Below are 576,716 nucleotides of genomic sequence, written 5' to 3' on the forward strand. Positions count from 1 at the left end.
GCTTGCTATTGGCACTTGAATTATTAACACGAAATGAGAGGACTGGTTATTCCTTTGAGCTACTCCAACTCTTGGCAGTACATTCTGTACACAGTGTGGGGATTGCAGTGTTGTTCTGCGAATATTTTTTTCTTTTAGAAGGTGAGTTCTCACATTGCAGGTTTTTTTCATCTGTCAAGAAAACTGTGACTTAAATTTGATTTCTTTAGTATTATTTTGCCTCCAGGTTTACATGACAGTAACGTGCATCCATACATCACTGGCATGTCCAACTTCAACCTCCCTAAGGCTTATTTACAAGCCTCCTCCCCACACCACATTTGTCTCTAGTGGCAGTACATTTGCTTGAGTTTGAAAGAATCACCCCCGTACACCACATCCCCGCCCCGCTTCTCCTCGCCGTGAGAGACAACTCAATTTTGCTGAACTCGGCCTGGCTCCGAAATCATCCCTCCCCTCGGGGCATTTAACGTGTCGTCTGGGTCTGTTTGTGCGTCTGTCGGTCTGTCTGTCTGCCAGCAAGGACAGACGCCTGCCGCTCCCCTCACGCCAGGGGCAGCGCGCGCTGCCTGCCCCGCGCTCGGGGCGGAGCTCGCGCGTCACGGGCGGCGCGCGGGCCCCCGGCCGCGGGCGGTGACGTCTCGGCGGCAGCGATGGCTCCCACGGGGCCGACGGGTAACGGCGCGAGCGCCGGGGGGCGCGGGGGACCGGGCGGGCTGTGAGGGGGCGGCGGCCGCGCCCGCCCTTCGCATTCCCTGGTGCTGCCCGCGGCTGGGTGCAGGCAGGGGCGGCACTTACGCACCGCGTGTAACTTTTCTGCAGAAGCTGCGTGTGGCGTGTCGGGAGTGAGTGAGAGAGTGAGTGAGAGAGACAAAGGAGGAGTGAGGGCGTTTTTTGGTGCCGGCCCCTTGGAGCAGCTGCATCCTGCCAGGGAGGGGCTGGGAGAGACCTCCAGGGTACCCGCACCGACCCGTCCAGCGACGCAGCTGTGCCGGGAGAGTAGCTGGGTGGGAGGGGCTGGGTGTGCTCCAGATGCTCGGGACTCTGAGTCAAAAGTGCCATTTCACGGATTAAACAGAAGCCGTTGGATGGGGAGGATAAGTAAAATTACAGCTCCTAATTGGCGCTGGTGTTTTAAAGTGGACTGGTCTGTCAGTGGCTGCTTTCACTGGTGCTGCGGCCAGCAGAGCTCCCAAGAACTTCCCCTTTTAATACTTGTGAGAAACAGCTGCTCACTTTGAAAATTTAAAAAAGGTTTTTTAAACCTTGACAAAAATACAGCAAAAGGACTACGTACGGAAAAATTGGTAGCGCTGGAAGCTGTCCCGTAGATACCACGTGGCCAGTTAATCTTCAAGATGGATGCTCAAGTTTTATACCCCTGGGAGGTGGATCAGCCAGCCCTGGCCCCGCCCAGAGTCTGTCCGTCAGCTCTTTTCCATTTATCTGTGCAAACTGCTTTCTTGTAACTTGATTGGAGATGAGGTGTTGCCGTCCCGTAAGTAACAAGCTTTTCCATTCCCAACTGCCCCATGTAAGGGACACGTGTACCCCCGCCCCCTTCTTTTTAGCTGTCCTAGACAATCCCGGCTGTCTGATGGTCACAATACAGGGGGGAAAGGGAGCTATGGGGAGAACAGAGAACATCTAAACTACCATAACATAACTATACATCACTAAAGCTTTTCTTAATATTCACACAATAGTTATCCTTTAGTTGCGAGAGCCAATCATCTCATTATCCATCTATAACAATACTCGTGAGGGAGTGCCTGGTGCTGAGCCTGTGCTTCAGATCAGGCTGCATCCCTTGGCATGTGAAAACAGGCCTGCAGTCCTGCTCGGCACCCACTCCACAGCCAGCTTCTATGGCCTGAGGTTTCTCTAGGTTCCTCTGGCAAAGAGGATGTTGAAATGACCTCTCCTGCCCTGCCCTTTCTCTCCTGCCACTTGGGGTCCAGCTGTGGGCTCGTGACTGCCCTGCTGCAGATCCAAATGGATTTGGCTGAAATGGAAAGCGTGAAGGTGTTGTGGCAGCAGCCTGAGAAGCGGTGGGAGAGAAGTTCTGCATAGACAGAAGCACAAATTGTGTCATGGGGGTGTTTGTGGAGCCCCAGTGAGCAGGCGCGAGGCAGTAGGTGGTGGTGTGTCCCTCTGGCAGCGAGGCAAAGGACCTAGGTTCAGGAGTGGGTTATGGAGAAGCTGAGCACTGTTCCTCACGAGCCTTTGAGGGGCAGGACGTCCCACAAAGTGAGGCCGTGCAGGTCTGTTTCTCTGTGAGTTCTGCCTATAGTGAATATCTGTTGTGGACAGTTTAACGTCAGAACAATTGGGGTTCTAACACAGGGAGCTTTCTAAACCTGGGATTTGCATGTTTAGCTACAGACAGTGGGCACAGCTGACAGGGCACTGCTATTCTGAAAATTCAGTGACTTTTGTAGTGGTTGTTTGCCTCTCAAGCTGACTGTGTAAATGCATTGGGTTCGTAAGTATCTTGTCTGTCTGTTCTGTAAGAACTGAATGGTTCATAAGACAGCTGCCAACATGGAAATATTAGCAAGGGGCACATGAGTGCCCAAGGTGAAGTGGTAAGATCCAGTACTTCTCTCCTTGGATAGGCTGGGTAACAACATAGCAACAGGGTGCTGCTGCCCACTGTTGCAGAGGACCTGTGTAGCATCTGTTGCTACAGTTCATGAAGCTCTTGTTGTTGCCAGAGGGCATCCAGTTGAAGACAATTAAATTAATTGAGTAGCAAATAATGCTGAGGTTATCATGAGCTGTCTGTGGCAGGCTGATAGCAAGAGCATCCTTTCTAGGTACTAATACTGTAAATTCTGCATGCTGCACAGTAATTTTTTGAATGATGGGCAGACTTGTGCTTGGAGCTGTTGGGAGGAATGCTGATTTGTTGAATTTGGATGTGCAAATATGGAGAGACCTTGTTTCCAGTGAAGACAGGAGCTGGTCAGCCTAGGAAACAGTGGGTCCCGTAAGTGCCTCTCTCTGTGTAGTTCCTCAGCTTGTGTTCTGGCACATTAATGTGGTGAAAACGCTTTAATACTGTCACAGTTGGCTTGCTCCTTTAGAAGAGCTTTGGAAACACCTTGTAATCTTTTATTCTCTTCCAAGTACTTCTATACCAGACTATTTTATAGTAAAAATAAATTTGTAATGGAAGTGCATCAATAATAAAAAGCAATACCTTTTGAGAATCACTGCAGGCATCACAAAAGTTTGGTTTAGAGTAAATTGCAATCTTTGAAGTCCTGTTTCTTGTGGAAAACACACATCCCTTCAGTTGTGCACGTGTGGTCTGTATGTGGTTGGATTGGGATAAGGAGATGAAGGAACATCGTCTTGCCTTATTCCCTGACTGTTTAGTTGCTTACATTGTGAAAAATGAAAGCTTACAGTTGGGAGAAGTTTATAATTGTTAGTGAATGACTGTAGGGGTGAACAGCTACTCTACAAGGAGTAGAAGTTCTTGTAACTCAGATAATTTCTCTGTTGCAGACAAGTAATTCCCTTGTTCATATGATTTCAAGACAGAGTGTTTACCTTGGGGAAGTGAAGCTGGGAATTAGGATTTTTTATTTTGCATTCTGTATCCCATTGACTTTTAGGCCAGTGCTGTTATTTTTGTTCATTTGGTTTGGCCTTCTAAACTAGTTCCAGCCCTACAGCACTCTGTGGTAATGGGCTCAATGTTGTAAGTTTCAGTAGAGTGTAAAATCAAGGTAATCGGTCCTGGGTCCTGTTACCACTGCTGGTTTCCTTTTATTTCTGTTGTGGCTAGAGAAGCAGCTTATTTTCCTGGACACTTCTGAATGGAAAAGGATATCCATTTCCCAAAGCTCACCAGTAACCTTCATTAAACAAAATTTTCATCAGCTCCTGGCTGAGTAGAGGTAAGAGCAGGGTACATAAGCAAAAACAACAAAAAATAAAAGGCTGGCCTGATTTTTCCCTGCTTAGGAATTTGTCCAAACATTTTTCCTTTTATTTTGTAATATTCTGTCATACCCTGTTTGTGCTGGAGAGGGGAATTGCTTGAGCTGAATGCTGAATTAAGGTTATGGTACTTGTTGGTAGAACTGACTTCTAGACAGCTAGAACTGACTTCTAGCTTCCTGCCTGCTTTTGTTCCAAGGACAGAGTTCAGCACTTCCTAGTAGTGCTTTTTGAATCAATCTTCTTTGATTTCTGGAGTGTTTTTGGACCTGTCTGCAGACTTGGTTTTCAACTTGAAGTTGCACCATCAATATGCCAGGGCATGACAAGTAGTGCATGCTGCTGTTGGAAGAAGAGTCAGTTGTTATCCATAGCCAGGACAGGTAAATTGGGTTTTGGTGGGCTTGGAACTGTTGCATCCCTCTGTAAAGCGCTGATGGCCACCCTCATGATTCCCACCCTGTTTCCTGCAGCTTTGTGAGATGCTGCTGAAGAAGCACAGATCTGAAACTTCAGAGTAAGGCTCTTGCAGCAATGAGGCAGGATCTGTGCTTCTGTGAGCAGAAAACCGTAGGCTGCTCATTGCTTCTGTTCCATGAGGCAAGCAGTAGAGAAAACAAGATGGACCAGGTGAGGTGCAGGATTTCAGCCAAAGGGGAAATCTTTGCTTCTCAGTGTGGATGAGGAGATAGTTGGGAAGCACACAGGTTAAAGCCTATAGAAAGCAGGACTGGTTCTGGGAGGACTCCAATGGCCTGTCTCAGCTGCCTGGGATGCAGCTCTCAGGGCCAAGGATTTGGCTTGGGAGGCTTATTAAAGCACCAGTGAGCCTCAGTGCTGTGTGTCTCACTGGGCTGTGGCTCTTGGAAGCACACGAGTTAGACTCCATTAGGAGCTGCACTGCAGACCTACTTTCAGATACAGCTTTTCGTGTCTTGCTTCTAAAAGGCTTTAGCTCAAGGATTCATTTTATTTTCATGAATAATTTGATGGTTTAATGTGAGTAGATTTAACCTCTTATGTAAGAACCTGCTGAGCCTGCCTGTGTGCTGTTAAAACTCTCAACTTGAAGCAAGGGTGGCTTACTTTTTGGTGTTTAAATCTGCCTTCAAATGCTTCATACTTGTTAGAGAGCACATTTTCTTTGACTTCTCTTCATGCTGAGCCTACTTCTGATCTAGAGCTGTTTTTCCAGTGTTGGTATAAATGTAACCTTATAATGCTTTCCTCATGGCCTCAGCTTCTCTCCAGCACATTGCTTTTTTAACAGTACTGATGTCAAAACAGAAGATTCATTGCACAAATGCAGAAGAAAGAGAAGTCAAATCAGTTAGCAGTTGCCAGTGATTTTTAAGTACCATTGTGTGTAGTAGTAAGTTAAGTTGTAATGAGACATGTGGATGTTTTTGTGCCTTGGAAATAATTCATTTTTTTACAAGGGCTTCGATGATAGTTCATAACCTAAACACAAAACAAGTCTTTAAGAGTAAAATGAAGCTGAATGAATGAAACAGATGAGGAATAGCACGTCATTCACATGTTTGTGAAACATCTGTGGGGTTCTACTCTTGTGGTTTGGATTTTTGGATTTTGGTAAAGAGGTTGGCTCATTATTTTGGTATATGTGCAATCTTATCAGTGCCTGTAAGTATCTAAAGGGGAGATATCAGGAGGATGGATCCAAGCACTTCTCCATGGTGCCTGCCAACAGGAGAAGAGACAACAGGCAGAAACTGATGTACAGGAAATTCCACCTGAATGTGAGGAAGAACTTCTTCACTATGAGGGTGAACAAGCACAGGAATAGGTTGTCCAGAGAGTTTGTGGAGTCTCCCTGTGGAGATATTTAAGAACTGCCTGGTCTCAGTCCTGTGCTCTAGAATGACCCTGCTTGATCAAAGAGGTTGGGACAGATGACCCCCTGTGGTCCCTTCCAGCCTGACCCACTCTGTGATTCTGTATGTGTGTTTGCATTCTGAAATGATTCTGTGTATGTTCTAAAGGGGAAAAGTAGAATTACTTTTTCTGTGGTCTTGGAGGTTTTATTGGGGTTTTATGGGTTTGTTGTTGTTGCTGTTTGTGTTTTTGTTTGTTTTCTAAATGCATCAGATTAAGCTTTTTATTAATGTCTGGGATGGGCTGTATTTGGGATCTTGAAGCAGTAGTGCATATTCATTTCTAACGATAGTGCTGAAATGTCTACAGTGTTTTGTTTCAGTCATAGTTAGATTTACCCTGCTCAATGTCTTATAATTAACCATGTGATTTGCCTGATCTGTTTTCCTCTGGCATTACTGCAGAGGAAAAGAGTATCTTGTTTCTTTTGTGCAAAAGAAAGTAAAGCCTGATATTATCTGTTGGCATATCTTGGTGTTTGTCAAATTGTCATTTACTGCTGTAATCCTGAGGGAATTTAGGACTCAGCTGAAAAATGGTTTTTGTTTGCTCAGTTTATTTCTCTTTCTCATTATGATATAGACAATTAGAGTAGATGTGGGTATTTGTTGTTTGTTTTTTTAATGAAGTTTACTAATTTCCACTTTGTGCTTGTGTACCACTTTTAGTGTGGTGTCTGGTACCAAGAGGCAGCTCTGCATTGCTGCTCAGACATTGCTGGGGTGGAAATTATCACACTTTTCACTTTTGGAAACTAGCATATGTAGAGATTTTCATGCTTGCCCTTCTGAACTTCAGTTAATTTTTTCTGTGGTTGACTGTGTGGGTGACTGTCCTTAGGTAAAGGACCAATTGAGCCTAATTGTATTTAGATAGGTGCAGCTGTTACCTTACATCAGGTGATTGGAACTGCAGGTGAAGTAAACCAGTTACTGTCTGATTTCAGTAGAGGATTACTTTATTCTTGAATGGGAAGAGCTCAAGTTGGCTGTGTGTATAGATGGGGAATTTCAGAATGACTTAAAAATTGGGTTTATCTTTTTCCAGCAGATCCCCAGAAAAGAGTGCAAGATGAAATTGAATCTATTCTGCAGGAGCGGATAATGGTTTTGGATGGGGGCATGGGGACCATGATCCAGCAGCACGCGCTGACAGAGGAGGATTTCCGAGGCCATGAATTTAAAGATCATTCCAGGCCTTTGAAAGGCAATAATGACCTTCTGAGTATAACTCAGCCTGATATAATCTGTGACATACACAAGGTAGGTGGTTCTGGTTTCTGTCTCTTGACAAGAGGAAGAGAGAGAACTTGGCCTCTGCATTCCCCTTTTCCCTACCACAGGCTCCTGGCTCTCCACTGTCCTTTGGGGATAGGGAAGAGAGAGCTAGGTAGCATGTGAAAAAGAATGAGCAGATTTGACTGTTCTGGTTGTGTGAGCACAGCATTTTTATCTTGGTTTCTGATGTCACCCAGGCTGTGCTATTTTTAAATCCCTTTTTGACTTATGTCCCTGATGTATTTATATTAATTGTAGATTCTTTTTTATTTCATTTTTATTTTCTCTTTTTGTTCTCAGCTAGCACTTGAAATGCATCTAAGTAGGACATATCTGAATTCTAGATGTGTTTCTATAATTGTGTATTAAAGGGCTGTTAAATGTGGCAGCCTGAAGCAGGCCTGTGTAGTTAATGAGTGTATGTGCTTCCACAGTCTTGTTTTTCCCTAGAATATTAATGTGTGGCCCACAGAATAAAACAGTCTAATCTGCTGATGATTAGGAATTTGCAAACAGATTTCATTGTTTTCCTGTGTTTAATTAGACTTTAAAAAACAACTTCCTAAGTCTGTTTATTGAGCTGCAGGTATTCATAGGTCTTACTGTAATAATTGGAATGCTTGAATGGTGTTGCAGCTATTTGTTATTCAGTTGAAGCCTGTATTTCATTAATGAGAATCATATTTGTCTTATGTTGGTTAAACTTGGAAAGTAACCTGTAGTTTTTAATTAAGTTTTAACTGCCATTATTTGGATTTTAAGAGTGATGAGCTGGAGGGAATCAGTCTTAGACCTATAAAAATTTCAGAAGGAAGTATTTGTAGATTGAATTCAACTGAGCAATAGTGCTCATGAATCTTGGAATTTGTAATAGTTTGTGGTTTTAATAATGTAAGCTGCTCTAACAGTTGAATTTAGCAGGTTTAGCAGAGCTATAGTGATGTGACTTGAGAATATATGTATTGATTCAAACCAAATAACCTGTTGGTGTCTCTGTAATGGCCAGTTATAGGTGCTTTAGGAGGAGTGTCTTTTGTGGTCCCCATCCCTGCAGCAACTATTGGGTCAGAGGCCTTCTGAGCAATGGGTGCTGACTTCATATTTTAGAGCTACCAGGGGTTATTTCTTCTGAGAACTGCACAGAAGGAACTTGCAATAATAGATGAAAATATTTCTACAAAGAAATATTTTGTTTATTTTGTTTAGGTTTTTTGTTTTGTGGGGGTTTTTTGTTGTTGTTTTTTTTTTTGTTTGTTTGTTTGTAAATGACCTAGTGAATTAGATCTCACAGATATCAGTAGCTTAAAATGTAAATGTTAGCTGTGCCTTGGCTGGCAAAGTCAGATTCAAAGGGTAGAGATGTGATGTATTTTCAAAGGCAAATATTAACTTCCTGCTTTGAGTATGTTATTTCCTTCTGTAATTGTAGACAGGAAAGTTGGAGAGCTTTTATAATTTAACATGTTTAGATAATTTTCAGAAAATTAATATATTGTTGATTGACATTTAAGAGCTTGTATATTTTCATATCTCTATTTGTAGATATTTTTATGTGTTTTCAAGAGGAGTTCAGAGAAAGCATATCTGTTTGCAGCAAAACATGTTTTAAAACAAATTTATTTTCAGCTGTCATTTGGATCAAGACTTTTTTTGCACTGTTGAACTCAATGAGTTCATCTGCTTCTTGTAGGAAAATCTGAGAGGTTTATGTTTAATGGTGGCATCAGTATTTTTTATTAACTAGCAGTTCAAGTGTTTTAATTTCCTTGAATATGATCATGCCAGGGTTCAAAGGGATCAAAAAGATGAGTTAGGGAAAAGGGCAACTGAGAGAAGTTATACAAATGCAGGCTAGAATCTGAAAAATTGTTTAAGTTTGCATTGATTTCAGTTTACTTCAGTGGGAATTAGACAACGAAAATGGAGTAGAAGTCTTAAATGTTTTGTGAATCTCTGTCATTAGTTAAACTTTTAATGAGATTTGCATAAAACATAATTCTCCTAACCTTCTATTTGGTCCCAGTGTGCTCTTGTCCCATACAAATCTCTTCAGAACATTTACATTTTCTAATATTTTCTGTCGTTTAATTTGGGCCTTTTCTGAGACTGCCCGCAGCAGCCCTTGCTTGCTGAAGGTGATTGGACTGTGCCTGAGCATATCCCTGTGCAGAAATCTAGAATGTGCTCAGTGGCAGAGGTGACTCTATAAAATAGTTACTTGTTAATAGAAAGTGTGACTGACACTGAAATGCTGAAAATTGTTTACATGGAACACTTCTACTGCTTTGGCCCTGTGCTTTTGAGTAAAGCCTTTAAAGTGTGATCAGATTTGAACTGGGAAATGATTTGTGACCTTTTGTCAACTGGATGAGACAAAGTAGTTGGGTTACTTGCATTCCATACCTCAGGCTTTGTTTCTTTCATGCCTTGCAGGAATACTTGCTGTCAGGTGCTGACATCATTGAAACCAACACTTTCAGCAGCACCCGAGTTGCACAGGCTGACTATGGCCTTGAGCATTTGGTAAGAATGCTAAACTATTTACACATTAAATATTAATTATGTGCTTGCAGCCAAGATTAGCTTAGTCCCAGGATTCATTGGTGTTGTGCTGCTTGGCTGCATGCTGCCTCTTGAGCCATGTGATGGGATCGTAGCTCCTTTCTGCTGCTGTGGACATTGCACTTGCTGTGTCACAGAGAGTGTGCTTCTTGTTGGCTGAGGTACAGGCAATAATAATCAGTCCTAGATTTTGTTTGAGCATTCATAGAATCTCTTGGTTCTGTGAACAGGGATGTTTGCTTCAGTCATTCTAACTTTCCAATGCACAGTGGAACTGCTTTTTTCCTGGATATTTCTTATATGTTGTTTGTGCTGGTGTATGTAGAAGTCCTTTGTAGTTTGCATTTATTGTGCCTATTCTTTGTTATGTGTTGTTTTGAGAATTCTCTGTAAAATATGGAAAGTAAATATTATATGGGAAATATGTGAAAGTAAATACTTGGAAATACACTACTTGAATAAAAATGGACTTAAGAGTAGGCTAATTTTGTCATCAAAGTCCTGTCTTTCAGCTTCTGTTGATCTCAGCAGGATTTGTTTACTACCTTAAAGAATGAAATTTTATGATTAGCAGCTGTAGGCTGATGCATGTGCAGGATGAGCCTGCCATGTAACTCTGTTGCTGAGATGTATTGAGCTGTTCCTTTTGAAGCCTCTTGATAGTGCTGATACTTACTTGTGTGACTTGGCACCTTTGGAGTGCACTTCAAGCTGCTGGATGCAAGTGTTGAGTTGCTTTTAGGGTGAGTTACCCTGGACTGGACTAAACGTTGCTCAGTAATTTTCTGTAATTGTTCCAGGCGTATCGATTAAACAGAGTCTCTGCACAGGTGGCCAGAAAAGCAGCAGACACTGTAACTGCTCAAACAGGTTAGCATTATTTTAAATTTTTACTTGTTTGTAGTTTTGACAATGCTGCAGTCTTTGAAATGTTGCTAACTAGAGAATAACTTGATGGTTTACATTTTGGGGACATAAAATGACACTGTGCTTGTTTGCAGGTTACACACAGTAACAGCAATTTCATATCTCTGTTTATATCACACTAATTTCATTATGTTTGAAGGATCTGGTCCTCAAGGTGTTCAGCACAGCTTTCCTGTGCCTGCCTGGTGTAGACTGCAGGTGATAGACATCTTCAGACGTGTTTTAGAGAAAGTAAGTTCAGCATGGACTGTTAGAAGTTCCTTAAGTCTGTACAGCAGAAGTCTTTGTACTCCAGAACCAGGATAGCTGATTGTAGGTAAATGTGGATTACCAGTTAATCCTAGTGTTTGTCTAGTAGTTTAGCTTTATTCAGCAACTAATGGAATCATCTTAGTCTTTTAATTTCATTTCTACAGATGCCTTCCAGGCATTTTGTGAGAAGGGTTAGAGCTCGTTTACACTGCTGTAGACATTGTTGTTTTTCAAGATTTATTTCTGCTTGTATTCTACAATCAAACTGTATTTCAGGCTAACAGTCCTGCTGCTGTTCAGATAGCACCTTACTGGTGTGATTCATAGTATGCAATAAAAAAGTAAGATTTGGAATGTGCTTTTTATAAGTCCGGCCTTTATGACACATGCCAGAATATTCAAATAAGGTTATGTAGTGAAAAATGCCAGGGCAGTTCTATGCTGTACATTTAGAGTAATTAAATGAAGTTTTCTTGTGTTAGAGACAAATGATTCTTAGAAGAAAAATTAATTGAGAGAGGTGACCTTTTCAGAAATGTTCTTCTGTCCTTTGAGTATACATTGAACATCCTGTTGGATTGAAATAAAAAAAGTTGGCTGTGCTGGATGATCCTGTGCTGACTAAACTCTAGAATTGAGACAAGAGTTTCCTGCTCTATAGTTCTTCATCCTTGAATGATATGCATGTCTCGGTGTCCTCAGAGGTATTTTACACTGACTCTATAAAGCCAGAGGTAAATAGTTTGGGGTCTTTTTCCCCTCCTGTGTCTTGGTCTAGGAATTAGGAGATATGTTGCTGGAGCCATGGGTCCAACAAACAGGACACTCTCTGTGTCACCGTCTGTGGAGAGACCAGATTACAGGAACATAAGTAAGTATTTATAACCATCAAGTTGACTTAGGCAGTTGTCTTGAAAGGGTTTTCTCCAGATGAAGTTATCATCATTCCTGTTTGACAGCTTTTGATGAACTAGTTGAAGCCTATACAGAACAAGCCAAAGGACTTCTGGATGGAGGAGTTGACATCTTACTGGTGGAAACCATATTTGACACTGCCAATGCTAAGGTGAGACTTCTGGGGAAAAAGCCCCACCACACTAATGTAAGTATTTGGTCTACTACCTAAGGAAATTCAGGATGATATTCTTTGAGCTATCAGCTGCTTTTTACTAAATATATGAAAAGACTCTTCAGTTGATAGTAAGTGGGTAGAATGTGAGGAGATGGTTTTTAATCAGGTTTTCCCAGAAGGTTTCTCTTAATATGTGCCATTTGTATCTTTCTGGCTGTCTGTGCCAGCTGTCCTCTTATTCCCAGAAGCTCTCCTGTATTGCTCAGCATCTCCAAATACTTCTGATTGTATTTTTGGCTATAAGCATGTCTGTCCAAGGGATGCTTGGGATGCCCACTGGAGAGGGAATGTCCAGTGAATCTGGTTTCAGGTGTGGGAAGGCTTGTAAGGCAGTTTTATTAAAAGGTGTCTTTTGGGGGGGAACTCTGCCATCAGTTTTAAGAAAGAACAATTTGGAATAGAAGATTAGAAGGGTAAAGTAGAAGGAATAAAATGTTGAAATATGCCACAATTTATGGGATTTTAGCACGTCTTTCTTTATCTAATAACTGCTCAGCACAGGGGGTGAAGTTGTTAGGGTACTTAGGGTACTTAAAACTGTCTTGTGATTTTATGTGGAAAAGTCTGGCTGGATGTGTACACAGTGTTTCTTTGAATTTTTGCCACAGTCTGAATAATGTGTGCAGTGACATCACTTGCCATTTGCAGATCTGACCAGTCATCATGGAGGTCTGGCTAGGAACCTGTAGCTCAGAATGCTAAGGGCATGTTCACGGGTGGCTTTCTTACCCTAAGGAGGGAGGACATTTTCAGCACCTTCAGAGGAGTCATTTGCAGCTCTTACTGTAAAAATTTGTGGTGGTTGGAACCCTTTGGAAACTACGTGTCTAAACAGACTCAAGGGCAGTGAATGTGTACTGGGAAGAGTACATACAACCATATTTGGGGTGGGGATTGTGCTGCAGATGTGAGGGGAACCACGTGCTGATGTGATTTGGTTTCAGGGTAGTCTTGGTCTTGCTTGGTTTCCCTGTGATGCTTCCTTTCTACTTGTTACCAAAACGTGTTTTGGAACATCTGGAAGATGCTGGGGGTAAGGGTAAAATTTCTGAGTGTAACTTCTGGCAGGCAGTATGAGCTAACAAGTTGCATAAACAGTCATAGAACAAATAAATAAATAAAAAGAGCATCAAACCCATAGAAACATAAAGAAATGAACAGTCTGAAGAACTCTCAAAACATCATTAATGTTTTGCAATATATTCTTCTGTAGGCAGCTCTTTTTGCACTCCAGATGTTGTTTGAGGAAGAGTATGCTTCCCGACCCATATTTGTAAGTATATTTCAATATTTTACATATCCTTAAGCTTCATTTGTGAACTAGCTGAGATGGCAGTTGATTAAAGTGCTTTGAAGTGAAGGAAATGAGTTTATTTGAAATGTACTTTTTTCCACTTGATTGTGAAAATAAAACCTTTTACAGTTTTGTCAAATCAGCCTTGGATAGCTCTGTTCATCATATCAAGCCGTAGTCTAAGGAGTGACTTTATTCCAGTGTGTATTCATTCTGTGTGTTTCCACAAGAAAAGATCTAATCATGGGGTTTTTTTCAGGCCTGCTGTCTTCAGGGCAGTAGGAACCAGTGCTTCAAGGAGGAGATTAAGCAAATTCTGACATACTTTCAAGTAGAATGAGTGTCCATTTGAAGTCAGAAAAGTCTGTCTTACTCCATATTCTTTTCTGATGTTTGTTTTTCTGATAGTTGGTGCTCATGAATGCATTGGAAGAAATACAGAAAATGAATAAGATTGTTTTCAAAGTTCTGATGTATTCTTCCGCTTTTCTACACTTGCAGTCCAGGCTTTCTGATTTGCAGTTGGTCTCTGTAGGCTTTTGTTGAATGTGTTTACTCCTTCCTTGCATTTGTGTTCAAACCTCTGTGGGACCCAAGCATCTACAAAATAATCTGCCAGTAACTTTCACAGTTCATTAATGTGCTGGTTTGAAAATTTGCTTACTTTTGGCCCATCCACCTGATAACTTCTATTGTGTCTTGTCATTTATCTCTTGAGAATGATAATGAGCAGCTGTTCTATGTTCCCTTTGCTGCATAGTCATGGCATTTGTAGTCCTTTGTGAGAGCCTCCTTTAGTAATCTTTTTTTCAGCCTGATGAGTCCACTTCTATTTAGCTGTTCTGTTTGGTTCATTCATTATTGTCCCATTTTTGTTTTCTATTTCCTCAAGTCAGAATGGAATGACAATAGAACACAGCATTCAAAGTGCAGATGTCAGGGATTATGTGATAGCCTAGTGATGTGCTCTGCCTTTTCCATTTTTTTTCTTTGTAGTTTCTGATATTTTGCTTCTCTGCTAGTGAGCTTGGAAATTTCATTCATAAAAGTCTCTTTTGTTACTTAGTTTAGCTTCAAGAGCAGTAAAGACTGGTTTGGAGGTGTCATTGTGTAGAACTTCTGTGTTTACAACTTTGTACTTGGCCAGTTAGCACAGGGAGTTTTTTGAGTTGGCATTTTGTCGTCATTGCTCTGAACAGAGTGGTCCTTGAGCCTGATTCCTTATTCTTTGTTCCCTCTTCAGTTATCCTGGGAAGTTACAACCCTTAGCACAGCTTTCTAAGATTCCACTGATCACCTTTCTTGACTGAGTACTTTGGAGGCAGGAAGTGGCGTCAATATGAAAGCATGCTTTGGAGTAAATAGTGGATTTATTTTTGCACGGAGTCTTCTAAACCCATTCCATCTTCTGGAAAAAAAGGCTTTTAGACCTGGTGTTGGGGTGTAGGAATGGTACTCTGCAAATCAGTGCCCTCACTGAGATTCTCCAAAGCATGCACTGCATTTTTTGCTCCCCCACTTTCTTCCCCTCTCTCTTTTCCCTGCGGCAGGAGGGAGAGGAGAAGTGGAAGCCCAAAAGGAAAAGATCAGTGGTTGAGGTATGAACAGTTTATTGGAAACAGCAATAAGAAAAGGAACAGTAACAGCAACAATATTGATGACAAAAGTGTATACAAGAGTGAGTGACTCACATGCAAAATGCTCACCTTGGAGCTCAAGCTGACTGCAGCCACGCAGCTGCTCCCTCTGGCTTGGGACTGGCGTCTACCAAGTCTCCGGCTCAGGACTGGCTTGGAGCTGGTATTACCCTGTCCCACTGGAAGGAGCCCCTTCTCACTGGAGAGTCTCCCTTCTCCCACACCTGATAATGATGTGGTATAACCTCTGTGGTCCTGGCAATGATGTGCTATAACCTCTGGTGTCCTAGCCATGTCCCCTCCTGGCTTCTGCAAGAATTAACCTTGTCCTGGCCAGGACCAGGACATCTGAGGAGCCTTTCCTGGCTCATCCAGATGCCTCCCAAATTCTTGACTTCATAGTTAGTTGAGATCAAGATATTATTTGCACATCTCTCTGTATACTGCTTAAGAAGTGTGATTATACAGGTTAAAACTTATACTTCACTACTAAGTTGCAACATTTGATGTTCCCTTGTGGTGAAAGGAGTTACTTGTTAAGGTCAGACCTACCTCCACCAAACACTTAATAGCAGTCCTGAGACCTGAAGTAGCTGAAGTGAGGAGAAGGTGACCACTGAGTGCTGCCTAAACAAAACACTCCTGTGGGCTGTTTCAGAGACTGCCATCAGAATGATACCATGGTACTCATGCTACCTGGCTGCTGGATAGTTGAGAGTGGTTTTCTCCCTTTTCTTTTGTTTTCTTTCTTCCCCCCTGAGGAAGTGAAGCATGGACAGAACGACTCTCCAACTAGTTAAAGTTGAAAAGATTGGTATTTTTTACAGCTCCAGAAGCATGTGGAATCTTTCCCAAAGACATGCACGAGGAGTTGGAGACTCCTGCTCTCTATTTATACAGAAAAGGTTTTACATATCTGAGTGGTTTCTAAGGATGCATAATACATAATCATTACCTGCCCACTTTGTATTATAATCAGCTGAATATCCATTATGGCCACGCAATTGTCCTCTTTAATTGGGTCGGTGGGCTTCTGGGGAGGAAGGAAGGCATCTTCCTCATGGTAAACTCTTCACCCTGTGTCAGGTTGGCAGGGCTCCTTGATTTGCTGGTCACAGTCCAAACCTGCTCTCATTCTTACAAGTCCTTGGTATTTATGGCTTACACACTCTTACAATACTTCGTAAATCACTTGTCATTCCCAACCTTGTTTCAGGTATCCCCACCTGGTATCGATTGATTTTCTTGTTAAGCTCTAATCACAGTATATGATCTTTGCTAACTACATTTCTGACTTAACCCCTTAACTCAGAGGGGGGAGAGAGAGAAAGACAAAAACCTTTAACCAGTCTTCTTTCTCCTGGGAAAATATTTAAACATTTATATGGTGAAAAGGGTTTAATTTTTCTGTTTGAGTTGTGCCTTATCACTTTGAGTGGAGCACAGGTGTATAATAGCAGTTCATCCACTTTAATTTTCCATTCTATTGTGCATTTAATTCTTCTTTCTCTGTGTTCAATTGATATTTAGGTTTCTGGAACTATTGTGGATAAGAGTGGGCGTACCCTCTCTGGCCAGACAGGGGAGGCATTTGTCATTAGTGTTTCCCACAGTAAGCCACTTTGGTAAGGAAATGTATTGTTCATTCTCATAGTTAATTAGTTGTAGATTGTAATTCTTTTCTATTTTAACCCTTGCTTGCAGCTAAATGGAAGCTATACAAATTGTAATCATACGTAATCATGTGCATTGCTAATGTGCTTTTTTATCATTCCCTCAACAGAAATTATGTTACCAAAGAAAGCTGAATTTGTAATTCATTGCTTTAAATAATCTGAGGATTTGTGCTTACACTGAAATCACAATTAGGTCAAAATCTGAAACTGTAGTTTGCCATCTCCTACTGTCTTGGGCTGTGCAAGGAGCCAATCCCTGGTACAGGCAGGACTTGTCTCAGAGGAAAGCAGTGCCATCTGAGAGTGTTTTAGGGTGTCTTGAAAGAGCAAAGCATAAAATGCTATTGCAGTGTTCTTTTTACTGAACTCTTAGAAGAATGTGCCCTGAGTGATTATCTCAAGGATGTGCGTGGTTTTTTTGAGAGCTCCTGATGCCTCTATTTATTTTAATTCTTTTCTCTCCAGGAAGAAAAGTTCAAATAAATGTGAGGTTAAAATCTGTGCAAATTGTTAATATGTCAGATTTGGTCATTGTGCAAGGTTTTGCATGTTTATTTAAATACCATCCTCTGGTTATCTACTCTTCTGTGTTGCTTTACCCTGTTCTACCTCCTTGTCTTCACTTCCTTCTTTACCTTTTTTCATTCTCAGGCTGGGTCTCTTCACACAAAAGCCAGAAATAGATGTTTTTTTCTTAGAATATTCTAATTGAAAGCACTTAGTTTGCTGTTAGTAGTGCACACCATGCACATTATGATGAGCCATTGTTTGTTTTTACAACAAAATTTCAGCTAAACCACGCAATCTGTCATCTCAGTGATGCAGAAGCAGAAGACTGCATTCACAGTTTTCCTGACTGCCCTTGAGGCTCCACTTTCCCAGACCAGACGGTGTTCCAGAAGTAACATATGGAGCCTCTTGGAACAGGGTGGTAGTTGACTTCTTCTCTCAGCATCACGGCCTCGTGATCCATATTTGGCATGAGTCTGTCTCAGATAATTTTGCTCTAACTTTCTTGCTTCTGAAGAAGAGAGAAGGGCACTGGAGCAGAATTCAAGAATTTAATAAAGCATATTTCATAAAAGCTGTCTCATGGATCTCAATGTTTAAGGCCTGTTTCTCATTTGTGAAAAGGCTACTATGCAGCACTGTAGCAGAAGGGTTTTAGTGGTTGGAACAGATTGCGTTTAATGTTGTTTCTGTGGCCAAATTGGTGCAGAGTGGCTTTAGGGTTGTGAAAAAGCTGATTAATGGTAGGATCCTAGGAATCGTGTTATACATGTTCATGTGTTTCTGTTTGGGTTGTGTATGCCCTGATTAGGGTGATGTGTCATCCTTAATTCAGTTTGGTTTGGACCCCACCCTTAAAAATGTGTACTTTGTGTTTGGATTGGGGAAGTGGTAGCTGAGAAACTCATGAGCTGTACTTAACTGCTGAAAGATGCGTGTCAAACTGCTTGCCATGAAAGATGCTCAGATGTGTTGTTTCAGATCCTATGGTTGTTTCTACTGTGGCAGCATTTAGAAGACATACGCTGTGTTTTGGGCCATAATGTGGATTTGTTCTGGTCCCGAGGGGCTCTGCAGCCTTATCTTTCACAGGAGTTTATGTATGACTGCTGTGGAGAAATGAGCAAGAGAGGGAGGTGATGTTTAAGATGGGTGTGTGATGGTTATTACCCTAGGGTAGCAGTGACAGAATATCAGCTATTTGCCTCAAGGCTGCTGGCTTTTATGGCATGGTTAGCAGTTTGCTTTACTCAAATGTTTTCTTGCATGATGTTGAGTGCTGTGAGGAGATGATACTGGCCACACGAGCTACTTATTGTTTCTGAATGAATGTGCATGTCTTTGGTACAGTTCTGAGATAAGTAATGCTTGGATTGTGTGATGCTCATGAATATACTTGTCAGCAACTCCTGTAATGGGTAATAATTCAGGCAGTTTGGAGTGTGGGGAGTATGAGCTGGAAGCTAGTAAATTGAGTGACTTAAGAGTAGGAAATACGCTGCATTTGTCTGCATTTGATAAGGGCAGTCTTGCTAACTGTTCTGGACTTGCTTTGCTTTGAAAATATTAAGTGAGAGGAGCCCATACTTTGAAATGAATTCCAGAACCTCATTGCTGTAATAAATTGTGTATTCCTTGGGTTTGCTATTTGTACCCAGGGAATCTGTATGATGGATTTAAAGATACATAAACATCAGATCTTGAAGTGAGAAAAAAAAGATTATTTTCAAAATTTTCTGGCTAGTTTAAGATGTATTAGAGAAAGCACTTTGGAGGTAGAAGTTGCTGTTTAAAAAACATATACACATATACCCTCCCCCCTCAAACACCAAACCAAACCAAAAATACAACCAAACCCTTACTGTCTCATCCCTAAGTGATTGGGAGAAGGAGTTTGTGTGTTATTTGATCTTGATCTGTGACTGTGATATTCAAAATCCTTAATTTGGATGTTGCTGTGAGCCCCTCAGATTTCAACAATTTTTCATTCTGTTCAACAAGTAAATCTGACTGCAATTGCTACTACTTACAGAGTTACCAATGCCCTGCCTACTGCTTGGAAACAGGAGAAAAGTCAAGAACCATTTTACGCTCCCAGTCTTGTGCAGGGCTTTCGGCTGCCTGTGGAGCTCAGTCAGCTGGGCGATGTGGCTGTTGTGCATTCCTGTTTCAGTGGGTTAGCTTGCATCCTCCCTGAGACTGTTATTTCGGGAAAGGAGAAACCTTTTTTATGTCTTCTTCTTCCAGCAGCTCTGTGAACACCTTCTGAGTTCTGCAGTGCTCACAAGGGGTTTTCTAGAATGGTGCAGAAAGATCATGGAAACATGTAAAAGATATCTCACATACTTTCTGCAAGAGAAATTTCTGTATTTAATACAAATGGAGATATTTTGAGTGCAAGTCTCATTTATCTATCTGCCATTGAATGAAAGAAAATATGATTATATCTCATATAGTAGTAAAGTTGTTTAGAAACTTATTAATGGAAAAATTCTTCTGCTGTAGTGCTGTCTTGGTTAGTAAGAAGTAGCAGATTCAGTTGCTCAAGCTTAGTGCTGCCTTGAGGCTTCTTGCGGGAGGCACTTGCTCTGTTCCAAAGTTGACAAAATTTATGTATAATTTGTAAAGGAAATGATGAATTAGCAGCTTGAAGCAGGTCTTGCCTTTTCGACCTTTTTTTCATACTTTTTCCTGTAGCACAAGACTTCTTTCCCATCTGCCATTCTCATTCCACTTGTTCTCTCTCTTACCTAGAAAACAGAGCCGTCGTGTTGCTGCAGTTGCTGTCAAAATGCTGCCACTTTCCTCCTGGATTTTGAAATGAAATCTTGATTTATTGTTCCCAGTTCAATTCAGCCCAGCTCCCTTCCCTCTTGTGCTTTTCTTCCATCTGGGGGTTCTCCTTTTGCACAGTCATGCTGTATTGATGATGATGATTAAAGAAATTGGAGATCAGGTTGGTTTTGTTTTAGATGATTGTGGGAGTTAGCAGTTGCCAGCACTAACATTTATCTGTTCTGTGTGTAAAAGGTGTTTTTACTTCAACATAATTTTTGAAAATTTATTTTCCAGTATTGGCTTAAATTGTGCTTTAGGGGCAGTTGAAATGCGTCCATTCATTGAAACAATTGGAAAATGTACAAGCGCCTACATCATCTGTTACCCCAACGCAGGTGTGTTGGTGCCCATGTTCCTATGCTTACAGGCACATGCAGTGTAGCTAACCTGTTCCATCTCATTAGCAACGATAGAATTGAAGTAGCTTAAAAAGATGATTGATTTTACTATTAAAAAGAAAGTAAGAATATTTTAAACTGCTGGAAGTAACTGTTGTTCTGTGACAATGAATCCAGAATGCTTTCTTGCATAATTAATAATCTGCTGAGTAGTGATTGCAAGGGTGATGAGGCATTATAGTCCTCTTACAATTGTAGCAGTACAATGTGCCTTTTATGAAATATAGTTCTGTTGTTTTGGACTTTAAACAAATTCTAATACTAAACAAAAATTATGTTTTAAGGTCTTCCCAATACTTTTGGTGGTTATGATGAAACTCCAGAAGTGACTGCCAAGCATATAAAGGTATAAAATACTTCTGATTATGTGACATCTGATATACTAGTAGACAAGAGCTCTGCTTGTATCCTGTGCATACTTGTTACAATATTGGGGATGGATTTTTTTTCCCTCAGATACTCTGTATGTCATTTGGATTGTTTATAGACAATTTGCTCAATGACAGTGATTTGAAGTATCACACTAGGAAAACTACTTAGGAAACTGAAAACCTTAATTACTTCTATGTGCTAACTTAAGGTTTCCTGCTGCTTGATCTGTGCATTTTACTCATTGCACTCCTGTGTTCTTACTGTTCTATTTGGGAATTGTTGAAAAAGCTGAGTGGTGGTTATGAACTTGGCACAATTTTACAGAGAGTGTGTATGGAACTGTTGATGTTGGGGGTGTTCCAGTGCAGAGTGTCATTCCCCATGCCACTGGATCTGCATAGGACAAAACTGTGTCTGGCCAGTTTCAAATGTAGTCTCTTGAAATTACCAGTTGAAATTGCTGGTTAGCCTTGGGAATCTAATCTCAAAACAAATCCTAAAGAGACAATATAGTGCAAATTGTTTTTTTAATTTAGTGTTTTTCTTCTGAGCTTCCTGAATTGCTTCACATGTGGAGAAAAACAAATAAATAAATGTATGTATAACATAGCTGTAATAACTCTGAACAAAATGTTCCTTCCTCTTACAGAATTTTGCTTTGGATGGTTTGGTCAACATAGTTGGAGGTTGCTGTGGTACCACACCAGCACATATCAGGTACTTCATGTGCTACAGCTCTGGACTGCAAAGTAAATTTAAGTGCTGCTTCTCTGGCACAATATTCCATGGCTTGTCTTAGAGTTTCCTGAAAAGATGGATCACTTGAATGCCAATAGCAGCAATATATGAAGTGGGAACAACCTGTTCATATCATGAAGAATGAGTGGAAGTGTGGTTCAGACAAGGATTAAACCTCTTTGGTTTTGTCACCTAAAATTGTTCTGGAATTACTTCTCCCTCTCTAATGATGAATAGAATAGACTTCTTATTCTCTCCTTTATTGTGCTGTATCTTCTTTCTCTTTTTTTTGCAATCTTAGCCACAAGGTGAAACTTAAGGTTTCCTTTGATGGTAGATGGAAGAAAGGGATGTGTGTGTGTTTGTTGGGGAAATTCCTAAACAGAAGTTCTATGAATGCTGTACAGCTGGTGCTGGTCCTGGCTAGTAAGAAGGAGCATTTGATGTCTTTGTCTCTGCAAGTAGGTCAGTGGGAAAGCCTCCTTTTTCCACCTAAACTTGAAAAAGAAAGGGCTGTTGTGATTAATTTTTACCCTGATATAAACTGGGAAGAGGTGACATGTAAACATGTAGAGGACACTGTGTGTCAGTCCTGAGTAGTGTGAAGAGAACATGAATGTGAACAGCATGAGTCATTCTGGCATCTGAGAAATGTGTCTCAGTACCAAGCAATGTTTGTCCCTTGAGTTTTTTGGGGTTTTTTGTGGAGGTGATTGGGGTTTTTTGTTTGTTTTTATTTGTTTGGGCTTGTTTTTTGTTTGTTTTGTTTGCATGTGATTTTGTGGGATTTTTTTTTTGGTTGATTGGTTTTGGTATTTCAGTCATTAGCAGTTGCTCAGCTCAGCAAGTCATGAATAGGGTAAGAGTCAGTGTGGCTGAGCACTGATTCATAAATCCTTCAACTGTCCCATTGTATCTCATTCTGCACTTTAAAAACCTCCAGCATTGTATATTTCCTGCAAATAGCTATGTTAGAATCTTCTGGGAGTATGTTTTTGCCTTTGGCCTCACAAAGTGAAACTACATAATTAGTCTTGTCTCTACAGGGCTAAATTGGAAATGTAGCTATATGTCTAGTGTATATGCTGTTTGGGTCTTGTCTGGAGTAATGTAATTTTAATTGAAAACTTTCTTATTTCTGTAACTCAGAAAAATTGCCGAAGCTGTGAAATTCTGTAAGCCTCGTGTTCCACCTTCTCTCTCTCAAGGATACATGCTGCTGTCAGGTAAAGTGTGTAACAGCTTAGTTTCATAACTAATGCGAGTTTCCTTTATAAATTTATTGGCTGTTTTCTGCTGATCAGAACAATGCCTGTGAACCTCTGGTTCTACCTGACTCCAGCAAGCTTATGGATGTGTAACTACATCTAAGTTTTACTGTTTTGCCTAAAGGAGTAGTAGAACATTTTTGCTGCCATCTTGTATAACATAATCTACTCTGCAAGTCTCAGACATGTTGTAAGGGTGAATGAGTATCTTTGTCTTCACTTTACAACAGGGAGAGTCAAACACAGGGAGACCAGGTAATTTGGCTACAGTTATTGGCAGAGCTGGGATGAGATCCTTGTACACCAGCTGTGTGAGGGCTGTCCTGTCTCACCTCAGATGCTCATTCAGTCATACTGGGACTGTGTTCCAGCAATACATCCAGGCCAGAACATGTTTTGTTTGTATGTTCCACACTTTAGGCATTCTTTTAAGCCTTTGAGCCATGTACCTGAATAAAACAGTACCATCTTTTCAGTCTGGCATTTTAACCTCAGGTCAGATCAGTTTAGCATAAATAAAATATATCATGGTTGGCCTGTGATGTAATGCCTTAGCTTATTTGGTTCTGCTGAAGAGTTTGTTTGCCTCTGCATTGCCTGCTACCCAAGGGCCCAGCTGGCCTTGTTTCTCTGAACTAGGGTATGCGGTTATGAGCTGCCCTTGTTGGTCAGTCAGTTCAGTGGGCTGTTGCTTCTCTCAGGGTGTCATGCATGAGGTAAAATAGTTGAAGGTTGAGAGGACATACACACAGATGTCCAAAAAATCATAGCTTAACTTCTGTATTGGAAAAGTTGGTTGTTATTTTTTGTGGGTCAGGTAAATTATTGACTGTCATTGAGGAAGAGCAGAAAGATTTGGCGTATGTATTGGCAGCTGTTTCATTGCATTGCTTTGCTAGTTACTCATTAGAGCACTGATGTACTGAGAAGTCATTATGAGAGAGAGAATTTTATTTTACAGTTCAGAAAAGAGATTTTGTCTTTCTTACACAGTTTTTTCTTTTCTGTTTTAACAAATATGTTCAAAAATATCTTTTTAAGGTCTGGAGCCGTTCAGGATTGGGCCATACACCAACTTCGTTAATATTGGTGAACGCTGCAATGTTGCAGGATCACGGAAGTTTGCTAAACTCATCATGGCAGGCAACTATGAAGTATACCTATTGACAATAATCTCATATGAACAATAATCTTTCTAGCTGATGCTCTGATTTTCTATTGGTCCATTACACTATTACTGTTTGTTTTGCTGGCACAAAGCACTATTCTAGAGTAAGAAAATGTGGAGGGTTTATTTTTTCACTGTCCTTGTTTTTCTGCTTGCCAGCTGCTAATAACTGTGAGAAGGGCTTTACAAGGACTTCTGTATTTTTTTTGACAAGTGTTACAGGAAACTTTTAATTTTTAATTTAATTATACAGCTGGTAATGGTTTAGAAAATGTCTTGGTCTGTGCTGCATGTAGGGGGTTGGTTTTCAGAGAAGAGGGGAAAAAGGTGGGTGTAATCCCTTCTTTCAAGTTACGAGGAACATCTGACTTGGGATAGATTGTGGCACTGTGCAGCTCTCACTCTTTTTCCCCTTCCTCACTTCCCCAGTTGGGCTCAGCATTTTGATTACATCTAATTGGTGCCTACTTTGATCTCTGACTCCAGCAGGCTACATGAGCATTGGTACAGAAAAAGATGCTTAGAGGGTAATGGCTTTCTTGAAACTACTGCAGGGGAGAAACGAAGAGACTGGAAGACTTATTCTTTACTGGTGTGAATTGATGCTGTAACATTGAAACAAATAGCAGAGTGACTTTTCTTGAGAGTTAAGTCTCTTTCCCAGAGTATAGTCTGATGTTACATCAAATCAGAATGAAAGCCTTAGTTGGTTTTTTGAAGTCTGACTCTTAGGCTCATAGAAGTCATGAAGCACGTTAGGCTTATTAAACGAAGAGACCTTTAAACACAGGTTGTTAGGGACTCTGCAGAATGACAAAGAGACAAAGTGAACAGAATGGGTGTTCAGATATTTATCTAGGCTGGGGGAAAAGCTTTAGTTTTCTTTCTTAGCATTTGTGATTATTCTGCAGTTTGCAAAAATGTTGAAAAGCCTTTAAAAATTAAGTATCCTGTTACAAAACACCAGAACTTGTAATGCAAGGCCCTTATTTCATACCATCACAGAGACTGTATTTTCCTGTCATCTTGTGCAGACACAAGTCCTTGTTACCATGCAAATCTTAAATTATGAAATTAAGCCTATGACCAACTTTCTACAGTTGGTGATGCTACCAGCACATCAGGTCTCTGATGTCATGTTCTGTAAACAAATTAATTATAGGTTTTCCGTATCAGCAACTTTTCTGTATTGTTGTACATTACAGACCATTTCCTTATTTTCTTATAGGATGCCTTGCAAATCTTTAAATTTTTGACTGCATGCTTAGTTCGGAGAAATGAAATGTTATCCTGAGAATAAGTAGGATTTTTTTTCTTCTCAATGTTGTTTTGGTTTTTGACTTTCTTCTTTAGGAAGCTCTGAGTGTAGCCAAATTGCAAGTTGAGATGGGGGCCCAGATTCTTGACATAAATATGGATGATGGGATGTTGGACGGCCCCACTGCAATGACCAGATTTTGTAACTTGATTTCATCGGAACCTGATATTGCCAAGGTTGTAATTGAGTCACAATAATGAACATGTTACTGACTTGCAAATTGCATGCTGGAGATGTTGATACCGTTTCATTTAAAAACCAGTTTATGTGCTTAGGCAGGTGTATTTGTCCCCTGAGAGGAAGTGACACTGTAATAGGGAAGGCCTTTGGGTGAAACGGAGGCTTTTCTGTCTGTTTTCACATAAATATATGCCAGTCCTTTTCACTGGCTAGAAAAGCTGAATGCAGGTTCATTCTGGAGCAGTTATAAGCCATAATGTATATGTTAGCAGTGCATAATGATACTGCTTTCCACAAACCTTAAAGTTGCTATGGATATAGAATAGCTTTAAAAAAATAGTTCTGCAATGTGCTTTCTCTAAAAATGAGTATCTAAATCAGAAACACAAGATATTACAGGGAGAAGTAGAGATCTCTATATGATATATGATGGAGCTGCCATGGAAGCTCTTGAAATAAATTTGCTCTGAGTTTTGCATTTAAAATAAAATGAATCTCTGAATATAATGTGGAAACATTTATTCCTAAATGCTGATTAATGTTGTGCGCATTTTTATGTCCAAATGGACAAACAACACATAGAACTGTAATTCTTAACTTCTGTGTATTCTCCTGGCTTACTATTACTTCCAGGTGCCGTTATGCATAGACTCCTCAAATTTTTCAGTGATTGAAGCAGGTTTGAAATGTTGCCAAGGGAAATGCATTGTAAACAGTATCAGTCTAAAGGAAGGTGAGGAAGACTTTCTGGAGAAAGCGAGGAAAATTAAATTGTATGGAGCAGCTGTGGTTGTTATGGCTTTTGATGAAGTGGGGCAGGTGAGTGTCACTTTAAAGGAGAGGTGTTTTTCTTCTGAAGTGTAAGACTTTCTTCCTCTTTTTCAATACAAAGTTGCTTTGTTACCTTGACACAGTTGATTTAGAGATGTTCTGTATAACCTTAGCAGTTATGACCTTTGTTTTGACCCTGATTTGTAAGTATTTCTTGTGCTGCTCAAATGTTTGAAGAATCCATGTACTGATCTAAGTGGACCTCTGTTAGTTCAAGAGAGTCTCTTGCTATTCAGACGTGCTGAACTGTTCCTTCACAAAAGATATTTTTAGTTCAGAAACTGTCTCTTATGGGAGTGAAATCTTTGTGAATTAATTTAGTTATGTCGAAAATCACATATTAAGCTTTGCATAGGATGATGAAAAATTGGGTAGTGGGATTGCTTTTTATATGCTAAATGAAAACTCCGGGTATAAGGGTGGTGATACTTTAAATATAATATTCTTATGTATAATCCTTTTCTAATATTTGTGATGTTCACATTCTGTCTTGAGTCACTGGAGCTGTAAATGATTTCTGAAGAGTTTATTTTTTGTGTGGTCTATAAGTTTCATGTCAGAATTTTTTTTCTTCACTAGGCAACGGAAACAGAAACCAAGATTGCAGTCTGTTCCAGAGCTTATCATCTCCTTGTGGAAAAAGTGCACTTCAATCCAAATGATATAATATTTGACCCTAATATTTTGACCATAGGAACTGGAATGGAAGAACATAACCTTTATGCCATAAATTTTATCAATGCTACTAAAACCATAAAAGTGAGTTGTAAGGTTATTTTAAATTGAAGTATATTGCTGAGATGACTTAAAACCCTAAACCCCCATAAAACAGAAAAAACACTGCACACCCCTGCAGACAACAACAACAACAAAACACTGCTGAAAAATGTTACACATTTTGGCCTAGTGAGTAGGACTACTCTTCTGAAGTCCAGACATTCCCCAATATTGCTGTATTTCCAGCAGAACAGCTTCAGATAGTTCTATAAATATATTTCAATCCATTTGCTGTATTGTAAATATACTGCCTTAATTAAATGAGGTAATGATCACATTTATCTGCAAGCTAGAAGGACCTCTTTAAAGGTGTGCAAAAAGTGCTTTTTTTCAGTAAAAGTCCTTTTTCTATGGAAGGCATTTGTTTGGCAACCTGACTTTTTATGTAGCCAAAATATGTGTAAAGAAGTATAGCAGTAAGGGACGTCACCTGCATGCAGCCAAGGAAACCCCACTGTTGTGTTTCACAAGACACCCTGATAGATGTGGAGATGCTCTGCCAGTAGCTGTCTGGGGCTGCTTTGTCACCACAGGGCTCCTGGAAGTAGAGCTGCACCCTTGAGTTTGGCTGCTCAGCTGCAGCCTGCTCCTGAGATGTGCAAGCAGGCAGACTGGCTGCTCCTGTTTCCAGAGGTGTGGGGACAGGAAGAGCCAAAAGTAGGTTTGCATGGAGAAAATATGGAATGCTGCAGTGGGAGAACTGATGTGTTCAGAATAGCACCTGTGACAATGGAAACCACAGAAGCTGCTGGATCTTTCCTTTATTTGTAAATTTTCCTGAAGATTTGAATTGATCTTTATGAATTTGAGTAACTAAAAGGATTTGGAACAGGGAAAAGAGAAAGGGTACATAGCCAATGCACTGAGCTCAGGGGCCAATTGTTTTATGAACTGAATGCTTTACTTACATTTGCTTTCTGGAAAACACTTCTCTAAAAATCTCTGTGCAATTCCTGTAGGAAACACTGCCAGGAGCCAGGATAAGTGGAGGTCTTTCCAATCTGTCCTTCTCCTTTCGAGGAATGGATGCCATTCGAGAAGCAATGCATGGAGTGTTCCTTTACCACGCCATTAAGGTATGATGTGCTTTTGGCTTCCATATGTTTGCACTTGGCAGATGTGCAGTGCTATGTCTGACAGCCTTTCTGGAGGATTCTCTATGGTTTTTTCCAGTATGGCATGGATATGGGAATTGTGAATGCTGGGAATCTGCCTGTGTATGATGATATCCACAAGGAATTGCTCCAGCTGTGTGAGAATCTAATCTGGAACAAAGATCCTGATGCGACAGAGAAACTTTTACATTATGCTCAGGTAACTTCCAGTTTTAAGCTTTGAACAGTAGTTAGCTTAGCATCTGAGCCTTACAACCTTCCTGCAGGTGATAGGTAAAACACCCTATAAACTGCATGTGTCAGTATAACTGTGGATGTAAAAATTTCCTGATGATACTACAAGTGGTTCAGTTATTAACACAGAGTAATCTGTGATAGATCAAACCTCTCCAGTTTCATGCTGTGGAAGAGCCTGTGCCAGAGCTCTTCATATGCTTCAGGAGACCAAGCTGCATAGACATTCTCTACAGAAAAAAACCAAACCCTCAAAAAATAAGAAGCAAAAGTCCCAACCAGACTTTCCCCACCAAAAAATGCTCACAAACCAACAAAAACCAGAACAAAGGCCAACTCATAAGTAAGCTGATCTGGGTGCTCGAACTTAAATGACAAATGCTCTGTGGGAGATTAAGAGTAAACCTCTCTCTCTGGTGGTAATGGTTTGCTTGGAGTATATAAAAAAAGTGAAATAGTTGCTTGTGATTTGTGGCTCTGCATAGACTTCCAGTTCATGTAATGTGTCAAGATTGAGGATCGGGTATTTAGTGTTTTTGAGATGTTTTAGTGATGATGGTGATAAAGGAAAAAGATTACAATTATCTGTAAGGTAACTGGTGAAATTCTTTTCTGAATGGGAGATACAGCAAAAATCTCTCTGGGTTGGGTGGCTGTTAGATTTGAATGAACAAGAAGACTTGCATGTCTGTTTTACAGCTCCTGGAGGCAGTGTTTCTGTGCAGAGCTTTACTTGGTTTGTATTTTGTCCTTTGGTGGTGCATGCTTTATAGTAACAGTGGCAACATGTTAAAAACTGCTACAGGAAGACTCTCTTTATCCCTTGTGCTTAGGATATTTCAGATGGTGTTCTTGGTGTCCAAGCAGTTCACCTGGGAGTGATCTTGTCTGTTTAAGCTGAGTTGCACCATTGGTGTATTCAAGATTGCCTAAAGAGGAAGAAAAATAAAGGGAGAGTTAGAAAGGGATTCCTTGAGCAAGTGTTTCTGCAGAAGGCTGAATGTGAATTTAAATGGAGCCTTAAAAGTAGAAATAAAAGTGGGTGTTGAGTCCTAGGTCTATAAGTTTGGGAAGCCATTGTTGGAAAATCTGCTTTTATTAGTGGTGGTAGTTTTACTGAGGGAGTTAAATAGTCTAGTGGCAAAAAAGAGGAACTTTATCCTTGAAGATTTAGGGAATCAGTCTTCATTTGAAGTTTGAGATTAAAAACCATTTTCTATGATTTATGTAACTGCAGACATTCTCGAACACTTTTGCTCCTGCATGTCCACCCTGCAGTGTCATGGGTTAGGCTTTAGGCTAACTTTTAGGCTGCAGTGGTTCCCTTGTTAAACTTTCTGGCCAGAGGTTGAAGAGCACTTGGTATCATTTCAGTGAATCACATGAGGTGATTCCTGAGGTGGATAGAGACTTCTGGAGATCATCTACTACAAGCCTCCCATCTCAAATCAGGTGCCAGCCAAGATCAGGTTACTCAGGGACATGTCCAGTCAGGTTTTTAATATAATTAAGAATTAATATAAGTCTATGTTGTCTCCAGGCAGCATTTTATTCCTTCCTTCATTCCCTTTTACAATCTAGACATATGAGGGGAATAAGATTATGAAGCAAGAAGTTGTGAAGTTAAATAATATTTGTATAAACATGGATGAGAGCTGTTCTGTTTTCTGTTCCTGTGAGTGAGGTCTTGTTTCCATGGCTTTATCTTTAAAAACTTGCTGATGAGTACTCAAAAGTGTAGGAAGTTCATAAGGCCTGAGAGATGTCAGATTATGTCTAATAACTGAGTAGGGAAAAGAAATTACTTGCCTGAAGTGTGTTGGATAAGGTTCTCTTCCATGAGTCTTCCTGGGGTGGGTCCTTGTGAACTTTCTTGCACTGTGAAGCCCTTTTGGCCTCTGTGTTCATGGCCAAGGGGAGTATGAGTGTGAGACAGTGAGGATATGTGGTAGCTTGGGGCAGTCTATGTGTGTGACAAACAGTAGTTTTGTAGGCTGAACTGATTGAAAACACGTCTGTGATATGGAATAACATAACCTATTCCAGCAGAAACTGAATTAGTGCCAAATTAATTAGAATTTTAAAATTAAATGTAATGTGTGGGCCAGGAATCAATTTAAAATATGTTCCCAGAAGTAAATCCTTTAGGATTAGTCATGTCATCATTTTTATGAGCACAAAATTTGTCAAACTGCTCTCTCTTTTTTTAAAAAAAATATTTTGTTTAAATTTTCATTGAGGTGTATGCCTATTAGGATGTAGACACCCTGGGTGCATGTATTACATCACAGGTGTTTGCAACATGATTTGCATGTATATAAACCTTTTGCATAGTCTAAAATTATTTTATGAGTCACTACTTGGAAATATCCTGGTTTTTCTGAATGTGAAGCCCATAATTGCACCTCTTATGCAGGCAAGCTCCTATGGATGTCTTTTCTTTTCAGAATCATGCCCAAGGAGGAAAAAAAGTTGTACAGACTGATGAGTGGCGTAAAGGCTCTGTGGAGGAAAGGCTGGAATATGCTCTCATCAAGGTAATCTGATGTCCTAGCCGTCAGAGCTCAGAGCCATGAGCTCACCTCAGACCTTAAGGGACATATTTGCCTTTAAAAGTTCTTCAGCTACCATTTTTTCACAAGCTGTTAATTAACAATGAATAATAAAGGCAACTGATCTATTTAATTTCAATAACAGAGAAAACTAGAGAGAACTTATCCTAGAGGTGTGTCTTTAAGCTTCAGAAGTTGAAGTCTTTGACCCTTAATATTTTATTCCACTAGTGTTGGTAGGAACATACAGCTTTTGCTTTGGAACACACTCCTTTTACTTCCTAGGGCTGGTTTTGGTCCTTCAGTAGTACTGCACTGAGTGGCACCTGGGCTGAGGAAGCAGCCTTTGAGTGTTGGGTTTTTCTGATGACACAGTTAAGAAAAATGAACAAATCTGTTACTACCGGGGAAATGCTGTGACTAACTTTATCTGCCTAAGACTTGCAGTGTTTTGGTTCCTAAGAAAGTCTCTTTTCAATACACATTTGAGATATTTTTAAAGACTATCAGTATCTACAGTATCTATTTGTACTTTCATTGTGCAGTTTTTCTGGGGAGAAGGCAACTAAATAAAAGTTGTATTTCTAGCAAGATAAAAGCTTCCCTCTTTTCTTTTTTTTTTTTTTTTTTTTCCCTCTCAGGGCATTGAGAAGTACGTCATTGCAGATACAGAAGAAGCAAGATTAAATCAGGAAAAGTATCCTAGACCTCTAAATGTAATTGAAGGGCCTTTGATGAATGGCATGAAAATTGTTGGTGATCTTTTTGGTGCTGGAAAGATGTTTCTGCCTCAGGTAATGAAAAAATAATGTCATATATTTTCCTACTTTACAAACACTAGTATTGCAAAATGTAGCAATTGCAAAAATTCAGGTACTGCTGAGAAGCAGACATTTTCTTACTTTACTTTGAAACCCAACTTTCTTTGTGTATGATTTTGTTTGTTTCTGTTCTTCCTGAGTGTTTTTGCTTTATTTGAAATGCAGTTTTAAGTTTTAGCCCATGAAAAAGTGCAAGAGAGTAAAAGCCCAAATAAAATTTGCTGTGTTTAGCATCTTCCAGGTCTGGGCCTATATGTAGCTTTTGGTTGTGTTGTGATTGGTCTGGGAAGCTGCCCTGTGGAAGAAATGTTTTGTGTAGAGCCTTAGCCCAGTGAGGCCAGCAGCCTGCAGCCACAGAGTGATGTGAAAACTGCCACCTGGGGCTGCAAATGAAGTTTCATTTATTGCCTGAATGAGAAAACTAAAAGAAAACTGAGTTTATTCCTGTACCTTGTCTTTATCGTTTATTCTGCCCCCACCTTTACCTGTGCAGGTGATAAAGTCTGCTCGAGTTATGAAGAAAGCAGTTGGCCACCTTATTCCCTATATGGAAAAAGAAAGAGAGGAAAGGAGAGCCAAGCAAGGCAGCACAGAAGAAGAGGCAAGATACAATCTTTTGTGCTGTAGTTCTTTCATAGAGTGCTATGACAAATATAAGAATTATTTGTTGCTATTTATATTTATTACGCTGGAGAGTTGATGCAGCCACATGGAGACTGACAATCTCAGTTAAAATTTGAATTAGGTTTGAAATTAATGATTTTGTGGAACTCTGCTTGGTGCGTGCCTAAGCTCACAAAGACTCTTGAAATATGCCAGTGAGCCTTTGCAGCCCCTTTATGCCAACATTACTAATGTCTTGTATTTTTACAGGCATTTAATTTTGGTGTTATTTATTCTAACTTTATGTCATATTTTGCTGTTTGCTTCTAATACTTTTGCCCTGGGCGAACTCTCTAATTCTTTAAAATTTTTAATTGTTCCTAATTTTTTGCTTGAAGTCTTCTTATAGTCTATTTGCTGTGCATCTGTTGTGTGATTGTCCAGCACAAAAGTAACAAATACAGCAAATAATTTGGAAAGAAAAATAGCCTGATGATTAAATCTGACTGATCTTCATGAAAGAAGGAAAATGCCTTGTCTCTTCTCCCATGCTCTTTCCAGATATGAAGGTGTCTTTTCTCCTATATCTCAAGTTAATCAGTTGTCTGGCTGTCACAAATCACCTTTCACTTCATCATCTCTCTCCAGCTCATGCTGTTCTCTTTTAATTCAGACAACAGTGCTAGTATTTCACACCCTCTGTTTTGTTCTGATCCTGTTTGAAGTTGTTTAAAATTGCTACCCCATTGATTCCATGAGCAGTGGATTAGGATCTTCTGTGAACCCTCTGGCACTTAATTCTCTGGCTGGAAAAGACTGAAAACACTCTAAGAGAGTGAGTTAGATGCTCTGTGTGGCTGAGGAGAGCAGGAGAAAAAGGCAGGGCTTCTGTCATCCTGCCTTCTCTACCTTCTGTTGGGCAAGGGATGTAATTCCTTCCTCTTAAAAAGACATGCCACTATATAGAGACTCAATGAAAGAGATAAAACAGCTGCATCTATTCCTTGGCTTGAAGGAAAAAGATTTGCAGACTCTGGTAACTGATCTGTCTGATGTTACCCAGGCCACTGTACCCTTCAGGACAGTTTTAGTCACAGACTGCCAGGAAATGCAAAGCGTTGATAGTTACATTTGAGGATAAATAGCTGTGGCTGTGGATCTCTATCAAAGATGAAAAAAAATGAAGGCCTGTTGGACGTATGCCCAGAACTTGAGGACCTCCTTGCTTAAGACAGTTGAAATAAGTGTGCCTTAAATAGGGTTTATTTAAAGTGGTATGTGCTGTTGCCCATGTTGTTTGCTATCCAGCAAAGATTTTCCTTCTTATGTGCAAATCCAATTTTTTTTCTTTTGTATCAATCGCTAATGAAATCATCAGTAATTATTAGGTATGATTAGGTGTGATACCTAATGTGAGCCAGCATGTTTTGTTCTTCTCCTAGTCCTTGATTAATCTCTTACCCGATTCCCCAGCAGTATATTTTCAGCTGCAAAATTTTCTGTTGATTTACTGAGATGGCTGACTTACAGACCTTCATTTTGCTTCCTCTGTTCTCTGGACTTGTGTAAAACAGAAGCACTGGGGAGATACTAGATTTTAGTAAACAGCAACACTGGTGGAAATCCAGGGATTTTATTCAACAAATGTGTTAGAACCACAGGAAAATACTAATGTCACTCTTGGTAATATATCAAGATTTTTTAACCCATAATATTGCAACTACAAAAGCAATGTAGGTTCATGAAATAGAGAGCTGCTCTATGTGTCCAGAATTACAACATGCTTCATAGAAGGGTTCAGTCATCCAGTTCTGCCACGTGCGAAGGAGATGAGATACTGTCTGGAAAAATATTTTGTAGTTTCACATACAATATGCTCAGATTTCCACTTTATTTAAATTCTGTGCAATTTATGCAGTTGCTTACTGGCATCTGATGCTGCAGCAGCTCAGACATAGTACTGTTATAGCCTGGAGCTGTTCCAAATGACGGCAGTGATTATACAACTAAAAAGGTATTGCCAAGTCCTGTGTCCGGGTGGAGAACTGCTGTGGGAAGTTCCACTGTTGTGCTGCTGGCAGCACCCTTTGTCAGGCTGAATGCCATCTAGCCTAGGACCTGCTTGTGACAGAACAGCTTCCTTTCTTCAAGTTGATCCTTCTTCAGCCTGTTTGTTCGGCTTGGGTAGTCTGAAGTAGCCTGATCACTGCACTGAAAGCTCCGTTGTTATTTGTGTTGCATAAAAATGAGCCTCTTCTGCTTTTTCCAATTGCTCTAATTTCTCTTCTAAGTTTGCTAATATCCTGTTTTTCTCAGCATTGCATCAAAAGATTGATCTTGATGCACAAACAGACATGTAATTATAAGTATTCATACCCTTCTGTTCTAAATATTTAATCTCTTTATTGGCAAGGTGTGTATGTGGAGCAGAAGTACCTTAGGAGTTCAGTTATTGCACTGCAAAAAATGCTATCCAGATCTGAAATGGTTTTATGTGCTGTTTTGTTTTTTCAAGCACAGATTTTTGAATAACATCCATGCATTTTAAAAGAATAATTCATGTGCAAGTTTCTATTACTTGGATCTTTAAAGATGGTTTTTAATACTTACTGTATTATCTGTACTACACTTTGCAGTACTATAATAGAAGTCTGGGTCATGGATTAGGATTGCAGTGTTGAAGGATGTGTTCAAACATTCCAAGGCTTCTGAGTAATTTAACTCTTGCTGCTTTAACTTCCAGGATCCTTACCACGGTACAATAGTATTGGCAACTGTGAAGGGAGATGTACATGATATCGGCAAGAACATTGTGGGAGTTGTTCTGGGCTGCAACAACTTCAGGTAAAGAGACATCAGGTAGCTGAGAACACAACTGTAGGAGGGTTGGTAATTAGTACCTCTCTGTAGCTGTAGCTGTGGTGATAACAGAACTGGGCATCTCTTGGGAATTGTCCTCTGTTCCCCAGGCTGTGATTGGGAACACAGATCATAGCAGCTATTACTAAATGGGGAGGCAAGAGGGAATATTGCATCTTCCTTGAATACTGTTTTTCCTAATAAATTGACATCTGAGGTGATTCTGCAGTTTACCATCAATTGGAATATAAATGAGAACATCAATTTTTGTGTTTGTTTTATATAAGTTAAATATAATAACTGTAATATTTTTATAATATCTGAAGAAATCAGATATGACAGTTGCAGTAGACAATACTATATATGGCTTGTGTTGGGAAAAAATAGTCTTGTAAAATTCAAATGAATCTTGTAGTGTGTTTTTCACATTGTTAACTATGAAAAAAACTTGCTGAGGTATGTTTTCTTAAGTAAGAGATGAGATTCTCATTCTGTTTCTAAACTTCAAAAGTTAGAACTTCAAGAAAAGTCAGGTCTTTCATGGCCTGTGTACGTGCAGAAGGCTTGGCAACAGTGTTGGAATGAATGGTCGAATGGTCATGTTTCCATTAGTGTTCAAGGGTCTGTCAGACATTGTGCAAAGCTGAATTGATTTTGGAACTCTGTCTTACTGTTCATTCCTTTAGTTTAGTTTTGACTTTGGGTTGTCATTTGCTCTGGAAAAAGCCAAAATTATCCCTTTATTTCAAAACACAGTGTTGAAGTCAGTAGCAGTGCTGTATATATGCAATATATTCCATTAAATTTCTTCTTGAAATTCTGTTGATTGGATTCAGGCCTTCTTGCGCTTTATTTAGACTTACTGAAAGAAAGCCATAGTGTTCTCTGTCACTATGAATATGAGTGAGGCTGAGTGAAATCTACAGGCTAGGGTGGTTGACTTGAAGAAATAAAAACCTCGGCAATTGCTTGGGTTAATAGGAATAAAATGCTAAAAAGGGAAGTTCAGTGTCCTGTTTCATAAAATGTATGCTTTAATAAGGCAAACAAGCTTGGTGTGAATCATCTTATATTCCTGATGTAAGATATAATGTGGTGTTTGCAGGGGTCCCCAGGATGAGGTGAGAGATGAGTGAATTTGACTCCAAGTTTTTAGAAGGTTAATTTATTATTTTATGTACTTATATTATATAAAAGAATGTTATACTAAAACTATACTAAAGAATAGAGAAAGGATACAGACAGAAGGCTTAACAAGAATGATAATGAAAAACTCATGACTGACTCCTCAGAGTCCAACCCAGCTGATGGTGATTGGTCATTAAGTAAAAACAATTCACATGAAACCAGTCAAACATGCACCTGTTAGTAAACAATTTCCAGACCACATTCTAAAGCAGTAAAACAGGGAGAAGCAAACAGGTAATTATTATTTTCATTTCTCTCTGAGGCTTCTTAGCTTGCCAGGAGAAGAAATCCTGGAGAAGGGATTTAGGGATTTTTCCAGAAAATAGGACAGTGACAATACGATGTCCACAAAACATTTTTGTATTATCCAGATGCCTTCAGAAATGCTACTGTTGTGGGTAGCCTGGTAGGTGGCTCAGCACCACATAGCCATTCATTCACTTCCACCCAGCCAATCTCAGTGAGATGGGAAAAGAGGAAAGGAAGAAAGAAAGCAAGAAAAATTATGGGTGGAGAAAAGTAATAACTGAAGGCGAAGTGGAAGAAGAGAGAAGGAAAGAAAAAGCAAGTGATGCTTTTCACCCTTATCACCTCCTATGGACAGACTAGGTGCCTAGCCAGTTCCTGAGCAAAATATGGCTAACCCCTGCTATGCCTCTTACTCTCCCTTTTTATTGCTGAGCTTGACTTCATGTGCCATGGAATATTTCTTTGGTTAGTTTGGGTCATCTGCCTAGTTGTGTCTACTCGCAGTCTGTTTCTTGGAGGGGCTAGAGTAAGAAACAGAAGAGGCCTTGATTCTGTGAAAGCGTTGCTCATCAATAGTTAAACTTTAATTTGCAGAATTGTTTTGGCCACAGATCTAAAACACAGCACCATACCAGCTGCTGTGAAGAAAATTAACTCATCTCAGCCAGACTTAGTACAACCACAAAAATTTATTTTAAAGAAAAAGCTCCTCTTACACTTGAATTTTCATAACTGTTATGCCTTCTGGAACGCTTACTGAAAATTTTACCAGACTCAGACGTATTTCCTGTATAAAGATTCCCCAATTTCCCATTTCCCAAATGGTTTTAAGAGAAACAAACAAAAATCTCAATCTTAATTTCAATTTTTAGGTCAGTTGTTTACAGCAAGAGGAATGTATTTGCCCTGTAAAAGAAATTTGTTTTGCTAATTAAAGGATCTTGTGTCATCTCCTTTCTTTCCACAGAGTTATTGATTTAGGAGTCATGACTCCATGTGACAAGATATTAAAAGCTGCTGTTGAGAACAAAGCAGGTATAGAGAGACTTCATTAGTACTTCTGAATTGTTTGATTTTTAAATCACAATTTTTATTGCTGCTTATTGCATTCCGGTACTGTCTATGATTTGATCAAATTATCTTCAGAGAAATCAGAACTTCTGCTTTAACCATGTTAATTATTTAGCATTTGGCACTTCTGTGAAACTTAGCCTGAGGAATGTTTCAGACAGACACCTCTGAGAGAGATGGCGTAGTATTTCTTTTACAGATGGATAAATGGAGCCTTGAAAAGGTCTAACTAACTTCTTTTTGAGTCTTAAATCAGTAAAAGAACTTGGCATTTGGTCTGCCAGATCAGTGAGTGTGAAATCAGGAAGGAATTGTTCTAATAATGAACTTCCTGATACAACTTGCAGTTGCTTTGGAATAGTCTGCTGCATCTTGGAAAAGATGAATGGTGTGAAACATGGTGAAGTTTGAAAGCATTTGCTGTTTCTAAAAGCAGAACTTACAATTATTTTGTCTTATTTTCCTCTTCAGTGCTGAACTTCTGAGACTTGGAGCTTGCTCATCAAAAGTGCTGTTTATTTATTGCTGAAACTAGAGCAGTAGGTGTTCAGCAACTGTGAAGATGAGAAATATCTTAAACTGGGGATTTGGAATTGCTATCATTCTTGGAAAGCTTTCACTTTCTAATTGGGTCAAATGTCCCTTTTAGATTAGTGACTATCCTGCTTTTCATCTCATTATTTTCTATCTGATGCATGAAGCTATCTGATGTATGAAATAAACTTTTCTGTAGTAATTTCTGTGTCTTTCTAGAATGGACTGGCTAAAAGTTTTGTGCATGTGTGTTTGTAAATTTGCAATAGATATAATTGGCCTGTCTGGTCTCATCACCCCATCTTTGGATGAGATGATTTTTGTCGCCAAGGAAATGGAGAGATTGGCAATAAAGATTCCTTTGCTCATTGGAGGAGCAACTACTTCTAAGTAAGATATCTCTGTTGGGAAGATGGGCAGCTTCTATGCAAACAATATTATTATTATATATAAACAGATGAGCAGCTTCTATGCCAACAGTGTTATTATTATATATAAACAGTATTATATATAAACTATTTCACTAGTTAACTAATGAAAAAGAAAATTTATAGCCATTTCTTTCCCCCTTTCTCTCATTTTCCTGCAATACATACTGATATGTATTCACCCTAACATTGACTGTTATTTCTTGTTTCAGAAGTCCTAGATTATTGAGGTAAAATCTAATTAGTACATAACAAATAATGGACATCTTAAATGTTTAATTTTTTCAAGTATATATTATATGTGGAAGTACTGTGTTTTTTCTAAAAGTTTTGGCTCACATGGAAATAAATATAGTCCTGTTCTTCTGAGGGGTTGGATGATCTATTTTGATTCACTGAAGCATTTTAAAAATGCAGGATTTTGAGACTAGAAGTAGTTGACATCAGGGAGCTGTTATCTTTAGGAAGTTACTGTATTTTCCTGGATCGCTGTTCAATGTGGTGATGACTGTGCTGAGCCTCCAGTGCTGCTCAGGCAGGCTGGTAGGGGATAAAGCCCCATTGCTTGCCGTGAAGTACTTATCATGTTGATTTTGATAGACTGAGCTGTTAAAATCTTGTTCTCTCAGATCTGTTCAAATCAAATAATACAGCTGCTGTGATTTCCTGAAGACCATGTTGACAGCTCAGTGACACCTAGTATTAGCAATACTGCAGATGTGTTCTGGGCACGTATACCAGCCGTGGGTCACGCTTTGCTGGCTGATTAGTGTACAATATACTTGAGGAGGTGACAGCTCAGAAGACTGTAGAGGTCATTTTTTCTCTAACTGAAAGCTGTGAGCAGTGTTGCTTTCTTTATCAGAGCAGCACATACTGTATTCTGTAATTTTGGCTTTAGCAAATCATGTCATGATTCGGCAGACAGTGGAGAGTAGGATCTCTACCTGCCTTTATTGTTCCTGCATGTATAATGCAAGGTTCACTGTATCCCTTTTCTCCTTTTCCATGTGTGCCTCTTCCTGCTGCTTTGATACTGAGAGCAAATGTGGAGAATTTTTTCTTACAAAAACAAAGCAAAGCAAAAACCCCTCCCACCCCCTCCCCACCCACGAAAAAAAGACAAAAAAAAAACCCCACCAAAAATGTGGGGAGTCAACAGGAAGGCTTTATTCTAAGTGGAGGTCTTAGGAGAGCCTTTTCAGTTCTTTTCAGTTTTTTCACCCAGGGCATTGTGGCCTAGTAATTAATGTCAAGTAACCAGCATCAAACAGTTCTGCAGAATTTATTCAAAACAAGGAATGTAGCTAACAGGGAAGCTGCACTAGTTTTATCCTTGAATATGGAAATTACTAAAGGATATATGTATACTTTTGAGTACAAAAATTGATTTTATTCATGTGAATTTTATATCAATATATACTTGCACATATGCCCAGATACAATGCAGTGTCTATAAAACAATGTCCAGTAAATGTACTCTTTATGGAAGACTAGATTCTTAATGTGTATTTAACATTACTTTCCTAGTCTTCAATTTCACCTCCCATTTGCATTCCTAAAGTTTGTGTATATGTCAGAGGTTGCTAATGAAGAACCATCTGCATTTTTTTCACTGTAATAAATAGGCATTGTTATTTGGAATAAGGAGATCATGAGTACTTGGGAGACTGTATAGTGAGGTTAGTTTGAAAGAGAGAGAGAGAGAGAGGCTGGATTTAGTCTCCAGAATCCACACAATAAGAGTTTCTTCATAATTTACAGTAATGATGATTTTTTCCATTCATATTATGCTACTTTGGTAAATTCAGGTGCTGAGGAATAATGATGACATTCTTATTGCCATAAAATTTACTTAAACAAATAGAAAAGTTAGCATATAATGGTTGATACAGTGCCATTTTAGGACCATGTCTTCTTTTTTTCCTCTCTTCCTATCAAAACAGATGAGATACCTTTTTGTAAAAAATAGAGTTGCCAAGATCAAAAATGCATCTCCTAGAAGCAGGTTCAGGGGATGCTGGACAGTTGTTTACACAGCTGTGTTGCACAGTCATGAGTAAACTTCCATATCCAAGTGCTTTAAATATTTGACAGAACCTGAAGAAAAGGGGGATCTTACCTTTGTTAGGGAAGATTGCTTCCTGAGCTCTGGTTCAAGTTTAATTTTAGAAATGTTGTTTGACCTTAGTATATAAAAAAGCAAATTATAAGGCCTGTAACATCTTTGTTCCTACACTTGCTTGCAGAGTTTTAGTAGGACTCGGGACAGAACTCTTTTTGCATCACTAGAAACTGTTAGCAGTGTTGCTTTCTTTATCAGAGCAATGCATATTGTAGTAGATGTATTAGAGTCTATATTTTGTGGCTTCAGCAAGTAGTCTCATAATTTGACAGACTGTGAAGAGAAGGGTCTGTCCTTATTGCAATTATAGTTTCAATGCAAAGTTCACTGCATCTTTAAGGTGCAAGTTTGTAGTATTTGCTGGCCACTGGCAGAATTTATTGTTCAGGTGTATAGAGGACTTGTGCCTCTGATATTGAGAATTGGGATAATCATCACTGAATTAGGTTAATGCTAATCCACAGATCCAAAAATTAACATGCGGGAGGAAAAAATGTAAGATGAGCAAAAAGGATTAAAGAAATGGCTAGTTCTTGGTAGGCTTAGTTTGGAATATGCTTACTGATTTCTGAGACTCAAAACTAATGAGTTACTGATTTTCATTCAGCTGGTATGACGTTGAGGGAGTGTGAGTTGACACATTGTTTATGAAGTGTTCTGAAATCTTGAAGGAAAATGTTTATATACCTGTTATTAAAAATCTGTGTTTAATGATTCATGGATAGCAGATGGATGAATGAATTTCTTCTTTTGAAGTTCTGGTCTATGCATTAAGTCAGGATTTATTTCTCTGGGGATTTTGTCTGCTTTTTTTGTTGGTGGGTTGCTTGGGTTTGGTTGTTTTTTTTTTTTTGTTTTTTTGGCTTTACTTGTGAAGTGCTCACTCTTTCTCTTTTTCATTGAAGGACACACACAGCTGTTAAAATTGCCCCACGGTATAGTGCACCTGTGGTTCACGTCCTGGATGCATCCAAGAGTGTTGTGGTTGTAAGTTCTAAATTCTAGTTTCTTGTCCATCCAAAGATATGTGCCCTGTTTTTCTGTTGTCCCTTTCATCCTTTCCTCTAAGGCTTAGTGTTGTGGCAGAAAATTAAAAGGGGCACATCAGAGACAAGTGTCTAAATTACACTTGTTTCAGCTGTTTTGTGCTGTCACATGGTTCTCAACTGGCTTGTGGCAGTTATTGTCACTGGGCACTTTCATTTAAATGTCCATTACTCCAGTGAGGGTGACATTCACTGAGTCCTTGACTGTAGTTTTGTAGTGAAGACTGATGGAGTTCTATGTGTACTGCTGTTCTGGCTAATTTAAATATATTTCTGAAGTTAGATAGCAACATTCATACTGAGAAACATGTGGCTGGAGTTTTTTGGGATGGATTTTCTTTCAGAGAAATGGGTGGTCTTAGCTGCCAAATACATGGTGGTAAAGAGTAGGCCAAGCTGTATGTTGCTTCTGTGACTATTCAGTCTCTGAAGTTTTGGAGTATTCTCCTCTCAGGTCTTTACAGACCTGAACTTGGCTCTGCCAATGTTACCTGTGTAGTAGGGCAGAGATCTCAGTAATAATTGTAGTCTAAACATGGCTAGTTTGAATAGTTTGAATGGAGGTTGCAGATTAATGGTAAAGTTTAGTTTAGTGTTGCCAAGAGAGTCCAAAAGACAGGTTGCCTAGTCTGAAACGTAAACTCTGTCTTTCCCATAGTGTGTTACAGTAGGTACTTACTGCTTTTTCCTTCCTGTTCTTTTCAGTGCTCCCAGCTCTTAGATGACAGTATGAAGGATGATTTCTTTGAAGAAATATTAGAGGAATATGAAGAAATTAGACAAGAACACTATGAGTCTCTCAAGGTACAAATATAATTGATTATCTTGTTTGAAGTGGTTGGCACTTGCTGTTCATTATGAATAACTTGCTGTTACTCTTTACTGTTCAGCTCCTTGTGAAGACCTTCAGGTATATTTGTTTTGATTTAAAACATACAGTAAAATGGATTAAAAACTTCCAGAAGTGCTTATGAAATCAAATTTTCTAGCCTATAAGACTTTGCTATGTGACTCTTAACACATGCTTGGCAAATTCTTGGTTGTCCTCAATGGCTAATCAGTGGTATCCAGGACCTCCATGGAGCTGGCAGTCATGTCATCTTAATCAACCTTGGGAGACCAGTGCTCTCCTGGAGCAGTAGCAGGACATGTGGAGCTTCAGCTGGGATGGTGAACATGGTACTGGTAGCTTTTGCTGGTTCTGAGCCGCACTCAGTGAGAATTTTAAACGACCATGCTTTCCTAATGTCTTAGTCTTGTTTAGGTGAGTGATCAGAGCAGTAGAAGAATATCTTTCTCTGCTTGTATTTTAGTGTATTGTAAAGCAATAAAAGAACTTCTGGTGTAATTGAGAGGAACCAGAAATCTTGTAGGCCAGCTTCATTAACATTATACAGGCAAAAATAATGATCTGCTTGTGATGTAATCGTACTTTACTCATGGGAACTCAGTGTTGTGGAGACTGAAATTATCTGTTGTTAGATTTATTCTGAAGAGTATTTTGGGTAAAACTCTACCATGAAGTCTGCAGTTACAGTTTGAGTCTGAAAGGCGGTGTTCTGAAATTAACCTTTATGTCTATATAGGAAAGAAGATACTTGTCTCTACAGCAAGCTAGAAGAAAAGGTTTCCATAATGATTGGTTATCAGGCCATGTACCAGGTCAGCTATATGTTGTTGTTTGTGATTGCTGTGCCTTTATTGTATTTTGTGTGATTATTTTTAGTTAAAATATGCTTTAAACTTCAGAATGTAGCAGTGTAACAGCTTAAGTAAATTGGTATCTGTCTCAACTGAGATCTTTTTGCATTACTTTTAACATTGTTTCTGCTTTTTTACAGCTCATTTAAAAAATAAATTAATATTCAATAAATGTAACTGAAAAAATTCCCAAAACAATGAGTTACCCATCACAACATATAATCAAAGAGAACACTAATGACAGCTTTTGAAAATACTGTCTGCCTGGCTCATTACATTGCACACCTTACAGTACCATATTTGGGGAACACATGCTGTAACATGGCATTTTAATCAAATTCCTCCTTACACTCTTTCCTACCCTTCCCCCATCAATTTTTGTACTGTTTTATTTTTTTTAAATTATACTAGAAGTATAAACAGCATTCAGGTTGCATCCTGCAGTGATATTAATGATGCTTTCTGTTGTTTCATTTACAGGATTCAACAAGATGCTAATTTTCCATAGCTTGTCTTAATGTGTGACAAAGTATTGTACAGACAAAACAAGTGCAAAGCTTCTGGCTTTACACAGATGCATCCATCTTGCTTTATCACTTGTGTGTGTGCATCTAAACGTGCAAAAGTTCTTAGAAATTACATAAGAATTTACAGAAATATTCTGCAGTGTCATAGTACATGTCTGTGTATAGAAAGGAATTGGTAAATGTGGAAGGCCCATGAAGTATGTTAGGGATTGATAAGTTGTGTAGGTTTGTTTGGTCTTGTGTCTTGGCCAATATTCTGACCAATTAAATAAGTTCCAAAGTCCAGCAGCTAAAAGCTGTTTATTTACGTGGAAGAACAAAAGGCCTTAATTTTTCCATTTCAACTTTATATGCCTTTTATGCTTTTTTTTGGTTACCTTGTAACTGTGGATTATGGTATGACTTGGGAAAATATGACTATGAGAATTTTAGGACAGTCAGTTTGGAAGAGGTCATTTGCAGGGGTGGAAGCTGCTGAACATCACTTATACTGCAAATGTGAAAGCAATTTTAAATTATTTTCATCATGTCCAATTGTACTTCTGTTTCCTACAGTTAAACCAAAATTCATTGGCACAAAAGTCTTTGAAGATTATGACCTCAGGAGGCTGGTAGAGTACATTGACTGGAAGCCCTTCTTCGACGTCTGGCAGCTTAGGGGAAAGTATCCCAACCGGAGTTTCCCTAAGATTTTTAATGACAAAACTGTAGGTGAGTATTGAAATTGCATTTACTTCATATAACAAATGCTAACAGGCCCAATGTGCTGCAGTAAGATTCCAAATGTTTAATGAAATACATCAGGAATAGTACAAATACATGCAAAGAATGTCACTGAAATAATTTGTTCAAAGCAAAGCTTAGTGAACCAACTGTTGCCATGTGAGGCTGGAAAATAAGTGTGGAAAAATGCTCAGTCATCTTACTTAGCATTCACCTGCCAAAGCACAGGGAAGTATTTTATTAACATAAAATGGCAGCAGAGCACTTAATGTGTCTGTGGGTGAAGATGGCAAGCTCCTCTTGAAGCTATTCAGTAGGCTTTGAAATAGGTGATAAAAATGCAAGGGTGACACTGAAAGCAATGTTCTGGGTCTGCTGCACTGTGGTAATGTCGGTACATGCACCAGGTCTCTTGCTCATTTTATTCTGTGTTCTCTTCCTCTACTAGGTGCTGGCTGAAACATTTTGTTTGGGTTTTTTTATTCCCTAAGATATATGTTGTTACAGCCCTATGATCACACTACAATCTTCTATTGCTGTAGCTGACAGATCATTGCAGTCATTGGACAATTATGTGGAAAATGAATCAATCTTCAAACAATTCTTAAATCTATTTAGCCAGTTATGAAAACATGCCTTTTCTAAGGCAATTTTGTTGTTTATTTTGTTTTTTAATAGGTGAAGAAGCAAAGAGAGTTTATAATGATGCTCAAGATCTACTGAAAACATTGATTAATGAAAAGAAATTACAAGCCAGAGGTGTGGTTGGGTTCTGGCCAGCTCGAAGTGTTCAGGATGATATCCACTTGTATGCTGCAGAAGAGGCAGTGGGATCTTCAGAACCAATAGCAAAATTTTATGGTTTGAGGCAACAGGTACAGTAACAGCACATTTGTTAAGGGACTTTTCTTCCCCCCGAATTTCAGGAATGTAATAGAAGTGCCCTATTAAAATCTGTAGAAAATTGTTGTAATCTTTCTGCGCCATTGTTTTGTCATTTCTTTCAATAATAACAAGATTCTGTTAGTGATAAGCTAGGTCTTTGTATTGTAGTATTTTGCATTGTAATAGCTGTACAAAATGCTTTGTAGGTTTGACATCTTCAGATATGTTGTGCATTTTCTGTTTCAATTTTAAGATGTCCTAAAGCAGTATGTTGTATAAATTAATCACATGAATCTTGTTTCAAGATAAATTAGAACCTAATGAACCTTAGTTCTCTAATATCACTGGATTCTACTTTAGATGAAGAATTCTGCTTGAACATGTAAATGCTTAAACCCAGTTAGAATTTAAGAAACATGGAAAATAAAGCCCATTGGAGAGAAGTGTTTCTGATAGGCTTAATTTCTTTGTAAAATTCACTATATGAAGGGGCCATTTAGAATTATTTGGCAGCTAATTTTGATGGAGAGAATCATACTTACTTCGATTTGCAGTTAATTTGCTAGATTGAGCTTGCAAGATATTCTGCCTCTCCTTTTTCCCTGTCTTCTGATTTGGCTTCTTCATAGTTCACATATTCGGAGTCATCAAATGTGGCAGAAAAAGAGTTCAACTACCTGCATTTCTGGAGTACAGTACTCTGTGAGCACAGTCGTGTGCCAACATTGCAGAACCGTGCTAAGAAATATGTGGCTCTGTTGCAGTTCCCTGAGATGGACCCAGTGCATCTCGACAGTCCATGGCAGATGTTTATGTAAAGCGCTCTCAACAAGCGCCGATGTTTCAGAGACTTATGGCCTAGTTAAACATTTTGATATCCCATGTAAATCAACTTTACTACTCTTTCTTTTCCTGGCTTTTTCCCAGGATTTTCCCAAGGAAAATACCTGATTTGATGTTGTTCTTGTAATGCTTTTTATTATTGGAATACTGTTCTTTTCCTTAGCTTTTGTTACTTTGTATATCCCAATTACTCAGGCTTCTCTCAAAGGTTAAGGTCATGAAACTCTGTGTATATTGTTCTTCTGGACTCCATGTATTTTAGCTGCATCTCTTCCAGCCTGGTGTATACAGTAACTCAGGAGAGTTCTCAGCAGAGCAAAGTAGAAGAGAATAATTGTCTTCTGTTTCTTATATAAAATGTTCCTTTCAGTACACGGAGTTTTCTCCGTGACATTGATGCTAATTTAGGATGTGATATAAATCTAAAAGTTAGAGATGCATGTAATATTATCCTTATCTCTAATATTTGCAAATGAACCTTAAAGTTATTATAAATTTCACCTGTGGGGAAAAAGGATATTTTGTTAATTTTATGGTACTTTCTGTAACTGTGCAGGTTAATAGACAATTTTTCTTTGTTTTTCAGGGGTAGGAGTGTTTTATTTGCTTTTAAGATGCAGTTGGGAATGGGTGAAACACATTGCTAAAATATTGTCATTGGTTAAAAAAATTATTCTTCAGCTAAGTGATAGCCATTAAATAACTTTACTCTCTCTGTAAGTTGGGTAGATTTACAAGAACTGTGCCACTTCTTTACAGCAATCATGCTTCCACAATGAATGTACTGATATGATTCAAGATTTCTTTTTGGGTGCTCAGGTACCTCTTTCTGTTACCTTTCTTCCATTTTGGAAGAGGATCCAGTGAGCACTATAATTCCCTATTTCACAGAATCAATTAGTTGGAAAAGACGTCTGAGATTGAGTCCAACCTATGATTGAACAACCGTGTCAGCTAGACTGTGGCACTGAGTGCCATGTTCAGTCTTCCCTCAAATACCTCTGGGGATAGTGACTCCACCACCTCTTTGAGCAGTCTATTCCAGTATCTGATCACACTTTCTGTGAAAAAATTCCTCCAAATGTCCGACTGAAAACTCCCCTGGCACAGATTAAGACTGTGTTGTCCTGTTCTGGCAGTTGTTACCAGGGAGAAGAGACCAGCCCCCACCTGGTTACAGCCTCTGTTCAGGTGTTGTAGAAAGCCATAAGGTCTCCCCTGAGCCCCATTTTCCCCAGTTCTCTCAGCCACTTCTCACAGGATGAGTGCTCCAGAGCCATTACCTGCTTCATTGCCCTTCTCTGGACTTGCTCCAGCACCTCAGTGTTCTTCCTCAGTTGGGGATCCCAAAACTGAACACAGTATTCAAATGCAGCCTCACCTGTGGCAGGTACAGGGGAAGAATCACTTGTCCTACTGTTTGTGATGCAGGCCAGGGTGCCATTGGCCTTCTTGGCCACCTGGGCACCCTGCTGGTTTCTCTTCAGCTGGATATTGACCAACACCTCAAGGTCCTTTTCCCTTGGGCCCCTTCCCTTTGCATTAAACCCACTCGAACTTTGCTTAGGATCCAACTTTCCAGTACTGATACATACATTTTGTTTCTGCTTGTGTGTGATTAGTAAAAAGTCTGCATCCTGGGCACTGTTTTGTTTGGATCACTGAGCACATAGTTTGTAGCATAAGGAGTGTTTATGAACTCATAGCCATTCTACAGTGCGAGTTGCTGAAGAATTCTTCAGTTTGCACATCAGCCATCAGTTTTATTAACAAATGTGGAATCTGTTAGGGGTGGAGATGAAATATTCCTCCTCTTACCCAGTTGTTGGCACAAGACTATTCCTTACTTTGTAATAATTTTTTTGCAGTATAAGCTGTTAAATCTTAGTAGCTGTAAATAGAAGCAAAATGTGCATTCAGTGCTGCATCTCTCTTCTTTGATGTTTTGTTCTTCAGTGGTCCAAATGTCCTCAGAGTAAGAGAGGTGGTTTTCTTCTAACTACAGAAAAACTACCATGGCTCAAAGACTAGTTAGGTGTTTGTCAGAAATACTCTAGGCCCTTTAGTCTTAAAAATACTGGTCTTTAGCTTAATACTGCACTAATGATTTATTTTAAAATGTTCTGATTTATCGCATTGATTTTGTTACTTTAGGCTGAAAAGGACTCTGCCTGCACAGATCCATATTACTGCCTCTCTGACTTCATAGCACCCCTGGATTCTGGCATTTGTGACTACTTAGGGCTGTTTGCAGTGGCCTGCTTTGGTGTAGAGGATTTATGCCGTGAATTTAGGAAACAGGAGGATGAGTACAACATCATAATGGTGAAGGCACTTGGTGATCGGTTGGCGGAGGTATGAGTTTTTTTCCTTCCAACTTTCAGCAAACTTAGAGCCACTTCAGTACAATGCAAGTGGAGCTAGCTCTAGCTGGGGATTTCAAGCTATAGCAGGGTTTCAGAAATTATTGTTATTATTGTTGTTGTTGAAGATATTTACTGAAGTGGGAATTCTTCCTGAAGGGCAACTGGTGCTGGTAAATCACATAGGCTGCAGAAGCAGTTCAGAAAATCTGTTTCCCACTTTGAGCTAGAGGAAAAGTCCTCTGCTAAAAGGAGCAGCAGGACACACTTGTATCTGATTGTAGCATGGAGCAAGAATGATGTGGCCTTCCATAGCTAGATCTGGGCCAGACACCCAGATAATCAAGACCTAATGACCTCAGTGCTATAATGAAGTGTCGCTACCATAGGTTAATGTGTTTTGTCTTTTTGGGTTACTTGTCCACACCTTTACCTCTTTAAAGCAGGACAAACAAAAAAGCACATATGCCAATAAGAGAAGTAACTAACATGCTTGAATTAGCAAAATAAGTGTTTCATGTGAACTTTAATTCTTTCAAATATCTCAACTATGTTAAGAACTCTCTTTAAAATGAAAATGGGAATGTGAGAAAGCATCTGTCATTGTTAATCAATCAGCTATTGCATCGGTCTGTACAAAGTAAAAAATGAAAAAAATATATTTTCATTCTATTCCAAGGCATTTGCTGAGGAGCTTCATGAAAGAGTTCGAAGGGAATTCTGGGGTTACTGTAGTAGCGAGCAGCTGGATCTCTCTGGCCTACGCAAAATTAAATATGAGGGAATTCGCCCTGCCCCTGGATATCCCAGCCAGCCTGACCATACAGAAAAACTCACCATGTGGAAACTTGCAAACATTGAGGAAACAACAGGTAACTTTGCTTTGCTAAGATTCTTAAACAGCTTTTTATGTGAAATCAAAATTCCAACCAAAGAACAAATTGGCTGTTGCAGAATTACAGAATTACATTCCCAGTGCTTCTGGGAATTGCTGTCTTTTCCTTTTTATTCTCTTTTTATTTTGCCTCATTCAAGGAAGAATTTGCAAAACATTGCCAGTGCTTTTGGTGGAGGAGTTGTGTCCCTAATTAGCAGATTGCATGCAAACAGGGTTCTGCTGCACAGAAAAAATTTCTGGCATCCTTATGGTGGTAAGATGACATTTCAGATAGAAACAGGAAAAAAAGTCAATTCAGCAGAGTATTTCCTGGTCTGCAGGAATCCTGAGATGGTAATTTTTAAAAAGGGATTAAATCCATTTGTTTTCCTCTTACATTTTGCATGTCAGATGTTTCACTGTTACTTCCACAATTCCAAAAATAATTTTCAGTGCTTCAAAACTTCATTTGCCAAAATGTCCAAGTTTTTTCCTTCAAACCATAGAGTTACTCTACAGTAATTGTAATGAAAGTCTGTGGTATGTTTAAAGTTCTAAAGTTTTCTTAATCATTAAGTTGAAAAAGGGGTTGGTTTCAGCTTTCCTTGAAAGCTGCTTGGTTTTTTTGAGTTTGCTTGAAGCCACCCAACATGAAAAAAAGGCTCTGAATTTGTGCTTAATCTTAATTCAAAGAATAATAAAATCCTTATTGTCTTTTCCAGGAATTGGTCTAACAGAATCACTAGCAATGATACCTGCTTCTGCAGTTTCTGGCCTTTATTTTTCCAGTCCCAATTCCAAATATTTTGCTGTTGGCAAGATATGTAAAGATCAGGTAACTAACACCATCAATTGTAGTAGTGTCAGAGCATTCAAAATAATCTTATAAGCAGATGTCTTAAAAATTTTGTAAACATTTAAAGCTGGCGTTTCAAAATTTTCATCGTATTTTGTGATCCCTTTGCAGGTTGAAGATTATGCACTGAGAAAAAATCTGTCTGTGGCAGAGGTGGAGAAGTGGCTGGAACCCATTTTGGGATATGATACTGAACAACTGTGATATTTGTGGGTGAACTTCCTTTTTTGATGGTCTTGTTTGCCAGAAGGAACAAGAAGATTCTTCCCACTGGAAACAGCTTTCTTCCATCCACCCCAGTAGCTTGTCGGATTGTCTTAAATTTTTAATCAAGGAACTTAATATTTCACATCAAGTCTGCCTGGTGCCCTTGGCTTGGGACCATGAATGTATTTAGTTGTTCAGTCACAGCAGCATACTTTTATTTATTTTTGTTTTCACAAAGACTCTAGCACAGAAAGTAGGTGTAGGATGAGATGGGGAAACTGCAAAGCTTTCCTTTTCTCTGGAAGATTTTGAAATCAGGGGCAAGAATTTCTCTCCCATGGCTGTGGATATGCGTAGAACAGAATTTGACTTCTGTTATTTTAGTGTGTTTTGGTAAGTCCAGGGACAGAAATATGTTGCAATTCTTTTGCAAAGTCACAAAATGTTTTATACTGAGTGATCAAGAACAACTGAAGTACAACAGATCTCCTTTTAAAAAATCATCTGCTTACTGTTTAATCTTGTGCTTGGGAATACACATTCTTCTCAATGGTAGAACTATAAGAATAATACATTCTGGAGTAGTATCAGAGATCTGTATTGGGAAATGGGATGACAGAGCCCTTGGACTTGTCTTCTCTGTGCTTCCTCTTCCTTTCAGCAAGTCACAATCTGTCTCTTCTGTATAAAGGGTACTGGCACTTCCTACCTTTCAGTTAATGTTGTCAAGCTTAATTCATACATAAACAATCATTTGTACATGCAAATTATGACAGTAGCATATTTGCTACTGTAGACAGCTAGAAAGCTTGGAGCTGACTTTTACAAAATTTTAACCTTCCAGAAAACTGGATTTTAAAAGCAAATAGTGCTGTCATATGTAACAGCTAATATTGTAGACTATTCTTCAGATTTAACTGACTGTGCTAATCATTCATAGCTTTCAATAATTTCTGAAAAGTGTTTCAAGTATTATTTAAATGCTAATTTGTAAAATATTAGGACAGAACCCCCTCATTTTTTTGGTCTCTAATTGTAAACAAAAGACCAATATTGTAAGGAAGATCTTTTAATAGTTTATTGCAGTCTATTAATAGCTACATAATTTTTGTAATGTCTTCATCTAACTTTATGCTGAAAGACTCATCTTGTATCAGCAGTTTAATAAAGATGGTGTTATCCTATTAAAATCCTTTAAATGGCAACAATAAAATGTGTGCAGTAATCTGAACAGATAGTGTCAAAATTAATATGTGCTTGTACCATGAACCTGAAATTATAGAGGCTGCTATGGGGTTTTTAAAGTAGTTATGTGTGTTCTTAACTGAATCTTTTAGAATGGCTCATCCTTTAATGACTTACAAAAATAATTTCTAAATGGATCTCCCGTCCCCCTGCCTCCCTCCATGTCAAGGGACTTGTCACAAGTCCTTGCTCAGCAGCTGATTTTTGTAGTGGGAACAGTTTCTCACTAGAACACTCGTTTAGACTGCCAAAAATAAAGTAAAATGTTCTTAATATAAAAGATTATTTGTTCCTGAAATATGCAGCATATGAAAATTGCAGTCCTCTCTGCTGTGTTTTTGGTAATTGCACTTCTGCTGATCAATTTAATGCTTGGAATCTCTCCTCTCCGGCACTCTTCCATATTCTTACATTTGGAAGCAGACTACCTTTAGTCTGAAAATTTGATTGTGTTAATGGGGTCAAAGTTTGACTTGCTCAGCTTGGTTTGTTTATTGATTTATTTTCCTGAAATCAGTGGCACCCAGTTCAGTGAGTACAGCTGGCAGCAGGAGGTCCCTGCTGTCTAACAGTGGTGGTGTTACTTGGTGTACACACAGAGGCTTTCAAATGGAGTGTGGTTGCTTTAGCCCTTCACACATGGCATCACACACTGAGAAAATCTTCATGTTTGCCTGCAAAACTTGTCATTGGGAGAATCTGTTTGGAATAATTACTCCTGGTTATTATGCAAATGTTTTTATAAAGAACAATTACCTTAAAGCTTTGTTATTTTAAATTGTCAGTTGACATTTTGGGTAAGACAAATTTTCATTCTTGTCTCCAGAACTTAAGTTAAATTGTGAAGTAAAAGAGTCTCGTAATTGTACCAGGTAAGGCTGTTTTACTTGATAGACAAGTTTAGAATTCATAAAATATTTTTGCAGTGCTTTTCTGAATACTACTAACAAAGGTTCTAGATGTAAGAGATGATGGACAATTTAGAATGCATTGTAAATTACTCTGGTTTAGTTCTTGTGAGTAATAGAGTTTGGATACTGGGTTTTTTTTCTTGTAAGTCAGGCCAGCAGACTGGAGATTAAGTTTTGAGGCACGTAAATTTTATGACTGTCAGGAGGGAATATTACCCTTAAACCTGCCCCTTCATTAGCAGGTCTGTTTCAGTGCTGCTGTTACTCCTGGGAAGAATCTGGTGCAGCTTATTTTGTCAGGAGACTGCTATCAAGGTCAGTTCATGTCTCAAAAAAAACCCCTAAAACTCACTTTTTTTTTGGCAAGTATTTCTGCATTTTTTGTGAAGCTTCTGATTTCTTGCTTAACAGTGTGAAAGTTATACACCCTTCAGTTAATTTCTGCTTCTTAAAACACAAGTCATGTCCAGAAAAGGAGGGGAATAGTGAGAGGCCTATGAGGGCCTTGCCTTTTCTAAAAGGATTTGTTTACTAGTAACGGTGACTGGGTGTCATTAATTTACCTTTTTAAATCTTTGTCTGGTTTACCGGAGCATGCCTTGAAAAAGTGGATTCAGGGTCCTAAAATGAAGACCAGGAAAAGAAAAAAGTCCATTAATTAGTTCAGGAGGGTGGTTCCCTTACAGAAACAGTAGCACACATTCTCAGTCCCTGGAGAAAGGGATTCCTGTGCCCTCAATTTATCATGGCCTTGTCACAGCAAAGCCTGTTCAGACCTGACACTAAGTTTTTTTCATTTGATTGTAGGTGCCAGTTTTCAAATGAAGATGCACTGTGAACAGAATGCAAACACATCCACCCTGCTTTCACCCAGCATTTGTAAACTGTCCAGCTAAAGGCAGCACAGAAAACCCAGTGGAGTTTGCCCCCATGTTTGTTCTAATAATACCAGCATGGCTGAATATCGCGAGTTTCTGACCATGCCACGTGCCTGACATAAATAGCTATGCAAAGGAGACCTCAGCTGAGATTACCAAACTTGGTGCTTTGGGTTTGTGATTCAGCTTCAGCCAGGATGGCAAAAGCAAGCTAATAATTATCCTTGCTGACCTGAAGCTGCCGTGATGACTGTGGGATGAAAGGCGTTGTTTTCTTCCTCACTGCCCTGGTGTGTCCTGTGCCCACAGCTCCTGATCAGGCCAAGGGGAATGATCCCAGGCCAGGGTGGGGTGGTCTCTGCTGTTCCTTCCTACAGAAAGAGCATAAAGTATGTGGAGGGAGTTTGGAAACTCACACTGAACCCCTATTAGTTCTTAGCTTATGGTCTTTCCTGTCCCATCTTCCTGTCAAATTGGCCTCTTCTTCCTCCTTTCCCCTCCAGCAGCCCTCCTCTATAGCTGCACGTCAGGGTGTTTTGTAGGTTCCACCAAAATGAAGCTGTAGGAATCTTTAAAAAGTTTGTTTTATGTCTGAACAAGTTACTGTTCCAGAAAGAGAGGATTTTTTCATCGGCAAACATTGGATAATATTAATAAATGGTGCTGATAGCTCTGCCTGTGGGAGCCTTATACTGTGTATGTCAGTCATTCCTAAAATACTAATGAGAAGGCCACACAATGGGATAAACTATTCCCTGTGTTTTAACTGCATCTTTAGTTACATGGTGGTTTTCATCTGGATAGCAAAACCAAAACGTGTCTTAATTGCATCCTTTGTCAGTGTGCTGTTTTAAGCCCACAATTAATAATAAGCTGGTAGTAAAACTAAATAAAACTAATGTAATTTTCAACTGAAGCATTTTAATGGTATGGACTACTTAGAAGTAAAGAATTTATCCGTGCCTTGCTGTTATAACAAACGCTTTTAAAATTCTTTAGGCAGCTGATGACTTAAATATTTTATGAAGCAAAATTTATCTTGACTAAAAACTCAGGTTACAAAACACTTATAATTTGATTGAAAAGGCTTTATCACTGCTTTCTAGAAATAGCTGATAAAAATGATTTATGAGACTGGAAAGTTTGCTGCACTAGCTGCAGAAATTTCTACATATGACAAAAGAAGATAGAGTAGTGTGGGATTCACGGAGGGTAACTTAATTGCAGAAGAACAGGCAGTTCTTGAGAAGAACTGAAAGATTAAGTTACGGCAAATGTAAGTCTCTTACAACCAAGATATTCACAACATTAGTAATTGCAGTAAATGAAAATAAGGGAAACATTTTTATGTACACATCAAAGTATAGGAAATGCAATTTGAGAATAATTTTAAAGGAGCTTTCCTCAATCTAATGCATACTTGGGATTGTTGAGTTGTATTTGCACGTTTAGAATGGGAGAAGGAGGAGGAAATAATAATTAGGTCGTGAACTTGTTCTGGTGTTAAGTAAGAAGATGTTGAAAAAAAGGATAGCCCATGTCACAACACCCCCCCCCCCCCCCCCCCATTTTGAAGTTGTTAGGTTCATTACTTACATGATTGTTTCTGAAAGGATTTTCAGTGACACTAGCATTCCTTGACTCTGGGAAAATATTGGGAGAAATGAAAATAAACTAGCCAGTTTTTTCCACAGTTTTCAAAAGTTAAAACTCTGCATCAGCTCTGTAGCTGCACATAGGTAGGTGTCAGTGCAATTTTGATCCAAGAATTCCTTTGGTCTAGCAGATAAAATGACTCTGGATGTGTAGGTGTAATGGATTTTTTTTCCTTACTCAAGTTGTTGAAAAGATCAATTTTTCCTGTTAGAGTGCAACTTTTAGAGGATGCTTTGTTCTTACTTTACTTCTTTATATACTTGATCTGTACTTGTTTCCCCTTCTCTGGCTTGACAATACAGATATGTAGATGTGACTGAAAGTTCTGTAATGGCCTGTGAATGCCATATGTTTGTGTTTTTAATTAAAAATACATGTTATTTTCAGGTTTTCTTGAATTTCATCAAGGTTCTTGCCACGTAGCTTCTTCCCAGGAAGTGGACAACTTTATTCCTTTTGATCTGGCCATCAGTTGGAAATCTAGGTTGAGGTTCAGAAGTGGAGAGCAAATATGAGGTCTAGAAAAGGTGTCATTTCTCTGTGGTTGGTGGACTCCTCCTGTACCTCTGTTCCTGCTGTGACCTTGTGAGAAGAGCTGTGTTTGTCTCTCTCTGTTGATTAGGGCGGCGGTGGGACACCAAGGCAGGGAGACGAAACGCTGCCCTGTATGGCCAAAGGACTTGTTTAGCAGACTGCCCTTTGCAGGTGCCTCAGTACAACGTGTGCTCCTGCCTGCCTGGTCAGGGCCTGTTTCCAGCTGCTGTCTCAAGCTCATCTGTACTCAGCTGCTTTTATTTCAGGAAGCTGCTACTCATGAGATCTCCTGCTAAGCGCTGCGCAAGGCCCTCTTTGCATAATCGGTCATTTGCAATGGCTGGCTTCACAGTAATTATCTGCTGGTACAGTTTTGGCCTTGTTTAGTTTTCCTGTAACCAAATAGATGGCTTTCTCCAGAATACTAATGCAGAGCACATAAACACATTGTTTCTCTCTGGCCCATAAGATCAGATTTTACTATCACCACTTAACCTAAGAACTTTACTCATGTGGTCAAGGATTTGCTACTTACGAAAGCATGACCTTGTTTGTGCTTTATTTAGGAAGTAAATGTAAGCACTTGGGTTTATTGCTTTTATTTCTTCCAAATATTGTTTCTCACTTCTCAGGGCAGCTAAAGGAACAGAAGTTATTATAATACAGTTGTTATAATACCAGATACCAGATACACAGTTGTTATAATACTAGGACTATGAAAGCAAGACATTAAAAACTTAACATGATGTAGGAGTGTACAGGGTACTTACCAATTATCATCTTGTCTCTAAAGATAAGCATTAGCTGAAAATGCTGTAAGACAGGAGTCAGCAGTCAGCTGGGGGTACATGAAGATTTTAGACTTTCAAGTGTTGGATCAGCAGGATTTCATTAGGCATTTTATTGCGTGCTTTGCCTCTTTCTGTGTCACTGTCTCCCTCAACTGCAACCGGCTACTGCATCCAAATTTCTGGTTATTCCACAAGAAGGGTTTGACATGGGTTTTGTTGAAGTTTATGTGCATTTGCAGGATTATTTGTCCAAAAGTTTGAAGTACCACACTGGAGATAAATGATTCAAGTTCTTGAACCATAAAATACTTGCTTTTCCTCAAAAAGTTCCCAGGTACTGACACATTTTTTATTTCTTAGTGAACAGAACCAAATATCCTGCATTTTCTCAAAACTACAAGTATGCTGGAGCAGGGAGTGAATATCAGTGAGAGGACTTTTTGTGGTGCTGTTTTATTCTCAGTTCTTGATCAGCATTATCTTTTGGGTGTCATATTCATTGCTTGAGAGCTGAAGTGAGCTAGAACATCTCTTAGCTGGTTTTCGAGTGCTGACCCAGCTGCTATTAAAGTGTCAGGAGAAATTACTACCGCTCCAAAACACCAGTTTGATCAGTCCTAGTGCAGTTATCTGGAAAGAATATTAGGTTGAAAATACTTGAGAACTAAGAGGATGTGCTGTTAAACCTCCTTCAGTGCTCAGCTTCATTGAAATAGATGGCTGGGACTATGAAAGTAATTTTTACTCTCATTCTGAAGCACTTACCTGAGAGAAAGTGCTACCCTATCAAGCCAGGAATAGATGAGCTTTCCAGTCCAGTGTGATTAATGGTAGCTATCCATCTCAGGGATGCTTGAGGGAGATTGCCTAACAGAACCAGCAACGTGGGCATTGATTCTATTCTGTAATCTGAGTGATGGAAGGTGTTAGAGTGCCTTGGTTCAGCACATGAAGATTGGCAAATACTCCAAAAATTTTGTGTTTTTAAGCCTCTTGTAATTTTTAAGCAAATATTGTTTAATGAGAGTTTGAATTTCAGAGTCTTTGATAGTTGTGAACATACATTGTGCTAACTTTCTATATACTCCTGGAGTTTCACTTGGCCATTTTTTAAACAAGAGCTGCCTTTTAGTTAAACTTCCTCCTTAAATATAGGTTTCATATTGTGTAACTACAAATATCAGGAAAATCACAGTACTGTCACATATTTCGTGCTGTTCATGCACACAAAGTGCTGAGCACTGGCAAGGCAGCTGCTGCAGTATGGTTATTGCTAATCAATCTGAATAAATTTGAGAATTTTATTGCAGTTTCTCTCCAGAACTGTCAGCATGAAGTATACAAAATCTCTTGCTTTTGTAGCTCAAATGAAGCCTGTAATGAGGTGAAATTCTTAATGTTATATAAGACATCTTATCATGTGGTCTCTTGATCTGTCAGTAAAATATGCCTTGATTATAAGTAAACTGAGAGAGCTTTTTCATTTCCTTATGGTACTTTTATTGGCTCTATACTTCTGCGGAACTTTTTTTTTTTTAATTCATCATATTTCTGCTGCCTCTGCTGCTTCCAATCTCGCCACTGGAGTTTTTACTTGGCTTCTAGAACATTACAATTCACTTTCAGTCAGGCATATTTGCCAAGTGTCTTGGATGTCATACTTAACAGTTTTCATATCTTCTGTAGGAAATGCCACCATTTGCAAAGAGTCCATGCATTGCACTCAGCTTTATTGTTGCTGGGAATCTTCCTAAGCCAACTGCTGACTGAGAAGTTGAGAGTGCTGGAAAATTAGGCAGACCAAGTAAATGTGTGAACAATGTAAATGTTTACCTCTGTGCATTTGGGTTACAGGGATTTCTTTTTTACCAAAGGAGGCCTGATATTTCAGAGCTTATAACAGTGTATTCGCTGATTGCTTAGAAAAATAAATGCCTGAACTGTGCTCCTGTCTCTTTCCCACGTAAGAATCATTTTATTTACTACAAAGCTGATAACAATTACAGGATTTGAGGAAATTAAACATGAGACTGCTGCTGAAGTTAAATATATTTCTTCACATTAATTTGACTGAAAAGCCCTAAATTAGTTTAAGGAGAAACATGAGTGGTTTTGGTTTTGTCTCCAAAATAAGTTTTCCATAAGTCATTTTGTGGGTGTGGCTGCATGGCTGTTTCCTCTGAAGCAAAAACTGAAGCACTTCAAATATTTATATCACAAACACTACAAGCTTTTTAGTATCTGTGGTGGAAGATATTTTCCCTTGCTGTAAGGAGTACACCTGTTGATGAGTATTGGGAAAAAGCCATTATTTAATCACAGAATCATAGAATATACTGAGTTGGAAGGGACCCTTCAGGATCTTTGAGTCCAGCTCCTGATCCTGTGCAGGACACCCCAAGAATCACACCATACACCTGAGAACCTTGTCCAGACACTTGAACTCTGCTAGGCTTGATGCTGTGACAGCTATGATTGAAGGATAGCAGGTACCTGCACAGATTACTGTTCAAGGGCTGAAAATCCCACATTATCAAATTTGTCCAACTCTGCTATTGAACTTTTAGGCACTTTATTTAAGTATACTTGTTTTGGTCATCTGCTAGTTCTACCCAGTACAGCTGATTGGTCCTCTAGTCATAGTCGGCTTTGTCAGTCCCTGGAAACAGCCATGGAAGTAGGGAAATGTTTCGGATTAAGAAACATAATCTGTCACTGGATGATACATTTCCATCTTTCATAGCCACAAGAGCCACTTTCTGGGTTTAGTTCTGCACAATATGGTGGAGAGTTCAGATATGTTTTTAATTAATTTTTGAAGACTGCAGTCATTAGGGCCTCTACTTGTACATACTTAAAAGGTTGTGAGTCTTGGATTAAGAAATTTAAACAAACAACTAAAACAAACACAGAGAACCCAGCAGCAAACAATTGTAAATTTAAATGCTAATCTCCAGGCTAGTCTGTGATACTTGAGTCCAGTTAGTATTTCCATTAACTGGTACGCTCTTCACCTGCACTTATGTAATATACATGGAACTGTAACAGTTGTCTTTGCAAGGGAATATTTCAAATAAATCATTCCTAGATGGCTGCTGGTAATGACAAACCAGTATTTACCTATATAAAACACCAATACGTATATTGATTAACATTTTTGGTACCCCTCTGGTGGCAGAGATAAGAACAGGAGTCAGCCTGGTTTTACACCTCAGCACTTCTGTTTTCAGCCAATTAAAAAACTGCAAACAAACAAAAGAATCCACAAAGGACAAGGCTTCGTTTCAGCCTGTTGAGTGCAAATGGGTCAGCATTTGCCCTGCAACACTGCTGCAAGGGGTGATGGGCTGGGTGTAGACTGCAGGATGCATCAAGATTCTGGTGCACTCAGCTTCAGCATGGCCCTATGCCCAAATGCATGCAGGGAGGAGAGCCAAGTGTGCACTTGGAGAATGATGTGGACTCATCCTGTCTGATGGCTAGGGATCAGTGAAATCCAGTTCCCATATGTCACCTCTTGATTTACTATGAAGCTACTGTGTTAAATTGTCAGCACACAAAGCAAATTGATTTCTTCTAATAGTTTGTGTGAATTTTATTCTCAGTTCTTGGGATTCTTGACCAGCTGTTGCCACAGAGTAGCTGCAACAGTGCCTGAAAGTATTCCCAGTAGAATCAACTAGTGCAGCACAGTGTGGAAGATACCACTGCTTATAGGATTGGGGAATTGACTGCTGGATAACCTTGCAACAGTGCACTTGAGATATGACTTAGCAGCCTGTAATTTGTGTTCAATTTGAGCCCCAAGATAGTTTTTTAAAACCCATGGATATGGGTTTTAAAACTCCTTAATGAAAAACTGTCGATAATGTAGTCCCTGTAATCTTTTGATTCTTCTGTCAAAACTCAATGATTAGCTGAACTCCAATTTATAATATAAACCTGATCCATCTTAGAATGCAATTGGCCTGACTTTAAAATATATTCTGTTAGTAGAGAGCAACCATGCTGCCTTTTCCCAGTAAAATGAAATGTTGCTGAATACAGTTACCCAATTGCTCTGCAGAAGCCAAATATACTGTACTCAAGGTTGTGCTTTATGAGCCAGCAAAATTCTTACTGATCCCAAAACCTAAAATCTGCTACATGCCTTTTTGAATTCTAGAATGTGTGAGCAGTGGGTGTTAGATTATTAGACAAAAAATATTGCTGAGCTTGTTATATTTTCAAAGGCACAATAGTTTTAAGAAATAACTTTTTGCTGAAAAAAATTGCATATAAGCATAAAATATTTCATTCTTCCAGAGAGATAACTGGGCAGTATAATATGTAAGCACATGAGGTAAGGACAGTGAACACACAGGTTGGATTTCATTCAATAAATATGTATTTAGCAGGTGTGTGCCATCCTACAAGCACAGCCTTATGCTCCATAAAGGAGGGATGGAGGAGCACAGTGTAGTTAATCATCAATGCTTGTGTGAATCAGCATGAATAGTCTTTAGAAAGAGTGAGAATTCTATATTCAGCTTGAGAGTTTACAGCTTTTATACAATATGCCTTTTGAGTAAAGCTAAGCACAGTTCTTCACATGCTTTGTGGGCAATTATATTCTTTGTTGCATGTGAAATGGAGAGTACCAGCCTCTTCTGCCACAGAAATGTTAAGTGAAATGATTAATTTTTCTACTGGAGTAGGAACTTAGTCTCACAACTTTTGATTATGTAAAGGATCCAAGTGCCATATAGGAATGGATAATTACCAAGAGATGGTGTTCACATGGCAAAAACAATATAAACTTTTTATTAAAGTTCTTACTGAAGAATTCTTATCATCCATCAACTGAATAGATTTGCTTTGAGCTGACAGCAACTTTATATTATTTTCTTTCATCATTCTTGATGTTGCAAGAAATATTACAAATTTGTAGGAAGCGGTGTTATCAGGTACACATTTGAGAAGCTGCTGGGCATCAGCACATCAGAGTGTAAGCAATAAAATAAATGTGGAAGTCAGATAAACAGTTTGAACACCCTCCTAGCTGACTGGATATAAAGGTTTTGAGATATCCATAGACAAATTGTGAAGAGAAGCACCTTTTTAACACGCTTTCACAGATATCCTTTGAATGGTGTTATCTGTACCCGTTTATATTGTTTTAGTAGTTACCTCAGAGAAATGCAATTTGAGTTTCTTTGTTTCCAAGCCTTCTGGTTTTGAGACTGGCTATTTTAATTCCCATGCATGTTATTACTGTAATAATTGAGTAGGTTCTTTGCACACAGTTTAAAATCACTTATATTTTCTCAAAACTGGGCATATACATGTCTCCTGCAACACGATGACTTATAATGGAATTCTGTGAAGGATTGACCTGAAGTTTTATTCTTGAGTAGTGAAGACAAACTGTTGGGAGTTTCAAGATTTACTTCCAATACCTAACATGGGACTGAGTTGGATCAGATTGTGTTCAGATTTATATACTTTTTTGACTGCTTCTACTCAACTTTTTCTGTTTTTCACTGTGTTGTAGTAATCCTGTAGAAAGCAGTGGAGCTGTCAGCAAGATCTGTCCTCTGGAACCACAACTCTTGAGGCTTCTCTGCACTGTTGCATCAAGAATTTTGCCTTTCTTTATTGTTTCCTCCTTGAAAAGGGATGTGCTCAGTGCACAGAACTAATGATGACATTAAGGAGTGAGATGCTCTCCTATGAGGTGTTGTGAGGCTTGCCAAATGCCTATTTAGACTGCACTAATGCACAGTGGGCTGTTCTAAGTGGAAGCCTGCCAGTGACCTACTGGTGCTGTTCGTGCCTGGGAGCTGCTGCTGTCATTGCCTGGCCCCGTCCCCAGCCTCCCCACTCATCCCTGCTGGCTCCAGTGCTCGTGGCTGCAGGAAGGTGCCTCAGCCACCTCAGTGCTGCAACTCTGACCCTCTCCTCACACTGCCTAGGAAGCCAAAGCACCTAAATAAGGCTGTCTTGTTCCACTATCCAGCTGCTTACTGTGAAAGTCCAAGGGAGATGCAGAGACAAGGTAGGCAGGGTGTGAGGACTACTTTTATTTTGTAGGAGTGAGTGTCATCTTAAATATAGGTTAATGCATAGCTCAAGTAGTTTGCTAAATGGCAGCCCTGACTCCACAGCAATTAAGGTTAAAAATGTGGGAGAAAGGGCAAAAGAAACCATCATGTTTTGAGCTGGAAGGTATAATGCTAGTGACAGGAGACCTAGCTTACCCTGCCAGCGTTCATGTTCCTGGTTTGCTGGTGGTGTTCAAACCATTCTGAAATGCTTACTTGAAAAGAGTGGTAATGAGATCTGGCTGAAAAGTCCACAGTTCAGACATTCACTCTTTTTTGACTAAAAGGAGAATTGTCTTAGATTCTTATTGCTCAAGTTTGCTTATTCATGTTGAACCACTGACATCCAAGGACCATGTTTTAAGTTATGGCATTACTATGAATCAAAAAGCGTAGTAAAAATACACATGCTGGGCTATAAATTATAAAAGCAAGAAGTACTGTGCAAAGAAGTATTTTGGACTGTCAAAACTTTCTTGCATTGCACTTATTCTAAGCACTGAAAATGAAAGCCTTCAGAAGCTCTGAAGTATTTGAAGGAGTAAATGTAGAAACAAAAGTTTTGACAGTTTTGCAAATTCTTTTCTTGTGGCAAGAAAGACTTCTTGATAAGATCTAAAATGAAGTCCTGCCCAAATATGGCCATAGAAGAGTGCAGGAGCACAGTGATTTTCACAAGGGCCAAAATGTTAGCAGCAGCCATATTTCAATGAGGACAGCTACCTCCTTCCCACATTCAGCACAGGACTCTGTAACCCTTGTCTTGAATAGCTGTATCATGTTTTTGTGACTTAGTAAACACCAGCTGGAGAGGGCTCTGCTTTGCTCAACAGCATAAGAAATTTCCTCTGTATGGCACAAAGAAGCTTTGCCAAGACCAGTGCTGCTTTCCTGGTGCAGCTATGGCTGGAGTCAGGGGTTTGTCTCCCAGGCTGTGTCAAGGAGGAGTCTGCTTCCTCCTCCCCATCTTGCAGAGCAAGGCTGGCAGGAGCCTGTGGATCAAACAGGAAATGAAAGGCAGACCTTTATTTTTTTACAGTCTGGTAAACTACCTGATCAACAAGCCACAAAGTCCTGACATACTAAGGATTTTCCAACACAGCTAATTTACTGAAATACATCAGTCTTTTTGTCTGCAATTCCTCTGCAAGAGTCACATAGTGAAATCTCTGTTCTGCTATAGAGAAGTGACATAATATGGTCAAAATCTGAAACTTGTAACGGGGATGGTACATTGTGGTGGCTCTGTCAACACTTAATTTTAGGCAAAAACTCGTCCCTTTTTTCCCTTATTTTGTCTTAATTGTACTTATTTTTGGCCAGACTAAAGGTCTGCTCCCAAAATATCTCTCTTCTCACCAAAGGGCAATCCAAAACTCCCAGGCATGGAGACAAACCACAAGAGTTTAAGATGCAGAATAACTTTCTAGAAACAATAGGAAGGCACCCTAGACTGTACTTTGGAGCATAGCAGAAATCCAGTCATTTCACACGGCTTCCCTGACCCTCTTCCCAACAGCAGCAACGGGAGAAAGGCACAAATGGCACCCAAATAAAAGGGCAAAAGAACTAAATCTCTCATGAAAGTCCAGGTCATCAACATTTTAATTTGTTCATTAGAAAAGAAAAAAAAGCGTCCTTTTGGCATAGGGCAGAAAGAGTCCATCAAGCTTACTTACTGTGTGGGAAGGAAGGAAGGAAGGAAATTCTTGGAGGGGGAGGCAGAGGTTAAACAGACAGGGAGTTCCATCTTGGGCCTAAATTCTCCTGGGCAGTGAAGAATGTGTGGGCTGTGGCTAGAGGAATCCCTTCCCCAAGCAGCATCTGCTGCTGTTCTGCATTGTTTTGAGGGCTGAAAGGATGATTCTCAGTGGGTTTGTGTACTTACTCCATGGGTCATGCAAAGAGTATGGACATACTTGTCATACCCAGAGACACTGAGGAGGACAGGCTGAAGGCAGGCTCAGGGGAAGAGAGAGTCGATGGAGGGGCTGTATCCAGACTGATCCCCATGCCCTACACCCCATCATCCTGCTCTCATCCAGGGGCTGCCTGAAGCATAGATTATTTCCTTTTTAGGGATTTCCTCACCACAGAAATGAATCAAGGGAAAACGGTGGGGCTGAAATTGGAATAGAGACAGAGCCTAGAGTGGAGCTCTACAACTGCTCACAGGTCTACTGCTGAAAGTGCAGCCCAGCAAAACAGATCTCTTGTAAAATATTAATCCTTGGTCCTAAATACTATTATCCCCTTTCCTGTATTTTCACTTTCTTCATGCTGCTGTCTGGTCTGAGCTCTTTCTTCTCCAGCCTGAAGCTTCCCCTCGTACGTCATCGTGTGCTGCTGGCAGAGGTGAGAGCTGGGGGAGGAGTGATTTTACAGCACAGTGACATTATCCCAGACATTCTCCATTCTCCTGGAACTGTGTCTTAGGAAAAATAGGTAAGTAAGGCACCTTGCTTTGAAGGTCTCTAAGCCTACTGCTGCACCTGGACCTTGTATTATCCTGAGAGATGAAGTTTCCCAGGGCTCCCAGCTGGCCATGTAGGGCAAAAGCTATAGAGCACTTTCTGGCAGATGCATGTAGTGCACACAGGTTCCTGCTGAATTAAACTCTGCCAGTGCATGAGAGAGGCCTGCTGGGAGAGTGTGCTCTGCTGTCTGCTTCAAATGGCAAAAAGCTGCCTTGGCTGTGGATGGCAGTGTGTGCTGTGCTCAGCACAGGGCAGTCACGCAGCCTACGGGCACCCAATTTAGCAATGTAGCTGTGCTCAGCTCCCTGTATGGGCTATGGAAAGAAAAATACTTACTTGGAGAGAGATTCAGAACAGCAGCTGAACTGCTCTTCCATTCAGCACAATAAAATTGAGACACTAAAATTTCTAAGCAAATAATTGTTATAAAAGGCCTACACAACATTAACTGATCTGGTAAAAGACTACATTTGCTGTCTTGTACACAGGGCTGTAAGGTCTGTGTTTCTTTACAGCTACTTCAGTCTGTTTTGGATCTTCTAGCAGACTGTGGCATATGGAATGGAAAATTAAAACTTTTGATTTATGTGTTGCTGCTTTCCTACTTTGGCCACGCTAGAAGACTTACAAATGTGAGATGACAACAAATATTTAGTTGTATGAGTAACTGAGATGGTTACATCTGGGAGCAGAGGGAATGGATAATTCATCACTCTAATAGTTTCTATGTGCTGGAAGGGGCTCTGTGGTTTGTAGAGGAGAATAAATAGAGAAGCATTCCCAGCCCCCCCAAGCTGCAAAGCTAAAAACTGAACTGCTGCAAAACAAGTTTACATGAGCATTGGCAGCCTGATGGACGCACTAAGAGTTAGCAAAACAGCAAGTGCAGTGAGACTAGACAAACGCTGTGCATGAAAAATCTTGTTAATAACTTCATCCTCTTACCTAAATTTTCTGTATGGCTAGCTTTGCAATATTTACGTTTTCCCAAAAGTTTTAGGGAATGTTCTAAATTTTGATAATCTGTGCAATATCTGTATTATCTTAGGACTTCTCCCAAAAATATCAGGAGGCACTGAACTCTTGATCAACTTCAGAAAAAAAAAGCAGACAAGGCCTTCATGGTTTTTAAGATCAGAAGAGACCATTAAAATCATCAGTTACTCTAATCACTTTTACAGAATATGATTAGGGTACCTTATCAGTTAATTCAGCATAATACCTTTACCTCTGATTTAAATTGCATCTTTCTTAGAAAGCCATGTAGGCTGTGAGGTTAAAATATCTGTCTTAAGCTGGTGCTTGACTTTGTTTCAGAAATACCTATTATCTATGGATAGTATGATTCTTCTTATGTGCTTGCAGACAATGACACAGGGGGAAACCTCTGGCTATAATTTTCTTCTCCTGAATTTTGCAATGCCATTCTTTAATATATTCTTGCTGACTTGTGCCCTGTTAGAAAGACAAGATCAGGAAAAACACTACAGGCATTTCTTGCTGGCTTAGTCATCAGAATCTGTTCACTGACACACTGAGACCTCTGAATAATATTTATAGATATAAGAGGAGAAACACTTAGATTAATGGAATTATAAGAAGGCTTCACTTAAGTTTTCTAGGAGGCAAAACTCAATATGCTAAAGTTAGCTTTTGAGAACTAAAGCAATGAGATTTTTCCTTAAGAATTTAGATTTGCAGGAGCTTCCCACTATGCATTTATTCATCAGTGGTTGGAAAGTCAAAGACAGGGCATAAAATCCAAACAAATCAAGTTCTGTCTTGGTGAGTGCATGTCTATAATTGTGTTGTCTTTAACAAATTTTGAAGACTAGGCATCATTGCTGTTCAAGTCTGTCTCTAAAGTATTATATATTTAAACTGGCTAACAGTAAATCAAACAAAGAACCCTCACTTTGGCCTGTAATTAGCAAAAAATCTTGTAAAAGTCAAACATGATAGTTTGACTAAAAGTGCTGAATATTCTGTCTGGGAAGCTTGGCATTCCTTTCTCATATAGCCCTTCAAATTTAGGAAAATTACTCTGAAGGCTAACTAGACAGGATTTAATATGAAAATAGGATATATAGCCAGCCACCTTCTCAATTTCAGACAAACATAGTTCTTGCTTCAATATGTGACAAGTTAGTTTTTCTAATCAAAATGATATCTAATATAATTTTGAAACAAGTCACTAAAAATACCTGTTCAACTAGATGCAATTTTTATTATATACTGAGTATAACAACCAATTTTTTAGCATGTGGTGATACATATATGTGTACCACTGACAATTCAGAAACAAAACTAAAGGTCATAAAAAATAAAAACCAATGGCCTTTGTGGTAGAATCAAATTTTGGATAATGATATATTGAGTGCGAGAACAAAACAGGCAATCTGAAACAGCAATTGGTATAAAAATACTAAAGATAGGTAAGCAAAAATTTTACATGGGTATATGAAGCTTCAGAGTGACAATACTAGAAAATACTTTTTGAAAATGGAAAGGAACACTTTGATAGTCCCTTTACCTAGATAGAATCACTGGGATAGGGGCTATTAATAAGTCCAAATAAAAAAGAAACAGGACAGTCAAACATTGTATTCACAACAGTCTTTTAAATAGACTCAGACTGTAATTCTCTTTGGGCTGTTAATTGCGTGTCCACCTGATATCCAGTTCTGAAATTAGGTCTTTTTGTTCTTGTTAAACTGGTTATTTAAATACTGAATAATATTACTGAAGGAAGTAAGTCTGCTTTGCATTGAAAGGTTTCTTTTAACAGGACTAATTTTTTTCCATTAAAACAAAAGAAGAGTAATCTCCTTAGAGATTAAGATTTCCTCTATCAGTCTTCATCCATTCTCAGGCTACAAACAAAAACTGTTGTCATTCACATAATTGTGGGGAGCTCTTAAAAAGAAAGGATCTCTTTATCTCCTGCAGCTTGTTCTCAGAGTGCTGCTTTGGCTCAGATGACTGTGAAGGGCAGTGGAGAGCTAAGGTTTGGGTTTTTTTCACGTTGCTTAAATTTTATCAGAAATTCAAATGTTTGTGCAGGCGTCACTGTTACACAGGATGTACCTGTCTGGGTTCCAGCATCTTGTAAAGCTTACCAGAGGTCTAGATAGTATTAGTGTACTTATTGTGATTCTTTTCTGTGTCTGTTATAGGCTTGGCCTGAAATAACATATTTTCTTTTACCAAAAGTTAAAAATTGCATGTAGATATGAGAAGAAGGTGACTGCTACTTGAGACAAACACAGAAGTAGTCACGGATAAGGAGATGATTTAGGAGATGACAATTTTCCACATCTGCATTTCTTAAAATCTTTCAAGAAACTTATTATCTGTTATCTTCGCTACAGTGTTTGTGTATTCAAATATGTTTACTGTATTCCTTTCCTCTTGGCAGTTTTACTTTGAAAACAGCTACAACATGAGAGATTAACTTCAGTTTCAGTATCTCTATTGTTTAGAAAAGTAGAGTCAAGTTACATTTGTCCATGTCACTGTATGTCCATGTCTGTCCTTAGCTTAACACTGTTTCAAGATAGTGTTGAAATTTTTGTACTAAAAATATCCACTAGAGCTGACAACGAAATGGAATCAAACCTATAAGGTTGTTTTATGTAACTCTGAAAGGGAAAGCAAATACCAAACTGAAAAGGAAACATTCGGTCAGTTGCATAGCAGACTTTCAGATTTCAGCTCTTTGTTTTTATGTCTACTGCCATCCCTAAATACATGTATGAGTGTCTGGAGAAGATTATCAGTCAGGAGGCACACAAATATAAAAGCCTTCTGGTCACCTAAAGGAAATTTTATAGCTCTGTATTTAGCCAGAGTTCTCCCTGGGTGGAGAAGGGCCAGAGAACAGCTTGGAGCTACATTTCAGCCATAACTTTTGGATCTGTGGCTGGGACTATGTAAGCTCCAATGTCTTAAAATTCTTATTAAATAACAATGGGAAATTCATGGGGGTAGGAAAGAAACAGAATGTATTTGTTGAGCAGAAGCCAGCACATACAGTGTAATGGCCTTTACTTTGAGATGAAATATTAACCATCTGTACAATGAAACTCATCCTGCAAGCAAAATATGTGTTCAGATCTAAGCTTCTGCAATTTCCTCACCCTTTGAAATTATCAAACCTTTTTTTTACTCACTTTTATCTGTCCTGCTGTTTTGGTGTCTCTCTGGGCCTACTGCTCCTCCTCTGGCACAGCTCCATTGTCGAACGAGTCACGCTTTCAAATTTTCCTGCTGTCAAATACCTCTTGCTTCAAAAACTGCTCTTAGCACCAGGCTCTACTGTTGCTTCTTATGTTGCACACACTAAGAACAATCATTAGAGTTTGTTGGGGCAAGGAACTTCCTCCTGGCTTGGTCATTAAGCATTACATAATTGTATCACCTATATAAACTGTGTTTTGCGTTGATCTTTGATCAGTAATGCATTGCTGATATCCTCTTGGGTCTCTTGGTCTTCCTCCCATGACAGTGGAAGTTTTTGAAGTTCTCATCTTGTGATGAAAGTCTTGTTTGTTAAAATGGGATTAAGTGTGCTTATGCAACAATGTTCTCATGGATGCTCCTGTACTAGCTGTTTCCCTTATGGCATTGCTTGTCTTCAGTGGTGATGGCTCTGTTACAGTCATGTGCACCTACGTGCTTCTAACTTACACTGAATGTGTAGTTAAATTACCTAAATTAACCAAATTTTGCAGTCCAAGCACTGAATGGCATGGCATGAGGAAACAAGTCCCAGGTGTACTGAGTATCCAGGGCTAGAACTGCTTTCCTTGTCACTGTAGAATTCTCTGTGGGAAGGTGTGATGGTGTTTCACAAAGGTTCTTGGGTGAGGGAAGAGATGAGGATCTGACTTCATGTTTCAGAAGGCTTGATTTATTATTTTATGATATATATTACATTAAAACTATACTAAAAGAATAGAAGAAAAAGTTTCATCAGAAGGCTAGCTAAGAATAGAATAGCAAAGAATGATAACAAAGGTTTGTGGCTCGGGTTCTGTGTCTGAGCCAGCTGGGCTGTTATTGGCCATTAATTACAAACACCTAACATGGGCCAATCAAAGATCCATCTCCTGCATTCCACAGCAGCAGATAACCATTGTTCACATTTTGTTCTTGAGGCCTCTCAGCTTCTCAGGAGGAAAAATCCTAAAGAAAGGATTTTTCTTAAAAGATGTCTGCAACAGGAAGGAGCTCTGTGAAGGCACTTGCAGGAACTCCTTGCTGCCACGCTGAGAGACAGACCTGGCAGGTGTGCTGCGCCTGGTCAGTGGCTCCAAGCAGCCCAGATCAGACCCTGTTGCTTCATTTCCCCACAGGGCACAGCCCCTCATCCCACAGACGTAACCTGCTGCTCCGTACCTGCTTGTGCCTGTTGCGTTGCCTTTTCCCCTCGTGGAGTGATGTCTGTTTCACTTTAGAAAATGGGTAGCAAGCATATAAAGAGATTTTTTTTGCTGCTAATGTCACCACAGATGGGAGCACAGCTTCCCTGAGAAATCTACATTGGATGTATTCCACTAAATGTAGTGAGAGAGGGCTTTTTCAGGAGTATGTAGTTTGTGTGATTCATATTCTGATCAAAAAGATGGGACTCATGTATTTATATAGTTTTTGTAAAGTCAAATGTCTTGTCTATTCTTGACACCTGTTCAATTGCTGGGCCATTTTGTTTCTGCACATGAATTGATCCTTGTATACTTTCAGTTGCACATGAGTCAAAGACTTGTTCACATATCTTTTGATTTGTCACATTAAAACGTCTTATTTTTGCATTCTTATCATAACAAAGCCACCCAGAAGAGCAAGAGTCGTAGTAATAGGCCCTGTGTGTGCAAACAGAATTCTAATATGCATTCTGCAGAACCCTTAGTAATAATAACCTAAATTATGTATACTTAAAAGGATTGTTTTAGCATACTAAGAAGAATTAATAGTAAAAAATTATTAGATATTTCGGATGGATAACTACTTTTTAAAATTTGCAATGCAGTTTCTATTACATGAATTAATATCCTGAAGGAAGCTGATAGATACAAATAAATCTCAGCAAAATACTAAGGAAGGTGCGACTGGCAATAATACTGGGATGGCTGAAAATCTTTATTATCTCTAGATCTAATCTTTATTATGTCAAGATTCTGTGGGATCAAGAACAAATCAAAGGCAAATCCAATTGGACTTTAAAGTAGTGACTTCTGTGTGCTCAAGGGCAAACCTGATAATCTAAGAAAACTGAGAAAAACAGGCTTTTGTACTTTGAAAAAGGCAGTTACTGAGTGTTGCAGGGTTTAAGGAAATGCCATAATTATCTTGGCTTGTGTTTCCTTTAGTACAATTCCAATGATCTGCTTCCTTTTGCCATGTCTGATTACGTCTTTTTTCTTCTTTTTAATAATAGGGAGCAGAATACGTAAAATACTCCATTGTGTAAAAACAAACAAAAAGACATCAGTGACTGACCTTTCTAAGACAATTAAACATCGTAAGTAAATCCACTGTCTTTCCCCCATCATTGCTTCTTTGGGCCTACAGATACTGAAGTGAAGGGAAGGGACAGATGAGGCTGATGGACAGTTGTCATCTAATCCTGACAGATCTTCTGCCCACCTCCTCTGAGGAGAGACTGAAGGGTGTTGTCATTCCCTGAGTTAGGCTAAATCCATGGCACCAAACGGAATCTATGTAATACACAACAGTTGAGTTTCACCATCACCTCCTTCCTATCTCATTTTCTTTTCTACCCTCCTCTTAGAAGTCTTTTTCTGACCTTTGTGTGTGGGTGTTTTCCTAGGATGTGTGACTTAGCTGATTAAGGCTGTGGCATGTCTTGTTTCCCTGCTGTGAACCCATGACTAAAAGGGCAGCTAAAAGCAGCATTGTAGTCATCAGATGCTGCTCAGAGTTTGCCAGGTTTTGGAGAGGCTGATAAGACCATGTGCTGGGTCTGTCTTTCCAAGGGCAAGTGAGTTGAAATAGAAGTTATTTTTCCTTTCTAGTTCCCATGCTTTGCTCCCCTTTGCTGTGGGGGTCTGGTTTGCTACAAGGAAGTAGTACTGATTTAGTGGTCCTGATTTCAACTAACTGTGGCTTTGGTGCTCTCTTTCACACAAAGTAAAATTTTCACTTATAAAAACCTAAAGACTGTAGGGAAACACAAAGGAAAATCCTTTACTATTCTGCTTAATGTGTTTTATTGTGTTTGTTTGTTTGTTTGTTTTTCCCAGTAAAGACGAGTCAAAGCATTTTAATTTTCACTGTGAAACCAAGTGGATGGTTTGAAACTCTTAATCCAGATGTTATAGACCGTCATATTTAAATAAAGACTTTTTCCCCTTCTTTTCTATCAAACTTAATATACTTCTCTTATCATTTGACAGAAAGGAATGTGCCTGGGGAATGACCAAACTCCTTGGACATATGGCTGGTTAGTGTCTTCATAAAGCTTACTTTGTACCTCTGACTAGCAAGAACAATTTTATTCAATACCAAAAAGCGTTACACAATCTTAGACATAAGTCAAATGTGCTTAGAGTAATTTTTGCCCAGCCCTAATCAGAGACCAAGATGTCTTCCACATGCAGGAATCTCCTTTAACATTCATTTTTTAAATTCAGCACGCAGTAAGTATAATCTAAGACTTTGCTCTCCACTGTTTGGAGCATGGGGCATAAGTATACCACATAAATTTGAGGGATTTTGCTTTTAGTTTGGCAAAAATTAAAGCTGTACATGTTGCCACAAGCAATGAAAGAAATAAACTCAGCTCTGTTGAGGCAGCTATTTTTCTGGGCCAGTTCAAGTCGACTAAATTGTACTGCACTTGCACTTTGAATGGGCAGAGCTCAGAAGGGGTAGTTTTAAAAGCACCAAGGAAAATAAATGAATTGAAATATCACTACAAATAGCTACCTCCTTGAAATCCAGTATATATTTTGTTCCCAGGTTGTTTCTTTCTTTGACCAGTAGTGAAGGATAATGAACTTCAGGGATTGCGGGAACCTGCAAGTGAAACAGAACCGTGAAATCTTGCAAAAATAACATTGAAAGGACAATGGGGAATCACACTTAATGGGAGAGGAACTACCACTACCACTGTGACTATTTGAACAACAGAACTTTATGTCAAGACTCACTAAATGCCCTCCTTTGTCCTTGGCCAGGACTAATGTTTCATTTGAATGTTTTATCTTTTCTGTGAAAAATTGTATTTATGAACTCTGAGAGCAGATCCAAAGTGCAGGGGCTACTGCATGCAAAAGTCACAGTTCTTCTGTGACTTTTGCATGCATCAAAATACAGCTGAAGAACCCAACAAACAACTACTGATCATACAAGCTGGGGTGAAGAGACTGTAGGCAGCAGCAATATAACTGCAGAAAATACTGATCCTAAAGCTAGTGTTACTTGATTTGGGCAAAAATTGTTAAAACAGTTTCCTCCCTTATGGTCTTTCTTGGATTTAATTAAAATAAGTTCAGCTGTCAGTAGGAAAGATCTGTCTTCTTGACCAGCAACAAAAGCACATTTCTGCAACAGGAGAAAAGCAGTCTTAGTTCTGTCACTCCTAAAGTCTAATTCAGAGTGGATGTTGCAGTTGGTGCTGCTTTATTTGTACTGAGATCTCCATCCTCACTTAATGCTGATGGGTATACCTACATTCTTATCAGTGTATATTTGTACTCTCATTATATCTATTCTGTGTGCTGAGACAGGTGAAGAATGTTAACATTATCCTTTAGGATCACTAGGCAGGGACTGAAATGGATTAGCAAATTATGTGTTTCTGTTAGGAGACAAGCATTGAATCACCAGCAAATTGTTGCCTTCTGCTAAATCAGCAGAAACATGAGTGTCCCGTTGTTAATTGTTTATGAGCTCCTAATAGCTTCCTGTAACAGTTAGCTCAAAATCTACCAATATTGTTCCAAAGCATAAAATCCTTATGCTCTGCTGCTTTGTAGTGATATACATCTGGATAATGTGTGTGTGTAAAATGTTATCAGTCTGTTGTGAGAGAGCTTTACACCCACTTTTTTGCTGGCGACTATATATGCTAAGAGGGAAGCATGAAACCAAGCCTTTAAAAAACATGTAATAAGCAGATTAGGCAGAGTTGTCAGAGAAACATGAGCTGCAGTGCTGCTGTTAATGCTGGAAATCATGATGTATTGCTAAAAAAGAAAATGTTAATTGGACAATTAAAATCCCTATTTATGATATGCAGAAAAGCCTGGGGGTTCTGCTTTAATGTAAAGCTGCATTTTTCAACTGGAACCATCCGTGCCTGTCTTGAAATGACGTGTGGCAATTTACTTATGGTTTATAAATATCTGTACGTTTATGGATTTCTCTAATTTCTAGGTGGGTGACACTGCACTGCAGCTTCCCTTCCTTGCTGAGGAATATGATGGCCTGTTAGAAACGTTGGAACTGGATGATGCTTCAGTCATGCCATGGTGTGAAAACACTCGCTCTGCCCAGACCGAATCATCCTGCCCTGAGCTGCCCTTTTCACACTGTGATTACAAGGAGGTTAGCCCAACTGAACTGGAGTTATACAATCTGCAAAGCTATTGAAATGACCTCAGTAACCTCGAAGAGAAGATGATTTTAAGTGGATCACCTAAGTGGAGTAAGAGCGATTTTCTTGCTTTTAATGAAGTAAAATCATACTGCTCAGAGTGACTCACTAACACCACTTTTCAATCGTTACTTCATGGATACAGATTTTAGGTGATTATTTTACTGTATCCTAAGGCACACAATTCAGTGTCATATAAACAGACTTAACAGGCTGCACAGTGTTTATTGAAGAAGAGCTGTGCACTAAAAGGAGTGAAAAGAAAGATACTACAGTACTATGATTGATATTATAATGCTGATTAACATTATATACTATTAAAATGAGAGAGAGAAAATCAGTAATAAAGATGAGAAATACCTGATATATTACCTAATATTGTCCTTCTGTTTCAGTAACGACAAAATTAGTCTCTGCTTTCAGGAAACCAGAAGCACCTTAGTTAAGAATTTGAGATGATGCTAAAAGGAAACAGTTCAGCTTGTTTTCACTGGTCGCTTGGTGAGATACCCATGCAACTGGCAAGAGTTGTTCTTTTAAAATGCCATGTTCTGGGAAATGTAGTGGAACTTTGCCTATGGAATCAGTCTGAGCTACAAGAAGTACAGCAGAATCCAAGAACTGGGATGGAGAACTGAACAGGAAGAGTAAGGTCTGGAAGAAGCTGGTATTCCTGAAAATTATGTGAGCAGTTCTACCAAATGCCAAAAAGTCACATCTAAGATTTTTGTGACAGTACAAAATGATGCAATCAAGAGGTAGAAAATATTTTTGAAACAGTTAATGATTTGTGTATTGTTGGACCCAACAAGAGTCATTGGTTTTTAAGCAAGATTAAATTAGGATTTTGTACACAAAACAGGAAAATCCATTTAAAAAATCAACTGTACAAAATATTCAACCAAGATGAAAAATTTATGACTGAAAATGAAGGGAGAACTAGACAGTTTCCATTTGCATCAGTTCTTTGCTTGCCACAGAAGCTGACTAGAAAATAGCTTTCACATATTTTAGGTCCAGTTCAGCATAGCAAACTGTATCTGTCTTTAAAATAACAACACAAACCCCCAAATCCTTCCTTTTCAGAATTCAACACATTGTACTCTATAAATTTTGATTTAGGTGCATTTCAGCATATGTCCTTATTTAGTTCAATGAACAGTCACAAACAGATGGTGTTTCCAGTTTCTAGAGGTGAGGAATTTCATTAGGGCTATGGGATAAGATCCTAGGTACCTAAACTAAATATTTATGTAAGATAGTTTCCTCACAGAGCTTCAGAAAACAGGTTTCTTTTTAATTATAGAAGTAACTGAACCATAGCAAATATAAGTTTTGTGTTCTAGCAAGAATTCTGTAAGTACTGTTAATGTCTTAATTTATTCCTGGAGTGTGATACAAGACTCCATTTCAGGAATTCTGCTACTCCTTTATAATAACTATTGTTTGTCAATAAATTAATCTATTTGTTTCTGCTTTACAGTTGTGTTAATGACTATTTTTTTTCATGTTGGTGAAACAGACAAGTGAATGTTGGTTATTTACCATATATCATTTCCCAGATACCTTATCCACAACAGTTAAGTGCTTGTTGTGACTGGAATGTAATCTCAGTGGTTTTGGTTCTGTTACTTCCATGGAGCTTTCACTTCTTAATGGCTACAGAGACTAATCTTGAGTTAAGAGCCAAACATTTTTTCCTCTGCAGTAGCACAATGATGTTTAGATTTGTGGCTTTTAATGTCAAAAGGAAATTATAGCTCATGCATGCCTTTCCAAGCAGAATAGCTCATGTAGAGGACATTAGAATAACTTAAAGGAAGGCTGGAATAAACTCATAATAATTAGAAAGAAAAACAAATTATGTAACCTGTGTAATAATCCTATATTAAAGAAATTAATAATTAACTCTATGTGAAAACTGGGAGCCTGTGTTTATGCTGGCCTGTGAAATAATGGTGGGAAAAAGTAGCCTTGCTACAGATTTCTCTGAGGAGTATGTGGGGAACATCTATTTTTTTCCTCAGTTATCTGCACTGACATGTGCACAGCGTTATTTGTGCTTACGTACGGTATGTGATCCTTGTCCTGACTCTGTCACCCAGTGAGGCAGCAGAAATGATGCTCTGTCACTTACATGACACCACAGACATCACAGAAGCTGTGGGAAGTATTCTCAGGAAAAATCCAAATGTATACCTCTGCAAACTATAGCCCTATATTTTGTTAACAATGCTGAATAACAAATATATTGGTGAATGACTTGGCACAAAATTTTTGACTCAAAAAAAGCTAAATTAGGTTCTTCATGAAGAGGGTGGTTGTGCACTGGAACAGGCTCCCCAGAGAAGAGGTCACAGCACCAGCCTGACTGAGTTCAAACAGTGTTTGGACAAAACTCTCAGGCATTCTTGGGGTGTCCTGTGCAGGTTCAGGAGTTGGACTTGGATGATCCTTCCAACTCAGCATATTCTGTGATTCTAATCATTTGTTCACAGTGAATAATTTGCCTGGTAACAGTTGTGGTTCTGCACTTGTGTTGTCATAATCACAACTCAAATAAGAGTCACAACTCAATTAAGTTGTTCACATTATGACCAGCTTAACTTTCAGTTTTAAATGCTGGATGGTTTTGTGTCTTGTGTGAATATTCAAATCTTGGGCTTCATGTTATGATACACTTGAAGAAGTGTACTATAAAGGCAGACAGAGGGTGAAAATTACGATATTACTGTAACAGTGTTGTGGTACACAGGTTTATGACTGGAAGACCTTGAAAGTTTTCCCTTTCTCTTTCTTTGTTTTCCTTTCCCCCTCTTTTTATTCTGGCAGCTTCTCCAGGCTACCACATCATCACCTCATATAATATTTATGAGAAAAATTTCACCTGCTGGCATAAAGAGTATCCAGTTGGAGAATGGTCAGTCTGAGTTTTGCATTGATTACCAAATTATTTTATCACTAATTTATAAACATTTTAAGTAATGTAAATATTTCCCCACGGAAGAAAATTCTTTTTATTGCCTCTAAAGACAAAAGAATTAGTTGCTTCTCCAAAAGAACCTGCCAAAACCTTTGACATATGGTAGCTTCTATCTGATTAATACCTGTAATGAATCCTAGCAGCAGTTTCATGTTGTTCGTAGTATTTGTGCTGTCTGCCTTCACCCTTCCTCCACCTACAATTGGTTGTCTCAGCAGCCAAGGAAAAAGTATTCTTTATCTCTTTAGAAAAAATGCAAGTCTGCTGAAATTTCATTTTTTGAAAATGAAAGTGTGATTATAATGTCTTCTCAAACAAGTTTTGGGAGTTTTTTTGAGGAAGACAAGCATTACTCAAGTTTCAGATTAGCCCTATGGCTACTAAAATCTCTCCCAGAAAACTGCCTGCTGCTTTAGAAACAGGATTGTTAAATATCACAGAACTGAACTTCACAGCAAAGATTGCCATGGTAAGGACAGGGCATTAAATTTTTCCAGTTTTATAAGTTTACTGGAAAATTGTACAGTGGATTGCTGCATATTAATAAGAAGGCAGGCTTTCCCTGCCTTTGTTATGCCTTTATAATAATAATGGAATTATTTATGTCCTCAGATATTAACTCAAACAGAATAAATCAGGACTGTGGAGTATATAGAATCTTACTTTAAAAGATTTTGGAAAACCTTGAAGAGCTGATTTTCTCCAACTATTTGCAAAATCATTGATTTTTGAGTCTGACATATGGTTAACATAAATTATTAACAAAATCAGAATTACCTTCCTATTGATTCCTTTTCACTGGCTAAAAACCGATGGCATTTCATTTGCAAGAATGCAAGTGTGAAGAAGGCACCAAAACCTATGTATTTCTATGTATTTATCCATAGAAATGTGAGATAGATATATCCTCATATACATTATAGTCATATAGTACATGTAAATAGTTACATAATGACATAACCTGTTACAAGACTGAGAAAACCAGAAAATTCTATTTTAAGGATGCTATTTGATGTGCTCTTTTAATTTAAACCAACATTTTTTATAAAAATAATACCTTATTGCCCCCCAAACCCAAAATGACCAGAGGAGAAAAAAGGCCACCTTCAAAAACCCACTTCTTCTGGATTTGTGCCACACCATAGATTCCAGTGAATTTATCAGAGAGTACACCAGAAAAAGATTAGAAGAGCAATAAAAACATCAAAGGACGCAGAAACATGAAAACACAATCAAACTATTTTTCCCCAAAAGATAAGCCACAAGTTCCATAGTTCTCCCTTAATCTTAATAATTCCCCTTTCTTCTTCCCCCCACCCCTCAAATAATGAAAAGAGAAATTAAAACTTTCAACTTTGCCAGGAAGGATGCTTCAGACAGTGATAGTTTCTTGGTGAGAAGTGTAATTTCCAGAATTTGGCACAGCCATGTTCCAGACTATGCTTAGGCATGAGCTCTGTAGTTGCAGACAGAGGTTTTTATAAAAGGAAAAGCTTTGCTGTCTAAATTTTATTACGACACTGTATCCCTGTGTAAATCCTTGCATACAGGCTATATATAGAGTACAAAGCATGTACCTGATGACAGACATGTAATTAACATTTATACTGTACTTTATGGGTTCAGGATAAACTCTAATTGAAGAAAATGCAGTATATTATTGAACTCCAGGGTGGTCATGACAAGCATATAACTAGGTGATCTTAGACATAATTAATCTCACTTAAACTCTGCTAATCTGCAATAAAATCTTTTAAATTCTGTGCAGAACTGGGTCTGCAAATTTTATTCTTTCCAAGTCACATTTGGGGCCTAAAATGGCATAGATTTTACATTGACTCAATTTCATTGACCACAGGGTGTTGATTTATGACGTGTGACAGGAGCTGCCATCTTGCTGGTTTTACAGTATTTGGAGTAACATGTTTGCCAGATTGATATTTGGCTGAAAAGTCTGACATGCTGCAAGAAAGAGCAGCACAAAGAAGAAAGGATAGTATCTGCCCCATTTAATTCCCATTGCCATTATCTTATTCTGTGCTCCCAAGAAGAAAAAATAGTGTGGTAGTTTATTCTGCTGTAAAAAATAAAGAAACACCTGGGAGTTCCCTTCATGTTACGGAATACTGAATGTTCACAATATTTGTTATTATTATAAATAGCAAACATTGTTTGTTTCACATGGATTATTACTTTGAGCGTGTGCACACAAAATTACCTATGAATCTGCCTCTAATATTCAATTTAGATGATTAAAATGTATGAATTGAAAGTGCTAAAATCCTTATAATGGTGTAAATTTATGTTCACTTCAGAGTCCTGCTGTGAGACCTCAGAAGCACTGTCACGCTGGTGCTGCTGTACTGCCTCTGCAGCACACAAAGAAACCTGGGTTTTTTTGTGAAAATTGCTAAGGGCACATTATGGATCTTCACAGTGCTGCTGCCTTGATAATCTAGGCTTGCAGGAGCAAGAAGCCCTTGCTGTGCAAAGGGAAAATGCACTAAGTAAAGTATCTCTTGTAGTGACAATTACAAACAGCACAGACATGGGCAGATTTCAAGTGATATTTTAAGAAGAACAAAGCAAGAGCAGGACCACAAAAAGTCCACAGTAAGTAGCTTTAGATCATTTTAGGTGGGAGAAATGGACCAAAAATTTGAAAGGCTGCTTCTAGGTCGGGTGAAAAAGAAATAGACATAGTACATGCATATCATTCAAGACAACTAGATGGCTAACAAAACAAAAACTGGAGCTGGAAGGGAACACCAGTTTTCTTGTGAAAACTTTTTGTTAAGCTTCAGAGGTTGTGTTAGAACCTTTAAATTCATAAACCAGTACAGGATTGTTTTGGCAGAAGTAGAAAGTTTTGTTTTGCATTTTTTCTACGGAAAGCACAGTTATCAGTGATAAAAATAGTCAGAAAATGTTGTGGAAAACAGTGGGTATGATGAGATGTAATATAGACTAAAAATGATCAAGTAACAGTGGGGAACATGAAGTGAATTGCCATAGGGTTGACTGACATCTTGAACCTTGGGACTGCCAGTCCTGGAGCAGGGAGTCCTGTTCTTCCTCACCCACACAAAATATGCAATTCTCCTGAATTCCACCTGTAAATATCAGCCATGGAGGATGTTTATTCTTTCATTTTCCCACTAGTTCATCTAAGAAATAATTCTGTGAACTTTACATTACTTCCTGTTATGATAGAAATGATCATGTTTTTCCATTTTAAACTATTATTTTCCATTGTTTTAACAAATCCGTTGCTTTTAATTATTCAGTGCAGTTAACCATAACTGCTGATTAAAACCTCACATTAGCTAAAATGCTGGAACTATATTTAATATGTATTTTGCACATGTGTACATATAATATTCTATGTGTAGAATATTTGTCCTTGATGCTCATAGGAATATTTGTCCTTGATGAGTAATTTAACAAGAAGCTTCCATCTACATTAGGCCTTTATCACCCTGTTCAGAAAGTTTCTTGAAGAATCTTTACTGCTTTTTAACTTTACTTCCTAAGAAAACGATCTAATGTGGCCAGATATGGTGCATGTGTCTCTGTTACTGCATAATATCTTTTAAACTAAGTGGAAAATTCCAACAATTTCACAGAAGGTTAATAGTATCATTCATGCTCCTAGCCATTTCATTAGAACAGATGCATGGGCAAAGAAGACACCAGATAACACTCTTTGGTGTCTGAATAACTGCAGCATACATTTCACTCATATTAGACACCAACAAAACTGTGTGTTAGAGAAATATTACTGCCCTAGCATGGAAAAGCTTCAGATGGAGTTTTTGTCTTCATAAACACCAAGGAGTCTAATTGTGAGCTCCATATCTATAAGAAACCAGGTAAGATCTAATTATGAGCTCCAAATCTGCAAGAAAGCAGGTATGATCCATTCCACAGTTCTTGGAACAATTTCCATGATGTCATAATGTGCTGAAAACTACAAAATGTTTCAGGCACTGATGTTATAGTGAACTACTTATAATTTTTTTCTTTCCTTTCTCTATAATGTCCTTGCTTTACATGCAGCAAGCAAAAAAGGCATCTAATCTGATACTCATCTTCAAAGCCTTATGGAAAGTACCCTGGATGTTCTATGATCCAGACCTTTGACCAGGTGAACTGAAATTTACAACCGTATGAAATACATTCAATACAAGTACTTGTGCTGAAACTGACTTGTGTGCTGAGCAGGAAAAAGAGATAGGATAGTATGATAAAATACATTTGTTCAGAACCTTTTCATGAAACCTATTTTTTTTAAGCTTATCCAAATTCAGGACTTTTCTTCATAATTGGGGTCTATTTCAATAAATATCTCTCAGTCTAAATAATTTGGAGAAGAGATACTTAAGAGGTTTGAGTGAAATATGAATGAACAATGTCAAAAAATGTCTTTATCATTCTTTAAAAAAATATATTTTCCGTCAGTATTAATCTTGAGAGGTAAAAGTCACTTGAAGTCAGTAGTAACTGAAACCAGGATATTACAGAGGAAAAGCTTAAGCTGTCATAACTCTGGAGTTCATCTTCAGAACCTCTATATTAAACATTCGTACATTACTTGCTCTAGAGGTCTTATGGGTCATGACTGCTCTTGCAGTTTCCAATCTGTCAGAAGAACAGGTTTTCCACTGCTGGAAGTAATGATAAAATCTTACACTGCCGCACTTTTTCATGATGTCCTTGAACAGCATAAAGTTACAGATTATGGGTATAACTTCTCTAGAAGCACTTTTCACGTATTTTGCTATGCTAGCCACACAGTCTGTTTAGCAAAATAATTGTGATTTCATTATGTTTGCCCGTTTTGGTCCTTGAGAAGCCTTCTGCAGTTATACATCCCGCACACATTTCACTATGTCAATGATCCAGTGTTAATTTTACTCTTTTCTGAGATGGCCTGCTGTCCTCCCCTCAGGACCATTGCATTGCATTAACAGAGGCTCTCTGCCACACACTTGTTTCAGAGTGCTGTTGCTGTTCGTACTCTGGAGGCTCTCTGGCTTGCTAGACTTCTTTCTGGAGGCCAAGCATCCTCCCTGATGGACACAGGTGTCCTTGTAAAGGTATGATCTGCACAAATGCTCATGAAAGATGAGCTATTCCCTGTCAACCCCTGACTTCACCACATGGAAAACACATGGTAGCTATCCTTCAAGGAAATGGTATTTAAAAGCCTTACATTCGCCCCGGGTTAAGCTCACTCACGCGATGGTTCAAGTACAACACCCACTGAAGCCATGTTGTACCTTTCATCTCTTCTCCCCGACAGCACAGTCGGCTGCCAAAATAACTGGCTCGGAGCCGTTTAGCTCTCCCTCTCCCGAGGCATCTCTCACTGCAGCGCATCACGCCTAACTCCTGCGGGACAGCCGTGCCCAGGCAGGCACGGTGCCGGCCGGCCTTGCCCTGGCTCCCGCAGAGCGGAGGCAGCCCGGGGCTGGGGCCGTGCAGGTGACGGCGGGTCGGGCAGCGGCGCCGGGCAAGCCCCGAGCCGGGCGCAGCCGCCTCTCCGCGGAGCACCGACAAGGGGCGCTGGGCGGCGCCTTTGGAGTGCGGAGGGAGCGGGCTGCGGATCACCTGCAGCGGCGGGGGGGCCGGAGCTCCGCCTCCCCTCCTCCCCCGGTTAATCGCATCCCCCTCCCCGCGGCAGGCACAGGCAGCCGGGCAGCGTTGCCAACCTGCTGCAGGCGCACGGGCACCCGCACCCGCTCGCAGCCAGGGCCGGGCTGGGGCCGCCGGCTCCGCCGCCCTCGCACTTGCCCCAGCCCGGTGCGGCCGTGAGCCTCCTGCCGCCGGCCCGCGGGGAGCGACCGCCGCCGCCGCCCGCCCGGGCACCGGGAGCAGCGCCCGGCAGAAGGAGAGACAGGGGCAGCCATGGCTGAGGGGGGCGAGGGCGAGGACGAGATCCAGTTCCTGCGAACTGTAAGCGCCGCGCTTGCCTCCCTCACCTCCGCGCCGGGGCGGGCCGGGGCTGTGGGGGCGACGCCCGGACCGGCCGGGGTGGGAGCCGGGCGGGGGCAGCTTGGAGCGGGCTCCGGAGCCCCGGCCCCGTCCCTCTCCACCTGGCAGCGTGTGGCTCCGTGGCCGGGCGGGGGGCGAGAGCCGGGTGGCCGCGCCGGGAGGGGCGAGCGGCCGTGCTCGGCCCGGGCGGGAGCACCCGGGCAGCGTGAGGGCCGGGCGGGGTGAGGGCCGGGCGGGCGGGGGCGAGCGGCGCCTCCCCAGCAGCAGCAGCAGCAGCCCCTGTCCGCGCTGCCTCCCCAGCAGCAGCCCCGCTCCGCGCTGCCTTCCCGGCCGCGCTGTGTGCGCCTACTGCAGGGACTAACCGAGCAGCCGTCCCCAGCGCGAAAACTGCAATCACGCTCCCTTGGCAAAAATAGGCTTGGGGAAAAAACCCCACCTCTCTCACCCTGTCCCCTCCCCACGGAGGTTCCCACTAACTTGCAGGCGTTCTCCTCGCCGGGCACGGACTAATACGGCTTTTTCTGGCGTGCGCATCCTTTCGTTACTTCGGTCCAGAGCATGTTAAGGCGCTAGAGCGCTTCTTCCTTCCGTTTAATTAATGCATCGGGACTGCTGCATCTAATGCTTATCTGGATTATGTTTCTTCAAGCAATGCTTTTATTTATCTTCTCGGCCATCTCCCAAGTGCCTTTTATGTGCACAATCCTAGCAAGTTTACAGATAGGCATCTGCATCTAGAATGGGGGTGTATACAAACCGTGCCACAGTTTGAGGAAAAATTGCTGAGACATTTGTTAAGTAGAGCTGGAAACACTGAAACTGTAGGATAAAGCTTAACTTCCCTTTTATTTAGTACAGTCTGATTTAGAAAACGTTCACGTTCAGTGGCTTGTAAGAAAATACATCTAAATGGGGGTGGAAAGAAAGCAACATAGTGTATGTGAAACATATTCATGTGCTGTTTGTGGCATGAAGAATCCTGGTTCTCAGTTGTCTTCCATTTCTATCAGAAACCGCACAATAGTACATGTATACCTTGGTGTTAATTTTTTTTATTTGTTTGAGGATTCTTAGAAAATCTGATTTTACAGAAAATACAGCTGTTACGCAACATTGTCACGAAGATCGGCAACTTTTTTTTCCTGTCAGCATTATGTGACTTGTATTGTAGTGTTGCCTAACACCTAAAGACAAAACAGAAAAATATTTCTGTGAAAGAAAATTTGTCATAAAATTTGTCATCTAAATTTACGGGCGTTTTTACTTTTCACTGGTAAAGATTTTTGGAAGACTTGTACCATGGCAGCCTTACTGCAGGCGTGAATGTTAAGCTTAGTTCATGTTATCTGAATGCTTAATAGGGAAGGAGAAGCATTGAGCATGCTAATACAGCTCAGCACATCTACAGTGATGTTAAACTCCAGCACCTGACAGCAGCAGCATGTTATGTAAAACAGCACTCCTGATAATGTGTGTCAGGCTTGATACAGATTTGGCAGACCCAGTCTTAGATAATACTTGAAAATGTTTAGCATGTTTCACCAGTGGTAAAATGACCTTGAATATGGTAAACTGAGGCTTTGGGGAGGCATGTTGTGTAGTTTAATCAAAAAGGCCTGAGAAACCCATATAATCTGTAGGGGTGTGTAAGCAGTGATTTTTACTCTTCTTTTCCTTCCACCTTGTCCAAGGTATGAGCATTACTTGGAAAAGTCAGTGCTTTTTTTTTTTTTTATGTACTCTTCCACTTTTATTGTTCGAAGGCTTGGATTAGTGGTCTCTAAAGCTATTAGATGTGAGCAACTTTCTGCATGCCATTGGTAGAAAGCATTGGAAGTTTGATATTGCCCTGGTAATTACTGCAGCTTTTCTTTTTATTTATTATTAAAATACTGATTAGGGACAGATGGATTCATAAATGTTTTGTAGGTAAACGAGAACTTTTCAAATAACACTGTATGCAAGCAAAAGCATTCTGTGCTTTCAATACTTTGAGAATGACATCTGTAGGCCTACTACATGTAAACAGTGCTCTTCATATTTTCTTTTTTTGGTGGGACCTGACAAACTTCCTAAAATCTTTAGAGTCTATCTGGAATGTAAACACTGTATTTTTTAATGTTTAAAATTGCACATGAGATTATACTCTATTAAAAATGCCCTTTATTTGCATGAAGCTACTAAACTGAATTTGTATTTTTGCCACATGTTTATTGGAAATTTCGATTTTTCTCTCTTCTTCACACATTCCTATATGTCTAATGATTCCTCCTCTTTACTTGCTTCTTTGTTTTGGTAAAGTGGCATTAAGCATTAGCTCCTGCAAATTCTGCTGTCTAGGATAGATTTTTGATTCTTTTGGTTATAATTTGAGTTTGGTATGTCATTTCTGAGACATGAACACAACCTATTAATGCCCTGTATTTCTGGAAGCATCAGAGCTTACACTGTTTGGGACAACCTTGGACAGACTGGAGCTCAGCTCTGTGTTGCTCGGTTCTCCTCAAGGAGCGCTTCTGTAGTCCTGTAAATTACTTGCTTCTCTGGAAACAGGGATCTCCCTCATTAGTTTGCCAAATGCTGCAGGTGGAGGTGACCTTGTATTATGTGTGGCCTTTTTTAGGCTTGGATATCCATTCTCCTGACTTCTCCCATGGAATAAACACGTACTGTGCAGGAGAAGCGAAGGTTAACAAGTATCCTGCTGTGTGTTTATTAGTTGTGTGTCCAGGCAGGACCTCTTCCCTGTAGGGGAATTTGTTTTTTGTTTTGTAGTACTTGAAAGATCAAGGGTATATAGATTTCACTGTTTGGTCTTTACAGTGAAGAATCTAAAATATTCATAATTAATACAGAAATCACCTGGTTTTTATTTGTTTGGTTTTATTTTTATTAGGATGTGTAATTTGAGGAGGGTGAAAACAATTCCAAGTTCCAGGAGAAAACAGAAAATATTTTCCCCTAAATGCATAGGCTCCTTCCTTAATATACACGTACAAGGACTGTTTTTTGTGACACAGAACGCCCAGAAGGGAAGGCCTTTGCAAGAAAAGGGGTAGCAAGCTGGTGAGAGGATTAAAACCAATTGCAAGATTTCAAAAAAATAGTGCTTATATTTGTCCCTTATATTTTTTAAAGGTGTCCTGACTTTCAGGAGCAAGATGTACCTAAAAGTGATGGGAAACGTGTAATTTAGCTATTTGATCTTGTGATGTTCCTGATGCCAGTTTGGTTTTCTAGAGTTGTGGAGTTTCTTAAATTAGAGGCAGGTCTGCTTTTAGCTGTTTATGGTAGGAGACACCAACAGGACATGCTGAAGTAGGGCTGACAGGGTTATGTTTTTTTTCACTGTCTTCTGAGACAGTGATGACTACCATGCCTGTCAGGAATCAGAGGCGTAATCAGCGTGAGCAGCACATGTTCCCCAGGACTGATGGAGTCATCGTCTCTTTCCATCTCTTTTTTTTTTTTTTTCTTTAAAGGTTTGAATGCTAGCATTCTATGTTGCACTCTCTTCTAATGCCTTTTTCAAATTTTTTAAATTAGCTTGCAGTAAAACAGAACCTCTTGCTTGTGTGAATGTATTCTCTGGTGTTTTATTTTCTACATGGAATTAATAGTTCTGAGTGTTACTGCCAGTGGAAAGTGTAAGTGTGCTTTGCAATGCTGGAAGAGTAGTTTGAAACAAATTTAAACATTACTTATTATTCCTGTTTGACATGCAAAAGATTTTTATTCACTCAATGCTGGGTTTTAGAATGAAGTTTATGGCAGAGAAGTTTGAAATGAAGAATGCTGTGTTCACATTTCAAGGACAGCAGTTCTGTGATTTCAGAGTCTCTTCTGTTCCAGATAATTCTCATTTGAGCAGCATTTAAACAATGTGTGCCACTTTATATCTGACTAAAAGTTGTACACTTACATGCCATCCTACATGAAGATTCTGTGGAATTAGAGGACATGAAAGGAACCAGAAGAAACAAGATCTGAAGATTATTTTAAGAGACGTAACTCAACAGTAGAAGAATTATGCAAGTCTCTCAGTGAAACAGAAAAGAAAAAAAAAGTGGTGCTTTTTTTTTAAAAATCCCTCACTGCTTTTTATGTGCTGCTTATCTTTTAAAGGGGTTTATCAAAATATGTGAGATACTGGTAGCTGCAGTCATCAAACATACAATTGTCAGAATGCACAAAAAGAAAATGCTCAAAAGCAATCTTGGCTATTAGAAGCTATTTTAGAATTAAAATATGCCAAAACCCACTTTGGAAATCCTTTGTTTATTTAAAAAAGTGTTTCTTGTACTTGTCAGTATGTGACTTTTGAAGATACACCAGGGACTGGCACAAGAGACCACTGTTTAACAGCTCATGTGAGGGATGGCGTGGCTGAGATTGCAGCATTTGTACCTTCCTCTCTAAGGCACTGCACTGCAGTACAGATACTGAATATGATCTCAAATTCTATTTTGGAATTGAGCTGGACAGCTTGTTTGTAGTGAAGGGGTTTTAGCTAGGACATGCAGTCCATTTCTTTTTTGGAGATTACATGTGAACCTTTCAGGTATAATTTTTTTTTATTCCAAAATCGGTTGCTAAACATTTTATGCCACGTTTAAGATTATATTAGTGGATGAAATCACTTGTCTAGTGCGTGTACTGTCTTGTCCCATGTTCTGCATCTGGAAGTTGTCTGTATTTGATGTGTGAGAAGGCAGCTGGGGAAACTCTGTAGCTAATAGTTGGTCCACCAGGGAAGCTTCTTGATAGCCCTGTGAGTTGGCTGACTGATATTCTGAGAGATGGAGTTGCATTTCCTGTCAGAGTCTGAAGATGTTTTGATGCATTCTGCTTTTTGGAATTGTGAAGACCTGAGGAAAATCCATCATAGGAACTTAAAATGTGGACAGACTGTAAAGAGAGAATACCACTTATTTCTGACCCAAGATTTAGGATGGGCATGAGAGCTGTGTCTGACTTGTACTCCCCTATTTATGTGCTATATTATTACAGGAATATTTTAAAGGTGGATTTTCCTCTTAAATGCTGTGTGCAAAGTGCACAGGATGATTCTAATTCAAGAAAATAAGCCAATCTTTCTTTAGCAGGGATATGGATTTATTGAAGTATTTCTCTGAATCAAGGTAGAAAATTGGAAGCTGTGTGGAGAAGTACTGACAGTGGACTGACCTCAGGAAGTATGTGAATTAAACTAAAAAGACAGAAATATTTTTCTTCTGATTTTTGATTCATGTTGAAAATCTGTATTAGTTTTGGTATTGTTTTCTGAATTACCCCTATGCTTTTGCTTAAATTTCCTGATCTGACTGAAATGAAGCTTTGTGTGGATGTCAGAAGGAAAATCAAGAAGTGCATATATTCTTATACTTCCTTATAAAACTTCAGTGATGTAAATTTCTTTCATTTGGTATTGATACATCAATAACTGAACTGTAAAATGACCACATTTTACCAGGGCGATTGAAATAATTTGAACTTCTTACTGTGTTTGTTTGACACAGCTGTACTCTGGAATTTCTCCCAGTAGCAAAGTTAGGATAGCCTGGCATCATTTTCAGTCTGCAGTTTGTATTCTGCTAGACCTGTTTTGCAGGTGTATGGCACTTCTGCCATGTGTGGCTGTGTTGTCTGTACCACTCTGGAAATGGAGGGCCTCTGTGTCTGCCTGATGCATCTCAGTGGCTGAGGAAAGGCATAAAGGAATTAGTTTTGATAACAGTTTCGGCCCTTTTTTATAGGCACCAACAGCAATATGGAACTTACTGCAATATCCTGTGACCATCAGAGGCACAGCTGTGGTACTTCTTTGTTCTCCTTGTAAGAAATAGAGCAGCTTAAGGGCACTGCCTGCACCATCACAAGAGGTCACCCCAGTTTCCTAACAAAGACTAGCAACAGCTCCCATGTGGTTTTAGTGCAGTGTAGTTTTATACTGTAGTCCCTTGTTATTAAGTGTGAGATTCATTAACTAATTATGGATTCAGTTGTTGAAGAACTTTTTTTTTTTGTTTTTTTTTTTTTTTTTTTTAACCTAATAACCACAGAGCAACTTGTGAGGTGAAGGGCTTAAACTCTTCAAATGTGTTGCTGCTTCTTGAGCCCAGTGATGTTACTCAGCTGCTATAGGTTGGAACAAATGTTTTTGAGGCATGTGATTTAGTAGAAGCTTTTCATAGCTTCTCAGCATTGCTAAATAAAAACAAAGTGGTGTCTAAAGGCCTTCTGTTAGTAAAGGGAAAGATATGATAGGTAAGGTGTCATAACATGAACTTATATGTTAACTTACGTGACAGCTGCAATTCCTCTGTAAATGTAGTGCTCAAATGGTCAGATTTAAAGTAGATGTGTTTATAAGAAGATTTGCACTAGCAGCTACATAAAATTGTAAATAAAAAGATGATGTCGTTCCTTCAGTGTTGTGGTGTACTTTAATGTTTATCATAGTCAGGAATGACTTCCTTATAACTGTCATGTACTTGAAAAAAAGTATAAGTATATTAGACTTCCTAGAGGGACTTTGGCAAAAATCAACAAGGTACCATTCTGTAAGATGCATGGGTCAGTTAATTTTTAACGTGGATGACATTTTGGTTCAGGACAAGTTTTTTTGTCACTGAGTTGGAGTGATGAGATCATTGTGTTTTGTGAGACGGCTTCCCAGAGGATTTGAGTAATAATGCTGCATCACAACAGACCTGTGTTACCTAGTTGTGTTTTACTTGACTGTGGGAAATAATATCTGAAGGATATTAGCTAGCAGAACCAAATGTCAAACACTGGCATGTCTTATCTCGCTACTGCTCTGAAAGCCTCTCTGGAATTCTGATGTGAAAACTGGGTGCACTGAATTTGAAGTATATCTCTGCTTAAATCCTTTTTTCAAAGGAATGATGAAAGAAAGCAACACAAAATTTGCATTGGCTGTCTGTGAGTTTTCCTGGAGGTTGCCAGAATGTGGAGTTGTATTAATGGAATCAAGCCAGAAATGGCTGTCTCTTACAGCTATATTTCTTCATTTTAAACCAGGCAAAGCTGGAAAAAACAAGTACCTGGGATTTGTGTGGGATGCATTCTTTGGCTTCAGAAACAGGAATATATTTTCCTTTGCTGAATGTGCCACACAATTCCCGTGGTGTATGAACATCTTCATTCCTGTGATGGGCAAGCAGAACTCCTTGTATATAAATTTAGGTGGAGGAATGAATGGAATTTTTAGAGTTTTCAGAGTAAGCCTAGGCAATTGGATAGATCTGCAGTAAGACTCAGTAAACTTCTGGATGTAGGATCCATTCACTGGTAACTGATCCTCATTGTACATCAGGCATGTAGCCATGCTGATAAACATTTGAACATCACCTACTGTGTGTTTATTTCCTAGCTGTGAAACTGGGAAATAATTTAGTTAGAACTAACATGCTAAGCACAAGCCAGATTGTTAAAACTTTCTCTGCAGACACGTGGTCTTCATCCTAAGGCTGCCTTTGTGAAAGCATTTGGTTCCAATGGGGACAGAAGCAACCTAAATATCTGTACAGATAGATAAGAATTCCTAGCCCTGCAACAGTCACAAGAATTCTGTGTGCTCCTAACACTGTGGATTTGCCAAAAAATAAGTGTCAATCTTGCGACTTCATATTTTTGTCTATTTTCTGCCCATTTATGAAGTGGATTTTGCAATGCTAATGCATAGATAGTTATGTGTGTTTGTAGTCTTTATGGCAAGTACCAGGGAGATAGAATGCATATTCCCTTTTCCATGCAAGTGGAAAGTAAAAAAAAATCAGTATGTGATGCAGGGAAATACTCAGTAAGTTCTCTCCATCCCCATTTCTTTCTTTCTTCTGGTGTTACGGATAACTTAATAGCTCTTTGTTGCTTAAGAGTTGGATTAATCTTCTCTTAAAAGCCTGTATTAAATAAATGTGGTTTTTGGTTTTTTTGCTCTACCCCAGCTAACACAGAAAGCAAAGGTTCATTCTGTGCCATGCCAAGTCTGCTGGGCTTTGACTTTGTGCCACACCAGCTCCACCAAGCTCTGCTGGGCTCAGCTGCCTGTGTCTGCAGTGTGCCTAGTCTATTGTAGTCTTGGAATTATGTAGTCTTGGGTCCTTCAGAAAAGCTTATGAGTGAAAGAAAAACCACTAGTCCACTATTTAGTAATTGCAGGAGGGTGATAGCTACACAGGTAAATCCAGGTAACTCAAATGTCATCATTGTTAACTGAATTTCAGTAGGGTAAGCTTGTAAATTAATGAGTCAATACCCCAAGATGTTTTTCAGTTGGTCTTTACATGATGGTCTGACTGCCTGATCAGATATGTCAGCGTTATTATTTAGTCTTTAATGACTTCTAATGCGTCTCATATAATGAATTATGTATTTAAAGAGTTACTACTTTTGCTAGTCGTACGTCAATGGCAGAAGAATCAATGGAGGCCTGGTCTTCATTTTGATCTGACCAGGGTTCTTGTAAAAATATCCTATAAATTTTCTTTGATTTGAGAAGGTTCCTGAAATCCTACAGAAGAAACATTGCATTTTTGGATTGTTTCAGAATATCTTAATGTTATGCCTCCAAGTCCATTTCTGGAATCTGTTAGCAGTATCATTTACAAGAAGGGTACTGTGTTTGTTCTCTGCCCTATCTTCTGGTTCATTTTAACTTGCTTTTCTTTGGAGTTTCAAGGTCTGAGTCCAAAACTTTGTTTAATCCCTGTCACTTTTCCTTGGTCTTGTCAGAGCCACTGAGATCCTTCTCTTCCAGTATTGGGTTTGATGGCTCTTCCTGATTTTAAGTGTGGCACAGCTTCAACCTAAGCCTGTGGTAGGACTTGCTATTGTGTATAGTTATGAATTTAAGAATTTATTCAAAATCATAGAAAGTTATGTGGGTTTTGTGTTTTTTTTTTTTTTTTTTTTGTTTTTTTTTTTTTTTTTTTTAAGGGATCTCTTAGATTTGGAATTTCTTTCTATCTTCTTTTTTTCTTTTTAATTTTACTCTTGGCCTGACAAAGGTCAAGGTTTTGTTCTTTTGTTCTCTCAGAAAAAGAAAACAAGTATTTTAAAATCTCTCAGAACAAGAAAATAAGTGTTTTAAAAATGTCACACAAAGTTTACTACGATATCATAAATTATCACAAGAATTTCAGTAAAATGTATTCAGAACATCATTTATCTTGATGTATGATTAGTTTGCATTTTCTTTCTCTATTCCTTTGCATGCCTCACCCCTGGAAAGCTTCATCTTACTGAACTGAAAGACTCTGAAATCTTCAATTTCAACTGAATATAATTTGTTTAGAAAGGGAGAGGGATGGAGTGTAGGAGGGAAGGATGCCATAATTTGCAGGTGAGCTTTGTCATCCTTTTGAGAGGCATAGTTTGTTGCCTGGCTTTTCAGGAAAAAAAAAAAAAAGAAAAAACCAACAAACCAGCTTATGCATAGAAAGTGTTATTCAAGTTTAGATGCAAAAAGAAACACTTCAATTTTCCATGAGTGGGAGGTGAAAAATGAGCAATTAGGTAGTGAGAATTAGATTTTCATGTTCCTAAAGGTGAATGGAGGTATCTTTTTCCAGGTGAGATGTGTTGCTCAGTTCAGCAAAATACTGTATAACTGCATTTTAAAATACTGGAATATTTACACTTGTTTATTGACTTCAAGCAGCTGAAAGCATATTTGATTTTTTTTCACCCATCTGACCTTGGAATTCTCATACCTCGTTTAATCTACTGAAAATTAAATGGATGTGGTTTAAAGGTATATCAAGTTGCAACATAGACATATTATGTTGAAAATGTTACAAGCATCACTTTATTCTGATTATGTCAGAAGTAATGTATTGCTGTTTTTTCTTTTGAAATTTCTGATTGGATTCTATCTCATAATTTGTATGTCAGCTGCAATTGCAGCTGAATTTTCTGAATTTTTTCCTTTCTTATACTAGAAATCTGTTACTGAAGCAGAATTAGATGCATTCTGTTTTATGCCCATTTTTTATTCTGCTTTCTGCTCTACAGTTTATTTTTCTCTTGACAAGCTGTAAAGATAAAAGAACATCAGTGACAATATTTTTCCCTTCAAAACCAGCTTGTTTTGGGGGTCTGTCCCTCAGACTTGATAAATCAGCTCCACACATCCTGTGCCTGACTTATGGAATAGTTTACTCTGGCCCTCTGCACAAAGGTACTTTCTGCTGATGCTAGGAAAACCTCGAGGTGAGAGTTACTGTATCAGTTTTCTGAGGCTGTAATCCTGTAAAGTAATCCAATTAAAATGGTGGATGAGAAGTGCTCAACCTTCCCAACTCGATGGGGGACATTTATTTCTTATGCATGGCATTTGCACTTCTGTTTACACAGGAAGGCCTTGCTGCACTTTTTTGATTTACTAACAAAATAAACTAACGTGGGTCAGAACACATATTCAATGAAGGAATGAGGTTAATTGGTGGTGAACTGTGCGGGTTTATCTGTGCTAACAAAATTACTTCTTCATGTACCTCTATAACTTCTGTTGATGAGTGAGTTTTTTTTTATGATGATTTATGTCTGTTACAGAGTTACAGTTTGACAATTGGAACCACATCTAGAGCTTGGGAAGCGCACTTTGTTGTAGTAAGTTCTTACTCAAAAGTTACGGTTTGCTATTAGTGGTTGTACCCTAGTAATTTGTTTTATTGGGAGGGGCAGAGAAACAAGGAGTTCTGTGAATGAAATGAGTTTGTAACCTTACTGTACACCTTTCAATTACAGAGTAATCAGCTGAAAAAAATAATTATATTCCTTTCAAAATTTCTAGCTGGATCTCGTTTTCCTTGCCTAAGGAATAAATCTTTTAAATGAAAGAAATACATAAAACAGGCAGATTGGTATAACAGGTTGTTAAAGGTTATTCTATTAACAAAAGTCTGGAAGAAAATACTTATGGCACAAATACACTTTTTGGCTAAAAGCCTAAAAACAAATCCTGTATTAGAAGACTGCTTCAAATAAAAACCTGTCTCTCTTACCTCTTGCTTAAATGATACTGGAAATCAAATGTAAATTAATTGATTTTAGTATGTTGTCTAGCAGAATAATCTACTCTTCATCTGTTAAACATTCCAATGAATGTTTAAAAGAAAATGATTTGTTGATCTATGACTGTGATGTCTCTGTATGGCCATGTATGTTTTTTATAAGTCTGGTTCTGTTCTCACTGATGTTTATGTCAAACCTCCTCTAGATTTGAACCAGAGCTAAATCATACACTAATTGTGTTGTGTGCTGTTGTATGTAATGGCCTAAATGTGTTGAATTCTTCTCCTTGTCTGCTATTTTAACACAATTAATATTCATCTTCCTTAGGTGCCAGAAGTGTATGACCTGGCTTTTCCAAAATTAGTTTAAAATTGTATGCATGTTGCTAACTGTCTGTCAAAATATTTGCATCTAATGGTTAATTGTTCCAATTGTGCCACTCAGATATATCATCTTGTCCAATTCAGTAAAGATAATAATCCCTCATGTGCTTCTCTTTTCTAAGAAGAAAGTTAGGTTTTTCTTTTTCTACAAATCTCCCTGATGTCTTTGTTAAGAAGATAAATATTCTTGCAGAGTTGCATTTGCATGTTTTTTTTGTTAAGAGTGTGCTTTTGCTGTGTCCAGCATAAATTTTATTATGTCCACCATGGACCCTGAAGTCAACTCTAACCTGAATTTGAGGTTACAAATACTGTTTCATTTTCTCAGGAAGTTATCTATGCTGGGGGTATACTGCTTTTTAGGTACTAGATACATGCAAAAATGCTGCTTCTTACTATTTATTTTTTACACTTTCAATGTCATATTTTAATTAATACCTTTAAAAAATATTTCTTTTTACTAGGTCTGTATTACAAGGTTGTGAGATCTGTTTGTCTTGAAGCATTTACCACTGCAATTACTTCTGTTTAGTTACTGAGAAAAGTATCAATTATACTTCAAAGTAAGAAATTATCTTGTCACAAAGTTTCTGAAACATCAGCAGTGCACCTGTGGTTTTTATTTGGTGTCTGCAAGCCTAAGGAAAGTCCATTTTAGGAATATCAGCACTTTGTGGAGCTGAGCTCTTGCTGTGCAGCATTGCTTTTTCAGCCTCATGTATTAACTATGGCAGTGGCGAAATAGCTAAAATTATGTGCACTTTCAAATTCATTGTAGAGATCAGGTAAACATTAAAATGCATCTGCTAGTTTTCTGAGTTCATCTGAGTGATTTGCCTTGCACTTGGATTGGAGTAGAATAGGTAATGAAAAAATATATAGGCATAGGAATATGCCTTCTGCTCACATTTGTCTAATCTGCCTGGTCCAGCACTTGAGCTCTTGTCTTCCAGTAAAACTGCAAGGTTTAAGTGGAAAGAACTTCAACCACTTTTCTTGATTGCACATGGTTTGCATGGCAGTATCTGGTAACAGACCATTTCCAGCTTCTATCCTGCTGAAATAGTCTGTGAGTTTCTTCATATTTACTAGTTTTTCCATTCACATAACCAAACTTCCTGTGAACCCTTGCATATGTTTTATTCTATAGTTTCCAGCTATCTTGTTCAGAGACTTCTATCAGAAGCTAATTACTCCAAACTGGCGTGGTCTCATGACTGTGCTTACTTGAAATGCTGTATAGCAGTTTGTGGTGGTTTTTTTTCTTTTCACCTTAAACGCTGGAGTTAATTTTGTCAGAGTTAAGAGAACAGTGATACTTGTATGAAAATGTGCCTTGTTTTCTCTTCTGGTTTTGTTGGTGCTTTTTGATTTGTGTATGGGGTTTTCGGAATCTTTTTTTGTGTCTAAAGTAACTCATGTCTGGAATTAAAACTTTTCTTTCTAAAACATGTATTTCTTTCATTGTGAAGAGCTGGAGTGGTGAGCTCAAAATGGTAGCATTTTGTCTTGAAGAGGATGATCTTGCGAAAAATTGAGGCATGTATAAACAACCTCTTGCTACAAACTGACCTACATTCTTTTCTTCTTCTAACCCAACTCTTGCTGAAGTAAAGGTTAATATATTTCTCGCTTTAAATTTAACATTTGTTTAAAGTGTAATATATTTTCATAATAAAGATTTTATGCCCTAAAGAGATGAGAACATTGTCTCTTAAACTCATAGTAGTTTTATAATTTAACAAATATAGCTTTCTTTTTTTTTTCCCTTCAGGGTGGAAAGCAAGTTCTAGTCTGTAATTTGTGTTTCTCGGTAAGGAGCTACAGCATAGTAAAATCATAATGACTACATTTTTTTAAGACTGGTCATGTTTTTCTGAAAGCTGTACTAAATCTTTCTATTCTCTGACATCAGTTTGGGTCAGAGAATAGAAAAGAATTTGGGTGTACTTTGATACTACAGGTCTAGAAGGTAGCCCAAAATACCTACTTTTCCCACACCTTATGAGGTGAGCGAGATCTTGTTACAGAAGAGAGTTATGTCACTCCACTCAATCCTGCAGGATGGAAAACAGATCAGAATTGGACTACACAGATTTAGTGCTGACTTCCAGGAGGAATTTATCCCCCATTTTCTTTTAATTGCAGTAGCTTCAAACTTCTCATCAGGAAGAGAAAGCTCATCAGGAATGGATTGTGCTTCTCCCATGCAACCCTCTGGTCTATGGAAGGCAGTTTTGTCAGGTTCAGCTGGAAACATGAACCTTTTACTTCAACTCTTAACAGAAGCTCCTGAGTTCACAACTCCTGGTGGCCAAGGATTTTTTTTCCCCTGGCTGTACAAGAGAATTCAAATGAGACAATGAGTAGTGTTAGAATTCACTAGATTTTCGTTGTGTAACTTTGTTTACATCAATAGTAATTCTCTTAATATCCAGTCTAGGGATGGTGGCTCCTGCTCTTAGCTGTCCTTTGCCTGTTTTGTTTTCAGATTCGTAAATTGTGCCAAGGACTGGATTTTTAATGCCGTATGTTGAAATAGTTTTACCGAGTAGTAGAGGCAAGGAACATACAAAAGCCAGAGCATTGTGATGAGCCCAATGCTGCAGGATGTTGGTAATTGTAGGGAGGCACATTCCTAGCTGAAGTTAGCGCAGAGTCCATCATGAGCTTTTGACAGTCAGAGATGTGTCAATTCAAAATTTTGTAATTGATGCAGCACAATGTGGTGCTCATGAGCTGATTCTGGATGTTGACAGAAGGTGCTGTTAGGAGATTTGGAGATGATCCAGGGGACAAACAGTATTAGTAGAGATTAGCTGGCAGAGGTATCACTCCCACCTCTTTGGTCAACTTGACATCTGTGAAACTGTGGTACAGCTTGCAATGCAAGAACCTGTATTGGTCCAAGCAAGATGTCATGAAATGTCTATGACATTGTGTACTGAGCCCTATAACATGACTATAGGACTTTCTCATAATGCATAAAAGTACCATTTTAGAAAAACTTAATTAAGAAAAGTTGTTCACATGCAGAATTGAATTGGTCAGCGATTAGAGTACTCTTACAGGGTCAGAATTCCAATTTTCAGTCCATATCTACCCTGTTCCAGCTCTGGACATTGGAGTGAATTACAAAACCTCTTGACACATGACTTTTCTTTATTTTCCGGAAACAACACCTAGAAAGCCACAAAAATGTGAGTATTTCTCATTAGGAGGTTAACTACATTTTTTTTTAAGAGCAGTAGCTAACTGCTATATATATCCTCAGAAGAGACTTTGTTAGGAGAAGAAAAAGATTACAGGAAAGAACATTTAGAAAATGCAAAATATGTATGTGAAATATTTTGTCACTATTAGAGAAATGAAAAGGCACAATTAATCTGATGGCCACAATGAATAAGCAGAATTATTTCTGCAAATATATAAATAAGAAGATAGAAAATTTAAAGTGTTTAAGTCAGCTTTGATTTGAGAGAAATAAATGTCGGAGTGTCTTTTGCAGAGAAATATTTGGAGTCTTCAGATAGTTGCAGATACATTGCATCACTTTGCATTTGCAAAGCTGGATTTTCTTCCGCTGTTTGAATGGTCTAAGTCCAGTCTATGAGTTGTCACAATCTGACTTTTAACCTGAAGCAGGGAAGTTTCATGTTTTGGGTTCTAAACTGAAGCAATATTTTTGTCAGTTTCCTCGGTAAGGATGAGGTCCCTAAGCTGTCAGACAAGCTGTAACAAATCTGGCTTTGTTTGGCACTGTTTCAGTGCCTGACGTGATACTAAGACAAGTACTAAAACATTAAAACATCTTCATGAGATGTTTTACTGTTTCTTGCATGGTGCTGTCCTGGTTGACCAAGCAACCAAGTGGGAGTGATGTGATTTGCTAGTGCAGATGACCTGCTTGTGGTTTAACCCAAATTTGACTTATTTTTGCTCAAAGAGTCCTGTTGGTAGTCACTTAAAATAGCACAAGTTGCTTGTGATTTCTCTACATTCATGTCTCTGCTGCACAATGGGAGCTCTTAAATAGTCATGTTAGAGATAGTTATGTTGAAAGAACTTGAATTTTCTGTCTAGAAATAGGTTCTCAGTGTTTAAGAGACTGATACACCGAAATTGTTGATGAGTGGTGCTGGCACAAAACACTAATTTTCATTTGAGGTTTGTCTTGCCAAAAGAGCTCTGGCTTTGTTGGACTCTTGACTGCTTGTGTGGGTGTGTATGTGTTTATGAGTATGGGTGAAAGTACATGAATGTTTCTTCTGTGCATTTTCCTGTGTTTAATGTCAATAGGAATCTTGAAATAACTTAAACCATTGTCAGAAGGCCCAATCTGTAGTGGAAGATCTGCTGTGGTTTCAGATTTGTACTTGTCACCTGTTAGTTTGATAAGAGATAATATATGCATATGGAAAAAACCAATTTTCCATGTAACATTGGTATTTTAATTCTGAAACACTTCTTGTATTTGTCTCTTAGTTGTTTAACCTGTAAGTTTGAAGTAGTGCATGCTACCTTAAATTAGTAATGAAAGTTTATCTGAAGGAAATGAATTTCAGGACAGAATTTGAATAAAGAGAACCAATTGTAGTGTTTTTCTTAAATAATTCAGTACAGGTAGGTTGCATGAGAGGAGAGCAATAGATATCTTTCTTAATGGGACAAAACATGAAGAGCTGTGATGTATATTCAGTTATCAGAGGAAAGACCACAGCAGTTGGATAAAAGAGGAAACAAGGCACAAAATTAATTACTGTTATTGATTGCATTTTGTAGTGCCTGGAGGGCTCAGCTGAGGCAAGGGTGCCACGGTGCTACTGCACAAATGTGCAGCGTGTCACAATTCCTGCCTCAGAGAGCAGAGGAATGCTGAGATGAGACCAAGGGACAGGGAAATGAAGTAGTGTGCCCAGGAACACTGAGGATATCTTGGGGTTCATTCCCATCTCCTCTGGATTCCTGGTGAATTCGAATATGGAGAATTGGAGGGCTGTGCCTTTGAAGATGAGAGCATACAATGCAGACATTATGTGGGAGGATACTGGAAGTCAGCGTGGAGAGTCAAGGCCTCCTGGACAGAGGACTGAACCAAAAAAGGTGAATTTATTTGCAACTTATTCAATGGTTGTTATCAGAAACATGGTGATGTCTTTGTACAAAATGGGTAATACTGCTAATAATAGCATAGTTGGATAAAAGATACATCACAGTTATTGAGTTGAAAGTTCTAAGTTGTGGTTGCCTGATTGGTTTGAGGTAGTGGCTGGTCTTTAATGGTAATATTTAATTTAAAGTAGAATGCATTGCGATTCATGTGTTCATGGCATAATAGGCTAAAAAGACTAAAAAGAAGTTCTTTATGAGAAGCTATTCCTAAAGGAAAAAATTAAAGGGGAGGACGTGGCAGTTATTCTGAAAAAGTGCATAGCCAAATAATAATTGTAATACATGCCTCCTAGAGACCTGGAAGGGTTGAGCCCTCCTATACTGGGTGGTGTGGGAGCATACACATCCTTACATAAAATAATACTTGAGTAGAATGTTTTACTTAAATGGGCAGAAACAGCAACCAATGTGTTCATTTAACTATCCAAAGTTTCAAGTGTTAATGGATAAACTCTGTCTGCTCCATCCATATACTGTAAAACCTGAAAGGAACTTTGGCATCTGTATAGTCTTTATCAATTTACTCGTCAAAAGTTATTTCTTTTAATTTCATGTAACCATTAGAAGAAGGAAGCTAGGCTAACAAGGTGGAAGGATTTTTTTTTGTCTGCTGATTAAAAAAATTTGGATTTCCTGAAGCGTCTAAAAAGAAATTGTAATTAGAATTGAATAAAAGTAGGAATTCTCAGATAATGTTTTCAAGGGGATGACTTGGGAGGTAATTTTTAACTCTTATGTTTGTTTTTTGTGTGCACCTATGAAATGTGTTGTGTTACATGTATGTAGAATTGTGTTTTCATCCTGTGTTATATATGTACCAATATTATAGGTGGTTAGTCTGGCTTTTAGTTGTACTTAAAAGTTGGTTTATTTACATGTTATTTCCTTGCTGCTGTATGTCAATACATGATACCTTCTGGATGAGAAGTCAAATCACATTGCAATTTGCTCTTGGATGTAGGATTGACCATCCTTAGTAATGGTGACATATGCAAGGAAGAAAGGTCCCTAATGCTAGCATAAATTAAATTCTTAATTTGGACTCTAAAATCCTGAATTGTAGTTAGCTATTTGTTTCCCTTCCTGAACTTCAGTATAGTATCATTATTGTAGAAAATTCTGGATTAAATATTTCAAGTGAGGGTAATGAATTCTTACAATCTGGTTATTCTGTCTGTTCTGTGAAAACTGTGATATTTCAGATTGATTTTTTTTTTAAATTTGTTTAAGATTGTGATTTCTTGGTACAAACAAAATAATGAAAGAACAATGAATTATAAGACTTTACAGGTTTTGAGTCTTGTGTTCTGGTAAAGCGGTGAATTTGTAGTTAAAAACTTGAGTAAGAAAAATGTTGAGTGGTTTAGCTCAATTGATTTGTTTAATTTGCGGAAACTGCCTTAAGTAAGCTTTGAACAGCTCAAGATTTTCACATTTTGTTTCAGTACAGTTCAAAGATGCTCTTCTAGCCAGATCTTCCTCTAGCCAGACTTTATTGTCCTAGTCAAGTTACTACACAGATGTCTTCTCAAGGTATTACTAGGTTGTAAGAAGAACAAAAGATGATTTTGTTGTTACTATTAAGTCCCTGGCTGGCATTTTAAGCTGGCATTTTAACTGGACTTAATGACTCACCTGAAATTGGAATGCAAATCTGTACTAGTGAATAAAAAAGGCAAACAGAAGCAGAGATGTGCAACGTGTAATACATTGTTTCTAAAATGAACAGAAATACCATATGAAGATGGAGTCTGAAGATTTAAGCGAAACAGGGATGTCACTCAGCATGCAGTACCAACTGTTTTCAGCTTATTTAGTATGCAAGAGCATAGTTGCAGATGAATCACAGTTAAAATGCCTTACATAAAATTGCCAAAGTATTTAGTTCACGTCAGGTGATGGAAAGACATTTTAAAAACAGTAGTAAGAATTGTATTCAGTTACTCTCACTGGTTTATATTTTGTGGGGGTTTTTTTTATATTTTTTTAAAGATCTCTTCTGTAGTCTTAAAATATAAAAATGATGTCATAAAAGGAATAATTAAAAGAAATTATGCAAGACTGCATTTTTTACTTGTGATTTAGTGCCAGAAGTTTACCTTACTCAGGAAAAGCAAATTCCAGTCCAAAGCAGACATTACTATCTGAAAGGAAAGGCTATTCTAAAACTCTTGACCCTTGCTATCATATTGTGTTCCAAAAATCTATGTATCTTCTATAGACTTCATCAGTGCTCCCAGATAAATAGGCTAGGCTTCTTTTGTCCTTAATAGCAGTGCTTTGGGGTGCTGTATTATGTATTTACTACAGATTACATAACAGCATAAAAATAACTGAAGGGATAACTGAAGGTCAAGGGGTGCATTTAGTTCAGTATTTTATCTCCAGTAGTGGTCAATAACAGAAAGGGAAGAGGACAAGAATATACTTTCCCTGTCTTTGTTGTGTGCTGTCAGCCTGTAGCAATTTGTGTCTCTTGGGGGAATTAGTCTCAGGCTTGGTGACACTGAATTTGGTAGCAAATTGAGTTCCTCAGCTGCAGTGGATTTTAAGTGAGGAAGCACTGCTTTTCGTTTGTTTTGAAGCCTCTGTGTGCAACTTCGATTGATAATCTCTAGTTCTGGTACTAGAAAGGGCCGTGAATCATAACTGAAAATAGTACTACATATATTTGCAACTATTGTGATTTTTTTTGGTAGGCTTATACAAAAGGTTCAGTACTTTTTAAATCTGTTGTTCACTGTTGAAACAGAATCAACTGTTGAAAAAACAGTGGGATTTATTTTACCAGTAAGTGGGGTACTTTGTGTTTTTCTGTAATCTCACATTCTCCATCCACTTTTCCCTTTTTGTAGTTCTTAATTTGCATGTTTGTGGAAGGCTTTGCAGTTCCAGATTTTCTGACTTTTTATAGTCCTAACAGTTGCATTTGTGTGTAGCCTGCATTCTGGGGGCTTCCTGGCCCTTTGTAGCAGCAGCAGCCTGTTTGTTTCTGTTTTTGGCTGTTGGGAAAGGTGTTTGGGGAATTAGGAATATTGTCAAACATGCTTATGACTTACACCTGAATTGAGATAATTGCTACTTGCTTTTGTGCTTTCATTGCTGTGTTGAAATATTTTTCCTCATGGATGCAGTGCTGCACGCTTTTGTCTCTGCATCCTGAAATGGGGTTTGTATTGGAAAACCCCACAGAAGCGTTTCTGGGAGTGCACAGAGAGGGCCATGGTAGCTGATGCAGCTTGTGCACAGAAATCCAGTCTACTGTAGCAGGGTGGGGCAGTGAGGATCAGAGTGCCTCAAGTGAAACGGTATGGACTAAGCACCAGTATGTTTTTGGGGCTCTAATTGCTGACCCTCTCCTTTGCCCTTTTGAAAAGTTGCTGCTGTCATATATTTGAGAGAGATGTGGTTGAGTTGGAACTTAAGAAACCTGAAGTTGTGGTGTGCAGCTCTTTTTAGCAGGACAACGTAAGAAGTCAACAGCAGCTGTGTCAGATAGTTGTAGGCAACGCTGTGGCCAGATGGAGGTGTGATCTTTCATGGTTGCACAGGCTGCCTGTTTTGCAGTGCAGCAAAAGACATCCATCCCTTATTATCCCCCTGGCATTCCTGTGTTCTGAGGACTGGCAGGATGAGAAGGGATTCAAAGCCTGACCTTCATGCATGTGTAGGTGAGCGCAGCAAACAGGGAACAGGCGGTGGATTATGTGGTGCTGTGAAGGGACAGGCAATCTGTAATATGCCACAGCTAAATGCTCACCCTTTAGTCAGGGTGGAGGACAAACTTACAGTCTAAATGCTTTATTGTTAAAGTAGAAAGGTGAAGTCAAGTCTCCTCTTGGATCCTGTATAGTTTTACAGTAATGATGCTTAGCAATTATATCTTGTCTTTGAGTGCTGGAAAGTATTAGCTATGACCAGTGCTCAAAGTAAATCTTAGAGGTGAAAAATGATAAAAAATTATCATTCCAATAGCTGCAGTTTGTTTAAAAAAGCAACCAAGCAAAACCCAAACAGCAGTATAGATATTTTTAATTTTAATTTGACTTTTATAGTTCAACATACTCTTTGCAATAAAGTGGATATTTTTCTCAAAAGGAACCCTGAAAGATTACTGAATTGATTAATGTTCAAAGTGGGCTGCTGTCTTGAATGTAACAATGGTAAGAAATAAGAATTCCATTAAAACAAAACATTAATAATTACTGCTGTTCCACATGCTTAAATTTAATTGTGATGAGAACTTCCTCCCAGTCAAATATTCAAATGAAGGTTCTTGAAGCTCCCAGTGTGAGATTAAAAACAAGATGAAGAGAATGTCCTCAGGTAGCAAATAAAATAATGTTGCTCTTCTATTGCTCCTTTTCCATCCAGGCAGCAGACATGGTTTGCAAGTCCCATAGTAAAGATTTAGGGAAGAGAGAAAAATCCAGCTGCTTGTGGTGTTAGCTGTACATTGCAAATAAAAGTGTCTGTAAGTACGAGGATGGTAGCTGAGTGGTGAGCATTTCTGAGCTTCTGAAGTTCTAGTGGAGGTCACTAATTCTTACCTTTCAATGATGGCCCCTAGCACTTGGAGATCCTGAGGGAAAAAAAACTGAAAAATATAAGGTTGGCTAAAAATAGTGTTAATTTCAGGCAAAAAAAATTGTTAACTTTTAGTTTTCCATTTAGTTACGATTTTAAGAAGGCCGTGTTTTTAAAGTTTGGTAGTAGATCCTTTTTCTTATATGAGGTATAAAGTTAAGATTCTTCAGAGCACCTCCATTCCATTTTCCAGTAAATACTGGAAAGAACATATTTCATTGTAGTTTAGGGGCAAGAAAAAGTGCACATTATTTTTAATTATTAAGGTATAAGAGCAGAAAAGTCTTCAGCTTTGACCTTGAGGGTATTATTGTCATTTCAGCTTTGATTTTTAAAACCAAACTTCTTTTTTTGAAACAAAATTATGAGAGGCCCCCAACTTGTTTCCTTTTATGTTTTTTACCCACTGGACTGTATTTTTGTAGATGGGAGTTATATGTCCCTGAGGGATCATGAGTACTCCCTCCTCCTCAGTAGATGGACTTCTCACATCCTTGTGCTAATAGGGAGAACGATGCATTTACATTATTGCTTCATTTAAACAAGAACTGTTGATAAGAAATAAGTACTTCATTCCCAAATGGCATCTGCAGGATTTAAAGGTTTGGCCAAGTTTTCAGGAGGATAGGCATGAATTCAGCACTAAACTGCTGCTGCTTCTGTGGAAAACAATGAGCTGTGTCATTTGATCAGGGACAAAGTGACTACTGAGCAGGGATGATTTCGAGGAAGTAGCTTTTAATAATAAAGAAAGAAAACAATTTCCCATGTGAAACCATACCCATAGCTTGTTTGTAAAGTAGCTAATGTAGTTCATGTGTTAGGGTCAACAAACAGATATAGTTGTAGCAAACACAGTCACTATCTGTTTCCCTAGAAATCCTCTTCTGGCTTTTTGCTTCTTGCCGCTGCTGATATACTTTTCCACTGGTTTGTTTTGTGGAAACACCTCCTGTATTCCCATGTAGTCCTCCTTGCATAAGGAACATAAAACCTTTTTTTTTTCCTCCTTTGTTTTTCCATAAAGTATTCTGTTGCCTCTATTGAACTCGTGGGAAGAGTGTTGCATGAATGAATGGAGGTCAGTTGCTGTTCTGTAAAAGCGTAGTCTTTAGTTATTTTTCTGGTCTGATTTGGCCTGTACTATTCAGTACAGTTTAGTTTTACTTTGTAGTATGTGCTGGTTCTGGCCAGGACAGGGACAACTCTTACAGTAGCCAGGAGGGCACATGACTAGGACCTGGAGGTTGTTTTATACCTCCTCACATCATTGCTAGGGGTGGGGAAAGGGTTCTTGTCTGGTTGAATATGTATGATGGAGGGAAGCCAAAAAATCTGGTATTTGTCCATTTTCAGGGGGTTTATCTGTGAATTGTTTCTTTGTTATACTCTCTGTCCTCAGCATTTTTGCTGTTACTGTTAATTTTGTTCTCTCATTGCTGTTTCCAGTAAATTGTTATTTTTTTAACCTGTAATATTTGCCTTATATACCTCCAATTCTCCTCTCCAATCCACTGCAGGGGTAAGAGGGAGGGGAAGGTGGGGGAGCATGAGAGAGGCAGTGTGGCTTGAACAGTCCTGTGGGGGCACTGAACTGGGGAGAACCATTCCTAAACCACAGCATACTAGGACAATGTAATAGCTCTGGCAGATTTTCACATATTGCTCTGAACTGGGCTAAGAATGCCTCTGGATTGCTCACCAGAAGCCTGTGAGACTTGTGTTTTGTACCTTGGACAGAAACAGTCTAACACTGAGGCTTTTGCTGTGTTATCTTCTCTGTGAGATGATGCTGTCTCAGAACTGCCTGATGCTGGAGGCTCTCACTGATTTTTACTGGCAGCTGTAGCTACCATTTTTTAAAGTCAAACCCTGAATATGTATGATCTGTCTAAAATTGGTTATGGTAGGCAGAGTTTGCCATGTCTGCACTCCCTAAACAGCCTGTACTGTCTCTTGAGCTTTTCATTCTTTATGAGAGTGCCACAGCACCTTTGAATTGAGACACCTCAAAGGTTTAGCTGTGGTTGTTGGGGCTTGCAGAGCCCACTGTTGCTCTTTGGTCTCACTTCCCATCTTAGCACAAGTCAGTTTTGCCCAGTGGTTCCACTGTTCTGTGATAGGTCATCTTATCTGTCTAAGGTTGAATATTCAGTGACTACTCTTAAGTCCACTGGAGAACAGCTAAGCTAAGTCGCATCTCTTTGAAAGCAAAGCCCAAACCCCTAAGCAGATAATATTCTGCTATGAATTAGTAATTTCCTTTGACAATATATTCCTGTGGCTATTTACCCTCACAGTTAAAAATTATGCTTTCTTTTCCTGTGACTTTTTGCCCCTTATTTGTCCTCTGGTGATGTCTAATTACCAAAAGATAAATTTAGAAGGCATTTATAACCTACAGTGGTATAAATACTTGCAGTCTCTCTGTGAGCTATGACAGCACTCTCATTTGTACCTTCTCAGGTTTAATTTTATTTCTGTATGGAGCTGATTTTTCCATGCAGTGGCTTCACCATAAATTATATTTAAATAGACACAATCACTTCCCATATCCTTTATTGTATGTGTATCTCAGCTGCTTCCACTAAATTTTTCTAACTCAAGATTTTGTAGTAGAGGTAGCTTGTCCTTTAGAACAATCTCTAGCTTTTATCCAGTTGTAAATTGTGGTTTGGGGCATTTTCCCCCTGTAATTTCTTTATTGTTTCAGTTTTCTTATATAATTCAGTGATGATTTATCTTAACTTTTCAGTTTCCTCGCAAAATAGAATGATTTCTTTCTCATTTAATTGCTGATACAATTTTTTCTCAAATAAGGATCACTGATGTACTATTTTAAGTTCTTAGATATAAGCAAATGGGCTAATATTGGGTTTCTTTTCTTTCCTGGTTTACATCTCTCAGGTTGTTTACATTTTATGTTTATCTGGAATAATTAAATTAGCATCTATGTGTTTCAGAAGAAATGCATTATGTGCTTTTTATCTTAAAAAAATCATGTCATCTTTCAAGAGTAGGGTGCAACAGTATTTTTGCAGGTGTCAGAATGTGCCAACACAATTCGGATTATGTAGCATAGTAAAAAAAATAAAAGGTAGGATTTTTTTCAAGTTGCGTGACTATATAAATTTTATTTAGTTATTTGTCCTACAGATCTCTGCAGCAATCAATCAACTGCTGTTAAAGCCTGTGGTATTGATTTTGATTTGTAATATCACAAGCAAGCCTGAAGGCAGTGGTGGTGGTGACATGCTGCATGTGCCCCAGCAGTGCCTGTTAACAGAGGCAAGCATAGCAAGGCTGGAAACCCGTTCAATTTTCAATTTTTAGGTGCACAGATAGAAAGTGAATGAGCTTTTTGGAGTTGGTCTTGCACTGTATATTTGGGCTTATTAAACCTTAGGACTTTGGTTGCATGACAGATTTAATAAATCCATTCAAATTGGAGATTTGTTTTCTGTTGTTGCTTACATAATGGTGATCTCACCTAGTTCATGTCAGTGTGAAGCTCCCAGATGTTCATGAGTGCTTGTGTCAGCTGAGAAAAATATGTGTCGGGGCTGAGTACATGCGCAACTTGCCAGTATGCACTAACTTAAAATTAGGTGCATGTATATGCACGCATGAAATTGTTGAGATTCAAAATAATGCGCATCAATATGGTCTTCAAGTTTTTATTAGTGAATTAAGCTAGGCTAGGGCTGGAGAAATGAGTTGAAATCAAGTAATGTAAGGACACCTTTTCAAAAATTGTACTCCTTGTCATGGTCATCTTTGTACTCGTACTGTGCTTGGTTTATCGTTAATTTTTCAATTTCTGTCATTTTCTCTTGTGATCAGGGCACACAGAATAGCTTGAGATCAAAGTGCCAACAGCATTCTGTAGTCATAGACCGGATCAATAATACAGTGATTTAAATTTTGTGGAACCCTCAAAAGAGATTGAAACAGAGAAATTTTTAGACTCTTACGTCTTAAAAGCAATAGTATATTCATAAGATACTTCAAATTTTACAAAATGTTAATGTTATCAGAGCATCCCTTTGCTGTATCTCATGATGCTGAGTCTTCACCGAGCCTGAAGTTATGCCTCCTTTGCTGCCCAAGTTGTCAACAGCTGTTGTACAAAGCCTGCTCTCCTAGGCTAAACTCAAATGTCCTAGGTCATGTGCTTCCTCTCTCTGGGGAGATGAAGACGTGTCTCTTCATTGCAAAGAGCCTTTGTTTGCTTAAGTGACAAGCCAGTGCTTTTTAGCATTCTTTACAGTGTGTTTCAGCAAAGGATATGCTTGGTGTGTCTTTTCACCAAGGCTGGATAAAATCAGGCTTCTGCCTTCAGGTCTGCTTTCAGTGCAGTTGCATTATGGTTTGCCCAGGTCAGGTGCTGACATAAATAAGGATGGTGTTTTTTCTCCTCCTGTCAACAAATATTAAACCAAGAACGCCACGATTATTTTCCAAGCCCTGGGCTGACTTTGCCTTGGTTCCAGGCATTATTGTGGGATGTGATGTTGGAATATACTCTGTTCTGAGATGGGATTTTCCAGTGTTGAATCCCTCAATGATATGAATAGAGGAGGCAGATATACTGCAGCATGGGTTGATACTGTTCAGTTTTGATTCTGAAGTTTGATTTATTCTTAGGTCTATCAAGTTTCCCTTAAGCACTCTGCATAAATTAGCGTGCTGAGGGCTTCAGTGGCACTTTGAGAGATTTGTTCTTTTCATAATGAAAGCTATTATCCATTTAACTAGGTGTTAGGTGTTTATTAGGCCTCGTCTTATTGATATCTGGCTGTAAGAAATGAAGAATAATAAAATTAAAAAATTTTATTGACCAACTATTTTATTGACCAGCTAAGGGCTTAAGGGCTGTCAGATGAGCACTTATCTTTTGATTGCATGTCCTCGATTTGAATTCAAGTCTAACCTATTAATTCCATAGGAATATTTTCATATGTTCGATTTCAGGCCCTTGAATCTATTTGAAAAGTTTATTGACATTCTCTGTTGTGACCTCTGTGGGAAGAATCACAACATTTAGACTGTGTTGTCTGAATCTGCCCTCTGTAACACTTGAGCATGCTGTGCTTGCTGAGACACCATGAAATTCAAGAGTAGGGAGCATTGATTTGAGTTCTGTCTGCCTTAAAACCCACGACTTCCAAAGCTGTATATTTCTGTTTGTCAGCCCTCAGCTGTCCCAAATACCCAGGGTTAACAAGAAAAATCCAGGGTTCCCATCCTGCACAAAATGGTGATTTTTCTTCAGTTTTAAAACCATCAGTGGCATGAACAGGGACACTGATAAACTTGGCTTTCTGTCTGCATGTCTGTGAAGCCTTCCTGAAAGTTCTTAAAATTTGTCTTTTAAGCTCTTCTGTCAGTGTTAGAATAGGTTGAGTTATAATCAGATTATTTTAAAAATCATGTAAGTGTGTGCAAAAATTTGTAAATTAATTTTTTTTTTGTATTTTTTATTTCCCCCTTTCCCAATTAGAATTAAAATACATAGTGGATTTGTAATTTACATTTCACATCCTTGGTAGCAGGAGCTACATTTAAATAAGCATATTTTATTTTTACATAAACAAAATCCTATGGTTTGCTTTGCCATCACCAGACCAAGTCACAGCCTGCCTGGTAAATTAAAATTATTGCTAGCCTTTTTTCACACATCCAAAAATTTGGATTAAGTCTCTTCAGCTAGGAAATTTGGGATTAATGATTTGCTTTTTGAATTCAGATTGTACCAGACTGTGTCTTCCATCTTAAACCTGTCTGTCTCTAGGATGTCCAGGAGCTTGGCTGTTTGCTCTGAGTGGAGGCCTGGCCTGAACAGTGGGAATTTTGAAACTGTGCACCATCAGGGTTTGGTAGCTAGACCTGCTGCTCCTCCACCCCTTCTGTGTAATGCTGAGCACTATTGGACTAATTTTCATAGGTGGTTGTGTATTCATGATTATCTGATATGAAATTCCTGGATCTGAGTTGGAGAAGTGCTGAGTGCTCACAGAATCCTGAATGGGATGTGTTTGGAACATGAAAATTGTTATTTAATCATAAGTATTCCAAAAGCACTGCCCTCAGGCAATGCATATTGGGCACTCAAAATTAGTTGGTAATTTTTACCTTCAGTTTGTTTTCCCTGTTTGCAAATTAAGGCAATGACATTTTACGTTGGAGGTCTTCTGCATGGGATTCTGCAGTGCTTGTGGAGCTCTGAGGTGCTGGAGTGCTGTCTGCCTGGCAGGTTATGAATATGAAATATGAAATACACTGGTGGATGGAGTGAAGTGGTGTGCAGTACAGGTGGCAAGACATCGGGGCACGTACTGAGCACCAGAGGCAAAACAATCTATTGAACATCTTTCACTCTGCACTGTTACAAGGCTTCATTCTGGGGGTTGGGGGGGGTCGGGGGGAAGATATTTGCTCATAAAATTAATTAACAACTACTTTGTACTCCATATCTGTATAAGACAAAAGATGCAGTGATACTAATTGCAGAAAATCCAGAGGGAATTGTCTAATGCTGTGGTAATTGTACACATATAGAATGGTCCATTGGAGCAGTTACAGCTGTTATGCACAGCTTGGCCCTCTGAGAAGTGTGTGCTTCCTGAATAGGATTAGAAGCTCTTTTCCCTTTCTCTTTCCCTTCAGTTAATTCAGTGCCAGTGCATTGGTTTGGTGTTTTCCTTCTTGCTACCTATCTACAATCCTTTTCTTCATGCTTTTTTAATTTGTGTTTTCAGTTGAAGGCAGGTTCTACATAGTTTTCTTGGCCATGGGTGAAATATAAAATGTACAGTAACTTGATTTAACTCTGAGAAATAAAGATATCTACAGAAATTGCATCTCCATGTACACTTGGCAATGTAAGATTGACTTGTTAAAATTTCTTTCATTCCCTTTCACCTTGCTGGAGGTGTTAGCATAGCAGAAAGTAAGTGTAGAATAAGTGTAGTGTAAGTGTTTCTACTTGTTTAGCATAAGTGTAAATTACATTTTACAGGGTGCAGGATAACAGAGATTCAAGATTTGTGTCTCTTTTTGTGCAAGTAGCTACACTCTTACATCTGATATATGAAAGCGTAACTTGTATTTTCAATTCCTGGTACTAGAAAACTGTGGATTAAGTTGTCCATTATTTTCTAGTATTACCAGGCATGGATCCAGCAGTTAGGCTTATAGCCCTAACAGAAAGCATAAGTTCCAATACCTGAGCTGTGTCAGAGGAAATAAAATTGTTTGCATTTTTTAATTGTGGTGGGTTTTCTAGTGATTAAGCAAGTTAAACAGTTGCTGCAAATTAATACGCAAACTCCCTGCCATTTTCAAAGACAGACTTGCTCTAATGTTTTCTAAGAAATGGTACAATGGGTGAATAAAATGAATATTTGGAAGCATTTTATTACTCTCTAGCATTACTAACATAAATAAAATAACCAATTTTATTTCTAACACAGATTTGGATTAAAAACTAAAGGACATATGAGTCAGTACATGTACTGATTTATGGAGCAACAGACCTTTATAGATGAAATCAAATCTGTAATATGTGCCAAGTGAGATTTTGGGTGTGGAAAAATAGAAGCATTAGGTGACTTCTTCAAGCCTTTTGGTAGGGCCTCTCTGCGTTGTCTCTTCTAGCAGTCTTTGTCTTCTGGAACATGTGGACCAAGTTTGTGTAAGGGGAGGCTGAGTAAATGGGATGGAATTGAAGTCTTTACCTCTTTGTTCATTGGTGCATTTTTTTAAGATGACTGCCTAAGAAATAGGTGTTTTTGAGAACAGTTTTTCTGTTTTCTATTCCACATACTTTAGTTTAAGCAAGTATCTGTTGTGTATTGTAACAACATTTTTGCTCGATGAGAGGTTGATAGGTAAAACAGTGAGTCTTAAGGGATTAATTTTTTATACAATTAGCTTAGATCTTTCTCCTAGATGTTTAAGATAAAACTCTCAAATTTAAAAGCTGTTGTTCTGTTTATTCCAAAGGAGTACCAGGTGATGGAAATAAAAAAATCCAAGGCAAACAAGGAGATTTATAAATTCAGTTTTCATTTCTATCTTTTTTTCCCCCCACAAACTCCTGGCTACTTTTACTGTCTCTTGGAAGAGATCTTTAGAAATTCTCTGCCTCCAGAGAGCTTGCTTTCATAGCATCTCTAATTTGTCCAAATTGACTCATGTGAAAAAGTTAGTCTTAAAATCTTCTGTCCCATCTGCCAACTTCTCAACATTTTACAGGAAATGCTTCCCAAGAGAATCATTACATTCACCCTAGTGTGCTGGTTAAAAGGACTCTGGCTGTCACTGGGATACTTGCCATCTGGAATGTAGAGAAAATTACTCTTTCTAATATGGTAACTACTGGGAACCTCGCTGAAGGAGTGGGCCCCCTTTGTGCTAGGTGATTCACTTAAAAGCAATGGAAAAAAAAAACCTAGTTACTGATCTTTAGAGCATGCAATTCACATTTTAGACAGAATGAAATGGATTAAAGATATTAAAAGTAGGGAGGATAAAATAATAAAGCAGAACTAGAAAAACTTATTTTACTACAGAGTAAGCTACAGTTAAGAATAGTCAAATGATTTGTTAGATGGACCGCTTTATCCAATAAATAATGGGAGAAAAACTCTCTAAATTAAGTAGCTTTTGAATAAATTGCTATTTCACTTTTTCAGATGTTGTTTTTTATCAGGGGCCAACCCTGAAGGAACTGTAAAAGCAAACTTCCTTTCTCTGAAGTGTGATAGGGGTTTATGGAGTGAACTAGATTCTAAACTCTTTATCTGTTCTTTAGCACTAGCACTACCAGCTGCTAGACATTAACTCATCCTCCTGTTAAGAGCAGCAAGTCCCTTTATTTAGCACCTGTTTCTGTCCTGGGTTTGAGTCCAGCTGGTGCCCAGGCTGCAGGAGAGGACTAAAGGAGAGAAACTGCTGCAGTTGTTACCAGCAAAAAGAACTGCAGGGCTTCTATAGAGACTGGACACTTAAGGTGATGTTGTTTTTCTGGAGTCAGTTTTCAAATGGTTTTTGCTTCACTTGATTTCTGTGCTGCTGAAGTAAAAAACAAGTAGGTAATTGTGTGTTTTATTTCATTAAGCTAGAATTTGAATTCTATCTTAGATATATGATGGTTAGGATTAATATTAGTTCAAATACCATCCCTACCAGAAAGTTTTCAGGAACGTAAGAAATAGTTACTCTGGTATGTTTTCCCTAGACAATATTATATTTTCAGGTTTTGACTGATTGAGTAGAGAACATACCCACTAAGACAATAAGGGACACTTCTCATTATTATTGTTCTTTTGTGTTTCCTGGATACTGATTTCAACAAAATATATTAGGCTTGGACTTTTTTTTCCAAGAGATTTAATTCTAAACAAAGACACTCGCTTCGTATTCTTTAGCATTGCGTCCAAAAATGGTTAACTGGATGTTAAGTGTCTACTGCTTTTAAAAAAATGATTGAGATTTTCACAGTAGGAAGAATTACTTTTTTCCTTAGGAATAAAGATTTTGCCAAAATGAAATTTTTTCAAAGTTAATTGTAGAGTGAGAAAGCTGACATAAGTGGTATCTGTGGACCTTTGAAATTATTTTACTTACAATCATTTTGGGTTTGATGTAGAAACATGACTAGGTTTTCTTCCAGCCATCCTACCATGGATCCATTTTATCTCTGATACATGGTTTTGTCAGGAGTCTATTAACTGGTAATTATCATGTAATACCTTTTCCTTTCCATAGTTCATTTTCTAGGCCTTGTAGCAAACTAATGGAATTGATCACTGGTGAAAATTCTGAAGGGTAATATTCCTTAAAAAATCTGATTAACTTCTTTATTTGCTTGTATCGATTTCCTCTACTTTAGAAAAGGGTAGGAAGGAAGAGAAATGCTGCTGCTTTCAGTACTATGGAGGAAATTTATAGTATATAATAAATGTGCATTGACAGCAGAAGCACAGATGTATATTACAGCGGGTGCTAGAGTGAAATTGAAGCAGCCATTATATTCTGGTAGATTACTTGCCTGCATTCTGCTTCACCTGGAGGACATTAAGTTTTCATTCCAAGTTCTCCCACAAAACTTCTAAATCTGTGCAGCAAGAAGGAATAAAATCAGTATTCATATGAGGACTTTATATGAGAATCTTATTGGTAGAAATGAGCAAAACTTTACTTGTTCATAAAATCATTTGGAAGGTGTAGCTGAGGGTAGGTGCATCTTTTAAATCTGCAAAATGTCAAAATATCAGAATTTATTAGATGATACTGTTATTTTGGGGATGGGTTAAATTATTATAGTGAAGTGAAAGTCAATCTTGAATCTAGTAATTTACTTCTTTAAAAAATTTTCTCGCCCATTGCATCGTATTAGTTTTTGGAGTTTGTTAGTCAAAAATTGCATGCCACTGAAAAATAAATAGCAGGAGCATGAATAGCCTTGAAAAAATGGGAATGGAAGCCTAGAATTAATATCAATCATTCTAACATCTGCCATGTCTCCACAGTGAATTGAATAGAAACATTATTTTGTGTGTTCTTGTGAGATTCTTATTTAATGAGAAAAATGTAATTATTGAAGTACAGTACATCTATATTGGTTCTTTTGACTTCAGCACTGGACATGATGACTTTGCATCATCTCTTTTTAGGGGGACTTTGGAAAGGTTTTTCCTATTGTGTGAATACATTTCTGATGGTGTCAATAACATTTTGAAATTTACCTCTAAAATAGCATGATAGAGTGTATACACAAACTAATATAGGAATATCTTTGTATTGATGACCTCACCCAGTATGTATAGACACATGATGTTCTCATGTGAGCATTTGTTCTTATGAGGATTTTATTGGAGGCTTGTGTCAAGATAATTGTGGACCGACATCATTACCAGAAAGAATGAATTCCAGTACTCAAGGTATTAAGAAGAGCTGTTCTAGCATTTTCTTATGCCATACATTCAACCTCTTGCTTAAAATATATTTAACAATCAGATAAATAACTCTATTGTTCTTTTATTAAACCATCACTTGCCCTTTAAGCTCCAGTAGTGCTTGGACAAAACTGCAGTACAGAATGTGATATGCAATAGGACTGCTTTAGTTTCTGCAAGTTTTCAGGCACTGAGCATTAAAAGAAGTGAGACAGTTTGGCCACAGGTGAATTTCTTTCCTGAATGTCCAACAAGAAAGCGTAGCAAAAAACTCTGGACTGGGAGAGCTTTGAAAGACAGATACCCAGGAGTGAAAAAAAGAAAAAAAAAAAGGAAGAGCTGCAGGGTTGGAAGCTTTGCTTTGCTGAATATTTGATGGAACAGACTGCAGATCTCTGCAATGTGAATCTAGTGAAATCCCTGATGGCAGTTAAGAGTTAGTTGTCCTTTCTGGGATTTGCAGTGATTTGATCTGTCCAACATTCCTGTCTGATAAAGAGGAGGGGGCATAGCAGAGACAGCAATGAACAAAATGAACAATTAACTTAAACAGCACTCTTTGCATGTGGATCTGTCCAAGTAAAAATAAATTATTGGAAGGTTTCTTAGTTCTTAATCAAGGATATGATTTTTGATTTGTAAATTGAGTAGACCAAGATCTACAGAAGATGACGTGATATTTCTGTCAATGAAATCTGTTGTTGGGAACTGTGTTTTGGGAACCTTGCTTCTTGATTCAGAAAACCCACTTAGAATCTTACTCAAGGCCCAGTAGAGTTAAGGTAGCACTTGCTTGAAGCCAGGGTGCACTTCTTGAATAGATGTACTAATAATAATGATTCTATATGATTTTATGAAAAGACAGCCCTGTTTTGAGAGAGAGAGCTGCTTGCTGATTTTGAAAAGGTAAATTTTAATGAATTTACACCCTTAAGGACTGTTGTACAATAGGGATAAAAAAATGAGATGAGAAATGCTGAAATGATTCCAGTGTGATTACATCCAAATTATACTGCTCGTTTCTTTCAGAACAAAAAACAATGGCAGGATAATGAGAGCTCTACTCTTTCTTAATAGAATAAAGCTATTAACCGACTGGTTCTGCAGATTTTTGTTTCTTGCGGTTTGCATCTGTTCAAATGGCATTATGGAGATAAAACCAGTTAGATTCTATTAGCTCCTGAAGTCACATAAAAGCCTAGAAAACTACTGCGGATGCAGTTATATTTTCAGTGATGCATTACTTCATCCGGCCTTAGGTCAAAAAATACTAAGTCCACTATCTGGGCACTATATCCTTCCTGTTTTTTCAAATCCCACCATAAAATTATTTATGGATTATTTGCAGAATTCATTTCCTTCTTTGTATCAGGATTCAGTAAAGATAATAGCAGTCAGATACAAGACAACACTAAATGCCTTCATGCAACACTACTTTGGAGAAGTAAAATAATCTTATCCCTTCAGGTAAGTGATAGGAAACAATCTTATTACCGAATAGCTTAAATCATGGGCAGGTAAGCTTGAAGCAGAATGCAGGGTTTTATGTGACTAAGCTCAGTAGTGATTAAAATACTTAAGTCAGCCAGGCTTGTAATCTGAAACTGATGTTTTCCTATTAATATTTAGGAGTGGAGGATAGGGATGGGCACCAGGAGGTGTCTTTTTCGCCAAGCTGGGAAATGTCAGCCTCTTATTTTGAAATGTTCAAATTTTTGTTTCTTCGTTGGTTATGATAAACTATTTCAAGGGACTGCAGAATTAGAAGATAGCTTTTGAGAGAGGCAAAGACTGTCTTCAGGTGTTTTCCTTTAAACAGAGATCTGACAGTTATGTAGGGCTGCAAATCCCAGTGAAATGCTACTTCAGTATCCCAAATGCAGTACCTCACTGCTAGCTGTCTGTTCTGGTTATCATAGGTGAGGAGGAGTACTGGAAATCTTCTGCCAATCTTTACACCTTTGTACTATCCACTTCTAGTGTGTGTATGCCTTGTGCTGGTGAGAGGTTTGGGAAGCAGATGGAATGCAGCCCTCATGACACTGTGGTGCAGCCAGATGAGTCGGTAAAACTGCTGAGTGTTGGATGAGACTGGCATGCGGATAAGAGTGACCTGAATTAAAGCTGAGAAAGCTGAACTCAGAGAAGATGTTAGTTGGCAGTGTGAATTGAAGGAGGCCTGCTAGGCATAATACCAGATGCTGTGGCCAAGTACTGAGTGCCCCCTGTCAAGTGTGCTTTGAATCTGGGCCTGTGGAGACTCCTGCCTGCTACTGGACTGCAGCAGCAGTGGCCACCAGTGTTCCTGTTTGACCAAATGGCCTGTGTTACTGTACTTGGGCAGAGCTCTGTGCAAGGCCATGCAGTTCTTTTTTTAATGTTTGTTTTTCCATGAGTTCATTAGGTTTAATCTACAGTGTAATTACTCTTCAAACCGGCAGGGTCTGCAACCAGAGTATTCATACTGTAGGAGATAACAAATTATGAATCACTCAATTATTGAAGTACCTATGAAGAAACTAAAGGCAAGAACGAATGCTGTTTGTTTTTGAATCTCTTCAGGAGCTCAGTCTTCAAGTTCTCATTAGTTTTTCTCCCAAGTATACACTGTATTTGATTTGTTCATTCTCCCGAGACAATCACCAAGAGCTATGTATAACCTCGCAATATATGTGCTATATTTCATGATGGCTTTGTCACAAAGAAACAATTCACACGAGTTCATGACAGTCAGAATGTGTTGGATATTGCCTTTCATTAGGGAAAAAATGACAGCATTGCCAGTATGTTCCATCTAAAGAATGTGTTTAAAAATAGTAAGTGGTTCTAGAGAATTTCCAGGCTCACAAATAGCAGACATGCTACTGTTTATCTCAGCTTTTAGAGGAACACTATCTGAGTGCTGAACTGAACTTTGGTCAAGATAACGGGGTGTTGGGATTCAGAATAACTAATGATGAGACATGAGAAAGGTTCTGATCATTTTAAGTATCTTGGTGAATGTGTTGGTGGGATTTATTTTGTTTGTTTTTTAGGACTGTCATTGCTGTTACAGTAGATTCTTTGTAGATTCAAAAGCAGTATTCAAGTATTCACAAATTTACTCTAAGTCACAAAGTATCTCTTAGTGATAGAAGAATTTTGTCACTAAGATACACACATTAAGATCACTTTTAAGTGATCTTAAGTTTTATACAAGTTTATATAAGTTTTTTATACAAGTTTATACAAGATCTAAGTTTTATACAAGGTACGTATTGCTAAGATACAAACAAGAATGAGTTGTTTTGTTTTCCATAGTCAGTAATTCAGACCTTGATTACAGTCCTTTTAGTAAGAAACTGGGAAGAGGTGTAGAGATTAAGAAGAGTTATTTCGTTTTTATTGACTAATTTTAAACAGGTAATATTTTGATTTCAAAATCTCACTGATTTATTCAATTTATATATGATAATGAGGTAACATTGTCTGAAGCACTGGGCTGCATGATTGGGCTAGGAAATGTTACGTCCATTGGCTTCTGTAAATGCAAGGTGGATAGCATGCTCTCAGCTGCAGTGCTTTATAATGCTCTTGATAGATCTGTATTTCTCTTTAATTAGACAAGTATGGATTGAATTTAATAGTAAGATTTAGTTGATGGTTATGTCAACATGATGCTCTAGAATTGTTGTGTTTTCTGGCCAGACCAGCAGTAGAAATGGAAAGTGGAGCCTGTATGAAACCAGTGGCAGAATAGCTACAATTAGTGGTAACGGAGAGGGAGCTATGTGGCCTTTGTGCAGCTCTGGGAAATGGTTAGGCATTGGAATGGTGGAGTTTTGTGAAGCTTTTTCAAAGAATCAGGTTGGAAATGACTCCTGAGATCATCAAGACCAACCTCTGACTGAACACTCCCATGTCAACACGACCATGACAGTGATGTGCCACATCCAGTCTTTCCTTGGACATCTCCATGGATGGTGACTCCACCACTTCCCAAGCCAGCCCATTCAAAGGCCCATTTTGTAAAGAAGCTTTACAGTCCTAGTAGATATTTGGAAATGGAAAAGCAGTCATGACAGTGATTGTGTTCCCTCTTTCTATGAGTTTATGGAGGTTTAAATGATTTCTTCTTTTAACTGTTTCTGTGAAGGCTATGCAACTTGTGTTCATATGGATTATTTGACTGCTGTTCAAAGTTTTCTGGAAGTTGTTTTGTTTGTTTGTTTGGGGTGGGTTTTTAAATTATTTTTTTTCTCAGTCTAGTGTAAAACCTTTATATTGCCTAAAAACCGTGCTGGTGGAAGTGCATAATTGTATATGTTAATAATTGCATCTGTTACCAGACTATAGTCTTGATTAAGGCAATTTCATTTGCCAGAGGGCCTTGTCCTTTTTTATCATACTCAGACATGTTGAATTTGCATTCAGCTGACTATCAAAGATTTCTAGTGAAAATTAAACTCCCAAAAGAAGAATCTTCTCTCTTCTATTAATTAAACATGAAACTAGCTGTTTCTGTTCCCTCCATGTTGACTTAAGAGATATAAGCAAGAACACTGTAACTTAAAAGCAACATTTTACTCTGACAATCATTATACACTGTGTTTCTGAAGCCTAAGAATATCCAAGAGACAGTGCTGCTTTTGCAAAAGGCAGAATCATCTACTTGAGTAAGATATGTGGTATTTCTGGAATGAGAAATCTTGACAGAGATGTTTATACTTTTGTTAAAGTTTTTGTTAAGTTAAACAGTTTGATATTCTGCACAGCAGATGACAGGTTCATGTGTATCTGCCACATAAATGGGACATATATTCTTAAATTTCCTAAGTTCAGCTGTCTTAAGTATCCAAATGTGGTGGAGGAATCATCATATTCACTCCCTTCTTTTTTTAACATGTCTTGTGGTTAAAACTTGCCTTCAGTCATGGCTTTTGTTTCTTGGTGCCATTGTACCATAGGCACTGTTCTCTTGAGCAGGGAGAGCCCTTCTGTGACCCGAATGTTCTAAAGCTGAAAAGAGAATCCAGCTCAGAGCTTGATGAAAATTGTGCTGTTTGGACCGCTTTAATTTTTTTTTCTTTCAAAACTACCTGTTTTTCCATTTCAAACGGAAAGACTAGAGGATAACATAGCTCCCTTGCACCCCTCTTTGAAATAGGACTATATTAATTGATGTCTCTCCTTGCAGCTACACTGGCAAGTTCTGTCAGCATCTTTCATCTTGCTGAATTCCTGCTGGGAGAGGCGAGGCTCCTTGCCAGCCTAGCTCAGGATTGTCTCCCTTAAGAGTACTTCCAGTAACTCTCTCCCCTCGTTAGAAACCCCAGCTTCCTTTTAATTGCAGTATTCAGGAGATATGCAGAAATGAAGAGCATGATGCTGATGTGCAGATGAACGTGAAGTTTAGTGTGGGGTTCTTAGTCGTTGCTTGGCTTTAGCCACAGTCTTGACACTCAGAAAATCACTACAGCTAAAGGGAAAAGAACATTTGAAAATGAGAAAATGAGACTAGATTGATTTGTACAGAGCCTACCTCTGGAGGCTTAGTGGATTATGTTCAAGGTCCTTCAAAGAAGGGTATTTGTATTAAAAATTCTCTGTAATATGATCTAATCAGAATACATTCTGTCTTTACTCCCTTGGCTAGCATTACGAGATTTAGCATTAGGAAATTTGGCATTTGTGGCTTCTATAGCTTTGAAAAATTTGAACACTTTTCATAACGTACGTTTTGTGCATGAGTTAGAAAACTTTAATGGAAATGCACTTATTTAGCATTTGTGCTGTAATTTGGCGAATTAGGATTTGTAGTTTGTCACCATTATGAGAGGGATGGTCATATTAAAAAATCAGAATGAGAAGTTTACCCCTTGGTCATTGAGCATGTGACTCACTAGGATCTTTCTCACCCCAGACTACAATGATGCAATTGTTTCCTAGATATTTGGAAGAGTTGCCCTCAGAATTGCTGTATCTTCCTGACAGAACTTGCTGAAGTTCACTATGGAGAATTAGGAGAAGACAAACTCAGTGCAGTGTCCCATTGCACTCTTTTTTTACAGGTGAAGCTGTAAAGCTGTGAGGTCATTTGAGGATTATGAAATTACTCTTTGAATAAGAGAGAGCCTTGGATTAAGATATAATGGGAGAAGTATCCCCTTGGCAACATTTGCATTCAGTAATCAAATGGAGCTTGAATTAAAGCCCCTCAGCACACAACTATATTGTGAATACTGCAGCAAACAGGTCATGCCTGGGACAGTGCTTATGCTGCTCCTTGTATGGTACCTAGTGAGGTTGTGTCCTAAATTCTCTAAGAAGGCAGCAAAAACTTCGGGAGAAAGAAGCAGCCAGCCACTTGGCTGGATATTCTTGTCCTTATGTAAAGCTTGCCCTGCTGCAGGGACTGTTCTACCCAGCTCCACTTCCCCTCCCCTGCTGGATCTCTTTGACAGCGTAGTGAGAAGATCCAGAAAACAGTGTATCATCAATTTATCATTAGTAAAATGTATAGTGTTTGAGAATAAGTTAATTAATGCCTAACATGAGGGAACTTACTGAATATCCCAGGAAAATGAGATGGCTGTGACAAAAATGCATGTACCTATACAGTGGCCTTTACTCATTAGTTGCCGTGTTAAGAGTGGAGAAGAAGTAAATTCTGAGAATCTACATGAGTAGAAGATGACTGGATTATGTATGAAGACATAAATAGTAAAAATAGTGTAACGGTGATAAAAAAGAACTTATGTTGTTGAGATTTCTGTCTTTGGCATTTGCTTAATTTGCAGTAATTTCTTTTACATTTCTAAATCCTTGTTTAGTTACAACTTTTGGCGGGGGGATTGATCACTTTCTTTCCAAAATTTTTTTGTGATTCTTGTCCTTTAAAATCAGTGAAAACAAAATGCAAAACTGTGTAGATGAATTAATTAAAAAAAATTATTAGAAAACTTAGTAGTCCAATCCATTTAGAATCACGGTCGACGAACTTCTTTTCATTCTCCTTCTCCCTGACTCTCAGTGCAGACAGGGAATAAAAGAACTAGAAGACTAGACACCTAAACATTTTACTCTGTCTTTATGGTCCCTGAATTTTGGACACCATTGTAATGCAAGATGTTGTCAGTGAATAGTAAAGTATGAGGAAAAAGAGATAAAGAAACATGATGAAGATTATCAGCAAGACCAGAGATGAGGTGCAGAGTAGGCTGAGAAGAACAGGAAAATGTTAAGATTGGAGAAAAGGAAAATTCTTTGGATGAGGTGCAGGGGAAAAAGGTAAGCAATAGGAAGATAAAGAAAGTGAACAGAGATTGAAAAACAAAAGTTGGAGGAAGCTATTCCAGGACAATAAGTGAGTAAGGCTTTAGAGGATAAAATTTGAACATAGGAGAAAGATGATAATGTGGAAGGACTTTCTCTCCTATAAAGAAATGGATGAAAAGGATAAAGAACTTCCACACTGAAAGAGTGAATGGTCCTTCAGTGATTCCACAACCAGTGTTGTGTAGGAGCCGTGTGAATGGGAAAGAGAAACTAAATTAGATAGAAACCAGCACTGCAGAAAAAAGAGATGCCTTATGAAGACAAGATCAGGAAGAGTTTAGCTTTATGAAAACATCCCATCACAAATCCATTCATTTATGTCTGTCTACACTGTAAGGACCCTGTGGGCACTCTCAGACACTGCTGTAGCTGCACAGCCCCTCAGGGCTGCCCTCCCAGCCTGTCCATGCCCTGGGACCCCGTGCCATCAGCACTGCAACAGGGTCAGTCTCCAGCTGTCCCCAGCCCTGCTCTGCCCAGCCACTGGCCATGCTGAGCCATGCTCACAGGTGGCCCACATCCCGGCCCAGCTTTGGACTGATGCTGGGGAGGTGCCCTCTGTCTGGGGCTGGGAGGTAGCATGAGCCTTGGCTACCAGACCTAGAGGCAAATCCCCATGGGGATCTCCCACTGCTCCTGGGCCCTGGCACCTATGGAACTTTGTCTTGGCATGCACATGATTGGCCTTTGGTAGCCTATTAATTTTTTCAGCTGCTTTAAAACACTGTGAGGTAAGCAGTGTGGTTGTTGGCATTCATTAATTACTGGCAAAATGCTGATTGAGTTGCATGGAACATCCAAGTCAGAGGAGCAGTTTGTAGCACCATATATTTGTTAGGCTAGCATAAGGTTTGGATGTAAAGTAGCTTTCCTGGGTCTGCCCTTGCCTCCCAAAGTCCTAAAGGCTGTTTGTACTGTCCCAAAATTGGAGGGGAGTTCTCCTAAAGAAGAACACATTCCACTAGACAGCTGAAGGCTTTTATTTCTGAGGAAAGTTACTGGAAGCAGTGCTGCTGGTGAGCTGTGGGGAGAAAACAGAAGGTTTGCTGGTCGTGCAGAATTAATTTATTTGTAGACTAAAAATCTGTGTTTTCTCGCCAAATGATTTTGTTTTAAACTTTTACTTCTTGCTAGTTGATCAGGAAATTTCTTAACTGTGCTTCCAGTAATACTCAATTTATCAGTGTACTTAAGATGATAGCTCCAATTATTTTCTTTTAACTCCAGACCAGAGTAAATGGTGTTGCACAGTTGAAAGTTTCCTAGTTGGAGAAAATAGAAGTACTTATAGAAGTGGGGAAATATACTGTGCTGCATATGCAGAGAAAATTGCATCTCTTATTTTTTTAGTAATGATAAAAATAACAAGAATAAATCTTGAACTACATTCACACACTTGCACATGCAGTGTAGACACAGAAGAAATATTTCAAATTGGATGTTTTTTTTTTTGCCAAGCCAGCACAAGGCATGTAAATTGCCTAATTTATAAGACTCAGTATGAACCAGTAATGAAATGTAGTTATGAGGAAGGGAAATGCAAATATAGGATATGTCACAAAAGATATTTCCAGTAGAAAGTAATATTAATACTATTGTATTAAGTCACTGATGAGAACTGTTCTGTAATTTTAACAGTAGTTCTTTCCCCTTTTGTTCAAGAACTGCGAAATTTGACTATGGTGTGATTGTAACACGGGGGAAATTGGCTGGGGGAGCTTGCCTTGTTTAGCCTAGGACAATGCAACTTAGATTGTGGCCTTTAAAATGTTGAGGATATAAACATCAGGGAGGAATAAAAATTAGTTAATCTTAAAGACAATGTTGGCACTAAACCCAAAGAGAATAAACTGACCCTGAATAAGCTTAGCCTGAAATTAGAAGATGGTTTCTGATTCTCAGAGGAGTAGGACTTGATGCTGCTTCTGGATACAGATATGAAGGGCAAAAGAAAACTATGGTAAAAGCAAACTTTAGTAGGTTGGTTGATAGTCTCAGATGATGTCTGTGATGATAGAAGCAAGGATAGAAATAAAGGCTCAGATTGTTAGGGTTATCTGGAGTACTTTGCTTATCATCCTGAAGACATTTTTTGTATGAGATTCCTATTTGTTTTATTTTTATTCCAAACTACTGAGGAAATAATGAGATTAGACGACTATGATCCATACTTGTCAGTTGGTGACAAATGCCTTATGGGTGTGCCAACATTTAAAGTGAGCTTTAGCGGGCTGAAATACTTAAGGTAGGGCAGGCTCTACCAAACTTGTGAGTCATGACTCTGCTCTGGCATTGCCTCCAACAGTGGCAAGAGTAAGGACGTATGGAAGGATGCCAGAAATGCAAGCCATTCTATGATTGATGTCTTGATTGCACTCCCTCATTTAGTAGGGGAACAGTTGATTTGCTTATTATGCAAACCTTCTAATGAGAAACTCTTTGCTGTAAGCTCTGTAGAGGAAGCAGGATGTTCTTTTATTATTCTTGTGTTCTTTAGGAAATCTCTATTTAATGTGTATTTTACGCTTAAACTGTATGTCTGTGCTATGGATGCAGTGCTTATGCGTTTGTAGTTGGTTGAGAGGGCTGTACTGTGGGCAGTACAAACTTCACATGGACATGTGCAGGCCCAAAATGACACAATTTTCCTCAGTGCAGTCTGGGAAGCAGCCTGCCCTCAGCTATCTTAGCATGGACACACAAACCTCTATAAAATAACCATATACATCTGACTCTGACAGGTGTAATATATTGATTACTCTGACAGTTGTAATATATTGATTATTTTCAACAAGTTGTTATATCTGGGAAAAAACAAAAAACAAACCAGACTGGCTGGTATATGCAGTCCAGACCAAATCCACAGTTTTAAGTAGTATGGTGATTGTCTTTCCTTTTTTTCTTTTTCTCTGTTCTTGAATTCCTTGCCCGATTGTCCTTACCATCTCTAAGGGAAAAAAAAAAACCCCAACTTTTGTGCAAGACAGTGACAGCCTCTGAGCAAATAAGCACCATTTAGGCCTTTCCTTTTCTTTGAGCTCCCCAGCTCTGTTTTTCCCCTTTTAACCAAATGTGGAGAGTCTGAAAGAAGAAAATATAATGCAGAATTCATAGAACTGTGTTTCTTATCAGGGTATAGGGCTGGAAAAACAGCACAGTGTGTCATGGCTCCTAATGGATGCTGTAAAGCCCTTGAAGAAATCCCATAGATGATAAGGATGTATATGCACACGTATCCATGTATACGGCAAATGTCAGAAAGGGACCTGGTGAAAAAGAATGTTGATTTTTCAGTCCTTTACCCTTAGATGCAAGGTCTCGTTTTCCTTAAATAGAATTTGGAATTTGAAAAATAATTTTTGGAGGTTCCTGTGTATTATCTGTTTTGTTTTTCACTTATGAAGAGTGATTTTCCTGTAAGTAATAATAATAATAATGAAGTGACAGTTGTTGGCAAAGGATTTGCTACATTTATTAAAGTGTTATGCTAGTCTTTCAGACATAGATATATAAATTTGCATGTCCTGACAATTTATTACTGACAAAATGCTGACAACTTTCAACTCATTTTAAAGGCACAAAACTGAGGAGGAAAAGAGAGAAACAGAGTGGTGGTCTCTACAAACTTCTTTAACTATATGAGGTTAAATCAATAGTAAACATTATATTGTGTATTCTTTTACAGATCAGCTGAGTAATGTTATGCATTATATGTGGACTACACAGATTATGTGTGTGAGCTATTTATAAGGATGTTGTTATCAAAGATTATTACCTTATTTAAAGGTATACTGTCAAGTTTGAAGATAGGAGTATTTTTTCACGGTTTTTTGTGTCACTTTCAAATCACTTTTGTTAACAGCTGGTTACTTAAGCTTATATAAGAATGTGAATGACTTATATAATCTGATGATTTTCCAGTTTTACAATGTAGAGCTTCTTACTCTTCCTCCCAGAACTATTCTTCTGCTGTATTGCTCTTCAGGAGTTACATTAGAGTGAGCCTTTAGGACAGACTCCAGGGAACAGCAAAACAAGAAGCGACTCTCAGAATGTTGGATGCAGCTGATAGCTGAAAGAGCTCTTCTCAGCCAGTTAACAAGGATACCATTTTGTAGTCCTTAAAAGGTGATGGAATTTTGTTTGCTGCTGCCTTAGGATGTGTAACTATTTGACTAGAAGTTTATCTAGCCATATGAGTGCAAAACCCAAAGAAAGCAGTATAATTATCTATTGAACAGGGTACAGTTATGTAATTGGCACTTACGGCTTATGACAGAGGACTGTGGTGATAAGCTAACGAATTCATGAAGGGAAAATTTAAGTGTTACCTGAGCGTTATTTATTCTTCTTTGGTGAAGGGTAAAATACAACTGATGCTTAGCAATAGTAGATGGAACTCTCTTTTTCTTCTTAAAGTTTAATTAAAAAATGACACTGCTGATAAGAGCTCAGAAAGTTTATTCTGGGGCATTATTATCTCTGTTGATTCAGGGGGAAGAGTGCCATCTGCAGAATCCTTAATCTTCCCTGCTGTAACAGCTCTGTCATGCCAGCAGTCCTCAAATGTTGGTGGACAGGATTTACTCTTAGCTTGTGAGATCTGATGTGCTCAGCCTTTTCTAAGGAAATCGCCTAAAACCTGCTACAGAGCAGACTGCTTTGTAGAACTGTTGAACTAAGAAAACCTCATCTATAAGCTCCTTTCCCCAATATTGTCCAAAAAAGATTAAGATGCACATCCTTGTTGCTTTTATAATCTTCTCTAGATTAACTGTGAGGAAGCAGGGGAAAAGAGATGAGTATTAGGTCAAAGTGTTTTAGAGGGGATGAAGAAAGCAGCTGCTGCAAAGCAAAAGAAGCACATGCTCCCAGCCAAAATCCCACCACCCAACCACCCAAAAAGCTGCTCAGAAAAACCTCAGGGAAAACAAGAGAGACAGGCTTTTAAAATTTATTTTTGTGGGTGTTTCTCACCCTCTCATCCTACAGACAACCCACCCCCCTTTCTGGACATTAAACTCAAGTTAGTCTATGCTGTGGCTCTCACCACTGTTTCTTGGTTGAGGACGGAGGTGTTCATTTTACTGCCATGAATATAATGGATATTGAAAGTTTCTTTTTGTAGGGGCAGTCATCTGGGGCAGGTTCTAACACATTTAATATCTAGGCTTCTGCTGATGAATTCTCCTTCCAGAATGTGATAAAAAGTTAAATGAAAGAATGAAAGAGATGTTAAATGAAATACACATAGACAACTTTTTGACTTAGTGAAGCAAAATGGAAAAACTGCTTTTCACCAGAAAAACAGAATCAAGGCACAGTGAAGGAGAATAATCAAGGGAGCTAGAAAACAAGGCGTTGACTGCAATGGCCAGTGACGTGGCACAAGATAGCTCTTCACCTAGCATAGGGTCATGATGGCAAGATGCAGAGACCTGGTGCATCTTGCCAGGGCTCACATGATGCTCACAAGCGCACTGCAGACTGTCAGATAGCTGTGACTATCAGTGGCAAATGCCTGGAACCTGAGGATTAGAGCACTATTTCTGTATTTATATAAATACTTCTCTGGTGTCTTTGAAGCATGTAAGAAAGGAAAAGTGTCTGAATATTGTCTTTGCATCTTGACAAGAGGGTCAGGTCACATAAGAAGTGAGGTTTTCCTTCATGAGGAAAAGAGATATTGCTGAAAGTTTGTAGCTTTCATTGTGAAATTTCAGCTCTTTCTGGACTCAGAGGAACTGAAGACAGAATCCCAGAGAATCTGTGTGCCTTGCTGTAAAGCCAGGCAGCTGGTAGAGCAGGCCCATGTGACACCCCGCTTGGTTGGTGGTCTGTCAAATCTGGCAGCTCTGTAGACAGAAAAAGGCAGAGAATGCAAGAAAGCAGGAATGCTGCCAGCCCAGCACGTTCAGTTGCAGAGTGGTGAGCAAGGGGCTTGGAAAGTCCAGGAATTAATTTGGTTTGGTGAAGGAGTGGGGCAGTTCAGTAGGTGTACAGTTGGGAACCAGCATCCCTGGGTGCCTCTAGGCAGAGAGGGTAGGAAGTATCTTCAGCTGTCCCAAAGAAAATGGAAAGTTTTTCAAGTCAAAGGCTTTGTTTGTGGTGATTGTTTATTATTAAGGCAAGAAGGAAGAAATTTTTTGTGATGAGAATGAAACACTGGAACAGGCTGCCAAGAGAGGTGGTAAATGTGGCCAAGATAATAGATGCCTCCTTCCAACCCAAACCATTTTATGATATTGTTGTTGGTGCTGTTGTTATTATTATTATAATACCCCATTTTCCCCAAACAAAAGAAAATTGTATTTTAGTGGAAAAATCCTGACCTGAAAGTTGCATGTTGAAAAGAATTGTACGTATTTTTCCTTAAGCTTTGGAGGGGATGGATATGCAATGATAGTGTTTTTCTTTTATGCATCCCTTTGATCTGTTCATCTTTCTGGCCTACGTCACCACCATCTGTAGGTTTGTTCCATCTGATATGCAGATTTGAGCCTTCTGGGATTGAGTTCCTTTTCTGTTGTGCCTGGTGCAGTGATATTTACTAGCCAGAATCTGTAGTTATTGAACTGTATCATCTTTGACAGTATTTCAGGTAACCTCTGAAAAGTAAATATGTAGGAGGCCTTTCATATTCTTAGGAAACATATGATCACAGGATAAAATGAATAGAGGCCTTTATTTTTGCATCACAGGCAAAACTTGTCCATATTGTGATTTTAGTGGTCACTAAAAGACCCCCAAAATAATTTTTCTGTGCTGATTTTTGCTGCTTTATCAACAGTAGTTTCAGTAGTTACAGTGCTGTGTCGATGAGGGGGTGGGGAATGCAGAAGAGTGGTGATGAGGCAGGACTTTTAGAAAACCTTATTAGAATGAAATATGATTTCTGGAGTGAAATAATTTAGGAAATTGTAGCTTAAGTAAAATCTGTATGCATAAAGGGATTGTTATTAAAGCAAAGAATGGAGGATCTAGTTGGTATGCTCATTTCACTTGTATCAATTTTCTGTCTTTTAAATTCACAGTTTGAATAAAGAATATCTTATGAGTATTGTAATTTTCCAACAAGTAGCTGGAAAATCTTGAGCCTGGAGATTTATACTGCCTGAGCTCATGTGGATGAGATGTCTCTATGCTTTGGATACTTTGTGTGCTGCACAGTATCTGTGAAGTGACTTTCTTCATGCTGCTTTTTTTAGGTTTTTTTTTGTTTTTTTTTTTTTTTAAAGTTGGATGTACAATACAGTGAATACATGAGTGTGAGAATTAGGCATGTATAAATAAGACTATTAATTGGCAAGACACCAGCTAATGAGTTTCAGTAGTGCAAGAGACATTTCCAGATGGTCAAATTGGCCTTCAAGAACTTTTGAAATAAGGATTGATGGATTCCAGAAGAGAACTCAATTGGTAGGTTATTTTTTCACACAGCTTTTCTTACAGTAATGCAGCTCAATTTAGCCAATTGAAGTTTTTTCAGTTAAGTGTAATTTAAATTTATGTGAAAGTATAATTGGAAATGGGTTATTTTTGCCAAGTCATCAATGAAATGTTGCTTTAGTAAAGTATGCACAAGATATTCCTGGTCTCTCTGTAAAATTTGGCTATGCTGTAGTAAGCAACATACATAAACATTAACTACAACTGCAGATAGAAAAATACTATGTCATGTAAAAGAATTGTAGGCAGCGAAGAAATATTTTATATGGCACCTAAATTCATCAGGGTGGAGAGGAGATACAAAGTCTTACACTAGCCCTATTAAACTTACTGGACAGGGAGAAAATGAGATTTTGTGTGTACAATCCCTGCTTTCTTTCACTGTTTTCTTTAATTGTATTTTTTCGCCTTACCTTATGTTCTTAGCCAATTACAGCTACATCACAGTGCAGTTGTGTAACATGTATGTATATTGGTCATTTTTTCAGGTATATTTCAAAAAAAATTTTTTTACATAGTCAAACTATGTTGGATAATAATTTTCAGAATTGTAGGTCTTTTTTACTTTTTAAATTATAATTTTTTATTCTTTTATGTATGTACAGGAGCTAATCTCTTCTGAAGATATCTTAAAATGAAAAGTTCTGAGTTCTTTTAAGGACTCTGTCCCATTTCAGTTTGAAAGTTGAGACCAAAAAAAAGGTGGCCTTTGCCTAAATTAACAAGGTTAAGTTATAAATGGAGTGAATAGTAAAAATAATTTTTTGTGTGTCTTCTTTTGCAACCTGTGTAATAACCCAGGAATAATCCTAAGTGCTCTGAAAATTCTCAAAGGCAGTTTCCCTCAGCATTATTTTGGCTCTTAGTTTTAATTGGAAAAATAGGCATAGGATTTTTAGTCTGTAATTTTAGTGCTAATTTTCAAAATGTTGCATTTGGTTTTGTAAGTCAGCACTTGGCAAATACTTTTCAGCTCTCATCACATAAAAAATAAATAGATAACCGAAGCACTCGGGAAATCTAAATTTCAAGAGTTGGACATCTCATTTCATATTTTCTGTGTTCTAAAACTTTGCACGGTGATAACTGGGAAGGAATTTTTTGTCACCTTTACCTGGATTTCAGATAATAACACATGGACTTGAATAAACTTTCTTTTCCAAAGCTCTTATTTGTATTTATTGAGACTTGTGGTGATCAGCACCAACACTCTCAAATGCTTTGCTCAGTGTGCAACAGATGGGAAGTTGACTCTACAATTGCCTTCTTGACATTAAAGCATCTCATCACTTGCAGTGTGCACTCAAGAGCAGCTGCAAGTTGAGCCCAGGATATTGATCTGGCAGACTCTGGAACCCCTCAACTCTTCTGTCATGTTATGTGGATCTCATCCAGTTCAAATACCACATTTATTGTGATGACAGCTTTTACAGTATGGCTTTCCTGAATCTAGCTTTATGACCACTCTATGTCATATAAATATGACCATGTTTAATTGACTACGCTTTTTTTTTTGTATTTTGACTCATTACAGTGTAGACTGTAATGAGTCCTATAAACTGTAGACAGTTTATAGGATTCAAGGGCAGTCTTTCTCTTATTTTAGAGATGCTTCTTAAAATTATGTTATAACATTTTATAATTTAGTTACTAAAGACTTTAACCTTCATAAACCTATGAAACCACAAAAATCCGCATAGGCTTCACACTGAGAAACTAGGGAGCTTTGCTTCTCTTGACAATTGTTTCTGTTCATCTATCAGGAGCAGATATTGAGCCTCAGTGGAACAGGCCAGTTTTAGCCTTACCTCTTAATTTGTGCTAGGGATTTTTTAGTGTTACTTGCCTAGAATGAGACTCTAAAAATGGAACATAATTTTGATATGCTTGGTCATAAGACTTTGCCTTGTAGCCTTATTTCATAAGAAAAATTATATTTTTAAGCCAAAAAATTTGATATTTAACTTCATTCTTTTTATGTACAAGCAGCTAAGTAAAAACTTTAATACAGCTGTTATATGCTGTTAACTTTAATATGCTGTTTTTCTCTTCCAATATTTTATTACATTCCATAGTTTAAGAATAAATGCCTTGAAAAAGAAACCATCCTTTTTCTTGCAAGTTAAATAGTCATTAAATGTGTGCTCCTTAATTTTCCTGTGCTATGTGTTTGCCTTTCTAGGATGTACAGTTATGCTGATAATAAGGTGTTTATTGCAGTATAATTTATTCCTAAAATATGAGAGATTCATGGCATTTAAATTTTTTATATAATTTTCTTACTGTAGATAATGACATTAAAGGTAATGTAATTACCTTAATGATCTGAGTGGAGTTGTATTATTTCCTGTGAAATCTGCAACCCTTTTGGCAGCTGTGTGAGTTAAGTATAGCTGTGTACAGTAACAGGGATAAAAGGAGTGAGTTTATCCTACAAAACAAACATCCATTCCTATCTCTGATCCTTAAACCTTGTGCTGCATGACCCTCTGGTTACTTCATTCCTCCATCCTTGCCTGGTACCATCTTGGTTCGGCAGAAATTTTCATTGTGCTTGACTTCATGCACAAGGGACTTGAGTGTTGCTGTTCAGGCTTCAAACATGTAAGTGCCTTTGTAGAGGTTTGCAGGGAACCTTCACTGGAATTTGCTGCAGCACTCCTTTCTTTTCTTTGAACATTCTTGATTAAAGCTATGCATCTCCATTTACCAAAAGCTGCAAGTCTTTAGAAGTAAATTAAAAAAAATAATATTGGGCCATGTAAGTTATGCAGACCTAATAGAAGTAACCTGCAATTTTTAGTTGTGTACTCGTCCTGCATTATAGTATATGTCATCTCTTTATTGGTTTGTGCATGAATTGAGAATGGTACCTAAATTAGATGACCAGCACTTCTAAGAGGGAATCTTGTTCTTTTTGGCTGTCAGAAATGAAGTCACTTAATACTGTACATATTACTGCTTTACTGAATGTTTTTACATGAATAGAAAAAGTGTTCCTAAATTAAAGATGTGTTTGTAATAAATGTTTAGGCTGCCCTGAATATTAGCATTATTTTGTGGTGACTTATATGAATCTGATTCCATGACAGAATTATGTTGATATTACATAATTCTCTCGTTCCTCCCCCTCATAATCTGCAGCCTTAAAATTCTTGTTCTAAAAATTTGTTGTCTAAAAATTCATGGGAAATCTTTCAGCTGACTTCTAAGCTAAAGTATTTCTGGGAAGCACTGTTTAGCAGGATCAGATATCTGTAGTCTTTAGTTATGTCTGCTGAAAAATTTTTAATTGTTCAGAGGAAAAATAATATCACACAACAGTAATCTGAATGCAAATACACTGAGAACTAGATACCTTTAATTCTTTTTACATACGTAAAGTTACTGATTGCATTATTGCTTTTAATGGCTGCTTGTGTCCTGTTTAATTCCTAGAAATTTCTTTTCTTGTCCAAGTCTGCAGATAAGCAGCAGAAATAGTGAGGACAATGCTTAAATGCTTTTCTTAATTATATCTAATTGCAATAAGGCTGCACCTACATAATTTCTCTGTTCAGCAATATTCAGTTAGAACTTTCTTCAGTAAAGTATATGAATGGTTTTTATCACTGGAAACTGTCTACCTTTCCTTTATTCTTAAGATGAACATCTAAGGAAAGCCCATGTTTTGTCTTGTATTCTTTTGATTTTCCCTTTTAGAGGGCATATGGCTGTATCCAAAGCCTGCAGTGAGTGTTCAGCCTCTGAATGTATTTGTGTCAAGCGGCTGCAGTGATAATAGGCTGCGGGTGATGCAGTCTGCATTGTTAAGTCTTCAGGGAGCTTTGCTCTGATAAACCAAGCTTCATTCCACTGTCGCATCTCAGAGAATAAAGGGAGCAGAAATGAGCAATGTTATAAGTCCCAGATTAAGTTAGAGAGATGCACAATGTATGAAAGAGCTTTTTGGTCTGTGACTAAATTCACAATTTTTCATCCGTGTTGTCTGTGCAAGAAAATAAATGTTATTGTTTTGCAAGCATCTTACCTCCCCCAGCTCCTTGCAACCTTAATCTGGGTTCAGTAGCAAGCCACAGTGGCTATAGTATTACTTTATTTCTTAATGAAACAGAAAGAAATGTATCCTGACTTTCTTTATGTCTTGTGTATTGAATGTAATTTGAATTCCTATTGCTTTTCTTCATTTTCCACCAATAAGCTGATATAACTTACATAATAAAGAAGTGTAATGCAAATCTCTGCCTAGCTACTATACTATGGTTAACATTGGGTCTGGAATTAGTTTGTCTGTTCCTTTGCTTTTTTGCTGAGTAATTGCCTAGAACTGCCACCAGCAAGGCTTTGGATTAGCCCCTGGCTATGGCTGTGTCAGATGCTCCCATACTCTTAACAAACCACATAAATTGGTACGTTAAGAATTAGAGATTTTGACCTTTTCTGGATATTCCCAGTTTGAATAAAATTCAGTGGTGTGTTGGCAGAGAGGTATTTTAGTCTGCAGTCTTATGAAAACTGATTCTCAGTTTCTGAATAAGGACTGATAACACAAAGTACTGATTGGACTGCAAGCTTTGCCTCAGCACTTCCGTAGTTCTCCAACAAAGTGTTTCTACTCTCTTGTAGCTCTCTCAAAAGATGCAGGTTCAGAGCCCAAGTAACAAATAGCAGGAGCTGGGTGCAAGTACTTAAGAGTGCCTTTAACAAATGCTAACTTGTTTCAGCCTTAAGTCCTTGATCCTAGGGTTTGCCACAGTGTGTGGGGACATTGGTGGTCTTTTTCTGTAATTCCCATCAGCATGAAGAAGCTCGAAGCTGCAGAGGAACACTTGAAAATTTAGCCCTTTGTTAGCAAGGTATCTTGTCTATCAACAGAAAATATTCATTTGAAAGGCTCAATTTCTCAACAAGTGTTAAGAGAACTTGATTTTTAGAAGCCTTGATGGTAGTGCCTTTGTTGGAATAAGGATAGAAGTGATATTGGAGAAACAAGCTGTGGCAGTGGTAAAAACTGTAGCACCCATAGACTTTCAGAATTGTATTTCATTTTCAATAAATAAATCTTGAAAGAGTAGTTCTGAAAGTCTATGTGGGATTTTTCGGGTTTTTTTGTGGTTATACTTGAACATTGTCTAATTGTTGTTCACTTATGTTTGAGTTTTGTGCTTGTGTATTTCTTTATATGGAGACTATGAAAATGATGAATAGAGTTTATGTAAATTTAGAAAGTTTTGAGTTTCATGTAAATAATTGTCTAACACTTCAAAATTTGTTTTGTTTTATGTTATTATGTTTGTCAACCTTTTTTCTTGATTATGCCCAGGCTGCAGCATACTAGGAAATTTAGCAAGATTTTTTTTTAGGTTGATTTATGTTATTACAACAAAATGAGACTTAGCACATTATTATTCCTTTAGTAAAAACATCACACAAACACTTGCTGGTATTAAACTTCTAGAGGTGCAGAGTTTCATTTTCCTTTTTAATTTTCATTTTTTCCTTTCATTTTCATTTTTCATTTTCAGTGTGGTCAGAAATGTAGCATAGATAATAAGCAGAGATGGCTATTTTGATAGACTTTACGCTCTTTAAAAATCTCTCCAGAGCTTTAATATTTAAAAGTTGTAATTCTGTTGCCAACTTCAGTCTGTTATCTCCTAATGACAATTCCAGGTGTCCAAATAGTGAATTATATGCTTATATGATGTTCCTTCATAAGAAATAAATGAGTTCAGCTGCTTTTGTGAAATTGCCAGGATAATACAATGGAGATGGAAAGGAGCAGTAGAAACTAAACGCATTTGTAGATGTATGTATTGGGAAAAAAAGGGAGCTGTTTAGTCATGCAGAATCTGTGAATACATGCTGAAATATCAGCATAGCAGAGAAGCAGTGAGTGAGCTTGAGGTCCTGGATGGTATTTCTCACTGCTAACAGGTTGTTGCATATAGGTATTCTCAAATAAATAAACAAGAATGTAGCTAGTAAATGCAAAAGGACTGTGCTAGTTACCTGTAGTTTGGACTATTTGGTGTTTTGCTTAACTTTTTATTGGTTTAATGTACTAGTGGATAGAGTTTGTAGGGTTACATTCAACTAGGTGAAACTTCTTTCAATATTTATTTTTACCCCCCCAGTATTTCTTTCTGAAGAACCATTGATAAGGATTCTTATAGGGTATTTGATGACAGGTGCAACATATGAAAAAGCAGAGATTTTCCCAAATTATGCAGTAAAGGAGTCAGATTCATTTATCAGTTTTAAAGGAAGTTAGCAATGTAACAAATATTTGGTTGCCACTGCAAGGGATCTGATTTTAGTTGTTAGCTGAGGCTCTCTGTTTAGTTGCTCTTCTTTGCTTTCTTTTTCTGATATTTGTTGCTTTCTTAGTCTGCGTCCTGCGGGCATGGCAGCATCACAGTGAAAAATAACAGCATAAAAGGTAGCATAACATATTTTGGGACGTCACAGGCTACATGGCCAGGAGGATTTATTGTAATTATGTTGTCTGTCCTTTGGGTTAGCACAGAATTAAGAACATCACTCAGTAAATTTAATCCAAAATTGTCTCTAATCTTTGAACAGAATAAAAGTTTCGAATCAAGTATTTTTTCCTAGTCTTATACTAGAGCCCCTACAAGGTTATATTTGCATATCAAATATGGATAAATGTTTACACTGAAATTGTTCTAACTAGCATTTAATATATGTGGTATTTAACTTTCAAATCTCAGAACAATAAAGTTATATGGAAGTCTTTTGCACACTGATGAACTCTATTTTTCCATTATTTATCTGTATTTAATCTGAAGAGCTTCTGTGATTGCTTACTGCTTTTAGGGTTTATGTTTGTTGGAGTTTTTTTTTCTTCATTTTTTTGTTATTGTTTTGGGGGTTTTTTTGGCATGGTATGCTCTTTTGAGAGTCATCTGATTGCTTAGCATATGAGATTAGAAACTCTCAGGAGGGATTTTGAACTGTTGCAAGACATTATTTTTTCATAATATGGAAACTGGAAGGATGAAATTGAGGCAGCTGTAACATTTTCTCACCCTTCCTTGAAAGCAATGTCTCTGTTGTGGAGAAAGTAAAATTCAGAGTAGGAGAGGTGATGGCAATATGGATTTGAGTGAATCAAGCCTGGAAGGGTGGGAGTATCAGTGCAGAGAGAGAAGAGCTGAGATCTGAGTTTCTCTGCTGATTTTTGGGTCCTGCGTCTTATGTAGCAAGTTTTTGCTGTTTCTTTGTGCTGACAAATGCTTTTTGCCTTCTGCTTCTAACCCTGAATTTTCTGAAGTAACACCCAGGCTTTTTGTGAGTGGTATTTATCCTGCACATCACTTAACAACACTAATGTGTTACTGGATTAAACAATGGCTGAAGTGTAAGAAGTCATCTAGGTACAATGATTTTCAGATTAAAGGTGGCAGAATCCATATTAAAAAATTCATTAATAATGTCAATTTGTGTGAGCAAGAGTTGTTTAAAATTGACTGCAGTGGATTTGGTGTTTACTTACTATTTGATCAAGGTTAATCCACAAAAAGGTTCTATCTTGTGGTACAAAATCTAGTCTTTATTAAAAATAAATTAGCTGTCAAATAGTATTTCCTTTGCTATTTGTATGAATCATCTGTGAAAAGTACATTATGTTCAAGTGTGAAGTTTATCTTGTTATGGTGATCTTGATTTTCTTTTTTTTTCTTTGCCTTGCAATGAGGTAAATGCATGAACACTGTTGGAGGGCAGAACTAATAAAATGCTCTATATTCTTTACTAAGAACCATGTATTTCAGATTTCAGTTTAATTAAGGTGAATAAAAAAAAGTGGATCTCCAGAAGGGTTAATCCAGCCCAAGAAATTTAGCAGAGTGATGGCAGATGAAAGTTAGCAAAGACACAAGTGAGAGACTGCTTTTGATTCAGAGCCTGTATGTTTTTGTACTTTCCTGATTGAGGAGGTTTCATCAGGAAACATTCCTTAGATTTTTAGTCTTAGAAAAGCAATGGGAAACTATAAAAAACTATACAGAAAAACAGTTATTGTGGTAAGACTGATTTACTGTTATCACCACTTCAGTATAGTATTAATGAAAGAAGTTTGTGTACAGATACAAAACAAGTACTGTAACCACAGAATTTCAAATGCAGACAGTGTCTGATATATAAAAAGCAATTTGGCAATGATTTAAGGATCCTTCTTTTGATAACTGTAGTACTGAAGTTTAAGTGCTTTTCATGAGCATCCATTAGCACACTTGCATTCTAAGAAATGGCTTGGATGCATTATGCAAAGTAATGAAACATGGCAAAGGGTGGTCAGATACTGCCCTTGATATGGTTCTTAATGTGTGGTAGAGAGGCATGGAATGTTACTGCATTGTAAATCTGAAGATAGAAATCCTTGTATAGATGCAATAGGACTGGAGGTGTCTGCAATGTAAAGCCAGTTTCATGAACCCCAAATCTCATTGTGTGGCTTAGCTGCTGTCCAGGACCAGCCCCTTGCTCACTCCCCACCTTAAATAGGATAAGGGAAAGAATTGGAAAAGCAAAAACAAGAAAAAAACTTGTGAGTTAAACTAGAAAGAATGTAAAGTAAAGATAAGAGGTGGGATACCCTTTCTAGCCGCAGTGATGCAAAAGCTGTCTCACCACCTCTCAGATGCAGACTGAGGCCTCATGACTCTCCAGGCAATGGCTGCTTTAGAGAGGTCATCCCTCAGTTTTTATGGCTGAGTGTGCCATTGGACGAGGTGGAATATGCCTTTGGTCAGGTAGGTTCAGCTGGTGTGATTGTGCCCCTCCAGCTGCTCAGCTGTCCCTGATGTGCCCGCTGTGGTGTCAGAATGAGGAGCAGAGACGCCGTGACACTGTGCAGGTGCTGTTCTGTGTTGGCCTAAACACTGCTCTGTTGTCCCCACACCAGTTCAGACACAAGTCCAGGACACAGCACTGCATAGGCCACTGTGGAGAGTTAATTCCATCCCAGTGAGAGAGTCACTCCTCTATCTTAGTCATTTCTGAAGCAAACCTTCTGTAGTACAGAAATGCTGAAAATAAAGGGTACGGACTTGTTAACTAAGGTTTTAGTTCTTTATCTTACTCTGTGAGGAGTAGCAAATTGATTTTACTTGTTTGAGTTGTGCATAGGCTGCGACATCTTATAGGAAAAGTCTCAAAATCAGCTTTACACTGTAAAATTGATCATAATCAGTACCTCTTGTTTCATCTTCTGTGGAAGTGCTGTCTACAAGTTGGGGCAATCAATTGCTCTGAGGCTTAGATAATAAAGTATTTTGAAACTGGATTGATTCTTGGATTAAGGAAATTTAACAGTTAATTTAAGAAACTGTGAACCTTAAGCAAATGATGTTGTATTTCATATCTGCTCAAGTTCTGTCATGTGTTTTTACAACATAGAAAAGGCTGAATTATTTGTGGAAGTAAAATTTTACAGGGAAGCTGTGGCAGGCTAACTATTGCAAATTGCTGTTAGGGGTTAAATTTCCTTGGTTTCCAAATATGTTTCTCAAATGTTTTGACCTTGCTCAGAAAAGACATTGTGGAATAAAGCCATTTTTCTTTGCCATCAAGGATATATAAACTGTTATCCAAGTTCTCTTGTATAGTGAGTCTCTTATGTCTCTGCTGGAGAAAGAAGGGCAAAACCAAGGGATGGTGAAGATCAACCATGTACACAAATGCTTAATTATTTCAGAGAGAAGAAAAGGCTTTAATAAAATGTATGTGTTTCCATTATTCTAGTATTTGAACCAGCTAATATGCTAATTCAGTTTTAATTACAGATGATGAACTTTTTCTTGAGCACATGGGATTTCAGGAAAATTGTTTGCCTGAAGCACCTTTGTTTAAATAAGCAATAACATGATGTATCAACATTAATCATGACCTTAACTGAAGGTAATAACATTTTTTCCCTGCTTGGGCGTAGTTTTTGTTAGCACTGGAGAATGCAGGCTGCAGAAGAATTTAGGATTTTACTTTCCAGATATTACTTATTTTAAAAGGAATCAAAGTTCCTCTTAGCCTGCTAATTCCTTTTAGCTATTTTTATTAATATTTTTTTCTTTTCATGTGTGATGATCTCTAGGTTCCAAATAGCATTAGAGATTTCTATTTCTAATGTAAGTTGCTAATGAAAAATTGATTTTTTTCAAAATTTTTACAAGTGCGTCTTTCTTTAGGGAGAGTTTAGATGCTAAAATGAAAATTTGTAGTCCACCTACTAAAAGTTGCTGTCATTTCCCTGAAAATTTGCCAATCACATTGGGTGGAATTTATCTTACCTTGTAGGCATTAAAAATCAAATAAATTTCACCCTATATGATATGTTTCCCTTGTTTTAATGAGAAGATGAGCTGCATGTAAATAGGTCAGATATCATACATAATAGCTGTGTACAAAATATGTTTCATCTCCTTTGATTAAATTCAGGTAGGGGAGGTATCTTTCAGAGTTCTTGTGCCAATGTTCATAGTTTTTTTATTTTAAACCCTCAATCATCTTTTTAGAGGGGACTGTTTATAGAGAATTTTACTGCAAGACATGTATTTGCTCTTGTCCTGCCACTTTTTTATTAAGCCTTTTTTGCTATCTGTTCTTGTTAGGACCCAGGACTATAACGTTTCAGGAGTAAAAAATACAGAGAAGGTGAAGATAGTCCCTGCACCAAAGGGGTCTAAGTTTAAAACCAGGAAAAGAAACAATGGGCAAATATGTCAGCATGATAATGATAATCTTGTGCCAGAACTCTGAACGTGACCTTTAGGTTTTGTGTAGAAGAGAGATTTTGCTGAAAGCTTAATTAATTAAACTAACACATTAGTTATTATGGGGTGATGAAAAATTATTTCACATCAAAAAAGTGTCTCCTGTTTTGGACTGGAAAGCCTGGTGCTTGTGTGAGTAGTGGCAGTGTTGAGTCACATCTCACATGGCCACTTTTTGGTCATCTGGCGGGGAGCCCTGCTGAATACTTATGTGAATAGTGTTGTGTGGCAAGGGAAGCTGTTTGGTGCTTTTTACAGTGATTGTCATCATTGGGCACAGATAGCAAAGCAAATGTGTACAAATGAGATGGCTTTATAAGGTTGTAATTTCCTTTCAGGGAAAATTCAGAGCTTTGTGAAAAGGCTAGAAAAAGTCTAATGGTGCAGAAAGTTTTATTAGCAGAGAAGATAGTTATACCTTTTTAGTATGCTATTTCTTCTTGAGCTTTCATTAGGATTAATTTATTTGAAGTTGCCGTTGCATGAGGAAGAAAATTAAAATATGTTTTGTGGGAGTCTCTGCATTTAGGTTTTAGACCTGCCTACGGCTTCCACTGACATTGGTTGAACCCACATGTGCTTAGTACTTCTGTAAAAGTTTTTCTTGATCTAGCCTAAAGAGTTAACGTGTGCCACGAATCTGGCTTTTACCTTGTTGGAAACAAACAAGACAGAAAAATTTTGTCTTTTGACTTGGGATGGGGAATAGTTGGTGGGCACTATTTTTTATGCTGCCCTAATTGCTTCCTTCCAGCCTCCTTCTGGGGGTTGCTACAAGGGTTCAAGTGCCCGTGTTGTGGCAGCTGATTAAAGGAGTGGTCACTCAATGCTGTCCCTTGATTTGCTTCTGTCACTGGGCTGTTTCACCCTGGTGCTCACTGCCCCATGGCTGTGCTGTCTGGGGGGCAGTGTGGGTGAGGGGGAGCAGAGATGGCTGGGGAACTGGAAGAGGCCAAGGGACAGGATGAAGAGGAGATAAAGTCCAAGGGGAGGAAGGGGGCTGCTGGAGGAATTGATGCTCCTGCTTGTTTTAGTGGCTCAATTTGATGTGAAATCATGTTTTTCATGCCTGTTCCAACAGACAGATCTGCTTCTGATATGATCTCTTAATTCTCAGTGATACTACCAATGCTTGAAGAATTATATGAGAGATAGTCTGATGTTATTATTATTGCAGTAAACTTTATTTTGCCATTGAACTGAAGAATGAAAAATTGGAGCATGGCTATAGCCCTGCACAGATGGGGAGTGGTTTGATTACCCTCTGGTCCCATCAGATTGTGTGTGTTTACTCCCATGAGTATAGAATCACTCAGGTAATTCAAATGTTGCAGCATGTGCTTCCTGCCTGCAATTAACTACATTGCAATATGATTATTTCATTATTTGTTAATATTGTCTAAGCTATTTGATTGTGTGGTAGCTAGTTCTTGTATTAAAACCAGGAAAGTCACCCATGAATCCTTAGAATAATTGTGTGGTTGATATTTTAGCTAGACAAAAGTAATTTCTCTAACATTTGAAAATTGCAGTTGTCTTGTGTGTAACACAATCAAAATCGGCATAGAATACTTCAGATAAATTTATCTCAGTTTTGAAACATCTCTATCTCTGTTAGTTTGGAAAAGTATGACAAAATATTATCACAGCTCAACCTATTTGTAAGTGTGTGGGGGGACTCCAATTCCAAGCTTTTTGAACATTTTTTTACTTTTATAAATAATTAAACAAGTGTAAATTGAATCCTTGGAATGCAGTAAAACTCTTGGTCACATTATTTTCACATCACTTTTATTTTTGTGCTGAGTGTGGGAAGGTATTCACAAAATTTTGCTGTGTCATCTGGCTTTGAAGATCCAGACTGGTAATGTAAAAAGAGATTTTCTGTCTGCCTTTGTCTTGAAGAGGAAAGAATTCTGATTCTCTTTCTTCCTTTGCTAGTGTGATAGGCTCAAAGAACTGAAGTATGCACTTTATAGCACAAGGTGAGTTTAAAATGCACAGCAGTGCATATTAGTATCAGAATTTTATAAAATTTGTTAGTGACTGATCAGTCAGAGCCTTTTATGAAAGACACTTAGGTTTTTTAACTGCAGAGCTGAGCTTGCATTTCAACAGTTTATACTGTGGAACCACTGCTCTTCCCTGTCAGTTGCATACAAGACATGTGGCAATTTTAGCAATTATGTGAGGAATATGTATTTATGTGAGGAATTTATCTGCAATATATCCTTTAATGAGCTTTAACTTCACTGGAAGGAGTTACTGCGCAGACATAAAGTGATTCCCAGAGGTACTGGCTGAAGTTCTCCAGTAGTCCTTAGAACATCTGATTAAGGCTGTAAGAGACTAAGTAAGGAGTAAGATATTAATAATAGAGGCTTACAGGGCTTGGCAGAAGATCATGGATTGATTACATAGTATTTATAATTTTCTACTAAAGTCAGGCCATTTCTCAGAACTTGGACATTTGACCTTTTTGCCCAGGTTTCCCCACTTTGTAGCTATAAATAATGGTGTTGCCCTTAAATATAAGGCCACTTTTAGGGATTATATTTTCTTTTTCAAATGGATGACAAATTAGAAAATTTATGCAAGTTATTTAATATTGGACCATTACTTTTAGATTCATTTTAGTGGAGAAAACTTTGTATATAAATTGTCAGTGCAACTCTCTGCTGTTTGGGGTGAATATCAAAAAGACAAATTTTTTGATGGGGATGGTGAAATTTATTTGATATGGATGGAGAGGCAATGCACTTCCATCCATCTTGGTTTGGTTATTTTAGGATTTGAATTTGATTTGATGCTTATCTCTGCCTGTTAGCTTCCTTTTTTTCTTGATACTGCTTTTCTGCAGGTTTTCCTTCAACAGGGTTGAATAGTGGCGTCTGTCAGTTTTGTTATTAAAAAAAATATTGGACAGATGTGTGTTTTCTATGCAATGCATAAATTTTGGATACTATAGAAGGGAAATGTGGTAGTTGGTTGTTAGTGTTTCTCGTTTAGTATTTTTTTTTCCACTACATTATAAAAGTTAATCTGTTCTTGGTGCAGAAAGAATTTCCATGATCATTGACCTGTTTTGCATTTGAAGTCAGTTTAGTGTTTATGAAAGGCTTCAGGAAGCTATTGTCATTGGCAGAAATCTGTCTGAGCATCCTGCAATGTACATGGATTTTTTTTTTCTGTCTGTTTCATGGTCCACAGTTCTTCCACTGAGTAACCATATGCATGGATGAAAACTCATAATTGTCATGGTGGTTGGTGTTCTTTTGTTTTGTTTCTTATATTGTTACTGATTTGTGTGAGGAGATTTTTTTCCCCCTTTTTCCTTTTTTATAATTTGGTTGGTTTTTGACTGCTTGAAGACATGGATGTCTCTTATAGTGTTACTATCAGAAGTACTAATTAAATATAATGATAGTAGTTATTTTTAATTTAATTTGCTAAGCAGAACATGAACAGTGTTAGTTTTCCCTGTAACATCCAGTGAAAGGAAATCTTTGCAGCCGCTCTCCAAATTCAGTACTGAAAAGAAATACATCTTTTATGAACTGACAAACAAGCTTGTAATGTGAAATAGAATTTTACTTCCTGTGCCTTAGACATTCTGTAGCTAGAGGACAGGGAATGTACTATCTGTTGGCATTTTATGTAAATTATGCTTTTCCGTAAGACTAATTGTAATTTTGTACTTCATTTTGATATAATATTTGGAATATTTTATGTGCATTAATTAAGTCAAGGTTACTATGTAGATCATAATATTTAGAAAATAATGTGATATTTGGAATCTGCCTTTTACCTGGCATGTTTTTTCTCCAGTGAATTGCTTTTGTTTCTGTAGAGCTATAACATATATCCTACCTGCTGCTGTTGCCTGCCCTTATCACCATTTAAAAAAAGACCGTGGGGAACATTAGGCAAATGCTGTTTTGCTCCATTTAGATTGAATGGGCAGGATTTATAAATAATGTATAAATAAATTTATACATAATGCTCTCAAGGTTTATTTGTATATTAATGGGTGTCTCTTATATAGCCTTGGAATACATGTAATAATACTAAACCAAGGTGGGGAGCCAAAAACATTAACTATGGAGCCTTTTATGCCAGACAGAAGGGAATCAGGTTGTGTGGTTTTTTTTTTTGGATTTTTTTTTTTTGCTAGATAAGATGAAAAAAAACTTCTATAATATAGCCAAATCTGTTTTTCTTTGAAAGTGCATACCAGTATCATGTTCTATCAGATAACCTTTAGTATGAACTGAGATGATGTCAGGAAACCATATTTTTGAAAAATAAACTGATCAATGTGTCAAGGAGAGTTTTTTTCCTCAGAGATATTGAGGAATTGAAGAAATGAAGTATTCTGCAATCTAAGTGTCTGGATTTTTTAGATGTTATGAAGGAGGGCAAATAAAATGTTCAAGCTATTTGTGAGGCAGCCTTTAAGAGGCATTAAGAAAAAAAGTTTGATGTATGGAAAAATGTTGTTTCTTGGGATTTCGATTTTCTAAAAAAACCCCAACAAATTGTAATGTCATTGATATGTGAGGAGTGCTGAAATAGCTCTTTTTTTTGATTGCAGGTTGTAGCTGAGGAAAAGCAGCATTTGCAGTTACTCAGTAAATACATCCAGGGATATGAGAAGGGAAAAAGCTGTGCTAGATGTTTATATCTAAAAAGAGTGGGTGTATTGTTTTGTCATTGACCTTGCCAATCTTGTACTTTGGGTTTGCAAACCTGATTACAGATTCAGCCAAGTGCCCCAAAGCTGGGAGGTGATAATTGTGATATTAAAGTTATTAATTCAGCTTTTTAATTGTATAATGATATTAAACATTGACATAGATTTAATTTCTCTATGCCTCTAAAATGATAGAAGTAGAAAAGATAATTTGCACTTCATCCAGATTTATTTTGCAGTTTTAAACTTGTAAATCCTATATTCTGTGTGTTCCATTCAGAGTATTAATCTCCCAGTAGAGAAATATTAATGCTGTTGTGCGAATTGTTAGCAAAACTCAATCTGTTTAGTGAAACTGCAAGCAAAAGGAAGCAGAGAAAGAGGAAAGTATGATGGAGAATTTATTTTGTGAGGTAAATAAGAAGACAGCAGCTTCTTAGTGGAGGAAAGTTTTAAGGCCAAAAGTAAATCTAATTGTTCTGAGAGGAATTATACATCAGGGAGGGAAAAAACAGAATTATGGAACCTCGAGAATTTTTTTATGTGACCATATATATTACATGAAATTAAATATATTTTAATAAATTCCCTAACCTTCATAATTACTGGCTTCTCATTTCAGATCTGTGTAAGAGAAAGTAGGCGTGTTTAAGATGGAGAGAATTTAAGAAAGTAATAAGATATGATACAGGCAACACCAGGGGATTTATTCACTGATCCAGGAAATCCCTTGTAGTGCTTTTCCTATTCTATATCCTTGTCTATTACAGGACCTATTTTTTTTAATGTTACACACAAAGTATGGATTAAGCATTAAAATTCATTTCTGAAAATATTTTATTAGATTGTTGGCTTTGTGGCAGTTTTTCAGTGCTTCATGCAGATCTTTCACCCATGCTGAATACTACCATGCAAGATTTTGCTACTCAGCTGTACCATTGAGGCAATGAATTCTGGCCTGACAGAAAGTGAGTGAGTGATTTGTGACTGACCCTGACCAGTGCTTCTCTGCAAATTTATAAGGAGAAAGAGTTTATGACTCTTTTGATAAAACCCAAGAGGCAGGTCTGGGTGCTTCTGCTGTCAGGTAGGCAATCCATGTGAGGACTTGGACAAAATAGGGCAGTATTCACTGCAATAAATTTTCATTGAATGCTGCATGAAAAGTCAAAAAGCCTCTGATAGAAGCATAAAAAAAGTCAGTTGAAAGCATAAAAAACCACCAATATAAGCAGTGGAACCTGTTAAGTGATGGCTCTCTTAGCCTAAGCCAAGCAGGGTGCTGTGGATATTCTTTGTTCATGGAATTTGCAGATAGATCCAGCATTGATTGGTGACCCAAACCCATCAGATTTACATGATTCTAAACAGACTTAGTAATAGATTTGCAATCAAGTGTCATTATTTTAATGTAATTCCCAGTACAGGATGATTGAGAGCCTTTATTAGCTTTGTGTCACAAAGTCCCAAACTTTGTTTTCAGAATGAAAGAAAAGAATGAGTTTAATTACATCCTTTGTATACCTCACTTTTTTATATTACTTATTTGACCAAGCTGATTGAGTTGACAGATGTGAAACATAATCCTGACTTTAGAGGTTTTGGCAAGTTATGGATGGCCTTGGTGGCCCTGTTGTGTCATCTTTTGTAGCAGTGTCATCTTTTAAAATGTTTTATGTATTTGCGAAGACAACAGTGTTATGATGTATTAATGTACTGTGTTCTTATCCCCATAAGGGGCCAATATTTCTAGGGTTAAGGAACTGAGACACAATATTTACTGTCATCTGAAAGGAGAAAATAGTTAGTCCATTGCCTTAGCCAGAAAGCCATCACTTCTCTGTATCTGCATTTTCTGTCTCATCTACTGTAGTATTTGAAGAGTTAATGGGCATTCACTCTCTTTTCCTGTGCTACAGTGTTTGTGAAATAGAAAAAATTCCATTTTTTCCTATTACTTTGTCAAAATAATGAATGAAAAGAGCATCAAGCTGATTAAGGATAGCTGCTGCTTCCGTATGGGTGGCAGCTGTGCTTCTTGTCTGCTGAAGAAGTTGTTTGTTGCTTGGTCAGGACTGAGACACAGCTTTTATCGTGTCCTGGAAAAGGGGCAGCCAAGTTCATTTTGCTCCCTCCTGGCTGCAGAACATGTTTATGCTGTGAGCTTACACTGTGTGTTTTGTTTTGAGGAGTAGGTTGAAAAAAATTACTATTTTGATTTTTCCACCAATTTGCTCACAGGGGGAAGGGTAGTTAGGGTGGCAGAACAGGAAAAACTAGACTGAATCTCTTGGTTTCTCATTTTTGGGGGATAAAGGACTGTGATAATTTAGTCCTAAAAGTCCTCTTCCCAGTATGATGAGACATTTCAATTGCTATTAATGTCATGAAAGGTCTTGGTGTAGGTAGTTGTACCCTGGGAGATTACAGAGAGGTAGCCCTTGGAGACAATTATCATACTACAGGTCTCCATTGTGTTACACACTGCACAGATGCATAACAAAAATCCAGCTCTTGCTATGTGTTTATGTCCCAAGCATAAGGCAAGAGGCAGGTAGGATGGAGAGATGCACACAGGAAAAGCAGAGACACACACACACAAACAGATTTTTCTTCATGATCCCTTCACAGACTGCCACGGCTGTCCAGAGAAGGAGCAAGCACTGTGGTGGGAGATTAATTTTTTTCATCTGTCACCTTTCAAGCGCAATGTGATCAAAGCTAGTGTTGAAGCAATGCAGCATGTGAGGAGTCTGTTTGCATTTAGCTGAGCTGTCTGATTTTGCATTCATTACATAAGGTGAATGTTAATTTCATGACAATAACTCTAGTGCTTCTTGCTGGAATAGTTACTTGGTTTCAGGGAAAAATCCTATATGTCCAGGAACATTGATGCCCTTCTAAGAGAAGCTGTCACTTTGAAAATCATTTATGACACAAGTGAACAAATGTCATCAGTTTTATTACTAATGATCACTTAACCTTCAAATATGTTCCTATGAAGAAGCTGCCTTGGGGACCCCTTTGCTTCCCTTACCCCAACTGCATAGCAAACACTAGCAACAATTGCTTACTCATGGATAAAATTAATGTTAAGTAAAAAATATTTGATTTTTGAGTTTTATAGAATGCTTTTCTATTGCTTTTATTTTTAATGATATTTCCCTGTTACGATTATTTTGTTATTTAAACTAATTTTGAGTTGACTGTGATCTACTACAATGTTTTCTGCCATCTTAGAGTAGAAAAATACATAAATCTGTTTTTTCTGTTCATTAAAAAAAAAAAAAAAAACAACCTGAAATCAAGAAAAGAACATTGCTGGATGCATTTCCAAAAACTGGGTAACAAAGTGAAGCCCTTTATGTCAGAGACTCGCTTAGTATACTCTGAACATAGTAATTGTGACCTCTTAACTTTCAGTCTTCTTTTTTTTTGAAGACTCTTAGACTTTTCTGTTTTTATTTTAACACGTTCCTTAAGTTAAGAAGTGGTCTGTTGGATCAGATCACTGCTCTGTCTGCCTGAGGAGCCCTGGGGACAGTTCTCTAGATGGAGACTCCCTAGGGCTGGGTAGAGGGGCAGCATCATCTCCTTTGTCCTTCTGGCCACGCTGTTGCTAACGCACCCCAGGGTGCCATTGACCACCTTGGCTGCAAGGGCCATGGGTAACCTGCCCAGCAGGACTCTCAGGTCCTTTTCATCAGAGCTGGCTCCCAGCAGCTCAGCCCTGAACCTCTCTTGTACGTGAGATTGTTATTCCTTAAGTTCCTTATATCCCTATGCAGTATCTTGTGAGAAATTCCAGAAGTTATAGTTATAGACTCTGTTCTCAAAATAAAAAAAAAACACCACCGGGGGAAAAAAAAAAAAAAAAAAAAAAAAAAAAAAGAGAAAAGCCCCACAACCCCAACAACTCCTAAAATGGGTAGAAGTATTTATTTTAATCTGTGGTAAACTTTGCAAGGATTTCTTTGAATTTTCCTCCACTTTTCCTTTATTTTCAGTACATTTGATCTGTCATGGTTTATGTGCTTTCCTCTCCCAGTTTGTGTGAGTTTTCAGGTTTTTTAACTCTTGGCTTTTTCACTGAGATAATCTCCTCTACTTTCCTGTTGAGCCAAGAAGGTCTCCATCTGTTTTTTTTTTTTTTTCTATTAGAAATGTTAGGCAGTTTTATCTGGTCATCTAGCACATTGTTTTTTGAATAGCTCATGCTTCCATTCTCTTATGCTTTTTTTTGACCATTCCTTTTGGATTTTGTTAATTTGTCTTCTTGTACCATTTCTATTTCTGTCCTTTCTTGAAATTGAATATCATTATACTGGATTTATTGGAATATCCATTTTTTTTCAGTGTTATTTTTCATTTTGTTGTGATTACTTTTAAACATTGTGTTTTCCCACTCACAACTTGATACAAGTAATTAGTTTCATTTCTGAATAAAGCCTGAAGAGCTTCTCTTGGGGGATTTAAGACTAATTCTTCTAGAAACCAGTCACTGCATCAAAAAATTGTATTCAACTTGTCCTGATCTGACATTAGTCCAAACTGCATGTGGAGAGAAAGAAATTGCTGCATCTGCATATTGAGTTTTTTGTGTCTCAGATAAAATCTCCTGATCAAAGTCTCCTATCTAACACATTTCTAGGCTTCTAATACTGTTGTACAGGCACTTATAAATTTTACCTGTACTTTGTTATTCACTATTGCAGGTGCTGATCAGCTGACATTGCAGGAGGTCAGACTTGCCCTTCTGGTTAATCCTGACTTCCTTTGTATATCTCCTCTTATCCCCCCTTATCTCATGGTTTCATTGAGACAGCCTATTTCTTGGGCCTTGGGCAAGGATTTGTAAGCATTTTGGTGAATGCTGCCATGGAGGTCCTTAACTTCAGTTTCCAACTAAGAAACAGAATGTAGTCTTCAAAATACCCTTCCTACACTCCCCTTCTTCCTAAAGTAGCAAAGAGAATGGTGACCGTGATATCCAATTATAAGTAATCTAACTTTTTGCCCAGTGCTGCAGTCTTTAGACTCAGTGGAGGAATTATTTGTCGCTCCCCTGGGACTTTGCAAACCATCTGTCAAAATCTTCCATTGTCAACAATGGCTTTTGCCTATTGTGGAAATTCCCACCACTGCAGGACCCCCTCAGTACGTGAGGATGCTGCAATACTTCCTCTCAATCCAGCTTTGGCACCACTGCTGCTGCAGCATTTTGAACCATCTCATGTGTGCACCTCTCTCTTTGTGAGGGGTACTCATGTAAAAATATTCAAGAGATAGGATCGGTATCATTTCTTAGTTCAAAATGTCATCTGTGTTTCTGTCAAAGAACCCATATGAACAAGTTTTGTTTTTTTTTTTTTTTTTTTTTTTGCTTCACAGTAAATTGGAACAATGACAAATGAAAATGATCATTGAATAGAAAATGCCTGTGCTCTGAGTATGTTTTTCATATAATGCTTTTGCATAAGTATTCATACAAAGTAAGATGAAGTACCTCTGTGATTGTACTGAAACATTAGGTTTGGCCTAATACTGGTAGTTGGTCATAAATTTGAACTCTTGAATATTTAAAACTTATTCTTTCAATAAATCTCAAAACTTGGATGAATTTGAGTAGTGCCTTTTAACCTATGCCAGTCTTACTTGTTCCAATTCAATATATTTTCTTTTTATTAAGCCCACATAATTGCTTCTATTTATTGCTCCCATATGCTAGGATGTTCTCATATGGAAATAGTGAATCATTATTCTCCATGTCTATAATTTCAACATTTTAGCTAATACTTTATATTATTAGTATGGTACTACTTATTTGGGGCATACATTAGGATTAAATGTAAAACCCAGAAATGGGTAGGAATACAAGTATTAGAATATTTGTACTTGTCTGACTAGGTAAGATGTGAGCGAGTTAAATATATCTTCTGTGTAGTTTCATTTTACCTCATTATGATTATGAGATGGATATCACCTCTCAAGGAGACTAAAGAAAAAATAACTTGGGTTATTATAGGAAAAAAACAGATGATTTTATTTCCTTCATGTACCTAGAAAAAAATTTTTGCACAGTTCAGAATATTTAAAGCAATTGGAATTGTTTTGGTTTGTAATCAGTATTACAAGAATTGAATTTAATCACAGTCCTTTTTTTGAAAATAAGCTGTGTTTTTCAACTATCTGCATTTCACAGTATTTACGATACCAATTCAAATTGTGGTTTAGTGTGTTTATTAGTTGGAAATCATACTTAATATAGAGGACTTAGAACTGGGTGATCTTGAGGAGCGAAAATTTTATTTCCACTATTAGTGCCTTGGAAATTACATTATGAATCAGTGCATTTTATTATGGTGGTTTTTCAGCTTAAGTATGAGATTTGAGCTGTGTCTGAAATCTCATGCAGAAACCACCTGAAGTGTTGATGAACTCTGTTCCATAGAACAACAATCATAATAAATGTTGCTTATTTATTTCTTTTATCTCAAGTTGCTTCAGAGAAGAGAGGCAGAAACCCTTTAATGTGAATGGGAAAAGAGAGATGCAGAGCAGAAGCATGATCTTGAGGGTATATGACTGTGTGCATACTTTATTCAAGTTTGTGTACTGACTTTTTTATTTATGGTTTCCCATCAGCCTTATTCTGTTTTCACCTGTGGTTACACATAGCCCAGTCTCAGCAAAATATTTTTACTAACTTCCCATGTATTTGAAGTGATGTGAACACTGAAGAGCTAAATCCTTCTTTGAATGCCGGCCTCTGGAGGTGTCTTCTTTATTTCAGAACCCTTCAAAGAGACTCAGTATATCACAGGCAGGTTGCTGTCTAGAATTATCTAATAAATTGATGAAGACAAATCAGCTGTCTGGGCTATTTGGTTGGCATATCAAACTCCTGCAGACTGTTACACATGTATTGGAAGAAAGAAATTTATTTTTGTGTCCTTATTATTGCTCATTTTGTTGCTTAACTAACACAGACATTCACTAAATACTTATGTTTAATAGATTTTAATTGTGTCCAGTTATCCAAGCATAGTCTATGTATTTCCACAGATGGTCCACTCTCTTGTAGGGAGGAGGGACAGTCTCCTAACAGTTTTTAAATTAATGAATCTGCTAATTCAATCAAAATAAGAGAGGTTCCCACATTTTAGCCATCCTCCATCCAGGTGACTCATTATGAATTTCTTGTACATTGGACTGCTGGATATTAGGGGTTTTCCACTTGGAATTGTGGGTGTTGTCTTCTGAAGAACCAGAATTGTTTCCTCTCCAATTCCATCTCAGTTTTTTCCTTCTGTAGTATTTTAAAAGTCATGTTTATAATATGGTATATAGTTTTTCAGATAGTTGCAGTTTTAATCTGTACTTGCCCTCTGTGTTTAAATAGAAGTTTTTATTTTTCTTGGACATTTTTTTAGCATATGAATACTGTTTTGATTTCTGAGAGTTGTCTGTTGTTCGGCAGTTTGATATTAACAGTTTAATGTTAAATTTGTGTAATAGCAAAAATGACTAAAGCACTTTGGTTTTGAGGAGGAGGAGAGATCTGTGAGTGAAAGGATGGAAAAAGAAATGTTCTACCTTGCTTACATTGGTTCTAGTGTAATTTTATTTGCCATTCATAAGAGTATGCCTAATACTCTGCGTGTTCTAGAACAGAGAACACAGTTTACCATTAAAGTATAACCATGCTTAAAAGCCTACAGGCATTATTTTAATCTCCTTTTTACTGAAAGAAGGTGGTGATTAAAAAAAAGGGGGAAAAAAGCCCTTTCAAAATTAAGATTTTATCTTATTAAGTTGAGTTTTTTACCCCACCAAAGCAGTAAGTATTTTCTTGAGTTTCAGCAAGTTTCAAGACCTAAATTTATCAAAAGACTCTTCAGATAATTTCCTGCTTTTGTGGCTTTCTGCAAAGAATATATAAATTATTTCTCCATAATCTTTAATTATGCTGAGCCTGAGGAGATGTTAGAAAGCATACTGGAAAGTCTTCCATAACATGCTTAATTCTGCATAGTCATAATTTTGTGGCTGGGTTGAACAACAAGAAGACAGAAAACACAAAAATATTCTCTCTTTCCTGCATTTTCTTGTTCTGCCACCCTAAATTTTTGTATTCTTAGAATTTAACGGTTTTCTTCCTTTCTTTTTTTTTTTGTAAAGGACACTTGGTGTTATCTTGTAGAATCCTTGATTGTAGGTGGGTCTATGGCATCCTTCTATAGCATGCCAGGCCTGGGATGTAAGGTGTCCTCAGTTTGCTAAGCTGTGTTTGTGACACAATCCTGTAGCTGCTGGATTGTGGTCATGTGGCCACATATCTTAAAGCTTCCAGCTACTGTGGTTTGAAGAATATTTTTCTCCATTGTACTCTCCTTAATCATTAAGTAGCGTATTAATCCCTGACCTCTATTTCCCATGTTATTGCATTAACAAGGAAAGTTTGTGGATCTTTTAAAAGAATATTTACTTCTGTATGACTTTGGTTGAAGTAAAAAGGGACTCTTTAAACCAGGGCAGTCTGAAATGTGAGGAAGTCCTAGGAAAGTGCCACAACTCTGGTGAACTGCTTTTATTTTTGTGTTCATTTTGGCTTCTGTGATTGTAGATGTGGGAGTTGGATGGAGGAATATGTCTGGATATTAGTTCCTTTAATTTGAAGAAACTACCTGTTATTCTACCAGTATACAAAGAGAATTGGAAAATAACTCATTTTTAATGTGGATTATTTATTACAGTAACATAGCTCATATTTGTACTAGAATTCTAAAGGGAGAGACAAGTTGGTTTACCCAGAGAGCCAGGTCTGGAAGGATTGGACATATTTGTACGAGATTTGCTGTGGCAAAGCCTCAGCCCTGACTGACTGGGCCAATTCTGCATGTATTGGAAGAATTGAGGATCAGTGTGAATTCTTTCACTGGCATCTCTGTAGGAGCTAAAAGGCCTTGTCTGGAGTTGACAGCTGTAGTGCCTTTGTTTTGAGATGTGAACGTTATCTCTGTTTGTTTCTTCTTTGGTTTTGTTTATTTTGGGCCTGTAAGGCAGCTATCAGAAGACAGCCGTCATTTACTGTCCCTAGTGACTGGTTTAGATAGAGCTGAACAGCTACAGTTTCCTGTCCCCCAAACTGCTCTGCATTCTTAATGCCTTCTTGTCTTGTCAGGAGGAAAGGAGGCCTGCCATTAAGGAGTTATTACCATGAAGCTGGCTGCAGGAATGACTGTCACCAGGCTGGTCTCTGATGTCATGTGTACATTAATGAGATGGAAATGAGGGTTTGCCTTTCTGCTCTTTGTAACGAGCGTCTTTGGGGTGACCTAGGGATTTCATTAAAGAGAGAAGAAGATGCATCAATAGATTAAGTGACACTTTAGGGCTTCAATCTCACCACCCTTCATTCAGCATGGAATGGTCTCCCTGTCTTTGACTTTATCTGCTTGTTTTCCAGCAATTACAAAAAAAAAAAGGGTCATATTTTCTTGCCCTTCAGTGCTTGCAGAAGTTTATAACACAACACAAAGGAGAGGATTTGCAAAGCTGCATTTCTGAGTTCCAGTGGTAGTCATGAGATTTGAGTTTGAAATAAACACAGTAAGATTGAGGCAACTCCAATTTGAGTTGTTTGGTGTTGAGCAGTGCAGTCATGTTGTGGTGCTTAGCCAGAAGATTCCTCCAGCCTCCAGCGATTAGCAGCCTGTGGAGTCAGAGGTGACATCCTTGTGCTTAACAGTCCATCTAACAATGTAAGCAGTGTTCAGCTGTCTGCTGGGAGTAATGTCAGGGTGTGCGTGGACAAGCCCATTAGCATTTTGTGGACAGAGTCCAGTGTCTATTACCAGAACTGACTTGCCAGTCACCTGAATCCTACATGCAGTCACTGTGAGTTTGCCTGGCTTCCTTCCCCTTCTGAAAATGCTGCATTTCAGTTTTTGAAGTGGCCATATGAGGGTGATATCCTCCCTTTAATTTACTAATTACTAATTTACTAATGGATTATTGCAGTGAAAGGTAGTTCATTGCTTTTGCTGATATCAGCTCAAGTATTTTTCCTGGCTTTTATTTTTTCAATTTTTTTTTCTCTCCAGTGTATTCCTGCATAGTTAAAGAACATTGCCAACCCTGTGTGAGGTTCTTGGATGAGGTTTCCTAACAATAAAGTCACTTCTAAGAAATACCTGATCTCCGTCTAAAAAGACATTTGAAAAGAGACAACCTACATAATGCTGATTCATATGATTACCACAATTTATGTACAAGCTTAAAGTACAGACATTTGCTTTCAAACTCAACAGAATACTGCGGATCTTGTTACTGTGCAATGATTTAAGTAATTTAATTATAGTTCACCACATTCTTTATTACTGATGGAAGCCAATTTCTCAGGGGCCAAACTTTGAGAGCTGCATGGTTACAGATCAATAATATTTTTATTTTCTTGAGACTCTGTGCATCTTGTTCAGCCCATTAATTCCTCTATTCCAGCATTTTTGCTAATTGTTTATTTACTGCTTTGGATTTCAACTGTCTTACTAAAGCATCAACTTCATTAGTATGATAAAGTGCTTTCTTATCATAGCTCACCGCTGATGCTACTTTTCTTTAGATTCTCATTTTAATGACATTGAATAAAAGCAAATAAGCTTGCCCTAGTAATGTAAGAAATCTGAGACCTTAGCAGATTTTCAGTGCCAATAAGAAAGGACATCACCCTAAGTTTTACACTTAAATAATTTTCATTATATGAAATCTTGCAGTTGTTTTACTTACAGATTTAAAAATTAATAGAAGTAGCTCTTTTATGCATATGATCACAACATAGAGGTCATATTGCTGTTAGCATCATCTGGTATGCTGCTTAAGTTCCATTTTTGTTTGGTACGCAGATAAAGGTCGAGGTGATTAACTTGGTTTCACCTTTCTGTAGCTCTCAGTAGGGATGCCCATTGCAGCCCCTTGAATTCAGCGTGGATGTTTCTCCACAATCTGTCAGAGGTGTTTAGTTGTGCGCTTGCCACCAATGCTGGTCTGAATAGAAGTGTCCTCACGATGCTGGAGAAAGACCTGTGTTTGAATAACTCTGATAATGCTGAGGTATGTGGCAGCACATAGTCCACTCGAGGCGTTTGAGAGAGCTGCCTGACCTTCAGCAAGGAAGGGGTTCCCCCATCCTGGTTCACAGTGTGAATGGAGAGGAATTAGGATCTTGTATTTTGACTCTGTGAGTAGAAGCATGGAAAAGTGGAACTAAGCAGCTTATCTGTCTTCAGTGCTCTGTGATGGCTATTCATCCTGCCAAGGACTGGAATAGATTGTTAATAGAGCTCCGAAAATATTTTTTAAAAAAACCCAAACAATGAAACACCATCTTAAAGATCTCTTAGCAGGTCAGTCAGCCATTGGACCGGAGCAATAGCAAACATCCTGTTCTTGCATTGCTTGTTGCTGTGAATTAAATGCTTCATTATATATGCCTTTGCTGAATGGCTGTGTTCTACAAGTTAAAAAACTGAAGGCATGTAAGAATTTGGCAAGACCTGAACATCTAAATGCAATCATAGTCATTTTCTCTATCTGGAGATCTGAGAGATATGCTAAATTTAACACGTATATAGGAGATTATGCCAAAAGATAGCAGCAGTGGTGAGGCAAAAATGAGTCATCTCCAGCTCTTGAGAAGCAGATGGAATTTTCTTTTTCTTTTAACTGGAGGTCAGTTTTATAGCTATAATAGTATCAGAGCTCATCAAAAATATCTCTGAAGACATTTTTACCTCAAAATGGTTAATGTTAAAATGATTTTTCTTTCTGAGTGAAATGTTTCAATTTCAGTTAAAATTTATAATTTTTATGCAAGACAGAAAATGATGTATGGGTTTTTAAAAGGCAGATATTTTTTTAAAAAGTGCAGTTTGCGAAACCATGGATTTTAATATCTGTTTCTCTTAATAACCTTCAGGAATAGTTACTCACAATAAATTAATTTCTATGGAGTTCTGTAAATTTGTGCTAGGCAACTCTAGGATTAAAAATAAGCTCAATATTGTAATTACTATAAAGAAAAGGAGGAGAACACCCTGCTTGCCCTACAAAAAAGAAATTTTTGGTTTTATGGTTTCTTTTCTGTACTCTATAGAGAAGGTCTTGTGGTTAAAGTTTTGGTGGCTTCTGGCTGTGGGATTTAGCAGTAGATAAGACAAAGCTGTTTTATTTTCAGAATAAACAATGTTTACGGGGTGTAGTTTAAAAACCCCCCACAATTGTTTATAGATTAGGAATTTTGCAGAACAGTGAATTATTAATCTATGGTTTATCCTGGGAACATCAACTTGTTAAAATTGGGAAAATATGAGTCTAATTAAATTATATGAAGCCAGCAGTAATATTTAGACAATCATAAAAACAAATGAACATTCATACAGAAAGCCCCACAAAAACCCCTTCCCCTCCAGGTCTATTTTAAGAAAGGGAGAGTAACAAATACTGGTTAAATTCAAAATAAATCTACTCTTCATTTTTGTCATTTTATTTCTCTCCTATTCCAGGAATACCTAGAAAAAGTGGTTACTTTATTTTTTGTCTTAGAAACATTTTTTAGTCATAAATTTTAGGAGGATTTGAGTGTCACACTGTATTCATGACACAGGGAAAAAATGCGTGTAGTTCCATTAGCCAGTCTTGCAGCTGGTTTTGTCTCAGCCGTGGTGTGGAAGGCACAAGGATCTTCCCAAGCTCTGGTGTTGCTGGTGCTTTGCAGTGCAGGGTGTTTTTCCTCCCTGCTTGTGTAGTTGCATATGCTCCTGCCTTCCAGAGACGAGAGAGGCAGACTGAGGTGAAAGGGGGATTTGGAGCAAGACGTCTCTGAAGCTGAGAGCTGCAGGATTGCACTGGTGTAACTTCCTTCTGCACCCTTTAGAAATGCCTGAGGGCTTGCCCAGTCTTAATTTGTAATAGCAAGTGATCTTTTATTGGCCCTACATCCTTAATGACTGTTTGGGAATCACCTGCCATTCTGGATACATGCTGCTAGTTAGTATACATGAAAGTGATGACTGTGTCTGTGTGGAAAGATCTGCCAAATACCCCAGCAAATGAGAGGTTCTGGAGGGTTTTTTCTCCATCTTTGGATATGTTTTTTCATATTTGGTTGGAGGTTTAATAGGAATTTTGCAAAAGCACAATCCACCCGCTTTTATGTAAATATTTACTTTCACATTCAAATATCTATTTAAAACTGCTATGATTCTTAAGGATCTAAATCCCCCCAAAAGGCATCTAACTTGTGTGTAATTATCCTTGGAGAAGTAACTTGTTTTTTGGCTTTGCCAGGGAGATTGCTTAAGCACACTTAGAAAATTATATAAACTTTTTAAACTCTAGAAGCTTCTTAGGCAGCCACCAGCAATAACAGTAAATAAAATGCTTGAGCTTTATTTGCACATAAACTCTTATTTTTACATAGGAATTAGGAATTTATATTTGCTTTTTAATACAAAATGTTCCCAATAAATGTTAAGGATTTCAGTATTGCATAAAGCTGCTACAAGTGTTTTTTGAGCGCTATGGAGTTTTCCTAAAAGCTATGTGAAGGCAGTAAAGTGTGAAATTACATGAAGTTTTCTTGAATGTAAAAGTGATTTTCTTGTCATTTGCTATTTAGCCCTTCTTAGACTCCACTCCCCAATAATTTTCTTATTAACCAGGTACTACATTCCTTCACCACTTCTAATGAATAAGAGAATTAGGCTATACTAAAAATTGGCATGAGGAAAAGCAAGAAGGTGATGAAAAAGGTGACAAAGGCTCAAAGCAAAAGTTTAGGGAAACTCTTATATTTTCATTTTACCAAGTTAGGAGTTGAAGGAGAATGTGTTTGTTGAGGCAAGAGAAGTGAGTGGTATGGTAATTCAGATGCAAAAAACCCACAAGCTTGGAGAAACTGGTGCAGAAAAAAAATGCAGTGACAGAGAGATGTTCCTGAGAAAAGCCAGGACAGAGTACCAGTTGGGATGTCTGAGGAGCAAGTGAGGGATCCAAGCTTGACACAAGGAATCAACGCTCTGCCTGCCTGGAGAAATCAAAAATTTGGCACTTGATCGTACAGATATGCACCAGGATATACCTTATTTTTGAGAAAGGAACACATCAGCAAGATCAATCCAGGTGTTACCTCTTTGGAAATGGTAATTGACTTCATAGTTATGGACAGTTTCTTGGCAGTTAGAAAAGTGGATCAATCAAATAAACAGGACAAAACAAAGGCTTGTATGTTTAGAGTCATTAAGCTTTGTGGCAAGTCCTGTAGGGAATCAGTCTGTTTTAGGCAAGGGTGTTCAGCACTAGTTTTTTGTGTTATTTCTTAGTATTTTCTTTATATTAATGTTTATGCTTATTGCCCTTGTACTTCTGAGTAGGTTTGTAAGGTCTGTTTTCTTTTTGATCAGCATGCTACAATTAAATATTTAATTCAATGGTGTTACTTCACTCTGTTTCTGGGAAATGTTGCTGGTCTGGTATTTTTCTCTGTCTTAGAAACTCTGTAGACTGTTATTTCATGACTTGAGAATAGAAGGGGAAAAAACATGCAAGAGGGACTTGAAAAAAGTTGATTTTGGTTTTTGGAGATAAGACTGAGTTGAATCATGTGTTTTGGAGAAGATCATTATAAAGCCTAAAATACTTTGTTTTGGTTTGTTTTTTTAACAAAATATTTTGCTTATGGTGAAACTACATAGGTATACACTTCAGGATTTTTGAAAGCATTCTGAATTTGTGTAAATGTTTTTAGAAGCTGCAGTGTGATAACAAAATTAGCACAAGAATTGCAAGAATTAAAGGGAATTGAATGTTGAAGGACAATCCTTCCAACCAGCCCTAGTTTAACTGGAAAACTTCAAAACCCAACCAAGTCAAATCAAGAAAAAAAAAATTATTTTTTTCTTCCTCCTCTTAAGCCGCAAAGTGGAACTGAACAGGTGTGAAGACCTGTCTGGGTAAATGGAACAGATGCAGTCACCAGAGGATATTCTTCAAGCTGCTAAAATATATCTATATTACTGTAATCTATCTCTCTTTTCTTTATTATTTTTTAATAGAATATGTCTTGTAAAGGCACACCTTGATTATTTTCAGTTTCTTATTCCATATTTTAGTAATGATTTAAGTCTGGTTTTGTTAGGCTCTGCCTTCCATTAGCAATGTGATATAGTGCAATGTATTTCTGCCAAAAGCTGCACCTTCCAGAAAGCTTCTCAGCGTGTCATAGAATAAATATAATCAGACTTACAATGTTATGTTATTAATGTAAGTATTTATTGAGAAAGCCAAAACTGAGTTGGAGCATCTGAGCAGTTTTTATTTTTGCAATTTGTGATTTTGCCTCAGTGGTCTTATCATTACATCAATATAAGCTTTAATTTCCTAGTTAAGTATGTGTGACAGATTTCAGGCTTTCAGGTCCTAAAAAGTTGTCTTAAAATCATTATTACCTTTAAGTAAAGACCAAGTTTGAGCATTTCAGAAAAAAATAATAACCCTTTTAGAACAGTTCAAATGCAGACCCTGCATGTTTGGGTCATCAGCAGCAATAAACAATGTAATGGTGATGTCAAAATTTTGTTTCATATTTTGTGTATTTGTGTTGTCCATAGCAGAAAAGTATTTAGTCAATTAGCTTGTAGTTCCTTGGGCAACCACAGCAGCCTTTCCCTTCTGGAGCACTAAGGCCAGTGGTTGTTCTGTAGGGTTGTCTATGCTGTGCTAGTGGCCTACTGCTTTAAATTGATTTAGTTCCTGCATGCTGTAGTGTTTTCAGGTGGTGAGGCACAAAGAGACCTATATAATTTCATTCTATAGGCTTCACTTTCCTTTAATTTTCACCATTTTTCTAGTTCAATAGTAAATGTGGGCTTTAGGGTGAACCTAAAAGGAGGTTGGTATTGAAGTAGAGAATAAGCTGCATTTGTGTAAGCAAAGTTTGTGGTTCAAATTATCTGCCCTCGTCTATATATCTTTCTTTCCAAAGAGATTTTTTTTCATATCTTTTTACCTCTACAGTATTGAGATCGATGGCCTGTTCAACAGGGGTCAAGAAAATCTCTACCTAGCCATTAATATTCTTAAAATTTATGACAGCATGTGGGGAAAATACAGAATTTTTATGTCTTATCATTACTTAAGATGAATTATTGGGAGCTGGAAGCCAAGTCAAAACAGATATCTTGAATTTTAAGTTTTAACTGCTATCAATACTGATTTGCTAATGGTATATGTGTATGTGTGAATGTGTGTGTATGTACTTATGCATACTTTAATCTTATTCCATGGTCTGAATACTGTAATCCTACCAGCATGCTCTGTCATGCCTCAGGCTTGCCAGCTTTCATTAAATATCCTTTTCTGCTGTGGTACTTACTGTGAGAATTTGTGATTGCTGACCTGTACTTTAGTTCTATTATCTTATGCCTGCCCATAAAAATTGGACATGAGGACAGCTGGTAATGCTGACCTAACATGAGAAGTATAGCAGGACTTATGCCAGCTATTCAGTTCAGGGGTTTTTTTTTTTTTTTTTTTGCCTTGGCATTGGTTTCTTTCCTAATGGCACTAGCTTGGACATAGATGCCTAAAGCCTGACTGCAGCAATTTCACCCCTCACCCTGGGACAACCAGTTGTGTGGAAGCTAGACTGCCAAAGCCTCACAAAATTTATACTTTCTTCACAGAATTTTCATATGCTTTTCGTGGTACATCTAAATGTTTTGGAGCAGCTGACAGAGCACTGGAGGGTTGGCTGGCTCACAGTTTGTGCTAGCTGAGGCCTGTAAATCCTGAGTTGCCTCAGGATTTATTCAGGTTGCCATCATGTTGGCTGTGGCCACTTTTTAGCTGTTTGGGGGGTGAAGGCTGCATTGCATGTGCTTGTAAGTTAATAGCAGAACTGGGGAGAAAATGACCTTGTGGCCCAGGACTCAGGGGTTGTGAGTAGAGATGGAATAAATGACTGAATAAAAGTTTCTTTTGAATATCTAGATTTGCATGTGATTCAAGTTGAACTTTATAAGCAAAGGATTCTTTGTTTGGTCTTTACTTGATTTGGTTTCGGCACTAGGAAACGAAAGAAGGTGAAAATCCAGTTCACGCTGTGCTATTTGTTATTAAGATACAGCTGTAATTTCAGCAGTTATGCAAAGCTTGTCTAAATTTCTTGCCATTTGATGCCTTCAGCTCTTGTGAGTTAGTTTTCATCTTCCCTCTTCACTGGAAACACAAGAGTCTTCTGCAGAGGGCAAAAGTTTCCCTGTTGCCTCTTAGTGGACTGGCTACTGTAAGCACATTTAAGCTGGGGTTCACCTCACTTAAACTGGGGCACCTAAGTGTTGGTCACACCAGCCTGAGCTGATCATTGAGGCGGTCCAAGGAGAGGAGCAGATACCCACAGAGGGTGGTTTACCAGGGCTCTCTTTAGTCCTGGTTTCACAGGGTGTCTCGCTTTCTGGAAAACTGATCTCCTGCCGTCCACTGCAAAAGAAGCTGAAGCTGAGTAGCTGTGAGTGACAGATGTAGCTAAACAGACTGAGCTGAGTGAATTTTAGGTGCTTTAAGGGTGGTACATCCTAGTCTAAAGGGTTTGCAGGGGCTCAGTGAACCAGAAGGACTCAGAAGAGCCAAAAGAAACACATAAGGGCTCATGGTTCTTAGTCTCTTTGGTACACAGATGACTGTCAGCATAGCTTTGCTGCAATACTCAGAAGCTGTTTAAGTAAACACTACAGTTAGTGAGTTTAGAGGACAAGCATTGAAGTATAATTGTGTCCCAAAATGAACTTACATGAATGTACTGTGTTTGAATGAGGAAACTTCCATGAAATTGTGGATTATCTCTTTGTTTTAATAATAGATGCTAAAGCATCAGTTAAAATGAAGGAATAAAAGTAGTAATGAAAAGTGAAATTCTTTGTGATAAGTATATGAGCTATTACGTTGTATTCTGTGAGTTAGACATATCTCACATTAAGAGTTAAAATTTAAAAATATTCCAGCACAGCTCTTTAGTCATGTAACATATGAAGAAAATTAGGGAAAAATTACCCAACATTAAAAGATCCAGCCTTGATTTTCTTTGGCTCAGATTAAACCATTATTCTAAATCCATTCCCTGGTTAAATGTTCTTTTCTCTTTCTCAGACATCTCTGATTTACAACTAATAGTGTGATTTTTAGCGAGTGTGGTACTTGATAAAGAGCAGCCTGTGAAAACAAGCTATACATAGAGCCTTATACTAGAGATAAAAATGTTTTTTTTTCTTTTGTCTTTAGTAGCAATTCTGACGTATTCTGGAAGGCTTTCTAGCATTTCAGATGCAGCGCCTGTGATAACATGATACTTTTTACTGTCCCAGTATTCTTAAAGTACAGTGGAAGCAATGACAGAATTTCTTATTCTAAGGAAAAATGGCATTCAGCACATGATCATGAAATCAATATTTGAGAATTTTTCCTTTTAGCTATTATTACTCTACTTTTTTTTTTTTTGTTTGGGAAAATGTAGGGGTTTAAAAAATGTAATACAGAAATATTATTTCCAATGTATAAACAGACATGGCAAGAATTTGTTGATGTTTGGGTTTTTTGCCCTTTCTCCTAGTTGGGAGCAGACTGAAGCAGATCATTTATCTCATGTAATGTAAAAAAATATATCTTTTTATGTATGAAAGAACAAAACATGAATATACAAATATAAGTTTATGATTTATAGGTATAAGTTTGTCCTTGTTCATAATTGTGTGTGTTGAAGCATTTGAAAGAGTTGAAGTAGCTGAAACATACTCCTGCTGTTTCAATATTCTTGGTGATAATTTTCCATTTCACTGGCTCATGTACAATAGCTGGTGAGTTTGTTCGAGGGAATAAACAGGAAATAAAATCGAGCTGTCTCTGAATGTTACATTGCAACATGTACACAAGCCTGAAAGGTATTTTTGCACCTGCTTAATAACATATTTTTGGGACTCACAGTTCACTGCAGCCTTCTGTCACTGCAACTGATTAAAATCTGTGAGGAGTTACCTGCTGGCTTGAGAACGTGGTGATAGAAAGCCATTTTCCTGTGTGCCTGAAAATTCCTTAATGTTTCTAAGTTAGCAGTATACAGTGTGTTAGTTCAATCTTCCAGCTTTTCCATGAATTGTTCCCCTCCACAGGAAGACTGTGAAAGACTCAAGATAAATGATTAAACAACTGAGTACCCTGAAAACTGGAGTAAAAAAATTCTTTTAGGAAACCCTAATTTTTTTTAGGGTTTCCTAAAAGAAATTTTACTATTAATTCCTTTTACTAATTCAAAAGGCAGGATCAGCACAGAATGCATGGGGATCTGCTTACTATTCTGTTAATACCTTCACAGAGTCTTAAATAACCAAGTCTTCTACCTCAGGGTGCTTTCATTTCTTCTGCAGAAATTGTCAATCCTATGCTACTATTGCCCTGAATCTTTCAGTGTTTGAATACAAAAATTACTTTTCATTCTATAACAAAAAATGGAATGGCAATGCAATTGCTACAAGATAAACAGAGTATCCTTCTCTGGAGGAGGCATTCTATGGTGTTCTCCAGTACTGATCGAAGAGTAGCAAGTTGCAGCACTTGGTAGAGTACAGAGCAATATCCTGTGCTCACTAAAACCCATGGCTGTGTGGCTGCTGGATGATCTGGACCTAAATCCTACCACAGAAATCTGACCTTTGGCAGACCCTGCCTGTCAGCTTTGGTGTAAAATAGAAAATATATTCTGTTTGAGGAGGGAATGCCGCAGATAAGGCCTGTTCAGGTGTTTCAATTTTGAAGGTATTGATGCTGGAGATGTGTCATTTCAGGATGCCACAGATCTGCCTCCTCATCCCCTATTTCACAGCATTTCAGGAGTTGCCAAGAAGTAGCCTATTAATGTCAGAAACAGCAAGCCCAGAGGCCACCTAGAGCACTTGGCTCCTGTCAAAATATTTTGGGATTATTTTCACACCTTGCCTATTACATCTTGTTGCTATCATGTATCATCTTCCCTACTGCTATTAGGAAAAAGTTCTGTAACTTTACAGCTCTTATGCACTTTTTAAAACAGTACACAGAGTAAATGGGTCATAAGTGGTTTAGAAACTGCCTCTGGGGAGAGCTCTTGCCAGGTAAGGTCTGTGCTCATGGTATGTCATGATGTCTCAAATAAAACAAAGAGTTTTTACTTAATTATATTTTTCTTGGGACATATCAGGACAATTTTATGGATTATGTTGCATTGGTTTGAAATATAATTTTAAAAACAAATTTTTTTTTCAAGTTTTCTGTTATCATAAAAGTGTGGTAAAAGTCGATCTGGCAAGTTCAATAAAATGCTCAATTACTCTTGTCCAGAACATCTTTCTTGAAGCAGAGTTCACTAAAAACTCCAATGGTGCTCCAGTGGTGTGGTTTGTCATGTAATTTGATTAAAGTTATAAAATAAATACAGCCTAACTACTGTGATTCAAAACTGGGGTAAAGTTAACAAGAACTGTCAATATGGTCTGAGGTTCCTGGCTGGAAGAATATTTTCCTGGTAAGACTTTCCTTGTAAAGCTGAGTACCATTACTAGGATGTAAAATGCCTGACAATAAAAAAAGGGCCTTCTCAACCTTGCCTAGCAGGCTTCACATCCTTGGCTATCCCAGTGCTGCTGCCTGGATTGGCACCTGGTATTATGGGTAGAACATCCTTCCCCCGAAACAAAAATTGTTTTATTTTTGTCACAAGATATACATCTAAACTGTAATATCCTAGGTATATATTTATTTCTAAATGAGATCAAGATCAGGCTGCCTCTGTTTGGCATTATGTCTTTCTTGTAGTGACAACCCTGGGTGTGTGGAAAGGCCAACACTTTTCCTTTTTTTCCAGCTGCTCAGTATGGTCAATTGTGTGTGCATCATTAGAACTTAGGTAGAGGAAATATCAGTGGAGCTTTTAAAACTGAAGTTTTAAAGTAGTGGAGTTAAAAAATCAGGGAATAACAGAGTACACCTGAGAAGAATAATTTTTTATGAGATAACTGGAAATTCAGAGGCAAAAGCCATGGAAGTTTTTTCAGGGATAGTTGGATAAGAAATTAAAAATTTAATTCATAAAAAGAGTTCCATATTCAGAGGAGGATGGTGGTCTCCTGCTGTGTGTATCTCTGACTACACTGGGTGTAGTCAGTATCAGTAATCACTGCTGTTTCAATATATCAGTCCACATTTATCCTCTTTTTATCTTCTTGTTGAGAAGAGTAGTAAGACTTCAATAGTATGATTTTTCAAAATGTGAGTCCTGTTCAAACCTGATGATAATTGTGCTAAACAAGAAAAATATCTCAGCTGCAGGCCACAGGCAGCCTTGGAACCAAGCATCTGACTTATTCATCGTTGCCTGGTCCCAGGGCACTGCAGGTAAGGCCATCAAGCAGACTTCCAGCTGCTTTATTGTGTTGTATATATTTTCCTAGCACTGTACTTATGGAGGCTTTTTCTTCTGAGTCCTTTTTTAAAGGCTAAACACAACCAATAAGTTGGGAAAAAGGTCTTAAGCACAGGGGAGTAACTTGACAAATGAGAAGTTTGGTGGGAGATCTGGGAATGAAATTCATCTGCCACTTCTGTCAATTTAGTGTTCTTCCTGTCAGCTGCACTGTTCCTACAAAAGACATTTATTTCCTGGTATCTAGGTGTTATAGTTTCTTAGATATAAAGTTTATAGTGTTGTGTTTTAAGACTGATGCAGTTTTTATTTTGTACATTGATGTTTTGCGAAATCGGTACATTGGGACAGGTTAAGAAGAGATAAATGTTGAACAGCAGCTCTCTTTGGAGACAGTGGGTATTGGTCCCTTTTTTGCAGGTACAACCAATATCTTTAATGAGAAAATGAAAATCCCTTTTGCAACTGATTATATAGTGTAGGATGTCTAAGGAACTGGTTTTCAGTGTAATGATTGCTTGGGGTTTCATAATATGGTTCAGCTCCAGCTACGTGATGGCCCTTGGTGGCATTTTAAGCTGGGTACAGATGGAATATTGGCAATAGCTCTTTTCAACATGTTCATGGGAGGGTACCACATCTCATCTTAATGATTTTATTAATGGTCTACAGGAAAGAATAAGTCATAAATCAAAGATACTCAGAGGAGAAGTTGTGAACTGTAGTCTGAGAAAATTTTTAAAAATGGATTTGGTCTAAGAAGAATTTAGAAAGGTGATAGATTTCTCATGGAAATGAAGTATCTTGCTGTAAATGTGTGGAGTGAAAGGGGTAATCTCATAAATTACAGCAGTTTCAGAATGAAAGCAGGGAAAATATTGACAGAGAGTTACATGGCTGAAACAGATGAAGATGGGAATGAATCTTTCCCCCTGCTTCAAAAATAAACAGAGTGATAGGTGAGTTTTTGGGATTTGGAGGGGAAAGTTGCATGATTGATAGGGCTGCTGAAAAATATCTGTTTGTCAGAGCTCTGAATTGGAACAATTCAAGAAATACTGCCGATAAAAGATGAAGGGAAGAGAAAGTGAACTAGGATGGAATGTGCAGACTCAAGCAGATGGTCATATTACAGACTTAGCCACCTGAGACTGCTCACAAGATCCAAAACTGGGGGCTGATAAACCTTTTCTCATGTATTCTTGAATGAAAGGCATGGTGTTGAGGGGAAATTTTCACAGTCTGAATTGGAGTGAGAGGACCTGGTTCATGAAAGGTGTGTTCCTAGAGCCTTCTTGTTGTGGAACTCATTAGTAGGAATGTGCAGAAAAAAAAAGTGTGTTTGTTCAGTTTGAGTCTCAGTATTTTTATGACCTTGAACAAATTATTTGCTTTAACAAGTTCCTCTGTTTTTCAGCTGAGATTGATGAGGTATTTCTCAGAAAAGTGTTGTAAAACGAAAACGCGTCAGTGATTATTTTCAGATACAGCACTTTCAGATACTGGTGAGGCTGAGGATTTATTAGCTATTGAGTGCTGTGGGGTTATTAAGTCCTTGATATTTGTTAAAGTCAGTTTTCTACCTTCCTAACTGACTCAGATAATGGAGATAATCTTGTGTTTGCCTGCAGAATATTATGGACACCTTTTCTAGCATGCTCTCACCTCTGTCTTTACTGCTACTGTTATTCACACCAACAAAATCAAATATAGCATGGAGACCTCCCATGCTGTTATCACACCTTTGAGTGCAGAAGAGGCATAGCCTGGAACTAGTGAGTGAGGGTGTAACACAATAGATTCTTACCAAAATCCGAAAATAGGTGAACTACATCAGAGATAAATTTGAAGTACTGAGGTTGTTAAGAAGCTGAAATCAGCTCACCAGATGTTTTTGTTTAATTTAGTAGCTACACTTCATTGCAAATGTTTTCCACCACTCTGTCAACTTTGTCAGATGCAGAGTTAGCCATTGCTAAGTATGGTAACAAACAAATATATTATTAGACATTGACAACTGAACTTGGCTTTTTTTTTAAGACTCTGGGAGCACAGAAGGTGAGAAATAATAAAATGAACCATCTAATTTAGGAATATGATCATTAGCAGACATGGTAGAAGTCAATCAAGAGCATGCTAGTACATGCACATGAATGCTGAAACTAAATTTGACACTATTTCATGATGACTCAGTGGAAAAAGAACTGGAGAGGAAGCATTTGGATTATGTGTATATAGAACATCTGCTTTCAGTGTTATGTGCACGTTGCTATCACTAGGAAGTAGTTTGCTTGGGAAGGTGTCTGGCTAGCATGTGCTGCTGAAGCTTACAGTCACCCACACCACCACAGCAGTGCCCAGCCAGACCAAAGCCAGTGCTAGGCTTGTTTCTCCATGGAGTACCTCTCAGAGCACACAAGGTGCATTGTCACCTGGTTGTGCTGGAGCTGTGCATTCTGTTTGTTCATTGCCTTCTGATCATGCCGTTCATTTCCTTTGGGTGCCTGTGGAATGCACAGACTGGGATGGGCACTGTGTCTGAGACACTCTGCAGTGTTGAAGCACAGCTCCCAGATAAACTCTGCTTTGCCATATAGCATCACACTGTCCCTGTGGTGTGTAACAAGTTTTTTTCCCTTGTATTTAGTGGTTGCTTTCAGACAAGCTCTTTGTGTCAATGTTCTTTAATGAAGACTTTTTCTGACAAGTACAGAATAGGAATCTATGTGACTCAACATGGGCTGTTTTCTTCAGGTTTGGTTTTCCTTTTTTATTTTTTTTCTGCCATGTGTCCTTAGTCCTGCAGATTGCTATGACATTGCTGTTATGTTGCATATTGTTTTGATGACTAAGTTAGAATTTTTTGGGGAAGGAGGAGGAGGTAACATGGTTATTGTACTAGCAGCCAGCTTCATAGTCCTGTATTGAGAAATACTAGCTAATTTGGTCCTTTGGAATTCCATCTGTTCTGCCTGGGGTTTTCTTTCTCAAAGGAGGATTCCATTGGAATAAGGTTGAATTCTTAGGAAATTACTCCTCCTACAGGATAAAACTAAAACATGTACAATTAAACATGTTCAGACCATTTAGAATTGCATGACCAGAAACGTCATCTCCTCTTCTCATCCTAAGACAAGTTCAGCTATGCATAAATCATCCTGAAAAAAGTTTTCTTGTACAGTTTTTGCAGTCTTGTAATGATTAGGCTTCTAAACAGGTCTATAAAAATGCTTTATTTTCTGAAAACTTTTCCCCAACTGTCTAATGCTTATTTCTTTAATTCATTAAGAACCAGTTTAACCTGTCCCCTCTTCCATGTTTTAGTGACAAAAATACCAGTGTTGCCAAGTTTTCCCACCACCTAAGCAGACTTCATCCCAGCAGTATTCCTGAATTTTTCCTTTGGTTTTTGTTTTTTTTTTCTTTAGGTATCATTAGTTTTTTGCTCTCTGTCCTTCCCTTATGCAAAATGAAGAGTCAAAATGGCTGAACTGCACTATTGCAATGGTGATCTGCAAACAAGGAGGTAGTGTAGTTGTGGTTCAGGCTCAGATAGAGTCATCAGAAGTTTGTGACCTTTTCTAATTTCTGTCACAGTTTTTCTGTTCAGCTGCCAGAAGCTTTATTGTCCTAAAGTGGTATTTAAAATTTGGTAGTTTGACTGGCTGATTAGCCAAGAATAGAATTAACAGTAATGCTACTCTCTGAGTGTTCTGTTGCTGTCCTCTGTAAAGTTGTTGAAAAGCTTTTTAATCTCTGCAGATCACAGTTCTTGCATGTTATGTACGTGGTGTTTCATAAATCTTGGTTTCTGTTTGTTGGGAAAAACACCATCTTAACTTTTTACTTGACTTCTCTGCTGTAACTTTTTACCTTCTAAATCACAGAAGGAAAAGCTCTGGGGCAACAGTAGGACTTCAGTCAAGACTCAAAGTGTGTTGTGTATGTTACTCAGATGCCTAGCATAAAAAATGTCACATCTGATTTTTTTTTTTTTTTGCTGGTGAGATGTCTAGGATTGTCTTAGGGGATTGATTTGTGGACCCTATTATCCTGTTAGCATATAGCATATAGTTGTCTGCAGTTGTGAGTCTTGTCCTTGATGGCCTGTAGGCCTTTCAAACCTTTTATTCTACTCTGTAATCTAGTGTTTATCCCAACAAGACAAAGGGAAGTTGAGGTGAAGTTTGTAAGTCAAGAAGTATTCTACAGTTTCCCTAGGCAGAAAGCAATTTGTACTGGCTAAACTTCTATTTGTAAATCTACAAAATAGATTAAAGTATGTGTGGCACCTGTTCCCATTGCACCGTTCAGTTGCACAGCTGAACAGTAAATTGGATGCAGTGAAGCAGAACTCTGCCTCTGTGACCTATTAAAAATTGAGATACTGAAATAAAGTCTGTCCTGAGATCCTGATTTATAGCATATGGAAGTTGAGGAAACCTTCCACTAACTGCAGTATTTGTCATAAAAAACAACAGTAGGAATTTGAATGTACAAGCATAACTTAGAAAGTTTAATCTTTGGATGTTGAATTTTGTAAATGTGACACTCTCTGTTCTCTATTCAGAATTGATGTATTGTCAGGACACAGAAACACAGAGTCAGCATTATATCTTTGAGAGGTAATTATGTATAATCAGATTGTGAAGAGCACAGAAATTTATTTAGGTTAGTAATAACTCGTGTTATTTGTTGCATTCTCTACAAAGAAGTAAAATATAAAGTATAAAATCTAAAATCAAGGAAGATACTTGGAAATGGTTGCCTGTTTTTGTCACGAAATGGAAGGGAAATACAAACATCATAGTCATGATGTGATGAGTTTAAGCACCTCAGGCTGGAGCATACAGTGTTTCTAAATAAATGTATTACTCATGTATATTGCTACTTTGTCTTCACCTTTTTCTGCAGAGGATTGTAGCAAGAGTAGAGGCTCCAATACTCTGCTTTTCTTGCATGGATAAAGTAAAACACTTAGAGGTAGTAATGGGACAGTTTGTAAAATAGGAGAATGACATACTGTAGGAAAATGTATTTTGCATTCCCATAGAATGGAGAAAAAAAAATTATTCAATCTTTTAACTCCCCACTAAACCATTACCAGATATGAATGAATTCAGAAGTTATAGAAGTATGTGAAATGATTAAAAGCTTAAAGGACTACAATGTGCAGAATAAAAATAAAATAAAATCAAACATGATGAATGTGGTATTTTAAAAAAAACCCAACCAAACAAACCAACAAGTATCAGGTTTCCAGGAAAATGCCACAGCAAGTACTTCTCCCTCTAAATACCAGATGCATCCATGTTGAGGAGGTACTAAGAGCTATTGCACTGTAGATGTGCCCACCTGTGGGAATTGCCAGACACTTGTTCTTTAATAGAACTACATTGAGAAGGTTAAGGATTAGTCAAAACTGACTTTACATGGGAGATGAAAATTTTCAGGGTTTAATAGGACACAGTAAGATTATTAAAAGGAAATATATGCATGCATATATGTGTGAACAGTATGACAAACACATATCTACATAGAGATGTTGGAAGGTTGCCATGAGGTCTCTACACAACTTCTCTTCTTCAGGCTGAACAGGCTCAACTTTCCAGTCCTGTCTTCATAGAGATGGTGCTTCAGTCTCAAACCTGGGGGGGAGAATACCTTTTTGGCTCAGGTGATCAGCCAGCTGGGCAGTGTGAGTGCCAGTTCTGTCTTCCTGTAGGCATGCTCTGTTACTGTAGCTAGATAGTATCCTTTTTGCTCTTCACATCCTTATCTTTGGGATGGAGATTAATTACTGCTCTTCTGAATTCCTTACTGTCATGAAGCACCTCAGATTGTGAACTTAAGGATGAATGAGAATGGATAGAAGAATCATTCATTAAAGTATCTAAACTAAATGGACAGCTTCCCAAGTTAGATTCACACTTAGATGCAGTAAATGTAATACACCTGGCACTGTGCTCCATTGTTGTTATAGAGACTGACATTTCCTTGTACATTTGATAATTGTGTGCACAGAATTTGTGTGGTTTTTGGGACCTACTTTCCCTTGCTCTCTAGATGCCTCTTCTTTGAGTATCCACACCCTGGAAAAATACAAGACAAAGCAGTGTCTTTGGACTTACTAGTGAAAGCTGCTATGATGATAGGGAATTGGGATGGAAATAGTAACATTTCAAATTTCCATGGAGGAAACAGGCAGATGTTTACCAAAGTGATGATTAATCAGCAAAACAAGAGCAGTAAAAATACCTATCAGTGGCAAAGACTGCAGGGATTTTGGGTTTGTGCTACTGCTCTTTCTTCCAAGCTGTACTGAAGCTTTTTCAAGACTATGAGAAACTTTGTATAATCTTTATCTGTTGTGGTTGTTTTGAATATGAACTTTAAAATAAATTTGAAGTTCATATAGGTACTGATTTTTATTTGCATTTTAATGAAATTAAGTATATACTAAACTCATTTATTTCAAAATTATTGAGACATGCTATTTTTTATCAAAGTATGTTATCCTGATCTCTTACAAAGACCTATAACTGTATTACCAAGGACTAGGTTTTGTTCTTTTGGCTATGCACTTCATATTGTCAGTGCAGCTATGCACAGACATGCACAGACTTCTACATGTCTTGAAACACTCTGTCCAAGAGTTTATAGTCCATATGGATAAAAAGTTTGTACAAGTGATTACATTTTAGCATTAAACACCTGTGCTTGAAGTTGGTTTCTTGAACTCTCAGATCTTTGTCTGTTTAGTTTACTGTGATATTAAATAATGTTCTCAGATGTGTTTAAAAGGCACCAGCATTATGATCAGGAACTTTGCATTGCCTCTTCTACCCTGAATTTCAATCATATATGAAGAGAGTTGATGTATTTGCTTAACTTTTGAAGGTTACAGTTACAGCCCCTTGAACTATAAATTATGTTGACCTGACAGGAAAAGTGATGATGATCTAATATCAGAAGATAATAGGAAGGAATGAAGCAGTTTGAGACATCTCATAATTCAAGATGTAAAAATATCTGAAAGATATTTTTCTTTAATAGACATTTAGTATGATGCATATTGTAGTGCAAGAACAAAGAGACCTCCTTTGAAGGTCTCTTTGGTGGTGTGACTTAAGAAAAGGAAATATTGCATTTTTAACTCTCTTGATACTGAAACTGCTTATCATTTGCTGATTTGGAAACAGGTTTAGAAAAACGCTGCTGAGATGCTTACCCACTTACCAGTCTGCTTTAAAGAAATGTAATGGAATTATGTGTCTTAAAATAATTCTGCAACACAATCAAGTTGAATATCTATAGGAAATCTTCTGAACACATAGTCAGTAAGTGTTGGAAGACTGAATCTAAAGTGGAGCCTATATTAGACAATTCTATAATGATGGGCACCGAAATGCAAAGTAACTTAGAGCTCTGTGTGTGTGTGACACTCATTATCCGTAATTACCTTTCATGTGATCTGACAATGGCATCACGTCTTCCTTAACCTTCTGTGCCAGTTGTTTCAACACCACCTGGACTAGAACAGTAAGTTCCACAACACTGTGACTCTGAGGCCTGAATTAAGAGAACATTTATTGTGAACATCTCCATAGAAAACAAAGAAAATATAACAGAATTGAAATTTGATTTGTTTTCATGAACATGTCCTACCAACCCAGAAACAAACTTTGGAAAATGGTATGGGAGAGTGATTGACTTTCATTAACTTGTAAGCATTTATTAATAAAATGTATTTTTTTGTTTGCCAAGTATGTAACAAAATAATCTGTGTATGCCCTACACTGTGCAGAGAAGGAAGAGGAAAATGTTTGCAAAATGTATCAAGTAAGTTTGTGTGTCAAGAAATTTAGCATTTGCTGTATTCCTGTTCTTAATCCACTGGCAGTCAGCATCTGCATTAGATATGTGTGCCTGGTAATTGAGGTTAATTGATTTACAGGGAAGGGTATGATACATTAGATCATAAACTAAAATTAAGTATGTCAGGGACTTGCCCCAAACCAACTTACATTTTGCTGCTGTCAGCATGCAGTAATTTTTGTAGATGGGATATGTCAAACACTTTTCAGATGTTCTCTAAAAACCTAACTTACAATGGTAGAAAATGGGGCAATACAAAACAAAATTAGTAGTTCATTTCAGTAAAAAGTAGCCTTATTATGTTGTTTGCTTCTGGTTGTGGAGGTACAATGTTCGAATCTTCTTTAGTGATGCTTTGTGGAGACAATTCTAGGACAATGGTGACAGGGTTTCTGAAATTTTGATTCTGCTGGGGTGGTTACTTCAGGAAGAATGACTAGGAAGAGAAAGATGAAGGAGAGTGTATTTATATAGTTTCAATGTAACACCACTATTTTTAACCTGAAAGGAAACTTTATTTGAATCAAATGTAATTAAGATTAGGAAGTAGTAATTTAGTACTTTAAAAAATAAACACAACCAACCACTTGCTCTTCCCCCCAAATGCTCTGGATTTTAATAGATGATGTTACTTTTACAAAGAGTACACAACAAAGCTGTTAGGTCTGTATGTGTGGTCTTTTCCATCATTGATATTGGCCTTCAGGGATTTTTCTTTGTTAGCTGTGATTCTACGTTCTGAGCTTCACCAGTAACGCATGCATGTGTTGCGTTGTTTGGATTCAATGCCTGACTGGAAGCAGCTATTGCTTTTCACCTCTGCAGTTAACTGGGGATTGCAGCATGGGCACTTTTGCTGGTATACAAGGAAAATTGCTTTACCTATACTTACCTTTTACATATGGGGACAATTTAAAAAAGGTAACAGATGTTAATTTTTTTGAGTGTCCGATTAAACCCTATGTAAGCTCCTGTTCTTTTCAGATTGAGATACAATTTAATTTAGTCTAGTTAAATTATTTGAGTGAAGTAAATGGAACAAATGAAAAACTAGCTTAATTTAGGATGAGTGTTTATGGGTGGCTTCAAATTATTCAGTTCAATTTAAATTCAGGCGTTCATTTAATTTGATGAACTTTTCTGAATGTCCCTCTGTAGCAAACTGCCTGTAAGAACAACTCCTTTGGTAAACATTCCTGCTTTAATGTCTGCATTTTTGAAGTCTCAGCCTGTTCTGCTTCCAGTTGCATGCTTCATCCTGTAGCTTTATTGTTGTATTTATTGAATTTTATTTACAGTGTTCAATATGGACTCTTCGTAGTCATTCATTTGAAATTTATTATTGGAAACTCGTTAATGAATTGGCAGAATGCATAGGGAGATGCTATTTTTTCTATTCTAAAACAGAAAATCTTTGCTAGAAAATAGACTCATTGCAACAAAATTTTCTTTCTTTAACTGGAACCATATTTCTATAGAGATTCTTAAGCTGCTGATTGTGTTACTTAGAAGAACTGTGATTTAAATAAGGGTCTGCCTGTGTTTTTTAGGGCTTGTTGATAAAATCTTGAACTATTACCACACGGAATTAGTCCTGTAAAATTTTAGTTGATACATGTTAAGGACTAAGGAACACACTGTTTGCTTTGCTGTGTGCAAGATATCATTGCTTCCTCCTGGACCCTTCTTTCTCTGAAGTACTGAGCAGAGCTATGGGACAGCTGTCCCAATATCTTCTTTTCCCTTTTAATTCTGAGTATTTCCTGTCTGTCTTTATATGCTTGCACATTAGGATAAGCACAGAGCACTTAATTGGAAAGTTCATAAAGTCTATTAAAATCAGTATAAGACAGTGTTAGTACTTTCTGTGATAAGCTTCAGCACACTGCTTAGTCATCATACTTTTATTATCTTCTATCACAGTCTTCCTTGCTTGCAAAAGCCTCAGCAAGTCACCACACCTCCTTCTTTAAGAAACTGTGGGTAGTTCTCTCCACAGCTTTTACAAGGAACAGCAGCGAGTAGGCACTAGCTTTTTGAAAGTAAAATCCTTTATTTACACAAGAATATGCTTTTCAGCTTACTGCAAAAAACACTAATTTATGCACTATATGTACAAAATTACTCTGAAGATAGGAAGAATATTTTATCTTTTATTTACTTATTCCTTTACAGCCTTCCAAGCAAGTTGCACTAACTAGAATATGTGCAGTATATCCACAAACAAGTTAATTCACATGTATGTGGTACCCATCAATTAATTGATTTGAAGCTTTTCTACTTCTTTGCATTGTATGACTGACCTATGAAAAAAAAAAATAATTCCTGTGTAGTTAAAATAAATCTCCTGCTCTGACTTTTATTACCAGGACAGGTAAATGGAAAAAGCACATATGCAGTTATTAGAATTATTTAATTAATTTTCTCACATTTACAATTCAAAATAAAAAATATGCTGGGGTTTGATTCTGCTTGTGTTCAGGGAAAACAGTTTGTGCATTTAACAATGATTTTCTTAAAGCTTCCATAGGTCTTATTGGGTCAGAAACATAACCCTATTTCTCTTTTTGCTTTTTCTTTTTGGTAGGATGATGAAGTGGTTCTGCAGTGTACCGCAACTGTTCACAAGGAGCAACAGAAATTGTGTCTTGCTGCAGAAGGATTTGGCAACAGGCTTTGCTTTTTGGAATCCACATCTAATTCTAAGGTACCACTGAGTGTTTTAATTGTCATTTCATGTCACGAAGCAAGGATAGTTGTAACATTGCTTGCTTTGATGTAATATACACAAATCTGTCAGGGAAAAGGGACAAATCAGGTCTATCAAGAATAAAAGGAATATTTAATGCCCATTAAAAGAATAATTTTTCCTTTGTCCTTTGGCTGGACTCTAGTGTGGTGTTTTCAAATTATTTTAATTTACTTTAAAACTAGTTTACTTTAAAACTAGTTAGCTGCAGAAGGGCACCCCAAATAATATGCTTGTTATTTTGCTTGTCTCAACTCAGTTGCAGTAAGCCACAGAGCAACTTGTGTACTGCAAATTGAAGGACAAGTTGATTGCTCTGATTCTAACTTCACAGAAAAGAAAGCAATTATTATATTTGTAGCAAGTTTTTATTCTGTGTCATTTATGTTGAAATGATTATTACTTTGAGACCTAATTCCCTATCTGAGCATAGTGCAACTATCAAAATTACCTCATCTAACACACTTTATTTAAGCCTCCTCCAGCTCTGGTATATATGCAGTAGATAGTTTCAAAAAATACCTGTGCTGTTTATTGCAAAGAAGGGACTGTGTTTCACAATCACATATGCTGAAATAAGTGTTATGAAGACAAAAATGGGCCTCCTGAGGGCAGAAGTGGTTTTGTGGACAAAGAAATGGATATACTTGGACATTTTTTTCATAGAAAGGGAAGAATGTTGTTTAACAGATTTTTTTCTTTAGTTAAAATATAAATATTCAACAAGAAAATATAATAAAGGTAAAGTATCTGAAAAGACATCTAGAAAGATTTAGAACAAAAAATGATGGTTATCTTGCCAGCTTTCATAACATCACTTTGATTTTCTCTGATACTTCACAGAGTAATGCTTCATTTTCTGTCTCATCATTTTGAATGCATTATTCATAATAATAAATTTTTCACTAGGATATTAATGATTCATTATAATAGCAGTGATCTTGATGAAGTAATTCATGCTGCTCTGTTTTAAATGAATCTTTTTAACAATAAAAATGTGCTAGGATAGAAGTGGTTGTAGTTCTAGTTGCCTGTGAGGCCTGAAAGATTTATTTAATGAATTTCTTATCATTCAGTAGGTTTGGATATTAGATCTATAGTCACTCTCTTCCCATATAAAACTCCTGAATATTCCTGTCTTTAAGTAATACAGTGTAGATTTCATATCAGTTTTGTATGCTTGTTTGCTGATGCTGCTTTTTCTCCTTGTTTTATGAAACAATCTGTATTCTGCTCATTCTTCATGAGCTTGGGGCTAAAAAAAAAACAAAAAAAGAAAGCCCATGGAGCTCATCTGTGTTTTAATTTTTGAGGGCTGACAGTTGCTAGGATGAACTCATCTGAAGTCATTCGTAGATATAAATACTGAGGGAGCCATAAAATTATCAAATCCTTAAAGCAAAGTTGACTATAAGTAAGAGTAAATAATTTTTTTTTTTTATCCCTCATGTCTGTATCTATAGCATGTTACTGTTGCATTATATAAGGAAGAACATAGGAAATATTCAAAGAGGTGTGATAATTTGAAAATAGTTCCAACAAAATTCTTGAGCCTGTTAAAATGCATGTCTAAGAGGCTGTTTTCCAGGTAGACTGGGATTGTGATGCCCTTTAATGCACATCATAGTGGGGCATCTGATTTACTCGCAGGGATCAAGGATGGGATGCAAACCCTAGCACCAGTAATAGTCCACACATGAGTAATAGACTTCAGCTATCATCCTGGACTTGCATTTTTGAGAATGCTTGTTGCTATGCTGTGCTTTTCTCCAGTATCTTTCAGGATGTGGGTCCTCATGGTGTAGCTGGTGTTTTATTAGCACAACTTCTTTGTGTGCACTTTCCTGCCCCAGGATCACTAAATAATTCACACTACTTAAGTAATGCTCAAATTGAAGATATATCTGCGAATAATTTGCTAACAGCAGACTATTAATACTTATCTCTGTACAGCAATAACACTGGGAGATAAGGCAGAAGATTTATAGGCAAAGTAAAACAAGTTCACCCACCTGTTCCCATGAGCAGCCAGGTGTTCATCCTGAGGAAAGCAAGGCTTTACCATGCATCATGGTGGCTTGTGAAGACAAATGCTGTCATTCTGATCACTCCCTGCTTCCTTTTTCATCTCCCCTCCTGGGCATGAGGTCGTATGGTCTGGAATATCCCTTGGGTTTGTTGGAGTCTGCTGTCCTGGCTGTGTCCCCTCACAACTCCTTGTGACCTCAGCCTGCTTGCTGGTGGAGAGGGTTGAGGACCAGAAAGGTCTTGACATTGAGCAATTTGCAGCCTTGCACTAATTGACCCCACATATTGAAGAGCAAGATAAGAGATAAACAAGACATCAGGTCTAAATTATGTGTAATTTTACTAAAAGGAGACAGTCCTGAATATAAAACGTACAGGCTTTCTCAAGATAGACTCATGACTACCTCATCTGTAGAGACAGAGCTCAATATTTCTATTTCTATTTCAATTTCTACCAATTTCAAAGTAAATGTGTCTCAAAAGGGATCTTCTAGGAATCGGTTGGAAGTGTCAAGTGTATAACAATATTAGATTTATAAACCATCAAAAATTTTTAACATTGAAAAAGCTGTAGCAGCAAGAAAAAAACAAGGAAGACATGCTGAAGACAAAATTTAAAATGCTTACTTTCCTTATCTCATGTGGTTATTTCTTCAGCAAGTTTTGTCATATATATAGCATGAATTTTTATTTCATGAAGAAGAAGAAGAAAATAAGGGATGGCTGTCAGGAAAAAAAGGCAAAAGCCTCATTGTCGTGGTTTGACCCCAGCCAGCAGCCAAAACCCACACAGAGTGCCTGCTTACTCCCCCAGTGGGATCAGGGTTGGGACCAGGGAGAGAATCAGAAGGGTAAAACTGAGAAAGCAGAAAAGGCCTTGGCTCTGTGCAAGCCCTGCTCAGCAATAACAAAAACATTTTTATATTATCAACCCTGTGTTCAGCACAAATCCAAAACACAGCCCTGTACCAGACAGTGGGCAGAAAATTACCTTGACTCCAGCCAAAATCAGCAGACCTGTAAACTTCTGTTTAGGCAATTGTCTGTAGGTAATTTTGCTTCATCATTGCTTGCTGTACTTTTAAATTCATCTCTTTTATTAAAACATGAATTAACTTATCTCAAGATCAGTGAGATCTATTTCTTTACATTTGAATGTTGATTGCTGCTTTCTTTATATAAACATATTGGTCATATGAGGAAGTCTATTCATTAAAAGATGATGTTGTCTTGCTTGGGAAGTAATTTTTCTTTAGACTTAAATAATGCATGGATTGCTGAAAAGGAAACAAGGTGGAACTGCATTTTAACAGCTTCTGAGAACTATTCCTGTCCGTAGTGCAGAATGAATAATATGAGCTCTGGGTCAGTCACAAAGGTGGTGTTGATCCCTTGTGAATGACTGCAGAGCAGAACACTGAAAGCTAAGTTATGCTTTTCTAAATGGCATAAGGGTTTGGGTTTTTTCCCTGTTTTTATGGCAGGTGGTAAAATCATATTCATTTCATTATGCCCTGAGGTATGGCCCTACTTTACATCATTAAAAAGTACTGATAAAAACTATGTGTGGGGCTTTTTTCCCTCTTGAAGTCTCTGTAATTTGAACTTGAGAGAGGGGAGGATAACATAGTGAGGGTTTTTGAAGGTCTAAAAAGGCCACCCAATTTTTTTTTGTGGTTTTTTGTGTTTTCCCCTTCATTTGACTTTGAAGAAGGCAAGAAGGCAGTGCAGTGTGTGATCCTAAGGTTTGATCTTTTTTACATGTACTAAGTTTCAGTGCTGAGAGCAGAGTCCAGAAACTGATAATAATTCTATTTGTAAAGTTAAGGAGGTATTTCAAATGGAAGACTTTGATAACTTATTTTCCATTTTACTTTTGAAGAGTCTCTTCTGTATCAGAGCGGAATGGTTCTTCAGATTTGGTGTATGCCAGTTGGTTGGGAATTCTGACTCCATTATCCAGAGTATGTCAGTGATGCTCTATTTTTTGTTGGCCCCTAGATGCTACTGTTGTGTAAGGGAGTAGAAAATAAAGCCTGATGGTAAGAGTGACACATGGCTTCTTGTGCTGACAAATAAAAATAATTAGATTTTTTTTTTTTTTTTTAGTCAGATGAATTGGCTGGAGCTGGACAGGTGACTATGCTTAAAGGGAAGAGGACAATGTGGGGAGGGGAACTGGAGACTGTTATACCTGGCACAGACAAGGCTACATGGAATTATGATTCTTTAGGTATTTATGCTAGCTGTTTCCATGCCAGCAGTCAAATTATGTATGGATGTGTCTGGAGAAGGGTGTCATCCTGAATGGTGGAACATTGGCCTGAACTCCTGTACCCTGATTGCCTCTGGGAGAAAAAAATCTTTTCTCTGTTTGTCTTCCAGAGTGTATGATCTGAAGGCAAGGGTTGCCTTCTTTTTTTGTCTTTTACAGCAAACGTATTCTCAGTGGCCAAGACAAATAATCTGTCTCCAGAGAGACTGAGTCTGAAATTCTCTCTGACAGCTGAGAAACAGTATCTGCATTGTGCACAGTTTTTGATTGTGTAAATCCAAATAGATAAAAAAGCATGTGTTGTCTATTAACATATGGATGCAAGCAGATACTTTTTGAGCAGTTAAAAATTTGGTCCGTTCTCAGAATTAGATCAGTATTGTTTGCTTGTGTTTACATTGGGTCACTCTGTGAATATGTCATTTAGTAAGGTGGTTGGTAGAATTTTTTTTAATGTAATTGCTGTGGTTCATTTCTGTACATGAGTTTCCACTTCATCCTTTTCTAATAAGTAAAAAAATTTGTCAGGGCTTTGTAGCTGCACCTCTAGGGCCATTGTAATTGCTTTTGTGTCATATTGCCAAAATGATTATTCACATTTAATGATAAAGATGGCATTTAATCGTATGTAATCTTATGTTCAGAGGACTACATTTAGCCAACTTTGACTAAAATTGGTGATTTCAATAATTTAAATGGAGAGAATTTATGTGTATTTGCACGTTACTTGGCCTACTTGACATACATAAATTAGACACAGAAACCAACATAAATGTTTATTGAGATGGAAATGAAATAATTTAAAATGAATATGAAACATTTGGACTGTGAAAAACACTGTCAGATCTCCATGGCTGTAAATCAGCAATGGAAATATGGCTTTTATATCAGCTGAAAATTGTGGGCATTGGTACTAGGTATAGTAATACAGAATATTTGTACTGTCACCTGTAACTCAGGTAGTTTTTAAAAAGAAAACAAAATTGTGATATCAAGCAGGTCACCACAGACTAAACAGTGTAATAATCATAGATCCAATCTGTGAAACATTAGTATTTTCATTTTTCATTATATCTCCTGTTGAAGCAGATATTTGAAGTTTTAAATTCATACAGGGATGGATTATTTCTGATCTTAAAGAAATATTTTTATCAAATCTGGTTTTGCCTGAGATATACATTGAGGTTTAGCTTAATAAGACATTATTTGCTACAAAATACGAATTTAAAACTCTTCCTGTCTTCAAACTACATTCATGAATGGAAAAGAGTTTATTTTTAAATGATGCTCACTCACTTAATATTTTTAAAAGTAAGACATTTTTATAGTCCAGTTCTCTGGTTTTGGGGATAACCTTGAATGCTTAATACTTGTTATTTGGAACCCATGGAGTTTTATTATAACACTTTAAATGTATTGTGTACTTGGGATTTTCTAGTCAAAATGTATTTTAGAAATATGTAAATCGATAAAGGACGTGGAAAAACAGCTCCAAAGGAAAGTTCTGAATTCTTAAATATGCTGCTAGAGTTCATGACATGTAATCTGAACATACAGTGACAAAAGATGAAAGATAGAATCAAAGTAATATTGTAGGTGAGTTTAGTTGATGGTAATACTCCAAGTGATGGCACTGAATGAAAGGATAGTACATATGATATCTATGCATGCATCATTTCATTGTCTGCTATCAACAAAACAATGTAAGAAAGATTTCTAAATCTCATTTTTAAAATATTAGTGAATTGTTTCACACTAATAGTGACATAGACCATCCATTCAAGAAACTTAGCCCAAAGTTATAAAATTTATGAAATTTAATGAACAAAACATGAGTTGTAATTTCTCCAGATGAAATGTGGTTTGCAACTTTCATCATTATCTAAATGTATGTTGAAAACAAACAAACCCTAAATGTTTACAAACCCACATATAATGTGGCTGTTTTGGGTCTTTGTTCTTTGTGTAGGGGTTTTTTTTGGTGTTTGTTTTCATTTGTGTTTTTTTTTTGTTTTTGTTTTTTTTTTGTAGAACAGATGTAGGAATTGCACTTCTGGTCTAAAATAAGTGAAGAAAACCTGAAAAATCCCATTAAATCAGTTTTCCTTTATAACTGTATATCCCAGTAACTGTTTAGGCATCTTATTACTTAAAGATTAAAATGTAAAAAGAAGTAGATATTATGGTGAAAAATCTTGTCTGAGATATGGCTGTAACACAAGCACTGTGATCAGATGAAGTCAGATATGTGGTGTACAGTCCTGTAATTGGTTTGGTAAGTTTCTAGAGGCTTCTAAAAGCCTGCCAGTTTGCTGTGATTTATTTTCTGAGTCCTAACATTTTTAGCTCAGTTCCTAATAAAAAGGAAAGTTGCTGTCATTGCATGATCGGTTTATGTATTTGCATTTTGAACAGTCTGTTCAAAGCAGTGCCTTCATCCAAGTGCACAGTTGATGGGTTCCGATGGTTGGGTTTGGCTTTTCCCCCATTTAGTATACAAACCTTGTGACTCTTTAATAATCTTGGGAATATATGTTAAGGACTGCAAACAGATTACTCGTCTTCACCAAATGCAGTAACTGTAGTAAAATACAGTAAGAAAGTCATTGAAAGATAAATAAGTGATATATAGAGGAAATCAAAAATATTTTGAGGTAGGAGTTCTTATTTGGGTACATTCATGTCTGATGCAAGTTAGAGTGCTGGCTTTTCAGTGCAAGCTCACCCCAGAAGCTTCAGGCTTGCTGCCTTACCCTGGGAAACTGAACATCACAAGGTTACACAGCTGGCATGTTCTGCCAAGTCCCCTGGAGCTCAGCATTTTAAATATTTTCTCTGAAGGGTTGGAGGGAAATGTACTTCATTAGTACATGCAGAGTAGTTACAAAGCAGTCATTTGAGTTTTAATTAGACTGATATGTAGCTACACATCTGAAAACCTGAAAAAACATTAACAAATCTGTGTTTCAAGCTAAGAACACATAAAAGTATAAGTGCTTATTTTAAGCTTTTTAGATGAATGTTTGTCTAAACAGCAGTTCCAAATTAGCTTTGTACCTTCTTTGCACTTTAAGTCATGGTATTGCTGCTTTGTACTCAGTATTTTTAAGAGCTGTTAGTCTAAATTTGGTTCAGCAGACTCCTACGAATAATCTTAGCCCAATGGGCTCTCAGAAATAAGGGCAAAGAAATGTGGCCTAATAATGAGTAAATCTGTGTTTGAGGTATCTAATATTGATCATATCTGAAACAAAATGGAAAAAAGAGTATAAAATATTTTTTGTTTATTTCTTAAGACGTTTTGAGACAGACCTTTTGGGTTGTGATTTTCAAGATTTTAGACTTTACCTCCTGTTTACTTCCCCATGAAAAAGGAGGAAGATTATTTGTGCTTTTGTAGCAACTGACGAATGTTGTAGTTTGCTATCATAAAAAGAATATTTTCATCATTAAGATAAGAGTTTTAGTTTATAAATAGTCTGAATTGGATGTGGGAAATTGGGCAAGTGGAAGTAGTTTGGAGTTTGAAGATGTATGCTTTGTGACCATGTGTTTGAAACCCAAATGCAAGTCGTTTTAGTTACTTTGCTAGTGCTGACTGTTGGGTTACCATATACAAATACAAGATTAACTTTTTCTGGTTTCACAAACAAAAGAACAGTTGCTTTATTTTGCATTAAAAAAACACAGGCGAGATGGTAAAATAAGTTATTATGCTCCTGAAGATTATGCGTAAATGCTCAAGGTTACAGTTCAGGCTGCTTTTCCTGAGTGTTTAATTGTTTTTGAATAACTGCTGAATGTCTGCTGTTTGTTTGAAAACCTGTACGTAATAGAGATGAATGTGAGTATGTGAATAATGCTAATGGATTTTATGGAGCTTTAACTCCTTCCAAGTCTCTTTTTCTTCCCTACTGGATATAAAGAATATATTTAGAAGTGGGAAGTTTATTCCATCTTCCAGGTATTTGTACTCTTGGCATACTTACGAAGACACCTTGCACAAAAGTGTTGCCTTTTCATGAGCAATGACTTTTTACATGTGATTAAAAATCAGGAAACTATTGTCACTGGGCTAATTTCAAACATCTTATACAATGTTCCCTTAATACTTCAAACTCTGCTTCTATCCCACATCTAAATGTCTTTTAATGATAACAGGGACTTAGGAATTTCAGGTTTTCTTGTGTTTCTCCTAGTATTGACCAATTATATTTGCGCAGTACAAAGTTTACAGCTGGCGATAAGGCAATTGACAGAACTGCAGATCAAAATCAAGAGTTGTTCAAATAGCTTTAGATAATGTAGGATGAATTATTTTTGATAGTTTAAGATCCTTTAAACAGCCAAGGTATGTATTGATCTTTAAAGAAAACAGCAGGGACAAGCTATTTCTACATGAAGGAAAATTGCAAATCTGTGACATTTTGAGTACTGTGAGAGAAAAAGAAACAGGGCTGGTGCAGGACTTGCATGAGAAGTTTGGACAGAAGTCCCAGAAAGCAAACAAATATTCTGCTCAGTGCAATATGAAATATGAACTGACTTTCTAAGAAACCATTTGAGTGCCCATTATTCAATAAATTAGAAAGCCCATCAATACAGAATTTCTCTTTCTAGTGTATGTAAGTTGATTGAGTATTAGCAAATAAAAAGGCCAATAGAAATTTAAGTCAAATTGCAATAAGGTCTTATTTGTAAATAAGAAGCATGATTAGCTATTTTAAGAATAAAGCTTAATAAGCTTTGAGTGCCATATTTGATATTTGATTTGGTTGATCTGAAGTACGCTAGCAATAAATTAAGCCCCTTTGGGCTGATACATTTGAAAAATGCATCATAGAATAATGACAATGTAAGTCTTCATTAGCTCAGATTGGCAAAATAATTCCTTTTTGTCTTGCATGTTTCTGGCCAGTTTATTACGGAGGTGATACACATACCTGTCTACATAATTCTTACTAATTTTTTTTTGTCTATTGAAAGGAGAATTCCTTAGAATAATTAATGAAAAAGAATTTTGGTTATTTTGAAGAACTTTCAATTATGTGGTATTTTTTTGTCTTTTTTTTAGAAAATAAACCAATACCAGACAATTGAAAGGTCATTTTAAACCCCAGCATAGACAGGGACCTGAGTAAGGGAGTGAAACCTCTTTCCCTGGGTAGCTGAAAGTTAAGGTATTGGCAAATTGAAATTAGAACCATCTAGAAAATGATATGTGCTTGTGTGTGATAGGTGTCTGCAAAGTTCTGTAGTTATCTTTTTATCTGATGTCAGAACGTGAAATTTTGAAAAAGAAGATCTTGACTCTGTGATAAAGGAGGAAACTCCAGGTTGGTCAATGATATAAACGAATGCCATATTCTCAGGGAGGGGTGATATCTGTGAACTTGTTATACTCCTCCTCATTATACTCCTCACTGAACATGTATTCAAGTGTAGCAGGAAAAAAAAGTCCACAGGTTGTTTAGGTCCTTTAGACTGTCCTTACCATATCTAAATTTTTAAGCCTCTTGCTTTATTGCTTCTTGCATAATTCACTTCTGAGGCAGGTGGGAAATGCATGCGGGTATTTCTGTCTAGACAGTAGTTTGTGGAAGCTGTTTGTTCTGTGTGTTACTGAATGATAAGTAAAAAATTATTTAAAGCACCATTTGGTTTTATCTTAACAGCTTAGTAGCAATATTTGGACGCCCTAGACCAAGAAAGAACAAAATTTGAATATTACAGACAAATTACTCTTGCAATTGTTTTTTTTTTGATTTGGTAGTTAATAGGGCTGTATACTAAAACAAGTGTTTGTTTTTGCATTATGCAGTGGATGTTCAGATGTAGTGCCACGCCCAGGCAACCAGGTGCTTTATATACTTAGACATTGATACATAAGCCACAGTTTCTAAGTGTACACGGTGAGCTTTTTTTTCCAAACAGATATTTATTCCTGAAAGTATTATTGCACTTTTTATCAGCAGTGGAACCTTGTCAGTATAAGTCCTTAATTCCCAGGAATTTTCCTGGCAGGCAGTGTTTGCTTTTAGGACTTTTCAAATCCTTCTGTCCCTGGCCCAAATCATCTGCTAGAGTCTCTCTTGAACTGCAAGAACTGCATTATTAAATATAGATTTTTTTTTTTTACCAAAAAACTTTCAATATATAATTCTGATTGATTTGCTTTAGTTTTCAGAGGTGGATGTATATATCTTCTAAGGTAACGTATTTTTTTTAAATATAATTTTAAACTGTCTTTCCCAGGAGAGAGGTGATGATGCATCTCCTTTCCTTCATTTAAGGGCAAGTCAGAGGTGAATCAGAGCGTAAACTCCCAGTGCCCCATTGAGCAATATTTGATTTTCTTAGGTACACAGGTTGACCACTGATTTCAGCAACATACAATGGAAAATATAATAGTTAAAACTTACAACAAAATCCTTAAAAGTTAAAATTTGACGTCTGTTATGTTTTTTAGTCAATAATTTATGAGATAAATAAGCAGATTTTACTTTTCTTAGACATAGTTTTCATGTTTACTGCAATGTAGATTAATTGCTCATAACAGTTGGTATTCTGGGAGGATTAGTGTTTATGTTATTTGGATGTACTTTTAAATGTGAAAATTCTACTGTGAAGATTTCAGATATGGGATAAATGTAACAGTAAGAGAATCTCAGCAAATAATGGCCTATTGGTTATTATGCAGGGCAAGAACTTCCACTGACACAGGTCAGGCTGTGTCACTTATTACAGGCACAAAACATGTGCATGTCTGCCCTATTTGTTTGATCCTGAAAGGTTACAGGGTTGCTACTTAGAAATATGACTGTTGTAATGTGTTTGGTTTATATTAAATCTGGTCAGGGATTAGGAAGATTTTCCTTTTGTCTGTCTGGTATGTTTTTCAGAGAGGGACAAAATAGTGTTTTATAAAGGTCATCTTTCTGATGCTGTAAGAATTAAGGGTAGAGTGCTTCCTTCCAGGTTCTAAAGCAACCGTACCCTCCCATGATAATAATCATCCTAGATTTTTCCATTATTCGTTGCAGTAGCTACAAATACAACATAATCTCTGAGAATAAAAGGGAACGTTAAAGTTTTGAATTATACCCATAAGATTAGCATAAAAAGATAGAATTTTCAGCATTAATATGAAGATAAACAAACCATGTTTTTGTTAATTTGGATGTGTGCCTAGACCCTCTGTAGTGCTGTTGATCCTATAAGCTTTTCTTATTTTATTAATCAGCATGAAATTTTCCTAATTACCTTAAAAATGAACACATTTTCACTGCACTAGGGTGATACACTATTAATTAAGTTCATCTAAGCTTCTGGCTACAGCAGCAAATGTTGTTGATGGGAGTTGAGCTGATTGACCAAGTTTATCCATCAATGCTGCAGTGTAGTTGTACGGCTCCTTACCTAATATCACTTATATCTCTTGCAAAGACCTTTAAATTTTCAAAAAGGAGATAAAAAGGAAAATGCTCTCAGTAATGTAGATATGTGGGACTTATGTCCTTAGGTTAGAAAGGAGACTAGAGGGAAGAGAGGGAGGGTAAGAGGAAAAAGCCTCTTTTCCATTTAAAGATGGAATGTATGCAGCCCTTAATCTATACAGAAAGCAAATACCTTACCAGGAATTACAGCATCCAAGTGATTAAGATAGTCTTCTCTGTTAATAAAATGGCCTCAAGACCTTTGACAGATTTCAGGATCAAAGCTATTTCCAAAGAGCAAAAACTGAAAAATTGTAAGATGAAACTCTGTTTTCAGCATAAAGGAAAATACTCTAATTGTACTTTAGTAAGAATATCTGAAGTAGAAGTAGATTTCTTATGGATTTTTAAAGAAGATTGTGAGAAGGAAAAACCCCAAGTAGTAGTTTCCTTCTATGCTTTCAAGTTTTTACAGATTAAGTTTCAGGCACACAGACAATTTTCTTTGCCAATGAGCTCTGCTACACAGTGACCACCAGATGACATTTCACTCTCTGAAAATGAAAGTGGGGAAGGAGTTTTGTCTTCACTGCTGTGCAAACTCATAGAGAATAACAACTAGTTACTCCCTGTAATCAGACAAAAACTACTGTAGAGGAGTTTTTGATGTATCAACAGAAAGTATGCTCAGTATATCAAGGTTTCTTCCACTGCTGGTTTTATTCAGTCTAATACTTCCCTTATGGGAGGCTTCTGCACTTGGAGATCTGGACAAGATGGTGAACTTTCTATATGTGACCAGAGAGAGTATTTTAAGAAAATTAAAACAGTCAGTTGTTTAGGTCAGATTAACAAGGAGATCAGCATGTGGCATAGGCAACCAACACAGTTCAAGAAAACCACTGAGGGCATGGAGCGGTCTTGTGTTTTAAGATTTGAAAATGGAATGATTGCAATGTATTTGTGTCTGGCCTCAGCTCCATTACTAGCTGGTTTTCCCTGTTTGTCTCCTCCTTCCTTTTTTTTTTTTTCATTCTAGTCCATGTTCTGATTTTATCCTCCTGTCAGTTTCTAAGTTTTATCTCTGAAACATCTGAAACAATTTTCCTGTGCAAAAAGGACTCTTTTGATCTTTCAGATGTTAACAAGAAACTTTTCACTATGTGAAAATGATGTTTTTCAGGAAGTAAAACATGCCCAGATTTTTGAAGTTTTTCCTAGAAAAAAGTGTACTTGTGACAAAAAGCCACTTCCTTGGCAAGCTGCTCTTCCAAAAACATGAGGACATTATAAGTTTTAGGTAGAGTAACATGAAAAATTTTCAATGCTGAAAATTTCTCTGCTTTTGAGGGAGAAAACTGCTTGGGATGGAATGTCCTATAAAAGCCTCATAGAGAAACTGATGGTTTCAGACTGAAATAGTCAGAAGCAGCTGATAGCAAACTCTCTGTAGGAGGTGTCCAGGCAGCCTTCACAGTGTGCTCATGGTAAACACACGAAAGTTTGACACTGCTCCTGGAGGACAGTGGGAGGGAGCAGACAGAGTTATTTGGCACTCTACAGAACTGAAACTGTAAGGCTCATAGTTCATTCTCTGTCTTTTCTGCTTTGGGATTTGATGAGTATGGTTCATTCTGTTTGGCTGATGGGACTTGGTTTGTCAGACCCATATATTTCTGTTCTGGGTCCATTGTTTCGATGACAAGCTTGAAAACAAGGAAAGCTGGGCCTTCTATGTAGAGTCCTAGAAACAGAAGTTTTTCCTTGGTTATATTGAGTGTGTTTCATCACTGTCACCAGACAGAATCTCATTTAAATAGAAAGGGCTGCCAGAAAGATAGAGATGTATAAATTGAAATGTAACTTGAAAATAGCTGATGGGTTCAGTTTCTTTCAGGCTACTCCCACAAATAGTACTACAGATGTTTTGCTTAAATTCTGTACTAAAATGAGTTTTCTGAGTCCTCCTACTTGGATTCTTGAGGTTAGGCCTCTAGTAAATGTGCTAGCATTAAAAAGAGTTATGAACACCCACATCTCATTTTTTGACATCAGGCTGCTTAATTAGGTGATTGATTAGGCACTGATGTGTGAATTCTCAGTATACAGTTAAAAACGAAATGCCTGTAAGTCCATTTAATTGGGAATTGGGTTAGAAAAATAAGAAGCTTGCAAATATCTAGGAAGACAAGTAAAGCTGAGGTGAAGCTGCCTATTCTTAGAGACAGAATTCTGTTTGCTGATGCAATTTATTATCCTTCAGTCTTGTACTAATATTTATGAGAGGCAGAAGTTCAGTTTACATTCACAAGATTATATGCAACATATTATTTGAGCAGGTTGTGCATTCCAGTGGCTTGTTAGCACTGTGTGATTGTCAGAGTAATGACAACAGCACTGAGTTTTGTGTGTCAGCCTCTTGCTTTCCTTGGAGTGTGTAAATAGAAAATCTCTAGAAAATTAAACTGAGGATAATTAATACATCCAGTACCCATGATTCACCTGTGGGTTGGAATGCAGTTAGGGTTATTTTGAAATATATTTCAAAAGCTTTACTTGAAACACCTTTTTAATAAAGGGTATGATTATCTAATTTGCAAATCTGCCTCCCACAGAGTAAAGCGTGGTTTAATATGCAAATATTACTACAGAAAACTAGTGTCCACAATAAATGTAGTTTAAAATGACAGGAAGAATAAAGAATTCACCAGTTTTCTAAATAATCCAATAATTACTTCAGTAATGGGTATGCCTTAAAAATTCCAGATGACTGTTACATTTATTTTAACCTCTCTAATTTTGCTGATTGGACTGTTACAAGCCATGATGAAGGAACAATAGAAAAAAGGTAATAATAATTTATTGCTTTTCTCCTAGAGGTACTCAGCATCCTTTTGAAATGCAATATACAATTTCTATTTATGTAATAACATTTTAAAAAATTGAACTGCTTGCATATTAGGCTGTAATTATGACTGAGTAAATTTTCTAAAAAGAAAAATTGATAAGAGGGCAAATCTAAACATAAACTGGTAGCCAAATCAGTAATGCTTTAATTAATACTGAGATAAACTGGAGTTACTACTATTTACCTTATAAGTCAGCGAGTATATTTTATATTCAAACTGATTTTGCAAATGTGTCAGAAATGAACTGAAAATAAATTGTATTGAATACTGCCATTGCTTATTAGAATTTTCCACTGATCATATGAACTGTTACTGCAGCAAGTATAAATATGATGAAAATTGGTGGAAAAGAAGGTTGAAGATTGCCAATATGGTTATTTATATCTGATGAGACCTCTGCTTTTGAGCTGATCAGTGTTTGGGGTTATAGTTTGTATTCTGTTATCAAAATAGAGATGTATTATTTACATTTAACTGTTAGTTAAACTTGGTAATTTTGATGTTTATTAAAAGTGCATTTGTGGGTGGTTAGACAAGTAGCAAAATATTTTCTTTAAAATTATTAATTATTTAATAGTGTGTTTATAGTCTAGCAAAGCAGTCACTGAAATATCTGCCAACACATTTCACCTGTCCTCAAAAAAGCCTGATGCTGACAAAAAATTGCTACAGGTTTTCCTTGCAGCCGCTAGAATATGCAGTTGCTCTCCAGGCTGGGTACTAAAATGTGCTATATACTGTGCAGGAAAATATTTTTCAGTAGAGAATGTTAGACTGCCATAGAATACCTTTATTTTTCATATGCCATCCTCTGTGTGTGAGATAATTTGACAGAAAATTAGATAGATAATCAGAGGTCTGGCAAAGACTCTGGTTTCTTTTCTCCTTTTTATTTTATGCTTTGAAGAGATGGAAAAGACACTTGTGAATAATTTTTGTTATATTTAAATGACAGCTTTAAAATTACTTGGAATTACTGTCTTTGGAGGGGGCTATTCAAGAGAGGAAACTTCAGTCTGTGTCTGAGGCCCAAAGCCTCATTCTTTAAATCTGTAGTGGTAAAAGCATCAGCATTGAAATAAAGTGTAGAGAGATGAGCGGAGCTCTAACTGAGCTAAATACATTGACAGTTCTGCATCTGTCTCCTGTTTTTCCATGCTTTGATTGTTGTACGTGCTGGGATTGATGCAGTCATGCCTGTTGGATTTTCAGTCGAGCAGAGCTGGCTGAGGAAGTGTCAGAGAGGAAGGTCTAAATCACGTGCTTCCTGCAAGCATCAGTAGGTGCAAAGCTCTTAAGGGAAAAACATTTCTCTCTGAGGGCCTCCAAGTACCCAGGAATTCATGCAGTGAAGATGAGGTAGGATAATGTGCTCTCCCTTTTGCCTCATAAAAAACAACCTGTCTCTAACATTTTGCTAGACTGTAAGAACACAACACTTCTTTCACTTAATTAAAGCTAAGCATCTCATACATTTCTCCTAATTTATTCCTGAGCAGCAAAAAGTGTGCCTTACTCATTTGCAATGAGAATAGCTGAAAAGTGTTCATTGGGACTTCATGCCTTAGTTTTAACGGGTAGGAAAGGAAGTGCTCATGGCGGTCTTGAACATAAAGGAGAATGACATTGATGAAGGAAAAGTGTCCTAGATATGTTGGTTTGATCAGTGTTTGGAACGATGCAGGATTTTTGATATTGGAGAGTATATAAAATATTTGATATGTCCAAAATTGTATGTGTGAGACACGTTCTGCCAGCAAAAATGCTACTTTAAATAACAGCAATAACAGTGGGAATATTGTTAAGGAGACTTGGTTTGGTTATAGATGCAGACAAGTTAGCCTTGACTCATTTCTGAGCACAGTGTATGGAACATTTTTTCTCTTTCGTTTGTACTCTTGTTTGTCAGTTTAACTGGGCAGACTGGAGGGCGAGCTGCACTCTTAGGCTGTGAAACTTTCTAGACTGGAAAACTGTCCTTACATTAACTGAGTAGAAGCAGCAACTTGCAGCCTGAGATCTCTGAGTGCTCTCTTTCCTGCTTTGTAACATAAGGGCTAGTGATGGTGCTTACATTACAAGGATGTTTTGAAGAGAATCTAATTGGTTGTTTGTTGGCCCAGTCTTACCATTAGAAGCACTGTTGTAGTGTCTGACTAGCTACATAAGAAAAAATGGTAACAAGAACACTGAGACATAATGAGAGACCTGATTCTGAAGGAGTTGGCTGAAAAAATATTTCATGCCAAAGTATCATTGCATAAGTCAGTCAAAACCCATGCAACAGAAGAACCTATTAAAACCTTTTCATCTGGCTGAAACTTAAAGTACAATTCTACATTAATTTCATTGAAATATAGGTATTGGAAAATAATGAAAGATCTATTATGCATTGAACAGACCTGAATTGCTGTGTTTAGTAGGGATGAACAGAAATATAATAAGCTAGTAAGATTGTGAGGGATTCTGAGAAAACAAACTTTTGTGGGGGGGGGGGAAAGATTTTACAACTAACTTTTACAATTTGGCCTTGGAAGTTGCCTCTTCACTTTGAGTAAGTGTGCAGTTTTACAGCTTTAGCAGCAAAAGAATTCATGGTGTAAAAAACTGAATTCCAACAGTCAATAAAAATACTCCTAAACTAAAATATGCAACTAACATGAAAAGAAAATAGAGAAGGGATGCAAAAGAATTTCTGGAGGCAAGTAAAGGTGTGTAGGAGTTGCATGTTCTATTAACAGAAGAAAAGATCCCCACATAAAATCTAATTTTACTTTGCTACTTTGTAACTTAGACATTGCTATTACAAACTTCTTTCAATTTTATATGAATTTTTATGATAGTCTGGGAAATTAACTTTTCAGTAGTTCAATGATCTTTATTTCAAGCATGTCAAGTTAACTAATAATTTTTGTAAGACTTTTTAGTTTTATCCCAGTTAGTGCAGCCTATAGTGAAGTATAGTGCCCTGCAAGGCTTAGAAGCTGCTGGCTTGGCCTTGATACCTGGTGTCCACTACTTCTACTATGAAAATTCGTCTTGACCTTCATGATAATCATGAACTCTGGCTAACTACCATAGCCTAAAGACTGAATTTGGTTTTCCTCACAATCTGAGCATAATGTCTGGGACACATGTTCCATGTGCTAATGTCCAAGCAGACCCATCATTGCTTTGCCTAGGAGCCTTTCCACTCCCAGCTTTTTTTTTCTGATTTTCTTTGTACAACTTGTATTGCTGCTCCTATTTCTTCCAAGGACCACATCCAAGAAGAGTCTACCTCTATTCCCCTGTAATCACTATTAGATTTTTAAAGAGAATTGCAAGATCACTCTCCTCCTCTCTGCAGGCACACAGGGGGAGTGCACTAGCCCTGACATTCATGGCGATCCTCTGCTGAACTTGATGAAATTCGTTGATTTCTTCTTTCATTGAGAGTTTCTTTCTTTCTTTTTGATGGGACCTGATTCCCCAGGTATCAGCTTGCACATGTTGAGCAGAGCATTGCTTCCCTTTACTGGCTAAAACTTAACTGTTGCAGCCCAGTATGTGGCTGGATTTTGTAGCCTCAGAGATTTATTAGGTCTTTCAGATCCATGGATGGTGAGGCAAAATAGAGCCACTGGAGAGTGCTACTCATCAAATGTGTTACTAATGTGATCTAATGGTTCTCTTTTATCTAGAATGTTCCACCCGATTTGTCCATCTGCACCTTTGTGCTGGAGCAGTCTCTGTCAGTCCGGGCCCTCCAGGAAATGCTGGCTAACACAGAAGAAAAGGCAGAAGGGGTAAGTTATTAAATATTCACCTTTCTTTATCTTGCAAAATAGTACTTTTTTTCTTATGGCAACACAGGTTTCATGGCTGTCACATGCTTATAGCATGATTGTGCTGAATTTTCCTTCTTTGCTATGGGAATGTCTGTATTTTTTGGAAGTTATAAGCACTTGCAGTGTCCACTGAAGCTTGCTAGAGTTGTAAATTCACAATTTCAATGTACTGTGAGTCAGTATAGAGTTACAAGGGTGTTTTAATTTGAGAATGTCATATAAAGCTTGATCACTTCTTCTGAACAAATAAACTTTCTGAGCATTCCTGACTATATTGGGTGAGACTGTTAAAAGGTCTTAAAATGACTTGGATGTATGCTGGTTGTGTCTGGAAATAATCAAACTCATGTGCATGCCCTGAGCTAAAATATGCTGTGACAGACCTTTAAGCTGAAGATAAAATATTATTGAGCATGGTGGGCAAGAAATAGCAGTCTGGAAGATGAAGGATATAGGAATTACTTAAATCCTATAAGAATTATTACTATTATTCCTAATAGGAATTAATTTTTTGACTAACAAATAGTTATTTGCAAATAAATCATAGTGGTGTAATTATTGTTCCCTGCAGTGCAGTTAATTTGATTTGTTATGCTGTAATTGAGTGCTCCATATGCACCTTATAGTGTTCATCTGAATGCTATGCTCTAGCTCAAATCCTGTTAGTTTTTGAGGAAGAGTGACTGTAGGCATAGGAGTTATACAGGCAAAAGAGAAGTAGGTGTTAACCATAAGTCCATCGGTCAAGAAAGCTGGCAGGAGATAAGCATGCCTCTGATATTTATGGGGATGCCTCAAGAAACCAAACTAATGTACAGTAGTCAGTCCCATGAAATGCCGGGCACTTCGACTGAAACTGGTATTTGGGAAATGGAGTCTGGGAGCAGGCCCATGGATGATCCAGAGTGTGTTCTGCAGTGACAATTTGTGACAAGAGAATGACAAGCATATCTGAGAGAAGAGGTGGTACCAGAGTAAGCAGATACAGACTTCTTAACACCTCTTCCCTTACTTTGTGAATAATGAAACCAAGAGCAAGCAAATTCGCAGGGAAAAAAATAAAATCAAAAGAACAGACATACACAGGCATAATGTCAAAAATCAGTCAAATCCCCAGGATGTACAGTGATAATTGTGTATGACCATGTGTGTAAAGTAGAGCAACAGTTTTCTTTCTGTTTATTCCCGACAGATGTGAGCAGGGGCCTGAACTAAAGGAAGTATAGGGGAATGTGTGATAAAGTAATGCTATAGGGCAGAATGCAGTGAATGAAAAAGCATTCAATTTTTGAACATGAAGTACTGAAACTTTTTTTAAATCATAAAATCAACTTGCAGATTTTCTCTTGCACTGTCTTTAGCAGAGTGCTGGGGCCATGTGTTAGGAGAATATTTGCTTTTAATACAGAGATCACACCCAGAGAACTTTGGAGAATGAACAAACCTCTGCAGAATGATCAGACAATGTGAGCTTGGGTATTCTGCTGGGAACAGGGCAGACTTAAGAGAGCTTTTTAGGGGCTTTAGGTGGAATATTTGCACTAGTTCTGGACTATTTTCTGCACTTGATGTGAGTAGAAAAAGATTTTTGTAGGACACCCGGACCAATGAGACCTACTATGTTTGGTGGTGATCTGGTATTTTCTGGAAAAAATTACTGATGTTTTCTGTGCACAACCATGAAGGTCAGAATTCTGGACACTTACACCCCTGCCTAAATAACACTGATGGGCAGCTGCTCTGGTCTACAGTGCTCTGTACTCAAAGGTCTTCTGAGATGTGCACAGGAAAGATAAAGCAAAGTTCTGAGTGTGGTCATCATGTGGCTCTTGGCTGTTTACAAAGTAGTTTACTGTGCTCTCAGCACCTATTAAATGGCAACACTAGCTGAAGATACAGCTATACCAACAGAGAGAGATAGTGTTCAGTAAATCATAAATATATTTCTACTACAATGGCTTCTATAGAAAGGCATTAGGAATCTGCTTGTGTCTCTTGCATATTAATATACTAATATTAGAGGACAACAATCTTGAAAATAATGGTTTGTAGATGAACACAAGGTCATGTTTTCAAGGTCTATACTTTTCTTTTTAGTAAGTCTCTGAAAGCCAAGATGGTACTAAAATGAATGACTATGTACTTGCTGATAAATTAATAGAACTGACATTTGGTATCTGTATGTGCTTTCTATGAAAAATACATAAATTTTGCCTTTGCATTTATATTTGTAAGTCATAGGCCAGGTACTTATATAGACAGCATCATATCTGTTTGAAGCAACTGTTAAAAAGTTTTAAGATACAAGGTAATTTGTCTTGCCTGAAGCACTGCTGCCTTCCTAGAGAAGCATGAATTATTTTTATTAAAATAACAGTGCTTCATTTAATTTAGTAGAAGAAAGTATAGGAATTTTTTGAGAAATTGTTGCTATAAACTGGTTTCAGTGTGACCTCAGTTTTCTAGTGGAAAGAATCCTGCAAAAGGAGGTCTTTTCAGTCCTCAGTTACTTTTCATTGCATTAGAAATCATTAAGATGCTGTGCTTATTATATGCAGAGTGCTAGTTTGCCTTTTGTATTGTGTAATCTCTTGAATGCTATGTTTATATAATAGGTATTCTTGTTATATAACAGGTAAGTTAGCAGTAATATAATGGCTGAGTACTATGAACAAAATCTCACGCTGACTTGAGTCAGAACAATAAGTAGCTTTCTTGTGCCTATGAAAGAATAACTGTGTGCACTTACTGGGTTTACTGCTATTTCTCAATTAGTGTGCATTAAAGGTGCAAGGTCTACTCTGCAATAAATACCTACATTTTTAGTGCAAGAATCCCAAAATGAAAATTTCCATACTTTGTGAGATCAGTGATCCATCTGAATATACCTACTTGACTCTTCTGAACCAGATAAATGCTAGTAACAAAGGCAATAGTGAAAAATCACTGAAATTTCCTTAGAAAGAATGTGTGTAGTGCTCTGTTTCTTCTAGGCACTGAGTAGTTATTTTGTGCTCTGAGGTTTCATCATTTCCCTGTAAAATAGTATGGTTAGCTCAGACAATTTATTAAAACACTGACATTCATGGCTTGCTTGAATGGTTTTGGTTTCAAAAATAAAACGACAACCTAGTTTATTTGCTTAGGCAGCATTATTTCCACTTTTCATTTTAAACAGGTATTTTTTTTATATTTTGCTGGGTGTGGGGTGCTGCATGTATGTACCACTTTCATCAGTTCATCAGCAGGAAAGAAAGAAAACACCAAAAACTAATAAACCAGAAATAGATGAGGGAAAAGAGATGACTCTTGTGGAGATGGAATAGTAAATAATTGTATAATGAGGAGTATCATCACATAGTCTGGGCTATGGTGTGTTAGGCAAGCAGAATTACAGGTGCAGAGTCCTAAACAAGGGTGACCTACAGCCTAGGTATTATTTTGTAATATTTTTGGCTCATTTTCTTAGTGTAACTTTTTATTATTAGAAAAGCACACATAAGATGAAGATGGAAGTCCTTATGTTTTTATAAAGCATTTAAGACCATAAAAAGCATTCAGGCCATCTATTCTTCGCCTCGTTGTTATTTCCAGTGAACCTTCTCTGGACCCAAGTGCCTTGTATTTCACTAAAGCTCATTAGTTAGAGTGATTCACCTGAGAAGGTGAATCTATTGCTTCTGGAGTAATTTAGGAATGGTCATTGCAACTTCTTGGAACTATGTTTTTCTTCTGATTCTTTTTCCTTTGATTATCTTTTCGGGTAGTTTGATTTTTTTTCTTTTTTTAAAATAATTTAAATCACATCTTTCTTTTCTAGATTCAAGACCTCTATCATCTAGTACTTTCTTCTTAAAGTAAAAATGATTAAATACCATAATCAAATCAGTTCCTGGAAATTTTCCCTAATTTTCTTAAGAAGTGAAGCCTGGCCATCTATCCATTAGTGGTCTTGAATTCAGCAACTTCTGCAATTTCTAGACAATACGAACAATATTAGAAACAGGATTAGGTAGTTCTTTCAGATATGATGAATATTTGGTAGGAGAAAGGGATCTAACTTTATATATCCTATAAGAGGAAAGGAAGGCAGAGTTTTCTCTTTTACCATCAATTGCTCTTGTGCTGTTGCACCTTCTGTACAGATTTTTTTCACTGAGAAAAGGTGTCACAAGGACATGGGAAGGAAGTTGCCAGGTTTCAGGTGTGAGGGAGTGATTTATAATTTTGTGGCTTCTTTCAGTTTTGAGATTTAAATGACTTTTTCATGAAAGTTAAGCAACAGACCTGTACATTATATGCTGTTACCTGTTTCACATTTTATGACAAGGAGAATTATTTCCCTTTTTGCTGCTCTATACCCAGTAAAAAAAGGTATCCAGAAGAAAAGATATCCAGACATATTTGACATGGAAGAATGCCAGGTATTTACTTAGTCTCAGTTGGTTCAAAAATGATTAGGATTTTGTCTGAAAGGTTTTTCTTTTTATATAATCCTCAAGCAAACATGCTGCATGAAAAATAGGTATTAAGATAAAAATTTGCCAACACGGTGTGCAAATTAAAATTAAGTGTAAAGTAACCTTCATAAAGCCCATTGCTACTAACTATTATTTGAAATATTTCAGAGGGTTTTTCATATGATTAAATATGAATTATTTTTTCTGGTGGGACAATCTGAGTATTCCAAACACCATTACTCTCAGTATTTATATAAAAAGGGGCTAGTTTGAACTTTCATTCTATTCTAATGCCTTTGTTACTTCAGAGATAAAAACCAGTTTTGTGTACAGTGACTAGGTACAGGAAATTAAGTTAGTTTGGCATTTAAAGGAAATTTTTCTGTAAGTGAGCAAGCACAAAATCATCTATCATCTGTGTTGGCTGGAAAAAAGAATTCTTGTTATTATGCTGAGTTACACTTGGTTTGCCTGTGTTTTCTGAAATATATCCAACAGTCTCATTATATAAATAATATACTATTTTTTCCACCTTGTTATGTCTTTTATAGTACCTGATGATAATTGTAATCAATGATACCACTGAAATTTGAAGATTCTGGATTATATTTTACATGCCATACCTCATGAATACACTATATACATATGTGTGTATTTATATATGACTTATAAATACAGGTGTAGAGGACTTGCTTTCGCATCCCAGTGTGTTCTACATCGGTGTGTGGATGGGAGCCCTTGTATCCCAAACAGAGGATTGTTCTTAACTGCACCATCCCAATGGAGTGATTGAAAACTCTATTAGTAAATTGTCTTTTACAGAGATTTAATTAGTTTTTGTCAGCAGTGGTAAAACATTCTCTTCACTCTGGTCTACCAGAAGACTGGTGAGTGCCAAACCATTCCAATTCTACTGCGGTAGCATACATCCCCAGGAAAATCTCATATCATTGGAAGGGTGTAGAGTAAGAGACATCTATTTTGGTGAGAGGTTGGAAAGAGCAGTGGCTTCTGGAGCCGCTGTTTGTTGATCTGTGCTTTGTTCTCCCAACACAAGGTATATGCATGGGCGTTATTTTTTTTTTTTGTTCAGGTATATGTAGGAGTATGAGACTCCTGTAGGGTTTTTTTGTTTGTTTGTGTTTTGGTTTCTTTTTTGGGTTTTTTTTTTTTTGGGGGGGGGTTTTCCCCCAGTTTTATCAGCAAAATATTTGGAACATTCAATTCCTTTGCTAATGGCTAGGTTTCATGCTACATGAAGTGCTCGCTGGTAAAATCATCTGCACTTGGAGTGTAATGTGTTTCCTTTGGAATTGTGTTTTAACGACTCCAGCAGGACAGATAGACCAAACTCACTTATCCTCAATGGAACCCAGTGGATTTCCCTCAGCTGCTTTTGTGGCCTTTCACTTGGAGTGTCAGCTTTTTGATTGCTTATTAGAATAGCATGCAGTAGTAAAATAGGTAAGGATTTCTTTGCATGTCACCTGTAGCAAGAAGGAGAATGTTTAAGTAGTTACAATTTCTGTTTTGAATGACATGATAAACTAGGTACTAGAATACATCAGGAGAGCTTAGGACTCTCTAGAATTTATATTGAAATTATTTTAAATGTTTATTCAGAAAATCACACTGTATTTGTTTTTTTTTTTACTTCTGAAAAAACTTGAAGTATTTTTTTTGATATTTGTCTTTCTAGATTTCATTATACGGGGGAAAAATTTGCTCTCAGTTGCCTTAGTAAGCCTGAAATTTGTTTACTTTTAGGCAAAATGAAATGTAGGGTTAAATCCCTTTTTAGTTTCCTGCAAATTGGTATCAGTTGCTATGTCATCTACTGAACACTTCAGTGTGCAGTTTGCTGCATTTTCCCCAATATTTATTTGCCCAGCAGCTGTGCTATTCTAGTACTGCATGCCATGAAGATTTTCTGTGCTTGGCAGCTCTATCCTGTCCTCGTGGCTGGTAATGAAGATGTGACACTCTGTCCATGCCAATATCAACTCCTGAGGGGTGGTCTTCCAGAGAGCTGCAGGTTCAGAGCTGGAAGCAGACTTCTTTCTGTTTGATAATTTTGGGTGTTCTCCCAGCCCATCTGAAGAAGAACATTGGGTGTGGAAGGAAAAATCTGATTGTGGAATGAGTACTCAGTGGAGTACTCAGGCACTGTTGCAGTCTAACTTAGGGAGAACTGTAGCAAATTCAATTCTGCCATTGAAGCAGAATGGAAAAGTGAGGATTAAAACAAGAATTGGTACAGATTCCATGTGGTCCTAGGGAACAAACTGAAAATAGTTGGACTAAAAGTTGCTGACTGAATATAAGCAATGTAGAAGTCACTGAAACTGGCATTTCTATGTATTGAGCTGCCATGAGGACAGCTCAGAAATACTGGCAGAGAGATTAGAATGAGGAACTCAGGGTGTAGTGTGTGTCTTTTTACCTTGGATGAAAAAAGAAGGGGATTGGTTGTTTTACCTATAGGTAAAAAAGGTATTATCCCTCTGCCACCTATAAGCTATGGCTTGTTAAAATAATGTATGGCAACATACTGATGCTTTTCAGTAAAGATTCCCAGTTAGTTCCTGAAAGAGTTTGGGGTTTTTTTGTATGACATTTAAGCACGGCAAAATTGAAAGTTATCCTTTTTTTAATCAGCAGGTGGAATTGATGTACTAAAGGCTATTTATGCAAAATGATGAAAAGATAAACCCCACCAAATCCTCATATTCAGACGGCGTTCTAGAATGTTGAATAGTCTCAGTTTTGCTGCTCAGTCCTATATAAAGCTGAGATAGTCTCCTAAGCCATTAATTTTGTTAATTCTACCAGATGTCTCAGCATAGATAGTAACACACTGAGGTTTTAAACCAGGCCAGTGTAGATAAGCAGTTGGAATCAATAAGCTAAGCAGTGATTGATACTTGCATTTTTTTTTTCTGATTTTCTTTGTTTTCATACCTCAGGACTGATTTATGCATGTGTTGAGGACTGTAGCTGATGAAAGCAACACATAAAATAATGCTGGAAGTTGGGTCCTAGGCATCTCAGACCAACATCCCTGCTTTGTGTATCACATTGATTTTAGTAGATTCTTTAAATCTATTAATATGTCATATTGTGACATATCAATATTTCACAATGTTGTGAAAATATTTTATTGTGAAAATTGAATTAATATTTGTGAGGCTAGCTTTACAGTAGTGAATATCATAAAATAGATAGGATTTGATTGTTTTGTCTTCAGAAGAGTTTTTAAAATAAATATTTAGGTACAATGGTTGCACAACAAGCTGGAATGAAACAAAATAGTAAGTGACCACACTCTCATCTACGTTTTGCATGAGGAAGATTTGATGTTGAAAAGGTTATGGACATGTGAAAGGCTGCATCATAAAACAGTGACATTTTTCTGTTTGTCTTAAATTTGTTTACTTCTTTTTTAAAAGTTAGCATAATTTTTTGAAAACACAAAAACATTAGACTTTAGCTTAGTCAAAAATGTTTTGAGATATTAAATTGTTCATGGTTATATATGATTCTTGTCTGCTACAGTTCTACTACTACTGATTGTACATAGTGCAGTTTTACATTAATCTCTCAGCTGAGGCAAGGCCTGGATAAAGTGATACTCAAACATTGTATCCTCTGTTGCAATGTGCACAGCTGTAAGATGAATTATTTGTAAAGCCCAAGACCTTAAATTAAAGAAAACATAACTTTTACTTTTGTCAGTTATAGTGAGATTGGAAATAATAATTATTCAATGTTTTTAAACAGACTGCTTATACTCAATAAACACCTCATAATATATATGAAAGCTCTCCATATCTCTATTTGTCTTGTAATGGCTTCTTATAAGGGTAGCTTCATGAAATATTTGGCTAGGTTGGTTCAAAATTTAAAACAGGAAGGATCCTTTTTTCCAACTCAATGACTTATAATAACAAATTTATTACAGCGACCTGAGGAGGTCGCTGGGGTGAGAGAACAACGAGAATCTTGTTTCTTGATCAGAAGGCTGGATTTATTGATACATGATATATAATACATTGTAACTATACTAAATAGAATAAGAAGAGAAGTTGCAGAGGCTGCTAAGCTAAGCTAAGAATAGAATAGAATATAAAACAAAGTTCTGTGTCCCGGGACTCTGTCCCCAGCTTGCTCCTGTGATTGGCCCTTAATTATAAACACGTGGAACATGAACCAATCACAGGTGCATCCTATTGCATTTCACAGCAGCTGATAGCAATTCTTTACATTCTTTTTCTGGGGCCCTTGCTTCCCAGAAGATGCAGAAATCTGAAAGAAAGGATTTCTATGAAAATCTGCGACACAAATTAAAAGAATATTTTGCTGAGTGGTGAAAAATGTTATCAGTGTAGGAAATGCATAGCAGTGCTACAGAGGCTGGCAGTGTGGAAAGCGTTAATTCTCTCTTCAGTAATGTGTAGCAAGAAACTAGACTCCTATCAGCCAGCTTGGTAGGATCTCCCAGCAGCTGGAGCTGGGAGAATACACAGGGGAGTCTCCCTCTTGAAATGTGCTCATTGTGCTCAACCTCTGGGAGTTACCAATACCTTCTGTGGTAATTAAAGAAAACAACAAAGCACCCTTATCCTCAAATTCAGTCAAGATTTTGGTAAAGAGAGTTTGTTCCCAGCTCTCCTTATCCTGCAGGGTTCAGCACCTTGGGGTGCTTTTGATTCTAATGGTGCTCTATATGCATCATAGGCTCCCATATAGTTTAACTTTGGATGTGAGTGGTCTTCCCCAAAGGGGTAACACTTGAGCAACACCAACAAGGGTAGCATTAAAAGAAGAGATAAAACTGGTGTAGTGAGAATGAGCAGGACTGAACAGACTGGATTCCTGTCTTGGATAGGAAACGGGAAGGATTTGATTTTGGGGTGGATTCATCTCTGTATTGCCTCTGTGGTATGTCTGTCAGAGTTGCTGATAAACATGCACAGTTTGTTGCTGTTGTCAGTGAACTCTGTTGCTGAGCAAGTCTGGATAGGGATGTTCCGCATGAGGATTCATCTGCATGTCTGTAATTGCATCTCCTCAAGGCAATAGGAATTTTGAATCCACGGTAGCTATGTCACTGCTATCTTATGATATCTTAGTAAAAATAATAGGTTTAGTGAGAACAGGTGTTATTTCACTTCCCTGGAGCAACCATTTGTCTGTGGAGAAATTATTTATTTTGATGCCCAGCTGTTCCTTAGGGACTGTGGTAGTGTTGATTCACCAAGAAGGTTTCTAGCTTTGTAACGTTTTCTTAGAGAGTCAGCAAATGGTTTGTTTCAATGATTATAATGAGACAAGAGCCTTCCAAGCAGGTAAGTGTATGAGTATCTAAATACTACTGCAGTGTGAGAGCTACACTGTTTCAGGTTCAAAGTTAAAATACCTAGGTTTTGTTTCTCTCTTATCATAGAGAATTACCATTTTTTAATTACTTATCAGGATGGTACAAACTCTTAAATTGAGTGTGGAGGGAAGGAAAGTGAAAGAAATGAAGGGATTTAAGACCAGGCGTGTTAAGTAAACACAGAGAGGCTGGGAATGGGGTGCAGCTCTGTAGGCAGAGGTGAGGTTCTGTCCCTGGCCTCCAGGTGCCTTTTTGGTAGCTGAGTCTGGGACCTGAGCACAGCAGAGAAGCCCGAGTGAGCAGTGAACCCCTGCTCTTCAAAGGGGAACTGACTTACCTTTTTGAGTGGTGGGATCATCCACCTATAGACCATGAGTTTGCCTCAGTGTGTGTCAGGATCACTCAGCTTTTCCTAAACCTGGGTTTTAGTTTTTTAGTGTTTGAGTGGCCACTCCTGTGAGCAGAGCCTTGTTCCCTCAAGGTTCAGTCAGAACTGCAGGCTCTGGGACAGGGAAGGGAGCTGCCCCTGCCTGCAGCATCCTGTGCATCCACCCTGCCGAACTGCCTCTGGCTTCTGTGGTGGGGAGTGGGTCCCACACCAGCAGGATCCATTTTGGAGTGTTTGAAGGATCTCAGCAGCAGTTAAGGCTCCTGCTGTGTTCCTGCAGGCAATCTGGATAGACTTCTTCCTCTTCAAAATCATGCTTGATAAATATACATGTATACACACACACAGGCACACACACATGCGCATACATTTAGGTTTAAAAAGAGGGAATGTGCTCTCTATGATGCTTCCTGACCTCTTTGTATGCACCTGTCCTTCGTTTTTCCAGTGAAAATTGACACCTCTTTTTTAGAGTACATGGTAAGTGAGAAGGGGAGGTATTATCCCCACATGGTTAGGTTTTTGATCTTGATCCAGAAATATTTTTTTTACAAACATGATAGTTGCTGAGCTCTGAAGATTGTCCTCCCTTTCCTCTGCAGACTCCTCTTTCTGCTAGGCTACAGTCTTTTTAGTATTTGCTAGTTCAACAGTTGAACTAACCCTATAGTCTTTTAAATAATAGCCATTCCCTCTGTGTATAAATAGATAAGGCATTGATTTCCTTTTTTATGTGATAGGGGTGAAAGATCAAGCCTTATTTTTCTTTATAGAAATGATGTACTTCTAAGTAAACAGAGCAAATAAAAGAAACTTGACAAGAATAAAGGGTATTCAGGCTTCTGCTAGTAAACCTGTGTTCTATTTATGTTGGCTGGTGTTCATCTGCTTCAGTTTGGGGAGTCCTGTATTGTTGTATATGGTTTTTGTAGTTAATGCTTGTTTCTGCAGATACTGCTGATAGAGTGGATTGTGCTTGTAATGATGGTGGTACGTGCAGCTTCCACTCCTGAGGCAGCCTTTGATAGCTGACAGTCTGTTGACAAATATACAGAACACTCACTTTTTTTTGAAAGGTGTTTCTATTAAAAAATATTAGGATGAGTCACAAGATAACGGTATGCAAATAGCAGAAGGAAAGTGAAAAATTTGGAAATCCTGTTTTTTTTACTGGTGATTATTTAATGTAGTAAACTGACATAGTCTAGTGTATATGTAGGTCATTTGGCAAAAAACTATTTTAGTTATCTAGGCATTCATGCATTTTGCTCTTCCTGTAAAATTCCATTTCCAGGTGGTGTTTGTTTGTTAGAATATAAGTGATTTACTGGGTATAGCTTGGCTTCTTTAAAAGAACTTGTGCATTTGCCCAAATTTTAATAATGTCAGTAACTGATTAAATCCTTTGGCTGTTCCAAGAAACTTCAGGTGGGGCTTCATATTCTCTCCTCAGCCATATGTCACTATTTTCTAGGTACATTACTTAGGGATATACAAAACTTTTGTCCTAAAGAAACAGCTTCTTGGTGGGTTTGGAGATCTTTCTTGGGACATATGAGGCAGCTGGGATTTGCTTGTGCCCAGAAGACCACAGTTCTCTTTCTGTGTCCTTTCTTGCTGTTACTGCAAGCAATATGAGTGCTTCTTGCAACTCTGAGTGTTCCAGGATGCTGCAAAGTATAAGATAAAACATTTTTAGGGAACTGAGAGCTTTGGGTGGAAAAACACAGACTGGCTGAGTTTTGAGACTGCACAGTGTTTTTGTACCTCAGGTGTCTGACCCTACCCAGTTTGAATCCTTTCTCAACTTATGTATGCCATGGTATGAGTTGAGAGAGGAAATAGCACATGAAATAAGCTTTCTACTGAGATTTCTTCTTTAATTCCAGTAACTTTTCCAACTTTTCCCAGTGAAATTAGAATAGTTTTCATAGATGACTTCAAGATTTTATTGTTTGGATGTAAAAAGGGTAAAGAAAAATAATGCCTTAACACAAGTAAAACCTTAAGCAGGAGGTTAATTAAATAATCTGATTTGTGGATCTTCGTGGTTAAAATTGATCATTTCTGCTTGATATAGTTTATCAGTGAAGTACAATAATTATTTTGTTACATGCCAAAACATTTTTCTCTCATCTTTTTCTTCCTCTTTGTTTTTAAGGCTAGCATCTTACTCATGATGTCTTTTACCACAGGCCACTCTTTGAAACCTTTTGTAGATAGGATGGGATAGTGTTTAGGGGCTTTCCATGTAACTTGACATGTAAATCTCTTGAGGATTCAAAGCTGCAAATATAGCTGTTTGTTTAAATATAGTAGAGTAGGAAGCATTTTCTATATTCTTTCTTACATGCTTATTCTGCTTGCATTTAAAACAGGAAATTTTGGTTCATAACCATCTCCTTTTTATAGTCCAACTGCATTCCACAAAGAGAAATTTTCTCTCTTTTGCTCCCTAATTCTGACTGGATTTTTAATTTCCAGTAGTTTCTTTTTCTTTTGGCTTATTGGATCACTTCAAACTGAGAGCAAGACTGGACTAATCACAAAGTCAGATTTAGAGAGTCAAAATGGGATTGTGAATGTGATTATTAAAGGGAGTGATGCAAACACATAACACTCATGTCTGAGTGAAGACTTCCGTCTGTGAGGAAGTGCTTAGCTAAAGGTTTCATTTGTTCTGCACCTTGGCATAACCAAATAAATTGACTACTAGTGAGTTAATTGTCTTTCTAATATAAACCTGACACTGATTTTTGCACTGATTTTAGAGTTTTTAAAACTTTTAAAACTTTTAAAACTCTAAAACTTTTAAAAACAGGTCTCTATTATTTAGTGTCAATATAAATTTTTTCCTTTTTTTAATAAATTTATTTTAATAGCTTTTACTTCCTTTATTTATACTGTGATTTTTGGCTTTGCTACATGGTTTTCCCTATCTTGTGAGACTGATTCTTTCTATACATTGTTGTCTCGTTCCTGTTACTAACAGGAGAGCTTAAATTTGGTGCAGAGCTGATTGACTTACTGACAGAGCTGTCTGCTTACTGACAATAATATCCATATTTTCTTTCCTTCCTTAGTAACATTGCTTCTAGAATGTCTGTATTTTCTTCCAAATATCACAATCTTTGCCTTGCCCTCCCCTTCCATCTCCCTACTCTCCAATCCAATGATGTTAGAGAAGCACCGAAACGGATACAAAACTAACTCATAGACAACATGAGAAAATAGACATAAAAAAAATCTTTTATTTAAATGTCTCAGTAATATTATGGTAAAGCACTTTAATTAAGGCTAGGAGTTTTTTCAGACTTGTGTAATCATAAATCTATGTCACATTTTATTAGGAGAATAAAAACATTTGGTTGCACATGTTGTGTGTGAATTCAAAGCTGAAGTGTTTCTGTAATATGAAAAAAATTTAATTTCACAACCTCTACTCCAATAGTTGACAACTTCATTTTTCAGGAAAATGCTGTCTGCAAAATACCCATCAGTAAGGCAACATTCTAGCTAAATTGCATCATGAGCTTATTAACTCCCATCTAATCATCCAGTCATGGCTGATTAATCACTCCTCCTGGTGCCTTGTTTTAATAAAATCTGTTTTCTGTGCCACTGGCCAGCAAACTGTTCTCTAATTTCATGTGTAGCATAGTCTTTGCCGTGGATTAAAGTGAAGCCCTTATCCTCTGATCTGAAGGGCTGTGTGAAGGAATCATCACATGCAAGTGTCTTGCATGTATAGTTATCCTTCTGTGTTTAAGGGATGAGGAAAATGCGTGTGTCCTCACAGAGCTGAAAAGCATTCCTGTGCTTCTAAGAGAGAATGCAGCCATTTTGGGATAGGAATGCAACTGTAGCTGGTGGATTTTTGAATATTCAAATCACCTATCTCCAACTGTGGAACTCTGAATTCATTAATTACTTTGTATTAGTAAGCAGCAAGATAACACGGAGAGCTGGCAGCTTTATCATTTTCTCAGCATGGGAGGAGGGCAAAAGTAATTTCATCTCTCATGCCAGTGGAAAGAGGTAACACCTCCCATTTCTTTTAATAAGTGTTCTGTATGTTAATGAATAAGCCAAGTTACCAAGGTACTTCCTTAAAAAGAAGTATGAAGATTGGCAGTTAAATGCACTCTTGAAAATTTAAGCTCTCTGATTCACACTACAGTAGCCTAGTTAATAACCTATTTGAAAGCTAACAGCAGCTGTGAATATGACAGGCTGAAAATGTTTTCAGGTTTGCCAGAAGAACCCCCACATGTAGAAAGGAAGAATCAGAAATGAACCACAGGTTTCTTGAAATAACAAACCAGAGCTGTTTTAGTTTCCTATTACTTACCTGAAAGTTTTCTTAATCAACCTTTTGGGCAAAAGGGCCAAGTTATATTTTTTAATTTCTATACTTTGAGTTGTTTTCATTAGTCTAAGGGTGGGCTACAGGTACCAGTCATCACTCACTTCAAATAACAAAATTCGGTAATTTTCTTAATAAATTATTTGAATAAGTCTTTATCAGATGGTGGTGTGTCATACAGAGGGATAGAGTTGCTATGTCCAACAACTTTAGCTTGTCCTTACTGCAAGGTTGGCCATCCCAGACTTTTGAGTTTACATGAACCAAGTGCTTCTTACTGCAAGGAAATAAAGTGACAGAAGGAAGAGGAAGGAGAGGAAGAGGATCTTAGTGTTTAATGCTGTGTGGGTTTTTGTATCATGTAGATGGACATACATAATTGATACCAGTGGAAACTTTATGAAAAGATGAGCTAGAGTCTTCTCTACTTAAAATACTGACTACACATTTTAGTGATGCCATACTGCAAATAGGAACTGGAAGTAAAACAGTGGGGAAAAAAAGCATGGAGATTTTAAAGAGAAACACGTACTGTCATTTCCTCCTCAATGCACCTTATTTAGCATCAGAAGTGATTGTTAGCAGGCCATTTCAAATAAGGCACAAAAAGAATATGGCTTGGCTTTCATCAACTGCACTTTGATCAACTGCAAGTACTGGAAGAGATCAAGAATGGCAGGCGCAGTGTTTTTGCACTCTGATTATCCTCAGGGTCAAGCAAGGACAGGAATAAAATCAGTATCTATTTCAAATCACAGAGTTGTGACACGCAAATACTTCTGGCCTGGCACATGGCCCTTCTTTATGTGTGTACCATGTTTGGGATGAGGATGCGTGGCATGAAATAAAACATTTTTATTATCCTAGACAAGTTTCCTATTTTGGAGGTAAGTAGCAGCAAGCCTTTTTCTGGCCTTACCATGACCCTTGGAGTGCTAATGTCTCAAAGTTTTTTTCCTAGGGTGATGATCAATAGAAAATGATGTTGGGGGGAGACAAGTTACTTTGTTTCTACCCAGTAACATTTTCTGATCTAAGTTACATGCAGAGAAGGAGTTAAAGCAAATAGACATGAAAGCACAGCTCTTGAAGTGTCTTGATGACAAAGGCCTACACTGGAAGACAACCTTGGGCTGGAACAGAAGGCATATCATTAATTAGCTTGTTAGATATTAAATCCAGGAAGTCAAGGTGTCGATGAAGCTAATCAAGTGTTGTAATAGAAGTAAAGAATACAATTCAATTTGGAATGTAGTTCAATTCTACTTATTCTCACCTTGCTTATCTTTATTAAAGTTTTAGACAAAGATTTTGCTATATGTTCTCAGTTTCCACAAGAGAAAAATGAAAAAAAAAGCAACTTTTAAAATAAGAGTTTGGTTAAGATAAATGAGTTTAAGTGCAAGGGAAAGTATAACATCTACTAGTGAATGGTATACATTTCTTCATTGAGATTTCAGTCACAATCCCATGTGTGGATCATGGCAATATATTATAATTATCATGGCAGTCCTCATAAATTGTTGCAGAGAGTGTGATTATCAAGAGTCAGCTGAGATTCTCCTATACACTGTGAAATAAAATTCCTTAGTATTTTTGTGTGCTGCTCAAGGAGATGAAAGAAAACACAATACAGAAGCCAGAATTAGGAATGGGAGGTTGTTTTCATAGCTTAAAGTAGCTTACTTTGTAGCTTGTGCACTCGTAATTAATGCCTCTGTATTAGTGGAAATTCAGCACATGTTCTGTGATCCTGCTTTCTGTCAAATTTAAAAAATGAAAAAAACCTCCTTATAATGCCAGCAAGATCCCTCTTTATTTCTCTGCAGTTAGTTCCTGGCTCCTTGTGATAAAGAGAAAGTAGGGGTAGCAGAATAACATTTCTGCTCTTTTAACTGGCTTTTATGTCTGGTTAGTGTAGTTCTGGGTATATGCAGTGCTTGGGAAAAAAGATAAAAAAAACAGCTTTCTGGTTTGGATTAAATGCATTTAAAATGAAAGCTTGACTGGAAAGATTGGAGCTCTGATGTGCCCCAGAAGAGGAGTCAGCAAGTGCAGATCAATCTGAGATTTCTGGACTAGCATAGCAGTAAATTATTAGCCAAATAATTGACTGTATGTTCTTCTTACTAGAGAAACCTGAAATTTTAAGGGAAGTACTAAGACTTAATACTTCCCTTAAATACTTAATAAGTAATATAGTGCTCTCTTCTAGTTCAAGGAGGGAGATTATTTCATCATTCTAAATGCCATCTTTGATCTTTTGCTTGATTCTTAGAACAAAACTTGTAATCCTTGGGTTTATTTTTATAGCACTACTTGTATATTTTAGATGCCCAGATATATGGGTGCTGTACCATTTTATTATCCACTGCTCTCCAGTTTCAAGTGTCATAATTTTTACTCATTAACTTAGGTTGATGGCTACTTGCTAGCAGTAATTCTTTTGAGCTCAAATTAGTAGCTTTCTGTAAAATGATTATTGTAGTATAAGTAGCTCACAGTCACTAAATAAATTCCAGACATGATATATCCTGATATATCCTTCAGTCTTTTCCCTGCTCTCATGTTCTCATGGCAAGATGATAATTCCTGTACACAGAATTGTCACATAGAAATGTACTCACTAAATTATGATATCCAGTGTTAGATAGTGTCATGTTCTTTTTTCTTTTCCTTAGAAAATCTTTGAGTACCAGGTGCATAAGGAAAAAAAATTTCTAAATATCACACTGCCTTTGACGTGTATATATTTTAATATGGATCTTGCATCCTCTGCTGGAGGAAGTGTTGTAAATCCAGATCCTCTTTCTTTGGGTAAAGAAAAAGAGAAAAAAATCAGTATATACATACCTAAACATTTTATTTTTCCAAAAAAATATGACTTAATGGTCAGGAAAGAAAATGAGTTGGATGAAAAAAAGTTACTGATTTCCAGGGATCTGGGGTTTTTTTTCTGACTAGGCAAAAATTCCTGTGCTTTATGAAATAAATGATTGTACTTTTCTTTTGGACTGTGTCTAATGCAATGTATGATTGAAATGAAGCTGTTACTGTGAGAGGTAACTCCAGAAGTGACTGCCAGTCCCTTTGTACTATGTCCCCAGCCTATCCTGAATTTTAAACCTTCCTAGACTAGTTGAAAGATCTACACTTCCTAACAGGTGAACAAGTCAGCAAAACCTGAATTATTTATGTAGAACAGGTAATTTCAAGTCCAAGAAAATTAAGCACTCCAAAAAAGAGAGGTAATAAAATGTGGTCTGGTAAAAGAGAATGTTAGAATTTGTTTGCTTGTTTGTTCACTCTCTGGTGTGTATGTGAATTTGCTGTTTGTTTTGTTTTGTATGTTGGTTTTTTTTTTTTTCAGTTCTCCCCTTGGATTAATGACCAATGCATATATAGCCATAGAAGGTTTGATTCTTAGTGTTTCCTGAATTTGGATGGGTGCTGGGAAATCCATGGGAAAAGGGTTCCTGTGGCTTCTAGTCTTGAAGACAGAGGAAAGATGGAGGTGTCAGTGTGAAACAGAATCTGTATTTAGATGTGCTGTGAAGCATTTGCTTGCTTGTTTTCTGAATCATAGCTTAGATCTTGGATACATGTGCTAGACTGAGGTATCAGCCATTTCATTTCTGTTTATGTGAGCTTTGCATTTATTTTGTCTACATTAGGGCAATTGCTCTTGGATATGAGTAATCTTATTTATCTTTACCTTTACCTAATCCATGTTCCTAGAAATTTCCAGATGAGTAAATATTATATTCTAGCATGCCTTTTTCCTCCTCCCAGGGGAATACTAAATAGCAAGGTCTCAAGTCTTCCACAATAGGTTCCAAAAGCAGACAAAATTTTATTTCTATAAGTTACACAAAAAAGTCTTAGAATTTGTGACAAAGTGGTCTGTAAGAAGGAAATGTCTTTTTGTGACTTGAGTCACTCAAAGGACTCTCCCACAGATGAAACAGGAGCACAGCAAGACCTGGGAGGGCTCTGACAAAGCTCACAGCAGAAGGCCTATAAAATACAGCTGTAATTACATATGGAGGATCTTGTTGTGCTGTTCACTGTACCACACTCTCAATATCAGATCTCTGGATAAATTCATAGCCATTCCCATGTGGGTGCCAAACTGTACGGTTTGACAAGTGTACATGCATGATTCAAGTGGCTGTCCTGAGATACATTCTAGTTAAACATGAATGTACCAATGCAGAATTAGTGTGTGCAGTGTGTAAATACTTTGAAAATATTGCACATGACTCATGAAGCTATCTGGTGTCCATAAGAATAAAGTAAGTGGACAGTTCAGCAATTATAAGGCAATTAATTGTAAAACTGATAATGGCTGTTGAGCTTTGAGTGGGTTCTCTGATAAGAGTTGAGGCTGCCTTGTTCACTTACACTTTGGGACATCAATTTCTTCTCAAAGCAGGGCAATAAAGAATGCATCACCTCTTTCTAGCATTGTCACACAGGCAAATTGCTTGCAGTGCTGTTTTCAGAGCATATAAAATTTTAGCAAAACAAAGGATGTATCAAAGGCAGGGTAAGAAAAGAAATACTTGTACATAAATCTAACTTGGCTATTCTTTACTCCTTTTTTTTAAGACAGTGTAGTTGCTTTTAAGAAAGTGTAGTTGCATTTAGATTTAAATCATTGCTTACTTTTATAACTTGCTGACATCTTATCAAATAATTTCTTACCTTGTATCTGTTTTAAAATATTTAACTGTTTTTGAGGAGACATTTCTGCAGCTGTGTTTGATAACAAAAGTCACAGTAAAGATTGCTAAGAAAATAAATAGGGGCAAATCAGAATTTTGTGTAGCACTGAACAAAAAACATAAAGCTGCTCTTTAATTGAAATGTATATTAAACGTGAGAAAGTTCACTTTCAATTGAGCTATTTTAACAGATGAGAACTAAATACATTGCCTTTTATTACAGTAATTTTACAAGCAAGTTGACATCCAGATATTACTGGTTTTGAAAATTGCTTCTGCTTTTCTCTAAGCTATCTTAAATTATTTAACTTTTATGTGGCATCTGCTAACAAAAGGTCAATATGTGAATACTGTAACACCACTGAAAGCATGATATCCTGCAGCATTTTCTGTGCCAAGTCCAGAGAGCAATCTGCTACAGGTATACTGCTCTTGGTGCCAACAAAGTATTTAATAGGTAGTGGCATACTAACTGTTCTAGTAGCTGAATTGTGTTCTAGTAGATATTATCAATCCTATCTGAGACTCTAAGATAGTCCAAAGACTTTTTAGAGAGAGTAATTTAAAATTTGTTTCCTTAATGAGTCCTGAAACAGTTTTGGTAATGTAAAACCTTAAGCTTTTGGAGTTATTCTCACTTTCCCTGTAGAAGAAATGGATGACATTTTTATGTGCTGTTCTCTGTTCTTATGCAAGATATTCTCATATGCTGCAGGTTGTAGGGTCAGGATTTTACAGGTACCCCTAATTTTAACTTATAATATTATGACATTCTTTAAAATGACAAACCATGAATAGCAGCAATGAAACCTTTCCAAGTGAATGATGTTCACTAATGGCAGAGCTTTACTCAAGAGGAAATGGAGAGACGATTTGTAGGATACTGTATTCTGCATTTTTGTCTGGTTGGTACTGAATACAGTGTGGAAATAACTGAGCATCAGTCTTCCTTTGCTGCCTGTTATCTGATTTTAGAGGGACATTTTTGACTTTTAGAATTTGAAGGGCTTTCCACAAAATAAAGACAGAAAGTGAGGTATTGGCATTTTAAAGAGAAGATGCCAGGAGAATATCTTCATTACTAGGAGCTATAGAATAGAACACATTTTCTTTCATACTAGATACATTTCTGAAAATATGAAATGTTAACTTCAAAATAGACTTTGATATGCTGTATTTAAGGAAAGAGATTTACTGATTTCTTGCTTTTTCTTTCTACAGCTAGTTGATGTGGAAAAATGGGTATGTGATTCTGTCTTTTATTCACTTGATCCCAAATGTTCCATGTTGCCACTGAGTCTAACCTGTCTGCTTTGATACCCTGTGTGTTCATGACCCTTCAACTTGCACGGCTCAAAAAAACCAAAAAAAGAGGCGAATGCATGGTCCTGTAAAATCTGGTCACTCCTGAATTGTCCTACCAAATTTCATGCTACCTTTGTGACTTTTATCTCTTTAAATTTGATCACAGAGTCATGTAATAGAAATGTATGATTACTGACTTTCAGTTTTGAGCCCTGCTGTCCAATGTTTTAACTCCATTCTGTAACCCACCCTGTCTTTTCCAGTATAGACACTGTAATCTTAAACTGCATGACAGTAAGATAGTTAATACTGATAAATAATGTGTGATGCTATGTGTAGCTGCAAATATACAAAATATATTTAGTGATGCAGAACAGCCACTACAGAATAAAAACAATATTTCCTAGATCTTAGCAAATAAAGCACAAGTCTCTGCTTAATGTGTTGTTAAGGCCTTTCCTAATGTGTCTGTGTAAACCATACATATTTGTTTGGGCATCTGATGTAACTCCCCACTGTGGGACATGTTTATGTGTGTTTTTCTTCAATGTAATCTCTAACCACCAGTGTTATGTAAGAGTTAGTGGTCGTAAAATGTATGTAGAATTGTTTGTTCACCTTGTAAATATTTGAGGCCTCTCTGAAAGCTTGGACTATAATAGGTCTCCTTGGTTTCATATTACTTAGTTTGGGCTACACATGACCGGAGACACCCTCGGGTGTCCTCTGAAATATGACCAATAACATAACTGTAGCACTGGTCTCGTTTTATTTCAGCCAGAAATTACAGAATTTTAATCTGTGATAATTACATCTTTGTAGTAAATAGTTACTCGTTAGAGCTTGCCTGAGACTCCTGTAGGTAAGTACATTGTTTAAATAGTGGTTTAGGCTTTTCAAAACCATTTCTACCATACTCAAAAATATCTGTGACATGTCACATACATAGTATGTTTGTAATATTTATTAAACAATAACTGCAGTTAAGTATTAATTTTTGCTAATTGTATCAGTATGACAGCATTATCCATATTCTGTGGGTCTAGTATTTATGACAACCATCAATTGCTATACAATTGATTTTAAGTGTTTTTAAGACATACTGATGGTCAGGTTATCTTTTTATTTTGTCCAATTTATGACTGAGAAAGCTTGGTTATACATTTTTAGATTCTGTTATTTTATTCCTATGAAGAATTTTGCTATAAAGAGAAAAAACAGCAATAAAAAGCACACTCAGTAATATACAGGCACCTCTGCTCATACTCCACAACACATTAAATATTATTGCCAGAAGTTTATTGGTGACACTGACATGGCTTATTTTTGACTGAAGCATTCATAATCTGTTAATGGAAAATGTAGTATTACTTGCATAAATAGAAATCAGATCTGCTGTTTTAGTGGTTTGTTTTTGGTTTTTTTTTGGCTGCTTGCTTTTAAATTCAGAACTTAGTAACATCAAAATCTTGCTTCAGAAAGACTGCTTCGTCAAAATGTGTTCTCAAACCATTTTTAAAAGAACTGGTTCCCATGAGAGCAAAGCTAAATGTGTCATTCCAAGTTAAATTGGGTAAAGACTTTTCCTAATAGACTGATTCTATAATCCAGACAACCTCTCTGGTGGGGGTGGAGTGCATACTGGCTTTACTGTCATACATAAAATTATTCTCTCAGATGAACCTCCAGTCTGGCCTGTAAAGCAGCTTTTAACTCCTTCTGTAACTCCAGAGTGTTACCAGAGGTCTTATGGTGGCCTGGAGGTGCAGTGAATTGATGCAGTAGAAAGCTGGCTGCTGTAAAGCTGCATGCTCACAGGGGCAGGCACCTCACTCTAACACATGTATTTCTTGATAAGCCATTCCCAGCACAGAGCACACAAGGTTAATGCAAGTGTGTTAGTTATATCTATCTGTGGGAACCTTAAAGCCCAAGCCCAGAGAGAGGCTTCATGTCAAATTAATGAGCAAATTAGTAGCTGAACTTGCTGTAAGCAGTTTCATGCTGTTCAAAGGATAAGCTAAAGTCATTCACTTCTGAGATGTTCTAGCCTATGAAGTGTGCTAACAAAAGTTTTAGAAGAAATTACTCCAGTTCCTGTGTACTTCTGTCAAATGGCTATAATATTTCTTCTGATTTTGTTCCAAAATCATTATTCTGCTGAAGTGATGTGCTCTCAGTTGAAGCTGGGTACAAATTAAATGGCTTTGAGATCCTTGTTGAACTCTTGTCTTTATCCTTTTGTCTCTGAGCAGGTATCAGTGAAGACTTGTAGATCTGCTTCAGTGCAGAATCAAATAGATTAAAGAATCTTGCCCAATGTAAAACCTAGTGGAAGTAAGGCATCCTTGTTCCCATTTCATATCTGAAAAAGGCTTTTCAGTTTTTTATAAAAATACCAAGGTGGGGAACCCCCAGTACTTGATCAAAGGGATTTATTAAATTTGAACCAAAATTTAGAAGACCCTGAATATATTTTCTTTACAGAGAAAATGACAGTAATGCAGTAAGATGAAACTGAATAACACCTAGTGAAAGGAGTTCCTTTAATCTCCCTGACATTTTCTCTCTTTTAATGTATTTATGAAATAAGGGAAATAATTTTAAAGTGTCTTTTTCTGTGAATTAGCAATGTGCTTGCAAATTTGTGATCTCAAGGGAGGTGTTGTATACTTGCATACAACAGGACTAATGCACTCATAAAAGCACCTGTGTTTCTGCCTTGGCTTTCAGGATAACTGCTTAGCTCTACAACAGGTATCAGTGTAAGGATAAGAAATTTCCTTGGATATCTCTGGTGATGTAATAATTTGGCCTTTTTACACATTTAACTATACCGAGTCGGCAAATTATTTTGCAAATTTGGCATTAAGAGCCGTCCGGAATTATTGTTTTCAGGAGGGATTACTCTGAAGAGCTTTTTACCTGAAAGGAAATGCAGTCTGTTGTTTCTTAAATTCAAAGTGCAAGGTACAAGAATTCTCACGTTTATCCTGGCTGATGGCAAAGCTATGCTAGTTACAACATTGTACTATTGTCTTCAGTTTTTGAGACAGAGAAACATCGTCTGCTGAGGGTAATGATAAATTTTTTTCTCTTCTCCTCAAGTAGTAAGTATGTTAGCTCAGCTTTATGCCACTAGTGAAGCTGATTTTCAATTTCTTTGGAGAAAAGAAACTTGCAGAGTAAGAACACCCACTTTAGACACTTTTCAAAAGAATTGTTTTCATTACAGAGACTTCTAAGCTGCGAAGTAGTGAATAAATTCTCACTTTGATAGTGTGGACTGGATAAATATAACAAATGAAATTTGACTAGTGGAAACAACCTAGGGTTCTTGTGGAGGCTGGAGTGAGCCACAAAACAAGGCTTCATCAAGGGGAATTATTCAAGTAATGCATCTTCAGTTCTATTAAAGTAGTTGAGTGCACATCAGTACTTTATAATCAGTATGATTTTCAAGCATTAAGTGAATTATATAAGAACAATTTTTTTCTTATAATTTCTTGATCACACTTTGTTAATTTGCTGAAATACATATTGATTTTTCATATTGCTGTGGGAAAATACGTTATTTGTGCACAAATATTTAATCCTCAAATATAAAGAATTTGCATTCAAATTTTAGATATAACATAGACTGCAGAGGTGGCTCAGTGTAGGGAGTAATATGAGCACTATTAACTCAGTTTCATATACTCAGAACTCAGTTCTAATACATGTCTTGAAGGAAAATGTGAGATAATACTGTATGATGTTGAAGTGAACAGGTATATCAAAATGGAATGACTATGGAAATGCTGCTTAAAATGTCACACCTACAGTGATAGTTTCAACCACATCTGTAATTCCATCCTTAGAGTATTGTATATTTTAGCAGATGCTAATTTCAGCCCAAGTCTAATTCACATCAGCAAAATAAACTGATACAAACATTTTCTAATGTACACTATTTAATTTCAAAAGAAAGCTATGTGTATATGCATTTAAACCTATCTCAATCAAATAGTGACATTTCCAAATGCATGCTAAGGTTTCTTTGGTGTTTCTCCTTCAGTCCAGATTACAGAGCTGAGAATTTCAAGCTGTGTTCTATGTAGCAATAGTAATTTCTGTGAATTACAGCAAAATATCTCAGTTTGTTTTCAGTATTTGTTGGGTAGGTTAGTGTAAAGATCTAATATTTTTACAGAGCGAATGGAATGCTATAAGAATTCCACAAAAGATATAGTCAGGAGATGATCTCTAAATTAAAGGATTTTTGGCAACTTTTCTATTAAAAAATTCCAAATAAAATAGAAATAATATTTTTTCTCTTTGCATCTAGCCGGAAAGCACAAGAAGTAAGGTGAAATTATGATAAATTAGGATAGTAAGTGATAAACTACCTGAAAGCTGTCCAAGGAGCCAAGGAATATAATGGCCTCAAATAGCTGTAAATATTTGTATTAAAAACACATCCTAAATGTACTCAGATAAACCTTCAGTAGGTTTTAAATGTCAATTATCTGCTTTATTTTGAGAAGGAGGAGGTAATTAGGAGGATGAATAGAATGATGAGTGTTATGTTCCTCAAATATAATGATCTGAAATTCTGTAAAGGCTTTTCTATTGCTTTTACTTTTTCAAGTCCTGGTCCAAGCCAGTAAGGTATTCCAGCTGCTGAGTGCTCAGTGCATTTTCTTCATGAGGATATTTGTTTGATGCTAAGCACTCACATTTGTCCCTTAAAGGTCAGATAGCATATGCAACTGAAGACTTAATCAGAGGAATATGATTATCCTCTTGTTGGTTACATTCAATTACCAGTCCTACCTCTCAGGACAACTTCTGAAAAAATTGAACACTGAAGAAATGCATTGAAAATTAGAGGACACTGATTTCTTTAACAAGAGAAGGAGAAAGTGATAATTTCAATGCATCTAGTCATCAAATTTGCATGGGTCTCACTTGTACAGGATTTACTGTACTCACTGCTTACTCACTCCCTTCACCCAGTCACAGTGGAATGCTCTTGCCACTCATTTCTAGTCAGGCTCTCTTTGACCTCCAATACAGTCAGTTGTTGGGACCTCCTTGTCACTCCAGAAATACAAATGGGAATTGAAGGTATTAAAACTGGCATATACTAGTGGATACTAGAGTATTTTATCACTGTGGGTCTGATGAGACAAACCATTGGATCACAGTTCCAGTACACAGTTCCAGTAAAATCCAGAAAAGTCCAGTTGTCCTTTTCATCCATCTTTCTCTGGGCAAGGTTCTTGTATTCCTAGCACTAGTTTTGACTACTCACTTCTTGTAAATATGAATGAGAAGTCCCTTCAATTAAGAGTAAGATCAGCCCTTCTGCTCTCAGGAATTTCCCACAGGAAACTGGACCAGCAATTTTCCTGGAAGAACCCCATTTGTGATTGTTTTTCCTTGCAACTCACATATTTGTGCCTCTAGGACTGAGGCAGATTTTCCTCCTTAGCTCTCCTCTTTGTGGTCACTCAGGTCAAACTACAGGGTGGTGTGTACTCATGGTGTCCTCTCTTTTCCTGAGCAGAGGAAAGCTTACTCCTAATAGTTGAGTTACTGGTCCATACAGGTGGGGATTGGATCTCTGTGCTGCTGGACCAGTTTTTCCACAGCTGACATGATAAAGGAAAAAAGATTTTCTTCATTTTACTGGAGTTGGCCAACCAATTCATCCACCTCCAGCATGGCTAATTTCCTCAGGTACTGGATACCTTTCTCAGTGGTGGTCCATTTGCCTAGGTGACATATAATATCTTTCTTGAAGGGATACCTTTCTTTCACATCTTACAGAAGTTGCCTTCAGAACCTAAGGACTTGTACCCATTTTCCAACCACTTTGTTTATCAAAGAAAGGAATCCCAGCTGTTTTGCTTCCTGACCCTCTAATTCTGGGCTGCTGCTCCCCTTTTCCCAACATAGGAGCAGGAAGGTGACAATGGGCTTACCTAGGCACTAGACAGCAGCTGAAGTCTTTTCACACATCTCACAGCTCATTCAGGGAAAGAGATCAGTGGTCTGCACCTCATTTGTGAGTTTTTGCTCTTTATTCTCCCTTATCAGTGTCTGCCTCTCTCCCTCCTCCTGTTCTTGTGGTGGCCCTGCTTTGGGATAGTCTGCCTTGTTAATTTTTTCCTCCTGCTCCCTCTTAGTAAGGGATGAAAGAGCATCTTCTAAATGAGCTCACTTTTGCTTCCAATATTTCTTTTTGTGTACTGAGAAGACTGACACTGGCATGTGTTGGTTCTTTGGTTCAGCTGCAGTGCCAGGGCTGTGGTAGCTGCAGAGTCTGTCCTTTTGCCATCAGATCCAGAGACCTTCTCTGCCCCTTGAGGGTACTGAATAATGTTGAACAGGGCTCAGTAGGCCTGAGTCAGGCTAAAGTATGCAATTTGTGTCTTTCTGGAATTGCCAGGATGACAGAATACCTTTTCCAAATATTTTACTAGTTTCTCAGTATACTGCACTTGTTCAGAGATGTAATTGCAAAATGTTGGAGGTGACCATTGTCCTAGGCACTTGTGTATTCTATCCCACACACCCTGCCACTCCTCACTATCCAGCCTCAGCGCAGATCTCTGGGTGCTATTCTTAAATAGTTGTTTAACCTTAAACAAGACCTGAAACACATTCAGGAGCTCTAGCAATAGGAACATGCTAGAGCTAGGTTCAGACATCCTGAGAATATTCAAAATTCTTAAGCACTGTTGTAATTAGCCTGGAGAAGGGGAAGATGGAAGAAGGTATTTCCTCTATAGATTGGCTCTCCTTGAAGTAAAGATAAAAGATGTAATTATGAATAATTTCTAATAGATGGTTCCTGGAATACAGAGGTGGTGGCAATGCTGTGTACAAACCCCAGGTTAGTCTCACGACCCTCAATTTAACCTAGTGCAGTGTTACGAAATACAACAAAATAATGGCATTAATCCAGCCCCCAGAGCTGATAAACAGCATGGCAGGGAACATATACCACAAGTAAGATATGTTACATAATTCAACTTTGAGAACATGTACAGCAGCTGTAAGAAAGATGGCCTTTTTATCAAGGCTGGTTTTAATAGGATGGGTGTGATAGTTTTAATCTGGAAAAGGGTCATTCTATATTATATATAAAGAAGTTTTTTATGATGAGAGTGGTGAGACACTGGAACAGGTTGCCCAAAGAGGTGGTGGATGCCCCATCCCTGGAAACATTCAAGGTGAGATTGGATGAAGCTCTGAGCAACCTGTTCTAGTTGAAGATGTTCCTGCTCATTGTGGGAGTTTGGACTAGATGATCTTTTAAGGTGCTCTACAACCATAAACATTCTATGATTCTACATTTCCATGGACTCTGAGAGCAAATAAGTCAACATTGTGACCAGAGACTAATAAACTAATAAAATGAATGCTTATAAATAATTTTTATAGCATTCTCTGGTCAGATCTATTGTTATCTCAACCCTTTGTGCCCCATTTTGGGCTCCAGAAAGACTGATGGGTTTAAATCTGCAGACAGTTAAACACCATACTGCTAGCTCACTGCCTCCCCAGCCACAAATAGGATGAGGGCAAGAACGGAGAGAAAAAAGCGCAAAGTTTGTGGGTTGAGATAAGGACAGCTTAATAGGACAGAAAACAAAATAATAATAATCTTAATGAAAAAAGAATTAGACTATTCAAAGCAAGTGATGCACAATGCAATTGCTCAGCACTCACCAACTGATGCCCAGCCAGTTCCTGAGCAGTGGCCCCAGGCCAACTTTCTCCCCATTTTGTATATAAAGCATGACTCTATATGGTGTGGAATATCCCTTTGGCCGGTTTGGGTTGGCTGTTCTGGCCACGTCTTCTCCCAGCTTCTTGTGCTCTCCTGCTCCCTGGCAGGGTGATAAAAGAACCTGAAAAGTCCTTGACTTATTATAAACACTGCTTAGAAATAGCTAGAATATGCGTGTTACTGACACTGTTCTCATCTTAAATTCAAAACACAGCACTGTGCCAGCCACTAGGAAGAAAATTTACACAGTCCCCGATAAAACCAGGACAGGAAGTTAGGATGACTTTGGAAGTTTGTAATTATATGTGTGTTCTATCTGTTTAATTTTCATATATGCATTCTGGATTGCTAATGTTAGGCCAGAAACTTATGTGCACAATTGTCCTGAGACACAGAGAACAAGTGTTATGGAGCAGGAAGTTCTGCCCTCTGCAGAGAATGAGTTGAAAACATTTCTTGTGTAACAGCTTGTTGCATACATAAAGTACATAATTTCTGCTGTTTTTTTTTTTTTTTTTCTTTCTCTCCTTTTTTTTTTCTTCCCAAGCTGAGAGGTCATGTTTTTCATAGTAAGCATTCTCATTTAGCTAGGAAGTGATTTGGTCTAAAAACCTTGGAGAATGTTCTTGCAGAACAGTATGATGGGAGCATGACAGGAGTGTCCAGAACTCTGTGCTGGCCATTTGTTTGCAGCTGTGGCCCTCACAGATCATGATATGCAACTTCTCGGGCTTGGCCTAAACTTTCACAGGGCATTTGCTTTGCTTTTTTGGGCATTACTTATGTTTAAGTATTTGTGATAACATTTCAGAGTATGGTGTTTTTTTAAAGCAATAGATAGACAGACAGACAGATAGATAGATATGTGTTCAAACTCCCCTCACCCACTGTTGTCTTTCAATTGTTTCTTGAGGGGCTTATTCATAGCACATTCTAGTTCTAAGAATCATCTGTAAGTTATCTTAAAAATTATTAAGGAACCAAAGTAGCTCTAAAGCACATGATATGACTGACCCAAATAGATGACAATTGCTTCTCTTGCATTTCCTATAGTTGATTTAATACATCAGCTGAAGAGAATGAATTGTTATATCTGGTCCTTCAAAAAATTCAGTGCAAGAATTGTCCTGTATCATTTTCGTAATCAATATAAGATACAAATTATTCACTTTAATTTGAAGGTAGTTAAAAGATTACAATCAAGCATTTAAATAAATTATCAAAAAGAGAACCAGAAGATTTTACAGGACTGTTGTTTATTGTACTTGTAATATGAGAAAAAAAATGGGGTCATGTAATTCACAGAATAAAATTTTATATATGAATGGTAGCTGGAAGAAACTGAGGTCTTTTGATAGATCTAATGTCCTTGATAAACTGACAGCATGTTGGCAAGTGAAAGTCTCTATTGACAAATACAGACATTCATAAATAGGAAAGGATTAATTTGAATTAATCATCCACATAAATTGTTTATGTAGTAATGAATTTACACACTTCCCACTGTAGTAAGCTCAGCAAAGATTCCTGGTTAGTTTCTGGAACCACCCAGTAAAAGCAGCAAAATTTCTGTGACAACTACAAAGCTATACTGATAACAACCAAATAGCCCTAGAAGAAGAGAAGGAGAGAAGTCTTTGAACATTTTAAGATTATTAGATTATAGGATTTTTTTTTCTTTTAGCTAGAACATCTTGTACATCTTTGAGAACAGATACTTCTCTTTAAAAAAGCACATACGAAATGAAAGCAGCCAGCCTTGCTTGGAAGCTCTCCAGCTGGAATATCTTTTCTTTTGGGATAGAGACAAACTTCAGTCCTCAGTTTCAACCTTTGTGATATCAGAACATGAACTGATGAGGTCAAAAGGGGAAAGGTGGCCATAAGTCTCTGACAAAGAAAATAAAATCACTGCATGTAACACATCAGTCTCCTTTTATTCTTAAGCAACCTTCATGAAAATTTACCTAAACATTTCCATAATCTTCTAGCATCAGCCATGTGGCACTTAATTTTTTTAAACTGGTGCATGAAGTCTTACTAATGTTTAAATTTTCTTAATTTATTTTGCATTTGCTTACAATATGTTACTACAATAATGATGTTTCTCTTCAGCAGTGCACTTTGAGTGCAGGATTTAACAGCTCACATTGTACTTTTTAGAAACTCATCAGAACAAGTTGTTTAAGATGATCAGGCATGGCTCCTGTTTTGCTTGTACTGTGTTTCATCTTTAAGCAATAGGAGTCTCATGTGCTATATTATTTCAAGTTAAGAAAAATCTGAGAAAACTATTGCAACAACAAAAAAAGGATAGTCTTGTTCAGAGTAGCTGTTTTGCTTTCTAGCATGAGCTATAATTATGTTAATTGCAATGATAAATGTTCCTTTTAAATGTGGTTTCTAGTGAGTGTATCCCACTCACTTTTTCAGGGGAAACAAATCCCATTTTTATGCACCTGAAAGCAAATGTTCATTTCACATTTTCTCTTTTTTTTTCCCCTTCTCATGGATCTACAGAAATTTATGATGAAGGTAAGGAAGTTAAACATTTGGTATTATACTTCCTATGTATTCCTACAATTTAATTAATTCTATTTATTAATTTTTAACAACAACATCAAACTCACCTTCTTGAACCTAAAACATACCGAATTAAAAAAAAATTTGAATTTAGAAACCATGATGACTCTGGTTTGTTTTGGGGTTATGATTGTGAAGGACCAAAGGCAGACTGTAGAGAAAGGACTTTTGTCTGCTTTCCCTAATTTTCACTTCATACCAATCCTTTCAGTGAAAGTGTAGTGTTACATGGTGAATACAAAATCTTGACACAATGAATAAATAAAAGAAGTTACAGTAAAACATTTAGGAAAGCAGGGACAGCACATTGTTTCTTCTGTCACAATAATGCTGTTTGGATGGTTTTGTGTCTCACCTGTGGGGTGGTTGGGCATTTGGGATGCCCATTTGGATGCCCATTTTTGGCATGGGGCTGTCACTGGCATTTGTTGGAGCTCTGTTTCTTGGGGCTGTTTTTTGCCTTTTTTTTTTTTTTGTGTCATTAAAAATATGATGAAGCACTCGAACCTCCAAGCATTTTGAATAACTAGCATTAAATAATTACCTGCAGTTTTCTCCAAAATGTGTTGCTTATCCATTTTCTACTTTAATTACCAGTCTATTCTCAATTCAACATATAAACTGATTTCTTTACTGATTTTCATCCCCTAAGAGTTTTCTTTTCTATGGTATGGTCTTGCTTCACTGTCACTCTCCAAAAGTGAGCAATTCTCAGCTAGATAAGCAGTTCTATTTTAAGGGCTGGATTTAATGATGTCAGAGGAGTTTTCTTAGCATGATTCCTCTGCTGATCCATCTTTTCTTCCCACTCGGCTGTCTTATTCTTTATCTGTGAGTTTCTTTCTTGAGTGACAAGGATGATTCACATTCCTTGTACTGTTCAACAACAGAAAAAGCTTAGTCACGATCCTTAACCTGTGAAAAATGCCTCCCTCCTCTGCTTATTTAGCTCTAAAATAACCAGGAAGATTTTTATTATTTCTTCTATGTTCTATGCAGATAAGGAGGAGGAGAATAGGGGAAGAGAAATCCTCACTAGGCTAAAGGAGAAACCGATAAATTTTATCTTCCTGGGTGATTTCTTTTCCAAAACACTGGAAGTGCTTGAAAGTAGGCATTTGTAATGGAAGTATTGCCTCACCCATAAATATAAATCTTTGTTTTACATATAAATCTAGAAGCAGACAATCAATATTATTTACTTTTGATTAATTTTTACTGCTGTGTCTGCTATTCATTGTTGTGATGTTTACCATTGCTAGGAAAGTGATAACATAAATGTAGTGTCAAAAATATTAATAATGAAGTATATTTGAAGTGTTTCTAATTCTGCCTTCCACCAGGTCAATATTAGCAAAATTGGGATCATTTAGCATGGTGCTGGCACAAGTATTTGTCATAATTTCTAATTATTCCAGGCTTTTTAATGTAGATAGCAAAATATTTCTGTGTTCTGTGAATAAGACATGCTTATGGGGTTTTTCTGGCCAGCTGATTTATTCTAATTCAGATTTTTATGTGATATTTATATAGAACAAAATTACATGTTGTGATGCAGCTTTAAATTCAAGCCATTTTTAGGAAACCTATAGTTTAGCTGTAGTCTTTTTTCTAGCTTTTTTTGGTTTTTTGGCCTGCCACAAAATCAGAGGTAACTGCTGATCAAGTTAGTAAAAGAAGTTTGTTTTGTTACTTTTTTTTGCTTGTCACAGTGGCCATCATTATCTGGGCGTAGGTATCAGCAGTCATCAATCATACTGCACTCTATGACTGAATTTTTGCAGCATTTTCTGTTTGATAGTGAATTTCACAGAAAGTCTATAGTGGTTTAAGAGTAAAGTATAAAGACATGAATATGTATAGCATATATAATATCTTGAGAGGTTCAACTTCCTGTTTGTTCTCATGTAACGTGGTGTGTAGGCTACAGTGAGACTAAGAAAGGTCTTTTAGACTGTTTGAATTCACCCTTTGATATTGCTCTTATGTGATAGGAGCAGCGTGAGGGAATATTAGCTCAATGCCTCATGTCAGTGAACTGATTTACTTTGTAACTTTAAATTTTAAGCAACTAAATTCTAGTTGCTCCGTGCCAACCACTGGAAACAGCAACCCAAGAGCACAATGATTGCAAAAGTGTTAGGATTGTTGTTTTTTTCCATAGAAGAATTCAAGGGTTCTGGGCCTGGATGCTGTATCTTCGGAGAGGAAATTCTTTCTGTTTTGTATCAAGATTTTAAAACAAAAATGCATACTTCTACGAGCAAGAAGAAGATGTAGATCTTCTTGGCTTAGTCTCTGTAACTTTGTAGTCTTTACTGCTTCCAGCATTTTCAAGTTCTCTGATGTTGCTTGAGATTTAATTTCCCAGTGTTAGTATTCCAAGCATCAGTTTAGTTTTTCCTGACTAATCTTGTCTCACAAGCCTTCTAGCTCTGTTCCAGGGTTACTTCACAAGTTCTGCAGTGATTCAGCCTGTTTCCACACACTCTGTTTTCACCACTGCTTGGGTTTTCTGGACTCTGCTTGGCACTCAACTGGCAAAACTGAAATGCCAGACTTAGAGCCATGGATATCCTCAGCTCTCTGTGTAACCACCAGCAGAATGCTCAGATTTTAGGTGGGCTGAATTACTGACCAAAAGAACCTTTTTTCTATCCGCTGGCTATTTAGTTGCCTTCAGTGACATTAGTCTGAGTGCATTGTCATCAAATGTATTAGGTCTGGCTGAGATGGAGTTTGTTTTCCCCACAGCAGCCCTCACAGTGCTGTGCTTTGCATTGGTGTTGATAACACACCAGTGTTTTGGCTATTGCTGAGCAGCACTGGCACAGCATCAGCGCTGTCTCTCCAACATTCCACTTCTCATCTGTGGGCTGATGTCAGAAAGATCTTGGGATGGGACGCACCTAGGACACTAGACCTAAATTTACCAATGGAATATTCCATACCGTATGATGCCAGCTCATTTGTAAAAGCTATGAAAAGGAGAAAGTGTAGGCATTTGTTGTTTCCAGCATTTGGCTTCTGGAGCAACCATGAAGCATGCTGAAGCCCTGCTTCTGGGGAAGTGACCAGACATTTCCTGATGATGTGGAGTAGCAAATAAAATCTTTTTGTTTTTTTCCTTTACTTGCATGCATGACCTCTCACTTCTGCTTTAGTAAACTGCTTTATCTCTCCTGTTTGCCATCTTACTTTTTCTCCCCTGTCCAGCTGAGATGAGGAAGTGATAAAGCAGCTTAGGGGGCACCTGGCATCTAGCCAAAGACTACCCACCATATAAAAAAATTTTTTTAGCTCTTCATTTCCAGCTTTCCATGTAATTTATCATAGTGATATTAAGAGAACAAGCCTTCCTGTGTTTTCCAGCTGGCTGTTGCTTGGTATCAGAAAGAAGCTCTCATTAGTCATCTGAAGCTGTGTTCAGAGTGAAAGAGTTTAGACAGTATGTACTTGTGGGGAGCAAGAGGTCTTGTTGAACACTTACTGTTGTGGCCTCCTATTCTAGGCAGCTTGTAGCACTGCATCATTGCTGATTTTAGATAAATACTGGCCTCCATCAACATTGGTCTAAAACAGGTTGACAAATTGCACATTAATAATGAAGTCAATAGGTGAATAGATATTACATTGCTATGGAAATATTTTGAGAATCATTTCCTCTACAGAAATGATTGTAGTGTCGTGCAAGTATTTATGTATAGAATCACGGTGGGATGGTTTTTAAACTGTGGAACATTGTTCCCTCCTATTCCTCCCAGGTCCCTTTATTAATTTCTTGATTCCTTTCACTTCATGACTAATTCTGCCATCTGGGGTTTTCCTTCTTCTAAGTGAGGATTCAAAATTTTCAAGATTTACGTGTATTCCACATCCTTTCAATAATTTTTGTTTTGTCTTGCAGTTTGCTTAAATAGAAAGCTTTAATTTGCTTAAATGAAGGAAGTTGCAAAGAATTTTATATAAACAAAACACATGTTTCTTGTGTAGTCACTGTTTTTTTTTGGTTTGTGTTTTTTTTTTTTTCCCCAGTAACTAGCTCACAATAAATACTTATATTAGCCTGCTGGTTTTAAAAGCTTTCTTCAGCATCTTGATAAAGGCATTGATGTCAACAGCCTTACATCTCTGATCTTGGCACAGGTTGTTTCAGACTGGGAGCACCAGAGCCTAAATACACTTTTGCTCAGAATGCATGGTAGTTGCCTTTTTTCATGCCAGTAAATGTGGTCAGACCCAGGTTTCCTATTTGATTTCTTTCTAATGGATCAAAACCAGAATTTCAGAATGTAATAAATTCTCTTGAATGAAAAACATTCACAGCTGCAATGTGGATCCTGGGGAAGGGACTTGGAAAAGATTTTGTCACTTGGAAAAACATGTCCTTGTTTAGGTAAATATAATTTTTTAGCATTTCCATCAGCGGTGGTTACAATGTCCTGCTTGGTTTATTTCTGTACTTGCGGTAGGTTTACATTTAAAAGGTAACTGTAGGTTATTCTGTATTTAATTCTCTACTTCTGTTTATCCATTTAGTCTTAAGTTTCTAGATTTAGAAGTATTTTTATAATAACTTTGTAGTTTTCTAACAGTATAAGCTCCTGAACTTCATGACACTTGGAACACCCTTGTGACGGAGAGCATGATGCCTTTTGTATTCACAAGTGCAAGTGTTTTTATGGAAGTATTGGTGTCACGTGTTTAACATGCTGTTGTCTCCAGCATCTAACTTCAAGATGGCCAGTGCCAATGTGTTCCATTTTAATGAAGTATGAGTAGTCAGACCTTTAAAAGACATTGTTTTATTCCAATGTACCTATGAAACAACCGCTTATAGTCATATTTGAAATTTCTAATGATGTCTTACAGTAGTTGCCTTGAAAAACACTTGCGAATAAAAATGGGGCACATCTTGCTTCTTTTTATTATACCACCACTTTACCGTATTCAGTGCCATGAAAGCAGTTGTATAGTATTTTTTTAGAAACCCATTAAAAGCAATATTGATTGGTCATAAGTTCCATCTAGACTGTTAGGGCTGGATCTGGGGCACAGAGGAAATAGAAGGCTGTACAGCTGATTGTGGTTAAGTCATACTATACCACAACTATAAGTTGTATGGACTGCAGTTTTGAAGAATTTACTGATGTAGTTCATTGTTTCATTTGATTTTTTAAAAATTATTTTTGAAGTCTATCAAAGCTATTTTCCTTACACTTTAGTCTTTGTACTGTCATTTTCCATATAGCACATCAGTAATTCCATTCTAGTAATATGGACCTCTCTTGGAATGAACCAGGTAAAGCCTTTATATTCTTCTTAAAAAACTTGCTATGTTATTTTGTATGAATGTTTCTAGAGTGTGAATCAGTTCCTGTGTGACACATTCAGTATTTTTAAATTGCTTTTGTGGGTGACTAGACTTGTTTGAATAGTCATGTGTTAAATGCAACTGCTGTCAGGCTTTCTTAAGCATTTTATTTCTGAATAATAACATTTTTAGAAGCTTTTTCTTTACATATACAAAACATTGAAATAACTTTCTTATTTAAATACTTCTAAATGCTTTCACATGATTCTCTCTCTGGTACCTCCCTGAAGGTCAGAGCTTTTTCCTCTTTTCTCACACATTTGAAGATTGTGCAGACCTGTGAAGAAAATTCAGCTAAAAAAATCAGCATTTGCTTGCAGTAGAGTTGTCACTGGTCTAAGGGATGTTTTTTAAGGCTCTTAGTGTAAAAAGAATGGAAGGGCAATGGGTGACTCAGAATCATGGATTCCACAAGGTTATTCACCATCCTATAAAAGGTCTCATAGTGCGGTTCCCAAAAGCACAAATGGTTTTAAAACATGTATTCATGTGACCATGATTAATTTCCTGTAGCTTCTCCTGTGTGTCCAGGAGTGCAGCAGTGCAGCCACCACAGCAGTGCAGGTGCTGTTGTGTGAGTCTTTTGGTCTGTGAGGTGATTAATTACATGTCTGTGCCTGTGACAGTCATGTAAGTGCAAAGTTGTACTGCTACAAAGGGGTGGTTGAATCAGGCATAACATATCTTACTCCATATTGGGTTGGTATTTCTGGTAAAATTGATCTTTTTTTGGTTCTATATGTCCACATTTTACTACATAGCTTTTAGGTTGTATGTTTTGAGTGCTTTTTGGCATTTTAATCATCGTTCTATTAAGAAAACATGGAAAATATATTTCCAAATTTTAGCTTATTATTTTTGATTTTGGTTTATGATAACACTCTTTTCATCAAATTAAACAGCTCAGATCTTAATAATCTGTCATCGCCTGGTCTTCTAATGTATTGAATTTGAAAGCTGTTTATGTTTTTTTGAATGCTAATTTATTCAGCTCTAATTCTTGTTGTTCCATTCTAAATTGCCTTTTCTTTAGAAATGACTTTTGGGTAATGAGATGACTCCAAATTAATCTTGTATTCCAGCTGCAGAAATATTGCATTAGAGATGGGCAGTTTACATTAAGTTTTCACAAGCAGTGTGAATTTGTCAGTTCCGTATACTTTCAATCTGAAATTATCTTTAGTGTTTGCCAGTTCTGAAAACTTTTAAGTATTTTTGTATACCCCACATTCTTGGGGAATAAAATGTGAAGAGTTTTGTGTTAATATAATTGACGCTCCTGAATGACATAGCTTGTAGTAATTCAATGGATAAGTTATTCTTTGAAAACAAATGTATTTTTGTTCAGCTTGGTTTTATTCAAGGAATAACTATGAATATATTGTTCAACTTGGAAATTACTCTGAAAATTGGAAATTTTAAACATAAAGAAAGTAAGACTCATGATAAATAATGTGGTTGCTAGCAACTGCCTTGCGTTATAATGCCATTCATACATCTGTACAAAAATCTGTGGGCATTATGGATTGAATTAGTCAGCATTGTGGCTTCCAAGTATTCTTACTTGCAGGGTCTTCTGAAATGGTATTATTGCAACATTACAATAAATTTGATAAAACTTTAGTGTCAGATATCATCTTGAATGTTGCATCTTTGCCAGAGAAGTCCAGTTGTTAATTTTATTTTTTTTAATGTGGAAAATTTAAAAGTTTTCTGCTGGAAATGAAATTAATCATTTTAAAAATCAAAGAATATTTCAGTAGGCAATCATGGTCCAAAAGCTACTTGCTGTGCAGTTTCTGGCATGAAGATAAATGCTGAGTATGTAGTTATGAAATGAGCTGTTAAAATAGGAAATGAACTAACAGGTATGTACATGTCCTGGAAGGCAAGCTCCAAAATGGAAAGAGTTTTATAGAGCCACCCTTGCTTTCTATCCTTTTCTGTATTTTTCAGTTTCATCTTTTCCCTTTGTCTCCAAAAGAATGGTTTGATTATGATTGCCTCTCAGAAATCCTTAAGTGGAAAATGCTGTAAATGATTTTTACATTTAAGAAACAAACTGCAGACTTGGTTGCATTCTTCTAATGGACAAAGTAGCACTAATTAAAAAGAATTGTTTAATCCTCTTGAAAAAAAGAGAATTGGAAAATCCTCCATATTTCACAATAGTGATTGTACTTTTTAGAACCTACCTTTCTTCTGTTCAGCTACAAGTGAGAATTTAACAAAGTAGGTGCTAGACAGACAAATCAATATAGCCAAAGTAAGGGCAAGCTAATATTGCTGTGATTTTGTGGGTTATGCTGTTCTCAGCTTTTGTGAAACAGGCAAATCTTTATGTTAGATATCTAATTTATGGGATAATAAAATAGAATACTTTTGATAAAAATACTGGTGAAATTTTGATATTTTGTTTGTATTACTGACTTTGTTAGTTGGGTACCTGTGTGTGCTGTTGATAAAGTTTGCAGGTAATTCTGAAATGCTGGTAGGGCAGTGTGTTCACAGCAGTTTTTTCTCTCTTCCATAGTGGGATGAGTAGCAGACATTCAGTGCTCATCTTTGGCACAGTGACAAACATTATCAAACGCCTTGTTCTTTCCTTGTGCCTTTGGAAAAAGTGGTGGTGCTAATGGTAGTTCAGAGCTAAGTTTTCATATCTTATTGTCAAGACTGTGCCTGTGACAAACTCCATGACTTTGACTATTTCTTAGTAAAAATTCATGTCATTCAGTCTTCCTAAGAGATTTTTCAATGTGCCTCCCTGCATTTTGGCTGCTATGCAGTTTGTTGACAGTCAAAATATACCTTGTGTCCATCAAGCTGCTCTTTTCTCAATAAACATGAAAGCCAGAAACTCTTGGCAGTTTCTTAAAAATGCTAAAATTATTACCTTTGAAGTGCTTGGTGCTTCACCACTTACCCCTCTTGTTTTTTTTCCTTGACCAAGTAGTTCAAAGTTCAATAAATGCTAACTCGTAAAAGATAAAGAAGAACAACAAATAAACATGGAAGGGAAATAATTGTGTGTTGCTATCATAGCCATTCAGTTAAATTGATCTTCAGCACTGAAATGTAGCTGCCAGAGATGTAAGACAGTATGATTCTTTTTATATTTATTTTGTAATGAATATGATGTTCCAGTCAAACAGATCAGTATTCTATGGTAAAAGAAAGAATATAAATGCCATAAGAAATTGGCATTTAAAATTAAATATAGGATTCCTATATGAAAGAGTAATGCTGCTTATGGAGCTGTCACATCTATAGACTCATAAAATATTTACTTATCACTGCTTCTTGGAGAGTGTGCTGTGCATAATGTTATGTGAGTTGTTCTGTCAGAGAAGTATGAACTTAAGCTCTTGACAGTGTCTTGAAGACAGTCTCTGCTGCTGTCCAGTGCTAGTCATCTGCATTTCAACATAAGGAATACATAAATCTTCAGGAGAAATTGAGGCTTACTCATGCCTTAACAAGATTTATTTATTCTTTAATGAGTGATTAAACTGATTATTGATTAATAGAAACTGTAATAAAAATACTGGGGGGAAACGGTTGTAGTTTCTTGGAATAAAAGTGAATTTTATCACTTAAATTTTCTTTTACTCAAGATTTATGTTGTTTCTCAAGAGGAAGAATTACTTGGATATGATTTCTGAATTTTCAGAATCCCCAAGTACTGTTGAGTTAGCTTGGATGTCTTTGAACATTTACCTATCCTAGCAGATAAAGAATTCTCTCTGATAGTATTAAAGCAGTGTGGGACAATGCAATTTGCAGGTTGATGGTATTCACTGTGGCTGAGGACCACATTACTCTCTGGTAAAATAAGGAGAATATTAAAAAATCTCCCTCTGCTAACCATCTATCTTGGAAGGATAGAATTTGTAGGAAAAATGGGTGAATGTGGAGACATTTAACAATAGATGAGTTTGTAGAGGGTAGCATGACACACGTCAAAGCTGCTCTTAGGGGCAGTTCAGCCTCTAAGCACAAGGAAAAAGGATTTGAGATTCTAGAACATATTTTTTACCAAACAAGTGATGGCTCAAAGTACACAGTGTTCTCTCATCTTTCTTTCTTTCTCAAAAGGCTCCATTTTATTAAAACATACCAATATATATATAATTTCTCTTTCCCTTTCAGTCTGCACAAGGTGGTGGACATCGAACCCTGCTCTACGGGCATGCAATCTTGCTGCGCCATTCCTACAGCGGCATGGTATGTAACTGTGTTACATCAGCTGGGAGCAGCAGTGATTTCTTTTTTATATGAAAGTTACTTTTGAAAGTGCCCAGAATATCACCATTTACTGATATCTGGAGAATTACTCACACCAGAGGCATTTTACTGTGGTTCCTAGAAACCTTTAGGAAGGGTAGGTTCTTAGAAATACAAAACCAAGCTGGTTGTATCTGGCTAAGTGCCAAAACCAAGTCTGGCTCCCCTAGTGCTGAATCCCCCATTTGTCAGTCTGAGTTGGTGACTTTTCATTTCTTTCCTCTTGGATTTTCCATATTGCGTAAGCTGTGACTGAATCTACAGCTGGCACCTTGCTGTCAATCTGAGCATGTTAGAGACTGAGTGGAAAAGGAGATTTCTTCTTACATGTATTTTGGACAGAAGTCTTAGTTGGAAATTCCCTGATGAATTATACAGGTCCCAAATTCCTATCCTAAAAGTGAGGTTTCATGGAACTGAAATCTGATGCAACTAACTACATTTTTTCCACTCTTAGTATTCCCATCTCAGTGAAAAGATAACCTGGGTAGACTGAGAGGTTATTTTAGAACACATATTTTTGTCAAGACTCCTTGAGTGCACTTCAGTTTATCGGGCATACATGTTCTTGGTAATAACTAATGGGGATAATCTAAGAATATGTAATCATGTGTTAGTGGTTGATGGCTTTTTATATTATTAGAAGTGAGCAGAGCAAGTAATGTATGCTTTTTTCTTTTGGTAGTACCTATGCTGTCTCTCTACATCTCGATCATCAATGGATAAGCTGGCATTTGATGTAGGATTGCAAGAGGACACAACAGGTAACCACTAGTTTAAAAGACTATCAAATGAAGAATGAGGTCAGTCTAAAAATAAAAGTCTAAGAATTGCTTAATGAGATTATTTACTTGATTTTTAAAGCTTTGCTTTAGATAGGACTAGTAAAAATAACAGCTGCAACAATTTAACAGTTCACAGATCTGAGTTCTTTTCTGAATAGCATGGTTTTAGTTAAAGAAGCCCATCTGAAAACAAGATTTATCACGGGAACAGAATTTGTGATTTCAGTATTTGCACATATTCTGGGGGGTTAGAGGCACTAACAGTCAGTAAAAGTTGAAGAACATACTTGAATTTGGATTAATGTGATCTTTCAAATATTATTTTAAGCGGTATGTAAATGCTTATTTTCATTGCCCTTAGTTATGGGTTGCTCTATTTCTTTGTCCAGATTCTCAGTAAAATATTCTTCAATGTCTTTTCCAAACTCTGTAATGAAGGTGACAGGGAATTGTTTAGCAAAAGCGGCCTGGACCAGGTTGCCTAGAGAGCACAGAGAGTCATCACCTTATTCAACTCTGGAGTCACTGTTCCAGTTACTCTTTTGCTTATGTGTATTATTTAGAGCTGAGTTCCAACAAGGTGATGCAGGAATGATGCTAGTTATGGAAAACACGTGGACACTTGGTTTAGCCCAGTGAAAACTGGATCGGAACTTTTAAGACTGAAACAAGTGTGACAGTAGCATCAGTAACATTGGGCTCTTTCTTTCTTGTTTCATTCTTTGCTGGTATTCAATGCTGACATTAGGTGAGGCTTGCTGGTGGACCATACATCCTGCTTCCAAGCAACGATCAGAAGGAGAAAAAGTGCGAGTTGGAGATGATCTGATTTTAGTCAGTGTCTCTTCAGAGAGATATTTGGTAAGTTGTATAAAATTATCTGTACAGTGGTTCTTCTACAGGAAAAAAAAAACCAGTTAATGAAAGTTTTACAGTAAAATATGGCATACATTTCCACCTCCTAAATGTAAAACTTTCGGTTCTTAAACTGTTTTCTTAAATAATATTTTGCAAAACAACATACTTAAGGTCTGGAAAGTGTGATATGGCTAATCTAATTTTTGTTCATTTCAGTGGTGGAATAGGAGTTAAAAAATTTGCTTAGATGAAAATAAGTGATTACAGAAAAAAGAAATAATTTCCAAATTTCATGATTGAGATGTGTAGAATCTGTGTGAGTGTTCATAGGTTAACAGCACTATCATATATTTTAAAACTTTGTTCAAAATTTTGGAATACCTAATGTAGGTACATTGGATTTGTGGGTTTAGAAGGTTCATGAAATAATGTACACTGTAATATATAGAGCTGACATGTCAAATGAAATATAATTGAAATACTCAATAATTAAATATAATTGAAATATTTTACAAGTTATTGTGCTAGCTGCTATCACTGGTTTACACAGCTTTCTTCTTCATGAAAGGATCTCCCATTTGTTCTGTAATGAAGCAGGTCAACACTTTAAGATGTATTTCCTTTTTATTCTTGGTGTTGCAAACACCTGAACTCCTCTTTATGGCAAAAATGAGGTGAAAATAAGAAGAAAATAATTTTGCTGAAAGCTTCTGAAAAATCAGCCCCAGTGATTTGGCCCAACAACTTAAAAAAAGATTCTTTATTGAAGATGTGTTTTGAGTTTGTCAAAAATCTGTCTCACATCTAGGAGGGCAATGAAGATGTTGAAGGGCCTTTAGGGAAGGCATTTGAGGAGCAGCTGAAGTCACTTGGTCTGTTCAGCCTGGGGTAGTCTGAGGGGAAACCTCATTGTAATTACAGCTTCATCAGGAGGGGAAGAGGAGGGGCAGGCACTGATCTCTTCTCTGAGGTGACAGGACCCATGGGAATGGCCTGAAGCTGAGTCAGGGAGGTTTAGGAGGGGTATTAGAAAAGGGTTCTTTATCAGAGAGCGGTTGGGCACTGGGGCAGGCTCCTCAGGGAAGTGGTCACAGCACTAAGCCTGACAGAGTTTGGACATCACTTTTGGGTGCAGATGTGATTCTTGGGGATGGCGCTGTGCAGGGCAGGAAGTTGGACTCGATGATCCTTGTGGGTCCCTTCCAACTTTGGATATTCTATGATTCTATGAGATGTGCATATAACATTAAAGTCTATTCTCTATTATTCGCTTTTTATAAAATGAGTTTTAATTTTTTTTTAAGTATTTAGGAAGAAAGTGAATAGTTTAATAAGATGTCAAGTATAAAATTGAAAATATTCTCCCTTCTATTGGAAACACGTAGGAAAATAAGAATACAATTGTTAGAACATAATTGTAACTTCTAATTAGAAGCTCAATAGCTCATTTAATTAGTTTTTTTTTTTTTTGTAATTAGATATTCTGAAAACTTTCTGGTCATCTTTGCATTTAAAAATTATTTTAAATAATTACTTTTATGATAATTGTAACTGCACGTAGTGAAAAACCACCTCTTATGAACTGAATTTTTGAGAAATCCAATTAATGGAAAGGTTTTATTCAAAGACATTGGATTTCTTTGAATTGCTGAACTGAGTTGCTGAAGTTGAATTTTGGTACAGATTGTGTCTCTGTGTAGGCACGTCCTGGCCTCTAATTAGTAATATTCAGCTCAGCCTATTATTTAGGGTTTGTGCCTCAGCTGCTGATTCTCAAGGCTGTCACATGTACTTTTATACATCAAGAAGCACAATTCTGTCTGCAGAGACTGATTTTCCTTAAGATGTGGAGTTAATGCATTTACTGTGTGTTCCATGCGAAATATCAATATGCTAAAAATAAATAATATTTTCAGTGCAGAGAGAAATAAGACTGTATTACATTCTTAGAGTGTTTTAGAGCTAGATTTTAATGAATAGTTATTAATCCTAATTCAGTTATATAGCTCTGGTTTGACAGTAAGATGGAGCAAGGATTCAGCAAATTAATTTTGCTCTAACATGCACTCACACATTTTTATGATCAGATTTTTTCAAGACTAGATTCAGAGCTGGAAAACTATTTAGCTCCACAATCATAAAAATATTTGTGGCTTTGCTACCTGTTGAGTACTTATATTAGCACTGGCAATAAGGCAGTGAAGTTTTTATGAAAATTGAAACAGTCGATAAGGAATAATCAGTGAGTCACCATATTTTTCATGAAACCTCTCTCTCTGTCTTAAACTGTTTGTCTTAATCCATTTGGCTGTTTCCAAAATAACTTCAAAGGATATAAGTTTGAAAATATTCGTAATTCATTGTTTACATGTTGAGTGCAGTGTCATGTTGTAGCTGCTATTTTGTACAATTCTTAGAAGAATGTAGCAACTGATATCTTTTACAAAAGCTAGGACTGTAGAGAGATGAAGTTATTTTTGTGGATGTGCTCCAATAGTGAAACCAAATAAGCTCTGTTGAATCCAGTTGAGGAGTGCTTTTTCTAAGGGAGTGGAACTCCTCATATGGATTTCTTGAAAGAAAATGATGTCCATCAGGATGCTGAGGGTTGGGTTTGTGTATGTTGCATACTCTACAATTATCATCTTAGGAAAATGTAAGTTCTCCATCAAATGTTTTATGTAAATATTCTGTTAGGAATAGGACTGGGATGTCACCTTTGTATATTGCAGTGTTCCTCTATGTTTTCAAGTAATTTGCTGATTCTTTCTGAATGAATTCAAATAGGTTAACCATCCTGGGGCAAAGATGTGCATATAAAAATAACAGATGAAAAGAGTTCATTCACAGGGCGTGGCTTTTTCAAAATGTAGTCAGCTCTTAGTTGAATTTGTATAATGCAAGAGGAGAGAAGAACTATGTCAGCTTCCAAAGTTCATCTTCCAGGTGTCTGGCTTTAGCTTAATTAATTTAACATTGACACTTTATGATCTCAGTGTAATCAGTAGATTTTTGTTTAGACCTCATTTGGTTGGCAACACTCTTAAGTATTAGGAAAATATCAGGACTTTGTTGGAGTACCCCTTCTCCTCTTTCCACAAAATAAAATATTTTGAGACAATTGGCTCTATTTTTTCCCCAAAGAGTTTTCTTTCTATTTACACCAACCAAGTACTAAACTGATAGGAAGATCAGTGTTAAAATTATAAGCTAAAGGTCTGGAGAGGTGGATTTTGACTCACAGCAATGTCCCAGGGCAAGTCATTCACTTTCTCTGACTCTCATTATCTACCTAGACAATGGGATTTTGGATCCTTATTATGCTGTGTAGCATTTCTGAGGAGAAGCACTTACGTAAGTGCTTGTGGCATTATATAATGTCTGAGCTGTGCTATTGCCAAATACTTCAGAGGGAGAACTTGGCTCTGCTGAACTCTGCTAGCATAGAGCAAAAAGATGTTCTGCTATAAATATTGCCACCATTTAAGCTCAAACCAGAGTTGCTGTTTCCTTTCTTGAGGCAGTACAGCCTGACAAAGAACAGATGTGATATTTCCAGCATGTTTCCCCAGGTTGTACATATTAGTATCTATCTCAGAACTGAGCTTTGCCTATGCCTCTTGTTAACTCATGTCCTGATTGCTTTCAATGTTGCCAATTTTCAATAACTTAGAAGTTCAATTAGTTGCAATTTCTTTCAAATTCATGGAGTCTCTAAATAGCTTTTAAACATAATTCAAGAAAAATTCCTTAGACATGAAGCTGAAATACAAAATGTGTAAATGAAGAAAAACCTGAAAATTATTATCCATCAGGTTGGTGTTATTCTGGCTGAGAAATCAGGAAAGAGGGAAATCCCCCAGCTTTGAATCTATAGTGCACAGATTTCAGTAAAATATAACAGTTGTATATACCCTGTGGTTTATATGTAGTTACTGAGTTACTGTCTCAGTGACTGCAATGCTGACCTGCAACTGCATTATGCAGATCTGTGAACAAGCCTTGACATTTATTTGATTGAAATAACTTTTTTTTTGGCTACTGAAAACTAACAAGAAACTATGGGAACTGATGGCAGAGCTCCCTTTCAAAAATAATAGCATCCAAATTAGATTGAATTATTTTATAAGTGGAGTTGATATATGCCATTACTCCTGGAAAGGAGGACACGTTCCTAAACATTGCAGAGGCACCACTTCTGTATCCTTTTGCATCAAATAAATTGTTTATTTTCAGCTCCTAGTTTTATTTCTCTTGTCATCATATGCTTGGAACAGCTTCCAAGTATCTGTATTGCTTCTTGCTGCAGTAGTATCAGGAATCAGCATTGTGTGAGGGTTTGGTTTTTGAAACATAAAAAATTATTCTTCCCTTTCACATTTTTTCTGAAAGTATGAAGCTCAGTATTGGACTTTACTCTTTTCTGTGTAAATTCACACTTCCATCATTTCTCTTTCTGGAAAAAATATAGAAGAGGGTTTTGTGAAGAATAATTTTAATCTGCATAAGCAAACCTGAAATTAGTGGAACCAAGGTAGTGTTTAGCTGCTCTGTTACACTGATCATAATGCAGTTCCCATGGAGTTTTTATACAATGATTTGAAATGTTATTGTGGAGGCTGGTAGGACTTTCCAATAATTAAGGTTGTCAAGCTGCTCTGCCTTATGGAGTCCTGCTTCTAAGTGCTTATAATCAAGTACATGTGATGTAAAAAGTCACTTACTAGAATTAGTAGCATCTATTACTGTTTTCTTTCCTTTTTTTCAATAAACAGTCTGAGATGATTTTTTTATTTCATCCAGAAGAGATCAGATGTTATTGAGCTCAAAGAGAGGAAAGAAAACAAAGCCATATGATTAAGAAAGTTGTAATTTTCTTGTGTACTACTTGGTAACTTATACGAAAAAACAAAAAACCAAAACGAACAAACAAACTAACCCCCCCACACGCCCCCACCCAAAACCAAAAAACCCAAGAAAATTAATAAAAAGACAACACAACAAGTACTCTCCCTGGTTCAACTTAGTAAAGACATGTTCTCCTGAAACTGGAGCTTGATCATGACCAGGGAAGAATGTTTAAATTTTCTTTGAGTAGGTAGAAGTCTGATGACTTTGTCTATTTTACATAAGCTAGCACCTCCTGTGTATTAATGAACTGTTTAAACTCCCTCTACAGTGAATAATTACATACATGCCAACCCTGGTGGGAGCAGATATTCCTTGAAATGGATTGCTCAAGGCAGGAATGAAGCCAGGCACTGTATTGACAGCTGAGAACTCAGTGTTGTGTGTGCTGCTGGTGATCTCCTGTCATTTAAGATATGTGGAGGAAGAAGCTGTGACAAAGTAGAAGGAACAAAAGGCAGGTGATGTATCAGTGACAGGAGTGGGACTGCATTGGGAAGGAGGGAAACTGAGTGGGACTTGATGAGTGGCTGAAAAGGTTGTCAACTGAAGGTAGGCATGTAGATAGGGGCTATCCAAATTGTCTGGGACAAGAAGCTGGTGACAAGGGAAGAGTAGGCACCTGCTGGTTGAAGTTGTGCTCAAAATTAAGGATAGAAAAACTGTGGTTTTGGCAGAGGGAATTGAGAGAAGAACCAGTGGAATGAAAATGGAAATGAAGGATGACAAGAGACATCTGCAGAGGAATGAGCTTTCTGGGGGGAACCAAACTGCTGGACAAAGATCCAGAGAGAAGCTAAGAAATGAAAAGAGTATTGCAGATTAGGAGAGAGATTGAGATTCTTGTGAGATTCTGGAAAGAAGTCTAATGTTGGCTGATGTGGTGAGGAAGAGCTTGAGCAAGAAAAAAAAAGCTAAAAGATCCTGCTTAGACTTTGTAAGTCTAAGGAGAACTTCTTGAAGTAGGAGGAGGTCCTAATTCTGGGTGATAATGTGGCCTGTAATCAGGTCAGGAAGCTGGTTTGGCTAAATGGGAGACATAGAATTGTAGATTCTATGTTTGGGTTGGAAGGAGCCTGGAAGATCATCTTGTTCCAACCTCCCTCCTGTGGGCAGATTCACCTTCCACTAGAGCAGGTTGCTCACGGCCCCATTCAACCTGGCCTTGAACATTCCCAGGGATGGGGCACCCCAGCCTCTATGGACAACCTGTGCCTGTGCTTCACCATCCTCACATGAATTTCTAGTGAGACTGGGGTAAAGATTTGGAAAGGAAAAGAGAGTGGTAGAGGCCTGGACCAATTATGCTGGATGATAGCTACCACCAGCAACTGTCCAGGAAACCCATTGTATTAAGGCACAGCTCTTACATGGGGTATGCAGACAATTCCTGTCATTATTTTTATAGTAGTATAAGAACAAAATGTCTGAAAAAGGGTTTTCAAGTTACCCATGTGAACCCCAGGTAGACAAGTGTGATAGTGGAATTTATTTTTGACCTTTTTTTTCAGTTTAGGAAAACTACATATAAATGATAACATAAAAATAATTTTCTTCAATTTAAAAAAGTCACAGGCATTCAAAAATGCAGAAGTTTTGGTACTGGTATATTTTTAGGACATATCCTAAGTATGCAGTCACGCTGGCTTTTTATGGAATGCTATTTTAGTGATGATAAAAGTTCAATGGATGTGTCAGGATTGTGTAGCAGGAGAGCTGTGGTATGAAGCAACTTTGAAAATGAAATTTCAAGCTGGGAATTGCATTTGGAGTATTGGTACAATTATTCTCCTGAAAAATTAGATTCTGTACCAGGCTCTGCTGGGGAATTTGCTGAGTAGATGATCTTGTATACTAGGCTTACTTTCAAGTGGTCACTACTCATCCCTTACTGGGAATATTTCATACTGGAGTTGTGTCTCTTGCATCTCCTCTTTCTATTAGAGGTTTAAACCTCAGAGTTGCTCAGTATTGATACGTGCAGCTGAGGTGAGTGTTAGATGTGGCTTGACCAATAAACTACATACAATGCAGTCACCTCAACCTTGGCATCCTATATTAATGAAAATTTCTTAGTTTAATCTCTGTACCTCCCTTCCCCAATGGAAAATGGACTACAATACTACTTTTTTGGGGTTTTGAGAAAATGAAATCATTAATATTTGTTGTGTTTTGTGAAATGCTGTAATTGGTGCAAGAGAGAAGCCTATGTGGAAATTAATAATTCTCTTTTCAAAGCTTTTTAGAATTGACTATATTGAATAAAGCATGAGGCTGCAAATTGAAGATTGAGGGGAAAACAAAGCACTGAGCAGCTGTTGACAAAGTGAGCTCCATTATCCTGTATATACAATGAGGCAACACATGTGCAAAAAATATCATATATCATGCCATTGGAGACTGTAAAGGGGTCTGTTGACTAGAAGCCATTCTTTTTCCATAGGGTACTTTGACATTTCCTAACGTTTAATGTTTGCTTCTGTAAAATTAATGCTTTGTTAATGAAAGCTCTTGTGACTAATCATGCAAAATGATTGTTGTTTGGAAGCACAGTAGCTGATATGCTTCAGGCTTTTCATGATCCAGTGCAGAAGGAAAGCTATTATGAAGAGGGGGAATGCAAACTACCTCTTTCCACCCTCCATGGATACCTTATGCTTTTCCTGCCATGTATCTGCACTTACCAATGCTCAGCTATGAGGTAGCAGAGTAGATGGTTTTCATTGTAATGGTAAATTTCCAAGTATCTGTGGGTTTTAGCTTCTAATCTCCCTTTACTGATGGTAAATTTATGATGGGTGAAGGAGTTGGAATAGTTTAGGGCATTGCTGTAATTTTCTCTTTATCAATGAAAAAAATTCCCCCTACTTTTGGGTTTGCAGGCCAGGTGTTTAAGCACTGTGGAGAAAAGTAAAGAAACCAGGATTGTTTTAGTACTTTAAACCCTTTGGAAATTTCTTGGACTTTGCTACTTTGAATCAAAATTTAGATACTAATTTTTTGTTCAGCATTGTAAGTTTACCCATTTTTATTCAAACTTTTTCAAAGCGTTCATAGATGTGTCAATGAATATAAATATATTGCCAATATAAAACATAAGCACAAACCCCTAATTCTAAAAAAATTTCACAGAGATGCACTTATTACTTTTAGTTCTGTCCAATATCTTTCTTTCTTGTGAATAAATACTTCTATTTGTTTTGACTATTTCTATATAATTCTCTGTTACAGAATAATTTTTAAATTACCCAGGTAATAAATTTTAATAGAAATGACATGTCATAAGTAGGAAGTTAAAAGGTGTTTTTGTTTCTAGAGACTGTATTTAGTTAAACCTCTGAATTTTTACTGAAGTTTACTAATTCATCAGGGTTTTGATGCAAATTTTTTTCCCTTCCTAATTAAAAAAAGAAAAAAATTAAATGTAAAGGAGTATAGTTTGTTTTGTTTTGTTACTTTTTTGTTTTTCTTTAGTTACAGATATGAGTACATTCTTGTGCACCTGTTGTGAGAATGGTGTCTGTCCAAGACTTGGAACATCTCAGAGGTTCTTGGGTCAATTGAGGATAGGTGCCTAAATAGTTTGAAATTGCTTTTCTGTTAGGATCAGTGTAGTAATTTTAAGTCAGGAATCAAGGGCTGTCAATGTCTGTGTAGAGGAAAGGAAATAGCTTCCATCTATCTGTGCACCAGCTGGTACTAAGAAATCTGAAGGAGTGTGGTTGATACTGTGGTTGTGCAGTACTTAAGCATTCTGAGAAATGCAATGCTTTATACATAGATTTCAAAATCTACCAGTAAATAGTGTTTTGGGGTTTTTTAGCTATTCTTGCTATTTCAAATGGCCTGAGATTGAAGGCAGAGTTATTAAACTGCAGATAATTATTGCTAGATGAACTGTCAATATTGGCACACCTTAGCCAAGAGGAAGCTTGAAGCAAAAGTTTTCCATTCTTTATATTTTTTTCTTTTCACACGTGCATGTTTTGCAGAAGAGAAACTTTCATACAGACTGTGAAATTTAAAAGCTCTAGTTATTCAGAGCTCTTGTAAATGCAGCTATGCTGCAGCAATCATTGCTAGAGGGTTCTTGTGGAAATTACCATCTCATTCCCAAGCTCTTCAGTGAACTTAAAAACACTGCGTTCTTTTTGAAGACCTAGGGACAGAGTTATGATTATGTTACTTTGCTGCAGATCAGTATAGAGTTTACAATATGTCATTAAAATCAGTTGGGAAACCTGCAGTATTCTGAGAGATGAGTCTTGGAGTTTATCCTTGAATTAAACTGCCTGTGGCCTGTAGTGTTAACCCATATTCATAAAATACCATGATTTAAATCTGAAAAGTGATGAAAACTCTATTGCGGGTTAAATGCGGGTTTAGGAGATCAGTCTATCAGCAGGGAAGACACATCTTACCTCTTTGCTTGAATTTGGACCAGTGCAGAAAATATATTATTTGGTTGAGACAACCTGCCTGTAGTGGGGAAGACCCATATGAAGATTAGACTGGACAGCAGGATTCCTAAACCCAACATATTTCTGCTTTTCAAATGTTGCTACATACCCAAAGACATGCTATGCATGTGATCCTCATCAATTATGACCACCTTCTACTTCTGCCAGATGCACTGATATACTAGTTAGAAAATATCTGTGTAGCCCGTGTGGAGGCTGTTCAGCCCCAGTCTGAGCGTTATGTCCACATCCTGGACGTCGTGTTACTTGTTTCATTTTGATAGCTTTATTGTGCTGAAAGTATGAAACCAAGCAGGTAAACTCCACTAAGTTAATGACAGAGAGCAGATTGCTTTAAAACAACATTGAGATAGTTAGAGTATAGCAGTAAAAGCTTAGGCAATGCCAGGATAAATACTGGCCTCTCTAATCTTTCAGGATTTTTTTCAATGGATTTGACGTAACTGAATTTTTGGACATCCCTTAACAATGTATTTTCTCTACATGGTAAAAGCTTCCTTTTGATGTTTTCAGTGAATGGTTCCAGGGAGTGAACACCATAGTTTGTGGAATTGTAAATGGTAGGAACCCTGCTGTCAATTGTAAATTTACAAGGATGCTGCAAGGAATCTAGGGAAGTGAGGATAAGAAGGGAATTGAAGAATATACTCTGCTTTGGAAGTCATATGTTGTATCATTTGAACTATATTTTTTTAAAGTTATAATTCACTGGTGACTCACCTTTTGAGACATCTGGATTAGAGTTGGAAATGGAATCCAATAAATGGATAAAAAGTACTAATACTCTGAAGAGAAATGTCAGCAATATATTTTTTGTTCGGTGCCCTCTCTATAAAAATTTACCACTCATTCAATTGATACTACTGTGTGTGAAAATAAGTTAATTCGCATGTACAGAGGACACAGTTAGAAGAAGTGCTCTGTGGATGGTCTAGATGACAGAGGAGTTCTCCTTCTCTTTTGTCTATCCTGAATGAAGTTAAATTAACATTCCTGCTTTCGTTGAATTGCTTGTTGCCGCTAACTGGATCTATGTGGTGATCTTAGAAGAATCCTAACCAAATGAAGATGCACAGAGCAAAAATAGAACAGGAGCTGTGCTGCAGATCCTAATCTCCCATCATGGCCTGCCATTCACTAAGTTACATAACTGCAGTAAGTGAAGAATAAAAGGCAAATAACATGTTTGTTCATTAATTTTCTCCATGATGTGCTGAGTGGCACTGGTGCAGTGTAAGCATGGCTTTTGTGAGGAGTCTTACTTTGTAGGTCATTAGCTGTTATGGGACCCTTCTAAATGAGCTGATGTGCTATTTCCTGTACTTCTGTTTACAGCCAGAAGGTGTGCAGTCAGGAAGACAGAACTTTGCACATGTCATGAGAATCTACCCTCTTCTGACTTCCACTGACATTTTTGTCTTTTGTGTCATTAGTTTACCCAGAATTTGTTAATGTTGGTCCCAACATTTGGAAACAGAGACCAATATTACTCTATGAACAGAGTTACTTTCCAGTAGTATAAAATAAAATTCTGATAAAAGCATCTAAATGTTACTGCACTTGAAAAATTAGTACCTGGTAAGAGAAACAATATGCTTCAAACCAGCTGCTTATTCACTGAATGCTTGGTTCCATAATCTTCTATAAGGTTATGTTGTTTGGCACTGACAATAGAAGTGGCTGATGGTGTGGGAGGGACAAACATAGGTGCAGACAAGATGCTTTGAGATAAGAATTCTTGAGACCATGTACTGAACTAAGAGGAATTCACACACAGAGAATTTCTGAGAAAAGACAGCACCTGTTGCTCTTAGGGCAAAGATCTGCCATGTTGGCAGAATGTAGGGAGTAACACAGCCAAAGAGCATCCACTGAATGCATAGGTAGGAGGTGAGCCTTACAAGCCTTACTTGTTTCAGTTTTGCTCGCATCTTGAGAATTTTGTTCAAGAATGTATTTTGTGAACTGTCTTAAGTGACTTACAAAATCAGTTGTTTGTTTATCTAATTTCTTTGACCTAATGGGAGTTTTAAGAAGCCAGTGGCCTGCAAGAAAAATTCATGTGGTGAGTTACACTGGAAATGCAGATTAGGGTGATATCCCAATATTCAAACCTCATGGAAATTCCCATTGTATGTAGAAGGAAAAACACTAGAGTAAAAACTCCACAGCATTTAACAATTAGTTCTTCAGAGTGTTCACTAAGTCTACAATGCCCAGCAGGTGACTGTTCTGTACTTTTCCTGTAGTTTTTTGAGACAAATATGCTTTACTATTCTAGCTTTACTTCTAATGTCCCTTGAGGAGTACCCAGGTCGAACTTTGTATTTACTTGTACAGTCAATGAGAACAATTAATGTTTGAAAGAAACAAGAGAATGTTTGGTATTATTTTTGTATACTGTAATGAGATTTTCAACTAACCTCAAATAAAAGCCTCCCTCTTTCCTGGTTCTAGCATCTCTCTTATGGCAATGGTAGCTTACATGTTGATGCAGCCTTCCAGCAGACACTCTGGAGTGTAGCACCAATCAGTTCAGGAAGTGAAGTTGCCCAAGGTAAGATTGACTCAACTTTATTATTGAAAGACTGATAGTAAATTAAATACTTTAAAAATCAAATTATTATGCCAAGTGTGGGAGTGGTTTTGTCCTATATAAACATTGAATACAATAACTAACTAACTAAATAAATATTCCCTGAATATTTCTCTGAAAACAGAGGGAAGGTTATACTAAAAGTAACACTGATGGTTTTCTGTGTATTTTTGCTGAATTCCAAACAGCTCATTCAAATCTCATTTTGCTAAAGATATGATAACATTCGTAATATGTTTTTTGAAATGGCTTTTGGTCCTGGTTTAATATATTATCTCAAATTATTCTGATGTATGCAGTCATGGCTACATGTTTCTGAGACTGAGTAAAAAATGGGAAAGAGGCTTGGAAGCAGGATGTGAAATCCTGATACTGAATATGGGAAATAGTTTATGGGTAACAAATGGTTGGAAGAAAAACAAGAGGAGGGTAAAGACAGAAAGAGAACAGCTTTCCAGAACTATTTATTTTATTTACGAATTAGGAAGGAGTTTTATGTAATATCTAACATTGAAAGGACAAGGATCCCTGAATTTATGCCATACTGGTTCCACAGAGAAGAACAACGTTTTTCTGAAATGTCTGTCACAATGTAAAGCTTAATGATTTCTGCTTTCCTGCAGACCAACTGTTTTGAGTGGGTGTTGTAAAAGAATCTAAAGAAGGTTCAAGCTGCAGGTCATTTTGTTTTGTGTGATTTTTGTATATTTTTTTTAAAGAGGCAATAGTCTGAAATTTCACATCAATTCTTTTTATCTGGCATATTTTAAAACTCAGTCATGGAATGTTCTTGCAACTTTGCTAATTAAGGTATTAGGGAGACCATTGCCATCATCTCTTTTTTATATAGCCATTTGGTTTTTGCATATGAGAATTACTCTGCACATACAGATTTTCTGACATGGTTTATAGCACAAACCATTATTAAAAAATAATAGTGCATTGCTTGGCAGTATCCTAAACTTTATGGAGAAAACCATTCTGTTAATGAGAAGAGAAGACCTTTTCCTTTTGCTCCTTCCTGATAATTCCATTCTCCTTGTCCTCCCACTGCTGGCAGCACTGGTGTGTCATTCTTGCTAATAATCCCAGCAAGGTTCATGTGCTGAGACCCAGATTTCTGCTCTGCCACATCTCTGCCTGGTGAACCTCACTACTGAGACCTGCCTGTCTCTTAGAGGAGCAGAAATCCACAATGACACAGTGGCATATTGTGTACTTATACTCCCAGAAAATAATGTGAAAATGATGTAATACGATTTTTGTAGCTGTGTATTTATCTGTGTATGTGCCTGCTCTTTGTTGCTATTTTTTCCATTTTAACTTTGCTTAGATACAGACATTATCTTTAAGCTAAGCATGTTTTCTAGAGAAGTTCAGCTGGCCAGTGTCAGAAAGGATGAGAGCTAAGGCCTTATTCTTGAAAAAGTGGCAACTGTTTCTGTAATCCAAATAGTCTTGTGGTGAAGGGAGAGTGAATCTCACACTAAGGTCTTATCTCTATGTCCTCTGTAAAACAGCATCAAAGCCAGAGAAAATTACCTTAAAAAGAAAGAAAAAGGAAATAAACCTATTTTTGTTAGTATCTGTAAAATGCTTTGTCATATTCATAACTAAAATATGAGTGTATAGGAATAACTGCTCTGCAATATCCTCTCTTAATCAAAAATTCCCATTAAAATAGATTAATAAATTAAACTATTCAGTTAAATGAAATTATTTTGAAGTGAAAATAATGGATAATTAGTCTTTAAGATGAACTAGGATATTTGAGGTAGTTCAAAGAAAATAATTTGTTTTTACATGCATTTCTGTAAAATTGGCTTATGCAGAAGTCAATTTATTTTTTCAATCAAAACAGAGCTTTAGAGTTAAATCAAGTCATTCTGCTAATTCTGTATGATGAAGTAGATGGGGGTCACTTTAAAGACAAAACCTAAATTATAGAATTATATTGACACAGATCCATGTAAAAAGCAATGTATGTAACAACAGTTCCCTGAGAATACCCTTCTGTGTCAAAATCATTAATTTAAAAAATCAATGCTAAAATTTGCCACATAAATTCCAATTTTATACTTATCTCAAAGGTTTAAAAATTTTATCCTCAAATATTACCTGATATACTCAGGTAAAAGATGTAATGTAGTTTCAAAATAAATTCTTGAGAGGTGTTCAGTGTGACTGAAGGGTCTTCAACACCATTTCCCTGTAAAGACCTGTCTTACTTCACAGCATTACTTATTAGTGTAGACATTGCTTCAAAATATAATTCCAGGTATAACTTTATAAAAATCTTGTTGCTGTAACACTAAGAATTTAGGTTATGGCATCCCCCTGAAATGTAGAATTTGATATTGTTTTTAGCAAGAAGAGAAGGAAACAAAGACGTTTTTACATTTAGCTTGTCAGACTAAAAATACCATGGAATTCTGCTTAAAACCTACTAAGTTTTAGGATTTTTCAGTTGCTGATTGTAATACAATAATTATAGGTTAATATAAAATTATATTTCTTTTTATGTCCCATCTCTAATGCAAAAAGACTGATGCAAAAAAGATCTATTTTGTCAACATCTTTGCTGATTCAAATTAAGGCCTTGACTTAGCAGCCAGAAGCTGAAAACAAATATTGTGATGATGCTGTGTGTATGGGCTGTGCCTTACTTTGTGAGCACACACACCTGTAGACTGTAAAGCAAAGTGCTTGACTGTGAACCTGCACATGCAGTGGAACTATTTGCAATACAGGAGTTTACCTTTGGCGTCCAAATAAATCATGAATATTGGTTTTGAACTTTCTTTAAAGTAGAGTTTGGAGTGGATCTTTCCAGAAATTTTTCTCACAGAGAACTTCCAATGCTCCAAAAAAGTGCTTTAAAAATAATAAACTAACTAAATAAGTCTTTGTTTTTGTATTTTAACTAGAATTCTTACCTTAAATAAAATGAAAAGTGAGTAGGTAAGATGCAAGAGTTTCCCACTTTTTCTGTTGCAATCTGGGAGAGGAGTACTTGGTTCCTTGTTTTAGTTGGCTCAGTCTTCTTCTGAGTTGTGGTAACTTTGTAGGATCCCCTGCTTATGGCTTCTCTTTATCCTGATGCATCCTTCCAAAGCTACTGACTTGGAGCTTTTCTCACTTGGCAATGTTCAACTGGCTCCACAGACTATGAGATATCTTCCCCTTTTGACTCTTTTTTTTTAGTAATATAAAATTTCAAACAGAAAAAACTGAAATCAACCTGATAATACTTATTACAGATTGAACTATAGTTGTACATGTTGCTGTGTTTAGAGAAATGAACTCGATTTTCTCCCTTTATTCAAGGATACCTGATAGGAGGGGATGTTTTGAGGTTATTGCACGGTCACATGGATGAATGTTTGACAGTGCCTTCGGGTGAACATGGAGAAGAACAAAGAAGGTAGGTTTCCAGCTTATAACAGAATCATAGTAATGAATCTTGCTGAATTAAGTGTCAGTCATAGTACAGATGCTTGAGAGATGTTGTGATGATATTTATTACTCATAAGAACAAGAATTGTTGAGATAAACTTTGTGTATGAGCCTTTTGTATTTTTTTTCTGTATTGTTCAAGTCTGACTTCACGTACCAGTTGTAAAAGGAATAGTGATTTTTTGATAATTTATTGTCCTTTTTCTTGATTTAGAAGAACTGTGAATAAAATATGTTGGGTTTTTCATTACTGTTTTTTTCTGTAATTACAAAAAATTCCCCAGGACAGGGTATGTAAGAATACTGCCCAATCTTTCAAAGCAACTCATCTGGGATTAATCTCAGTTCTACCTGTCATGGCAGTCTGGAACTTAATTTATGGTTATTTTCTTGACTCAAGGAATCCTGGAGTGGAAGTAGTGATGACAACCTTGTCTGTGTCTATCTATGTTAACTAAAAAATCTAAATAGTGAGAAGACTGACACAGTGAGTGGCATGTCTCAGTGGAGTGATTGCACTAGTCCTCTTTATTTGCTCTAATAACATATGCCCTAAGCTTCTTTCCAGTAGGGCAGTGTCGTATAATTCATTTGTACCTTCAGGCTAAATGTTGCTAAATGTTACTAAATGGTATTTTAGAATAGTTTACTTAATGCAGCATATTAGGTAGATTCATTTCCATTACAAAGGAAGTGCTATTCATTAACTTACTCATCAAAATGAGTTTTCTTGGTTTGCAAATAGAAATGTGTTTTTTATTTTATTTATTCTCATTTTTAAAGATAAGGACAAGACTCTGGAAGCTCTCATCACAAAATTCTCCTATGAATTTTTAAATGTTAATGAGAAAAGAAGTTTTCTCAGCATTTTCTTATACAGCTGGTGACCAACACTTCATGGATATTTCTTACTTCAGACAAGGGAATAGTTTTTGAATGCATAAGATAGTTTGTAATGCTGGTACTTAAAATGTGATCTGTTCAGGTTTTAATTTTAGTTACCATGTGAGAGTCATTACCCCTTGATCACTGCTATTATTATCCTTAGCCTGAAACTGAGAAAAACTTAAGGTGATAAGTAAATAGGATGCTATAGTGTTTGCTCTTACATCAGACTAAATCCTGCAAAATTCCTTTAAGAAATGTAGTTGCAGTGTAGCTTCAGATTTATGGGGTGATCAAACACTTCAGTAATGAATTTCAGTGCTTAAGAACACACTAAAAATCTGTCTCTTTTCAGCAAGTCTAACATCATATGTAAAACACAATAATGGAGTGTGAAGTTGCAAATTAAGAAAAATTGATTTGTTCTACTTGTGCATTCACATGATGCATTTTTCTGTCCTATAACATGGGAAGAATAGGGTTAATTTCTTAATCTGCAGAGCAGTGCCTGTAAACAAATTAGAAAATTGTATTTCTTTCTGTGGTGTCTGCAGTGTTCTGTATTTCTTTATGCCTTTCCCATATCTGTCTAAAACCCCAAAAGAAGCAGAGCTAGTGGGCAACAAATAGGATATATTTCTTTGTCTTTATTTTTCCTCAAAGCAATCCTGAGAAACATTGCTTCTATGTCCTTCTTAAAAACAGATTTGATCTTCTGAAATGCACTGCTTTTCAGGAACTTTCCTGGATAAACAAGCAAAATAAAAAATAAGTTTGTTTGTTTTCCATAGTCTCATTTCTACAATTTTTCTATTTTTCTGAAGTATTTAAAAGTATTTTTTACTAATAAACCTAGAGTATAATCTATGTTTACTTTTAATTGTATGGAGTTAGTTACAATCACTCTGTGACCCATGTTTTCTCCTCTTGAATTATTAGTAATTTTAGCTATTGCTTAAAATATCTGTACTTCTATCTCTAATTAATACTGTTGCCTCTTCAAAAGAAATTGTGACTCCTTTCAGTTTTCATTATGTATGCATGCATCATTTTGATGGTTGTGATTCAACACCTGGCAGAATTATGTGTAAATATATGTGTAGTTTTGGCAGGTAGGAAATTTTAAGACAAATTATTTTTCTTAAATTTGAGCTTCAGTTCTGTAACATTTGCACATGAGGCATACAATGATGTGTGATATGTTTGAAGTACAATGATTCCATATTATCCTGTCATTGCCTCTTGAAGCAGTCTGATTGAAGACAGATTGTGATTTTGTTTGGTTTGTTTTGCTCCAGCATACACCTGAAGAGCAGGTCTGCTCTGCAGAATGGCAGCATAAAGGAGCACTGGAAGTACCATCCCTTTATGACTCACTAATTCCTTTATCTCATTTTTATTTTTCTGCAGAGGCTTCCTCTTTATACCTTTTCAAACAGATAAAAGATCAGACAATCCTAAAATAACGGTTTTATTCTATAATGTCACCTGGTATCTATTTCACAGAATAAATAAATAGTTTAGACATGAATTATCCTCCTAGTCAGCGTCCAAAAATAACTACAGTTTTACTCTGTTCTTAGAACATTGATACAATTGCAAAAGTTTTAAGTGTAAAAGTGCTTCAAAGAGTACCAGGAGTTCAAATTAAAGTACACATTTTGAAGATGTTTATGTTCTTGTACATATGAGAGTTGATACTCTTACTTAGCACAGTGGAGGCCTATGAAGCAGTGACAGTGCAGATAACGTCTTTGTGATTGCAGTACCTAACAAAGCTTCCTCTGAGACAAGGTCATCCAAATCTACACTGGAAGAGGCCTACTATAGTGGCAGGAGTCACATAAAAAGCTTATAAAATAATTTTCTGCATCTCAGTTTTTTTTCTGAGTCTGTGCTTTGTTTCCTTGCTTAATTGTTGAGCTTGTGTGTCCCTCCATGTGGGCCTTAGATTGTGATACTGTGATGCCCAGAAGGTGGGGTGGACCCATTGTCTTGTGGAAGAGGGACTTCGCTGTTGAGTCAGAAACTTAACTTTTCCTTAGGAAGCAGGTTCAGGTAGAAGTTCTGTGAAGTTGCCAGATTAAGTTTGCTCTGTAATCAAAAAAACATTCTAATTGGAAGCAGTACAAATGGAGAAGTTTGTCATAATATGATGGTTTACTTGATATTACAGTAGAGGAATACAGTGGTATTGTTTTTAAAATGTCACAGGCAGGGTGAAAGACACCTGATGGTCTTCACTCACTGATGCAGCCAAAGAAGAAAAAAAGGAACAGACAAAAGTTCATGTACATGCATTTTCCCTGAATTAAATACAATTTGCTGCTTATTCTAGTTAGGTATGTTGCTGTTTTAAGGCAGCTGGTTTAAGCCTTATGCGTAGAATCCTTAAAATGTGTTTTAATTCTTCAAAATGTCTTAGTTATGTCTAGCAAGCTAGACCAAATTTTGCAGAGTATCTCTTTAAGTGAAATTTCAGAAGCATTTCCAGGTAGATTGAAAAATACATAATGGTTATAGACAGACAAGGCCTAGTATCATCAGTTTGGTGTTCTTATGGTGGTTACTTTGATTTCCATCTATCTTCAAAGCCAGGAGAAACTTCTGCAGCAGCAAAGTAGCTGGGAATCCATATCTATTTTGACTCCTTTTTCTTTAGTCTCTGTCTGCATGGCTTGTGATGTAGATCTCTGCATAGGAGCTGATATAAGCAGTTTGTCAATAGGAATGAGGCAAACCCACCATGATTTTCTTGATTTATGTGTGGTTTTTAAATTTAAAGAAAGGGTTGCATAGTCTTCTTTTTCCACCTTTTCCCTCCAGTTTCATACAGGAGAAATTTGTTAATAATTTTTAATACTTTTTTTTTTGGTTGGACAGTTATATTTGATTATCCAGCATATTTAAACCACTTTTTGTATTACAGGTACTTTGAAATGGTCTTTACTTTCCTTTGACATCTTTTCCTGTTGAAATTGCGACTGTTTTTTTTTTTTCTTTTTTAAACCTGTTATTTGGTAATTATAATACTGAATCTTCATTTTGAATTTATAATATCAAAGGAATGAATACATTATTTTAATTATGATGAGAGTTGATCTTTAGAGCATGTATATATTAAAGTGCTTCTGTGAAGTTGCTTTCTATTCATTCAATCTCTGAAAAAAAAAATTAAAAATATTCATAATAAGTTCATCATAATTTAATCAGTTTTCAGGTTTCCCCCCCCTCCCCCCCATTCTTTTTGCAGTTCAATTAATTGGAATTGTTTTACATTGTTGACATGGTTGTATTATGTATGTTATTTTTACTTTCCTGTAGAAATGTAAGCTGGTTATAAATACAGACATGACTGTAAAGTTTTGGATTGCTTTCTTGTGTTGGGGTGATATGTTTTGTAGTTGGGTTGGGGGTTTTTTGTTGTTTGTTTGTTTCTTTTGGTGGTTGATTGATTGGTTGGTTGGTTTTCTGTGTTTTTTTTTTCATAGATATCCCCAAAAAAGTTAATGGCAGGTAGAAGTAGAACTATGTAATCAAAATTATGTGGTGGGGTTTTATTTTTTGTTTGGGTTATGGGGTACCATCTTTCATATTCTTTTAGAACTTAAATACTTCACAGAAGTAGGGCTGTGATAGTCATAGGTCCCAGTCTAGAAAGGAATTGAATGTTTCCACTGCAATAATTTGCATTTTGATTTGCAATATGTGCTTTAAAGTGATGACTGCAGTGCAGTTTGGACCCTTCAGAAATATTTCATTATGGAAAGAAATTACCTGTGACAGAGACAAAAGTGCTCCTGGCTTTTCAAAGTATCATTTGGGCCGGAGCAGACTCCAATTTCTCAAACCATCCATTCAGAATAGGCCTTCATGAGAGGATGGATAAATGTAGCCCAATTTCAGAAGCAGTTTTACCATTCCTGCCTTTGAGACTTTCTGTGGGTGAAACATATTATGTTAAGGCTTTTGTAAATTACATTGAACACTTAGTGTTAGTGTCAGGGATGGACAAGCTTTTAAAGTGATGGTCGAAATCAGTATGACTTAGCTAATTCCTTGGTTATTTTCCATGCCATTCTCTGACACCTTTTCTTACAGCATTATGCACTAATGAGGTCTGTTGTACCTCAGAAAATTTGGAATCCAGCATGTGTGGAGCATGTTTTATGACTGAAATGTAAACTCAGAAAGTTTTCAATCAGCATAACCTTTCCCCTGCACCCCAAACAACCCTTGAGCCTTGAATGATGACAGCTGTGCTTTTAAAAACCATTTTGAAAACATACATAGAAATCTTTAGTGAGCAGTTTTTCAAACTAAAACCAGGCTTGTCTGTCACTGAGAGGAGTGGAAAAATTTCTTTCACTTGAACTTCGACATCTTATTTGGATTTATTAATTTGTGTGTGATCCAGGTACACTATTGTTCTTTATACTGCCCTAGTTCATTCCAAGCAACTGAGATTATTTTCTTTGTGTGGAATTTAGGATTTGCAGTTTCTTCAACCAAAATTACTTCAGCAGTATCAAAACACTGTCATTTAATCTAATTTCTTTTAACCTCATTTAATTCCCATTTGTAGTCAGTGAGTTTCAGTGAAATGATTGCCCTCTCTCTGCTGAACAATACTTTAATAAGAATATAAATTCAATAAGGGCTCTCTGGGGGGGTTGACACGTGGTAATCTATTTTAAACCTGTGTAATTAATTCATTATTGAAATTAAAGATGAAAGATTCAGATATGGAGCTTTCTCTTTGATGTTTACTGTCTCTTGGCCCTTGCATCCCCTCTCGGAGAGCTGGACCAGAGCACTGAGAGTGAGCTGGGGGCAGCCGGACCCGGTCCCGCCAGGGCCGTGGCGCTGTCCGTGGTGCTGCACACCCGACCGGGACCATGGGAGGGAAATGCCGTGTCCACTCCCAGCTCTGGTTTGGATAAAGGCGAATTAAATAGATGAACGACATAGTCAGGAAAAGGGTGGTGTTTTAAGTTCAACTTACAGTCATAGATCAGACCATAAAATGACTTAATTACACCAACTAATTAACTAGATGCATGTTAATAATACAAATTTACTGAAAAGTCTCGAAGGTTCTGAATTGCTTATAGATACTTTATTTTGAAATAAAGGTGGTTAATATCCTTAATCTATACATGTAGAATATATGGATAAAATGCATAAGAAAAAATAGAAAAAAAATGTCACGAATTATTATGGTGGGTATGGCTGTGAAGATACAAGTTATCCCAAGATTTGAGGAAAACTGACTCATAGATTCTTGTCCTCACTTATTTTTTTTCATCCTGTCAATGTAAATCTGTAGTAAATCTAGAGAGAATTTTTGTGCATTACTTCATGTCATTAAAAGCAATGTTTCATTTGACCTAGCAGTACCAGTACCTGATATGACCTACTACTATCAGCTTCCAGAAAAATTCAAATGTTTTGAACCGTCCTTCCTTTACCGCACTGGACTGTCATCAGAAGTATATAAAAAAAAAATGAGCTGCATCCCATCAAATAATGATATATTGAGCAAGTACTAAGGAAGTTGGTTCAAGCAATCTCAGAGCAGTTTACTACATTTATTTTTATGAAAAGAGCTAAAAATGAACTTCCAATTCCTTAGCATAAAAACTTTTGAGAAGGTCTTTATTCATCTGCTTTGGGATGATGTTCAGCATACATGGTGTTATAGTAAAGGCAAAGTGACATGCCCTTCATTGAAGAAATAGTTTATTCAAAATATTCTTTTATTCATTTTTTTTTATCATCTTTTCTGTAGCAAAGACAGTATCTAGTTAAAACCACAAGGGATTATGGCTTAGTGGCTTAGACCCCATTCTAATGCTTTGTGGTTTGTTGGTTTTTTTTGGTTTTTTTTTTTTTTTTTTGGTTTTTTTTTGTTTTTGTTTGTGGCCTGTATCTTCTTTCCTGTTCTTTCAAAGTCTTGACATTTCATCTTCTATTCTAGTTTTCAGGCTTCTCCTTTTGCTTCCTTGTAGGAATCCTTTATCCCTAGCCTTCCAGTCACCAGTTCTCTTTCAGCCCTCGTCCAGATTGCTGTAGCTTGTTTTTTTTGCTGAGGCTCAGCTTCTGCCTCTTTGGCTTTTGTCTTTAAAGTTCTGTTACTGTCTTTTAGCCTTTACTCCCTCTCTTGCTGCCATATGGAACTAACAGACAACCTTAGAATCATTTTTATTTCCTCTAGTAAACAGGTCATATGTTTTTATTTAGGATTTCTTCTATCTCTTTCCCATTTTCTCATCTTATATGAACATTCTAAGACTGATAGCTCCCCTTTGAAGGAAGAGACAAAGAAATAATGGATAGATAGTCATGTAAAAGTAACTACTTCATCCATGAGAAGCCATTCTTTTAAGGGTAAAATGGGAGGTTTTTTAGATCTTTAGTGTTACACTGACCCAACAGAAATATGTAATCCAAAACTAGCTTCAAAAGGATAATCAAACTGAGAAACTGGTGACAGATTTGGGATTTCCATTGTGAGAAAGAGCTTAACCTCTGAAAAGTAAAAAGGTACCAACTTAGGAATGAAACATTATTATGAATTCAGACCTTTGCTTCCACCTGATTTTTCATATAATGAATGACTTGAAAACTGCTGAATAAAATGAAATTTCATATTATGCAATATGCAAGTGCAAGGATTCCAAATACATTTTTGTGAAGTTCATATTGAAATAAGCCAGGATGTAATCAGAATGTTTCAGCTTAGAAAAAACCAACAATCCCCACCCAAGCTGCCCAAACAAACAACCCACACCCTCCCACTCCCAATCCAAACCCACCAACCAGGGTGACATCTGATCTGTTATTCTTGAGATGTTGCCACATAAATCCAGTCTTGGTCTGTTAGCTGCAGAAGAAGAATTTGAACAAATACCTGAAGTGCAAAGAGAATATCTGAACAGAGAAATAACTGAGTTCAAGGTTCTTTAGCAATTACATTTCACTGTAATAGTAAAGGTAAATTTCAATTAAAAATAAGATTGCTTTTGAATTTAATTTCCTTCAGTGAGAGGGAAATGAGAGACTTGCCAATACTTGCTAGCTCCTTGCATCACAAATCATTGCAGCAAATGCCTGAGATAATACTTGGAGAAAACAGTGGATATAAGGTCAAGGGGTGAATATTGTACATATTTATATCCATCTGTAACTTCTTGCTATGTGGAACACATGCTGTAGTTTCTATTTATACCTGGGTCATGAATGTTCAGTATTTCTGATTCTGTAATTGTAGTGACATGTATTTATTTTGTGTTTGTATTTCTCTTGTATGATTTATCTTCATTCTTTCATAATGTCTGGGAGTGTTTATTTCCATTATAGTTTTTAATACATTCCAAGATGAATTTTAGCACATATATACTTTCATGTATGCTTAACAGAGAAACTTTTTTTTTTTGTTTTGAACCATTTCTTTCAATGCTGGGTTGCCCTCTGTGTTAAATGTTCAGTCTGTTTGTATTATATCCACAGGAGGACTTTGAAAGGTAAAGCCTAGTAAGTAGTATGTACTTGATTCCAAAACTGTAGTTGTCAAAAATTGCTTTTAGCAAAGAATGGGGAATGCCTACAATTTCGCTATTAATATTCCTTTAGGTTATGCTGCTGGCTTTTTTTGGTGGTACCTGATCTTGACTGAAGTTCACAACACTTACTCTAAACAATAGCTCTTCCAGGATCTATAAAACTAGGTCATTGTTTGGTAGTTTTCTCTGACATGCTTGATCTGATAAGCAAAGGAGTGACATCACTCCTTTGCTTAAGTGACTCTTTTATGTATTTCCCAAGGGAAAGGCCTAGGCTTTTAAATTCTCTCCTTGTCATAGGGCAGAAATATAGGCACAGGCAGGACACAATCCAAAGAATGGCTCCCTAAATTTAGAATGGCAATGCTAACTTTCCTTAGTGTTTACTTTGAAGCAAAACAGGATTATCTGCTCAGGGCTTTTGGTTACCATAGGTGTTAACCATGTTGTACATCTAATATAGGTCACTTATCTGTGTGTGGAATAATGGAGGAAAAAAATATATCTTTTTAAGGCTTAATTGATGTTTTTCTAGAGATACTTAGATTTCTGGTTATATCCAGGAATTTGAGAGGTCATTACATATAAAAGTTTGTAAATAGGAAGCTGTTAACATCTGAGATGTATGAAGACTGTGTCACTGTGGTTTTTATATCGTAGGTGTTTATGGTATTAAAATGGAGTGCTAAATAAGTACATCTTCAAAATTCAGGGTCATAAGTTGCAGTTGTTTTAATAGTATAAGCTCTAAAAAAACACTATCTTTCATGGGAGATACATGTAATGCTCACAAATCTTAATCATTACTTGATACTCAGTTTTCGTTAGAATCTAGAAATGTTGTAATTATTGGGTTAATGGTAATATTTTCACCCCTGGATTATTTATCCTTAAAACACTAGGAAAAATGTCTAAGCAAATGCTGTATAAACCTTGTTAGTATGAATGTTACAATTGTGGATGCTAAGGACAATTAAAACAAAATGTAAATAACCAAGTCTGCAGGTTTCATTGACAAGACTGGGTTTTGAATCTAATAACCTTTGAATCTGACAAATTCAGTAATTGTTTTGACACTCTTAAAATGAGAGATGTAGTTAAAAGAACAAACACATATTATGATGAATTCTGCTGAACATTTAGTCTGTGCCATTGCTTGGTTTTCAGAACTGTCCATTATGAAGGTGGTGCTGTGTCCATTCACGCTCGTTCCCTTTGGCGACTAGAGACTCTAAGAGTTGCGTAAGTAAAATCTATCTCAGAAAAAGAAAGACATTTGGCAAGACACTTTTTGAATAGTAAGAGCAATCCTATAAAATCAAAAGGATAATTATAAATCCAGATGAGTAAAACTAAAATAATCCTTTAAAAATGCTTTATATGACTTTCAGTAAAAGTTCCTAGAGAGAGAGTGTGTGTTTTGATTATTTTTAAAGTTGTTATAGCTGTCAGTGAATTCACAATTTACATTTTTAGCACATAAATGACAAAAATAGGACTAATTTCCTTAAAATAAAAATCACTTGTGACACTCCTCCCCCAGCTTGTTTAAGTCATTTGGAAGACTTTAAAAGAAAAAATTTAAAAGAAAAAATTCAATCATGTATTATTGGAAGTGTTAGAGTAAAGTAATAGTAAGGAATTTTGCCTTGTTTGTTAAGGTAATTGCAGTGTAAAATTGCATTTAAATCATATTATGATATGTTCTTATGATAAAATTTCTCGTGAGGAATAAATGATTGTTCTTTAGAGATTAAATCAGAGAAGCTTATGAAAAGGTTACATTCCAATGATGCTGTTTTCTCTGTGTGCATTTTATTAATAGGATGACATTAAATGTCAGTGATAGGGCAGTGAGATTTTTCCTTTGGACTAAAATGGACCTTGAGACTATGATGACAACAATGAAACTGTGGAAGGATCTCTGTCTTATTTCTTTCCCTATGGCATTTACTTTCATAATGAGCAGTTCAGGAGTAATGTGGGGATTCAAATAATGAGAGGTTTCTGTTATGACCATCATATATATCACTTTGACAGGCACTGTATACAAAATTTTGAAGGGTAAACATTTGAACATACATGACTGAAAGAAATTGTAAGAACTGTCAAAACAATTTTACAAAGGGAGTTGTTATCTTTCTTCTTAAAAAATAGGATTTTCTTACCAGGAAAAAAAGAACCAAATAAAATCCCAAGAATAACACTGTCTCCCTACACTTCCCTCACCAACCTATTTTCCAGTATGGTACTCTAACTGCTGTATGCGTTCAGTGCTGAATTGCAGTCCATTAATATTCAGGCAAATGTTTCAATTTGTAGCTTTGTGTATGCATGCCTGAAGTTCTCAATCAGTTGTAGTCCTTCCCAGAATGACTGCAGATATAATTTTATGTGAATTTCACATGTTTCTAAAGGATTTTTTTTTTTTTTTCCTCAACACTGTTCATTATTAGAGAACTCTCATAAAAATTGCCTGGGCAGTATACATGGACAGATGCCCTTGGGATGCCCTGCCATGGGACACCAAATACTATTGCTCAGCATTGCTTTCTTTCCCAAAAGGTGGCAGAGTTCATGCTCACACACTGCAAAAAATATTTTTAGTAGTCAGAAATGGCTTCACAAGATACTTCCTGCTCAAAAGGCTTTTTTTGTAAGTGCACATGAATTGGTATTTTTCCTGTCCTGCAGGCATGAACTAGAAGCATGGCTCAATTACGCTACCTTTTTTTTTTCCCTTAAGGTCTGTAGCTATTGGGGCCAAAAGAAAATTGAATCAGACAAAAGAAAAGGCAACTCCCCAGCACGACCTGTAATATGAAAGGTGCAGAACCGATGTAATTTACCAGACTCGGCAACACAATAGCTGAGATTCATGACCTGACATTTTACTGACTGGAGAAACAGAAGTTATGCCAGAACACTGGACTCAGATGTCCTTTTGTGGAGCATATGGACTTTGCTGTGCAGAAGACAGAAAAAGATAAATGTGTTTCTAAGATATAAAGCTTCCCTATTTCCTTCTACCCCAAAGCTCCCTCAATTTAAACAATAAAAAATTCTAGATTTAAAAAAAAACATAGTTGAGGGCAGAAACCTTTTTATTCTTCTATTCTCTTTAAAACAAATAACTATAAAGGTTTAGAAGTTTAATCGCTGAAGTGTAATAAATCCTGTTACAAAAAAGAAGCATTTTAAAAAATGCACTTTGAAAATGTTTGCCAAATTGGTTTTGCAAACTTTCCATTCAATATGGCCAACTCTAAAGAAGACACATTTAAACAAATGGATGTTGGTGTTAAATAGGTAAGTGCTTTAACCTGCTGTATCTGTGTGTCAGGGAAAATAAAAATGACTTTAAGTTAAACCTGTGGAAGTACTAACTTAAGGGAATTTCAGACTTCCATATGGATACATACAAAAAGATAAACATAGATATACAGAATAAATACATGATTTCCTATCCAAAATGCAGCATTCACATGCATATGAAGTGCCAAATTTTGCAGATATATAACTGAAGAAAATTCTGTGAAGACTAGAAAAAGTTGTGAAAGTTTTCCAATCTGAAAAGCCTTTGTGAAGTACATACTCCTTAGTAACCCCTACACAAGTTCAGGAATTAAACAGGAAGAGCAGGGCTGAATTTTCAGTTTACAGCAAGAAGTTGGAAAGCTGTGACCTGTACTTTAAGGTGAATAATAATTTTTGGGGAGCTTAGGTAAGCTTTGCCTTTCTTCCTTCTGTAGAATATGAAGAATCTGGGCCATACTTTGCTTAGTAACTTTTTGTATTTATTTTAGGAAGTTTTCTATTTTTTTTAGGCATTTTATTTTCCACAAAATTTAAAGTGTGCTTAAAATCTGCTGACTGCTAAAAGATCTCTGGGAGAGTGAAGAATGGCAGCTGCTGGTAGATGAAATGTTGGAGAGGGAACTGGCAGATCTAAACGCTTTGTGTACAGCATAAGCCTCCTTTCCTGTAGGCGGTCTGTACCTTCTCTCAAGAGGAACTCAGTCTGAACAAAGACAGCTTGTGCTAAGGAAGACCTTAAGATCATTTATTAGAATGGTTTTATTTGGGATAACCATGAAGTAGCCACTTTCTTGCTGATGGGAATTTTGTATTTTGTATCAACTAGTTGGCAATATATTTTACTTTAAAATATTATTGCCAGTAGTTTAAAAAAACCAGATTAATAGTTTTTTTTATGGACTCTCTTAGGTGGAGTGGAAGCCACATTAGATGGGGACAGCCATTCAGGCTAAGACATATAACAACAGGAAAATATTTAAGTCTCCTGGATGACAAGAGTCTTCTTCTTACAGACAAGGAGAAGGCAGATGTAAAATCTACAGCATTCTGTTTTCGGTCTTCCAAGGTATGGAATCAGTGCAGCATTAATATTACTAGTAATAATTCAAATTGCTTTAGAAAGCAAGATTAAGATGCTTTCTATATGTTGTGATTGCATTAATTATTAAAATTAAAAAAACTGATTAAAAAAATTCCAAAATGCAGTATAATCAATAACTAGAAAGCTTATTTTACCTTACATTCTCTATGTGTTGTTACCTGTCTGTCTATTTGTGGGTTTCTTTTTCTTTCTTGTTAATATTTTGATGTTTTGTTGTTGTTTCATTGGTTGGGTTGGGGTTTTTCTGTACTGCTTCCCACTTTTGAGCAGAATACTCATTTTTCATTTGTTGTTCTTGTTAACTTCTCAGCTACTTCACTGCTTATATCTGCTGTCTGACAGAGGAAAATTTATAATATTGTGAGTTACTGAAATTAAATGGGAAATTAAGGATTTCTCTCAGCAGATACTTTACTGTAGTCTAATATGAAATTACCAGAGTTTGACTTTTCATTTTGACAGCTTCAATAAGCATTTTGAGTTTAAACCAGTGCTTTTGTAGTGGTAGTAGTAAACAACACACTGATAAATTCTTAAATGTCCTTTAATTCTCATACTTTTAATCTTTAGCATTTTGTCTGAAAATTTTCCAGCAATAATTTTGTTACTGTAAAAACTGTCTTCTAAAATACAAAGTAACAGTAAACAGAATTATTCAGTAACTTCTCTGTACCATTTAATTTATGTATATATTTTAATTATTTGCCTGCTTGGAAAGATAAGAAAAGAAAAGATACCCAAAAGAAGGTATATAGCCTGTTGCAATTTGATTACAAAGAACCTCTAGTTTAAGGTGATGGTCTTGAGATCCAGACAATATATCTTTTTTGAAACCAATTAGAAAATCATAGAAATGCTTGAATATTTTAGGACAATGCAGTGCAACCATAGTGAGAATTTCCTGTTGCAGCTACTATAGATTTCAACACTTGAAAGCAAGAGGAGTAGAATAACTCACTCACTGATTTTTAAGATGGGTTGTCAGCAGGGATTGCTCCAAAATGAGTGGAACAATATACTGTTACATCTTTTATTTAGTCCAAAAATACTCAAAGGCCAGAACTTTTAGCAATAAAGAATGTCACCTGTTGATAGGGATAAGGTGGTTTGTCTCTGTTTTTTATGTAGCACATGCACATATGCTTTGGAGGCTAGGTGATGTTGTATTTGAAGTTTCTTCTTTTTATTCTTTTTCCCAGCCTGAATTTGGAAGTCTCATTTGAAATTATTTTGAGATTTTATATTTTGAAATGGTTTTGTTGTGCCATTCTTAACATGAAAGGTTAACATTTATTTTGTTTTTAGTGGCCAATCCTATGCTGAGCAGAGCAGAACCAAAGGCTCTGGGGCAGGTAGAGACTTGTTATTAATTCTTGAAGTAATGAGAGAATTTTAAGAGGGGTATATAAACTAATCAGCACATGACAAATATAATCATATTGCTATTTAAATATGGATTTTCAGAGAAATTGGAAGTCTGGGAGATGATGTTTCATGTAAATGTTGTGTATATCAATATTAATTTTAACAAATTACTTACCTGGAGGAAATTATACCACAGAGGAGGAGGAGTAAATGTTTTGCTGAAGATGAACTGAGTCTGGATGCATTTCTGTGTCATGTGCTTTAGAATGACCCTGCTTAAGCAGGGAAATTGGACCAGATGACTCTGTGTGGTACTTTCCAACTGACCCATTCTTGATTCAGTCTCCTGCTCTGGACTTATTATAGGAGTGTCATGTTTCACTTTATTAGGCTATCAAAAACTTAGGTGCCTTCCCTCTCTGGGAAAGAATATTAAAAAAACAGATTTCAAATTATAGGAGTGCTAGAAAGGCTTCTGTAAAGAAGGTATGCACTCTTTTCCTCTGAGTATTTCTGAACAAACCACCCAAACTTTCATTTATATTGTTGTATGTGCTTAGCACCCAAAAAAATTAATCATGGATAAGAGGGAGCCCCTTATCTTCTTTAATGAGTACAGACCAAACCTGTGGGCATTTCAAGTAGCTGGGTCTTTCTTGTTGAAATTTCATCCCTTTTCTTGCCGCAGTCATAGTTCTTCCTTGCGGCAGCTGGAAAGTAGTAGGAAGAATTGTGAAGCTCCCACTTGTTGCACAATAGTAAGTTAGCTTTTAATAGGCAAAAAGAAACAAGGGAGAGGAAGGTGTTGAGTCAGTTCCTTCAAGCATGTGAGTAGATAACTTCAATTTCTGTATGAAAAGCAGCTTTCATGTTTGCAGAGATACTGCTGAAAATGTATCACCTGCAAACCTGAAGGTTTACATGCAAGTATAGAGGCTCAACATTTATTTTTTTATACCCTGTTTTTGCAAGGGCTTATCATCTCAAACATATCACCTTGCCAGTACTTTGCTTAAAAAATAGCCCAGAAGAGAACTAGCAAGCTAAAGGGTTTTATTTGTTTGTTTGTTTTGTTTTATTTCTTTTTTTTATGCAAGCTTGAAAATATCACAAATGTTGCCAAACAGCATCCAGAAGACAAGGGCTTTCTAAGGAGCTTAATTAACAGTCACTTAATTTTTCTTCCTGGTAATCAGCCTTTGTTCTCTGGTTATCATATATTACCCCAATAATTATCATTAAATGCAAAATATATTAGCTTTTCAAGAATCTGGAATTCAGAATTTTTTTTTCTTTTTTTTTTCCTCCTGTAGTTCTGCTTCATTCAGCACAGGATGTCCACAGATACTACAATTTATTTCCCAAACATACGGCTCCTTTAATACACTTGTGTTTGTAGAGATCAAGTTTTGTGGAATTTTTTCTATTCCATTTACTCAATATCAATTTTTTTGATAAAGAACATTGTTTTAATATCACTACACCACTGAAATAAGATAATTTTACCAATTTAGTAATGTTTGTACATTCTGTACCAAGTCTGCTTTTTCCATCTGTATTGTTTTCCAGTGGACAGGAAGACATCAATTTTAATAAAATTTTATGGCTTGTATTTTTATGTCTTCAGCTTTTTCTTTCTTCTTTTTTCTTCTAAAATTTAATGGAAATTATATTAAATTAAAGAGCAGCAATAAATAAGTTTCTTGCAGTTGGTGAGGTCTTGAAATACCAGTCTTGAAAGTGTACCACAGAGAGTATGGGTTAGGTTGGATGACAAGAGGTGAAGTTGACAGGACAAGCCTTAATCAAGGCATTCCATTTTGGAATGTTATAAGGAATTAAACAGAAACATTAGACTGAAATAATGGTTAAGGTGAGGCTTCATAGAAAAATTTTTCAATGTTAGAATGAAGTAATTAAAAAGATTGTTCATTTAGCCCCAAACAGAAGTGGGAAGATTGACTTGTGCTCTTGTATGCATAGAATAAACAGTTTATAAAGAGAACAGCCTTCTGGAGAAAATCTGGCCTATTGTTCAGTAAGCCTGTTCCTTTCCAATGTATTCTTGGTTTGCATTACTGAGATGGTTTACAGACTGTTGCAAAACTCATTTGTTGCTGTTTGGTCCAGTGTAATAAATGAAGATTTTTGATCCTTGTTTAGACAAGGCTAGTGTCTCAGAATGGATCTAGATTAAAAATAAAACTGAAGGTTTTCTTTCAAGTAAAAATGTAGGAAGAGTTAGCAGATGGTTCAGTAATGACAGGTTATATATGTGGTAAGAGCGTGGCTGGAAACTTGTACCATGTAATGTCTGTGCCAATGCACCATTACTAATTAGCAACATGGTGATTTCTGATATTTTTCAGATCCTCATTTTCACTGATGAGCTATTGTACTGTAGCTAATGAGATTGATTCATTTTGTGTACTTTTTCAACTACCTGCTGTTTATTGATGTGAACTGAGCACTCCATTCAAATCTTCCCCTTTATAAACAACTTGTGGTTCCTGTTCACTCCCACAAAAAGCTCAATGTCTTGAAGCTCCCAAATGACTGATGTAATGCCTGCTGCCCCCACATCATCCTGTAGTCTTTTGTTTCTCTCCTACATGTAATTCAACTTTGACACTATATAATAGCTTTCCTGGCTACTATATTTATTTTGCAGAGCTCATTTTAATGGGATTGATTTCAATCTGGGCTTTAAGCATACACATAGAGATACATCAGTGAGAACAGAGATCTTCTTTGACAAATTGTTGGCACTGCAATTTTTATGCCAATTAAATTTAATTCTAATTGGAATGAAGATTTCAATATCAAACCCCTTCACTTTCTGTTACAGTAGATTTTAACCAAGAATGCAAAAATGTGTTAAATGAATAATCCTTCTTCTTATTTACAGTGCTTTACGAGAAAATTTGTGAATTCTTATATTCACAACTAAAGAAATTAATTGTGAGACCTGAAAAAAAGAAAATCTTACAATGTAGAAGCACAGTATATGTTCACAGTATCTTCTAGTTATAGAGAGAATTCAAAGAACTGCAGCTTGAAATCAGGATCTAATTTATTTTTCCCATATCATAATTTGTTTGCAATGTCATATTATAGGTAGCTTTTCAATTTCCAACTGTTACTACGTTCAGGTTATTTGTGTTAGCTTTTGAAAGAATTGAATACAAGATTTAGAGAAATTATATGAGAAAATAATAGGTTAATAAGGAAATAGAGGCATGCAATAACTCATATTGGCATCAGATTATTAATAAATCAGTTACTACAATGTACAAGACTTTAATAAGAATTTCAGCACTTAAGAAGTGTTGAAAGTCATTTACTAGGTAGCGAAATTAACATCTGTATCCCGAAACAATCAGAAAACAAACTGAATTGGTGAATATATTATATCTGAAAATTCAATATAATGAAAAGGAATCATAAGAATTTCACCTCCATACTATTCTACTTTTTTTTTCAAATGCTTCAAAATGCATTCATGACCGTAGGCTGAAAATCTACTTACAGGACATTTCCCTTTACTTAAAAAATGCTTAAAAAAAACCCTTTAATAAGTTAGAGATTGTTGTGTGTTTGTATACATGTAGGGACATAGAATATAAGAAAAATATAGTGTACAAAGTAATCTTACGCCTAGAGTTGCAGCTGGGCCAGTTATCAAATACGAGGAACAGGCCTGACTTCAACAGGCCACAGCTGTAACCAGTGAGAAGAAGAGTGCTATAAAAGAGTGGGGTGGCTGGTTGAGAAGGAAACTGGAGTTAGTTTGCTACTTTATGAAGAAGAAAGAGTCAGTGCTCTGAGGAGCTGCCCAGGAGAGACACCAAGAAGGTATGAAACTTTTGTGATAAGGATACAGCAGTATGGAGTCCCTGCAATAAGATGACAACATATACAAACCCCAATCTTTCTCAACTTTTATGTGAAACTGTCTTCCCACATTGTCAGGGTATGTGTGTATGAAGCAATCGTTCTTCTGATCTTTCCTGATGGTAGACGGGTAGAACAAGAAATTGTTTTTGTCACACTATTTGTAACATTACTCTGAGTAGCTGCAGGAGGATGCTTGTCATCTCCTGCTGATCAGGAGAAGCCCAGAATGTTGAAGCTGTACCTGGTGAAGGGGGCTATGTTGCATACAGAATGTACAGCCAGGAAGGTAAATTTTTCAGTTGAACTTTGTTTTTGGAGAGATTAAATGGATGATCTGCCAGGAAGTAGGATGCATGGGCTGTATGTCCATACAAGTCTGTTCAGAAGTAGTTTTTGCTTAGGAGAATTAAGCAAAAAGCTGTTTGGGATACTACATTTCCTCTCCTGAAATAACTTCTGTCTCTACAGGACACCAGCTGGAATGACATGCTGTCATGCCATTAATAGTTTGCAGGCCAATCATGCAGAAGTGGATTGCTTTTTTTCAGAAGTACTGAGCCCATTGCTGGGCAGTGACAGGTTAAAGGCCATCCCTCAGTGATTGTTGGATGGAGCTCATCTTTTCCAGGCTGGAAAAAACCCCAAATGCTCAAGAAAAGCTTGTGGAGATTAATACCTTGTACATCTAAGGGGAGTCAATGTATCTGAGGTTGTTTTGCAAGCTCTTATGTTTCAATAATGCCATGTACTGTCAATTATGATCCTAATTCTTTCCTGTGCAGGTGAAATGAATACACACAGCTTTCCAAATTTAACAGGCTAGGTTTTTTCGTGAGATTTCTCTTTGTCTTTAAAGTTTAAAGTCTAAAAGTCACACTTTCCCATTTTTTTTAGTAATACCTTTAAAGAATGATCTCAAGTATTCTTTCAGGTCCTGTTCTGGATAATTTTCTAATATTTAATTTTTTATGCAAATATTAAAACATTGGTTATTGTTTGTGCATACATTCTTTTCTTCATCAGGAAAAGTTGGACATAGGGACAAGAAAGGAGGTGGATGGAATGGGAGCACCTGAAATAAAGTATGGGGATTCAATATGCTTCATACAGCATGTAGACACAGGCTTGTGGCTCACGTACCAGTCTGCTGATGCAAAGTCTGTAAGGATGGGTTCTCTGCAGCGAAAGGTAAGGCTGTAAACAGGAATGCATTTCCTTCACTCATAGGGTGGGTAGGGGCTGGGAGGTTGGGACATGAAGGGAGCTACGTGAGACAGGTAATTTCTGAATTTCTAGTACTTTAAACAAGCTTGCCAGATGAAATATTGGGGTTTTTTAGTCAGACATTGAAAAGTTAACTGGTGTACTCAATTCTCATACTGAAGACCTGATGACGGCTGTGTGTTGACCTGTACACATTATCTCACAAATAATGATAAATCTCGATATATTTGATTTCAAACTAAAATATTAGTAAGGATGCATAGAATATGCTAAGATTCCTTTCTTTAATGTAGTTTGGATTGAAGAAACTTTTAGTTGAAAGTATTTTTTCCACATTGTAAATGTATTACCTTTTGGGGTAGAATGTTCAAGTCTTGCGTCCTGAGAGATTTCTTTCTTTATAGAATAATCACAGCCAAGCTGAATGCTAGCTCAGCATCATAAAGTAGGGAAAAGATTATTTTGCAACTTAACACTGTAGTGTTTTCCATGTCTATTTTGGGTAGCAGAACTACACAGAACAGAAGTTTAAAATATTTATGTGGAATGGATTGAGATATCCAATCCATTAGAACCATGATAACTAGACATGAAAAACTGTAAGTTATTGGAAATGACTCAAAGCATGGTCAGAAAAGACCAGTGGCACCCTTAGAAATGAGGACCAGTAAAGAATACCTGTTGTGACCTTTTCTGCTTTAGGGATTTGCTGCTATGTAAGAGAAGTGCTTTTAATGTTGATAAAGACAAAGAGCAAACAAAAATCCCTTAGATTTTTTTTAATAAAGCATGTTGTTTGCAAAAGCTGCAACTTTGAAATTATTATGGCTCTGAGCCTGCTGGCTCAGTACAGGTGCATCCTTGGACATGAGAAACTAAACCATGGAATTATCTGTTTTTAATAAAATTGTTATTTTTTCTAAGTGACTTAATAATTTCCTAGCCTGCCTTCCTATGTGAGTTTTCAGACTTCTTCTTAGTCTCATTTTGCAGTGACTGTTTCTTGCTTTTGTTTCCAGGCAATAATGCACCATGAAGGGCACATGGATGATGGTTTAACATTGTCCAGATCTCAGAATGAAGAATCCCGTACAGCGCGTGTCATCCGTAGTACAGTCTTCCTTTTCAACAGGTTCATAAGGTGTGACTTTAAAATTATCTGTTCATCACTTTTTTTTTACATTCAGTTTTATTCAAAGTTGCCATTAACACAACAGGGAACAATTTATCCTTCAGAAAAAAATAGATCAATGCTTCTCAAACTGGACTTTATGTCAATTCTTTGTGTTATTGGCAGATGAGCACCTCAGCAGATACTGGTCAATTTATTTTCCTCTGTCTTCTAAAATTACTTTATTGCTCAATCGTAATTTAAATGCATAAACGTACTGAAAATACAAACAAACCATAAAGAGGTTTTTCCCTGCCAAAATGTGCTTTAAGTCATGTGGTACATAAGTTAGTTTTTTCTTTTCTACGTATGGTTTTTAAAGGTGATCTTCCTTGAAAAACCTGGAAGAGTGAGATAGCTGTGTAATGTAGATCTGTAACAACCACAAATATACTGAAGAAATTCATAGTATCAAGGATAAGTTTTATTTAAAATGATACCTTCTTTCCATCAGCACATTACACTTTGCTTATTTGTTCCTTTTTAATGCTACTTGTTTCTTTAATATTTTGAAACATGAAAAATGTTGTAGTGATTAGCCACTTTGAAATCCTGTCAGATGTATGCAATATGCATTTTTCTTCCTATTCCTAAATAATGCTGATAAAATGCTAATTCTCAAACACTTGTGATTTCAGTAATTGATGAAAGGTCCTTTCATCAGTGTAGCTTGCATTAGGCAAAGAATGATATGCAGTAAGACTGTATGGAATGATAAGAATTTAATAAGAACTCATTTCCCACAAGAAAAACACAATGTGGGAGATGGTGACCTGAAGCAAACGTGTCCTAAATAAGGGCACAGACAAAGACCCAGACATATCAATTTGTTGAAAAGCATATAACAAGGTACTTAAAAAAAACAGGACAAAATCACCCATCAGGAGAGTTGTGTACAGTGTGACATTTGAAATACAAAGGAAATGTAAGCCGTAGGTCACTTTGTAAATAATACACCTTCACAGAAGCTTCTAAGAATGCTATAAGAGATAAAGACAGAGAAAGGCAATTTAATCATAAGGTTTCACAAATCAAAGTATTGCTAAATTACAGTGGAGGCTTTTGTGGAGTGCACAGGGAATCCAAGGCAGTGTTTAGCAGTTTAGTTTTGGCAGGATGTTACTTCAAAAAGAAAAAGCTCAATTGAAGAGGATGAAAATTATTCTTTTATGTGTATGCTCCAGTTCTTCCTAATGAAGTCAGTAGAAAAATTGTGCTTTGGATAACATGCTCACAATAAAAGGTTTAAAGATAACTTTTGTAGGTATCCTTTTGCAACTTTGCATTATTTGCAAAGGGATTCAGCTGAGCAAGGGGCAGGTGTAACCTGGATGAGAATAGTGAGCCCTTTATTTCTACGAGAGAATGTTCATAGACTTCAGCAAGGCCAAGCTTGAGTTGGATATCAGGGAAACAAAAAGGTTAATGAAGTGCTGAGACAGAGTGTATAGAAGTGCTGCACCCTTCCACACTGAAGAGGCCTTAAGAACAGGTTAGAGATGTGTTTGAGAGCCTCCATGGGCAATCTTGACTCTCCACAGAACTGATCTTCTTAACTTGCATCCATTCCACTTTCATGATGTTTTGTACTGGTTTACAAACTTCTCTTCATCTTTTGCTCTGCCTCTGAAACTGTTACATCTGTAGGTGGGATATTCAAATGAGTTGTTTGGATTTGAAAAAATATTACCAGAAATAACATTTTTCATGCTTTCACATTTTGTTTGGAAAGGAAGGACTAGGCTGTTAAATGGAGAATGGGCAGGTATGAAGAATTTTTGGCAAGTTGCTGAAAGAAAATGAGCTTTGGCATCTAAACAATCTTTGCTTTTAAATAGTTTGAATGATAAAAGTAAATTAATTTTCAATTCTCAGGAGAGTTTTCTTCTTGTTGCAGGGGCCTTGATTCTCTCAGCAAGAAAGTGAAGTCTTCCACCATTGATTTGCCAATTGAGTCAGTCAGTCTGAGTCTTCAGGACTTGATTGGCTACTTTCACCCCCCTGATGAACATTTGGAGCATGAAAACAAACAAAACAGGCTCCGAGCACTAAAGAATCGCCAGAACCTCTTCCAAGAAGAGGTACTTCTCTCAGTTTTACTCCTGATTTTCTACTACATTGTCTGCAAGTATACTCACAGTATCTGTAGTGTTGATGTCCAATATGGATTATGCTTGCAGTGGGGTTTTTTATCCTCTAAGAGTCAAACTATTTACTACAGTTGTAATCTCTCTAGATCTGCTGTTTTTCCTGCGTATTTGAAGCAATACATTTACGGCCTTACTTCTTTTTCCCTTTTTAATAAGATTAGATTGTGCCTTGAACTCTACCCATAATTTTCTCCTTATGTGTGAATCAATTCTCTCTGTTATAATCTCTTGATGTAGAAGGATGCTTTCATTTGCTAAGCATTTTGTTTAATATTGTGTGTTATTTCTCTGGTAATAATAATTGCCTATACTTTGTCAGATGCTTAAATGTCCTACAGAATAAAATCTTGCCTGAAATTATGTTAGTTATACTCTTTATTTTTGCTTTAATTTGACTATCCTAAATGGGAGATGTTTATTACCTCCATCAAGAAAATTTTCTGTTGGGATTGATTGTTTGACTTCATGCACATGCTCTTGTGTTTTGCATATCTGTTCTTTCATGTTTTGTTTTCTTAGATTTTTGAAAATCTTTTGTGTTTGTATCTAAAACTAGCTTTTTTTCCCTCTGATGAAATAAGCTTTTTTATTTTTAGGGTATGATCAACCTTGTTCTTGAATGTATTGATCGTTTGAATGTATACAGCAGTGCAGCTCACTTTGCAGATGTAGCTGGGAAGGAGGCTGGAGAAGCATGGAAATCTATTCTGAATTCTTTGTATGAATTACTAGGTAAGACATATTATGGATTACGTGGATATTTTTAGCTCAAAATAGTAAAGAATAAAGAATTATATAACTGTTGTAGTACAGAAGATTTTCCACTGTGTAGAAACTTAGAATACAAGTTAAGTTCGATTTTTGCATTTGTAGTTATTTGATGTATTAACAATCAATTAAAGAAGTTATGTCAATAATTATAAACATTTTAAAGTATCCAAACTAGGTCCAGAGGGTGAGCATCTCCATGAAATCAAATGATGAATTTTTGGGCTGTAGGTGGTGGTAGATGATGGAGTCTAAAATTTTGGCGTTTGGTTATTCATAGATGTAGGGTAGAGTTGAATTTTTTGTTACAGTTTAGTTAATCTTTTGTTACATTAAGCATAGTGCAGACTGGAGAGAGTAGTGTCTTGATTTCCAATTGGCAAGGCTAGAAAATTCCTTCTGGGGAGTCTGCCTGTTCTGTACAAAGCATTGCTTTCATGGACTTGTAGTCCATGGAAGGACAAAAGCTTTTGTTGACTTTCCAGTCTTTGTGCCCCTCCTGCCCTCTGATGTTACTTCTCTAACAGCATTATCTTCTGGCAGCTAATGCTCAGGAAGCTTGGCTTTGATCTTGCTATGATGAATTTTTACATTGCTCTGTTCTGAATAGTGCTGGATCGTACAGCACTTACATTACACAGCAATTACACAGATGACAAATGGATATTGCTTGCTCAGTCTTGCTTCAGCAAACAGTACTTTGTTTTTTGAGTCTGTGCATAAATAACAGTAAACTGTAATGCCAGAATTCATGTCTTTTGTCATGTCATTGACGTTGTGTTGTTTTTCACTGTGATGAGAATGAAGGCATTTATAGATACTGAGACTGGATAGTATTACATATAAAAATCATATTATTTTAGAACGGTTTGGGTCATAAGAGAGCTCTAAAGATCAGCTAAGCCAGCCACCCTGATTGCCAAAAGATACTTCCTTATATTCAGTCTAAGTCTACTGTTGTTCAATCTGAAATAATTGACATACGTCTACTAAAGCATCTGTCCATTTTCCATTACAAATACTTACATTCACTGTGAACTTGTACTAGATCCTTTTGCATTACAAAAAATGTGCAGGAGTATATGCAGTTATGTGATGTTAATGTCTGACTGACTACATAATGGTTTCTATTTCTTTAAAACTGAATGCTGGTCTTGTTTGGAGTGGTCGGCAATAAGAAAAGCAACTGTAGGATGTTGTTTTTTGTTTGCAGTTTAAAGTGCCTCATTTAATGCACAGCTTTAACCAATGAATACTAACCTTTCACAAACTTGTGCTGAGCAGCATTTATGAAACCATCTGTATCTCATTGCTGTTAATGAAGTTAAATTTAGTCATGTGTTAAGCACTGAACTGTTACTGCCTTCATTTTATGTTCCTACCTGAAGCGCAGTCAGATTGTGTGGCTTGCCTGTAACCAATAAAAAAGTCACTGTCAGAAACAGGTGTTCCTTAGTTCTGGTCTGTGTGTTTTAACAAGATGTTCCCCTTCTTATGATTCCCAACTATTTTCAAATAACTGTGGTCGTAATTACTCAGAAGTTTAAGATTTCAGCATGTATATTTTTTTTATTATATAAGCAGCAATAAAAAGGATTTTGTTTGTTTGTTTTGCTATTAGGTTTTGATTTTCCTCATCAGAAAACTGGTGAGGAAACTGCCAGTTTACAGAACTGTCAGTGCTCCAACATTGCTCTTCCTCTTTACAGATAGTTTAATGTCATATATATGTTGTAAGTCTCGACATTTAGCCTTTTATAACTAAAGCAGCATAAAACCTAGTAAAATATATAACTATATAAATATATGACCTAGAGACTTATGTTCTACATCTCTAAGTTTACCCTTTTATAAATAGAGCAGCATAAAACATAGTAAAATATACTACAGTGAATTTATATAGATTTTAACATAGATTTTAAGAGGCCATTGCCTCTTTGCAGGACCAACAGTCTCTGCTGCTGGAAATAATCACAGAAACTTCAGGTTGAAATAATTTGTTGGTGGAACTGGGAAAAAAATCTTAAGAAAACCAGTTTGTGCTGTTCCACACACCAAACAGAAATCTTTGTGCCTCAGTCCTTTCTTGGAGTAGGGTGGAGGCTTCTCTGAGAGCCTCTGTGTGTGTGCACATACCTGCAGATGCAGGTGATGCAGGACAGGGTGAACTCGTGGGTGCCTGCAGTGTTCAGGGACATTTCAGTTCAGTTGTACCCACCAAGTCAGCGCACGATTCAGTGTACCTCAATCTTCAGCTTAAAGCATGAGGGAGAAACAGATTCAAAGCTGTTACTTCCTCCCTACAACCTTTTCAAAAGTACAGTTCCTAGACATTGTTTTACTCCTTATTACTCCTGAACAAATGTATTGTAACAGTAGAAAATAATTTGCATTTGTCACCCATGTTGTTGGCTTCTCACGCTCTGCTTTTGCAATGTTTTTTGTCATTACAAGGATACTGTTTTACAGAAACTTGTTTCTATAGTAGCAGCTGACTTCTGTGGTGTAAGTATGGGCTTCTTCAGGTAGAGCATTTTGTATGGATTATTGAGATGATTGTAGAGCCAAAATAATTCAAATTCTCTAAAGGTCAACTTGATATCAAAGGTGTTTCTTCTGCTGAATTCTATCACTTATATTATTTAAATTTACATCTAAACATCAGTAATTAGAGCTTAAGACTCTATCTTGCTGGGTCCTTTCTGACAAGAGAAGACAGGAATTATTTAAATTTAAATGCACTTACAACTTTGATTTAATTTCTCTCTCTCTTGCTTTGTCTCTTTTCCCAATAGCGGCTCTGATTCGAGGAAATCGTAAAAACTGTGCTCAATTTTCTGGATCTCTTGATTGGTTGATCAGCAGATTAGAAAGACTGGAAGCCTCTTCTGGTATGCTTTTTAGTATTTTAACTTCCTTATTTGACCAGTTCTAAATTCATTAAAGTTGGTGATATACTTGTTCAGCCTAATCATAATGAAGTTCTTATGAGACCATAAATTATGTTAATAAAGTGAGATTTATATTTGTACATACTGATTTACATTTTTTTTTACATACTGATTTCAATTGTTCTACTTTAAGTTCTGGCAGTCTTGCCATTTCCTTGACCAATTGGATGTAGTGTTACCTTTTAATTCAGACAAACAAAGCATTTGATAAAATAGCTGTTCAATAGTGTAAGTTAGTATTGAGTTTTTTTTCTAATTCTAGTATCTTTCCTAAGTCTGCTTGTTTTCCAAGATTTGCCTCAAACTAAACATTACAGAAATCTTATGGAATGGATGTAATTTGTTCTGCCTAACAGTGTTTACCTGTTTGTAATACATTTACATTTCCTTTTGAATCACCTCTTTTGCTCTTGAGGTATAAATTTCTATTTAAAGTTAACAAGAACTGTTTTTTTTTCAGTAGCAGCAGAGTCTGTTTTGCTTTAAATAGAGTACATTTTACAATTTGTTTGGAAGGTAGCCTCTTGAGACCCTTTCAAGACTTCTTTTTTGTAATAATGTAAGTTGAAAGGCCAGAAGATTTGTAGTCAAACCAGTGGGAAATATAGTTACAATAACAGTGTTACATACCTCACCAGTTACGTATTTGTAACTTATTCCCATCATCTTCTTGATTTAGTGTCATGTGTTATTCCATGAACTGGAAAGAACAAAAAGATTGAATAAAGAGTTGTCCTCAGGAAGTGAAATTGCATTCCCCGTATGATTCTTTCCCTTCTGTCAGTCATGTGTCTGCAACAGATGGATGGTGTGCTCAGGAGTCTTTGAAATATTAAGGCCAGGAAGGAAGTATGTCCCCCATTGCAAAAGTTCTTTGTTTTATATTAGAAAATGGTAAACATAAAAAAAAATGTCACAGGCATAGCACAGCCTTTTACAGTGGCATTATTAAATGAAAAATACCCTGCTATTGCTTAGTATTCCACATAGCTCCAGGATTTGTCTCAGTGCAGGTCACCATTTGGCATGCATTAATAAATTTCTTACCCTGGTTGAATTCAATGCATCAGCAGCAGTGAGAACAGATGTGTCCTATAGTAAACGAGGTGTTTGTATTCCCCTCAGCTTTGTCGTTAAACATTCATGGGCATTTTGTTTATTTGCCATAAATCTGTTCCTGAGATGAACTGACCAACAACATGGGAAAATATTGTCAAATGTCAGTGGCAGGAGTGCTCTCCCTCTCAGAGCTGAGGGTGAACTGGCACAGCATTCACTAGCTGATTGACAAGATCTGTGGTGGTTCATTGCTCTTGTAAAGAGCAGTTACACACTGATGCTTCTCCTCTTGCAGGTTTTTCCCTTTGTCAACTCTTGGGGCAAGCAGAGAGTTTAAAAGTCAGTTATTCTCTGGGCTGAGAGTGGTATAGAGACTTTGAAGCATTTGCTGTGTAAGCCCCTCCAGACAGCAATGTTTTATGGAAGTACTTTTGCAGAGTTTTCTTCCATGTTTTAAATGCAGATCTATGGCCTTAGGGCAGGGGACCTGTTTTACTGCAGGATTAATTCCTACTCCTGGCATGGACTTGATCTTTTTCAGCCTTGTATGTTTATGCTCTGAATGCTTGAGCAGCTCAAAAGATGAGGCAACAGGAACATGAGAGACTTTGCCTGTATCACTACTTTAGTTCTCAGCTAGTGACTCACACAGATGGCTGCTTATAGCATGGGTGTCTAGTTAAAGGTTTGCAGATCATCTTGTCATTGCAGCTGGTGCACTAGGGTTGGTGATCCTAACTAAACAGATGTCATAACTGAACATGTATTGTGTTGGTTTACATTATTGTTTGAGGAACCTGCTCTGCAGATGATGTGATCTCCTTGCTCTATTGAGCATTTGAGTAACTGAATTTAAACTGAAACAGACATAGGAAAAATGTCAAATTCATATGTTAAATTATTTTTCCACTATGCTCCACCTTTCGTGTGACAGCATTAATTTAAGGAGAATGATCTCACAATTATGCATTTGCATGGGATTTGATTGCAACTTGATTAATTTCAATGTATATCACAAGGTCTTAATGGTGAAACTGTTTCCTAAAAGACCAACTTTTACATCTGAAACTCTCAGGGTATGGGCTTTCAGAAATAATGCAAAACTTTTTGCTCAGCTTTTGGAGGTTCAAGATGAAATTTCTTTTGACAATTCTAAAAGTGCTGTGTTATGTGGTTTCTGTTATGTACATATGTATTTTTAATTTTTAATTTCAAACCATAAAGATTTGAGAATTAAAAACTTAATAGTTTATGATAGTATAGTAAGGTATGAGATGCATTCTGTAAACTGCAGAGTATTCTGACACTAGTGGCTCTGGATAGTGAACCTCCTGACACACTACAAGAACTCTGAATGTACTAATATTTGCAATACTCATTTGTTCTGAGTTTTCTGCTAGGAACTAGGCCACTTGTTCTCCATCCCCATGTGTATTGGTAACATAATTTCCGTGTTGCCTCCAAAACTGATTTTATAATAAAGACTTTTTTCTGGTTTTGAGGGAGTCAGTTATAAAAGATGCTAATTAGGCTGTCCTTTTGTTATCTTGAGAGGCACAGTAGGTTTAGCTGTTAGTATGTAAATGTAATTTTCTGATTTTTTTTTTTGTGGGATGCTTGCTTGCCAGATTTTAAGTTTTATTTGGCTTGATGGGCTGAGGATATTCACTGTTGTAATTTGCAGTCATAGACCTTCAACAGGGAGAAATACTAGCTTATATTAAACCTTTAAACTAAGAATACTTGGATGCGTATATTCACATGAAATAATTTTTTTCCTAAGATAAAGTGTTTATGAGGAGGACCATAACCACGTTCTTTTAATCACATCAAAATGTTCACCTTCAACGTTAAAGTTGTCAGCTATGTCTCCTGCATGTGTTTTCTTGAATGTATTGCAATAAAGATTTGATGCTACCAGCTATTATCTATAAAATTCCTGTTTTCACTTTTTTCTTGTCCTGGAACTAAAAGTGTTATGAAAACAACAAAGCCATTAAACACATAAACCACAACTCTGAATTGATTGTACAAATTAGATCAGAAATTGATTCATTTCCCAAGCTTCACTGAAGCAAAACAAGGAAAATTACTATCTGTTCAAGTAGAAATATATCTGAGAGTAGATCGTGTTAGGAGTGAGATATCACACAGCTGCAATGAAAATGCTTCAGCTGTCTCTTCAATCCATAAATAAAGATTAGATTAGTTTTTCATTCTGAAATATATTCCAGATGGGATTAACTAGCCTTACTATAATTTTATAGGCATTAAAACATAGGTAAAAAATAGAATACAGTAAGTTAATAATCTAATGTTGAGGAATACATTCAGTGCAGGAGGCTCTGTTTGCAGCATGCAGTTGAGCTGCTGGTTAAGCTCTGGGTGAGATGAGAAGCCTTGAACTGCTGATCTTAGCATAGCAAAGGAACCTGTAGCCCAGGCAGCTGGCACTCACAGACACAGAAGGAGACAAACCCCCAGATTTCTGCGTGCTTAGACTGTAAGGGTATAAAAGCCCAGGAGCCCACAGACTCACAGACTGTTCTGGGTTGAAAGGTGCCAAAAAGGGTCACTGTGTCCAACTCTTAAATAAATGATCTACAGGGATTGAACCCACAGACTTGGTATTAGCACCATGCTCTCACCAGCTGAGATAATCTCACGTTCTGGTGTTGGGGATCTGTTTTTGGTAGCACCCAGCTGGAGTTAGCTTGTTAGTCATTGTACCACAATGAAATTATTTTAAGGATTGGGACATCTAAGATTCTGTTGGGAGAAACTTGGAGTTGAGCTGGCAAGGAAACTTGGTCTGACTGTGCAAGTGTGGGGTGTGTAGCTCTAAAAGGGCTGTGGTGCAAGAGTGACTGCCAGAGCAGCTCCTGAATGGTTGGACAGAAAAGTTTCTCTAACATGATTGTCCTCCAAGTAAAGGTTTTTGGAACCAGATGAAACCAGGTTTTAAGGTTTTTTTCCAAGTGTGTTTTATTCTAGTATCCTATATTATGATATTAGAGGAGTCCTGAATATACATGCTTCCTTTCATTTGTTAGTCATTAAGAAAATTTTCACTCTCTTTACTATGAACTCTGCATATCATACTGTTTAATTATATTAGATTCAAATGCTTACTGCTTTACTGCCTTGAGTAACTCCAATGAAATTGGAACAAGTCTGATTGTCTTTAATATAGATAATCCAGAAGTGAATCAGTCTGAACAGACACTGTACACTCGCATGCAATCTTTTTTCTGAAACAGAGGGAACAAAGCATATTTGGTAATTAGCATTCAGATGCTATAGTAATTCAAGAAGGTGCTTGGGCAGCTGGACCTAATTGATAGCATACATTTATTATTGAATGTTTACATCTTCAAAGGATTTTTAATTCTCTTATTGAAAATGTTAAGGCTACAAAATGAATCCTATGTACTATTTTAAGACAAAAGGTTATGACTCTACCTACAGAAAATTCCAAGGATATGGTTGCCACACTTATGGGGTGTCATTTAATACTGAATTACTATTTATATTGGTAAAATATGTTTCAGTGCTAGAATGAGTGATGGCAAATGTCCAGGTAACATGTTTTGAATCACAATTTGGAATGGTGATTTTTGTGAATTCCCAAATCACTGTGACACACAAAATTGTTGATCTTGTTCTAGATTACCCCTCTAGATTAAGCATCCTTTTGTAACACTTTTCTCACCTCCCTAGGTTTACCATGATCAGTGACCCCTGACCTCATCTAGTTTGTAGGCTGAGTGGAATGTGCTACTGCTATGTTACTACAGAGCATCTGCTCTTTTAGCTGGCTCTCATGACTTTTAGGTTTTTACCCTTTTTAACAATATTGTTACTGACAGTATTCATAGAATCATAGAATGGTGGAGTAATGGAAGTGCACATCTCTTGCAACACAGATTATACCACTGCCAAAATCAAGTTTAGTATGTCATTTTGTTTATCGTTAAGACTTCTTGTGCTGAAACCTTCAGGGCTATGGCATCACTTTGGGAGCTCACCCCTAGCTCATTATCCACATATGTTTTCTCTTTGCATGTGCATTATTTTGTCTACAAATATATTAATCAACACACTTTGTTTGAAACCTGTTAACTGGATGAATCAAATGATCACTTAACTGTTGTCTTTCACCTTTTCTACATTTCAGTCCTTGATTAATCCCTGCTGTTTATTAGCAATGACAGCCTATGTCCCTCAGACCTCTGGAAAACCTAGTAAATAGTATGGGGATAAATGGTGATGGTAGGGTAGGTTATCTGTAGCAGCTGATGTTCTCTTCCTCACAAGGATCAAAGAAGGGCCAGAGTACTCTCACTGAGAACCATCAGACAAAACCACTATTTTTCCCACATGAAGGGGAGTTTGCAGTGCTACAATTTCCTTGAATGGAAAGAGGGCATGGCAAAGAGCACAAGAGTCATGCTATGGATTTTGGTTTGCAAGGCTTAAACTGAGTGTTTGGAGATGTGGCTTGAATAAAGGGCTGAAGACAGAATGAGGAGAGCTGTACATTGCTAATAGGGATTGCATATCTCTAGATTGAAAGCTGCTTCTCAGCTTTCCTTCAGCTCCTTTGTTTTCTCTCATTGTGGCCAGAACTGTAGCAACAGATAACGATGAACTCCATGTACAATATTTCCCTTCCCCAAAGGCAGAAGATCCCAAAGCAGGTGTTGATTTGGTCCAGTATACATGGGAATTTGTTTTATTTCCCCATTGCAGAGAAACATTTTAAGGCTAATGATTCTTCATGGCAGTGACTGCTGCTTTATTGGGTTTGTTTGTCATATACAATGATTTTTGGAACTATTTCATGTCCATGAGCAACAGATTGCTAACTATTATGTATAGTTATGACATTATATGCACATCGATGAAATAATTCCTTTTTTCCCCTCCTCAGGAATTCTAGAGGTTTTACACTGTGTGTTGGTAGAAAGCCCAGAAGCTCTCAACATTATTAAAGAAGGACATATTAAATCAATCATCTGTCTTTTGGATAAGCATGGAAGAAACCATAAGGTAGGTAAAGACTAAACAAGTATATTTAGATGAACAAAGTAAGCTCATTTGTCTGTGTGGAAGTTAATTTCAAATACTTTAATGCTGTTTTGATAATGAGAAATAAAACTTATCCAAAAATGCATAGAAGCAGAGAAATATTACCTTCTTTTTGGCAAAAAACATTGATACATAACAATTTGTGAGGGAAGTGGGAAGAATGTTTTAATGTTAGGAGAATTTCAGAATTGTTCTACAATAAAACCACTGTGTTGGATAAATTACATACCATTACATGTCTTCCAGTAACAAGGTATAGAGCATTGCATTGCCTGAAGTAATTAACCATGACAATGAAAAACTATTTAAGATTAAAAGAATCTCTTTTTTTTTCAGGTTTTGGATGTTTTGTGTTCCCTGTGTGTTTGTCATGGAGTAGCTGTGCGGTCTAATCAACATCTAATCTGTGATAATCTCCTGCCAGGAAGAGATCTGCTCTTACAGACACGCCTTGTCAACCACGTGAGCAGGTACAAAGAAAAAGAAAAAAATCTCTGTCTATGAACAAAGAAAAAACCCCAATTTGACCTTAAAAGAAATAGTCACTACAGAAAATCTCTTTTACATCCAAAAATTTTGTTGTGATTTGTTATTCTTACTAGGATTTTAAATTCCCTTTGCTGTAGTGATTAAATTTGAAACGTGGCTCAGTGAGAGCTGAGTCACAAACTATAGCTGCCCTAAACTATTTTAAGTCTGCAAAGCTGTAGTCTTTTTTAAAGATTATGGTCTAGATCTAGCTGTGCATTCAAAGTATTGTCAACTAATGTCCTGTGATTGCTTTTATATTTATGATCTTCTGAGGTCAAAATTGTGATCTTTGGTCAAAGTTAAGAATTTAGTGCTAAACACCTTCATCACTGCCTAGAATATTTAGAGAGTGCCTTCACCCTTCCTTTCACTTTTAGAAGCTACCTTCAAGCAGACATTAATAACAAGATGAAGCTAGTAACATCTTAAATTGGTAAAGTATAATTTATAAGTATTATTAATAAATAATAAATACTCTTTTTTGAGAGTTTTAATTGATGCTGAGGCCAAAGAATGTGGCCTTGTGAGAAGATCTGTGGGATTTTGTGTCTCAAACTTGTTTATTTTTGAAAGTCTCAATCATCGATTGAGAATGAAAATGGAAATACAGAAATAGTACTTATAATTCAGAGTGCATAAGATTTAGTAGAGGCTGAAAACCATAAGAAACCTACACTGTCTATTATAAGGAGGCTTCTTAAAGCTAAAGGATCTGGGGAACTGATTGTCTCTCTTTACTTGGCATTGGTGGGGCTACACCTGGAATACTGTGTTCAGTTTTGGGCCCCTCACTACAAGGAGGACTGTGAGGTGCTGGAGCATGTCCAGTGCCCAGCAATGGAGCTGGGGAAGGATCTGGAGCACAGATCTGGATCTGAGGAAACTGGTTTGTTTACTCTGGAAAAGAGTAGGCTCAGGACAGAGCTTATCACTTACTACAACTCCCTGAAAGGACGCTGTGGCCAGCTGGTGGTCAGCCTCTTCTCCCAAGCAGCCCGTGACAGGACCAGAGGACATAGTTCCCAGCTGCACCAGGAGAGGATTGGACATCAGGAAGAAGTTTTTCATGGAAGGGGGGGTTAAGCATTGGAACAGGCTGCCCAGGGGAGTGGTGGAGTCATCATACCTGATAGTGATCAAAAAATCACGTGACTTAGTGGCACTTAGTGCTGTGGTTTAGTTGGCATGAAGATACTTGATCAAAAGTTGAACTTGATGATCATGGAGGTCTTTTCCAGCCTTGGTGATTCTGCAATTAGTGATTGAGCTTCTGGGATGTCTTTGGATCTTTTACAAGAAACGCAGACTTTCCCAAAGAAGGATAGAAAAGCAAATTAGTTGTTCCATATATTTGCTTTGCAACAGAAAGTTGTGAATGAGAAGATTCTTATTCTTGCAGTTATAAAAAAAATATTTTCTTCAAAAGTCAATAAGAACAAGGAATCATTGAAGAAATTTAGTGTTGGACAAAGACATGTATACCTTTATCCAAAAATATTTGCAAAAGAACTTTCTAGGCTATTACTGAAACTTTCTAAGATACTGCTTTTTAACATACTTTTTCATGGAAAATTCCATTCGCAAGCCTCTTTTGAGCAAGAAAAATTTGGCTGATAAGGTTGATTAAATTGGGAAGTCTGGGAAAAAGCATAATAAGGTGCTACTCTGTTCAGGCTGAAAAGAGTAATATTTTACAAATAATATTAATTTTCTGGAAGATAAATTTCTCAAACACATTTTGGTTTTAAGTTCATTAATTTTTTGTCTTGGAACAATGTGAATAGTATCTATACTTAAACATTTGGCAAAAGACAACCCATATGCTTCTAGAAGGACAGTGTATTGGTCTTACCTGATAAAACTTGGTATTTTATAAGCAACCAGATCAGTAGAGTGTGCTTTTACACTGACTTGTATTTAGCCACCCATACCAGCCTTTCTTCCTCCCCCTGCATTCCCTCTACCAGAAAGCACACTGAGACTAGCTTAGAGCTATAGTTTTTTGATTAATCAGCATGAATGGAGAAAGAAAATATTTATACAAGTATTAACCCAATCTAGTGGAGGAATGTGAAGACTACATACACTCAGTCTAGAAGTTTAAAAGATTTTTTGCAATATGGGTAACCAGCCATTGAAGAAATATAACTAGTATTGATTTTGGATGCTTCTGTGCTCTATGATTTTAATTCAAGATTGAATGTCTTTCTTAGTACAAAGCTGACACAGAAATGACTGCCTGAAGAGAGATCTTTTTGGTATGCGAGTCTATATTCAATATTATCCCCAAAATCAGATTAGAAAAGCATAGGTTTCTTTCATTCTTTTTTCTCCCTCATGACCTTATGATATGACTCTACATATTGCCCTTCAGCTAGATATTGAATAAGTACAGTAGTAGCTTGCCTTTTTAAAGTAGTCTTGTGAAGTACTGTGAAACCAGCAGCAGTAAGGGCATAAAATTGATATTAAAGATTTCTACAACCACTGCAAATTACTGAGTTATACAGGACTTGGAATAAAGAAGGAAGGGATACAAGAGAATTTTGGAATAGAATGACTCTTCACTTTTGTATCTTTTAAAATGTTACTCTCTTGAGTGGATAAGTGTTACAGAATGCAGTTGGCTATGTAAAATTCAGCCTGCAATGTGTACTTACTACACTTACATTGGTAACTGGTGAATAGCTGTGGTTTTTTTTTTTTTTACAGGATTTAACATCTACTAATTGTTCAAACACATAAACCAATTACTATTGGCATCTGAGTGAGAATACTGTTTCAGTTACTGAAGCACACATTTTTTAAACTTAAAATGTATAGACCATTTTTCACCAGACTAAATGAATAAATAAATAACTAAATATACTGCCTTCTGGGAGCTAATGTCTCAGATGTTGCCTAGAGGGTGCCTCAGCTTGTTCAGAGCACGGATTGCTATCCATTGTTACTCTTCTCAAGGGGGAATAAATGGCACAGCAAGCTGAAACCTGGGTAGAATCAAGAAGGACTATAAAGATTTGGGAGTGCAAGTGAAAAGTATTGGAGCTAAAGCTACCTCTTTTTTTCCATTTTTCCAGTTAGAGGAACAGGTGCAGCCAGGAGTCACATGGAAAAGCCAAAGGGTAACAAGTACAGGTATCTCCTGGGGAAATTCTGATTGGAGAAAAGAGTAACATTTTTCAGAATGAGAAGACTCATTCATTGGAATAATCTTGCTGGGGAAATGGTGGATTACCCAACATTGGACACGTATAAGATTCAGCAGGACAGTATGCTGGGCCATCTTGTCCTGTGTTTTTATCAAGAGAGGTTGCACCAGATGCTCCTTGCAGTCTTTTCCAACCTGTGTTTCCGTGAAGTGAAATTACTTCTGTTGTTTCAATTACACAAAACTAGCTTGAAATTTCAGTCAATGACAAGTACACAGCAGTTCATCTTGTCCATGAGATAAGATTTTAATAACTACTTTTATTCTTTCTGTTTAAGCATGCGACCCAACATCTTCTTGGGGATTAGTGAAGGCTCGGCCCAGTACAGAAAATGGTACTATGAACTTATGGTGGACCATCTAGAGCCCTTTGTGACTGCAGAATCAACTCACCTGCGAGTGGGCTGGGCTTCCACAGAAGGCTACTCACCCTACCCAGGGGGAGGAGCGGAATGGGGAGGAAATGGTGTTGGTGATGACCTATATTCCTATGGCTTTGATGGTCTACATCTGTGGTCAGGTATTCTCTTGGGTATTTTGTGGTTGTTGATGACTTTTTTTTAGACATTATAATTGTATTTGCAATCCCAGTGAATTTGGTTTCAGCAGCAGCAAAGTGAATAATTTATTTCAGCTGGCACTTGAAACATACAGAAACAGTACCCTATATCAGAATATGATTTAAACTGACAATGTCCATTGAAAAAAATTGGTTTGTATGAAGTAATGCAGGTAGACTAATATTTTACAGGCTGGGATTTTGGAGGGGGGGGGGGGTGTGGATAAGGGGACTCTGTGTTCATGGTAACTATGAAAATCTTATTTAAATCTTCAAAGCTGCAAAAATTGAAGTACAACAAACAGTCATCTGGATTTGTAATTCCTCTGTGGTAGTCTAAGAACAGTCTGAGATTCAGGACTCTTCATTTTAGATTTTTGGTTTGTTTTTTTATTCAAGCCAGATTTTTATATGAGTTTTTAGAAGTTCAGAGATACTTTAGAGGTGAAGAAGATTTTTAAATATGTTTTTTACCATACATTTAAAACAAGATATTTTTTATGTAGTGATGTTTTATTTGCATGCATTAGGACTGATTACTGCAAAACTTGCAGAATCACATTCCTAGCTTGCATATGATGTATTTGCTCAGGTACTTATCTTTAAAATGTTCTTGGCTTACTTTGGATCTAATTGTTAATAATAATTTTTGCATGCAGATTCTAGTACTAGAGAAAGCCGAACTCAGTATCTAAAGCATTTTTATTTACTCTTGATTGCACAAATACTTTATTCTCTCTTCAGATGAGGTTAGCTTAGCAAAATCAGAATAATGGTAGCTTGTTCTCTTATTTCTTAATCTTTTTCCCAAGTTTTGACTTTTGTGAAAAAATTCCCAGATATAATTTAGCATGGGTAGTCCTACAGTTGGACAGTCCTGAACATTCTGAAAGGAGATTTTACTATGATTTCACCTTGCTGAGAAGATTTTTTATCTTTTAATTTTTGAGAGATTATTGGGTAGTGGTAAACTAGAGAACAGCCTGGAAACTGGGAAAGGCTCTTTGGATTGGCAGTTCTTTCCACTATAAAGTTATGAACAGGTTTTCTAAAGTACCTTAGCAGACAAGAGAGATAATTTAGTGAGTCAGCTGCCTCATCCAAAGTTTTTGCAGTTTTGAGGCATTGAAGCTTGATACTTGGAAAATAATATAGTTTTACATTTCAAAAGAACTTTGCAATCAAAATAGCAATGTATTTTATTAATAAATAATAGCATATCAACTGGAGTGGCATCTTAGGCAAGAAGCTGCTACTTAGCCTCGCGTGTGTAGTGAGAATTATTTTGGAACAATGATGCATAATTAATGGTCTCATTACAAGTGTCGTGACTGAGTTTGACAGAAAAAGTATTATTACAGAAGAACCTGAAAATAATGAGCTAGCCAAGATAGCTTTTGTACTTAAGGTCACTTTTAGGGATGAAGCAAAGGATTACTGAAAATCAAAATTATATTTCTACCCACTGCAAACTTTTCAGTGAGAAACGTAACAACACAAAAAATGAATGGTTGTTTGTCATTCTCATGTCCTGCCGAAAAAAAATAGGTCAGTCTACAAATGTATCTGCAATTTTTTTCATCTGTTATGGATATGGCTGGTAGGTTTGAAAAGATTTGTGTCTTCTTTCTTTGCTGATATTGTGTAACACATACATATCTCTCAAACATGGAAGAACTTTAAGTTGTTGTGTATTGAAAATCATGGCCTTTTTTTGCTTCCACAGTCCAGACTGCTCTTGATAATCTCTGCAATGGCATTTTAAAAATAACCTTCTTACCATGAAAAATTTACTCTATTAATGAATAGCAACAATAATTTCTGCCCCCAAATTTCTGTTCTGGACCAAGCCTGTATGAGAATCACAAACAATTTACATTTGGTTCTTCAGTCCTGAAATAACCTATTATGGAGAAGTGAAACTCACAGATCCTTTAAGCCTAGGACCAGAAAAGGCATTTAGATAATTTGCTCTACTGTATATTCATCAATGACAAATACATATTTCTGTTAGCAGTCAGCATGCATTGATTTTCATAACCTATATTTGCCAAAATTTTAGTGTCTAAAAGGCATCTGGTCTCAAGTAGCATTCTTTAAGTGAATGAAATATCCACTCTTCCTTGGTAGCTTTTTTTGTATTTTGTTATCCCTACTATTGATTGTTTCTTTCTGTGATTTATTTTATAGTAACTCTCAGCTGTGATATTTTCATCTGGCAGTATCACAAAGTAATTTTTCATATATAGAGTTTTGAAAGTGTTGGTATTTTTTCTTTTTCTTTAGGGGTAAGGGAGATACGTGCATGAAAATTAGCTTGTTAAAAAATTACTAAGATTTCATTATTTTTGCTTCTGATAAAACCACATGCCTGCAGATTCTTCCTGGAAACATAGTGCTAGTTAAGTCTTTCATGTTTACACAATTTGGATGCTCTAGGTAAAGAGTTAGTGCTCTGTTCTTAGTGCGCATCATGAAGTATCTCTTGCAGACAGTGCATAAGTTATTTTTGGAAAACATATGTACACATGTTTTCAAACAGCTTCCATGTTTTTTCAAAAATTTTGTACTGTAGATGACAGTAAATTTCAGACAAAAACATTTTCTATTTCTGAATTCTATGGCTTGTTTCTCTTGGGAAGCAGGTGTGCTTGTGTAAACTTGATGCAAGATAGAATAATCCTCTAGAATTCATAAAAACTGATTAAAATATACATATATATATGCCTTCAAAATGCAGCTGTCTTTGTATATTGCTGAAAAATGCTGGTTTGCAGTTTAATGATGAAACTGAATAGTATATACTCTCATACAAGTTTCGAAGGGTACCGTGATATGGCCATTAACAGGGAGTACCTAATTTTCCATAAATAATGCAAAGTGAGATAGTTTTCTTTGTCTAAATAATGAAGCATTCTCTAGAAAAGTATACTAGGTTTCATATTAGGTACTAATGATTGCAATGTGAGGAATAAAATGTGGTTTTCTTGATTTAGACTGTTTATATGGATATCAATAATTATTCTCACATTAAATGTAATTGAGTCTTATTATTTATTTATTTTATTATTTATTTTATTATTTATTTTGGTTTGCAAGGATTAACTGAGTGTTTGGAGATGTGGCTTGAATAAAGGTGTGAAGACAGAATTATGAGAGCTGTGTTGATATCACTGTATGCTGCTATTCACAATATTGCCAGCTTAAAACCATGTCTTGGATGTCTTAGGTTAGATATTTGTGTATTAGTATGTTTATGCTCTAGAGTGATGTTTTTCTCTTTTTTAGCCTTCTGTGAAAACCAGTGTGGTTTATATAAGTTTCACTAAATGTGTCTCTGTTACTTCCATAGGTTGTGTAGCGCGATCAGTAAATTCTCCCAACCAACATCTATTAAGAACTGATGATGTCATTAGCTGCTGTTTGGACCTGAGTGCCCCCAGCATCTCTTTCCGAATAAATGGTCAGCCCGTTCAAGGAATGTTTGAAAACTTCAACATAGACGGCCTCTTCTTCCCAGTTGTCAGCTTCTCTGCAGGAATAAAGTTAGCATCCCATGGAGTTGTTTGTGGTTTTTGGGTTTTGTTTGTTTGTTTTTTTTAAGTCTGTTTTTTTTTTATTTTTCTTTTTTTTTTTTTTTTTCCTGTATAGGTGAATATACTGAATATTTCCCAGGCTGTCTGCTCTCATTTCTCTTTCTAACATGTTTTTTTTTTTTTTTTTTTTTTTGGCCAAGTTCCAGTTCTTGAATAGTGAGAGCTACAAAGAAGTCCTGAAGACACAGTGCATCTGTTGCTTTTTAGCACACCAGTGTATTCTGGTGGTTTGCAGACATATATTAGAAACATCTTAATAATTTCTTTGCTGACACATTGCTACGCATTCACTCCAGGGCAGCATTTTGCATCAGCCTTTGATATTAAAGATATATTTTCCCTAATTCACCTGTTATGAGGTAGTAACTATTATTAAAAGAGGCATTATCTGCACTTACCTTAAGAAATAGTGGTCATACACTTCCTCTTCTGCAGCATGACTTAAAATGAATTCAATCTGTATTCTGGTTGCTGTATTGGTTTTTTATAAAATTTCAAGTCACACTTGAGGTGCCAAACATCTGCTTCCATGTACTGAGAAATTTGAAACTATAATATTAAAAAAGGTTTTGTGATGTTCCAGTGGGAAGACCAACGTTATAAGGACTGGCAAAGGTGAAGGCTGAAAGCTGATTTCTGTTGGAGGTGGAGCAATGTTCTCTGAGGGATCATTCAAAGGATACCACAGAAGCTAAAAGCTGTCACACAGAGCACACACCCATCCTTTGCTCCAGATGCAGAATACACTCCTTAGACTTTGCTTTTGATAGTACAGGAGAGAAAATGTAGTAAAATCATAGATCTGCATGCTACAAAATGCAAAACTATAAACCTGCATGCTTTATTTCTGTTATCAGAGATATTACTGACAGATATTATTTGTGTGCTGCATAAGGTTTTTGAGTGTGTACTGGTATAGCATTAACAAAAATCCACTAAGATACTTAGTAAACAGAAAAGACACAAAATTATTTTGGTTTAAGGCTAGTCTTTTGGGTGTTTTTTGATTCCTTCCTGGATGGCAATGTTCTAGGAAGATTTTTCAGTATTATGCCATGGCTATGTCATATTGGTATTATGTCATTGCTACACCATTATTACCTAATTGATTGAATTTTTCAGTAATAAAGGGCCATGACATATTTACCATTTTTCATTAATAAAAGAGTGTTTTCCCCTGAGTCTCTATTAATATGACAAAAGTTTTAGGGAAGGAAATTTAGGAGATTTTGTATTGTGTCCTAAAGATTTAGTGTTTTGTGAGAGAAAAGAAAGAACCACAGGGTTTTAGGTTCATTTCTCAAAAGAGTTTGAATGGAGACCTCCTCAATGGAGAGAGTTCTGAAGTCCTTGATTGATTACTCTGGGTTTTAATCTCTGCCTTTGGAGACTCAAAAGACTGCTGCTTACTTTAAAGGTGTGCTGAGTAAACTGATTATTCTGTCTCTCAAAGATTATTGGTCTTGTCATTTAAAATGTCTTTAGTGAAGTAAAATTAACTAGAAAAAAGAATCATTTACTTTTTCTGTTTTTCTGTGTTTTTTCAATCTCCTACATCATAAACCAGCAGCAGTTAGAGAAAATTGAACTGTAAACAATGAAAAAAAGCTGCAACATTGACATTCCCCCCCCCCCCTTATTTTTTTCCCTTTTGAAAATAACATTTAATATTGTTTAGGCTTAGAGACTGATTAGGCTTTCCACCAGAAGTGTCTTGGTTATCTAAAGTAATTCTGATGTTTACAGGGTTCGTTTCTTGCTTGGAGGGCGCCATGGAGAGTTCAAGTTCCTTCCTCCACCTGGATATGCTCCATGCTTTGAAGCTGTACTACCAAAAGAGAAGCTGAAAGTGGAGAACAGCCGAGAGTACAAACAAGATCGTAGCTACACAAGAGACCTGTTGGGTCCCACTGTCTCTCTCTCACAAGCAGCTTTCACTCCTGTTCCTGTAGATACTAGCCAGGTATGGCAATGGAAAGATGGCATTTTCCTTTTTAAACACACACATATTACATGCCTATGTTACTTCATTTAGTTGAATTTCCACCTTGTCCCAAACTTGTTTTTTCCTTGAGATTTATTGAGATCCGGTTTGTATGAAGTTTGTCTGTTATGAAAGTTGGGATGGCATGTCAAGCAACTTATTTGTAATAGCTCTTCCTCTCTTATCTCTTCTCTATTTAGATTGTTTTGCCTCCTCACCTGGAAAGGATTAGAGAAAAATTAGCAGAGAACATCCATGAACTTTGGGTTATGAATAAGATTGAACTTGGTTGGCAGTATGGACCAGTATGTACCTTCCAACTTGATTTTCTGTTAATTGCATTGTATTATTTAGTACATTGGTTTCAATGTATTAATGGAACTGCATTTTTCATCAATGCCCCCAAAATTAGTAAGGTTTTAAACACTATCCTACCAAAAGCATGTGCAAACCAATGGCACTTGGGCATTTCTGAACAAACATTCTGGTATTAAAGGAATTTGGTGTGGCTGTGTTCGCAGGGGTCTCAGGTTGAGGGAAAAGATGAGGATTTGACTCCATGTTTCAGAAGGCTTGATTTATTATTTTATGATATATATTACATTAAAACTATACTAAAAGAATAAAAGAAAGGATTTTCTCAGAAGGCTAGCTAAGAATAGAATAGCAAAGAATGATAACAAAGGTTTGGGGCTTGGACTCTCTGTCCGAGCCTGCTGGGCTGTGATTGGCCATTAATTAGAAACAAACAACTTGGGCCAATCAAAGATCCACCTGTTGCATTCCACATTAGCAGATAACCATTGTTTGCTTTTGTTCCTGAGGCCTCTCAGCTTCTCAGGAGGAAAAATCCTAAGGAAAGGATTTTTCATAAAAGATGTCTGTGGCAATTTGGTGCTGAAATTTTCAGTCTAACTGTCAGCACAGAAAGCACATAGTGAATTTTTCACCTCCTGTTTGTTCTTGGAGCAAGATGTTCGACTGACTGATGGAATAGGCCAATGAAAACAGTTATTCTTGGTTCTCTTTACATGTGCTGACATTACTCTTTCAAAGTTCCAAATAAGTATTGCCTATAGAAAATTCAATAAAATCTGATTTTTGCTTTCCTTTTCTCTATTTCTTCAGTTTCATGTCTGTATGTAGCTATTTTCTTATCTCTTTCCTACTTTTCATGGAGTATGAAAAAAAATTTCTTTCAACATTTCATCAGTAAAAACTGATCATGTTATTATGCTCACTATTTGTTTCCCAAATGCTGCTTTATGAAGAAATATTGCTGTGAAGAATATATAGAAACATGCTGTATGTACTAAATATAAGTGTAAAAACATGTAGGTATTCTATTTTTGTTACTAAAAAACTTTTGGGCTTTTGAGGAGTTAACGTTACACATTTAAGATAACTGGGCATAGGTATTTATTTGGTTTAGCATACAGCAGTATACTTAAAAATATATGATTACCAGAGAAGATCTCTAGATTTTATTGTAGTTAATTTCCCCACCAAACCAAATGCAAAACCTCAGTTAAATTGTTGTGTCAAAACATTTTAATTGTGGTGTAATCATACCAGCTGTGCAGCAATCTGCAGGGACTCTTAGTGTACCATTACATATTGAGAGTCTAATTGTACAGTTGAACGCTATTTAAACCATATATGATAAGTACCAAGTGATAAAGTTAGTTATGTTCAAAATGAAAATAGGTGTTGAATATTTTAAATTACCTTGCTTTAATGCACTGTGGTAGGATGCACTCTCTTTGGGATCCTGATAGAGCATATGCTGATAATTTTCTGGAGGTTGATTCCTTAGTCATACTGGTTCCTCACAAATGATTTTTTCAGTTTCATAGAATACCCAGAGTTGGAAGGGATCCACAACAATCAAGTCCAGCTCCTGACCCTGCACAGCACCATTACCCAGAGTCCCACCCTGTGTCCAAGAGTGTTGTCCAAACACTTCTTTAGGTCTCTCAGGCTTGGCACTGTGACCACTTCCCTGAGGAGCCTGTCCCAGTGCCCACCCTCTGGGTGAAGAACCTTTTCCTAATATCCCACCTAAACCTCTGCTGAGGTTTAGGCTCAGGCCATTCCTATGGGTTCTGTCAATGACACTACAGAGAAGAGATCAGTGTCTGCCTCCCTGCTTCCCCTCCTGAGGAAGCTGTTACTACAATAAAATCTCCCCTCAGTCTCCTCCAGGCTGAACAGACCAAGTGACCTCAGCTGCTCCTCAAACGCCTTCCCCTCAAGGCCCTTCAATATCTTCATTGCCCTCTTTTGGACCCTCTCTAACAGTGTCATGACTGTCTGTGTGTTGTGGCACCCACAGCTGACTCTGGCACTCGAGGTGAGACCACCTCAGTGCAGAGCAGAGGGGACAGTCCCCTCCCTTGCCTGGCTGGTGATGCTGTGCCTGATGCCCCCCAGGTCAGGGGGCCTCCTGCCTGCCAGGGCACTGATTCATCTCCAGCTGATTCATCTGCAGCTTGCTGTCAGCCACAACTCCTAGGTCCCTTTCCCTGGCACTGCTTTCCAGTGTCTCATTCCCTGGTCTGTCCATACATCCAGGGTTGCCCCACCCCAAGTGTAGAATCTGGCACTTTCCCTTGTTGAATTTCATGGGGTTGGTGATTTCCCAGGCCTGTAATTTGTCCAGGTCTCTCTGCAGGGCCTCCCTACCCTCCAAGGTGTCAACAGCTCCTCCCAGTTTTGTATGGGCTGCATTTAGGCCACTGTTGCCAATTCTAGTTATCTGAATTCATGCACTGCAGTTACTAAGTAGCGGGGGAAGGCATGGCACAGAAATTAGCTTGGTCAGATGCACACAAGTCCTCTAATATTAGATTTTTGTCTTTTTACTTCAGAGCAAGATGCATTGTATGTAGTAGCTAGTGGTGTTTTTTCACCGTCTGAAAGTTTAAAGGCTAATAGACAGTCTTTTAAAATGATCCTCCAGATTATGAAAAATTTCTGCTGTAGCCTTTTATATTTCTCCTACATGTCTGCATCATCAGATCTGTATGCTGTATCACCAAACTGATACCCACTATTGCATGTCCTATTACTACTGCATTCTATGCATGTAACAAAGTAAAATACCAAGTTAATGTAGAAAAATAATTTAACTCTGAATATGTGTGCTATTGAAATAATCAGATGCATCTGCATATTTTTGTTTCTGTTCAATGTCACTGCACATTTAAAACCAGCCACAAAAATTATGAATTGATGGATGAGTTCTGCCACTAATGTAATTTGTTTTCAAGGCAGTAGATTTTTATTTTGTTCTCATAAAAAATACCCCAGGAAACTACAAGGTCACCCACAAAATATGTTAGCTATATGATAGAATTATCATACATTGTAGTTGTAGGACAGAAATAGTGTCACTAGGAGAAATAAAATAATTTGGATTTCCGAGGAAAATACCTGACATCCAAGACTTAAATTAGCTGTACACAGATCTAAACTCAGAGACTATACTCAATTTTTTAATATACAGATTACCAAAGATCTTAGGGATCCGTAAATAAACATTTTCACTGCTAGTAAAAGACATTTCTCATTTTACCGTCTATTAAATTTTTTAAGTGTTTGGCAGTTGAATTGCCTGTGTTGTCTGTCCAAAGAACATTAATCCTATCAAATCAAGATAAATACCCCCTGGAGACTGTAAAGATTTTTCAGTCCAAAACATAAATAAATGACTGCTGTTCGATTTGAAAATTATGTGCTTGGATCAAAATGCAAAAACTACATTACTCAGCAATGTTATAGAGAAATGTGATTTTTTTCATGACATTGAATAAACTAGATTAAGTAATAGTGTAAATATAAATTTTGAAAAATTATAACAATTAGGCTTTTTAACTTCAACTGTTAGCATTCAGTTTTCCAGCAGAATTATCTGATTGATCAAAAATCAATAATGTTATTTTTTAATAACTTCCACTTTGAACCATTAAAGGTCAGTATAAATGGTGAACTTGTGGTCCTTATAAGATTGACACTATGATGTTACTGGGCAGATGTTAACAATTGCATTGGGGTCTTTTAGTTAATGTTTTCAAACTAATGTGTTTTATCAAGCCTTTGCAGATGTTTTTGGCTAAACTCTAGCTGTGATGCTAAGTAGATGAGCTATAGAGTGCTTGGTTATCACAGCCTCCGAGGCTGCCTGTCTAGGTTATGCCTAGTGTTAGATTAAACCTTTGTAAAATAGAGGAGGTCAAAAATGTTTCTGATCATACTTGCATGTTTATAAAATGTAGGATTTTGTAAATTACAGTCTGTATGGCTCTCCTATCACTACACTAAAGGTAAATTCATGTTACACTCATATGTGTCTTCCTAACAGTCATATTCTGCTTCTATGTACTAGAAATAACTTAGAAACAAACATTTTCAGAAGTAAGATATAGGGAAGATTTCTTTTACATTGTTATTTTCATTGGGTAAGGATTTCAGTACTATCTGTATCAACATATTTATACAAACTGGATGTAGAATTTTTGAAACATGGGGTTGAAGATGAGATGGTATTTTATGGCTGTATGTTAAAACAATATAGATTGCACTGTTCTTGAACTTTGCGTATTTCCTGTGAACATCTGTATAATAGCGTGCACCAATTTGCATTTATTCCACTTGAGATATGCAAATCTGAAGTTTATTTTCAAATGCAAATCGTGCCTTGTTGAACACTATGCTCTGAGAATACAGAATACTTTCTGTTTCGAGGTGTCATCCAGTTTGAGTACTTCTAACAGGATCAGCTTTAAGTACCTTGTGGATTGACTGGTTTTAAATTTCTTTTAGTTTTTGTGGCATGTTAAGGCATGTTATTTTTTTTCTTTTTTCTCAGGTTAGAGACGACAACAAAAGACAACACCCATGCTTAGTGGAGTTCTCCAAATTGCCGGAGCAGGAAAGAAATTATAACTTGCAAATGTCTCTTGAAACACTGAAGTAAGTTTCTAGAACTTTTGAAATTTATAGTTAGAGTTTCCAGAATTATAAATTGATACGTGCATTAAAATTTGATGTGTAGGAGAGGGTAATAATATGCAAATGAGGGAGTGAGATACATTAATGATTTATGTATTTGGCACTGAAAATGACTTTGATAGTCTTTTTAGAATTATTGTTGTAATGCTGATTGTGAAATGAAAATTCAGAGAGTTTTCATCTAGGATGAAATAGATCCAAGGTTTGAAAAAAAAATCTTTGCTTCTTTGATTTTATTCAATTTAGTTTAATTCTTTCAATTTTCTTTATTGATAAAACACACTTTGACACTCAGCAGATATTTAAATTAGGAACTTTGCTTCAGGACCCCTTGCTGCTATTTCTGTGTCAGTGTGCATGTTGCCACAGAACAAACAGCAGCAGGCATTCCCTCCTTTTGTGGATGAGTGGTTAGATGTGTGAATGTCATGGAAGCTCTCCAGTTGGAATGCTAGCAAATTTCAATGGGACGTTAAAGGGTTTGTTGAAGTAATCTAGTTTTGTGGTTTACAAGGGTACAATTCCTCACCTCAGCTTTTTCAGTCAAGGAGTTGTGAGTTCTTACTTTGCTGTGAATTAATTGAAAAATCTATTAGTGTAAGTGATTTCTCCCATATGTAGGATTGCATGTAGCCAATGTGTAGAAATACTGATCAAACTGATAAATGCTTGACGGTAGATGTGGTTCTCCAGTCAGCCATACTTCTAATCTATTCTTTCTTTTTTTTTTTCCTGTTAGAATATAGTTGCTTTTTACTATTCAGAGAGATTACAAAGGATGAATGTCCGCATGTGATTTTACTTTTCTGTGAAGATTGGCCTATATTAATATCCTTGCCATGTAAACTGATAGTGCAATATACTGTCCTAAGAAAAGGCCTATATATCCTCATAGTGGAAAGCTATGTAGAACACCTCTTCTAGAACTTCTTGCAAATTTATTTTTAGGCCAGCTTCTCTGCACTATTTACTGATCTACCATTCCCACAGTAAATAAATTACTCAGTGTAAAACTGAGTACTTAGGGTTGTATTTATGACCCTAAGTGCTAAACAGTTTCTGGAGGGATAGCTTGCCATTATTTAGAGGTAAAGCATTCAGAGAGAAATTGAACTGGAAGCAAGAAAATAAGTTCAAATTCAAATACTGGTAGATATTAGAATTAAAAGGAAAGTTTTTGAGCATTTCTCATCAGCAGAGCAATGTGCTAAGGATTCAGAATAGATTATTCCTTTTTAATGAAACTACAAAAGATGATGTCATTAGCTTCCACTATGGTTAGATATTTTCCTAGAATACTCTATGTAATACGGCTCAAACAGCAGAAAAATCATGCCCTCATAATTAAATGCACACTGCTGATGTTCCACTAAGTCTTGAACAAATTTAATGAGTCTGTAGATGATTATTGGTTCAGTATCCAATGCTTTTCTAATCTAATCCTGTAAAAAATCGCCAAGTTTTTGTTTTATAAGCATACAAGTTATGGATTACTCTTTTTTAATTAATTTTATTGCTTACTCGAGAAAAAGTCTTTCCATTTAATGGATAATATCCAAAATATAAAGCACTCAGTCCTTCAGTGGGTTTTAAAATGTGTATGCTTAGTGAACTAAGTCTTCCTTACCTCCTTGGATTAGTCCTTTTTATCTGATAAATGAAGTTCTAATTTTGTAGTATTGAGTTGTATTTATCACGTAGACATCTGTTGTGCAGGGATTTAGGACCCTCTTACTCAGTTTGTTTCTACATGCTTGAAAATGTTGAAAAATCAGTGAACTAATCAGTTCTAGGTGATCCATAGATGATGATTTGAAGACCTGTCTTGACTATTTCTTTACTAGATGTGTCTAATCTACTAGCTGTCAATCTTGATGGGGGGGGGGAAAGGAAAGGAAATGTTATTTTAAAACTTCTAATAATTTTTGTTACGATTTGCATCAAATTGTATACTTGAAATAGTTGCAAAACATAGAGAATAATGCTGACTGTAATTTTGTTTTCCTTTGTGGTTTGTTGGCAGTTTTGCTGCCAGATGAGAGAGTTAGAAACCAAGGAAGATCTAAGTCATATTATCTGATACAACATTTATTTTCCATATACTGGGATCTTTGTTTATTTTAAGTAAGATTGAATACTTTTATGAGCTATAAAAATTATATACTGTAGGAAATGTCAAGATGCAAGAATTAGTTGCCTCTGAAAATGTCATAGAATTAAAATATGCTTGCTCATACTGTTTCTGCACGTGCTTATATATATGTTTTATAGTTTGGTCTTGTATATTTTTCTGCTTGTTCTTGCTTATTTTTTTGTGACTGACTTTCCCATTTCTGTGTGTTTACTCGGTCTTGTGTGATAATTACATCCACCATTGTGATGATGAGATCTACATTCAGCCACTTTTCATTTTCTTGCTTAGGTTTGAAGAGCTTTAATGGTTTTTCAGATTCTGCCAGTACAGTCTGTCATTTTATCCTCCTGTGGCACTCTTATTTGAATTTGTTTTGTTTGGGTAGAGATAATTCCTGGCTTACATTACAGGAAAATTAGGGGTTCCAGAGGTTAGCTCCTCTGTAGTGCATTTCACTATTAGATATGTTCTCCTACTTATGCTGGTGATAGCTTTATAGGAATCATGTACTCTTTATGCCAGGTGAAATCTAGCTGCATGGTGTATTCTTAGCAGATAGTGTGTTTTGCAGGAAGGGGCCACTGGATATTTCCTCATTTCTGGCTTTACTGTCTAGTTTTAAATCAGGGTTCACAGTCCATAGGAGTAGGACTTACTTCATGTAGCTAGCACTAAAAATATGCTGCAAGAATCTCCTTGAAACAGACAATTCATCTGCCAAAAGAAATAATGTTAGAAGAGTATTTATGCTCTTTCCCCCCCAAGTCAGTTCAAGAGCAGTAAATATAGTTGAAGCATACTTCAACAAGAAAATATCATTTCAGCTAGTGGCAAGAACAAATAAAAACCTTGTTTGACACCTTTCTTCCACTTCAGGAAAATTTGGAATGGAGTCCAAGGTATTTACACCTGTGATTTCTTCTGTAATCAGTTTCTTTCAAAAATATAGTTATCACCCTCAGGTTTTGAGAAAATTCTCATCTGACTCCAAAGTTAAGACTCTGACTTTTGTCTAGGATTTCTATTAATTTCAATGTCAATATTTTATCAATGCACCTAGACTTAAAAAGACTATAAGCCAACATTGACTATAGATACAGGAACAAATAATTAATAATTTACTGAACAAATCCTGGAGACAAATGAGATTTTAAAATTTATGCTCATAAGCACTGTGGCTATAAGGAAAGCAAGAAGTCTGAAGTAATCAGAAACCAAATTAGTACTGTTGGCTCTGTTTTAAGTTTATATAAATAGTGTTTGTTTTCTGAAATGACCTGAATTTTGCAGATTTAGGCCACAGTGGGCTGGTTCAGTGGCTCTGTAGTATAAGCATCATGGTAGGTACAAGACACACTGTCTAGATTGAATAAGTTGCCACTTTTGGCCTAATGCTTATCATGCATTCTGCTGTAAATTCTGTCTTCAGAAGTGTGTTGTCCTAAAAAACCCAGATCCGACTGAAATCTCTAAATAATGGCTTCTTTAGAATGAAGACATATTATAAGGATAAGTGATATTTATGCCTTTTTATATTTTTATGGCTGTGATATAAGTAATAAAACGTAAAGATGTGGGTATGAAGCAGTATGAGTGAGTATGTAAGCACTATGAATATAAAGCAGAAATAATATTCAAAGGGCAATCTTCAAACTGATAGCTGATAGATTAAATATACTATATGATACTACACTTTGAAGTACCTTACTCATATTTTTGGAACATCTTGTGGCATTTTCTTAACACTATCAGAAAGCTTATTACATATACAAAAAGGCTGATCTTGATCTTTCCATATTATACTATAATAATTTCCATAGGTCTCATTTGTTTTATAGTGCCATTTGTAGGCACTATAGTGTGCCTATAAACAGTAGGAACTCTAAATATCAAATTATCAGTAATTATTATCTGATTTCTGTGTCCTAGAACCCTGCTTGCATTAGGCTGCCATGTTGGAATTGCTGATGAACGTGCTGAAGAAAAAGTGAAAAAAATGAAACTTCCAAAGAAGTAAGTTCAGTGTGTCTTCTTGTTAGGCAGTGTGAATTAAGTGTATTTTATTTTAACAATTCAATGTTTACACTTCTAATTTTATTAGTTCTTGGGCCTGCATGCATGAATTCTCAGGAATTTTCAGCAATTTTCACATACCATAATTTACAATTTTTCTTCCAGGTGTTTGTCACCTAATGTGTAGACAAATTTTAGGGTTTTTTTTGCTATGTTGTAGTGTCTGACGTTCACAGTTATTTATTTCCTTTATGTATTTTGTGTATCACAGAGGCTTTGTAAAGAATTTTACGGTAAATTTGCCAATGTATTTTACAGTGCTGCAGATATTTAAAGGTGACCCTTTTGAAAGTTCTCAAATGGCCATGACTTGACGTATAGAGAACTGGTACAATCACCTGACTTTTTTCCAAGTGGTCTTGAATGTTGGCATCAGCATTAGTAGGACGGGGCTTAGCCTGGTATGGTGTAGTGCCCTCCACTACCACAGCTCTGAAACCAGCTCCTATGGCCCAGCCAAGTTGCCCTGGCTTCTTAGCACCAGTATATGCCCAGAGAGTTTGGGAATAAAGAACTTGGGATCTTGGACACAGCTGAGATAATGGAACTTTAGTTTCCTATGCCTGACAGCCTTATTGCCCAACATACACTTGAGCCCAGGGGATTAAGGAAGATTATATAATATGTAAGAAGTCAGAAAGGTAAATGCCACAGTTTTACTAGAAGAGAAATTCTGCATGATCTGTTATTCCTGAATTTAAGACAGTGACTTAGTTTCCTTGGCTATGACTCAGAGCAATGGTAAGTGCTGCTTGCTGAGTTCCTGCCCCCAGTAGCAGCTCATTGCTCTTCGCAGGAATGTGTTGTGTGCAGAAACTGCTGTTCCTCTGGTATTGCATATCTCCATTATTCACTGCAATCCTTCACTGACCCATACCTTTGTGTTACGTGCAGTCCCTGAGGCCAGTGTAACAACCTCCAGCACGTTTAACTAAAGCACATCTTCTTTCTTCCTTTTGTGAGCCAAAAGCCTGTGCCTCATTCTGGCAAGATCCCTGCAGGCTTCTAGGTAATACTTTGCTACAAGGTAGCTGTAAGAACCTGGACCATCAAGTCTTTGGTATCTACCCTACTGCACAGATTTACATACCATTGATATTGCAGTTTCAGAATCCCTGATGTGGTGGCTTTGCCAGAATGAATGTGAATAAAAGCAGGGTATTATTTTAAGTTCCCCCCCAAACTGTTCTTCTATTTCGGTATCCCAAAATAACTGTATATTTCTCAAAGAAGAAAAGATATCTAGGGCCTTCTGTATTTTCGTTCTGAATTTCCTGGGCAGAAGTATATGTGCATTTGCAAGATTGTTCAAGTGAATTAAATTTCCTGCTTTAGAAAAACTGTAGCCAAATCTCAAGTCTGAAGAAATTATACTTTCTAATATAAGAAGTCAAATAATGTTGAGACTTTTTAATTTCATTAACCATCATAACTGTAGGAACCTGAAGTCATACCATACATACAAAGTTAGAATTTTGATACCTCACATATAATGGATTGAAAAAACTAGCAAAAAGGAAAGGAACACATTGTGGCTGCATTCCTAAAAGGTTGTGCAGGGGAGTGTGACTGGAAAGAGCGCAGTAATTGCCAACCTGACAAGTGTGCTAATTCCATATGTTTCACTGTTTCTGTTACTGTCTTGTTTTACTCATCTCACTAAAGTGACTTCACAGAAACCTGATGAGAGGTAAACTGTGAGGGCAGTGAACTCCTGTGGGGGCTTGCTGTAATAGAAACCTGCAGATTGTGAACTATGTAGAGGACTGATTTTGGAATGATGTTCTTGAATTGTTTTTTTTCTAGCTTAAACTTTTTCTTTTTATTGTGGTAATTTTGAAGGAAGATTCAACCTCCTATTTATAGATCTAATCCCTCTTAAATACCTGGTCGTTTTAAATTATTATTTTCAACAAATAATTTGTTTAACTGTGTTTTAAGATGGTTGTTACAGAAAAGAATTAATTAAGATTGGTAAAGTATTTGATTACTTTAGGCTATAAATGGGGATAAATACTGTTTAATTTTATGGGTTCTTCTCTGTCAGTACAAATAAAGAAAATTACAAAATTGTGTAGAAAATAATTGAGCAATTATTTAAGCTAGCCATTCGTTATACACCCCAGGGTGTAGAATTTCAATGAGAGAATGCTGTTGTTTGTTTTCCACAGACTCCTTTTGTTTCAACCAAAATAGCTTTGTATGCTGAAGGAGAAATAGAATCACTTAAGCTGGAAAAGACCTTTAATGCTTTATGTCCTCTATTGGAAGTTTGCTCATAAGTAAAGTAGGAGATTAAAGTAGGAGATTCCTATAACTAATGGGAAGGGAATAACTTTATAAAAGTAGCATTCCTAGGAGTGTTAAAAAGTGAGGAAGCTGTCTTTCTCTTCTGAAGTCATGCTTAAATTTAGGCATTTGCTCCTGTGATTTGAAGGAGAGTTAAGGTATGAATTATTATGAAAACATTTTTAGGTGGATTTCAAAACTGGTCTTGAGTAAGCCATTTGACCTGCTCTGTCTCTTAGCATCCCTTTATGCAACAGGAAGAATCTATTTTCTTGTTTCAGTAGGAAGTAGATAGAATTTAATAAGTATTGTCATCTGCTCAGAGGTAGAAATAATATTGTTGATATAAGCATTTAGATAAACAGCATCTTAATCTACTACTTTGAATATGTGGCATTACTAAAATAATTTAAGAACAATTTTAGTTTAGACCATTTTGCATAGCTTTCATTACCAATTACTTCATCCTATCATGATGCAATTAGCTTGAAACAGAATCAAATCAAAAACAAATCAATAATCAAATTTAAATTATTATTCTTTATGTTCAAAGGCAGATATGATACTTACATAGATATGTTGCATAGATGTTATTTCTTTCTTTAGTGGTTTCTCTTACTTTTCAGCAAGAAAAAAAAAAATAACTGCAAGTTCTGTTTTCATTCAACAGCTATCAGTTGTTGAGTGGATACAAGCCAGCACCCATGGATCTGAGTTTTATCAAACTGACCCCCTCTCAAGAAGCTATGGTGGATAAACTGGCAGAGAATGCTCACAATGTGTGGGCAAGGGACCGTATAAGGCAAGGCTGGACATATGGCATCCAGCAGGTAAGTGCTAACTTCAGACACTTTAAACAGCGCTTATCTATTGAGATATTTCACAGCCAAATGGAAGTAATGGTGACACACAGTCAGGAAAAAAACAGCTAGTGAATGCAAGTTTTTCAGCCAAAATAAAACCCCAACATAATTTAAAGCAATCTTGCTAAATAGCAGTATGAGACTCTTTTACAAGCAGTATTAAAAAACTTGGTGGTGTATTCTTGTATGCTATCTAAATCTCAGGGTGAGAAAATTGCATGCAGGAAGCTAACATGCTCCAGTATTTTAGGATATGTAAATATTGACTTTCACTAGGGGAATCATTTAAATGTTTGCAGTTCTGAGAATTGAATAATTTTGTTTATCCAGGAAAATAAGAATGTAAACTTCTAGTAATAACTTGGCTGACATGTTTTATTTTTGGCAGAAGACTTGAACTGAGAATAGTTAAGTCAGTCTCAAAGTTCCAGTCCTACTTTAGTTGTTCTGCTCCAGTGAATATGAATATTATTTGGTAGTTATCCCAATGTGTTACAAGGGAGGAGAGTAAGAATAAAATATAGTGGATTGCTAAAAGGAAAACTCAGGTTCTTTGGTTTCTTTAAAAACCATAAAACCAGTCAATTGGGTGTACCATGAGCCTAATTTAGCCTAATTTGCAATACATCTGTTTTCCCTTAAGATTTTCTAGTCTTTTTGTGATTGGTTGTGAATTTTATATACAGAAAGGTCTCTTCATTTCTGTTAATAAATGTGTGGTAGCATTTCAGAGTGAAAGTTTAGGACAATTTACCCTGGAGAAAAAAAGAGTTTTCATGGTTTTGTGCTGAGAATAAAAGGTCATTATTTTTGCAAAAATGAGATAGAGCTGTTTTGTAGGTACATAACTTTTTTTCCTTATTTTTGACAAAAATTTGAGTTTTACATTTCAGTGCCACATATGTCAAATTTTGTTCCTCTACAGGACCAAGATTCATTTTATTTGCAGAACTTTTGTGTAAAATAATAAAATAATCTGGGTTTTTATATATTAAGCACTTCACCTTATCACATGCAGGTATTGGAAAGGTAACCCCTAGTTAAATTTTCAGATATTTTTTAAGCAGTCGGTGTGTATCAATCTCTGATACACACTCTGATATTCACTCTTTTGACTTCCAGGTTATACTCTGAAAGAGTTTTAGGCAAATGCTTCTGCTCTAAATCTTGACTGGGCTTGGGTATATATGATGAATATTTAACTGCTCTTCCTTATCAAGACAAAGACAGGTATGGGCATGCAGAGAGGAGTCTGCAGAATTTAAAAAGCTTAAGTGCCTATGAAACTGATCACATTTGGAGTTGGAAAGACAATTAATTGGGAGTTTTGCAGTCCTGAGTGCTTATGCTTTAAACATCCAAGAATTTTTTTACTGACTAAAGACTTTTGTGTGCTGAGTTGTGCACTGTTGTTGAGAATGCAGTGTAGTGGTGTGGTGAGCAGTGTCATAGTTATGCTTTCAGCAGAATATGATTGTAAATGTGGACAAGAGCTCAGAAATATTCATGACCTTCGGGAAGCAGATTTGCAAGGTCAACAGTATACTTTACTCCCTAATTCCTACCAGACAAGTTACCACAGTCTCATGGATAATTAAACAGGTAGATGATGACCTTTTTCAATAATAGTATGTCTTGCAGAAGGTGCTGTGCTTTGGATATTGATGTTGATTTGTTCTTAATTCTGTAATCTTTCTCTTTTCAAATATTTCTTTTTCTTCTGGAAAATAGACCAACAGCTGAGTTTCAGGAGTTCTTACAATACACAGATAACAAATACCATTTATTAAAACCCATGAGAAGAGAGCAGAAGGGCAAGGTGCTCCTTTCTGGGTGCAGTACAGAGATGCCTCTCATTTAGCTGTCATATATATCACATGGCAAGCTGCTTGCTCTAGGTTATCCACGTCTGCGTGACTCCAATGTATTTATTTCATGGGCTACATTTTGTCACCCCCTCATATTACTGTGACATGCTTTGGTACTGGAGTGATACAGTGACATGATGTTTTGCTGTATAATACTATAAACAGATCTTGCAGAGCTGTAAAGTAGTTTCTTAGGGGAAAGAAGCTTACAGATGCTTTAAAGTAGATGAACCAATCACTGGGAAATATATTATGGACAGCAATCGTGCTGTGGCTGTAGGATGAATTGAATAATCTAGTAGGTCTGTTCGGTATGAGAGCCTCATCATTTTGGGATTATATAAAATGAAAAAATTAAAGGGATACTCTCAAGTAGTTAAAGGATAAACTATTTCTTTCTTTAAAAACTGTTGGGGAAAATGCCTTCCAACTTCCAGATTTTTTTTCCTCTTTCTAAATCCATTACTGCTTGTCAGGCTTTTTTCTTAACAAGATATAACAAATTACATTTTTTGCATGACTATATACAGTACTTTTGTTCTGCTACTGCAAAGCCAGCCAGGAGAGGGAGCACAAGTTACCTAACAAATCTTGTTCCCAGAACTGTCCTGACAGCTGTGATGACACTGATCCCAAACACGTATTTTTTGGTAGCACAGACTCATAGTTGCTTGTTGCTCCATGAAGGGAGAAAGTAGAAGCGAAACAGGTAGGAAAAACATGTATTTCTGCTTAAACACATTCAGTAGCAAAAGTAAGTGGAAATACAGGGAGAAAAAAACAGTATGAAAATACTTGACAGTGTCCCTTTAAGGGAGAACATGATTACATGCAAGTTGGTAGTCTTGGAACTGGGGAAATGGTAAATGTACAAGGACAGATACAGGAGTTAGATCCAGGCAAAAAATCAATATAGCCTTGCTGTAAGTGAATTAAAATAATCTCATTTGTGCTACAAGAGAAGGCTTTTTTTTATTTTTTACCTTTCTTTATGGATTTTGATATTAAGTCCTGTTGTAAGTACATGAGTTTTTTCATTTGGTAACTTTTAAGGAATTTTTCATAACAAGATAATGAAAAACAATCTAATAGAAAATATTCAGAACTCATATAAGTTCATCCATGAATTTAGGGTATATTTTGGAATATCCATGATCTTAGTGTATTTTTGACATTCATAAAACTGTGATTTTATGCATACAGGAGAATCCCAACATCCATATGAGTAAGGGAAAGACAGAAAAGAAAAGAGTCAAGCTTAGAGATAAGAAAGCACATGACAATAATTTAAAATACATTGCCTGCCTCGTCCCTTTTCCTGAATACATGACACCTAGGTCTCCCCACTGATTGTAGAGAACACAGGCAAAGATTCTTTCACATTTTGCTTATATACATTGCCACATATCCTGATAGCTTAATCAAAGGTTATCTTGCTTTTTCTTCGTATTGCATTGTGGTCTGGCTAGAAAAGCCAACAATCAGAAACTCCATTTATACTGAAAAAAGAAAAAGTATTAAAAATCTCACAGCTTTAACAATTGTTTATAAATATTGGCAACTTAAAATTTTCCTTCTGCTCTGTGAAAAACATCTTAAAAAAGATGCTCTGAAGTTCCTGTCCTAGAATAGTCAGGTGGTATTGCTAAACAATTATATGAAATCTTCTCTTTGGCCCAAAAATGCAAGACATTTTGACCTTTTAAAGTCAAGTTCTTATTTTTTCAGATGTATGGAAAGTATATGGCATCATTAATTAAGATCAGGTGTTGGTCCTCTCAGGCTGCCTAAGGCTGCAATGCAGAAGAGGCATTGTTCTGGAAAGTCAGACTGGGTGAAATATGCATGCGTGGGAAAAATCAAGTTGTTGCTTATTTTTTCATTAAATATATATAAAGCCAGCATCTTGTCCTTGTAAAAACCACTTACGTTACCTCAATTTGACATTTTACATGATTTATACTGATATATTAGTTCCTTCCATTTATAGTCAGGGCACATTCTGCTAGGCATTCCATATGGCTGTGGTTCTCAGTGAAGATGGCAGAAGCTGTGCATGTATTACTAAGGATACACATACTTCCAAGGTTAGAACTCAGCTGCTAGTTGTATTCCAGGTGAGGAATACAACCTCTCCTTTGTTTAGGTGCATTTGGATTATTAACATTGCTAAGAATATGGCTTTGTTGTGCTTCTGGTTCTAATGCTCTGGACTTTGAAAATTGCTTTTTTAGTAAATGCCAATTTAGAATTTTATTTTTCCTTTTTTATGATTTTTCATTTTCATGATTTCTGGTTGAGCATGAGCTGCTAAGATAGGTGTGGAAAAGCTAGCCCTCTGGCTAGCAAGGCATGAAAGGTATGTGCCAGATCCTGCTGGCAGTGCCCGTGCTGCACACGCACATGGTGGCTCACTGGTTTTCTGGCAGCACTGCTGGCAAACCTGCCCTGTAGCATTTGTTGTAGCAATTGCTCAGAAATCTTTGTGATAGTGAGAGGTGTAGATATATGGTGTCGGTAGAGATCTGACAGCAAGCAAAATCAATTTACAGCTGTGAAATGAGGGCTTGCTAATGGTGCAAAGGGAACTGAGAAAACAGCAGCATATCTGTCTCACTGGACATGTGCTGAAATACATTTGTTATGTGCTTGTAGTTTAACAGCCTTGCTTATGAGAACAAAATCATTTCAGTAGCACACAGAATATGTATCTGTACAGCTCTTATACTTTAAATCACAAAATATGGGCTCCTAAGAAATTATCATATTTTTTCTTCATTCTTCCTACTATGTTTTAACTTTTCAGTATTTTCCTATCTTTCTTTCAGTTTAGCACTTACCTACATATGTTTCTGGTGACTTTTTGTTCCCTTTAGTCTAGTGGTCTCTGCTATTCCTGAACTTCTTAGAGATTTGGGAAGGTCCAGCTGTTCACAGCTTTGCAATACATTATTTATAGCTCTGAAAACTACATGATTATTTTCAAATGTGTTTAAGAGGTTTAGATGATGCTTTGTTTTTTTGCTACTGAATTAGTGCTGGAGCACACAAATGAATTACACACACTGCATCTCTTAATAGGTTCTTTTAGAGCTATTTCTAGAATTTGACTATAGTTTTCTTGTTTCATTCTTACATGAGATCTGTCTGTGCAAGTTCCAAGACCAGCTGTAGGTCCAATGCCTCGAGATCAGTTACCAGTTACAGACATGTCACAGACTCATTGAAAAAAAAGAATGCACTTTACATCTGACACGTGTTTCCTTGGAGTTACTTTGCAGCAGTGTTCTTTCCCTGTCACAGAAATTTTAAGAGGCTTGTTGATGTTTTTTGGTGTGTATGTTCAGGTATTTTTTCTGTAGTTCTTTTCCTTTTAAGAGCTACATGTAATTTAAAAAATTAATGCAATTAAATTGGCCCATTGTTGACCAATTATTGCCTAATTGACATTCTTATATACCCTAAGAAAAAGTGTGAGTGCCCATTCAAATAGTTGTTTGTCTACCGTTTGCTATGTATATCAGAATCTGTCGTGTACACTGTGAAAAGTAATACTGACTTTTCATGGTCAGTGCTATATCGCTGATGTTTAACATCATTACTTCCATCCAGGGCACAATCTGCCAGGCATCCCAACTTTTTATGGTTGCAATGTTTTCCTAAGTAAAGTAAATTAAATTCTAAATTATTGATGGATATTTGTCACATGAAATGAAGACAAAGCTGTGTAATAAAATTCATAGGCTTTTTTCCCTTTTTTTTTCTGTGATATGATAGGTTCTGATTTCAAAACAAAAAGAATAATATAAATATCATGTATGCTACCCAGCTAAAACCATTTATCTATTAACAAGTAGTTGCCAGATAAGCTCTGTACCAAATAGTCTTCTGATGAATCATTACTGTCAATTCTGGAAAATTCTGGCCAAAAAAACGTTTAAAAATTTAGGTTGAATGTTAAAACTTATTTTACCAGTCTACAATAACATCTTTGTATTGAGTAGGAGGAATTCAGTCTCCGTACTGCTTGGAAATGTACTCGGTAAAAATTACCACTCTTAGCTAATCAGTTTTCTTGTTGACTTGATTGCGAATGTGCAAAGCTCAATCACTGCACAGGATCATTCTCTACACTTACACCAGAGAGGTGCAGAAGGTCATTGGCACTAAAACTTATGATAAATATAACAATAAGAGTGCTTAATTCAGAAATTATTAACACATTCAAAGTTTAAATAGATGTGTAATAAGAAAAAAAAAAAGAACCAAGTTGGTAAAAGAAAAATCTTTTCTCACATTCAAATTTAAAAATGTAGCCACAGTCTTGAATAGGTGAAAAAGGTCACAATGTTATTAGAAAAAAGGTCACAATGTTATTAAATTAGATCCAAGGAAAAAATCTGTAAAATCAAGTTGGTATAATACATTAAATTTCTGAATTCCTTTTTTTTTCTCTCCTTGCTCTCATTTTGTGCTTAGCCATTTTAAAAGCACTGATACAGTATTTCATTTTATACATTGGTATCAGCTGATTGCCTTTATGTTGATTTGTGTTAATGGTTGTTATGGCAACTACAAATGCATTAGTCTAACACTATATCATTGATAAGAAGTTACATATTTATTGTTCCAAACTTTCATATTTTTAAAGACAGTATTTCACAATGTTTTTTGGATGTAGAATGCTTAACAGGAAATTATTTCTCTTTTTGTGTCCTTTCAATCACAAATAATCAAACTCATAGTATTGCGTCGCCTCAGATGATCTGAGGTTAACTCAGATGTTAATTAATATTAACTTAGATGTTAATGTGAATACTCTTATATAAAAAAATAATTTCTCATAACATTTACTTCAGCATTTGCTTGAAGGACACAGCCCTTTTTCACATCTACCAAATTAAACATTGGATAAAATAGGATGTCAGCTTAAGAATTTGGAACAAATATGAAAAGTGGATCCCTCAAATGGTATTAGTGTTGGCCCTGCCACTGTCCTTTCCACGAAATATAATTAGAGTTGATATGGTTTTGTAATTTGTGCCACCAGCAATGTGTTACCTTTATCTTTCTGTTAGCACTTTTAGCATGTAGGTAATGCCTTAATAGTTCTTCTCCTAGAGGCATAACTTGTAGGACCAGATTTCATCAAGCATTGGTTTATAATTGACCTTTCAATATCCGCTCATTATGACAAGGCAAGAGGCAGATAGTCTCGCATCTAAGCATTTAAAGAGTAGCAAAAGATACCTGCAAGATTTTTTTCAGAATGGATGTTCCATTTCTTCTCTTCTTGAGAAGATTGAATTGAAACCACATATGTTCCTAAAACGAGAACGGTAATGCTGTAAAAGGAGTAAGGTACTTTCACTGTAGACACTGTCTTCTAAAATAATAGGCATTGGCTTTGGACTTCTTAATAAATCTAACCAATAATAAAAGACTCTCAACAGCAGCTATTTTTTATATGCTATGTCCAGTCTGTAATTTTTTTAATCAATATAGTTATTAGGAAAAACATGGAGAGTTCTTTGCATGGTTTCTCTCATTGCCAACAAATTTTGACAGGATGTGAGAAGAAAATGTAGAGAAGAAAACAATTCTGTTACTCACTAAAAATTAGATTAGCCACTTAAATAATCCAGTTAAACACTGCTTTCAAATAGGATCATTTTGGAGTAGAGGAAAACCTAATCAATGTTTTCTAATAAACCTAAATTTCAAAGATTAAACCTTACCAATATTTTCGTTTCAGCTGGAGAGTAGTTAGTGCAATTATCTATTGCAAAAACTCTACATGTGGAACACACAAATCATATTCTTGCAAACCCCTTTATTTTTGAAAAAATACATGTCTTAAATATTTGTTATAGTAAGGCATATTTTTATTATCTATTTGGTAATTTATTAATTAGTGTTGCACACCTCCATTATTTTTTATTAGTAGTATTTTGTTATTTTGTTTTTATCACATTAATTATTTGGGCATTTTGTATATTTATGGTAGTAATGTCAGCTTTAGTTAGAAACAAGTTCCTTTTTATGGTAGCTGCTTCATAAACAGCATATGAAACATAATTCTTTTGACTTTTCTGTCATTCTCTTTGCCTCTATTTTCATTTCTGTGGTTTGTATTATTACTTTATTAAGTAAATTTGACAGAATTTGCAACAGGTGAAAAAATATGAGCTTTGTTTATTTGTGTGTGTCCATTTTTTTAGTGAATTCAGTCTTGTCATTTCTAGACTATTGCAATTTCTCTGATTCCTTGCCCTATTTGAAGTTACATGATTTCAGTTGGTATAACAGTAATTTTTATGGTGTTACTGAAGAATAATCTTGTCTGTAAGATAAAGCACAGTTTCTGAAATTGAACTGGTTTTTCATACTAATGCAGGATGTGAAAAACCGACGGAATCCCCGGCTCGTTCCATACGCTCTTTTGGATGATCGAACAAAGAAGTCCAACAAAGACAGTCTTCGTGAAGCAGTCCGCACCCTTCTAGGCTATGGTTACAATTTGGAAGCTCCTGATCAAGATCATGGTAATTAATTTCGGCTTTTTTTCTCAAAAAAAGGTTAGAATTTTCCACTCTGCTATTGAATTTTTTTGTCCAATGAAACATTTTGAACGGATGTTTCCAAATATAATAGGTGCTTTTCTCCATCTTCTCTTAGATATTAATTTCTTTCTTTCCTTTTTGTTTCCTTTCCTTGTCCTGTGGCCTCAAATGAATATTTACAAAATGTAACATTTTTACATTTTAAAGCAATTATTTTAAAATTAAACCAATCAACAAAATTTTTGGGAATAGTTTTATTTAATGCTATATTTGCTATTTCAACACAAAATAAGAAAAAATACTCTGTAAAATCAGTAGATATGAAGTTTAAATTCCTAAAATTCTAACTTTAAATAGTGAAGAATTCTACAGTTTATGTACAATATTGTATTTAAACACTTAAAGGTACAAGATGAAATTTTCTAAAATGAACGATTGCAAACCAAATTTCTGTGAATAGCAACCTGCAAGTCTATAATTAGATAGATTGTTAGAGCCTTTAAGTTTCCTGGACTTCCTCAGGGCTTGGAAGTTGAGTTAGACTATAAGTAAGTTTTAATTCACTTTTTACAATGTTTTCTTTGAGCTTGCATCATTGCCAGGTTGAATGTTTTATTGATACTGTATGCAGTATTTTCAATTTGAGACATCCTACAGAAGAGAAAAAAAATCTGAAGTAATAACAACGAATTTTTATAGAAAGTACACAACATTTAACTCAATAACTGCAGCATATATAATGTTAAGAAAGTACAAGAAATCAGGAGACATAATGTGCAAACAAAATAAATAGATCTAACCCCTATCAACTCGATTTCAGATGCTCACTTAAAGATAAGGAAATATGGAGTAATCAAAATTAAAATTAGCATCTTTATAATCTGGCAAATTTAGAAATTTTGAGAAATGTGTCTAAACCTTATTTTTTCCCCTTCATATCGTGATAGTGGTTGTTAAGTTTTGACCTATTTATGACGTTCAGTAAAGCATTTCTGCAAAAGACATAACTCATACCTAAAGTGTACACAGGGAACCTACCATTTGGAATTTCTTTTCCAAAGCACATGTATGCTCTGATCCTTTGAGATGCTGCCATTAAATCACACTTAAATATGTGGCATTGCTGAGACCATGAATGTGTAGCAAGGCTGGATTGCTGAACATGTAGAGCAATGTTCCTCAGTGGAAGGGACAGTGTTGGTGGCAAAATGCTGTGATCTCACTCTTAAATCTGCCAAGATGGGATCACTCTTTTTTCCTTAGAATGCAGAGATTGTTGAGCTGGTTCTCTGAATGGAGTTAGTAACGAAATGTAAAGAACACTAGTGCAATCCTTGAATCTGAAAGATGTTATCAAGGTTGTTGCAAAATTCCCAGAGGAAAGGAATTGCAGAACAATATCCCACAAACTGATCTTTCTCCACGAATAAGTCTTCTACAAAGACTGGAATTGTATTCAGCAAAAGATGTTTTTAGTCATTTTGGGGATTTAGATTTTGCAGTTTATGAGCTTGTCAAGTTATGGAGATGAATAAAACATGTCACAAGGATCTTCGTTCATCAGCCAAAATTCATACTGTTATTAAGGGATTTAGAGCCCTCTAGTGGTGTTCTGCATCTCCAGTCAATTTTTACTCAAACATTATTTTGCGACGTTCTTAAGTATTAGTTTTTGTGCTTTTTATTATTATTATTATCTACTGGTTTCCCACAGAAGCTGTATTTTTGGAACTGATTAGACTCCAGAAAGCATTTTCTTACTTAGAATCCAAAAAGAAAACAATTTATCCAGGTACCATGCTTTGTGGTGCTTCATCTGTATAGGTGAGGGTCTTGAAAAGTATTTTTAAGGCATTCATTTCATAGACTATCAAAGAGAAAACTTTACTAATAAAGAATTATGTGGCAGAGAGAGGTGTTGCTTAGAGGAAACTTAATGTACCTCACCTAACTAAGTCAGGCATGGTAGCATGAGAAGTGATGGTTAATTCTCAAGGGTGTGATTTTATAGGCTATCCTAGTGATATTGGAAATGTGGACCTTGATGGGTATGAGAAAATAGAAGAGGAAGGGAGAAGTTCTTAGCATGGCCTAACAAACAGGTGCAAGTAGGTGCAGACAAGTTTGATCTTATAACAAACTCAGGGAGAAGTGGAATTGTGGTGATTAAACTGGAATGCTGACTTTTCAAATGTTGCACAGGCTTTATTTGATACATTAAAAATTGGGGGAAAAGATTCATGCATTTGGCCTTTTTTCCCCCTAATCTGAGAAAAAGAATAGGAGTGATCCTTGAGTCATATATTTGTAGCTGCATTCAGATTTCTATCTTCTCCTTTCTTTGTCTTTTTTTGTTTCTTGTGCTTTTGATTTTTTTTTCCTAATTCCCAGAATGGGCAAGGACTCTTTCCCCACATGGTTGCTCTGCAGGCACAATCTTCTTCTCATGTCTGTGCTCAAAGGGATTCCTTTACCTTTTGCTTTTGCTTTCAATGTTTCTTGTCAGTAATTGAGAACAGTACTTTCTGCATTTTTTTTTTTGTCCCTTTATACTTACTTTTATTTTTTAATTCTTACAGCAACAAGACTGGATGTGTGCAGTGGGATAATGGAAAAGTTCAGGATCTTCCGTACAGAAAAGACCTATGCAGTGAAGGCTGGGAAGTGGTACTTTGAGTTTGAGGCGGTTACTGCAGGAGACATGAGAGTTGGCTGGACCAGGCCTGGTTGTCTGCCAGATCAGGAACTTGGCTCGGATGAAGAAGCTTTTGTTTTTGATGGCTTTAAGGTTTGTATGTGTTTATCTGTAATAACATATTATTACAGTGGCTGCAAAAATTTTAGTTTTTGTGTCTTGTTCCACGTATCATTGCCTCAGTTGCTTTCTCTGCTTTCTTTGGTGTTTCATGACATTATTTCTCTGTCTTTGAGGGCCTAGGCAAAATAACGAGAATCAGAAAGATTAATTTGCAAGGTTTAGCATTTTTATAATGTTTTTTCACAAATTCACATGTTTCTACAGTATATATACAGAATTGATAACCAAAGTGGCTTAATCAAATTCAAAATACTGGCAGAGCTGTAATTAGCTATGACTAATTTATTTAAAGTTTTACTCTGTTGTTTTCTCTATAAGACGCGCCATTTGGGAATAAATATGGTTAAGATTATTAACACTAAGTGTTTTAGGCAAACTTTGATATAAAGTATTTGTAAACATGTAGGAGTTCCAAAGAGTATACCTAGGTTTTCATAGAAATCCTTACAGCTTAAATGAAGTATGATAGAACCACTATCATTTGCTCAAATTTAACTTTGCACAAACAAAATGACCGATTTAAATCTAGTAGTAAAAATATATAGGAAAACAAACCTTTATATTACTGACTGTCATCAGAATAGATTAAATGACTCATTGAAATTTTTAATTTCAGTATGGGGGCAAGTGCAGCAGCTGTCTGAACCATAATTGTTATTATGACTCATTGTCAAATTATTTCTTGTATCTGGTATTGGAATTAATTTTCCTTATTACTGTTAAAGTATGTAACAGAAATCAACAGAATTCAAGATATTCTCAGCAAGATAAAGTTCTCAAGATGTATTTTATGTATGCTGTGGGAAATTATTTCTTTCCCATTCCTGCGCTGCATGAGAAGATTCCTTGAAAAGAGAACTGGAAAGTTATTTTTGTAAAGTGTTTTACATAAACCACTCGAGTCCTCTATTTTTACTGGAATAGCTGTATAGTTGCCTTCTGAATCTTAGGGCTTGATGTTTAGGTCTCAGTCCATAAAGCTATTTTGTTGTGTTTGATTTTAATGGGTTCTTTCCTTGGTTGGAAAAAAAAAAATTGACCTTCAAGATATCAAGAAACGTTCACTGGTTTTGTACAACTTCTAGGATGGATACAGAGCATAAACATCTACTTGTGATCAAAGACTTGAATAGGAATTTTATCTGTTATTGGTTATTAATACTTTTTTTTCCTGTGCTTGGTTACAATAGTTCTTAACAGATGTTAATATATGATGTTAATTTATTTGAACTCCACTCCAAGACCTCATTGTGAGCCTTTGCAGTCTTTGACTTGAAAGTCAGTCAGAGGAATCATGGCCTCAGCTGCTCTGGAATCTATCAGAAGCCCAGTGCTTGTCTCATTCACAGACAGTTCTATTCTTTCCAAAATCTGATATGAGAGAAAGATTAATTTATTTTGCACAAAATATTTTAAGAATTATGCTTAAGGGAACAATACAGATTGTTTGCGAGTAATGAATTTTTTAGGCTGCTTGAGTAAATAAAGGAATTGCTTAAAAGGGGTTTGTGGAGTAGCTATTAAATATTGTAATTGATAGCATATTATTGTGATTAAAAGTCTTTCATGGAGCTTCTGCAGAAAACAAAAACCATACTCTTACGTTTTACTAAAATGTTGAAATAGCAATTTTCCCTGTCAGCTTTCTTAGCAATATTTTATAATGCTGATGTGAGGGGTACTGTCAAGAAGTTAATTGTTGGCTTTCCATATTCAAAGTCAGCTTGGAGTACTCACAGACACAGTTTTGGAATGATATGCTGTGAGTGTTAATTTTAATGCCATCTTAATTGAGGTAGTTAATTATTAGTTCTACCCATGAAGATGAGAACACATACATTGACACTATTTTCCTTTTAAATGCTTCTAATTATTTCAGGCGCAGCGGTGGCATCAAGGTAATGAGCATTTTGGCCGCTCTTGGTTGGCAGGAGATGTTGTTGGATGTATGGTTGACATGAATGAGCACACCATGATGTTCACCTTAAATGGTGAAATCCTGCTTGATGACTCAGGCTCAGAACTTGCGTTCAAGGACTTTGAGGTTGCTGACGGTAAGTACTGTAATACATCATGCTGTTAACTTGCTATTGCCTGGTTTCTGCTCTGACTTCACTTCAATGTGTTTCCTTTGTGTTTCATCTCCCTGTTCTCATCCCCGACCCTGCTTCCCCTGACTTGTCCTTTTTTCTATGTGATTAGTATTAGCCTTTTGGAAAGAGAATTTGCTGGGTGTGACAACGAGGAAGAGGTTTTTCTGTAGTGATCTTTGTGGCTATCTTTTGTTGTGAGACCCTTTACCTGTTTTTCAGGGATGTGTCTGAAGAGACAGATTAATGAATTTAAATATTTCATCCTCACTGCAGTAGATCACCATATAATGTAATAGAATCATAGAAAGTATCATAGAATGGTTAGAGTTGGAAGGGACCTTTTAAGAGCACCTAGTCCACCCCCCTGCCATGGGGGCAAGGACATCGGATTTTATCTAGTACTGAAGTACTGAAATAATACCAAGTGTCTGTCCAATTAGTGAGAAACCGGTAGCGAGTTTAAGCCATCTTAAGGTTTTGTTTTAGCACTGGGAGGATAAATGACATCTGATCCAGTCAGCTGATACAAAACTATCCTCCAAAATAGTCTGCTTAATTATAAAGCAGCAGATTGAGCTTTGTGCTTATTGTAGGAGTCTTGGTGCAGTTTTCAGCATCCACAAGCAGGTGCTAGGTTACTGTCAAAACATAACTTAAGAGATTGCTAAAGGCGGCAAAGATTGTGAGGGTCTGTCAGGTGGCAGATTGATTCTGTAACAAAGAAGTATCTTTGTTTATAAATTTAATTATATACCTGTGTGCAGATAAAAACAGAAAAGGAGTAAGAAATTGTAAGTTAACTGCCTAAAATTTCTGAACTATGGTAATGTCAAAAAAAAATTAAGCTTTAAGCTTTCATTACTTGTAGGTACATATATTCTGGCATAAATATTATACATCTATTAAACAATACAGGTGCAGCTGAGAGATAAAGTTGAATTTTTTGAACAACCAGAGCTCCAGATGCTACTGTTGGTTATTCATCCCTACCCTATTCCCATGGGAAATATGAATTTCATACTTCTTAATTAGGCAATTCACTCTTTGTATTTTAACCACTTTATTTTCATCTGGATTTCAGAGTATTTTACTTTCAGGAGTACTTTGGGAGATTTTTTTTCCTTCCTTTGCCATACATTGGGAATCAGAAATATTTGTATTTTATTTAAAATTACATAATTGCCATTAATTTTCTGGACTGGTGTCTGTTACTTTACTGCCTTTGGATTTCCTTAGATGCTGGGGTAGCATGATGAGGGAAAGGGATATGAGAACTGGCTCATAGTGTTAGTGTTGTATGCAAGAAATCATCTCGGTGCCATTAAATTTTAGTGGCTTTCCAGTTACTAGTTTGCGTACTCTCATTGAGGAAGAGTTTCTGAAAGAAACTCAAATTCCATGAAATTCTGAGGGTAGGCTGCATTTATTCCAAGCTGATGAAATCACAGTGGTGTACTTTTTGTGGTGCTTGTTTCTAGCTGCTTGATCTAGGAAACAGATCTCTCTGCTAAAGAAGTTCCTGGCTTGATGCAGAGCCTGAAGGCTTTGATAACCATGTCACAGGCTTTATGTCAAAAGTCTTAGGTTTTCCACAATATCCTTGTAACTCACATTAAGTTCCTTTAGTATTGCTTTTGTAGGAAAGAGCTTTACCTTTGAAATAAGATGTCCTAGTTAATTTTCAAGGGAATGTGCTGACTGATCTGATATCTAATAACTCCAAAGCTATGTTTGAAATTATTATGGCTGTTTAATACACAAATATTGGAGGAAAAAGGAGAGGGGAAGGGAAAACAACTGAATTGTGCCTTGAGTGTGTATGTGCAAACACACATATGCAATACCCAAAAGAAATTTACGGAGTTTTTAAATTTTTTTTTTTTCTTTTTGGAAGGCTGGCTTTAGTTTGATTTTGTTACTGCCTCTTGCTTAACAGCACTGAGACCTTTCTGCAGGTTACTTCAGTGAGTCAATCATGTGCATGTTTAATTGCTGCAAAAAGGGACCTTTCTCTTTAGAAAACAGTTAGAATTTCTGATGCAGCCATACAGTAAATCAGTCCTGTAGATTTAATTTACTTAGGAACAATGAAAAGGGGATTTGATGATCTGCCAGCTTAGTAATACAGCTTGTGCTGCACGTTAAGTGGTACTACCAACAAGAAGAGCTCTTCGGGATCATGGAAGATGAATTTATTTAAGAGATATCACCTCAGTAGTAAAGTTGATAAACATAAGGGTGCCTTATTATGCATTTGTAGCAGATAAATTTGACTGTAGATATGAACAGGTACACTCGTACAACCCAAATCTTATTTTGTCAAGTCGTGATTTCTGAGAGCAGGAACTGTTTGTAGTGTTTGACAGATTGAATCAGGAGGTTCATATTGTATTCTTGAAAGTAGGGAACATTATGGAAAGTGTTGCTCTCCTGTGCTTTTGCTATATGTTAGAGACAGTGCTAGAGGGTTACTTTTCTTGGGGTAGTGTTTAAGTCTTCTTACTTGTTTTACTGTTTCATACAGTGAAATAAAATTTTCTCCATAGCCTAGTAATGTATCTGGAGATAAGGAGCCAGGTTAGGGGTAAATAATCTTTTTATGTAGCCTCCAGCTTGCAAGGGTTGCATGGTATCTGTGAATAATAATATTTAAAATGGCTGGATACCCATTCAAAGATGGCTATTGAAATTCATTATTATTCTGTAGAAAGATATGTAGCTGTCTTAACAGCACACCCCCTCTGAGATGCTCTGTCTTTACCATGTATAGAAGAGCCCTAAAACACCTAAATGACAACTAAATAATTGAAAAAAATAATGCAGAATTTCACCAGAGATGGAAGTAAGGTCAGGACTGGGACTGGTGTTTACATTCCATTTATAGAGAGCCACAGTTACAATTGTGTTCAGGAATCAGCTACATGTACAGTTCCTTCTGTTATCAGTGAGAACTGTATTGGTGAGAGGGACTGTCATCTTGATTTCACATTGCCTCCCTTGGCAACTTTCATGGGACACACTACATTGAGTAAAAACATCAATGACAGCTTTACCTGTGTAGGAGTTTTCCCCATGTTTCTTTGTTTACTTTCAGGGAATCTTGCAAATGCTAATTTACATTTTATTACATTTTATTTGTGTGTGTGTTTAAGATACTTGCTTCATATCTAACCTGTGTGGAAGGTGTGGAGATTTTTTGAAACCACAGGTAGGCAGAAGAATTACTGTTTTTTGGGTGATGAAATGAGAATTGTAAGGTTATTGAAAACAATTTTGATTTTGGCTTTGCTGAGCAACTTATGCAACAGCTTGTGGATTCCTTTAACTCAACCTAGTAATTGTCCCTATTAGAGCTGCTAGGCTTTATCATGGCACATATCTCTATATGTAAATGTGATTTTCCTATTTATGTGTTGTAATACACATAATACAATTATGTTCTGTTTAGTGCTAGAAAATATTTGCATTATTGTCCATCTCTAGATTTGCACTAGCAGAATTGACATTTATCATGTTATCTATTATTGCTATGTTGTCTGAGGAGTTGATGCCTTGTCATTTAAGAGCCAAGTTGTGAAGATAAAAATCTGGACTTCAAATTATGGCTAATAGTGTTATGTCATTAAATTTGTCATGTCTAATGTAAATACATATGACAACCAGTCTTGTGTACATGTAGTAAAAGCTTCCAAAAGTGGTACTGAAGGCTGATAATGTGTCTGATGGACAGTAGTTCCTGTAGATGGTGCTCTGGAGTTTGCCATGTCTCTGAAGAACAAACAGCAAGAATAGACTTTTTTTTTATATGGGCAGCCTAAAGAAAAGTGAGGAACTACTTGATATTTTGTCCTTATATTTCAATATGTGTTATGTTCATGTGAATCAAAATCACTGAACAGAACTTCATGTTTCTTGTTGATAGAAAAGAAAACATTTTGTTAATAACTAGGTGAAATGAATCTGCATAGTAGTTTATAGCTGTGGAAATTGAAAAGCAGGATGAAAAGAAATAGAAGAAATAAAAGATTTTCTTAGGTTTTTAGACTGTGAAGCTGAAATCAAGACAAAGAAAAATTAAAATGTGCATGCAGAGCAGATGTATGGGAAAAGTGCCCTTGCCCATTCTGGGGAATCAGGGAAAAAAATTGTAAAAACAAGTTACAAATATGTTCCCTGTGCTAGTGAAACACAAGATGAATACAAACGTAAAACTGATTCAAAAGGTAAGACAGAAAAAATAATCCCAAACCAAAATACCTTAAATTTCATGAAGCTATGGTGTCATATTGTCAGTTCTCATATTCCAGAACCAGAGTTTTCTGAATTTTAAAAATATATTAATTTTATCTTTAAAAGAAATCTATGACATACACTTTGTGCATATTTGTAGGTTTTTTCCACTGTTAGAGCTTCATGGACAAGCACTGTATTACTTTTGAAGTAAGAGTCTCTCAAAATACAATGAATAATGACATTTTAGGAGGAATACCTAAAGTAGTGAGACTTAAAGTAAAATTGGCAATACTATGCCAGCTCAGTAGAGAGATTAATGAAGAGCTGGCTGTCTGACTCTGCGGAGTAGGTTGAGTGTTGCCTAAAAATGTCCATGACTATTAGAGGGCTTTTATTTTCAGAATTATACTTAAGATACATTACTTGGTGACATACAAGATGTGATGTGCTGTTGATGATTGCTTTCCTTTATAATGTTTGCTCTTAGGTTTTTTGTTTTTTGTTTTTTTTTTCCCCACAAATGGTTTCTAATTCAGTTACAGAAGAGAGCAGTTCACCGATATTCATTCTGAATAACCCACATGTTCTTTCCTCTTGTTTTAAGGATTTCTACCTGTGTGCAGCCTGGGCCCATCTCAAGTGGGAAGAATGAACTTTGGAAAAGATGTCAGCACTCTAAAATATTTCACTATATGTGGCTTACAGGAAGGGTATGAACCCTTTGCTGTTAATACAAACAGAGACATCACCATATGGCTGAGTAAAAGGCTTCCTCAGTTTCTACCAGTGCCACAGAACCACGAACATATTGAGGTTTGTGATACTAGTGAAATGTTTCTAGACACTTGAATATGTTTGAGTTATGTCTCTACTTTTGTAGTTCCAGACAAGATTTTAATGTGATATGTTGACCCATTTCTGGATGAATCTTACACCTGTTACAAATTCCTTACATTCAGTAGGGTTGCAGAGAATGTAATTGTTTGATTGGCAGTTTTTCTTTCTACAAAACCTGTGACCTGGGTTAATGTGACAATCTGAGAGACAAATTATACAAGATGTCCTCATTAAGAGCTCCTTGTGCAGTGAGAGCTGTGTAAGCAACTTCCAGAAACAGAGCATTTTATAGTAATTGATACCATGTGTTCTAGTGCACACACTTTTTAATTTTTCCATAGCTAATTAGTTTTGATTGTAATAAATATTTATTAGCCAATTGTGTCAACACTTATGTCCCAACCAGTTGTGCATCTTGATGGAGCTGAATTCATGCCTTGTAAGTTTTCCATGAAATTCTTCTGAAATGGTATAAGAACTCTTTTTCAGCTAGTGTGTGGTATTTAAAAAACAGTTTATGTTCTTTCATATGTACATGCATGATTTTTATTCATTGGTCTGTGTTGTTCGGGACTGAGTTGGATTTGTGTTGGAAAGGATTATGGTGAGAGGCATAATTTCTTTGTGACTTTTTTTTGCATTTTAATAATGGAGCAAGAAACCACTTCTCATAGTATTTATTCCCCTTCAAAATGGCAGCACATGATTATTTCAATGCATTAGACCGTGGGCACAATGCTGTTGCAAGTTTTGCAAGTCATGGATGCTTATTGTGGAAATAGAAATTGAATATTTATATGGCAGAAAAAGCATCAGCTTTAAAAAAATAACATCTTTATGTTTCATAGGTGATGAGAATTGATGGCACCATAGACAGCTGCCCCTGTCTGAAGGTCACACAGAAGTCCTTTGGTTCACAGAACAGTAAAACAGATGTCATGTTTTTTCGATTGAGCATGCCCATTGAATGTGCTGAGGTGTTCTCCAGATCAGCTGCAGGAGGGTTACCAGGCTCTGGTCTTTTTGGCCCAAAAAATGACTTGGAAGATTATGATGCTGATTCTGATTTTGAGGTTCTAATGAAAACTGCTCATGGTCATCTAGTTCCTGACCGAACAGAAAGAGAAAAAGATGCCTCAAAACCAGAGCTGAATAACCATAAGGATTATGTTCAAGAAAAGCCCTCACGTCTTAAACAAAGGTTTGTAGCTTGCTACCTTTTCCCACTCCTCCCCCTTCTGCTTCTCAAAGTAGAGGAAAATGCCACTCATGTCTGACAAACCAGTCAAGTAACTTTTGAGTATACAGTTTAAGGTCAGAAATAAATGCTTTTAAGAATAAGCTTGTCTCTTTCTATTTTCTGAATAATTTGCCTTTGTGATTGGGCTTTTAGTAGATATTTTAATTTTAATTTTTTTATTGCAGATTTATGCTCAGGAGGACAAAGCCAGATTATAGCATGAGTCACTCTGCACGGCTTACTGAGGATGTGCTAGCAGATGATAGGGATGACTATGATTATTTGATGCAAACTTCCACGGTATTGTAATTTAGGATTGATGTTTTAGCTGTTTGGGGTTTTTTAGTTGTTTAGTTTGGGTTTTTTTAATACTTACTTTTTTTTTTTGGTTGTTGTAAGAATTCCAGAAACAGTCTAATTTTCAGTTTAAGTGTCTGTGATAGTTCTGGACTTCTACTTAAGTTGAGACTGTTTTGTTCATTTTATTTTGATTTGATTGTCAGACTAAAGCCATTTCCAAATGAAAACCTACAAACTGGTTTAATCTGTATTTGAAACTACTGTTGATAACACTAGGCATAAAAGAGGACAATTAAACAGTTTTAGAATGATGGAATACATTGGAAAAGGTACATTAAACTAGTAGGTCAGTGTTCAAGACCATTTGAAAACATCTCTACTAATTCTTCAGAACATTTATTTAATGGAATTCCATAAATTCCATTTATTTAGTGGAATTCCCAGTGAAAGTTTTTTGCAGGTTTTTTAGATCTTTCTCTGACAAGATCAGCTCCATTAACACTGATTCCTCAATGTTCAAAGGAAAACAAACTCCTTGTCTGGATGTGTTCTTCTCTTGCTAAAAGATATTAGAGACTGAATTACCTGCAGTATAAAAATTATAGTTGCTGTAGCAATACAGCTTACAATGCCATGATGCAGAAGCCTTCAATAGAAGCATATAAACTACATTTAATCTTGTCCATTTTTTTGTTTTAAAATGCATATTTTGTTGGCTGTGTTTTGGTTTGTGTTTATAGTCTTTGTTGCTTTGCTTGGTGAATTGCACTTTAACAAGGCTATGCTACTTTTAAATAATATAGCATTTTCAGATTTAGGGTAGCAAATTCTGAATCAAACTGATACGCTGGGGAACAAACACTAACATTTGATAATATTATTTTTTTATTAACAGTACTATTACTCTGTGAGAATATTTCCTGGTCAAGAACCTGCTAATGTCTGGGTGGGCTGGATTACATCAGACTTTCACCAGTATGACACAAGCTTTGACTTGGACAGAGTGCGTACCGTCACAGTTACACTGGGAGATGAAAAAGGGAAGGTTCATGAGAGGTTGGTTACAATTTCCTTAAAAAGACCTGTATTTTATACCCGTACAAGCAACTTGCAATTTATAAGGTGTAAATCCACTCCATTTAATGTAATTGGATTGATGTAGAAAAAAAAAATTAAAATGACAGTAGTAGGGAAAAGTGTTAATTTAATTGTTATGTGCTCTTGCTTGTGAAGAAAGAGTGGACTAATAGTCTAGTCAAATCAGTAGGTACTGAAAAGTAAAATAGTACAGCTTTCTATATAGTTTGAAATTATGATCCTGTAAATATTGACTTGTGAGGCCAAAATCAGTACATGAGCTTGTCTCAGCACTTCAGATTATTACATGTACCAGAAGCTTTTCTTATGCTTAACGTTAAATGATTTAAAACTTTGACTTACAAAGCCAGTTTAATCTTTGGTATTTTACAAACGATGTGGACTTTTTAATATATTGTCATCTTAAGTTTTTATTTTTCTTTCCGTTATGATGTCCATGTTTCATTGAATTTTGGCAGTGGTTAGGATGTGATCCATTGTTTTTGGCCACAAGGCCCTATATGTTTGCACCCATGCAAGGTTGTTCTTAGTATGTTGCAGAAATTGTGCACACCATTCATAAATAAATTTATCTTTTGACATTCAGTATAAAACGCAGCAACTGCTATATGGTGTGCGCAGGAGAGAGCCTGAGCCCTGGACAAGGACGCAATAATAATGGCCTGGAGATTGGTTGCTTGGTTGATGCTGCCAGTGGCCTGCTGACCTTCACAGCTAATGGCAAGGAGCTAGGCACATACTATCAAGTGAGTATTTTTTTAGAATGTATTGCAGCAAGAAGGGGGAAAAATGAATCCTTAGCCTACAGCATTAGAGGCTTTAGTATAAGACTCTAGAGAAAAAGTAATCATCACTGCTACGGCAGTAATTTGTCCTTTTGTTTGATCTAGGTTGAACCAAGTACAAAGTTGTTTCCTGCTGTATTTGCTCAAGCTACAAGCCCCAATGTTTTCCAGTTTGAATTGGGAAGAATAAAGGTAATAATAATGCTGGGTTTTGTGCAGGTTTAGGACTAAGAAATCATGTAAAATTAGTTTATTTTATTTTTGCCATTTATTTCCTGTGATGTGTTCTTGGTATTTGGGACATTTTCTATGACTCCAAGTGCTTGCACTATTGCTATTTTTATTCTTAAGTCAGTTTTCAATACTTAATGAATTTAAAATACAGTACATTGAATAAAAAGGGTGTAAGCTGATCAGAATTTTCTGAGTCTTGTCTTTCATGGTGAAACAAAATCACTTAGGTTGGTAAGGCAAATCTTTTAGTTTTACAAACAGAGAATGGATGACTGGTGTATCTGAAGAATTTGGTTAGAGTTTTAAAATAAAACTGAGCTGAATTTTTCTACCTTGCTTTTGATACTTGGATGTCTAAGAAATCAGAAGAGGTAAAAGAAAAGTGGAGTCCAAAGAAGGAACCACATGTGGCAGTCAAGTTAATGTTTCAAATTCGGCTATTCTTAAAAAACAAATATGGAAAATGCTGTCTTGCTGCTAATCTTCCAAGAGTTGCTTGTTTTAAAAGCTAGTGAAAATGCTGATTTCCTGTTTTACTTGACTTTACTATATGTTGACTATATGTTTCTGGATAAGAAATGCAGTGTTTGGTAAAGATGAGGAAACTGATTGTCTCTTCAATTGGAATTTTCCAGAATGTAATGCCATTATCTGCTGGATTATTCAAAAGTGAACACAAAAACCCGGTCTCTCAATGTCCCCCACGTCTCCATGTCCAGTTTCTGACTCATGTGCTTTGGAGCAGAGTGCCAAACCATTTCTTGAAGGTGGATGTGTCTCGGATCAGTGAACGCCAAGGCTGGATGATACAGTGCCTGAATCCTTTACAGTTCATGGCCCTTCATATTCCTGAGGAAAACAGGTTGATGTTTGTTTTGTACTGTACCAGAATTATGTTGGAATTATGAACCTAGTCATACAATTCCATCTATGTAAGAAAGGCCCAAGGTCTTCTCTGTGTTTATAACACAAGTAAATACAGAGTGTGTTTTAATTAATGCTAAAAATTATATAAATTTCAGTGTTTTAAAATCTCCCTTCTTTTACTCTGTTTCCAACCTCTCCTAGTTTCTCTCCAAACATGTCAATAGTACATGTAGATTTTAAAAGTAAATTAAAGAAACTCTGCTTATGTATTATTAAAGATAATCTGTAAAATAAGCAAAAATCTGGTTGAGATTTTTCAAGATTTGCGACCGATTTATTCTGTTCCCTTAATTTTTCTAAATCTAATTGAAACAATTGAAGAATTTAATTCCGTGATTTCCTTGATACCCAAATTTCTGAGCATTTTGCCAGTGCCTAAAGTGAAAACAAAGTCACCAAGAACCCCAACACTGAACCTTCTTCAAATGTACTGGTTAGTCTGTTGCCACTTTACACCCCAGATTTAAAGCCAGTAAATGATATAAATATCTTAACTCCAACTGGTTTTAAAACCCTAATTTTCAGCTATGTGAATTCTTGTTCGTAGTATTAAAAAATATTCTGTGTTAAGTAAATAATTTTTTTCCCACTGAAAGTAGTTTAAGTAATGATTTTAGGAGTGACTTGAATACATTTGAGATTACCTTTTGTTATTAGTCTTGATTATTACATTGGCAGTGTTTCTCACATGAAAGCTGAAATGTGGAAAAAAAACCCCCATCCCTGGAACTGATATTGTGCTGAGGTTATCCTTAGGCAGAAGTTTGAATCCCTTAAAAAGACATTTTTGCCTATGTGATTTACTGTGTTGTTTTTTCTTTTCCCCAGAACAATTGATATTTTAGAGCTGACAGAACAAGAGGAATTGCTGAAATTTCACTACCACACCCTCCGATTGTATTCAGCTGTTTGTGCTTTAGGCAACAACCGAGTGGCCCATGCTCTGTGCAGCCATGTGGATGAATCTCAGCTCCTCTATGCTATTGAGAATAAATACATGCCAGGATTATTACGTGCAGGATATTATGACTTGCTCATTGACATCCATCTCAATACCTATGCAACTGCCAGGCTGATGATGAATAATGAATTTATAGTTCCAATGACAGATGAGACCAAGAGTATTACTTTGTTTCCTGATGAAAACAAAAAACATGGCCTTCCTGGTATAGGACTCAGCACTTCATTAAGGCCAAGAATGCAGTTTTCCTCTCCAAGTTTTGTAAGCATTAGCAGTGAATGCTTTCAGTTCAGTCCTGAATTCCCTCTGGAAATTTTGAAGGCCAAAACCATAGAGATGCTGACTGAAGCTGTCCAGGAGGGAAGCCTCCACGTCAGAGATCCAGTTGGAGGTTCTACAGAATTTCTGTTTGTTCCTCTCATCAAGCTCTTTTATACCCTCCTAATTATGGGAATCTTCCACAATGAGGATCTGAAACACATCTTGCAGTTGATTGAGCCGCGAGTTTTCAAAGAAGCAATGAGCCAGGAGGATGAAATTGATTTCTCAGAGAAAGAGTACAGTTCAGATGAGCTCAAGTCAGAAGAAGGAGAAGGAGAAACCAGAGGGGAGCAAATGCCAAAGGAAGGACTCCTTCAGATGAAACTTCCAGAACCTGTTAAATTACAGGTAAAAGTACTGTCTTGATAGTGATTGCTCCTGTTTTCTTCATGTGGTAATTTATTTATTTTCAAGGAATAAAGCATTTTGAAATTAATGTTTTCAGCTAAATAGAGATGTAATTTCCTTACAGAAAATGAGAAGACTTAGTATCTTTCTGATGATACAAATTTGCTCACCATAGAACAAGCAACTATGGTTTCATTAAAAAGAATGACTTGCTCAATGCCATTAATAGCGAATTCGTCCTTTTTATGGATTCAAACAGAACAGAAATTCTCTAGAAGAAAGGGATAAATCCATTCTCTTGTAGCTTTAGTTATGTCTTAGGCACATTAATCCCTTGCAGATGTCAGATATTCTGGTGTAAGATTGCTTTACATGTAGTAAATAACAGCATGAAATGATCCAGACACTTTATTGGATAGTAACTTGCTGTAGGAAATCCATCCTTACTTGCCTAATATGCAGAAGATATTTCTTGGCTTGTCAACTCATGTCTCTTACAACACTGTTTTCTCAGATGTGTCACCTACTCCAGTACCTGTGTGACTGCCAAGTGCGACACCGAATAGAGGCCATTGTCGCATTTTCTGATGATTTCGTGGCCAAGCTCCAAGAGAACCAGCGCTTCCGGTACAACGAAGTGATGCAGGCCTTGAACATGTCTGCTGCCCTCACAGCTAGGAAAACAAAAGAATTCCGATCCCCTCCTCAAGAGCAGGTACAGCTCACAGTAGACAGTTTCTTTCCTGTTGTGCTTTATTTGCTTTTTATGTTGCAGAGTTCTGTTTGATTTTAAAGTTTTTCCTTTTGGGGATCAGTGTAATTTGTCTTTTCTTTGTATTCTCTAAGATTAACATGCTGCTGAACTTTAAAGATGATAAAAATGATTGTCCTTGCCCTGAAGAAATTCGGGATCAACTCTTGGATTTCCATGAAGACCTAATGACACACTGTGGTAAGTCTTGTTACTGAATATTTTTACTTTTTAAATTTTATTAGCTTTAGAGGCAATTTTAATAAGAAATTTTATGTAAGAAACATCAACTGAATAGTCTGTAAATTACACTGTAAAAAATTTAATTATTATGAAATAAAAATAATTAGCTTTCAATCAAAACCAAGGAAATATTCTTATCCTTATCTGGTTAAACTAGAAGGGAATGTTGCATATTTTGTTTCATAAGCACCTGTTTTGCAGGCTGACAAACTCAGTTCCTTCATTCTGTCCTTATGGGGCAAGCAGTCCAGACATCAATGGGTCATTGTTTGATGCTCTCCAGCTTTTCAATATTTTTCTTGTGTTTGGTAATAGGAAATGAAGATTAAATAAATAATTTAGATGAACATTTGAAAGGAAAACAAGGTTTATCTTTTGATTCTTTCAATTTTTCTTTAGTTGTTTTACATTGTTCTTCTCTGTTCAAATTACTTAACGTAATTCTTTTCATTACCTTTTTTCGGTAGGGAAAATAGGAATTTGCATTATCTACAAGTAGAAAGTTAATTTTGTGAATCATCATAGAGCAGAACTAATTACTCCATGTATTACACAATAAGTAAAACAGTTACGCATCCTAAGTCCGATGTTTTCTTAGTCAGCCACCACTTGGGGATTCACATTTTGTGGAATGGTTAAGAGACAATATATTGAAAGTTTGCAAATCAAAAAAGCACAACTAGAGCTCAGGGAGTAGCACAACTGTGGGAAAACAGATGTTTCGTTTGGGTAATTTGAGACCATCTCTGTGTTCCAATTGATAAGACATTTCAGTGTCTTTACTGTTAATTAGTTTGGTAGAGAAGACTACTATCCAAATAATTTTGTAATATGATTTAGTGTGTAATATGAATTTACTGATGATCATTGAAGTGTAGTATAGTGTGAATTGCCCTGTTACAACAAAGTGTAACAAAATAACTTTTAATATAAACGGAGTTGTATCTAATGCAAAAAAATCAGACAACTAGAACCAGATGCAATAAATTTAGAAGAATGATGTTATGTCAGGAAGAAACATCCTATAAAATTAAAGACTGCTAAAGAACTCTTCACAAAACCCTTAACTTCAGAAATTGTTTTGGAAAGTAAAAAATCCAGAAAATGGTTGAATGACATTTTTACTTGGATTTAGTGTATTAGGTGCAGGTCAAGATTTTGAATTCCTCTGCAATGTATGCATGAATCAATAAGTTTAAGAGAAATGAGCTGATAGGAATCCCATTAAGTTCAGCACTGAGAAGTATAAAGTTCTGCACCTGGAAAGGAATAACTCCTGCAGCAAGGACGGGATAGCAACCAAATTAGAAAGCAGCTTTGCACAAAAGGTGGGGTCTTCAGTACAAGAGAGACATGGCCATACTGGAGTGATGTCAGGGAGGAGGCATCAAAGATAGGTAAATTCTTGGACCATCTTTTGTACAAGGAGAGAATGAGAGGACTGGGGTTTGACTTGAAGAGGAAGTTCAAAGGGGGGTGCTATAAATGTATATAAATACCTGTTGGGCAGGGGGCTTTTAGGAGGCTAAAACACACTTTTGTCAGAGATGTCTAGTAACACAAGTTGAAAATCAGAGAATTCTATTTGTTTGTTACTGTAGGGTGCTGGAACTCAAGGATAGGTTGCTCAGAGAGGTTGTGGAGTCTCTTCACCTTAGGAGATATTCAAAACCTCACTGGACATGGTTCTGGGCAGCTTGCCCTAGCTGGACTTGTTTTGAGCTGGGAGGATGGAATCTAAAGGCTCACTGCAAACACAACTGTTCCGATTCTGTGAATCCTCACATTAATTCTTTTTACATTTTTATAGCTTATTATAGTAATGCCGTGAAAGAGCACTGTATTGTGAGGGTGGCTGCTTTCTTCTGACTGATCACTGGAAAGTATATTTGTTGTAACACTTCTACTTTCACTTCTTTTTATATGTTTTACCTAAAAATCTTTACTACTATCACTTCAACCACACTGTATCTCTAGGGACTTTATCTACACTTTTGGGCTACATATGTCCAAAACACAGGCATCAGTGTTGGTGGGGAAAAGTGAATACTGGGGGACATGTATTTATTATATGTTTTATATGTAACATCATACAAGTTATACACTAAATTGCCCAGGTATCTGTACTTTCCTGCTTGGCACATATGTCTGTTCTATACTTGTTCCAAATTCTGGTTAAGCATGTCCCATATAAAACTCAGAGCAGAGCAACAGTTCAGTTTAATTATGTTTGTACACACAAGATGTCTGTAGCTTGTTTAATTTTATTCTTTCACTACTTGGTGCATTTATTTAATTTCAGGAATTGAACTAGATGAAGATGGAACCTTGGATGGCAACAGTGATTCAACCATTAGGGGTCGCCTCCTATATCTTATGGAAAAAGTTACATATCTGAAGAAGAAACAAGATGAGAAGACAGTTGATGAGGAGGATAAGACATCCTGTAAGTAAAATGAAATCAGTTTATTGCAACTTAATTACAAAAGGGAAAAAGAAGCAGACCAGGAAGTTCTTCACACATTTTCAGCCAAAACAAGGTGTATTTTTAGTGAAATAGCTGTGCACTTTAAAGTTTGTAGCTTAACTCAAAACAAGCACAGATGGATTTATTAGGCAGATTTGTTTCCCAATGGGATGTAGAGGAAAATTTCTTTTAGCAGCACTTCTGCCCCATTTCCTTTGTTGGTTCATCAATTTTTCAGAATATATCTTGCTTTTAATAGAATGAGTACAGACTTAATAATTGTAGCAAGGTCCTCTTTTATGATAACTTCCTCAGCTTCAGCAGCTTCAAATCAGTATTTGCATGAAGATTACCATATGAAATAATCTGCCATTAGACTGTAATTAGCAGAAGCCTCCCCACCCAACCTAAAATTCAAGATTTGCTGACTGTAACTGCTGTTCTCATTTTCTGATACTTTCTGCCTTTTCATCTTGATAAGAATCACTGCCAGTGGCATCCTAGTTCTGCAGTTGGTGCCAACTGACTATTTCAATTTTATGTATCTTTTTATTTGTCAGTGTTGTCTTTATTTTTATCTTTTTCCCCTTTTTTTTGTTGTATGTAGCACTTTTGAATGTCCTTATTTTTTATGTGATAATTAGAGGCTAGGTCTGTGCAGAATCTCATGATGAATCTTATCTCTTCCTTTTTTTTCCTTGTAGTAAGCATAAAAGCTCTATAAAACCTGATTCTCTCTTTCTCATATTAGTAAACAGACTATTATATTAAACAAATAGACCCACAGTATAACTGAAATACAGTATTGCAGTTATCAAAACAGGAACAAGGTGTTTGCCTGCTCCCAGGATTCTTCATGGAAAAAAAAAAAACAAAACCAAAACAGAACAAACCGACCCACCCAAAAACTGGATTGTGTCCCTTCTTGTTATTAATTATTTCAGTCCTTCTGAAGTATCAGCCCAGACACCTTATTTTAAAAGTGTTTCTATTTTTAAAAAATGCTATACTCGATGTCAATGGAAGTACCTATAGTGCAGTGCCTGGACAGTAACAATGAAATACATTATTACTATTCTTTTTACTCCTTTCCTTCTATTAGCATGAATTCTCTTTTTTTGGTTAAGCATTCTATTTTCTGTAAGCTCCTATTTCTTCAGTGTCTTTCTGTAATTACTTTTCTTTTTGTTTGTTAGTTTGAGTTAACCTGGAATTACGTTTACTGCAATTACACAGCTTGTCTATATCAACATATCTTTCCCAACTAATAGAGATTATCTGTGGCACTACCAGATACAGGTTTCTTGTTGCATTGAAGACTGAGCTGGGAATATGCAAATGATGATCTCTCATTTATTTAATAATAGTGTCTTCATTTATTTTGAAAGGCCTTTGTCTTTGGCAAAGGAATAAGTTAAATTATTTTGTTGTGTACATTATAAAACTTAGAGTGGACCCAGAGTTTGGGCATGTAAATAAATATCATTTATATGTGCTACCAGTGTAATTTTTCAGCCTTACTTCATAATAGGCTAAAAAAGCACTCAGACCTGTATTCATAGAAAAATATTGAAAGCAATATACAAAAATAAATCTAGTGACTTCGGGAGCATCCTGTATATCTTCATAAATTTTTTGTGTTTTATTTTAATTTTTAGCATAGGTTTTTGGTTTTTAGATATTTCTGCTTCTCTCGTGCAGTTTTCTTTGATAGACTGCTGAAGAAATGCTAAGAAAAAAATGCTTCTTAGGAATTAAATTAATTCAAATTGATGTTGCATATTAGGTTCTGAGTGACTAGCAGTAAGGAGATGAACAATTAATGGTAATTCTGTGATTTATTTCTTTTCTTCACAGCTACTCTCCAGCAGTTGATTTCGGACACGATGGTGCGTTGGGCCCAGGAGTCAGTGATAGAAGACCCGGAGTTAGTGAGGGCCATGTTTGTGCTGCTGCACCGCCAGTATGATGGCATTGGTGGTCTGGTTCGAGCCCTACCAAAGACCTACACCATAAATAGTGTGTCTGTGGAAGACACCATCAATCTTCTGGCATCCCTTGGCCAAATCCGTTCTTTGCTTAGTGTCAGAATGGGGAAGGAAGAGGAGAAGCTTATGATTCGTGGATTAGGGTAAATAACTGACTGGAGTGTAACTTCTCTTTATTTACAGATTTTGTTATTTGCTGTCTGGTTATGGCTAAGGTTGCACCTGAAGTTTGAATCTGAATATGGGCATAAATGCAGGCACTGCTCTCAGTTATGCAATATCCCCAGTAGTAAAATAAAGCCTTTGCAGCATTATAGCTATTATATGGGGGACGAAGCAGTTGACATCTGTAAGACTTTTGAAAAAATTTGAAAATATGTATGTAATATCTTATGATATCAGAAGCTATCTTATTACTACATTTTAAATAGCTTGGCTGTGAAGAATCCTGTCAAGAATACTACCCATTCTCTATGAATGCACCGGTTATTGGCTCTTGACACATAAGATTTCCCACAGCAGTCAGTTAATGGAGCTTATCCATGTCTGTACATATGCCATCCTTTTTATTGCACTAAATGTAGATAGTGTGCTTGAGCTGGGAAGTAGTTCACACACTGTTATTCTTCCTAATTGTATGATTAATAATAGTGAAGTATAGGCTAATAAAGAGGTCAATTGGAGGAAATGGTAAAGCAAACATGATAGTCTCTAGCATGAAAGAGGTTAGTTGGTTTTTTTCTCTCATGTTTTTCAAAGAGATGTCTTTTGATTTTAAGCATCAGCTGTGATCTATTGAAAATCTCCAGTCAGCAAGAGCAATGAGAACAAAAAACAGCATTATATAAATAATGTCAGGAATGCAAACAAAAGCAAAGCTTTTGTTGTGCAAAATACTTTGCTTTTTAGCTTACTGAAACCTCAAATATCCAAAAAAATGTCTATACATAATTTTGCATTGTCATTATAAACAATGCCTACTTCTCAGGTTACCAGCAGATCTCATCAGTGTTTCATGGTTGCAGAAGTCTTTGGCATACTCATGGTAAGGCTTTGGCAAAAGGCAGAGTTTGGCATCTGTCAAGAGACATGAAGTACTGGCATTTCCAAATCTACCTTTTTATACAGATTGAAAATGTTTGATTTCACTCCAGTTTAGGGAGTCTAAAATGAGTGAGTGATTACTAGATTTGGTTTTCATGTCATGTTCTGTGTTTAGTTCTTAGACATTTTTTTCCTCAACATTTTCTACTGTGAATTAAGAACCAAGATTTTCCGAATATATTGACTGTTAATGGTTTTTTTGCTGATATGTGAAAGTCTGGTGTAACTTAAGCCACTGTTGTCACTATCTCTTACTGTCACGTTTCTTAGTAGTCTCCATAATATCTTGTTTAACTTGTAAGTTACCCAGCTGTGGTATTTTTACCTTTTATAGGCTGAACATACCTTTTCAGAAATACCAGTTTTTGGTTTTTTTTTTTTTTTTTTTTTTTTTTTTTTTTTTTTTGTTTTGTTTTGTTTTGTTTTTTTGTTTTTTTTTTTTTTTTTTTTGCTGTGAGTGGTATTCCTTTCTTTCAGCTGAGAAATTGAAGTGTCACTTATTGCTGCTTTAAAACTCAGTTTCCTCAGAAATGCTGTTAAGATTTTTTTCCCCTAAGCATGACATTTTATAATGCAGTTCACAGTTAAACAGAACACTGAAAGTGGATGTAATTTGCAAAGTAGGGCAATGTTGCTGGCCAGCCCTTGAGGTGACATTTTGACTTTCTGTACTGCTTTCTGTAAAAGAGAGCTGCTGCAGGTAACCAGGAGTTTAGAATATCTCGGAACATTGATACCATTGAGGTATTTTTTCAAGCCTGAAGCATTAGTGGAGAGGGGAGATGAGACAGCATTTGGAGGCATCATTACTGATGTGAAATTCAGTAATTTTTTGGGAAAAAAAATACTGGGAGTCAAAAATTCAGTGTCAAATAGTCTTCTTCCCATCTCATCTTTTAAAAGGTTGGATTTTCCCTGCCTGAGAGGAGGAGGTTTAGGTCAGGAAGAAAAAAACCTAAACAGTTTAAAATGTACAGTGAAATTTGAACAGTTGCCAACAGTTTTTTCTCTAGTGACCTGCTAATCCATTTCTCCTATGGCCTAATTGCTCTCACAGTTATTGATGGGTTTTATTTGATTTCAAGACTAATTATATTTTTTAGAAATTTAATTACTCTTTAAACTGGACATTTTTATTGGCTATACCATGTCAAATAAAATATTGACATTATGATCCTAAAGTCTGATTTTAAATATGAAAATCTGTTCTGATGAAATATGTAGAAGAGTTCTGCTAAACAGTAAATTGTGAATAATATTTGTGCAGCTTCTTGTTTTGATACTTAGAAGATAGCTGGATACCTTTTTCCCCTAGGATTTTTTTTAATTGCTTTTGATGGCAGATAGCAAATGTCTTCATGTTTTAATAATCTGAAAGGCATTCTGTGTCAGAAAGATATTGCACAATTGAATTTAAAATATAAAATAATATAGCAGTTTTGATGATGCTCTTGTCAGAACATAGTTTTAGATCTGAGCAGAATTTCTAATGAGAGTAGAAGACTCTTCTACTCCAGTGTAATCAAGGGATAATTAATGCACTAACTATAATATGGGAACATAAAGGTCATGTTCTTCCATAGTGTGCATAGAAAAATAGACAGGAGATTGAAACTCAATGGGAAAAGTCCCTGAGGTAATTTTTTACTTCAGGAGGTGGTGAAGAATTGCACAGTAAATCAGCTTTGCAAATAACTTAATAGGTAAACTACTTGTCCATAACATTTTTTAATTTTGTTTTCCTGTAGAGACATCATGAATAATAAAGTATTTTACCAACATCCAAATCTCATGAGAGCTTTAGGCATGCATGAAACTGTCATGGAAGTGATGGTGAATGTGCTTGGTGGAGGAGAATCCAAGGTAAAGCATTTCACTGTTAGAAGGCAGAGGGTTTACAGTAGAGCTGTTAAAAGCTTTTTCCCATAAAGCTCTGAGCTGTCACTGGAGGTACTGGGATCATAACCTCTTACTAATTTCCATTAACATAACAGTTGACTAAGTTTTTTAGAAGAATCTGTCCTTCCATTCCAGAGGAAGGTATTAGTAGCATTGTAATTTTAGATGCTTTAAAGAAAAAACTGTAGAACTTTCTATGTTTATTATGTTTTAAAGGGGAGATCTTTTTATCAACTAATTAAAAAAACAAATCAGTATTACTCTATGAAACTGAGTATACACCTTCTTTCATGTTTGAAGTTAGAATCTGTGGGTGATCTCAGCTTTAGTTTTTAAAGCCACCTTGATCTTTGAAGCTTAAGGTATTACTGTCTACCTGTGAAAGCCCTGTTGATTCCAGTGAGAAACATAAGCAGTTCATTTCCCTGGGGCACAATGAGTACACCACCTACATATTAGTATGTTAGAAGGCTTTATATAAAATGATCCTTTGCATGTTTTATGTCTGTATTAGACTTTGAACTTCAGTCTGCTTTTATTTGCTTCTTAGGAAATCACTTTCCCAAAGATGGTGGCAAACTGCTGTCGTTTTCTATGTTATTTTTGCCGCATCAGCAGGCAGAATCAAAAAGCTATGTTTGATCATCTTAGCTATTTATTGGAAAACAGCAGTGTTGGCCTTGGTAAGTATTAAAATTTCAAACTTCCTGCTGATTTATATATGAAACCACCTGTATCTTTCTTCATCCCTCTATTTACTTGCTATGTATTGAAATTTCTTTTATTTCTGGTGCAAAATATCTTTATTAACTGTATTGCTAACTCTGGACAACTCCCCTGACAGTAGCATTAAGTTGAGCTAATTTAGTACACTTTGTTGTATATGCCTGAACATATACAGTGACTAGTGGTTAGTGTGACTTAGAGTGACTTAGTGGTTAGTAGCTAATGTTGAGTAACAGAATATATTCATGTTTTCACAAGGAGAATCATTCATATGTTTTGGCAGCATTTCTTTAAGGTTTACCTCTCACTGCTCAAGCTTGCACTCCTACACTTTTTTTCTGTGTACTGGTCAGTATACAGCTATGGCAGTGGGAGAAACACTGAGCTCATTTGCTTGATTAGATGCATGATTTGATGCCCAGAAATGAACCTTGAAACTTTCTTAATGTTTGCTTTCCTTTGCTCACCTCAAGTGTTGTAGAGGAAATATATTAATCCTTATTTAATTTAGTAATTGAAATTGACAATATATATGTATTTAGGAATCATCATGGTAATTTTTTAAATGATTGCAAATGTATTAATGTAAAGGCATAGAACAGAAGTGTAAACTCAAAATCTTTTTGAAGAGGAAGAGCCCAAATCAAATACCTTTGGAGAGTCAATATGAAAACCTTAGATTTTTGTAATGCTATATTTACTACCATTTAAAAAAATACATAATTTATAATATTTTATTTTAAAGTACAAAGATATTTTCTATTTCAATGGATTTGGTGGTATGTCCATGTATTAGACACACAATCATTACAGCATTTTCCTCAAAATAGAATTATGTCAGTTAGGAAAATGAGAATGGGATCTTAAAGTCTATGGTGAGAAGAGGAATGTGCAAGACAAACTGTTTTTAGCTTGAACATTCATATTATATTTTCATTTCATATCAGTGTCAAATTTCAGGCAAGTGTGTGATGATGTATTATAAAGTGAGATTATGAATTATATATTTATAATCATGTCCTAACTAATGACAAAATGTTGCATCTTACTAAAAAAAAAATAATGCATTTCTTGTGACTTTGTTGGGGTTTATTAAATTGGTATTAAAACTAAATGTTATTTTAACAGCCTCTCCTTCTATGCGAGGGTCAACTCCTTTAGATGTTGCGGCGGCGTCTGTAATGGATAACAATGAGCTTGCTCTGGCTTTAAGGGAGCCTGATCTGGAGAAGGTTGGTAGCTTCTTCATCAAGCATTTTTTTCCCCTATGGAGAGGAGAAGATACCCGTTTCTTGGAGTGAGCAAAATCCAAGATTAGATGGGAGTTTCTGGTACTTTTCAGGGGAAGACTGAGAACCTGGTTAGTTGTTCTTTCTGCTGGTGGTCTGAAGAGTACAACAGAGTTTGCAGTGATTACACACACAGTTGTAGCCAGAAGGAATTGCTTCAAAGGCAGCTCCTAATTTTGCAGTAGTGGAGTCCATATCCAACAAAACTTGGTTGCTAAAACCTTTCTTTGTTGTTCTTTTGAATGGTGACATGCAGTGGTGATATGAGGCAGTAAGGGTTACTAGGAGCTTTGTGACAACTTACTACAATATATGACAAATTTTCATAGAGATATCTGTCTATATCTGTTGTATTTTCCCCTAACATTTAAACCTGTTTCAGAAAAGTTTAAGAAATTTGGATTAATTACACTAAAGAATGAGACACTCAAGAGAATCTGTGACAATTGTGCAGTATGTCTAAATTGCTGCTGCAAGGAGGATTAGAATAATAGTTACTCTGTCAGTAGTGGATAAAAAAAGCAGATTAAATAATGGAAAGACAGATTCAAGGTAGACATTAAAAACTCATTCTGAAGAAAAGACAGAGGACTTGCAATATCTAATTTCTATTTGAAGACCTCAAATTCTGGAAATGATATAATCTTCATAGGAAAACATCTGTCAGAAGTAATAGAAGTGCAGATGTTCCCTTCTTGGAATTGGAAGATGGACCATGTGTGTTTAAAAGGACATTTTTCAATCTTACCATTCTTATAAGTGCTCAGCAAGAAGAAGCTGTCAAAACTGGCTAAAGGCTGTGCTTAGAATTCTTACAATTCAGAAAGGAAAGGGCCAACTGAAGACTACTACTGAGCCTATAGTCCTGATTTACAAGGAGTGTAATTCCTGCTGTAATTACTGCAGTGCATTTAAGAAAGAAAGGAAAAAAAAAGCAAGTGAAAATGAGTGGTCAAAATGAAAGAGTGGACCTTTTATTTTTCATGAAAGAAAAGATATATTTTTGATTATGGATGGTATGTAGTTGGAGGATATTGCAAAACTGACTAATTTGTAATGCTCAGAGTTGCAAGAGAAATGAGAAAACAGGTAGAGAAGCATGTTCTAGAGAGACAAAGGATGAAATTGAGATAAGTAGGTTGTGCAGTTCATGGCAGGAGTAAGGAAAGACTGGAAAAGTGAGCTAAGAGAGTGCTCTTCAGATTTGCACAGAGCATGATATAGTTTTGTCAGGAATAAGAGATGGAGGATACCATATCTTGACAATGTATGAGGAGGCTTCTCTTGAATTTGCACTTAACTGTTTTTTCACATTTAGTATCTTTTTCATCCAACTTTGCTTTTAGGTGGTTCGCTACTTGGCTGGATGTGGGTTGCAGAGTTGCCCTTTGTTGATTTGTAAAGGCTACCCGGACATCGGATGGAATCCAGTTGAAGGGGAAAGATACTTGGATTTTCTTCGTTTTGCTGTTTTTTGCAATGGTAGAGTAGAAACCTGAATGTTTTATAGCTTCCACCAATATTCAAATAAGTTTATAATTTTAAATAGTAAGACAAGCTAACTTGGTAAGTTACTGTGAATTAAAAGGACCTGCAGAAAGAGTAGAATTATTCAAGACACACATTAACTTATATGATTTGTGAAATGGGCATTTAGAGTCCTGTGGACCTGTGCCCCATTTTTTGGATCCAGGTTTGGTTTTTGAAAAGCCCGTGTCTCCTTTGGAAGTAGAGCAGAGATTGCTGAATCTTTTTGTGATAAAATCATGGTAGGTACAGAGCCAAAGCCCTATCTTTTAATGAAAATTTAGTTAGTCCAGTTTTAGTGTCCCAGCAATTATATTGGTCCCCTCATTAGCCCTTGCACTTGACTGAATCTTTGCTAAAATTCAGTAGTTTAAGTGTTGCTTTAAACATCCTTTACTACATAGTTAATTCCTTGGCTTTAATACATTTTGAATAAAAACATGTTTTTGTATTTTTTTTCCATTTCATTGCAGTAATAGAGGAGTATGTGTGTTTATGTAACTCTGTTGTGATATTTAAACTGTTTTGTAGTAAAAAGTATCTGTGTTCTGCTCTTTTGTGTGCCTTTTTTTTCTGATTATATTTCAGACCTCTTTTTGATATAATCTTGTATCTTAATACTTGTTCTGTGTGGTAGGAGAGAGTGTGGAGGAGAATGCTAATGTTGTAGTCAGACTGCTTATTCGCCGACCGGAGTGTTTTGGTCCTGCTCTAAGAGGAGAAGGAGGCAATGGGCTGCTTGCTGCCATGGAGGAGGCAATACAAATATCAGAAGATCGAACAAGAGATGGGCCTTCCCCAAGTAATGGATCTAGTAAAACCCTGTAGGTGCAGTAGAATTGCTTACTTTGTCATAATATTTGTTTATTTGTTTTGTAATATTAGATGTGAAATGACTTCTTTGTTTTAACACCTGAATTATCAGTTCATTCTTCCTTGGATTCTGTGTTGGAGAGAGATTTATCTTTTGCTAAACAGTGCTTCCTCTGCACTATTAATTTACGTAACTCTCTCTAAATATTAAGACATCTCTAGAATTCTGTTTGTTCTTTTTCATTCTGTTAAGAGTCAGTCCACTGATGCAAAATGAGACAGGTAAATGGTACCAGTGGTTACAATAGAGATGTTGCTGCAATCTTTTAGGGACAAAATACATTCTTAGTCTGCTGTAAGTCCATTTGTTGACAGAAGCCACTCTCTGTAAGCTGTTACACCTATGAGAAAATTTTCTTTCTTTATTACTGTTGTTAAAAACATTTTGGTTTTTTTCTTTTAATCTTTTGTTTATTGTAACATCTAACTAATTACAGTGAAATAGAAGAACAAGAAGATGACACTATTCATATGGGAAATGCAATAATGACCTTTTATGCTGCCTTGATTGATCTCTTAGGACGTTGTGCTCCTGAAATGCATGTAAGTTTTATGTTCTTCATACACTGGAAAGTAAAGACTTACTTGTTTTACAGGTTACAGGTTTGCCATTTATTTTTTCTCAGGTATTATGTTTAGGAAGGATATCTCATGCTATCAAGTATTAAAGCAATGGTATGGCCACGCAGTATCTTAATGGACATAATGTCCTGTTCTATTCATTGACAATAGGGAAAAAATCCTCAGAAGTTCTTCTTTTTAAAGGAATTATTCCCTTGCTTTTTTGTTTTGGTTTGACTGTCCATTGTGACAATAAAATTCCTCAAATGTCCCTATTTGCTGGGATTGTATAGAGTGATGTATTTTCTATAAACTAAAGTTTTATTCTTCATATACTTATTTTAAATAGACTTTTTAAGTTGCATGTAAATGTAAATATTATTGGGCATTTTTTTAAAATGTAGGGATAAGCATTATACTTGGACATATGCATCAATATCTCAAAAACTATTCACACCAACAAACGTTCTCAAAGAAAAGGTGTCACTATTTCAGGCATTAGATACAAAGAATTAGAAACAGTGTAAAAACTTTATCTCTTACTATGTTAGAGATTGTAACTATTTGAAAATATTTGTTGTTTATGATTGAATATACATTATTATTCTTCAAAAATTTAGTTATACATAGTTTCTCATTTCACCCCGGAATGTGTCCTAATTAATATACATTAGTATAGATCAGTATCAGGCTTGTGCAGGGATAGATAACTTGAGAGAGAAGAGATATATGTAGTTAATAAGGTCAATGTATGAATACCTGTTCTGTTTGAATAAAAAATTGTCTTGTTTTCTCCCTGTCTTGCTGCCTTTTTTAAAAAGCAAAACAAACAACTGAGATACCTGAAAGTGTCTTATTTGACCAGGACAAAACCCCTAATTTTTTCCATCTGAAAATCTGCTTTTGTTTTCCTCCCCACCCCTCCCACCATATGCTGCTACATTTTAAGCCTTTGTTCACCAGCTTTACCTAATTTCTGTTCTGAAAATGAGCTTAGTTTTATTTAATAAGCAAACATGTAGACTTTTAGACTTGGCACATTTGCATCCAAACTACAGCAAATCAATGCAGATTGCATGAAATTTACATTGTTAATTATAATGCAAGTTTGAGAGCAGTTATTCTTTTATATAGAAGATAAAAAGAATATCTTGCTACATTTTTATTTGTCTTTTTATTAGCTAATTCATGCTGGTAAAGGGGAAGCCATTAGAATCAGATCAATTCTACGGTCTTTGATTCCACTTGAAGATTTGGTGGGAGTAATCAGTATTGCTTTCCATATGCCAACCATAGCAAAAGGTAAGATTTTTCTGCACTTTTTCTCCCATCCTACTCTTATGATTTGTAATTTACTGACATATTGACAGTCATACTTTTTTCAGCATTTAAAAAAATATAGAAATTCAACTATTTATTATGTAAATTAAAAAACAAATCATGTGTATCTCATACATGTTTCAAAAATCTTTCTGCATGCTGTAGTCAACAATTCTGTGTACCCCTAAATCACTGATATAAATCCTGTTAAATTGAGTTTTGAAAATCTATTACAACTTTAAAAAGAAATTTTAAAATGCATGCTTTCTGATCTAAGAACTATTTTACAATACTGCAGTCTCATTTCTCAGTAACATAATCCTTAGCTCTTGCTGTTCTAACCCTATCAATTGCTTCTAGCAGATCTTACTAAGACACCAGAGTTGTTCTCCAGCAACTGTGGTGAAGTGATAGGTGTGACATACATAGGCAAATGCATTTCTTTGCTTTTCCTGCCTATATGAAATTGATTGCAATAGTGGGAGCTATGTGAGCACCTATATAAAAGGGAAAGGGATAACCTCTGCTTTTTTGTGTGTCTGGAGAGAAAACATTATAAATGCAACCCAGATTGTTTAGACACTCACAGCACAAGATTTTCCAATAGGTTACAGAGGAAGAGATAAAAAGATCAATCAGTCTATTTTACTATTACTTATTTATATTCCAAATAGGGATAGACCTATAGGTGAGATCTCAGTAGCAATCTGCAGCTCATAGATACAGAAATGCTTGTTTCTTTTCCAAAATGGAAGTAGCAAAGTTTTAAAATATTTCAATGAATTCCTTTCAGATATTTTGAAAGTTTTAAGATATATAGGAATTGTTAGCACATTCCTAATTCTTTGTCATACATTAGAGATATGCTCACCAATGCTGCATTTCCAGGATCTCTGATGTAGCATTCTTGTAATTTTTACTTTCCATCAGCTTCTGCTGAGAACTAGGTAGTTATGCGGGTTAATTATTATGTTTTAGGTACTTAGCATTTAGAATATAGACTGTTAAGAATCTCTTAATATACAAAACATAAACAGAAAAGCATGCAGGGCCTCTCAGGTCTCTGGGTAGAATTTGTCTTATGCATTCTTTTTGATTTAACTGCAAATATGTTTCCTTTGTCTAACCAAAATATGGGGAGGATGCCTAAGTGTTAACAGAGATTCAAAGGCTCTGTCAAATAGCAGCATGACTGCCTAGTCTGCTGATGAAGGAGAATCCTTGTCACTGAAGTCTTATTTCTTCCTTTTAGATGGTACTGTGGTGGAACCTGACATGTCTGCGGGGTTTTGCCCAGATCACAAGGCAGCCATGGTTTTGTTCCTTGACAGGGTCTATGGAATTGAGGACCAGGATTTTCTTCTACACCTTCTTGAAGTTGGCTTTCTGCCAGACCTTCGTGCTGCTGCCTCATTAGATACGGTAAGGGTTTCAGTCTGGTTTTATGTTGCTTCTCTTACCTTATACAGAATTTTTCATCCATTGGAGCATTTTTGATGTCTTCACATCTTTTGTTTTTCTCAAATGCTGGCTGAACTGCATGTTGCTTCTTCTGAGCTTTGATAATTTTTCAAGATGCATCATCCAATGTAATGCTCACTTTTTAAGAACTTGCATTGATACCCTTATCTGCAAAAGATGCAATACTTTTCCCCAGGAGACCTTCTGAGCTTGTGCTGTGGAATCCAAAACAGATGAGCTGCCAGTGAAGCAGCAGGGAAGAAGTGACTGGGAGACTCTTTCCCAAGATAGACAGAAAGCATTCATCTCTGTGCATTTGTTAGGGACACCTACACTGTTATTTAGAAAATTGCCACATTTCTATTTTAGTTCCTCCTCACAGTTGCTGCCTTTTTTTTTTTCCTCCTGTGAGTCTTATTTTCTATCTAATTTTTTTTAGCTGTCTTGGTCCAGAAAGCTTAGATTTAGAGAGCTATTATGAGAGCTGAGACATTAAATTTGGTTTTCCTATTTGGCCTTTTATGACAACGGTTTTTTCTGAAAATAATGATGTTGTTATTTAGGATCATAGAATCATACAATTGTTAAGGTCAGAAAAGACCTCTAAGATTAAGAAGTCCATCTGTCAACCTAGCACCAACATGTACTTCATTAAATAATATCCTCAAGTGCCGTATCCACTTTTTGGAATATATATTTTGTTTTTCTGAACACTTCCAGAATTATGACTCCACCACTTACCAGGCAGCCTGTTCCAATGCTTGACAACCCTTTCTGTCAAGAAATTTTTGCTGATACCTCATCTAAACGTCCCCTTTGCAACTTCTGGCCATTTCCTCCTGTTCTGTCTCATTACCTGGGAGAAGAGACTGACTCATCACCACCACAGACTCCTTTCAGGAGGTCTCCTCTGAGCCTCCTTTTCTCCAGGCTAAACAGCCCCAGCTCCCTGAGCTACTCCTCATGGGAATTGTCCTCCAGACCCTTTCACCAGCTCCATTGCCCTTCTCTGGACAGACTCCAGCACCTCGGTGTCCTTCTTGCAGTGAGGGGCCCAAAACTGGAGACTGAAGGTGCAGACTCACAGTGCTGAGTACAGGGGCATGGGCACTGGCCTGCTGGTCACACTATTGCTGATACAAACCACAATGCCAGCAATCTTCTTGGCCCCCTGGGCACAAGTTCATGTTCAGCTGTTGACCAACACCCTTAGGTCCTTTTCTGCCAAATATTTGAGAAAGAGCAGGTGAGGATTTTTAACTCACATGGAACTTGGCCTTGTTCGTAGCAAAAAGATACTGACTTATGTTACCTGATTTTGGAGTGTTCTGTTTAGCAATTATGACATTTTTCAATATAATCTTGAAAATAGTTTTTTGAATGGCCACATTTACTGTTTTTCGTTCATGAAAAACAAAACCAAACCTTTCTATGAGACTTTAAAAGCAGCAGAAGAAGGTAGGCATCTAACTCCAGTAGGTATCACATCCTCATTTCTGTGTTTTGGAAATTTCCCCTTTTACAACTGTAGAACAGAAACAACAATTTATTTTCATTTGTAACTGTACTGATGAGACAAGTCTAATTTCTGTCCTGTTTAATTTATAGGCTGCTTTAAGTGCTACGGACATGGCTTTGGCTCTGAATCGATACCTTTGCACAGCAGTCTTGCCTCTCTTGACCAGATGTGCTCCCCTGTTTGCTGGCACGGAGCACCATGCTTCCCTCATCGATTCCTTGTTGCACACTGTGTACAGACTCTCAAAGGGATGCTCTCTTACCAAAGCTCAGCGAGATTCTATTGAAGAGTGTTTGCTGTCCATCTGTGGGTAAGAAAATACTCCTGGCTGCACAGAAATGCTAAGTAATAAAGCAATCCTTGATATTTATAATACAGGAATGCAGAACTATGCCTCCAGTAACATAATTAGGACTTTTTTTCCCCCTGTAAGATGATTGTGATATTTGTTAAGATACTGTACTCAATTTGCAGTTTTATTAATTACCAGTCATTCCTCAGTTCTCATTCATTCAGTCCTCAGTTACTCTGCCATCACCAAATCTTTTAAATTAAAACCTTGGTGATTAACTAAGAGAATGCAAAAAGAAAAAGCTCTGGAATAATACATAGACTGAATTGCCATTTAAATAATTTTAGCTGTGCAGATTTCTGGTTTATATTCAGTAACTTACCTAATTCTATGTAGAGGTTTATTTATGGTGTGTTCCATTTGAAATTGTAATCAATGACTAGTATTGTTGTGTCTCTACTGAACAGAGACAGATTTTGTGACAGGTTTTGTTTGTGTGTCTGCAGGTCTAACCAGTTGGTTATTATCCAATTTTTTATAAATCCACAGGCTCAATTATGAAAAGATGACTAGGCAAATATGAATTCAGCTTCTAATTACAGTTAGCATTTAGGCTTTCAGTTCACCACAGGATTTGGTTTGTTTTTTGGGTTTTTTTAGTATATCACCATGATTTTTTTTAATAGTGTGCTTGTGGGCTCCAAAATTACATTTATATTATAATACTGTAAAAAAACCCTAAAAATATATTACATTAGATGGTATTTGATATGACCATTTAATATATACACTGCATTGATAGGAACCAATAAAATTTACCAGATTCTGCTATTTATCTGGAAAGCTTTAATGTCTATGACATTCTAAAATTCATATTATAACAATTTCTTCTCTCCTTCCAGTTGGTGCCCACTGCCATGTCTTGTTTAGCACATCTAAAGAGATAGTGCTCTTACATCTTCATTAGCTTCTAAGATATTTTTAGAGTCATCGAGATATATTACAAGAAATTAACATTATACCCTTTTTTCATGAAAATAATGATTCTAATACACATTATCAAAATGCAGAGGTTTTTTTCCTGGTTTTCCCTGTTTGTAGATCAGATGTTTTCTTGGCTTCTTTGAAGCATTTGATTTTCAGCTTCTTCAGAATATTTTCTTTGGTATACACTTGTTTGCTTTCTTCTGGACCCCTAGTGCCCTAGTGCCACAAGGAAAATATTATTTTATGCATTTGAAGAATTCTAGCAGCATAGAGCTGATATGTTGCTTTAATGTATTTATCAATTATTTACATGTCACTGTGCTGGTACACCCTTTTGAAATGGTTTGTCTGCTTTTAGGCAGTTGCGGCCTTCCATGATGCAGCATTTGCTGAGGAGATTAGTATTTGATGTACCTCTGTTAAATGAACATGCAAAGATGCCTCTCAAGGTAAAAGTAAATATTAGTATTCAACAGCAATCTTTATGCAACAGAAAATAGTTGTGTGGAGAAGATTCTCTGTAATCTTTGTTATGTTATTTCCACTCTGCAGTAATCTAAGACCATTGTTTTTAAGGATAAATTGTTGGTTTGGGAGAAATTCAGTCTGATTTACATCCATCCATATGGAATTATGACATCTGGGTCTAATGTTTGCTTCTCCTTTAATTATTTCCTGTTTGTTTCAGCCTATGTGGAAACAGAATAGAAAAGTTCTATTTTTCCATAGGGTCAGGGTGCAGAATCCAGTGCACAAAACATAAAAATTGACAGTTTTGTATGTGCCCTTACATTTCACCTCGGCGTTGGTTTTCCTTGCTTTTGGAAAAAGGATTCTGTTGGTGGTGGCTGAAAATCTGTGAAGTAATAATGTTTAGTAGTAATGTTGCATTTTGTTTTCAGCTCCCAAAAGTTTAGCGGTATCTTTTTATTCTGATTCCTAATGCAAAAGAAAAATGTGGGGGTTTTTTTTCCTTTTGGAGATGACACATTCTTTAAACATTCCTGATATCATCATCACTTCTAATGAACATTTGCTTCCACAACTTCCCTACTGTTTTTCAGCAGTCCTTTTAAATGCTTTCCCACCACAGTTTTGCACTGGATACTTAATATTTTTTAATTTAATATTTTTTTATGCTTTAAGAGCACATCAGCACATCTGCAACAATGATGTAAGAAGAGGAATTTAAATTGTTAATCTCAAAGCCAGGGCCTGCTGCTGAAGTCCTGCCAAGGTCTTCATAATTTGGTGATGGCCTCCCAGAAACCCTCAATCAAACTAAAGATTCTGGAGCAGCCATTCTTTCATGCTTGTGAGAAAAACAGTTGATAATTCAATATACTGCCCGGAAGGGGACTCTTCTAATGCATTATGGCATTTTACGTGTTGCTAAAACCAAATAGTAACTTGGCACCTCCTGTATGGCTGTAGTACTTCGGGGTTTGTTTTTTTTTGAGGGGGGAAGAAAAAAAACCCAGCTTCTTGACATCTATTCATCTAAAAGTACAGATTATATGATACCAAGGGTAATGACTGCAGTGAGCTGCCCTTGTTGCTGAACTGACCAGTAAGGAAATAACAATTGGATCCTTTTGGCTAGTCAGGCTTTGCAAGAGTACAGATGTGAAGAGAACCATGGTGTTAGTTTGGGAGAAGGATTTTGTCCATTCACACCAAAAAGGCTAATACTTCTGAAGAATTAAATTTTTTATCTGAAGATAGACCTATAACTTTTAAAAGGTTTCCCTGACAGTAAACTGATTTCCAGTGATTTAACAAGGGATTCCTACCCATATCTGCTGTGTTTCTGATTTGAAAGTATTGTAGTACTGTGGTGTGCATTCCTTATGGGCATGGGCTGGCAAGCCAGTTATAGTAATGTAAAGAGGCAGCTGTAAGTTAATCAGACATCTGAAAATCTAATTTTGAATGGGAAGAGAGGAGAAATAGATGAAGGCAAATCAGAATACAGTGCTATCTAGTGTGAATACATTTGCTGGTTTCTGCAGTTAAAAATTGCCTCAGGTTTTAAGCAGCATGCAAATTCAAATCTGTGATGCTGTTTCTAAATTCAGTATAGTTCAGACATTTTGGAATAGGACTGCCTTGTTTTTATTTCCTCTTAAATAATATTCAGTGCTTCATCAGGGATTTCTCTAAGACTAAACCTACCTTACTCTCTTGACTATGTTTAAAAATATATTCATATGTATTATTATACACATGTAGTCAAAAAGCAAATTTGTCTGGCCACTACATGATTGAATATGGTTTTAAAAAATATTTTAAAATACATTCAGCTCTTAGAGTCCATATTTCTGAAACTCTCGTGGTTATACATAAATAATCAAACTTCGGTCTATTTGCATCTTATATGCATCTAAGTTCTTCTCTGCATTTTTTCTTTAGTCATCCAACAATTTAAATAGTAAATAAATATTAACAGATTATTTAAATATGAAGATATACAAATACACTACATGTATTGTTTTGGGATTTTTTCCTGATCTGTGGAAAGTGTAAAAGAACAGCGCAGTATCAAGATTATATTTTTGGCTATCAAAATCCTCACTTCTACATATCAGACATGTTTGTTTTTTTTTTTGAATTCCTGTCTTTTTATGCAAATATACACTTGTTATAAATGGCTGCATTTTTCCAACTTGAAGTTTGTTCAGACTTGGAAAAAGGAAATCATGTCAGCTCTCTACTGACTGTGACTTGCAATATTTTCCTATTTTCCAAAAACAAAAAAGCTTTGCAAAATGGTATTGAAACAAAGATGAAAAAGCTGCTCATTCTGAGTGTATATGCACCAGTGATTAAAAAAATATACAGACAACATGGCTTATTGATAAAAGTAGAAATTTCTCTGGTAGCATCTGTCTAATGTTTCAGGGCCAGAATGGAAGAACCTCAGCAGTTATATTTCTATTTGCTTTCAAAATATGTTCTGTTTCAGTTACTGACAAATCATTATGAGAGATGCTGGAAGTATTATTGTTTGCCAAGTGGATGGGGTAACTTTGGTGCTGCCTCAGAAGAAGAACTTCATTTATCCAGAAAGTTGTTCTGGGGTATTTTTGATGCTTTATCCCAAAAGGTAAGTAATTTTAGTATCCATCTACTACTGTAAAATCCTTACTGTGTAACATTTTTTCTTAATCTGTAGTTTTTACTCAGCTTATATCAACACCATATCATGCACTTTGAAGGAAAAAAAATACAGGCTTTAGTGAGTTTAAATCTTCCTCTTATAGCTTCTAATTTAATGTAGGTATAAAATATTATCTCCTAATTAAAAAAACTATGACACTAAAGCAATAATCTTGAAATGTATCTGTACAGATCTGTACACTTTTCTGCTTAGTAGTTGTACTTTCAGCACCCTTGAATCAATTCCGTGCTATACAGTAGTTTAATAATATGTCTTGGTATGTATTTATTGTTCATTCTGTGACTATTTCAAACAAACCTGTTTAAAATGTCATGATTTTAATTTCAAATCTAAGTGTTAAGGAATGCTGTGCATATTCCTCTGCTGTGCTGTCTTTCCGGCATCTGAAAAATGCTTGGTGGTGTTACCAGTGAAGTCAACACTTTTCCGATTTACTTGAGCAAGATTAAGGCTTACATCTAACTTTCTGCTTTGGACAGTCAGTTCTCTTAATTTTCCGAACAAAAACTCAGTTTCACACTGAGCAAGAGAGCCGTTCTCTGGCTGCTTGGTTTCATCTACAGCTGCATCAGTTTCACCAGTGGTGTTTGGGGCTCCCTTTCACTCCTCACTTTCTGTCCCCTGTGTGTTCCACAGAAGTATGACCAAGAACTCTTCAAACTGGCTTTGCCTTGTCTGAGCGCAGTTGCAGGGGCCTTACCCCCAGATTATATGGAATCAAATTATGTCAATATGATGGAAAAACAGTCTTCAATGGATTCAGATGGGAACTTTAATCCTCAACCTGTTGATACCTCAAAGTAAGGAATTTGTTGCACCTGGAGGTTTTTTTGATCATGCATGTTGAAAAGAGAGGGGGAGTCTGTTGTTTGGTATGATGTGAATTTAAAGTTTCTCTTCTGAATGCTTACTTTATAGATAAAATGGAGATCTTAACATTTTTATTTATGTATTTATTTTAAATCAAGTAAAGAAATAGCTAGCAAGTTACATCATTAATTTCTTGGTCCACTTAGAATGTTTTTCACGCATTTTTACTGAGGAGATAGAACTATCCAATTGTCTTTATATGTCTGCTGCAAACAAACCAGCATGCTCTTAGAAGCTGAAAAAGTAGAAAAGTCGACATCATCTCTGTCATTATTAACATATGTCAAGACACTAATTCCAGTCTGTGTGAATTACAGTGTACCTACAGAAAATTGTTTGATTGTGCCTTCATATAATCTTTTCAAATATGAATAATGGGAACTGGACGGAATATTCTTCATTCCCTCTAGGCAGCCAGACTCTGGCCCTGCTTTTTAAAGTATACTAGCCTGAAAAAGCACGTATCTGAATGGAAATTTTTTGCTCTGATTTTTGACTGCAGCAAGCATGCCATTTCCTTTTGTATAGAATACTCTTACAGAAGCATGGCTGTGGATTATATTTTAAAAAATACCTGTTCTTAAACATTTGCTTCACTTGCCCCTGTGAGTTTTCTGACTGTATTAACATTGAGCATACAGGATGCTGTCAGTAGATTGGCACCTTGGTTACAGCATGTTTGTAAATGTATGCACATCTAAATACTGCAGTAAAAGTCATAATCCAATCTTGAGCATAGAAAGGACATCAGTGACCATTTAAATTCATTTTTCTAAGATGTAGCTAAAATTTATGAAGGTTTTAAACAAATTTTCTTAAGAATATTATATTATCATTTAATTGAGTTTTTATCTGTTGTCATTTCAGAAAAAATGTAGATAGCTGGAATAGATTTGAAAAAATCAGAAAATGTTACTTGATATTACTGAAATTATATGTCACTTCATTGCTGTAGGAGTCAGCAGTTCTGTGATGTTTTAAGACAAAGAACTGCTGCTATCATTGTACCCTCCAAATTATCCCACATTCTTTTAACATGCAAATCCAGCTTTATGTTGCTTACTAGTACTGGACTTATTTGTATGAAAGTATAGATAACAGGATGTTAGTGTGCTTGTAATTCTATTGCATTTCTGAAATTATTTGAAGTATTATAGTATTAATAGGTTTCCCCTCAAAATACAGTCTTACAAACAATAAAAACCTGCTGGCAGTGCTGGATGAATGTTTTCTGACCTTTGTGCGACTGTGAGGCTCTTGCAAACTGTTACTCTGACATAATTTGGTTTTACATTTCTACTTTTTGAAAAAGACTTCTATTGAAAATCCAGACTTCTATTTCACAGTAGATGGCACTCTAACACTACTTGTATTGAAATTCTTTGTTAGGAGGGCAAAGTATTACTATTTCCTCAGTGATCAAAAGTAGGTATTCCCTTTCACTTGTAGCAATGGTGATGAAGTAAACAACTGATATTTGATAAATATTTTTGGAATATATAAAATATATAATCTTTCAAAAAGGACTGTTAGCACACTTAGTTTATAATCGACGTGTGCAATAAGTTTCTACCATATTTCTGAAACTATACATTGTAGTTGTGGCTTTCATACTAAGAAAATACAGAACAAAAAGCACTAGAGCTTGATCTCATTACTGATTTTCCCTTGCACATATGTTTCAAAGAAGTTAAACTCCTACAGCATCTGTGGTTGTCATTCAGTGCCCATGAAATAATTCCAATATCTTCCTTGATTTAATTGGGCCTTGGAGCAAACTGTATGTGAAAAATAGGAAAGGGTGTGTGCATTATTTATTATTTTGAAGTTTTCTTTATAAAAAAGGCATTAAATTTTAGCCTGTGTGATATAATGTTGATTTTCTTTTCACTTTCAGCATTACAATCCCTGAAAAGCTAGAATATTTCATTAACAAATATGCAGAACATGCTCATGACAAATGGTCAATGGAAAAGGTAAAATCTACCTTCCTCTTAAAGCAAAATCATATTTTTATTTGTATAATTTTCATCCTTAAAATATTTTATTCTGAATGTTATTATTTTTCATGATGTTACAAGTTGGTATGTAGGTAAGATATACTATTTTCTTGAAATATATTTGCAGGAAAGTTTTTAAAATGCATATGAGTATTTCAAAATAGTGTTTAATAATTTCATATTTTTTTTGCTGACTTTTGAGTAAATATAATTGGTTATTGTTTAACAGTTTTATGGACCTGAATTTTCTTTTTTTTAACCAAATAAGCTCTTTATCCTTTTTATTCCTTTGTGCATTTTGTTTGTCCAATATTGAAAAAAATAGTTCCTCAACTCTAGTACAGTATTCTGCTTTATAAAAATCATTGAAAGAAAAATGTATCCATATGGTTGCTTTGGTAATTGTTATTTTGCAAAAAGATGGCATGCTGCATGATCAATATTTTAATTCGTAAATAATATAAATGTTGTTTGAGAAAATATTAGAAAGGAAACTTTAAGAGAACAGCTCTGCAGAAGCATTATTCAGTTAATTTCTACCAATGGAAAGGATTTTTCATAATTTTTTGTGCTTCCCCATTTTATCCTTCTTATTCAGTTTGCCAATGGATGGACCTATGGTGAAACATTTTCTGAATCTGCAAAAGTGCAACCACTAATGAAACAATATAAGTTACTGTCTGAAAAGGTAAGGAATTTGTTCATGCTTGATTGATGATTGCTGAAATATCACTGAAAATATATTGCCTTGTCTTTTCATTGTTTAAAAAAAAAAAATACTTACACTATGTCAGCTAATGTGTGGTTGTTGCCTTTCTCAAAATTCTGAAAAGATAGAGAAAGGTTTCATTTTATAATAAATAGGCCACTCAAACTTTTTCTCACAAAGCTGAATCTACATGGCATAACTTACAGTGAAACCAAAATGTCATATTGCCACTCTATTTTTGCAGTAAGGTCACACACTAACGCCTTCTTGCTTAGTGATTTAGGTTTAGCCTTTGTCTGGTCTCCAGCAGAAAACCACGACATCTGGAGAACTTTATATAAATGAAGCAATGCTGAATGAACTGGGTTTTTTCAGCTTAAAGGGGAGAAAATTGCTGGAGATGTGGTCTTGGTTTCCTGGTTCCTAAGCATTAGTTACAGAGAAGATGGATGGATGTATTCTCTTCACAGGGTGCACAGTGACAGGAGAAGAGATGATGGCAGTAAGCTTCTTTAGCAGAAATGCTTTCTAAAAATTCTTCTTATCTTGAGAGCTTAAATGTTGAAATAACCACCCAAAAAGGTGGTGAAATCAGCTGCATGTTGAAAGCATGATGCAGCAAGACCTAGACAACCTAATCTTGATTGCCCAGTTAGATACCTTATCTGAACTCAACAGAAGGTAGAGGCAGATGTCCAGAGATCTCTTCCAACACAGACTTGTTTATGATTCTGTGATTATGGTTTTTGGTTCGTGTAAGAGATAAAACACTGCATTACTCCTGATAATTTCTGCTCCACCCTTGATTTCATGCTATTAACACAGTTTTCCCTGAGATCATCAGCTTCCTGCAGGGCCAGAATTCTTTTCCCCGCCTCTGGAATGATAAATAAACTTTTTTATTTCTATATGATTTATTTGCATCATTTCAATAACCCTGAGCCATAATGGTTGAATTCAGCACATTTTTTTGCATCTCAGTATAACCAGAACTAAGTCCAATAGTTACTTTTTGCTCTGTACAGCATAAACAAGTTAATTACTGCATGTACTTTCTTCTAGGAGAAAGAAATTTATCGATGGCCGATCAAAGAATCACTCAAAACCATGCTGGCATGGGGATGGCGAATTGAAAGAACACGGGAAGGAGATTCCATGGCACTGTATAATCGGACACGTCGCATATCTCAAACCAGTCAAGTGAGCCACTTTCCTAAAAACTTTGTGTCATTCTGTATTATTAATAATAACTGCCTTTTGAAAGGAAGCTTTTCAACCTTTAGGGCTCTGTATGCTCATATACACGCGTATGAAAATAATGTCACACATAGGAAGAAAAGCCTGGACACTGTTCTTTTTAAAGCAAGAGGTACCTGTTACTGCATAATCCATAGAGCAGAGCCTGTCAATGCCTCTTTTCTAGCCACACTTCTTGTGTCTGTGTCATCCAGGAAACCTCTGTCACTTTTTATCCTCCTTTGACCATTTGTGTCTGTAATAAGCAAACCTCTGACAAATTTAGACAGTAAAAACAAAGAATAAAGACATGGCAATATTTTCTGGATGGGGAGGAGGGACAGAAGGTAAAAGAGAACTATTTATAGGTTCTAGTCTTCAATGTAAAAATAGGGTTGGAAAGCTAAATTAAAAGTTTAGTTTTTGCCTGAATTCACCTTAAACTAGATTATGTGAAATTGCTGAGAAAAAAAAGAATCTCTAGATAATGCAGAAATTTAATCAGAACTTGATCCTTGTTTATAGTAAGTTCAAACTCTAAATGAGTTCAAATGAAATTTTTATTTAAATGAAAGGGATTTGTGTCTGATAGCCATCTGACTTTGGGAACAAACTATGTTGCCCTTTGCCTAATTCTCACTAAAGTTTACTACCCCTGATATATTTTCAGCTGTACCACAAAAATCTTCTTGCTCTCTAGAGATTTACAAGTGACTTTTTCTTTAAATTTCCTAATTACTTTCAGTGTCTCCTAATGTAAACTTCTTCATATTAAATGCTTGTGTAACTACCCTGTTTTGCACATTTGTCATTCAGATCTCTGTAGATACAGCCCATGGTTACACTCCTCGAGCAATTGACATGAGCAATGTCACCCTCTCCAGAGACTTACATGTAAGTCAGAAACACCTAAAATACTTATGGTTTGTTTTACAATTTAATTTTGTTAGTTTTGCTAGTTTATTTAAAACAATTCGGTACCAAATATTACTTATTTTGATATTCTTTGTGTTTGATGGGGGCTTTTTGGTCTTTTTCATTGTTGCTCTCCCATCGTCTGTTTCTTAAAATCATGGTTCATGTTGAAAACCTTCGAAATTTTCTTTAGTCCAGGATTGGTTTTTTTGTGAACATTTGCCATTTTGAAGAGAATCCTGTTTAGAGAGCAGCATCAATTTTTTCGGTTTCCCATTCCCCATTTCTCCACCATCTTTTCAAAGCATTTTGTCAATGCTCTTTTTTTCTCTAAACTGAAGGAATTGAGAATCAGAAACCATTAAGTACTGTGAGAATAGAGAATGAAGGAATTTGAGGTAGGATTTTGACAGATGAGTCAGCAGGTTGCTGTTATTTGGACCAATGTATGTTTTAGTTGATGGTCTGTTGCTGTCATTAGATAGGATTTTTTTCATGGTGCTTGCTGGAGTATGGTGCTAGGTTTTACAGTCTGCTAATTTCCTGTGAGTACAATTGCAATGTAATGTAGGCGCATACTAAATAGCTTTAAATGAGTTAGCATGAGTGTTTGTACCAGTCTAGTGATGAAAACATGGTGTCCAAAGCTGACTACAATTTAGTCCTGAAACAGAGGCTTAACTTTGCCCATACTGAGCTTTTCCATATTGCAAGCAGTGGTAGTAAATTAATTGACTAACTGTGCAGTATATACTCTACTGTAGCTCTAAACAAATTCTCACATTGGATTTCCACTCCTTGATTACTGTCTTGCAGTTTCCAGTTTCATAGTTGCAGCAGTTTTAGATTGCTGACTAGCTTTAAAAGAATTTTCTACCAATTAACATCAGTAGTTTGCTGATCATTCCAAAGAGTTCATAAAATTGATAATTGAATAACTGCCTCTACCATTGTGTTGTTAAATTGATGAGAAAGACTCCTTACAATTATGACATTTAATGTTTCTATAAACTCGGTATAGTTAAAAGGCTTGGCAGACTTAGTTTAATGCTTAGGAAACAACTCATGATGTGAACATCATCATAATATTATGATGCAGTAAACCAAGCCCAGATGAAAATAACTATCCTGTCACAAGTCACATAGAAGGGGCATTGGGACTTCTGTTCGTCCCTTGCTTAGTTTTTTTATTCTGTACCCTCTAACTCTTGTCATTACTTGTAATTCCTTTGTAGCCCTTAGCTATTAGGCAGAGCTTGTTGGCTTTATGATTCATTTGCCCTATGAAGAGAGGTCTTCTTTGAAACCCACTTCAAAATCTGTTATTAAAAGCTAAGCAAATTTAATTCAAATGTAATTTCAGCTATTAATTGTCCTAATATAGATACTGAGGAAATTTATACAAATGTTGATTATTAATGAGATCTGAGTTTTAAAAATTAATTATGTGTAATTTTGAACATTTTTGAAAATGTTTAATACCTTTCAAGTTGGAGTTCAAGGTTAGGTAGCAAGACTTGTGCCCATGTCTTAAATTGTACGAGTGCAAAATACTCCTCATTTTGGTCTTAAGTCACCTGGTCACATCCTAGCTCCATAAGCAGCTAGGTCTTGCTCTAAAAACATCTTCATAGCACTCTGCTTTACTAGGTTCTATGAAAACACAGATTACTGTTCATCCTTTTAAGGTCCTAATTTGGATTATCAAAATACCAGGATCAGAGTGTGCATGACAGAAGGCACCTACCATACACAACAGAAATATATTATTTATTCAGTGGACAAATGTTCATGAAACAAATTGTCTTGTGGACAGATAAGTAATGGTTGAAAACTTGCTCAATTCATGAGTATTCTCACAAATAAAGAAATTGGTATTGAGAAAATACAATTACTCATTACTCAAAATCCTTACTGAAGATGAGAAAGTCCTTGTTTTCTGCTGAAGAGTTCTTTCTTCAGCACCAGGTTCCTGACTCATAACCATGCTGATTCTACCCAAATTCTATACCGCATTTTTTTCAGTAAAAACTTGTTTCCAGTGAACCAGTACAGTGTAATTGTATTCCACTTCCCAGAGAACAGAACTTGTTATTTAATATCAGCCAGAAACTTGTCCTTCTTGAGAGTTATTCATTGCAACCCACATCACTAAGTTCTCCATTTTCCTAAGGCTATGGCTGAGATGATGGCTGAAAACTACCATAACATATGGGCAAAGAAAAAGAAACTGGAGCTTGAAGCAAAAGGTAATGTTAATTATATGTATTTACAATATTTTAAGTTTTCTGTGACTGCATTAGGTCATGCATTTCAAAAAGTAAAAAAGAAGGAAAAGGAGCAACAAATTTAAATTGACAAAGAAGAAACAGTAAGGTATCTATTCTTGACTGTTATTTTTAGTGCCTGAAAATTTTTATAGTACCCATTGTAACTCTTCTTGTTTAAGTAGCCTACCAATTCAAATATATCAAGGGAAGGAAACTCAAAGGTTGTAAATAAATTTAAGCACATTAATCCATTTTCCTTTTAGCATTAATCTTTCAGACTATTACCCAATGGGCTATGATTTCATTTGTATTGCTTCTTTTATTGCAGGTAAATCTGAAGAGTGTTTACTAATTACTGCACATATCATGTGTTGAATTGACAAGGGGAAAAACCTAGAGCAGATGCTTGATTCCATATAAAAATTGCATGTGCTTCATGATCTCTGCTTATTTGACTTTTTTTTTCATCTGTTGTGTAATTTACTGTTTTTCATCTGTGTTAAAAGCATTTTTTTATTTGTAGTAAAGCTAATTTTTTTTTCAGGTATCACTATATTAGCAAATGGAGAAAACAAGCTCTCAGTTGCAAATTATTGAAGCTAGGGTTTTGCCTTATCTGAAGGTGTCTAGTTGTATGTTGTATGCACCAAAGTTGGTCTAAATTTGTAAAATTCCAGAAAACGCATATCAGTTAAGGTTTTACATAAAAGCAGAATTCTATTTGGAAGTGCCTTTGATAATCACTTTATATTTCCATGCCTTTAATTATGTTTCCCCTTTATATAATTTTTATATTATTCCTTTCCTGTAAAACCTTTCTCAGGATAAGTAGCCTCAGGATGGGCCAAGTTTAGGAAGCCATAGACTACAGAAAGACGAAACATTTCAATATTTCAACTGCATTTCACAGCTTTGAAAGCAGAATTTTGCCTATGAGAAGCACTTCAATGAGAATACTCTATAGTGTTTTTTGTGCTGTGCACTATGGGAAGGCTGGAGGTGGCCGTAGTGACTGAAGGCTTCTGATAGAAAGGTTTTGTACGTGAAAAGTAGATTGTCAGCTGAGCAAAACTGGGCCTTCAAAAATTCTGAGGGTTTTCCTCCAGTATATTCATATGTTAGTCTTTTTAATTTTTTTCCCATATGCAAAGAAGAAAAGAATAATGTGGGCTTATGTGCATTTTGCTGTCTTCAGCTGTCCTGTGGTACAGTTACATTATGTTGGTGATAAGATAATAAAATCCAATCATCCCAATGTTAAAGACTGTACTTCCTAAAACAAATCCAGACTAAACAAAAAACCCCAATCAACCATCAGACTTGCCCATTAGGTTTTCATTTTGCATTTTTTGAAAAAATCAGAATATGTACCTTAAAAAAATATCATCCAGTGGTATGTCTCCAATATTTTCTACAGGGAATTTGTTCTTTTTAAAAACTATTATTATTATTAGATACTTTCTTTAGTGTTTGTTTGTTTTTTTTTTCAGAGGTAAATCTTATCACTACCCCTGCAGTTTCCTGGGATTTCAGAGAAGTTGCAATAGGAATTTATTGTGTTGTGTTATGTGATAGTGATTTTAGAAGTTGAACTCCTGAGAATGTTGCTTTTTATGCAGATATTTACATTAAGAATCGCAACTTTATTTTCCTTCCAAATTAAATATCTACATGCAGTAGATATCAATACATCAGTTTTTAGTAAGCAATACAATGAAGTTTGTTCTTTTTACCTGTGGTTTTGCAGCGTTCTTTTGATTTTGCTGCATAGGAGTGAGAACCATGTTTGAATGATGTATTCTAATTTTCTGTCTTAAATTTATTACTATAAAGTAGAACTGCATCACTTTAATATATGTTTAGATGTTTGTGTATCTTATTAAACTTGATGAACTCTGTTATTAGAATGTTTAAAAGCAGAACTTCGTGTATGTTTATATATTTGTTTATGTATAGGTTTTCTTAGGAAATTATGTATTATTTATTGAAATATTTTCGTTTTCATTAAATGAAGTTGCGATTGTAATAGATGTTTGTAACCATGATGTTGTTAAGCATTTTTTTTCCTTAAGGGTTTTTTGCCATAGGTTCAGCATATTTAGCTTGTAGTTGCAGCAAATATGTTGGAAAGATGTAACCACATCTCAGTTTCTATCTGCATATTTTTTAAAGTTTGTGTAAAGAAACAGACAAGTATGTTGTTATTTCAGATTAGAATGTAACATGCTATGTATTATTGTGATAGTACTTTTACATACGGTGACTTACCATGTCAACAGATAACTCTTTAATTTTAATTCTCTTGATGCTCCATAGTAGGAGGAGGCAACCATCCCCTTCTTGTCCCTTATGATACACTCACAGCCAAAGAAAAAGCCAAGGACAGAGAAAAAGCACAGGATATTCTGAAATTTCTACAGATTAATGGATATGTTGTCTCCAGGTAATTCTCAGTTCAATATTAATGTCACAGAAGGTTTCTGATAGTCCTCAGTGGTCTGTTTTGTTTTGTTTTGTGGTTTGGTTGGTTGTGGTGGGATTTTTTGGTTTCTGTTATTGCTTGTTTTTTGAGGTTTCTTCTATCAAACCAGAACTCTGTGATTATTTTTTATCTTTCACTTCCTGGGAATAAGGATGAGCTCCTTCATATAAAACATTGTAAGGAAGAAATGAATTACAGAGTTAGTAGCAGGGGTTTTGGAAGGCATGAACAGAGTTCTCCAGAATGTATGCATGCCTTTTACCTTCCCTCTCAATATTGCAGCTTTTTCTTTCTGGCCTGTGTCCATGCATCCAACTGTTAGTAAACTTACTAGTTTTCTACAAGTGATGGAATTATTAAGTCTTAGTTACAGGTTCACACACATCTTCAAACACGTCTCTCTCTAAAGGAATTTCTAGACAATTGGTAAGATAAGACAGTTTTATTTCTAAATCATACAACTAATTCATTTCAATTGAGTTCATTTACAGTATTATTTTTTAAACAATCCACAGTGTAAATGTAATAATAGTGAATAGTCTGCTGAATAACATGCATAATTCATTTTAATATAGTGTATATACCTTCTAAATGTAACATATTAGAATAAATTTTTAATAATTTTGGAATCTTTTCTGCCTTATCAGCATGACTTAGGAAATCAGAATCTCTAGAAAAGGCTGAGCCTTGCATGGCTTAAACATTAGTAAGTTAATGAAACAGTCACTGAGATCAATTTAGGTAATCACTGTGAATTAGCCTTGCACATCTACCTAAGATCTGCCTGCTTCCATTCTTGTCTATCAAACATGAATTCCAGCCTGTTTCTAGAGTTCCACAGTTAATCTGATAATTTTGGTAAAATCTCACAGGTTAGCTGGAATAATTGAGTTTACTTCTGCTCAGTGCAGTAGGATGTACAAAGTGGGATGCCAGACAGCAAAGGTTTCTTTCCTTATTCACTGTCAATATGATCAACTACATACTACATTTTTATTCCTGTTAAATACAAGAGAAAAGTGGCTTTTAGGGTCTTTTGGGAGTGGCAGGTTAAGAGGGATGGTAAAAAAAACCATTAACTTGGACACACCCATAGTCTTGTAACTAATTCTTGCTACATCTGCACCCTCCCGTGCTGGTTAAATGCAGCCTTTTCCGCGATGTTAAACTCAAGAGTACTTGCTGCGCCTTTGATAGCTACCTTGTCTAAACAAACAAGGGCCTGATTCATGTTTTAATTTGGTCTGCTCACCACTCTACTTTCCATATATGCCTTGCTCCCATTTCTTTACAGTCTTTATTTGACAGTGACCGTTCAGGTCTCTGCACCCCCATGCAAAATGGCTTCAGGGAAGATAGAAACATTTGCCCCCTACCAAGCATGTGGCACTCAGGCCCACTTCAGCTGCTGGTGCAGAAGCCCTCACTCATCTTACTGACATGGCTCCTTCACATTAGCTGGAATTTTTTTACACCACAGCAGTCCCACCTCAGTGGCAGGCAGCTGGGACTTCCAGTTTCTGGAGTCGCAGACCCTGCTCTGTGCCCTTGACTGTCTGTCTGCAATGACTGCGACCAAATGCGCTTATGCCAGTCCCCTGCTGAAGCTGCCACTCTGGCCTCACGGTCTGTAGGGCTCATAGAGCTGCTCCCCAAACCTGTGGCATCTCTAACTACTGATTCTTGAGACCTTCTTTCACCTCACTTGTCACAGACCTGGGGGCACCTACACCCCAAGCCTGACTCCAGTTGCTGGCCCAGTATCCAGCTCATGCTGGCCTTGACAGTAGCTGCCATCCACTTCTGACAGCCGATGGAATAGTGAGTGACATTACACAGAGATACAGGTACTAAGGCATTTAATAGGAATATAGGACAAACTCTAGTGATAAGGTACAGGGCTCAGTCACTCAATTGATTTGACAGCTTACATGTGACCAGCTATTTTGAAGTCTGTTTTCATCCCTTCTGCGCTTTTCTTTTTATTCTTCCTTCCTGTACAATCTGTCGTTGCTTTGTGTACTGAGCTGCCTCGAATAATTCTCATGTCCCTTTCTCTTAGGAGTTCCAAAGTTCAGGCGGCCTTCTCCAAAGTTGTGTCTGAAGTTTCTTAATGGTCCCTTAGTTAGTAAACTTGAGAATTTTGTTCTCCAGCGTTGTTTCTTTTACATTTTGTCTATCAGATTTGTGTCTCTAGGCATATGCTTTAATTTAAAGCATAAATGTGCAATACACAGGCAATTATATTCTGTATATACACATTAGGTATACTTTTTAAACTTGCAGCCTAGCTGAGTACCAATTTAACTTAGTGCATGAGTCAGGGGGAGATGAGGTGTGACTGATTCCCTCACTGTTTAAGAATAGCTGTTTCATGTGCCATCAATTAAGCCCTGATTCTGCATAAACAAGGCTTGTGTCAGTGCCAGCTTGTTGCTAGGGATGTCATCCCATGATGTTGATTCATGCTTTGGAGTTTCATTCTTGTGGAAAGATGATGTGTTTTTTATATCAGACTAGTAACTAACATGGATGGAACATGCTGGAAAAGTGATTCCATCACTTTGTTTTGGTTTTCCTTTGCTTTTTCGTAAATGCTGCATAGCTATTCAAAAGTTTTCCATTGCAAGCAGACTTTTCAGGAAAAGTAATTTAGATTTACTTCTAGTTTGATTGTTTAAATCAAAGTATTTTTCCTCTTCCTAACTTCCTCACCCAAGAATCAGTCCCTGTAGGGAAATGTAAGATAGTACAAGTAATGGAAAGAAATTATAAGAATAGTGGATTATTTTGATTGACAAGTGTAATTTTTTTCCTAGCCATCTGGTTGGGAAATCTACTTGTGTCTTAACAAATTGCTCAAAAATCTAAGTAAGTGTGAGACTGTTGTTTGCATTAAACACAACAAAATCTTATATTAATAAGCACATGCTCATTACCAGAAAAAATTATGTCAGAATACATGGAGAGGTAAGACTGCTTGAAGTCCTTCTGTATGTGTAAAAATGTACTTGTTTCCTTTTACAGAGGACTTAAGGACCTGGAATTAGACACGCCTTCCATTGAGAAACGCTTTGCTTATAGTTTCCTTCAGCAGCTTATAAGATATGTGGATGAAGCCCATCAGTATATTTTGGAATTTGGTATGGTACCCCTTGCACATTTTTTAAAACAATTATTAGCTAAGATTTCTGATGTTATAAAAACAACCAGAGTTTTTTTTTAAAGATTGGTACATTTCTGGAGTAGTTTTCCCTTTAATTTCCCATAGTTGATGAAGGTCATGAATTTTGAAGTTACGAAACTGCCATTCATTCCAATTTCCCTTATTCATTCATCAGATTAAAAATTTTCAGCAAAAATTTATGACTTTCTTTTTATGAAAAAGAAAACTAGCTGCCTCCTTGCATTTATGCACAAAATTATAATCTCTCACATGTGCACAATAGTAGTTTCACATGTAATCCCTTTATCATATGTAATCCCTTTTTCAGAGAGCAAATGAAACCAGTCATTTGTACCATTCTGCAGTTTTCTCTTAAAAAGGGAATAGAGAAACATCTTCAACAAACTTCCACAATGGGAATGTTCTTGAATAAATATCCAACACATGTTTTGTGAACAGCACTATGAAGGATTTATCTTCTTTTGGTGAAGATAAAAAAATTGGAAAGTTTGGTGACCCAAGCCAACTTCTTACATGACCAGTAAAAGCCAAAAACACCTGGCCAGATTCTGCTTCTGTTGTGACCATTTTTGTTGCAAGGTTATATAACATATGTTGTGCCTTGTAGTCATAAATGCTGTGAAGGACAGTAACAGGGACATCAGGGAGATTGTTTTTTAGGTGAGCATTGATATATTCAATCTAGTTTTAATGTGGAAATTTGGCAAATTTAGGAGTTATTATATGCCATGGTTACTTACAGCAGCAAAAGTCTGGTCTTGATAACTCATCAGGCTACTTCTGCTGCTAATGCTTGATTACCATGGCTTCATCATTCTTAATTACATAAATTTGGGATAACTGCAAGAATGATAATGATTAAATACTGAAACACTAGAAACACTGGTGGAACAAGTACCGTTTGAGTCCCTCAATAGATTAATGGAAAGAAGACATTAAATAAATGAGAAATAGTTTGGGAGCTGTAAGAGATTTTATTTTGAAAGAGATTTTGTTTTTTATGGTAAGGGAGGAGAGAAGCAATTTAAATTTTAGTTAGATAGATCTAACCATTAATTTTGTTCTTTAGTACCAAGTTCATAAATAAGGAATGAGAATTCATTAATTCCATTTCTCCAGAGAACAACTGCAGAAAGATGTTTTATTAGAATCTGAGTTCATGTTTCGAAATTGTCACCTGTAACAGGAAAAGATAAGCACAGCACCAGAATTTTATCTCACAAAAACATCCATATCTCTTTGTACTATGAGATGCCTACACTTTTATGAAGATTTGGGCAGTTATTCTTTATACATTTTATTTGCTGTTACTTTTCCTCTAATGAGGTAGTCATAAAATGCCACTTTAACTAGTGCCTATACTGTTTGAAGTACCTTAAATCTACATCTAAGGATGACCAGTATTATTTGTTTATAGTGTACATTTCCTAAGAAAAATGCAGAGTAGACTGTAATTATGATACCTGACAAGAAACTTATATTTCTTCTCTCTGCAGATGGTGGCAGCAGAGGCAAAGGAGAGCAATTCCCATATGAACAAGAAATCAAGTTTTTTGCCAAAGTACAGTATATTTTTGTTTATTCTTTGTCAACATAGTGATTAACAGAAGTGAGAACATATTTTTTAGTAACTGTTATTGTTATAGTGGTGTTTTTCTGTGTTAAATTCATTCTTTTATTAATTAAAAACAGCAGTAATAAAAATAGCTTGAAAACAATGTGGGATGAAATATAGATGTGGGAAGATTACAAGACTATATTTTTTATTCTCATTATTTCCTGCTCCATGATATGCAGCTATTCATATGATGTTATTCAGAAGCTCCCCACATTTTCTGTTTTCTAGCTTAGTCTAATTTTGAAGATTTTTCTCTTTTACGATATTCAGGTGGGTTAATGTGAGCAATAGTTATTGGAATTAACATGGCTGTGTATCTCTCAGTGCCATGGTAGTTATTTCTCTTGTTTTAAAACCGTGTTGTTGTCTCATCACGGAGTCAAACAATGTCTGAGGTTGGAAGGACCCTTTACTTAGCACTTTCAGAGAGCCATGTCCAGACGTCTTTTGAATATGTCCAAGGATAGAGACTCCACAGTCTCTCTGCTCGACCTGTGCCAGTGCTCAGTCACCCTGACAGTAAAAACCTGTTTCCTGATGGTCTGAGAGAACCTACCATGTTTCAGTTTGTGCCCATTGACTGTGGTCCTGTCACAGTTGAAAAGAGCTTGGGTCCATCTTCTTTACCCTCTCTCTTCAGATGTTTACACACATGGATGAGATCATCCCTGAGCCTTCTCTTCTCCAGGTTAGGGTCCCACCTTCCTCATTCTCTTGTCGTTTGAAAGATCTTCTAGTTTCTTAATAGTTTTGTGACCCTTTGCTGGACTCTCTCCAGAATGTCAATGTTTCTCTTGTACTTGGGAGCCCAGAACCAGACAAAACACTTGAGATGTGCTCTCACCAGAGTTGAGTGGAAGAACCCTCTCCCTGGACTCTCTGACAAGCACTCTCTCTTGTTCAATCCACGCTGCTGTTGGCTACCTTTGCAATAAGATTGCATTTTTGGCCCATGGTCTGTTTGCTGTCCACTGAGGATCCCATGGTCCTTCTTTGAAAAACTGCTTTTCAGCTGATTAGCCCTCAGTGTATCCTGGTGACTGAACTCATTCCTCCCCAGGTGCAGGACTTCACACTTTTCACTTCCCCTTCCTCCTGACAGCCATGAAATTCCTCTCAGCACAATTCTCCCTTTTCTGTCACAATTTTACACATTATAAACCAAGAAAATCTGCTGTTGCCTTTCACACATAAAATCTTGTATGATATTTACCTATTCAAAATGCCTTTTGAATTTATTAGTGAGTAAGAAAACGTGACTGTTTGCAGCATTTTCTATCTCTGGTGTCATTTGCAGTAAGTTGTTTTTTCTATGCCTTAGAGTATTTCCATGTGGTATTATTTGTCAGGCTGATTGACTCAGAAGCTAGCATCTCACTCTCTTGTGAACCATGCTCCAAAAGGGAAGCTATTTCATATTTTCTTTTTGGCCATTTATTTTGGATCAGCTGCTGTCTGACACCTGTCTGGCACTGAGTAATAATCACCACAGAAAGTAAACAGAAAAACTTCTGTGGCACAAGCCCTTAGTAAGTGATGTTATTTTGAAAAATCTAGAAATAAGTGGTGTTAGCATGTTGACAGTTGTAGGTGAATTTTTTTAAACCTACATTAAAAGGACCAAAAAGCAATAGTTGTATTTGGTTATGTATTATAGGACAAATCTTAAATTGTAAGATAAAATTAAATTATACTTTCTGCCTTGTACTCCTCCTAAAAACCCCCATAGATAAGTCCCAGTGATAATGTAATTTTTTTTCTGCTGCCTTACTTGATGACATATTAAGTGCCGTGAATATTAAATAAATTCAGAGAAATAGCTATTAAAGAAAAAATCCAAACAGACAGAATTTTAAGACAGAAAAGCTGTTTGAAATCTCCTGTCTTTAGTTGTGACCTACAAAGTATAAACAGAACATAATAAAGAAGGTCCTGAGATAACCGCTCTTTCTGATTTAATTTCAGGTTGTGCTCCCTTTGATTGATCAGTATTTTAAAAATCATCGCCTGTATTTCTTATCTTCAGCAAGTAGGCCTCTCAGCAGTGGAGGTCATGCCTCTAATAAAGAGAAAGAAATGGTGACAAGGTAAAGCTTAAAATGATATTAATGTCTATGCATATGTGTGTTGGTCTTTAAAGAGCAGCAGTTGAATGTGGGCAAGTGAGAAGTGGGAGGCACAGAGATATTTTTATGTACACACAAATTAAGCATTTTAGCTTTAATTTCCCATTAGGAAAATTCATTTTATAAAATGGAGAGGAGTACAGAGTTATTATATGCTGTTTAAAAGGTGATGATTTTGGCATGCAGGGAACTTCAATTTATCCTTATATTCAACAGCAGAACACTTGCACAGTCTGTGGCACAGGCTATACAATTATGTATCAGTTTTCTGATATTTCTAACTGTTAGAAATAGGTATATAAAATCATTATTCCTGCAAAATTTTATGTTAGATTTATAAGCCAAACTTATTTGTAGCTGAATTTCAATAAGTATCATTATTAATGTCCATCATAAAAATAAGGGAGTTGCATTCTTTCTGCTCTATAGTTTTATAAATAGTAATGAGTAGTACTTTCACAGAAATATTTGATTCTTTCTCTGAAGTTACTCTTTTTTGCAGACCATCTCTCTAAGATGTTTTAATTTTATTTCACTTCTGATTGAATTGAAACCCACATTTCCCATTTAGTAAGGTGGATTACAAGCTTCACACAGGATCTCTTGAGTACCTGTAACATGGGCATGTATGATGGTTCCCTCCTTGGCTGTTCTTGGGCATGACCCATGCAATATTGAATTGCTGCATTTTGGGGCTGACAGCCAGATGGTGGTCATTCAGACATGCAGGGCTTGCAAGATTGTGTGAATGCTGAGTGAAGTTTTTATCACTGTATTAAGCTCAAGCAAGTAATGGCTGTATTGACTTTGCATCATCTCATGGACTAATCTGAACTGGCAGCTTATCTCAATGCTGTTCTTCAAGGGATTTTAAAACTTTATCAAAATGCATGCATATAATAATTTTCCAGTCTTATGAGCTGCTAATTTTCTGTCTGTAATGTCCTGGATAACGGTATTTTTACAGATGTTAAGTCATGCCAATAAACTCCCTACTTCTGGAAAATGTCAGCTATATCAGCATACCTGCTGCATAGAGATCCAGGATTTATGCACATATGCTCTGTAGCTGTGTGAGATTCCAGAATTTATAGTCCTGCAAAATGATCAGAGCTGCTGCCATACTTGATTGGGTTATGTGCTATCCAGATGTGTCAGCCAAGCAGAAGAAAATAGATGCAGGGAAATCTTGGATGAGTAATAGCAAATTCCATTGAGTGCACCTCCTACACAGAATTTGTTTTAAGCTAAGGGCAGCTCCTGGCTGCTTTCCTTCTCCAGTGATGATAAACTTGCATTCATTAAGCTGTGGAAGAGTATAATTTTGGATATTGATAATGCAGTGAAAGTTAGCATATGCCACAACCATTCCATATTCAGAAAATGCAGTTAATCCAGATCTATTTTGCTGACAAATATGGGTCAGACCTCGTCCTGAAATGTGGTGGCATTATATGCTGTTGTATTTGTAACCAACCTCTTCATGATTGGGTTTTTCAAATTTCTCATCCAGTAGACCAAGTTAGGAGTTATCTAACTACTGTAGTTGTATGAAATTGGTTCTGAATATTAATCTGGGTATTGGAAATTTGGATTTATTTATTTATTTATTTGGCCTCAACTAAAGACACTGTAGATGATAGTTTCAGTCTCACTTTGTGAAAGCACAGCGTCTGCTGAATGGTACAGGCCATTGAGTAACATTTGTCTGTCAGAACATAAGATAGAGTGGTGAGCTATTTATGTCTTTTCCAGAATGGACGCATAATCTATATGGTGCTAGCATGCTTCTTTACATCTTTTCCTGTTGGACTTGGTGATTCAAGATCCTCATAAAACAATATATAGTCTATGTCTGCATCATGGAATAAAAAGTGAACTGAGATCCCCAAACATGCACCAAGCAGGCTCATTTCTAAAACAGAGCAATTGCTGTTTCTAGAGTGGATCACTGTGCATTGGCTAATTAGCTGGATTCAATCCCACATTAATCTGGCTGTTGAGATTCTGGACATAAATGTTTCCATTTGACAGTGTGCTCTTGTCTGTCAATGGAACAACATGTTCAGATCTCATCCATAGGCTGTGCAGACATGCTTATTGTATCTTTTGCTTTTAAATCAGAGTCTAATAAATAGCTAGTATGCCTATTAATTATGTAGCTTAATAAAATGACATGATATTGTTCATGTCATTTATAGCAGATGAAAGGGATTGCAGCATAAAATAATACCACAAAAATGGATGTTTCTGGTGAAAATTCTCACACCAAACCAGATCTTGAAGATTGATGTAATTCCAACTTCAATCTGGAGCCCAGGTCAATTTGGGTAGGGTAGTTTGCTCCTGCTTCTATGAATTAACAGAAAAATTCACTTTTCTTTTTTCTCAATGGAGTGCTGTTTATCAGCACAGGAAGTAGTTCAAACATGCAAAACGAAATCATTGATCATATTGTTTAAAACCATGTAAGAGGTGATATTAGAAAAAAAACCAAACTTATTTGAAGAAAAATTCTTGCTGTGTTCAAGTTTACAAAATCCTAATTGAACTAGTTAAGCATTTGCCATCACACACCTCACTTAATTTGATTCCGTTGCCTTGTGTTTTCAAATTTTAGTGGTATCCTGTGTAGCACAATGAACACATTTTACTTTTTAAAGCTTTGATGGTTATTTCCTTGTGGGTTATTGTATAGAACGCTTTTATATTAATTAGCTTTGCTTTTAATTTTTTTGTTTGTTTTTTTTTAATTATAATATGTGCTTATTTAACCATGTTTGTTAAGGATATGCACTTGAAAATTCTTTCTTTAGTATTCTGTCCCACATTCTGCTCAGACAATTGATTCTTTCTGCGTGACATCATGTTGCTTTTCCTGCTCATATATCAGCTGTTATTTTTTCTTTCTTTCCCCCCTCCCTCCCTTATTTTTTTCCTTTTCCCTTCTCTTCTCTTTTATTTTTCTTTTGTCTTCAGCCTGTTCTGCAAACTTGGAGTTCTTGTCAGGCATAGGATTTCACTGTTTGGTAAGGAGACCCTTGACAAATACTAGCATGGCCATCACTTGGTTTTCTTTGCCATTTTTGGATTGTGTTAAGTGCTGCTTTGTTGCATGCTGCATGGCTGAAATGCATGGTCTACGCAGACCACCGATTGTTTAGACTTGTAGATCAAAGATTATTTTAGATGGAATAAAAAGCTTTTGTAGTTTTCAGTTTGGGGGAGGTGATTGGGGCTTTTTCGTTTTCTCTGTGTCTTAACTAATATTTGGGTTTCATTATCGTATCAAAGAATGTTGATGAGTAAATTAAAATTACTGATTAGTAATGTTATTCTGAATAATTTGGGAAAAACATTTGGCAGTCAGAACTGCACATTTTTATTGGAAAGTCATTAAGGAAAATTAGAAGTGGGCTGAAGTGCTTAGTTATGTTCTGTGGAATTCTTGAATATTCTCAGATGTGCTTGACTCCACATACGCATGTGTACCCTCTTTCTGGTATTATGTGACCTTGGCAGGAGCTTGGTGTTTGTCTTATGCCGTGTGAAAATCACTGAATTGAAGTCAATCTGAAGTCTGTATCAAGTGTATACATTATATGCAATGTATGGCACATTTTCTTTGCAATTTTCTCTTCTGCTGTGGTGCTAGAAGAGTTGGAATAGTACATCCTATGCATACATGGCTTCAATGATGGATGCAGTGCAAACTTCAGCATCCATGAACATATCTAATTGGGTAATTATCTAGTGAATTAGAATTTGATTGTGTTAACATGCACCTAACTCAATTCTGGCATATTTCATTCAATTTGAAGGGAAAGAAATGACTTGCTGCAGCAGTGTGGTGCTTAAAAATTTTACAGACCATTATGAAAACTGTTAAGCTAAGAAGAAAGATTGAAAGGTTTTTTAGCATAATTGCTTTTAAATATTTTGGGAGGAGCTGAGTGGATTTGCCTATAAAGCCAGAAGATCATAGGAGGAATGGAGTTATTTCTGCAGCTGTGTGGCATGCATCTTTTTCTGGAGGGTGGAATATGTCACAAACCTACACATAAGCTCTGATTTATGCCCTAGATTGTTTCTTCAAAGAATGAACTAGCTCAGTTATACTATTAAAATTTTGGAAAGCTTTTTTGTTATTTGTGCATTTGGTTTTCAGATTTTTTTTTTCCTAAAATGAGTAATGGTTGAAATTAAATACCTAAGTCAATATAACTTTCTTCAGTACTAAAGAAAAGATCTTTTCTATTCAATTTCTCAGCTTGCTAATTTCTTGTTGTTTGGCTGGGTTCAAATGCTAGGCGATAAGTCAGATGGGATCAGCTGATTATTTGTGATAGCTACAGTTTGTTTTTTAACTCTATTCCCAGACAACAGTAACAACAGATTACAAAATCTTTATGCTAACACAGTAGTTTTGGCATTAACTGCGACAAGGTCATTGTGAGACTATGGAGCATGATTGGGTTGTTTACTATGGACTTAATATCTCAAGTCAAAGTCACCTTATAGTTTGCCTTCCCCTGCAAGGGAATTGCATGATATGAGAAAATCTGATTAAGAGAGTTGCACTTATTCCAGCAAAGACAAAGACTTTGTGCAGGAGAGGAGAAAGTGCTCATAACTGAGCACACCTGGGGCCTAGAAAGTTATTTGTGCAATTTGAAGACATCTTCTGTGAGCAAGTGTTGCTCAATAATAACTTTTATGGGCAGTGTGGAGTTTTCTATAACAAATATCAAAATTTTATATGGTTTTGCGATATAGGTACTTTGAATTACTGTGAATATGAATGATACTTCTGAATATAGAGCTGCATTTCCGAAAATCATTAGTGAAAGTCACGTAGCTTAAGATGTATATAGTAGTTTGGTAAAATGGGAAATTAAGCATGCATGTCTTACAGAGTGAACTTAAATAGTCAAATTTGATATCTGAGAGTGTCATTAAGATTATGAAATTATCATTCAACATAGAATCATTATTTGTTTACAATGTGAAAGTAGATTTTGACTGCAATAATTTACAGTTTGAGAGCTGTGGCTGTACATGAGGAAGGCTGTATTGATTTATTTTCATTAGTATTACTGGGTAGAAATGGAAAGATTTTGGTGAATAATTTTGGTGAATTGAGCATGTTAATTTATATTTTCTCAAATTTAAGTAGCTTGATTGTTTAAATTTCTAGTAAGCAGTTCTGTTCTGGAGCAAGTTCCTGAGAATTTGTGGCTGCCCCATCCCTGGAAGGGTTCAGGCTGGGTTGGATGGGGCTTTGAGCAAGCCTTGTCTAGTAGAAGATGTCTCTGCCCCCAGCAGGAGGTTGGACCTAGATGATTTTTAAGGTCCCTTCCAACCCAGACCATTCCATGATTCTGTGATGGTCTAACACACAGTCTGGTGTACTTTGAGCCCCTCCATACTTGCTGTCTCAGCACTGTTTTGCACTCTCTTCATCAGCATGGGCGTTCCTATCACCAAAGCATCAAAATAGTAAGGAAAAAAGTTTGATCTGACAAAAACCCTTAGTCTTTTGGGGTGATTTTTGGTAGGATTTTTTGGGTCGCCTCAGCTTTCTTATCTGCTTGCTGTACCATTGCATGATCACATGTGCCAGTGAAAAAAGGTGAGGCTGCCTGGCTGAGGCAGCTGTGGAAGTTATGGTCCAGGTTTTTTTAATCTGCTGTGGATGAACAGGAATGAACACTTTTGTATTAACATTTGTATTTCCTAATTTTGGTACCATAGAACAACTTTCTCAGTGCTGCAATGAACCTCCCACACCTTCCTTGCACTTATTTTACAATATCTAGTTCACTGAAACAATTACTAATTTTACTTGAATGTTTGCTTGTATTTTTAAGAAATAACCATGAGTGAGAAAATACAGTATGCTGTAGCACTGTGTGCAGATAGAAATATTTTCATAAATCTTTCTTAAACATTCAATTTGTTTCTACTTTTTTTTCAAGAAAATTTAAAGAAAAGCAAGGAAAGACAGTTTTATTTTTCCATAATTTCATTTTAGAAATTGAATTTTAAAATAGGCCCAAATGTGGTTCAGATTTGTATAGTATACATGTATTCTGGATTTAAAAAGTGTTCTTAGAGGAAAGAGGCTTGTACATGCTGCATTTTGGGATGTACATATGTATAGAAGGCTTCTTGTATGTAAGTCCTCTTTTTGCATACCTAAATGGGAAAAAAAATTACAGAATATGTGTATTATGTCAGGGACTCTTATTTATGTGGATCCAATTAAGCTATAAATAACTGCAGACTCGGGGGAACATCAGGGAATGAACTTTGTTAATGACATTTTTTTATAAGTGTTCTCTTCCTGTAATAGCAGGAAGTTGCAATAGCAACTTTGGAAAGTTAACTGCTTTTATGTTACTGAGAGGGGGAAGATAAATAATCAGATAAACTTGAATTAATTAAAGCAAAACTTAGAGAACTCAAATGGAAACCAGAAAATACACTGCAGCTTTAATTAACCCCACATTTAAGTGCTTCCATCTTGACTGCCTCAGCTATTTTATGAGATGCTTTCCTGCCTCTAGTTCCTGCATTTGTGTAAACAAGGCTAAGACAAAAAACTGCATGTTCTTTAACATGAAATGATGCAGAAGTTCAGTTGCTCTTCTGCTATGTCATTTATTCTTTCATTAAATCCAGGGGTACAGTTAGCAGTGTGTCAATAAGTTACACGCTATGCTCAACTTAATTGGTGGATAATTTTCCTCCCTCTCTAGGAAATGATGCAACATCAATAGTCAACTGTCTTCACATACTGGGACAGACTTTGGATGCAAGGTAACACTGATTATATTTTCTAAAGTACAAGGAAAATCACTGAAGAGAGTAATGTGCAGTTACATTTGGGCTACCTGTGTAAGGCGACAAATTTTCAACTTGAGAAGTTACAGTGCTGAAAAGAATTCCCATTGCAAAACAGGTCCATTACTAGGATTTGACAGGACAGTATTTATAGGTTGCACTTTAAATTTTATTATGGATCAGTGGTGTCCAGAAACTTCTGATTGTTACTTTATATGGTTTTAATCATGTCACTTTCTCAAAACCAAAATAAAGTTGTAAATATTTTATTATTTTCCTTACACTGTTTAATCAAAAAATTCAGGAGTTAAATGCACAGTAAATCTGTCTCATCGAGTGTCTTCTTTGCAAAATTAATTCAGGTTCTAATTTGAAAAAAAAGCCAAACCCTTTGCCTAGAATTCAGGGCTACTTTTATGTTAAATTGAGCTGCTTGAGCTATTATTCTGAGGTTTATGGATGAGAAAACATTGATATATTGGAGAGTAATGTGTTGCTTTTCATTTCCTGTGAAGTCAGCCATCTCTGCTGAGAGCTGATTTTTACATTTTTGCATTTTTAAACAAAATATGATATCTTAAACTGCCTCCATGGAAATTTTAAGGAAATTTTTTTCACTTAGCATAAAGTCTCAAAACAATTGTGTGTATTATGTGCATATAGTTCTCTTTCTCAATATCTTACCAGTTGCTTTTATGGACAAGTTTTATATTCCATTTCCTACGGGGTAGAGTCATGATCATGGCCATTAATATGGCTCAGCTCTTGCATGGTATGCCTTTATTTTGCAATATCTTGGGTTTTTTGTCTTAAATTGTCCATGGTCCATGCAATCACACAGACAGAATACAGACACAAGTGAAGGTCACTAATTCAGCTCTGGGTAGAGATGTGGAAATAGCTCCAGATGGAGATTAAGGAATTAATGGAGGGGACACGGAATTTTAAAGATATTGCTCTTGACACTGTATATATCCACTCTTTAAAATAAACAATCAGACTAAAAGAACTGGACTGCTTCTGAATTTACAAAATAGCATCACCTCAATTTATTTCACACATGCCTAAACGGATACTTTCTTTAAACAAAGGATCTTTGTAATTGAGCTAGTTAATCACATAAGGTAATAATTCTCCTGTATTGCATCTTTCCATTGTTGATCAACTGTGCTATAGTCACATAATAAATGCATTGATTGATTTGATTTTAACATATATGGTTGTTTTTACTCATTCCTTTCTCATGCCATTGTTCTGGAGATGGAAATGTGACTGCTTTAATTAGGAAGATTTTCTGACTTTTATCTTGAGATGATTCTTCTCTTTCTGGAGTCAGAAATCACAGACTTACTAATTTTTATTTTTGTTCTGTAGTTTTTGGGTTTTTTCCTCTCTGAAGGCAAATGAATCACTTTATAAATTCCAAAGGACTGTTTGCTTGGCAGGAAAACAGATAAAGTATCCCTGTGTTCTGCAGGATACCTGTGAAACTTGTTTTCAGTCAGTTATTCTGCTCTGAGGAGATTTTACAATGTTAAAAGATGAAATATTTTTCTTCAGATCTCAATTATCTATTTCATATAATCGAAGACTAAGCTTTCTTCCATGCTTGTATAACATAATATTCCTTTTCATTCTTTTTGCATGATATAAACAGGACTGTGATGAAAACTGGTCTGGAATCTGTTAGGATGGCATTGAGAGCATTTTTGGACAATGCTGCTGAGGATCTGGAGAAAACTATGGAAAATCTTAAACAAGGCCAGTTTACGCACAGCAGAAACCAGCCAAAAGGAGTTACACAAATCATTAATTATACCACAGTTGCTCTCCTGCCAGTGCTATCTTCATTATTTGAGCATATTGGACAGCACCAGTTTGGGGAAGATTTGATATGTATGTATCATATTATCTTATATATATATATGCAGAATGTCCACACCATTAAAATATCTATAGTGTCATGCAGTAAGCATTACTAGACTCTCAATTCTATTAAAGAATGACAAATCCTGTGTCATTTTGACAAAATTTTTATTGATTTAATCAAACATTTGCAGCAATTGACCAAAAACAGTCTGCAGATTTTAGTGGACTCTGAATAAATAGTGAAGTAGATGTGTCCATGATTACAAAGTCAGAAGGATCAATTTTGTTAATAACTTTATAATATATTTACTGTGACTTTCTTCATGTGTGAGAATTCACTTTGTGTAAGTTACTTTGTCTTTACTCCATCTATAAATACTACAAGAATGGTGTTGCACCATCATACACGCACCTCAGTTCAGTTTAGAGGGGAATCTGGGTGGCTTCTTGAATTCTGACAATTCTAGGGAAAAGGGAGAAGTGGAAGGAGATCCTGAAGAATTCAGACACCAGAGAAGGGAGCATGTATGAAAGTCTGGATATTGGATTTCTGTAAAGGTTCTGATTGTAGGGATTCAATGGTCCTTTATTCCCCCCAAACCAAAAATTTTGCAGCCAAAATTTTGCGGACTTTGCAGCCTGAGAACAAAAATTGCATTTTATATATTTCAGGAACTCACAGAAGTATTACTGTCCAGATGGCACTAAAGGGGGAAATCCTACCCTGCATAGCTAACTCTGTGACTCAGTTATGAAAATCCATGAGAAGTACTTGGAGGAACAGAATACCGAGTTACATTTTTCTCTTTTTAGAATGTGTAAAAAGTATTATTTAAAGTAGCCTTAAAAGAACTCTTCAAAAATTTGGACTTGAATTCATGGATTTCAAAGTAATGAGATGTAAATATCCACTTATTTTATTGAACTATTTCTGTAAAATTCCAGAGACTTTGATGGTATCCAGAAAAAGTAATTTTTTCATCATAAACCACTTTTTCAGTCATCAGCGTGTTCATGCCTTGTATAATTTTTGGTCTCTGGTATCCCATGTTTTGGAATTTAATATTTAGCTTTGAATTCTTTATCACTTAGGTTGGTGTTCTTAATCAGCTATTCTACATACATTGGACTGGTGTAAAACACCGAATTTAGAATTCATGAACTGGGAAAGAATAATTATTTAAAATTGGGCCTATTTATTTTGTCTAGAGCATAGTGGAAAGACTAATTTTTCTTACACACAACTTCTCTTTACATTTTGTTAAGAGTAAGATTTATCTTATTTGTACAAGCATCTTGACCTGGTGCTTGTACCTGATGTTACTGGTTAGAGTATACTCCCTGGGTGGGTCATGTACAAAGATGGGTCAATGTACCAGAGGTTACTATTATGATGTAAAAAACACTGAACTCTGACATGATCTGAACTCAAATCACAGTACAATAACGGGCTGGGCTTGTAGCTTTGATACAATATCTTGTAGGCTCTCCAGCCCATGCAGTCTTACCTTGTTTTATTCACAATATTTCATTAATTGCTTGTTGAGGGGTGAAATTAGCACTGTAGAAGAGACTACAAAAGATATCTCAGGCAAGAATGTATGGGAGTGTTGTCCTTCTTGATGGTACTTACACTGTTACCCTGTTACTGCAGAGTGCATTACAAAAGCATTTTTCCAAATGGTTGTTGTTAAGGTTACTCTTACAGATTTATGACTGAATTACTTGATAATGTTAAAACATCTTTTGGTGAAGTATTTGTATGGAATAAATTATTATTTATTGTTTTTAATCCTTTGTAAGTTTAAAGTGTAAATTAAGTACATGCTATTATCTGCTATCAGTGCCTAAATGAAAAAAAAACCAAAACCCTGTTATTAAAATAATTAAATATCTGTTTAACAGGATTGCCTTTATTTTGAACAGAGGTATTCTGTTTGTAAAGGTGTCCTGTGTGAAGAGTTGGTATGACATTAATTTAATAAAATTAATCTACTAGTGGAATAGGTTTACTATTTTACGTATTAACATGATATTTAAGTAAATGGAAATTTTGAGTAAAAAGTATAGCACTTGGACATCCAAAGACTTTGTATGTAGTGGGTAATTTCTGTGGATTGCATTTGTTAGCTTAATATTTATAATTCCGTTATTATCTGAAGTAATTTATTTTAATTCTTTGGGAATGTATTGCAAAGAAAAATCTCTTTGTAAATATAGTTTTCTTCTTCTCTTTAGTGGAAGATGTTCAGGTCTCTTGTTACAGAATATTGGCCAGTTTATATGCTCTAGGAACCAGCAAGAGTATCTATGTTGAGAGGTAAGCAGCAAAATAATTCCTCTGGTTTTAATATTTGCATTTATATTTAGCATTATGAATTTTCAGTTCAGAATTAATTTTCAGAAATTAATATAGAAGAGTATTATTGAAAAGCTATCTTGAAAGAAAATATAGATGTGCTCAGATGTTAAGTGGAATGCAAATCCATGTACTATAATATGTTTGAAATATTGCATTATTTGTTTTTCAAAATACTTTTCCTAATTAAAATAAAAATTAAAAATAATATTATCTGACTTTATAAGGAACAGCACTTGATTTGAGGGTTAACTAAGGTATTGTAAAATTATGTCATTCAGCTTCGGAGTTGTTATATTCTTCCGTCTATAATGTGTAATTGTGATGTATATTTTTTTCTCATTACCCTAAATTTAATTTTGTCACTTGTAAAACGCTATTTGTTTTCTAGCTGTTACCCAGGTAAATGAGGCATTGCAATTGCTGTTTTATACATCTCTGTATCTGCTAACCTCCTTCCAAGTTGCATTTGGTCTTTGTAAGCCATGTTTGGTCATAAAATACAGACACCTAGAAAAATTCAAATTTTAAAAGGAAAGAGTTGCACTGCAGTGCCTAACACTGTTCTGAAGGCAGCTAAACAGAATGGATTAATTTCAGATATTGGCAGCAGCAGTCTAGGAAGTTCAGTGTCTAGGAAGTGACACTCGAGCAGATCAACCTGTGCATAACTCCAGAGCAGCCCCTTGACATATCTTGGCTTACTTGGTGGTGGTATCACAGGCAACAGTATGAAAAATTGTTGGGACCAAAATTTAAGTAAATAAACCCCCCAAATATGTGGAAAATCAGGTCTCCTTGATTTCATTAAGGACATAAAATTAATTTATTTTGCTCTTTGGCAAATAAAGGATATAGGATTTCTTTTGAAGACAAAATATATCAGTGTAACCAATAATTTTTGTGTATGATTGTCTGCCACCAAAATCAAAAAGCACATGCTGTTCTCAGGTGTGTGATGGATGTATGTTTTGCTTATGAAGACCTAATGAAAAGGGGGGAAAAAGGAAGGAGAAAACAGCATGAGTGATAATGGGAATGAAGTTAGATTTAACAAAATCAAGTTTAATGAGTTAGATCTATAAAGAATAAAATCTTCAAGACCGAGATAAACTATAGACCCAGGATGAACCTTATTAAATCACAAGATCAGTTTTGAGGTATTTTTTTCCTTTTAACTTGAAAGTTCATGTTTCTCCTGAGTTCAAATTCTCTTGAATTTCTGTCACATGTGTGATTTGGTCTCAGCTAGGGATTTCTCACCTTTCTAAATTCTGCTGTGATCAATTAAACTGAAAATTAGAAAGACTAATATAGCTGTCGTGAAGAACCCAAGTGAAGTGACAGGGAGGGCATCACTTACTTCTTCCTAGAAGCAGGCTTTTAAAAATTTTGACACACAAAGAATTTTGATTATCAAATAAATGTCATATAGTTGAAGATATTAAAGCAATGGCTTTGTGATAAAATTTCAGAGCTCTTGATCATTAGAAACAATTTTCCACTAACAGAAGAACTTGACTTTCATTCTAGACTAAGCATAAAAGTGATTATCATTATTTCTTAGAAAAGTGAAATATCATTTAGATAAAATGATAGTTGATTTTGTTCTCTTGTTCTATCCAGTAGCTTTTTCTTAATACTAGGGATTGTACAGTTAGTAAAGTTGACAGGAAAGTAATAGAGCAAAAGGCATTTTTATAATTACTTTGGTCTCCCTTGTATTTTTTTCATTTTCTATAAGCTTTGTAGGCTACCATTGAGATTTTATGTCTTTACATATCATTCATATATTAGCAGAGGGTTGCTAGACGTCTTTTCCAAGTACATGTTCTTGTGTTGATGATCCCAGTAATGTCGTGGCTTCTCTTTGAAATGCATTGATCTCAGAACACAACCCCAAGGTGGGGTCAGTCTGTACTTACCAGCTGACTCCACTGGTGGTCCCTTCCAACCTTACCCATTCTGTGGCTCTGTGATCAAGGATGTGTGTCACTAATGGTGTTTGTTAATTCACAGGCAACGATCAGCACTAGGAGAGTGCTTGGCTGCTTTCTCAGGGGCATTTCCAGTGGCTTTTTTGGAAACTCATTTGAACAAACATAATATCTACTCAATCTACAATACCAAGAATGCAAGAGATAGAGCAGGTATTTCCAGAAACATACATCGTGGTTATGAAAACATGATTTCACTATAAACGCTGCTTGCCTTAAGATGTGTGATTTTGCATACATTTTATAATGCAAGAATTTTCTTGTAATTTCATGGATTAATTTATTTTCTAAATCTTTCTTTCTAAATCAATTTTCTAATCAATTTCTTTTCTCAGTCTGGTAAAACTGATCATTATATGTTCCTAATGCTACTGATATGTTAATTTTGAGATACCATTCTCAAAATACCGCTTTGGAATTTAATTAATGAAGAGACTGCACATTTTTAGTACCTCAGATATTCTATATTTGATCATAAAATTAAGCATTCTTGTCAGGAGCTTTGGTTCCTCAGTTTACATAAACAGTTTTGGGTCCCTAAAACATGCTTGCAACTGAAGGAAAATAGCTTTGCTGTATTAATTGCATATTATGCCCTTATAAATTAAAAAAAATAGCGGACTAGTATGTAGATTGGTTGTAATTTTGTTTGACATAAAGTGCGGTCCAGATGTTTTACAGTGACATTATGTATGTTTACTTTACATATATCTTTTTATTCCATTCTTGATGTTTCTTATGCTGCAACATGATTGTTGAATAAGGTCACATGCACAAACTGTTCCTGAAATAAATAGAAGTTGCAGTAGAACTTCACCAGCTCTGCATATATGCTGAATCTGTATCATCTTACAGATACACAGAGATGACAGTGTATGTTCGTGTAAGATGTCAGTTTATAATGGCAACAATTTTATAGCTTAACCTTTATTTTTTAAAAAAGGGAGCATAACTGATTTTTTCTCCAAGGAGCTCTAGTATCCAAACTTTAAAATATCAACAATTATGCATGCTTACTATATACATATACAGTCCACTCTACTGTCATGACCTTTAACAGAAATTTGAATGTTTTGTCCAAAATTGCATAATCTTTAAGGAGACTATGTGATGTCAGTGTAAAATATATTTGCTCTAAACAGGAGAAGATACTGCTTGGCAAAAAAGACAACAAGGACTTGTGGGATGCTGGTAGAGACACTTGTATTCACAAGTTGCAGGCTAAATTTTTGCTCTATAGATACCTGTGTGTGTCATGGTATGTGTCTGTATGTTAAACATTCAGGAGCTGCAGATTGTGCTCGCAGATATTTTTTTGTAGATGAAAGAAACTGCCTCAAAAATCAAGGCAACTGCAGTGCCTTTTCAGAGGAAGGAACTAAAAATTCAAATGAATTCAAAAGTAAACATTTACAATCACATTCATCTCTAGAATCAGTTTCTCAAATCTGCTCAATTTGTTAGGGTAGGCAATGGTTTCTGTTTGTTCTATTAGAATTCCAGGTCTCATCTGATGTATTGTTGAGAGATATTTAATTGTATCAATTTGTTTTCTCAACAGCAAAACTTACTTACGCTGGAAGGGATTTTGAAATTTAAGGTTTATTTTGTGTATAGAAAATTGCATCTGATTTCTATGAATTCATTCCACAATATTTACATTGTTGAAGGTTTCATATAGAAATTTTAATTACAGAACTGTTCATACAAACAGATTATTGCTCAACAGTATGAAAGGATGTGTTTTTTAGTGTTATGTTTGGTGTGTTTCCTTTGTATCACGAGGGTGCAAATGTAAACAGAAAAGAAGCTGTATTGAATAGCAGCTGAAGAGAATTGTTCTCCTTTTATGACCTAGTTTATTGACATTTGGTATTTTTTTTCAACAGTTCTCAATTTGCCAACTAGTGTAGAAGAGGTTTGCCCAAACATTCCTTCCTTGATGAAACTGATGGAAGAAATAGTGGAACTGGCAGAATCCGGTATTCGTTACACACAAATGCCACACATCATGGAAGTCATACTGCCCATGCTGTGTAGTTACATGTCACACTGGTGGGAGCATGGGCCTGAGAACAATCCTGACAAGGCTGAAATGTGTTGCACAGCCTTGACGTCAGAGCACATGAACACTCTGTTGGGTAACATATTGAAAATCATCTATAACAACCTCGGTATTGATGAAGGAGCCTGGATGAAGAGGTTGGCAGGTAAGATGTGAAAATAAATCAACTATCAAACAAATGTGTGTGTATATTCAGAATGTATATACACACACAGAGACTCTGAATCTCTCTGTATTTCCCCTGTTAAATCTGGAATAGAAGAACACTCATATTTTTACATTTTTAAACAATACAAATCTGGATGAACCAGAAATACCAAGTATAAAGAAAAAGCAGTGTAAGCAGTATGCTTTAATCTCTCTATAAGTAATGTAGGAACTACATTAGAACATTTATTTTTCCATAGAATATACACATGTGCCTTTTGCAGTATATTAAATTCAAGGACTGTAGTATTTTAGCCCCATTTTCATTATATAGCAAATTTTCATTTGCAGGCATTATACAGTTCCTTACTATTTTGTATGAGTGCTGGATCCTTACAACCTGGGTTTGAAGGCATATATCTAACATATATTCATTACAAGGAAATGTTGAACTTCTCATGTCATTTAGTAATAGTTACATTGACTATCATCTGGTGAACACTTGAAATTAATTTTAAAACATTTTAATTCTCAGTGCTACAATCTCTGAGGAAAAGTCACTTCAGTGGTGTGGATTCAATTTTTCAATTAGACTTCCTTATGACTTTCCAGTATTTACTGTAGTAGTAATTTTATTCATGTCAGCTTTCAGAATGCCTAGTGTTTTGAGAATTAGCAATGTAATGCACTCTAAGAATAGGTAGCAACTGCCCAAACTTCTGTATAATTTAATCAGTGTGTTACAAATGGTTTGGTACCAATGGGCCCAGTTGAAGTGCTAATTTACATAACTGTTATTATGAGTAGATTTTCAGAAAGCTTGTGCTGACAAGTCTGAAATGAATCAGTTTAATCACTCCCATTTGTGTCTACATACAAGACTTAGTGTGCAGAAGAAATACAGGCAAGACGTTTCCATGGGTTTTCAAATAACCAGAGCATGCTTTCCATCTCTCCTTCGCTCAAGCAAGGTTCAAAGCAGGAGTCAGCAGCTGAGAAAACTTGTGCATGCACTATGTAGCTATATTTGTATCCATCCATCCCATTAAACAATTTTGGCATTGCTCAATAAAACTATGCAGTCGAATACCATGCTGACAGAATTCCAGTAAAGAGGTGTTTCAAGTTTTATGATCTTGCAGCCTTAGTCTGTAAAGTTGCAATTTCTGCCCTCAAAGTGAATTGACTTTGTGAAATCCTGACCACATTTAATTCTTGGCAAAACTTCTGCTGATTTCAATGGGGGCAGGATTTGGCTCTGTAGCATAGAAGTAAGTTTCAAGAAAGTGGGAAAAGGTAAAAGGTTTTAGTTATATTTTGTGGCCAGGTATATATTATAATATTCATTGCCTTAAATAGTGTTTTCCCAGCCCATCATAAGTAAAGCGAAGCCACAGCTCTTAAAGACACACTTCCTTCCACTGATGGATAAACTAAAGAAAAAGGCAGCAGTGGTTGTATCGGATGAAGAACATCTAAGAGCAGAAGGCAGAGGTGACATGTCGGAGGCTGAACTGCTCATCCTAGATGAGTTCACCACTTTGGCACGGGACCTCTATGCCTTCTACCCTTTGTTGATTAGATTTGTGGACTATAACAGGTATGTGGAGAGGAATAGGTCGATGAATCTCATAAAACCTTCCTTTTTATTGATACCACCTCTTGTCCCTTGATGTGCCTAGCACTGAATTAAAGTGGCTTTTACTCAGTCTGACAATCTTGCAGTTGCTCAAGCTTATGCTTTCTGACTTTTAGGAGGAGCTGGGGGCTTTTTGAGAGGAAAACAAAACATAATTTCAGTCCAGATCTATTGGATTAGAATTAGGATTAATATTAAAGGATTGTAAGGGTATGAAATAGGACATCAAAAAGCCACTGCTACCAGAAAGGATTAAAAGCATATATTATTGGTTTTGTTGACTTTTATCCTTGTAAAATGTTGAAAAGTGATTTCAAAGCATTAAGACAATGAGGATTATCCCCTTTTTCACCTTTTTACCAAATTTTAGGGCAAAATGGCTCAAAGAGCCCAATCCTGAAGCAGAAGAGTTGTTCCGCATGGTGGCTGAGGTTTTCATTTACTGGTCAAAATCTCATGTAAGTAATTCCTTGGTAAATACTTTTTTTTAGTGAGGCTTCTTAAAAGGTAGATCAGTTATTTAGTGGTTATATTTGTCAAACACAATTAACGACAAGTGAAACTGCAGATGGGAAGACATTAATGAGTCACATTTCTAATACTTTTGAAATTGCAGAGAAAATAAGAGAATTGGATAGGTTTTTTGTAACATAGTAAATTGATTAAAGAAATTTTTCTTACAGATTCTAGTTTGTTATTTGGGATTTTTTTTTAATGTGTTAAACTCATTGCATTTTGTATGCTTACCATTTTTTCTTTTCAATTATTTTAAACACATAACCTTTTTTTAATCACACCTAGTAAGTACTGATACTTCTTAAGTAAAACCTGATTCAGTGACTACTGGAGCACAAAGAATTAAAAACCCAAAAGAACCAAATTGCTTTAAGGCATTAGATCTTTGTATGGACTCTTGTCTATATGAAATTTCTTTATTTACTATAGCTTCAATTGTCTCAAGTCTGGGGAACATGATGCCTTATAACTTCAGTACTTGTGCCTGAATTTGGCTGTAACATTTATTATAAACAACACTGTGCACAAGAAGGGATTACACTATAAGTAGATACCCGATAATGAAATCACCTGTGTATTCATAATTGCAGTATTTTATTTAAGTATTTTCTTGTGTACCTGAATATAGTGGAAGTTTATAATGGGGAAAAATGAATTATTAATTTATTATTAAGGGAAAACATGTACAATATTTTTATATTGAATTGGAGGAGGAGTGAGATTTTTATCATGTCTTTTTCATAACTAGAGAAATATTTCCTTCTCTCTAACATGGCGAAAATCCCCAAACGTAGACTACCTCAGTTATGCAATGTAAATGAAGCTGAAATTCAAGGACATGGTTGATCATCTGTTAATTTTTACTGCCCTTGTTTTAACTTGTGGATTTTACAGATTTCTACTTAATTTGTACTTTTATTTAAGGTATGTTTAGATAGAGGACTCATATAAATGCTTCTAACTGAGATTTGTATATTTTCAGAATTTCAAAAGGGAAGAGCAGAACTTTGTGGTACAAAATGAAATCAACAACATGTCTTTCCTTATTAGTGACACCAAATCTAAGATGTCTAAGGTAGCGTAATCCTGTTTTTCTCTTTGTGAAGGGAAGGAGTCAGCAAGATTCCAGAGAAGCAACTTTTGTTGTTTAATTTTTTTTTTTTTTTTGAGGGGAGGGGATTTACTTTTTACTTTATGTTTTGTTTCATTTTTTTTTTTTTTGTGGTGAAGAAATCTATTGAAAACACTATGTTGAGACACAAAACACAGTCATTTGAGTAACACATTGCAAAATATTGGCAATGTTAAAATGCCAGTTCCCCTGGATGACGTCACACCTGTATAGGTAATAAGGAAACTGTCCAACCAGAGACAAGTACAAAGTTGCTAGTACAATTCTTTTATTTGATATTGGATTTGCTGTCTTTTTAATCTTTACTTTATTCTGCAGGCAGCAGTTTCTGACCAGGAAAGGAAGAAGATGAAGCGAAAAGGGGACCGCTACTCTATGCAGACCTCTCTCATTGTGGCAGCACTGAAGAGATTGCTTCCAATAGGCCTAAACATTTGTGCTCCTGGAGACCAAGAGCTAATTGCACTGGCCAAAAATCGTTTTAGCATGGTAGGTGCTCTTTTTGCACTTCTAAAAGTTAAATATATTTAGTAATCTAATTTTTTTAATGTTTCACCCTGTGTTCATTCTTACAGCATGGTGCAGAGAATCAAGATTATAACTCTGTTTAATAAGGGCACAGTGGGTGATTATGGTTTATATCTACATATTTTCCTCATGGCTTAAAACATTTCAATTTGAACATACTTATGATCAGTATGGATGTATTTCAGAATGATCAGGATATGAACAGAGAGAGCATTCAGTAGTTGAACTAGTTATTTCTTAATTTTTAATGCAAAATAGTGGTTTTTATATTTTTATGAAGCTTGAATTTGGTTGGAGTTGATCTCTAAAGTCTTTTCTAATCTAGTTGATTTTGTGACTCTCATGAAATTAAGAACTAGCTGTTTCCTAACTTCTGTGCCCAGTATAACTAATTCCTTTTAATCACTCTCATGTGAATGAAAGAATTTAGGTAGGGATAGACTGTTTCAGAAGTGATTCTTTAGGGTATATACTCACAGTGCAATACTTTGATTTTAATTTGGAATATACTCCTTTTCTCAAGCTATAATACTGTATACACTCCAGGAGGTTATAGGACCATTGGACTGCTGAACTGAATCCTATAAAGGATGCTATGAAAGAGCTCTGCAAAAAAAGAGAACTCAAATCATAACAGGCTGTGTTTGTATTATTGACTTGATTTGGTCAAACTTTCTATCTGTGTATGTTAGCAATATGAATTCAGGCTCGCATGCAGTGTGTTGCTGTGAACAGATATGCATGATGCCATACAGTACTTGATCCTGCAAGCTTGGTTAAGAAAAGGTTTGTCTCTGATATATTTCTCAATCTTTCATATTGTCAGTTTCATTCATCATCTTATGAAGCCCAAGGTTGATATTTATATGAATCATAACGTTTCCTAATTACCTTCCATTCTTAATTTATATGATTTGTAATCTATTGGCAGAAAGACACTGAAGATGAAGTACGAGATGTCATCCGTAGTAATCTTCACCTTCAGGGCAAGGTAATCTATGTGCAGTTTGTAAATTTGATTTTTCTTCCTTTGAATTCATTTGTTGGCGCTGTATAATGGCAACCTGCCTTGGTTCATTAGGATAACTTGTAGTCCCTTATTCTCTTCTGTCAAGTAACTTGTTAATATTAACTGTTAAATGTTAGGTTTTTAACGTGTGTTTACGTGCCCTATATACAATGATGTATGGCCCTTCAAATCTCTCTCCATTCACACCATTAATACAAAACTGGAGTTGGAGGGAAGTTCTATTACTGTTAAAACTGCAGCTACTCCTATTTGAGATAAAGTCTGCAAAATGCTCAAAGTTACTTAGTATCAACTTGAAGTGTAAATGAAAAGAAAGCTGCCATTTTGACATACTCTGTAAAGTGAAAAATCTCAAGTTTTCTCAGTTTGGTTCCTGCTTTTCAGCCCTGGGAAAATAAGGTATTTTGGGAAAAAGTATAGATTTCTGTTACTGAATTCCAATTAGTGCCAGGTGAATAGCTTTAGGGGAAAAGTCTTGAAATGGCCAGCATAATGGAGCTGTTTTATTAATGCTTCAAATAAAGAAAAAGAAGGCAGAATATGGGAGTGTAATAAAATTATGCATCTGTCTCCGCTCCTGAAGAAAGACGGAATCGTACCCATGCATCTTGCTTTACTTAGGATTCTCCTCTACTTCCTCTCTCTTCCCCATCTTTTGTTCACCTCAAGAGAAACTAAACTGCTGTTTTCTGTGCTTATTGAAAGGTCACAAAAGAGTAAACATGAGTTGAAAATCTGGTGCTTTTTTTCTGAACTGCTATTTAAGAATCATTCAGAAGTCTAGATTCCACTGCAATCAGTGCATGGCAGTAATAATTTTTTTTTTTTTTTTGATGAGCTGGTCGTGGGATGGTTCTTCCTGAATAATATGTGAAGATTAATTTTCTTCCATCATATTTTCCATATGTCTCTGCAGTGTTAACAACAAAAGTGTTTAATCCAGTAGCTTTAAATGATAGGGTTTGCACATAAAAAAGTTTACTCAAAAGCAAAAGATTTGGTTAAATCCTAAAACCTTGAAATACTTATCCTTATATAGCAAATACTGTTATATACTGAGAAGCAGAAAACAAACAGGCAAAGTGCTAGGAAGAAAGCAGTGTTTGTGAATATCTTAACGAGCAACAGTACTTAAACAATGTGAATGCCATGAACATAAAAACTTTGAACATGAGGTGATTTTGTGTATAAACTTCAATACTGTTTTCTTAATGACAGTGATAGATATTTCTGTTCTGGCATTTTCAGTATGTGTACATTGTAATTTTGTGAGCCATGCAGTTACAAGTCTTGCCTGGGATTTCATGTTGCTGTTTAGCCCTTATCCTCCTGTTTTAACTGCTTCAGTTTCTGTTATGTTTCTTCAGTGATATGTTCTGCTGTTAAGAAATTTCTGTCTATTACTGCTTTGTTGCTGGAAGTCATGATACATCCTAATACCTTGGTCTGTGCTTTCTCTTCAGAAGCTTCCTATGCTTCAATTAAAAGGTTGCACTTGTTTAGCAACTTATATTTTCTCTGTTTATACTACATGAGAATAAAATTTCTTTTAAATTTCTTAGATTGATGCAATTTCACAGTGCCTTGATAATTAAGACAAAAGTAATTTTAGCTAATCCAAAATCCACACTGTTGGATTTTCCAATTGTAAACTTTTCATCAGTGACTGTAGAAGTCCCTATTTTTGAATGAATTCCCAGTGGAAGATGAAAATCTGAAAGAGAACGACATAAAACATAGATAACAAGGCTAAACTGCAGTTGTAGTTAGCTTTATTTTATAGCTTTTTACATATCGCTTTAATAAATTTTAAAAGCTTTGATTTAGACCTGTATGTGACAAGTAGTTAACTGCAGACAAAACGGTGATTTATCAGTGACACATCCTAGAGTTAACACTAAATATGTGTGTAGCTAGTTACTTAAAGTATAATGTCTAACGTTAAATTCAGTAATTATGTACAAATTACAATACAATTTATTCCATAATTCTCTGATGTCGGTAGGATTCAGTCACTATACAGTCAAGATGATATTTCTTGTTATAAAAAATGATGCCATCATGCATAGACTACCCTTTTGTTGTCTAATTGAATAAGATATAATAGAATGAGGGCCAAATAGTCTTATAAATTGAAATTATTATTTTTTACTATGAATTAATATGTAACTTAGTTATAGTGGTATTTGTGTAAAGTGGCTTTCAAAATATAGGAAAAATACTGCTTTTTGAAAGGCTAGTTTGCTCCCAACCATAGCAATAATCTTTCTTTAAATGATGTTTTCTGTTAACGACTTCTTCTCACAGACACCTAACATTCTGTTACTTACATTAGAGCTAAAATGAAATTTATCTAGATTCCTTTTTGGAGTACTACACTGTTAAAGAATCATCCTTCTGAATCTTTAGCTATTAATGTTATGGCGTCTATTTCATGCATTTGTCTACCTTTGTCTACATTTGTCTTCACCCTGTTTCTGTCTTTCCTTTCCTTGCATGCCTGCATGCTGTTACTCAGTACCAAGCCTTTTATTTCAAGAAATTGATGATGAAACTTGCATTCATTTTGACATGGATGAAGCTCAAGTCACCAAAATCTTCTTCCAGCCATTCTAATTCACACCTTGAAATGCCAACTACTCATGCCCTTAGAAAACTACCTATACAAAAAAGCTGTACCTTGATAGAATGTGAGGAGTCCTCAGATCAAAAGACATCTCCACCTGTGATTAAAAAGTCTTTTGTGGACTATCCATTCATGATGATCCAGTCAAATGCTCAAACAAAGACTGTGGATGTGCCAGTTGTTAAGAAATGGAAAAGCCGAAAGGTGGAAGAAATGCCTGCAAAATGTGGCTTTCTAGGTTGTAATAAACTATTAATGAACAACTGTGTAAGTTTTTAATCATTCCTGGAACTTGAGTAAGCCTTGTATCGTAATATGTTTTGAGGAGGTGAATTAGCATTATTGTCTCAGGCACAAATTGAAATCTGGATTCACAAAGAAGTTTTAGACAAGTAAGTGTTGAGTTCAAGCCCTCGGGAAATCTGTAGGGTTTAGCCCCTGAGTTCTCCAGCCATCTGGGCCAGTGTGTCTGCAACAGCAGCTGCAGAATCAGGAATGATCACTGGCCACAGTTCTCAGTAAAATGGGTCATCAGTGTCATCGGCACGGTAAATGCTTGCAAAGTGTGTTGCATTAGTCTTTATTAGCAGAAGGACTGGGAAGACAAAACAAACCTAAAAGAAAACACCAGTTGGAAAACAGGGAATTACAAATTAATGAAGTAGAAAAAATGAAATGTAAAGAGAAAAACTTGATAAAAACCGTTTTGCTTCTTACAGTTCTTTATAATTTGTAGGCTGATAAGCAAATGCATCTGAATTTCAGTTTTCCAAATTAACTTTTAATTTTTTAGCTAATAATCAGTAAAATGAGGATTTTCTAATGATTAAAGAAAAAATTTAAATAGGTGTAAATAATAGCAATACTACTAATTTCCATGACTGAAAACTAAGTAATCCCAACTAATAGAGCAACTCTTAGTGTTGTTTCATTTAATAATGGGAAAGGCAGTGTATTACATTATGCCTGTGTACCTCATACTCATTACTTTTCCTCAAATACTATATTCATTGTTGGTGCCAGTGCTATTTGTTGACCAATAATTTTTTGCTATTTGTATGGTTATTAGTGTTTTAGTTCTGTGGGACAGGTCACCCATACAAAATGTGGAAACATCATCTCTGGAAGTATTCAAGGCTGAGTTGGACATGACTTTGAGAAATCTGCTCTCGTGGAAGGTGTCCTTGTGTATGGCAGAGGGGTTGGGTGTAGATGGCCTTAAAGTTGCCTTCCAACCCAAAACAATTTATGTTTTCTGGAAGCTCTTACAAAGCATTGCACAAATTAGTCTTGTTCTCACAGTGTAATGGATGCTGGATGGGTTATGTAAATGTGTAGGTTAGCCATATAAAGTGTTTCAGTTTACCTTTGAAGCTGTTTCTCAACTAGTTAAGCTGTTTGGAACATCTTGCCTTGGTGACATGTGAAATGTTTCTCCTGCAGCTTGAGGATCCCGCCATTAGATGGCAGATGGCACTTTACAAAGATTTGCCAAACAGGACTGAAGATTCCTCAGATCCAGAGAAGACTGTGGAAAGGGTCCTTGATATAGCTAATGTGCTGTTTCACCTGGAACAGGTTAGACACATATTACCAATTTCATTGCTTCTTAATCTAAATAAAAGTATTGACCCTTTCATTTGTACTTTCACCTGCTGTATTTAATGCTACAATCTTTTTTCTTTCTTTTGATAGCTACTTTTTATGTGCTTACTCCTGTGTTTTGTAGTCCAGTATTATGGTCATATCTATCTTGCAGTGTATTTGCAGCAGCTCCAACAATTTTTTAGGCCAATATGCTGCATTCAAGAAACAACAGAAGCAGGTTGGAGGAATTATTTTTTTCTGAAAAACTCTGTCAGAAACTTTAGGTTGCTTCAGAATCTGGCAAAAAACCTCTATTGTATTATTTAATTTTGCATTAATATATGAGCTTCCTATGTGGCCTGAACTGCAGTAACTTTTACTTAAGTAATTTTGTTTTTTATTTTGTGTCCTTTCCATAGTTTTTAAAATATGTAGTTAAAAAATCTCCTATATGGATACATCTTACAGGTGAAAGAATAGCTGATAAGTTATTTTTGTAACTTTTCTTTGAGTTATTCCCTGTTATGCACTTTAGATTTATTATGTTTTTTTCCTTTTTAACATGTAGTGAAAAAACAGGACAAAAACTTGAAGGTGTTCTTAATGGCAGACATGAATATATCTGGTTGCAGACCATGCATTACAAACTATCTTCATATAAATTTTACTTTTTTTTTTCCTTTTCAAAGAACATTTGAAAATCCAAGGTTCTCTTGTATTCTCATTAGATTAGTTGGTTTCACTCAGAACATTTTGAGATCCAATGTCAAGAAGTTTCCTCACTGTCAGGATCTCACTGGTTCAGTCAATAGGAACCTGAGAGATGTGTGAATGTGCTCTTTTACACACTCTGCAGAAGGTGTGTTGATGTGAATATGAGAGATGTGTGAATGTGCTCTTATACACACTCTGCTGAAGGTGTGTTGATGTGAATATGTGTATCCTGTCTGTTGCATCACACAACTCTTCTTCATATAGTTTGCCAGCCTTGATATGGATTTGCTTCAAGTTCAACAGCCTTACATAGTTTGGTAGAAGAGAATAAGGAGGAGTCACTAATTTTTACGTGTTGCTGAATATGCAGGGAGCAAGCAAAAAGGGATAGAAGTATGGAAGTAAATCCTTGTCAATCATGGTTTGCCTCTGAGAGAGAGCGAGAGAGGAGAATGGGTCCTGATTTGAAAGGATATAGGTTTGCTCTGAGGAAAGAAGACTAGAGAAAAGCTAGGAATATGAGGGGGAAGGAGGGAAAGGTTTTCTCTTCTACCTTGATTTTATCAAAGTTGACTGACATGATCCAACAATAGTGCAGAACAGGATGGATTCCCATCCAGATCAACATTTAAGATCAATACTTCTGATCAGACTTAAACAATGACTTGTTGACAAGTTTTCTGCCTTTTTTTTTTTAATGGCTGCCTTGCACCTATTTCTCAGGAGCTTTTGTTACTGAAATGGGAAATCTGGTGTCTTTAAAACTTAATGAGTATATGAGTACTGCATCTGTTTTAATGACCGCCTTGAGTAATCCTTTGCTCTTTGTATACAAATACTCTGTTCTCCATATATACTTTAAATGTTTTCTGTATTGCACTAGCAATGAACAGTCCATTCTTTGTGTTTTCTTTCCATGCAGACCTAACTTCTTTGTTTTTACTGTTTTCAGAAATCTGCTTGCGTAGGCCGAGGCTATTTCTTTTGGGAAAGTATTGAGGGTTTTATAATTGTTTGTGAAGATATTACTAATTACCTAACTTTCTTATTTGGATTTGTCTGACTTTTCAAGTAGTAGCGCTGGCACTTGTTTTTGTGACCGTAAACATGTTTGCAGTGAATGTTTTTTTGTCATTTCTCTTAAAAAATATTTTTCTTTTCTGTTTTAACTTTTAGAAAGAACCTACTTAAGATTGCTCCTATTTAATCTTACAAGTATAATTCTATATTTCACTGAATGGCAGTGTTTTTGTCTGTTTAATTAAATGTCCATTGTTTTACTATTAATATTTTTTTGTGTTTCACTAAACTGGATAACCAAATTTTGATTGAATCTTGAGTCTACATAAATATCAGAATTGCCACTGCATTTTTTTCATTTTTGATTTTATTGCAAGGGAGAATTAGCAAGACTTTCGGGGTAGAAATGCCAACTTCCACTGGCTTCTTTGATGCTGTTGGAACACAGAGGAGTGCAATTGTTTGTAAAAGAAACAAACCACCCATAAAAAACCAAACAGCCCACCCCAAAGTTCAACTCCCCTTAACTCTACAACAGCTGCATGGGTTAAATCAAATTATGTAATTTTTATGGAAGATGTGTGAAATAAATCACAGAGACTAAATAGGCTGTGGGAAAGGAGTGATCTGTAGCGCAGTCTGCAGTCATGGTTCTAAAAGATAGAAGAAGAAACCCTAAAGTCATAAAAGATAAAGAGGGAGCACACCCTATTTCATCTCATGCTACTGTAGAGCCAAGATGCAGAAAGAGAATATATTTTAAGACAGAGCTTTGGTTTTCTGAAATGTAGCTAAAGTGTTTTGAAGTATTGATGTACATTTGATGTACATTCTGTGTGTGCTACTTCAGAGGCAAGATTTGGTCTTAAGTTTTTGTACTTGTCATTCTTTCCTGAAGTTACTTCCTTTCCATAGTAACTGATTATGGTAAATATTACAAATAAAAGATTTTTTGTATCCATGAAAATTTCTTTAAAAACATTGTCTGAGGCAATGTGAGTACAATTTACCTGTACATGTGTAAAGAGTTACACATAGAAGATAGAATGAAAGAAGGCTCTTTGCATTGAAAGTTAAGGCTTCCTGAGAGATGGCCTTATTGATGATAGTGTGCTATATAAAAGATAGCAAAAGTAGAATTAAGTGAAAAAGAAGAATATCTATATCGTACCAAGAAAGGGAGATTTTTGCTTTAAGTTTATATTCTAAATTCTGATTCTGTGATTTGGCTGAATGCTTGAACTCTGTCTAGAACCCTTTTTCTGATCTATTCTTCTTCTGTTGCTTTTCTACTTGATTTATCTGTTAACTAACATTTTTACTAATATTACTGTTTTCTGACATTAGGGACATTGCCACATTATTTTTCCATGTGTATTTCGTGTAACAGGTTGAGCATCCTCAGCGGTCCAAAAAAGCAGTGTGGCATAAGCTGCTGTCCAAACAGAGGAAAAGAGCAGTAGTGGCCTGCTTTAGAATGGCACCATTGTATAATCTGCCAAGGTAAGAGCTGTATTGTTCTTTCACAAATCCACTACAGTTCATACAGAGCTATTTGGCAAGCTCAAAAGGAAAAAAAAAAGAAAGCCAGTAATTGATAAACTTGGTATTATAGCTTGTATATTGCTTTATTTATTAGATTTAATTACTTTTCCCCATCTTCTGAAAAGAATAACAAAAAATATAATTTTCAATTTCTAATTTCAAGTCTAATTCTCAGCTTTAAAAAATGCAATCATTTGAGCACAACCCAAAGTTATCCATTTCTGTTATCTTAATATTTGTATTAAAAATATAAAAAATATTTTATATATAAAGAACATAAAACTCACCAATGTGATAATTTACTTTTTATTTGTTACATTTAAATTTCTTCACAATTTTATTTATTATCTATTCCTAAATAATTATTACTATGTTTTAGCATCAGTTTTACAAGTTAGTGTGACACAGTTTTAAATCTTAAACATCCTAATGTAAATTTGCTTTTTAAATGGGTGCTTTGATAGGTTTTAACATAGAACTTTTTCTTCCCTTCTAAATTATTATTGTACTGACTGGACAGTTGTTCAAGCTAAATGAAATTCATATTGGTCAAATCTTCTTTTTCCAAGTTTACAGTTTTTGTTTTAAATGCTCCTTTTTAGACACCGAGCCGTCAATCTCTTTCTTCAAGGCTATGACAAATCTTGGATTGAAACAGAAGAACACTACTTTGAAGACAAACTGATAGAAGACTTAGCAGTACGTCTGGGTGAAAGGGTCATAGGAATTTATTATGGATTAACATTCTCCTTGTATAGTAATGATTATAAATCTCTGAAGTAGCTAAGAAATCACTTAAGCTATCTCTACCCAAAGGGATGAGCTATAACCAAGTCACTTTGACAGCTTTTTAAAAATTACACATGATGGAGATTCCAAAATCCCCTCAGGCTCTTTGCTTCAGGGCCTCAATAACCTTTTATAAAGCTTTCTCTCCTAAATTACATATCAATTGCTGTCATTCCCCTGTCTCTTATCTTCTGCCCTGTGGAGAACTGGAACAACCTATTCCCTTCTGTTTTGCAGCTAACCTTTGTGTATTTGAGGACTACATAATCCACATTAAAGCCATTTAAGTCAAAAGGTTAGAATATGAAACTAGAGGAATCTAGTCTTACATCAGTCAGTTCCTTAGAAGCTGTCAGAGTCTACTTCTTCACAGAAGAATCCTCTTGGCAGGGACATAAAGATTCTTCCCAGTAGTGAAGTGTTAGAGCCATGTCTTTAGCCTTGCAAATAACTACAGTAATTTCCATTTAAGTCTGGGGTCCTCATCCCTTACAATTGTCTCTCTGAAAGGTAGCATTTTCACAGCTTGGGCAAGAAACTAGGAACTGATTCAATCCCTGGTCCAACAAAACACAATCTGAAACAAGTCTTTTTATTGTAAGGGGAGCCTGCTCTCTGTAATAGAGAGAGGAAGAAAACCATAAAATTTCTATCAGCAAAAAAAAAAATTATAATCTGCTTTTACTGCTTAAAGCTTATGCCTAAAACCAGTCACCCAAGCTGTAAACAATTTTGAAAATTAGGATCAAAATAGAGAAAGGGAAAGCAACAGCAATGAGCTCAACACAGACAGACTTTGGAAATTCAGTTTTGCTAGCACACATGCAGAATTAATTTATAGTGGCATCCTTATTTTATGAGCAATATTATTCTTACTCTGAAAATACAAGAGACTTCTACAAATGTTTACTTTGGATACAGCCTTTTAAACTGATATCCTTATGTATCCCAACACAATGCAAGTGTTTTAAATAGTGCAGGTTCAGTCTCAAAAATAATTCTATTTTAGCAGTTTGGAGCATGAGTGTGCATGTGTACACGTGTGCATGTACGTGCAGGTGTGTGCACCTAAGGAAATAGCCTAGCATGGTAATTTGGCTTCACTGACATAAAGGATTATCTCCTTACCTCCATGATGAACCCATATATCTTCTAAGTTTATTAATAACTCCTTGCCAACCAGTAGCTTGAGTGAAAAACTTTCTCTGAGAGGACAGAAACAGACTGACCTGGCTTTTATATCATCCTTTATTAAAAAAAAGGAAAAAAAACCTACAGTAATTCCCTTTTAATTCCCCAAAAATATGGATTTGTGTGTTTCCATTGCTCTCTTTGGGAGACATGTATTGCACCTTTCATTAAAGAGAGCGCACAAAACTCCATCTGTCTTTTAAATAAATTTACATCACATTCTTGCTGCCTTAGAGCACTCACTCCCAGAAGAGTGAGAATTTGAGTTTCAGCTTTGTGAATCTGACACAGAATGTTTTGTGGATGTTATGAAAGATGTGTTTGTGTTGCTGGTGAAGTTTCCTCTTAGGGAAACTATACCCTGGTTTAGCAAGGAGTTAAGAGTTTATTGAACTGTCAAGATGGAATCACAGCCTAGGCTATGGTAGCAGAACTCATCTGGAAGGGGAGAAAGGGGGAGCCTTGGGATCTCTGATGTATTCTTGAAGGGTTGTCTGAAGTTTCTGGACAGTTCACATATTAAATAGGAAAATTAATTGATCCAGGACCCAGAAACCATAGGCAAGTTCCCTGTCCTTTAACTCTGTCTAGTTAGTACACTACAATCTTTTTTACCATAGTGAGTTCTTTCTCAATACTGAGAACCTTGACCATTCTTTTATGCTAAGTAAAAATTATTGAAAGGAACAAATACAGTCAAAGCTGTTTTATTGCTGACTTTGCCAGATCCCAGTGATTTATGGATGGGTGGTAAAAGCCTTTTCTGGGATTTGGGAATTAAGCATTTCCCTCACATAAAAGCAGAGAACTGAACTTACACTTGCAGTTTTTCTCCCTCAATCTTCTCTCCTTAAGTCTGTTATACAGAAGCGAATCTTCTTCTTCCACTTGTGAAGTTAAAGGATAAAAGAATTCACTTGTGCTCTTTTTGAGGAGTTTAACTGTGCTGATTCTTAATTCTGATTCAACATATCAAGCCTCTGAGGCAACTAGATTTTTTTTGTTTGATGTTAGCATCGTAAGGTATTCAGCAATTTTTATTAATTGTAAAAATGCTTCTGCTTAAATAAATAGGTTATATGAACACAAGCTTATTTGACGTAATTGTTGGTGGATAATTGGACATAATAAATTGTAAGAACAATATGTTTAATGGAAATTTAGATTATATAAAATATTAATAATACAATAAAATTATATAAAATAATATTTTTTAAATCTTCAACATTTAGAAATGACAGCTAAAACTTACCCAACCTATTTGTTTTACCCTCTTATGTTACATTCAGGTAAAGCTTTTTGTTTTACACTTAAATAATTGTAGGGCAAATGTCTCAAGATGGTGAATATTAAGCATACTTATTTGCCAGAAATTTCAGAAAACCACGGATTCTAGTGTTCATGCTGTGCTTAATAATGAGTTCTCCTTAACTTAGTCATTGGTGAATTTGATCCTCCATTTAATTTCAATAAATCTATGTAAACTAGTAACACATTAACACAACTTCTGCACTTTTGTTTCATCAGTTTTTATAGCATTAAGGAGATATCCCAGTTGATAACATTATGAAGTACAGAATACTGTCAGTTAATTAAAGAGAAGGTCAGCATTCTAAGTGAGATTGAAATAAAGAGCAGGGGAAGACATCCGTAATTGTTCTGGTCTTGTTATTGATACTGTAAATATCATCACATACTGAAAAATGTGACGTGAACCTTGCATGGCCATCATAAAATGGCACATGGAACAACCATTGTGCATAGACATCAGCTGAAGGGAATTCTTAGCTGCAGCCAGTCATGCTTGGTACAGCTGCATGAGAAAGGTGGACTTCACAGGCCCATAGAAATAGTAGTATTCATAGAAAGCTATAGGCATTCCCACAGGAATCTCTCTGGCATGAAAAATTTGTGTTCGTAATAGACAACAATCCATTTTCCTCATATCTCTGAAGTGGCCAACCTATCCTTATTGCTTAAAAGATAACATATGGCAATATAATAATGTATTACTCATTCTGTCCTATCAATGCATGGAATTCTTTTTATGTGTATTTTGGTGTATAGTGCTAGATGAAAACAAGGGCAAAGAGTGGGCATAATTTATTCAACCAATTTTCTTTGAGCTTCTATATTCTTCATAGAAAAAAGTGTCTGAATGAAGCAATTTTGTTAATAACTTGATAGGCAAAACTTTGTTTCTGAAAATGCCTTTTGGCAAACAATAACAAGTCAGAGATTTGTATAGATGCTTTTCAGAACACCACTTTTGTTGTTGTCATTGTAGTATTTAGGACCACATTTTCTTTCAAAGAAAGGCAACTAGAGCTAAAACTGAAACTAAAGCTAAAACTTTCAGTCTGAAACTGAAAGAAAAATAACCACATGAAAAAACCCTTTTTATGCATTTATATTTATTATTGAATGATATATAATATTTTTTGTACATTATTGATTTTACATGTCCTAAAATTCTACATCCTGCCAACATTAGTGTTGTTGGTAGACTGGAGCTGTCTAAAACTTGGTAAACTTCAGGTTTGGATTTCTATTCCCTCAAAGTCACTCAGAGTTTCTCAGTGAGCATTATACCTAGCATAGACTTGAAACAGGATTTTCATTTTTATCTGATGAAGCTCGTTAACATAGCAACAGACAGTGTAATAATAAATGATGGCATGTGGTTTCCACTAGTTCTGGATAACAGAGTAAGACTGAAGTTATTTTCTGAATCTAGGCAAGAGAGTTGATTTTTATGAGGAGAAGAAATCCAAAGCTTTGCAAGGGGCATCATCTTTGTAAGTCTTCATGGTCATAAACGCAGTCGGGATTCAGTTTTGTCATACTTTGCTTGGAAGTTGCTTCCTCCTGGTTGTTCAAATCAAAATTACCTATGTTAATATTAAATGATTAGAAAATTGCACAGAGTGAAAAATTTTTCACTATAGAGAATTAAATATACTTTTAAATTATTTTTTTCCTTAAAGAAACCTGGAGAGGAACCACCAGAAGAAGATGAAAGCCTTAAAAGAGTTGATCCTTTACATCAACTTATTCTGCTATTCAGTCGAACAGCCCTGACTGAAAAATGGTAGGGATGGTGTGAGACACTTCAGAGTGTGTGCAGATTTTCAGATTACTCCTGTATTTGAAGTCATATATGTCTCTTTTCAAGCGAGATTGCATAAGCTAGGCCAAACCGTGCGTATGAACATATGGTGAGTTTGAGTTACACTCAAACCTCTTTAGCTTGTGGTATGTAAAGAGATTTTAGTATGACTTTTTCACAGCTATGGATACTGTGTTCAGGGCTCACTACTCCTCTGTCTTGTGTCTATGTTCCCTATTGACAGTTACATTCTGAGTATGAAATATATTCTAAGTATAATTAAAAATTAACTATATTCACTTTACTGGAAGGTGTTTATGAATTTCTGAGGACTGTGTTTGTAGCTGGCTATACTTTTGTATTTGCATAAGTTAATATTAAGTCTTCATTTTCCAAAAATATTTTAGTAATTATGAGCATAGAAGTTATTTTAAAATATTTTTAAGATGTTTAAAAATATTTTGGCGCTTCAGTTCTACTGTAATTAATCTTTCTCATTTTACCTTTCCTCTGTCTGTTAACCAGCAAACTAGAAGAAGATTTCCTGTATATGGCTTATGCTGACATTATGGCAAAGGTAACTTGTTTGATACCTATTGCTTATTTTGTGTTTTAATTAAGTTAGTTTAGAAGATCAAGATAATTAATTTGTAAAGTGTTACCTGTAAATTGTGAATCATCAGCAATGTTTTCTTTCTACATGGTATCAGAGCTGCCATGATGAAGAAGATGATGATGGTGAAGAAGAAGTGAAGAGTTTTGAAGTAAGATTATACTTGTTTTGTTTTTCATGTCATGTTAGACATTATTTCATAGCTTCCAGCTGACATTTATGTTTTTTGGTTCATGGCTTACTGCAGCTTATTATGCCAGTGAACTGCATGTCACAAGCTGGATATGGCAGGTATAAGTCCCCAGATTAATATTAGTGAAATAAAAACATGCACGGTATTACATAAGATTAAATAGAGAATAATTTAGTAGATCTAAATTTATCTCATTTAACTTTAACTTTTTATTTAGGTATTACAGATAGTAACTTAGTCTAAAAGTCTGATAATAACAGACTGAATCTTTTAAATTATTCTGTCATACCATTAGTTTGGATTTTTAAAATACCATAATACTACTTTTTGCAGTAGTCATTTACATTCAGTACCTACAATTCATACAGTAGTTTTATGTTCACGTATATGTTAGTACTTCTTAATAAAATGTGGTGAACTTCTGTTCATTGGTACTGCTAAGAATTTTTGCTTGTGTTGACAACAGGAGCTCTATATTTATTACTGTTTAATGTTGAGTTTTTAGTGATCATCACTGTTTAAGGATATACACATGAGTTAATTACAAGTGTAAGAGTTGAGTCTTTGTCCTGTGTTTGCTCTGGGATCTGTCTCTCTTTTTCCATTAATAAAATGGCATTTGCATGAAATTTGTCTCTTCTGAGGGACACTGAGGGAATTAGCTCTTTAATATTTTTAATATTTTAATGTGTTTTGGCATATTACAATTCTGACATTAAAAGGTGTCTCTTGTGTCTTTCAAATCAATTACTATTTACTTTTCATATCTCTACTAAAACAAAGAAACATGAAATAAATACTTCTATTATTTTTTTTTAATTCTAAATATAAGGATTGATTTGCTGTAAAACTATCTGTGCTGTTCTCATTATTGAGGAGTGGTTTGGGTCATTTTTACTTTTATTCCATTGTTTTATGGACATAGAATGTTCTGTATGTTTTCTACATGATGCTGCATGATATAACACTGAATTATTTAAGTACACATTCCCTATTTGACTATATAAAGAAATCAGAAGGAATATAAATACTAAATTCTTTTCAATCCCTCAGAAGTCCAGTTGAGTTACAAGTAATATCCTCAAAATATAAAGTTTTGTTTCTTGATAAATATCTCATTATGAGCCCAGATTTTCGCATGTTTTTTTGAATTTTTTTTCTTTTCCCCTGGGAATGCAGTATATGACATACCACTGACAAAGACTGTTCATTCCTATAGGGTCTTAGCAGTTAGCCTCTACATGCTTGTTAGATATCAAAAGTCTCATGCTTATAGATATGAAAATTTTTAAATAGGAAGTCATTGAGGTGTATGAAAAATCTATCAGTAAGAAATTTGTTAGTGCTCCTTACCTAAATTGTAATGGGTTCTTTGTTTAGCATTCAATTTTTTGTCTTGAGAGAAGATCCTACTCATCTGTTTCTCTGTATTATTTTTCTTGTAGCTGTGAAACTTATGTTTAAATAATGTATTTATATGTTCAAAAGACAATTTTGTTTATGTATTTGGTCAGTCACCTACAGAAAAAAAATTTGGACTTCTTTTTCTTATTACTATTTCGCTTCTTGTCCTTGCCCTTCCTTAAGGTGACAGGATCACAACGCAGCAAGGTAAAACAAAAAAAAAAATATGTGTGTATTTGTCTGGGTCTAATTTTGTGACTTTTCAGGCCCAACATCTTGGATAAGTTCAACTAAAGGGTCTTGATATAATTTTTAACATTTCAGTTTCAGCATGACATCTCTACCAAACCCTTTTTGTGCACAAGCTCTTTAAAGATTTCAGGAATTATTTATGCAGAATATGCCGTGTAAAATTGTGATACTGTTTTGGGGAAAACAGAATGTTGTTTTGCTTGTTCATGTTGTTTTGCTGTTCATGCCTTTTGTGCATCAGTTATGTTTCTGGGTTTAACTTAATTTGAATTAGTAAAGCAACTTATGTGGTTATTAAGGGAAAGTAGTTGAACTTTTCTTCTGTATCTTAGCAGAGATGTGTTTCTGATGTAGTGGTAGAATTCTGTTTCCAATATTTGTCACAGAGAGAGCATCAATCATAGTCCATGTCTGATTTAGATCCTTTGGAACTGAGTTCTCAGCCTTCAGCATTATAGTATTTGACAGAAACTCCTTAGATACTCCTTACCTTAAATGATTCATACTTCTTCTATGTTTTTTCTAAGAACATAGAGGCAATAGCTCTGAAACTTCATTGTTAATTGTTTTATTGGCTCTGTTTCTTGCTCAGCCCTTTTGTGTGTTATCAAGAAAGCCTCACCATTTGTTTCTGAAAGGTGTCCCATGGCTATGTAGCTGACTATTTGCCTGCTTCATGCAGATCAAAGTCTCAGTTCCCACTGTTGACTCAGGCCACTTGTTGGTGGTGCTGCAAGGCTGATATTCTGGGAGAAGGTATGGTGTGTGGAGTAGCTAGTTTTTGGTTCTGAGAGGGTTAAATACAGTTATTTGTTCTGTGGTTAATGACAGCTAGAGTAAGTAAAGATTATTTGCTTGAGATTTGAAATGCACAGATTTAGCTAATGGCCTGACTTCAGTCAGTAACTTCAAGTTTCATTTCCTATGGCAATTGTAACCTTCTCCATGGAAAGAAGCAAGGAGATTTTGGTATTTTGTTTGCTAGCCTTCTATTAACATTGACATCACAAAAGAAAGAGGTTCCCCGGCATCTGTGGGGAGAGATGATGTATTTCAGGATCAACTTTACTCTTACACCTCCAAAAATTTGCACAGGTCTGTTCCATATGGCTTCATATGATAAAGGCATTATTCTCGAAGATGAATGTGCTCACAAAAATTTATTTAAAAGGTATTGTAATTATTTTGAACAAAGTGCATATCAAAAACCCAAAGGAAATATATAAGGAATCTAATAATATAATTTCTTCTTTTTTCATTCCAACAATTCAGCTATTCAAATACTACATATCTATCACTCTGCTTACCTCGTTATCACTAAATCTTATATGCTCCATAACATTTTTTTTCTTGCTGACTGTGAAGTATTTTAAAAGAGAACAAAAGCACAACAAGAAATAACCCTTGCTTTCTTCATACATGGCATCAATCAGTTGTGCAGATGTGAAAGTGTACATACCAGATGCGTGTGTCTTTGTTTGTGTATTTGTGTGTTTCTTTCTGTCTGGTAATCAAACATCAATGTTGAAGGCAGTTCTTTTATTCTATCCTGTGTATCCATGTGAAAAGTGTGACTGTTCAGTTTGTTTGGGGATAAAAGTCTATCGCTCCTCTAGACTTTAAAAATGTGTGGTGTTTGAAGTCTTGGATTCTTTTGCATTCAGAGCAAGAGAGATATTTGGGCAAGCTTGGAATGTGATAAAAATGCCAAGTGTCTTTTATTGACAATTCTGTTGCTCATATCTCATGCAGGGTAGTCTTATTTTTGTACAATTAATTTAAATTGGGTTAATAGTGTGAACGGTAGATGTGACAACAATGTTCTCTGTATGTCAGTATGTTCCTGTCAACATTTACCTGCTAGTATTTGCTTTGAGTTATTACAGATGTCTTTGCCCCGTCCCCTTTGTCTCAAAGTTAACTTTTTGTCTTATTGAACAGATGCTCAATTGAGCAACCTGTAAAGTTGGTGTCACTGTCTCCTTTGATTCCATCTGATAAGAAATTCTTTTAAATCTAACTGTTTCACTAGCTAAATGCAAATAATTTTCTGCATTTGAGTCACTCCTACATATTAATGTGCACTAAATACTTGTAGGATGGGAACTCAAAGAAGGAATCAAAATTTAGCTCTTATTTTTAAACTCATTTGTATTAAATTGATTCAAATTGACTCTTCACAGGAAGAAAAGAAATGGAGGAAATAGAGCTTCCTATGTCAGTTCTTTTCATTCCTGTTACTGGTAGCAACTTTTTTAGTAGACTTCTTTACTCACAAATTTTTTGACAAAATGATACATTGTGCTGTCACTTTCCTCAGACAAAAATTTTCATGTTTCTTTTCATACAAATAATGCAACCTCATAGAGGTACAGCCCTTTGAAGGTGGTTACCTGTATCTCCTACTATCACAAATCCTGAATAAACCACTGAGTGTCCATATACAACATATTTACAAAAAGTAACTATTTATTCTGTTAATTAAGATCAGACTCCATATTCAATTTATCCGTTCTAAGAAGGTAAACATTCAAATAACTATGCAAAAAGTGTTTTTCATCAGTTTTCTCTACATGTAATGGATTGTATGGAACCTAATATATGGTTTTACTCCTACACTACAGAATACGTTATTTATTAATACAATAGTTTGGGTTGGAAATGACCTTTAAAGGTCCTTGAGTCCAAACCCCTCACAACAAGTGGTGATACTTCAATGATGAACTCCAAAAGAGGGATTTAGAAAAAAAGAATATTTTTTTATAGAGCAGAAACCAACATATATTGAACTTAAAGGATTGAAATGTTTATAAATATGTATCTATAAAAAGGTACAGAAGTATTATGCATGAGTACTTGATATTTTAATTACATAGCTTATACTTATGCATGCCTGAAATTGAAATGAACAGATGTTTTGACAGTGTAAGTCCTGCCTAATAGGATTTGTTTTCTAGACTAAGCAGAAGTCTTGAAAAAATATGAAGACAATTCAAAGGCGAAGCATTCATCTTCTAATAGCTGAGTTGAAAGCAATTTCTGTTCTTTACATATTTTCTTAAGCTTAATTTCATGATTTCATATTAAAAAGAAAAAAAGCTCTGTAGAAGTAGGATCTTATGCCAGTGGTCTGTATTTTGGAGCTTAGTGGTGGCAGCAAACAAACCTCTCCATATGTCCTAGCTCAAAGGGAGACTACAATAATCAGTCTCTGTATGAATTACAAGAAGGTTTAAGAATTTCAGTTGTCAGTTGAAGTTTCTCTTTAGTTTTAGCAAGTTTGTTGTCTACAAATTCAAATTAAAAATTGTGGTTTTGCCTGATTTATTTTGGCGTATGATTGCTCATAATGATTTAAACCCCAAAAACCTGAAAGAAGTAGAAAATATTTGGACCTCTACTTTCAAAGAATATGATTCAGATGTTTCCTTGGTTTGGTAGAATGCTGGAAAAAGTCTATAATATGAGACCACATGTATGTACATTTATAAGAGGTCAGCTTTTTCTTATATGAGTGGAAATCATCCAAGATGAAATAGATTTGTTCCTCATTGAGGATTGGGGTTTGGGGTGTGTTTCTTCTGTGTTTTTTTTGGTTGGTTGTTTTTTCTTTTTGTTTTTTGTTTTTTGTTTTGTTTTGGTTTTTTTTTTTTTGTTTTTTTTTTTTTTTTAATTCTGTTCAGTTATTTTAAATGTTCATTTAGTGAAGTATTTTTGCTATTGTTGTAATGGTTTGGTGAATGACAGAAAGCTCAAATCATTGGCTAATTACTTTGGTCGTTTCTTGACTTCAACTGGCAAGCAAGTGGATAAAGTGCAAAAATCTGAAACTGGTAGCACAGATAACAGTGTAAACAGTAAGCACATCTTAGAGAAATGGGGATTATCTTATTAATTTAGTATGCTTTGTAGGCAATGGGTGGCCCTCTTCATGTAAATTCTGCCATCACATATATATTTATATATATGTGTTGAGTTGGCAGGGAGAAAGCAACAGTGAAAATGCATTGTGAAGCCGAAGAAGGAACCATGATCTTTGTGGATTATCATCAAAGAATGGTTGCTTCTAAGAGAAATGCCTGTGGTGTTTTTGTTGGTGAATTGGTTTGGTGTTTGTTTTCTTTTTTGGTCTGTTTTGTTACTAATGTCCTACACATCTTGATTTCCATGGGAAATGCCACTTTTCTCATGCTAAGCTGTTTGGCAATGCCTCTTTCTACTGTTCTTCTATACTGCCATTGCAAGAAGTTAGTCTGTAGATTATGCAGATTCATCCTCACTGTAAGCATTCTTATAAATCTTTGATATTCTTATAAAAAATGTTGCACAATGAAAGTAGTATAGTTGATGTTAGGCTTGTGAATAGTAAATTTTGCAATGAAAGAAAGATGAAAAGGTGTTGGGTCTAAAACTAAAAGTATCTAGAAATAGGAAATAATTTTTAAGAAAAGAAAGTCTGATCAACTTTCAGAGGCTTCTGAAGCAAATGAAAATATTTTATTGTAGCCATACTGAACCTGTGATGTCATGATTTTCTGGTAGTTTGTGTGTATGTGGTGTGTGTGTGTGAGTGTATGTTTCTGTTTTGTTTTTGTTGAACTCCCAGGAAGAGGTTTAAACATGAAGGCAAAACTTTCAAACCCTAGCATGGCTAAATACAAAGCAACGCTGCCATTTTTTTTTCCTTTTTGTGCCTCCATCTAGATCCGTCACATAATTTAAAGCAAAAAGAAAGATACAATTTAACCACAGGAGAGCTAATAGTGTGAAAAAAAAAACCCTGATGAATTTTGTTTCCGCAGCACGATATTATCAAAGATTTAAGAAACAAATTTGCCAGCCTCGGCGAGAACTCTCTGGTAACAGCATAAATGTCTGTGTTGGTTTGCTTTTGAGTTAAAGGTTTCTTTTTCATTCATTTGAACATACTTCTCTTTTTTACCTCTTCTTTTTTAATTTATTACTCATATCCTCTATTTAGCAAGCCTTCATTTTTTAAACCTCTTCCATCTTCCAATGTATTTTTTCTGTAACTTGGATGGAAAGTTTATGGCAGCAAAGCTGTCATTCTGGCTACTTCTGCTGCAGCTGTTCCTGCTTCTAGGTCATACATGTTTTGGGCGTTGTGTTTTTGGACATGATACTAACTAATTGTGTCATGTTCCTTTTGAGTAAGCTTTTTACCACGCCATCTGATGGACTCACTGTCATAGGGCTCTATGCAACTTCCATTTTGCAACTTATACTGCTTAGTCATCCTCAATTCTCCAGCAAACTTCAATTAACCTGATGAAAGTTGAAACTCTTCTGGAATTAACTGTGCCTTTATGTTTGCTCTTTATGCTCGTTATGTTTTCAGTAGTAGTTTAAATTACAAAAAAAGAAACTTCACCATTGCTCAAGCAACGCCATGCAGTATTGTTTGTTGCCGCTAGAGAATACAAAATATAAAAGCACAGTGTATTCTATCAAATATTCTGTAAGTAGGGGGGCAATCTATATTGTAATATAATGATATGTTTTGAAAAAAATTCTGAGATGTTTCTTTTACTCTGGTATTCAGCAACAACTTACAACTCAAGAGTCACATACTGAGCAGTATGAAGTTATGGTCACACTATAGAAGATTATTAAGAGTATGAACTGTTGCACAAAAACACAGCACAAAAGTGCAAGTTTGATACATGCAGTATATATCATGAGCATGGGCTTTGAACTAACCTAATGATTCACAATTGAGATGACTCTTTCCAGATAAACTGCTAAAAGCATATCAAAGAAAAATACCAAGTGGAGATTATTACTTGAACCTGTTAATTATTTGTCCAATAGCCTTGTATGTATTAAAATGGTTCATGATGTTGCCATAGAGCCCATATACTAAGACAAAACCAAGAACCTTTGGAGGATTGATAATAACTCAAATCTCATGTTAAATGACTGGCATTTTTATTCAGGAAAAAGAAATGGAAAAGCAAAAACTTCTGTATCAACAAGCCAGACTGCATGATCGAGGTGCTGCTGAGATGGTTCTGCAGACAATCAGTGCAAGTAAAGGTAAGGTTTTGGTGTGTAGATTAAATTTTAAACCTTATTTCTAATGAACTTTGAAGAGATTTTATGTCTTATTGGGCACAACATGCATATGTTTGGCTCTAAGATTTGCTTTCAAAATTAACTTGAAATTTCAAAATTTTTGACAGCTAATCCAGAAAAGTATAATGAATGATTTTAATGAGATTATTGTTTCTCTTGTAGTTGTAATTAATGTTTCTAGTGCTAATTTTAAGGATATGTGAATTACTTCATAGCTTTAGCAGCACTGAATGACAAAATGGCCCTTAAATTCTGGAATGTGTACAGTTCTGAAGTAGGTGTGGACTTAAGTTCTTTTGTTATTTCCCATTCATCAAATAACTGCTTTATTGGTGTACTTTGATAAAACATTTCAAAAGTTTAAATGATGATTTTTTTTCCCCATAGAAACCATCTTATTCTAAGGTTTTATGCTTTCCTTGTTTTTCTTTTGTGATTTGTTTCCACAATAGTGATGTTTTAAAAACTCCTGATTATAAATTTTGTTTACTGTAATTAAATGCTTGGGTCACTGTCATTTTCTGAATAAACCAGAAGGAAACATCCAGATTTTCATGCAGAGGGGACATATTGGTAATTTTGAAAGCCAGCTTATCATTGTGAGCCCACCCTTAAATCAGCTGTTTGATGCTCTAGTGATTGAAACATGGTTTATATTCCCCGAACTTAGTTATTCCTGCCTTATATTTTGCTTCTTCTGTGTACTTTATATGCATTACACTATGTCTGTAGGCACTCATGAAGAAATTAAGGAAAAATAGGTCAGTTTTACAATTTATTTAATGGATAAAATAATAATAAAACATTATTATTTTTAATATGATCCAAAAATATATTTTATAATATTTTAAGGTGAGATGGGGCCAATGGTTGCAGCAACCCTAAAGCTAGGAATTGCAATCCTAAATGGAGGAAATTCTACTGTTCAGCAGGTAAGATACTTGTTTGTTCTACCTTTCTAGCCAGTATAGGTCTTTATACCATGGTCATTATTGCTGTAGTAGCACATTAGGTAGTGTCACTGTCACATACTGTTTATCCTCTTACTCTTGTTTGCAGAACAAAATCGTATACAAAATCGTACCTTGCTTGATGGGTATTTATTATTTGTTTACAAGGCTAAAAGATTTGTTTTGCACTTCAGTTGAAAGGCAGAAATTTTATGTTATATCATTTACTTCTGTAGGAATTCTTAGGGAAGGAAGGCTTTCGAGGGTGATTGTCATTGTCCTATAGCCTGAAGAGCAAAATTGCTGACCCCAGTCTTCACTAACTTCACAACTTCAGAAGTCCTTAGCTTATGCAATGAGACTCTTGCTGATAAAAGCAGAGAAAATCCTGAATAACTAATCCATTGTGAGATATTTGGTTCCCAGTGGACAAGTCTGATATGTTAAAAGAATCCTGCAGTGCTGTAGAGGCTGATATAGGGTATGTTCAGGGTTCTGTACTATCTGAAGATTCCTATGTTGAGAAGGGTGTATACCTGCCATTACTAAATTATTGCAGTATAGTTTAAAGAACACAGACAACTGGGAGCAATTAAGGTCCCAAGTGAAGCTGCTGAATGCAACCAAAATAATGTTCTTTTCAGGGGGTGTCATTGCTAGGAATTGACATGAAAGACTACAAGTAGTGTAGAAATTATTTGCTTGAGCCACTGCCAGTTCTTTGTGATGTCATGATATTAAATTGGAAAATCATAAAATTTCTAATCCTACAATCTGTTTTTAAAAATCATTTGATAAAGACTTAATGAATCAAAATGCAGGGAACAATTAGTATTTTTAGATTGGTAGGAATGCTACTACTCAAAATTACATTCTTAAAACATCAAAGCATCAATTGTACAGTTAGAATTCTTGTTTTTTTTAGTTCCCTCGTTTATACCTGTTTCTTCTGGTGTTATGCTCAACATTCCAATTTTCCTTTAGATCCTAAGATCAGCTTTTTAGTCTTCCTTGAGAATAATGGTATGGGTGGGGGGAGAGGAACAGTAGTGGTTTTTAAAAGTTATTATTATCATCCTCCTCTGGAGTTCTTTGCTTTGATTGGTATAATGTTGTTGATTGGGGTATTCTTTTTCTGTAATCTTGAGTCTACTTGGGTTAACACTGATATGTTTTGGTAACGCTGTCTGCCTACGTGCTGCCCATTTTGGAGGTTACTTATCATCCACTTTTCCTATTATTTTTGCAAAAATAGTTTTACTTCATTCACAACATGAATTCTTGTAGCTTTCCTATGAAGATTGACCTTTAGCCTTCTGGGTTTTCTTACAACGGAGAGCTCTGGTATCATCCTATCTTTTTGCTCAACAATGCATTGCATTCTAGAATCACAGTTCACTCAGTAAATTCTTGGTATCACAATCTGTTTTCAGATAGTTATTCCACATTATAATAAAGCTAAAAAAATTTAAAATATGCTCAAATTAATGCTAACGTATTATTGCAGCTAAAATAATTTAAAATAAACTGAGATTAAGAAAAACCTTTTCTGGTGTTGAAACAATAGTGTCAACATAAATTTTTAGCCTAGTAGTAGCAAAACTGCATTTGTATTAAACTCGAAATTCTTCTGGCTGTGTTGACTTTAGTTACTATCTTCATATTCCACGCTTTAGGAAGGCATAACCGAGATGTATGACCTTTTCTGTAAAGTACATAAGCATTAAATGTTGCTTTTGGTTTTGATATCTGTATTTTTCTCTTCGAGGGTCTTTAATATTAGAGATATTTCCAAACACCAACATCACTAATAGTATTGAATACATATAGTCTTAAGTTACCTAGGTTGTTATTATAATAGGTATATTAACTCTCTGTGTAAATTATTTGTGCTTGCTGCAGAAAATGCTTGACTACCTCAAGGATAAAAAGGATGTGGGGTTCTTTCAGAGCCTTGCTGGTCTTATGCAGTCCTGTAGGTAAGAAAGCACGAACTTGAAAAATTTATTATTTTGCATGGATGTTTTGTTCTATGGAATTTATAGTTCTGGAATGATCCTCTACATAGTCGTTGCAAACAGCACTAGGGGTTTATAAGGAGCTAGATTTGGGTTAAAGGACAGGATGATGCTCGTTGGGAAAAATATTGGTGATATGGATCTGCTTTGTAAGAAAGCTCTTTCCAAAAATATTTACAGAATTTGAGTCTACCTGAGATACGGCAGAAAACAACTCCAGAGTTAGGAGCATTCCTCAGAGGCAGATACTTAACTCTGGAGCCATCCAGTAGTCCTGCAGAGATCAGGTTAATGATCAATTATAAGTAAGCACAAAAGGTATTGGGAAACTCCGGGTTTGTTAGAATTAGTCATAAGACTTCTTAGAAGTCAGAAAAAGTAAAGAAAATATCTGATTTCATATTAAATTAATGAATTTTAATAAATTGAGGTGATACTATGACGTTTTTGTTCATTCAGGTTTATTTATTTATATTAATTCTATATATAAATGTATGTGTTTAAATGTTTTATACATAATTTCTAAGAATAAACTATATCAGTAAATGATGTATTAGTGAACATAAAACATAGGACTAAAAGGGGCTCCCTGGATCAGGTGATTCAGTCTTCTTATATCCAGGGTATCACATTTGTATTCTTTTTTCTTAATTATGTATTCTTTTTTCTTAATGCTGTCTGTGACCAAGTTTCATTTTGAAATCAGTGAGCAGTGAGGTTTCTTGCCAGCAGAGGTTCTGTCATAGTTCTGTGTTAATCTAACTTTTATAACCATTTTTGCTTATGAACAAAAGTTATCCCTGGCCAGCTGTCATGCAAAGCCCTGAAAGGCAGAATCTCACAGGTTCACAAATGAGATGTGTGAGGTATCGTCCTTCCTTGAATCTGGTTAGTTGAATACATATTCCCTTTTGGCAGCTTCAGTTTTTCAGAATGTGGAAGGAGAGAAACACTAAATGGAACTAATAATGACAGTTTCGTAATGGAGCTTGCTGCTTGGTATGAATTGGGCTATAATACAATAGTCAATAACTTGGCTTCCTTATAGCACCTAAAAAGGAGTATGTGTATCCTAAATGCATACATTCTCCTTTTTTTTGGTCAGTCATACAGAGCTGAATTCTGTGGTCACATTCAGGGCAAAAGCAGGTTCAGCCTGTTTAGCTGAGATTTGTAGTCTCCTAACAGACATATATCAAGCCACAGAGATGTATCTTTTTCAGACTAGTATGCTTGTAAACTTCAATGAAATCACACATCCTTTTTAACTTCCACAAAATTAAATATTGCGTTTATTTAGTTAATCACAGGACAAATGTAATTTTTCTCACCGCAGTGTCCTTGACCTAAATGCATTTGAACGTCAGAACAAAGCAGAAGGCCTTGGCATGGTGACTGAAGAGGGATCAGGTACTATTGATTCAACAGAAATTATCCATGACCTTTTTGAAGTTTTGCAGAATCAAGCTGAATTTGAAAGGACCCAGGGGAGGTTTAAGTTAGGCATAAGGAACAGGCTCTTCACCCAGAGAGTGCTTGGGCACTGGAGCAGGCTCTCCAGGGAAGGGGTCACAGCCCCAGCCTGGCAGAATTCAAGCAGTGTTTGTCTGGACAGTGCTCTCAGGCACATGGTGTGACTCTTAGGGTGTTCCATGTGGGGCTAGGATTTAGAATTTGAAGATGCTTATGGGTGTCTTCCAATTCAAGATAGTCTGTGATTCCATGAACCTTGTAAATATATATCTAGAGGCTGAAGCTAAAACAGGTTTCCTAAAAGTGATTTATGTTTAATTTACATATCTAAGCCAGTCCTTATCAAACAGTAAATCATTAGCATGTGTTGAGTTTCAAAATGATCTCAGAGGACTGTTTCTCATCATTTTGAAGAAGTGAAGACATTACATGTAAAATTGAAAACATATTCCAGTTACGAACACCAGTGTTTATGCATGTAAAACATTTCAAAAGTCCCCATCCAGTTTCAGCATAGAATGAAATTAAAAATTCCCACCTGATTTCTTGAACTGAAAACCACACCACTTACTTAAGCCATAAATTAAATATAAGAGGTTGATGGAAATCTATCTGCTCTTTGGGAAAAAGTCTGGGAAAAATTTTTCTTTGAATTTTTTTTTTCTATTTGTCATTGGGGAAATATTGCAAAATTTTCACTCTACTTTTGACTTTGAACCAATTTGGCTTTCTATCCTTGGTGTTGTTACTTTGCTTGTCAATTTCTTTCTTCTACTACTCCTTTACTGTGATTGTCTGAGTACATTAAGTTCATTCTTGCGTGCTTAATAGAGCTACCAAACCACATTTTCTTCCCTTATCTTCAGAATTTTTTACAGTGCATTTTTATGTTTAAATCCTACAGTGACCTAACCTTTTAACATGTTTTTATCCTAAAAGCAAGGTAAAAAAGCTTGACTGTATAATCCCTATTGCATTTGAGGAATCATAATTCATACCAGCAACACTGCATATCTCATTGTCCCTTGTGCCTGTAGGTCTTTTATGCGGCCTATTTCTTTAATATTCAACTGCTTAAATAATGATTTTTCACTAACTATTACATTTGCCTGAATGATTTCAAGGCCAGTCAAAAATTCTGCATCTCCAAAAGTGCTCTCACAGTTTAAATTTTAGATTAAATCTTTCTAGACTTATATGAGTGATAAAAAAGCAAACCTATGCAGATAAAATTTGGTTACAAGATGGTAAATTGAGTGCTGGTACAGCTATCTGGCATATAATTTTCAGCCATTACTCTCATGTTTTACTGAAGATTATTCTGCACAACCTTTTGTTCTTTTGGACAACATTTCTACTAGTACATAGCTAAACCTATTCAAAATGTTGGATTCTGAAATGGACTCTCAAGATATTGGCTCATTGGCTTATTCTTTTTACCTCTGCCTCTGTTTCTAGAAATTACTGTTTTTGCATGCAAATATAAATAAATCTTTAAATGCTGCATAATTGACTCTACTGATGTTAAGAGTATTTTTGTGCTTCCTCATTTGAGGGATTTTTTTTCATTTTCTGTTTATTTGATGTTTCTCTTTTAGTACAGAACTAATTTTGGCAAAACCAATACTAACTATATTTTGTATTTCCTAAAACAAATTCTCACCTTTTTTTCTTTTTTTTCCTGTTCTTTTTCTTTGAAATAATTGTCCTGTCCTCCCTTCCTCAGTCATCACCCATGAGCGTGGTAATTATTAAAAACAACTGCCTATTCCTTATTTTCCCTGCTCTTAGCTTTGTGTCAGTATTGTACAGCTCCTGAATATCACTAGATTTTTCCCTGTAATACTGCTAACCTAGAGTGATTTTTCTGTTAATATTACAATTTTTCATCCTAAAATTCTTGGTTTACACGTCCAAACTTCCCATTTTGGTCTTCCTCTCTTTCTCAGGATTTGCACAGTGACTGACACAGTAGATGTAAGAGCAACAAGCTTTTTTATACTTTTCTTTCCTGTTCTTTTTTTATTTGTTTTCATTTTAGTGAGCCCAATATTTGCAATGGATGAATGTTAAAAGGAAAAAATAGTAATATATACATACACAAAGCCTTGTGCTTTAGCCCTCCTGTAGCATTTTTGTTGTGTATTGAATGTGGCTTTATTGCTGCACTGGTTTGTGCAAGCACAGGAAATCAGTGGTGGATCCAGTGAGGATTTGAGGGTGGATAGTGAGGAGAGGACTTGCCACTGGCTAGGTTTATCTAATGCAGTCAGGAGTTGATACAAGAAAGAGGTGGTGCACTGCTCATTTAGAGGAAATCAATGCTGCTTACAGGTTTACTCTTCCTTATTCTGAAAGCTACTTGGTGTGTTATGGTTGCTATACCTCAAAATTTCCTTACTTCAAGTAAAGGAAGAGCTTTGTAGGAGCAGTTGCCATGAGATGTTCACCATGTGAAAAGAGAATTTAAAATACAAAATGTGTATACCAGTCAGCAGAAACAAAGAACTCCAACACAGCAGATGTCTTTTCATTAGCCAAATGTTAGGGAGGAGGATGATCTGGTGTTTTATTTGTTTTCTTAGTGGAAATTTTCTATTTGGCAACTTAAGAAAATTCAACACAATGATAAGGATAATATTTTTCATTTGTTTTCTTTGTTAGTGAGCAGTAGCAGTGTTAAAATACTGTAATCACTGCGTCAAAGATTACCTGGCACAAAGGGATAATATTTGCAAATACCATCTTTTCCTACATATTAATATCCAGCAACTGAAAATTCAAGGCAAAAGAAAACCAAATCCAACCAAAAAATACTGTATTTTTCCCTTTCAAAGTTACGTGATTGTTGATAATATGTTACCTTGAAATAGCAATATTCTTTTTTTAATATTATGAAGCACGCCTTTTTCAGTTAATTGAAAAGTAGTTTACATAAGAGCTGTAGAAGTACTGGTATTAATACCTGATAGCATTAAGAAAGCCAAGCCAGTGTGTCTGTGAGACGACTTCTGTAGTGAACAGTTTCAAAGTGTCCTAGCTTTTATAGGATATCTGAGCTCTTATGTCTGCCATCCTGTGAATTACCATCTGTAAATACTACAAAGGAAGTACCAAAGATGAGAAAGATTTTCGCACTGGTTTTTATTAGTTTTGGGTTTTTTGAGAATGATGCTTAGTCTATGAATATTTAATTAATCCTCAATTAAAAATAATTTTATTGATTCCCAAGGAAATTATGTGATATAACATGTGCATTTTAGCCTGTTTTTCATTTCATCTGAATTGGCTGCAGAAGCACATTCATGCGTAATTGTCATTGATTTTGCAACCTACAGCCCCAAATTATTATTCCCAAAGTAAAAGAAAAACTATTGAAATTTATGGGAATAAAGACAACCTTTCCTCATGTGCAGTTCTTGTTTCTGGTCCCATGCCAACATTAGCAATAGATAGAAAGCCCTTTATTGAGTCAACATGGATGTGAAATTTATTGCTCTATTCCAATTGTTTCTTTGTGCTGTCCACATCGTAAGTGCCTTGTCCTGATATTCCTCTGACTGGTACTACCTTCCCTTTCCAAACCCTGGAACCCCCACTGGTAACAACATTGATGGTTCTTTAGCAAATGTGTTTCTTACTTGTTTTTGTGGTGTACTCAATGTTGTTTCTTCTGTATGTATTTTGTTTTGATTGTTCTGTTTCCTTTTCCAAAAAGGGGGGTTCAAAATCAAAGACATGTAGAAATACTTACTATTTTGCAATGTTTTTTCATTTAACACTCATACTCCTTGCCATTTCACTGTGAGTCACAAAAATCTTGAAAGTGCAATGTTTTTCTCTTTTGGAGAGCATTGTTTTACTTCTATGAAGTATAAAACTTAAGATGTTTGTTAAGTTTACACTTAGATTATTTTACTTATTTTCCCCCTTTTTCAGGAAAGCTCTTTTTTAATGTTCAATTTTTAAATTTTTTATCATGTCTTTCCTTAATTTCTCTTTAAGTTCACAGAAGTCTTATTTTAATAAAATACAATTTTAGAATGAGATAGTAACTCTTAAAGGACTTTTATCAATCTGAGAGGTACATGTGATATAATAACTAGCTGTACTGTGGGTTTTCACATCAGGGCTATTTTCAGCCATTAATAATGTGGAACTAATAAATATGCTTTTGACCTTCACCAACCTTGTTACACTTAAAGTAGATGCTTAAATTCTATGTAGTCCACTGTAGCCTGTATTGAAGAGGTGTTTTCCACCTTCATAAAACTGTATTTGAATCAGTGTTTGCATTTAAAAGGGTACATAAATAACTTCAGAGAATTTCACTCACTGAGGAAACAAGTGTATTTCTTGCTTGAATTAGATTGTTGAGATGTCAAAGGCATTCACAATCCAGCCCAGTACTGTCTGGATCTTGTGATAAGAATAAATTCACTTGTTTTATTATGGGGCAGATTTGATCTTAACAGGAATCATAAAAAAGTCCTGTTCGTATTTGAAAGCTGTAAGTATTTTTTTATTTCTGTAATATGTACTATCAAACCCGTGTTTCTGAGTAGCGATAGAAGCCAGATTTTTTCCACTGGGGATTTAAAAATTAAAATCAAGAAAGAGGTAGAGAGTCATTGAACTTTGACACATGCACTTTCAATGAAAAAAACCCCCATGTATTTCATTTTTCATTGACTTTTATTTTTGTTTCCTACACATGATACGTCTGTTCCTTTATGTCACAAACACAAACTGCCAATTTTGCAAAAGCTGCAGGCTTAAAGCCTTTGTGTGTACAACCATACCATTTACCTACAGCATGAGCAATGGCAGCATTTTAACATCTGAGCAAATGTTTGCCGGAATATATCCAATATCAAACACAAATTAAAAATTAAAGAATGTTTTTTCATAACAACTTAAATAATTCTATATGTAGTGTGTATGTTTCTAAGTACATTCTTTGCAAATCTTTGTGTGAACTGGCATGAATTTGTGTGCACAGCAGCAAAAGTTGCTCTCCTGAATTTTATAGAAAGAATGGATCTCCGTTTCAGTTCTGTAGTTGCCGGCGAGGTACCACATGTAGTCAGCAAGTACAATCTGAAAATGAAAATTCCTGACCATACCAACATTGGTTCTTGTCTGATTTTGATCAGATGTAAAAATTGCAAAAATGAAAATGTAAATCTTAGTGTGGCCAGGTGGTTTGAGATGGGCTTTTTTTGCTTCATTTTAAAATAGGTAAAATGTTTTTGAAGTAACAGGCCTTTCAGCTTTTGTGCAATGATGTACCTAACACCTTCTGATTTTTAAGAATTTTGCCGTAACTTGTGTTCAAGTTGTGATTCATTTACAGTGGAGCTGATTATAAGATCCTTCCAGGTCCTTCCAATAATAAGAATGTAATTTATTTAGTAAAAATTCCTGAAGTCCAGTAATTGTACTAAAATGCAGGATCTGTATGACATTTTACCTTGAGGCTTGTTTTGCTTCATATTCTGGAATATCTTACTTGCTGAGAGAGCAAGAAATATAGTGGTCAAAAGTATTAAGCTGTAACTTATTCTGTAGTCTTATTCCTACAAATGGCTTTGATTCAGTGGTGCCTTAATACACGAGAAATAGATGATTGGGCCTTTCATGGCCTTGATTTTTCCAAGCAAGTTTCCCGATGAGTTATTTTATAAAGTCATTGCCATCTCAGCAGTCAAGCTACAAGCATTATGTATGTGATAGAGGCTTCACCAAATATTTGGCTTTCTGAAATTCTTACTTTTTGCACCTAGTTCAACAAAGCATCTGACCCCACATGTAACTTTAGGTGTGACAGGAGTTCAGTTAAATTGAAAAGAAGAAAGTAACTAACCCAGAGAAATCTTCTCTACTGTGGCATTTGACCAGCAGCATATCAAACTCTCTTGCAGAACTGAACCTGCATGTAACATTGAATAATATTCTTCTAGGAGCCCAGCCCCCTCCTGCTTTTTGCCTTCTTGGGCCTATATTGCATGTATATGTTCATCAGCACTGACAGAAATAGTGATTTATTTTCCATTGTTTAATGAGCTGAAAGAGTTTTCAGTCTCCTGTGACTGAAAAACTCTGTGTCTGGTAGTTATATTTTCAGGGGAGAAAAATGTCATGGAATGTCCTTCAAAGTATTTGGCTCATTCTTAGAGAAACAATTGGGTATTTTTCGTGACTGCCTGAGTTCATATTTGGAGTTAGGAGGAAAAGCATCTTATCTTTCCCTATGGTACAAGAAATTATGTTGACATATGCCTTAGGGATATATACCCTAAATACCACAATTTGTCATGAGAGCAACAGAAGAGTGTGAAATTTTGTACTATAAAATAGTCACATCAGTTTTCAAAATACTTTTGATTTCTATTCCTAGTGTACTGAAGATTCTTACTTTAAAATTCACAGTCTGTAGACTAATAAATCCATTAACTTGAAATTATAATTGCTCATGACTTTATGTAAAGTTAAACTTCTGATCATGTCTATTTTTACTCCAAATTGCACTAAATGCTGTTTACATTTCAGCTAGCACGAAGAAAATTAACTTGATCATAGCCAAATCTAGCCCAAACAGTGATGATCTAATTATAATAACATAGTAATCTGTAAATGTGGATATTGTAATTAGAATGATCTACCAGTAGAACAGCATGGAAGTAATTGTTAATTTAACTAAGGTATCTTTTTTTTTTTTTTTTTTTTTTTTTTTAAATTTGAATGCCTTTACTCCCTTTTCTGGTCTCCTATTCACACGCTAAAGGTCCTCTCTTTGTAGAGCCTAAATTACATCCCCTCAAAGAAAAAATCTTTCAAACTGTTTTGCAGTTTGCTTACATTTTTATGTCCCTCCTTTTTTTTCTTGTTTACAAATAGTGTTTGTTATATATTAAAATTATGTGTATTGTTAAATAGTAGAAGTTTTTGTGACTTCCACCTTTGCATACATAGTCAAAATACTTCCCCAATGTTCTATATGAGAATTTTCTGACTTTTGATAGATGGCCCTTGTTGCTTTAACACTTATAGTATTGTCCTTGTGTGTCATTTTATAAGCTGTTCTATGTTTTCCTCAGTTGTGATTGTTCTCCTGGGTGAATGGTTATTTCTCGTCTTCACATGTCCCTGTACAAATTTAACTGTATGTATTGATATACTTGAAATAATGATGGGTTAATTGAGGGCTTTTTAGTATACTGTTTCCTGTGGGGGAGAAAAATGGGCTTGAAGCTTTATTCATTTGGATATTAGTTGTTTAGCAAGAAATTAACTGAAAGGCCTAAGTCAGTAAAGCATTTTGGCACTTGGTCTTAAGTCATTATATATATATTGTTTTATTTTGTCAAAGGAGATACTTCTACTTTGTGTCAGCAGCAGACTGATAATGAATCCTCAAATATTTCAGTCCAAATGGTTCTTGAGAATGCATATAGCTGTAAATTTCATGGGTTGTTTTAGAATATTTTAAAATCAAATAGTTTATTTGAGGACTTATTTTCATAACTGATTAATTCTCATTCTGTATTTTAAGTACCTTCTTTCATGATGAATGGGAACGAAATTGATCCAACCCTAACCTTTGTATGTGACACAGCCTCCATGCCCAGTGAAGTCAAACAAGAATGTAAATCAGGGATTATTTGTAAAATGTTGCCAAGCTCATGCTGCCATATTTATAAATCAAAAGTTAAGTTTTGTAATTGATTTTTTTATAACCAAATAACTATCTGCCAAGCATAAGTCATAGATGCTTCAGATAGATTGGTGGTTATAAATTTTCTCTCTCCTTCCTCTTAATACTAATTATGGAGATTTTCTTCAGGGCTGTGAGGTGTTACTTGGCAGACTGTGATAACCTGCTTCCATCTGGCCTTTCTACAGGAGAAAAGGTGATGCAGGATGATGAGTTCACCTGTGACCTCTTCCGCTTCCTCCAGTTGCTTTGTGAAGGACACAATTCAGGTTTGTGGGCAGGCAAGATCAAGGTGACAGTAACTGATGATAAAAGCTCTTAATTGATGGAAGTTTGGCAATTTTGTATTCATAAAATATTATGAAAGATGGAATCACTGCTAGACCATACATGAAGGGAAAATCTTTAAGTGGAATTAAGTTGCCAGATTTTTTTAACAGCTTTAATTTTATAGATAATTGTTTCCAAAACAATGAGTTTTGGATCTTGACCTACTAGGAAAGTTAAATTTACATAGGAAAATGTATGTGGTTTGTAACTTCTAGACATGGAAAATTCAGAGGAAAGTGTAAGAGGAAGTTGTATTGATTGTCCTTTGGCATGTGTCTGCTTTCGAGTGCACACTGTTTCCCACTAATGTCAGTTTGAATTGTATGTGAAGTTACAAGGCACACAATACCTTTCTTGAAGAAATGACATATCTTTTAAATATAAAAGAACACATTAAAAATGCATAATTATTTTTTATCATTAAGTAAATTCCCATGTATTCTCTCTGTCATTCTTCAGGAATGAAAAGAGAAAAAAAGGGATATTTGTCCGTTTTAGGCATTAGACATATTTCTGACTTAGTTATCAGGATTTGTATAATTATTTGATTTAATTTTACTTAACAAAATATATCCTAAGTATAATTGCATTGATATTGATGTAGTTCTAGTCATAAATGGACTAAAGTAAGGCCAAGTTACAGGTGAAATATATAGACAAGGTTCTGGCTTTAGAAGTTCTCTGGTATGTGATCTCTGCAATAAGATGTGAAAACTCTTACAATGATTTATTGACAAAAACAGACAAACAACCCAACTAAAAAAAAATAAACAAAAAAAACAAAGAAAGAGAAGAAAATCCAATCCATGTCTCTAAGCTAAACTTTTCTAGACCATCGTAAACCAGAATTAATTTTCAGAAGTGTTTCAAAACTTAAATAAATTTAAATTAAACTTCTATTTGAATTTTTAGATTTTCAGAATTACCTGAGAACTCAAACTGGTAACAACACAACTGTTAATATTATCATTTCTACTGTGGATTACTTATTGAGAGTTCAGGTAAGTAATTTCTATATGAGTACATAGATGAAAATATTACTTACTTCTATACAGGTTTTATTAGAGGAGCACATTTATTTGTCATCATGCTTATTCTGGTCCCTGTAGCCCAAGCTGATGAGAAAGGCTGAAATTCTCTAGTGATTGTATTTCTTTAAGAATTGCTACTTTATTCAGGGAGAGTGAAAGGCAGCATACATGTGAAAGACTGGTTCCAGGCTTTATCCGCAGGAATGCGATGGAGGCTGTTAACCAAGGAGAGCAGCAGAAGATGGGGCCATGCTCAGTGGGTCCCTGAGCACAGGTGTTGACTGAAATTACCCTGTGAATGAGAAGTTTTTTGTATTGCTCAAATTCAGTTTCAGCCAGCTGCCTTTTCATCCATATTCTGATTTAGGCTGAGCACTGGCCGCTCTGTAAATGAGTGCCCATGTGCTGGAGTGGAGTGAAGCATAAGAATAGCACATTTTCTAAGAAGGAGAAAAAAAGGCAAAAGGAAAAAAAAAAACTGCAGAAGGCAGTGTGTTAAAAACCCTTTCAGTAATCTATTTTTAACTATGTTTCAAATCCTTTTAAAATGAGAACATTTAGTTGTCACAAGATTGTAGAAATTAATGAAAAAAATCTGCTTTGTATCCAGATTGCAGCATGTGAATGTGAAAACATTTTGTTATAACTGTTCAAAATTTTTACCTATATTTGTTTTCCTTCAGAAAATTACTGCACACAATAATATATTATGGCTTGGGGTTTTTTACAGTGTTTATCTAGTTAAGTTCCCTTTAGCCATTAATTTATTTGCTCTGAGAATTCCAGACATTGAAAATTCTTTTTCTTTATTTTTGTTTACAGTGCTGCTGTTATCAACATTGCTTTCTATCTTTTTGCACTCTGTAGAAGTTGTGAATGATTTTCATTCCATTGCTTACTTTGTTGAAAATTTAATAAGCTTGCCTTTGGGGAAGATGGAGAGAGGAATCATGCACACAAAGCAACATTTGCTCCCACTATTGACTAGGTGTCAAGCAGGCAGTATAAAGAGACATTGTTTAATGAACAGCATGCAGCATGGCAGTACTACTGAGCACTCCCTTTCAGAATGCAGGTTGTTGTATTTCTAGGATCAGACACCAAGTCATCTAATTTTAATTTGTTTTATTTTGAGGTTTGCTGTGGGGTATTTAAGTTATTTCTTTCCCTGTATTTGTTTTCCTATTGATTCCCTTGAGATGAAACTACAATCCTTGAAGTAGTACTTGGGAGTCGCTGGGTGGTTTGTTTAAAGCCTTTATAAACTAAATAAATTCTAGAACTAGAACTGTCTAACACTGTTTTTTCTTATATTGATGAATATCCAGTTGGAGCCAGTTTGGCCACAGAATCTCTTTATGCCTCTCACAACTGTTTTTTCTTTAGGAGTCCATCAGTGATTTCTATTGGTATTATTCTGGGAAGGATGTTATTGATGAACAAGGACAAAGAAATTTTTCCAAAGCCATCCAGGTCGCAAAACAAGTTTTCAATACTCTCACAGAGTATATCCAGGTAAATTAATTTCCTCAGAATGTTATGAACTTGAAAGGAAATTCCTCATACATTTAGCATGAAGATATAAAGTAGCTAGGTATGACATAGAAATATAATATAGATGCATTTATTCTTCAACATTATTTTAGTGCATTTGTTTATATATGAAGGTAAAGAATGAAATATTTGTCTATAACTGTCACTACTCTTTAGAATTTTCTTTAAGTATTTTTTAGTGCTGTGCTCTACAATATGCTGGGGGGAAAATCAGGAAAATGATTCTCTAATCCCTTATGTGAATTTTGCTTTAACCTTCTCTAAGGTTTTTCCTAATTTACAGAACTACATAAAGAAGAAACAGCTTGAGGATTTGTATCCCTTAAGCACTTATTGTTTGAAGTTGCAAACAGATACACACTTTGGGGGTCTGAATTAGTATACTGAGACTTGGCTAAAACAGGCCAAGTTATTAGGAGTAATTATTAGGTTATTTTCTTACAGTCAGTGGTGTTATTAAATACATAATTCTAGATATGTTTAATATTTGATAGAAGTTTCTAAAGGACAACCCTAAACTATGCACTTATGTGTATTTCTTCCTCTTTTTGTTGAATTTCTTGCAAACAAACTTTGGTTTTCTTTTTTCTTTTTTTTTGTGTTGCCTGAACAATAGGGGCCATGTACTGGTAATCAGCAAAGTCTGGCACACAGCAGGCTGTGGGATGCTGTAGTTGGTTTCCTTCATGTGTTTGCCCACATGCAGATGAAGCTCTCTCAGGTATCTTTTTAGTTTACTTCTTCCTTCATAAGTCACTAGCATTTTTGTAAAAGAGAAACAAACATTAATAAAAACAGTTGGTAGAAAAAAATAAAAGCCAGAGATGATAGAATACAATAAAATTGAGGGAGAAAATTTTAAAACTAGAACGCGTGTGAATAGCAGACCTGTAATGGGATCACCGGCCACAGGTACAAAGCAGATTAGATCAAACTGCAAACGAAGTATATCACTGATATTCAAAAAGAACTCTCAGTTCCGGTCTTCTATACCAAAATTCTCTCACAGTGTTTTCTGCAGTTTCCTTTTATGCAGGACCCATCATGTTCATTGATAGCTCCTGCGCTGAACCCTGATTCATCATTATTAAACCCTAGTTCAACACATGTCTGTAAACCTTTTTCATATAAACCTTTTTCACTCTCAGTAGAGAGTAGTCAGACCTTATAATGAGTGAATTTCTTTTGGATGTGAGTACTCATTTCATAAGCTGTAGAAAGAGTGAAGGGGACTGGAAGAGACACTTATTTAGAGTGTGAAAATGAGGTGCAAGGAGTCCTATCCTTAAGCAGTGCAATTTTCAACTTCTTAAATTTTAAAAGAATTACTCATTTTAATTGAATGTGCTGATTCTGATTTTTTGCATAATTTAATATGTTTAGAGAAAAATATCATCAGCTTGTACAAGTGTTATTTAGAAATACAGCTCTGAAGTCTCTGAGGTTTTACATTTCATTATTTGTCTCCAGAGGTGTCCATGTAAGTATTCTTTGCATAAATTGAAGTAGTCTTGATCGAATTATTTTTCTCCCTGCCCTTGGAACTTAATGGAGGAAAGTCGGCTGCTTGCTGACACTTGTGGACTTTGAGCTACCGGTACACTTCTCATTCTTTATGGCTACATAGAAACCTTCTTCCCACAAATGGCATCACAGTCAAACATGATTTTCAAGATAAATGCATTGAATTTCTCCTGAAGTGCATTTAAAAGTGCCTGTAGATACTGTTTTGGTTTTGAAACATCTTTGTTATTTAAAGAATTTTAAAATAGTCAGTGTTTGGGTAGGCCATGGTGAAGGCTATTGTGCTTCTTCCTCTTCCACTAAAGCAAACTGGAAAGAGGTATTTAAGTAGTTACTGACAATAAGGCAGACACGTGGTAGCTATGTGTTGCTTATGAAATAAGATGTGGCTATTGGCAAGATTTGCTTTTACAGTAATGACAAATTTATAGTCTCAGCTGTGCCCAGAATGGCTTCACAGCATCTTTGATTACAGAATCTAGAAAATAACGATACTCATCCTGCCTTTTCAAAGATAGCCCAGCAGCTGTGCACAACAGGTGTGTGCACTTACTCCTGGTGTTCTCTGGGATGACAGAAACACTCCCAAGTGTATAATTCCAAATGCATCACTATAAATAATGATGGTTTCTTTCTCTTGCTTGGAGTTCAAGCTTTTGGCTTTTGGAAGCTCTTTATAGGGTCTAGCAGGAAATACGAGAATAGTTATGGGCTCTTTTGTTCATTTATATTTATTACAAGAATATTTCAATGTGTTTTTCAGATTATGTTGAAATACCAGTTTTCAAAAGTGTTGAGTGTGGCTAAGTGGAGTTAGAAGGAGTTGCTGTATGGCTTTGGTCTGTAAGAGGGACGTGCCTAGGCTGAATACTTGGGGTTTTTTTCAATCATGAATTTCCAGAGCACTTTTGGAGAATATTTGAAGCAAGATTTTAACAGGAGCAAAATTAAATCACTCTTTTGTTTGGGTTTTGCAGTTTGGTTTTTTTTTTTCCTTTTTCTTTTTTTTTTTTTTTTTTTTTTTTTGCATTTGAATTCTCTATCTTGTACCAGGAAGGAACAATGTGATAATAGTAATACTTCTTAAGAATCTAAGGTAGAAAAAGAAAGTACAGTTTTCAATCCAAATGAACAAAGATAATCTGAGTTGTAAATAACTTTTGTAGTTAAAAGTTTTGTAATGAAAACTTGCAGGGCAAATCAATTAAAAATCTTGTTATTTCCAAATTATGCAGTTTGCAATCCAAGATCCAAATTGTCATTGTTGATGGTGGAGTGGGTGCTTTAGACAATGTTTATTATAAAGTCTTTTTATTTGAGTCTGAAGAACAGAAAGAAAACCTTTTTTGTATTTTAAACTCCTTCACAGAAAGGGGTTTAAATGAAAGTAAACCCTTCCTTAGCTTCATATTTTTTAGCAGTTTAAATTTAAGGAATTACAGAGGTGTGATTAAATCAATGTCCTATGAGTTTTAATGATGATAAATTTATAAAAGATGAGTTAGTTATTAAGAAAATTGAACAGACAGATCTTAACCAGAATTACTTACTACACAGTATAAAAACTAAAACCACTGGTCAAATATAACACTAATTGTCAAAGCACATCATATGAAAGCAATTCTGCTAATGCAATTATATGCAAGCTAGTAGAAAAATATTACATAGAGTTGAATGAATCTTATCATACTCCATTTTGTGGTGTACTTCTTCCTCTTTCTCTCAATCCTTGTAAAGTAACTGTGGAGAGGTGTCCCAAATCCAAGGGAGAAATGCCATATACATCAAGTTTGTGGAAGAATCTAACTATGAAAGTGTCATGGAATTTTTATAGCAGAAAGAAGGCTGGCAGTCATAGGCCTCTAGGTCAGTTCAGCAGCTTATCTTTCAAGTCTGACTTCAAAGGGACAGGTGTGTGTTTAAAGATGGTAAGCCAGACCAGCCTTTTAGCATATTGAACACTAAGAAGCAGCACTATGGTAGCTTACCACAGATGGCTTACACTGCTTTATCTCCTGACTGGGTTCCAGGCCAAGCAGATAAGCTTTATCAGGACAAAGCATCCTGCCACAGCCGTAAAGTACTTGAGGTTGTTGTACCACTCACTGAAGTCAAGCATTGCTCAAGTATTTGTTATCAATGGCATGATAGAACAGTGTATCACTGAGGAAGAAATTAAGTAGTTGAATAATTCTATCCAGACAGACTCCAGGCAAGTGATATAGTAAACTCGTTAAACCCAATGAGATAAGAAGTGGCTAAAAATCAATTTAATGCATGTCTAAGGATATACTAATGGAATTTTATCAATAAATATTTTAACATTTTATTTCAACTTTCCTTTTTCCCTCCAAAAAGTTCAGTGACCTATAATGAAATTGCTCATTTTGAATCATGTTATACTTTGAGCTCTATGTGCTACTCGTGTTGCTGTTTGTACAATTTTCCATGGCTGTAAACTTGATGACGCCAAAAGTGACAACATTTTAGCTGACAGAAAACATTACAGAAGCATCACCTGTGACCTTGACATACCCAGTTATTGCTTTAAATCTTTTATCATGTTCAGTTTTGTCTTTATTAGATTACTCTTTCTAAACAGATGATGGTGTAAATATACTGTGAGGAGTTAAGAAATTAAGTATATTTTCACTGTATTACCATTTTTGACACTTCTAGCTTCTTAATTTCTAAGTCTGCTTTTTACAGTGTGAAATATGCATGCACATAAATAAATGTCAAAGAAAGCAATATATCATTTATATTTATATACTGTTTTGTTGTTTAGGATTCCAGTCAAATTGAACTATTGAAGGAATTAATGGATCTTCAGAAAGATATGGTTGTCATGTTGCTGTCTATGCTGGAAGGTAGAAAAATGTGAAATCTCTTTTGTAGTTGTTCTAGCAAAGTTTTTACCTTCGTAATTTTCTTCATTTGAGAAATAGCGCTCTATATTTCTTTGCTTTTTTAATTTTCATGTCTCAATTGTGAGAAGACCTCTCAGGTCTGAAAGTAAATGGGAGATTTAAGTAGGGTTGTTGACATAGGTTATGTTAATTCTGAATGCCAGAACTTTATAAAATCTGGAGCTAACAGAAGTTTGGGGTTTTTTCTGTGAACTTGACTTATCTTTTGGGTTAGATGGTTAAATGGCTTTTACATTTAAGTTGAAATCCGGAATTCTGGGGATGAAAGTGTTGGTCAGTCATTTTATTAAAAAGCTTAATATATTGCATTTATTTTGGTAGTAATCATATCCATAAAGAACAGGCCTTATTCATCTAGTGACTATGTTCAAGGTCCTGAAATTTTGATTGCCCAGGCTTTAGGCTCATAGAAGGTTACTAAAAAGCAAAGTAAATTCTTAGTACTGTAGGCTGTGCTCTATATGGAGCCTACTGAGCTGCTCATCTAAATATTAGTGAACTAGTGACATTAGATCTGTCTGTGCTGCACTATAGGGAAATTTATTATATGCTACCCCACTTTTAGCACTGCATTAAATGTACAATCTCTCTCTACAGGAGTTGTTAATTCTTCCTTTCTGTAATTGCAAATACTTAATCACATTTTTTCCAAGTCTTAGGGTAGAGTTGATAGTAAAAGACTCCAGATTTCATAGCTAGCTTCCTCATGTAAGTGTGTTATCCAATAATTTATCATTCTTTCTCTTTGATTGCTTCACTAATCATTATAATACACTTTTCTTTGCCAAAATATTTGCTGATATTATCTCTAATATGCTGTCATTATCTCTAGGTAATGTTGTGAATGGAACTATTGGAAAGCAGATGGTCGATATGCTTGTGGAATCATCAAACAATGTGGAGATGATTCTGAAATTTTTTGATATGTTCCTAAAATTGAAAGATTTGACTTCTTCTGATGCATTCAAAGAATATGACCCTGATGGTAAAGGGATCATTTCGAAGAGGGATTTTCACAGGGCAATGGAAAGCCATAAGCACTACACTCAGTCTGAAACGGAGTTTCTGCTGTCATGTGCTGAAACAGATGAGAATGAGACTTTAGACTACGAGGAGTTTGTGAAACGATTCCACGAGCCTGCAAAAGACATTGGTTTCAATGTGGCTGTTCTCCTGACCAATCTGTCAGAGCACATGCCCCATGATACGCGCTTGCAGACTTTCCTGGAGCTCTCAGAGAGTGTGCTGAATTACTTTCAGCCTTTCCTCGGACGTATAGAAATCATGGGCAGTGCAAAGCGCATTGAACGAGTTTATTTTGAAATAAGTGAGTCAAGTCGGACTCAGTGGGAAAAACCTCAGGTAAAAGAGTCAAAGAGACAGTTTATATTTGATGTTGTAAATGAAGGTGGAGAGAAAGAAAAGATGGAGCTTTTTGTTAACTTCTGTGAGGATACAATCTTTGAAATGCAACTGGCTGCCCAGATCTCTGAGTCAGATCTGAATGAAAGGTCAGCTAATAAAGAGGAGAATGACAAAGATAATCCTGAGGAAGAAGATCCTAGAATGGGTTTCTTCTCTCTTGTGACCATGAAGTCAGCTTTAGTAGCTCTCAAGTATAATTTAATGACTGTTATGAAAATGCTCAGCATGAAGAGTCTAAAGAAACAAATGAAAAAAGTGAAGAAAATGACCATGAAGGACATGGTCATGGCTTTGTTTTCTTCCTACTGGAGCATTTTGGTGGGCTTACTACATTTTGCTTGTAGTGTTGTCCGGGGCTTTTTTCGCATCATATGCAGTTTGCTGCTTGGAGGAAGCCTGGTAGAAGGAGCCAAGAAAATCAAGGTGGCTGAACTGTTGGCTAATATGCCAGATCCCACTCAGGATGAAGTGCGTGGGGAAGAAGAAGAAGGGGAGAGGAAGCCAACGGAAGCTGCATTGCCTGCAGAAGACTTGACAGATCTGCAGACTCTAACAGAAGAGAGTGATCTACTCTCAGATATATTTGGTTTGGATTTGAAACGAGAAGGTGGACAGTATAAATTGATCCCTCACAATCCAAATGCTGGTTTGAGTGATTTACTGAGCACTCCCTCCTTAGCCCCAATGCCCGAGGTACAGGAAAAAATCCAGGTAATTGCATCTTCTATTTCTGATATCTATTTCTCTCATATATTAAGCATAGTCTTGAAATAAAACTTGCATCGTTGTTTTTCTGGGTTTTCTGACTTTTTTTTTAAAGAATCATGTATAATTATTGATGTTTACTCTTTCTGATGTCACAAACTTGAATTTCCACAGCTTTCTCTAAGGACATAATATTTTCGACTGCTTTTAATTCAGCGCTAAATTGCCTCTCTTCGTTAATGTAACTCAATCATATTTTTTCAAGTTTTCCATTGTTTAACAAAAAAAGCCCAAAACCCCCCTAATATTCTGCATTTTGGGTATTCTTTTAACTAACTCTGTACTGTATAATATTTACACACAGTTTTATATCCTGGTTTTCTGTAGGAGAAGGTGAAAGAAGATGAAAAGGAAGAGAAAGAAGAAACAAAATCAGAACCTGAAAAAGCTGAGTATGTATTACTTTAACTTCTGATCCTACAAAAAAAACCCCAGTATTTTGTTTTACTGAAAAAAACCTCAGGTTTTTTTGTACTCCTTTGCCTTTAATTTTCTGTCAATTCTCATTCCAATTAGGCTGGAGTGTTTTTTTAAACAATTCTCCTCATATGTGCACATTTGCAAGGAAATGCCCTATAAGCACCACACTGATTCTGTCATTTCCCTTCCCAGAAGCATCCTTTGTAATGTCCATTTAATTTTTATTTAATTTATTTTAGTATGTGCTTGGTGGATTTTTTTTCCCTTTGCAAATCTTAAAACTGGAAAAAAAATTTTGAAAACTTTCTAAGAGCATCTGAGTTCCAGAGACCTGCTGTCCATCAGTGATAGAGACTGAATCTGCTTTATTCTCTCCCATTTGCTATGACATGTTCTGAGTTATTTGCATTTTGCAAAACCTTAACATTCCAGTACAATTTTAATGAATTACAAAGTACTCTCACATATTTATGAAGATATTTGATCAATATTAATTTAAACCGTTTTAGGACATCTTAAAATCTAATGTTAATGCCATTAGCTCAGAATAAAACAGTGGAAAGCAAATAGAGTGCTTGGTTTTAACCAGTAGAAACTGTGAATCTCCATCCCTGTATTTTATGGTTCCTGATACATGTACATTTCTATGTACAGTTTCTGTAGCTGATTTATCACTATCAAAATTCTAAGAATCCCTTAGTCTCAAACTCTCATGCTCTTCTGGCATGACAAGCACTTGTCCATGACAAAAATTCTTCTTAACAAGTGCAGAAAATTTCTAACTTGGCCACTATAACTTTGTGAGGTAGAGTCTTCCTGACTTTTGAAGGCCATTCACTGTTGATTGCTCTGCTTGACTGTGTGAGTTGCAGTAATATTTGTATTCTCTGCCAAGAGTACAGTGCCTGGCACTATTAGCTGCCCTGAAGCTACTCCTGACGTGACAAACTTTCAAGTGAAAGTTTATCAAATGTCTTCTAGGAAGAGGAGCCTGCTTTGGACATCAGTCATTCCGTTTGTAGATAGGAACAGAGAAATAAATAATGTAATTTAGAAGTTGCCTCTCACTCTGGTTTGGCTTCACATAGACTTCTGTGATCTTTTCATCTATCATGCTGACAGTTCAAATTAACTTCTAAGACAATTCACAGTTCTTTAGATCAAATGTTTGGAGAAGGCAGCCTGTGAACTCTGACTTTCTCTAATGAGACAGCATGGTGATACTCACACACCAGATGCTGACAAAATCTTACTTCATCTCCTGGAGTGGGTACTTATGACTCCATCAGGTGGGCAGAAATGCAGAATTTAAAACTTGAGGTTTGACTTGTAAGTGCAAGAAGAACCAAAAATTTCTGCAGCCTTTGTGGGAAATGGATTGTTTAGGTGCATGAGGTTGGAGGGGAGCTCTTAAACATGTAGACACTCATGCAGACATAGAGCTGCCAGCTTGTAGACATTTTGTCACTGCAAGAATCAGTTGCACAATTATGAAGAGCCTGTGATGGCAAGGCGAGCAGATTTTTGATTACCTGCCTCTACCAACTAGCATTCCCATTTCAGGATGCCAAACCAGTAAGTTCATCTGTGGCCTTAACCAGACTGTCACCTTTGCCAGCACTTTGGACTGAAGAGGGATATTTGTCATGTGCATGAACTGCATGAGTCATGGCAACTTGAGCCTCATTAAAAGATGGAATTTCAATGTGTTTTTCACAAAAAAGCCTATTTCAGTGTGTGATTTTAATCTAACAATTTTATTAATTTGACATATTATTTTGCCTTCATTTTTATCCTAAGAGGAGAAGATGGAGAAAAAGAAGAGAAAACCAAAGAAGATAAGGGGAAACAGAAATTAAGACAACTGCATACACACAGATATGGAGAACCAGAAGTTCAGGAATCAGTTTTCTGGAAGAATATCATAGCATATCAGCAGAAGCTTCTTGTAAGTTGTTCTCTAACTTATGTGTTTAGCTGTTGGAAGAGACATGTACCACAATATTCTAACAATATCAAGACAAATAGCATCTGCTGGACCACATTCTTCTATCCACCATTGTCCATAAAAAGGACAATGAAGCAAAGGTTTGATGGCAATATTAGAGAAAAGAAACACACAAATAACTTAGTATACAAGATATTAATGCTTAGGAAGACAATTATTGTCTCAAGCCTAGACATTCAGAGATGCCTGTGTATCATGGAAAACATCCATGCATTTTTATGGTAGTAAAGTTCCTGAATTTTTACAGCAGCCAGTAAGACAGTAAGATGTCTCCTTCCCTGAGAGACACCTTTGGGAAATTACAAGCTCTCCTTTAAAAAGAACCAACTAAGATACAGTGCTTTAACCTGAAGTGAATAAGAAAAGATGTTGCAGATTTTTTTTTGGTGAAATATCAAGTCAGTATTTGTCAAACTTTTCAAAACCTGTAGAAAATAAGACTTTATGAAAATGTAAAACTGCATCTCAGAGTCTCTCAGTAAAATATCAGATAATATGTGCTCCATAATTGCTTGAAATGCATTTATATTCTCTGAGGCCAGAGTGAAATACAAAGCAAAAAGAAATACACTTTTGCTATGCATACAGTATATAATTGTGTAGGGATGGTCTACTACTAGCATGAGAATATAGCAAAACTGCAGTCAAAATCTTATTAAGAAATTAAGTGTTTTAATTTGGCCTTTGAACTGAGGTACATTTTTAGGCTGGTCCCATTACAATCGTGTGAATTTAGCTAAATTTTTTTCTAATTGTTTCATTTTATAATTCACTAATAGTCATCTATGATTAGGGCTGAAAAATGGCAGAATTCCTGTAGGAGTGTTAAAATATTCAAAATGTGTGCTGTAAAGGTTTGTGTGTTGTCGGGAAGGGAAAAGATACTTTTCTGCAGTCCTTTGGATAGCATCAAAATGTCAGAAAATCTTTCAATTCATGGTACTCAGGTCACATATGAATTATTGCTGGCCTGGTAAAAATGCAGTTGATTTAGGAGTAGAAGATGTTTAAGATAAACTTATATGCAGAGTTTTTTATTTTTTGGTAAAAGTGGCAATTTGCTTTATGTATGAATATTGAACTGCAGGGAAGATAGAGACTTCTGTATTATTACATTGCTCTTACTTTGTCATGTCTCTGTGTTGTTTCAAAGTGTATTGAGAGGAGAATGAAAAATAAGTAAGAGGCAATTAGAAATCCTTCATCTTTTATAAATGGAGTGAAATGAAAGTTTCTTTATTCATTATTGCATGTGTCAAGTAGGAGAGAACTTGTACATCCCTCAAAATGTTTGTTAGGTTTTTTTTTTAATATTTATAATTTTATTTAAAAGTTCCATAAGGGAAAAAAAAACCCACAAGAAACCCCTCTCAGCAGCAATTTACTAATGATGGCTGAATCTTTATTAGGCAAAGTGTATTTATGTTCTGTCCTCTTTTCAGAATTATTTTGCACGAAACTTTTACAACATGAGGATGTTGGCGTTATTTGTTGCTTTTGCCATCAACTTCATCCTTCTTTTCTATAAGGTAAATTTCTAAAAATACTACTATTTAAGTTGCACACTGGAAAACATCTGGATTTTGTAGTCAATATGTTTTGTAGTCAATATGTTATGGTACAACTGCCTAGCCTAACAGGTTAAATACCTGCTTCATCCTACCACTTCAGAAATCTAACATGGTGACAGCTGTAATGTTTGTGTGAAGTAAAAATAGATTTCCAGTACACAGATAGCTGTTGATAGAGCATTGTGCTAGGACAAAGGCAGGAGGCTGAGAGTCAAACCCTTGCCTCAGATGCTCCATTTCCCAGTACAGTGAAGCTGCCAAGCTGAGCCTTCACAGGTAACTTTAATCCATGTCAGTTGAGATGTTTTCTTGTGCCATTGCACTCACCTGAAAGGGTTTTTACAGCCGGGAGTCACATGATCTTAAGCTGCCTAGAATATCACTGAATTTGTCAAGATTTTTGTAACATTAATGCAACTCTGGAGTCTTTGGACTTGAATAATTTTCTGACAGAGAGCTGTGATGATAAAGACTACTGTCAAGCATTTCTTCTAAGAGGGCTGTGCCCTTTCTTGAATTTGAAGTGATAAAATTCGTCATGGACCAGATTTGGTAACATGGACAGACAGTGGGAAAAAAAGGAAAGAAAAAACACATTTTCACAGAATGGTGTAACCAGATGAAAAGGTCTTGCTGAAGTATTCTTTTTGGACATTTTTATGCAAAAGCAAAAGTTCTTTAAAATTTCTTTACAATTATTTTGTCTTTGGTATCATTTTTTCAGCTTAACAACTTAACTTGTAGTAATGTAAAGCTCCTGTCAAAAGAATATTGCAATATTGTTTTAAACAGGTCTCCACATCTGCTGTGACAGAAGAAAAGGAGCTTCCTGTGGTATCTGATGGTGAAAGTACCAAGTTGAACATCCTGGAAAGTGATGATGAGAGGGTCATTGCAGTGCATTATGTCCTGGAAGAAAGCAGTGGCTACATGGAGCCCACACTGAGGATTTTGGCCATCCTACACACAGTCATCTCATTCTTCTGCATCATAGGGTATTATTGTTTGAAAGTAAGAAAAAAAATTAACTCTTTTTTTCTAGGTCTAAACTTTCTAATCTGTCTAGCAGTCTAACTTAAAGTCAACCTGCTTAAGCAGGTTGGGGCACTCTGAAAAAAATCTGGGTTGTTCGTGTAATGTACACAGAAAGTGTGTGTTAGGTGATGTGTCTGTTCAGGGGGCTGTAGGCCAGAGTCTGATTTGCAGTCAGTCACAGTTGCAGCAGTAACCTGCTTCAGAAGCTGCTTGTGACTGCCAAGACAAGGTGTGAATGCCCATGACACAGATGGCAGTTTTAGATGCTGCATTACTAGTCTGTCAATTAGGTCGTTTGAAAAGAATGCAGCATTTTGGACTTCTGCTGCTGCATATTGTGATTCTGAAAAATGCCTGCTGTTCCTGCACACACACTCTGCTGGTAGTGTTTTGGCAGGAGCCTAAGCATCTTTTAAAGGACTATCTTGGAGAAGATCTCTGTTAGGGATCTGAAAACTAAAGATGCCACTTCGTCTGGCAAAATGCTGATTGTGGTTTAAGAAAACCAAATTTCATAAATCTCTGGAGCTGGGACAAGTATATCTGGCATGTACTTCCCCATTTTTGCACACTTCCAGGGAAAAAGCTGTAAGTCAAAGTGCAAGATAGTGCTAAATTAAATGGACCCTTGATATGACCCAGCTGCTCATTTGTCCTTATATCTCTGTTAAGGTCTTGTGTGGTCCTTAATATTTTTCTTTTCCTATTTCAATGCCTAGTAATTTGTTCTATGCTAAAGGACAAAGTTTGCATTTGTAGCTCAAGGAAAACTACTTTTAGTGTTGATTTTCAGCTCTACTTTAAGGACCCCTACTGGTCAGTAGATACTACACCACTTTTTGGTTGCATTAGATGCCAGGCAGCATGAAAGCTTAGGTTTCTGTTTTTTGAGATGTTTCCTTCTCCCACCTCATAATTTTTTGTTTGTTTCTACTATGACATTTTATGCTACTTTTTTTGATAACATCTTTTCTCTGACTAGAAGGGAAAAATATTGTTATCAGTATTTATCTTAATTAATTGATTTATTTCCAATTCTGAAACCAAAATATGGTCCAAATATGTTTTCAGTCTCAATTTTGGAGATCTTTAAGTCCAAAATTTTCTGAACTGCAGGCCTGTGTGTGTTAGGTTTGCCTCTAAATATTGCTTAGCATGAATCCATTACATTTTTCTCATTTAGCTGTCTGAAAATAGTGTTGGAACTCTTTTTTATTGTATCTAATGTAATCACCATATTGCTAGAGTAGTCTTGATTTTCCTTATTACTATTTCAGTGTATTCATGTCCATGAGTATACTGAAATAGTAATAATCTTGACTACGCAGTGAAGGTGGATAATGCAAGGTAGGTGAATTTTTGGGATCTGTGAAATAGCTCCGGGAAAGAGTAGGATAAAGTAAAAAGTTTACTTTTTTTGGTTACCACATTTCTTAAGAAAATTCACTCAATTTGGACCGCTATTTACATCTGCCTTCTTGAAATGTACTTTTGAAGTCATCCAGCTGATGAAAGAGGGCTGTAGATAAAGCCTGGCTAGGTGTCTCAGCTGCTGACAATTCTTTTTCGTTGCTTACAGTCTTTGGTCTCTATACAAAACACTTTGTTTCCCACTGTGAAACCTCAAAAATTCTTTAACGAATAAAATGAGCCTCTAACATCTCTGGGTATCAAAATGAAATCAAAAAATACCATCTCAAAATAATATTTGGAACTAGAATTTTGAAGGATTAAAAAAGATATTTTAGGTCTCTTTCACTTGACTACCTCTAATCCTTTCATGGCACTGAAAAACTGTTTTATTTGAAGGATCCCTCTTCAGGTATTTTGACCATCTTTTATGACAGTTTAGCACACTGCAGTTTAATGAATCTGAATTACCTGACCCTAGTGTATCAGTATATTTTCTGTGTTCTAGGGAATTGTTAAGTCTTTTAATTTTTTCAAGTACTGTTTTTGCTTTGTTCAGTTTTGATACTTGTTTCTTCATAACAACCAGCTTTTCTTAAAGTTTGCAGACATATCAGTGCATTTTATATAATTCCTGTAATTTTCTTTCAACTGCAGGTTCCACTGGTTATTTTTAAGAGAGAAAAGGAAGTGGCAAGGAAATTGGAATTTGATGGGCTATATATAACTGAGCAACCATCAGAGGATGATATTAAGGGACAGTGGGATAGACTTGTAATCAACACACAGTGAGTTTTTACTTACTCTGTCTCATTATAGCCCTGTAAGTAATTGCTTTTCTGTTTCCCCAATTACATACTTATCATCCATCTTGTCTAAAATAAACAATTATTAGAGATATATTTCTAGCAAGGATATGCAAAATTTTCAGGCACCTGCAAGGCTAATGTTTACTGTCATTTTTACTCTTACTATTTAATCTTATGCATTCCCAAATTTTTGCCTTAAAATTATTTCTCTTCAGAAAAGAAAAAAAGGAAGAGGGATGGGTTTGTTTTGGCAAGGAGAGTGATGATGGTTGTGCATTGCTGTAAGTTCAAAAGTGAGCTGTGCTTTGCATCACATATTTAAAGCTCTGTTTCTCTGCCAGGTGGGGCTGTGTGTGGGATGTAGCTGCTCTAGAATCCTGTGTGCAGGCATTGGCTCTGCTGTGCTTCTCACATTTACATGGTAGGCTGAACACCATTTGGCAACTTTCATTCCAGAGGGTTCACAAGTGACTGACTGGTGGCAGCCACCACACAGAGACTCATAGAAACAGAATTGGTATATATTTATCTAAAATGTAATCTTGTTTATCTCTGTTTTTCAGGTCTTTTCCAAATAACTACTGGGACAAGTTTGTGAAAAGAAAGGTAAGGCTTCTTTTTAAAGAGATTTATGAGGTTAAAATAAAATTCTAGTGCATATTTCTGTTCATGTTGCGAGGAATGTGGACTACACTTTGAAATATAACTTTGATTCAGTGTAGATTTTGATATTTACTATTTTGAAACACACAGAATTCCTTACCACATTCTTACAACTATTTATTTTATATATTTCTAACTTTTTCTACTTACAGATTTTGTGTAAAACAGGAATTCAGATACATTCATGAAATTACGTGAAGCATTTTGTATGTGCTTGTATGTATAATAGAAATTATGTAAAATATCTTGTCTGTATTTATGTATTCACCTCCATACACAGAGAATGGTGTTGTCCCTCACCCAATAGCAGGTTAAAAATTAATTAATAGGAAGACAGGACAAATTGAGATATTTAGGCACAGGGCATAATCAGGCACCTCTAACTCCCTGGTAGGGAAGTTAGTTGGCCTTTTTTGTCCCTTACCTCTCTATTTTCCCAAGGATATTTTTCCCCAAGTCACTTAAATCCATCCCTTTCTCCATCTTTACGTTCTCCCTGTAACATCCAATAAAATCCCATTTATGGGATGCATAGTGTATGCATCCCTTGGCAGTAATCCTCTTAGTCTGACCAGTGATCTGGAGAGTTTTACCAGTGACTCATTTTGATGGGGTTCAGATTTGGGTCTGAGGCTCTCCTGGGGCTGCCCTGGGAGGGACCAGGCAGAGCATCCATTCACTGTGAATCCATATTTTGGGTTCCTGCCTGCCCCTGTGCCACTGTAGTCCTCTAGGCTCCAGCATTCTTAGAAATGCTATTTTGAATGTTTTCTCAGCTTGCTCTTAAGAAATAAATCTAATGCTTGTACAATAGCTTACAGCAAAAAGAATCTTTTAGTGTGTTTGGTCACAGTTGTAAAAGAGGGTGTGCATGTTATTGGATGAGATTTACCCCTACTTCACAATTTAATGCCAATCTTGTATCATAATTTTGGAAACATGTTTTTTAATACTTTTAGCTCTTCTGCTTTGTAAGTCTTGGGTCAACCTGACCAAAAAAAATCCTTCGAATTGTGCACTCATTTTAGTATTGAATTTTTTTAATCTTTTAGGTTATTATGTAGAGATTTCTACATCTGTCTAAGCAAAGGGGAAGCATTAGCTCTCACAGAGTTCTTGAGAAAGAAAATACAATTCTGCATTGGTTTTGTCACTGTAGATGGTCAAGGAAGGCTCAAATCAAGAGGAAAGGAGTATGGTTTAAGTTGTGTGGAAGACTTTAGCTTTGACTGAGGAACTGCACTGTGTGATTTAACTGTCTTCAAATATACTATTTGCAATGAATGTCTTCTTTTATATATATTTGTATTTTAAACCCTAGTCTACAAAATAATACATATAATGAAGCAGTGTTTCCAGGCATGCTACAAAAAAAGCTTCTCTAAAAATCTGAAAAAATACCAAGAAATATTTAAAGCCTTTCCTATTAGAAAGGTGGCAAAATACGTGTTCACCTACAGGAGTCACTGAGTTATGATCTTTTTATTAAAAAAATTGTATTTGACTATTCTTTTTGAAATGAGAAGACAGATAATATTTAGGAAGGAGATGTGTGTTCAGTCAGAATGAAAGCAAGTAAATATTTATTTCCAGGAAAATTACTTATGAAACACATTAAATTTTGTTAGAAAGAGATAGGGTCTAGTTTGAATTCAATGAAAATTGTTTTTTGCCACAACTCTGTGTTCAATCTGTGTTCAAGATCTTTTGATCACAATGTCATTCATAATCATGATGCACTGTTTTCAGGCTCATTATATGTTAAACCTCTTGTCTTCAGATCCAGGCCAAATAACTACTGATCTACCCCACTAATGAATATTTTTGAATATTCCTTCTAACTTTAGGTAATGGATAAATATGGTGAGTTCTATGGCCGTGACAGGATCAGCGAATTACTAGGAATGGACAAAGCTGCTCTTGATTTCAGTGATGCTCGAGAAAAGAAGAAACCAAAGAAGGATAGCTCCTTTTCTGCTGTGTAAGCATTTGCCTACACTTTGTTTGTGATTGGGGTTTTTTGTTTGTTTCGTTTTATTTTTAATTTTGTTAGGATTTTTTGTAAGTTAAAATCAAGCATTCAAGGTTTGTCATTCAGACAGAACATCTGTTGCTCACGTATATTTGCATAAGAAAACAATTCTTATATTGTGTGATACAGTAAATTTATTTAATTATAGACAATGTTTATGCAGGATTTCTCTGGTTTTTTATGTATGAAGATTTAGTTTAGTTTAGTGCACAGCAGCACATCACATTCCCACTCTAGGGATAGTGTCATCACAGCTGGGCTGGAATCTCCTCTTCAAGTTCTCAGCTCAGCTCTGCTGGAAGGAATGGGCGAAAATGGCCCTGTGTGTTCTGATTATAAGGAGAGGATCAAATAAATTTACGTGCTAGTTACCAATAAAATCTGGGAATTGGATGATTAATCTTCACATCCTTTTATAACTTGTTTTCCCTAAACTATGCATTTATATATCATTTGGGAGACGGAAATGAAGAGAAGCAGAAGCTGCTAGACATTCAGAGTAGTAAACTCTTCTTTGTCGAACAAGCTTTTATAAAGGACCGCAAAAAATGTTTTTTCCAGTTCTGCATTATAATAAGGTATTTAACTAGATAGAACATATTTTAATAGATGGAATTTTAATGCTACAGAGATTCTGATGTAAGGGTTTATTTCAAGTTCTCTCTAAAAACATTTTATCAATGGGTGTGCAAGAATTATGAGAAGTAGGCAGTGAGAGTACTGGTAGATTAGAAGTGCATTGAAGCAAGAGCTGATTTTGTAAGGATGGCTCTTTTATCCATCTTTATAAAAGATGGATATTAATAAATCAGGAGTCCGTCTGAACAATCAACCAGATGCAGTGTGAAGGCTCAAGGACTCTGTGGCATTTCAGTACTAAATAAAATTTAATATTGTGGCAGAAGTACTTTCCTGATTGCTGTCTTCTACGCTATTTTGCTCTTGCTGGATTTGCAGTAGGACCCATGCTTCAGTTTAGGAAAAAACCTACTACTTTTATTATTGGTATAAAAACAAACAAACAAAAAAAATACTTTCCCTTCCCTGTGTGCTCATACTCATATGAGGGGAAAAATATTTAAATAATTTTTCTGTGAATAATCTTGAAAAAACAGACCAGAATAAAGCAGTTGAAGAAGGCTGATAAAATATTTAATTTAGGAATCATGTCTGAAGGATGCTGCTTTTTTTAAACATCTCTAATATCTCCTCCATGTTATATACAGTAAAAAAAATTTATGACCTCATCCATCTTTCCTGTTCTTCCTGGAGGAGTCATTTCATACTCATAACAGATTGATATGTTGCAGGAAAATAAAAAACTATTATAAAAATTTGCAGAAACAGTCGCATAAAAAAATATACTCTTCAGGAAGGTATGTTTATCCACTTTTTAACAGTTTCAAAAGTGAATACAAATGAAGCTACTAAAACTTACATATATTCCAGATTCCAAATTTGACATGTATTTACCATGCAGTGAAGAAAGAGGTAGAAAAAAACATTGGAACTGATCCATTACTGCAATAATTTGGGAAGAAAATAGAGAATGGTGCAACCTGGTGTAAGTTTCAGCTCTGATGCTTCTGCTTCTGCCTGTGCTAGGAGGAGGTGGCACAGACTGGATAGCAGTGTCTCACAACACAGGAGGGAAGTGCACTGAACAGCATTTTCATCTTCAATGCAATTGAACAAGTCTCCTTGACCCCTGGCTCCTACTTTTTCTCTCTCTTTCCTTTGGAAAAATAGCCTGGGATTTGCATCTGTCTTTTTGCTAGGGACTTAAAGCACCCTGTTTGCAGGTGGCCGTGCTTCAAAAGCTTCTGCAGTGATATACTGCATTAAAAAAATCTGCATTTTACTGACTCTTCAAGAGCCATCCAGCTGGTTGATGCAGCCTTGAATATTTTTAAGTGTATTTATTTAAATGTATAAATATTTTAATATTTAAATTATTTAAATATGTTGCAGTATTATTTAACTGTAGCCAGCTTAGAAGGATGATGTGGTTGGAGCTTTCCTGCAGATTAGACAGTAAAGAATTAAATTTTTCACGCTGAGATTGAGACAGAGCTGCTGTTTTTCCATTGAATTTGTTTCTCATTTTGGGTGGAGGGTGTTAAATTAGATGCATCATGGATGTAGAATATTTGAGAAAATAATGTGGAAGACAAACATGAAAGTTAATTTTCAGAGGTGCTATTTTTATTTCCCTTTACCTTTCTAACTGCTGTTGTTTCTGGGATCATTAGTTTAGTCAGAGTCAATAGAAGAGGTGGATAAGCCTTAAGCATCTGCAGCAAACTTTGACATAAGGCTAAATTGGAAAATAATTAGGGCTTCTGTCAAATGCTCTCATGGAAGAATGTGTCTTCCACTTTCACGAATAGAGAAATTGTAAATAATTTTCTCCTGGAAGATCTGAAATTTTTATAGGTTGGTGGGAAACCATATCCTAAATATGAAGTGTATGAACAATGAATGCAGTTGGCCTCAGAATGTGGAAGAATTTAAAAGGTCTTGCTCTTCCTTTCAATGAGAACTAGTGACCTAGGCTTTCAAAATATTCTGGAGAGTGTAACCCCTTTTTTAATATTGTAGTTTCTCAGAGAGCAGAATTGTTCCTGGAAAAATAGAAGACTTTTTCCTCAAGTGACAGTATATCTCTTGCCTGTAATGGCTAGTGAAAAAGTAAGGACTTTCACTTGCAGTAGTTTTTTCACCTGAAGTCTCAAGATTTGTACTTGCTATGATGACGCTATAGGATTTACAAAAGTGTGGATGTGCCTGTTAGTCTGAGTAGAAGTCTATATCTGCAGGTGGGTGGGGACATCAGCCGTTGTGGTTGAGAGGCAGGCACAGTCACTGTTAATGTCCCAATTCTCAGCCTGTTCCTTTGATGCACACAAAGGAATCTCAGTTTCAAACCTTTCCCCTTATGGATGCTAATGTAAAATAACTCCTCCTTTGATTATTTACTTGGGAATCTTAAGCCTAGTGGATCCTTGCAGAGGCTTTGTGAAGGATACCTCAAAATAATCTGTTCTATGCTCTGTATTCAAGACACATGGAAAGCTGACAGACACCCTATAACTCATTGTTTTGCTTTGGTTCAATGGTTTCTTTTTTGTAATGGTCAAGTGTTGAAAGCCAAGGCAGACGACCCATCTTTGTTGATGAGCATTGACTCCAATTTATTGATCTCACTCACACACTTTTATAGTGGTGTTAATTAAGCTTATACATATTACAAAATCCGAGCTCACCATAGGTCACAGATTACACACCAACCCCTCCCTTTGTTTTCAATACCTGTGGTTTGTTATTGAAACCAAGATTTGTGTTCTCACCCTGATATGAAAGTTCTCAAGGCCTCCATGTTTGTCAGCTTTTGCTTTCCCAAAACTTATCCAAGGACAAGATTTACTTGTTACTAAAAACAACCTGAGAACTTCTGCTGTTTACATAAACATGTCTGAGAACTTTTGTTGTTTACAGAAACAGGCTGTGAGAATTAGCTGCTTACAGCAGCCTTTTACTTTTCCATCAGCTGTATATTTTCATGGCCTTTTTGCCTTCAAACCATGTCTGAGCAAAATTCTCCAACAGTCAAGGGGCACCATTCTTCATGAAGTATCACCTGCTGATGTGGTTCAGTGCCTGGCACAAAATTTTGACACAGTGCAATAAAAAGGGTATTTCCTACCTATTTAGCAGTTAATAAAGATATGTTTTTTATCTGATGAGATGCTTTCTGCTTTTAAAAAAGTAACATTAAGAGAAGATTTTCCTAAGTACCTATGTCAAAACTCATTAACTGGTAAGAATGATCCTGTTTTCATTAATGATTTTCCTTATATCCTTAGAAAAATGGGTCAATTTTCTGAACAAGCTCTGAGATTCATCTGATCTAAATTTGTCTGTCTTTAATGTCATCCAATTGTGTCACTCAAGGTATGCTATAATGACTAAGGTAAAGAATTGGCATTTTAGGGTGCAAATTCGGTTACCTTTTTTGACTAGCTAATTCAGACTTAGGTGGGTTGCACTAAAAAGAAAATAAAATATTTTTTTCTCCGTGGATTTTAAAGACAGCTTATGTCACTTGTATGCATGATAAAATTTTCAAAATCAATCAACATTAGGTCTGATGAATTCAAAACAGTGCTTTTTAATTTGATTTTTGCTTTTTTGTTTCTTGCCAGATTCATTCCAGAGTAAAAGTCTGAATTAGAACAAGGTTCTAATGTATTTCAGCTTTTGAAGAAGTTGATCAGCTGTTGACTCCTGCTATGTGACAATGCACTTCCTACAGATTGTGTTTAATGTTTTCCAGTTGTGTTTTGCTATTAAATGCTTTTTTTTCTTAACTTTTGCAGGCTAAATTCCATTGATGTTAAGTATCAGATGTGGAAATTAGGAGTTGTTTTCACTGATAATGTAAGTTTCTCAGTTTATGCATATATGTATATATTCATGTTCTAAAAGGAACTAAGTGCTTATGAATGCAAAGTGCTTCAATGAGAGGTGTGAAATACTCTGGATTGTATTTATTTTACTACAAGAAGAAACTCTTGAAAGCTTAAAGAGACATTGTCAAAATATTTTCAGTTACATTGGTAGTAGTTAATAGAACCTCAGTCAATTCCTGCCCTATTTCTGATAGCTTTAATAGAAGCAATAAGAAAGCACAGCCCTGTAGAATTAGTAAACTGACTTTATAAATGCTAAATGCCATTTTTCCTGTTGTTCATAAATATTATTAACACTTGAATATTCCTAGAGCACAGTCAGATCAATATAGTTAATATATCTTGAATTGCTAAATTTGTATCACTGAAACCAATAGTAAGATGTGCAACAGAATGATACAAATTATTCCAGTAATTTGAAAAAGGGACTCCTTAAAAGAAAAAAAAACTAGGAGAGATAAACAAGAATGTTAAAATGCAGTTTAATTCAGTCATCATATGATTTTTCAGTCTTACAATTATTTGTTTGCCTAGTTACTTAATTTACTGGTAAGGAAAACAATTGGGGAAAAATTATTTTGGAGCTACGACAGATGGAAAATGAAAGGGTAATCTGAAGGTACTCAGGAAAAGTGGAAACAGTAAGCCTCAAGGTCTAGAGACAGCATGATCTGTAAACAGTGTTTGTTTGGGACTAATATTTTTTTAAGGGATGGAGTATAATTTCTCTTATAAATACTTGTATTTCAGTTCAATAAAAATTAATTGTTAGAGAATCAGATGAAATTAACATTCATGGTTACTTAAATATACTTAATTATAAAATTCCTTTTGTTGCCTGCACAGTTCTGTAATTGTCATTAGCTAACCTTGGGCATTAATACCTTAATGTAATTATTTAGAAATTATTTTTAAAAGTAATTTTGATAAGTTTTTTTTTACAGTGCAGAAATTTACAAATAAGGGTTTAGGAATTTCAAAATTAGTTTTTATAGTATAAATTCTGAATGTCTTGATTTTGCCCATATCTTGTTGACTTTGTGTTTGTGGATTTAATATTGTTGCATGAATAGAAAATTCTCAATGATATCTAGAAAATTCTCTCTTTAAAAAGAACTTTTTTCTATTTAAAGAAAAGCATGTTTGAGAAATTTCTACTTTTCCTTATTGTCTTGAAGTAAGATGAAAACCATGAATTTTATTTTGAATGTACTTGTTTTTTTCTGTTAGTCTTTCCTTTACCTAGCGTGGTACATGACCATGTCAGTCCTTGGCCATTACAACAATTTTTTCTTTGCTGCTCATCTCCTTGACATTGCAATGGGATTCAAGACATTGCGAACTATCCTGTCATCAGTTACCCACAATGGCAAACAGGTATCAACTGTCACCTCTTTCCAGTTTTTTTACTTAAGGAGTAGACAGGAAAAATCTCTTCACTACTTGAGTCAGGCGCTCTGCAGGTTGACAACAGAAATGTTCTTTCATCATGAGCTCGAGAACTGGAGTTGATGATGAAGCCAGACAATGGGATTTGTAAGCAAAGGTATTCTCCCTTCTGAAAATAGTCCTGAAGTTTTAGAAAAGTGCCTGTGAAAGCAGGGGGCATTATTTATAAGGAACTTTTTCAATCTAGGAGCTACACAAGTGAGATGTCAATTTACAGAATACTGAAGCTCCCTCCCAGCTGCTTCCATTAAGCTCAGAGCAAAATTGGAATGATGCTGCAGTTGAGCAGTGAACTACTTGTTGCTGCTTTTCTAAGATATCAAAATATTAGGAACAAGGTTCTTTTTATATGTAATTTCATATATGTAAAAAATAAAGTTGCTTTCCTATTAAATTAGTAGATAACTGTATTTCAACTAATTATGTACTAGATGATAGTAATATTATATTAGGTAGTGAATTTTCAGATCTTCCATCTGATTTTGGGGAATCCATATGATTCTAATCATTGGATTAATGATTATTTTTATTTGTCCATAAGATTTGTCTTTGTAATTATGTTTCTGTGTAATTTGTCTTTGTAATTATGTTTGATCAAAAGAAAGGAAATACACAATCTTTGTGTGAGAATATGCAGATATATTACTCTGTATTACAAAAATATATAAAGAGTAAACGTTTTCTTGCTGCTTCTAGATACAGTTTATTGTCAGTTTCATTTTTTTTTTTTTAAAGAAAAGATAAATCACAATTCCATAGTGGTGTTACACCCATTCTGTAATCTTGTCTTCCAGCTTGTCCTAACAGTGGGATTACTGGCAGTAGTGGTATACTTGTATACAGTAGTGGCATTCAATTTTTTCCGCAAGTTCTACAACAAGAGTGAAGATGGTGACATGCCAGACATGAAATGTGATGATATGCTAACAGTAAGTCTTATTTTGTTTTCTGGTTTTTAGTTGTTTGGTTTTTTGGGTTTTTTTTTTTCCCTCAAACTGTTGTGGTTTTGTCCTGACCTTCTTGTTAATTGGTAACAGTAATATCATTAGCCAGCATGCAGGAAATATTGCAGTTGAAAACAAATGGACAAATATGATGAACATCCTCAACAAATAGATAGATCTTGTGTATGCTCAAAAACCTCCTCTATAAAGGAGTAGAAGAAATGTGGTACTGTACTTTGCTATAGCTGTTCAAAAAATGCAAAACAACTACAAGCTGTGAAGCTGAGCTGGCTAAAGGGCAGCACTTCTGAATCTCAAAACTCAACAGGTCATTCATAGGCAAGCATTTTCATAGGTAATGAAAATACTTAAAGTCTTATTTAAGCTTTGAAATCCATCGGTTCCTCTTAGCATGAATTGCCGTAGTTATCTTTAATAGGCAGTTTGGTAACTACAGTGTTCAAAACTGTCTTAAATTATTTTGTGCTAACTAAGACAATGACAGACTTTGGAGTTATGACTGGTAGAGTTTAAACCAAAAAGAATTTCCAAGATGCATTGCTCTTAGTATCTCTCAAAAAAAATAATGTAAAAAATCATGGTAAATGTATTTCAGTATGCTATAGATAAACTATTTATTTGATAAAATAAATAGATATATCTAAAATAGATAAACTAAACTAAATAGCTAAACTAGATAAACTAGAGTAGTTTATTTTTGTCAGGTTTTGGGACATTCAATGCACCAAAACCAGATAAAATGGAATGTGAATCACTGAAGGGCTGTTAAACTGTCAGATGCTGGAGCACTTGCTGTGGGAAGAGTGGAGGGAACTGGGCTTGTTTGGCTTAGAGAAGAGAAATTCTCAGGGTAGAGGATGGGTAAGAGGAGTTCCCAGTGTCTGCAGAAAGATTATTGGGAATATCCATCCAAGCTCCTAACAGGAAGTGCATGGCAGGAGACTGTGGACATAAAGTGGAAAAATGTGTTCTGACTGAGGGGAGCCAAAGGATCACATTGCTCAGAGAGTTTGTTCCAGTCTCAGTCCTTAGGAAGTTGTATGAATTAACTGACTTGGATAAAGCCTAAAACATTTTTTTCTGAGGTTGTAGTGGGCCCTGATTGGAGTAGAGATCTCATGAAGTGATCTGATATGACCTGTTTTGTAATTCTCTGAAAATACTCATACCACAAGGCTATAATATTGTACAGGAATTAGTTATAATAACATGTGATGTGCTGTAAAATCAGGGTTGTGCCTTGTAAGAACACTAAGACTTGAAATAGGATTGAAAAGAAAATTAATATACATAACTTTTTAGAAATAGAGAACCAAAACCTTTTACATAAGTAACACTGCATTCACTCATTAAGTTAATTATTACCTTTTAGTCTTGGAGTATAAAATACTTTTAGAAATTGTTAGATTTTTCAGGCAAGGGTCATTCAGAATTATATGGTACTTTATAAATTCCTTACAGAAGGGATTTTGGGGACAGTGTGGCATAGAAATAGAAGAATGGATTTTTTTTGTATGGTGAGGTTTTAGGAGTTAGTTATTGTCATCACTATTTTTTGATATGAGTGAGAACCCTTGACCTATAGTTTCAAAGGTGCTTAAAGAAAAAAAGCAGTCGCCTGCTCTAGACCTCTAGAGGGTGATACCATAATTTTCTATTAAACTATAACATGATAAAACTGGAAATTTTGTATTGTCAGCATTCCAGGCTACTGTTCTGACAGACCTAGTATAACACTTTTCATATCATAGTTTCACAGTATTATTCTCAGATACTTTCAATAATTAGAACAGGCTATTTCTCTGCATAAGCATTCACAAAGATGTTTTGCTTGGTTGTGGTTTGTTTTGTTTTATTTTGGCTTGAGGAGGAGGGTTGTTTATTTTTAAATGTGAATTTGAAACACTAAAAACAGGGAAAATCATTCACTTTTGAGCTGAGAAATTGGAAAAGGAGATGGCTATGGTGGGGATGATATTTCCTATTTACACTGCTGAAATGATTTTACATGAATCATGGGGTGCTGCTGAGCTTCTGGTAGTTGAACTTTTGATCTTACTGAAGTGCTACATAATTACAGAACAGGAAATACTGCAGCTTCAGCTGCACAGTAGCATTTCCCCCCATCAGGAATATGCATAATCTCAAAGGAGAGAAAAAGACGGTTTGACATGTCATAGTTCCTAGACCATAGACCAGTTTTACCTATTACTGAATTTGTAACGCTGGATATTTTTGCTTTTAGCTGCAAACAGCCTTTTTATCCCTTTGTTTTTTTCTTTTCTAGTGCTACATGTTTCATATGTATGTTGGAGTACGTGCAGGAGGAGGCATTGGTGATGAGATAGAAGATCCAGCAGGAGATGAGTATGAAATCTATCGGATTATCTTTGACATCACTTTCTTCTTCTTTGTGATTGTCATCCTGCTAGCAATTATCCAAGGTATGCTTTTGTAATCCACAGTGGGGCCGAAAGCATTATTTAGCAGTACAAAGATCTCAGTGCTGTGGTAATCACAAACCTAAGATTCAGACAGAACAGCAGGACAGATCACAAAGGATAGGTTTATAAAGAAAATCACACCTGGCTGACTCATCATACACTGCTCTTCTGGGTCTCTGTAAAATCAACAGGCTCTAGCTGGATCAATAGAAACAAAATAAATGTTTTGCTCTAAGAATACTGATGTCACTGCAGTTTCTGTCTTGTCATTGTTCTTTCTAAAAGCCTCCTATAGAAATCTTGTGGCAAGACTTCAAATTGTTTACCAGTGTAACCCATCCTACATGAGCTTTCATGGGCAAAATCAGTACTGCTGTCACTATTCCCTCTGCCAATGTCATAAGTTCTTGACCATCTGGCAGATCTTCAGATTGGCAATAGTGGTGTGAAACTGGGACCATAGCTTTACGTGGTAAAATATTTTCTTACATAAAATTGCTCTTTTGTGTGATGCTTCCTTATCTGAACAATGTATAAGAGTAAAAAAGTGCTTGATATGAAACAGCTTTAGTACAGCCTGGTTAATGACAGTGGAAAGTTAGCTTTGGAATTTCAGTGATACTATGTGATTGATAGTGTTTCTCACTGTTGTAATCTGGCTAATGGATACCTTGGCATGTCAAGGATTACGTGTTTTGGCATGTAAAGGATTTTTAAAATTATGTTTACATTAGTTATGTTTATTGATATTACCTGAAGTACTTAACCCCCTGTTTGTTTCCCTTCTATACCTTTAAAATATTGTCAAGAATGCCCTAAAGGTCATTTTTTATGAAAGTTCACACAAGTTAACAGAATTATTTTCTCAGTTTTTGAAAAATTGATGAACAGTTTTGCTGGGTTCACTTGCTGTCATAAATACTGATACCTCATTGCTTTCTGTCAGCTGACAGATAACTTAGGATAATTTTGACAGCAGTAAGGGTGCTTTCTCCCTCACTACGAGGAAATTCAAAAGGCAACTTTTAACTTCTGGTAAATTGTTTATTACTTTTATTCAAGCAACAGGGTTTTTTTAAAGGGCTTGGGGAAGGTGGAATTTTTTTTATACCCTGAGCTGGCATATCTCATGTGGTTCATTTCTTTATTTTATGAGTGGCTGAAGAATAGAGTCCTTACCTGTCCAGATTTGGGTACCGGAGTGTAAATAGTCACTGTGGAGTTATATGATTTGTATTGGAGTAAGTGCAGGAAAGGTTATAAGCAGTTTAGAGTGTGAGCCATAGAGTCTGTGATTCTTTTTGTTCTTCTTTCGTATCTCCCTGAAATGACCCCTTATTTTTGTCAGAGCTCCAATAGTGGAACCTTATACTACATGACAATCATCTTGAGAGAGGATGCATGGAGCTCTGAGCCTCTCTGCATCTGCCATGTAATAAATATCTAATCTCTGTTAAATGTACAGTATTTTTTTTTTCTATTGGGCCACTGTAAACCCACGTATATCTTAATGTACTAAGTCAAGATTAGAGCACTGGGAATAAAAAGAAGTCTGTTTGTCCCATTTTATAATTCAAAATGGTACTGCCAGCCATGTTGCTGGTGTTTCTTTGGCTTGTTTTTTTTTTTGTTCATAGTTTTGTTGTCTTCAGAATGTGTATTGGTGTGTATTCTTTCTGCAAAGATTCTCCTTTAATATTCTTTAGATATGTTAGAGATAACATATCAGAGATATGTTATCCCTGGATTTCCAGATATTCTGTGTCATGATTGTTATTGAACATTAACTATCATTTTAACTTAAACCCTAGGTTTAATTATTGATGCTTTTGGTGAGTTAAGAGATCAGCAAGAGCAAGTTAAGGAAGACATGGAGGTAAGAACATTCAGTTGCTGAACCATATGTAGTTTCAGATTTTACGAGTATGTGTTTTCAGTCAAAATATGATTTTGCTAGTGGATGGTTTTTCAAACTAAGAGAAAAATACAGTTCTGTACACGGTCTGATACCATGCAATGTGAATTATAATGAATTGCATGTCTGTGGCTATTTAAATCTTTTGGATCCTCAAACCAGAGGTTTCTAAAGCAGAGTGTTAACACTGTCACGTTGCATTTCATCTCAGATGTAATTTTCTTTGCTTAATATATGTGTGAAAGTATCTTGTACTTTGTGATTTTCTATTCTGTCATTGAAGTATATGTGTAAGAAGTCAGGAAAGTGTTGCAAACCAGCTTCACTTTGTAATGTGAACTTGGAGCATATTCAGTTTCAGCTGGACAAGCATTGAGGTAAATATTGTCCTGTGTCACAGTAAGCACTGCTTAAGATTAAAAAAGTCAGCTGTGATCATTGTATGCCATTCTGTCTCTTGATACCTGTTCACTTAGAGCTGGCAAAGATTTGGTTTTTTAAACAGTAAGAAGCTATTCTGATGGTAGCTAAGCTGCTATTCATGTGTTTTTACTGAGGTATCCAGTCTGAATCATTTAAAGAAAAGCCTTTTTGTGCAGCACATAATATATATGCTGCATTGCCATTTTCAAGAAAATTGTTACTTTTTTTTGCCTTTTTTGAAAGCAGGGCAGGTGTTTTATGTAGTGTTGAGGTGCTCTGTGTTCTTTCTTCTAGACGAAGTGCTTTATCTGTGGAATAGGAAATGACTACTTTGATACAGTGCCTCATGGCTTTGAAACACACACACTACAGGAGCACAACTTGGCCAATTATTTGTAAGTACACTAAAAATGCACTCCTCACTAACCCGTGGTCCTTGCAGCCTCTGCAGATACCTGATTACTTCTTTTGCATAAGTAATAGTCAGTGCTATTCGGCTTTGGTGTGCACTTTCTGAATGTATTATCCTGGGGTAGTGACAGAAAGGAATTAATTAATTAAGTTTCATATCTTTCCAGCTTGGTTGTGGCAGAAGAGGTTTGTATGAGGTTGTAGGTAAAAATTAACTTGATATGTGGTTGCAGAGGTCACATAAATTGTAAAATTGAATGAGGGGTGTAAGGTATGGAGGAGCAGTACGGCCTGGCCTGGAGAATGATGGAAAGAGAGAACAAACACAGCAGTAAGACAAAAGAACTTGCACTGGACAAAATATTTTGTGTGGAGTGCTGAGGCTGACCAAGAGAAACCAGGGACAAAAGGAGGTAGGGGAACTGTAATGAGGAGCTGGAGATGAGAGGGATCAACCAAGGGCATTTGGTTCACCTTTGGAAAATCCAAGCAGAGCACCAGTGACCCCTAAACTAAATAAAGCCAATTATCAGGTCTACAACCACTTTATCATACTGTTCCTCTCGTGTATTAAAATCCAGTGCCAGAGTGTATTTCATACTAGTGCTGTCAGTATGAAGCAGGGGATGGATTGTGTCTTTGTGTTTTTAAACTGGCATTGTATATGCACAAAATAAGGAGACTGCAAAGTCAAACATGGCTATAGAAACCTTTCACCTGAAAAACAAAATGTGCAAACAAAATACATTGGAAGTACTATCATACAGGGTTTTGTTCCTATTTAATAAATACTGAATAGATAGTATACTATAGCATATTTGCTTTAAAGTGCCTCAGCCTGAGGAATTGGGTTTTTTCTTTTTGTGGATGATCCTATTTTATGTTTTTACATATGTTTGGAGAGAATGTCTCTTACGAGTGAAATTTTGAAATTATCACCCAGTGAATGTCAGCTCAAACCCTCCAGAATGTTGTTTTTTAAAAAATTGCAAATTCTTTTCTGCTCATGTTGATCTTGTGTACACTACTAAAATATTCCCAACCTGTAATTCCAGCAGTAGAAATCTCTTAGATATATTCAGCTTTTTTTATTCAGTGTGGGAAGAGTAAAGAAAGAAATTTCCAATGACCATTTTCTGTCTGCTGCCAAGTGGGCTTTCATGGGCAAGAAAATGTTGTCCGTTGTAAGTTTTGGAATAGAAAGTTTAGAAAATCTTCATTTAAACTGAGTTGCTAACTACAGTAAATCAAACTGACTATCATGCGTATTAATATACAACTCATTGAACGATGAATGTCAACAGGAAAATGTTTAATCTTTCTCAGAATATTATCATTGATAAAAATCTGGAACTTGTAAGTCCATGAACAGCATTATCACTGTACATGCTGAATAATTTCCATCTCCTTGTGGCTTGCCTAATGTTTCCAAACACTCTATTGATAGCTGTTTCTTTGCTTGTAGGTTTTTTCTGATGTATCTTATTAACAAAGATGAAACTGAGCATACAGGACAGGTAGGTTGAACAACTCTATTAATGTCAGCTCATTCTAAAATAAAAATGATTCAGACTTGGAAAAACTAAGATTTTTCTGATGGATAGCCCCCATATGGTATGGAACCTAATTCTCATTCTAAGTAATTCTGAAGACTTTGGTTGCTTTATGTTAGGGCTTATCGATTCTGAAGCAATTTCTATTCCTTTTTTGGTATCTGAACGTGATATTTTCAAATTTTTATTTCCACAAAATATAAATACTATTAACAAAGGTAATGACAAACAGAACGTTGAAGTATTCTGTGAAAGCAACACTCTTAATTTCTCTCTTTTGATCCTTCTTTTAATAGTCTTTGTCTTTTATTATTATCCTCTGTGTATGATCTTCTATGTCTACAGTCCTGAATAATTCCATATGAGGGAACTTGTGTGTATATCTAAAATGAAAAATATGTGAACTTTTCTCTGGAGGTTTCTACTGTGTTCTTCTCCATTCTTTCAAGTTTCTGGTGTGCCCTTCAACTTTCTTTAAATATACTAGAAGTCACTAATAAATGTATGACATTTACAGTCTTTTTCTTTCCTAGTGATAGTCTTTCAGCTGACTAGGCAAATGTTCCTGTGTTGCAGATCAAAACACAAAAGAAATGAATAGTGTCCCATAAATAATCCTACAGACTTGTGTCAGAAGGATGATTTGCTATAAATCTATGTAGTTTACTCTTTCTGAACTCTGACATGTCTGCTGTAATCATCTTCTTTGCATAAATCTCAGCCTTGTCCAGTACGAGATTTTATGTGTCATGAGAATTTCATGCTAACTGAGATTTTTGAAGGTCTTTTTTATATGCACTTTCTGTTTTCTTGGCAGTATGTCCTACTGTATTCGCTGAAGACAGATTTCTACTGACTGTTCAGTTTTGATACTGTGATTGTGATAGTGATAGGTGATAGTTTGAAAATTGAGCATACTTCATTCTACATAACTTCTAGGAACATGCTTTAGTGGTAGACTTGGCACTAGTTTATGGTTGGATTCAATAATCTAAAAGATCTTTTCCAGCCTAAATAATTCTATGGTTCTGTAACTGGTGTAACGTATGTCTTTTCTACCATGAAATTTTCATCATAAAAACCACATTTAACTGGTGTGATTAAAATAGAATAAACTGCCATATTCTTTATTATTCTTTGGAATGTCTCGAGACCCTACCCAAACAAATAATCAGAAAGGAAGAAATACTGAACGCAACTGACTCAGAAAATACTGACTATAAAGGTCATTTTGTTTTATTTATTTTTGTAGGCATGTTTTGAAATGACTGATGCAGAAATTCAGTCATATTTCTATGATGGAAAATATTCTATGTGCCCTGCTTATCTGTCTTGTGGCCGACTTCAGTTGAGCATTACAGTGCTCCTTGATGTGCAAAAAGAAATAAACTACCTGGTTCTCTTCTGTGCATTTCTATAGTGCTTTTTGACCAGGTGACAAAAACCTAAAAGCTATTCTCAACTAATCAAAATCATTAACATGATTCTTGAAGATTGATGTTCAACAACCTTGCATGCACAGAATCAAAGTGAACTGATATATAAATAAAAGAGGAAAAAAGTAATGGTTGATGATTTCTCATTAAATCAAGTTAAATAATTTTAACTGTGTTTTTTTCAGGAATCATATGTTTGGAAAATGTATCAAGAACGATGCTGGGAGTTTTTCCCTGCTGGTGATTGCTTCCGAAAACAATATGAAGACCAGCTCAACTAAGCAAAAATGAGGATTTGTGGACAAAAATGTCCATGTATTTCCCAGCTCTTTTTGGAATGTCTAAAAGATTTCTTAAATCCCCAAAGCTGTGTGCATTTTGGAGCACCAAAGCTCTGTTTTTAATGATCCAACTGCACTTTTATTTTCTTGTGTATTTGCTTTGAAGACACTGGAGTAAAGAACAATGAAAAATTACAGCAACTTTGGAACCAAACCAACCACTTGCACAGACAAAGGATGTCCCTATACATAACATGCACACACAAGTAGAGACTTGAGACAGCTTATTTTTGAAACTGCCAGATGATACCCTTGTCTAAAAGATCACACATGGGGTGACATGGTAGCAACACTCATTTGGTCTGTTTATTTCATCATCCTGGAAGGAACTATATATAGTTCACAGAGCACCATAAAAAGATTGTTGTGGACACTAAGTTGTGGGGAAATAGTGCCTTACTATATGTGGGTTGAGCTATGCAGAAGATGAGTGCATGATGACATAATTTTTTTTTTCTTTATATCTTCCCTTCCAATTTAGTATTTATTTTGTGGTTTTGGTGGGTTTGGGAGGAAGGGATTTGATTGTGCACATCTTTTTAACAAGACTGGAGTGTCTCAGGACAAGATTAGGTTATTCTCATCAAGTTCATTTCACATTTACCTTCCTCTTTAGCTTTTTGCTCTTATTTTGGTAATGCTCTGATACAACACTGCTACTTTATGAAATCTTTGTATGAATACAAGACAGCTGCAAAAAACACTTTAACAAGAAATGTTTCATTGCATGTTTATTATGCAAGTTTAAAACAATCAAAAAACAACCTTCAGAAACGAGTTGATCAACATGAGAAAACATTCACAATAATTATATCCATAGTAATAAAGTGTTGTGGGCTTTATTGTACATCTGGAACAAGTGTCATCAACCAACAATATGAATATATGTTATGAATTTGACAGTAATTTTAGTTTATTTTTTTTTCTTTCTTTCATTTCTGCCACCTGTGATCGATAGTGGAGTTGAAAATTTTCTTGTTAAATTATTTTTTAAAAGCAAAGCTGAAGCAATATCCATTCAGGGACTCCATCAGTTACATCATGAAACACCAATGATGTGTACATTACTCCATTTTGAGTCCTTTTCAATTGTAATGCCAGTCTTTACAAATAAAAAGAGACATTCAGAATGGAAACAAGCTGGTTTTGGTAGCATTTGAAGTCTTTGTTATAGAATCTTTTTATCAATTCCTAAACTAATTTCAAACCAGGATTAAGCTACTCTTTCCTTAATGAGAGGTTTTGGTACTGTTTTTGGTCTTCTCTGCTGGACTTCTTGCTGTTCTGTTGCTCTCCCTCATTTCTTTAGAGGTCACATTTTTTGTCATAAAAAAAATTCCGTATCAATATTCAGTTATAGCTAAAAAAAAGAAAAAAATTACGATTACGGGAATAGTCACTTAAAAATGCTAAGGCTGTATTCTTAAAAGCTAGACTTTTAGTTCTGTGAATTTTGCTGAATTTGGTATCCTATTCACAGCTCTGGTAAAATTCTCAAACTTGCAAGATTTGAAGACAGAGGCTGGGCAGACTGGTGACAGTGCAAGGGACAGGGACAGCAACCTCAAATCGTATTCAGTTTTTAAACCACTCCCACCCAGACTGGACTGTTCAGTACAACTCTGTTTCCTCCCTATTTGGAAAAACTTCATGAGGCGCCTTTATTCAGCCTTTCTGGGATTTGTGTCTAAGATTGAGAAATGGGGAGTTGCGGTGATGTTTCTTTTTGGTTGTACAACATGAGAATAATTGTTATTTGACACACGTAGGTACACAGGCTGTTTCAGTTTTGCACATTTTGTAGAAAAATATATAGCTAATGATTCTGAGAGATATTTCAAGATTCCTTTATCTTCAAAACAAATTCAAATGGGCTTTGTGGGTAAATACCAGAATAAATGTGACATGTTTCTTTAACCTCAAGTTCAAGTCAAAGAACTCCTGGGGCATCCTTCCTGTTGAATCCAGTATGCTGTAAAATATTTGTGAAGCCAGGCTTAAACAATAGAGATTTCTTTTATGATGAGATCAACTGATTATATGGTGGTGCAAAAAGTTTAGTTATGAAAAATCTTCATTTATTAAATCAATTATAGCTTTAACAGAAGCAAATTCCTACATCTAGGAGCTGGTCAGGAGAGTTTATAAGATTAGTGTGCAGTGCTGAAAAAGATTTGGACTTTCTTTGGCAGACCTTCAGACTCTGGTTTATGCCGTCCCCTCTGCAGTGGCTGTAGGCTTTCTGTGAGTCCCAGAAACTTAGCATTTCCTGTTTGATGCACTAAGTTTGCCATGGAGAGCCTTTATCTTAACAGGTAATTCAACAAAAAAACCCTCCAACGTGCACTTTTAACAGGATAATATTATTCAAACAGTCCTCATACTATATAATACACACTGTGGGATACAATTTAATACAGTTAAATTTATTTTAGCTTTAAACAAAGTTGAAAAAAATTCTTAGATTTTACTGAAAACTGCTGAACTTCCTGAGACTGTTCCAAATGCAACTTCTTTGAATTTTTGTGTTGTAAACAGTCAACTAATACAGACAGTTCACGCCTTTAATAGTTGCATAAGAAGAAATCAACATTGACACAAGTGTGCTGTATACTAGCACAATGTACAAGAGCAGATGATAATAACATGTCACTTGAAAACTACAGTTTTAGATCCAAGAAATTTAAAAAATTGGGGTTTATGCATACATTATAGTTAAGGTAAGGTTATACTTACACATACATTTGTGTATGCTAATTTTTTTTTGGCTGTTAATTAAATTTACTGATTTTGTCAGTAAAACAATAACTTTCAGGGGGAAATAAAGTGTCTCCCACCCTTTTTTGAAAAAAGCAAAGACAGAATTTTTGCTGTTTATCTCTGAATGTGAAAAAAATTGAGAAGACCTCCAAAACTGATGATCCCAGCACATCCATGTTGATTTCAGCAAAGGAATGAAGAAATGAAAGGCAACGGAAAAAAAAAGTAAGATGGAAGAGTAGTTGCAGTGTGATTTATTTGTGGAAGTTGTTGCCTCCTTATATGTTTCTCCCTTTGAACTGACAATTTTTACACCTTCTTCTGATTATCTGTTGTGTCTTTCTTTGTGCTTTAAAGTTTGAAGCCTATCTGTGGATTTTTTTTTTTACTGAGACAATCAAAGAAAATTGAAAGGAAGATAATGATTCTGTAATATCCTTGGCCACTGCATGGCTACAAGATTAATTCTAATAGCATTAATATGCTATTTAAGTAGTTCAATACTTTAATTTCTACTGTCTTCCTGCTGTTCTGGAGCTATTATTACTAGGAATTGCATTAATGTTTATTTCTATAGCTATGATAATATTCCTGCCATCTTCAGAGGCACTAAATAATTCAGTTTACTTACATAATCACCTGTGAAGTATTTATAGGATGTCATATTTTCTAAACTAGAATATTTTAACTTTTTTTTGTTCATTAGCCAAAACAAATAAAGCTGGTGTCCAAAACAATCTTTGTCAAATGATAAGACATCTGTCACAGAGAGCATGGGTGGGTATGTTCTTTGTTTAAATCTGTCTAATATTTATGCTCATAAATACAGCTTCTGCAATCTCTCTCTTTTAAGTCATAGCTGCTTTTATTTGTATAATTAGTTACTTCTTCATCAGTTTTCTTTTCTAAAGCCATGCCAAACCATAGAAGCTAGGTTACAAAAAGAATTTCAGGCTATACATATCTTAAATAATTTCTTAAGGAAAATTTGCAAGATATTTAAGCCGAAAGATATATTTATACCTTTTTTAGCAGTTTTTTGTAAGGTTTTTTTTCCGGACTACAGTTTTCATTTTCATTTGCATATTATTTTAAACGTATCCATGCAACTCCTTCCATTTTACTTCACAATTATATTTTTGGTTTGGATATTGTGAATTGGATGTTTAGGCAAAAGGAAGTGTCTGTTACGTGGTAGGGAAGACCTTTCTCAGCAGCTGCTGAAGATCTCCATCCTTCTGCTGTGTCAGTGGAGGTCAGGAGTTGAGGCAATTCTTGGTATGAGCAGCTTGCTTCTCTAATAAAACGGCTATGGGCTAATCTGCAATTACAAAGGCTTAACCTATTAATTTGCTGCTGGATGGGAACATCTGAGCTAAAGTTCTCCTGAAAGGACGTATTGAAATTTTTGGAATGGAAGGGGGGAAAGCTGACAACCTCACAATTAAAATAAACTGAAGGTCTTTGCTGGTCCATTGTGTAAACGCTCCAAGTTTGTGTGCAAGATGCAGTCACTGACTTTGTAGCAATTGCATTACACATACAAAATACCTCTTTCTCTAGATATATGTTTTAATAAGAACCTTTGGAATGCTGAAAGTATGGCTAAAGAATTCTGGATCACGGAAACTGAGAATTGAAATAGATCAAAAGGTTTTGGTTAGTTGTTCTTTATGTAGTGCTAGGAGGATAGAATGAAACTGCATTAATTGATTGCACTGAAAAAATAGAACCATGCTGTGAGAATCAGAGAAGGGAAAGTACTCCTGTCCTTTAGCTACAAGTGAATAAATGGAAGAAGTGTAAAGGGTCAGACACTGTTGTATTTCTTTGGAGATTAATAAATTGCAGTAATTTAGGAGAAGTGTTGTTCTCAGTGTGATCTGCACGACAGGCACAGCGTGGCTCAAAGAAGCATTGCTCTGTGAGCCATGCTGTGCCTGTCGTGCAGATCAGCAGGAAGGCAGGAGAATGGATGGCATCTGCCTTAGACAGTGGCATCCAGAGGGACTGCTCTTCCCTCCTGTGGTAATGTGCTCATGCTATACTCAGTGCATCCCGTTCTGAAGGGGTCCCTTCACATCTCCCCCAGTGCCTGGGAAAGGAAGACAAGTGAACATCTGTGTTCTCTTGGTTGTGTTGTTGGCTCAGTCCTCTGGCAGCACCGCTGGACCTGCTGATATGCACAGACTTGCAGACACTTCCTTGTGAGAACAAATTGAAGTTAAATTGATTAAACAGCTGCTTGGTGCTGACAACAAGGCATGTCCTTTTACCGTGTAGTCTGCCTAATGGAAGGAAAGTTGTAAATTCACTGAATAGGAAATAGAAAGAAATTAATACCACTAGACCATATAGTGGCCATTGATTTTTGGTTCTGTCCAAACAAGATAAAATTTCAGGCACTAAGTAAAATACTGTGAACTTTTTAGGTATCTACAATCTATATTAGAATAAGTAGCTTCATAGTTTTGATGCAACTATTGATCTGTTTTAAAGGGATTTACAATGTAACCCTAAATAATAAATAATAATAAAATGGCAATGAAAATAAACCTTATTTTAGAAAAGTGCAGTGGTTCATAGTGTTCTGTGCACATCTGGAAGACCACTCAGTGTTTAAATAAATCTGACAGAATGGAATGAGCTTTGGATAGGAAATACTGACACTGAATTTATTTTCTTCACTGGTTCTTTATGCTCAGACTAGTGTAGAATTAATAATAATTTAAATACACAAATGTAAAGATACATCCAGAGAATGTGGAATTTGTCTCTCCCTGATTTAGCTTTCATTGTTCTTGACTGTAATGAGGCAATTTTTATTTCTATTTGTTCAGACTTCTGCCCCATATCAGTAGGTTAATACCCCATATTTTGCAGTACTTGGAAGTGATTGTATAAAAAGGCCAAAATAATCCTGGATCATTTCAGAAAAAAATACAATATACTTTTCCTAACTAGTAGTCCTTGGCAATATATGAAATCCATTTCTTGTTTAAATTTTGCCTCTGCTGATGATTTCATAAACCCTCTTGTATGTCACAGACTGGAAATCATTCTTTTATCTTTTCCCAAATCTTTATTTGTCTTAATGATCCCTAACATCTAAAAAGCATGCAAATATAAATTAGGGACTTCCCAGTACTGAGTGTTAATAGCAATCTCCAAAGTATATAATCAATAATCTATACACTTTTCACTTCTATATGCATCATGGAGTTCATGTATAATTACTTACTAATTATTTATAATATTTATGTAAGGAATCTTTGTGCAGTCTGAATTACAGTAGCCTCTTATCTGGATGTACTTGGTTAAAAAAACTTATCAAAGTAATTTATATGCCTGCAAGACTAATATGCACATTTCACCTACATCATTTTTATGCAGATTATAGGTTCCTTGCCATAGGAATACAACAGAGTTAGAAAAGGCTGGTTAAAATCAGCTTCTGAGGAGCAATCCAAATAATACTGCTCAAAATGTTCTGCCTGGGAGAATTGCTAAAAAACAAGTCATGTTAAATTCTTCTTCTGTTGTTTGCTGGTTAATTTGTCAATTGCAGCAATTTAAGTATGAGCAACTGTAACTCTGAAAGCAAATTACTGTTCAAGGCGGTTTTATAGTTAACATTTTGCATATATGAGCACCTCTTGAGAAACTGTGGCCCAATTATACAGTTTGCAGTTTAACCATTATTTGTGTGTAGGAACATCTGTGCAGGCATTGTTTTGACCAAGTTGACCTAGATGCAGTAAACAAGTTATTTACTGTGCTTGTGGTCTTGCCACTGTAGGCTGGTGAAGTTCAGATGTCCCAGAGCCCTACTCTCATTATCTGATATCTTTTTTTGGCTTTGCATCCTCATTGTGTCTTGCTGAGGCTTAATTTGTGTTCTCACAGTTTGGATTACTTTTATTACCTGAGATCCTCTGAAGTTTCTTCACTGTATGTAAATGTTACATGCTCCAGAAACTCGAAAGAGTATAGCCAGGGGTTCTAAGTGATGCACCAGAATGAACTGAACAGGGAGATGTTGGGATAAGATGGATTCTGGCTCAGGCAACTGGATTTAGGGTACCATATTTCTAGGTCAAATGCTCTCCTCTTCTTTTCTGTGGACAAGACATGTACAGAATAATTACACAAACCTGTCCAGTTGCATGGGAACAATGAGAGTTTCAAACAATCATAAAAGCAGGAAGTGGCAATCCGGAGAAAATAAATGAACCAACTCACAAAACCTTATACAGACCAGGGTAGTAAAGGGTCAGGAGCAGGCAAAATGAATTGTTTTGACAAAACTAGAATTATTCTAGTAATATACCCAGAGACAGCTGAGGAACATAAAAGAACTAATGTGTGTGATGATATTTAGGGACGTCTCAGACTTACTGTATATATTCTGACTATGCTATGCATGTATGGCAGAGTTAGCTATATAGCAGTGAAAGCCCAATTACCTGTATTATAGCATGTGTGGTATGACTAGCTGGAAAAGGGGAATTCTGGCATAATTACTAATTAGAGAAGAATTAGAATTTTTAGTGGAAACGAAGTCTTTTGGGTGCATACAGATATTGTTAGATACTTTATCACTGTTATTACATGGTGAAATGATATAGTACCCTCTTAATATGCAAAATTAACTTACTCAATATGGGATCTGAAACGATTGATGTTTCTGTAAATTACTTTTGCAATACACCTGCACTCTTAATATGATTCAAATTAATTAATCTGTTATAATTTGGAGGCATAAAACAAGCGTAAGAAAAATGTTGGAAAGAAATGCTCATTTCATTTTGAATCTTGTAACCCCAGAGCTTTTTACAGTTTAACTGAAAGAGTGAATTTCCCAGATTTTCTCGTGAGTAACAAGAACATACAATGTTGCAGCCCCAAAAGGAAATAAATTTCTAAGGAAAACACTGTCTTAATTTCTGAAAATTCATGAGGACTGTATTGATCTGATAAATTTTTGTACTTTTCTCCAAGGAGAACAGCCTTTGAAAACTATTGCTTCTGCATTCTTTAAGACAATTCTTTTCTGAGGGAGTAGTGACGGGAAGTGAACAATATAACAATATGAAGCTTAATTTCATTAAATCATAATAATAATTGCATCTCATACTTAGTTTTTTTAAAGGTTTGACTAACCATCTTCTGAGCCATTTGCACTAGCTTTGCAGGGAGGGCAGTTTCATTGGACAGGATTCTTCCCTTTACAAAAGAGATTATTTTGGAAAAATATAATGCCAATTAAATAGAAGAAACAGAAGTCTAGAAAGTCATGAGTGTCCTGCTCAGAATGTATGGGAATTGGTTGTGCTAACCCTAACCCTACATACCATGGACAAGGGGACTAAACAGTGGATCATGGGATATAGTCTGGAAATTAGAAAAAAATCTTTTTACTACGAGAGGGGTGACACACTGGAAAAGTTGTCCAGGGACTCCCATCCTTGGAGATGTTCAAAGTTCATCTCTGAGTAGAAGCCTGGGTTAAACGCTGTCCAAAAGAGCTATCCAAGCAAGACTGCTTTGATTCTGTCAGACAGACACATCAAAAGTGTTCTTACTGTTTCCTAAGCCTCCACTTAGAGGGGCAATTAATTTTGGATACAAATTGCTGGGATTCATGTCCATTTAATCGGATATAGTAAAGCCACTGTACTTTTGTGCTTTATTATCTGTCCTAAATGTTTGTATAAAACTTTTTTTTTCTCCAGAAGTTCACTGTGATTTAGAAAGGTCATGACAATGGGAAAGGCTTTAAAAACTAAAGTAACTTTTTTTTTTTAAACCTGAACCTGAAATAAATCTCCAAGTTCTCAAAAAATTTCAAAGTAATTCTGTGACTTAAATTTTATGACTTTAATCCATGAAATGGAATAGCACAACTCCTCTTGGAAGGTAATAATCTGGATATATAATTTGATGACAAAGCCATTGTTGTGGGTCTGTGCCTGTTTGAAAGAGATTGAAATGTGTCTGACTTTAGAGTTAGAATGCCTAACAGAAGGCTATTGGGAAACAAATTTGACAATAACTTTCATTTCTGCTTTCTTCTGCTCCCTTTCAGCTATCATGGTCTTTAAAATTCTGTTTCCCAAAATATCCTTCTGTAACGTATTACACTACTATTCACTGCATGAAACTGTTTATCCTTACAACCAGAAAGAGCAGGTAGCTAAAATGACCAACATGCTTTTAAAAAATGCAAATTGTTGTCTTGTCAAGATTAATTGCAAAGAATGCTATCAGAAACTAATATTGCAAATTATGTTTACGGGAGTCCTTTGGACATAACAGATTTTATAGGATAAAACGTGTCTAAGCATTCATGGGATTACAGAAATAAATAGGTGAATTCAGTAAAATAAGATCCACAAAAAAATCATAATCAATGGAAGAAAAAAAGATTACTAGTTATTATCAAAACCCTTTCTAGGAAAAGGAAAATACTTAGAAAATTTATTTAATGACTTAGACAATTAGGTGTGCTCTGCAGAAGTGGAGAAAAGCATTCAAAACTGAAAACTCATTTATAAAGCAATAAGGTTTCTGAAATTTATTTTTTTCTTTGGGGAAAATAATTAAAAATACAGGGTTTCTATTAGACTTCTTTAGAATGGTTCTTTTTTTAAGCAGAACAGGGAGTAACCTCTAGCTAAACAGGACTTGGGAAAATAAATCCAGAATACAATGAGAAAATGTTTGTGTTGCCCCAGCTTTAGAAAGAGCAGGATTTGATAGAGGGCAGATATACCCCTGAGCACTGTTTTGTGGCACTATTCTAGCATGCCTTCTGCTTGTGGCTGAAGACATTTGTGGGCTGGATTGCAGCTGCCATGCATGCTGAGAAATGCTAAGCCTCTTTCATATGCTTGACTGCATGCCATCACCAGGCCTGCAGCAAAGACCAACCAGTGGGGAATTAGAGACATAAAAATTATTTTCTCAGCTTCTCTGGCTTGTTACAGACACAGGTAGAACAGAATTATTACCAGGATTTAACCACTGGAAGCTCTGCAGGCTTTGTAACCAAAATGAAATAATTGAACCATGCAGCCCGACTGTTGAAAGAGTTCTGGAAAATAAAACACTGAAAAATTACAAGCCTTCCATACATCTTATAGAGTTTTGAACAGGCTTCTAGCCCTTATGACAGTGAGGAGCTTGAGGAGACCTCTTCATTTTTGGAAAGGATATTGAAGAATTTATCTGTTAATATGGTGAGTGGTTGTGACTGAAAACTTCCTTGTTTACAGTACAATATAAGATAGAAAGATATAAAAGTAACCTGAGTTCTCTGATTTACAAGAATAATGAATAAATAATTTTTATGTATAAAACTTGAAGCTTGATATTTGCAAGTAATTTCAGTCCTTTTAATAATGTGATAATTCCTTTAGGAAAGTGACAGAAACATATTTTATTAAAAAGAAAAAAAAAAAAAAAAAAGAAATCATGGCAAAATGACCAGGGTGTCATTTCCCCCCTTCATTTAAACCTCAAAGTGCATTTGAGCTGTGGAGTGTCGGATTCCCAGAGTAAGGTGAGCTCCCAGCTGAACATGAGCTGAGACCCTGATGGGCACCAGTGTGGGGTGTCTGTGGTGGAGCTCCTGGGACCCTGGTGTGTAGGTGTTGCACAACTCAGGGAGATCAGTCTGGTAAATTAAATCAAGAACACCCTGGCACCCTTGAGCAGAATGAGACACAGTTATACAGATTTTAGTTTTTACTTCATTTTTTCTGAAATAAAATAATTTTAAAAGCAACTGTTGCTTATATTCTTAAATATTTTTATTCTTAAGAAACCATGGCAATATATGACTGTGTTGTCTAAGTAGATACATAATACTTACTTTCTCTGTTTGTTGTCTGGTAACCAATTCCCAACTGTCAACAAGCTGTGCAAAGACATTCTGGTATTTTTTCCTGTTTACTGATTTTCAATTTGTGATAATTTCTTGACTATCAAAAGAGTAAACAAGATTTCTCTTCAGAACTACCTACCTTTTCTTGAAACTTAATAGCAAATGTATGTTAATTTGCTTCAAATGCTTTCTTTTCCCAATCCTTTTTCATTGTTTCAAATGCTAATTCTTTTTTCTGTGTCATATGTTTTTGCTTCATTAGTGGTTAACCTTTTTCCCCCAAGGATTCTGCCAGTCACAAAGCTGTTGAACTGTCTCCTGGAAAAACAGAATTATGACTTTTTCACCTGCAAATTTGTGAGGCTAGTTTTCTCATATCTGTATCTATTATTTTGTTATTTCTGTTAATTTTTAAATTATTATTATTTAGTAATATCTAAACTCTCTCTGGATACCAAAGTTTTAGAACAGAAAATTTAGAGTAACATGCTTACCACTTTAATGAATGGATTGTGTATCAGACATTAAGAAAGAGAATGCAATTAAAAATAAGGACTCAAAGCCATTCCAAATTTTTTATTATCTCTAACAATCACTAAATTTGGAATGTTATCACGTACTTACAGATGCAATGAAAACATGTCTTAACTTAAGTAGGCTATAGTGTTCCTGTTAATGTCAACTGTGTGTAGGTATTCATACATTTTCACCTAAAGATTCAAATATAAACCAATGAAATAGAATTCCCTCTATAAGATTCTTTTCATGCCTCAAAAAAAAAGAGACAGGGAAGAAACAATGAATCAAAAAATAACTTTTTTTGCATAGTATCTTTTCATGCTTTGTTTAACAAATATTATGTTGTATCAAAGCAATGAAGTCTTGCTAATTTAATATTCTTTTAAAAATTCCAGATTTGTTGATATGGGGTGGATTTTCTCATATGTGTGTGTGTGTATGTATACATATACATATATACATATATATATACATATATATATATATATATATACATACACATAGATATAAAGCTGAGATCCCAGTTCTTGATATGAAAAAGACTTTAAAAATCCTAAAAGAAGTAAAAAAATCTTTAACATGAAAATAGTAGCATTCAGATGTGGGACTTTGCATTTCATATATTGTCCTTATGAAATATATTTAGATTTCTTTGCACACTATTACTGTTTTATGCATTCACACTAGCTGGCTCCTCCAACTGCTTGTTTTGGTTCAAATAGAACCTCCTGCAGCCTTTTCCAGCCAAGGAGGTCAGAGACAGCTTTAAAAGGAGGACAGGTTTGAGAAAGAGTGGCCTCTGAATTTTGTAAGATTACCCTGACTGAAAATGTTGAGCTCCCATTCTTTCAGAAATTTTTGAAAGAAAGAACGTAAATTTAATATTTTGTTCTGGTTTCTGTATAGAATAGACTTATGTTTTTTACCGTTGCACATAACAAATTGCATTTAAAGAGAGCATATCTCTCAAACATCCTACTTTTCTTATATTAAGTTAACAGACTGTACAGAAACAAACTTTTCCTTATTTATTTCGAAGCTTGATCAGCCTCAATTATAGGAATTAAAACCTTATTTATAAAGGTGCTTTGTCAAGTACAACAAAAAAGAATTTTCTATACTTTACCCATCTTAACTTCATTTTTCTAAAGCACTTTTGCAAACTCTATTTTTCATGCCCACACGGATGTATTGAGTCATCTCTTAATTATGTTTTGATAAATTAAGCACACTGAATTCTTTACATCTTTCTCTGTAAGATGATTTCTTCAGACCTCATCAATTTTTTGAAAAGCATGAGCTGGAGAACCACATGCACTGCAGAAGCATACACAGAGAATCAAGTGAGCACTCATATGACTTCTTTATGCTGTCAGGGTTCGGTTACATCCTTTTGAAAGAAGCATTGTGCTGAAAACATGACTCTATTTGTTTAAACACATATTTATCACATTTGCGTATTTTCAAACCACACTGCGTTCCAGGTTAAGGTGAGATTGTATTTGTTATTTGTGAACCTGTGATTTCCAACTATTCAAAATGACCAGTCAATATACAAACCCTTATGTGACTGTCTTATCTTCCTTGCTGTGCTGTTTTCCTCTTGTAAGAGGATTTGAGCTGTTTGGCAACAGTTTTTAAACTAATTTCCATTAAAATACTGCTGTTGGTTACCGAACAGTAATTCCAGCCTTAAATAGCTTATGGAATTCTCTGTCTTCTAAAATGTTGCAAGAAAATATTCTAGGTTCAATTTATAAAAGGAAAATTATTAATAGTTCATGTTCTCTCTTTATGCAAGTAGTCAGTCTTTTAAAGGTGTCTGAAAAAACTTTGGATGTCAATATTCATCGCCAATCCAACAGGACCCTACCTTGCCTGGCCCAACTACCCCTAGGAGCTTTCTCCTCCTTTCCTCCTGCTGCTTTCTGTGGGGTTCCTTTGGAGGACCTCATTTGGGTAATGACTTCTAGATATTAGAGCCCTAGGAACTTTATTAGTATGAAAAGGGTGCTTTGCTTAACATTAGCAGAATTTCCTCAAAGGGGCTGATAATGCATTTTCAAGAATTATATTATGAATAGAAGCCATACTTCACCTCTTTTGATGACACTTCCCTTCGAAGGATCTGATCTTTCCATTGACATCTGTTATTGTCCCCTCCTGAATTCCTCTTAAAATGCTTAGGGGCCCCAAAGGAAAAGACATTTTAGCTGACATTTGGAAGTCAGGTTTTTTACTAACTTGATTTCTTTTTTGGTTTTGGATGCCTGGCACTCTTGTTTCAAATTCTTGTGTGTGTAGCTGCACTGATATTTTAGCTGATATTTTGTGGCACCAGATGAATTCCCTGTGGAAGTGTGGCAACCACAGCAGCTTCCTTAGGAAAGGCAGTACCCTCTGTGGGATGAACATGTGACCAAGTGCCAGATCTGCCTCCTCCAGACTGTTTCACTGGTAGCTCATGTGTGAGTTGTAACAGAGCCATTTACTGCCAAATTCCCGCCATGGTGTAGCAGAGCAGGAAGACATAGAGGTCAATGTCTGCAATAGCTCTGTTCAGGACCACAGAGGTGCCATCAATATCCTTTACAGCAGTGTTCTATTCTCCACTTTCTTTGCAAGTACCTACAGCAATGCCAATAACCCCTAAAACTGTTCTATTTAATATTTCAGGGCTATTTTACTGGACAATTTTTACTTATCTCTTCCATGAACTTTGGCTATGGACTTTAGGTGTTAGTTGTTTGATTGCTGTTATTTTTCTTTGTGTTAGAAATGTTGTATCCAACTCCCAAGCTCTTGCTGTGAATACTTGACAGTAATTCTAAAACCAGCATGTCATGTTCATATGGTGTTTTCACTACAGAGTCAGAAACCATTAAAAAAATTACCTTTATAAAGGAAACCTGATTCCAGAGCTTAAAACAGAGCAATTTCACATGTGAAAATAATTCAGTAGCATATTGGTTCTTAAAGACAAAAACCTGTATAATAACTTCAGCATTTATGTTGGCCTAACATCTTTTAATGGTTCTGCTAGAACTGCTTGATTAAAGATGCCCAAAGAAGATTAATGACTGCTGTAAGTATACGACCTTATGGCATCTCATAAAATTGTTCTCTGAAAGTTTAATGTAGGCTTAATAAACAGTAATTATTCCTTCCTACCATATGGCTGATACCAGATACATGAGGGTGGAACCCACTAGAAATACTATTCATAGTCTCAGGTAAGTTGAATGAAAACATTAATTACTTGTATCATGAAACATTAGAGGTGATTGCCCCTAGGGGAAATGTCATGTTAATAAAAAATACTTGCTTTCAACATCAGAAGAGTTGAGAAATGTGAAGAATTTTTATTTCCATACAGATTCTTTTGTGAGAACATCAAAGCATTTGAAAGATGAGTAATTATTATTTCATTTGGAAACAAATTAATATGAGAAATCACAAAATAAGAGAGAGAATTTAAGCTATTTTTTATATGTAAAGATAGATATAACCAGGTGAAAGATGCTGATTTTATGAAAGTGTGCCTAAGAGTTTGGATGCCTATTCCTTTTAGTATCCATTGATTTCACTTGGAGGTAATCAAAACCAAACTTAGTGGCAAGCTAATGACCAGGATGCACTAACAGAACAATAACTCAGCAATTTCAGATTTTTCTGGAATGGGATTACACTGCTGCACATCAAAATCAGGAATCCAAGCCCTGGGGATGAACAGAAATTTCTGAATTTCTGTATTAGTTGAGTCTGAAAGTAGCATTACAGATTGCTTAACTTTTAGTTAAGCTGAGGTGATAAGAGCCAAGTGGTCTTGCATCTATGGAGCTTCCTTCAGATTATGTGGTCCATCCTCTGGAGAAGGGTGTTTTTCTCTGGTTGTGGTTTTACATTCAGTTCAGACCATATAGCTCTCCATCAATTGCTCATACTTTCACACAAGAAAATACAATATCATAATTTATTATATCTTATTTTATGTGTGAAATAATGGTATGTTTTGAGTCAGTAACAGAATAACAATAGAAGAAAATGCTCATTCTCTTCTGGGATTTTTTGTTATGTTACTCTGTCTTAAAATACTTTTGCATGGTATGAATTCCCTGCAATAATAATAGTTACTTACTCAGTCTCAAAAAAGTGAATGTTTTTCAGATCATATTAATCAGCATCTGTCAGATTTATTTATCCTTATCGTCTCTCTTCAACCTAGAGCTTGTTTCCCCCATCTTGTTTCTGTTTTCTTTCTTCTGTGAAAGTGTATCAGATTTCTCCTGTGAAAAAATGGGTCAACAAATAATTTAAAATGAAAGTTTGACATAGTGCCCTTTAGAGAAATGCTCTTTCGGTGACTTTATAAATATAAATACACCAGTAAAAACCTAGTTTTGTGATCAGAGGTAATGTATCAAAGGCTAACACTAAGTGAAGACAAAATGAATCCCGCTTTTAAATTCAGTGGAAGCTCACTTAGTCTGCATGCATTAGAGTAAATTGTTGCCCTTAAACAGAGATGGATCTAGCTTCATTTAGTGGTTATATTGGTATTTCAAAGTACTTTTTTCTGTGAAGTGTGTGTGTATGTTGTATGTTGTCTTGGCTTTACAGATCAGATGTGCTCATTCTAGTTGATCCCAGGGGAAACTTGTCCTTATTGCTGCTGTGTTAATGTTGGAAATTCATTTGTTGCAAAAGTTAATCTTATTGTAGTGCCTTTTCACTGGGAATCAGATAGACAAAGTGACCTATCTTGTGAGTCCTGCTTGCTTGTGTACCAGCTGAGCGCTCACTGAGGTTGGTCTTTCTGCTCTCATTCTTTGTGACTGGGGTAGAGGGCAGGACAGCAGTGCCAGACCTCAAGGCAGGCCAAAGTGGGAAAGGTAAGGTGCTGTCCAACAAGCTGTCCAAGGACTTCTCCCCTGTCAGTGGAACAGCCTTCCAGTTTACTGAGCTCATAACACTAACTCCATACCTTTTTGTCACTTTGCTTTCACGTAATCATCAATCTGAAAGGTAGTGCGTGTTAATTCCATTCTGTTTTTATTCCATTCTGCATTGCAGAGAATCACACTTCCCCCCAACAGTGTTACCAGCCCTGAAATAGACATCTGTGAAAATATTCCCCAAAACTATTGTAACCTCTTGTGCAGCAGAAGTTGAGTTGAAGTGAATGTTTAATAACTACCATTATTATATCCTTGATGAATATGTATTTACCTCTTTATATAGACACATGGATACTTTAGTGGTGGATATACTGTGGAAACTTTGAGATGAAAGAAAAGATCTCTACTAACAATTTGAGAAACTTAAAAACATTGCCAGTGGAATCTTTTGAAACATGCAAGAAGGAATGTTCAAATGAGAACAGCAAGGATCATAATGCCTGCTCTGCTCCTTCAGACACGCGTATTCATTTGCTTCAACACATTTTTAGATCTACTTTTTCCAAGTGGTGCTGTGGTGTTCAATTCTGTACGTCAGTAATGCCAGAGAGATGTAGTGGAGAGTTCATTAGCCTTATTAGACAGGGCAGCTGCAGCCCAGGATAATAGTGAATGAATGAATCACACTGGCAAAACAGAAGACAGGCAGCATCGCTTCACTGGCTTCAGGACATTCTTCTGTCACTTTTGGGGGAGTGCCAGAATTGATCTTTGGTTGAAAATTGCTCTTGTGAGCAAAAACAACTGTTTGCCTTTTCCTTCTTCACAACTGTTCTGCTTTGTAATGGTCTAAAATCTGAGGGTGGCAGAGAGTCATGGATCATGTCCCAGGTGCCTGTTAGTGACAGCCACACAAGCCTCATTATACAACCTCTTGTTAGAATGCAAATCAATTTATAAACTAATAACTCCTCTCTGTAAATTCCCCATTGACTCTATAATTATCTTTGCTACTTAATTATTGATTATTAGTGTGCCAAATCCTGGCTTAATTTCAGTGAGGATTACAGCCACTAGAAAGATAAGGATATAATTTGGAGAAATTAGTACATTGATTTTTAAATAGCAATCTTTGCTTGAATGGAACAAAAAGATATTTATGTTATCTCTCTCTGTGATTGTGTATGCAGTAGCTGCTGACAGATCTGCATTGGCTTGCAACAATCAGATGAGAAAGGTGCAGGCTGTAGAAGTTATGGTTCAGTTTGTTTGCAGCTTTGTGTTACTTCTGTGAGAGCAAAATTAGATTTTACTCAAGCTTCCTGCTAATTAAAATCTTATGTATGAACCTTCCAAGATTTTTCCTAAATTTAAGAAACTGATTACCTTCAGCCTGTACCTGAGAAGTGACAGCACAGGTTGGGAGAGGGATTTTTTCTAACTTTAGGCAATAAAGCAACAAAGATACGCAAGAATAATCCTTTTGTCTTTTATTACCAAACCTGTGATGTGTTTGTTTCTAGAAAACACTTGCAGCATCTTTGTTCTGTTGCATGAGCGTCTATTTCTATTTGCCAAAATCTGCATACTGTATGACCAAGTATGTCAATCAAACCCATGAGCTCTGTCTATGTCCATCACCCAAATGATACAAGTCTCTGTACTGAATGTTTGTCTTGGCTTTTTTTGTGGAATTGGAGATTGATTCTTTGGAGTATGGTCTGTCTGACAGAGGATGTGGTTTAGACCGATGTCAGAATGAATCATTATGGGGCTCTTTTTTCTTTTTCATCACAGTGAAGCCTAAGCACAAGATGTGGTGACCAGGGGCTTGATGCTAGTTGCTCTGCTAAATGTTAAAGCAGAAGATGTGATGCAGTTTTTGGAAAAGTTAGGGTGTGTTGGAAACAGCTCTTGAATGTCTGGGGTTTGTTCCTGTTTTAAGGATACATGGCCTGCCATCCATTAAACTGGAATCAGCCTGCCTTGTAGGTTTAGGAAGCCTCATTTCAGGAAGCTAGTTTGCTTTTTACTACCTGATGTCTGTTTCACTCACGGCTTTCAGTGGTTTTGCAATAACATTTAAACATAAGCAAAAAGGAAACTCAATCTGTGCTTACACAAAGACAAGGAGAAGAGCAGAATAAAGGCTGACAGAATAAAATGAACTTAAATTTAACCAGAGTAATGGTCTTCCTCTGTGAAATGCCAACAAAAGTATTGGGTTTTAGTCTATTCTGGAAACTGGTTGTTTTGAGAAAGGATTGTGTCAGTTTTGTTACCTTGAACTTTTATTTTTAACAACTAAAAGTAATTCAAGAATTTATTTGAAACGAATGAAATGCTCTCTGTATAGAAGTTTACTCTAACATAATATGGCAGGATAAGAAGTCATTGAAAAAGCTGTAAATTATATTTTCAAAGGCAGGACACTGAGAAGTTGCTCTTTGCAAACAAGCATAACACATTTTGTGCCTTTCTTGCTAGAAAAAGTTTTATAATTAACAGGTGTGTGGCTCTTTTCATTCTGGGTACTTAGCACCAGGAAAATGTCCCACCAAAGCAGGGAGCTTTCCATCTAGTGAAAATATTTTGGATATGAAATACGGGCAATTTTATTTTTTTAAAATATTTTCCCTTTAAAAATATAATATCTTTTGTGTGTAACATTCAAGTCATATATTTTTCCTCAGAGTGGAGATTAACTACTCAGCCTTAGTACTGTTATTTGCTCTACAGGTAAATCTCATTAGTTTCACAGCAAAAAGTGTTTTTTTTATTTCTCTAAAATTTTATCTGACTGTAACAATCTTTTATTAGCAGTACTTTCCTGCAAATAAGACAATTGTCTAATAAACATAAACTTATCTGCAGGATTTTTTCAGCAGGTTTGATTCTTGAAATTGGGCAGTTATTTACTGCTTTGCCTAATTTAAAGGAAATTATGCTAGTAGTTGTATAAAGTACTACTGATTGAACAAAGAAGTACCTTATTCTGTTCTTGTTCATGTCAGTTAGTTTTTATTTGATAAGTAATGGTAATTTTGCAGTCCTTTTCTGAATAAAGCATTATCTTCCTTACACATAAGTCTCAAACAAGCAATAACTTGGTGTCAAAGATTGCACCCAAGAAAAAAATGCACACTGCAGATTGGTTCTACTCTCTTTAAACCTGACAGACAGCACCAGCCCCACTCTCTCAGGCTTGCCCTTGTTGCTGTAGCTCTGTGGCAGGGATGCAGCCACTCCAGATGGGGTTTGTGTCAGGGGAGCTGCTGTGGCGCTCACAAGCTGACAGTGAAGCAGGAACAGCTGCGCAAGGAGAGAAGAGTGCGTGTGGGTGTTGAGACCATGGTTTGTGTTCGTGTCTGACACCAGAGGCAATCCAGAAACTAGACTGGCTGCTTGGCTGCCCTAAGGGGCTACCCCTTGTCTGTCTCCACCTCCAGTTAAGTCAAAAAGTCATCAATTCCTTTGTCATCTTGTCCCTTCAGGTGACTTTGTTCAGCTCTCTCCTCACTGGTGAATTGATGATCTGTCTCCAGCGCTACCCCATCTAGATCTCTTCAGTCCTGCAGTCCAGCCTAACTCTTGGTGTCTGTTCTTGAGCTTGTTTTGTGGACTTCATGGTAACTCTAGCCATAAGTTTAGAAGAACTCTAACTCTAAAATAGATAAAGAAAATACAAGCAGTTTTCCATATTCCCCTGCTTGTTGCCTTTGTACCTTTCCTCTTTTTTGGGTGCATTAGCACCTATGCATAGTCACTATAAATCCATGTTCTACCTACATGTAACTTAACCTTTTTACTTAGTTCCTTTTCTGATCTTTAAAATGGATTTCACCCACAATGTTCTTCCACTAGAGAATTTATTGCACTTTATTTGCAAGATGCCTCAGTTTTCTAGACAAAATTACTTTTTTCATAACTGCCCTAATTGTGCTGCTTTAAGGGGATCTGGTTGATAAACATAAGTTACATACTATTCTCCTCTTTTCTCACATTGTGTCTTTTTATGCTTTCTGTATTTTGTGCAGCCATCAATGCAAGGATAATGATTTTCTCAATGCTCAAAGCGTGCCTAGCACATAAATCTCAATTCCTGATGTCTTTGGAGTGAAGGTGCTGATTAGGTCACACAGTGATAAGTATTAGCACCTATTGGATCAGCTTTGATATATATTTAGTTGCAAATGAGGGAAAAGGGCTTATTGATCTCTTTGTTGGACAAATGCTCCCATAAGTCAGCAGTAACTCAGATTTGTAAAGGTTATCCAAGACACATAGAGATTTTTTTCCTTTTTTTGATTTTTTCATTTTTTTGACAAGCAGCCTTTTATACTGTGTACATTTCATTGTGTGAACTGTTTGCCACTAATATACTGTTTTCTTACTCTCACTAGTGTATCTGATCCTGCTCATTAACCCCCTCTGTGCTGCTGGTTGGTGGTGTCACGTCCCCTGAACAGCTACGCCTGGGTATTTAATGATCTTTTCAATTTCTGTCTTGGGACTCTTTAATGCTATTTTAGCATGCTCAGAAGCTTTGTTCCTGTCAGCAACAGATGAACTATAGCTCAAAATTTTCTGATATATTTTAGTAAAATAACAGTGTATAGACAGAAAAAACAAAATTCGCCATATCTTGCACGGATGTGGGTAGAATAGGGTTCACACATGGTAATGTGTAGTAATTTTTTATATTAAAACAGAGGGATTTAAAAAAAATGTAATATTTTATGGGATTTGGCTTCTGATATTTCTGCTCATTTTCCCATGCTGTCCTTCATCAGTGGTACATCTTATAAATGTCAAATACTTCCTTCCCACTTAATACCTGCTGGTCAAATTTTTTCTAGTTCATGCAAGGTAACTAGAAGTATTCCAAAAAATAAAGCAAACTGAACTGACAGGAGGAGTTTCTCTTATAAAAGTAATACCAGGCATTTTGGTAAGCATGTTTTCTTTTTTATGTATCCACAGGATTCTGCAAACTTGGTTTTATTTTCAAGCTGATTTTTGAATAAGAAATGAACCTTAGTTCTCTATATTATGTGAGATTTTTCTAGATCTAGTATAACTGAATCCTGAAATTAGCATGAAGATTTCCATGCTATCCACCTGCCCAGCAGAGAATTGGAAAAAGAAAAGGTTTCTGTTGCCACTAATTTTACAAAATAATAGCTGTGCCATTTGAAGGAAACACTGGCTAAAGGAGAAATCCTAGGATATTCTATACACTTTATGTGATGGGCTGTAACGTTTAAGATGGTACAAAAAAATTATCAAAGGCTGAAGGATATATCATTCTTACAATGAAAGGCAATTGAATATGGAGTATATTGAAATCACTGCTTCACTTCCTTTCTCTGCCTACAAAGTAAAGTTTCTTTTATCTCAACAAGGATGGCCTAATGGTGACACTTGTTTTCCTCCATCCAAGTCAGATATTTTTTACTAAAGATCTTATTTCTTAGTGGCCCTTAGCTTTCTGTCCAGTCAAGCATGCAACTGTGCAGGCAATTTAACAAAAATCAATCTGAGAGTAGAGACTGAAACTGGGAAAAAATATACTGATAGTGCAGGAAACACAAGCTGTAAATGAAATAAAACAGCATTGTTTGGAGTTGGGAGCAACAGTTAAATTGTACCTCAAGCTAAGAGAGCTGTGAAGACAAACCATCTTGTTGGCTAATGGTCTGCAAAGGTTTTTGTTTTTCAGTCTGCTGGGGCTATTCTGAAACAATCAATGCAGAGCTGCTCTTCTCCAGATGTCCCTATTCATCTGCAAAACTTTTAGCACAGATTGTTCTCCTATTTGTAAACAAATTATTCAACAATCCCAGTGTATCACGAGAATGACAGACAAACAGATGTGATGTGCTATCAGAAGTGGCTAATTTGAGATTGGATAATTCTTCAGTGCATAGTGCCAATTAGCCTTAAAGAGTAAAAAAATGCCTGGTGAAAAAATGCTTCATTTTACAACCATCTGGTTTGTTACTGAGCTTTGCAAATCTTGTACATATTGATGATAAAATAGAAAAAACAATTTAAATACCTTTTCTTTCTCATTCTTCCCAGTCAATGTGAATTTTAAAGTGCTTAAGTGATTTATGTTTGGCCTTCTGATCTTACTGCAAATTTTTCTCAAAGTTACCTTGTTAAGAAAAAAATGGAAAAGAGTAACAAAGCCTGACATCCTTCACCACTTACTATTGCCTATAAATTGTCATTTTCATTTAGAAAAAACAAAGCTAAAACCTGTATTTGTTTCGTGGCCTATTCTTAGGCATCTCTTACTGTCTGTAAAAAATGTTACAGCCAGAAAAGGCTTCTCCCTAGAAGACAGCAAAAGGTTAATTTAATGAAATGTATATTTGTGTTTGTGTCTCTGAAGATTATATTTCTGCACTTTACTTTTAAACATTCCCTTTTCTCTGATTCTGCAGACATTTAAAGATCTTAAGATCTTATTTATTCTTAAGATCTTATTTATTCACTTTCCTAATAGATGGTTATGTGATCTATTAGCTTTCAATATATTATCCTCCATTTTGATGACCTTTAGCCCTGATATTGCTTTGAGCAGAGAAAAGCTAGGCTGCCTAGTTTAATTATTAAAGTCCATGGATAAGAGAGCAAAAGGAGGAATCTGGAAACTCTAGTTTTCTATGCTTTAAATATATTACTCTTTGTATTAAAAACTCATATGGAAGCAGATTTCACATAATTTTGTTTCTCTCTGGCTATTTGCTATTGTATTCTTGGCTGCAAGTCTCAGTGGAATACACTGGGATTTAGGAAATGTCTTAAAGGTGGTGTGGGGAGAGTGGGATTTCATGCAAATGTAAGCCACATTTTCAATGAAAGTGGCTAAACAACCCTGATTCCAGTTCCTACCAATTTTTAGTTGCTAAGTCCAGTAGCTGCTGGGTCTGTGCTGTCCAGCCCATGACTCTAACTGAGAACCAGATATTTCAGTTATCACCACCTCACTTTTCAGCTGTGTCATTTGCTTGTCTGAACAGGAGTCTCACAATTTGATTGTGCCAAATCTGTGCAATATCCTCAAGTTTTCTGGCTCCTGAAGCCTGGAATTTGAAGTCTGCCATTAAGGATATGAATTCCAGAGTCCTGTGTTAGCAGCTTGTAAAGTCTCTCTAGATTAGTTTCTGTCTAAGAGCTAAATGCCTTTAGGACATTTAGGCTGTGCTTTGTAATGTTTGAGGTGTTCAGAGTACAGAGAAAGAGAGTGAGAAAAATCCTGGTGTGACTTTTGTTGATGAGGAAGAAGTAGGCATTAAGTTCTTCACTGTCATTTATTGGCAGACACATAAGTAACTCTAGGATTCAGCAGCTGTTAATTAAGAGCAGCTGGTTTGGACATCTAAACAAACATCAGGCTTAGGCTTCATGCCCCTTGCTTCAGAAACTTAAATCTCTTTGTTGGTATAGCTCTCAACTGTGTTGTTCTACAAACGGTGAAAAGGAAACAATCAAAGTCTTCATGTATGCTCCGTTTTTTTTCATTTAACTCACAAAGGTGTAAATGAGCAGAAGTGGATGAAGTTGCAAATCTAGTTCCCTAGTTGAAATAAACTGATATAACTTTGTTAAAGCTTTTTTTCATCACATTACATTGGATAGACTTTTATTTTATTATTACAAACCAGTGTCTCACAATTATTCCTACAGGGCTTAAGACAATAAAGGGAGCAGTGCAATAATGAAGATAAAAAATGCAACCTTAGGATGCAAAATGAGCATAAAATAAGTTCTTGATTCTCTTTTCAGCTAGGATTAATCTTGTCTTATTTCTGATACATACTTTTTGCCAATTGCCAGAAATATATAATGCCTCTGGCTGAATTTTTAACCTTTTTTGTTTGTACTTAACCAAGGAGTCGAAAGCAAAGTAAAGCTGATTCAGTCTCCAGTGAGACCAAGGTAACTCAAGAATAACATGGAGAAGGAGAGATCTACTATTACAAATTCCTTGCCTAAGAATCAACTCAGAAATCAGTTCATGGGTACACCCAGCTTTGGTTCAAGCTGTTTATTCTCTCAAAAATTCAAAACCAATCCTATGCATCTTTCTGCCTGTTAAATTCTGTTTAAACAATCCTGTAGACAATGATTGAATAATGAAGGAGGGATGTGGATCTTTTCCAAAGACTTGGGTTTTTGGGGGGTTTTTTGCCTCTAGTGAACTCCTGGAGATTTTCTAAAAGTTTGTTGGAAGAAGAGTTCATCATGATCCATTCTGTGGAATTGGACTTAAAAGATTTCTTCACCAGAAGGGATTTTTCCTGAATGGAATTTTTGCAACTTCTAAAACCCACCAGTAATTTCTCTAGATATTAGACTGCCTATGGCTTTTATTTTCTGCATAATTTTTCTTGACATTTTAGTGACTAAGAAATAAAATTTCAAAACTTTAGCTCTTTAAGCAGCAATTAAGAGAGAAAGGAAAAGTTACAGTCTCTGGTGACAATGTTTTGCTTACTGTTCATAAAAAGAACTTCTCTCCCTCTGCTCTAGGTACCCTTTACATTATTTTCAATGCAGTCATCAAAACATCAATCACCATTCCCATCTAATCCCTAGAAAAATGAGGGACAGTGAAAGAAAGAGACACTTGTTATCATGTTCATCACTCACTTCTTTTGTAGCTCATCTGTCAGACTTTAGGGAAGTGGGAAAGAGGTTTCTGCACTCTCTTGGATTATTACACAGATGATGGAAATAAGCCCTTTCTAGAGGTGGACTCAGCCATGGCATGCTGCTCATTTGGACTGCATGGCTGGGAGCAAATTGTGAGCAGCTGGGCATCAATCCCACGGGAGTGAGAATAAAAGTAATGCACTTCTGAGCAGTAGAATGACCATCATTTCCCCAGGCTGCCTCCCAGGACAAAGAGAGAAAGCTGGTGAAGATTTACAGTGGTCGACTGTGTGTTCAGGTTTGCCAGGTTTCCCTAGAGGTTTATCATGTTGAAATTATATAATCTGGTGCTATAATACTAGGGCACTGTTTTGCTGTCCTTCTGTTTGATAAGGATGCAACTGCTACCTGGTGCCAGTAATGTCTGTGGTAGGGAGCCTGTGATAGGAAGCCTGCACTGATGCGTAGGATTGATGGTATTTCACCTTCCAGAAAGATTGTTCCCACAAGGGGGATACAGGAGTTAGAGTCTGTCTTGTGTGTCACACCATTCATGCTACTAATAGTGGTGCACTGTAGGTTACTCTAAGCACTGAAAGGAATTCTTCCTTTGCCAAGGAAGTCAGTCCCAAGGACATATCAACATAGAAACAATTGACTCAGGCACTTAATTTAGCCTGGGAGTGGCTTTAAAAACTGGATGGAGCCACAGAGATCCATCATCATTCTTATAAGTCATTATACTATTGACAACTTCATATAATCAACTTATGGACTATATCTGATCTCTAACTGAGCCATGGCCATCTGAATTAATAGGTGATATGTGGATAGATACAGCCTGGATCCAGATTTCTGTTTTACATTTAAACACTTATAAACATGAATGGGAGAAAAAGGTGTTTGCTTATTTCTTGTGTTGTAAGACCCTCAGCCTGTTGCTTGAAAAGTGCTCCTAAATCTAGAAATTCATTTCCTCACCAGCTAGACAGTGAATACTTTTAGTGTGCAAACAGACTTTCATCTTAACCATCTTAGCATTAGAAACCCATGTTATTTCTGTTTGGATGGTCGAGATAAAGGTGTGATTGGAGTTAATTCTGGTAGTCTGGGATGAAGGAAAATCTCAACTGCATTGCAGGGGAAGCACTCTGTAAAGAAATTCAGCTTTTTGTTGGTTTTTTTTTTTTTTTAATAAATAGTTGTATTGCACTAAGGGCCATGGGGTAACCCTTTTTGTTTTGCAGGTACTTTGCTGTAAATTTTAGTTCACTGTGAATTTTTTGTTTATTCCTTCTTTAAATAGCATTAGTATAATAAATAGAAAGCTCTCATTTGAAGCACTAAATATGCTATCACATATGAGGTGATCAAAATTTGTTAATTAAACCTAAATATTTATTTTGCTATGAGTTCCTGTTTTCTAAACAAATCAGCTCAGATTGGTCCATTCTTTCGCTATGCAAACTTCTTAGAGTTCTTCCAGCAAGACAGGTCTGGGAAATAGAAGGCTGGGCTTCTAATTCATCTTCTATATCTCTTCTCTTTTGCATTTTTATGTTATATGCAGAGAGTAAATTTGGTAATGTACTCTATTTATAAGAAAATCAGTGTGCTGCTACATGAAGAAAATCAGTGTGCTACTACTTCAGACTGTCTTCAAATTGTCATGAAAGAAATTAATCCCTCAATACTAACCTCTTGATTACATTTTCTCTTCAACCTGTTCCATTTACTGCAGACCTTATTATTACTAGCAGTGTGCCACTTTTTCCTTTTAAACTCCATCTGTATAAGCTTTCTTTCTGCTTTACTCTCTCTGCTCTGTCTCTTCAAGGAATCTGTTCTTTACTTTCCAAGTAGATTTAAGCCATTCAAATTTCTCTTTACCAATAGAATTGGTTAGAAGAATAGGTCTTACTCAAAATTTCTTACTGTTTCTCTGACAGAAGGATGAGAGGAAGCAGATCTGGGCTGGAGAGAGTGGGGTCTGGCTCAACAGAACTGGCTTTTATAAACTATCTCTTGCTCATCTCTCAAGCAATGCTGACTGCAAGCATCAGCACTTGATTTCTTCTGTTCTCTCTCTGAGAACATAGTGTAGGCATTTCCACTCCTGCATTTCAACTCTGATATTTTATAGGAAGTGGGATTTGCTCAGTGCATATCTGTCAGCTTGTTTATGTGAGAACATTCAGGAAAATTAAGCCTAATTAGTTTTCTACATAGATTAGTTAAGCAGTGTTGAATGCCTATACAGATGACTCAAGTCAGAACAGAAATTATTCTGATGCTGGTCACTTAAATTTTCTTGGAAAATAACAATACTAAAATTTAATTAAGGCCCTTTTATCCTGAAATAATCTTTATTATGGTATATAAAAACATTAAGAAGGAGCACCTTTAGATAATTTGGATTAATTTTCCTCAGTGACTCCATGTTGCTAAGTCCCTGTTTTCAAAATTCCATCAAGAAAAGGGACCTTTGTGATTAATTTTTTTGAAATCACTCTCAGGTTTTAACAACACTTTTTCTGACATGAAACTTGTTTTCTGGATTCTCCAAACTGAAATATCTGTAACCACTACTGGAGCAATGTTCATCAGTGACATTATGCTGTCACACAAAAATAAAAAGAAAATGTCAGCTGAAATCAAACAGTTTATGATTTTAAGACTGATAAAGAATCCAAGACTAATCTATGACAATTGTACCTGGGTGGTAACAATCTCAGAGGGATTTTGTAGTATGTTGTGGAAAAAATTCCCTTCCTGTTCAGAGGTAAAATATTTAACTATCATACAGGAATAGGATGAAACAAAGTGGTGTGCAGAGGTTAACAGATGCTACCTGCCTTCAGCTGCTCTTTTATCATGGGCAGAAACAGGTAGAATGGCAGGAAAAAATTAAATCCATAGAGTTTTGAAGTTATTTTAAAGAAAATAAGCTTAAAGATGGAAAATGTAACTTGAATAAAAACAGCACTGAAAAAGGAAATGTAAACATTTACCCTATTACCAGAAGTCAGAAGAAAATCTGGGAAAATTATGTGCTTCAAACCTATTTTGTCAAAATGTGTAAAGTGTAAAGCAAGTTTTAAAATTATGTGAAGAAAAAATGGAAAAGTAATAACTTTTAGGCATTCTGAAAATGTAAGAATCAAAGGTCTGAATTCTAGCTTCTCAAGCACAAGAATATCACAACAAATTTGTTTTAAGTTATTCTAGGAGACTGGTCTCAGACAGATAGTGTGGGAATAGCCGGAATCTTCTGCCATCATGCATATAAGCCCATCATGGGCCCATGATATTTGTAACAGAAGACTTTCCAAGAAATATCTTATGATGCTTGAAGTGCAGAACTGCTGGACTGCAGAAATTATTTTCAAAAGGAAGAGGTGTCACAATTCAGTTCCTGTATTGTGGAGAAGAGGAGGCAGAGAGTTACGCATCAAGGGGTCACTGAGCTGGATTTTCCATCCATTTCAGTTTTATCTTGGCACAAGAAGAAGTAATGGCCCTATTTCAGTGGCTGGCAAAAAATATCTAAATGCAATATGTTTAAGTAGTGTGAAATTTAAGTGACTTGTCATTCACCTAGATAAAAGATACTACAGAGATGTGAAATCTTTGTCTTCATTATGACAAGGGATCATTGCATTGCACCCAGTGGGAATGATGAATGAAAAGACAGCCTGTTGGTTTGTGGTAGAAGTGTTTCAGATAGTCCCACAGTAAATATGACAAATAGACCCATATATTCCTGTGGCAGGAATCTGCTGCTCTGTACTTAATGTGTCTGCTCTGTTGTTTCCCTCCAGGAAGAGACACTTGTCTATAAAAATGCTACACTGATTTTTTGTTAACCTCTGTCACTTCAAGCATTTCTTTATACATGTTTACCTATAGCAGCAGGGAAATTTATGCCCATTTAGTCCAGTCTCTACCCTGGAGCAGACTTTCATTATTTTTCAACAAATCATCATTTCCTCTAATCTATGTGGTATAATCTTGTAGACCAGTGAAGGACCAGTAGTTCAGTATCACTTTCAGGGTGAAAGATTAACTCTGGTTCTCTTGGATGACTGCAAAGAGGAAACTTCCTACAAATGGTAACTTTTTCCACCAAAACAGCAGCCTAACAAAAGGCAGGCTTAGAAATCTCTTTTGGGTTCTCTTTGGTATTTATCAAATTATTAGACTATTTTCAAGTCTTGAAAATAGTAATTCATAAGTTATCAAGGAAGGAAGCCAAGGATGCTTGCTCTTTCCTGAATCCTCTGCATGTGTCCAAGAGAACTGTTTTCTCTAAACTTGTCTTTTCTCTCTCAAAAGGAACTCAATTCTTCAGGAAAGAACCAGGCATTCAGAGACTGTGCTGAAACACTTCTTTTCCAGTTCTATCACTATGTGTTTGCATTTGCCTCATGAGGAAAAGTTCCCAAGTTCACAAAGGATGTAAAAATGATTTTTTCAATAGTCACTTTTGCTATTTCTGTGCCTGAAAAGTTCCTGGTTTAGTTGCCACCAGAAAATTATATGCTTTCCATGAAGTAGATAATGCAGCTCAAATCCAGTGTTCGCTTTGATCTTTATTTTACTTATAGCAGCTTTCAAATATTGAATACTTTAAAATTTGTGTGACTAATATGTTGTTGCACATTCACCAAATAAATGAAGAATTTGCTCTAATTCTGTCTTTTATAAACCAGGTTTATATAAGCGAGGCACAATCACATACACAGTCCCTGTCATCCGAACATAAGGAATGCCAAATATAAGGTCACTGAAGTCACAGCACAGTGCACTACATGAAATACACAAGACAGAAAAATTAACCTGTGTAGGTGACTTTGCTGAATGTTCTTGACTTTCACGTACTCAGAAAAATCTTGATCATATATGCAAAAAAGAATCACTGAATCACTTATTGAGCAGCTGTAGCAAAAAAAAAAAAAAAAACCAAAAAAACAAAACAACACCCAAGACACTTGGGTCTTATTACTTCTACATTATCCAAAATCTTGCCAAAATCCAGTACTTTGCAGAACAAACAGTATATTGTGCTTCATGTTTGGAACACTTAACTTCCTCTTTTGTTATTGATGTGGCTTATTTGAACTGTCTGATTTTTTTAATATAATGCTTTTCACAGGTTGCTTTTGAAAGAATATCTTTAATAATTTGATAGAACTGGGGGGAGGAAAGGGATAAAGAAATGTATCAAAATAGAATTGTATTTTTCCAGAAGGAGTTAAAGGTGCTGACCTTTCTGAATCCTAAAATTAGAGATTAGCCAAAGAAAATAAAAACCAATATTTTTCAAAATAACAAAAAATATTTTTTTTCCATAGGAAAAGGCATCTGAGAAGCCCAGTTTGGGAATTAGGAGTTTAATATTATTTCAGAGAAAAGATATTTGGATGGACATTAGGAATACTATCGTAAATTTTCTAAGTTATAAATGATGTACTAATCAATGCTTGTGTTTATTTGCATGCATATTACCAAAGAATTAGAATTATGAAGAATTCCTGCCCTTTGGATGTGACTTCATGTACTCGTCCCTGAAACACGTCAGTACGTTTCCCACAAAGCAAATATCCTAATCAAGATATAATTAAAGCAGATTTTAGTAGAAGATGTTAACATACATAGGTGAACAACCATCTGTCTTGAAAATCCCTGACAAAAGAGTGACAGGTAAACAATTTTGATCCACTGCAGCCTTATACTGCTTAACTTTGAGTCTTAGTGACAGGATGATTGTGGTTCCACAGCATGAGCCTGAATTTTACATTAGCTCACATATTTAGTGCTGAGAAGTGCAGTTTTATTTTAATCCTACTCCATAAAATTAATCTCTGTATTAAGATACCAATATAAATGGTGCTGTTAATGGTATGTTAATATAATTTCAAGGGTCAGATGTTATGGAAAGGGGAATGATTAACTGAAGAAAGAGCAGTCCATAAATCCTTCAAGAAGTGACTTGTACTCAAAGAGTAGGAAACTTAAGTCCAGGTTTTAAAATTATAGAATCACAGAATATTTTGCTTTGGAAGGGATCTTAAAGATCATCTAGTTCCAAACTCTCTGCATTTTTCTGTTAAAAGGAAGAAAGACTTTATAGTTTGTGCTAGCAATTAAATCCAATCTTAGAATATGTACTGTAGTCACCCACTTTTACTTTCTCAGCTTGGTTTTCTCAAGTGAAACAGTTTTGTCTGTGTTATCTATGAAGAGTTTTGTGGAAATACACAGGAACAATATTTTATATGTGTGCCATGGGTAAACTTCTGCCTAGGCCCTCCTTACTCCACAGAGCTCCACTTCTGTCTATATGTACTACATGTGTGAGTTACTAACTAGAATTATGAGTTTAATATTAGAAATTAGAAATATCTTCCTTTCTCTCCTTCAGTCCAAATATTTTACCTTTCTTCCCCTTATCTTCAGAGTCACTGTGACAGCAGAGCTTTCTTTTCTTCACTTAAGGTTGCATTTGAGCCTCTGTCTCCAAAGGTAATGAAATGAAATGGCTATACTATTATTGACTTTCAGGAGAACAGGATTTCATCTGTGTGGTCTTCTGAGAGAAATGCAAATACTCATTCATTATTTTGGCAATCTCACATGGCTGAAACATCCTCCCTGTTAAACTTTATATTGAGGATGTGGGATTCAAAAATAGGATAAAGAACAAAGTTTTTAGGATTTGAGTTCTGTGGATTAATTACAGAAGGTTTCTGTCACAGCACCAAACTTTTTAAAGCACTTCATTATTTAATGGTCCTGACAGAAGCAGACCGCGGAATTTTTGCAGAGAAAGCTGTGGACAGAAAATGCTGTTTTAAATCAGAGAGTGGTCTACCAGAGCCAGAAAGCATTGGTCAAAAGCAGTGAATATGTAATGCTGGAGCCCACTAGGGCTTAAGTACCCTACTTAAAGTCCATTTCTTGGCATCTGTGCAGCTCCAGTGCAATTCATGATATTGATGTAAGCACTTAGACAGTTACTTGTCAGGAGGATCTCAACTCCAATATTTCTTCTGGCGGATCTCGCCACTATGCTGAAATGTCATATTCCTTCACTCTTCTTCTAATGCAGTGGGTAGTGATGTAAGATGGATGTTGTAGTGTGTTTTTAAGTTTCTTGTTTTGCTCCCCCATTATATGTATTGTTCCCCCCTATTCTTCACAAAATGGTTCTTCCCTCCCCAGTTTTCCCGCCACAGCTCTCCTTACAGTTAGGTTACTATGGTTATCCCTCCCCCCCTCAGTTGTCAATCGCCTAGGTTATGTAACTTCCCCTCCCTTTTTCTACCACATAAGTAAGTTTTTCCTCCTCCCTGGGCCCAGTCAATCACCCCTGACTCCTCCCAGCTTTCGAGAACCTTCTTCTCTCTGGGGGTTGTGGTTGGCTGGTGTCCCAGGGCCCCTCCTTTACTTTGTGTTTATTGGATATGTTGGGGTGTCAGTTATGTTAAGTACCTCCCTTTATGTTCTCCCATTGGTTAGCTGGGCTTCCCTCCCTTCTCCACCCCTTCCCTTTAAAACCTTGCCTCTCCCCTAGTTCTGGGCCATTTGCTGCTGGGTTTTTCCATCTGTTGGTGCAATTTGCTGGTTGGTTCTCCCTCTGTTGGTGACGTACCATCTTCCAGTAAACCGACTTCAACCCCCAGCAAGTGGTCTCTCCCTTTCTTCGTCTCGCCAGCGTGAATAATCCAAGTCCGCGATCCAGCCCAGCCCGAGGACAGGACGCCAAGGGAGGCTGGCCTCAGATGCGGTGAGGGTGTCGGCCTTCTCCCCTCGAGCTAGCCGTACTTAGGGCCACATACGCCCTCACACAGTGTAACAGGGACAGAACAATCCAAAATCAATATGTGTTGTGGTTATGGCATTTATTCTTCAGGTAGTTTCAAAACTCTCTCCAGTCTTCAGGAAAGGATACCTGCTGACCTGAAAAGGGGACAGAACCATGTAGGTGGATACAATATAAGTAAATAAGGTGGTATAGAAAGTAATCTTACCCCCTAAAGAGTTGCAGCTGAGCCAATTATTAGAGATTGGGAGCAGGCCTGATGTTAACAGGCCGCAGCTGTAGCCAATCAGCAGAGTGTTATAGAAGAGTGGATTGGTTGGCTGAGGGGAACTGGAGTCAGTGGCTGCTGTGAGGGCAAGGAAGGGTCAGTGCCTAGAGGAGATGCCTGTGAGAAACATCAAGGAGGTACAAAACTCTAGCAATATGGAATCCTTGCAATGTAAGGACAATAGAATCAAAAGTAACTTCTCTTACTTAAACCATGCATGGACCTAGCTGTATGAATAACCTATTTTAGAGGGATGCTGCCATGCTCACCAATACCAAGATTCAAACAGGTCTTTGGGTATTAAAACAATCAATCAATCTAATACAATTTATTACTAAGTCCTATTTAATAGGGGTGTGCTGGCTTCAGGTAGTTCTTGGATAACAGCGTAAATTTTGAGGCTATAAAATCTCAATTTGTATGCCAAAAGGATAGTTCTGTTGTCTAACACAAAAAATGCAATTGGTTGGGAAAATTTCATTTTATTCCTTTGTGCCAGAACATGTGTCCCATCCTGCTGTAAGGTGAGCTGCGGAGGATTCCTTTTTGGTACATTTCTTGGATGAAAATAAAGCCCAGAAGCAGCAAACAGTATCTGAGAACTGTTTATTGATAAAGATTATGGCCCTGACTGGAGAGGGATTCACTGCTTTTATGCTATAATGTTCCTCCCACAGCTCAATTCCCTGGGAATTTTTTCCCAGGTATCCAGGGATCTGCCTGCCTCAAAGGAATAAGTCACTGGCAGCTCAGCTGTGGAAGTTTTCTCTCCCCTGGGGGGCTGTCAGGTAGAGTCTCCTCAGAGACTTGATTTTCTCCCCAATGCTCCCTAAACGTGTGGCACCTGCCAAGGGTCCCAGCACGTGTACAGCCCCTGTAGTCATTTTTCACCCCATGTCAGAAAACAGATTTGTGACATATGCTGAGGCATAAATAAAAATGAAGTTGGTTCTTCACAACATGTAAGCTGCAAGAGAAAGTCAATACAATGAAGTGGTGTTTACAGAAAAGTAGAAAGAATCTGAAATTGGTTTAGGGCATTGAAGTGATAGAAAATACCATTTTGGTTGTACTCTCCTGCTTTTAATGTGATTGTTTTGTGAAAATAGGGGAATTAGTTTTATGACTGTGCAGTGACTAATACACAGATGGCCCATGTTTTGGAAAAGAAACCTCTAAGAAGGCACACAGACTAAAAACTGACTTTGTAAGTTTTAAGCAACATTGAGACAATACAGCCTAATGAACTTAGTTGTACACTTTAAAAAAAACCAAAACCCTCACACATTTTTCACAACCCACAGAAACACCTGCTGTTACTGAAATCCCATGTTTACTGAAACTCTTCAACTTTCTATATCTTTTCAGCTTCCACCTGCAGGTGCAGGACTTGACAGCATTGAAATTCTGTATCTATTGGCGTGGGAGCTTTAAATGCTTTCATTTATGGTCTTGGGATGTAAAAAGAAAAAAAATTTCTGGAACAAAGTAATTTAAATGGAAAAGTCTGTCCCAGAAGAGTTGAAATAAAGGTGTATCAGGGGATGATTTGAGGCAACATGCTGATGAGCAAACCCTGTGCAATAGTTCCTTCAGCACCTAGATCCATCTTCGCTTACAAAACCCACTAAATTAATACATTTGATAAATTAGGTGCATGTAGATAATTTGTTGTATTAAATCCACTTTTATCTTTAGTTCTATTTCTGTAGATTAAATGCTTCACTTTGAGGAAATTGTTCTGAGTTTCTGCTGAACTGCAAGTCATATATCCTGACTGAAAGGTTTTCTGAACTAAATGCCATTTGTTCTGTTGCTTTATTGTGTTTTATAAGCAGAGCTGAAATAACCAAAAGTCTGACTCCTGTTTCAGCCTCTTTTAAACCAGTTCATGCAATGGGTTCATTAAGTCTAGTGACAAAAGGGAGGGAGCAGTGCAGAATTTCTTCTGGTAATAATAATTCCATGTTTTTCTTGTCTTCAACTCCTTTTTGTGAGGACAAGCATGGATATCATCCTCCCTTCCCTTTTCTTTTACTCCTTCAGTTCAGAAATTTGGTTCCTGTGAAGGCTTCATTTAGAGAAACCCAAGAGAGAGGGCTGAAACGAAGTAACAGATTAATTTTCTATCTGTTGTCCTGATTTAAATATAGAAAATAAATCATGGATAAATAGATTGCCTGCCATTCCTTACTGATGGTGTTACCTTTGGATATACAAGCACTCACACTTCTATGAGTGTGTATGCATAAATATACATTTACATATTAAACAACCTCAGGTACATAAATTTGGCTAAGCAGTTCTGTTGTCATAATAGACTGTTTTGTCTGTTTTAGATTCAGCAGTAGAGGAAAAATACAAATTAGGTGAAAAGAAGCAATGTGATGGCTGCCAGTTTGTAAAATTCAGTTTCAAAAATTGCTATAAACTGTTAGTTTATCAAAGGCTTTTAAAAATATAATATATTTGAGTTTTATGACTGATTACCAACTACCAGGTCTTATTATTATGGGGATTTTTGGAAACTTGAGATACGAAGTTCTTTACTTGAATAATTAAGATCATTAAGAACAAAGTTAAATACTTACCACTTACTCTAGAAAACGTAAAACAATTAAATTTAATTCACAATGAGATCTTTATAAACTGTCATGGCGCTATGGCTGCCTGTACAGTTTTGTGGAATAAGTATAACTCTGGGTGTAAAAACTACTGTTGGCACGTAAGAAATGAAAGTGAAAATATATTTTTAGTTAAGCTGTGATAAATCTACATGGTAAACATACAGTACTCTCCAGGCATAACAGTAAGATTAGTTGAAATATTTTTATGGGAAAAAGACATTTGAAAATATGATTATAAAAAATTAAATTGTTTCTTCTCTGTTGTGATTGTACATGTACAAAAATGCAATATTTCAAGGTTTAAAATTCTTTCTTCCCCATCTTTTCATGTGACTTTCATTGCAAATGCAGTTTTAGTGCAATAGGAAGCATTAAAGTATTCCCAGATGGAGCAGTGTTCTATTCCACGACAGAATTGGCTTGGAAATTTAAGCCAAGCTCTTGAGCAAACTAAATGCCAAGTAGAAAAATAAGCTAAAATAAAATATACAGTACTTTTCTACCCTGTTAGGGAAGGATTCATATTTCCACACAGGAATTAGGCAGACCACACCTCAGTGCTTAAGTTGCGCTGCTCCCTCCACCCTCAGCTCTGACACCTACCACACATCTCAAAGCATGGTCAGCCACGTTGGTGTGTTAAAAGTATTACCTATCTCCCCTGATATGCACAGGGGTATCTCATTCTGTTCTCCCCCTGCTTCTGAGAACTTCATCATCCAGATCCTGTGGCCATACATCTACCCATGCCCACCGTCTCATGTCAGCAGGCTCAGGAAACAGCTTCACAGGGCAGAGCTGGGCATCACAGGTGAGCTTGAGCTAGTTTGGGCCTTTGTGGGAGTGGGTAATGGGCATGGACATACTGATAGGTCAGCAATCAGAATTTAGATGACACCAGCACATTGATCAGGAGAGATAAAAAAGTGATAGGATTTGGGAGAAGCATTAATGTGAGGGTATAGACAAAGCCAAATGGCAGTGGCCGTATCAAATTTTACTCAGTGCAGCAGCCTCCACCATCGTGCTGTGTCTAAAGGCTGAAACAGAAAGCAAAAACTTGCATACCCTCCTTAAAACCCTGTCTTAGCCCTATTTATAAAGTAAAAGTTGTTACTTTTATATGTGATTGCTGAATATACAGTGGCAAATGTGATGCCCAGCAACTCATAGAAATCGTTCTTACTGAGAGAGCAAGGTTCAGAGCAAGGATACTAATCCTATTATCCTCCCCTCATAAACTGTCCATGAGCTCATTTCCTTTTAACAGGTGCTTGCTCTATTGCCAGAGGTCAGTCCATTTCTGCTTCCATTTTCCTGACTGCTGCACCAGATTCTTCTGGCCTGTCTGTGATGCTCAGATTGACATGCTGCTAATTTGCCTTCAAAGTGAAATACTCAAGACATGTGCTAGTGCTGCAAAATACAGAAAGAGAAGTCTCATAGTCACCTGAAAAGTTCCTGTGTAGGGTGTGGAGAAAGAGGGAGCTGGCAGCTGACTTTTGATGGGGTGGACAAAGAAGAGCCTTCTATTGCTGATTTTAATATTACAGTGTCTTTGATGTGGAGTAATTTCTGCCTCTGGCGGTTTGCGTTCAGCCTATGGCCATTTTTCCTCTTCCATTGTACTTGCTAGCTGGGACAGAAAAAAGTGTGGCTGCAATGATGTAGACATCAGAGTGATCCTCAATCTTTTATTCTCCATGGAGTTCTTTGGTGCTTCCCAGCAGGGTGAAAGCTGTTTGACCTTTTCACATGCTGTGTTTCTTGTCTCTAGCTACCTTGAAATTTTCTGTTCTATGCAAATTTCTTGCTTTGTTAGAGATGTTTCTCAGCCTCATGGCTGTTGAACACATATCCAGTCATAATTTTTTGTTACTATAAGTCTGAAGTTTGAAAACATTAATCCAAATCTTCATTTTTTTTTTTTAATGCTCATAAGCAGGTATTGCAACCTTCTGACTGTCTAATAGTACTACAAATTCCAAGACATTAGAAGCAAACCAACTCAAAATATTGTTTTTGAAGCTCTAGAGATAAAAGTGCACACATTAATTTCAGAAGCAAATATCTGTTATAAAAATACTGAATTTAAAAATATTTTAATGGAGATTATGTGGAAGTTAAGGTGTTTAAAACAACAGCAGTAAGTCAAAGAGTATACTGAGGTAGTTTATATTGCTCTAATATGCATGTCCTGAGGAAGAAAAACAGGGAATCTGTATGAATCAGTCACTGCATACAACCAGGTAAATGACCTTGATAGGATGCTCTCAGCTTGGCTTTTCTGAGGCTCTTGGCTAGGGGAATGTTTTTTCTATAAAGGTCACAATATCAATTTCATACCCATGCTCCCTCACATGTTCTGTACAACTCATCAGTGGGCTTAGATCCAACAAACTCATTGTTAAAAAAAAATTCTGAAAAGTTATTTAAATAATAGTTTTCTAAGCATGAGTTCCAAGTCATTATCTTATTGCAGGCAAAGAATAAAATTCAATATGAACTTTACTCAAATGGGAGTAAATGGCAAATTTTGAGTAATGGTGAGTATTTGTTTTGAAGTTCAGGTAAAGATTAATAGAAGGATAGAGGTTGTATATATCATACCCTACTCATCTGTCAGCCATGCTGATGATGTGGTCATTGAGATGTGTTCAAAATCAAATGCTAATTAACCATGGACTGTGAAAACAGAAAGCTGATTTTTCCTTTCTTTTTTTTGGTATCTTTCATAGGCTGACAGATGTATATGAAATTTTACCTTTTTTTTTCTCCTCAGTGTTAGAAATCTCTCTGAAATATTTGCAGAGGTCATGAAGTTTGTTCTTTCTGTCTGAGTAATCCTTGTACTTTAAATGTTTTCATTTTACCACTAGCTTTTCTCACCCCACCTGTTTGCAGCTAAACCTAGCTTCTTTTTTTTGTTTGTTCTTGATGATTTATTTCATTAAGAAGGAACTAGCTGATATCAAGTTATTGTCAGGACATGAAAGGACTAATTTTCACTCTATTATGTAAATATAATAATCTTTATACATACACTCTGGCTATTCAGAAGTTTGTAAAACACAAAGATCTTGGGTACTATTTAACAAGAACATTTTGATGATTTTGCTAGTATAAATAAGTCCCTACTTCCCCCCACACACATTCATGGTATTCATGCTTATGCCCAGAGTGTTAAAATGCTCTCTGAGCTCAGCTAAGTGCAAAGGAACCAGGAGTTTTTGCAGAGACTCAAATCCCTGCATCTTTCTAACTGCCTGGTTGCACATGGACGACTTGCAAGCAAGGGAGGGCTATGGCAAGAATTGCAATGGGAAAGAATTTATAGCCTTTGCTGGAAATCAGTAAATGGCTTGATGGTAATTAAGTGCAATAAAGAAATATTTAGATTTAGAGACAAAATGATTGTCTCCTACCTTCTGATATGTTTTTTTTTTTCCTTATGAATGTATGTATTTAAGGAAGAGAATTTATCTCTGGTTCGGAAATGTTAAAAGCTTAAATAATTCTTTAATAATTTAATAAAAGTTTAAATGTCCTATGAAAATGTTGTTTTATTTAAAACACCACATCTCAAGTTTTGTTTTAAATATATACATACATACATATCTGCTAAAGACTTCCTAGGTGTTACAGTGAATTTACTGAAGGCTGAATTCCCTCTTCAGCCACAGAAATTAATCTTTCACCAGTCTGTTTCTGACACCGTGGGTTTTTTCAGTGTTCTGTTTTATATTAGGGGTATTGGACTGTGCTGAGAGGAAAAAATAGTTTTCTCTTTCTGATGCCTTCCTCATGGCCACAAAAGGCATAGGTGCAAGAAAGAAATCACTATATTAATTTATTTCAGATGTTACATCAGGCAAGAAAAAAAAACCCAAAAACTTGTTCACCTAACTTCAAGTGTTAAAACTTTGGAAAGAAAATAAGGTAAGAATCTGCAAAGAAGAGTGATAACAAAAGACCTAGATAAACACAGAGATGTCTGGGTGTATGTACAGATTTTCTCTGTGGCGTCATCTTTTAGATGTCACTTTCTCTGCACGCAAGTCTGTCAGGCCCTGACATTGCCAAGAGAAGAGACACCAGGACCAGGCCTGGCCTGAGCCAAACCAGAGGTGCAGACTCCATGAAATGCCAAACTCCAGGCCACTGTGCCACTAGAATATATGTCATGATAGTTCCTCTCCTATTCCTTTCCATCCTTTAACTGACTTCTAGAATTCAATGAGTATCATTTCAGCATGTTTGGCTCCTTTTCACTGCACCTCATGTCCTCCCATTCCATTTAATTGTATTCAGTCAATTTACTTTTTTTTAATTGCATTTCACTTCATCAAGAAAGGCAGAGAAACAATCTTGCTAGCAAAGAAAGCCATCTTGAAGAGGGATGAGTAGATAAAGTCATCGACCTGCCATGATTATTAACAGCTGAAACCACACAGTCCTTAATATTGCATTTCAATGTGGCTGTTGGAACTATCTGTGTTTCATGGGCAAAAAGCCAGAGACTATTTCTTTTTACATTTTGCCTTCCATGGCTTGAATTGGATTTAAGGGAAAGTTATAACCAATAGCATTTACTTTAGTATTTACTAACACAAAACTGATTCTGGTAAAACAATGGGGCATATGATTAAAATCATCAGTGTTCTGAAACATATTTCAGCAATTATTAACTTATAAGTCCTCCTGAAGCCATTGGAATTTGAGCATGTGTGTACAGTTAAAGATATTGATGTGTACAAGCGGACTTTGCAAAGGAAAGACACACTTTTTGTATGCTACAAATATGTCTTTTTCTCTTGTTGTCATTGTATCAATCCTTATGGCACCAAACTATTTTTTCCTTTGTTTTTCACAGTTTTTCAAGATTCATGATAACATTTTACGGGGACAAATTTGAATAGTAGCTGGAGGCAGATTGTTTTGGGAAAAGTGACTGAAATTGGCTGAGGTGCTAGATAATAAATGGGTGTAATCTGTGTGATAGTAAAGGCTTGTCTTATTAAAATTCCCCACATTGGGGCTGATTTGATAAACACCTTTGTTAGGATATATCACGGAGTATATTAAGAAAGCTGTTAATGAAAAATGAATATTGCAGTGTCTTTTTTGCGGGCTGAATCAATATGCTCTTTTTAATAATTCAGTTTATTCCTCAAAATATCATTTTACTCATAGAACAGAAAAGAACATGACATAATTACCAAACCTGGCCTTTTCCCTTTCCTAGCAGTGTGCATCTGACTGGGGCCCACCTCCCCTCAGTTTTTCTGAAGCTGTGGTACTATATAATAACTCAACAAAGGCTCAGTTTTTGGCATGAAGAAAGGTCTGTTATTTCCTGAAGAATGGCAGGTCTTAAGGATTGAGCTTCACTTTTTAGACATGATATGTTTTATTTTCTCTGCAGCGATCAGAACTTATAAATTTATGAAGCTTCCTGCGTTTCCTGCATTTAGGGGAAAATGAACATCTGATTTGACTTGCAGCCCATTTCCCTCTTTAAGAGGTCAGATAAAGTATGAACAGCAGAGATAGTATATCACCTCCTGACCCTGACACCACAATATGCATAATTCTACTTTCCTGACCATTTATTTCTTCTGGTTATCTCTGTCCAGGCAGTCACATTACGCTATGAAGTTTCCTTGCTATTTTTTATGTGGATGTCTTCCTGGGATAAGAAGGTCTCTAGAAATCAGAGAAAGGTAAACAAATTAAATTGTGTGGGATATTGCATTTGTTGATTTAAAAATCACATTAGATTTATCTTTAGCTTGGCTTCCTAAGAGTTGGCTTTTCTGGCTCTTCCTATCAAGGCTTTGGGGACCTGAGAGGAAACTGGAAATGTTTTGGTATGGCTCAAGAGACAGAAGAGATGACTGAGTTATGGTATAGGATGAACCCCCATGGTGTTCAAGGAGAAGCTGCATTTTTGTGAGAGTAGAGACAGTTTATCTCTAGCATAAGGCTAGATAATGAGCATACCAGCTAATAAAAGAAGGCTCCTCTCCTCCCCTCTTCCTGCTGCACCAGTTTTACCTCTGAAATGATGCTGCAATTTTCCATACATTAGGATACAGAACTGGTGGTGTCCCCTGGTTTCAGCTGCGGTAGTTAATTTTCTTACTGGTGGCTGGCATTGGGCTGTGGTCTGGGTTTGTGCTGAGCACAGGGTTGATAATACAGAGATGTTTTTGTTATCGCTGAGCAGGGCTTACTCAGAACCAAGGCCTTTTCTGCTTGTTGTAAGGCCATGCTGGTGAGGACATTGGAGCTGCTTGGGGCACTGGGAAGAGACACAGCCAGGACAGGACAGGGGACTGAAACTGACCAGAGGGACATTCCAGACCATGTAGCATTACACTCAGTGCATAAATTGGGCGGAAAAAGGAGGAAGGAGTGGACGTTTGGAGAGATGGCTGAACAGCCACCTGCCTATGGGAAGCAGGGAATTAAATCCCTTGTTTTGCTTAGCTTTCATGCACAGCTTTTGCTTTTCCAATTAAACTGTCTTTAGTGCAGGCCATGTGTTCTCTATCTTTCACCCTTCTGCTCTCACCCAGATCCCACTGGTGGGGGAAGGAGAAAGTGGCTGTGTTGGGCTTGGCTGCAGGCTGGGGTAGTGACATGGTATGATGTAGTGAGTTATCCTCATTATTTATGCTTTAAGCATTGAAACTGTTTTCTTAATGAGTGCATATGTTATACTTCAAGACACCTCAGACCATTTCAGAAAACTACAGGGCATGAGCTTGAGATTCTCTGCTTGCTCACGACCTCTGAAAGTGTGTTTAGATTGGTTACCTAATGACAACGAAAGTATCTGAAACTGAGCTGGTTGTAAGAGTTGCTGTACTATTCTGCATTCAATACGAGCCTCTTGCTAATTGTTCAGATGTCTGAGTTATGTATTGTAGATGTCAAGCTGTAGTCATTCAGTTCCAAAACCTGTGGCCTTAGTGAATCAGCTTTAAAACTAAAATGTGAGAGAAATGTTTTGCCCAGGTGACACAATGCCCAAGTTGTCCTTAATACATATTCATGTGCAGTCAGAGGAGAACTGAGGAAGAAATAAAAAATATTGTTCTTTGTTAGCAGTAAAGGCCAGAAATCAGAGTTTTGAAGATTCTTTTCCTTTAAGGTAAGAGAAAAATACTGGAAATCAGACATTTCCAGCAGAGGGGAATGCATCACTAAAATGTAGCAGAAGCTGTTTTTATTTTTAAATGTTCACATTAAAACTACTTGCAGGATTCCTAACTGTAAGAACTGATGTGCTCTTAAACATTGCCAACAAAGAATTGTTCAGGAAGCTTTCTATTTTAGCATACTATAGGAATGTTAGTTTTGTTTGGTTCCTATTTGCTTTTCTCCCCTCTGGAGAACTTGAATTAGACAAAATTGAAGAGGTAATGCTTCTTTCATTTGTTGTTTTCATTGTCAGGTTTGGCAAATCTCTGAGTCAAAGGGCATTTCCAGTAACATGTTATTAGACAAACACCTTCCAGGTGAGACTCTTGAACACTTTTGACATGTGAGTTGCTGTTTATGAAGATGCTGAGCTTCCCCAGCCCGTGTGATAAGCTGCACCCATGAGCTTCACTGTGCTTGTCAGGAAGGGCCACTGCCTATCAGAAGCAATGGCTGGATTTGCAGCTTGTGTTCAGAGTGATGAAAGGGCATTCCAAGTCCAATGCATCTGCTGTCCTGCAGGGAAAGCCAGGGTATAATATAACTGACTTTCTTGAATGGAGAAACATGGATTGAAACTCTAGAGAGCACCAACCATGGAAGAAGAAATGGCTCCTGTAATTAATTTTTTATGGATGTTTGTTGTAGGTACCATTCACTCAGGTGACTGAGATGACTTTCTGTTATGCTGAAAGAGAGCAGTATTACCTCTGAATGCCTCAGACAGTGAGAATTTAAGGGCTTCTTTGCTTTGGGGTAAATGGGAAGAACATTTATACAGTGTTATAACAATTTCATCAGATGATGAACACACTGAACAGATTGGAATAGAAATGTTAGAGACTGCCTCAAGATATGGCTGTCTGCTTAAAAATTACATCTAGCATAAAACCATTAAAAGTTCATTTCTCCTGACTTATTAAAGCCCATAGTCATCATCCATTTTATTGAACACCCCTCTCTTGCACACAAAGACACTATTTTTGCTGCAAGTGGAATTAATGTCCTGTTCACATGGTTCAGATGTTAGAAAAACCAGCCTGTATTTCCGGTTTTACAACTTAAAGAACGATGAATTGTATAAAAAGATGCGAAGATACAACTTGCCTCCCCTAAATGTGTAAGAAATGTTGATACTCAGTTGGAATTCATTTCTTAGTTTCTAGAAAAAAAGTTTTATGAACAATAGAGGATGCAAGAGAGAAAGAGCTTGCCCTACTATTTTAGGGCAAGAAAGACAGAACCTGTGAGAGACTGGTTTCTCCCTGGTTACTGCAGATGACTTCTGTCACAAGAACTCACAAATGCAAGAGAACCTCAGCCTTTTTCAGCTAACAACTTGAAGCCCCACCTATAATTTGCATAGAAATTACAGAATGTGGTAATTACCACTGTATTTTTTCTTAATGCAGTTCTGCCTGACAAAGGCAAATGGGGACTCTTTAGCAGGCTTTCACAGACTCCAGTGAAGAGTCTCTCAGTGTTATCTATGTATGACCTTGGGAAGGGAAAAGAAGTGGTTGTTTTCAACACTGTCACTCTGCATTCCGTGTATACTCTTTGCATTTCATAAATGCCCTGTACTTTCACTTGTCTCAAGATATGTCAGCTGAAATGTGTGATCTTTGGATAAAAAAAAGGATGCAAAATTATATAAAGCCTGAATATATTTTTTGTTAGCAACTGCAAACTGAAAAGCAAAAGTGCCCTACATTTACTATTAGCTGTTTTATGTCAGTTTAAAAACAGCCAGTGTTGTTAAGAGGGTGATGGCAGCACCATCACCTTTTAATCAGTGGAAAAGGTTCTAGAGTAGGCACGAAGCTTCATTAATTGCTGTGTTTGAACCTGGAGTGGGTGGATGCTGGCTGGATGCCGGGACCCCACAGAAGCCTTTCAGTCCCTCCCCTCCACAGCTGGATTGGGGACAGAAAATATAACCAAGGTGCCATGGATTGAGATAAGGACAGGGAGAGATTACACACAAAAGGGAAGTATTACTTTCTTTTTTCTCTTTATGTCTATATAGTATTATGAATATACAGTGAGTAAGGGAAAATATATATATCAGAGAGGCATTTTTTTAAGGATGACTCTTCAAAGCTGTCCATAATTTGAAATAAATTGTCTTGGAAAACTTTGACTTAAGGCACAGGAGGTGAGAGGATAAAAGATTTAGCCAAAAAAAGTATTAGAAAAAGTATTAACCATATCTGTGAAATGTATCCAAGGAGTACATTTCAAAGTTGTGAATATATGTGTGGCAATGCACCATCTCACAAAGCACAGTCTTTTTACAGTGCATAACATAGATCTGGAAGATGTTTCCATCATCAAAATAGTAGATCTGTTGTATTTGTGAGAATGCCAACATTATTACAAATGAAATCGGGGAAACCAAAGTTCACACTTCAGGGCATAAACTGAGACCTCGCACAAAGGCTCAATGGCAATCTATAATGCTGGCTTGGTGAATAAAGTTATCTTCCTCCCCAGTATGAAGGATGCTGGACATAGATAGCATGCTCACCAGTCTGATTGCCATGCACTTTTACACACATTTCAATACTGCCTCTGACTTTCACCTCTCTGCTGTGCTTTTAAATTTTGAATTATTTGCACTTGAAGCTGTAGTTAGTTTATTGATCTTAATGTTTTGATTTTTTTGCCCTGTACAATATTGACAATGGTCAACAATATTGACCTTTTAAGGTTTCTGAAATCTGTGGAATGATTTTACACCAAGGATGTGAGTAACTCCTGTGTATTTGTGTTCCTGTCATGCAGAACTGTCTCCTTTATTGTATAACTGAAAGCAAGAGAAACAAAAAAGAATTACATGGAGCAGAAAAAAATGAAGTGGAATAAAAAGGTGAGAAAATTGTGATACAATTGTGGATTACTGAAAGTTCACAAACCCAAGAGGACATACAACAATACAGCCTTCCTGATGAGACTGTGCCTTCTGCGTGTCTTCTATTTTCCTTAATTTCCATAATGCTGAATTAGTGACCCATTCCTAAATAAGCAAAGTCAAGCTCAATAAATGTCTGGGTAAAAGACCTCTTAGGCACTTGCATGGATTACAGTAATGGAGTAGATTTATTCTCATGAGACGTTGAGGTAGTATTAAAGTGAGTGCTATTGCTTACTTCAGGTATTTTGATTTTAGATGCATTACTGGGAACTCATCATTGTCCAGTTAATTATTTTTCACTTCAGAACATAGGTTAATTCTGCTGTTGTGACAAAGTTTTGATTTGAAATTTTACATTTCCTGTCTTCATTTTTGAACTGATTTATTGCCTCGTTATCCATTTTCAGTCCTGAGCACTTGTAGAATCTGTATGCATTATTTAAGCATCACTCTGTTTCCCTCCATTAATAGATGCGTGTACAGCAGAGACTATTTTAGTGCTGACACATATGAATTTATGTTACTCATGTCTTTGCTACAAATTCCTGCAGAGAAGCGCAGTGAATTTTAATGTAGCTTTTACCTTTCATTATGGATGTATGATTTACAACATTCTTCATTTGCCAGAAGCTCCTCCATTGTAATGTAGATTCTTGAAACTAAGTATATTTGAGAAGTGGGATATGAAAACTTGGAGAGAAAAAGTTGCTTGTAATCAACTCAAAAGCCAATCTTTGAAAATTTTCAGGGTCCTTATATCTAGTCTATGTAAGCACAGTTTCTAATCTGAGAGATTGTCTTTAGTGTTGTGATTTGGTCTTTGGTCTAAACTTGAAAAACATGAAGGGATTGAACTTGTATTCACTTCAGTTTATAGGCTTGATAAGGACAAATGGCATAATGGCTTAACTTAAATATTATTCCCTTTCATACCACAGCTGCAGATGAAATTTTATTAATACATTAGCCTAGTTGAGGTGATAATGAGGTGTGATATAAGTACAAGGAAGGACCTATAAAATAATGAGATTTAGAGCAGTTGTGTGTAACTATTTAAATTAGAGGTCACTCTAAATGCAAAAAGGAAGCCTTGTATAAACATAATCTTTTATAGCTCAAATCCTTCTGAAGAAATAATTTTATGTGTGGCTATAAACACTGTGTTCATAATAAAAATAATTTAACCAAACCAAAACAATTCAAGAGACACATATATTTTACATACTCTCCCTTTCTCCCAGTGCACTTTTGCCTGTGGCTGAGCTGTATACTCCAGAACCACAGATCTCTTTTTCTATTTGTATTAGGCCTGGCTTACTGGTAGAGATACTAGTCTGTACTCTTAACAGCATCTGAAGTCAAACCACTCATATTTCAGTATCTTATAAACTAGGAGATAGATACTGCCTGATTTTGTCATCTGCTGAAGAATCTGGCAAGAGTGTATTTCCATAGTGCTGTAGTTTGTCACCTCTTGCAGAAGCTATAGGGTGAGAGAGTAAGGATACCATTAAGATTAACCATAATTATGGCTGCTGAAAATTTTTGTTGTTGCAGACCACCAGTGGACAAAATCAGATATGCTTGTGGCTGTTGCTGGGGTGAATGGTAGAGTTCCTTCTGTATTTGTAAATTTAATGACTGAGTTCCCAATTCCATTTTCTATTTGTGAGAGAAGGCCAAATGCATTAATTACTCAAGAACAGAGATACCAGTAGATGGAAACTGATGTGCCACTAAAGGTTTTGAAAAACTACTTCCTCTGTTTTCACATATTTGTAGTTTTCTTCCTTAAGACACATCATCTTACACATACTCATAGCATGTGCTTGCTTTCTCTGGGGTTATGCCTACATGTGTTTACAAATGCTGCTTTTCCAGTGTGGGTATAACCTTCTTATTGTAGGACAGCTATGATGTTGAGACTAGAGCTCTCAGGAAAGGAGGCAAATTTCTGTGTGCCACCTCAGATAGTTTTATTGTTTGGTTTACTGTTTTGGTGTCCTCGGTGTAAAGTGTAGGTGCTTTAGATGTGCATGTCTCTTTTCAAGTCGTAGAAATTTGAAGAAAAGTAAAAATCAAACACCTTAAATATCCATCTGGGCTTTACAATATTTTAAAAAATACTTTATTCACTTTAGAGGACAACACATAGCATGCAGGAGAGCTTGGAGTCACTGATCTTTAAGATCCCAATCCAAACTATTCTATGATTCTATGATATGTGATGCATATCTTTACAGAAAATGTAAAAATGTAATATCTTAAATTTGAAAAACCTATGCTATTATGTCTGTGAAATTAGTTTTTTTTTTTCTTTTGGGCATATGTTCATTGACTTTCCTGGCAAGAAAACTTAAAGCCTTTCAGAAATATTTGCTCCCTCTGGTGTCAAATGGGACCTTTTACTAAATAATACTCCAGGCACTTCAGTTATAAGAACCTTTAGTAAATAACTGTTGTGGTGAAGTATACATGTGTAAATCCAGCTCTGTAATTAATTTTGCTATGCCTCTTTGGATTTACACAAGTTCTGTCTATAGAAGCATGACTGTACTTTGTACAACTGTAAATGACTGCACAGAGTCAGAATTTAGAAGAATTTAGTAATGCAAAAAAGAGTAGAGGTATGTGAAACTCAAAAATACTATTTGAACTTTCAAGTTCAGAATATACTTTTCTCAGACCTACCCTTTAGGTTTTGTGAACCTCAGTAAAAACGAAGAGAACAACCCTGAGGCAATAGAAACTGCAGGGAGAAATTTAATAAAAGTTACAGACAAGTAACTTTTCAACTGCCGCATTGAGGAAAGTTCAGATATTATGTAGAGTCCTCCAAGAGTAGTAGGATTGCATCCAGAGCAGGCCAATAACATTTAAACCTTTCTACCAATGTGAAGGCTAAGAAATCTTCACAGGCTAAAAATATTTTTTTATGATCCTCGTGAAATGAAGGCATTCTGTAAGAAATAAGATCAAGAGCAGGAGAGAGATGAAAGACGATTACTATGCAAGAAGTGAGGCAACATATATTTAACTACAGATGATGTTTTATTTAGGTGATATTTGTTTATCCCTTTTTATTATAAAATACAAACATAATTTCTAGAAGCTGTCTCTGGGAAATTTGACTATGCTCTGGCTGTACAAAAAACCTCCCAACCCAATTCCCCCGAACTCCTAGACTGAAAACCAAACAAATAAATTTAAAAAATCAGCACCTTCGCCCCCCCGCCATGCCCCCCACCTTCCCAAAAACCAAGTCCAAAAAACCCCACAAAGAACAAAAAAGACCTGATGAAAAAATTTTCCTCCTCTAGTTGAAATGTCTTCAAGTCTTCTCATATCCTCAGAGAATAAATTCTCAAATCTGGTAAGTGGCTTTGTTAAAAATGTTTTGGATTTTTAGTTGATGCTAATAGCCCAACTCAGCCCTGATGATTGAACAAGGCTGACTTGTTTATGTTCTGTTGCTTCAGGTAAAGTGGCAGAGATCACAGTTCTAGGTATGACATGTGGTGACAAATATAGCATCTGGTATAGTTATGATCTTGTTGATCAGACTATACCTCTGGCTTCCTCCTTAGGTGTTCCAGCTGTCTTCTCTCTTGCCTTATTATTTAAAAGTTACAGCTGAGGAAAAATGCATTTGGAGGCTGATACTTAAATTATGATAACATCCATCTATCTATCTATCTATCTGCTAGCTAGCTACTTACTGACCTCTGACAGACAAATAGCCCCTCTCACAGCCAGGCAGAAATCCTTGTATTAATTCCAGTTTCTTGTTCACGCCTGGTTCTCTGAGTACACCTCCTCAAGTGTCAGTGGAAGTATTTCTTTCAAAGGCAAAGGCAAGTGCTCATTATTAATATGGTTTTAAAAATTTTTAGATGTGTTAATCTATGCCCTACCAAATTAAGAAAGAATGTGATCTTCCACTGTTCATCCCCTGCCCCAACTCCTCCATCTCAGCGAACATTTTGAGCCTAGAAAGCTTCATCAGAAGGGGCTCTGCCATGGTTGCTGTGGTCAGTATGGAGGAAGATGGATTATTGTAGGTTCTAGTTCTTCTAAAAGTACTTCTATCCTGAATAGTCAAAGCAAAAAAAGCCCCAAACTGACTATGCTCAGCTCCTTGAAAAGGAGGCTTTCATGGTACAATAATCTTACAATGAGAAAATATGATTACAAAAAGTAATTTCCTTAGAGTAATCATGTTTGTAATATTGCAGAGTCAGACAGTCAAGTTTCTCTTAATAAAATTCTCTTTCACAGCTCAGCTGCTGCTTTCGCTTGCTTCTTCCATCATCATTCTGCATTTTTGAGAGCATCTATCCCTCTAGTTATGAATATGATGTGAAAAAATCCATGGTTAGAACAGTGGGCTATTCAGTTTACTGATTGCTTTCTAAGAGACAAAATGTCTTCCAGACACCTCCTATCCAACTGTTTGTATAAATAACTGCAGCTTCTCACATCAATGATTTCATAACATTCCCTCCAAATTTCAAAGGACAATTGTAACACAGATGTATGAAAATATTGCTAATAAGAAAATATTTTTTTAAATTAAGTGTATAGTAATTTAGTCAAAAAGCACTAAAGACAAACTATTTGTCTGTGAGCCCTGGACCAATGCTCTACAGATAAAGAACGAGCAGTATGAAATTCATGGTGTGAGTGAACTCCCTACTTGTGAGAAGGTATTTTATTCCAGCCATGAGGCTCTGTAAGTGCCAGGGAAAATTAAGCAAATCCTGAAGAAAGTTTATACTTTTCCAGACACAGTGCTTCCATGGCAACGTAGCCGACCAACTCTATCTGCTGAAAACACGTGAAGTGATGCCATGGTATGCCTGGGCACCACAGTAATTGCTTCTTGAGCTGTGTGAGGTAAATCGTGAGGCACAGTAAGCATGTAAAAGCTGATTCATTTTGTCTCACATTCTAAAGCTATTAGAGGTTCTACCATTTTAATGTACTAACTTACAGGTTGTTATTTCATCAAAGAAATACCAAAATTAGTAAGAAGAATATTAAAAATTCTTATGCCATGCAGTATTTATGAGCACCAAATCTTCCCTCCATAGAACCTTGATGGAGAAAAAGGTCTGTGGCTGTGATTAACTCTTACATGACAAGCAGAAAGTTGGTTGTTTTTTGGACTTGTTTTGTGAACTGCTAAGATTATGAAGTACAAACTGGCTCTGAGGAAGGAGGCGATCATTGTTTTTATAGATTTTTGCTCTTACTAATTTTCTGTGAAAATTCAAACTACTTTACAAAAAATAGAATATACTGCTGTATAAAGAGAGGTATATTCTAAGAAGAATATACCTCTATATAAAAAATAAGACATTGTAGATACATTTAAAGTGTAATTTATTTTTGAGCAGAATGTGTGGCAACATTTCTTTTGTGAATATACTGGTATAAAAGACAAATAACGATATCAGAGGTAGAGTGGTGATCCTACTGTCTAGTAAAATGCAGCACATGGAAGTGGAAACAAGAAAACTTCAGACAATATGTTTATCTGAGAAGTCAATTAACTGTTGTAACAACTTGCACATGTTTTTGCTGTGTTCTGTCACTGGAAATTAAAAAAAAAAAAAAAAAAAGGCTCATATAACAGCAATTAGATTTGATGCCAGGAGAAATTCAGGAAAAGTCCATGTGTTAGGTGGAAGACCAGAGTGTGCTTGATAAGGTTGTTCCTGTCTGGCTTTTTTGAATCTACTGATCCTAATGAAGAGTGCAAGCATAAGCCATTTGTACTTGTCTGGTGAGCTCTGTTTACAGCTGCCTGAAGAGGAGATTATGTGTTTCTCTTTCTATATCCCGGACCTCTGTGGGAACATGGAAGTTCTAAGTTACTGACTCAGATCTTGTGACTGTCCTACCAAAAGAAAACCCCACAAAAACCCAAATAAAGCTGCCAAGTTTACAATGGCTAGAGTTATTCCTAAGATACAAGCCTCTGGTTGAGTGCTCCAGCTCTATCTGTAGTTTCCACCGGAGTGGGAATAATTCTATTGCATAATGGGTACAGGGTCCCTGTTAGATCATCAGCAACAAGGCCAAAAACTTTGATTTGTGAAAGACTGTGAACCAGGGATCCTATCTACCACTGTAGAAAATGGTTTAGAAGTGGTAAAGGCCAGATATATGGAAGAATAAATGAAATTTTGAAAGGTTAGATATGCTTTCACATTTCACCTCTTTTAAAGTTTTTCTTCGCTAGTATTTCATTTAATCCATTGATTTAATTCACTACATTTTGTTCAGCAGCTAAGAAATAACAAAGGTATTGTTCTCAATTAGCTGATCTTTATTGGTTATTATTTGTTAATGCTACTTAGCAGAGTAAGACAGTACATCCTCCACAAATCAGGCCATTTAATAATTCACCTTTATTTCTTTCCTCTTTTCTTAATTTTTTCAAATAATTTCATTTCCTATAGCAAATTTTTTTTCCTTTGGACTGTATGTATAAATCTGTGATGGGCAATGACATATAAACATTTACAATTAAAATTTCAGCTTCTAAGCTGAAAATATTTTGCCAGCTGTACATGCACAGATGTGTGCTTGCATACACGCAGGTATACTGGTGGTGCAGAAAGCAAGACTGGAGAAAATATAAATTTTTCTGCTAATAAAAGTAGTGACCAGTCAGTACAGCACATCCCTAGCTCTGCATAAACTTAGGGAATCTTTTAAAACCCCTGGATTAGAAATCCGGGAGCTGCCTTTTGTATATAGAGTTTTTTTTTTCTTTAAGGATTTGCTTTTTAAAAGCCCAGAGATTAAACTCAAAGTAAATTACAGGTGCTAGATTCAGGAGAGACACATGAATCAATATAATGAGTGAATGAGGCTTTGCTGATGGAAAGAGATACCCTGTCAGGTCATCAGTGCAATCTCCTGAGTAAGCAGGTTTATCCTCTGATGTGTGTCTTCCAGTTTTTCTCCTAGTGCATGAGACATACAGCCCATTTTACAGTGACATGTAAGTCTGAATCCTGATCCTACAGTGACTTTTCTGTAGAAAATATTTGCTGAACAGCTTGAATTTCCTGAGTGTTAGCAGTTTGGGCTTATGTGATAAAGGCCCTACAGTCTGACAGATGTCATCTATTATTCTTATGATTTCTGTATGTATTGCAGTGAGTACTGCTACAGCACCAGAGGTATAACCAGAGCTGACAACAGAACTGAATGTGGCTAAATGGTTTTCTGGTTTTGTTCCTCAGTAAAAGTTACCATAAAGATGACTTTATGAATTCAGGTAGATGATTTAAGAAAAAGTATATGTTGTGTGTGACTTTTCAGGAAGACTGTATTTTATTTCCTCATATTTTGTACTCCTTCTCAGCTAGAGAGTTTAGTCAGACTTATGAAAAGCTTCATGCTTTCAAGTTTGCTGGCAAAAAAGAATCGTTGATCACCATTACCCCCAAGAAATTAATCACATATTTTCTGCGAGTATGCAAATATCCCCTTCATAGATTACCCTTAGACTTAAGCTCAGCATTCTTGTGAGTGCTTAATTGGGTAGCAGCCAGAATGTAGGATACATGAGAGCAAGAAAGGGTAGTAGGCATGAAATTCCTATTACCCTTCAATTGTTATTGAAACCTGAGGTTCTGTGGACTGTACACCCCTGGGCAAGTTTTACTTGTTTGCAAACAGGGTCATATCCAAACTATAAGTGCACATTGTGGTTTTTTTCTTGGCTAACACACCGAGTGAGAGGCTGAGATAAAGACACTGCTGTGCAGACAACCCCAGCACAAACTCCTGCTGGGAAGGCAGCCATCAGCCAGGTGGAGAAGTGACAGCCCTGCCTGCTCCTTAGCACAGTTTGAAGCTCGATGCTCTGTCTTCTGACTTCCCTCTGTCTTTCTAAGAACTTTTTGCAGTCATGTTGCTTTACTACTTGAGTTTCTACTACCTATTCAGAATTTTTCCTATTGTGTAAGTAAGAAAATATTTAATTCTCTGAATGTATGAAGTACCATTCTGTAGAGACCCTAAAGTCCTTCTAGAAGTCCCATAGGCATATAGTAGGGTTTCACAATATTTCTTTTCATCCTCTGTTGAATATGAGAAGAACCATTTTCAAGCTGACTGAAAGACAAGTTAATCTCACAGCTTTGAACCAAGTTTTAGAGCCTTCTTTCACTGAGATGCTTGTTTAGATTTATTCTGCATGAGTAGTCAACAAAATTCACAGTGAGGTGATTATCCTTTGGGGACTTCCATGAAATGAGTCTGCTTTCTGTGGCTAGTCCTGTGGGTAATTATTCCTGACAAAACTCCAGCTGTGGCTGATTCAGAGCAGGAGCATGTCCAATATGGCCATGATGAACTTCTCCTTTAATGGTGCAAATCACATTTTTTCTTTTATGGAATGAGTCATTGATTAACCATTTTGTAGGTACTTTCTTTGCAGAAACTCTCAATCAATATGTATTGAGTATAGCCTCTGTTCCTTTCCCTTGCACCTCTTTAAACAGTGTGAAAATTGCAGTTAAATATTTGCAAAAAAATCCATGAAAAATATAAAAGCTATAGATGGGTCTTATTACCATCAAATCTGTAAGGGCCGGAGCACACAGAGGCAAGTGTATGTAAATAGGAGCACAAAAAAATACCTAATGATAATCTATGAATAATACAGGTCAGTTTTCCACTGTAGATTATCCTGCAGGTTAAATAATATTTTGCCCTTTCCCATCCTTTTGGAATTCCTTTGATGTATGTACTTTGACATACTAGACTGCAGTCTCAAGAGAGAAAGTGTTAAGTTCATATTTGACACTCCACAGTGTACATTCAAGGACCTCATTTATGATTCTGGTTGTCCACTTCACACTGTGTTTCTGACAGCTTGGCACTGGCACAGGCTATGTGTCACGAACAGCTGAGGCAGCTCTGTGAAAGTGACAACCATCTGGAGCTTTCTGCATTTTTCAAAGTGGCAGCCTTGTTGTCCTCCTTCTTTGAGTACTTTATTCAGTTCTCCTTCTCTATTGCCAATGGAGATGAGAAACAATAGCAACGTTTTGCTCTCCACCCTCCTTGCCATAATTTCTCTGGGTAATCATCTGACATTTCTGTGCTTATGTGAGCTTTTGATGCCAAGTGGGCAGAGAGCATTCAAGAGCAAAGCTGTTGTTCTTCTTTCTGCTGTTAACCAGCAGAGACAGGATAAATGATTAACTTGGCACAGTCATGTCAAGAAGAGTGAAGTGGTGGCAGGCTTCTTGGGTCAGAGTTTAAATCGTCTTGTATAACTGAAGAAATGCCATGCAAGCTTTGTGTCATGCTTGCCTTGTGCTGGCAATAGCAGCACTGTGGACCACAAAGCAATTGAGATGCAGGCCCTTAAATCTCACCGCTGAGGCAGCTCCACTGGTGCCCCGTAAATGGCTTCAGCACCAGTCCTCTGACATAATTTAGTGAAGCATGATTCTCTTGATGTTGTGTATTATTTGCATTGTCACTCATTGTACCATTGGCTTCCTCTGCTAAGCATTTCATTATATGTTCACACACACATCTGTTGCCAAACAGAAATATCCACTGGGAGCTGCTCTAAGTGCCACTATTCTGCTATGGCCATATTTTAGTAACAGTAAAAATCTCAGGCAAAAACTAGGCATACTTATCTGTTTTGTTAAAGCTGGGGTTCAAAACTGTAGCATAATATTAAAAATAATTAGCTTTTTTTCTGGATATTCAAATATCTTTTTGTTGCTTCATTGTTCTTTATAACCTAATGTTGGAGACGTTGTTTGCCAAGGCTCACCTTTGGTTCACAAGTGTGCTGTGGCATTGAGCAAAAGAAGTTATGTCTGCACTGACAGCTAGTAACTGTGAGGTTTCCTGTGCTGGAACTGTCGGTGTTATCAAGGACCTTATGCAGACCTCAAAGTGTGAAATCTACTCAGATTTCAGTGGATGAGAAATAATTTATTTTATTTGGCTCTGCTTGTCCTATTTCTGTGTTCAGGATGTATTTCAGAACATATTTCAGGCAGCTGTGCTAAAATAGCTGAGGATCTTCATCTGTTGGGAGTACTGGAAAGTGTTAGAGACATTAAAGCAGTGACAGCTCTGTGGGTTGGCTGCACAAGAACCTCACACAGTTGTGAGGCTGGCTTTCCTGGTAAGGCCTGAGCTGAGACCTTGAGTTCAAAAGGAGAAAATCTCACTCACAGCATAAAAGGAATCACAGTTGCATATTCATTGTTGTGCCTCTAGATAGTCTGACAGGTTTTTGTGTGCTGATAGACATAAAGTGTTACTTTTAAGACGTTTTTCAGAAAATAAAGGTTACGCATTGCTTCTGAAGAAAGATCAGTAGTCAAATCTGAGCAGATAACCTTCTCCTGGCTTCTGGAATCCCTGTGGAGGTGTGATAGCTGGTACACTGCTGAGGGGGGAAAGCATGCTGGGAACTGAGGCTTCTTTTCACTTCTGCTGCCAGGTCTTTGCACTCTGAGGGGAAAGTTCAGTCTGAGAGGACACTGCTGTTGTGTCATTCTCTTTTATGTCACAATGTAAAGCTGCCTCATATGAATTCCTTTAAAGTCCCAACTTCCCATTCAGTTGAGGTTCCTCTCAGCTGTTATAACTGTTTCTGTTATCAAGCATCCCTCAGAGAGCTGTATTAATATGCCCTTCAAAAACCTCTGCTAAAAATGTTTTTTGTCAAGTTTTTGTGACATCAGATATAGCTATTTTTATTTGTAAGTCAGTTTAAAAGTGTGTTTTGATAGATATATCCAAATATTTTATATATATATATATATCTCCAATATATATATCCAAATATATTTTTTGATATATATATCCAAATCATGGAGGAGGGGCCAGTGCAAGATGGCTTGCAAATATCTCACAAAAACTCGTGTAGGTACTGATATGCTCATAATTACCTTTAGGGAGTTTACAATTACCTTAAACTTCCTGGACAGAGGGACACATTTCAGGGATTTTCTGGAAGGATGATAGTATTTCGTTTGGGTGAAGAAAGGTACCCTAGCAGGGATATAGAGGGTGTGATTGGAGGCACAGCCAGGCAGGGGAGAATTAAGCTTGGCAAAACTGGTATTTGTGCTTTGATTACTACTAATGCAGAAAGAGGTATCTACAGTTTCACCATAAATCAGTGGAAGCAAGATTCCTTACTGTCTCTTAAATATGGAACTCAGACTCCCAAGTTACTCATTCACTTTTGAAAATATTTAGCATTTGGGCTATGGTTGTGTTTATCTGCGGCAGGAACCTATCAGATGAATCTTCCTTTATACTTGCCTTTTTTTTTTTTTTTTTTTTTTTTTTTTATTTAACAGTCTTAGGTAAAAAAAAAAAATATTATTACTTAAAAGTCTTTAAGAAACTCAGGGATCTTGGGGAAGAGGCTGGTTGAAGAGAAACAAAAAAAAATGCCACTGTGTTACATTTATCAGAGACCTCTATAGTACTTCTGTATTTCTTGGCTGTGCAGTCCCAAAGCATAAAGTCTGTGCAAATAAATTCAAGTGTGGAAACAATCACACTTTCTTTCCTGCTTTACCCTTTCATTAGAAATAGAGAATGAAGCGAACAAGAAAGAAAAAAACCCAAAAACCAAAACCCTAACCCAAACCCACACTACATTTCCTTGTGAAGTCATGGAAGAATGAATCCAAGCATAAATGATATATGCAGATCTTTTGATATAGGTTTGCAGACAGTTTTTGATGGCCAGGGTAAACAAATAAGATAAAACTTATCTAAGTCTCTGTAGCACCTAAAGAAATCTGGGCTTTGCCATTTAGGAGATTGCTATTTCTTGCTTTATCGGGGATCTCATGACACTTGTGTGTTCAACACTGGAATGGTGATTTTGTGGGAATCTGAGTAATATTTTTTTTCAAAAGATGTTTCTTATTGTAGAAAGTAAGTGGAAATCTTGAATTCTAAGATCTCACAAGAAAATAAAAGAGAGACCACAACTTCGTGGTTGGAAAATGAGATTTCAACATATAATGGGCTTGATATATTCTGAAGAACATCTGACTCAAATTTCTAAACCCAGTAGGCCCCCTTTCCTCTGTCGAAGTGCATCTTCAAATGTTTGAAAGAACTCTTGGAATGACAGTTCTCCATGAAGAAATAGAGAATGATACTGAAAATGCCAAGCCTGTGGGTTCAATCCCCAGATGTGCCAGTCTCTTAAGAGTTGGACTTGATGATCCCTGTGGGTCCCTTCCAGCTCAGAATATCTTTTGATCTGAAAATGTTTGCTGAGGTTGGCTGGAAAGGGACACAAAGTCTAGTTGAATGGCTCCAACCATTTAGAACCACCATCCTGCAGCTTCCCTGTTCTGTGACTCTTTCTACAGTGCCATGGTAACACTGAGATTACTTGGGAGGGTGCTGGTTTAGGTCTGTAATATAACTCCTGCTGTGTATTTCATCTAGGTCAAGTATTGTTGGGAAAATGGGCTGGTTCCTTCTTTTCTTCTTTTTTTTTTTTTTTTTCAAACTGCTCTCTGAAGTTTCTGGATGTTGTTCATGTCCTTCCTGCTGTATGAGCTGGTACAGTTTCTGTTGCAGGAATAAGAGGCTATATAGATTTATAGATATATATATATAATCAGAGAAAAAACCCATAATTTTTAAAGTACTTCAGAGGCAGCAAAATTATTAATAGTGAAAAATGAAAGGATTCAGATTTTATTTTCAGCTCTTTTGCATTTGTACCACTTCCGTGTCCTCCAAAATAGCATCTCTTTTCTGATGAAAGCTTAGGAGAGGTATGGAAGCCATTATTGCAAGTTGAAATGCTTCTGAGTGAAAGCGAGCATGTTTTTATTACAAAATAATCTTTACTGGGGGAAATGATACAGCATGATCTCTTCCACTACCGTGCATTCCAGAAAACTAAAACAGAAGGATGGGGCTACATTAATTAGTAATTTTCCCTCTCAAAGGCTCCTTTCAAGTCCTCCATGATGCTGGGAAGTTGAGGATTTTCTTGGTTTTTTTCTTTTTTTTCTTTTGTGGTTACACTGCAATGTAAAATTGTGAAATAACAAGTTATCTAATTCAGGCTATATTAGCGAATTTGTGCCCAATATGGAGTTTGCAAAGCACTGGTAGAATAATTGTGTTGCTGCCATTAGTTTGAATCTGTTTTGTTGTAATCTGGAAGTTTCTCCCATTACCCATGGATGACTGGTGTTATAGGCAGTACCTGCTACATTCTCTCACATTGCAGCCTATTAAACGAATGTTTAGTCCACAGATTTTGTATAAAGGATGCTGTTACAGCTCTGCTGAGGCCCTTTGGGTGTATCTTGACAATGCCTGCTTAGGGAGACATTAGACTTAAATATTGATGTGATACACTGCAATAGTTCCTTGGGCACAGTTAGTGTGTGTTATGTGAATTTAGGAATTTTTTATTGACTGATGCAGAAGAATTATTACTTAGCATGGTAGATGCAGTTGTTGATTATACACAGTGCCGCCATCATCTATAGGGGGTTAAATCACTCTATTCAGCATGTTATTTTTCCAGTATTCTGAAAGAAATGAACTGATGCAAAGGCTTTTTGCTTTCTAAATGTGCCTATGCCTCCCTTCACTTATGACCTCACCCAGAGGATCCTGCCACCAATCTTGTGCTCAATCTGGCTCCTTTCTGACAGTGTCCTCACTGACACCTACAGCTCTGTTTGCCCAGTTCTCTTGTGATGGTGCTACTCTGCCCTACCCATAGGACTCCTTGGGTCTATCACTTTTTCTGTTTTTTGACCTAATATGTTTTTTTTTCCCCTGTTAGAAACATCTCACATGCCTGGTCCTTTTGCTTTTTTTGTGGATTCCATCTAATTCCTTTCTGTCCTTCTCTGACTTTGGTCTTCCTTAATTACTCCCTATTATCTGTCCAGTTGCTTGTCTGGGACCCCAGGGAAAGACATAATCTCTCATGTGTCTCTCTACTTTCTGCTTTCTTGAAAGAAGTGTGTTGAAGTTGCTCCCCTGACAATCCAGATCCCTTAAGCATCTGATTATGATTATGCATTTGTCCTGGCCTGCTCTTTCTTTTATTCATTTCCTATGATGACTCCATTTCACAGCCCTTGACAAAAGGCTGCACAGCTGTTTGAGAATGGAAAAGATTTTTTCCTTTTCACACCTGTAATAATAAGGACTAAAGAATGATGTGCTGCATCTTCACAACAAAACCTGAAAATGAAACACATTTCACATCAGTTTTGTTTTTCCTGCTACTCTATTCCCTTTTAAACCTCACCCTTCTTGAAAACCTTGCAGTTAAAATGCTTTAAAATAACATTTGTTATTTTTTGTAATAACTTGGCCACTTTCCTCCTTTATTCCTCATTTCTTCATGCGTCTTTTCCTCTTCCTCCTCCAGATCTGGCTGCTCTGTTTGATCCTTGCCACTCATCATCTTAGGTGGTGACTGCTGGAGCTCTGAGAGACCCTTGGCAGATCGAGAGCTCTCAGAGCACTGCCTGCAGAAAAAAAATCTGCCCTTTTTATCCTTCAAAAGCTGAGGTTTTAATGTCCTCCCTGGCTTAGTATCTTCTTTTTAGTACCTTGCCTAGCTCGCATTCAGGGAAATTATTGCTGCTTTCTTCAAGTTTTTGCTACTGTTGCTGGGACATTTCATCTAAGCCCCAATGATAAATCTTTTCATAATTTGCTCTTGATTATCCTTATGACACTTTCTCACCCCATTCCCAAATACTCATGGTAAAAACCACTCTCTTTTGACCTTCGTCTTCCTGTCTGACTCACAATTGATGTCCCACAAAACTGAGTCTGGTCTGGGTTGAAATATTATCTCACAGTCCTCTGTTGCAATCAATTCAGATTAGTTAGGGTTGGAAGGGACCTATGGAGATCATTGAGTTCGACCTCACTGCCAAGGCAGGGTGACCTTGAGCAGGTGACACACATGTCCAAGTGGGTTTTGAATGTCTCCAAAGAGGGAGAAGATTCCATGACCTCCCTGGGCAGTCAGTTCCAGTGTTCTGCCGCCCTCAGCCTAAATAAGTTCTCCCCCATGTTGAGTTGGAATTTCCTGTGTTTCAGTTTATGGCCATTGAAACTTGCTGTGTTTTAGTAAATTCTGTTTTATTACCTCTCTTATTCTAAAATACAGAATTGTCAAAACTACCTACTTTTCTGTTTCCAAAAGTGGCTATAGTTTTAAATTCTTTCACAGTGTTTTAGGGAAACAAGTGTTACTGTTAGGATTGTTAATCTCTTAGGGTCACTGAGGCAGTAAATTTTTATTATGCATGAGTGAAATTTAAGGGCAGTTTGTAGTGTTCTGCATGGTCAAGAAAAATGGTTTAGCCAGCATCAGATGGCGTTTCAGTCAAATAAGAACTGGCTGTTAATCTCTCACCAGCGAGCTTTCCAACGAAAACCTTCCCTTTCTGTACAGGATAGAACCAAGAGTTGACATATCAGAGTTTTTCTCAGGACTGAATTTTCATATTAAACTTTCCTATAATTCAAATTTTGTCTCCTAAGCCTGCCATGAATATTGACCCTTGAAATAATAACCTGGAAAATGAGAGTCAAAAGACTTTCACTTTACTTCTACTTGTGATCAAATATCTTCTCCCCTCTACCTTCCTGCTCTTTTACCATCTTACTCTAGCTTCTTATTTTCATAAGAGATTCAAACTCAATTCCTAATAAATTCAGGGCAAAAATCACAGGTAAATGAAACCATTTAGTATTATCAGAGAAAACCATCTCAGCAATAAATCCAGCATATGTTTAAAATATTTCTTAGTTTTCATCATTGAGACTGTTCACCATTTCTTGACATTTTGTTTTATGCACTTACTAAAGAAAACCTTGCTTCATTCATTACATCAGTTTCAGAGCAATTAATTTCATTAAATTTCTGCTCTTGGTTTAGGTACCAGTTTGTGAAAATTAGTAGCTGAAAAGCTACTACAGACTAGATAGAGTTTTCAAACAATCGTCCTGCTTCCTTTTACAGGCAAAACTGAGAAATTGTCAGTAGCCCTACTGACAAAAGTTGAGATACAAGAGAAAAGAGAAAAAACAAAAGTTAGCCTTTTCCTTGAGGCTAGGAAAGGAGAATTAGTTCACGTCTCTAGAAGAGCATTAGTGTAGGAAACAGCTTGTGTAGGAGTTGCAAGTCATGCTGCTTTCCCTCTTGCCTCTGAAGTTGTGCCCTGGGGTTATGGCCACTTGGGGGATACTTACTGCAGCACAGGCTCTTCCAGAACAGCAAGCAGTCAAAAAGACTCTCACTGAAAACAACCTCCTCATCCAAAATCAAGTTCCTTTCTCTTTTTTGAAAACAAATGAGAGTTAGTATCTCAGCAATTAGCTGATGTGAGTTAGCAGCCAATTGGTGATACTGGCACCTGGAACCTGTCTGTATCTAATAGTCCAAATAAAGGATGGGAAGGTATGTTCCCGTATGGACAGCTTAGCAGATCTGCAAACAAATCCATGCATACGTGAAGAAATGTGGATGAAAGAGCACTGAGAAGATTTGTACCAATCAGATAATTTAAATAATTTAGAAAGGCAAGGATTTGTTGTGAGTCTGCCTGTTAGAGTGCTGGCTCCTTCAAGGTCTACAGGGATATGCACACAAAAACCCCAAAGGCGAAGAGTTTTGGTACAAAAAAGTGGTTTTAGTGCCTCTGAAAATATAACCTGAGCTGCTCTAAAATGCTTAAACAGTTTTTATGGCTATCTTGGAGTCATGAATTTGCCATCCACCTTAAAAGATGTTCAAGTTGCTGAGAGAAGCTAAAATATATGTCAATGAGAAATGTTTATGCCTTAATCTTTTCCAAGGCTTTCAGTGCATTTTCTTTTCTTTAGTTCACTCTGCAGCAACATCTGATGTCAATTGTTGAGGGAAGCTCGGCCCAAATTTGTTAGCTTGAATTAAATTTGTAGTGAAGGAACAGAGTGCAAAGGACTCTAAGACCAAGGCAAATGTTTTTTAAATGGTTAGGAATGGCTAGTGTACAAGGACACACTATGAATAAATTATATGGTCAAGGCAGAACACTTCATCTCTCTTTGCCTGCCTTTTCTTTTTCAGTTTTATACACATGCACATATATTCACACTCAAAAACTCTGAGTACTTTCAATCAGAATGAAATCCATATACAATTGAGGCCTTCACATATTAAAGTAATGGTAATGCACAAGAAAATTCCAAATAAATACTTCTGGGAAATAAAAGCAAACACCTGAAACAAGAAAAAGATTTCCTCTTCAAAGTACTATTTAAAATTTGTTTGGAGTAACTAATTTTAAATTGCGACTCTCTTCTTTACTGTACCAAAGCAATGTGGGGTTTTTTGGCTTTGAGAATTCATCCAGGTAAATATTAACACAGTAATTTAAGACTTTTTAGTAAATTTATACTTCCTAAGTGTTGGAATAAAACTGTGTCCTTTTAAGGCAGAGCAGTTTCAAAGACAGCCATGAAGATTTTAAAAGTATGTGATACTGTCATTTGTGAAAGGGAGGAAGTCTGTACAGAGACCAGAAATGAGTGATATCCCTGACAGGTCGTAGTTCCCAAAGAGAGGATTGTTAACTTTAAAACGACATAGCTTTAAGCAATGAAAAGATCCAGAAAGTAGTATTTACACTATGAAATAGAAAGTTAATAAAATGTGTATATCTCTTGAGTCTAGTAGAGTTTATGTAGAGTTAAAACCTTGATAATTCATATTAAGAAAAATGTATGATTGTTTCTAAATTGCCTAGTTGTTTGTTGTTTGGGGTTTTTTTTGGAGTTTTTTGTGATAACATCTTTTCTGTGACACTTCAAGTTTAACATTTACATTTATAATTGTTTCCACTCTTTCCCCTCACACATACAATGAGGACACTGGAGGTGGAAGAAGTGGTTGAAAGTCATCTAAAGAGAGAAAAGAAGTTAATTCATAGTCTCCCATAATTCAGGAAGACTGAAGAAGGGATAAGAGCATTACTGAAGGTAAAGTGTTGAATTTATTTTTTATCACTCTCCTTAGGAAGAGATAAGTGATCTCAGTTGAATGCATTCAAAGACTTTTAATCTAAAAGAAGACATCCAACTTGAATATTAAAATGTGGCAAAGATAAACACCTAAAAGCCAGGTTTTACAACAGACACTCACAGGAAATTGTAAATTGTGAATAATAAACACTTGAGTAATTAAACTTTGAATCAATAATTTCACTAAGAATAAACCACCTGGCAAAAGTAGTCTGTGTACTGTTCTCAATCTCAAATTGAATAAACTGTATCAATAGTTCAATAAATCACAAAGAAAAAAATGAGGTAGTAAGCCCATTGTCCTCGTAGCACCACTTAGGAATATTTTGTATGCAGACATGTACATGGTGTTGGACACATTTTTAATTGCAGTCATAAAGAGATTAATGTTCTATAGATAGGAATATTTTTGGAGAGCTCAAAAGAAATCCTGTTATTGCTTACAGTACTGGATTTTGCTAGGAGTGACAGTTAGGAAAGAAAAATTAAATTTTTCGGTAACATTCATAATGGATGAAAATACAGAGGGAAAGTAAAGTGATGGTGTATTGAAGAGTGACTCACACTAAAAGGCAACAAAACCTTATCCTACCATTCAAATTTGTTGCCCGTCCTACATGAAAAAAGCCTGGAGTCTGCTTAAACTATGGGACTTAAGAGTTGTCAATCTGCCTTATTCTACAGTGAGGGTCTCTCAGCAAACAGCAAAAACCTGATGGTGCAGGTCTTCCAGAGTGATCCGGCATTGGCATTGTGAGGAGGGAGAATTATAGTAAAAAATACCTTGTGTGTTGATCTAGCAGGATCTGAGAGATGCTGACCTTATGTGGGGGGACAGGATGGGACAGGATGACCTGCAGCAATCTCTATGCTATTCCCAGGAGATATGCTGGAAGCATCTTTGTTGTACTTGGGGCGTCTAATCCAGTAATTATAATACAAGTCCCACTTCAAAGCACTGTAAATCTTCGCAGCAGAAACAGCTGGATGTGCAGGAACTGAAAAGTTTAGTGGCTACCCAAACCACAGTGTTAAAATATGGCTGAGAGTATAAGGTGGTGTTTCTTCCAGAAAGATGAGACAGATGGGCAATCTTTCCACCAACCAGTTTTGTAGCAACCCAGAGGAACTCTTCAAGCCAGAAAAACAGTGGTTTACAGAGACTGTAAAGGAATTAAATGCTGCTTTAGGAAAAATATTTCTTTAAAATTGAAATTTAATACTCCAAAAGCATTTTTTGCATTGACTCAGGGATTCATAAGCAGATGCATAAGCATTGCTGAAAATAAAGAAAAAACATTGAATATTTTGCTGTCAGGTGTTATCTGGATTTTTGAAAACAAGATTTTAATACAGAAAACAATATGGGGATTACTGTAGAAATGAAACAAAAGCAGAGAATCCCCTCTAAGTAATGAAGCCCAGTGGTAGCTTGGACCTGCTGGGTGTTTTGCACTGTGAGGAAGCAGAATGAGCAAGCAGCTTCTTCACATAGCTGCTCCAAGGTTTAATGACAAGAAGCACACATACACACATTCTTTGGATTTACGTGAATAACCTGATGTTGCTGGATTTTCGGCTCCTCAGTTTTCCTTCCCTAAAAGAGTAAAAGTTTGATTATTTTAGAGAAATACAAAGTTTAAGATGTCATAAATTATTTTTCAGCAGACAAGCTGGGAGTGTTGCTGCCTCTGAGCAATAACAAAAGGAGGCCAGGAGTTCTCAGGTTTTTTTGAGGAAATTACCTTCTTTCAGCATTTCTGTTTTCCTGCAGTTCTAATCAGACAAAATTCAATTTGTCTGTAGGAAAGGAATGAGAACAAGCTGTAATTGCAATTGAGGTACAAATATTTATCCTTTGAGCTCTAAGCCAGTTACAGTGTTTTGACTTTTTTCCATTAGAAATTGCAACTTTCATGTAACATTTGATTGAAGTCAGCTCCCTTAAAAGATAAGGGTGGGGAAATAAGTCACATAACAGAGAAATGAAAGCAATCTTTTTCTTTCATGTCTAAATGAAATATTTCAAGTTAACCTAAAATACAATTTTCTAGACGTTTTTTTCCCCTGTGTTTCTTCCTCCTTACAGTGTTGATTTTACTTAAACAATTACCTTCTCATCAATCATTTAAAATACTAATTTAACCTCAAAACCAAAACACATAATGTTATAACAGCCTTAAAATAAAAGTTCAATTTTTCTTTCTTAGTCCACTTCCCAAGTTCATTATTTCTCCTGTTGTGTTACACTTCAAAAGCTGCAACACCAGAGCTGGATCCAGCTGCACAGACAGTTTCATATATACATTTGAATGAAGATGAGCTCTATTTCAAATAGCATACAAAATCCTCTTTAAATTTTACTCTAAATCAGATGAGGACAGCTGTTTGTCATGCTGAAGGACTGCAGTTTAACCTCAACTACATGTTTCGTTCTGAACCTTGCAAATTCATTGAAATGACTTAAGTGTTCCAAAAGGCTGAAATTCAGTGTGTTATTTTCAGCATGCTGAAACAAAATGTTTTGATGCTGTCATTATTTTTCTTAAAAGCATAACATTTGTGGAATTTGACCTTAACTATAACAAGTGCTAATGTTCCCACATTCGTATGTAAAGCTTTATTATTCTAGTCACTGAACTGATGCTGTAGTCTAGTTCATAACGTCAGCAATAGCAGAATAAGAATAGAAAGAAAGAGCATCACATTTAAGGGAAAAAAATGAGAGAGAATATGTCAGCTGGACAGAGCAAAGGCATGAAGATGTACTTTCATGGATACCCCTAAGATGGAAGTTGTCCCCCAGTTTCTTACTACATGTTGGAGAGCTGGCAGGCGTTACCAACAGCCTCTCAGGGTGTTTCTGAGCCTCCTACCCCGATACTGCTTTCTGCCAGATGTGGGCAGCTCAGATGCATCACCTTCTGGGGACCCTGGTTGTGCTGGGAAGACTAGGTACGGTGTCCCAGTTTTACATTTGTAATTTTACTACACTCCTTTGAGGAGTGCCTTGCTTCCATTCAGTTAGCCTGCATGTAGGTCAAGTTAAGGAAAAGAGATTCAAATTTGTTCTGAATATCTAGAACAGATAATGTGTAATAGCACATGTTTTTCTTTCATGCTTTCATTCAAGTTTATTTGTGGGTATCTGTGACTGTCCTAGAGTAGATCATATGGATAACCAAAATTGTGAAAGATTAGTTTTTTCTCTTTCTCATTAACTGTCATGCTGTCTTGCTACTGCACGGCCATGCTGTCCAATGGGGAAAATTATTTTCTGATTTTCCTTTGTTTTCCTCTGAAGCTAGATTGATGAGGATCTTGTGAACCATAAGAGAAGTTTGAGACAATGCTACAAGCATTTTCTCTTTCCGTCTTATGGCACATGACTAGCCAGTGATTGGCAGAAACTTTCTGCTCAGCTGCTAGAATTGGCCACAAGTTTCTTGTTTGCAAGGAACAGATCTCCAATGCATTTTGAACAACAGGTAGTGGCCCCTAGCCAGGCAGGAACTCTACTCTGTAAAGCTCTCCAACCTGTTGCTTACCCAGTTATTCCCCCTTTGGTTTTTCACATCTCTTGCCAAGCACTTCTTTTTTTTGTGCCAGAAGTCAGTGCAATGCTTTCCTATTTTGAACATGGCTGTCATGAGCTTAATAGGGCAGAAAGATAAGAGTGAATAAAGAATAAATCTTCAGAGCCTACTGAATAGAGAATTTTCCTATTCTCTATTCAGAGAGTGATGCTACAGGGAAACACAGAAGTCAATGGTGACAGCATATACTGGAGAAGTTGGATGACAATAAAGAGAAAAGTAAGGGAAAGCTGACCATTTCTCCCTTCTCTCCAGTAATAAATAAAGCAAGAAACAATCAAACATTTTCAATTTTAAAAAGTGTTAATAAATTTTCAAATTAAGTAGTCCATTTAGACTGAACATCAGCAAAGCTGTAGCCCACCTTTGTTCCACCTGTAACCAACTTTCTTTGGATTTAATCAGCCATTGTTGTATACCAATTAAATAATCACTGAAGAGAGAGTAAACTGACTTTAACTGCATAGGGTAAATCCTTTTGCCACTTTCTATGCCCTTAGATTAAAACTAAAAAAAACCCCCACTAAATGCAGAAAAATTATATCCTTTATACCTTGCTGCAAAATCAATGAAGGATGGATAGGTTCTAGCAATTAAAACTCAAGTAATAAAATAGATGGTATCTTCTCAAATTAGAAGCTAGCATCCAAAAATCTATCTTAATGTTTTTCTTTTTCTATCTGTTATTTAGGTAGCAGTTTAAATGTGTTGAAATAACATTTTTACTCATAATAAGGGCAAAGTTACAGTATGGGAGCTGCTAAACAGCAAATTTTGTTATTAGGGAAAGCCTAATAAAGCACTGGACTACTTCTTGACTTTTCTTCTTTGTCTGCTTTCAAGCAATAATTTCATCTGCAGCTAATGATTTTGTAGAAAGAAATCTCCAGGTGAAAAAATAAACTCTGGCTCTTTTTGCCTGAGAGGGATGATTAACAGGGAAGAGATTATTAGGAGACTTTCCAGAGAGATATGAAATCCTCTTTTGTTTAGTGCAAGGGTTTGTATCACTGATATCAGTTTTTGATCACTTCTGTTTTTTCTGTCTCTCCTTTTTAGGGCCATCAAGAATCTTGTAGTGCCCCTGGAGTCTGCTATCTTGTGTGTAGAAAAAGATGCAATTGAGCAGTGCGTATTCATATCAGCCATCTTTTTGCTGGCTAGGTAGTCCAGCTTATCAGCATGGGATAGATGGTCAATAGAAAGGGTAAATCTTTACTGAAGGTCAGCCTAAGCAGAAGCTGATTTTATATCCTTGTAATTGCTCTCTGGAGATCTTCTTTTTGGCTTTTTTTTTGTTTCTTCTCCCACTAACTAAATAGAGATATAAGCAAAAAAAAAAGGTGGTGTTAAATGCACAATCCTACTTTGTGTGCATGTGTGTGGATAAATTCTTGTTTCCACTGAAGAGTCAGCATGGAATTCTGTTCTTACTGTTTTCTCCCAAAAAAGCTCATGCAGCCCTGCTTGTTATGTCTGTGTCACACATGCTGACACCAAGTCCTTTGTGATCTGCTAAGTGCTCTTCCACCTAGACAGGAGATACCACATAAGAAACAGTTTGCCTGGGATTTTCAAATTATTCTGAGCCCAGCTGCAGCTGAGGAAAGGACTTTATCAAAAAAAAGGCAATTAAAGTGCTAATAAAGCTCCCAGTGTGTGTGATGCTATACATGGCTAACTTTCACGTGAACCTATTAAGCTATAGTTTTCACCCTAATTGAACATTGTAAGAAGCAACCTATCCCCAGGCCGTTGTGCTGTGAGACAACAGATTCAGAAGAAATAGTTTTGCTGGAAGTGGTGCACTCTGTGGAGATTTGTTGGGGATTTTTTTTTGTTGTTTTTTTTTTTGTTTGTTTTGTGTGGTTTTATTTCTTTGTTTTCTGTAGAAGAAAGTAGCAATGCTCAGTGGAGCTTTTGTGAGGAACACTTCAAGGCGTCTTAACTGAAAACTGAAATTAAGGATAGGACACCCTGAGTTCATGAGAAAGAGTCTGAAGCCAAGGCCTAGTAATGAAAAAAAGGCGCCTCCTGGGTATGTAAGGTGACAGATTTTCACTCTGGAGACCTGTGCCTTTTTACATGCAGCAGCTGAAACAGATGTTTGGTAGAACATTAAAGGAAAGAAGCAAAGATCTTTCACCTGGAAAGTTCTTTATGGCTTTGTAATGATTTTGTAAATGTACCCATTAAGCTACTGTGCTCCATATCAACAAGCTTCTGTCAATCTGGAGCTTAATAAGGCATACTATTACACAATTTATTTACTGCATTGCGGGGTAAGTGGGCTCAAGTGTAGACTAATTATGTGTTCTGATTTAGAGGGGTTAATGCTAAGAAGCACAGCCACAACTGGTAATGTAAAGCACTCTATTTTTCCTATGCCCATATAGAAATGCTGATGCTTATTGCACTTTAAAGAATTTTGTTGTGTCGTTTGTGTGGACACGAAAATTTTGGAGACAAATTAAAATCTTGCAGATATTATTTTGCCCTTATATAAAATTTGTGTTGGGCTGAAAAAAAAGCAATTTGCATGGAATTAACAAACAAGGGATACAAATGAAAGGGATGTTTTCCTTATACTTTGTAAAATTGAACAAAAACCCCATTTACTAGAAAAATAGTCTAAACAAAAATTTATTTAATATTATTTACTCTTAATAACCCAGTATTGTTGTAGTGCTGTTTCATGACTTTGTGGGACATAGAATTTTGTTCTGAAAATTACTTCAGAAATATTTTCTAGCATATTAATTTTAATGTCACCCCTGTTGCACTTGAGTTTTAGTTACCTATCTACCAATAGACAAGAAGGTCAGTTTTTGGAGCTGATTAAAACTTCAGCTTGGTTTTAGACCAATCATGACAGCTGTTTATTACATGGCCTATCTTAACCCCATTGTGATTAGCACTTAAATCCAAAGTGACATGGCTGTGATACAGCACACTCCTTTTGAAAGACATAAGTACTGAAACCAGGACAACCTTAGAGTATCTAAATTTTTGGCTAGCTTTTTTTTCCCCCTTTAAATATGATTTCATTCACATGATTAGAATGGCAGCATCTGGTCATGGTAAATTAAGCATGGCATATAAAATGGGAAAGAATTATGTCTTAATTTCATAGGCTTGCAGTTCTTCAATTCTTTCTTAGTCTCCTTGGAGAAATATGGACTATTTCTCTTCACAGGGAATCTTTTGGCTTGCTGATGCTTTTTTGAAGAGATTCTACAACATATGCCTCTGAAGAGCAGTCAAAGTGTGTCCCTAGATTTTTGAAGGGTAACATGCTGACTGTATGTGGAAACAAAGCTGGAGTGAAGAAAACTCCAAAGATAAATGAGTTAACAGAAAGAAGTGATGTCAGTTTTGGTAGGGCTGTCTCATAAAAGGTAGCCAATTCATTGAATGCTTTTCTCATTTAAAAAAATGTGAGGACAAGTCCATCTCATTTTTCTTAAGTGTTTTTATGTTTGGAAGAAAGTAATCCCTTAGTGCTACAGGAGCTGTCAGATCAACATTTTATTAGCCAGCTTTATTTCTATAAAATAAGCCCTCTTAAAGATGGTCCAAGTCTTCTGCTTCAGCTTTCTACATCTTAAATGCAAAGGAATGAATTCCCTGCAAGTTGGTGCTGATGAGCTTTTGCTTACTTTTCTGACAAGCACAGTGTCCTTGCTGACAAGTGACTCAATTGTGGCCAGGTGAGGGGCTGCTCTTCTGCAACCTGCGGTGTGTTACTGACCAATTACTGGAGGTGTTTGAACTGCTTTCTTACACCTTAGCTTTTCCTCTTGCAGAACACTCTGCAAACCACAAAGATAAGAGTTAATCCATTCGCTTTCTTCAAGAAATCCATGGGTCTATCTATTGCCACCTCAGTCAGAATCTTCTTCCTGAAGTAAAGAGAAATTTGTTTAGTCTATACCCCTGAAACTCTCTACAGGCATTGCCTATCTCTGCTTTTGCAAGCAGTGTGGACAAGTAGGAACAGATCAGAAAGGTGATAGATACCTTTGCTACTGAGCTTGAAATGTCCACAATAGTTTTAAAGATTTTAGTTTTGAGCTAGAATGAAAGAAGATTAAAATTACTTTTTCTTAAAGATAAATTACTCTGTATTTCTTCAGGATAGCAGCTCCTTCATTTTCTCCTCAAAAATCTGTTTTTGTTTCAGGTGGGTGGATCACTTGGAATGCTTATGCTTAGCCAATAAATTATTCCTGGAGTCCTAAAGACACAGAAGACAAACAGTAAGTAAGGTGTTATGGTTGTCCTTGTGGCTTTCTTTGATTTGTTTTTATCAACATTCAGCCACCCAGGTGATGTTTCCTTTTCACTACCATCTCTTAAAGGCACTGTCCTTAACCCTTTCAGGCATGTGCATCAAGTGGCTTACAATCCTTCTAGGATTCTGAGCTGAGATTTTAAGCACCACAAAATGAAAATTATTTGTCCAATCAATGGCTTCAGAATTAGATCAAGACATGGTTGTACAAAATTATTCCTAAGATAATATGAGATGATTTATGAGATTCCTCGCTTAATCTATATTTTTCAACTTTTAAGAATAAATAATATTTGCATATATTTTGCAGAGGAAAAAGACATGTGAAATAGTATGGCATGTATTTTTTTCTTTGCCTTGCTTTTGTAATTTTTTTTGTGTGAAAAAAAAAGTTTTTATAGTTTCTGGTAATTTATAGGTTTTTCTTTATCTCTGTTCATATGTGGAATATTTAATGAGTTTTCCTGTATTAAAAAAAAATTCAAATTAATATAAGGAGATAAAGTCAGACAAATCAACCTGCTGTTTTGTTTTTCTTACTACACATGTGAATGCCAGAAACAGACAAGGTGAACGAGTTGCTCTTTCCAGTCTTGATTCTTGTACAGACAGACGTGTGAAAATACCCAAATTTGGCCAATTAGTTTTGTTTATGAATGTGAGTAACTGAAAATTTATCATCTACTCTGGTAATTGTGTTTTTTTTTTACTCTAAACACTCATCCCTGCATACCTCTTCTCTGAAAAGCTGTTCAGATGTTACTCATCTGAAGATATGTTGCTCCTCACAACAAAGACAACTGGCAATATCCAGCCAAATAATCTAAGAAGCAACACCAGAATGAAAAAATAATATGGCCCAGATGATTGACTATTATGAGACCGACCCAGTGCCTTTTCGGGTCAATAGAAATTTACTGTTTCATTTTCAAAGGACTTTTTATATCCTTTATTGTTTACTGGAAAACAGAGAGAAGAGGTTTTTAGGCACTTTGAAACCCCTTTTCCCACTGAAGACCACTAAAATAAGAGACATGGTGGGATTCAGTTTCTTAAACACTGTGTTTGATGGCACTGCAGTGGCTTTAGAGCATCCTGCTTGTTCTGGCAGGCCATGTGCCTCTCCCAGACCCTCGGGCAGGCCTGGGCTTCAGCCACATGGTTCCAGTTATTTCCAAACAGACCTTGTGTTTCAGGAATTGAGTTATACTCTCACTGTCTGAACTATTACCATTGCCTCTATAGAAGGATGCTATTTTACTTTTTAAGAAAAAAACAAGAAAATTAGGACTGTTCTACCTTTGTGTATATAACTAGCTTAAATTCAATTTATCCTCCTGTGGAAATGCTTTTTTGTAACCTGAAGACATGTTTGAAATAATTTACAATTATAGCAGAGCATATGTTCCTCCAAATATATGCTGCATGGCAGTTTACTGGACTTAGGTAGCTCTTATTCTGATTTTGCTGAGACTTCATTTAAATCTAAACCCATGAATAACAATTATTTCCAAACACAATGTCAAATGTTGAATTCTAATAACTTGGCACCCTGCTTGGTTGTAATTGAGAACATTACCATGAGCAGTAAAATTTAAATATTCCTTCTGATATAACCAGGTGGAAGTACTGCAATTTCAATATTTAAAAAAGTGTGATGGTTTGTGGCTGATTCTTTTGCATGCTGATGGCTGCCACCTCTTGCAGTCAATGCTAGTGGAAGTCTTTAGACCCTGGCAGAAAATGGTCTGTGCCTTTCAGCACTGAGCTCTGGGTTGCATGTGTATCCTGCATGCCTGTGGCCTTTATGTAGGGAGGCAGACTCACAGTTGGTCCTGTCATGTCAAGAGAAACCAAATTTTCAAATCAATTTTGAACTCTCAGGTGTGAAATAAACAACTTAAAATGACATACATATATTTTGGTACCTCTTTATCCTAGCTCTGCTGTCAAGTGGATAGACTCCCATCAATTCAGTGCAGCAATGGAGGTTTGAGATTTTGTGTCTGTAATCAACAGAAGTAAGGAAAGGATTGAAGCCAGACAAGTGTTTTGTTTTGTTTTGTTTGTTTTTTTTTTTAATGATAAATTTGGAACTAGTCTGCCTCCTTTCTAGTCTGTCTGGTCTAGTCCTGAGTTATGAGTTTATTGAAGTGTCCTTGAAAATGGAGGTCTGAGAGTACAGTTTATGAAATGTGGTGCATCAGGCATAGTGGTGGGGACAAGCAGGCTTAGTTTGCTGAGCTGTAACTCTTTCTCTTCTTCCCCATTGGTATCTCTTTTTGTTTCCTCTGCACTTCATAAACAGAGATGCAGTAACAAAAGAGAAGATTTTTGTTTTGTGCCTTTGTTCTTTAATCCCTTTTGCCTTCCAGGCAAGGAGAGAGCTGCCTTTATTTTCTGGAAGGAAGTAAAGCTTTCTCATGAACCCAAGAGACAAGATTCAGCTGGGTTACAGAATGAAAACTGCCCTGGTTAAAATAGCTGTCAGAGTAGTGTGGAATAGTCTTGTTTTTATTTTCCTGCCATATTTGAGCAGAAGGGTAGGGTTTGACAGTGTTGTGTTTTTGGGATTTTGTTAGCCTTTTTTTGAAGCCCAAAGTTAATGGAAAAAAAATCACTTGTCCTCTTTCACAGTTCTTTCTTGGCTGTTACCTGGAAAAATTTCAACAGAAATCTGGAAGAAAGTGCATAAGAATTCTTGTAATAAGGTACTGTGAAATCTGCCTTTAGTTATACATAACTCTTGCTATTGTGAGAAAAACTCACATAGTTTTAGAGTGCTGACTGAACTGAACAACTATAATTGCCTGATCTCATTTAGGAGAACAGTAGAAATCTATACTTTTCTTTTAATTTACTTTACATTTACTTTTTTTTAGTATTATTATTATTTATAAAGATTCTGCTTTCATGGTAATGAGGCTCTACCTTCTGAGCTACCAGTTCTCCTACTCTTGTTGTCCTTTGTAAGATCCTACTCTGTTGGTGAAGCAGCAAAACTACTAGGAGCAATAGGGCACAAGGAGCTGAGAAATGGTCTTAGTCTGATCCCTGTCCTGGGTTGAATATATGATGCTTTTATTCACCATCATCTTGTTCTGTTAATGCTGAATAATAAGTTTTGTACCTTAAAGACGTGTCCCGGAGAGTGAAGGGGGTAGAGAAGAAGCGTGCAGTTTGTTTTCATACACTGCTCTCCTTCTACACATTCCTGCTCCAGACTGTGTTGTCTGCAGATGGACAGACAGTGGGACAGAGCTCTCTTTTGCTTTTAGTTAGTTTAGCTAGCTGAGGCAAAGAAGTTCCCTGGACTGTGGGTTTTTTTTCCTTTTCTTTGGACCTCTTGAAACTGCTCTGGACTGAATGCACAGAAGAGCACTGGCAGCTGCAGCTGTGGCCCACTGGGCCGGGCCTGGCCTGCGACAATTCCAGCACTGGAGAGACTGATCAGAGACTGAGTGAGCTCAGCTGCAAACTGGGGACAGGGTTTTCTCAGTTTGTCATCTCTTTTGGAGCAGCAAGGGGTTTTATTGTTTGATATTGTTTTGGTTTTATTGTTTAATAAACAGTTTTTTTCCACCTTTCTCCAAGGAGGTAGTTTCTCCCGGACCGGTTGGGGGAAGGGGCCTATTTAATCTGCTTTCCTAACAGAGCCCCTTTGGGGATTCTCTCCCAAATTTGCTCTGAACCAGGACAATCCCTTAGCTGTCACCTATATTTTCTTGATGGCACAGAGAAGCCAGAGAATGGTTAACTGATATACCATAGGAGTTCCCCTCTCACTTAAGGGGGTTGCCCAGGACCTATAAATCTCTAATAGTCAGCATCTTCCTGGAAGTGGAACAGGTAGGTGTGGCTTTGAGCATCACTGGAGCAGCATCACTGCTGCCCCCTTCAAGGCAGGGGAGACAGGCAGAGGGCAGAAGGCAGAAAGCTGCTTTATCCACAGGAGCACCAACTTTGCCTTAAGGCGGATGTTCAGGCCAGTAAAGGCTTTAAGCCCTTATTGAGATGGTGGCCAGAAATCCAGGAGTGGCAGGAATATTACATAAAGCTCTTCTCTTTTCCCTTCTGACTAAAAGGAGCAGTGGTGCACAATAAATATGTATTGCACTTCAACAAACTCACCCTGAAGCCTGGGAGAATGACTGGTGGCTTTACTATATTTTTGTAGTTGTTTCACTCATCCTCAATTGGAAACAGGATAAATTTATGTAAAATAAAAAATAATTTTTCTAATATAAATATTTATGTGACTGAATTGCAGTGATTGGTATTTTGGTAAAAAGTATAATTCAAAATTCTAAACACTCCTGCCCCAATGTTGACTGACACTTGAATTCCATTAGTGAAAACATATTCAATCTCTATATTTTAAATTTTCTCTATTATCCAACAGGCAGCAGAGAGTGATTGTTACTATTTAAATTTCAGTATTGACAATATTTTCAAACTGTCTCTTGGCTGATATTCATGCAGACTTCAAAGCAATCAAAGGGAATTGTGAGAAGGTATGAAGCAGTCACTCAACAATTTCTTATCCTATGTGTGTAAACTCAAAGCTGTCCTGCCTTAAGGAGAAATCACTCCACAGACAATAAATATGATTAAGTATATGCCAGCGCAACTCAGCAGCTGTGGAACTGAATGCATCCAAGGGAATTTAAAATTCATTCCAAGATGTAGCGAACGAACAGAAAGGGCTTTTTCAGGGAGGGTAAGAAATGAGATTGTAGATGACTTGGCTTTGTAAACAAATTGCACACAACTCTCTCTTAACATTAGGCCTAAATTCATATGTGGTTAACAACTGTACAATATGGCAGCCAACTCGTGGACTTTAATCACTTTCCAAGGAAAGGGCAATGCACAGGACACAAATAATGCAGGAGGTTTCTGTGGTGCATTGTGGAAAATTTATGAACATTCATGGAGAATCTGATAAAGGAAGATGCTCTGCTGGACCTTGCACTTTCAGAAGAACTGGTTGGGAATGAAGCTTGGCCTTTAGGATCCTGGTAGAAACATGCCTTGCTCTTGGTGGAAGAGGACCTGGTTAAGTAACATTTTTTAAAAAGTGGACATGCACAAATGTGTGTAACATTAAGAAAGACTTATGAAGCATGGGCTAGAGAAGTGGACAGTGAGGTGGACTGCAAACTGGATGGATGGATGGATGGATGGATGGATGGATGGATGGATGGATGGATGGATGGATGGATGGTGAAGCTCAAGGCTGTGTGATCCAGCAGCGCAAAGATGAGTTGGAGGGCAATCCCTAGCAGTGGTCCCCGGGTGTCAGTGCTGGAACAGTACACATGAATGATATGGACAATGGGGCAAAATGCACTCTCAGTAAGTTCACAAGTGATGCAAAAGAAGGATGGGTGGCTTATACACCAGGTGGTTTTGCTGCCATTGAGAGAGATCTCAACAGACTGGAGAACAGGACTAAGAGCAATTTCAGGCAACTCAACATGGTTTTGCATCTGGGGAGGCATAATCCCCTTGGAACATATGCTGTTGTAATGGAAAAATAGCTCTGTAAAAAAAATTTGCAGGGGTCTGACCTGATGGTCAGCAAGGTGACCATGAGCAGCAGTGTGCCCTTGGAGCAATGGTGTCCAACTGCATCAGGGGCTGCATTAATATATGGTGTTGCTAACAGGTGGAAGGAAGTGGTCCTTTGCCTCTACTTAGCACTGACTGTTGGGTCCAGTTCTGAGCCCTTCAGTAAAAGACAAACTTTAGGGGATTGAGCCCTGTGGAAGATCATAGAGCATCTAACATACGAAGAAAGTCTAAGAGAGCTGGGTCTAAAACTTGTGTGTCTTTCCTCTTCCACCCCTCAGGAAGCTGCAGCCTGCTGCATGCTGCACCGCAGTACTTGTTACCCCTCCATTTGTGTCAGAGAGTCCTGAATAGCACACAAGTGAAAGCTGATTCCTTGACCTTGTTTGTCCTTTCACTGCCATTTGATCTGTTCTCTTCCTTATTGCTTACCTTGCCCTAAGGCTCCCTGCAGACTTTACAGAAGTCTGGCTTTGGCACTCTGGAGAGTTAAAACTTTTTTTATGCCTCATTGTATCTGTGGCCATAAAAGGAGCTAGAGGTAAACAACTAAACCATCTGAGAACCGGTATGGCCCAAGGGACGTCAGTTCATGTCTTGGAGCCTGGAAAAACTGTGGTCTGTCAATATTTCTCCTCAAACTGCGTTGAAAACATCACAGTTTAAGAGGCAGAAATTGCCTTGTCATCTTTGTAATTGTTTTTGCTAGACTTCATGTGTAGATTTTACTTTAGTAACAATATTAAGTGGAGTTTAATATACTACAGCAGATATCACACTTTTGCCTCCCACAAGTATCATCCATACAACCATTGGAAGAGGAGTAGGAAAGTCCTTTCTCCTGTTCTTCTGTTCAGGTCTCAGCTTCTACATTCATAGAGAATCAGAATGTACAGTTAAAATTCAAAGCAGATTTAATACTTCAATGAAATGTTTTGTTTTCCTTTCATTGAAGCATGATATAAGACTAATAGACAATGTTGTCTGTTTTCCCACTTACAAAGGAAATCAAGAGTTTGCATTCACAATCTTAACCAGGATTTAAATGCCTGGACCTGTTGTATGAGAACATTAGGAATGTAAGAATAGCCACAATTTGATACTTAACAGCTCAAGAGTAAGATATGTATATTTCTCTCGCGAAAACTTGCCAAAAGCTCCTGAGATGGATGATGTTTCTATGTATTTCTATATATCACACTCTTCCACTGATTTGTGTAGTGCCACTATCTGGCACTATCAGGCTGTAGAATCCTTTATTATCCTTGACAGATTTGACAAGGAGTTTAAGATTTGTGCCTATTTTTTCCATCAGAATTAGCATAGTAGCACCAGGCAAAGGGATGCAGGATTTAAGGCAGAGAGAGCAACATAAGGGATAGATCACAGTGCCTATGGCAATGTAGAGATGTAAGGATGTTGAATGAAAAACCAGCTTTTTTCTCTTATCATAGATCACAACCATTTTCACTGAAGTTTATTAATAATTTATTTAGTGCTACCATTTTCTGTTTTAGGAGACTGCACTTTTTAAAAAAATGTGGTTTTTTTAAATTACTGTCTTTAATGACATTTCTGCAGGCTGCAAATGACTGAGGCGGGTGTACGTTCCCAGGCAGGTGAGAACAAATTAAAGTGCCATATACTTCTCTGTTGTTGTGTCAGAGTTGGACCCATTCATGGCCAGAAAATACCTAATTTGAAATGCACTGACTCAAATCTACCTCAAGGTTGTGGGTAGGGGGAAAGTGGGGAAATCTACTGAGCAGAATATGTAGGGATTTCTCTCCTTCTAGCATATTAGCTCAGAAAAAGAGTATCCTTTCAGTGTTGATTTTGGATGAGGATGTTGCTTGAAAATAATTCCTTTTTTTTTTTTTTTTTAAGAATTTGAAAGTAGTTGAAAAAGTTATTCACTGGAGGGTTATAGCTTAAAGACTTGAGGCACTTGAAGCTGTCATCTTTAATTTCTGGTAAATAAAAGTTATCAAACATGTTCATCAAGAACCTTCAAAGGGAGGATTATATCACTAGAAGGCTGAGGCAGAAGCAAGAAGAAGTTTTACTGGGTGAGGATTAAAATCTATGTAAGAAGCATTGCAATGGGTATCCAGGCCATGGTCTAAACATCACATAATACATTTGACCTCACTGCTAAGCTATTAGTCAAATTCTTTATTTCTCAATATTTATATAACTTCAATGGTAATGTGTTTGATTTGTTATTAAGCCTTTGATTTTCTATTGATTTGAGAGTAAAATTGCATTGCATTTATCTGAATATTATATCTGTGTAAAAATTTGAGAGTAGCTTAATTTTCATATAAAAGCAAAATAAAAAACTTGGTCAGGAAACAGCTCTGGGTTTGAAAAATATCAATAGAGCAAAAAACAGCAAAAAATAACAGCAAAAAATAATTTTTAAGCTGGATCAGTTCCCTCATGGCTCTCAGTGTAGTGCCACAATCAGTGATTGCTGGCATTGCAAAAGTGATGAAATAAATGAAGGGAGATGAAGGAAAGGGGGACGGCTCTAAAATCTGCTTCAAATCATGGCTGAATGGACAGAAGTCTTCTTGCCCTGCATAGCAGATTAAAGTGGAGAGTGTGTTTTTAACCAGAGGTGGATATAATTTCAGAAGGACATTATGACCCAAAGGGAGCACTGCACACTCTTTGTTGCATTTGATTCCTGGCCCACAAAAGGAGTCTAAGAACACATCTCAGGAAAATTCCTTGGGATTTTCAGTGAGATGAATGATGATAGCCTGAGTCTGTGTTAGAATTACAGTGAAGATACCTTCTTAGGACTTTCCAAACTATATAGCAAGCTGAAAGAATTTATTGCATCATTATCTTGGCTAGAGATATTTTCTGCTAAAAGCATATTTGCACGTTGACCAATTTTTCTTTCAGTAGCATCAAAGCACTGCTGAAACTGTACCGGGGTGAGGATCTGGACCCCAAATTGAAATTTCTCTACTCTTATAATTTGCCATGCATTACACTGTCATCTGTTGACCAAATGTATTCATGACAGTTGAGATATTTATTTAAACCATTTCTCCTAAGCCTGTTCTTTCCTATTCCATGGTATTAAAGCAAGCAGTAACAGCTTGACAGCTAGTTGGCTGCCAGTCGCTGCTGGAGAGTAAATCACTCATGGTGACATCAGGGAGATTCCTAGCTATCATCTCTGAGATTTACTCATGTCATTAACAGAGGTGATACATGGCCACGTGGGAGAAGCAGTTTGAAAAGTTGTGTGCACAGGTGGGAAGGTAGAGGGATTAGAGGAGGACTAGAATTAGTTTCAAAGCTGATCTACATTTATTCTGTATGATTTTGTCCTTGATGGATTGATTCTTTGTGGGGGACTGACTGCAGCTCTGTGCTGCTTGAAATTCTTCTCTTTTTGATTTCTGTGTTTTATATCTTTAAACATGTTAAACTGTACCTTCTCGCAGTAATGATAACCGTACCTTCTTAGCAACCTGTCAAAGGCTACTAACTTTGGGTATAAAGTCCACCTAAAGATAAAGTCATTCATTTAAATACCACTCCATTAGCTAAAAAGTATGGTACAGAGAGAGTTCCAGAAATTCCATGTATCCACTGTGACTTTGTTTTGAAGGGAGTCTGTATCCTGAAAACATGGCTCTCATGGCCATACAACTGACTTCACATGATCATATAGATCACATCCATGAGTTTGTTTGAACAAACCAGAAAAAAAAATCTTATTTCTTTCTTTCACACAAGCCTTTTCCTTAGAATTTTGAATAATTTGGTGATTTTTAATATGACATTCATTATAGTAGCTATAATGAATATTAATCCAAATTAGCAACAAGGGTTATATGCTTGCTGTAAATGTATATATTTTTACAGTGTAAGTTAAGGCATTTAAATGGCCTTCCAAATGCTAGATGTCCCTATTACTTAGTTCCTGATTTCTTACAAATACAAAGTACATTGAAAAAAGTCCTTCATCAGCCATAAGAGTGACTTCTTTGAAATAAAAAAAGAACATAAAGACTCAAATCTCAGGGTTTTTTAATAAAGAGATTTTTCCTTTTTAGAAATAGGCTTTTCAGCTACTGCATTTTCTCCTATTTTGAACAGACTTCATGCTGGAAAGCCTCATATCTTATTCCCCAAATACTTGCAGCAATTCCAATGTTTATTGATCACAGCAGGGTTCCATAATTGGACTCACTTACTTGGGTTGCAGAAAAAGACCAATAACAGCATATGCAAATTGAGAAAAAACCTCCCACAGAAAAAGATTGTGTCAGACTCCTGACCTCCCAAAGTCAGGATCTGCATATGCTCTGCAGCTCACACAGAGAAAACACAGGATTGCATGGAGAGAAAAGAAATAACATTGCTTGGTACTATAAAACAGCAGCTGTCATCATAAAATAATACTGTTTAACACTTTTTGTCTCCAGAGAAAGGGCTTTTTGAATAAAGTGATTGTCAACCACTGGAAGAGTAACTTTGTGCTGAGATTAGATTAAATTTCCTCCGGAGCCTCTTTGTCAGTGGCCATGTCTATCTTCACAGAGACTGCTTTCTGTGTGCTAGGTGTGAACAGTGAGGTGCCCCTGGATAATTATGATCTGATATTAGGTTTCTAGCACATGAAAAATAACTCCACATCAGTATATTTATCTTCATTAGCATACAAATTCAAGAATCTTTTTCTGTCTTTCTTTGTATTAGTGAAGGAGCTGCATATTTTCGGTAATAATCAGTAGCCTTTTAATGGATTTTTTTAGATTTCAATGTGATTTTATCTAGCATGGTAAATTGTATGCTGATTCTTTTCTTTCTCTTTACAGGTTTCCCAAATTTAATCTTTCTAAATTAGTTCTCCTAAGAGTAAACCTGATGAGCTCTTGCATTTGCATTGATATAATTATTGATATAATTGCTATTACTATAACAAATTTGACAAGTCCAGTTTGGATTTGATTGTACATTACTGAGAGAACTGTATTCCTTTTCTGTCTCTTCCCATGGTTTGATGGGAGTGCCCTGCTACAGGGAAGACTTCAGATGTATCCTGGTGACGTTTTCCTCCTGTCCAGAGACAAAAGACTCCAGGAGGGCAGGATATTGACAGAGGAAAGCAGCAGAAGTCATGACCAGCACAAGGGTAAGTTGTCTTACTTTCACGGTTGCAAAGCAAAAAAGGAAATTGATAGACACTTCTGCCTTCCTTTTCCTTCCTCTCCCTCTCCCTCTCTGTCTTCTCCAGGGAATCTGAGAACTGACATTCCTGCCAATACAAAAATCAGACTCCAAGTAAGCCCTGTTCCCCTTGCCTCATGCTCCAAGATACTGGAGTGGTAGTACATGAGTTCCCTGCCCAGTCCTCTCTGTGTCATTTATGTCACAAAATGAATGTGATGAGGAACGATTTTTTTCATTTGGAGACTTGCTGTTAAGGCAGTGAAGTTAGAACACACTCTCTGCCAATCTATTTAAAGCTTTATAAGAAAACTGCAGCCCTCATTGACCTTCTTTTCCTGCTCAGCCTGCACATTTTCCTTACCTCAGCAAAGCTGAGAAATACCAATCTCACAAAATCCAAAGTGCTTCATGATAATTTATTGATTCTATCCAAACCTTCATATGAAATCATTTGGGAAGATGGGCCAACTGGCCCAGTCCCCTGTCTCATGTTTTTCCAGTCTTCCCTGGTTTCCAGGAGGTTCTCCCCTCCCTCACCTAGGCAGGGAAATTTCGGTGCTTCCTGGCCAGGGGAGCTGATGTGAAGGGAGGAGGCACCACACTGGCCCTGCCTGAGCCCCTCTGCCCTGCTGACCCCCAGATTGTGTCCAGAGAGCAGCTGCATATATGGTCTGGATCAGCTGTCCTCTGGGCTGCTTAGCTTTCTGCTCTTTTTTCTCAGTGATCTGGATAAAAAAAGGAAAAATGTTGGCTCACTATGCTGGAAACCTTCTTGCTGACTCTGAAACAACACAATGCAGTGAAATTCTCTAGTCTTTTTGGCTGCTTTTTCTTTTCAAATTCTGATACTAGATGCCATTGCCTTTTAAGATTGTGTGTTCCTTGAATAATTTTAGTTTTATTTCCAAATCAGCTGGGAATAGATCAAGAAAATAGTATTTAAATTCTTTCTAGATAAAGAAGGATGAATATTAAGCTATGTCCCCATTGCTTCAAGAAGATCAAAAGAAGTAATGAGTTGTCTTAGCAGGAATAATTAGCTGTGGGAAAGTTAGTTGTGAAAATTGCAGATGATCTTTGTCTTTGATGTGCATCTTCTCTTGAAACTGAGAAAGGATTTAGCAAATAACCTTTTTTTGTTTTGCTTCACAAAGTTCAGAAAAGACATTTAGATTGTGTTGAATTGAAAGAATTGAAATTTTTACTTTATTCCTCTATTTCCTTTCATTAGGTGACAGTTTTTCAACTTATTCCTTCTTTCCTGGTGAAGGATTTAGAGGATAATCCCTGTGAGGAGTGGCTGAGGGAGCTGGGGGTGCTTAGCCTGGAGAAGAGACCTTATTGCTCCCGAAACGCCCTGAAAGGAGTGTGTAGCTAGGTGAGGGTTGGCCTCTTCTTCCAAGCAACCAATGACAGGACAAAAGGATGTAGCCTCAAGCTCTGGCAGGAGAGATTCAGACTGGGCGTTAGGATGGATTTCATGATGGAAGAGGTTGTCAGGCAGAATGGGCTGCCCAAGAAGGTTGTGGAGCCATTAAATAAGAGAAGGGTTTAACCCAAAATGCTAGGCAGCAATTTTCCATCATTTTGATATTTAACTTCCACCATGAGATTAGATTCTCCCCTGAATTCAAGGCTCCATCCGAAGAGACTGGCCAAACTCAGCAGGAATCAAGGGGAATCAGGAGGGGAACCATAAATTCCCACAAGCTGGGTGGGTGATCCTCATCCTTCCACACAGCTGTAGCACCTGAGGAATGCCACCATCTTTGGCTTCTCTGCAGTCAAGGGACTGGTAAAGGCAATCATCTGTTTCCAAAGGGCAGGCCTGTGGGGTGTACTGTAGTGGATTTTCTATACATCCCAGTCTCCATGGTCATTTCTCTTAACTCCCACTGAAAGGGCTCAGCAGGCATTTTTCTAATGTTCAACTTTTATGCTCTTCCGTATGTTCACTTCCCACAAATGCCCAGTGTGATCAGAGAATGTAACCCAACAGTGTAACAATCTGCACAATCACTGCTCTTATGCCAAATCCTGAAAAAAGGTAATTGTAATTCCCAGAAGAAAAAAAAAAAGAAATGCCCTACTACCTTCTCCTCTATGTTCAGTTTGCCTCATTAACATTGCCACAGCTCTTGGGATAATTAATATGTTGTCAGTTTTGCACATCATTAATTTGGTAATTCACAGTAGGAGATGTATTCTATAATGGCTTAATGTATAATTCATTAATTGAGGTCAGTGCCTCCCTATAAGTATGGAGATGGCTCCATCGCTATCTTAGCTAGCTGCCTAAATAGCAATGTGTTGCTCATCTCTAAACTTGTCATAAAACATGAGTTATAGCAGGTAAGAAATGCCTTCTATTTATCTTACAGTCGATTGTAGAGCATTTCCCAGCAAAGAAGAGAAAGATCCCTGATTCTCACGTGCTCATGTGGAATTCAAAGCCCAGCCTGTGCCACACTTGGTATAATGCAACTGGAAAACCAGGCCCTTCACCAGAGAAGTGACCTAAAGTTATATGCTGAGTAAGGAGCTTTAATGCTATGAACTGCCAGCGTCATCATTCAAACTGATGTGATAAATCTGATCCCTGCTCTCAAAGTGTTTTTTATCCCCTTAGGATGTGCATGGAGAGACCTAGGAGTCTAGTGATGATGTGAAAACTGTACATGCTAATCAGCAAGTTTCTCGAATTTTTGAGTTGGAAATAAGTTAGCCACTGTGATGGCCGGACTGCCCTTAGCACAGGGATAGCAGTGGATCAAGTACTCCAGCCCTGAGAGGCTGAAATTTCTTTGTTAGAAGTACCCCAACCTTTGGGCGGTAAAGCAAGAGATGAGGCAGCAGGGCACTTTCATGCTGTCTAGTTGAAGGTAGAGCATAGTCCATCCAAAATTGCCAAACAACGAAACTACTTGCAGAATGAACAAAATGGAGTCTGATTCTGTGGGAAGTTACCAGCTTAGTTTCTGGAAACCTTGTGTTTTGGCCTCTGTTCTGAAGGGAAAAATCTATAAACTGCCTGAAATCCCAGAGTTAAAAAGAAAAATTAAATATGAATGAAAGAGGGAAAAAACCCCAGCATGACACACTGATTCTTATAATCCACTCTACATGTAGGGAAATATTTAAAGATTTTGCTCTTGCTGTTATAGAGCTCCTTGCTTTCCAAGTGTGAAATAATTATGTTTCAGCAAAAAAGGCATACAGATGACTCAACCTTTTTCTTGGAAGGATTTCATGTCTATGATATGTCTTTTCAGATATCATTGTCAGTAATACTGTATAATTTGATGGTACTCTTGATGGGGAGTAGTGTTTTGTCTGTAATGAAGTGTATTATTCATTAGTATTTTATTCCTGATAGCTTGTTTGGTTCTGAGAGCCAAGTTCCCACTGTGTATCATTTTCCTTTATTGCTGTTATTATCACGAGATAATCCAGTGTGATTCATGGATTAAATTTGACTTTATTGTTGTAGGTATTAGAGTGATAATTAACTGCAAAAGACATGGAGATCAAACTAATTTAAACTTTAATTAGTTGAACTAGTGTTACCAGTTCTACTTGGCTGTTTTCACAGCTCTAGTGACTATAACTGCAAAGAAAAACTAGCAATTAAAAATACCACAGAAGTATTGCAGTGATCAATAAATATTCCTCTTAAGTTTTGTCTTTAATAGGCTCCGTGCCTTAGTGAAGCATGTGTTAGATTAATGATTAAATATTGAGTCTCCTGAGCATGAGACTCTGTTGGAAAAGAAATGAAATTTAGCAAAATGTTTAATTATAGTGAGTTGTGTGTGAATTGGTTTGTTAAAAGCAGGTTTGTAGTCGTTGAAAGTGTGTTGGGTTTTGTGTGTAACCTAGCAGGTAGTCTTAGGGATTTAATAAATATTTAAACTAGTGCAGGAAAGTAAGAATGCTAACCTGTCTGGAGGCAGCATACAATGCTCTTAGAATAAGATAAGCAGAAGATTAATGATCTTGTTTGTGAACTAAGGAATGTATCACAAGGGGTCTGTGACTAGGCAAGGGGAACTGTTTCTTGGAGACTTTGTTATGAATCGCATGTATAAGAGGGAAGCACCCATACGTGAATTTGGGGGCTCGGACTTGGGACGTTAGCCCACCAGCTCCCCGGGCCCTTAATAAAGCACCCACAAAACTTATCCGAGTTTTGTGTCATTTATCAATCGGGCAACAACTCCACATTATTAGTCTCTTCAATTATTTACAAGAACTTCTTATGAGGATGGGTATGAGCACAGGCTGACAGTGAGTGCACTTGCAGGGCTCCTCTGCCTCCCAGGGACTTATCTGATTGATCTGCAGCACAAAGGGGACAAAGGGGCAGAGAAAGGAGAGGGCTTCAGGCTGATTTACAAAGATGTCGAACTGAGTCATTGCCACCCACTTTACAAGTGCTTTGGGAGGCATGGGAGGTGGGTGGGGAAACAACTTCGTGACTACAAACTTTAGTCATCCAGACCAAACTGCCTGTGAATCGAAGCTAAGAACCTTGTTTCTGTAAATTAGTCACTATCATATTAAAAAAAATATTATTGAAGATTATTTTTATTTTGGTTTTGTTTTCAGAAATTTCAATTAAACACTATTCCAAAACATAAGCAATTTGGGAATACCTCTATTTTTAGTGCAATTTTAAAGCCACTATTCATCTATTCATTCTATAATACTACTGTTCTGCTTGGGGTTCTTCTTTCCTGTATGTATTTGAAACGGGTTCTGGAACAGATCTTTCCAAGAATGTATCACACCAAAGATTAATGATTTTTTTTTTTGCCTGATAAATACACAGAGATACTTTTCTTCTTTCATTGCTTCCAATCTCTAAGGCTGAAGCTCACAGCAGAAGTTGTCTGTGTTTCTAATGCTTAGACATTTGGTTCTTACACAGTTCATGTCAGCCCTCAGGATTTGTTAGTTCTTTCTGTACACAGCGATGCTCTTCTGAGCTTTTAATACTGGTGCACTGCAATTTTGCAGCACAATTTTAAGCACTTTGGTTCTTACAAGAAGAAATTGCTGTATGCCCTTCTTTTCACCTGTCTGGGAAAGACCAGAGGAGGTGAAGGGGATTTAGTTCACTGATTTTGTTCACTGTTGAGTTTACTATATCTCAAATTTACCTACTTTATTATGTTTAACTCTATAATTGCTGATGCCTTTCTGCCTCTTTTGACAATGTTGCATTTGTCATAAAGCAGAATTTTACACTTTGTTGGCAGGAGAGAGTTGTTGATCCAGAAGGTTTCACTGATGTGATGGGATTGCTTTCACAGTTTCAGCTTTTAGCTGAGAATGATAAACATTCACACTAGCAAGAGGATAGCATTTGTGAGACCTCACATGTTTTCTCCTTGCAAATTGTGCCACAGGAAAGAGCAGCTGACTTCTGCCACAGGCCAAATGCAGCCTGTACAAACAGTTCAGTGGTCTGACGGCTGGTTCCTTTCCACCCTCTTTCCTCCTCCCCCTGATCACACTGCAAATGAACCATTTAGAGATGAACTTCCAGCTCATTAGACAACTGAATATCATGAATGGCTGCCAGGAGTGCCTGTTGGCTCTGGGACAAGCACACATCTGGTCAAAAATTGAAAATGTACAGTGCTGTGTTCTTCTCGAATGCTTCTATGAGAGGATGTGAGGCATAACCTGGCCAAAAGTTTCAGCATCAGTATGCTGCTATCTAAGAAATTTGAAGAAAGATGACTAAATGGGAAAAATAGAGATGTCATCAGTCTTACTCTTTCAAGTTTTTTAAATTAAAAGGGGAAACATCCATCCTATGTGGGATTATAACAGTCTGCTTTTCTGTTCTATGGATTGCTCTTAGGAAAAGTAAGATTTACAGCAAATCTTTTCTAATAATGTTTCTTTAACAGCTGGATTTGTAATGGAAGAACTGCAATGGCAGCAGGCTAACAAACAAGGCAAATATTGATTGCAAATGTCAAAAGGCAGAAGAATAGAGCAGGGGTAGGTGTCAAGTTCTGATGGGGATGCTATGACAAGTCTGAAGCTCTTGTGGTCAGATCAGTGCTATTCAAATGAAAATGCAATGCTATGGAATTGCAATACTCCTCATCCTATCTCAACAGACCCTGCTGAACATCCTGTCCCCATTTTCCATAGCTCCTTTTAAGCACTGAAAAGCCTCAATATGACCTCCCTGGAGCCTCTTCTTCTCCCAGCTGAACAACCCTAACTCTTTCAGGCTTCAATGACTGCAGAAGTGTTCTGTCCAGCTGTTAATTTTTGTGCCTCTCCTCTGGGCCTGCTCCAACAGGTCCCTGCCTTCCTTCTGCTGTGGACCCACAGCTGGACACAGTTCTCCAGGTAGGGAGCATCTATGCATAGAGCAAAGACTGTCATAGGCATGACCATGATATGCAGGTTAGGGCTTTCAAACACAGTGAGAGAGCCGATCTTTCTAGCAGAGACTGAGACTTTTTAGGTTTGATTCTCTCTGGGCACTTGGGAAGCCATTACTCAGGACTTAGAGAGATGCCTAATTCACAGCAGTTGCACAACACAGACAATGCAGACAGCACAGTTGCATTTGTGGTTTATTGTCCCTGCAGTACTGGAGCTCTAGATTCAGATTCCCTGAGAGTGAAATATCACACAACAAAGGAAAACAATGTTTTTAACAAAAAAAAAGTAATCATGTATAATCGTCATTAGGGTGTTTATGGGTCCTAATCAACAGAGAGATATTCTCATCTCTGCTAACACAAACTGAACAATTTTCACTGGTGCAAATGAAATGAGAATCCAGTAGAGCATTTCTGTGAGAGATCTTGAGAGTTCATTACTTTGGGATATGACTTATTTTTCCCTTTTATGGACCAAATTGCCAAGCCCTCTTCATGCAAGTAATTTACCTGCCTATACTGAGTGCACAGGAATTGCCTGTGCCTGCCTTATGGACTGTTAATGTTTGTATAGGTGCCTACATGGCCAGCAATTCTCTTCCAAAATGTACTGCCAGGGAGACAGCCGGTCATTTTTTAGCAATATAGGTTAATTACCAAACATAACCGGTCAAAAGATGTTTCATCCTCTTTGATTGCTTATGTCTTTGTTCTGTAAGTTTCATTCTGTCTTGTTATTCCACCTTCTGGGTAGGGAAGTGGAGGAACGCATGCACAGAGGCACAGATGGCACTTATCAAGATTGGTGCAATCTGCAAAATCTGCAGTTAAAAGCCAGTTCTTGTCATTCCTTGCAGCCACTGTTAGAGATGCCTTCTGGTACACCATTTAGTTTTTTCTTGGGAAAGGTGCATCTGCATTCCCTCCCACAGGATTTAATAATGAAGATTTGGGGTTCTGAGAACTTCACATGCCTTATAGATAGGTACTGCTAGCAAAAGCACTCAGTCTGTGGTGATACTGAGGTAGTTTATTTACTGTAAAATGGCAAAAGTGCTGCCACAAATCAAAACTGCTGGAAGACCCAACAGTAATCATGTAGTCTTGTCCTTTGTATCTTTCTGTGAACCTACTCCTGGGGCACTTGATACTTGAACATTTTATTGTGTGGACTATAGATAGTTGCCAACAATTCTCAAACAAAACAACTGTAAACAGAGATTAGTTTTGTGCTGGCATATTTCAGAACGCATCATCTTTGATAGCAGCTATTACTGTTCTGCACGAGGGATGCAATAAATTGACTCTTCATAGATCTGTGAAATAATTCCCCACTGGATTCTGCTCATTTGTTGTTGGACAAGCTTCTATCTGACTTTGGTTCAGTGAAGCAATATCAGTTTAGAGTTGCTATATCTCCTACCTGCTTAAGGCCTTTAAAATTTGAAGTTTTTTTAGGGAAGTGATTGAATTATTACTAAGAAATAGCCACCAGGCTGAAAGAGGGCTAATCAGGTACTACTATCCTGATGGCACCACTATAGCTCAGAAAGATTCTTTATCACTGAAGTAGGAAAGGGTTGAAGTTTGACAATTATTTTCTGTCATAAGGCATGATAACAGAGGTGACGTAAGAAGAAACTGAAACTGATTTGATGTTAGAGAATTCACAATCATTTTTCAAAGTTATTTAGCAACAGACCTCAGAAAATTTTCATTCATTCTCTATAAGCATTTTAGTTTGAACCAAAAATGCATTTCGGACATAATCCTACGTTTCCCCCCATTTGTGGTATTTTGTCTCACATCAAAGAATGGTTTTACAGTCTGAAAGTTAGATTTCTTTTAACTAAACTAAACTAGAAGTGTCCCAATAATGAGTTTCAGCCAGTAGAGACAGATTAAAACTAATCACAAGTAATTCCCTTGCCTCAGAACTGTGTGAAGAACAGACAACAGGATCTTAGAGATTTGACACTGACTTCTTTCTGCCTTTAGATCTTCTCTTAGTTGGCTGTGAGACTTGTTGGTGTTAACATGATTTGTCATTTCAGCGCTTACTAAGCTTTGTTTGGTTTCTCCTTTCTTTCAAATCTGCTAATATCTAATATCTAAAAACTTTCAGACGAGTTACACATTATTTTTTCCAGTCTTCTGCTTTCCAAACAGATGCCAGCTCTATCCATTTTTCTCACTGGAGGCAAGGACCTATGAAAACACCAGACATAAAAACACACAGGGGGGTGATTTTAAAGTTAAATCGACTCATTCCACCTGTCTGTCTCCTTGTCACTGAAAAATGTCTAATTGAACACAGGCACTTAGTTGAGCAGCAATGACCTCCAAACCTCCTCAGCCCTGCCTGTGCATGGTGAGGCGTACAAAATCCAGGCACTACCACCCACCCCATTAGTGACATTCACCACGGCTGCTGCATGACAGTGCTTACTCCTCTGTGGAGCTCCTGCTTCAGAATTAGTATTTCCTAGTTTTCACAGCTGGTCACCTCCTTGGAACGTGAAAATCTGGTGGGAATATTTTACCCTTTCTATGACTTATCGAAATCCCTTAGAACTGGGAAGCAAATATCAGGGGTGGATTTTGGTATGAAAATGCTGAGCTCGTATCCAGCTGTCATTTGAGTGCTTAATAAAGGTGTTAGTAGAATAGCTGTCAAAAAAGCAGCCAATTAGTTAACAATGGAATAATAAGCATAAAATCCTTTCTCCAAAAGGCTAAATGCTGTTTAGAATAATTTGACAAAAAGAAACTTTACTAATTTTGTTGAGTTTTGTTCCTCCTCTCAGTTAAGTGGTCTCCATATTTGTCAATGAGTGATGTAGGATTGCCATCAATGGTATTAGCAAAAGTAATTTTAACATGAATTTATAAAAGTGAGACTTGACAAAACTCCATGGTGAGGTTCTGTAATTTACTGCATGGGTGAAACACACAAAGGAAAATATGATACCAACTGATTCAGAGTGGATTACACAGACTGAAGATGCAAAAGGGTAAGGCCCACCCTCCTGTTGAGTCATGAGGCTGAGAGCAGACCCCCTTACTTTCTAAACTCCTGATAGAGTTTAGGTCAAGCTAGGTCTAATCTTAGTCTCAGACTTGGAAAATGGTTTATATCTAGTGGAAGGAATGTATGAATTTCATTAGTGTTGATTTAGCATGTTATCAGCAACCTACCAAGGATCTGTTGTGAATAATGGGTCTCTGCCTTGGGGAAAGAGGGATCTCAGCCTCAGATAAGGAATCTCAAAACTGGAGAATTGTCCCAGCAGTGAGGGAGACCACAGCCATGTATCCACACTACTGTTCAGAGAGACATCAAAGAAGGCCCAATTATTGACAGCTGTTCATATTTTTGGGATAAAGTGCTTGGCTAATAAAGAGCATGGGAAGGGTATGCATTAGGCTCTGTTTACTCACATTTTTTGTTTGAGTCTTAGAAAAAGAATCTGTTATTCATGTACTGGTCACACAGTGTTCCAAGCTCATACACGCTGATGCTCACTGGGTTAATTTGTGGGATTTCTGGAGGAGCTGTCGGCCTAACTATGCCTCAGGCCTTCACTTCCTTTGGAGTCTGTACCAAACTGTGGCTATTTTGATTAAGGGGATCGAGTACATCCACTACACTAACGTAGTTGTTTGAATAATTTAAGTTCGGTTCACATATTCTCTCAGAATCTGTCCTACTGTTTTTAGCAATAAATGTAAAATTAGTCAACTCTCCTCCCCACCCCTACTCTTAAGCTCCACCGAGCATGATGGACTTGAATATTCAAATCAGTGATGGATTTGAATATTCAAATCAGCGCAGAAATTCTCAATAGTGCCTCCTTTTTGCTTGACAGGCTGAATGAGGAAAGAAACCCATGTACAGAAACTTGGCTGGCAGGTAATGCTGAAGCTCATCTAAAAGTTCTACTAATAAGGCTCAAGAGAGGGAGAGGCAGGGAACCAGGAGGTTTGGATTAAAGCAGGCATATGATACTCTGTGTATGTGGGGGAAGAGTCTCAGCTGCTCAGCCCACACCGTGGAGCTCAGCATTCAGCAACTCTTTCTATAATGTTTAAAACTAGATTTTCAAGGAAGTTGGCAGTGGCACTGAGTGAAGGTGTCACTTTCCTAATAAAGAAACACAAACTTGCATTTGGTGAGCTGGGGTTCATTTCACCAAGTTTTTAGGGTAGGCAAAGGGGAAGAAAACTAGCTGTAATATTTCAAATTTGAAGTTAATAAGGTTTCAAATGCTTGATTTGAAATGAAGATTGTACCTTTGAGAATTAATTTAATTATTTTTAAGGCCAAAACAAACCCAAAAGGCTTGGGTTTTTTTACAGGTAGCTGAAAAAGGTTAAATTTCTATTTGATTAAAAACACATTTAGGCTCTTTGATATCCAGCAGTGTGCTCTTTGGGAAGCCTGATAAGGGCAAGGCAACTTATCTTTGAGTGCCTATTTCAGAATATTCTTCTGTCTTTACTCAAAGAGTGTAGAGAAACCTTTTTATAAACTAAAAACAACAACAAAAAAAAACCCCAAAAAACAAAACAAAACAAAACCCAAACCAAACCAAAACAAAACAAAAACAAAACCCAGAAAAAAATCCCAAAAAAATCCACCAAAAACTTGCTTAGAAAGCCTGGAATGCAGAGTGACCTTATCCAGAATGCTCCTGTCCAGCAGGACTTGTGCAGATTGAGAGATAAGGATATAGCAGTGATGGATACTGAATGTGGGTCTATATTCCAAAAGGAGAGTGCATTTTCTTGTAAATCCTATTCTAATCAGACTTGAAACCAGCCCTGTACATCGTGGGGCTAGGAAGTCTTGCCTGGGTCTCTGCTGATTCCCGACAGAGGCATATGTCCTTTTAAATCTTTGTGCCTGGAGCAGTCTTGTGCCAGACTCTGTGATCGCTGAAATAACCACCAGTATGTTTCTATGTTGGTGTGCATTATGTTCACATTTTGTAATACCCGAGGTTTACTTGTGTTAAGGAAACCAGAAGCAGTTAATTAAGTTGCCTGTTTTGTTTATATAACACAAATACTGAATGAATGCCAGAATTGCAAGGTATGATCATAACTGACATTTTTGGATGTGGTGTTTGTGTTTCCATATTTTTAAAACTTTGTATGTTGGGGAAACTCTCTTTTATTTAAACTTGTGATCTTATTTATAGATAATCTGTCATTAACAAGCCTCTGCTCAGAAAATTAATTCTAGCTAGACCAGAGATGGCAATCTGGAAATCCTTACAGTGTTTGGGTTAATTAATGCATCATTTAATTTGTTCACATGTTAATAAGCTCTTGAGGATCAATAAATTCTCATTCAGTATAAATAAATTGGATTGGGGAAGCAGTTAATGCTGTAAAAACCATGGTGCCCATATGGGCTGGTTTGTGTACATATTTCACTAGTTAATCACCAGTCAATTTGAAATGAAATGTGCTGCAGTGTCTGAATTAGTTTATTTTCTTTCCACTGGCTGAGAAACAGAATGGCCTGGTGTGAAAGACTTGGGACACTGCCTAGCAAAAAACTCAGTCTGACTTAACCACAGAACCTTTTAGTTTGACCTTAAAATGCAGATGACGGATCAGGTAATTTTCACCTTTCAATCCTCACATAATGTAAATGTCTTTCCTTTAAGTTTCTGAAATTTATTCCAATGGTTTGGGTTTAGAATACTTAATCCTCATCATGGATGGCCTGTGCACATTTTCTTTCCCATCAAGATTTTAAGACATGCACATTGGTAATGAAGATTGGCGGAACACAGAAGACATTTTCATAAGGTGTTACAAATTCTTGAGGACAAATGTCCCCTGTGAATTTTATTTTTCTCTTAAAAAATATTAACTTATTATTTGAGTGCACTTGATAGCTGCTGTTATGATACTTTTTTAGAGCAAGGGATTTTTGTCCTGTGTTTGTGACACCTCTCACATAAACAGAATCCCCACCTATAAGAGGTGCCTCAGAAATCTTATCACAAGATAAATATAACATAGGATTGTTTGTATTGCAATTATCCTAGAAATAGGAAGGAACATGAATCCTAAAATTATAAAAGGAATGACAAAACCTAGATTCAATCATCCCACTTGCACAGAATTTTCTAAATGTTTTAAAATGTGGATTATGAAATTAATGTTATGGAGATAATTAAAAGGTACTGAAAAATCATCTCAAGTCACACACCTGAGTCAGTTGATGCTTATCTGTCTTTGTAAATCTTAATAATATCCAGTGAGCACTTTTAGCTTCCTTTTTAGAACTTTATTTGCATTCCTTTCTTTCTATGTACTTCACATAGCTCCCTCATTCTACAGTCTTTTTACTCTAAAAATGCTGCTGCTTCTATGGCATTTCTCTTCAAAAGCCTATGTACAATGACATTGACACCAAATCACCAGTGTACCTATAATTAGTATTTTTTTTTTATCTTGTACTATTTGACTGCTAACATCTCTGGTGTTAGGATTGGTAGATTTTAGGTGGATGCATTGCACAGTGATCTTTGATTCATTAAATCCTGGAAACAGATCTAAGGTCAGATGCCACAATGAGTACCTTGGCTTCTGCAGTTCTTTGTACTTGCAAATTGCATGATAATCAATCACCCTTCAAGACATTAAGAGGTGTTAATGGTATTGACAGCTTATGAAGCTGATGTAAATGGCTGCAGATAAACAGAAGAGATTTAGTCGCATAGATCCATGCAACTATGCTCTTTTGCTAGTGAAGAATCTGAGGCACTGGGTTTTTTCCCTGTGTTGCATTAGCATGTGTTCCCTCTCTTACAGGGGTGTCTCTGCTCTTCACAATGTAATTGTTAGTTTTTCAAGATTTGCACTCTTGAAAATACAAGCAGATAAACCTCAATCTCGTAACTGGAGGTCACAGTTAAACCAACGTCACAGACTGAACATTTTGCCCTCATGTTCAAATAAAAGTGCCTTAAGTCTATTTTATAACTTTACACTTAATTATTAACTTTGTGCCAGTCTAATGGTTATCTTAAAACATTAAACATAGCTGAAAATCATGGCATTAGTATAAAAAACCCAATATGCTGCTAAATGATTAGTTTATTCCACTGTAGCACGACAAGGACAAAGGAATGCCGTCTACTGATTTCACTGCCGGGCAGACAGGATCATTTTTTTCACCTTCTATTCACCTTTGCTGCTTGCCAGCCCCAGAATTTCCACATCTATGCTTGTTTCCTTGTTTTGGAACTGGAAGGTGATCAGGGATGTCAGTGGGAGCTGTGCAGTCCCCCTTTAGGGTGCAGGATCAGCTGCAGCGAAGGCTGAGAAGGGTCCCCCATTGTGAGGGAGCAGAGGTGCAGGCAGGGGTGTCAGACACCTGCAAGGTCTCTGGGGGTGCATGGGGCATGTAGCCCTTAGCCATGCCTGCTGAGCTGCCAGCAGGGAAAATCATCAAGTGTGATGTGCTACACAGCTGGCAGGTGCTATGATTCCTGTTTGTGGTCACACATTTTGGAAACTGGAGAGTGCAACAAAGCTGAATGTTAAGGGTATCTAGGAGGGAATTTCTGAGCTTTGATTTTGAGTCAGTCTGGGGTTTTTTTGGTTTGTTTTTTTTTTTTTTTTTTTTCAATGCCATATTGTCTGGTTTAAGCTCAAACCAATAGGACAAATCCTGGCCATCACAGTTTGAATAACGGGTGATTGTGACCTTTGCTGGACGAGGGGATCTTGAGGTTTTCCTTTGCCATAAGTGGGTTTGTATTTTAAGGCTTCCCTGTTAAAAGTTTTTTGGTTTTTTTTTTTTTTTTTTTTTAATAAAGATTATTGTTAAGGAAGAATGCAACAGCATTCTGCCTGCTATTTTACTAACCAACTTATATGGGAATATTTCCTTGCTAATCTCTCTTGCAATTTACAGAGAGAGGAAGAAGAAAGCTTGTATTGATCTCAAGTGTTGGTCAATGAGCTTGTGTAAGGAGTCATGTCATGTAGCGGATAAACTAACACTGATCTTTGTAATCAATTGCTCCTTGATTGCTCCCAGGAGATATATGTTTTGATATGAAAAAGGGACTTGTCTTCAATTCAATTATGGTATGCAAACAAAGTTCAGGATTTATCTGAAGGAGATTGAAAAGATGATGGGGAAAGTTCATGGTTTATGTTCACTTCAGAAAAAGTTGATTTTATTTGAAATTACCTACTGCCTATCAATGCAAACACTTTCCAATATGTTGTAATGTAAAGAGCATTGTGCTTTTTCATGCCAGCACACTGCCTATCAATAAAAATAATAACTTTAACAATTAATAACCATACTTGCTCTGCTTGGATAACCAGAAGCTAAAAAATGATGACTTTAAGTACCTAAAGTGAAGGCTTATGCTGTGAAGTTTGGGGCTGGCTGAGTCACACTATTCAACTGCATTTCTTTGAACCATTTGATTTGTAAATTATTTTAGTTTGAGATTTCTGTAATACCATATTGTAATTAGCTGGAAATAAGTTTCCGGTTCCAGCTGATCACTGTGCTGAAAATCGCTGTTTAATGCAATCCTACTTTACAGATGCCAACAGGTTACCCAAGCCAACAGATGTAAAAAAGTGCATTTCAGTTAATGTCTATTTGAGTTGGAAAATGGCCTGCTTTTACATTCAAAGAAGAAGAAGAATTCTTACATATAAGGCTAAAAATTTACATAACTGGAACCTAAACATTCTAATGAAATAACTATTGTTAATGCAGATCCAAGTAGAAAAAAAAAGAATGTTACTGCACAGGAAAGGTCTCAACAATAAAAAGTAAGTGAAAATAGTTATGCATATCTCTATATACACTTTCCCAGATGTTATGTTCCTCATGGCACTGCCCTTTGTGTTCTAAGGTTGATGGTGGGGTCTCTTTGAAAGAGTACAGTGGGAAATCAGCATCCTGAACCCTTTGCCAAGAGGAAGATGGTGTTAAAGTAAATGCTTTCCTCATCTTCATTCTAGAGTCTGCTGGGGCGTAATTTTTATATTTTTTCTTACAGGTTTTTACATCCTATTATTTCTTCATTGCTCTGAAAAGCAGGTCACTCAGTACTCTATATGCTGAGTTTGGTAGGCGCTATTCTCATACAAAGAATGTTTTTTACAGCTAAGCCAAGCAGCAGTGAAGCCACAGAACTTGGCAGGGGCAGAGTGGGACAAGCAGCAAACTTTAGGGATGAGCCTCAGCAAATCCCGGGCACAGCCTGAGGCATGAGCTGCATTATATGGCTTGGTGACAGAGTGACATTTAGTGACAATAAGGACATGGCTTAGTATTTGACTTGTTAGTGCTGGGTTAGTGGTTGGACTTGATGATCTTGGAGGTCTTTTAACCTTACGGAATGATACGTCTTCCCTTTGTTGTATTTATAGGGAATTCCATAGATACATCTTGTACAATATTTCTGCTATAGTACAAAAATTAGCTATTAGCCATAAAATTTTCAATTTGGTAAATCCACTTATTATCAAGAAATAATTTACCAAATATTAAAAATTAAGTCAAAGTACTGTGCAGATGAAGAAATTCAAGAGTTATGGGGTCTGTGAGAATAATACAGATAATTTAAACACTTGGAATGATAGAACATTCTATTTTAAACTCTGATTTTCACAGGATTTGGTGGGATCAGAAAGAAACACACTTGTGCTGATATACCCAAGATAACAGTGACAGGAAAGTAACCCCTGGATTATTTCATGTGGGGCTGTACTGCAATTCCCACCGAACCATTTAGGAGCTGCCCTTGGACTAGAGCAGCTGCCCTCTGGAGCAGGTCATCTGAACTGGAATCTATGGAAAGTTGGTGAAGGGTAGGCTGATATATCGCTTAGGTTTTACTGATACTTTGCAGGCTCTAGCAATATTCTGCTTAGCTCCTTTGTTTTTCTTTTGTGCTGTACTTTTGTACTTTGGTCCATTCCCCTTGAAAAAGCTGGCATGTGTCCCGTTCTCTCTATTGATAAATGTATGCATGGATCACAAATTTCCTTATCATTCTTGTTTAATGAAGTTTGGTCATTTTATAGATTCTTTACACATTGCATCACAGATGGCTGGTTTTCAAGGGATATCAGAAAGAGGCATTTTTGACATGGGCCAGATGTGCCAAGTAACAGTGACATTGCAAATATAAAACATATGCTAGCAGGATTTTTTTTTCTTATTTGTGCACCTGGCAGCTGTTAAAGACAATCCTTGGGGCAAATGGCAAGTGTGCCTTATTTCCTAAAAGACCTCAAATAAAAAAAGAAATGTAAACACTGTTTTTTGGCATTGTTGCAAAAGTAAGTGTTCCTATTTTGGAACCAAACCCTGTTTGGTTTCTGTCACCCAAATAGCCTTCTTTATTTAAAAAAAAACAATTAGAATTTCCTGCATGAACATTTGGAAATACAATTTCTATTACTGTATGCTTCTCTAAACAAACAAAGTATTGTTTGGTAAAGGATGCTGGTAATTGGGCTTCTTTTAAAATTTCTGATAGATAGAATGTCTTTTTTTTTTCCTGCTGGAAACTCTCATGTCCAATTTATTCTTTGACCCTTTCCTTTTTCCTTAGTTTTTTGATGATGTGGTTTTTTGGTTTTTTTTCCTTTTCTTCATATTCCACATGCTTCCTGAAGGAAAAGGAAGAGGGTGTTAGGGACATAGAATAATTTGGCATGTTAATAAAAAGTAGGAGCAGGAACTGAGGTCAAATGCCACAGACTTGGAAAAGGCAATAGAGAGTTTTCCCGAGGAATGAGACTTTTTAAATATATGATAAGGATTCCTTTGTTTAGGAAAGAACTGCTCATGCAAGACTGCCTCTGTTGCTTACAGCACCACTTGTGGAGTTGTACAGTACCAGATGCTTATAGCATAGATGCTCTTAACCACATGGGTTAATTGTGGCTATAGTGGTTGGGACTTCCCATAAAAAAAGACCAGGTGGTAACGCTTCTCAAAACTTTCATCAGCATGAAAGGGGATTGAATGAGAAGAAAAAATAGCTTATCTGGGAAATACATGCTTGACCAGATACATCATACAACTTTTTTTTTTTGACTGAAATCCAGGAAGAAGTCCTTCTATATGCAAGCCTGAATTCCTCCTTTACCCACTAGTGCTTGCCATGTTTGATGGGAAACAGTCAAGCAAATTATCTGAAAGTATAAATCTAACAGGTATAAATACTTGTCAGACGAAAGATTTTCCTTTACATACTGCACAGTCCAAACCTGTTAATTCTCTATCTTCACTTATAATAATACTCCTTGTATTGCATTAAACTCTCTCCTATAAAGATAGTATCTTGTAATTAGGTTTTTCTACAAAAATCTCACTATGGTTAACTAGATATGGACCAGCTGTATCATATTTAAGCTTTTTAGGTATTTCAAGTAAATATGAATCTATCAACTTGAACAAAATATGTGAATATTTTATTTGTCTGCTTTCTTTTAAATTTGCTAACTTAGTTAAGAATTGACTGTAGTAGGCAAAATATTAGTTATTTCAAGGGCAAGATTAACTTAAGCAAAAATGCTACCACTGAATATATTTATGATCGGTGAATTAAGTCTTTGTCAAAAAAGCTGGTTCAGTTCAATTTAGAGGTTTACTACATGTGGAAATAAAAATTTCAAATAAAACCAAAAGATCTCTGGACTTCAGAAAATCTTCAGAGGACATGAAGAAAAGAGTGCATGATAGATGAGACAGAAAGTATGGCACTGTGAAAAGTAAGATCAAAGTTAAAATTCTTCCTCCCTTTCTTTTGAGCCTTGTTTCTAAGCCAGGAAAAATAAAATGTAATTTCCAAAACGCTGAAAATTGAACATAATAAAAGAGATTACTTGTAACCAATGTGAGATTTGAGTGCAGTGGTCAAGAATATAACGAAAACAAAATATTAATGTTCTTTTCAGAGTTTTTCCTAGATTTATTAGTATTAGAACCTTTTTATCCTGCTGTCAGGTTTTGACTGTACTGAAATAAGTAAAGCTACACTGATCTCAATACTGGAAGACTCTGAGCACTGCTCTCTTTGACTCGGAAAGTGAAAGGTACAGGCATAATTTTCATAAATTGTATGCTCCTTTCTGAGCATTTTTTAACAATGTGAGATAAATTAACTTTCAAAGTATGAGTTTCTCACCAAAATGTGTTCACTATTGGTTTAAAAATACTGAAGATAATTTAAACCCTTAAACAACAAGCTATAAATAGATTTGCAGGTGTCATTCATTTTCAATGCTGGCAGTGACACTGTTTCTCTTTTCTTTTTGCGTGTCTTTCCTTTCTCTCTCTGTTTTTTTTTAGAGGCAGTATTTCTTCTGTCATTTTTTATCTTCAGTATGCACCATGCAAAATAGGAGAAAATCTAATTAACCAAATATTGAAAAAGATTGCTCAAGGGAGAAAAAAAAAAACTCATTACAGCTACAAAGAAATCATCAAGTCACAAAGATTTTGTAAAGTAAAAGCAAATATTGCAAAGAAGGCATTCAAAACAATGCAACACTGTTACTCAGTATTCACCTAATGCCAGTCACCTGCATTACCAATCACATTTATCTTAATAATAGTATTTCTTTTTTATTTTTCACAAATAGTAATTTTTTGATAAATACTATTGCTTTCAATCATATTATATATTCTATAAAAGTTACATTTTTATATATATTTGAATTTATAGTCTCATTTTTACAGTTTTGAAGAACAGAGAAAGCAGGTCTGATGTCTGGCTTAGCAGATTAGATAACTTGGGACTTGAACCATGTCTTGCTTTCTTAGTTCTTCTGATATATGTATCAACTCGGTTGGTGAAGGCTTAGTGAAATATTTTGCCATAGCAATGCAAGACATGTTGTTGATTTTGACTTTCAGATCTATAGCACCAGCAAATATGGCAGAACTGTCACATTTCTTTCTAATTTCTTGTAAACAAAGTTTCAAAAGTTAGATCTGTGAAAGCTGGTTTTAATTTTTTTAATTTTACATCTTTATTCAGATCTTTTTTAAAAATCTCAGCAGCCATCATAGGCTTTTTAGGGAAAAAAATAAAAGCAGCTCTGTAATTTTCCAACTTACTTTCTGTTTTGTTTGTTGCCATACAGGTTTTTATAACAAGTTAGAAGTAACATTATTTGTATAAAATCAAACACTTTTAATGAAAGTCCTGGTAAGAGTGAGAGATCTGTACAGTTTTGCAGCCTCTTACCCATCATTGGCACAAGCAGATGTTACAGAGACCAGTGCAGGAGTTTTCCCAGTCCAAAATGGGCTTAAGAATCTAAAATAAACATTCTAAGACAGATCTAAAGTGTACAGACTTATTTCTTTCATAATTCTTCCCCTGTCAAGAGTTCATTGTGTAGCAAGGTGTTCAAGCTTTTGGACATTTAAGGTCACAGCAAAGTCTGCAAAAAAGCCCAAGGCTTTATCCTGCTGCTGGTATTATTGTATGTCTTTGCAACATTTGCAAAGGCTGAATGGATCAAATAAGTCTAAACATGAGTAAAATAGGTCATGAAATACGGAAAAAACCCTTCAATAATTTCTACAGAATTTATATGTGTGTCTTTTCTACGTGTGTATGTTTAAGAATAAACTGAATTAGTGGCAAAAGCCCTGGGGAAGTGTATCATAAAATCCATGGTTGAAAGATTTCTATCAAGTGTTACAGGATTTAGATGCATATATTTTGAAAGCTGGGAATGAAAATGGTGATTAAGCTTTACTTAACCTCAGTGCCTTCCAGCTTTATCCCAGTTTCAGGTGGATTGCTGCCTAGGAGGAAGAAGGGGAAGTTGGTTATTTGGGAGTGGTTCAGCTCCTTTTACCTTTTGGCTATCTGGTGCTGGCAGAGGTACTGTCAGATGCCTACTGAGGGCACTGAATTGTCAGTGCAGACACGGGCCTAGCGGGGCTGGGGTGGACAGAGCAAGACCAGTGCTCTCTGGGAATCTGGCATTTACCACCAGTTCTTTTCCATGGTGTACCTGCTCACATTTCTGCTCAGGAGATCACGCTAAAATGGGAACCTGCATACAGTTTATCACTTAGTCCAAATAAATGAGTCATATCCCTAGGTTCTGTGTGCTCTCTTCTTTATCTTGCTTTGGATCCGTCCTTGAAGCATTCCCAATTTCCCAAAAAGCCCTTAGGAAAGCCTGGTGAAAACAGATCCCCTTGGCTTTGCCTCAAGACAGAAACAGTGTGCTGCAGTCTTAGCTGGTGAAAACAACCTTTTTTTTTTTTTTTTTTTTTTTTTTTTAATCCAGGGCTTTACTTTTAGAAAGTGCCTTTGCTGTCTCTTCTCCATCTTCTGAGTCTGCAAAGGGTCTCTTACATTTATTTTCCTCTTTTCCAAACTGGGCATTTTTCTGTTCAAGCAAATCATAACCCAGCTGAGTTGAAAGAAAAAGCAGTTTATAGGTTTGAAAGTGTAATTCTCTCCAGTCTCTCAGGTGCTCGCAAAACAGCCGGGAGGTACACTGGGACATGTGGTGGAATAGAAAATGCTCTAATAAATTTAGTTGTGATTACTAAAAAGAAATCCTGTGCTTATGCCTGCAGAGGCATTTTGTTTTCAGAGATAGTTCTTTATTTAAAAAAAAAAGGAGACATTTTCTTTGTCTGAAAGAATAGGATTTGCCCAAGTAAGAGGATTTGCTAAAGAATATGTTAATTTATTTGTTTTCACTCAGTGGTGTCATTGTATTGCCTGCCATATTTGCATACCTTTCAGGGGTTTTTGCACAAATGAAAGCGGAGCTATGTGCATGTTTTTATTTTGGAAGTTCTGGGAATGAGAACACTGTATAAATGGGAATTCATTAGAATACAAGTGGATATTGTTATTATATTCTGCAGTATGAACTCAGCGAACTGGTGCTACCCACCTGTAATCCTTCTCAGTTAAGGCTGAGACTGCAGAATGAACAGGAACTGGATTGAGCATATCATTAAAAATAAGCTGGGTTAGGGATTTTTGGCCCTGCTTCATTCCACTCATTCAAAACCAAACTACTTCCCCCCTCAAATCTTTATGCAGAAACCCATGAAATGTAGAAATAAAAGCAAGGTACTAACTCTTAATCTTTTGTGTAGGAAATGCTGTAAATGTAGCTCTAACTCTGCAGGACTCTGCCGCTGGAGTAATTTTTGAGTTCAGGGAACCGTAGAAGTTTCCCAGCAGTAAGGTGAGGCACTTTGGCCATATGGGGCTGGGGTATACTCAGAGATCTTCAGTCTTGAGTGTTTTACTTCTGAATTTTTTTTATTCAGGAGAAAATGTGCTCTCTCTGGCATGATTGTTTTCTCTAAGTATCCAGGATACTGAGGAGAAATTCACGGTAGGAACTCTGAATACTTTCAATGTACCCCGGAGTTACCTGAAGCTTTCCAGCAACTGTAGGAAAAGCCAGGAGACACCAGAGAGGTAATGAGAAGTTCATGGCTTATTTTTTTGTTCTCCCATCTTGTACTGCATGCCCAGGGGATCACCTCCATGTCTGAATATCATTTTTAAATTTCTGTTTACCTGTTGTAATAAGTTATAGGTTCCAATCTCTTGCAGGTCAAGAAAGATATTTGGCTTCTGATCATTACCTCAAATTTCTGCGAAACAAGGTGCCATATAAACTACAGCATAAACAGAAAGGAGAAAATGAGTCCCACAGCACTGAGAAAAACCTGTTAAATATGCATAATTTTTCAAGGTTTGTTATTTTGGGGTTTTTTTGGGGGGGGTGGGGGGGTGTTGTATTTTTCAGGTTTTTTGTGGGTTGGTTTAGGAGGCTTTTTGTTTGTGTTTTTGATGGTGGATTTTTGTCATTGGTTTTGGGTTTTTTTTTAAACTTTGCCTCTGTAACTTGATGTCTGGCAGTGACTATAGTTCATATGATGCCTTTAGTTCATGCAAAATCCAGACCAATGAGCAGTGCTGAAACGCTTATTCCAATTTAAGACCCCTATCGGTTGCTGCTTTCGGTAGAACCAATTGGTGGTAGAAGTAATTTTCTGTGCACAGGAACACATAAAATTTCTTCTATCAGGTTTCTTTATTTCTTCTCCGTGTCTGAAAGAAGCATGATGCTAGGGAGGAGGTGATGCCTCATCTCACTTTGCAGCCTCAAGAGCTGTCCACTTGTGGATCCACAGCCAGCAGCAGCCCCTACCCCAGCCGCTGGATCTCTGCTTCCATAAGGCATTGCAGTCACTGAGGGCTTGACTCACATGCTGTGGATATGAATATCATCTTCCTTGAGTGTATGGGAGGGGAATGGCTATCCTTCTGGAATTATATGGACTTAAAAACCAAGACAAAATAACTTTTGAATATGGAAGACAAAGCATGGTGACTCACCTGGTCCTGTTCTGTTTTCAGTTAATTGTCATGATTTTCTAATTTCTGGCCATAAATGCTAATTTCTATCATAGATAACATGAAAACAAGGTATCAGTGAGTCAGAGAGGAGATAAAATACTTTCTGAATTTACAAGGGTTTATTATCTTCCTGCTATTAGTCACTATGGTTTTTTGGTGTCTTAGTATGGAGTCATTGGTCTGTTCTGACACTGCTATTTTGATTTGATTACCATTTTGAGCAGAAGATTAATTTAATATATAGAAAGCTCTGTACCATACAATTGGTAGACAGAAGTATCCTTAACTGAGGTTATATTTTGAATACAAATAGGGAGAAAAAAAATCTGCCATCTGGTGAGAAGACATTTACCCTATCCCTAACTGACTGTTAGGGAATGGATTTGGACCGGAATATTTTAATTCTGTACATTCCAATCAGTCTTCAGGCTGGTCATATGAGGTGTAGCACAGGAGAAAAAGCTGGACCATCCTCCCACACCAGACAAAGAAATACCGTTGAAGCAGAACATAATTTTCTAGGTAAGAATTTAACTAGTTGTTAAACAATGAAGTGGCAGTAAATATGACATTAGTTTATTCTTTTAAATACAAAGAGGCTTAACTACCCTTCTCTGTATAAATCAGAGACAATCTTTTGGTATGTAACTGCTTGCGATGGAGGAGGTTGAAACCCACCCAAACTTGAAATCAGACTAAAGTACTTTCTCAGGACTGTTTAATTTCATGTGTAAGTGCTTATTGTATCCAGGTCAAAAGCACTGCAGTCCATTTTCTGACTTGCCTCCTTCCCCTCCCTATTACACTCCTATATTTCTGTGTTATCAAAGCACTCTGCAGTGAGGAAACTCTTCCACAGATGAGGTCCTGTGCATATACAAGCAGGGACCTAGAGGTGAGAAGGAATGGGGTCAGAGAGTGTAAGGATGCTGAGATAGTATCTGCATCCTCAGAGGAGCTTTATTCCCAATGTACATTAAAAAGCAGAAAATATTTATGGTTTTGTTGATCCTTGAGAAAAATCTGGCATGGTAATGCTGTAAAAGCTTTTTAAAGTGGCAATAAATAATAATTATTTTAAATAAGCCTTGGAGTCATTAAAATCCCTCCTTGGCCACCTGAAAGCTTCTTTATTACCATTATTTCAGTATAAATAGTACTGCTTTTCTTAGACCAAAATATATCATACAAATGAGTGCTTTGATCCAAGTCCCCCTATTTTCCTAAAGGGTAATGAGTGATACATTATTTATTGTAAGACTCAGGTTAATCCCAGTTTCTGAAGAGAAGTTTAGGTCAATCTCCAATAAACAGCTGCAGATGTTTATAAGTACAGGGAAATACTGGTGCAATCAATGACAGAATGTGTATCGGGTTTTTTAAATCAGACTTTTTTTTAGAAGGTAAGTAGAGACTGTAAAACAATTCAAAGCAGAACAGAGTTGTCCATTAAAGGACAGGGTATGTGTTCCTCTGTAGCAGAATGATTGATCCTGAATAGTGTGGAAAACAGCTACCAGAGAGCAAAGCCCTTCAAGGCTTAAAGCTTTGATAAGCAGAAGCAAAACTGTAACTCTTTTATGTACATATACACTGCAGCACACTCCAGCCTCAGAAGCACTATCACTGTCAAGATTTTTATCAATATTTATCAAAATACTTCTCTCTATTTATATATATATATATATATATATATATATATATATATATATATATATATATATAGATGTGGCAGCATCAGGTCACAGCTACTCCTGTCATTACTGGTGGCTGTATAAAAGGGTGCGTGTATTAGAGCAAGCATTACAGTGACCTGGTGGGCATTTCTAGTTGGGTAGAGCATGAGGGCTTGTTGTGATCTGACTGGTGGGAGGTGCCTCTACACCCTTTTTCCCCATTTTTGTTAACCTCCTCCTAGGCCTGAGATAACTTCTGGACAAAAGTACCACCTTTACCTTTATCGCAAGTTGCCATTGCGGTGGCTTAACTTAAAGCCCAAATTTCAACCCATATTTGGGCGAGTGAGCTTCAGTGGCGATCACAGATGCCCTCTGTCCCATAACTTGGGGTGATCTTTGTTTCACTGGTGCTGTGCACATAAGCAGTTGCTTCTTTACACAGTTTTCCATGGGGGAATTTTTGTAAGGGTGCATAACACAGTTTGTACTATCCAGATCTCTGCCAGGCCTACAGTTACTGCCATCCTGTTGCTCCATTCTGTGCTTGTCTTATTGCAAAGTTCTTCTGGCCTTAAGAGAGTTTGAGATGGGCAGCTGCACTCTTTAAATCCTTGCAGAACTGTGTCTCTGTTGAGAGAAAAGATAACAGCAAACTTTGAGTCATATGCTGTCTGCCAGCCCAAACACTTTCAGCATTCAGTTTTCAGATCTCCTGTTTTCTTTTGGCACCTCAGTGCATGAAAAGCTTCCAGGAGCTTCTCAGTCCTTAAGATCATTTTCCCTAGGAACATTCTTGACAAATGAAATGCCCGGCATGCTGCCTGTCCATGTGACTGTCAGTCAGTATGGGGAAACAGAGCAAAACACATGCTAAATTGCACCATAATTTTCCAGGCCAAGCTAAATGTTCTAATGTATTTTTTCCCCAAAATATTTATGTATGCATTACAGCATTCACAGAACTGCAAAGCATCAGCTGTTGGCCAACTGAATGTATCATATTACTACCCACATCACACTTCAAAATGACAACTTTAGCCACCAGTATGAAGTTTGACTACTTCAGGCTTCTGTTAAGAAACAGCAATATTGTTAGTTTAGAAAAACTGTTATTCATCCCAGAATGGACATACCTGGAATAGAACACTGAACCCGTTCTTTGCCCTTGAAACCAACATGTTTTGACTGTACCTATATCTTTGAAGCATTCAAAACAGAAGGGTTGTATCCAGATAACATAGTGGAAATGGACCCCTGACTCATCAGAAACCCCAGATTGTCTTCCAGTGGTTATGCAGTGATTTTGTACCAAGATGCCAACATTAATGAACTTGTCCATTTAGATGTAAGAGCTGTATTCAGTTTTCTAGATGAATACAGCCTGAGAATCATATCCGAGTATAAAAGCACTTGTGTGCTGTCATGGGAAAGAGTGACTGCTGTGGTCTGTACATTTTGTTTCTGGTTGAACTGCTCCCACAAAGGACAGGATAGTTTCCCAGGCTCTTTTCTGGTTGCCAGATCCTGCTGGCTAGCCTACTACAACAGGCATTATTGTCTTTCTCTACAATCCTTTAGACAATGATTGGGTAGAGGGACTCTCAACCCATTTCTCAGAGAGTTTTTGGGGTTCTTGGTAGCTTCTGCGATCTTGGTCTTGCAGGACTGCAGCACCTCAAACCACAAAAGCTTGGCCAAGAGGGCATCTTGAATGAATTTAACACCCCCTATTGACTCCTGAGCTCTGATGCATTGAAGCTGTGACTTGCCAGCACATCAGTAGGACAGAGATTATCAGTTTATTGTGTGCTACTGAGGTGCTTCTCCATCCAGACACCTTTAGACAGCTTCTCTTTCAACTTCTGTGGCTCTTTTCTGACTGTTGGATGTTCATCCTGGATGATCTGGAAGATAAACTGCAGGCTTCCTTTCCAGCTGGCAACATCTGGGAGACACTCTATCCTGAATATCCAGGTATTCAGCCTTTTAAGCCTAGACAGATGAATTTCAGGATGTGCGCTTACCTCTGCTTTCTGGGGATCCAGCTTAGTGATGTTTAACCACAACGAAGAGTACCTGGTCTCCTTAGCCCTCCCTGCTACTTCCTTTCTGCTCACCAAGAGCAGCACCACATTTCTTGGATCTCAGAATTGTCTTCAACTGAGCCCCTGTCCAGGGCTGACCTGAACTTCAGTTTCTTCTTGCCTGGTGGATTTAAAACACAGAGCTGCTCCATACCTTCCAGTAGGTACACCTTCAGCCTTTCCTAACTTGACTATTGCAGCCTCCTCTCTTCTTGCGTCCCACATTGCTCATATTTATCTATAACATTGCTAGCTCCCTGCTTTCCCAGTTAAGAACTTTGGCCCTGTCTTCCCTCTCCATGCACCATTCTTCTGTGTTCATCCTTTGTCCATTCTTTTTTTGCCCATCACACCTCACAAGCATCTTGTTTTTGCTAGGAGATCATTATTGGCTCTGTTTTATCTGCTAAATGAACAGTGCCAGGGTAAAGGCAGAGGGACAGAATTAGGCTGCCTGCACTGTTAAACTGTTCAAAATTCCCATGCACAGCCATGGTGCATAAGCAGTCTTCCAGGTAACTCCTGGAATAGTTTGAGAATTAATATAGGAAAAACTATTAATTCTGGGCAGTTTGGACACGGCCATCCTATTTCCAGGACAACTTTACCATTCCAGGATAGATATGGTTATACTGTGCCACCTGGTTTCAGGACCAGAAAAAGGGCTCAGGACATCTGTGGAGTGCTTCAGGGTTCTGAAGGTCTTAAAGAGTGGTAGATTTCTGCTGCAGAAAGCCAAAGTGTATAGTAAGAAGTAATTGAGATGTGTAATAAAAATTGTCATTGTAACTTGTTTTCTCTTGGGACTCCCACTCCCACTGTGTTACTTAATTACTTCTGCTTAATATCCCTGCTCTAAACAAGCTCTTGGTTCCCCCGAGATTATTTCAGTCACCTTTGCCAAAGTTTAATGGTCTAGGCAGTGATTATACTTTTGTTATTTAGTAATTACTCTGTAAAGAAACCGAGTCTCCAGACTTTAAAAATGCATACACATCTGCCTACAAGTTACCTTTTCATGAATAAAGGAAGGATACTTTTCCAAAAGATTTACCAGTGACTCAAAATCATACTGCTGTTTTAATCTCTTCTCAGAGAGCCTCAGAATTGCCTTTCCCATGTGCAATTTAATTCATATATTTCACACAGATGCTTCATTTTTGCCTATAAAGTATTATTGAATTAAAATTTTGCCTATGAAAGAATGGCAAGATAACTAAGCCTCATGAGAACAAGCCTCCAGAGTGAAAACTTCAAAATCATATTAATATGTAGGAAGGCATCTGAGTGGCAAATTTTGTTACAACTAATTATGCAGTTCAGCCATGTCTCTCTTCATCACTGATTTGCATTAAAAATGTCTTTACAAACACTTAAGTGTCAGACACTGCAGAGACCACAGAAATGTAAATACCTAGTGTTTTCCAGAGGACCTTTGGTTTCAGAGAGATGTAAATGATTGGGTAAAGTTGTCTTTTGGTGGCTAAGGTATTGAGTCATTTACTGCTAAGGACAGAACACTGGGCTGGGATTCAGGAAACTTGGATTTATTTCCAAATCTGTGTCAGCCTGATGGATCACTCTGGGCAGTCACTCCACCTTCTGTGCTTTATTTTCTCCTCTAGAAAAGCAAGGCTGACCCTGAAACCTATTGATGAGAAGTGAAATATAATAAATGGCCATTTTTATTACTACTCAGAATATATTGCATAATCCTTTTTATTTTTAATATTTTTGGGATAGATGAGGAATTTTGTTTCTCTTTCACAAAGTAAATGTGATGCCATAATAAGAACAGCCAGTTTTCTTCTGTTCCTTTTTCTGCTTTAAACAAAGCCTGTGCCCTTGAAGACAAGCCTATGGAATCAATCCTTCATTAGCATGGGTTATTTTATGTATGAAAATTTGTAACAATTACTATTTTATTACAGATTTCACTTACTTGTTGGTATTTTTCCACTCTCTCCAGTCATCTACCTTAGAAGTAGTATTTATATCTGAAGACTGCTTACTGTATTAAAAAAGAAAGTACTTATACTATCTATAGCACAGAAGTAAAGTTGGAAGGTTATTGATCACTGAAAATGAGTTACACTTCTATGGAGAGGAAGGGTGAGGTGAATCTGGGAAGTCTGTTACAGTCTAGGCTCTCTGTATGGTCCATCTTTCTCTTCCTTCTGAGGCTGCAGAAGTGAAAGACAAACTGAGCTCTGGATTGTTACTGCTGATCTGAGTTGTTCAAACAATGTGGTAGATATTGTCACCTTCTCATCTACTCACAGCATCATATGGCTGTTTTCCTTGGAAAAGACCCTTAAAATCATCAGTTACAATCACTGACCCAGCAATGACAAGTCCAGCACTGAGCCATCTCCTCAAGTTCCACACCTACACATCTTTTAAATACCTCCAGAGATGATGATTCAGCCACTTCCCCGAGCAGCCTGTTTCAATGCCTGACAACCCTTTTGGTGAAGAAATTTTTCCTAATATCCAATCTAAACCTCCTCCAGTGCAACCTGGGGGAAAGGGACTCTGTCAACCAGTTTCCTACACAGGCCAATGCGTGCCCTACGAAATTGAACAGTTCTGCTAACTCTTCTTACTTTTCCAAGAATCTCTTACCATTTCATGGTAGCTGTGCCCAAGACAGCCTCCAATTGTCCCACCACCTGCCAGTCCTTCTCTGTCACAAGCAACAGATCCGTTGGGACACCTTCCCTAGTTATGTCCCTCACCAGCTGTCTCAGGATATTGTCTTTCACACACTCGAGGAATGCCCTAGACTATTTCCTCTCTATTGTGGGCTATTTCCAGCACACATCTGGTAAGTTCCCCATGAGAAAAAGGACTGGCAATTGTGAGACTTATTGCAGCTTCTTAAAGAGCATTTCATCTGCCTGTTCACCTGGTTGGGAGGTCTATAACAGACTCTTAACATGACATCTGCCTTATTAACCTTCCTCTTCTGAACTTCATCATCCTCATCATAAAGCTCTAGCTTTCTAACATACAAGGCCAACCCACCACTTCTTCTTTGCACATTGCTTGTGGAGTGTTTATAGTCATTCATTGCAGAACACTTAGGGTCTGGATCCTTCAGAGGATCTGTCCCAAAACCTCAAGGGCATCTTTTTAAGTGGAATGGATGTGCAGATCTTTTGTCATTACTCACAGATGGGAACTGGAAGAGAGGAGAGAATATATTTTTCATGTCCTGGTTCTAACCCATAAAAACTTTGAGGCTCAGGAGAGGAATGTCTCTCATCCAAAAGGCACAAGTTGAAAGTTTTTTGTACTTTCAAAATGCATTTTTTTTTTCTCCCACTTAAGATCTTCTCCCTTTATTGTCATCACCTTACCCTAGAATGTTTTCTTTCTTAGCCAGCAGCAAATCCTTATGGCTTAGGCAGTGGAACGATGGAATTTTTCAGAGAAATGTGAGAAGTACAGGCACTTCTCTGTTTCCTATGTTTTTCTGTTTTCCAGACTAGTGTAGGTTCTGCACTGCTCTGAGAGATACAGCTGAGTTTGCCATGGGAAAATCCACAGCCACATTTTGGCTTTGTGTGCTGAAATACAAGTTGCAGGAGTGCAGATTTTGGTGTGTGTTACAGTGGTGTAAGTGTTGCAGAGACTCATCTCTTTTTGTCACCTGTCTCTTCTCTGACAGCTGTGTAACATCATACAAAACCTTTCCTTTCCTGTGCCAGGCTGAGTGCGTAGGTGGGTGAAGCTTGTTTGGGACCATGCAGGGCTACAGAGGGATCAGCAGAGCCTTGGAACTTCATGGTTGTTTCCCGTGCATGTGATGTCTGGTTTTGAGACAGGACTCTTCTGAGAGAGAAGGATAGGAGTTCAAATATGTTTCCTTGTACCTCCTGTCTCCTCCTGGCTGTGTCTAAGTAGCTGTGGATTCATCCTTGCCAGCTGAGAAGGCAATGTCTATGTCCTTCGAGGCATGAACTCACAACTCCTGAATCCTCAGGGCACTCACATAAGTATTTATATCTTCCAGTAGTTCCTTGACATCCAGGCAATAGCTTAAAGGTATGCCTGTGCTTAAATGATCTGCTGCCTATTTAAAGTTCCATAATAGTAAAAAATTGCAATTACTCAGGAAAAAAACAAACAAATAAACAAACAAACAAAAAGGACTTTGGAACTCCTTAATAATTTGTAGAAGTTGTGCAGTTAGTTGGAAATGTTGGTTTTGTTGAGGTTTTTGAGAGAACAAATAATATGGCAGATAAGGAGTAAAATCTCTTCCCATGGAGGAAATCTGAGGAAAGAAATCTTGGAAACTACTGATCCAAGACTGGCTGCCTGGGCCTTGTCTCATTGTGAAGGCACAGATACAAGCTGCAGCATGACAGAAGAGAGTGCATTTACCTCAGGTGCTGGCTCCAGGACATTGGCTATTTCCCATAAGAGATTGATCCAGATTTTTCTCAAGATCTGCACGTGAGGTGTTCATGTGAGAGAGCTCCATTTCAGTTGGAATAAGCATCACAGGAAATCTTGTAACCCCCCAACAACATACTGCAAGTGACTAGTTGAGAAAAACCAAACCAAACCAAAGCCATGTGAAAAACCAAACTTATATGAAAAGATGTATTTGAAAATTCTGTATTTAATTATGTTTTTGTGATATCTAGCTACTTGCTCTCTTCCTCTCTTTAACCTTGTTAACATATCTATCAAAAGACACTGAAGACCCTATTGATTGCTCCTTCTAACACAGTTGTCCATGAAAACAAGACAATCAAGCAGCCTTTAACTCAAACCACTCAAGTTCAAATGAGAAGTCTATTGCAGCATATGAGAAAAAAATAAAAAAAAGAAGACTGAAGTCTCCCTTGACTAATATTTTTACTTTAATAGCTCTGGAAAATTCTACAGGGAGGTATATGTTTCCATAGCATGGCAAAGTCATCAGGCAGTACATATTAGAGCAGATGAAGCATGTTTCAGTGAGTCAGAAGCCAGTTGACATGAAATAATTCAGTCTGAGGCTAAAGAAAAGGTTTGGCTCTGTTATTGGAGAGTGAAGGTTATTATTATTATCATTTTATCTAAGACCTTTTAAGAACTCAATATATTGTGAGTCACTTTCCCTATTTTGTGTTATTTTCCATTTTCATAGTACCTCCCTTCCTGATATTGGCAAAGCAAGTTCCCAAGTACTGTGAGAAAGGCTGTGCTCCTAATGATAACACTAATGATGTTTTCAGAGTTGGAAGCTTAATGAGGAAACTTGTTATGCAGATTCAGACGGATCAGATAAGCTTCTACTTCAATGGGATCAAAAGTGGAGTCACATTTTAAGAAAGCATTCAATATGTGTTTTCAGATTTTTGAATCTATTTTAGGCACACATGAAGAGAGATTCGTCTGAGATGAATCACACTGGGGAGCTCTGCCAGTCTACACCTGCTTAATACCTGCTGCTGCAAAGTTCTCCCAGTGCTCTTTAGATAATAATTCAGCTCACAAAAAAAAAAAAACCAACTTGGGACTAACTCAGTGGAATGGCTTAAATGATAATATATATAAAGGTGACTTGTAATGTCTGCATACATATCTGTTTCTTACATGGTGTGAAATAGTTAGAGGGTATAAAGGCAAACAAGAGAGGTAAAAGGGATGCATTGCCTAGA

At 36.6% G+C, this 576,716-nt stretch overlaps 2 protein-coding genes across 7 annotated transcripts; both read left to right on the forward strand.

Annotated features, from left to right (window-relative positions):
• Positions 1-592: 592 nt before the first annotated feature.
• Positions 593-52,043, forward strand: MTR (5-methyltetrahydrofolate-homocysteine methyltransferase). 3 transcript variants are annotated; one of them, XM_058021411.1, is made up of 33 exons: positions 593-675; positions 6,901-7,112; positions 9,561-9,650; positions 10,490-10,559; positions 11,647-11,739; positions 11,828-11,934; positions 13,214-13,273; positions 16,462-16,556; positions 20,190-20,290; positions 20,638-20,699; positions 21,375-21,442; positions 22,613-22,689; positions 23,773-23,885; positions 25,253-25,393; positions 26,031-26,216; positions 26,808-26,987; positions 27,965-28,081; positions 28,179-28,319; positions 30,802-30,891; positions 31,548-31,700; positions 32,221-32,328; positions 35,074-35,174; positions 37,594-37,661; positions 38,501-38,621; positions 41,690-41,771; positions 42,536-42,634; positions 43,417-43,492; positions 44,614-44,769; positions 45,460-45,656; positions 48,664-48,864; positions 49,552-49,744; positions 50,472-50,584; positions 50,717-52,043. In XM_058021411.1, exons 1-33 carry the CDS (start codon positions 654-656, stop codon positions 50,807-50,809), a joined length of 3,786 nt encoding a protein of 1,261 aa, XP_057877394.1. In that variant the 5' UTR covers positions 593-653; the 3' UTR covers positions 50,810-52,043. The 3 variants fall into 3 exon arrangements, with proteins under 3 accessions (XP_057877394.1, XP_057877392.1, XP_057877395.1); XM_058021409.1 differs by having other exon boundaries at positions 617-675; positions 6,898-7,112; XM_058021412.1 differs by lacking the exons at positions 593-675; positions 6,901-7,112; positions 9,561-9,650; ... (3 more) ...; positions 13,214-13,273; positions 16,462-16,556 and adding an exon at positions 19,879-20,073.
• Positions 52,044-83,847: 31,804 nt separating this feature from the next.
• RYR2 (ryanodine receptor 2) lies at positions 83,848-463,240 on the forward strand. 4 transcript variants are annotated; one of them, XM_058020341.1, is made up of 104 exons: positions 83,848-83,950; positions 178,358-178,477; positions 196,851-196,955; positions 217,540-217,560; positions 237,516-237,590; positions 238,336-238,414; positions 239,184-239,296; positions 251,140-251,239; positions 254,606-254,702; positions 264,352-264,426; positions 267,412-267,568; positions 273,890-274,054; positions 275,110-275,231; positions 277,159-277,342; positions 278,008-278,143; positions 280,975-281,070; positions 287,123-287,241; positions 287,617-287,750; positions 291,301-291,542; positions 294,934-295,126; positions 296,924-297,140; positions 297,362-297,466; positions 302,032-302,135; positions 306,238-306,321; positions 309,341-309,500; positions 317,799-317,946; positions 320,544-320,752; positions 322,662-322,836; positions 327,713-327,921; positions 328,794-329,146; positions 329,371-329,485; positions 330,381-330,541; positions 331,170-331,329; positions 331,474-331,560; positions 332,238-332,464; positions 333,358-334,159; positions 334,674-334,874; positions 335,006-335,111; positions 337,456-337,599; positions 339,478-339,751; positions 342,461-342,575; positions 343,162-343,294; positions 344,466-344,569; positions 345,973-346,108; positions 346,791-346,977; positions 347,464-347,569; positions 348,769-348,889; positions 350,160-350,329; positions 351,977-352,197; positions 353,525-353,615; positions 356,132-356,272; positions 356,984-357,147; positions 359,115-359,193; positions 359,816-359,905; positions 360,989-361,126; positions 361,979-362,056; positions 364,251-364,326; positions 366,664-366,790; positions 369,857-369,972; positions 371,513-371,577; positions 373,600-373,721; positions 376,740-376,789; positions 380,522-380,582; positions 382,264-382,502; positions 384,714-384,795; positions 386,854-386,984; positions 388,721-389,041; positions 390,403-390,643; positions 391,053-391,140; positions 392,181-392,273; positions 392,649-392,819; positions 393,790-393,849; positions 397,958-398,092; positions 401,226-401,338; positions 401,983-402,079; positions 406,348-406,451; positions 406,995-407,046; positions 407,180-407,233; positions 408,863-408,886; positions 414,889-414,988; positions 415,880-415,959; positions 417,880-417,956; positions 419,332-419,405; positions 427,374-427,454; positions 428,428-428,516; positions 429,933-430,061; positions 430,717-430,821; positions 434,413-434,494; positions 435,387-436,690; positions 437,072-437,136; positions 438,965-439,112; positions 440,615-440,701; positions 441,536-441,754; positions 443,846-443,976; positions 444,561-444,603; positions 446,508-446,641; positions 451,072-451,132; positions 452,395-452,541; positions 453,408-453,542; positions 455,866-456,022; positions 457,834-457,898; positions 458,655-458,755; positions 460,237-460,288; positions 461,946-463,240. In XM_058020341.1, the coding sequence occupies exons 1-104, from the start codon at positions 83,903-83,905 to the stop codon at positions 462,039-462,041; spliced, it is 14,880 nt and encodes a 4,959-aa protein (XP_057876324.1). In that variant the 5' UTR covers positions 83,848-83,902; the 3' UTR covers positions 462,042-463,240. The 4 variants fall into 4 exon arrangements, with proteins under 4 accessions (XP_057876324.1, XP_057876325.1, XP_057876326.1 ...); XM_058020342.1 differs by having other exon boundaries at positions 366,667-366,790; XM_058020343.1 differs by lacking the exon at positions 217,540-217,560.
• Positions 463,241-576,716: the final 113,476 nt, after the last annotated feature.

This window comes from Melospiza georgiana, chromosome 3, assembly GCF_028018845.1.
Source record: "Melospiza georgiana isolate bMelGeo1 chromosome 3, bMelGeo1.pri, whole genome shotgun sequence".
Lineage (NCBI taxonomy): Eukaryota > Metazoa > Chordata > Aves > Passeriformes > Passerellidae > Melospiza > Melospiza georgiana.

Excerpts from the sequence above, each read along its gene's own strand:
- MTR (XM_058021409.1), top strand. The coding sequence starts at position 654 with ATGGCTCCCACGGGGCCGACGG. Across the intron at positions 7,113-9,560 it reads TAATCTGTGACATACACAAG|GAATACTTGCTGTCAGGTGC; the intron begins GTAGGTGGTTCT and ends CATGCCTTGCAG. Across the intron at positions 30,892-31,547 it reads TGGAATATGCTCTCATCAAG|GGCATTGAGAAGTACGTCAT; the intron begins GTAATCTGATGT and ends TTTCCCTCTCAG.
- RYR2 (XM_058020341.1), top strand. The coding sequence starts at position 83,903 with ATGGCTGAGGGGGGCGAGGGCGAGGACGAGATCCAGTTCCTGCGAACT. Across the intron at positions 297,467-302,031 it reads TTGGTTGGCAGTATGGACCA|GTTAGAGACGACAACAAAAG; the intron begins GTATGTACCTTC and ends CTTTTTTCTCAG. Across the intron at positions 408,887-414,888 it reads CAGGATCACAACGCAGCAAG|GAAAAAGAAATGGAAAAGCA; the intron begins GTAAAACAAAAA and ends ATTTTTATTCAG.